Source organism: Pelecanus crispus, chromosome 1 (assembly GCF_030463565.1).
Source record: "Pelecanus crispus isolate bPelCri1 chromosome 1, bPelCri1.pri, whole genome shotgun sequence".
In the NCBI taxonomy this organism is placed as follows: domain Eukaryota; kingdom Metazoa; phylum Chordata; class Aves; order Pelecaniformes; family Pelecanidae; genus Pelecanus; species Pelecanus crispus.
In genome coordinates this window covers 165,872,482-166,416,823 of record NC_134643.1, presented here as the reverse complement: position 1 = coordinate 166,416,823, position 544,342 = coordinate 165,872,482, and the positions used below count along the sequence as shown (strand labels likewise).

At 42.4% G+C, this 544,342-nt stretch overlaps 5 protein-coding genes across 9 annotated transcripts; 2 read left to right on the top strand and 3 right to left on the bottom strand.

Moving 5' to 3' along the window:
* Positions 1–33,785: 33,785 nt before the first annotated feature.
* Positions 33,786–41,293, bottom strand: ZIC5 (Zic family zinc finger 5). Its single transcript, XM_075727329.1, is given in 7 exon segments — positions 33,786–34,161; positions 34,217–34,301; positions 39,958–40,394; positions 40,396–40,429; positions 40,432–40,866; positions 40,869–40,963; positions 40,965–41,293. Coding segments are annotated over 7 exon segments (1,791 nt in total).
* A 9,359-nt stretch (positions 41,294–50,652) lies between these two features.
* ZIC2 (Zic family zinc finger 2) lies at positions 50,653–54,110 on the top strand. Of its 5 annotated transcripts, none has more exons than XM_075720094.1 (4): positions 50,653–51,658; positions 53,452–53,615; positions 53,826–53,971; positions 54,062–54,110. In XM_075720094.1, the coding sequence occupies exons 1-4, from the start codon at positions 50,653–50,655 to the stop codon at positions 54,108–54,110; spliced, it is 1,365 nt and encodes a 454-aa protein (XP_075576209.1). The 5 variants fall into 5 exon arrangements, with proteins under 5 accessions (XP_075576209.1, XP_075576201.1, XP_075576193.1 ...); XM_075720086.1 differs by having other exon boundaries at positions 53,826–53,977; positions 54,065–54,110; XM_075720078.1 differs by having other exon boundaries at positions 53,826–53,980; positions 54,068–54,110.
* A 39,053-nt stretch (positions 54,111–93,163) lies between these two features.
* Positions 93,164–415,410, top strand: PCCA (propionyl-CoA carboxylase subunit alpha). Its single transcript, XM_075711566.1, has 24 exons — positions 93,164–93,226; positions 100,759–100,836; positions 104,402–104,449; positions 104,545–104,613; positions 148,508–148,621; positions 150,144–150,197; positions 187,701–187,832; positions 194,601–194,637; positions 200,613–200,691; positions 214,788–214,890; positions 219,279–219,373; positions 227,695–227,845; positions 238,194–238,337; positions 239,871–239,945; positions 245,172–245,240; positions 246,074–246,149; positions 257,735–257,845; positions 267,092–267,194; positions 290,238–290,340; positions 331,691–331,789; positions 352,972–353,025; positions 399,155–399,295; positions 411,821–411,898; positions 415,342–415,410. Exons 1-24 carry the CDS (start codon positions 93,164–93,166, stop codon positions 415,408–415,410), a joined length of 2,145 nt encoding a protein of 714 aa, XP_075567681.1.
* A 3,326-nt stretch (positions 415,411–418,736) lies between these two features.
* Positions 418,737–419,219, bottom strand: GGACT (gamma-glutamylamine cyclotransferase). Its single transcript, XM_009480789.2, has one exon. It carries the CDS (start codon positions 419,208–419,210, stop codon positions 418,737–418,739), a length of 474 nt encoding a protein of 157 aa, XP_009479064.1. The 5' UTR covers positions 419,211–419,219.
* Positions 419,220–456,065: 36,846 nt separating this feature from the next.
* Positions 456,066–510,161, bottom strand: TMTC4 (transmembrane O-mannosyltransferase targeting cadherins 4). Its single transcript, XM_075717431.1, has 18 exons — positions 509,985–510,161; positions 504,849–504,964; positions 502,042–502,258; positions 498,101–498,188; positions 483,532–483,629; positions 481,361–481,453; positions 477,968–478,030; positions 476,492–476,653; positions 475,485–475,687; positions 473,630–473,801; positions 473,414–473,545; positions 465,340–465,419; positions 465,062–465,169; positions 464,798–464,939; positions 464,008–464,122; positions 463,420–463,532; positions 456,735–456,804; positions 456,066–456,217 (listed from the first exon to the last, which is right to left on the bottom strand). The coding sequence occupies exons 1-18, from the start codon at positions 510,144–510,146 to the stop codon at positions 456,066–456,068; spliced, it is 2,286 nt and encodes a 761-aa protein (XP_075573546.1). The 5' UTR covers positions 510,147–510,161.
* Positions 510,162–544,342: the final 34,181 nt, after the last annotated feature.

Here is a 544,342-nt window from a genome sequence, read left to right as displayed (position 1 = left end):
ATTAATGATAGGGAAGGGCACCGAATGGGTTTGTAATTGCAGATCTTGCGCTTGGGATTGGGAACTGTAGCCCTGCTACAGCAAAGACCCCCCTGTGAGGTTTTCACATTGGAACTTAGGGGAAAAGTGAAAAAGTAATTACCAGAGCACAACATTGAAATGTTAAAGCACTTATTCTTTCTTTCAGCGTTCTGTTTTAAAGGGGGGAAACGGGCAAAATGGAAAATAAATTACTTTCAAATAAGTAGGTTAGCACCTGAATGCTGGTGCGCATTTTCCCTTCTTTTTTTTTTTTTCCCCTCTCTTTTTTTTTTTTGTTTTTTTTTTTTTTTTCAAATTCTAGCAATTATTTAGCAGGGCATTTGCTTCTGAACCTACCATCCAGGCAGCAGAAACGGGGGAAGGGAGGGCAGGGAGACCTCGGGAACACAGGGGCACTGCGCCTGTGAGCTTTGAAGCAAATACCGCCGGGAAAGCTGTTCAAAGCTGCAGTTTGAAATTTAGAGGGGTTTTTGGTTTGGGTTAAATTTTTTTTGTTTGTTTGCTTCTTTTCTTTTGGTTTTGTTTTGAAATCTGGGCTTAAAAGGCAAAGATTGTTTTGGTTTCCTCTTTGACACAAGCATCAAACGGTATTTTAGCAAGGGATGCGTTTCACAACCACAAATCCCTTCCAGGACCGGCATGTTCCCTGAAATATCGAGAAGTAACCTGACACTGAATTTTAACTCTTATGAAGGGTCCCTCCTTGTTTCTTGGGCTGCTTCAGTCCTCCTCTGAGCTCACTCCTCCTAAAAGCTGGATTTTTTGCCTTTAAAACACAGGGCTCCTTTACTGACTTTGGTAATCATTCTCTCCCATGATTAACAGCAAAAGACGGCTTAGGTTTAATGGCACCTACTCGCGCGTATTGTTTTAATTCTGCTTTCAACGGAAAATAAATGTATCTGGTGGAAATTAGGCTTTGAAAACTTTTTTTTTATGAGCCAATAAAATGGAGTATCTGCTCCTCAGGCAATAATTTCTGATTTTGAATTGGGGGGTGGGGGCAAAAAAAAACCCCAGCAAACCCAACTTTGCATTTCACCCATCCGATCGCTCCAGCCCTCTTCTCCCACCTTCACCTCTCTCAGGTTCAGAGCATGGCAAAGCTCCATGGCAGGGCTATTTTTTAACTACTATTTTAAAAATTAAAAAAAAAAAAAAAGGGGCAGGGGGGAGAAGGGAATAAAAGCCCGTGAGGGCAGCATATTATTTTCTATTTTTCCCGGTGCCCCAGGGCTTGGGAGCCAAAGCAGAGGGGAGCCCCGGGGCGCGGTGCCCCAGCGGGGTGGGCAGGGCTGCGGGTCATTTTGGGGTGCTGGTATTTGCACCACCCGCCACGCTGACAGAAACGGGGAGGTCCCCCCAACCCAGGGTCGAGAAGCTGCCAGGGGCAGTGGGAGGGGACCCCCGCAGCACCCCACACTGCCAGGGGGCTGCCAGGCTGCAGCCGCGGGTGGGTGGGTGGGTGGATGGATGGATGGATGGATGGATGGATGGATGGATGGATGCAGGGCAGCCCCTGGCCCTGCGGGGACCGGGACAGCCCCATGCCTACGTGGGCTGCTGCCAGGAGCCCTGGACACCACAGAGAAGGGGAAGGAGGGAAGGGGAAGGGAGAAGGAGGAAGGAGGAAGGGGTGCCTTCATCACAGCCCTTACACCACCACCAGAACGGTCTCCTCCAGCCACCCTCATGCCCACAGCACCCCTTCAGCTGGGACCAGGGTGGCTGTGGAAAGGCCACCTGCAGAGAGGTACGCACACACCAGCCCGGCACCAGCGGTGCCTGCAAGGGCCAGCGAAGAAATGAGTGCCCTCTGTTTCCATCACACCTTCCTTCCCCCTCACAGTCCCCGCTGGGTCTCCTTGTGCTCCTCGGTGCACCCCAGGCCTCCCTCCACCCCCCCAGGCAGTGGGTGTCCCTCACTGGGAACAGGAGGGGGGCTTTCCTCCCCATGTCCGGGGGTGCAGGGAATGGGATGCAGAGCAGAAAAGTCCTGCATGTGCCCATGCAGCAAGCGGGGGAGAGATCAGATATCCTCACTATATTTGGGGTTACTGCTTCCCAAATTAAGTCAGAAGCTCCCAAATCTGTGATAGCAAAGCCAATACTGTAAGGTGCTGGTCAGAATGATGTCCTTAGAAACACAAGCAGCCCGATTCCTAAAGGTGTTGTAGGTGCCCGCTGCCTGCTGGCATCATTTGAAGCTGATCATCCTGGTGAGAACGGGGAGTGCCAAATGCCTATGCTACCTTCTTGGACCTCTGTAATTTAAACTGTGGCTCCACTAGTTTTGGGTCTTATGCTTGTAATTGTATTCCTATTTCTGCTAGCGCTGCTAATGTTATTAAAGTTGTGACATCAAGGACATGCATCAGTTAGGGATTCTCCAAAATGAAGCCTGCAGAAGGTAAAAACCTTGTCCCTGTGTGAGACATGCCTGCGATAGCTTAGAATTTATGGGAGACAAGTTCATGCTGCTGGGAAGACCCGGTCTAGCCTTCCTGATTCCTGACCATTCCTGGCTTGCTTTTGCGGTGGTCCCTAATATATAGCAGGGTTTGTGCAGATCTGGTACACTATGGGATGCCACTGGAAAAGCTTCACGTTAACTCTGCCTGTCCTGTCCTACGTAAAATTGCAGGTCAGGTGCAGTCGGTAGTGCATGTATCACTGCAAACCTGACCATCACTAAAAGCCCTGCCTCCTGTTTTGTCACCAAGATGCTCATGGTTGGATAATATGGAATTAAATACTTGCAATTGAGGGCAAAACCGGTGGCAGAGAATGTGCAAGGGCTGTCCGGTTATATCGCTGGCATTGCTGGGTGAGAGCACAGGTGGGAGAACAAAAATCACTTCCACCCTCTTCAGTCATCAGCACTTGGGCTGTCACTGAAGGGCTTATCTTTTACTTTACAGTTTAAGAAGGTCCCACAGGTTGGTAGTGCTTGGTCAGAGTGCAGGGAAGAGCCGTGATCTCTGTTCTCTGCCCACCAGATGCCTCAGAAGGAGCTCACCCTGCAGAGACTGCCCATCCCTGCCTGCCCCACGGCAGTGCCATGCTAAAATATATAGTAGGTAGAGACATCTATTGCTTTCTTTACAATCAACTTGGAAAAAAACCCAGTTCCTCCTGAAAGAAAAAGCCAGTCCTGTACTAACAGCAAAATCTCTATTGGTGCAGTTCTAAGATTTTTGCAAGGAGTTACAAAATCCAGAGGTGAACTGGACTGACTTCACCATACAGATTAATCGGTGTCTACTGTTTTGTTGAATATTAAAGATATGCCAAATTTACAGAAAACGGCACACAGTAAGTTCAGTAATAAATGTAAATATGTCTCTACATTGTAGCTATATTAGGCAATTCTTTCTTTAATGTTTCGCATTTGTTAAAGTGGGTGCATGAGGGCGATGTGTACAGTGCACGTTTGCTGTCAAAGCGTAGGGAAATAAGTGTGTCTTTGTGCCTAGGTTTTCCTGAAGCACTCAAGTTCCCAAGTATAGGCAGACGGAGAAAACTGGAAGGCTGTCCCATTCCATGTGGAGGGGAGATGTAAAGATCTGTGCTCGGTTCCTGGCCTTGCTCCCCCCTTACTGACATCAGTTTGTGTCAAGTTTACCGAAAAACCCTGCTGCTGTAACACTCCATTTGAGAGGCGAGGGGGAAAGGATAATAAACTTTTTTTTAATTGCTTCCCTGGCTATAAATTAGCATGCATTGGGCTAAATTTTTTTTCGTGAACAAAAGCACAATTGACGGCGAGGCTTAGGGAAAGTAGGGAGGGAGCTCTGAGCCCCAAGGCTCCCCTGCGTATTGAACCTGAGCAGGGGGAGGCCTTGTCTGTGCCCAGCAGTTGAAGGGCACTGAGAACTACAACAAAACAATAGGGATTTTTATGTTTCACTGACTGTTTTTGCAGCTGCATCTTCCCCCCTTCCTCCTCTCCCCCCCCCCCCCCCACCATTATTTCATGTGAGAACCAAGTATGAAAATAGAAGCCAGGGCTTTCCCTCCTGCCACAGCCAATGCGCATAAAACCAGGCCAATCACCAGAGATCTGAGGTTAGTTATAAGTCAGTGTTACAGGCAAAAGCAGAAATTGTTTTGTGCTTCTCCGCCGTATTTAGTTTCTGTTATCACGGATGTAAAGACAAGGCTGAAGCCCACCGACTGCATTTCGGGTTCAATGTGATCATCTTTGCATCCCCCAGGCTCCCAATGGCATTTGAGGAGGAGCTGGCAGAACCCACTGAGTTCTGCCTTTGCCGTTCCCCCTCCACGCACACTTCCCATTCAGCCCCGGAGTATCTGAGAAACCATCTCTTCCCGTGGTAAAAGCTCATAATAAGGTGATTTCTCTCCAGAGCTGTCTGTGGAAGCCCTTACGCTACTTCTCCTCCAGTGCATCCAGTTACCGACCTGAACAAAGAGATGGCTACAAGTAAGAGTAGGTGGACATGGACCACAAGTTGGAGAGCAAATGTTAACAGAGAGGTGGCCTAAGGGGTGGGGAAATACTGGTGGAGAGTGGCTGAGAAATGGCTGAGTCATGGGGATGGAGAGGACAGATGCATGCCTGTCCTCTCATACTCTGCAGTGGAGTCATTCCTTGTTCTCCACCTCCGTAGGCAGAAGGATAGGCAGAAATCAGCTTAATTTGCAGGAAAGGAAAGTGTGAACACCTTCACTATTTGTAAAACAAAAAGGGTATCTAATTGAAGACTGGTTGCACAATGAGGTAAGTCACTAAAGGGAAGTTTCCTTAGAGCAGGCTAGGTAAGCATCTGCTGCAGGGCCTTCATGAGGGGGGTGGACTAGGTGAACCCTGATCTTTTCTAGTCATTTTTTGGATGCTATAAAATGTACAGAGATGCAACAAAAAAGGTGTGTGGGGGGAAGAGGAACCTTAGGAAATGAACAAGGGAAGAATAGGAAACTCACTTTCCTCCCTCTACATTTTGTCAAGCTGTCCTTGCCTTCTGCCTCAACATCTACACCAAGGGACCATTTCCCCCCTTGAAAAATACCTTTTTCTTTCTTTCCTTTGGTGAGGAAGGCCTACAACACTGCTATTTAGAGAGACGAAGAAGTCTCTGTATTTTCACATGGAACCTTCCTGACTTCAACATTCTTCTTATTTTGGTGCCCCTTTGCCTCAGGGAGCAGACTGTGGTGGACTGGAAAGCCCAAGGTACGGTCTTCTGAAGAGGCAGGTACACTGCCTCATCCACCACGCGTTCACTTGCGGAGGTGGTCTGTCTCCTGAAATGCTTTCCCTTACCATTTATAAGGAGCCATGTGTGAAGGAGCCCTCCCATGCGTGTGTCAAACCTCCTTCCCGCCAAATCCCAGTAGATGCTGAAGCTGCCACCGGGCAGTCGTGACACCCAAGGTGTGTTTCCTAACAGGTACCGATTTCATTTTGTCTCTCGGCGACGCAGCAATGAATCCAGAGCGCCAACTCTTTCATGTTAAGGCACACTCCTCCTACTGCTGTTCAGGTTCTGACAATGTTTATATCCTTTAAAACTTTTTTTTTTTTTTAGTTTGTATCTTATTTTAAAATAAATTTACCCCAGATGCACTATAATTTCCAGGAGGCAAATCATTCTTTTCTCATTGTATTATAGAACGGAGCATTTGCAAAAATCATTAAAACTCTTGCATTTAAATCAATTTCAGGCTAGTGTCCTGTTATCCAAGTCTGTCAGTTATTTTTTCGGTATTATTTTGGATGATTTTTAAATTGGTGTGTTCTCTGCTGTTACTATTAGAATTGTATAAAACACCTTGTTTGCAGAGCTGTGAAATGCTTTAAAGGCATCAATTCAAATGACAAGGCATTGTCCAAATTGAAATTTATTTCCTCCAAAACAGCGTCCTGAACATCCAGGTGGTAATAAACATTTTTCAACCACGTACAAACTGTGAATTGTATTTGAAATTAAATCTCCGCATTAAAATCTGCATTGCTGAACCTCCCGCTGGCAGCCACCGTTCTCCAGAAGTGACATCTTCCCTGGCACCGATAGGGCGGGAGTTCTCACGCAGATATTACCAAACAATTTCCTATCGCTCTTTGGATATTGGGACTTTATAGCAACATATACCTAAGAAGTACAAAGGGTGCAAGGGGCATGAGGAATACAGGAGGGGGCTGCCTCGGCTTTAGTGGGGATAGGTGGTTTTGTCCTGACACATGAGGGTGGAAACTGTTTTACAAACCTCTATTAAAGCAGCATATTGCTGATGTCACAAATTATGTCATTTTTCAGCAAGCTGTTAGGTAGCAGCAGGATACTTAGAGGTCCCAATCTGAGTTCACAGCTTGAGGCCTCATCATCCATTGAAGTCAAGGAAATACTCCAGTCCCCTGGCCCTCTGTTTACAAATAATATATCAAGAATCAGGATGCCCACAAAGGAACTTTCAGGCACTGAGCTAAAGGAAAAGGGTTTGTGTATGTATATTTTTATATATATACATACATACTATATACACGTGCATGCATGCATTTGTGCATAGTACAACTGAAGTCTGCAGTTTGCCATCAGATTTTCTTTAAAGAAGCAATTTTCATTCTTCCTTGATACATAGAATGGATCCTTCATAACCAATTCTGCGTCCATTTTGCACACAGAACCCCCACCAAAGTTAGAGATATCCACATAGAAAAGGGGTACAAAGTACTACTATTCATTTCTCCTTTTTAAAGTAGTGGGGGTTTTTTAATATCTAGTGCTTATATAATATAAAAGAGCTCTGATTTAAAAAGATATACATAAGAAGAGATGTATCTATAATGGAGATCAGTGGATTGTAAGAAATAAAATAACAGCAATGTCTGAACACGTACTAATTAGTACAACAGAACAGCTTGTTGGAGGCTCTCCTCATCTCCTGGATGAACCATGTTTACACGTATATGTGTATTGTCCCCCACTAGAGTGGAATATGCCATCGTGTTCCTCTGACAGTGCACGTGTACCTGGGAGACAACAGCCTACATTAGAAGACGTAAAATATGTAGTATCTGGCCTAAGGTTGTGAAACAATCCAAGAGAAGGAATTAAATTCAAAGCTAAGGGTGCCGAACTCATGAGCGGGTGCTTTTACCCCGCCTTGTATTAGTGGGAGCCAAAGATGAAGTATCAAGGCACGGCTTTGAATTTCCTGACTTTTGCCGGCGCGTTAACATCACTCTCCTAACAGAATGAGGGTACTGGCAGGGAGATGGATTAGATGGCCAAACAAGGCATTTTTTTTATCCCTGCACTCTGTCCCTAAACTGATTCTGGTATTTTGCTCCTTATTTACTGACGTAGTTGGCTGTAACTTCCTCTACTAGAAATGATATTACAGGGTTGGATTAGCTTCTCCTCTATAGCGTATCCCTGATTTAATTACCACTGCAGCTCTCCCCCACTATCTGCACAATAAATGCTGTTGCTTACAGAAACATGATTACAGGATTAGAGTTATTGGGCCCTCGACCAGACGAATGCGGTGACATAGCATAGCACTGGCACCTCTGAAAGCTACACTGACCTCAGGCATCTCTACATCAAAGGCCATGGCCACAATCTGAGCTTCATTAGCTTTCAAGGCTGAAGTTACAGCAGCACTACTTCCTCAGCCACTAATGGGAAACACTCTCCTCCATTTGCTGTTGAGGTGTTAAAAGTTCCTCTTAACATCAGTTACTGAGCTACAGCTTCACTGGTACCCCAGTAAAATAAAAATGACTTGTGGAGTGGGAGCTGAGTTCAAACTGAAAGGCTGTGTTGGACATCCCTTACTCAAGCAAAGGGCAGTCACCGGCGCAGGGATGCTTTGGGAGTGTGGACTACGGGGGGAGGCGCACCCCAAATCCCAGACTGGGAGCTATAGGGAAATTCCCGCGGCTCCTGAAGGGTTTCATATGGTTCTAACAACTGTTTAATGACTGAGGTATCTGAAGGACGCGCTGGTTTTCATTTGTAGGATGAGATGCAGATGATTATGCAAAGAGAGAGAGTTTGGCAGCTAGCTGCAACTCAGAGCCCGTGCGTCATCGGGTCTGCACTCACGGTGAGAAAGTTGTGAATTGTGGTGATAACTTCTCTAGTCCCCCTGGTTGATCTGCACCTATAAGGAGGAGACTTGGGAGGTCACATTTAATCCCACAGAGAGAAAAGCTAGTCAGAGAGAGAACCACAAGGTGGCAAAGCACGAGGTAGGATCAAACTGAATTTTTGGATCTAGCACACACTTCCTATGTGGAAATCTCTCGTAAACTCGGGGTACCTCAATTCCTCTTTATGCAGCTGGAATATTAGTATTTCCTCTGTCTTGTCTATTTAGATGATGCATTCTGGTACACAGGTCACCTCCTACCATGTTTGCACAGTCCTAGCATAGTCATTTGGGGCTTGCAGTCATTACCCTAATTGAATAGTAGCACACAAAGGATGAGGCTATATTATCGACGTGCACAAAGAAACCAGCAAAGTGGCCAGGCGGCGTGGAAGAAGCCCCAAAGTTTCATGACTCTCTATCCAGAAAGGGGGGAAGAAATACTTGTTCCATGAAAATACTTGAGAATGGTAGGACATAGTCCACCACGGTGAGCACAGAGAACCAGGAACTGGCTTTATATGAGAATGAAATGGCTGAAATACATTGTTTGTATTAAAAGACCTCAATAAGATGAAAAAAAAAAGAGAGAAAAGTAGAAGAGAGCTACAGGGTTTACACTGGAGGGCTTGCTTTTCTTTCTCAGTCCAGCTAGCCTGCTCTGGTGCCTTGCCTCTGGGATTGTCATTTCTATTTTTTAAGCTGGTGCTGAATAAAGTGGCTTGCCCGCAAGCCTCCAGGCTGGGTCAGCTGGATAAGGTGGGTTGGTCAGGTGCTGCCAGGGATAAGGCTAAGGAATTACAAGGCTGGCCTCCAGAGCTAAGCTGCTCCTTCTCTTCAGGAGGTAGGAGACTTCCCCAGGTCTGAGGAGCTCCTTGCAGCTAGAAGATTTAGTGGGCTCAGATATTAGCAGGATCACATGTCGGCTCCGGAGTTTTCTCCAGCTTGCATGTTTGATAAAGCTCAAAAGCTTGCTTCAGCTGGCAAGTTTAACTTAATCTCTTGGGTTTGTTCTGCCCTAAGCAGCCTGTTCATGTTGTCAGAGCTGATTTCAGTTTCCCAAGCTTTAGGCTGGGTTAGGAACTAAGGCAAGATTAAAAATCAGGGTAAGAAGAATTCAGCTGATTTTCAGCTAAGCACCTTTGCACCACAGAGATTTACAAAAAGGCATTTATTTCCTAGGAAGTTGTCAATGGATTTCCTTTTAAATTAAATTACCGTCATTCAAAGAAATAGGAAATTCCTCCTTATGTGTACATTTCTCATGAATTACTGATTCTTTCCAGGCTTTCCCTCTGCCACATGCCCAGGGCAGTGACCCCCGGCTCAGGCACCACAACAGCTCTCTGACCAGCGATGGTTTGAGTATTGCAGCAGCCACTGCTGCTGCAGCAGAAATCCAAGCCCTTCGCTTTGCAAACTCGGGAAGTATGTGATGTTTATGAGAAGCGCTCGCTCCCCTTACTGAGTAAAATCAGGGGTGGTGTGTAGGCATAGATTGACCCAGGGAGAGTAAAGAGGACTCTTCACCCTGTCAGCACCAGCAGCTGCAGCCCTTACTATCATTTCACATGACACAGCTGCAGCTCTACAGTCATTTTGATTTTCATTATTTTCATTTTCATTGTCATTATTTTCTCATCTGCCTTTCACTTTGGGCCAGGGCAGCGTGCAAAGCACAGTGAGGCAAGTGGACACAAGAAGGGATGATGGGAGTATTGTGGTCCATGAGAGCGCTGCTTTTTAGAGCTGGCATGTTCTTTAGAGGTGATGTACACCAGCCTTTGGTGTGACTCCCTTATTGTCTCTAATTATTATTGCTGTACCAATTTCAAGGTCCTCAGGGCTCTGTGGGAGCGTCTAATCCAAAGCCCAGAAAGGCTGACAGGAATTTCAGATTGAGGGGAGCCCAGAAAATACAAAGTTTAAAAGATCCAGAAATGCAAATGTCTAAGATTGTCTTTAAATAAAAAAAAATAAAATGGGAAAAAAACCCAGCTTCTCTCTTCCTCTGGCTTGCCAGCATACTTTGACGGAAAACAGGGAGGTGATCTCGGGAACACTCGCTCCAGCCTCCTGTTCTTAAGTAGCAGGAAGGCCTGTCAAACCTGTCAAACTCCTTGAGCTCCTGGGGTTTACAGACTTCTCTCAGCTACCCCAAGCAAAACCACAATCCCATAAAGAAGCCTTTTCAGTAAAACCTTCTGCCATTTGCCTGAAGCCAACAAATCACTCATTTAAAAAAAAAAAAAAAATCTATTTCTCATTTGGAAACGTCCCTTCCCCCCCATACTCACTCTCTCCTGGTGAAGCCCCAAGCGATGGCCTCACAGCAGCAGCTTTCTGCAGGAATCCGCCACCACAGGGTATGTCAGAGCCCCAGATCTGCAGCCCGCACAGAGGCCAAAGTCTCGCTGGTCCAAGGAGGGTCTGGCTTGGGTAAGGACTGCAAAAATGACCACCTGGCTTCAGTCAGAGCTCAAGGTCAGCGTAGGATGGCTTGCATTCATTCCTGTCCCTTGCCTCTTGGTGGACTTTTCTGAGCTACTCGGCTCCGGCTAGCAGCCAAGGCGCGCATCCCACACTACTTGCTGAAAGGTTTAGAAAAGACACCCAGGCTGTCTAGTTTTGACCCGTCCTTTCATTCCCTTCATTGCCTCATCCTTTCCCTGCAACCTGCTGTAAAAACAAAATCTCCTGGGTCCTCACCACCCGTCCCAGCCTTTGCCCTTGTGCTGCACCCACTGGCTGCCGGTTTCTGGACTCACCTCCATCCCCGCCCCGCCAGCATACGGCTGATGGAAAGCTGCAGTGCAGCTGATCCAAGACCCCAGCTGGCCACAGCACAAACCTCTGTGGTTCTGGGGACCAGTGCTAGGTTATGGTGTCTAATACAGCGACAGAAAGAAACATAGCCCCAAAAGAAGAGGGCAGATATGAAGCAGCAGCCACTTTTGGAGGCATTGGTGGATTTATTTGAATAGAGTTGCAGGGGCGCATTCTGCCCTGAGTGATATGTCTGACCATGGGTTTGTCTGCTATTTTTCAACATCATTTTGGGCTTGTCCCAACTGGCATATGTCTTTGGCAGTTATCTGACTAACTATATATCAAATCATATTGTTTGATTTATAGGTAGCAGATCAGAGGACAAGGCACCATCATTTTTCTGTGTAACTGCTGAGAGTAACAGAATCATACTCAAAGTCCATCATGGTAGAACCATAGCAACACCATAATAAATACAACAGTGATTCCTCAATGAGAGAAAAAAGTGGCAACTTCAAGCTGCAATTTATTCACAATATGGCAGACACGCTCTGGCAAGAGTTAAGCAGTCATCAATACATGTATCGTAAGGGCAGAAGTATAGCAGAAGCAAAAGTCTGTTGACAACACAGTAAACAACGGCATCATGAAGACTGAAGCGAAACTTAAAACATACCCTGAAACACAGGTTTTGGAAGCTGGCACTTAGCCTGTGCTATGAGCTGAATTTCTGTTTCATTTTACATCTATTTTAACTTCGCATGCAAAAATCCACCCATGACCACCTGATTCAATGCTTGCAAAACCCAAACCATATTTAAGGTCTAGTTTTCCAAGACGTATTCATGTGAGGCAAAGAGGGGGTTTTTTCTGCATCCTTAGAAATAGCTAAAGACTATTCAGCAGAGGCCACAATGCTCATACTATGTGAAAAAGGAAGAGTACATGGACAATATTAGACTTGTTCTTCTCCGGAGGACACAATATGAAAACAAAGCAAAAGGGAGAGAAAAACAACCTGAGACACTCCCTTAGGATCTAGAGCTACTGACTCCATAAGAAACCCCCTTAATAGATGCAAGCAGAAATATGACAGAAAACATGAATTAATCACCAGTTCATTACTCAAGTTCCCATGGATTGGGACTTCTCTGTGGCAAAGAGACAGAATACATATGTTTCAAGACAAGTTTCATCCACAACCATGGATTTTATCCAGAAGTGGTGCATAGCCCTACACATTAAAAAGCAGATACAACTACTATACTTGTTGATTTTATACATGTACATATATGAAAGAATGTAAATATAGCAAGAACAACTAACAGGAATATTTAAGATGCACTGACAAAATACTGTTGCCTGTCTTGAATCTCTTTTCCCTTATGTTTCATGCTTTTCTTATCTAAAACCAACCATTGTAGTTCAGGATGGGTAGTGGCCATCAAGCCAGGAATCCTATCTAATGCCTAATGAAAAGGAGAAGAGCAAGCCAGGCATGCACTGACACCTCTAATGTACTTCTACAGCCCACTCACCTCCTCCATCTGTGAAGGACAACGAGATACTCCAGCCGGTTGCACTGTCTCAGACCCTGCACAGTCATCTGTATTTTGTAAGGACGAGGTTCCTTAGAAAAATTGTGCAAAACTAACAATTAGGACAAACTATCCATTTATCTGTGACCTGAGCAAATAAGATGAGCAGTCACCAGGACACGATCCTGTGGAAGTCCGTGCTTTGGATGTTAAGTCACATTTTTTAGTATATTCTGGCTTGAAAAGGTACAAGGAAAGGTTGGAAAAGATTTCATAGTTCAAACAAAATCAGCAATGTCCTCAAAATTGTATTTATGAGAAAAAAAAAATAGCCAGTACTTTGCCTCTGGTTCACGGATGATGAAACTGAGGCAAAAAACCTGAGGGGTGACACACAAGTGGATTGGGGGCGGCAGAACAGATCTCAGGACTGTTCACTTTGTCTCGGATAAAGAGTTGACAGGATACACAAAACCGATGCACGCTTGAGGCAGCCATGTTGGCTCCTGCTCCACTGGAAAGAGAAATGTTTGCCACATGGAAGCAGAAAACATTGGCAGGAAAATAACTTTAATTTCCAAACTTGAAAAGGAGTATTGCGAGCAGGAAAAAACAAAAGGGGAGGAGAGGAATAACATTCACCTGGACTCCCTGATTTCACCTGCAGGCTCTGACCCTATGATGGATATGTTTGAAAGTAATTAATTTGTGAAAGAGAGCTTAAAGGTAACTTCTGAACACAAGATAGGGCAAAAGCGTGTGCGCCCATCACCTGTGGGTTGGGACGAGGATGAGCGAGAGCTCCTTCTAGGAAGGCAGCGCAGCTCTCCCATACCAGTTACTGGCACAGAGACCTGGCTGATGTTATATCTGCATACAGCATGCATGTGTTGCTATATACATACATACTGGGAAAAGACAGTGAAAGAAGCCCCAGCTGTAACATGCGTTCTACGAATGCTCATCGTTCTACCTTTCTCCTGGTTTGAGCTTTGTGTCAGTTTAGGACCTGGGAGAAAGAAAAAAAGGCGTACTTATATCCAGCCAATGCCATGCGAGAGTGACAAAACCTTATGAGACATTTTGTCTCATCTACAGCCTTCCACGCCTGTTGCCATTTGCCTCCTGAGCCTAATGGAAACCTGCCCTGGATGGTATGTTCGCTGTTATTGTTTCAATTTCCTTGTCTTTTATTTATTTCCCTTGCCTCTCGAGAGCCATTCGGAGGTCCCATTACTTCCTGCTGACCAAGGAAGGCTATGGGAACAAATAGTTATAGTGGATTAAAATACACACACTATCAGAAGAAAAAGAAAAAAAGGAAGGGGGCAGGGGATTTGCTTAGCAAAGGGTGGTGGAAGTCGTGGGACAGAGAGCTGCCAGAAATATTGAAGTGGGGTTTTATGTCCAGACTTGTTTTAGGCTTGATCCCTGCAAGGAACAGAGCTTCTGAATTCTTCCCGTGGCTCTAGTGCAACGTGATCCTGCATATATTGAATCAGTTCAATGTTTCCTTTGGATTTTAAATAAAAGTTTGTTTGAAAAAATGCAAATAATCGTTCTTGGGAGTGTGGATTCCTCCTACCCCTACTGATGGAGGAGCCAGTCGGTGTCAGAGCGGAAAGAGGACAGCTTGCACACAGCATCCTTCCTCTCTGCAGCAAAGGCGCTACGTTGACCATCGTCTTCAAGGAAGACAACATTTTTGCTGAAACGATGGACATCATTAGCTCCCCATCTCTAGGGCAAATGACCTCTCTGGTCCATGCTTGACCCAGGCTACAGCAGATTGTATCTCCTGTAGTTGGAAATTTTCCTTTCTAGCATCTGTTAAAAAATTACTAGCAGGTGCTGAAAACTGCGGCCTCCAACCCAGAAACCTAGAGCCAAAATACCAGAGGGGAAAAAGTCAGTTCTTGACAACCGCCTGACTCCAGGGTTGGACGAGCCAGAGAGACAATCTGCTGCTACGGGAGATGCCAGATCAGAGGAGGGAAGTGGTAGCACCTCATGCAATTAGTCTAATTCTTTTTTTTTTTTCTTTTTTGAAGCTACAAGTGGCAAGGGCCAATTCCTTGCCTCTGTGAAGTTATAAGCCTGGTGATCCCCTCTTCTGCCATAAAAGAGTTAGACCAGCTTGCAGGTAATCAAAAAAGGTTAGGCTACCTGCACACCACCTAGAATAACAAGCTGAAGTCATTTAACGTTCATTTAATGTTTACTGTGTAAATGGCACAGTGCTATGTATGTATATCCCAGCGAACATAGGAGAATAAATTCTTACGTGCTATGTAATTATACACACAGTCATGTAAAAATGAGCTGATATAAAATAAATATGCATATAGCTATGCCTATGCCTATTCCAGCCTCCACTACAGGGTTATTGCATTGCCAATGTGTTGACATAAAAATGCAGTTTTATAGATTACATCTAAATAGAAATGTGTGAAAAGGGATTTTGTTTTGGCTACAGCCCAGTCTCTTAATATAATTATAATTACTATTTTTACTACTACTGCTACTACTACTACCACAGTAAATTGGGAGCCCCCTTGGTTCTACCTATGGCACAAATAGCAAGAACAAGCCTGACCTAAAAAACAGGAGATGAAAGAGGGAGAGAGGCAGTGTAATTTCTCCAAGCTGGAGTAACTGGGCAGGAGGTGGATGTAGGATTTACATCTCTTAAATTCTAATCCTCGGTGTGGCCTGGGTCCTCTCTGCCACGATTTCATACATGGCTTTCTTGGGGAAGATGAGAAAAAAAAGAAGTACTTTATTGATGCAATGGGGAGAGCAGCTTTTGTTATTATTATGGTGGCTCTGCTCGGTGCTTTGCAGCAGAGATGGTGGTAACCAGAGGCGCAGGTTGTCCTGGGTGGCCGGGGCCGGTATCCGTGGCTGCGGGGACAGTTTCCCCACGACACTGCGGGCCAGGCAGCCGCGCGGCAGAGGTAGCAGCTTGCTTGGATCACAGCTGCGATGCCAAATGCGTGGAAGAGGGAGCCAAGCAAGCACCTCTTTTCCCCTCTCTTTTCCCTTTCTTTTTTCACCTGCCTGCCTTTATTACGGCCGCAGTGCAAGTCGTTGTGCTGTGTTTCAGCCTGAAAATCAGAAATACGACTCTCCCGTTCGCTCCTTGACTGTTGGTCAGTATAGAAAAGTTTTTAAAAAATCTCTCCCAGGACAAAAAAACACGCTTTTGAGTGCCGTTTAGGTGTTTCCCAGATGTCTTGTCATTTCATGCCGGGTCTGCTGTGTGCTTTATGAAAAAGCCTCTAAAAATGCTGCTTTCTTTCCAACACGGGTCTTAAGTGAGACAGGTGCACAGCCCATGCAGCCGGGAAGCATCCCCACCACGGCCATTGCTCTGTACCAGCCGTGCTTGTTCAGGGATAGCTATTTTCTGCTATTTTTTTATGAAATAAAATAAAATAAGAGCATCCCCCCTCCTTCAGAGAGAAACATTTTGAGAGGAAGGGGCAGAAAATGCAACGTGAGCCCACCCGGCAAACAGCAGCGGGCTCAGGAGGACTAGGAAAGCTGTTTGCCAGGAGGCCAAATGGTTTGCCTGCAGCTCCGGGAAAAGAGATGTTATTTGGTGCTTGAAATCGTTTAAAGAAAACAAAGGATGACTGCTACATGCCTGCCCATGATAGTCTGGAGCACTGCGCTGTTGTGGGATATTTATGCCAACCAAATGGCAGCAAAATACCAGCGCAGAGATCGGGGCGAGCTGGTTGTACACAGGCGTGCCTGCGGGACCAGCCTCCGACAGCTCAGCATGCACCAGCTAACGTATGGAACCCCGAGGAAGGGAGGACGTCGTTCTCATTATCTCCATTTTACAGGTGTTGAAAGGGAGGTTGGGGAGATTTGCCCCCAGGGGGGTCTGTCAGAGCCAGGATGAGTGGTTATGGGTCCCAGCTCTCAGCCCCATGCATAGACTGTGCCTCTTGGAACAGATTTGGGGGAAGATTTTTATTTCTCTGACACAGGAGAGAAAAAACACCTTCCAGCTTCCACTAAGGGAATTATTTCTTCCTACCAACGTCGTGTTGATTTGTCTTAAGGGCACTGTTAGGATTAGCCAAGTTAGAAATCCATATTGTCAATTAAAATTAAATATTGTCCCAAAGAGACACTGTCCTGGTTTCGGCTGGGATAGAGTTAATTTTCTTCCTAGTAGCAGGCACAGTGCTGTGTTTTGGATTTAATAGGAGAAGAATGTTGATAACACACTGATGTTTTAGTTGTTGCTGAGTACTGCTTATGCTAGTCAAGGACTTTTCAGCTTCCCATGCTCTGCCAGGTACACAAGAAACTGGGAGGGGGCACAGCCAGAATAGTTGATCCAAACTGACCAAAGGGCTATTCCATACCATATGACGTCACGCTCAGTATAGAAACTGGGGGGAGTTGGCCGGGGAGCAGCGATCGCTGCTCGGGGACTGTCTGGGTATTGGTTGGCGGGTGGTGAGTAATTGCATTGTGCATCACTTGCTTTGTATATTATTATTACTATTATTATTATATTGTTATTATTATTATTTTACTTTATTTTATTTCAATTATTAAACTGTTCTTATCTCAACCCAGGAGTGTTTCTCACTCTTACTCCTCCAATTCTCTCCCCCATCCCATCAGGGTAGGGGGGGTGAGCGAGCGGCTGCGTGGTGCTTAGTTGCTGGCTGGGGCTAAACCACGACAGACACAAAAGAAGATAGGCTTTCACAACGAAGAATAACAAAGTTTGCACAACAGTAATCAGCCACAAGAAGCATCATTTAGGAAGAAGTTCTTTAAATGATCCTGTTGTGCTTTCGGTCCGTGTCCATGTAGGCACCTGTATCAAGTGATTTGCACGCATACAACCAAAAAAAAACCACTTTGGTCTACACTACCCCCAAGTACTGCTCTCCTTTCGGACTTTCTCTTTCCAGCTGTCCAGCATCAATCCTGCTCTGAATCTTTTTGACATCAGGAGGAGCGTGAACATTTCCTACCTCATTACTGCCTTTCAAAGGCAGCCACAACCACAAAAACTAGACCTGGGGTTGGGAGGGGAGAAAATCTCTGCATGCACAAGCAGAGCCGCTCCTGCCAGTTATCCTCTCTCCTTTGTGCTTTGAAGAGGCATCTCACCTATTACAAGGGAAACAAGTTTGTCGTGGAGGGAGATGTGGTTAGTAATTCTGTCTGTGCTTCCTTCGCCTCCTCTGAGCTGACGATGCCATGGGCCCGGTGCTCCCTCCCATGCTACAAAGAGAGAGAGACGGTCCTGAACCAGACGACGCCCTGGCATCCCTTGTTCCTCCCAAGGAATCCTCCCAGGCATTTCCCAAACCATCCTTTAAAAAGGTAGTACTGGTGGCTGAAGAGATGGTTAGCCAGCAGCGACTGGACCGTGACAGAAATGCGAGTTTATAACCTGGCAACACAGATTTGGCTCTGAAATGTAATAGATCCCATTGTAATCCCTACCCTCAAAGGCAGACTTGAGGTTTAAATAATCTTTGATTGCAAGATAACGTCCTGAGTGTATTTCAGCTTTATTGAAGTTTAGTATATGATCCTTCTCAGCTACGGGACATATTCACTGTTCGCCCCACTTGCTGCTTTAACGCCGCCTCAGTTAATAACACCTGCTGCAGAGACAGCACCATCTCTTGACAAACTAAACCTGCACAGTCACAGGAGTCAAAGTATGAATATGTATAGAACATGTAAGTAATCATTAATGCATATCACGTCCCCTCTAGTCATTTAAATAAATTGTTGACACCAGCATCGCCAAGAAATGAACCAGGTGCCTCCTCAACGGTTGAGACCCCATAGGTGAGTGTACATTATCAGAGTGCTTCAAAATTTCAAAAGCTTCCGAAAACAAAAGAATAATCACGCAGCATCGGTTGTAAAGACGTATGCGTGCACATACGTGTCTGCGTGTGTGAGTGCGCATGTATGCACGCTTTCATGTTTGTATACCGTAATGCTGTGACCTTAATCATTTGTTTTAAATGGCGGGTGATGGATCCCTATAGCATCCATATATGTATATCCAAGTTTCGCGCTTGCCGTGCCAATTCTTACTGCCCTGTAGTCTACAAATTGCTTCTGGAAAAGTGTAATCCTGGTTTTACCTCTGTATTTTAAAAATCATTTCCCCGTGTATTATCTCTTCACAGCTTTATACATTTACGCTTTTACTCTCCAAATGCCTTGACTAGAATGCTATATCCCTGAACAGAAATATATTCCCCCCTGCTATTTTTCTGCAGGAGCCTGGTTCATTCAGAAACAAGGAAGAAAATACGAATGATTGTTTTTAAATTCCCCGACGTGCAGAGCTCAGACAAGCCACAGATGCAAATGTGGAAGCAAATCTAGAGCTGGCATTAGGAAATGGCTGGGTTCATTGCACTTGTAAGCAAGCACCTTTATTTAGGCATGGTTGTAAGCTGCCATTTTGAGATAATCCCGGGGTTTCTGGACCGGGTACGCTGAAGCTGGCACCACACATCTACCGTAGCCCCCCGTAATACCCAGCCATCAATCAAGCACCCTCTGCCAGCACTGATCTATGCTCGCTCCCAGAGCTGGCAGCCACGGACAAGCCTGCACGTCCATGTCACCGGCAGCCCACATATCCACCCCTTTTGTCATTGGGGAGCACCAGGGCCCCATGCCAGCCCACCAAACGATACCGCTGCCCTCCGCAAGTTGGGAGCTCGGTGTCAGCATGGGGGATCCCGAGCTGGAAGGCGTCGTGCCGTGTCAGATCACTGCCCCAGCAGTGCAAGGGTAGAGGTGGGGTCTATTTCTCAGGAGGTGCAGGTGGCCCTCCTCAAAGGAGCAGACAGAAGGTGGTATATGAAGGGTGCATATCCCTGTCCCCTGGGGAGGTCATGGGGGCTGCCTGGGAACCAGCACGGGCTCTCTGCACATTTGTGGCCTTTTGGCATCACCCCTTCCAGCCCCACATCTGGGCTGGCTCTGTCCCTGCCCAGCCAGAGGATGGGACACATGTTCCTCTGCACCCCTGTCCCTGCCGGCCTGTCAGATCCATGGGTCCTTTGGGGCGAGGAGAATCATAGAATCATAGAATGCGTTGGGTTGGAAGGGACCTTTAGAGGTCACCTAGCCCAGCCCCCCTGCAGTGAGCAGGGACAGCTTTAACCAGATCAGGTTGCTCAGAGCCCCGTCCAACCTGGCCTTGAATGTTGCCAGGGATGGGGCCTCCACTAACTCTCTGGGCAACCCATTCCAGTGCTTGACCACCCTCATTGTAAAAAATTTCTTCCTTATATCCAGTCTTAATCTATTCCTCTTTAGTTTAAATCCATTACTCCTTGTCCTGTCACAAGAGGCCTTGTTAAAAAGATTGTCCCCATCTTTCCTGTAGGCCCCCTTTAAGTATTGGAAGGCCGCAATAAGGTCTCCTCGCAGCCTTCTCTTCTCCAGGCTGAACAACCCCAACTCTCTCAGCCTGGCCTCGAGAAGCTGCAAGTGATGCTTCTGGCAGGGCAGCTGGTAAGATAGGCTTGACCTCGGCAGGAAAGCATGATTTGGCCCCATCTTTTCTGAAGCTCAGAGCATTTTTTTTTAAGTAAAATCCTCCGCTGCACCACTTTTCATTTGATCTATATCCAATAAATGGGCACTGTAAAATTCTTAGTTCCTCAACAGATGGGCAGCTGAGAAGGGGAGGGAGCAACGCCTTGACTCCTAGGAAACTTGGGACTCTGCTTCTTAAGTGGTAAAGTAATAAAAAGAAAGCAAACACTACAAAACAGGCCATTCATATAAAGCTGCATCCACCATTAAAGGGGACTTTGCTGTCACCCTGCACCCTGGGCTCTGCACCCTAACAAGGGTTGGTTGTGTCTTTGGAGAGCTCAAGGGAGAAGGCGGCTGAATGCCAGCAGCATCACCAACATCACCAACAAAAAACAACCAACGTTGTTTTTTTCTTTCCCCTATATCCTGGAAAAATCCCTGTGGATTTTACTCTCCTTATAAGCGTGATCTGAGGGTATTTGGATGAGATCGGTGTCCATGTGGAGGGAAGGGTTGGGAGCCAGATGTGTGTATGTGCATGTGTGTACATGTGTGTACAGATGTGTGTGGCGGGTTTTTAGTTGCAATTGCAGAAATGGTCTTTCCTTGGGGAGGACGCAAAGCAGAACTGGAGCAGCCAAGAGGTGGATAAACCCGTGCTTTATGGTGGCTTACAAAACAATGAACAAAACAACTCCATTTAAATGACTACAAAATGCTGCTAAATCCTTAGCTTGCCAGCTCACGAACGTCTTGGAGAACTGGGGCTATTCATCTCCCTGCTTCACCACCCCACTGGAAGAGCTCTGTGCCCGTAGTGTGTTTGTATTTGGGCTTAAGATCTTCCCATTCCCCCTGCTTTCTGCTTAAGAGCAGCCTGGTGCGGGATTGCACGCACCCAGCCCAAAGCTTCACCTCCGAGCACTGCCTGGCAGGCTCATACTCCTGGGAAGGTCGTGGGTGCCACCTGCAAGCCATCAAACCCCACAGGTACACTGCCAGCGATCGGGGCGGGTTAAGCAGGCTGCTGGATTATATTTCTCTGACCTCTGCAGCATGCACCACATGGCAAATGCATCTGGCATATGAACATTGCCAACTGGAGAATAGAAATGTAAGTCCTGATGAAGTAAAAGGGGACAGGGAGGAAGATCGTGGTAAAATCCTAGGTAAAATCCAGTTGCTCTGAGCTCTCAGTCAGGTGACGGCACAGCATAAAGTAATCCAAGGTTCCCAGGGACTGCATGACAAACGGTTTCAAGGCAGACTTTTTTTCTGTGCTAGGGGAGAGGGGGGAAAAAAGATGCAAGGGCTGCTCCCCAGCAGTTAGGCACCCTTGGGCATGGCTGTTGAAGCCAGCGGCTGGTGCTGCCCTGGCTCTCCACCACCAAACTTGGAATCTGCCCAGCTGCTCTGGGCCGAGCCTGCCTCTCTGCCCTGCAAGAAATGAGAATATAAAAGCCTAAAGGAAGCCACCTGCGAGAGGATCTGGGCTGGGGTAAAGTCAAGGCAGCGAGCCCTTACTCCTGGCCTGCCCTAGCCCTCGGCGAGCCGGGGCTAGGACCGCAGCTGCGCCTCAGCCTGGGCTGGATTGGGTTGATTTGTGTTTGGTTATGGTTTTAAAAGAGAAGTTTTATGTCACTGCGGAGAGTCTGCATTTTTGTGGGATTCAAATATGCCTTAATTAGGTGTTGTCTCTTAGCGGAATGAAAAGAGGGCTTTTATTTCATTTTACTTTGCCATTTTCATTTGCTCCCGTTCGTGTTTAATAACCGGGTAGGGGAATGTTAAACAGCAGCTGTAAAATATTTTGTAGCAGAGCTCCAACTTTCAAACACTTATCTGCCATCCAGGTTGGTGATGGTGGGTGTCCAGGGAGCCCCTTCCAGATTTAGGAGAGGGGAGAGCTGACCGGGTTTGTCCTGTTGAATCTCCTTTCCTCACCCACTTCCCACGGGAGGCAGCTTTCCTCCTCCTTATTAAAGATGAAAGGGTCGGCTGCGTGAGGCTGCAGCCTCCAATAAATGTATATTAATTCCCTGCCAGCGATTAACAGCGCCAGCTCCAGAGGGTGATGGTCGCTAGTCCGAGAGGGCACAGTGGGGAGGTGCCGGCAGGGCAAGCAGGGACAGGCAGGAGAAGCAGGACGGGCAGGATGGATAAGTACGGGCAGGCACAGGCAGGGACGGGCAGGAACAGTCGTGGACGGGCAGCGTGGGCCAGAGCCGGGGGCCGTGGGGTCTGAGCCGCCCCCCATGGGCACGGCCCACGGCGCCCCGGGGCTCCCCCCGTGACACGCACCCCCACGGGGCCTCGGAAGGGCGGCAGCGCCCCACACCCATGCAAATGGGTCATGGGCTGTAAAACACGTCCGGGACGGGCACCCAGCCCCAGTTCCGTAAAACCCCACGGCCACGGGCAGGAGCGGGACACGCTGCTGGCCACGGGCAGGTGCCGCTGCCCACCTCCGCTCCTCGGGGCCGCGCAGCAGGGCGGCTGTCCAGCAATTTTGGGCTCTGGGCTGGAGGGCTGGGGTGTGTGCCGTGGGGTCCTCCTTTCTTTCTCCCGCCACCCACGAGCAACTCGTGTCACCCACGCGATCCGACACGCTGGCTCCCCCGGCTTGCACCCAGCCCTGCCTTCTCCCCCACACCCCCCGCCTGTGCAAAGCCCAGGGCTGCCCCACCACTTCCATTCCCACACCCTAAAAATTACGCCTAAAAAATAAAACCAGTCCCAGTTCTGTGGCCCTGCGTGGTCACTGCCCGTGGACGAAGCTGTCCCAGGGCGGGGACGGGATGGGACAGGAGCATCCCGGACTTGGCCCCGTGTCCCGGGGCGGAGCCGGGCACCGCTCCCCCAGCTCCTAAGCGAGGCAGGGGGTAACAGAGCCCCCCCATAAAAAAAAAAAAAAACCCACAAAACAAAAAAAAAACCCAAACCACACCTTTTTCTTTTTCAACGCTTGGGGCTTGGGCTCTGCTCACCCTCTCCGGCCCGGCAAGCAGAGGGCTGCTGAGCTGGAAGCGCTCCCCGCCGCCGCGCAACCTCCGCGGCCGCACAGCCTCGCTTCCCGGTGCTGCCGCGGGAAAACTCCCATTTATCGCAACTTCGGGGCCCAAACCGGCCCTGCTCGGCTTTTCGGGAGGCTGGTTTCAACCAGGAGAGATTGGGTATGTTTGACGTACTCGCTTAAGAGCTTTCATATGAAAAAACACGTAGCAATTAAAAACACGCTGTGTCCCGGCTGCTCCGCGCAAGTAAAGCACCTCTCCCCTCTCCGAGCCCCCGCTAATTTACTTTTTTCCGCTATTTGTGTGAATTTGGGAGCCTACCGAAACCCCGGCACTCACGCGCGTTTTCCGTGTGTGTGTGTGTGTGTGTCCCCCGCGTGTTTTATCACCCATGTCCGAACGGCCTCGCAGCCGCCCCAGCGGCTCTGCCGTGCCCCGGCTCTGGGGTGGCCGTGGATGCACAGCGGCCCCAGCCCTGCCAAAATCATCGCCCCCCACCCTGCTTCGGCCCTTCCAGCTTGGGGGGGGTGTCCGTGCCCCGCTCTCCCACGGCCCGGGGCCGACGGAGACCCGCCACCCCCCACAAGGTGCCCGACGGCGCGGTGAGGGGCGGCTCCGCCACGGGTGACATCTGCACCCTCCCCCGCACCTGCCTTGCCCCGGCCCGGGCTCTCACCGCGACGGGGATGGAAATTAAGGATCCCCCCCCCACCCCACCCCCGCCGGCCCGGAGGAGTCGGCCGGGTCAAGCAGCGGCGGGGCTGTTCGTCCGGTTCACGTCGGTGGGTTTCCGTGGGGAAGGGCCGGGCCGGCCGTGGGGCGGAGGGAGGGGGCAGCCCCTCTGCAGGTGGGCAGCGCCTGAGGACCAGGAGTGGGGTGTCGCCAGGGCCGAGACACGGTACTCCTCCCCCCCCCCCCCCCAAAATAGGGTTATATATAGCGCTACTCGTCCCCTCAGCCTTGGGCTTTTCCCGTGGGTCCTTCCCGCGGCGCCCACCCGCGACCGGCCGCGCGTGGGGCGGGTGAGCCCGCGGGCTTGCAGGTGTGCTGTCGCCTCTAAAAGGACTTCACACCCCCCCCCTCGCCCTAGCCCTGGGAGGGAGGGGAGCGGGCGGCCGACAGACCCCCCCAAAACCCGCCCCCGCTCCCCAAACCCCAGCCAGGCAGCCAGCCCAGCCCGGGGGGGCTGCAAAGGCCCTCTCCCCCCGGGCTCCCGGGGGTCCCTGCCCCTCACGGCGCCGGCGGGGACGGCAAAGGGCCCCGGCCTGGCTGCCCAGCGACGCGGCCGCGGCCGCACTCGGCGGTGGCAGGACGCGGCTGGGGCTGTCGCCTGGGGGCAGCCGTGGGGCGCCCCACGCGTGGAGCCGCCGCCCCGTGGAGGGCCGCGATGGCAAGGCGCTGGCTGCGGGGAGAAGCGAGGAGGCCTGGCTGTTTGGGATGGGGGTCAGTCCGCTTCCACCCCCGCCGGCGGTCGCGCTCTCCCCCCATCTGAGGCGGGTCTTCCCTGCCCACTGCTTTCCTGCCCCGAAACCCCGAAACGAAAGCCTGCTTGCTGCCCCCCCCCCCACCTCCTGCAGCGCCAAGCCCCCCCCCCAACACACCCACGCACACGCACCCCCACGGCCTGCCGGGCTCCGGGCAGCCCATTCGCGGCTGCAGCGCTTATTTCACGCCCTCGGAGCCCCCGAGCCGCTCCCTTTTTGTCCTGGCTGCGGACAGATGACCCATTTCCTCCCTTGTGTCCCCCCCCCAACCTCGGCCCGGGCCTCCGTCCCACCCTCCCGCCCCGCCGCACGCCCCGGGAGCCGCCGCGGGGGCGACCCGGGACGGGACGGGACGGGACGGGGCGAACGGGGACCCGGCGCCTCGTCCTCGCCGTGTTTGTTTTCCTCCCCCCCCGCCCCCGAATGCTAGATTAAGACGTGAAGATTACACTTTTATTGTGGCGGCCGAATAATACCACGAGTCAACACACACAGCAAACAAAAGTGCTTGTAGTACATGGCCAACCCCGCTGGGAACCGGGCTGCGGGCTGCTGCAAAAATCAAGCTCTTCAGTGCTAATTACAAATAAATGATGATGTGCTCACTAAGTAATTGATTTAATGAAGTTCCTATGAAACTATTAAAACCGGGTAGAGGTCAGCCTGGAGACGCCCCAGAGCGCCCATTGTGGGATGTTTAACTCCGCCGATCTCCTCGGAAAGACATCGGGGCTAATAGGTGAAGTCACAGCTGGTTCGGGCTGACTTTTGCAGCACCGCCACTGCCCTCCCCAAACTCGCCCAGCGGCCCGCACCGCAAGTTTGGGGAGGCCAGTCCCCCCGCTACACCCCCGGCCCGCTGCTCCCACCACCCCACCCGCATCCCCTCCTCGCCGGGGGGCCACTGCTCGACCCCTCCCTCCCCCCCCCCCCCCCGCCCAAGCCCGGAGCCCCCCGGCGCGGCGCCGTTTCCCCCCCCACCCCCACCCCCGCCGCCCCTTCCCCGGGCGCCCATCCCCGTCCCGTCGGGGCTGCGCTGGGTACTCACTCGCTCGGGCCCGGCCGCTTCGCCCTGCACCTCAACCAGGCGCCTCCGCGGCTCTCCCCAGCCTAATTAAAGAGGGGGGAAGTGGAGCTCTGAACTTGTGTCTACCACTACAGGGCGGCTGTAATTCCATCCCCCCCCCCTCCTCCCTTCTCCCCGGTCCCGACCCCCCCCCCCCCCCCCCCGCACGCTCACACACACACACGCACACACACACACACTTCTTGAAGAAACTTAAGCTCGGATGCCAGGTAGGGTGCTTGGGAGAGTTTGGCAAGGTGCCTGGAAGGGGATGCGTGCCCATTTTTCCTTGAAGGGTTTTCTTGTTTGAAAGGCCATTCGGAGCGCTTTAGACGGGCTCGCCGTGTGAAAGGAGGAGGAGGAGGAGGAGGAGGAGGAGGAGAGGGGGAACACAGACATTAAAAAAAAAAAAAAAAAAGGATGAAGAAGAAGAAAATCCGGCTATTGGATTTCCCAGCCCCACTCTCTGCTCCCCACCCCTTCCCCCCGCCCCTCGGGCAGGGCAGAGCGGAAGTAGCCCCTCGCCCCCCCCCCTCCATTTAGGGGAGCCCCTAACCTGACCCCAGAGCGCTGTGGGGGCGGTGGGTCCCCGCTGTCCCCCGGGGAGAACGGGGGCATCCCAGCCCCCTCCACCTGCCAGAGGACCCCTCTGCGCCCCCTCGCTTGTCACGCCCGCTGCCTTTGGCGGGTTGCAAAGGAGTCGGGGAGAAAAGCGGAGCCGCCCCCCAATTTGCGCCCCCGCTGTTGGCATTTGCCGAGCGCAGAGGCGATGCCCCCCACGGGCAAAGCCCCTCTCGGCCTCCAGCGCTTTTGGGGAGGGGGCCGAGCCGCCCCACCGGGGCTCGGGCAGCGCCCCCGACGGCCGGGGCAGCCGGGGCAGGGGCGTGGGGACGGGGACCGGGAACGGCTTCTCCCCGAAATGCGGGGTGCCTCCGTCCTCCCCGCGGAGGGGGCAGCAGCGAGACCCCAAATTCGGGAAGATAAATGCGGGGTGAGGTGGCCGCCCGGCTGTCCCCAAGCCTGTGTGTGTGCGTCCCCCGCGGTGGCTGCCGGGGGGCTCTGCACACCCACAGTCGGGGGTGTCCCACACGGGACCGGGCACATTTTGGGGGACCGCAAGCGCCAGCAGCTGCCTGCGTGCGGCCGGGGCACAGCCGGGAAGGTGCGCAGGCACACGCCACGGCTCCCCACGCAGGCACGCGTGGGCTCGCAGCACACGGGGCGGCGGCGGGACCTGAGGCGGCTCCTGTTCGCTTGCAGGATTTTGGGGAGGGCTGCGTTGGTTTGTTTTTTGGGTTTGGGTTGGTTTTTTTTTTTTTTTCCCCCTCCTTTTTCCCTTTTTTTTTTTTTTTTTTCGTGGAAAACGGTTAATTTGAAACAAATGAAGCTCGCCCGCCTCTTGTTTGCCAAACAGGCTGTTGGCAATGTGCAAACAGGCTTTCACCCCGGCGCGGTGCCCCCGCTCCGCTCCCTGCCGCCCGGCTCCAGCCCCGGCCGCCGCACCCTCCTCCTCCTCCTCCTCCTCCTGCCCCTGCCCCTGCCCCTGCCCCTCCCGGCCGTGCAGTACCGCCTGATGACTATCTCCCCGATGCCCTTAACGCACGATCCGGGTTTCTCTTCAGCCTCGAAATAAGAAGTGACACATGCACCGCTAAACCAACGTGGGGGGAAAGCTCGCGGTTGAGAGGGGCTATTGACGGGAGCGCTGCAGAGAGACAAAGCTGGGGGCTAGTGGAATCGGATGCAGCCCTTAATTAACACCATCTTAAATAGTCCAACAGGCACCGAAGACAAAGTTGAAGAAAGACTTTAAGGCTGAGTGCCCCTCGACAAGCTCTTTTTTTTTTTTTTTTTTTTTCCTCGTGTCATTCAATATTTAATGCACTGTGCTTGTAATGCTACTACTGGTGCTCCTTTCTCAGCAAGTACATTATTTTTTCACGGTGCCCATGGCCAGGGAAAACCCTTTAGGCAAAGAAAATCAAAATGTTTGTTGTTTTGGATGACTTATAACTCTTGTTTAACACAAGCACTTTCAAGAAAGTATAACAGGCGCAGCCTCTAAAGCAAACAACGAAATCCTTGTGACAGAGTCGGACACAAAAAGCACATTGTGTTATGGACTATCCCTTTTCTCTCCTGCTAGATGGGTGCCTGTCTGAGGCTGAACACCACGATGCCATTTTACTTTTGAACTATTGTTTTTGAGTTATGCCATGTGGTCAAAAGGAGAAGAAGGGAGGTTGTTTCCAAGCTCATAAGACAAACGAGTTGCCTTTCATTGAACTACCCCAGAGCTCCTTTAAAACGAGGTTTAAATGTCACCTCCATGTTTTTAATGGACACAGGGCTTCAGGGGCGACCCTTCAAAGCGCCTTCGTAATAAACGACCCTTATTAAATATGTCTCTGCCTGGGAAAATCACTTGGCAGAGGAGAAAAAAGGGGGGTGGGGGAGCGGGGGTGGGGGAAGGAGAGGCACGGCGCTGCCGGAGGAGCCCCGCCGCCCCCCCCCGTGTCCCCCCCCGTCCCCGGGGCCGGGACGGAGCAGAGGAGCGGTCCCGCTCCGAGTGCCTGCCGCCGGGCGGGGCGGGGGGGGGGGGGGGCCGGGGGGTACACCCCCCTTCCCCCCTCGCCCCAAACCCCCTTTTCTCCCTCCGCCCACCCCCCAAAATACGAGGCTGAGTGAAAGGTTGGGGTGTTTTCCTCCTGACTTCTTTTTGTCCTTAGGAGAGCGGCGTCTGCGAGTCTGAGCTGGGAAGTTACTGATTTGCAGGCTGCATGTTAAGGCAGCCCATGTAAGTAATTTCTGCGGGCATCCCGGCAAAGGAGAACAAATCGTTGACAAAGGCGAGCCCTTTCAATTCAGCAGCGTCGTTAGGGAAACCAAAAAGTATTCTTCCTATAATAAGTTCCACTTCAAAGGATTTCTCATTCAACGGTGACTGCTTCTCACTTTTATTAAGTCCGGGCTTTTTCACTTGGCGGAATCATCTGTTTGGTTATTTTTCATCGTGTTTATTTTTCGCCATTCACACAGTACTTGTATTAAATAAACAAAGAACAATCGCTCTGCAAATAAAAGTGCTTTAGGTGGGGGGAAAAAAAAAAAAGAGGTGGGCAGAGGAGGAGAAGAAGAGCTGGAGCTGGAGCTTCTTCCCCGCTTATTTGTTTGTTTATCTGCTGAAGCTGGGGAGGGGGGGGGTGTCCTAAAAAAGGAAGGGGGGGTGGGAGAGAGGCCAAAAAAATATGAGACGTTCTGATGAAGTGAAAATTGACTGCGCTAACACGGCATGAAACTAAAGGTCAATGCAACTGTATCTTAATAGAGTGTCTCGAATCGAGGTGGACTATTTTAAATGCAGCTTGCTTTTGCTGCGCTCATTGCCATAGCAATCCTAACGCTCCATGTTGATGTACCATAAAAGCAGTAGTTTGAATTTCAAAGAACCTGCCTTTGAACTTCTCCCTGCCTGATTAGGCACTTGCGTGGTGTGTGTGTGAATGCGGGAGCGTGGTTGTGTGTGCCGGCGGTACGCGGGATGCGGGGGGGGGGGGGGCCGCCGGGTTTTGGGTGTCCGAGCCAGGGGGGAGCGTGTGTGTCCGTGGGGGAGCGTGTGAGTGTAAGCGTGTGAGCGTGTGTGCCAGCACACTCTCTGCCCCCTCCTGGTCTGCTCTACCTGGAAATATTTTTCCCGGGGGGGGAGTGGGGGGTGCGGGGTGGTGGTGACAGTCCATCCTTCCCAGCGCTTTCCACCTCCCTGGCGACACCTCTAGCAGCACGAAACACGCGGAGAAAAACCCCGAAAATCCTTGGTTCTCCCCCACCACCCTCCGAAAAGCAAAGCAGCAGCCTGTCGCGGGTGGGGGGGCCCCCCCTGCTCCCCGCACCCCCCCACACACCCCCTCCCCGGTGGGTGCGTTGGGGGGCGCAGCCCCGCGGCTCTCTCCGCCGGGAGCTCCCCCGCTTATCCCCCTCCCCTGCAATGCCATTTCCCACACTCCCGAAATTTCTTAGCCCCTTCAAACTTCGCTAGCGCCGCTCCAGCCTTTAAAGGGCCGAGGGCCAGCACCAGTGTGTGGCGAGATGTCTCCCAGCCCCGACTACAAAGGTGGATGATTTAAACAGTGTTTGCTAGGACCACGTTTCGCCTAGGAAAAGATGAAGTCTTTGATGATGGCCAACTCGGTGTCAATAAGTGCCTTTCTTTGAGCCATATTCAGATGGGAACGTCTTGCTTGCCAATTGCCATAGAAATCTTAACACACCATGAAGATTGTCCAAGCGCCAAGCCTTCCGTTCTGGGCTAAATTACTTTGAAGTGGGGCAGGACGTGCACTGGTCAATGTTAACTCTATAGGGCGGGCAGGGAACACTGGGGGGGGGGGGGGGGGGGGGGGGAAGCCGAAAATAAGAAGGGGAAACTTGTTTTAGACACTCTATACAAGGTTCTGCTCATTGTCAGATATCTTTTATCTTTTATATTTCCCATGAATGATTCATGTCTCGGTGGCTTTGTGTCGCCCTCCTTTTCACAAGAAACTTCATTAGGGAGCTATAAGTTTTCCCATTGATTGGAGCCCTCATTTATGAGTGTTTTTCTGCTTCGTATGTTGGTTATTGTCATTCTGCTTGAAACAACTCTTTGCAACCTGTTTCACCTTTACCACATTTAACAAAACTGACTTAAAAAACACTCTAACCTTTTGGTGAAACTGTTCTTGACATTTTGACAGTCATTTTCGAGCACTGGTAAATTACGGGGAGGGGTGTGGGGGGGTGTGGATATCATCCTGGGCTAGTTTTAGTTATTTTATTTTATTTAAAAAAAAAAAAAGAAAGGAAATAATCCCAGAGGATGCTGACACACGACTGTGGCCGGAATCTTTCCAACAGCGGGCTTCACTCAGTTTTCCTCCCTCGAAAAGAGAAACGTGTGCCCTTACTCAGCTCCTGAAAACGTCTGTTGTTTTTTTTTTTTTCCCCTCGTTCCAGTGATCTCCTGGCGTTATTTCTCGCCTGACCTGCCTCTGTATTTCAGAGTAATCTTCTGGCCTACAGTTTTGCCACTATGTCTTCTACTAAAGTCTGTTGCTATTTAACTCACCAGTGTCTGTGAGAGGAGACTGCCAGGAAGATCTCCCCCCCCACCCCCAACCGAAATATTAACATTTTAGTTGATTGGTTTTGATACTTTGATTAGCAGTCCTTGAGAGAGACGAAGAATATCGCGCGTGTAAGCGCCTGACTTTTGCCTCTGTCCTATCTATCTGTCTGTCTGTCCCTCTGTTTCCCCTGTGCGTGGAAAGCCAGCAGCGGAGCACCCAATTGCTATGGTGAGGGGGCAACCCCCCAATCCTGCGCCCCCCCCACCTTATCCCGGCTGACTTCCAGGGGCAAACACCCATGGGAGCAAAGCCTGCAGCCGCGGGGGGGAGGCAGGGGTGGCCGGGCCCACAGCATCCTCCCTCTGCGTGGCTGCAAACCGAAACGTGAAGCCGAAGGAGAACGGGGTTTTACTCACGGGTTTCGCTGGGAAAAGCCGGGGGGAACTCAGCCGCCCCCAAATCTCCCGGTGCTGCTCCTGCCGCGCTGTGACGCTGGGACTTTATCTGCCTCTACCTACTGACCCTCGGGGGGGTGGGGGGGGTGTTTTGGTCTGTCTCTGCCCCTCGTCTGTCAGTAAGGCACATTGCAATACATAGAAATAATATTTTTATTCATTTGCATGATAATATTTTTTTTTTTTTGCTTTTTATGGGGTTTACAGAGTTGAAAAAAATTTAAATTCGTATTATTTTATTTAGGAGGTATCATGTGTCATAAAATTGATGGGCAAGTGTGTGACCCTACGTGTAGCAAGTACATAAAAATAGTGATATATCCCCCCGAGCCATAGTTTATAAACCCTGCCATGTAGTAATGTATAGTGCAATCTGTTGTTGAAAAAAATGCATAAATTAAAAAGTTCGTTTATAAATCAGCACCAAAATATCTCTAATAAGATTACATTACATAAATTATTCTTTAAAAAGTCCGTACCTTACTTTATTATTTTCTACTTATTCAAATGGGCTTTGAAAAACGAATAAAAAGGAAATCGAACGAACTTTAAAAAAATTATTTTCTATTCAAGTTTTCTGTTCGTTTTTAAAGTAACGCCTGCTTCTTTAGATCCAACACAATACGAAGACAACGTTTAAAGGCTTCCAGAGTGACAGCACCATGCACTGTACTAATAATATAATATCTCTATGAACTATAGATATATATATATCAGCACCAACACACCGCACGGAGGACATGCAGGAAGAGTCTGTTTCACATTACATCGTTCATTCAAGTAAGCTGAAAAATATAATGATTTTTTTTTTGTACAAACCACAGTATCATAAACAACAATCTATCACCAAAATTAATAAGAGAATTCTTTGGTGTGCTCTGTACTCTTCCAGGGAGGAAAACACACAAAAAAAAAAAAAAAAAAAAAAAAAAGGAAAAAGAAAAAAAAAAGATGATGTCAGAAAATAAATTAATTCGACTGTACAAAATAATCGCGTTCACATACACGTTATTAACAATGACAAGACGACATCCACCATTCACGGCACACAAAACACATTTCCACAAGCCCTGGGGGAGGGGAGGGAGGCTGCCGCTTCTCCTCTCGGGGTCTCTGAGGAGGAATTAGTGCTCTTTAGTTTATTTGCGCCCCGCTCCTGATGGACGGGCTGGGCTGGGCTGGGCCGCTGGGGGTGGGGGGGTGGGCACCCCGACCCCAGCCCGCTCGCCCACCCCCCGTTTCTTTCCCAGCAGCTCTGGTGTGTGTGTCCCCCCCAGGTGACTCTGCCCGGCCACCGCGGGGGGACGGTGAAAAGCAAGAGTGCGCACAGGCACCGGCTCGGCTGGAGAGAGGAAATAAACCTAATTATATATATATATATATATATTTAAAAATAACAATAATAAAAAATAATCCCCCCCATCCCTGCGGCCCCCTCCCCTCCGGCGCTCGCTGGGACAGGGGAGCTGCTCCCCCCCCAGCCACAAACTGGCTGCACACGGGGCAGGAGGGAGCTAGAAGGAAAGTCTTCCTCTGCGAGACAAACTTTTAAAAAAAAAAAAAAAAAAAAGAAAAGAAAAAGAGAGTAATACCGGCCCCGAGAAAAGGGAAAATCGCGGTCAGTTTTCGTGTGGGTTTGTTGGGTTGTTTTGTTTTTGTTTTTGTTTTTGTTTTTGTTTTTGTTTTTTTAAAAACCAAAATGTATCACAGTATCGCAGTTGTCAAATAGCAGCGGGTTTCTTTTATTCTCCGGCTACGTTTTAGGATCCGTACACGTACAAACCGTGGAGGAGCGGTGAGGGAGTGCTGCATCTTTTGTCTTTCCTTCCCTAAATCGTTTTCACATGGATATGGCTAAGGGAGAAAGAAAGAGGGCCGGAGAGAAAATGCCGGGTGCGGGTGGGACCCCACGACTCGGGAGAGAAACCAACAATTACAAAGGAGCTGAACTGCAAGAGGGGAGGGGGGAAAAATGCATTTATTTCATTTTATTTTAAAGGATGCGTCACCTTGTCCTCGACCGGCTGGAGCTTCAGCAGGTGCTGCGTTACAGTCAGGAGGCCGCCGCAAACCTGGGGCTCTACCCAGGCTGAAGAGGAGGTGTTGGGGTGGCAGCTAGAGTATTTGACGAGCCGCCCCAGGGAACGGCGGGGCCCTGCCAGCCCGCAGCCCTCCCCCGGCTCTCCCTCTGCCCGGCACGGCCAGGGTGGGAGCCGGGCATCTCCCCTGGCACCGTCCCCCCGCGCAGGCGTGCGGCTTGGGTGGCTGAGATGGCCCAGCGTGGCGTTATTAATGCTTTTTCTTACCAAAAGAAAAAAAGAAGGGGAGGGGAAAGGGGGGGAGGGAAAAAAAAAAAAAAGAAAAGAAAAAAAGAAAAAAAAGGTCCGAGTCTCTTTAATTAAATTAGTTACCGTACAAACACCATAGGGTTTCGTACACGGAATAAATAGCGTGAGTCAAACCTGATGGCACTTCCACGCCAGCCCCCCGTGCCAGGCGGCTGCCGCTGCAGCCGGGACCAGCGCGGCGGGGCCGGGACCGCCGGCGGCACGGCTGGGCTCGCCTGGGCACGGCTGGGCTCGCCTGGGCACGGCTCGGCTCGGCTGGGCACGGCCCGGCCCGGCCCTAGGGCGCCGTTCTGCCCCCCGAGGTCCTGTGGGGCTCGTCCCCCTCGGAGGCCGGGGAGGCGTCGCGGCTGGAGGCGGGGGTGCGGGGCCGGCGGGCAGCCCCCCCGGCCTGGCAGACGTACCACTCGCTGAGGTTGGTGACCGGCGGGGAGAGGGCGGCGGCGGCGCGGCCGCGGGGCGGCTCGGCGGCCGGGTCGGCCTCGGGGGGCAGCGGGCCGTCGGGGGGCCCCGCCGCCGCGTAGCCCTGGCAGCCGGGCGGCGGGGAGGGCGGCGGCGACTTGCAGTGGATCTTCATGTGCTTCCGCAGGGAGCTGGGGTGGGTGTAGGACTTGTCGCAGCCGCGGATCTTGCAGTAGTAGGGCTTGTCGGAGGTGGGTGTAGGACTTGTCGCAGCCGCGGATCTTGCAGTAGTAGGGCTTGTCGGAGGTGTGGACGTGGGAGTGCTTCTTGCGGTCGCTGCTGTTGGCGAACTTCCTCTCGCAGCCGTCGAACTCGCACTTGAAGGGCTTCTCCCCTGCCGGGACACAGCAACGGCAGCGTTACCGGCGGGCGGGGGCACGGCGCTGCCCGCACCCTGCTGCCCGCACGCTGCCCGCACCCTGCCCGCACCCTGCCCGCACCCTGCCCGCACCCTGCCTGCACCCTGCCCGCACCCTGCCTGCACCCTGCCTGCACCCTGCCCGCACCCTGCCCGCACGCTGCCTGCACCCTGCCCGCACCCTGCCCGCACCCTGCCCGCACCCTGCCTGCACCCTGCCCGCACCCTGCCCGCACCCTGCCCGCACGCTGCCCGCACCCTGCCCGCACCCTGCCTGCACCCTGCCCGCACCCTGCCCGCACGCTGCCTGCACCCTGCCCGCACCCTGCCCGCACCCTGCCCGCACGCTGCCTGCACCCTGCCCGCACCCTGCCCGCACCCTGCCTGCACCCTGCCCGCACCCTGCCCGCACCCTGCCCGCACCCTGCCCGCACCCTGCCCGCACCCTGCCTGCACCCTGCCTGCACCCTGCCCGCACCCTGCCCGCACGCTGCCTGCACCCTGCCCGCACCCTGCCCGCACCCTGCCCGCACGCTGCCTGCACCCTGCCCGCACCCTGCCCGCACGCTGCCCGCACCCTGCCCGCACCCTGCCCGCACCCTGCCCGCACCCTGCCCGCACGCTGCCCGCACGCTGCCCGCGGCGCCCGGCGCAGCCCCTCCGCAGCGCGGCCCCCGGGGGCGAGCAGCAGGGCAAAACCTCCCCGTCCCTCTTTTCTCCTTCCCTCTCCCCGCTCCCCGCCACGGCCGAGGCTTCCGATTCCACACACACACACCCCCACCCCCACCCCCGCCCTCCACCCCACCCTCCCCGCTCCGTATTTTGCAAACCGTGCCGGCGGCCCCCACACCCGGAGCCCCAGGCTGGCGGCGGCCGGGCCCTGCCTTGTTTGCCCCCCGCGCCGCTCCCCTCGCACACGAGGAGCCTTCATTACCGCCCTAATGACCGAGCCCAAACAAAACCTCTCAATGCCTTCGCCTGCGAGGGCTGCCGGTCGCCGGCAGCCTGGCTCGCCTGGCACATCTCCTGCCTAATCCGTTCCCAATGGGGCACTACGCTGGGGGAATAATTAGGCTGGGGGAAATAAATGTAACACCTGTTTAAGCATCCCCATGGAAAGAGGGAGCACCCAGCAGCCCTCACCGGGAAGCTGCAGGCTGGGGACAGCCGCCGGGCGCTGGTGGTGACAGCAGCGGGCTGCTGTTGCCGCAGCTGGTTACCTCAGGCTAATTTGGGGCTAAAAATCACCGGCCCATCTATTTTAAGAGCTTTACGCGTTGTTTAACAGTTAAAGGGGTTGTGAAAATCAGCCCGGGGCGGGTTTGCCTGGCGTACCTTTCACCTCAGCCCCCCCCCCCCAACCCCCGCCCCGCTCCTGACATGCCATACCCTGGGACATATATGTTCTGGTACATATAGCCCTGCCCCGGACCGACCCTTCCCCATAGTTCCCGAATAGGGTTGAGTAAATGCCTATTGCTGAGAGACCAGGGGAAAAAATGTGCCGGATCCCTGTACTCCGCACGGACTGGAGTTTCTTACAGCAACTTTTTCTTTCCTTGCCGCGCTACACGTGAGCCCGGCGCAGACAGACCTCCACTGATAATCCTTGTCGCGACTATTGCGACTCTGGAGTTAAAAACCCTGTCGGTTCAGGCATGGCTGATGCGTATTTTCAGATCCGTTTTGCTCTGAGCGCTCAAACATAACAACCCAGCAGCTCTCTCGGTGGACGTTTTCTAATTTTCACCCGGCGATTTTTACTGCTCCTTCCGTTTGCAAAACCGTATCAGATTTAGCAGAATAATAATGGAAAAAAGAAAACGATTTTTTATTTTTTAAAAAACAGCTATTTCTCGGCTGTTACTATAGAAACATGTACCTCCGCAGCCTATTTACGCGTCAACTTTTTCAATTAAAATCTCCTCACCTACCAGCGAAGTGGTAGCACTAGAAAGAGCAAGCTTATCCTTAAAAAAAAAAAAAAAAGGATGGTAAGAAAATGTATCTTGTGGGTTTTAAGCGGAGTTTTCACGTGCACGGAAGCCCCTGCACGCTCCCACTCCCACCGAGACAAATCTCGAGTCACCTCGGTTTTTGGTGGGGTTTTTTGAGTTTGTGGTTTGTTTGGTTTGGGGTTTTTTTGTTGGGTTGTTTTGGTTTTGGGTTGTTTTGGGTTTTTTTTCCTGGAGAAATAAAGCCAATTATTAAAGATTTGGCCGGTTTATATCTGTATTACCCCAAGGATGAAGGCTCACATGACCCGCTGCTGGCGGTGGCCCGCAGAGCCCCAAGGGCAGCCCCCCCCCCCCCCGAGAGATGCTCGGAGCCCCCCCGGGCTGCAGCGGGCACCGAGCTGCTGCCCAAACCGCGTCTCCCCATGGCGAAGTGCTTTTCCCCGTGGGCTCACGCGTGGGCACTCTCCCGGGGGGCTGTGCACCCCTGGAGGGGCCGGGGGAGAGGGGTCCCCCTCTCCCCCGGCCCCTCCAGGGGTGCACAGCCCCCCGATATCTCCTCCTCGCCAGCCTCCGGATCGCGACGGTCCAATTCCACACAAATCCAGGAGCAGGGAAGGTCCCAGAGCGTCCCTGGCACGCTGACGAGGGCATCACGTCAGAGTTTAACCATTTGTAGGTGGTTTCAACCCAAGGAAGGGGGCGAGATGCCGGGTGCCGTCCCCTGACTCCTCCCGGCGGCAGCGGGGGGGCACGGAGGGGGCTTTGGTGTCACCCTCCCCCCCCTTTTTTTTTTTTTGTGAGGGGTGGTAGGAATCGTTGAGGGAAAGCCTGGCGACCCTGAGCACGGTCCTCGGCGAGGGGGCAGCGATTTTGCGGGACGAGGGGTCCCCGTTAGGATGCAGCCCCCGCCAGGGGTGGGGACAGCGATTTGTCCCCAAAATAAGGTGAGGCGCAGGGCGCGGCGTGCAGCTCCTAGGGTGATGCTTTCGAGGAAAAGGGGGAAAAAACCCAAGCAAGCAAACGCCTCCTGAATTACCGACATACTCTTCTTCCTGCAGGATTATCAGAAACGCGCAAAATCCCCTAATGATACAATTACCGTGTTGTTATTCCCTCCCTCCCCCCCAAAATACCCATAATAAACGAAGAGTTTGTAAATCTCACCTGCTCCCAGGCTGCACATGACTAAATTAAAGCTGAGGCGGCAAAATTACAGTAATTAATCTGATGGGGACGGGCAGAAGGTTTGGGATCCCTCGTCCACCCGAGGGCTGTGTGTGGGGAAAGAGTCACGTCCCCTTCACCCTCCCGTGGACCGAGCTGTCATTCGAGGGGGTTGTTGCCCCCCACCCCGAGCCCCGAGGGCTGGTTTGTTGCAATGGCCCCTTCTGCGTGGAGACAGGCTTTCCCCGTGGGCTCACGCGTGCGGGACCCTCTTGGTCCCCCTCTCCCCCGGCCCCTCTCGGGGTGCACAGCCCCCGGGGAGCAGCGGGTAGCCCCCGGCTGCAAACTTCTCCAAATTTCCTTTGCAAGGGGCCATGTCCCACGCAGGGCCTCGGGGCAGCGCTCGACCACAGCTCAGAGCTGCAAACTGTGCCCGATACATATTTAGGTTATTTTGGGGGGGGGTCCTTGTCCCGCTGAATCCCTCTGCTCCCCCGCCCCAAGCCTCCCCCGGACTCGTTCCTTTCCCCTCCTTGGAGCTGGGATGGGGAGGGAGTTGAAGAGCCCGGGAAGGAGTTGAGGAGCCCAGAAAGGTCCGCGGTGAAGTTTTGTTTTCCAAATCAAGACAGATGGGGACAGCTAGATAACAAAAACACGGGCCTCCAGCATTTAACCCATTCCGCGGTGCCATTAACACACCACACCACCCCCCCAAAAAAAGTGTCAGCCCCCCCCCGGCAGGAGACATCTCCCCCCGCCCGGCTCTGGGCGCAGAGAGCTGGGCATCCTCAGGTCTCCGCAGCTCCATACGGGCTCATGCCTGACATAGTCTGGAGATAAAAATCTATAATCCTTTCTGCCATGGGCCATTTGGTTTTACATCGGAACAACACGTTGCACGGCCGCCGCTTTTCTCTTCCCGAGCAGCCCACAATAAATCAAGAAAGCAATTACGGCAACTCCACTTCCTTAAGTGTCCTCCGAGGAATAATATTTGTCTACCACTATAAATCCCGGCTTCGTTCGTTTTCGGCGGAGTTTTTACACCCTGAGCGAAATGCGTATTTCGGGGGTGGCGAGAAAGGAAGGAGAAAGGGGAGGAAAAAAAAAAAAAAGAAAAGAAAAGAAAAGAAGGAAAAAAAGACTGAAAGGCTCAAACACACCCCGTAACCCCGAGCCCCTCCGGGAGCCCCGCAGCGGGCCCAGCCTGCCCCCCGGGCACCCCCCGGGGGTGCTGCTCCCTCCTCCCGCAGCTCCCGCTCCGCCAAGCCCCGCCGGGCAGCCCGGGCTGCTTGGAAGTTTCCTCCTCAGATCCACAAAGAGAGGGGAGCGTCCCCCGGCCAGCGCCTTCCCCCTCCCTGCGCCCTCCTCCCCGGCTCCGCGGGCACCGCCGGAGGCGGGAGCAAACGCGGGCAGCACCGGTAGCCCCGGCGGCGGGGGCAGCCCCGCCAGCACCGGCTGTCCCGGTAGCAGCGGCGGCGCCGGTAATCCCGGTAGTATCGCTAGCCCGGGCAGGGGGGCACAAGCGGCTGCGGGGGTAGCCCCGGCAGCGCTGGTCGCAGGGGCAGCTCCGGTGGCGGGGGCAGCGCGGTTGCCCCGGTAGCCCCGGCAGCCACGGTAGCCCCGGCAGTCCCGGCAGCCCCGGCAGTCCCGGTAGCCCCGGCAGTATCGGTAGCCCAGATAGCTCCGGCAGCCCTGGTAGCCCCGGTAGCCCCAGTAGCCTCGGCAGCCCTGGTAGCCCCGGCAGCCCCGAGCGCAGGCAGTATCCGTAGCCCCGGCAGCCCCGGCAGCCCCGGCAGCCCCGGTAGCCCCGGCAGCCCCGGCAGCCCCGGTAGCCCCGGCAGCCCCGAGCGCCGGCGCCGCCCGCAGCGCAGCGCAGGGGAACTGCGCCCCCAAGAGCCCCCGCAGCCCCATCTCCGCCGGGCCAAGCGCCCCTCGCCCGGCTGCGTCCCCACCGGCAGAGCCGGCAGGAAAAGCAGAACCGCCGTCCTTCTTTCGGGGGGGTGGGGGGCGGCGAGCAGCTCCCCCCAGCCGTGGGGTGAGCCCCCCCCGGGCTGCCCCGGGCTGGGGCGGCGGAGGCCGGGCCGGGCGGGCGCTCATCCTCTCCTCGCTCTTCCGCAGGGGCTGCTGTTCATCTGCCCCCGGGCTCGGCGTTATTTATTAATCGGTGTATTTATCCGCTGGTGCCGGGGTGTGGGGAGGTGGGTGGCGGGAGGGGGTGGGGAGGGAGCTGCCCAAAGGTGCGTGGGGGTGGGGTGGGGGGGCCGGACACAGACGTGTGTGCAGGGCAGAAGGGGCCGGGTGCGTGGCTGTGTGTGCGTGGCCCGTGTGCTGCCGAATTACTTATTCATGAAAAAGTCACATGTCCGGCGGTGCGTAGGAGAGGAGGAAAAGAGGGGGAAGGGGGGGAAGGAAAAAAAAAAAAAAAAGAAAGGAAGGAAAAGGAAGAAAACCCTTAGAGAGGCGGGGGGGGGGGGGGGGGGGGTTGGAGACGGTGGGGGGGCACCTACCTGTATGAGTCCGCTTGTGGATCTTGAGGTTTTCGGAGCGGGCGAAGACCTTCCCGCAGCCGGGGAAGGGGCAGGGGAAGGGCTTCTCTCCCGTGTGCACTCGGATGTGGTTGATGAGTTTGTATTTCGCTTTGAAGGGCTTGCCTTCGCGGGGACACTCCTCCCAGTAGCACACGTGGCTGCTCTGCTCGGGCCCGCCGACGTGCTCCACGGTGACATGGCTCACCAGCTCCTGCATCGTGCTGAAAGTTTTGGAGCAAGGCTTCCTACCGCCCGGCGGCGGCGGCGGCGGCGGAGGAGGAGGAGGAGGCGGCGGCTCCCGGTCGATCCACTTGCAGATCAGCTCTTGCTTGATGGGCTGCCGCATGTACCGCAGGAAGGCCCCGGCCGCCGCCGCCGCCGCCGCCCCGACGTGGGCATGGTGGTGGTGGTGGTGGTGGTGGTGGTGGTGGGGATGGGGGTGGTGCGGGTGCCCGTGGCCGGCCGCCGCCGCCGCCGCCGCCGCCGCCAGGTTGAGGCTGACGGAGCCGTAGCCTTGCAGCGCCGAGGAGGAGGAGGAGGCGGCGGCGGCGGCCCCGTAGTGAGCCTCGGCGCGCCCGTAGAGCTCGCCGGCGGCGGCCGCCAGCCCCAGGCGCATCTGCCCGTTGAGCGGCGGCTGGCGAGCGGCGGGCGCGCCCTGCTCGCCGGCCGGCGGCGGCGGGAAGGCGGCGTGCGCCCCGTCGGCCGCGCCGTAGGTGCCGGCGGCCGAGATGAAGACGCCGTGGGGCGGCGGGTGCGGGAGGTGGGGGGAGCCGGCGGGCGGCTGCTGCTCGCCCAGCGCCCCGTGCGAGGCGGCGGCGGCGGCGGCGGTGGGCAGCTCCCGCCGCAGCGGGAAGTCCCGGCCCGCCGCCCCCCCCGAGGGGTTGCCCGGGAGGGCGGCGGCGGGCGGCGCGTAGGCGGCGGCGGTGGTGGCGGCGGCGGCGGCGGCGGCGGCGGCGGCGGCGGCGGTGGCGGCGGGCGCGGCGAAGGCGGCGGCGGCGGCGGTGAGCGCCTCGGGCGTGAGCTTGAGGGCGGCGGGCTGCGCCATGTGCTCGGGTCCCAGCGGCGTGAGGGCACCGCCGGGGTCGCCGCCCGCGTCCCCCGGGTGGAGGTGGGCGGCGTGGTGGGGGTGGACGTGGTGGTTCCCCAGCCCCGGGAAGCCTGTCATGTTCTGGTGAGGATGGGGCTGAGCCGCTGCCAAATCCGCTAATCTCAGTGTCGGGTTCCTCTTGCTCAAAGGGGGCTCCATAACGACACAGCCAAGCCCATCTACGCTCGCTGTTGTTATTTTTTTCCCTCTACCCGCCTTCAAAAACATGTATATATTAAGCGGCTCTTTAACTTCTTTTGTCTGCGCTCCTAACTCCGCGCATCCCCGGCCCCGCTCTGGCCGCCCGCGATTGGCAGAGCCCTCACCACACTTCGGCGGCGCGGTGGGAAATACGGCTCGGACAGGGCGCCGGAGGGATTGGACGGATCCCGATGATTGGCAGCGGCTGGGGCCGCGCGATTGGCTCCCTTTCAGGCCGCCGGCGCAGCGGGGATCCGCCCCCGCCGCCCCGCCACCCCCCCCCACCCCCCCCCGCGCCGCCCCCCGAAGTTGCACTTGCAAAACTTCGCGCGGGGCCCGACGGGGCGCACACCCGCCCACCCCCCCCCCCCCCAACGCAAACCCCCCGCAAACCCCCCGCACCCCGCCGGCAGCGGGCAGCAGCGGGCGGCAGCGGCCGCTCCCCCGGCGCTGGACGGGGCGCGCTGCTCGGAGGCGCTGCGCCGCCGTGTTCACGTTCGCGGGGCCGCGGGGATTTCTCTTCCTCCCCCCGGAGCAGCCCACGCGCGGGGCTGCCGCCGGGCTCTGCGCTCGGTTCCCTTCTCTTTTCACTTATTTTCTCTTTTTTTTTTTTTTTTTTTTTGGAAGTCCGCCATTCATTCATCGATAAGGCGGGAAAGCACGCCCTGGTGCAACACCCCCACACACACACACACACACCCCCACACCCCCACGCGAGGCGAGGCTGTGTGTACTCATGCCCAGGGCGGGCGATCGAAGGCAGCACTAGGGGAAGGCAGCCAACGTTTTCCTAAAAAGAAGGCGGCGGGGGACGGGAGGCGGGGGGATTCCATTCCTTTAGAAAGTGAATGAGCGAGCAGCCGGCCGGGGGGGGGGGGGGGGCGGGGGAGCAGCCCGTGTCAGGGAGAAGTTTTGGGGGCCTGCGCTTGCCGCCTCCTTGGCGGCTTCCTCCTCCCGAGGTGCCCCGCAGCCCCTTCCCGGGGCGCCCCGTCGGGAGAGCCGCCCCCCGCTCCTCGAAGCTTTGGGAAGCCGGGGAGGGAGGGGGGCGGTGGGCTGGGAAATTGGGGAGTCTCCGGCTGGGGGGTGTCTGCCAGGAGCTGCTGCCCTCGACGGGAAAGGGAGGGAGAAGTTGGTGGTCCCCTGGGGTGGGGGCGCAGAGGTGGGGGGCGGGCGGGGGGAGCGATGGGACCATCCCTGGGGTGCGGGGTGTGTTGGTCCTCCAAAGTGAAGCCCTTTGTGGAGCGCCGAGACTGCCCCTTCCGCACGAAGGAGGATGCTGCCGTTTGGGGGTGCCGAAAAGGCAGGCTCAGGGATTTCCCTGCCAAGCAAAAAGGGGGAACAGAGCATTGCCGTGACTTTCCTCTGGGGCTGCGGGAGGAGGGGTGGCCTGTATTGATATGTCATCCGCTTTCCTTCGGCTGCTGGTCCCCCTGGGAATGCCTGGCGCTCCCGCGCTCCTTAGAAAGTGCAGGCAGGCTGCCTGTCCTTCCCTGCCTGCGGGGCAGCGAGGGACGCTCCTCCGCCACGCCGGGAGAGGAAACGGGGCGGGGGACGCCAGCGGACACCCCCCCCCCCGCACCCCTCCCGGCCCTCCCCGGCCGCCTCATCCCCCCTTGACCAAAGCACCTCTGCGTGTCCCCGCCGCTGCCCTTTGCAGAGCCACCCCCCGAGCAAGCCCCGCTCCCGCCCGGCATTTCCCGGGCCAGGCTCCAGCCCCCCCCCCCCCCTCCCCCCCGCTACTCACGTGGGGAAAACTCGCAGGATTTGGCCCAAAGTGGGGGAAGGGGCTGTAGGGCGGGAGCCGCCCCCGCTGGGACCCCCGGCTTCCTGCCCCGCCAAGGGGGAGCGAGACCGGACGGTGTTCCCCTGTCCCCCTCCCCACGCCCCCCCGGAGCTGAACCGGTGCTCCCGGCTCTCCCGGCGTGGCGGGGGTCTCAGTGATGCTGCAAGGCAAGGAACGAGAATAAATAAATCCCCGGGTTTTAAAAGGGGCTGCTCGTTGGTTTTATTGCACAGTAAAAAACAACTCCTCGCAACCCAGCCGTACGCCTGCACACGTATTTCTGTACGTCTGTTTCCTATACGTGCATCCAAAAAGTGCCCTCCTCCCTCCCCAAATCCTGAGGTCCCGCGGTGTGACGGTCTGACGGGGGATGCCGTGGGGTTCAAGAAGAGTGCCGCGGCCACCTTGCGCACGCCTCCCCGTCCCGCTCGCGTTAAACGCAGCGTGATCTGTATCTGTCATCGATTTAATATGTCTTAATTCAAATATATCCCCCCGATCAATTTCTTTTTATGAGGGGCTATAAAACAAAGAAAATATTTTATAGCTGGGTAATAGGCGGCTGACCCGCGACTGTGGGGAGGGAGGGGTTGGCCGCGACTCACGTGGAAATTCGCCCATTTTTAGGACGCCGGGAAGCGAAGGTGGCTGCCCGGGCCGGGACAATTTTGGACGGTGCCAGCTCCAAAAAGGGCCGTGAAGAATTTTAAAGCCCATTAACTCACCGACCCCAGCTCAGGCCCAGGCTGCCGCAGCGCTGGGGGGCTGCGGTGGGGGGAAGGCGGGCGGTGCCTCCCTCCCCCCTCCAAAAAACCCCCGCCAGCGCCCGTCGGGGGTCGGCCAGAGCCCTCCCGCCGTGCCCCGCTCGCCGGCAAAGCCGCCAAGGGACCCCGGGGGAGGCTGCAGAGGCGGGGTGAAAGCCTTGGAAGTCCTCAAATCTATTTGGTAAAGGTGCCTCTAGAAACCGCGCTCGGGCTATCGGGCTTTAGGAGGTGTTTAGCTGGAAAATGTTGTGCTGTAGGCTGCATTATGTAAATGTATGCTAATGATCATGAACACCATTTACAAACAATCGGCTTTAATGCACGTCTTATTGATAGTTAGGGAGCGGGGAGCAATGTTTTATAACGTGTAAAACATTCTTCTGGGGAACCATTAGAAAGTGAGCGCGGTTGCCGCTTTCCTCGGCAAGACCTCCAAATCTCCCCAAACCTGCTGAAATAGCTTACCCCGCGCCCGAGCCGTCGCGGGTGGCTCTCTTCGCTGGTGGGGCTGCCTTGCGGCGTGGGGGAGCCTGTGGCGCGGTTCCCCCCGCGAACACTCGTGACCGGCGCTGCCTTCGCCCAGCAGCAGGCGGGAGCGCCCCGAGTCACAGCCCCGCGGCGACCGAAACGGCGGGGGGGGGGGGTAACCCCGGCACCCCCCCTCACCGTCCCGTCGCGGGGATAGCACGGAGGCGCCGGGACCCCGGGAGGGAGCGGGGGTGGGGGGTGGGAGGGGTCGTGGCTGCCCACGGGCTCGAAAGGGGGGAGAGAGATGGGCGATTTGGCGGCGAGGCTCCCTGCCCCTCCTTTCCGGAGGGGATCAGGGGATGGATATTTTATACCCTTAAAAATAAACTTCTCCTGCACCCACGAAACGCCCGGTTCTCGTCGCCTCATGCACCCAAGTGGGAGCCCGAGGGCTGGGGCACGGCCCCGAGAGGGTGCCGGCAGCGTGCCCGCCGTCGGGGCTGCCGGGGCCGGGACCCGCCGCGCGTTTGGGACGGGGACTCGCGGGCGCCTGCTGAAGTTTCGGAGCTGCCATTTGCAGTGCGCGCCTCGCCAGGGAAAGCGGGCTCCATCCCCGCACGTCCCCTTCGGGGATTTGCTCAAACAGGGACAAAAGAGGGACAAAAAAATTCCATCCTTCAGTCCCTGTGTGTATATATATACGTGTGTGTATATATATCTATCTATATTTATGCATACAGAGAGAGGAAGAGATAAAGGGAGAGGCGGCCTCAGGAAACCCAGGCCAAATTTTGCTCCGCGCTCTCTCCCCCCTTCCCCTCTCTCTGCAGCTGAACGTCACCGTTGGAGGAAGCTGTTGAGATAAATCAAATAGTGACACTTTGACGGCTTTACTTGTATAAGCAATATGGTTACCATATGGCATTGTTATTTATGAATGACAGCATAAATTGTATTACAAAGTCCATCGCGCTTTATTGGGAAGCTTCTCCCCTGCCTCTAACGCGTACGCGGGCATCTCCAGGAGGAAAAAGGTGAACCTCACCCAACGCGGCGGGTGCTGGGGCAGACCCCATTTTGGGGGCGCCGCGCCGGCCGCGGGATGAGGGGCGCAGCGGGGCCGAGCGCGGGGCGCGCAAAGTACGCGGCGTTGCGCGTCCCTCGGCGGCAGCTGGGCAGGGCGGCGGCACCGGCTGCCCCTCGGCCGGGGGTCCCGTCCTGGCGACCACCGGCACCCTGCTCCTCGCCCCCGCCGCCTCGCCGCATCGCCGCCCAGCGCGGGGTTTTACGCGGCAACTTCTCGTTTTATGTATGTAAGCGCAACCGAGAGAACAATAAATATTAATGGCACGAAAGCGCGGTGCTCCTTCCTGCTGCCCCCGCCCTGCCTAGCGGTTTCTTTTTTTTTTTAAAAAAAAAAAAAAAAAAAAAGCATTTAAAAGTTACAGCTTTGGCTGAGATTTTCATTATTTCCCCTTTTTTCTTTTACATTACGCTGCCGGTAGAGCCTGACAAAGAACTTTTGTCCCGAAGTGTGTTTTACAGAGGGAGGCTACAGCACAACACATGTGGTCTTCACGGGTCATAGGTCGAACGGCCTAGAAGTGCCTCGGATCGGCACCATCAAAGGTAACCTGCAACTTAATATCCTGTTGATGAGCTTGTTGAATTTATGAGTGTCTGTGATACAGACAACGGTGCAAGTGATTCCGCTCAATTGGCCTCTTCTTCCCAGGCTACGGCCCGGCCGCACGCCCCCTCCCCGCCCCGCACCTCGGCCCGTTACTCCGGGGAGAAGCGAAGGCTGAATTTGGGGGGGAAAGACCCCTCTCTTGCCCCTCGGTCGGCCCTTCCGCCTCTCCTTCCCCGGCGAGGCTGCCGCCGGCCGCATCCTCCGGCGGGCAGAGCCCCCCTCGGCTGCCCGGGGACGCGGGGCGGGGGGTGGGGGGGCGGAGGAGCCTCCCCAACACCCCCGGCCCGGGGGGGTGACACCTCCCGGGGAAAGGGGCTAGAGGGCCAGGGCGGTATATGCAGTCCAGGGGAAGCGAGAAATTGCTCTCGCTCGTCCCTCCCCCCCCCCCCCCCCCACCCCAAGCTCCCTCCGCATCAGCAGCCGGCAAGAATAAGAGCAGAGCAGGAAAATTCGGAAAACTTACGAAGGGGGGAACGCTTTCCCGGGAAGGCTGGCGTTCGCTCTGCAGGTCTGGCACCTCCAGAAACCTGTTGAAAAACTTCTTTCAATAAAGCAGTTTAGCACCGACTTTGGGTGAGCGCTTTTGCTTTCCTCCCCCGAAAGCTGCCCGTGAGCCGGAGGCTGCGTTCCTGGCGGTGGCCCGGCGGGCGAGTGCGGGGCCGGCTGCCGGTGCCTCTGCCCCCCCTCGCCCCCCGCTCCCTGCCCTTGTTACCCCGTCACATGGGGGAAAGGGGTTTTGCGGTTCGGAGGGAAATAAAGCACTTCTTAGGAGGGACGGCGACGTGACTTTGAACTTGGATCAGCTCCTCTGTTTCCTGCGGAGAGAGCAGGGCTGGAGCCCTGAAAGAATAGCAGAGCGCGGCCAGCCCGCGGGGGCTCCGGCTGGAATTCACCGCGTCCCCCCCTCCCCAAAAGCGGGCCGGGGCCGGGGCCGCTGAGCCGGCAGAGTGTGGGGCAAGGGCAGGGAAGACAGGGGAGGCAGGGGAGGCAGGGGAGGCAGGGGAGGCGGGGGAGGAAGGAAAAGAAGGAAAGGAAAAAGAATAAAAAAGAGAAAGGAATAAAGAAAGAGAAGAAAGTAATAAGAGAGAAAGGAAAATAAAGGGAAGGAGGAAAGGAGGGGAGGAGAGAAAGAAGAGAAAGGAGGAAGGGAGGAAACCAAGAAGGAAGGAAGGAAAGGAGGAAGGAAGGAAGGAAGGAAGGAAGGAAGGAAGGAAGGAAGGAAGGAAGGAAGGAAGGAAGGAAGGAAGGAAGGAAGGAAAGGAGGAAGGAAGGAAGGAAGGAAGGAAGGAAGGAAGGAAGGAAGGAAGGAAGGAAGGAAGGAAAGGGATTAAAAGGGAAGAAAGAGGAAGAGAGAAAGAGAGAGAAAGAGAGAAAGAGAGAAAGAGAGAAAGAGAGAAAGAGAGAAAGAAAGAAAGAAAGAAAGAAAGAAAGAAAGAAAGAAAGAAAGAAAAAAGAAAGAAAAAAGAAAGAAAGAAAGAAAGAGAAAGGAGAGAGAGAAGAAAGAAAGAAAAAGAAAGGAGAGAGACAAGGAAGAAAGAAGAACGAGGTGAAAAAACAGAAGGTAGGTATTTGTATGAATATTTAGCCTTTTTTTTTTCCTCAAAAAACCCCACCAGTATTATTAACTGGGCGTTTTTCTGGACATTTTGGTTCCCTTTCTTATCTCAGATGTAGTAATTTCTCTTAAATTCGGGGGAAAAAAAAAAAAAAAAGTGTATTCAAGGGTCTAGTTGTCCGCATGATTTTTTCACTAATCTGGAGGCAGACGATGCAGGAGACCAAGCTTTCCTCTCCCAACTTGGGCTCTCGAAATCCCCAGCAGCGGTGGAGGACACTTCTCAGACCTCCGCTTCGGAAACCTTTCAGGGAAGGAAAATAGAATTTGTTCGCGGTCTGTCCCTGGGAGCCTGGGGGGGGTCAGGACAAGGACAGCATATGCTCCCAAGCTGCAGCCTGGGAAGGCAATATCTGGGGAGCAGACACTCCTGCCTGCAAAGACAGGACCGAGTGACGGCGTGGTGAGGAGCAGAGGGCTGTTGGCATCAGAGGTGTAGCTCGGCATTAATATTCAGTTTATCTTCTAATGCCCATTTCGGATTAGAAGGAATCCCGCTTCTTCCCAAATTAAATCCTCGCCTTGTTCAAAGAGTTAATGTCCGGTACTGGCACATTTCAGCCACTTTCGGACAGGCTTGGGAATATTTTAACTATTTAGTGACAGTGCTGGGGAAAACCTTGTTTAAACAACTCTAGCTGGTGGGCAGTGGTACCTTTTCCTTCTTCCTTCTTCCCTTCTTCCCTTCTTTCCTTCTTCCCTTCCTCCTTCCCTCCCTCCCTCCCTCCCTTCCTTCCTTCCTTCCTTCCGTCCGTCCGTCTGTCGCTGCAAAAACCCTGCTCGGAGGCTGGGTCCAGGTTTGAAGCGTGCCTGTGCCTGATGCGGGATTTAATGCCGTGAGGAGTCACAGGAGGAATGTCGCAGGGACAATTTCAGAAAGCCCCACCAAACCACCCAACCCCCTATATTTTGGGTTGCTTCTCCGCCAAGCCCAGAGCCGGCGGGGGTCGAGGCGCAAGGTTAAGCGCAGGACGGCGAAGACGACAAATGTGGCGGGTTTTAATTTTTTCCAAAGCCTTATTTATCGGTGAGCTGCTGGCCCCGAGATGATTATTTTTCAGCCACTACAAAACAAACCGAAGCAGGGGCCAGACATGTATTTACTGGAGGGGGAGGGGAAGGGGACTTGTTTGCTCTGTGTGTGTGCGCGGGTGTGTGTCTGTGTGCTCGGCCGTATGCTTTTTTTATTCTTGCCATGTAAGAATCCGGTTTCCAAATAACAATGGCAGGGTGGGTTTTGGGGTTGGTTTTTTTCCTTGTCGGTTTTGGTTTTGTTTCGTTTTCGAGAAGGGGAAGAGACAAGGAAAACTCCTGAAGCATCTGCTCTCGGGTGCCCATTCACAACACATGCAGATCCACTCCTCTGCTCCCGCACAAGTGGTTTGGAAGCCCAAACAACCAGGGCGACCGTTCCCTCTTCTGTTTTCTTTTTTCTTTTTTTTTTTTTTCTCCCCCCCCCCAGCCGCCGTCGCCCCGCCAGCGTGACTTTTATCGGATTCCCCCCTCGCTCCCTTTATCGGTTTAATTTGCTTTAGCCGAAAAAAGGGGGAAGGGGCTGCAAGGATGGGCGAGATCCTCCCTCCCTCCGCCGCCACCTAAAAAAAAAAAAAAAAAAAAAAAGAAGAAGAAGAAGGCGGCAGCCCCCCCACCCCCCTGTTTATGTTTTAAGCCCCTCGCTTTGTTTGTTTGCCTCCCGAGGCAGGATCGCATGGCCAAGCGCACATCGATATTTTCCGTGCGTGTGGCTCGCCGCGCCTCTCCCCCCGCCACGCCACCCCTTCCCCTCGCCGCGGGGGACGCGGGGGGGGACACACGACACCCCCCCCTCCCCCCCAAAAAAAAAAAAAAAAAAAAAATCCGCCGGCGGCGCCGGGCTGAAGGCGGCCACCGTGGGTCCGCGGCGGGCGGGGGCGGCGGGGCGGGCAGGGCGCGGGGCGGCGGCGCCGCCATTAGCCGGTGTGCGGGGCCGCCGGGATGGCCGGGGCGGCCGGGCCCAGTGAGCGGGCGGCGGGGGAGCGGGGGCGGCGCCGGGAGAGGAGCCGGCAGTGCGGGCGGGGAGAGGGAGAGGGGCCGGGGGAGGGAGGGGGGGAGGGAGGGAGAAGGGGGGGGAGCGAGGGGAGGGGGAGAAAAATAAAAAGCCGCCGCCTCAGCAGCGCCCACCGAAATAAACAGCGGAGCCAGAGGGAGCGAGGGCGCGGGCGGAGCGGGGCTGCAACTCCGCCGCCCCGGCCGCGCCGCTCCGGCCCCGGCGCTCCGCGGCCCCTTCCCGCCCCCCGCCTCCCCTCCCCACCCCCACTGCCGCCCTTATTGTTTTTAATCCGCCTCCGGCACCCCCCCCCTCCCCTCCCCACGCCCCTCCGCGGCGGCGGGCGGGGGCGGCGCGGCGCGGGGCACCCCCCCTCCCCGGGGTCCCTTCGCTCCGTGGGAACCCGCGGCTGCAAGTTTTTCTCCGTGAGAGAGACACGGCTAATGCCCGGCGGAGGATAAAACGCGAGAAGGGGCCCGGGGGGCGGCGGGGGGCCCGGGGCGGCGGGGAGGGCCGCGGCCCACGCGGGGAGCGGCGGCGGCGGGGCCGGGCGGGGGTCGGCGGCGCTGACATCCCGGCGGCGGCGGGGGGGGGGGGGGGGGCGTGTGTGAGTGCGTGTGTGCGTGTGTGTGTGTGCGTGTGCGTGCGTGTGTGCCGCAGGGAACGGCGAGGCGAGCCTTGCCCCCCCCCCCGTCCCCGTCCCCAGCCCCGTCCCTCCCCTGCTCCCCCTCCCCTCCCCTGCCCGCCCCCGCCTCAGCTCCTTTAATACACTTTGGTTCTCCGCTCGCCTTTGGACTCTGCTCTGCCTGGCTCCGGATACGGCTCCGGCGGCGGCGGCGGCGGCAGCGGGCCGGTGCGGGCGGCGGCGGAGGCGGGGGGACGCGGCGGCTGCCGGGGGGAAGCGGCGCGGAGCAGCGGCGGCGGCGGCGGCGGCGGCTCCGCGCCGGGCCGGGCCGGGCCGGGCCGGGCCGGGCGGGCGGGCGGCGGCAGCCCGGCGGCGGTAGCGGGGCGGCGGCGTTGCCGGAGCGGCGCGGACCATGCTGCTGGACGCCGGCCCGCAGTTCCCGGCCCTCGGCGTGGGCACCTTCGCCCGGCACCACCACTCGGCCGCGGCGGAGATGCAGGACCGGGAGCTGAGCCTGGCGGCGCAGAACAGCTTCGTGGACTCGGCGGCGGCGCACATGGGCGCCTTCAAGCTCAACGCCGGGGCCCACGACCTCTCCCCCGGGCAGAGCTCGGCGTTCACCTCGCAGGCGCCCGGCTACCCCGCCGCCGCCCTGGGGCCCCACGCCGCCCACGTCGGCTCCTACTCCGGGGCGCCCTTCAACTCCACCCGGGACTTCTTGTTTCGCAGCCGCGGCTTCGGGGACTCGTCGCCGGCCGGCGGGCAGCACGGCATCTTCGGCCCTGCGGCCGGCAGCCTGCACCACCCGCACACGGACGCTCAGAGCCACCTCCTCTTCCCGGGCATCCACGACCAGCACGGCCCCCACGCCTCCCAAAACGTCCTCAACGGGCAGATGCGCCTGGGCTTGCCGGGGGAGGTGTTCGCCCGGTCGGATCAGTACCGCCAGGTCTCCAGCCCCAGGACTGACCCTTACTCGGCGGCTCAGCTGCACAACCAGTACGGCCCCATGAATATGAATATGGGCATGAACATGGCAGCCCACCACCACCACCACCACCCAGGTGCCTTTTTCCGCTACATGCGGCAGCAGTGCATCAAGCAAGAGCTCATCTGCAAGTGGATCGACCCCGAGCAGCTGAACAACCCCAAAAAAAGTTGCAATAAAACTTTCAGCACCATGCACGAGTTGGTCACCCACGTCTCGGTGGAGCACGTTGGGGGACCCGAGCAGAGCAACCATGTCTGCTACTGGGAGGAGTGTCCCCGGGAAGGCAAGCCCTTCAAAGCGAAATACAAACTGGTCAATCATATCCGAGTGCACACGGGAGAGAAACCCTTCCCCTGCCCCTTCCCCGGCTGCGGAAAAGTTTTCGCCAGATCAGAAAACCTCAAAATTCACAAAAGGACGCACACAGGTAATTCGGGTTTCTTTCGGCAGATTCTCCCCCTCTGCCCGTGCCTGTAGATAAAAGTAGGAACAGATAGAGACTCGGACAGGGAGAGAGAAAACGATGGGAGTGATAAAATAAGGATCCCGCTTAGTATTTTTTTCCCGCTCCATCACACGGCTGCGTTTGTTTTGGTTTCTTCCCCACCAGCATTCCTCTCCTCCCCCTCCCCCCCCCCCAAGATTTCGAACTGATTTTACTGATTTCTTTTAATTTGCGGGGTGAGCGATGTAGATTCGTGCCGAGGCTCGGCGGGGTCTTTCCGCAGAAACGCAAAATACAGCGCGAACTAAATTCTGCCGTCCTGCTGAAAGACGGGAAGACGCTTACATCCATCCATCCATCTATCTATCTACATACATACAGACATAAAACGCCTTATACATTTGCGATGCGCGACGTATTGGCATATAACTTCAGCGCTTGTGAGTGTGGCTTTCATGTATGGATACCGAGAAACTATATAAATACGTGCAAAATCCGTCATTAGTCCAAAATCCAGTAGGAAGAGGCAAAACGTCCCTTTCTGGGAATGCTTTCCATTAAATTTAAGTGGTGTGAGCAAGGCAATAAAATTTTCTCATTTCAAAAAAAAAAAAAAAAAGTGTTTTTAAAGTCTCACTCGAGGTGATTTAAGGTGCTTTTGCAACAGTTTATTAAATTATGTAATAGGGAACAGAGGATTTGAAGGTCGGAAACTTCCACCCAAATCAGGTGGAAGAGGGGTGAAGGAGCCCGGGCTTATCCCGATGGAAAATCGCCTGAGCCGAAGGGTAACAAAAATAAACGCATCCTCCCGCCTCATCTATTATTCATTTACTACTCCTGCCGGCTCGAGCCGTGCCAGACTATTTCATAAAAGACGGCCAAATATTTTAGCGACTTCCACTCTAAATATTTACCCGGAGAAAGGCTAAAAATCCCGAGGCCTATTGTTTTCTCAAGTGCTAAGCCCGATGCGAGGTGCGAGACGAGCTTTAACAAGGTTTAAAATTTGAGAAATGTGTTTGCATGGGATGCCCGCACTGAAGTCATTGTGTCTGAGCGGATGTCTTTAAGAAACAATTTAGGTGCTAATGGAATTTAATGTTAAATGCTTCCCCCTTCAAAGGCGGGGGGGATGTGGAGTTCTCACCTCCAAATTACTCCCCGGCATTGGGGAGTCCTGGCAGCCGGGCGAGAGGAATCCCTATGAAAATTAAATGGAGTATTTTACAGACGTTTAGTTTTCCCAGCGGATGTGCGTTTATCTCGAATATCCATACACGAAACAATCTGCCCGGCCTTAAATCTGTCGGTAATGGTTTCCAGTTTAACAGGATAGCGGATTTGGTACCGAGGCGAAACGGCTCGATGCCTTTTTTTTTTTTTTTCTCCCCCTCTCTCTTTCCCTAATTTATCATTTTTTTTTTTAATCGCCTTTCTTCTTCAATCTCTTTCGGAGCCGGCACCGGTCGAAATAAAACCGAGCGCCCCAGAGGGGCCGCAGGCAGGATGGCGGGCCGGGGTGCCCCCGGGGAGGGGGGGTCCTTTTGGGAGGAGAAGCAGGCGGGGGCCGGGCAGTGCTTCGCTGCGGGGCGAAGCGGCAGCGGCGCGGCCCTGCGGGGCCCGGGGGCGAAGCCGGCCCCTGGCTTTGGGAAGCGGCTGGGCGAGGCGGCCGGGAGCGGGGGGCCGAGAGAGGAGCCGGGAAAGGCGGGGGAAGGCCGGGGGCGCGGGGCTGAGCGGGGGCGGCCGCGCTGACCCCCGCCGCTCTCTTGCAGGGGAGAAGCCCTTCCAGTGCGAGTTCGAAGGCTGCGACCGGCGCTTCGCCAACAGCAGCGACCGCAAGAAGCACATGCACGTCCACACCTCGGACAAGCCCTACCTGTGCAAGATGTGCGACAAGTCCTACACCCACCCCAGCTCCCTGCGGAAGCACATGAAGGTACCCGGCCCCGCAGCCGGCGGCGGGAGGCGGGAGGGCGGCCGCCCCGCACCGGGCGCCCCGTCGGGGCGGCGGGCGGCGGGCGCGGGGCCCGGGGGCGGCGGCGGCGGCGGCGGCGGGCCGGGCCGGCGGCGGGGGGCGCGCCCGGGGGGCGGCGGCGGCGGCCTCCCCGTCCCCCCTCCACCCGGCCGTGTTGCCTTTGCCCCCCAGGTGCACGAGTCGTCCCCGCAAGGCTCCGAGTCCTCCCCGGCCGCCAGCTCCGGCTACGAGTCCTCCACCCCCCCGGGGCTGGTGTCCCCCAGCGCCGAGTCGCAGAGCACCAGCAACCTCTCCCCGGCGGCGGCGGCGGCGGCGGCGGCGGCGGCGGCGGCGGCGGCGGCCGTGTCCGCCGTGCACCGGGGCGGCGGCGGCGGCGGCGGCGGCGGCGGCGGCGGCAGCGGCGGCGGCGGCGGCCACAGCGGCCTCTCCTCCAACTTCAACGAGTGGTACGTGTAGGGCCCCGCCGGACTGCTCTGCACGGCCCCGCCGCGCCCTCCCCTCCCCGCCCCGGCGGCGGCGGCGGCGGCGGCAAGGAGGGAGCGAGCCCGCCGGAGATGCGCCGGGAGACGCCGCCGCACCCGCTGGCAGCGAAGTGACGGCCGAGCAGGATGGGGACGGGGGGACCTTTATGTCCCCACACCCCTCCCGCCTTCGGGTCTTTTTTTTTTTTTTTCATTTTTGGTCGTTGGATTTTTCCCTTTTTTTTGTCTTTTTGAGAACATTTTGAACCTAAAAAAAAAAAAAAAATCTATGAAAGTACGTGCTGAAAAACGTAAGACAGCGAGTAAATAAATAGAGGAACGGAAAGGGGAGAGAGAGGGGGGGAAAAAACCGACCCCAAACGCCACCAGCGCACCACCCAGCAAAATGCTTCCCAAGCCGGCGGAAAGAAACTCTCCCTCCGGAGCCTGCAGACAAAAGATCAGAGACTCAAACTCCCCCGGCCCCCGCGCCTCCCCGCCCGGAGCAGCCAGCGCCCTCCCGCCCCACGAACTGTGTACATAGCGGCCCTCTCCTTCCTCCGGCGAGGCGGGGAACCAAGTTTTCCTGGATTCTTGGTGTATAGGAGTTCGTCCCGTTTGTAAACCGCGGATTGGTCCCCTTCTTCTTCGTGTTTTGGTTTTTTTTTTTTCCGTCTTTCGTTTTTTCCCCCCTCTTCCTCCCTCCCCGAGAAAGTGATGGACTTGTTTTCTTTCCTCCCGCTCCCCCTCCCCGCCTCCCCGCTCTCCTCCTTTTTTTAGTTCACCCCTTTAAAAAAAAAAAAAAAGTAACGTGGAAGAAAAAAAAATGGTTTCTTTTGTAATTGTGATATCTTGAATATTGTGTTCCTTTTTAAGAGGCAACTTGATTGTAAACTGCATTTCAACTATAGACTGGGGAAGAAATACCGTGCCAAAGTCTCCATTCTGTTACTCACAGACACACACACGAACAACAACGCTTGTGAATGTATTTTTTCTGTTAGCTGGGTTTACATGTGATGTTTTAGTGCTTTTGCAAGTTCAATTTGTTAGTTCCTGTTCGGAAGATTGTGAGAAAAAATAAACGTCGTGCCGTTAGCTTTTCCGTAATAACACCCTTCCTCCTGTAAATACCTGTTACCATATTTATCCATTTGTAATTAAATTATGGTATTAACTTGCTACAGAGGAAACAGTATTTATAAAGAATGTTTCTTAACTATAAATATGTACAATTGTGAGCATAAACTGTTTCAGATTTTTTATTTGAAGGTTTAAGTGGTTTCATCATTTCTTGTGATATGTTTTGAGAGTAATGCATACAGAAATATAATAAAACGTGTTGAAACTGCACGAGCTGTTTCCTTTTTATGCCAAGGGCTCTCTGAAACCTGCTGTAAGGCGTGTGAGGGGGGGCTGAGCGGCGGCTGCAAAACAAATGCTTTTAAAAAATCCGCCGGTTTCTGGAACATGAGGATTTCTTCCAGCTGGGCTGCCCCTCCAGAGAAAAAAAAAAAAAAAAAAAAAAAAGAAAGGAAAAAAACCCCAAACATTTTGGGAAGCCTCTGGGCTGAAAGACAAGGGTGAGCGTTTGCATCTTTCCCAAGTGACTCGCAAGGCAGGATCTCCTTTAGGAAGAGCTTTACACGGCGGAGAGCGCAGCTCCCCTCGCCTTCTGCCCTGCTCGGGCTTGCGCTGCTTCTCCCGGTGCGTGTGTGGCTGGGGAGCTCACTGCCCGCGGCGTGACAGCGCGGGGCCCTGCGGGACGAAGGTGGAGGGGCAATGGCCAGGCGCTGAGCGCCGCTTTGAGCCCCAAATCGCGCCCTTCCGCGCCTCCCCCTATTTTCGGCAGCCTCCATCCAGCGCTGGAGAGGAGAAGGTGGCGATGCCCGAGAGCTCACGTTTCCCTTCGAGCTTTTTTCCCCCCTTCTCTCTCTCTTTCTCTCTCTTTTTTTTTTTAGCCCTGGGAGCTGTTTGGGTTGTCAGACGTGCGCAGCGAGGGACGGACAGCCGCCGGAAAAGCGGTGCCTTTCCCGGGGTGCTGGCCCGGCGCTGCGCTCCCCGGGCGCCGTCGGGGCCCGGCCGGCAGCGGCTGCCCGGGCACCCCCCGCCGCACCGGGACACCTAAGGCGAGTGTGAGAGCAGCCGAGGAAATCGTGGAAAACCCCCTCGGCCTTGCCAAGCCACCGAAATACGCCCGGCGCTGTCAGCCGGGCTCCGAGCGCCCTGCGGTGGCTGCGCTGCCTTCAGCCGCAGCTTGGGCAGGCGGGGAGAGCCCTTCGCACCTCACGCCCGGCCGGCCCCACCGCCACCCCCCCTCCGGGCCAGTCGTCGGGGTTGGGGTTTTTTCGGGCTTTATCCCCCGTGTTCAAATGGCAATAGGGGTGTCCCGCGCCGGTGTGGGGGAGATGAGGGTACGCGGGGCCCTGATCGCTTCTGGGGTGAGGTGGGGGTTCCCTGCACCCAGGGGGAGGGGAGGAAGGAGGGAAAGCCACCCCACCCCCCCGCCCCGTCCCGCCGCTGCCAGCGAAGTTTGGATGCGGAGCGGAGACGGAGCTTGCTCTGCGGCCGCGCCCCTCCCAGCGCCGCCGTCCCCGCGCACACGGCAGGCTCCCCGGGTAATCAAACGGCTATTAAAACCTAATTTATGTTCGGTAATAATATGACGCCGAAAAAAATATTTATTAAAATCATTGGCATATGCCGCCTGCCCCTTGGAGAGATCCGTGGGAAATGCAAGCTGCGAGGATCCCTCTTTGTCCTGCCGGCCTCCCCGCAGACGAAAAACCGAACGGGGGGCCCCGCTTGCAGAGCCCGGCGCGTGCTGCCGACCCCTGCCAGCCACCGGATCTCCCGGGGCTGGGGGGTCAGGGGCAGCCCTGCCCCGGGGCAGCCACCCCCGCTCCCTGGTCCCCCCTGCCCCGGCCGGCGAGAAGCGCCGCGGAGCTGGGCTCCCCCTCATCCCCCCCCCCCCCCCCCCCCCGCCCCCCGGAGCCGCTCTGGCTTCGGGGGAGCCCCAGGGGTGATCTCCCCCTCCACCCCCGATAGCGGGGATGCACAGGGCAGGTGCCCCCCGCCCCCCCCCCAGCCCAAAGCGCAGGTCGTGTGGCAGCAGGGGCAGCCCCGCTCCCCCCGGGCAGGGATGCCTCTCCTCCGGCAGGCCCGGGGAAGGGGCTGCGGTGGCCGTGGCCGTGAGCGAGCCCCCCCCCCCTTCCCTGTCGTCCCCGGGCTGGCCCTGAACTTGACCCTGGCCTTGGCGCATCCAGCCCGCAGCCCCTCTCCGCCCGCCTCCCCCGGGCCCTGACCCCGGCCCGGCCCTGCCACGCTTAAGGCAGAGCGGTAATTCACCGGGTTCAGGGGTTGGGGGGTTTTTTAGGGGGAGGGCAGCCAAGACCCGCCTGGCAGCCTTGTGCGCGGGTGGCCCGGGCTTAGAGAACCCTGGCCCCGGAGTCCTCGTCTGCGCCCCTCCTGCCCTCTCTCCTTCCTCCACCTCGCCCCCCTCACCCCAATTCCCCCCCCCCCCCCCCGCCCATCTCTCTCCCTTTGTCTCCCACACCGAGCCTCAGCTTCCCAAACCTCCCCGCCCCGGCCCTGACGGCAACCTGGGGACCAACCTGGAGGGAGGCCGGGGGCTCCCTCGGTAGCCCCGGTCCTCCCCCGAGCCCCCCCCGCCCCGTGCCCAGCACCGGCGTGCCCCGGCCGGCGGCCCGCACCCCCGACGGCGCTGCCCCGACGGCTCCCGGGGAGCCCCGGCCCCGCGGCCGGTGGGCAGGGGGGGCACAGCGCTGCACCCCCGCCGGCGCCCCGCGCCCGGGAGAGCGGTGCCCGGCTGCGGCAGCCCCACCGGGCCGCTTCTCCTCCGGCGGCGTGACTCTGCATTTACCGTGAAAAGCAGCGTGGAGTTGTGGTTTTAATTCTCATTTTTGTCATCATCATTATTATTATCAATCGTAAAATTCGCTCCTAACTCTGCCTGGAGACCCCCTGAAAAGACGGAGCGATTTCCCTGCGAATTGCTCTCTCCTCACGCCCTCCTCCCAAGCCAAAAAAAAAAGAAAAAAAAATTGAGGCTTCGTCCATAAACCAAGTTGTGCTCTGCCCCGGGCACCCGCACAGGGAGGGCAGCTCGCCGCTCAGGGCTGTGTCTTGCCTTTACCTGCCCCCGCTGCCCGCACCGAACGGACCCCTCCGCTTCACCTGGTTCGGCTGCTTTAGCGGCTTTGTGTTCGAGCCGGTGGCGACAGTAAAAAAAAAAAAAAAAAATAAAGCAAACCCCGAAGGCAAACCAATCTCCCACCAAACAAACAGAGATGACAGCAGCCCAAACCGAAATAAAATAAAATAAAATAAAATAATAAAATAAAATAAAATAGGGCAGCTCTCTCCCGAACCCGAGCGCGGAGCGGCTGCCGAGCCCGGAGGTGCCGCTGCCGGTGCCGGTACCGGCGGGGCTCCGCAGCGGGCCGGGGGCTGCCCCTGCCCGGCCAAGCCCCCGCCGCGGGCAGCCGGGGGGCAGCAGCCCGGGCTGCAGCCGCTCCGTTTGGCTCTGGCCAGACCTCCCCAAACCCCTAACAGCCTTTTAAGTTTCCCCTTTGTTTTCAGAAACTCGTACACGTTTCCTGCCCGCTATGAAGACATAACAGGCTCCCCCAAACCTCTCCCCAGCCACACGTGCACGCTAGACGTGCTCCCGGGCACAGCGAGGTACGTAGATATTTTTCATCTCCATGCATGGTTGGGGTTTTTGTTGGTGTTTTTTTCATCTCGTGGGTCGCTTTTTTCCTCCCTCCTTTTTTCTTTCTTTTTTTTTTTTTAAATTTTCTTTTTTCTTCTTCTTTTTTTTTTTTTTTTTTTTCCTTTTCTTTTCCCCCGAGCCAGCCGGCTGGGGAAGAAGCCGCATTTTACCAGCAGAGCAAGCAAAAACTATTGTCCCACCCTGCAGGGCACGGTGCCCCCCTTCCTCCCGAAATGCAATTCCTCTCCAGTGCTTTGGGGTTTCTCCCCCCTACCTCTTCTTCTTTTTTTTTTTTTTTTTTTTTTTTGTCCCGATCAGGCTGGAGGATTTCTCTGCCTTTCATACTTGGGGGGGAAAAAGAAAAGAAGAAAAGAGAAGAAGAAGGAGAAGACGACCGGGGGAGGGAGGACCTTCGCCAGAGGTTTCATGTCTTTATTTAATAATACTTCAAAGTGGCTGCCCTACTGTTGTCCCGAGGAGAGGAAGCGCGGCACCAAACGGACCGCCGATCCCACTTCCTCGCAGGGCAGGAAACACGAGCAGGTTCCCCCGCGCCCCTCGCCCGTGGCCCCAAATGCTTTTCAGTGACACCCGCGGGGGGAACTGGGGCCGCGCTCCCGAGCGGCGGGACCCGGCGCGGAGCGAGGGCTTCTCCGGCGGCCCCCACGCCGCGCCGCCGCCCCACGCGTGGGAGCCAGACCTTGCGTCCCAGAGGGGGAAGGACGCTCTTTTGGTGTTAAAAAAAAAAAAAAAAAAGGGCAACAGAAGCGGGGGAGGGGGGTGGGAAGTCACTGGAGCGCCAGTAAGCGATTGAGCGGGTGTTTTACACGCGCGGCGCCGCTGCTGGCAGCGGGCGGGGGGCGGCCGTGGGGTCGGCGGGGGCAGCCGCGGTGCCCAGGCGGGGCGGGCGGGGGTGGCCGCCGCGGGACGTGGGGACCACCCCAACCCACCCCGCCCCGCCCCGCGGGGCTCCGCCGGCCGCGGGTGCCGTGGGGGAGCCGCGCCGCGCCCCGGCCCGCCGCAGGTCCGTGGGTGGCCGCGGCCGGGGCGTCCCGCGGGCCCGGGGGGCAGCGGCCCGGCCCGGAGGGGCGGCGGAGCTCGGCCCGACCCCCTGCTCGACGGCGGCTTTTGGCCGCCGAGCCCCCGCAGGAGACGGGGTCCGTGCGTGTGTGTGCGCTCCCGTGTGCGTGGGTTTGCCCTGGATCTCGATATATCAAGCAGTTGTTTGCGGGGGGAGGGAAGCAATTTTCCTTCCAACTTTTTTTTTTTTTTTTTTTTTTTCCCCCCCCTTCTTCCTAGAGCACTAATTCCTCTGTGTGGGCAAACAGCCCTTCTCCTTTGATTCTTAGTCACAGCCCCTAGATTAAATCCCGGTTTTAATGAGAGCCGTGGCTGTGGCCGCATTAGGTGATGATAGTTATGACGACGATCTGACCTGTTTTGATGAAGACGATCTGACCTGTAGGGAGAGAGGGAAAGGTCAGCCACATGCAGTGGCCAGATTTCTGCTCGTTCCCGGCACATGCTGCTACAATATTGATCCGCGGAGAAAGATAAACATAAAAGCTAGCTCCTATGTCCTGAATACTAATGAACGTGGCTTCCAGATTTTAATTGTTGTTGACTTCTTATTTCCACCGTTAACATTTGCTGACCTCTGTGGGGCAATTTTCCCCAGTTTTATTTTAATTTCTTTTCTTTTGTTCGATTTTATTTCGTCTCGTTTTAGCCTATTTTATTTATTTCCCCCCCCCCCAATCACTGAATCTCTCTCCCGATGGAAATCTTTCCAGCAAGTTACTTTCCCCAGCAGCCGAGGCGCAGCCCCCCGAAAGCCACCGCCCGCATCTCGTTTCCATGAGACGGCGCAGCGAAGGCGACCGCTGCTGAAAACGGGGGAAGCTCTTCTGGAAGGCGATATCTCGACCTGGGATCCACCTTTCGGCTTTCTGCTTCATTTCTCGCTTCATTCCTTCGCAGCTTAACGCTGCGGATGGCATCGGAGTTGGGTATTTTTTTTTTTTTTTCCTCCCCCTCCTCCTCCTCTCCCGGACCTATGCGGTAAAACCAGCAGCTAAGCTGGAAGGGAGCTCTCTCTTCAAAGCCTTCCCAGTTTCCCAGCTGTTCCCAGGCTAGATACACCTACGGTAGGCGAGGAGAGATGGAAAAATGCCGTGGTCTGGGGGAGAGGGGCATTGCAGAGCCGCTTCCCCCTCGCCTGTGCAGAGCAGGCGGAGGCGGCTCTTTTCGGAGGGTTTTTCGCCGCGATGGTGAATGGTTAAGGATCATTCCCTGCTCCGGCTGCCTCTTGGAAATTTTGGTTTGCCCTTCGAGATGGTCCAAATTAGCCGTAAATCGGGGAAAGCGGTCAATGAAATCGCTCTCCCCAAGCAGGCGGTTCAAGTTTCTTGTTGCTTCGCGGACGACCTGAAGTAAGCACCAGCGACCGTACAGGGGCAATTAACTGTATCAGGCTGACATTTAAGAAAATGGGGGAGATATTAAACTCCTAATTCCCGTCATTACAAATAATTTTCATGAAGGGAACTTCTAAAAGATGGGGTTTTTTTCTCCCTTGCACTTCCCAGTCTATTTTTTAACCCCTGAGTGATTTACTACGTAAGTAATTTTAGAGGATACAGTTTACAGCTTGAGTTATTAGACTGAACACCTCTGGCTGACACCACAACACCTTTTTTTTCTGCCTGCAGCTGTGAGTCACAACCCCATTTTCATACCAAACTGCTGCACATTCCTTTACAATATAGACTTCCTTCTTGCAAAGATCAAACGTGCTCCAGCCAACGTGTTTATTTTAAAATACAGGAAAATTAAAACTAAACATGGACTTAAAAGAAAAAACAAATGCATAGTTTCTTTCCCTGCTGTCCCTCCTACTAAAATAAAATAAAATAATATAAAATTAGGACGGAACACCGTAGACCGCTCCAATAAAATAATACAGTGACAGAGCCAAAACAGTTGATTTCGGCTGGAACAGGAACGGATCCTTCTGTTCGCTGTTATTTATTTATGTATTGTTGTGGCTATGGTTTTAATTATATGTGGGAATGTCAGGCCAAGATGCTGTAACCGTAGCCTCCCTTTAGCACACTTTTCCTATTTGTTTAATGCCAGCGCTACAAGGCTAGAACAGGCACCGTAAGGAAAATGGTTTCAATATTCTGTTTAAGAGCTTACAACAGGGAATCCCGGAATTACAGGAAAACCTGCAGGCCTGCTCCATGGAGGTGCCCGGCAGGACCAGGCAGATTCCGTGCTCCTCTGCAGGTTTCGGGGTGCAGGGAGGGAGCGGAGGAATTGCGGGAGGGAGAGGTGCCCGGAGTCATTTCTACCCAGCAAAGCGGGGTTTTAAAAGGTTTTAAAAGCCTCCTTGCTGCCCAGCGGCACAGGCGCTGGGACGCTTTTTATTTTGAGTGGGGTGAAGGCAGATTTAATCTCTGCTCCTCCCAGTAACCTACTGCTTACTCCTCCAGTGGCTCTACTTGGGTTTGAGAGGGGGGCTTCGCTGCAAGCCCTTCTTCTTCCATCCCCGGGTGGTTTTTTTGTCCCGGAGGAGGGTACCCGGTCAGGCACGCGTTGCCCATCACCTCCCCCCGCTCCTTCGCCAGTCTTTCCTCACCTCATGGGAGCGGTGCGTGAGGCAGGGGGAGCGGGGCGTTCCTGCCCGCGTTTGTTGAGTTTTGCTACGCACACAGACGAAAAAAAGGTTATTTTAAAGACGAAAAAAATAAAGAAAGGAGAGGGGGGAAAAAAAAAAAAAAGCAAAGCGAAGGATCATTCGCTTTAAGAAACAGAACAGACAACTCCCCCTCTCGCCCCTCCAAATCAATCCCCGACCCAAGCGGCTCTGAAGCGAAGCAGGCGGCGAGCCCGCACCGCGCCCCGGGGGGGGGGAGCAGGACCAGCGCCTGCCAAACGGGGTCACTGCATGTCCCCCGGGGCCCCTGGGCTCGCCCCCCCCGGTCCCCTGGGCTCGCCCCGCCGGGTCCCCTGGGCTCACCCCGCCGGGTCCCCTGGGCTCGCCCCGCCGGGTCCCCTGGGCTCACCCCCCCGGGTCCCCTGGGCTCACCCCCCCGGGGCCCCTGGGCTCACCCCCCCGGGGCCAAGGGCTCTCTGACCGCCTGCCGCCGGGGCCCGACGTGCGCCCAAAAGTTAAGGCGAGAGCGGGGGCTTTCCCCGCTGGAGAGCTCTCCCGCGCCGTCGGGTCTCGCCGCTGCCCGACGCCGGTGCGGGGCCGCTCGGGGCCTGCCCGCGCCTGCCCGAGCGCTGCCCGACGTGCGCACCCGCTGTCCCTTGACTTGGCAAAGACAGGGAAGAAATCCGCGGAGGGCCCGTGCCACGCGTGGAGGCTGCCGGAGCCGCCCGGACGGGCTTTGCCGGCGCGGTGCCCCCGGTTCCGCCCGGTTCCCCCGGCGGGGTGTCCCGGGAGCCCCGCGGGTGGCTGCGGAGCTCCCCGCCCCCGAGCCCCCGAGCCCAGCGGGCAACGCCGCTGCAAGCCCCGACGGGAGGTGGGCCGTGGGTGCTGGGGGCCCGCTCGGCCCCCTGAGCACAGCGGCCCGCCTGGCCCCAAAATCCCCGCCGCGCCCCCCGCCCCCCCCCCCCCCCCCCCCCCCCAGTGAGCCTCTGCCCTGCGCTCCCCTCGGGGCTCGGACCCTGCATCCCCCTCCGCGCTTTCTGCACCGCAGCGGCGCGGGTGCCCCGAGGAATTTTGTGTGTCTGCAGCAGATGGGCTGTCAGTTCTGGGCAAGGGGTCGGATCCTGCGCCCCCCCTCCGTTTCACCCGGCCACTGCCTTTCCTTTAATGGGTTTTTAACCCCCACGTCTCTCCTTGTCAAGGCGCTTCGTGCGTGCAGGTCTGGCGGGGATGCGCTGAGCCCCTGCCCGCTCCGGTCGGGGAGTCGGATGCTCAGCGGCCAACACACGCCGGCTGCCCCCCGAGAAGTAGGAACCGAACCCTTCTAGGCGAGGTTTTACCAAAAAGGGGTGGCCGCGTTTAATTAAAAGCACCGAAGATTCACTGAGGCAAGGGGAACCCGGGTTCAAGCGGTGCTCTCGCCACTGAAGGGGATTTGACTGGGCAAGTCCCTGGGGCTGCTCCCGCTCGCCCTGAGGGGTCCCGGCCTCTGCGGTATTGGGGTGAATGAATGGGAAAAGCCAGAGATGGCTCTTGCCCCGAAACCCGATGAACGCAATTTTGCAACGCGACGAGGAACTTAATTTCTTTTAATTTTTAGCCGGTTATTGTGTGTACCCCCCCCGGCGGAGCACCGGGAGCTCCCCTCGGCAGGTTACGAAGGGGATGTGCGGCTTGGCACTTCCAGGTTTTGGTTACCGAGCCCGGCCACACGCAGCCCCGCAGGCACGGGAACAGCCCTCGCAGAGCGCCCAGACTCCGCGGCGAGGGGCGCGGAGCCTCCCGCGGCGTCGCCGCCCGTCCCATCCCCTGCTTCTCCCGCGGCGGGGACAGCGGGGTCCCCCCCGTCCCCAATTCGGCCGCGCAGCCTGCCGCCCTGAATTTCGCTGCCGGGCGGGGCGCGGGACTCCCACCCGCGGTGCCACCCGGGTGCCTGAGCCCGCTCCCGCTCCCGGCACCGGGGCGTTTCGGGTCGCGTTTCCCCGTGCCCGGCATCCCGGCATTTCGGCAAACACCCACCCGTGGCGGCCTTTAAGGGTCCGCCGCGCTGGGGACGCGCGGTGCTCTCGGGCTTTGGGGGAGGCTGTCCGGCGCGACTCCGGCAACGAGGGGCGAAATCCCCGGGGGCTGCCCCAGCGCCAGCTCCCGGGAGGGACAGGCGGGGCACACGCACACGCACCCACGCACGCCGTGCCATCACTTTGTGCGATGTGCCAGCCGGGCTGCGGAGCCTCCCGGTAACCTCTCCCGGTTAATCCCGGCCGCTCGCCCTCTCCCTCCAGCTCTTGCAGCCGGAGGGACATGAGCAAGCAGGGCTGCTGCTCCCCCCCTCGTCCTTGGCATCCCCCAGGCCCCCCTCCGCAGTGCCCCCGGTGCTGGGTGCTCCTCGGGGCGCCTGGGTCCCGCCGCGCCCCGCCCCCCCCTCCCCGCCCCGGGCAGGCTCCCGTACGCGCCGTCGGAAGAAGCAGCAGGCAAGAAACCTCAGGGAGGTCCCGGCGGGGCTCTGCGGTGCCCCCCGCCTCAGACAGGGGGGTGGGAGGTTCGATGGGGGGCCGGCGTTTGCAAACACGGCGCCCAGAAGCAGCGCGGATCGGGCAGCGGCGGGGGGTGCCGGGCTGGGGGTGCCGGGGGCTCAGCCCCGCTCCCCAGGCACCGTCAGGCTGAGGGGCCGGCCCGGCGGCTGGAGCCCGGGACCACGGAAACCAAAACTTTTACAGCATATCTGCGAAGCAGCCAGACAAGGGAAGAAGCTGTCTTTGTTCCACTATTTCTTTTTTTTTTTTTGGGTGGGGGGAGAGATAGATGATAACGTTCACGACCCCTTCCCCATTCATGCCCTTTAATTTTGGTTTCCACGGCTTTCCACAGCATGGGAGCTCCTCCGCTGCCCGCTCAGCAGGGGCTCTGGGCAGCCCAGCCCACCGCTCCGGCTGGCCCTACCTGCCCCACCCGCACTAAAACACCCACGGGCACCCACACCTGCCAAAGACACAAGTAAGTCTAAAAAAACCATGCTCCGCTGCACAAAAGGTACTGTAAAATATAATGGTAACCTGGTGTTGGAACAGTTACACGGAAAAACCCGTTGTCTTTTATACAGTGGCAGCATTTTCTTTCCAGTGAAGGGAGTAACGAGCAGAAGTTGAGGTGGAGGTGCAAAGAAAGAGCTTCAGGGTCAGGTTCTTGCTTCCCAAGCAAAATCAGCCAACCACCACCACCAGCCAAAAGAAATCTCATATATTTTATTTGCCTTCCACGGACTTGTATATTTAGCACATCTTTTATTGTCCCACCGCGCTTCCAGAAAGTTGCTGTACCTTAGCCTGAAATCACAGGCTGCAGTGTGAGATTTTGGCAACCTCCCTTCTGCTACAGCTGTTAAAAGAGATTTAGCCTCCAGCAGATTCATTCATCCTACCACTTACACCAGATATTAAGTGATGAAATCAGCTGTTAGGGTGGTTCCTTGTGCAGCCAAAATGATCAACTCCCATGTGCAGTCCACTACAGATATTGCCACCTAAGCCAGAATGACACCGACGTACCAAAAAACCAGCCAATTATGTTAAGCAATGATTACATCATATACAGCTCATATCAGTTTTTGCTATTACCAAGGAACAGCGGAAGCTATGTGTGAGAATGAAACAGCAAAAATTCTGGGTTTAGCCCAAGTTACGGGCTTGAGCATTGAAACTAATGGGTATCTTAGTCTTTCATCCTAATTTCTGCAGGAGATGAAGCAATGGAAATCATGTAGGGATTTTTGTCTTTAAAATATGTTCCTTTAATACCCTCAAATGGTAATCCTTAAATGCATTACTTCTTGCCTTCACAGGGTTTAAGTGGATTTTAAATAATTCCTAGACCTTGCACAACCCTTTACGGATAACTGCCTTTTATCCTCTGTACCTGCATGTATTTTGCTAAACGAGTCTCGTGGTGGGGTACATTAGAAATATCCAGATGGGCAACGCCAACGTCTGTGGCACTATCAGGAGTTGCCGAAGAGATAATCGAGGTGTCAAGAGGCTGCGGTGGGGAACGAGTAGCAAGAAGGGATGAACTTTAAGAGCAAACAGACCGTTTTAATTCAATATTCCAGAATGGGAAAGACAAATAGAGGCACCCCAGCAGAACTGTTTTCAAAGACTGGTTTCTATGAAATCTCAATAGTGTTATGGGCATATCCCATTTGCTTGAGAATATTTACTTTTCTGTTGGTTATTTGAGAGTCTTTGATGTTTGCTCAGCTGACCCATCCTGATTTCTTGCCCTTTGCTGCCCGTAGGCACTTTTTGTCACTGCATGCCTACATGCTTTATATCCAGCCTCTATATGGATTAGAGTTGTCTCTTGGGCAAGCTGGACAAAATGAAACCTCCAGGTTTATTTCAGCTGATTTGAACTGCTTCCAAGGCAAGGGCCACACTCTGTATCTCAGGGACTGAGTTTTAAAAATCTCATGGGCATAGATCTAGTAAAGAACAGAACACTCAATTGCCATTTATTTTCAGAAGGTATTTCTGCATCTTCTTAAGGTTGAATTTTATGAAGACTCACCCCATCAAATTCTAGCCTCAAGCTGTGGTTTGGTTTTACACATGTCTGTGAGGCAGGTTTCCTTCCACAGAAAAAACCCCAATGGTTTTAAATCTAGTATGATTGAATGCTTGATTGTGATTTTTGTGAAAGGGACCTGGAGTTTAGCAGAGAAGCAGACAATCAAACTTTTTTTTTTTCTTTTCAGGATATTTCTTAGTAAAATGAAAATATTTCTATAAAACAAGGACATTTGAACTTTTTTAGAAATCTATATAAAATACTGAATTTTGTAAGACTAGCTCAGCTCTGTGCAAGATTGTCCTTTGAGACATATCCTCATTCCTACTCTGCAAAAGAAAACCAGAATTTGGGCTTCTGTATATATAGAATTAACAGAGTAGTAAACAAATATAAATCTTCAACCAGTTCCTCCAAGCAGATGCCCATACCATACCACGTACCATGAGAAGTGGTCCTGCTTGCAAGGTTTGTGGGCAGCCTGCAGTGAAGAAGCCAGGGATGAAGAGTGACTGGCTTTCTCTCCCCAGGAGGTGGTTTCATCAGGTCAAGGTTAAGAAAAGTAGCTGGGCAGGTTGGAGTATCTTGCAGGACTGTCAATCTAACATCTTCCAAGAACAGTAGATTCACACCTACAAAACTATAAATAAGGAAAAATGTGTGCTAACTGCAGCATATGAGCAGAAAACCTACTATGTGCCTCTAGAAAAAAAAAATCTATTTGGGAAAAATAAAAAGCATATGCTTGAAGCTGTTATCGTATAAACACATGCCTAGAACATGAACTTTTCCAGCATGCAAATAAATTGACTTGTCACTCAACATAGTTTCTATATACTGAAATTTAAAGTAATTAGAGGACAGCTGCTGGGCTCCATTCAGAAATATTTGTTTTATTTTTATAACACTCAGGATATTTTCTGTAATTTCAGAGGCATTAGATTTCTGTTTGCTACAGTTAAGTAATAGAAAATTCTGTAGTCATTATTGACTGTAACTGCCAACATACAATTTGAGAATTAAAGTCCAATGTGGAACACTGGCGATGGATATTGAAAACAGTTTGTGCTCATACTTCACCTTACAAATGAAGGTTAGAACTGAGCTGGTTTTCGAGAAGATACAAGGGGACGCGCAAGCCGGTTTCAGTGAAAAGCAAATGTCCACAGACATAGCACTGCAATCAGTGGCACAAGGAGACTGGGTTGGTCTGTGAGCTTAGGCTGGTTTGGTCTGACAGGAACAGAGAATTGGAATTTAAAGTTTATGGCAACAGATTTGGTAATACGTGATGACATTCAATATATCCTCCTGCATTAGCGTGACCACTCATTTCTCATTAGGGACAGAATTTTCACATTATTAAATTGGCCTGCACGATCCAAAAGTGCTCTTGCTTTCCCCGCGGGCTGAAACGAAGTGCTGCCCTGGGGAGGAGGAGCACAGGGGTAACTAACTCCCAGCCCTCTTTGCCTGGGGTCCTTCAGTGCTGTGCCAAGCACAGGCTGGCACGATCTGAAGCACAGTCCTGTCCCAGTGCCGGCCCTTCCACGCAAAATGGCTTGATGCTCTCTTCGCAGCTCTGCATCCATATGATCTGTTTCTCTTTTCTTCTCTGTAGAGATAGGGAGGCTCAGGCCAACAACTGAAATTGTAGGGACTCTAAAGTAATCTTGGCGCAAGAAGAACCTGCTTGTTTCCATCAGGGATGGCATCACCTGGTCATGGGCGTTAAAAAGGAGACGAGCGTCTGTGTTTCCACTCACATTGGGACTCATGGTATTTTCTACACCACCGAGGATACCAACCACATTCCACCTGGATGCTTTTGTCCCCACCTAAATTCTACCCAAAACTGTAATTGGAGAAACGTTTAAATTTTTCTTGCCAAGGAGGTGGGGGCAGTGTGTGGCTGTTGTCCCCATTGATAGCCAGAGCTCGGTACCTTCCCTGTCTGCTCCCCAGGGACCTCTTGGGCGCCCTAGTCCGAGTGTCCCCTAACTAGCAGGATATAATGATCAGTACTCGTCTGGCAGCATCTCACTGCACTGATCCTACAGAAATCGCTGCGCTGTGACTGCTGATGGAAAAACCGTGAGGCTTTGGAGGCAGTGTCAGGGTCCCCAAGCATGCTGTGCCATGAGCCTCTTTTGCTGCGTGGGGTTTCCCCCTGGAAATCCAAAACCGCTTACACTGGAGAGATGCTTAGTCATCTCTCAGGAACATGGGTGATCAGTCACTTAAAAGCTGAAGACGTCCTGTAGTGAAATAATACAGCCCTTCTCCTCTGATGGCAGCAGATAATCCCTATGGACCCATGGAGTTGGGTTAAGTCTCCCCCTCTCAAAGCTACAGTTAACCTCAAAGGTATCAGTTCTTTGGAAATGTATTAGAGCATTTTTGTCTTCCAACATTTACAAGGATTTCCAGTACTTCCTTTCTGGTATCTTAAATTTTACTATCTATAAGATAAACAAAATCCATTTTAATTTATAGAAATTTATTTTAAAAGCTATGAAATGCTACCATGCTGCAGAACCAGCTGTAGTTGCACTCAGGGATATGAGCAGAGAGCAGAAGCAGCAGTCAGGCACACAGATTGCCTTTCTTTCTGCACTCTAAGGGGTAAGCACTACCGATAATCCAGATGCCCAGTTCACGCAGAACAACATGAAATTATCAACCTTTGATAGAACTGACAAATAGAATCATCCTCCGGATTTATGGCAGTGAGGTCTTCTCACTCTATTGCTCTGAGGTTGAACAAGACACCCCGATACGAAGCCCAGGGCCTCATGGCTGTACGACACTTCCCATAGGAGATGGGGTGCATGAACGGTCGAGCAGCTTACCCTGCTTTATTGATGCAATATTTCAGTTTTAAGGTCTGTAGTCTCAATCCCGTAGTCTCCTTATTTCATAGGCTTTTGGGAACATCGATGAGAAAACACACATTGCTGTGAATTATAAAGCGATGCACACATAACCTGGCTCATGCCTGAAATCTGACGTGTATTGTGTATACTTAGCTTGTTCATACGCAGTTTATACAGTAAACACAGCAGCAAATGATTACTGGTGTCTATTACACTTAAGGTTGCCAAATATTTTCAATTTAATAATCTTCTTTCCTGTTTTCATGTGATCAATTTTCTTAAAAAAATATTCTGTGGCTTCAAATTTCCTCTCTGTGGTTTTTGCTCCTAAATGATTTTCCTAAGTCTTTTTTTACAATGTTCTTTCATCCACTTTTGAAGTGGTGATGGTTGAAAAAAAAAGAAAAAAAATGTTTTCCACATAGACTAAACCTCCCAAACCATGAGAGTCACAGCAAAGTTAACATGGACATAACCTGCATTGAAGGCCAGTATCCTCCAGTCAGATTTTGATTAATTTTTCACTGATTTTTACTGTTTTGTAGTAGAAGCCTTTTATTTTGGGAAAGAAATTTAAGAGATTTGACGGGAAAGGCAGATACTTAGCATAGGTTGTCCTCAGTCCGAAGCCTCCAGATATATTATGCTCATTAAGTGTCCCATTCCTCTGTCTGCATTTTTGTTTCTAACAGGCAGAGCTCATACCCTCTTTAGGATGAATAACTTGGAAAGAAGGAATTTACAAGCTCCACAAGTTTATTGGTTCCAGATTTCTTTCCTTTCTTTTTTTTTTTTTCCCTCCACACATAATTTGAGATGCCTTTTCCTTAAAAGTTTAGATAAATATGTTGAAAACATTAATGCATCATAAAGGTCAAAAGATTAAGCATTCAAAAGTCAGCCAACTTCAAGAATTGTTACAGCAAGATTTGCATGATCTATATCCATCTCAAAAGACAGCATCAAGGACAGCTACAAACTTGCTCCAGCATTTCAGTCTGGTTTCTGAGCTGCCTAAAGAGTTTGTATCATGTTTAATTCTTTGCTCAGATGCAAACTGGAGAGAAAAGATTTTACTGTGTTATCAAAAATTAACATGAAACTGCCCTGAACTTGGTGAAAAAAGCATGCATAAAATTAAATTAAAGAACTCTGTTACTGTAAATCTGGTATTTTCAGGTATGTTCTCAGCCATCTAGAACCTGGGCTTAGACAAAGAAATCTATTACTTGTCACAGTGGCATAAACAATTTCAGGAAAATAAGTAGACTGCTCCGTATGTAGCAAACTAGCTTCAGGGAAAACCAGCCAGTGATATTACCTTGTAACAACAGCTACTAGGTATATATTTCCAGTTAAGTTTGTCTCTATAGATCAGTTCTGTTAAGCTGAAACTACACACCAGTTCTGCAGACCGGGACAGACTGGGAAGGACTTCACCATCTCTTTTGAATTAGAGGGATAGCTACTCTACCTTCTTCTCAGTTTATGGACTTCCAGAGCCGCAAAGCTGGGCCAACTGTGAGGAATTAATTAATTGGAATTGATCAATTCTCCCTATTGCACTGCAGCTGAGGAGTTGGGTTGCAATATAGTTGTTTTAAAAGGTGATTAAGCTCAGTTTTCTTTCTAACCCTTATTTTCTAAGAAAGTGAAGGTCAGGACAGCTAAATGCTCAATATGGTTGTAGTTAAAAGCAAAACTTGTGGGTAAAAGCAAAACTAAACTTTGTTTTTGGGGTGAATCGGAATTAAAATTTCTCCATGTTTTCTCACCCTTAAACCAGGACTAAATCCCAACTCCCGATGTGCAGAGCAGCAACAGCAGCAGGAGAGAGAAGCAGACCGGCCGCTAAAATCGGGAAGGGTGACAAGTATTTCCTTCCATGGCAGACATCACCTGGCAGTTATCACGAGTAGCAACATGAGACGTAGATACTGGGATGTGGTGGTAGAAATCCTCCTCTCTCTGACGAAATAGCCTGAACCACTAATTTACAACTAAGGAAAAAGCTATGGTTAGGACTATTTTTTTCAAACACACCACAAAAGTTGATATTACTTGGACAAACTTGTCTCAGATCATCTGTAGCCACATCTGCCTAGGAAGCTGGTTGCTTTAACCAGCTCTTAGACTAAACATTATTTTCTGTCTTCTGTAGTGCCTTTTGCTAAGACTCACTATCTTGAACAAAAAGAAGCCAGTACAGCTTTTCAGTATGGATTTTTATATTTGCCCACCCCACGACTGCAGTACTAGAATATTCTTGAACTGCAGTTTTTCACTGTTTCTAGTATCATCATTCAAATCTTTCAAGAACCATTTAATGCCTTTTCCATATCTATTAGAAAAGCAACTGCAGGCTGGGGAACATCGCAGCATTCAGATGTATTTTCCCAGATATCATTTGCATTACCTGTGAGTAAGGACCAAGAAAGAGGCATTTGTGTCTTCCTCAGCTCTGTTTATACCTGAATGAAATTACATTTTCTATTTGACTGCATATTTTATTTTTTAATTGCTTTTTCCCCTTCTCAACAATTAGAAAAGGATAAAGGAAAAGGAAAAATTACTTATGTGAAGCAAAAGCAGTGTAGCCTATGAAGGAAGAAGACACATCTCTATACATAGCAGGTTTTAAAGAAAAGTTAAATTAATCAAATAATTTACAAAATAATAAATGAAACGCAATGCGGCTTGGAATAGGTTACTGATAGAGAGATCAATTCCCTCACAAATTTTATCAACATCTTCATGGTATCTTAAAAATGACAAAACCCTTAGATTGCATCTACAAAGTCTGCTGCAAGGTGTAGTGAGGAAAAAAAAAAAAGGAGGCTATTAAAGAAAATCGACCCCTTGGGGAATCTTCTAAGGAGGCAGGACATCCTCTCCTTCCAAGAACCACTGTCCTTGGGGATCATGTAGCACTCAGTGCCGAATGTTTTACGGTCACCACACCCCACCTGGCAAGGGGTTTTGGACTGCAGTGTTGGCAGCAGGAGCAGGGTGAGCTGGCTGCTCTGTTTCTGAATGCAGCATGGTTCTGACAACCCTGGTGTGATCCAGAAAGGCACCTTATTGCTTCCTGAGTGGGTTTCACAGGCAGATTAGGTGCCTGGTCACACAGGGGTGTTCCAAAAAAACGGAGCTTAAAATTAAAAGCTTAAATTCAAAAGACAACCTAGCAGACCACCAATATTGGTCAGCACAGCTGGGTCAGAAATGCTGTGCTTTAGCCCTCACCGTTCATTAGGGCTTCATCAGCCTGATTCGTTCCGAATTGAGAGTTTGAATTTGTTTTCAGAGAAGGTCTGAGTGATAAGGTAGAAATTTTAAGTGAGGTGGGCTAAGAGGTGCTGTAGGGTCGAGGGGTACAGCACAACTGTCCTGGGGAGCCATATAAGTGGAAAGTGGGGGCCACATCCTCTACCCCTGGGTTGTGGCAGAAGCAGGAATGCAAGAGTTATGAGGCCAGAAGGAAGGCAGGCAAGAAGAAACATCAAATAAAAGCCTAGGGGGTAGGGCAGTCAGCCAGAAGAGGGAAGACACCTAGCCAAATACATAAATAATCCTAGGAAGCCAGAGCAGAACTCAGTAACTCCTCAGTGCCTGCAAGCCTGTGGTTAAGGAGCCGAGACTGGATTTTTTTGAGGCAAAGGACAGTCTATAGCCTGGTGTTTCATCGCTTTGACTATGTTTTTGTGCAGAACTACATGCTCTTGTGTGCAATAAGCATGTTCAAGGGTCATCTAGCACACTGGTGACATCAGGAGAAGCACACAATATGTTTTGCAGTTAGGGCTTTTTTACATGACTTTTTAGATTAAGGCACATTAATCACATCCAAATCCTATGCTGAAGTGCTTTTCTGAACCTCACCTGTGTACATGTATAGTTGTAGTGTACACATGTATATTTGGAGTACATGTTTGGAGACATAATAGATCAGGGGCCTGCCTTGGGCAAGAGGCTGCAAGCCCTTGTGTGGCATCTATGTCCCCTTCTCACCCATTAAAGATGATGTTGCAGTTTGGGTGCTAATCCAGGCCATGGTTCCCCCTGCAGGGAAACAGGAATCAGCTTATGGTAGCTTCTCCAACTGGGTAGGGACTGTAACCAAGCTGTAGGCTGAAATCATCACCCCAGATCAGTGAGGTGCTCTGCCTATCCCCTGCAGAAGACAGCCTCCAGCCATCCTGACCGCCTTGCATAGGGATCCAGATGAAGAGCATTTCTTTACTGAAGTCACATACTTGTGCTATTTTTACCCCCAGTGCAATGGTGCAGTAAATAATTCCAGTTTTGCCTTATTATATAGCATATCTGACAAGCAGAAGCCAAATAGACTTTAGGAAGCGGAGCCAAGAGAGAGTATTTAGCCTCCATACTGAGAATTTCCCAGGTTCAGCAAACTTACCTTCTTTAATTTAACATGGTGTTAAATACAGAACCTACTCAGCTCAGAACCTGGTGCATAAACACCCAAGTAGGGATGAGCAGTAGATCGTAGCTACTCAAAAAAGCCTTGTTATAGACATACTGTCATTTATGATAGGGGAAAATACAACCATAACACATTAAAATAAAATATTCATTCTGGATTTGAGGGGGTGGTGGTGGTGTATTCTTTCTTTTTTTTTTTAAGCAATATGGATAAATGCCAATATTCCATATCTGCCTCTTTATATATGGATGGACCTAAACAAAAATATTTTCCAGAAAGGTAGAAAACCCTGCAACTTTTAACTCCAAAGAGTCAGTAGCTGTGGTCTTCAGACCTCGGCCAGGTGTGTACTGAGAGGCAACCAAATGTTTACATTTAAGACATATTTCCAAATATGCCAAGTTTAGTATCTCTTCCTGTAATGACATTGTGTCACAAAATCCAAAGAATATTCACCTGAGGAAAAAAGAAAAATGACTGAAATTGCAATAAACAAGTTTATCTGCTGCAAGAGGATGAAATATCCCTGAATATCTGTCCCAGAAAAGAGGTGGAGGCAAAACCATAAAAACAGCAATACAATACCCTGTCATCAACAGGAAACTACTTTCTCGCTAACTGTGAGAAAGTTTGAAAAGCTGTTAAGAGATCAAATGTGGAAAGTACTAAGAAAAACACAGTGTAAGCGTATTTTATGGAACAAAGACACTATTGCTATAATGTCCTTAAAAATTGTAATGCTCTGAAAACAAGAAATGTTTTAGATACATTAACTTAGACCTTCAACAACTTTTAAAATAAATTCAGAGGCTTATGCAGGCTACAAAAAGTTTGTAAACCAATAGTAGTAAGTGTATTGGAAAAAAAAAAGCACCGTAATTTTCTGCAATCATATGATATTGGCCTGTGCCACGTCCTCACGCTGTTTCACATGTGGCACTCTCACTGAAGTTAGTTGCAATTATGGTGGATTGATGGAAAGATGGGGCCCAAATTAGATCTATAGGGAGACTTAAAGAAGAAAAGGCCATTTGCAAAGGAATCAGAGTTGAGACGTGTTTAATTCTCCATGTAAGCCACATGAAGTTGGCTTGTGTAACACCATTCAAGTCCAGAGGGAGCGGAAATAGTGGGCAAGTTTGCTGACAAGAGTAAGATCTCAGCAGAGACTGACACAGACAAGCGTGGAAAACGCTGCATAGTAGGTTTTTAAATTGATGTCTACCGAACAGTAACATGCTCGAGCATAAAAGCCATGATCTAGTCCTGTAAGGTGTTACAAATAGATGTGATCCGTCACTCGTTTTCCACGTGAGTTGGTGGTCAGAGTGCTCAGTGTTTTGGAGAAGCACTCGGCACCCCGCACGGCTGCACCCCGAGCACACGCTCTGCTGCAGGGCAGGTAACACAGCACTGCCCCACAGCCCTCAACCCCTCAACATGGTCCTCAGGAGACATGGCCGTGCCCCACACAGGTGAGATCCGTGGCAGCCTGCTCTTTCTCAACACAGATGAAGAACAACAACTCACTCTTCTGCACAAGCTACAATTTTCAGGGCTTGGCAGGTCAGCCAAATCTCAACTGACCTCCCCTGGATCACTCACAGATACTTTTCAATAAAGAACTGTTCTGTCAGATGTCATCCTCTTAACTCCCAGCCCTTTTGTCCATAGGATAGCAGAAAAATAGCTTGCAATTTTTTTAAGGAAAAAAAAAGGTATTTTTCACTGTCTTGAGCCTCAAAGATTGCTGCATGTCTTGATTAAAAATCCAATAAAAATTGCCTTTGAACAGACTGCAAGAAAGCAGATTTTTGAGCAGCATAGACCAGGAAGTTGTATGGACTAAACGATGGTGATAACATGAGCTATAGCTCTGCTACATCAGCTGTAAAAACTCATTATTGACATTTGGTCTTTGAAAATGTATTTTCTTGTCCACTGTAGGCTAGAAGTGTGGACTACAAACAATGTTTAATGAAGACTGGAGACACAATGCTATTCCTTAAGTAATACAAATAAGAACAGCTGAGGAAATAAAACATCCAGGTTTAGAGAACAGTACAGAGAACTTAATATTCTTTAAAAAAAATCAAATTGATCTCAGTCAGTATCTCAGATAGAAGCCCTCAAGCCATCAGAATCCATGCAAAATGTAGGATTCGTGAGCAGAAGCTGCGAGGGATGCGATCTTCAGCCCTTTGTGAGGGTTTGGTTCCTACGTTATGAGCACCATGATTTCAGAGATAATGAAACACGTATATCACACCAGTAAATGAAGTTTGAAGAACAGGGGGAAATAAAGTGGAAAAGAAAACAGACATCAAAAGAATCTGAAGTTCCATATGGTAGAAAATTACTTGGACACACAGGAACCATCTGTATAGTCACGTCTGTGAACCTAATCACAACGGTGAAAAGGACAAATTTGACTTTTTTTTCCCAAACTCCCAATCAGAAGGTACAGTTCCCAGTCTGTGCAGGAAACTGCAGTTGTTTTGGCTTGGTTATGTTCGGGTGAGACTGATGGTTGCTATCCCTGCTCCTCATTTAGGGTTGTTGTGAAAAACAGGTGTTTTGTGGGGTGCAGCAGGAGCGGGGCTGCCCCACGAAGGGGACGGGGAGTGGGGTGTTGCAGGGACCCCAGGGCTGGCCATGACCCCTGATGGGTGCCGTCTCACGGGCAGAGCTGGACTGGTAACAAGGCCACTGAAAGCTCCTGACGCTTTCGGGAAGCAGTGAGCCCAGGAGACAAGCTGGAGACAGTACAGAGATGGGGCCGGGATGGGGCACAGCTGAGCCAAAAGAGGGTCCAGCACCCTGGGTGGGGGTGGTGTGCATGGAGGTCCCTGGGAAGCCCACTGGGGACAGTGGGGCTTGAAGGTGCCCTCAGGGACCTGACAGAGAAGTCACAAGTCAAACCATCAGCATTATTCTGCTCAGGAATTTGAAGCATTTAGGGTAAAGGCACTTTTTGGGGCAGTTAATTGAGCAGAAATGTGTTTGTGCTGTTGTATTCTCCACTCAAGCACTTGCTAGCACAGCCCAGAAGAGGTGCAGAAAGGGCAGTTGTAGGTGGCTGAGAGCAAGGAAACTGCCTGTAGTCCTTTGATTTGCCCTGTGATTAGGAAAGCAGGATCTGTTACATCATCTCTAAATAATGAATACACCATGGCGTTGCTGAAATAATGGAGGCCGATATTCCTCACCAGCACAGCAATGCAGGCAAGCTCCAGTTTTTGGCTGGTTGCTCCAGTTCCCAGGCAGGGGACAGTCCACCGCAGCTGTGCAACCCAACACCAAATTCTGTGTGTGGATCTCCACTTTCCACTTTTGAAAACTCAGTCCAGATTTCCTTTCGCTCTGGGGCCATGTTTTCAAATACCAAACACACTGACTGCATTTTGGAAAGGTCTCACTGTAAACACTCAATGAGTTTTTCTTGCAAACTTCATTGTTGCAAAATTACAAATGACAGGGAAACAAAACCAGGTCAAAACCAATTACAAACATGCAATTTCTGTTAAGAATCCATTTCACATTGTATGAACTCATTTTTTGGGAAGGATGCCAAAGTATTGTTTCGAATTTATGTCCATCTCTACCAACGTGGGATTACAAACATGAAAAAAAGACGCCAGAGCTTATTGAAGGCAAAAGAATGCAGAAATAAGGATAAACTTTTGCTTAAAGCTCCTATACTGTATTTGGTATCTGTGTCTGTTAGTGGTTGTATGGGATATTCTGGTCATTTTTAATTCAAATCCCTATAGAGGTGTGATAAAATGGCTGGTATTAAAAAATGCCAACAATCCAAGTAATGCATGTTTGACAGGTAACAAAGATACCATTTAGTGGCACAGCCATTAGCAAGAGCCCTCATTAGAGGCTGGTACTGCCTTGTTCCTTGCAGGTGCAAATTCATCATCCGATCTGGCATTGCACCATATGAATGTAGAGACCATGGTCTGACCACTTCACTTTCCTTCCTAGATTAAAAGTTACCACTGTTAAATGTTCCAAAATGGACACTTAGTATTTCTCAATGGAGCAGAAGTCCTTCAGTGGCTCTGGACTATTTGTGAGTTCTCCTACCCCCTTGTTATCTATATACATTCATTTATTCCGAAGTGTCCCTAACGCCTAAAAAGTATTTTATCTAAATATTATATGTTGCCAGTAAAAAGACTAATATACTAAAATATCTCAGTTTTCAGAAGCCAAAAACTACAAAAATACCTGCTGACACATCTTTCCTTTGTGGGTGCTTTAGGCAACTCAAGACCAAATTTAATTAGGGTGTTGTAAATTGGAATAACTCTGTTGGTAACAGTTGAGTTCTTGTATCAGTGTAATTGGTATACAGACTTTTTGCTCCCTTCCGAACAATTTTTTTGGAAGAGAAACTACCATTACTACAACAACTGATAGTAGAAGTAGAGGAGGAAGTGGAGTAATCAGACAGTTTAGACTATGCATTATAAGCTCTAGCAGAAGAAAAGGTGAGACTACAAGAGACTACCTGTGTGATAGCATTATTTGCAGAAGGTTGCTGTCAACAGCATAACGTCAAGCATGGCTGTAGTCATCTTCAAGGTCTAATGTAAAAAGTTTCATTGTCCTTGAGAACTGCTTCTATAAGGGTGCTACTACAGAATGCCTTGGGCACAATATTACGGTCTTACTAGCACCCTTCTCAGATAAAAAATGCCTGTCCCTATTGTTCAGGAAACTATTACACTTCTGCCAACAGCAAATGTATTTAAGCAAAGTGATTGGTGCTGTGGTTTGAGATGTAAAAGAGTTGCAAAACACGCATCTGCCTCTTCCCACAATTACAAAAGGGCTCCATCCCAAGCAGGAATCTCTCAGAGGGCAGTGGACAGAAGGATTTGACCCAGAGTCTCTTGCTGCGGCATGAAGGGATGGAGTGGTAGAGGCTGTCGTGGCTGGGCCATGATGACGCGGAGCTGCGTCCGCTTCCAGATGCACCCCAAGGAGCTGTGCTGTCACCTGCCTCTCAGCTATTCCTGCAGCTTCCCTGCCGCTCAGGTCTCCAAGGTGTGTGGGATCCACCCTGTGGCCCTCAGCCCCATGCAAGCCTGGGTGTGGGGCTTGTAGGATCACAGCAGTTGGTCCTCTGAGAGGGGACATTTTAAGGAGTAAGGTGTTCTCTCGTGTTTATCAATGTATTAGTCTGCAGCACTTATTCCACAGCTGCATACACTGTATCAAGCAAAATAAAATAGAAAAAAAAAAAACCCAACCATTTTATGTATTACATCTTAAGTAGCAAATTGGTATTTTCTACAGGCTTTCCTGTCAAAACCTTTAACCGATTTCTACTTCATTCTCTCCGTCCACAAAATAAAGCTATGGCATTGACCCGAGTTGTTTCTTGTGAGGATTAAACAGCTAGCATTTCTATAATATTTTAAAATGTTACATGCTGTTTTGGTTAATAAGTCATGATCTATATTAGGGAGGGCATGGTGAAAACCAGCCAAGCCTCTACCATACAAGAGTGCTGTAATGTACACCTGAGCAGCAAGCATTGAACACGTTTTATGCACCTCACAAATGGTAATATTTTGCTTTTAGAAGCTGCACTTGCTTCAGCCACAGTGAGTTTTGTTTTATTATCCTTCTGGTATTTTGAAATTCATAAACAAGTCTCGAAACAGGTTTAAAACCTGCTTTAAAGGAGTAGTTCAGCAGTAGAAAACAACAGAGCCTCTGTCTCCATCTATCTTCCGCAGCATTCAGCCTCTTCCCTGAGGTGTTGGACTTCAGACACGTTTTATTAACATTCTGGAGTTGTACCCTCCTGACTAACCAGCCATTAGCTGGCTCACTGATCCTTAACTGCAGATCACTCTCCCTCTTATATAGGCTGCATTTCCCTTAGGTTCCAAAATAATTAGTCTCCCGGCTATGGATGTGATTTCCGTTTAAAGGAATGCAGAAGAAGCACCTCAGCCACTGCTGGCGAGCATCCTTATTCACGCTACGCTCCTTCTCTGGTTGATATTCATAGGGCACCAGATTCTAATTCTACTCAATAATTAGGCTAATACCAGACATACTTACATTTGCCTTCCAGCACAATTTTCGGCACAGTAAGCAGGGAGTTGCACACACAGAGCTCCCATAGCAACATGTTATTGTTAACCAAAGTTGTGTGCACAGCTCCATGTGCTAAAAATTCACCAAGGACCAATTCAGCTGTCAGATACACAGGGGCAACTCCCACGGGATGTCAGTGGAAGGTTAAGAGGGCAGACAAATCTTATAAAAATATAACATTGTGTCATGGTAATAGTGACCCAGAGCTCTGCTAGGTCAGTACTGCGAGCTGGCCTGATTTGGACCACAGAGATAAAACCCTGAGCTCTGTCTTTTGTCAGAGCTGAACCCAAGAGCATCACCGTTACAAAATATTTGAATATTATTCCTCAAAACATGCTCTACTGTGAGGTGTGATACCTCTACACTAAGGAAGTGACAGTGCTTTCTGATGAACTGTGTGATTGCAAACATCACTTTGGAGAAGGGAAACGGAGAAAAACTGCTCTTTATTTCAGAACAGAGAAAAAATACTGCAAATGAATATCACAGGGTCACATTCCAGGCTTTAGCTCTTTTCGTATCCTAATGTCAGAAAGAGACAAGATGAGCTCAGTGCAAATACTCACCAAATAATATAACCAAAATATTTCATTCCATAGCATATTCTGCCAAACTCTTCATTTAGGAAGGAAAAAAAAAGGCAATAAAAATGTGGTGCCTGAAAACTTACATATTGCCTAGAATCCCAAAGAGCCGGAGGACTTTCCCTGACCATTTAAGAGTCTAAAACTTCACTAATTGTTTTGGTTGCTTTTTAATCATACTATGCCTTTTGTTTAGTGGCCTTCAATTTATTGGCAGTATCAAAAGCAATCACAGTAGTAATAGACTAAAGAATATTTCTTACAAAAATTGAAAGATACCTACTAAGTGACTTTTGCTTCTCATACTTACTGCACTCTCTAATTTTAGAGACTCTAGGAATATGTTCTGACTCAGGTTACTAGACATCATGAACAAATGAGAACGAAACACGAATAAGCAAAGAGTGGCAGGTCCCCACAGAAAGTACTGAGCGATTTCAGTTCCCTCTGCACTCATACGCAGAGGTGTGAGGACTGCTCCCCTCCTCGTGCCTCTGTTGGCACGTTCGTACCTTACTAAGGGTAGGCAGGACTAGGCACAACCTGTCCCCTGCCCAGATTCTTGTGAGTCAGTGTGGCTCTGTGCTGTTGCACGTCCAATTACATCTGCCATTTTTGTATCCCAGTCAATCACAGATGTAAATGTTATAATTCAGACACCTTACCTTACTTGCAAATACAGCAATGTAACGTAAATGTCTAAATACCAGCCTTACTTTTGCAAAAGTAAGCTAGAAAATAGCATTCTCTTTTGGAGACAGAAGCAATTCTCTGTCTTTCTCTGTACATGCACATATACCAGGTCTGACATAGCTATTTCTTACAAGTATGACTGGTTTTCCACTCAAGCATGTGAAGCCAGGGAGGGAGCCTTCTTAGCTCCCTGGGAGGAGAGTACTTGGGCAATCTGCATATTTACTTTCTTTCCCCCTTTATTTTATTAAATTCTGTCTTCCTTGATAAGTCATTTTAAAATGTCCATTTCAAGCATTTGCTTTGATCTGTCTTCCTGGTAATTAAATTGCCTGCCTTTAAATTGCCATCATTTAAAATAATCCTAATTAAGACAATTTTCCCAAACTTCAAATACTGGTTTTGAATTGTAGTGTGAAGAGAATGAATAATGATTCTCCGTGTATTCACTTTAACACTGTCTACTTTTCCTGTACAAGGAAATCGATTTTCTCACCTGTCATGTTAACTAAAGGCACAATCCAGCAAATTCTTACTTCTGCAAGTAGGTCTTAGTCACAGAGCAATTCACTGGAACTAATTACAGGAAGATTTGCTTATGTGAATAAGGATGTCCAGGATAAGATCATTTGGATAAGAGTGCAAGTATGTATGTGCACTGAGTGAGCGTAAGCCTGTGCGATAAGCATTTCACACTGATCCTTTAGAAGATGTCCTGTGTGAAACAGTAACTGCAGTTCACATAGGAAGCAGAAATGAAGATGTTTTATAGGTTGAAATAAAAATAATTATCATGGATATGCATACATCTGCAATTAATTGCTTTTGATCTGTATCTGAGTAATTTATGATTGGATGATCTGCTGTACCTATTTCAACTCTTGAGAGAACCCAGTACTGTTAGTAAATAAAAAGGGACTAGACAATGCTTGTATCTCATAAAACATGTCTAAAAAAATCAGTACTTTATTTTAACCTACTACAAACATCACTGTATGTTGTGTTTTTATGACATATATAGAGTACTAAGACAGAAGAAAGCTTATGAACAACTGTGACAGTCAGGAGAATGCGAAAAATACATAACCTGACTATCCAGCTAGTAATAGCCTACGGAGGCTGTGAAACAATTACACATTACTATGTTTACCTCAGCTTTTTATATTTATGTATAGGAATGTATGTTGGAGAGTTTAACTGTGAGGTTGTCAAAAGTAGAAGTACTTGTAGAAAACCAAGCCATGCAATATTACAGGGGGAAAAAAAGATTAAAAAGTCTTTTGCTCAAATGGAAATACAGAAAACAACATGTTGTTTAAGCAGGATTTTTTTTTTCTTCTACTCAAGTGATGAAGAGGCTTTTGTAAAGAAAGGCTTTCATCTTATACATGCAGTACTCCATCACAACATAATTACCCTAATTTGTATTCCACTGTAGAAATAGGCTTTTTCAGCTTAAACAAATTAAGCAACAATCACTAAGCGTACATGACCAGCTTGCTTTCAAGTAACCTGTTATCAGCTCTGGCTACAGCTTTATCTTGATAAAATGGAAATCCTGTTTTATTTTCCTACTTTTCCCCCCGGGATTATGCCAGTCAGATTGCCTAGAGGGGCACCGTGATTCACTGGCTGGAGCGAGGGACAGAATATCCAGAGATTATTTCCCACAGCCTCACTAAATCGTTATGTGATCTGGGTCAAATCCTGACTGCCTTTGAGCCTCTATTTAGGAGAGCGCCTAAGTACACACTTAACTCTGAACATGTGAATAACTCGGCCACACTCAGCAAGTCTTTTAAACAGCTGCATGTGCTCCTTGCTGAATAGAGGCTCTTCTGCTGCTCTTTTCCTCTGGCTTTGGTTGATATTATGTGTCCTCAAGGATGACAGGACAAGCTCTACCCCCATCTGTATTTACGTTATTTGTCCTTTAGCTGTGTAACTATGGATATCGCTGCTCTTTGTACACATTCTTCTAATTATTAATCAAACTCGCAACCCAGGTAAGGCAGTCCCACAGCAGCCGAGAGGGGTGGTGACAGCAACAGGTCCCGTTGACAGTCTGGCCATCATCAGGCAGAGACAAGGTTGTGAGCTGGGTCTGAGGTCAATGCAGAAAATCTGAACAATAATTCAGGAACAGGCACCTCAGATCAGGCCTGATGACCCAGACCTGAGCTGAAATGCAGTCCGTGGGCTTGATGGTATGGGTGTGGTGAGGCTCACCAGGACAATTAGGGCCTCAGAGCCCAGCACAGCCTTCTTCAGTCACTTCTCTGGGTCATGGATTGAATGGGTAATAACTCTCTGTTTCCCCCAGAGACAGCAGAGAAAGAGCAAGCAGTGGTGGTGGTGCTCTTCCCTCGGTGTTTAACATCTTATTTGTGCTCAGGGGCTCCTGAAGTCAACGCCTCAAAAGCTGCTCTTTGTTAACTCCACCACCCTTTGAACTACCAAAATCCAGTGCTTTCTAGCACCATGTGGTGAATGCATTGTCCTCCCTTGTCATCACTGGATCCAAGGAGGAATATGAAACCATGGGCATCGAGAAACTCATGCCAGAGCAAAGCTGTAAAGACTTAGGGGGCTTAAATAGCCTTCACAGGCAAGCGAGGACCAGCCAGGAGTATCCTCATGGTTGATAGGAGGATTATCACCCGTGTGTCATATGTCATGCCACATACAGAAGATACCGATCATTCTGAGGAAAATGGGATGGAATTAATCCACACAGCTGTGTCACAGAGAGCTGTGACTAAATGAACATGCTGCTCGACCTTGAGATTCAGCCTTCTTGAACTCCTTTTCACAAATGCGAGATTCCCAGTGTTTCCAGCAGAAGCCAGAAGGAGATGGGTAAGAACATACGTCTTTGCTGTTACAGCAGGACAAGATGTGACCTACCGAAGATTGCTTCTATTGCCAGTTCTGGAACCATCACCATCAGGAACAGATCTGAGCAAATACTTTCTCTCAGGCCTGTTCCATTTTCCTCCCTTGGTGTTTCATTTCCGTCTCTATACTCAGGGGGATGGTTGCTCTATGTACCCAAGAAGAAAGCTTCTTTTACTCCCGATCAAACCAACTTGCCTCTCTGTCTCAAGCTTTCATGCCATGGCTGGAATCCAAACAAATGATTTAGCCCTTCTGAACTTATCGCCTCTTTCAAGGAACTCCATCGTCTCCTTTAGCTTGACCATGCCCAGGAGTGGCAAATTCTAAAAGCAATCTTAAATTTAAATGTACCATTCTGTTTACTGAGCAGTGAACCTTTAGGCAATAAATACTACAGCAGGAATTCATGAAGACTCTGTTAAGGCTTGACAGCCCAGACAGCCATTGCGCAAATCTTTGTTAGTCCTGACAACATGGGTTTTTTTTTAATCAAAGGAATTACAATTTTGTTTTTAATCTTTGGGGTTACTCTTAATGCCTTAGAAAGGATCCAAAGCTGTTTAAAACTGTATTCACATTACAAGCAGGCAGTAAATGTCAAACTACTAGTCAAGCTCATTGTCACTGCATGTGAACAATGCCACAGAGAAGAGGCTCAGCAAAATTTTTGTCCATGTACTGGAGTTCTTTAATGCATTTCAGACACAGCAAGTGCTCCAGACCTCCCTGATTTTAGAATTCATTTTCCCGGTTCCTGGATGGATGACCCTCCAGTCATGCAGAACTTCTGGAGGCATCATACAGGTGCTGAGCAGCAATCCTAGCAATCATGTGTTTGTGCTAACTCCTCCTTGGCCCTACAAGTGTGACAACTCCAGGAGTTCATCTGCAAGGCTCCAAGCCAAACATAATTTCTGTGCAATGGGGTGAACAACAGTGTGAATTTATATTTGCTCAGACATGTGGAGCCATCGTGCTTACGTGGTTCTGTAACATCCTTGTCCCCAAGGCTCTTGGGGAGGAAGTAAGACCTCTACTCTACATCAGCACAGTCTGAGTCCTCCCCAGCACATGAGTCTCTTTCAGTATTTCTTTAGGGTTGTATATACCTCCAGACTACACTGGAATACATTTTGTTCTTTTTGCACTCTCTCTGTGAATTTCACATTCTCGTCCTTTTCCTCCTTGAAGAACTCTCTCCAGTTGCCTGGATCTCTGCCACTTTGATGCAGTCCTGCAGAACCCTTCAGTCCATAAAATCACAGGAAAAACACAATTCCCGCAGAGATATCACTCTGCGGTGTCAAAGTAGTTGTGATTCCTGTGCTAATCTCATAAGAAATTTCATTAAGCGGTATCACTTCATCACATCCAAGTGTGATGCCTTCCTGAAATGTGCACGTGCCCTCCTTGATAACTACTGCCATTTAGGGCTGCATCTCACGAGCTGCTTGAAATGCTCTGCAAGTTGGTCTGCTTCCCAGCCTTTGCCTGCCCTCCCTGCTGCAGACTCTGTGCAGATTCCAGCTAGCTCTGAGGCAGGCGGTGCTTAACTCCTAGTTTTTACACCATGTTTCTGTCAACAGGTTTTTAACATCCTGAGGATGTGAAAAAGTTAAAAGTTGTGTCTGATCCAAATCATCAGACTAGAAGAAGCCAGACATGGTCCCCAAGACAAAGGGACTCTCACTCTGCTAATGTGGGAGCTGCTGCATGTTTCCCCAATCAGACCTGCACTGCAGTGAGCAACTTTGCCAGGGTATTGGGGCACTGAGTGCATCGGCTTTGCTTTAAGCTATATTGTTGGAGGTGTACTTGTCTCCAGTTCTATCTGTGTTCCTGTCTCCTGGCTGGACCTTGGTCTACTGTCACAGCTTTGTCTCCAGCCCTGTCTCTTGCTGCTCTCCCCGACAGGAGTCCCAGGATAGACCTGCACCTGAATCATCACCTTGCCTTCAACAGTCTGGGACTGTTGATGGACCTCAATACCAGCACCCAGGTCTGCCCATCTTTTTCAGATCCTGCAGGATGGTGCCCTGGTGGTAGGGGCTCCCTGAGTCACCCCTGCTTGGGATCTGAGGCTCCTCTGGGGTGGCTGGGGGCAGTTCAGGCTGCCCCCAAAGACCTCTAGGGACCGGATGGCTGGTGAAAGGGGGGTGGGGTGGGGTGACCAACAGCAGGAAGCTGGGATGAGATTGAAGCTGTCAGTGAGGCTGGGCAAGGGTGGGACAATCAAGCCAACCCTGAATAGTCCCTTGGCTGGGAGCAGGGCTTGAGTGATGAAAACAGGGATTCCTAGAGCAGCCTTTGAGGGTGGGAAAGGGATCAAATCACTCCTGAGGCCATACTGTGGTGGGTGAAGGCTCAGACCTTCCCTGAGGAGACGCCAAAGTCTGGAGGGGTGTCAAGTCACCCTGGAGGTCAGTTGGGGAAGGGAACCCAGCCTCCCTGGTGGAGCCTGCGTGGCTGGGCAGGGCTGAAATCAAGGTATCTCAGAGCAGGCATCTCCAGGATGGGGATCAAGGCACCCATGAGGCCAGGGGTTCAGGATGTCCCTGAGCAGCCTAGGAAGCTGGGGAGAGGAATTGCTCCAGGCTGGGGAGCACTGGAGGCTGATGGTGGTCAGAGGGGTTGAGGTGGCACCTATGAGAAACCACAGGGGCCTGGGGATTTCAAGCCCTCCCTGAGCAGCCTCCACAGCTGGAGTGATCCAGGCTGTCCCAAAGCAGCCTCAAAGGCTGTGTGGTTGCAGAGGGTCAGGTTGTTCCTGGGGGCCGCGGGGATCATGATGTCCCAGAGCAAGTCAACCTGGCTTGGGGGTTAAGCTGCCCCTGAAGCCATGTAGAGGATGAGGTCAAGCCCCCCTAAGAACAGGCCAGGATGCTTGGGTTGCCCCTGCGGTGCCCCTGAGCCTCCTGAGGGAGGTTCAGGACTTTTCCTGAGGAGACCTGATGGCTGGGGAAAGGTGAATGGTGCTGACTGGGAGGTTCATGCTCCTGGAGAAACAGGCTGCGTGGCATGCATGGGCTTCAAACCACCCCTGAGGCCAGGAGGCCAAGATAAGGATCAAGCCATCCCTGAAGCATGTGTATGTGTGTGGTACGGTCACCCCTGAGGAGCCTTAGAAGGGGAAGGGTGTTCCTGCCACCCCCAAGGAGCTCCAGCAAGCCCCAAAGCCTGGGCAACTGGGCATGGGGTTGAAATCAAGGTGCCCCAGAGGAGTAGAGCACTGGTAGCTTGGACCCCATTCTGGCTTTCCAATGTCTATGGCTGGGCTTTGGGGCTTCTCTGGGGTGCCTGACAGTCCCCTGGCCTCCAACCCTTGACAATCTCAGGAGAATCTGGCACGAAGGATCTTTTCTCACAGTCAAGATTTTTCTGTAGGTACTCAGAGAGATGTGTGGAGATATTGACTTGGCTGACTCTAAGGCTGAATTTTTGTATCTCACAGTGTGTTGAGCAGAATGCTGATAGAAGCAAAGGCTGTTTACAGAATATATAACAGATACTTGATAGAGGTTTCCTAGCTTTGAGTTCTTCAGTCACAGGCTTTAGTGCATAATGCATTTCATGTTCTATAAACCCAGTACAATATATTCCTTATTAGATAAAGGCAGAAGGATTACAATTACTCCGTTTTCTCCCTGGGTTACAGCTTAAAAGTTAGGTGATGATACAACAACTTATGATTCCTGTCTAAATTTGGAGTTATGTTAGAAGATGAAAGTAACTTTCTGCTGTAAAGAAAGGATCGAGGAAATTCTCAGCACTGAAAGCTACAGTTCCCCAGGATCCCTTCAAAATAATGAGAGAATAAGTTGCCCAGTATTCCAGTCTCTCATAAACCTGCTTAACTTTGTGCATGTTAATAGCTTTAGTAACTGAGACAGGAGCATATATTGAAAGTTATGGCATTACAAATGTGCTTACAGACATGCAGAACTAGGGTCTTTGTTTTTATCCAAACTCATATAACCTTTAATTAGTCTAGATATTTTACTTTTGGAATTTCACTTTTGTATATCCACAATTTCTTTAGCAACAGTGATGTATGTTAACCTCTCTTTGTTTTTTGAAATGTTCAATAGTAATTGTGTATAATCTTGATCCACTAGTCCAGTATCCACTTCAATATAGAACAGGCAAAAAGACCATTAGTAAAATCTGTCAGTCAAAATCAAATCATAGTAAAAGCAGAAGACTTCATTTGCAAACAGAAAAAGATTAGCATTCTTGAGGTTTTTTCCCAGTCCCTTCCATATGCGAAGAGCCTTAGCTTCACTTGGAAATGGGCTTGCATTAGGCCATTTCTCACTGTATCAAGCTCTTTATGCACCCAGCTGGCTGCGAAGTTTCTCTTTGCTGCGGTGTCTCTGTGTAATCCCAGGCAGTTTCCCTTTGCAGCTGTGGGGGGCCTCCTTTGATGTGCCTCTGTAGGTGGCCACCAATCCCGCAACCGGGGCCTGCAAACAGAATCTCTTCTGTAGAGGAAAAGAAAACACCCCGGTGATGCCATGTGACTGTTTGCTTTATGCATGCAGGAGGAACTGACGTCAAGCGCCTCAGGATATTGTTCTAATACAATAACGTGATGTTGTGGTGTGTATCTCTGTGCATCTAATATATCTAACGCAGAGCCTGCGGTGAAGGACAGTGCAGTCTGTACTTCCCTTCTGCTCTTGGTCTCTTTTACTTTCAAGACTCTCCGTGTGTACTGAAAAAATCTGCGGTGTCTGCTTGTGTCTCAATTGCAAATACGGTGACCTCTTTTAGACAGATTAAGAACAGTTTTCTTGCATTGTTCCCACCTGCGCAGTTGTAGGCACTGTTAATACAGCAGCACAAATGCATAAACATGCAACAGAGGCAACCCAATGCTAATTTTACTTTTGCTTCTCACTTGGGAGGAAAGGAAGAAGTCATTTCACCTACCTTCAGCATGCAGCAGAGATGAGCCTAGCGTTCTCCTTTGTGTTGTCACAGCTTTCACCTCTTTTCACTTTGAACTAAGTACTGATACAAGAAGTTAAAAAAGTGATGTCAAAAATAGTAAAACTAGGCCAAAATTTTCAATATTATGTGTAAATGCAAGTGGGAACCTGTGTTCCACTGGGAGGACCATGCACCAAGAGTCCTATGAAAATACCTCAAGCTCACGTTTGGATGAAGCCAGTTGCCTAGCAGTTTTTCTTCCCCCTGTGCCTCCCTGTGGCATGGGAATATGCCAGTTGTTCTGGGACATCCTGGCTCTCACTGCAGGATGTGAATGAGCCCAAAAGAATGTAGAATCATGGAATGGTTTCGGTTGGAAGGGACCTTTAAAGATCTAGTTCAACCACCCTGCAATGAGCAGGGACATCTTCAACTAGATCAAGTTGCTCAGAGCCCCGTTCAACCTGACCTTGAATGTTTCTAGGGATGGGGCATCTGCTACCACCTCTCTGGGCATCCTGTTCCTGTCTTTCACTACTCTCATTGTAAAAAATTTCTTCCTTATATCTAGGCTAAATCTATTCCTGTTTTAGTTGAAAACCATTACCCATTGTCCTGTTGCTACAGGCCCTATGTCTGTCCCCATCTGTCTTAGAAGACCTCAAGAAGGTCTCCCCGCAGCCTTCTCTTCTCCAGGCTGAGCAACGCCAACTCTCTCAGCCTGTCCTTGTAGGAGAGGTGTTCCAGCCCTCTGACCATTTTTGTGGCCCTCCTCTGGACCTGCTCCAACAGGTCCATGTCCTTCTTGTGCTGATGGCTCCAGAGCTGGGTGCACCACTCCAGGTGGGTTCTCACCAGAGCAGAGTAGAGGGGCAGAATCACCTCCTTTGACCTGCTGGCCATACTTCTTCTGTAGCCCTGGACACGGTTGGCTTTCTGGGCTGTGAGCCCACATTGCCAGCTCATGTCCAGCTTTTCATCCACCAGTACCCCCAAGCACTTCTCCGCAGGGCTGCTCTCAATCCCTTCATCCCCTTGCACTTAGCCATGTTGAACCTAATGTTCACCCAGGCCCACTTCTCAAGCTTGTCCTGGTCCCTGTGGACAGCATCCCATCCCTCAGGTGTGTCAAGCACACCACTCAGTTTGGTGTTGTCTGCAAACTTGCTGAGGGCACACTTGATCCCACTATGTCGTCAATGAAGATATTAAACAGTACTGGTCCCAATACGGGACCAGTACCATTTACTGAGGACTATAAAGGTATGGGATAAAAATGTAAGGGTTGATGTAATGCACAAGTTGAGGGAGTGATGTACTCTGGTAAAACCTCTCTAACAACGGTTAATGCAGTTACACAATCATCTGACTGTGTATGAAATGTCCTCTTACCCTGCTCAAGGACCTAGCTTGTGTCTAGAGTCTGAGGGATTTATTCCTAATATAACTATGTATATTGCCCATATACATTTTCCCTATGGATGTAATTTTTCTCCTGTCTTCTAGCCGTGTTGGGATCTTGTGGCAAAGCATGTGTTGGGTGTCTTGCAAACTGCCTATGACATAATCCTTTTCCTTAGCTAAGAATAATTGTCTTTCAGCTTCAGAAACAGTAGCCTCCCTCTGCTACTGTAGCAAGGATAACGAGGAGCCTCAGGTTTACCCTCCTTTCCCATGTCACCATTGTTTTAATAACGCTATTTAAAGAAAAAACTGTTGTTCCTTTGCCTTGTGAACGCTGATTTGAACATCTTGGATCACATCTTTTCTACACTTCAGTGTTGTAGGCAGCTTTATGCCTCTGTTGTATTTCAACAAAAGTCCGAGACGCACTTTCCTCATGGGAAAACTCTCATAGCGTTTCCAGGGATGACAATTTACTTTGGCATTGGCACCATGCTGTCACCTCCATCAGGTGAGATGGTGGATACCTGTAGCAGGGAGCCTGAGCCCAGCTGCACAGGGCATTTCGGAAGAGGCTGACTCAGAGTATTGTGTGTCGGGGAGCCGAGCAGTAAGGAGTTCCTGCAGATGATCAGAAATAAGAGGATTAGCGGCACCCCTGTCCTGCCAGTCCTCATGCCAACCTCGCTTACATGTTGTAGTGCAGGAGCCTGGACCGGGCTCTGCTGGGACGGTTACGCTTTTCACCTTCACCACCAGGTAACCCAGAGGCTGGATGAATCTTCTCTTTGCACCGATGCGCCCGCGCTGCTGAAACTCTTAGCAGCTGCCCAGGTGCAGATAGCCCTGTACACGCCTGAGCACAGGGGAAAGCCCTCATCCCGTCACCCACAGACAGACCCAAGCTCCACACGCCAGCCTGCGCTTGCAAAACCAGCTGTAGGCTACCTGCACGCCAACGCGGCTCGACACACAGAGGAGGTGCGTGCACCCCTGACGGCGGGAGACCTGCACAAGCACGCCAAGCCCCGAGGCACACGCCCCGCCGCAGCACAAACGCAACCCCAAAGCCGTGCATCCGGAGACACGCAGAACCGCGGCTGTACGGGCACACCCCCGGCGGCAGCCACATCCGCAAAGGCTGTTGCGTGCAGCCCGGGGCAGGCACAAGGGCAAACCCCGCTGAAGGCGTCCAGGGGCAGGCAGGGCGGCGAGCCTGCACACCCACAGCCGGAGGGACGCAGCGGCGCAGAGCTCGCTGCATAACGGCGGGAGGCCAGGGAGGGAGGCAGGCAGGCAGGGAGGGGGGGAGGGAAGGAAGGAGGCAGGGGAGGAAGGAGGCAGGGGAGGAAGGAGGCAGGCAGGGAAGGAAGGAGGCAGGCAGGCAGGCAGGGAAGGAGGCAGGCAGGGAAGGAAGGAAGGAGGCAGGGAAGGAAGGAAGGAGGCAGGCAGGCAGGGAAGGAAGGAGGCAGGCAGGGAGGCAGGCAGGCAGGCAGAGCCGGAGGGAGGGAAAGCCGCAGGCAGGCAGAGCCGGAGGCAGAGCCGCAGGCAGGCAGGCAGGGAGGGAGGGAGGGAGGGAGGCAGAGCCGGAGGCAGGGAGGGAGGCAGGCAGGCAGAGCCGGAGGGAGGGAGAGAGAGAGGGAAAGCCGCAGGCAGGCAGGCAGGCAGAGCCGGAGGGAGGGAGAGCGGGAAAGCCGCAGGCAGGCAGGCAGGCAGGCAGGCAGAGCCGGAGGGAGGGAGAGAGGGAAAGCCGCAGGCAGGCAGGCAGGCAGGCAGAGCCGGAGGGAGGGAGAGAGGGAAAGCCGCAGGCAGGCAGGCAGGCAGAGCCGGAGGGAGGGAGAGAGGGAAAGCCGCAGGCAGGCAGGCAGGCAGAGCCGGAGGGAGGGAGAGAGGGAAAGCCGCAGGCAGGCAGGCAGGCAGAGCCGGAGGGAGGGAGAGAGGGAAAGCCGCAGGCAGGCAGGCAGGCAGAGCCGGAGGGAGGGAGAGCGGGAAAGCCGCAGGCAGGCAGGCAGGCAGGGAGCTGCTGGGACCCTCTCGCCCCGCCTCGCCCCCGGTGGCTGCTGGGATTGGCTGCGGGCGGCCCGCTCCGCCGCCGCCGCGGGTGAAAGGGCGACCGGGCAGCGGCAGACATGGCGGCGGCGCTGCGCTGGGGGGCTGCGGGCGGCCGCCGGGGGCTGCAGGCGCTGCTGAGGGTGAGCGGCGCGCCGGGGGCTGGGCGGGCCGGGAGCGGGCTTCCATCCCTCCCTCCTCCCCGTCCCTGCTCGGCGCCGAGCCGCGGGGCCGCTCTGCGGGGTGGCCGGGGGTGCCCCTGTGCGAAGGGCCGGGGCGGGTCCCCCTGCTCCTGTGAGGGGCTGCGGATGGGGCCGCCGGGCGGGTGCTGCCCCCCGTGTGTGGGGCCGGGGTCGTCCCCCTGAGGGGGGCTGCGGAGGGGGGGCGTCCCCGTTTGAACGGCTGGGGTTGTCGGGGGGTGCCCCCCCCCCCCCTTTCCCGGGTGGGTTTGGGGCCGTGGGGGGGGCCTGTGGGCGGTCGTGCTGGGGCGGTGGCGGGGCCGGGTGGAAGGGGAGGGGGTGCTGCCCCTCCGGCTCCCGCGGGGCCGGGGCCGGGGTGGGGAGCACGGTGCGGGGGCTGCCTGGAAAAGCTGGGTCCTTGGTCCGGTTGCTGAGGGCTGGCAGCATCCCAGAGCTATTTCTCGGTGTCTCCCATCCCTGTGTTGCCAGGAGTGGGTTTTTTTTTTTTTCCCTCCAACTTAATTTTCTGCTGCTGGAGAGTGTTACGTGCTATTCCCTGTTTACTTCTGTCCTCTCCCGCTGTTAAACAGCAGCTTATCAAAACTCAGGGGTAGAGTGTAGTTTTGGTTTTTTTTTTTTTTTTTGCAGTAAAATTTTACCTCACAGAAAAAGGCTACTGCTTTGTGACACTGTTGTCTCTTCCCCCCTGCCCCCTTACCCCAGATACTTACGGATCTTTAAGCTGTCACTTAAGGCTTCACTGTGGTTTTTTTTACTCTTCTTACTTTTCATGAAAATGCAATTAACTCATTGCAGAACTATACTAATGTTTTAGGTGAAGACTTTAAACTTCTAGAAAGCCTTATTCCTTAGAAAATTCCATACTCCTTATGGACTAACTTCACTGAGGCAGTTGCGATGTTATCTTCTCTATTACTTCTACAGACTGTGTTAAAAGAAAGAGGACATTATTTGGGATAAGAGCAAACAGTGTTGTGTAACAGTTGAATGACTACAGCTGATTTGTATATGGGAAAAGTGGTGCAATAAACATCTAATTGCTTACAATAGGAAGAATTTATATATATATTTTTTTTTCCCCCAAAAAGGAAAATATATGTAGAGGTCTGCAAGTTCCAGTAGAGAAGAGAGGATCGACTTAAGGAAAATTTTTGCTCTGTGTACCCCTGAGGGTTTCTAGAAATGTAACCCCATAATGATACTGTAAAGAACTCCTCACATGTCTTTAGGGATCATGTAAAAGAGGTGGTTTATGTGGCTAGGGCATTCTAAGAAGGGGTTAAAGAGGAAAAAAGGGTGTGCTTTACCTGAGTATTTTTCCTTAGGAAATATGCATAGCAGACCAGTTTTGCTGTGAAGGTGTAAGGCTGGAGAAGCTTCTTGAAAAGTGAAGGGAAGAGAAGTTTGAGAATGATTGGAGACAGTGATTTGGAATTAGTAGAGGGCTTGTGCTGTTTGAAGACTTCATTTTTGGTAGCTGTATACACATACATGCGTATACACATACATGCGTATACACATACATGCGTATACACATACATGCGTATACACATACATGCGTATACACATACATGCGTATACACATACATGCGTATACACATACATGCGTATACACATACATGCGTATACACATACATGCGTATACACATACATGCGTATACACATACATGCGTATACACATACATGCGTATACACATGTGGAGGACTTCTGCTCTTCCCACTAAGTAGTCCAAAGACTTTGTAGGTCCTTTGGAGCTCCCCTGTGAAAGGCCTACTTTGTCTCCTTCCTTCTAACATCTCAAGGGTAAGGTCTCACTGTGCCAGTGTAAACATTACGGAAATGGTACATTGGTGACACTTTTGTAAAACAAAATATTTTTATAGCTGCCTAATAGCACTTGTGATTTAGGTAACTGAAGTGATTTTTAGTCCTTAATACCTGTGTATGAAGGTCACCTTCGGGGCATCAGTACATTGGAAAAGATTGACTCAAATTTGCATGGGAATTACTTTCATAGATTCTTTTATATTTTGCTAACATAGGCAAAGAATATAACTGATGTCTTCAAACTTTGATGTGCTCTGAGCTTTTATATTTTTTGCAAGGACTAGTAGCTAGTGAGTTGTCCCTAACTTCTTTTGCCCCTCTCACATGGGAATCAATAAAGGCCCTGATAAAGGACAGAGCAAAAACACTCAGCTGGGGATTCAGCTGGTTGCTGTGTTTCTCATCTCATGCTTAGCACTTCTGTTTAGCTTTTATGCAGAACTGGTTCTGTTTAGAATATAACCAAAATTTCTTTTTGAGTGCTTTGCACTTCTGGAGCTGGGAGAAAGTCTGATGCTGAAAGGCGGCTGTAGTTACAGAATGAGGATGAGAGATGGCTTTTGATATTTCAGTCTTGAAACTCTTCTGAGAAAGCTGTCAGACTTTAAAGTAGTGTAGAAGAAAGCAATAAATACTATAAATCATGAAATCAAAGTGAACTACTGACATGGATTTTTAGCAGTGTAGATTAGTTTTCTAACCATTGAAGTAAATGTATGGAAAGTTTCTCTACCATCTGTGCCCTCATAAGTTGTTATCTACACGCTCACCATTTTTAAGTCACGGATGTTTATCTGTACAGTGGGAGCTCCTTGCTCTCTTTCGTGACATTCTTTTTAGCATGCTGTTATTCCAGGGAAGTGTCTTTTCCCCTTGTTTGAGCACACAAGTGTTAGGCTGATGATGTAGCAAGATTGGTATCATCTGCCATTAAGGAAGGGAGTTAAAATGGTCACCAATCTGGGGAGATGAATGTAGACCTAGACTTTTGGACTGCAGTGATTGTTTCTAGTATGTAAACTATGGATTTTAGTACTGACAAGCACTCTTAAAGCATGCCACAGGTAGAAACTTCTGGTTTTCTCCTTGCTCCCAGGAGCAGCTGTTTGGATTCTGTAGGCAAAGCATGCTGTGCTGTCTGCTGTGGGCAAATCTTAGTTCTGGAAGAAAAAGTCAAGAGTTCATTGAAGTTTACATTGAGTAAAAAACGTCAGTCTTGTTCTGAAACACTACTTGTGTGTTTAATTTGCTTGTTATTTTGCCTGTCCCAAACTTGCATTGGTAGTTCACAGTACTGTAACAATCGTGCAAGAACTATTTCACAGGCGCTGGCCTTACTGGAGCTGTTTATGCTGTGGGAAGCTGTTCCAGCTTGGTGCAGCTGCTAGATCTTGATCACGGGCAATTCATTTTGGGCTTCTGTCTCCCTCCAACTTGTGCCAGCTCTGCTGCTTGAATATCTAAGTGGATAAGCTGGACTAAAATCTGGCTGAGAACCTGTTTTTTCCCACTCCTTGTGAGTATCTTCTCAGCTGGATGTATTCCCTGGTCTGGCTCACCATGTGACTATACAAACTTTTGGGACTGGCACAAGGGAGAAGGTACCTGGGTGTAGAAATTATTTAGTTTTGGAAAAAATAGCCTTAGGTGGATGGGTGTTTCCTTGCTTGTAGTTTGTATGCTGTGTTGGCAAATATGAAAACCAGATTTTCTCTTCTCCCTCTTAGAATTACCAGTGGTTCTCAAACCTGGTAAGGGTGAAAGAATTATTATGTATGGTGCAGTGTACCTTACAGAACCTTGTACTGCATCTTTTGTAGTTGGCTTCAGGAGGATCTGCTTACAGTACAAGTACTTAGCTATTCAGCACACTCTGTGCTTCATTAGAGGGGAAAAAAAACCCCAAAACCAGAAACATTATGTGTGCTTTTCTCTTTACAAGACTTGTACAATCTTGCATTAATAAGCTACACTTCCAGCCTTACAGTTCAAAATTCTTGCAGATACCTGAAGGTCCTGCGTAATAAAAATACGGAAAAAAATTAAATTTTCTTCGTGTTTATAGTTACTCAGCAATGCTTAGAGCTAATGGGAAATACACTGCAAATATAAAGAGGTTAGTCTCATGGTGTCTTAAGCTTGAATCTTTGAAAGCGTAGGGGCAAAATCCTTCGTAAGATTGCTAGCAGAAGACAGAAGCAAGAGGTAGAGTTTATGGCTAGTGAAAATAAGTATGTTACCCTAGCTGTTACTATCGGGCATTGCTTACAGTATTTGCTAGTAATGTGAAAATATACATTCTTCCCCATATTAGACTTCTGAAAGCAAATGTTGGTATATGATGCTTTTTCTGCCTGAAATCTGGAACTCTGCATCTCCATTTCAAGACCTGAGGCCTCTTTGTACCTGGAAAGCTCAGTATCAATGAGTTATTTACAGGATGACCAGTATGGCAGGGAAATGTCTTTCCTTGATGAGGGACATATAAACCTTTAAAAACACACATGTAAGCCATCTCCAAATAACAAGTTAATTTTCTGTTTGGTTGTTGTGTGTTGTGTCCTTACACCACCTGAAGAGATTTCCTAGGGCTGCACTGGGTCCCTGGGTGGCAGGTTCTCTGCTAGGCCTCAAAGTGGCAGCGTGTGATGAGCATGCTGTTCTACAACTTACTGTCTAGTTTGATTTATATAAAGTTATTTTATAACTGTTACAGCTATTCAGGTTTGAGCTCAGTTTGGCTATTGTGCAATTAATAGATAAAGCAGGATGCTTTTCCAAAATACAGTACTAACACTATCTGTTTTTTGAGGATTCGGTAGAGGTGGGAAACTCTAAGCCAAACTCAGAAGTTCGGAGTTGAGCTCTCATAAATGAATAGCCTGTGTTCTTGGGCTTTCAAGAGTCAAAAGCTTTATGAAATTGAAGTAACAAGTCATTACAAAAATAGGTTGGGATTTCACATCCAACTTGAGCAATGTGGTTGACTTGTTTTAGGAAATTACTCCACATGTATTCAATTCAGGGCTGAACCTGGTTCTCTGAGGGATTCTAGTGTGTGTTTGAGAAGGTAGTTAAGTTTTTAAACATGGTTGCATAATTAGGTTAGGCTATTGCAAGATTTTTGTGTGAAACCTGCCCAATTTTGTAGTGTAAAACCAGAGCTGAGTGTGGTTTAATGCTTTTCCAGTTTTTAATTGCTTGGTAACTGTACTATTTCTATATAAAAACTTTGAACAGGCCTTCCCCCCCCGCCCCCAAGATGGCACATGGCTAAGATTCTGAAACTTAATGTTAACTAATTTTCCCATCATAGCCTTTCCTTCCAGTTTCCATCTGTGGCATAACTTTTCTGGCTTCTCATACGCATTCAAAACTAGCTTTGTATAAAAGGTGTTTACAAGAAAGCTCAGAAGCTTTTCTTCCCTTGCCCCCTCCCTCTCAGCAAACTGGAAGTATTTAGATTAGCCCCACTGACCCTTAACAAGCACTTTCTCCAATGAATAATATTAACTCTGGAGATTTTGTCCTGTATGACCTTCTTCAGGCTATTTGTGGTCCCTCAAGCACTTCTGTCAATAGTGTTTGAGAGGGGAGGGACTCAATCTGCTTAACTGCATGTACTCCGGAGCAGGAGAGTATATTCTGCTTCTGCTGTAGGTATCCTTGTTCCTCCCTTTGATGGAATCTAGATTGTGATGCAGTCACTGAAGGTGTAACAGTCCTGCTGTAGACTTGGGATAATGACCAGCTGGTACGTGTGGTTGCAGCCGGCAGAATTTGGTCCTTAACTGTATCTTCCCACTTTAATGCCTGAAACAGCTTGTACTGTCACATTCTTGGATGAAGAATGATATACCTCTGCAAAAAAAAAAAAAAACCAAACCCAACCCCAAACCTCTGGTGGTTTTGATTCTAGCACATCAAATGATTTGCAGTTCAGGTTGTTATTCTGGATTTTATTTTTGGAGAGTGAAGTGAAAAAATGAAAGAAGCTAAAAAAAACTGGCCAAGAAAAAAGAGTGGGAGAGAACACAGCATGTGAAACAGGGTGGAACAGTTGCTTTCCACTGACTTTTTAGTTCCAGAATAACTAAGAATATCTGAATTGTTCTAATTAAGTTTCTCTGGATTACCTGGGACAGTGTGTGCTGTGTCTGCCACTAGTGATTGGCATTTAAATGGTTTGTGAAGCTGTAGCAGCTTTCTACTCATGAAGCTCAGTCTGAGCTGGCATGAGGTAGTGTGCTCTAAGGCTTCCTTTAGTTCTGTATCACAGGACTTGTATGAAATATATTGTTTTTTCTTTATAATATTATGATATCAGCTCTGTTACAAATGTGGTGCCCTTCTTAATCCTGGGCTGGTTTCTGCTTTCTGTGATGCAACATGAAAAGTATCTTCAAACTAGATCCGACTGGAGGGCTGCATAGGGAGTGTTCTCATTCCAGTTACTGCTAGCCACTAGTACTTCAGAGCCAGTATGAGCTTACAGTAGACTTAAGGTAACTGAAAAATTGATAAAATTCTCTGTCTACTACTGTTGTGGAAAGAGCAGCTGAATTACCTAATTAACCTCTTTATATGAACATGTACTTACTTCCTTATTTTTTGGTCTCCTTTCTAGTGTAGTCTGTCTTTATCACTTTTAGTCTATTCTCACAGGACAGCCTTTACTTTCTACTAAACTTCTAAGTCAGATTTCTGCAACTTCTGAAAAAAATTTTCAGACAGAATTGACAGGTTCTGAGTTCTAGCAGTTGTCAGTCATTGCAGTTTTGTGCTTCCTATTAGATGGTATTTGAGATTAAGGCTTTTACAGTCCTTTTGACTCTAATTGGGTGAGCAAGTGTAGTTTTCCCCAAGCTGTCTGTATCTGTATTGATGCAACTTTGGTGTGGGATCATTTATCTGTCTGATTATTTTGTTTATTGTTAAGTATAGCTACCATTATGTTGTGAAATGACTTGCTTGAGAAGTACCTGTCTGAATGTCCTTGGTACGCTTGCAAACTTGCTGTATCATCTGTTGTGTTCTCTTTGTAATAGCATATGTATGCTTCCTTTCCTGACATATCATGCAAAATAGTTAAACTATAGGAGCTAAGTCTTTTGTAGAAGTTGGTTCAGAGCAGAAGCCTTTGAGATAAGGAGAAAAAGGCCTCTCCCTTGGACCACTGTCAGGGGTTGTGGTGGGGAAGACTGGGAGCCGAACTAGCATCCAAAGTCTGTTCTACTTTTGTTCTCCATACTGGCCCAGTCCATTACCTGCTTTATTCCCAACAGCTCCCTGGCAGTGAAGGCCTCTCCCCATCCCCAGATTGTGCAGACTCATGCATGCTCTTCTGAGAACTTCCATATAGGTATTTCTTGGAGTAAGAAGGAAAGAAGATGTTATAATGGAGAGTTTATTAAAAATCATTTATACCTAAGCTTATGACTTCATATCTGGAGCTTCTGAATTGTTTTTGGTTACTGTTTGTTGGGTGTGTGCTTGGGGGAGGGTAGATCTTTAAGCTGTCATCTGCTTGGTGGGGGAATGGAAGCATATGGAAGAGTTTCTTCAAGGTGTCACTGTATGAACTGTTCTTATGTTACTGGAATACTGTAGCAGGAGGAAAACGTTTAATTCCCTCTTTCTTCTGTAGTGTGAAACGCTGTGTTCAAGATGGTGCCTTATAACTTCACATAAACTGTATTCATCTGTGTATGATCCAAATGAAAAGGTAAGTAGTATGGTGCATGTTTTCTCTTTAGCATTTTACTGTACCACTGACATGGCTTTTAAAGCTATCCTCTCCCCTTTGCTGATACTAACAATGGTAGTTCTCCTAGTATGACCCCTGTGCAGTCAGTGGTTTAATAGCATGTTTTTTCCTTTTTTTTTAAATCAAAAAGGAAGTTGCTTTTGCAGTGTATTTGTCAAGATTGGATGCTACTTCAGGTGCATACCTTGAAAGGCTGGATCAGTGATTGTGAGCTTGGGAAAGTTACATACTGGCCTGAAGATATTATAATTGTGAAACAATTATTAGTATTTTGCATGATGTGGGAGGTATAAGCCTGTTAAAACTTCTGGGAGCTAGACTATCCAAAAACTTTTTGTAGAAACACAAGTGTACAATAGTGGCAACAGTTAGATGATCTGATGTGGGGTGAGAACTTGAGAGCTTGGGTAGAGATGGGCCCTTGAGGCCTGCAGGGAATAATAAATCCTCATCTTGGGACTTGTGCAGTAGCAATCTCAATTTACAGTTACTAGCCAAGAAAAACTTTTCTTGTGGGATTGTCTTGGCATGGCCTCTAAAGTAACACACTTGGAAAAATAACGTGGCTGAAGGTATGCTAGTATTGAAGGGCAAGAATGCTTGACAATTCAGGACTGATAGGCTTGGCCTTGTATACCAGTGTAGAAGCGATTAACCATTAGTGAAATAGGATTTGAGAACAGGGAAAAACAGTATGTATCTAGAACTGTGGCTTAAAAAGAAGTCTTCTGAAGAAATCTGTATTCTTAAGGTCCTTGCTTAATCAAGGTCCTCTTGCTTTTCTGAAGGCATGGTTATGTTTAGATGATGTCATTGGGTATTTGGTTTTTCTTAACTAGGAGCTATGTCATTCCAACCAGTGGCTACTACAGATAGTTTAAGCTGTTTTCTGCTTTTTCCCTTCACTGCCCCTTCCACTGTCTTTGTAATGACAAGACTTTCATATCAGACCTTTTTAAGCTAATTAGTGGAAATGACATAAACAAGAAATGCTGCATGTTACTTCAAAGCAGCGTGTGGGTTTTTTTATGTGCTGGACTTGAGGCTTGTCTTTAAAGGCAGGAGCAAGAGCCCAGTCTCTTCCTGTTAGTGTCGTTATTGCAAAATTAGAAATTAAAATGAATGTCAAATATTCTTAACACTTTGATACTGAGAGTCTTGTCTTGTACTGTGGCCATACTTCATTAATAAAACAACTCTTATACCAAGAGCTAAGTTGATGAAGTATTTGAGTTGTTAAACTTTCCAATGCCAAGTATTTGGGAGCTTTTTTTATTCCTTCTCAAGTCTATATGCCTAAAAACCTTCAGGTACCTAGAATCTTGAAATTTAGATTCAGGAACAATTTGTGTGAGCATGTTGGAAACATTTCAGTTTTTTTCACTGGGTTTTAGACCAGGCCCTCAGCTAAAAAAGCTTGTCAAACAAATTGCTAGCTCCTGTGGTGTTCTTACAGTACTTGTACCTCTGATAATTGAGCTTGCTTAAGGATGTTTGAGATCCATCTTTTGACTAGGGTGTGCCTGTGCCTGAGTACAAGGTGGTGGTATGCATTCCTCAGCAGGTCTGGCTGAATTTACCATATAAGCTTGCTGCAGCTCTTACCTGGAGGGTTTTATCACTTACTTTGTGAGTTGTTAGCACATGGTAGTATTTTTAAACTGGTCATGTGATGCCAGCTCAGCCATGGCTTTAAAGAAGTAAATTTGGTCAAGGGCACCTTGAGTATGTCTGTCTGTTTGGAGTAGGGGAGCAAACATTATATACCCTAGTCTGTCAATAGCAATTCCTGTTGGGGTTTTGCAGTGCTCCTTCCTCTCCTCTTACACCTTTCTTCCCCTCCCCAAATTAACTAATGACTGTGGGGGTAATAAACAGTTTCACTGTTGCAGTGGCAATACTTCCTCTCCCCCTGGTCCATATGAAAAACAGCTGTTTGGTGTAGGGAAGGGAGAATAGCTATTGAATGTCTTAGGGTATAGTTTGATAAACCTAATCTGGTGTAACTGCAGGCTGCCCCTGAAGGGGAGAGTCCTGCCAGTTCCCTATCCTGTGTTTTGATTTGGAGTGAGGGAGTCAGAGTAGGAATGTTTGATTAGTGTGTTGAACTGACATGTCCTGAAGCTGCATCCCTGCTAGGTCTGATGCATGGAAAGCTGTGGGGGTAAGTGTGTAAAGCAGGATTGTCCCTTTCAGTGGCAGCCTGTGTTTGCAACCAAGCAGGTGCGGTATCAAAGTGCACCTGTATATTTAGAAGCAAGGCCAGTGATGGCAATAACCCTTACTGCCAGCAGTGAGATTCTTATGCTGAGCAACTCTGTTCCTTCACCACTCTTTCTTAATGGGAAGTTTTTGTCTATGGTGTAAGGCTTATTGACTTCTGACAGCTTGTTATCTCCTTCTTACAAGCATGGTAGGAGCATTGAAGGTATATTTACAACAAGCATTAAGTGCACTCCAGTGTGAAAGGTGTATTTCAGTGGTGTACTGAATTTGACTTGCTGTTCTGTTGCACTTTGGTTGCTACTTAGTACTGAGTGTGTAACAGTGTCATGATGGCAATGCAGGCTTTTGCCAGGTTCCTCACAGGAGGCTCAGCTACAAGGAGGGGCCAGGCTGGTACAACTCAGCAAGCATGCCTGTACAGAGCAGCAGTGTTGGTCTTTTACCCTTCATGCCCTAAGCAGAGGGGAACCTCTCCTTATGATCGAAATGCCTTTTAAAGATCTCCTGTGACAGATGAGTATTGTACTCCAGGTCATCTGTGCTGGTTAGAGGCACTAACCATGGGTAACTCCTAGCATGCTCCAAGTAGAGGTAAAATCAGATAGGTTTAGGTTTTTATACAGGCACTTTCCCAAAGCAGGTTTGGGAGCTTTCACAGGGGTTGTGCAGTGGGAGAAGAACAGTGATGGTAACTTCCAACAGAAGGATGGTAACATCGGCATGGGTGTTTGCTCTGTGTCTAGCAGAATGTAGGTGTAAGCTTTTAAAACATGATCTTTAGAGTGCTGCCATAATGTGAGGTCCTTCCCTTTGTGTAGTTTTAAAAACAGCAAAGACCTGGGAAGTACAGTAAGCATGCCTCCTTTGAATATCTTCTGTGCATTAAGAAACATGCAACTTTGGCCCTTCTAGGGTAGAGGTTGTTGGTGTGTATTTGGCAGTGCTTATGAATGTCTCTTCCATGGATATGACTATCTCCTAGAGCCTCTGTAGAGTTCTAGTTTCTGCACAGTGCGTGATGAGGAGATTTGGGGAATGCTGGTGTGAATAGTCAACATGTTTTTCTTTTGAAACTATGTACGTGCTAGGTAGATCTAGTATAGCATACCTTTTCTGCTATATCATCATTATTAAATCAGCAGAACCTTTTTAAAAGTAGGTGGTCTCAGAGTTACAAGCTCATGGATAAACCAGGGGTTTAGTGGAAGTGGAGGAGAAAAGAATGCATGTTTCTGGAGGGAGAAAAACCTTGTGGTTTGTTAGTCTCTCAAGATCCTTATTGTTCTTTTCCCTTCAGACTTTTGAAAAACTCCTTATTGCCAACAGAGGAGAGATTGCATGCCGAGTAAGTATGTAATCTTTTAAACTTTTTCTTTTTGTAGTTAATTCTTAAACTATTGGTATTTTAAGTACTGATAATTGTCACTTCTTATATGGTAGGTCATCAAAACATGTAAGAAGATGGGGATTAAAACAGTTGCCATACACAGTGATGTCGATGCCAATGCTGTAAGTACTACTTGAATTCAAATGGTAGGTGGGAGTCTTACTAATTCAAAAAGACTTGCAACTGTTATGCAGGCTCGTTGGTTACCATGGTGGGCATGCTGGCAATTCTGAAGTATCCTTGTATATGTCCTTTTCCTCCATGAGACTGAAAGGAGGGGAGGTACCAAGGTGGGGGGGAGGATTAAACAAGTATTTAGCATGTTTTTTGAGTGAACTTTTCTGTGTGTTGCTTGTGTAACTGTTACCTTGCCTTTTCCCTGGATTAAGCTAGACACTAACACCTGGTAGACACATGCAGCAAGTGTAATAGTGGCAGTGAAACCTAAACTTCATTTTGTTAATGTACACAAAAAAGGCAATGAAAAGTGGATCTTAGGAGATGGTATAGAACTTGGTATAAATTGTTTCTGTGCCTGGTAAATCCAACTCATTGCTTCCCACTTCCCAGAGGAATGCCCTCTCCTGCCAGGTGTGTTGAACAGACCTTACTGGAGCTGTTCCATTTGAGGATATTGAGGTGTCCTGGATATTCAGCAGCATGGCAGGAAGGTGGTAAAATGGCTATATAGATGAGTAGGGTACTTTTCTAGCTATCCGCCCATTTTCAGGTCTTGTAGTCTCTGAGAAGTATTTCAAGTCACTCATAGCAAGAATAGGAAGATAATTTCCTTTGATATAACAGCAAGTGCAGTCATACTTGCATGTCCTTGTTGACTAGAGAGAACATCATATTATTCCTTGCCTGCAAAAACTGCTACGGGAGAAAGGTCTGGGGGTGCCCCCATGTCCCAGGAGAGTTTGTTGAAATCTGGAAGGGAGTTAAAACTCTGTGTTATGATTTAATAGAATAGGTCCCTCAGACAAGCTATCAGGAAAAAAAAATGTAGGTTTTATGCAGGACAAGACTTGTGAATGTAGGTGGTGTGTGGCTCAACATTGAAAAACTAAACCATGGTTGGTGGAATCTGGGAAAGCAGTTAGCACTTAGGTGTTTTTGGAGTTAAGTGAAAGGTGAGAGCTGTTGGGAGTTTTGGACAGCTCTTTTTGTCAGAGTCCTTTTGTGGTTCTGTTCCTGTGTGGCTAACTCAGTTCATATAAGTAGGCTCTAGGTAGAGCAAGGGACTGAAACTTTATTTTCCGAGACAGGACAAATGCCCTACTGCTGGATTTCTATGCCAAGTAATTCTTTCTTTCTGAGGTGAGTGAAGAGTATACTTGGTCTGGATTTTAACTGGTAGCTGTAACTGGGAGAGTATAGTTGCTTGTGGATGCTCAGTGGACTGTGAAATGAATTCTTAATTGGATGGGTGTCAGACATCGTGATAAATTCTCTAATTCTTTTGGAAGCCAAGGATTAAGTGGATATGCATACAAACTACTCTGTATGATCTATGAACCCTCTGGTAAAACTGAAGCATGCTGATGGGTACTTGTATTCCATCTTATGTATATGGTATCTGCTGTTAGGATAAATGGATTTGCTGTTCAGCAGCACTGCACAGCCTTGTTTGCTGGCATGAATTCATTCTGAAAATAGACTGAAAAAGCTGTCTAAAAAGAGAAAACATGTTCTTTTGCCAGTCTGTAGTGGACTTGAAAAAATGAACTGGTCTTCTCCAGTGTGTCTGGATGGCTTTGTTTATTGTATGGACCCTGCTATCAGCTGGAGAGTATGAAAAGAGCCGAAAGCAGTAGGTAAAAAACAAGATTGAAGAACATAATGAGGGAATAAGAACGACAGGAAAAAGTACAACTCATGACCCTAGGGAAGGGAGTACAAATAGTGCATTAAAAAGAAGAAACTGAAGCAGAGTAGCTATCATATTTTCAATCTACAGTGCTGTCTTAGCTTTAAAATATGAATAGGGTCTTTAATCTGTAATAGTTCATAAGAGAAAGGCAATCTAAGCTAGTATGTCAGAAATGGATTAATATACTCCTAACAGTTCACAAAGATAACATTGTGTTAAATGAGACACTGACATCTTGAGTTCGTGGACTAGAGATGAGGCTTTAACAAATGCTGTAAGGGTGAAATGGTGTCTGCTTCGCTCTTTGTATCCTTGCTTAAAGACCGATCAAACCTATCTGTACAAGGTTAAACATTAGCTGTGTGCATTGAAGAAGGTTCAAGTATTTAAAGGAAAATGAGAGAAAGGCTACTTGAAACACTTGTCTGTGCTTAAAATAGGGTAGTGGTATTAAGTCTAAGCAACATATGTATAATTAGACCAAAAAAGTAGCGTATGTCTACCATAAATCCTTGGGTGCTTGCACTGGGAAATAGTTTAACTAATGTCATCTGTCTTAATGACTTGGATACCTCTGGTTGTTCATTGTGGAAATGACCTGGCTGTATGTGTGTGACTGCCAGTTTGGATAACCTCAGTAGATGAGTCCAGAGGCCAAATTCTTTTACTGTGTTGCTTACTGTAAAGTAACAAACCGTGTTTGCCCCATGTTGTTCATTTATGTTCAGGTTCCATTAACAGCTATCTTATTGGTTATACCAAATATGGTATATTTTTGGTAGCAATGGTAGCAAAATCTCAAATGCTCTGAAATCAAATGTGGGAGCTGGTGTAACCTGCCAAACGAACCTCTGTGCTCATGTAGCTAGGAGAAACCTGTTTGCTTGGTGGTGGGATGCTATAAAAGTTGTGAATAGCCTTTTGATTTTGTGCTTGACAGAATTAAGCAAGACATCCCTCACTCCTTCAAGACTTGTATTGGAAAGGCAATGAATATCATGGGCAGCTACCGTGATGATGATAGTCATTGAACCAAAGGCAGAAATAAATGTAAAGGTATGCGGTTGAACTAGTTGCCAATCCCGAACCTGTTTGTCTTTACTAAAAATAGTGGGACCTGGTTTTAAGTGACTAGAGTAGGCAGGGATGCTTTACAAAAGTATTTTTAATTAAAATGTTTAGAAATAGCATTAATTGGTGTATGTAAATTTTCTGTTTAGAACTTAGAGTAACCTTTGAGATGTAGTAATAGCCCCTTATGTTACTTGTCATCTGTGTAGCTACTTGCTGAAATAAGGGTAGTCTGATACTCTTAATAGTAACTTATTTTTGCAAATAACTGTAAAAGAAGGGCAAACAAGACAGTCTGTTATGTCTCTCTGGCTTTCCTTTCTGTCATAGTGGTTGAAGACAGAACTGAAATTAAAGTGAAGCAGGGTTCCTTGAGTGTGCTCACTAAATATTTAAAGAGGAAAAAAACAATCACAAGGTATTGAGCAATTCAGGCTCCTAAGTGATAGCTTCTAGTTTATTCCCTATCCAGTATCATATGTATAAATGACCCAAGCAGGCATTTTCACTGGTGCTTGGACAGGAATGGTATACATAGTCTTAAAATCACTGGTCTTTGACTAAAGATACTGTAGACTCACTAGTGAATAATCTTATCCTGTAACTTTATTTTGGAAAAAACTTTTTTTGTTGACTATTCAACTTTTCTTTCATTTTTTAATGTTAAAATTCTCTGAAGTCCTTGTGGAGTTTGCAGTGCTGAATGAAGGTGGCTGGAATAACTGAAATGCATATAGACTTTCAATGAAACTACTTTTTCTTGTTCTTCAGACTTGGTTTCTGTGGAACACCATGGCAAATGTCTTGAGTATGCTGTTAGAGCAATAGTCATTTTGGCATACCTCTCATTAATATATAAAATGAGTAACTAGGCTATAACAGTACAAAGAAATTCTCATTTCAAGAAATTAAAACTTTGCTGTTATGAGCAGGAAGCAGCAGAAAGGACTGTTAAAATTGGGAATGTGGCAAAAATTGAACAACCTGCTGAGAGCCAAATAAAGCTTACCGAAAGAAGGAAAATACAAAGAACAAAATACTGTTTTGTGATCTTAATTTAAAAAATGGCCAAAGATCTGAAGGATTTCTATAGGTTAAAACTGCTAAGGTGATAGGGAGGGACCATTAACAAAGCTTAAAAGGAAGCGAGTGACTTCAGAGTGCTTGGGTATTAATGTAAAGTTACAGGTAGCTGGAAATATTATGAAATGGTGTTGGATTACCTTTACCTTTGTGGAGGTGGGAGGGAGGGTGAATTGTGAAAAAGGATTATGTCCGAAGTTATTTATGCTGTGGAAGTTAAGTTGCTGCTTTAACAATTGTCCTGAAATAAAATCATTGTGGTGGTAGGGGAAGACAGCCTGACAGAATGGCTACTGAGACCCCCCTAGAGCATACAGTTGCTTATGTGGTACTGAGTATGTTGAGAAAAGTAGGTCATAATGAATGCTTTTTAGGGTCTTGAAAGTCCTGGCTAATCCTTCTTATTACATCTGTTATTTTTGGGAAAGTGAAGGAAATAAATTGTATACTGTTCAAAATGCTGTTTTTTTTTTTTTTTAACTTAAGAGTTCGGCTTGCAAAGCACTAATTCTTTACACTTGGATAGGTAAAGTCGGGGAGGACCAGTAGAATTTGGAAATTTTTTTAATTAAAACATCTGGCAGAGTTATTTTTGGGATGAGAAAACAAGCAAAGAAGCTTTGGCAGAACAAGAGTAATTGTATGTACTTTTTCCCCCTGAACTGATTGGAATAGAAGGTTAAGATGAAAGAGCCTCCTCAACCATAAATGTAACACTGATGGTGCAAACATAGTCAAAGAAAGCTAGAGAACTATTGTAATGCCTAATGTAATCAGCTAAAAGTATGATAAATGAAGAACAAGCTTTCACTAATTGGATCTGAACAAAAGAAGGTATAGCATAAAGCAGTGAATGAGATATAATTTTATTTGGCATTTTTTAACACAGCAGGGAATCTATAGCCATACGAAGCAATGAACTATAAATGACTGAAAAAAATCCCATGGGAAAGTAATGTAAACTACTAAAACTTTACAGAGCAGTGGACAGTTATACTACTTTAGGGTTTTTTCTATCAATCACTTAAGACTTCAGGTGTTATTGTATTAAATTGCCTTAAGCATAGACATCTCCAAATGTTCTTAACTTTTGCAGATCATCATCTTATTCTGCTGGATAATATAAAACCAAAAATGATACAAATGCTTTTATTGATGAAAAAGTAGTTGCACAGAATTCAGCTGTTCTCTAGAAACTGCAGCCTTCTGGGTGATGGAAAAAAATCAAATAACTTAGAAATGGAAGAACTATATTCCTTTCCTAACTTTTTTTTAACCTTGGAGTCTGAGGCAGTATTTGAGAAAGAGGTTGTGGGAAAACGTGGTTTAGGAAAACTGCAAAGCTGCTTAAGCTTGTAAGCTTCTATATCAAGTCAGTATTGAGCTGAATGAATTTGAGTGAAGAAGTTGAGCTTTTGACTGAAATGATGAAAACTTTGAATTTTGCTGAAGACTTCCCTGTAGCTTAATGGGATGCTGTCAGGTTCTTTTTTTCTTAAGAAATCTAGTTGTCAAAAATAAATATTGTGGGGGAATTTGGCATTTATGTTTTAATCTAAAAAAAACTTAATTATATTGAAAAATGGAAGTTTATAAAAAACTGAGTTTTCTTTACTTGTAACTACCTTACAAATACAGAGGTCTTATAATTTGTTCAAACTCTCATTCACTTTTTTTTTTGTGGTTTACTTTAGATATGCAAAGCTTTCTTCCATAATCTGCTACAAAACTAGAAATTCAGTCATTTTGACAGCTCATTACCTCCCAATGGCACTTCAGGAGGAAGTTCAGCACTTCAGCACAGTTTATGCTCAGATAACCTGAGGAGAGATCTAGTTCAAGTACCAATATGAAAAAGAAACTCTAATATTTTAATGCCTTGTTTAAATAAACAATTCCCAGACTGTTGTCTAGAGTGTATGGAATGGACTCTCTGCCTCCATGTACTGTCTAGAGAAATTCACTCTTCATGAATGGTGTTGTTTCCAAGGGGTACAGAATAGGAATGTGCCAGATCACGTCAAGGAAACATTAGGGTCAGGTTTGTGGTTGGTGTTCTGCTCTTCCTTCAACGCATTTACCTTTTGTTTCCAAACCAAGGCAGCATGTTACTTTTTTCTTCACAAGAGACGGCGGAGGTGATGTTACAGTCCTGTCCCCTTGCCCTATCAAGTGAGCTACTGAACAGTTACATAAAGTGCAAGAGATATAAGTGGTGGTCATCCTGTGAAGACTCAAATGCCTCTGTGGAAGGAGTGTGCTTTTGTTCGAAATTGTATCTTGCTTGCCAGGTGTAGTCTTTTTCTTTTTAAAACCATGTCATTGCTTCTAAGAGTGGATTGGTGGAGGATACTACTGATGAGGAAATAACCAAATTTTCATTGGCTGTGAGGAGCAATGCAAGCTTGATCTGCAACTTTGAAAGTTGGGGAGCTCATCAGAGCTCTTAGAGTCCTAAAGTTTCAGCTTGTTCTCCAAAGACTGGTTATGGATTTTATTCAGTGATAGGATGATGTCAAATGCATATATGACCTTTGGAACAGGGACAAACACTCAGATTCCTTTTGTGTAGTTTGGCTAAGCTGAAATGTTGCTTGTGTTGGAATCTGGTTGAAGCTGTAAGATTGAGTAGGAGAGGAAGGGTGCAGAGTAGAATCCTTTAAGCATCATGCTGCAAGACCTTTTGGGGACACTTCCTGGAGGTGGGAAGTATGTGTTGGAAAGAGGGAGTTGAACCCAGATCTTTTGGCCTTTGTGGGAAGGGTTGTTTAATTACCAAGCTGATTTATTTGAAGGATCAATGCATGGATTAAAATTCATTTATTGGTATAAAGCTCATTTTGGGGGTGGTGGTTGTTGTCAGAAGGTGTACTGAATTGTCCTTGGGGCACGAAAATGTGGAAGCCCAGTCAGAGAAGTTAGTTATGACTTAAGTGTGCAGGCACTCAGCGCTGTGGGGAGTGAAGCAGTGATTCTGTGGGTGCTGATGACTGTCTACATCAGTAGGTAGTGTGGAGTAACAGGAGTGGATCTGTAGAGTGAAATGGTTCATGTTGAAGACATGGTGTCCTTGCTGCCTGCCTCTTAGCATCTCTGGTTCTAGTCTGGTGCTGTGGACTCTGTGCCTGCTAGTGGTGGTTTGATGTGCTTGCTGGACTGCATCATTTGGTTGAGTTTTGCCTGGAAGATACCCAGTTCATGTGCTTTGAGATACCTGTGTGTTGGAGGCAAATGTGTTGTAAGTGGGGATGACTGAGATTAACTTAAAATGCACTCCTGATTTGAACTTAAATGCTAATGTACACTCGCCTAAAGCAGCTCTAATTGCTTGCATGGTACTGCCCTTCTAGGCCCTTTCTTGCTCTAGCACTTTTCTGACCTTGTCCCTGATGACTGGAGGCTTGCCAATGTGACGCCCATCTACAAGAAGGGCCGGAAGGAGGACCCGGGGAACTACAGGCCTGTCAGCCTGACCTCGGTGCCGGGGAAGATTATGGAGAGGTTCATCTTGAGCGAACTCCACAGGCAAGTACAGGTCAACCAGGGGATCAGGCCCAGCCAGCATGGGTTCACAAAAGGCAGGTCCTGCTTGACCAACCTGATCTCCTTCTATGACCTGGTGACCCGCCTGGTAGATGATGGAAAGGCTGTGGATGTCATCTACCTCGACTTTAGCAAAGCTTTTGACACCGTCTCGCATAATATCCTCCTCGGGAAGCTGGCAGCTCATGGCTTAGACAGGCATACTCTTCGCTGGGTAAAGAACTGGTTGGGTGGCCGAGCCCAGAGAGTAGTGATAAATGGTGTTAAGTCCAGTTGGCGGCCGGTCACGAGCGGTGTTCCCCAGGGCTCTGTTTTAGGGCCAGTCTTGTTCAATATCTTTATCAATGATCTGGATGAGGGGATCTAGTGCACCCTCAGTAAGTTTGCAGATGACACCAAATTGGGTGGGAGTGTCGATCTGCTCGAGGGTAGGATGGCCCTGCAGAGGGACCTGGACAGGCTGGATCGATGGGCCGTGGCCAACTGGATGAGGTTCAACAAGGCCAAGTGCCGGGTCCTGCACTTCGGTCACAACAACCCCATGCAACGCTACAGGCTTGGGGAGGAGTGGCTGGAAAGCTGCCTGGCCGAAAAGGACCTGGGGGTGTTAGTAGATAGCCGGCTGAACATGAGGCAGCAGTGTGCCCAGGTGGCCAAGAAGGCCAACAGCATCCTGGCCTGTATCAGGAATGGTGTGGCCAGCAGGAGCAGGGAGGTGATTGTCCCCCTGTACTCGGCGCTGGTGAGGCCGCACCTGGAATACTGTGTCCAGTTTTGGGCCCCTCAATACAAGAAAGACATTGAGGTGCTGGAGCGTGTTCAGAGGCAGGCAACGAAGCTGGTGAAGGGTCTGGAGAACAAGTCTTATGAGGAGCGGCTGAGGGAACTGGGGTTGTTTAGCCTGGAAAAGAGGAGGCTGAGGGGAGACCTTATCGCTCTCTACAACTACCTGAAAGGAGGTTGTAGTGAGGTGGGTGTTGGTCTCTTCTCACAAGTAGCTAGCGATAGGACAAGAGGAAATGGGCTTAAGCTGTGCCAGGGGAGGTTTAGACTGGAAATTAGGAAAAATTTCTTTACGGAAAGGGTGGTCAGGCATTGGAACAGGCTGCCCAGAGAGGTGGTGGAGTCCCCATCCCTGGAGGCGTTTAAAAAACGGGTAGATGTGGCACTTCGGGATATGGTTTAGTCTGGTCTACCCTTGATTAGTCTAGAGTGGGCTTGGTAGTGTAGGTTAATGGTTGGACTGGATGATCTTAAAGGTCTTTTCCAACCTAGATGATTCTATGATTCTATGATTCTATGAACTGTTTCAGTGCTCTGAACACACCAGGCACCTTATTTGTCAAGTTAGTTAACATTTTTTTTTCTACTGATTTAGTATGCTAAAATATTTCAGTGGAATGTCTGACAGATGCTGGAGCCACGTATGGAAGCAAGATGAGTTTGGGAGTGGGTCAGCCATCAGTTAAACTGACTTCTGTTGCCTTGCTGGCTGCAGGGCTCTGACGCTGTACCCAGAGGTCTGGGGTTTGGGGAGATGTACAGGCACTTCAGTGATTAACCTTAAAGTCTAGGCAACAGGCTGAGCAGGGCTGAAGTCACTAGGCTTCACGTGTTCTGAAGACTTGCCTCTCTTGAGTGGCAGGGGAAGAGCCAGCAGCTCCTTCCTTTGAAGCCATGAGTGTTTGCTGACACCGCTTGAAATAGTCATTGGTGCTCTGGATCAATGGCTCCTGCCACCATAATGCTGGCTCAAACTTATTGTGTTTATTACAGTGAATTGCCCCAAGAAGCCAAGTGGGTGTATACCTGTTGTAGCCCATTTTTGCTTCTGTTAATCTCTAGACCTTTCCAGAGGTGGTGGTGGAAAAGTGCTGCATGTAATAATTCTTATGCCATTAAACATTGTCAGTGTGACCAAGAGAGATGGTTAGACCCTCTTCCTCTGTAAAAGAGGTGCTGCAGCAGCATGGTTTCCTGCTGCTTCACCCCCTTGGAGGCAAGAACAGAAGGTCATTGGACCCCTTCTCCTTTGAGGTTTTCTGAGTGTCCTCTCTTTTTCCTGACTTCGTCTTTCACCCTGGTCCTCAGCAGCAAGTTTCATTGTGCAGATTCACATCTGTTTCTCCTGCGGTTTATATTCTCTCAGCTGTGCTATTTATCAGCTGTGGTTGTGGACATTCAAGGATGATCTGTTTTCAGGCAGTATTCATGAGCGATGCTATTTGGTAATACTATCTTATTTCTTGTCTGTGTGGGTGTAAACACTGGTCAGCAGGTCCTGGGTTGAATTTCCCTTAACTATTAGGATGACTTCTATACAGAGATGGACCTGAGGCAGATTCTTTTTTTTTTTTTTTTTTGTGATTAATGTTCACAAGTGCTTGGGAAATGGCTTTTACAACGGATCTAAGACTGCTGCCTACCAAGAGTAGTTCTCTCCCCTTCTTACCTTCCTATCTTTTGCGTACCTGACACTCTTGTTGGCACTACTACATGTGCAGGCTTTCGTTAAATGGATCCAGGCTGCTTCTCAGAGAACAGTGGCAAAAAATGAATGAAATGTGGATCGGTAAGCTTATGTGACTCCCTGCATACGTTAATGGATGCCAGAGCTAGTGCCATCAGGATGCATGGTTGCAGACCAGGAGAAAGGAGAGTACCGGATTAACCTTTTGAGAGGCAGTGTAGATTTAATATCTTAAGTTAGTGTGAGCCTGTATCCCTGATACCAGTTTCCTTCCCTGGTCCCTTTTCCCCCCATCCCCCAGTTGTGGGGTATGTGATGGGACTATGTGAAGAGCTGGATTGGGAAGCGGAGCCCTCTTAAAAATCTTAAAAGATGCTTGTAAGGAGGGTTGTATTTAAAACCAGATACTTCCCTTGATTGTTAGCTCTGTAGCTTGACAAAGAGCTACAGGGTGTTGTGGGGTCTGTGGCTGACAGGCTGTGGTTCCATGGATGGGATCCTGGTGCTCTTTTTCTAGGGAGAGGTGTTAAACAAGGAACTGAATTACATATGAAGTGTCTGAAAGATGGAAAAACTCAAGATTGAAGACGTGAAACAAAGTGAAGGTGTAGTAGGGAGAAGGAAAGAAATGCAGTGTTTGGGGTGTAAGTTATAGGTATATGTCACTTTTATGGGTGTTGTGGCGTTACATTATACTCTTTTTCTTGTTCTTAAAAAGCATCTGTCTTGTTTACTTTCAACAAGGTAGCAATATTCTAAAAAGGATTAGTTTGAGAGACCCTTTTACTTATTACCACTGAATTGTCTGTAGGTAGCAACTAACATCCTTTGATAGTTGTTTCAAACACATGGTGATGGTTGTTTAATTATAAAAAAGAAAAAACCCAAAACCTTAGCTCTGTCCTCCAAATTTGTCTAGTTTGGGGATGAGGGGGGAATCACGAGTAGAATAAAGGTCACCTCTGGATAACAAGTTCTTACTGTGAAGTTAGTGTGACAAAATTTGTCACATTCAATTTCTTATAATCAATGGACTTGTCAAAGTTGAATTTGGAGATTATAGGCCTGCGTTAAACTATTAAGCAGAGGCAAATATGTTTAGATTTAAATTTTATGAAAAAATTCCTCTTAAGAATTAAGAGATTGCTTCATACAAAAATTATTTTTCACTTTCACTTCTTCTTGGAGACAAGATACTCTAGTTATCTAGACAGTAACTGCCATTTTTCCCGGCAGGAAACTTCCATATTGCTTTTGTTGAATTGGCATGCCTGCATACATATAGATGTTGTCCTACTAGCCAGGCTGATCATGTCTCACAATTAAAATTTTTCCCTAATGTCGTGGTTTAGTCCCAGCCAGCAACTCAGTACCACGCAGCCGCTCGCTCACTCCCCCTACCCTGATGGGATGGGGGAGAGAATCGGAGGAGTAAGAGTGAGAAACACTCCTGGGTTGAGATAAGAACAGTTTAATAATTGAAATAAAATAAAGTAAAATAATAATAATAACAATATAATAATAATATGCAAAGCAAGTGATGCACAATGCAATTGCTCACCACCCGATGACCGATACCCAGACAGTTCCCGAGCAGCGGTCGCTGCTCCCCGGCCAACCCCCCCCAGTTTATATACTGAGCATGACGTCATATGGTATGGAATAGCCCTTTGGTCAGTTTGGATCAACTATTCTGGCTGTGCCCCCTCCCAGTTTCTTGTGCGCCTGGCAGAGCATGGGAAGCTGAAAAAGTCCTTGACTAGCATAAGCAGTACTCAGCAACAACTAAAAAAACATCAGCATGTTATCAACATCCTTCTCCTACTAAATCCAAAACACAGCACTATGCCTGCTGCTAGGAAGAAAATTAACTCTATCCCAGCCGAAACCAGGACAGTATCCACCCCTTATTCTATACCATCTACGTCATGCACAGGCCCTCCCCTTTCCAATGTGTTCCAATTAATCACCACCGCTTTCCCTATCTTGATATACACACAGATATCATTCCCTTCGTCTATGGCCCATCCCTCTAAAATGTCCATTGAGTTCATTTAGCCCATGACTTTGGGTTCTATCTGTCATCACAGTCTTTCAGAGCAGGAGAGGTGGTGTGCAGTGTTGGACTGTTGCATGCTGAAGTCAGTTCTCATTCCAACATGGTTTCATCAAAGTTCATTTTCATTAAGCTGGGCAATTCTTACTGCAATACCATTGATGTGGCATATAGCAATCATAATATACAGTATTATATACTTAATATTAACCTACTATATTATTATATTAACATGCAGTTAAGAGATAACATTAGTTAAGAGATAACATACAGTATTATAAAGCAATTAATATCATACAATTCAGTTCATTAGCTATTTTCACCCAAAATCAAATTCCCTTGAGGTACACATTGGGCTTCCCCATCCTTTCGCATCACCCACCAAGTGCACCCAGGTCCTTGAGCAAAAGCAATCCCACGAATGGGTTTGCCTTTGCCAGAGGGGGAAGTAACCCAGACTGTCTTCCCCAGCATATTTTTCATGTGCACTACAGGAACTTTATCTCCTTCTACAGTACGTAGAAGTTTTGATTGGGCAGGGCCAGCTCGATTGGCAGATCCCCTGGTGTTGACTAACCAGGTGGCTTTTGCTAAATGCGTATCCCAATGTTTAAATGTCCCACCACCCATTGCTCTCAGGGTAGTCTTTAACAATCCATTGTATCGCTCAATTTTCCCGGAGGCTGGTGCATGGTAGGGGATGTGATACACCCACTCAATGCCGTGCTCTTTGGCCCAGGTGTCTATGAGGTTGTTTCGGAAATGAGTCCCGTTGTCTGACTCAGTTCTTTCTGGGGTGCCATGTCGCCACAGGACTTGCTTTTCAAGGCCCAGGATGGTGTTCCGGGCAGTGGCATGGGGCACGGGATATGTTTCCAGCCATCCAGTGGTTGCTTCCACCATGGTGAGCAAATAGCGCTTGCCTTGGCGGGTCTGTGGGAGCGTGAGGTAATCAATCTGCCAGGCCTCCCCATATTTATATTTCAGCCATCGTTCACTATACCCAAGGGGCTTGAACTGCTTGGCTTGCTTGATTGCAGCGCATGTTTCACACTCGTGAATAACCTGTGCAATACTGTCCATAGTTAAGTCCACCCCTCGATCACGAGCCCATTTATACATTGCATCCCTTCCTTGATGGCCTGAGGCGTCATGGGCCCACCGAGCTATAAATAATTCACCCTTATGTTGCCAGTCCAAATCCACCTGAGCCACTTCAATCTTAGCAGCCTGATCTACTTGCTGGTTGTTTTGATGTTCTTCAGTGGCCCGACTCTTGGGTACATGAGCATCTACATGACGAACTTTTACAACCAGGTTCTCTACCCGGGCAGCAATATCTTGCCACAATGCGGCAGCCCAGATTGGTTTGCCTCTGCGCTGCCAGTTGCTCTGCTTCCATTGCTGCAGCCACCCCCACAGGGCATTTGCCACCATCCATGAGTCAGTATAGAGATAAAGTACTGGCCACTTTTCTCATTCAGCAATATCTAAAGCCAGCTGGATGGCTTTCACCTCTGCAAACTGACTCGACTCCCCTTCTCCTTCAGCAGTTTCTGCGACTTGTCGTATAGGACTCCATACAGCAGCTTTCCACCTCCAATGCTTTCCCACAAGACGACAGGACCCATCAGTGAACAGGGCATATTGCTTTTCATTTTCTGGCAATTTATTATACAGTGGGGCCTCTTCAGCACGTGTCACCTCCTCCTCTGGTGATATTCTAAGGTTTTTTCCTTCTGGCCAGTCCATGATCACTTCCAAGATTCCTGGGCGACTGGGGTTTCCTATTCGAGCCCGTTGTGTGATCAATGCAACCCACTTACTCCATGTAGCATCAGTTGCATGATGTGTAGAGGGGACCCTCCCTTTGAACATCCAGCCCAACACCGGCAGTCGGGGTGCCAGCAGGAGCTGTGCTTCAGTACCAACCACTTCCGAAGCAGCTCGAACCCCTTCATATGCTGCCAGTATCTCTTTCTCAGTTGGAGTATAGCGGGCTTCGGATCCTCTGTATCCCCGACTCCAAAACCCTAGGGGTTGACCTCGAGTCTCCCCTGGTGCTTTCTGCCAGAGGCTCCAGGTAGGGCCATTCTCCCCGGCTGCAGTGTAGAGCACATTTTTAATATCCTGCCCTGCCCGGACTGGCCCAAGGGCTACTGCATGAACTATCTCACGTTTAATTTGTTCAAAGGCTTGTTGTTGCTCAGGGCCCCATTTGAATTCGTTCTTCTTCCGGGTCACTTGATAGAGAGGGCTTACGATCTGGCTGTAATTTGGAATATGCATTCTCCAAAAACCCACAACGCCCAAGAAAGCTTGTGTTTCCTTTTTGCTAGTTGGTGGGGACATAGCTGTTATTTTGTTGATCACATCCATTGGGATCTGACGACGTCCATCTTGCCATTTTATTCCTAAAAACTGGATCTCCTGTGCAGGCCCCTTGACCTTACTCTGTTTTATGGCAAAACCAGCCTTCAGAAGGATTTGGACTATTTTCTTTCCCTTCTCAAAAACGTCTTCTGCTGTGTTGCCCCACACAATGGTGTCATCAATGTACTGCAGATGTTCTGGAGCTTCACCCTGTTCCAGTGCTGTCTGGATCAGTCCATGGCAAATGGTGGGGCTGTGCTTCCACCCCTGGGGCAGTCGGTTCCAGGTGTACTGAACACCCCTCCAGGTAAAAGCAAACTGGGGTCTGCACTCTGCTGCCAAAGGGATGGAGAAAAATGCATTAGCAATATCGATTGTGGCATACCACTTAGCTGCCTTTGACTCCAGTTCATATTGAAGTTCTAGCATGTCTGGCACGGCAGCACTCAGCGGCGGTGTAACTTCGTTCAGGCCACGATAGTCCACTGTTAGTCTCCACTCCCCATTAGACTTTCGCACTGGCCATATGGGACTGTTAAAGGGTGAGCGAGTCTTGCTGATCACTCCCTGGCTCTCCAGTCGACGAATCAGGTTATGGATGGGAATCAGGGAGTCTTGGTTGGTGCGATATTGCCGCCTGTGCACCGTTGTGGTAGCAATCGGCACCTGTTGTTCCTCGACCTTCAGCAACCCTACAATCGAAGGGTCCTCTGAGAGACCGGGCAAGGTGGACAACTGTTTAATTTCCTCTGTCTCCAAAGCAGCTATACCAAAAGCCCACTTATACCCTTTTGGGTCCTTGAAATACCCTCTCCTGAGGTAGTCTATGCCAAGGATGCACGGAGCGTCTGGGCCAGTCACAATGGGGTGCTTCTGCCACTCATTCCCAGTTAGGCTCACTTCAGCTTCCAGTACAGTTAGCTGTGGGGATCCCCTTGCCACTCCAGAAATACAAATGGGTTCTGCCCCTCTATAGTTTGATGGCATTAGCGTGCACTGTGCACCAGTGTCCACTAGAGCCTTATACTCCTGTGGGTCTGACGTTCCAGGCCATCGAATCCACACAGTCCAGTAAACCTGGTTGTCCCTTTCCTCCACCTGGCTGGAGGCAGGGCCCCTCTAACACTGGTCACAGTATTCGCTGTTCACTTCCTGTAAATGTGAATCAAAAGTCCCCTGATCAAGGTCGGAAGTAAAATTAGCCCTCTTACTCTGTCTGGGGAACTGCTCACTGGAAACTGGAGCTGCAATTTTCCTGGGAGAACCGCCTTTTCTAATAGTTTTTCCTTGCAATTCACGCACCCGTGCCTCTAAGGTTGAGGTGGGTTTTCCATCCCACTTTCTCATGTCCTCTCCATAATCACGCAGGTAAAACCACAGGGTGCCCCGTGGTGTGCATCCTCTATATCCTCTCTCTTGAGCATAGGGACGTTGACTCCTAATGGCTGAGACACTGGTCCGTGCAGGTGGGGAGTAGGACAGATCCTCTCTGAGTTGTTGGAACTCTTGGCACATTTTTTCAGACAGTTTTTCCACAGCCGAGACACAGGCCCGTAGGGAGGAAGAGAGCTTTTCTTCGTAGTCCCGGAGTTGTCTAGCCACTTCATCCACTGTTGGTGCCTCGTCGTCTTTCCAGGCTAGTATTGCCAACGAGTTGGAATACGATGCTGGTGCGCTCCGTACCACCTTCCGCCACATGGATTGTGTGCACCTGACTTCATCTGGGTCTTTGGTTAACTGCTCATCATTCAGGTCACTGTAAATCACCTCCAGCACGCCTAATTCCCTCAGGTACTGGATACCTTTCTTTACGGTGGTCCATTTGCTTGGGCGGTATAAAACATCCTCCTTGAAGGGATACCTTTCCTTCACGCTTGACAGAAGTCGCCTCCAGAGGCTGAGCGGTTTTGCCCCTTTTCCAATTGCTTTGTCAATGCCCCCTTCCCTGGAAAGGGATCCCAGCTGCTTGGCTTCCCTACCCTCTAAATCCAGGCTACTGGCCCCGTTATCCCAGCATCGGAGCAGCCAGGTGATGATGTGCTCGCCTGGATGACGACCGAAATCTTTTCACATATCTCGCAGCTCACTCAGGGATAGGGATCGGGTGGTCACCATCTCATTTATGGGTTCTTCCTCCTCTGGTTCTCGTGATGGCCCTGGTTCATCTTCATCCCTTACTAAACGAACTGATTTCCTTGTGTATTTCTTCTTCTGTATAGGGGCAACTGATACCGGCGCAGGTTGGTTCTCTGGTTTAGCCGCAGTGCCTGTCACTGGGGTTGGAGTGGCTGCAGTGCTTGTGGCTGTGGTTGGAGTAGCCACAGTGCTCATGGCTGTGGTTGGAGTAGCCACAGTGCCTGTTGTTTTGTCATCAGATCCAGAGACCCCCTCTTTCCCTCGAGGGTACTGAATAGTGTTGAACAGGGCTCTATAAGCATGGGCCAGTCCCCAGCATGTTGCAATGAGTTGTGTCTCTTTGGAGTTGCCAGGGTGAGAACATACTTCTTCCAAATACTTTACTAGTTCTTCAGGATTCTGCACTTGTTCAGGGGTGAAGTTCCAAAACACTGGAGGTCCCCGCTGCCCTAGGTACTTGCGCATACGATCCCACACACCCTGCCACTCATAACTCTCCAGCCTTGGGGCAGATCTCTGGATGATATTCTTAAATTGCTTACTAACCTTTGTCAAAACCAAAACAATATTCCCAAGAAGTATCAATAGAAGTATCTTAACTGCCCAGGGATGTTCAAAATACTGAAAACTTTCTGTAATGAGGGAGGAAGCATTATAGAATAAGGTAATGAAGGTGCCATTCTGTAGTTCCTCCACAACAAACGTCTCCGAGGGAAAGGTATAATTGCTAACTCTCTCCATGAGGTGGTACCCGAAGTACAGTAATGACTTGTGTATAAAACCCAGATACAAAACCATGCTCAAGGTCAGGATTTTGATAAGGAACCTCCCAATCAAAACATCCTTAATCACTACAGAGCATAGCGCAATGCACAGACCAACACCAAGCTTTAACATGCACAGCCAAGAAAAGAACATGGTACGGATCAGATGAACTAATATCATGACCGGCAACTGTTAACGGATTCCTTAATACACTCTAGTTAATCTGTTCTTATCTCAAACCCTTCGTGCCCCACGTTGGGCGCCAAAAAAAGGACTGTCGTGGTTTAGTCCCAGCCAGCAACTCAGTACCACGCAGCCGCTCGCTCACTCCCCCTACCCTGATGGGATGGGGGAGAGAATCGGAGGAGTAAGAGTGAGAAACACTCCTGGGTTGAGATAAGAACAGTTTAATAATTGAAATAAAATAAAGTAAAATAATAATAATAACAATATAATAATAATAGTAATAATAATATACAAAGCAAGTGATGCACAATGCAATTGCTCACCACCCGACGACCGATACCCAGACAGTTCCTGAGCAGCGGTCGCTGCTCCCCGGCCAACCCCCCCCCAGTTTATATACTGAGCATGACGTCATATGGTATGGAATAGCCCTTTGGTCAGTTTGGATCAACTATTCTGGCTGTGCCCCCTCCCAGTTTCTTGTGCGCCTGGCAGAGCATGGGAAGCTGAAAAGTCCTTGACTAGCATAAGCAGTACTCAGCAACAACTAAAAACATCAGCATGTTATCAACATTCTTCTCCTACTAAATCCAAAACACAGCACTATGCCTGCTGCTAGGAAGAAAATTAACTCTATCCCAGCCGAAACCAGGATACCTAAAATGGAGTTTATTACTATAAAGGCCTTGATTGAAACTTGAGTTTTTGTTGTGGGTTGACAGGAAACACTTATGAGTATGCATGAATGAGCAAGGACTGTGGAAAAATCAGGTTATGTAGGAGGTGATCTGAAGTTATATTTCTTGTTGGTAATAGGCCTTAAAATATGAAATGATATGATTAAACTCTTATTCTACTCTGAAACTGTTTTCATGTCTTGGCCAATGTGAGTGATAAATACCATGACATACCTGATTTATAGTTTAGTACTTGTCTCTTAGCGTCTGGCTAAAGCTTAATCTTTTAGGTCAGTATAGTCAGCCTTGAAGCATGATTTCAGGTCTTCATTGGAAATACAATTCTTCTAAATGATAGTGTCAATTATAAATACTTGAAATCGCTTCCAAAAAGTAGTTTTCTGAAACGGCTTACAGCCTTGGCACTTTCTTGATTATTTTCCAGGATGGATTTACCTCCTGAAATATTTAAACAAAAAGTAGCACTGGGTGGTTTGACTGTTTTGTTTGTTAAAAATCATAACAAACAAAAACCCAAACCAAAACAAAACCACCAAAAGTCTGTGAAAAAATGCCCCTTGCCTCTGTGAATCACACTTAAGAATTATCATTAAAATACGCATTCATCACATTGAACACACGATCTTCACAAACTTCACTTACATCAACAAAAAGAATTCCCCACACCAAAATCAAAATATCTTCATCACAACGCCAAGGAAAGTGGACAATTTACACATAATCCACCCCTTGTCCATTCACTACAATTACAACAACAGAAATTCCCTGCAATCATTCTGCTCTTTGCTCTCTAGCTGTGTTCAGTCCATGTGTTGCCTGTTACCTCTCCCAATTATTATCCTTATCTTGAATTCCTCATGCCCCATGTTGGGCACCAAAAAGGACTGTGGTGGGTTGACCTGGCTGGATGTCAGGTGCTCACCAAGCTGCTCTATCACTCCTTTCCTCATCTGGACAGGGGGGAGAAAAATACCACAAAAGGCTCATGGGTTGAGAGAAGGATGGGGTGAGATCATTCACCAATTACTGTCACAGGCAAAACTGACTTGACTTGGGGAAATGTAATTTGTTACAGATCAAATCAGAGTAGGTCAATGAGAAATAAAACCAAATCTTAAAAACACCTTCCCCCTACCCCTCCCTTCTTCCTGGGCTCAACTTCAATCCCAAATTCTCTACCTCCTCCTCCCCCCTCCAATGGTACAGGGGGATGGGGAAAGGGGGTTGTGGTCAGTTCATCGCATGTTGTCCCTGCCACTCCATCACACTCTTCCCCTGCTCCAGCGTGGGGTCCCTCCCACGGGAGACAGTCCTCCATGAGCTTCTCCAACATGGGTCCTTCCCACAGGCTGCAGTTCTTCATGAACTGCTCCAGCGTGGGTCCCTTCCACGGGGTGCAGCCCTTCAGGAGCAGACTGCTCCAGCGTGGGTCCCCCACGGGGTCACAAGCCCTGCCAGCAAACCTGCTCCAGCGTGGGCTCCTCTCTCTCCACGGGGCCACAGGTCCTGCCAGGAGCCTGCTCCAGCATGGGCTTCCCACAGGGTCACAGCCTCCTTTGGGCACATCCCCCTGCTCCGGTGTGGGGTCCTCCCTGGGCTGCAGGTGGGTATCTGCTCCACCGTGGACCTCCATGGGCTGCAGGGCACAGCTGCCTCACCACGGGCTGCAGGGGAATCTCTGCTGTGGTGCCTGGAGCACCTCCTCCCCTCCTTTTTCACTGACCTTGGTGTCTGCAGAGTTGTTCCTCTCACATATTCTCACTCCTCTTTTCTGGCTGCTGTTGCACAGCAGTTTTTTCCCCTTAAATATGTTATCACAGAGGCGCTTCCACTGTCATGGTTGGGCTTGGCCTTGGCCAGTGGTGAGTCTGTCTTGGGGGAAGCTTCTAGTAGGTTCTCACAGAAGCCACCCTTGTAGCCGCCCTGCTACCAAAACCTTGCTATGCAAACCCAATCCAACCCCCTCAAAAAACCAAAATCCGGGCCCCCCGCCCCGTGTCTTGTTTAATATAGGGGAATAATGTTAGTCTGGATTTGAATAGCTGGTGCAAGGTAATAGCTATACTTAGTGGTGACTTGGATTGATAGAGACGCATGTAGTCTGTTTAGAAACAGTACCTTTTTTTGCTTTCTGTCGGGCTGTGCTAATCGGGCAATGCTCTGAATTTCACTCCTGAATGTTAACTTGATGTATAGCATTGCACAGATTCTTGCAGTCCCTTTGTAGCTAGTGTTTACTATCTGCTCACCTGTTGATCTGTAATGTACAGACCTTCTAGGGTAGGGTGCTGGTGGTTCTTAAAGCGAAGCCATTTTTAATGTGGGCTTAGCTGTTGACAAACTTGTAACACACTGATTGCTTGTGAAAGCATGTCATCTTCCTTGTCTGCTTTCTGTACTTTCCTTCCTGTCCAGGAAGCGTGTCTCCAAGACTGACCTTTTATAATTTTGTTCTCATCCTTTCTACTCCATATGTAGTTTCCTGAAGCATTATGAATGAATCTGAGAAGCAACCATAGATTCAGTGTGGCACTAATGGTGGCTGTTGGGGGCAGTGAACGATGGCACTTTGGAAGGGGGAAGCGGGGAAAAGGAAAAGGGGGCACAGTTCTTCATATCCTTTCTTCCACGTGAGCAGTCTGAGCTGCCTGACTCAAGCATGTACTCTTCCTTCTTCATCTTCAAAGACCATTTTTTGCAATAATACAAAAATCTTAGTCTACACTAATGCCTGTCCTAGAAAGCCCATTAAGAAATCATAAATTTGTTTTGTATCCCTTTGCCTTTGTGTTTTCTTTGTAATCTTAGATTATAATTGGGTACCATAGCTCTCTTTAAGTGTGTGCAGCTGTCAGTGCAATGAACACACATCGAGCTTGGGTCTCACACTAACACAACTGTTGGAGAACCCTGTGGGAGAGAATCATAGAATCATTTAGGTTGGGAAAGAACTTTAAGGTCAAGTCTAGCCGTAAAGGGATGAAGAATGCAAATGGAAGCTGAGGCAACTGTGTTGAATTGCATAGAGGTAAGATCCCAGTTAGCAATGTGGGATGCTGGTGCACGGCCAGTGGGTGCGGTTGGTTTGTGGTGTTGCATAAAAACAGGTGTGACCAGGTGATCTTCTAGCTCTTGGTGGTTGGCACTTTTTGGCAGATTGTCATCTAAGTATGTTACAGACACTTTCTCAAGGATCAGATGACCTGCCTTAGTATGGATATTATGGTGATATTTCTTTACTTACCTTGGCAGTGGTTGTCTCCCGAGAACAACAACAAAAACCCAGCAGTTTTAAGTTTCTCCTGTTGAGTGGTTTTGTCATGTGGTCCCACACAGTGTATTACTTTTCCAGATGTGTGAAACTGAGTGCTTGGTATTTGGACTACCCCTTTCTAATGGTCTGTCATGATGCTGAATAGTGGAGATCCTGAAGGATCTTGTTAAAAGGCTTGTATTAAGTTCTGTTCACATGAATGTCTAATGGCTAGTTAATGAAAATCTGTATGTCTGGGTATTGACTTAAAATGTTCAAATTGTTCTGAACAGTGCAGGTGCATCTGACTGTCACATTTCTACTAGGAATTAATTTCCTCCACTGATTTAAGACAGTAGTGGAGTATCAAAGGTAACTTGAATGAAGCTTTTCTTTCTAGTCTTCTAAGAGAATACAGCATCTATTCCCTAGGGAATGCTTTTGGTTTTGTCTTGTTTTTCACTAATATGGATATATAAACATCTGTGGGTAACTCTAATCCTGTTTCTCAGCATGCATGCTTATACAGGGGTGGGCACATGTGCATGGTGAAGATGCCAGTTTGGTGAATACAAGAGAGCTCTTCTGCGTTGTAACCAGACCTTGGGTGGGGGCCCTACATGAAGCTGGGATTCTATGCATTTAGCAAGAAGTTAGAGGAGCTTAAAACTTTAGTGCAATTTCTTTCTTTGAATGAAACTTTTAATAGATATTTTTCTGTTCTTAGATGGTATCAACACTACGTTCCCAACGGATGCTTTGGAAGTAATATTGGTTAAATAGTGGGGACTGGCTTCTTATGATACTCCCTGCAAAAGTTGTCCTATGGCCTCATTGTTTCCTTATTATGCCATATTGTAAGTGTGAAAGGAAAGTGGCTTTGAGTAAATGAATGTGTGTTAATCATAAATCTTGCCAGCAGTCATGACTTAAAGTACATGGGAGGAGTGAGGCTGCAGTCTTCCATGTTTTGGGCTGTAGCAAATGTTTGCTGCTTCTTCCTGAGGCTGGGACTAGGGGCCAGGGGCCCTCACAACTGCGAGGTGTGCTCTGGTCCAGGTGCCGAGTTACAGGTGAAGGAGCTGCAGGGAGGAGATGAGCAGACTGCAGGATCAGGAAGGACAGACTGACAGATTCTTTGCAGAGAACCTGCAGAGCCAAGAGATTTGCAAGAGGCTGTGCTTGAGTAAGTGGAGGATAGAGACCCACAGTGTAGGAAAGGCTGTGACTTCTGCCACTAGGCTATGCTATAGTGGATGTCTGCCACAGACCTGATCAAGAATAAGAAGCAGATGAAACCAGTTCTAGAAAACTGGAGGAAGCCTCATGATTCTGGACCCTAGTACTTGCATGGGGTTTTAACCATCCTGATATTTGCTGGAAAGACAGAGTGAAAACAATTGAGGAGTCTTCTGGAATGTGGAGGATAATCTCTTTACACAAATGATTGAGTTAACTAGAGGAGATGCTGTGCTGGACCTCTTACAAAGAGAGAAGAGGTGATTGGGGACATGAAGCCTATGACCATTCTGAAGTGGTGAGGTTTAGGTTCCCAAGAGGAGCGAATAGGACAAATAGCAGAATTACAACTCTGGACTTCAGGAGAGCAGGGTTTTTAGCCTGAACAAGGGTTTGGTTGCCAGCATCCCATGGGAGACTGTTTTGGAAGTTGAAGTGGCCCAGGAGAGCTGGCTGGTACTCAAAGATATTCTTTTCGAAGTACAGGAGCTGTCTGTTCCGATGTGGAGAAGGCTGAGAAAGTGTGGCAGAAGCCTGCCTGGGCTGTATGGGGAACTTGGGCAGAGTTCAAATGCAGAAAGCGAGTATACAGCAGGTGAAGGCAGGGGTGGGTTACCCAGGAGAATGCCTTGTCAGAGTGTGCAGGGGCATAATTAAGGAAGCCAAAACTCTGCTGGTGTTGACTGTATACTGAAGGATGTGAAGGGGCAACAGGAAGTTTCTGTGTATCAGCAACAAAAGAAGGGAAAAGGAAGACATGGGCTCATTGTGCAAGGGATCTGATAATGGCAGAGAGCATGGAAAAGTCTGAGATACTCGGTGCCTAATTTGCTTTGGTCTTTACTGGGAAAGTCCACTCCTAGGTCCCTGAGCCTAATTGCAGTGTCAGATGAAGTGTAGTCCTATTCACAGTAAGGAATGATCAAGTGGGTATTATGTAAGTGAATTGGACATAGAAAAGTCCGTGGGATGGATGGGATGCATCCGAGTTGAGGGAATGAGCCGATTTCCTTGAGACTGCGCTCTAACATTTGAAATGGTGGTGTTGTAGGAGTTTCCTGATGACTGGAAGGAGGTAACTGTTTCTTTGATCTAGAGAACTATAGGGAAGTAATTGGAAAAAAATATGGTGTGAGTATTTTTGGAAGCCATATCTTGTTACATGAAGTATGAGAATATGACTGAGAGCAGTCAATGTGAGTTTATTGTGGCAAATCATGTCTGGCTGATCTGGTAGCCATCTTTGGTATGGCCAGCTCCAAAGATGAAAAAGAGCAGTGGGTATCCCTTACTTTGGATTTACCAGGGCTCTCACTGCTGCCCTGTAGTATCTTAGCAGCTGAATTTGTGAGGTAGTCAACCTAGCTAAACTACAAAGTGAGTGAAAAATTGGATCAGCTCTTTAGAGGTCCTGTCCAACTTCAATTATTGTTCACTTTTGTTTATTGCTTTTTTTTTTAAAACCCACAGGGTGGGGGGAAAACTCATTTTATGCAAGTAAAAGCAAAACACAGACTCTTAAGTTAATTTGTATTACGTTGTCAAATGGGCAAATATGGAAGCTTCGGCAAAGACATTTGGATGCTTGACAGGACCTTCTTGTAAACGATGTGTCCTTGGCCAGTTCAAGAATACCTCCCATGTGAATATATCACAGAAAATCAAATACATGAGTAGTCCATAGTCTTTGGCTATGCAATGTGAAAGAAAAGTTATCTCTTTCACCGTTTATGGCATCGTATTTGATGAGAAAAGGAATGTCTCTTCACAGATAACTTGAATGTGTATTATGGAAGTATGACCTGTTTCTTTACTTGTGGGATTTTTTTTTTTAAATTGCTTGTCACTGATAGCTGAACTATCAGGTTCAGATTTGGGGAAGCTTTTTTTCAGTGAGGGTTTTCCTTGGCATATACAATTATCAAAATACTGATGTGATTCTGAGAAGGTAATAAAAAGTAATAACGAGAGTACATACAAGTCTCCAGCTGTCTCTCAATTTTAATAAAAGTTGAGTGTAAAATTTGAAAAATAATGGCCAGAAAGTTAAATAATAGCTCTGGTTTGTGACAAACTTTCCTACATAATTTTGCTGATCTTGTGCTTAACATTTTTCAATTTTGCATATGGTGCTTTAGCTGTTTGAAAGCTCTTCAGTTCAACTTTTGAATGATGGGTTTGTTCCAACATGCACAGCTGTTGCTCTTAACTAGCTCTTCTGGATGTTACTACTGGTTCAGTATTAGAACTGTCAGTTTCCCAGAAATGCTCCTGAACCCAGGAAAAAGTTAACTTGCTGAGCCTGATTTGTTTGGCTTGTTTTTGCTTAATAAGTGAAGCAGTTTATCTTGGAGAAGATACAGGAAACGGAGCAAATGTAGTGTGTGGGGTAGCTGCTGGGGACTGCATCTCCCTGCTGTTTCAGATTTCTCTTTTTTTTTTTTTTTTTTCCCTCCTTAAAGGCTTTTTTCTGAACATAACAAAGATGGTTGTCTTGCCTGGCTAATGTTTGTGCTCTGTGGAGGTGAGAAGCTGGTGCTTTGAATGTGTTGAAGACTGGATTCCTGTTAGTCTCCAGCTTAAAAAAAAAAGGGGGGTGGGGGGCGGGAGGGGAGGCTGTGCTAACAAGTTTTAAGTACTGTCACATTCCTCTAGCATTAGGGCTCTGGCAGGTCTGCTGCCTGGTGCAATGAAGGCTTGGTGCTGGAAGCATGCCCAGCTTGGCCAGCCTGTTGGCGTCTTCCTAGGCCACTCGCTCATGCTGTGAGAAAGGGTCCCAAACGCCTCTGAAGGTGGATGACTTAGCGCTGCTTGCTTGTATGTTTTTAGTGCCCAAAAGCCTTGTGTGTGTATGTGGGAGGGAAGGGACAGCGGTTGAAGAGCTGCCTTTGAGCGCTGTTGCCTGATAGGGCCAGCCCCCAGTGCCCTGAACCTTCCTTTTCATAAAGGAGAATGAAATACAAGAATGGTTGGGCTTGGGCAGCCCCACTGTCTTGTCACAGCGACCTGTTGCTGGGACTTGAGAAACCATAGCTGTTCCTTTGTTTCTTCTCTTACGCTTTCAGCAAGCTACTGCTTTTATTGCTCCTAACTTTAAGATTGATTGAAACTTTGAACTATTTATGTATTTGCTTGTGTTTTTTACCTTGTTAAGAATAGCAAAATTTTCAAGAACTGTGGAAACCACTGTAACATCTCTTGTACTTTTGGTCTGAGAAGGCATTTTTTATGCTGTATGTAATACTCGATAAATGCCGCAGTTGAACATTCTTTATTCAGTAATTAAATGATGAATTCAAAGCTTTTAATTTTACAAGACCATAGTACTAATATGGCTTTTGCTATTGTATTTTGTAATCTTAATTATAATGTTCTTTCATATCTTTTAGATCAATGTTAGCTTTTATTTGATAAAATGAGTATGTACAGGGTCTGTAGCTACCTTTAAATATGTCACTTCTCTGTAAATATAAAGTTGTGAATATAATGTGGGGGAGATTTTAGCTGTATGAATGATTTATTTTTTTGGTAATAACCTGAATTTTAATGGTAAAGCTGATTTTATTTTTCTTGTCATAGTTACAGTTGAAGTGTAGCTTGTATTTAATTTCTACTTGCTGAATGTTTTGAAGAGGTTTTTAGGATCAGCCTTGAATATGGGTTAAATTGAGCCTGAAGTTTTGTCATGTGCTTCTTGTTCATTACCTGTAGAGCTCAAGATTGGCAGAAACTTGCAGACTGTGAGCTCTGCGGTAGTGACACTCGATGACAGCAGTTTCCCATTTACTTTTTTCTTTTTTTCCTTTAGAGGAAATATTGTAATTCTACTGCAAGTTAACTTCAGTAACTTAAAAGAAGGATGTAGTTTTTATATATCTTAATGTGTCCAACTCAGTATTTGCCCAATAGTAAAGTTTGTTTCTGTGCCAGTGTTTCACTCTTTCTGCAGAGAATTTTCTTTTACAACTTAGCTAACAAAAATAAACGTGTAGTTTTTTCCCTGTGTGAATTAGTTCTGAAAGCTAATATTTTTGTAAATTAGGCTAATGAGATTCAAGAAGTGACACTATTGTGTTAAAAGACTTTTTTTGTAAAGCAATTGTCATAGCCCTACCATAAAGAAATTTAAACAAAGTTTTTGATTTGAAGATACGCCTTTTTAAGAAAGTCTTCAACTGCTAGAATGTCATATACTTCCATCAGCTGAACTAAAGCATACAATCACTATTACAATTTTCTGCCCTCAGATTTCTGGGAGTAAAGCTAACACATTAACTGTTGTTCTAAATTAATTTTGCAGGCATGGCATGCCTATGTATTCTCTGCACCAATATTCTTTCTGCAGAAGAAATTTGAATTGTATGACTTCAAGCAGTTAAGCCAACAGTGGCCTTCCCAAGGCGCAAATAGTCAGATCATAAGCTCTTTAAGAAATTTGAGGTGTGGTAAGTCTGGGATGAAGGTGACTGTTTGTTTTTAAGTTAAAATGAAAACTTAACACACTTCTATATGAAGTTCATGATTGAATGACATTTCTAAAATTTCGTGACTTTGAAGCTTGTTTGGAGTGGTATTTTCTGGTCTGAGTCTCTTGTTTCCTTTCTGTCTTACATGCTCCACTTCTGTAAACTAAAACAGCAATTTTAGTTATTTGTTTCCTCCTAGCAGCCCTTCTCTAAATCTAAGAAGGAAGCCCTGAGATTGCATTCAGCGGGAAAAAACCTTTCTCTTTTTGCTCATAATTTTGCCCTACTTGATGTGCTAGAGCTAATAGGTTATGTTTTATTTGCAGACTTCTTGGTTCTTGAGGGGAAACATGCTTTGAATTCTGTTGTCCAAGCATGTGGTGTTTAACCTTTCTGGGCCAAATTGTTGTAGAATCACTTATCTATGATACTTAGCATGATAGGTAAGGTTGATAAGCCAACCTTAATGTAAATTGTGCCGAAGGGGTGAGGGGTGTTGGTCACAGAGTTGGGAGTGAGAAATCTGTGTAGACTAGAAGATGGCTTTTGTTAGGGTGGGTGTTTTGACAGGATGCTTGTGAAGAGCTGTTGGCTTTTGAACTTCGTTAGTGATCTGCAGCTGCTCCGAAAGGTAGACTTCGAACAGCGTATACTTCGGGTATGTAGTGCAGCCACACCTAAATGACTTCATTCAGGGTTTTTATGGAGCTTTGCATTTCTGGTGTATTTGCATTTACATATATTTTAGAACATGTCCTCTGATTTTCTCCTTGAAAAATGTTTTGCTAACATTATCTGAACAGGAACCTGTCAGTTGCTGCCTGTCCTGTGTAGCCCCATGGGAGAGTACTTTGAAATGGGGCAAGCATTTCATTGTGACCCTGTGATCAAATTTCAAACTGTCTGGGGCAGCGGAGGTGCAAGAAAGTGTATGTGGGGGTCCCTGCCATGTTCAGGCTCAGTCATGTGGGCAGGCGGCTGCTGGATGTTGCAGCAGTGTGCGGGCAGCAGCATCAGCCACGCTTGCAAGAGAGCGCTCTGCTGCTCTGACTTGTGTTGAGTGTTTAAAGCGTCTTCAGCCAGAAGAATACAGTGGAATGGTAGAATGTGCATCTTCATACTTCCTTTATTCTTTTGCTGTCTGCTTTTTTGTTTGTTTCTGTAGTGCTCTCTACTCAATTTTTGGTCCTTACTTTTGACTGTTTTTCTTCTCCCAGGCAGTAGCTAGCAGAACCACATGTGGTTGTGGAATTCCTTCACAGTTTCCCCCCATATTCTTTCAGTCTTGTTTTCCTCTTTTCTACCTCATCTGTTCCATCAGTGATTGATTATATTGTTCAATGTATAGTGCATCATTGTGCAAGGTTACTGATGGTGAATGATCTACCTCGGGCAAGAAAACCAGCTGTTACAAACCTAGGAGATGGTGGTGTGTGGTGTTCCCTCCCTGTTCCTTAGCATAAAGAACAACTCCTAGGTTCTGCACTAAGTAGCAAGTCCTGGGCATTTATGTATTGGAGGTTGCTTTATGTGTCTAACTGGACTGAGAGAGCTGAAAGGATGGATGCTAATATGGAAGTAGGGAAAGAGGTGATCTTTTCTGAGAAAGCAGCCCTTACTAAGTTTTTATTTTGCTTCTTGACTGATTGTCGTGTCCGTCCCCCCCTGCCCAGCCTTGGCTATTTGTGGACAGAAGAACATTGCTTTTATGAATATCTGCTTTCTGTGATGGAAAAGCAAACTTTGCCTATGTCGATGAGTTTCAAAGCTAGCATCACTACTTTCAGAGCTCTTCATGCATTCATATTGTTTCAGCAGCAACGATGCTTAAATCATGCAACTTAACTTCAAAACTTTAGATGGGTTTATTAATTTTCTTCTTTATTTAATGAAACTTACCTGTCCTTCTCCTCCCCTCCAAAGAACCTAGATTTTTTTTTAACTCGCTTGAACCCTCAAGATGAATTGCCTTGCTTTCAGCATGTCCTTTTCTGCCAGCCTATGTACACATGGTAAAATATATGAATATTTGACATTTACTGCGTTAAAACAAAAAGCCAACAAAATTCATGAAAATCTCCGAGAGCTGCATCTTACCGAGGTGGCCTGCTGTTTGAAATATGACTCCTGGTGTGTATTGTACTCTTAGCCCTAGGATTCAGTAATGAGATTGAGTGGTATCTTGCGTGAGCACTTCTGGATGATTGACAGTGAGGTGATGTGAATCATCATTTATCAGGATATTATCATGCCTACCCTTGATAATTTCTCCCTGCTGTCTGGGGAGGTGGTGAAGACAGATAGGACTTTGTGATGTCAAAGTAATTAGTGTGTGTTGGTTTCCAGCTGAACAAACTGGAAACTAATGATCAGGTAAATGAAGATGAAGTGCATTAGTGTAAGGATGAAGGTGCAAGGACCTTGGGGAAGAGCTTATCAAAATTTCATGGGGGTTATTTGAATATCTTACAATTTGTGCAGTTGCAAGCAATATTTAAAACTACTAAAGGATACTTCTGCAACAGTCTATTTACATGTCCTTTGTTGATATCTCTTCTAGTGAGAGGGTCAGCACTAGGGTTAAGGACATCAGACTCTCTGCTCTAAGGACTAGGAGCTCCTTACGATTTTCATAAAATCTGAGTAGTGAATTTCCAGCTAATGGCAGCAATTTTGAGTTAAATGATGTTAAGGAATCCCAGTGTACACTGAAACGGTTGGGTTTTTCCAGTGACTCTTCCAATTTTAAAGGGGGAGAATTACCATAATTTGGCCTCTATATATTTGGCCCATGACTGGCTCCTTTATATTCTTAAAATATATTAATGTTGCTTGGTACATATGTAAATATCCTAAAATATGTGGACTTTGCAATATAATCTGTGATGCTGCAGTAGGCTTTTAACAAGCATGGTAATTTCTTGGTGCAAGTTTTGAAAATTTTATGCATAGGTCATTACTGAAATATTTTTATAACCTGAAAAAACCTTTTGTGTAGGTGTGTAAGCTATGCCAGTATTTCAAGTGATGCTTAATGTGCAAGACCAGCTGAGTATAATTGCCATACCAACAGTAAGTGATCTGAGGGTTTCTGTAGTTAATTTTATCATATGTGATTAGATATTGCTAATTGTAATTAACTGATTGAAAAGCTATCTGTTTTACATGCTTGCTTTTCAATTATTAAAATGGTAATTTACTCATTGTCATTTATCAGTAAACTTGTATTTATATGCCAGTCTCCCGAATACCTCCAAGAATAACATACCTGTGACAGCAGAGTTTTATAACTAAAGCCTCATAGCAAAACTGTTCTTTTGGCTAATTTCTATGTATACAGCTTTCCTATCTTTATTTCTGTTGCTACTTTGGTGAAAGTGAGTGGGCTAGAATCCCTGGCAGGAATTTGTTTGTATTAATATGGCTCATCAGAGACATTATATTTAATTGGAGAGCCTGCGGTATAGTCGCAGGAGGCTGAAGGGAATTATTTAGCATTAGCAATGGCTCGTCTGGGAGTTGTGCACTAATCAAGGAGCTTGTGTGTTAACTGTGGGGATGATGGGAGTTATGACGATTATGACATGTGAGCACATGTCTGTATGATAACTGGACAGGCAATGAGTTAATCAAGAAATACATTAAATGGCTCCCATGCTGCTTCATTATTACTCTGTAGAGTGGCTGTCAGATTGTGTACTTTAACAAAAAATAAAACGAAATCCAACAAACAGATGTTTCTTGCAGGTAAAGTTAATACCAGGTTTTTAAACAAAGAACCTCTTTTCCCCTCTATTTTTGAAGTGAATATGTGCTCTTAGGTGCTGTGTTGAAAAATAAGTGACTACTTAGTCTGAAAAATACATTTAAACATGTGCATCTCCAATCTGCATTTCTTGTTTTTATTAAATGTTTGCTTTCAGTAAATATGAATTATTTCCTACTTTCAACTAGATGTTTTTAACATCTTTAAACTTTTACATAAACAATAGCTTGCCAAAATACAAAAGTTATTTTTAATGTTAGCAACTTAGCTTCAAGGAAATAAAAATGTTAATCTTTTCCATCTTCAGGATGCTCCAAACCTGGCAAAGAAAAAAAAAAAACCCTCAAAACCCCAAACCAGTACCCTCTAACTGTAGTGCATGGACTACTTATGTGCCAGGTAGACATATTCTGTGCCCAGCATGGTTAGAGGCATCCATTTCATATCCATCATGAAATTATCAGTTATGCTGGCAAAAATCCATGTTTCGAGGAAATGAAACTAATAAACTGAGCTCAAAAGTTGTAAAGCCATAAACCAACTGAATTATATCTGTAGACAAACTTATCCCAGAGCTACTGGACAGGTGAGCGTGTGCACTTTTCTTGCTATTGTAAGCACTGCCAAATTTAATAAAACTTTCTACCAAACTGTGACCTTCATGTACTAACTTAATTAAAGCAGTATCGTGGCTGGTGCCCAAACTGTTAACCTGTAGGAGGTTGTTATTGAAATCTATTATCTGTGGAGTCAGTATTAGTGGTCAGCAGCAGCAGAGGTAAAACTGCAAGTAAGACCCTCCCTTGGGTGCTGTGAGCTCAGCAGGTTAAACCGTCAAAGCTTCTTAAAGGACGGATAGTTAAACCTCCTGGAGTTATAGGTAAACCAATCATTTGCTGTCAGCAGGAAATATGACTTTATTTAGCAGGTTGGAGGGGGGAAAAGCCCAAATCTAAATGCTAACAGGAAAGAGGATTTAGAAGGAACTGTTGTATGAGCGTGTATGTTGCTGTGCTATGTAGACTCCATGCAACTTGGAAAGATTTTTTTTTTAATGCCAGGCTTTTTTAAAACAGGAATTTATTTATATAAGACATTGGAATAAACTTCTATAAAGCTATGCATAAGGTTGAGCTAATTTATTAAACTTGTGAATATAATCTATATTCTGTGAGCAATACAAAAGTTTATACTTTTCTTAAAAATGGAAACAGTTGTCACCTTACAGAACTAGGTTGTTTCTTCCCTTCAGTGTTGTGCAGGTGTTGCCTGTATAGAATGTAACTATCTTTTTACCACACTAAATATATTTAACATTAACCAAGTGCACTATATTTAAGATCTAACTATATATTTGTTAGGATTTGTAGGCCATAATTATTTATGATGCTGTCATTGAGCAAGTCTGATAGTAGTACTTGCGTATTTTCTAGCTTTTGTTTAGTCTTCAGAAGTGAAGATCAGGAGTGTTTGAGGCAAGAATTTAAGAAGTACAAAAAAGAGAATCCCAGAAGTGATAGCTTGTTATAGAAGGGTGTGAAGTAGGTGTGGGAGAAAACCTGACACTTTACTATAGTTTTGTTTATTGAAACAAGAACTGTGCTGAAACTCTTGGTGGGGGGAACTTTGTAGTAGCTTGTGAAGGGTGATCTTTTATATATCAAGATCTGTTTCCTCAATATGTGCACTGTTTCTAGCCTAAGTCTGCTTGATGTGCTGAAATAATATTGTCATAAGATTAATGGGTTACAGTAGAGACTAAGATTGTGCTTGCTATCCTTGACTTACACACCTTTCCATCTGAAGGTATCATAGGAAATCAGCTAGGAGGTGGAAATGTTGTCAGGGAAAATACTCATAACCTAAAAAACAAATTAAGGATTTTCCTAGGGTCATGCTAAAATAAAATCTTTACAATTTGAGATGTAGCTATGGCAGAACTCTCAGGGCTATAAGAAAAAAAAAAACGTGTTGAAAATATTTTTGTCAGATGATCTGGAAAAGGATGGGACCAGACCACATGAAGTCTGGCGTCAGCATCTGTGGTTGGATTGTTCAGTGCTGGTATTAACTGTGTGAAGATCATATTTAGGCAGTGCAGGTTTACTTGCCCATTCCTGCCCATTTGTTAGACCGTGCACAGTCCTTACAGATTTGGTGAGCCAGCTGCTTGTCTATACAACAATTTTCAAGTGTATGGATGTACCATGTAACACCAGATAGGCACTTCTTCAAACACGTTACCCATACATTAAACGGCATTGTAGAATATAAACATATAAATTCTCTTTAAGGATGGAATGCAGGTTAGTACAGTGGCCTAATGAACAGTAAATACCTTTTAAAAAGCATTACACTATAAGATGAAACTGAGAAGTAAATACTTTTTGTGCCTTCTTTCTTTGCCATTTAAGATTTTCTGTGCAGCAAAAATAGTCTTGCGCCGTGTCTAGCAGTTAACTCTGGAACTGTTCATCCTGTAACTCAGTTCTGCTGATCGCTTTTCATTTTTTCTTTGGAGGTCCTTGGCCCTGGCTGTTACCTAGTTTGATCCTCCTTTATGGAATACATTCCACCCCCTCCCCCCCATGTAATTCTTTATGTTCTTGACTTTGGGGTCTTCTGTGATTACTTTTATCTAGTACTATGCAAAATCTGCTTAAACTTGCTATGAATACAGGACTGCAAATACTGACAGGCTGTGCAATAGACCCTTTTTTAAAATGTAAGTTAGAGCTAAGACTTTGTGGTGGGTTGACTGTTTTATAACAAATGCTGCTCTGTATTTTCTTACTATGTTTGTTGTAACAGGACCAAGTGGCTGTCAAACAGATTGCATGGAAAGTGATTATCCTTCTAGCATGGGCAGGGAAGATTTCTTGCTAAAAATTGCAAAAATTGCTAAAAAAATATTTTTTTTTTCTTTTTTGAAAAGGCAAGTCTATTCTGAAAAGTTAATTAACAAGTAGGTTTCATGGGATTTCTGGCTTAATGCATTCTGTGAGTTCCCACAGCAAGCATGCTTGGTGTGTTTTCTCTGTTACACAGTTTTTATAGTCTTCATCTTGACATGTGCCTCTTGGAATCTCAAAGCTGACTTGTCTTTTAAAATAAGACTCTTTGAGGATAGAAAACTTAGGATGGGTTTTATATAGAGGACTATCTTCAAAGTTGTCCTGTAAGGTAATGAATAATTTTAATACACTGTCAGAAAAGTAATTTTCTTGTAGAAATAACAATTTTATTGAAGAACTAACAGAGCATAATTTTCAAGAAATCTGAATATTCACATTAGTGGAATTCTGAAGGAAAAAAGCTCTACTTTTGTGAATGTTATGTAATAACATGTATATTTAATAAGGCATTTGTAAGCATTAAAGATTCCATTCCTCTTAAAACATAGTCTTATACTAGGCATGATGATAATTTTGAGGTTTAATGACTGAATTTTTGTGGTTTATTTTACTGCTTTAGTACTTAACCTTAGTGGAAAAACCCCACTCAGTGGGTTCCCAAAAGTGGTTAAGGGGTGTGTGTATGTACATATATATTTTCTATGATACATATATATTGCACAGACATAAGGAAAACTTTCTGTGTTCTAGAAAACCTGCACTGAAAGTTTCTCATGTTTAAGGTATTCTGCATTCACCCACAACCTGTTATTTTGGGAATTTTCTTTTATGAATTATTTGACACTTTAGATCTGGTTTCATATTATGTCTAGATTTCTCTAAGTCTAAAATACTTCTGAAAAGACTGTTTGTGCTCTCCTGTCCCCCCTCCTTTATTTGCTGTATTGGATCCAATGATCATGTGACTGGGAGATGGTTTAACTTGCTGATCTGTCAGAAGATTAATTTCCTCTCCCCTTAGATTACTTTTCCACGGGGTCTGTTCACTTCATTGATCTGTCTCTACAGTGTTGTAATTGCTAGAGCTGAATGTGGAGGAGACTTAGGGGTGGGATCATCCTTCGAGTGGCAATTTGTCTTTGCATAAAGTGAGGCTTATTGTGAAACTTCATTCATATCTCAATATATGGTTCATTTTGGGTGAGAAGTTAGTCCACATCGGGAAGAACTTGATTTACTGTAGGGTCTGTATCTTGCATTTCTGATTTTTTTTTTTTATGTTAGTCCTCCAGCTACTGCTCCAGAATATGTTGCCTTGAGCCGATGTCCAGACCTCCCCTCTCACCTTTCTTTTAAATACTGTTGCATAGTTGAAATGCCAGGTAGCCATGAACTCACCTTGCTGTTGCTGTGGACTGTTCTCTCAACCCTGGAACTGGTTTCAGGGATCCCTGACTTTCTGCATCCAGAGATGGTAATAAAGGAATTTCTGCAGTCCATCCATCTGTATGCAGGCAGATTTGGAGACTAAATGGGAACCTCATCTGAATGGTTGTGTACTGTGTTCATCCATCTGAAAAAGGAACTCCATCTGAATTAAGCTGAAAATGCTAGGTAGGAGCATGCTACCAATCCATGCTATGTGTTGCTTCGTAATGTGGCTGAGTTTAAGCTACTTTTTCTGAATCCCGTATGTCCTCTGGGATAAATAGCTCAATTAAGAGCTAAACCTCTACTCCATGAAGTTCTGTAGTTGTAGGCTATCCTTGCTACCACCTGATGCTATTTTCTAGACCTGCCTAACTACTAGTTTTCCCATCTCCCACGTCTTACCCATTTAAAAACAAAACAAAGAAACTGTGCATCAAATGCATTCCATGGTGAGCTTGTTTTTGGGAGAGGCAGGAAAAAGAAACAGCATGAGAAAGATCTGTCCTATTGCTTTGCTAATGTGCTTAGAAAGCTGAGATTCCATTAGGGAAAGGCTGACATGTGGGTGCAGATGTGTTTGAAATGCAGAGAGGCTACTAAAAACACTGTAGGGTGCTACAATTTTGTTAACATCACAAAAAACTTAATTCTTTTCCTAAAACACTTAAAGCTCAGAATCATATACACTGCAAAGATGAAACTCTAGCATCCACACAAACCATAGTGGACTGCTCTAAATATGATGAATTGCTCAACTCTTGTGACAGATGGAGACTCTTGCTTTGGTAAACAGATTTATTAAGTATCTTCCCAAGTTGTTAGTGTATGTAAAATTCTCCTCTTTCTCCTGGAGACTTGCTCTAGATAATGTACTAAAAGTAAAAATAGCCTGCAGAGTTATGAGCGCAATTGCTAGCTTGCAGACTGTTTCTTTGCATCACCCCCTAAATCAGCAAACATTGTTTTGAGTGGATGTGCTGCCTCTAATCTTTACTTGGGTGAAGAAACTGGGTAGCTGCTGCACCCTATCAAAGGGAGCCATGAGTGGAAGGAGACAAAGGGAATGTTTTTCCCTCAAGAATGTGAGCAGTGTTTTGCTATTGATGCAGTGAGTTGGAGTTGAAGAATGGGATGTTGTGGTTTTCCCCTCCTGATGCCTCTATCTCTGTTAATCCTGCAGTTCATCCAAAGGTAGATTAGTAAACAAGATGACTATTGATCTACCTTTTTCCACTTCTACTTTTTCAGTTATTCTACCAAAAAGATTGATTGTTCCTGGTTGGTGTTGACTAAAACATGTGGAAGGTTGTCATACATGTATAATTCTGCTAAATTTTCAATAGCAAACACATCAGTTGTATTGGCTATTAACTGTGACAGACTAGCTTTTTTTTGTCTGCTAGAGCTTTAAGCAGATTTTCTTTTCAAGTTCAAGGAGATTTTTTTTTTTTGAGAGGAAGTTAAGCAACCTTTTATTTGTACTTGTTGGTTATCTGCAGATAGACTTGATAGGCTAAAGAAGTCTTAAGAACAATTGAATTGTTCTGAATAGGAGCCTGTAGAGACAAGCGTTCCTAGAAAAGGTCCAGAACATACTGTAGAGACAAACACTATACTTCCAATTTTCAATGTCTGGCCAAAAAACCCACCACCCTGTTTTAGTCAGCCTTTTTATATGGTCTTCCCAACATTTAGCTACTCAGATCTGGCTAAACTTCAGTTCTGTGGTCTTAAGTTTGTATGAGGCAGTAAGTTACTAGTTCCTGGTGTTTACTATTTTGGAGGGTAAAAAACACAGTAAGCACTTGCAATATGATTCTGATGGAGAAGCCTCCTTTCCCATCACTATTCTAGAAGGTGCTTCACTGGGAAGTTATCTGCCAAAGAATAAGCATATAGGAAAAGACTTTAGGAGCCAAAGCTGTTCTGGGAGACTGTCATGTGAATTCTTACCTGTAATGTCTTTAGGATTCTGGAGGCATTTCCTTGCTTATCCCAGCAAACAGACTTTGGTTTCTGGGTATCACTGCATGACAGCTTTGGCATGGTCTGTCTTTCACAGTACTAGCGATCAGGCCTCTAGATACAATGGGGAGTCCTTTCCTGCTGCCGAGGTCTTTGTCAAGTAAAGCTGTGTCTTTTTAGCAGCCAACAAAGTTCCAGAGCTTTGTTCATGGGAGAGAGAATTTTGAGATTACTTTTTTTTTAAGGTTACAAAAATAAATTAATGTTTATAAGTGAGAATGTGAACAGATGAAAATCTTTATATGTGTTGAAAAGTGCATTCTCTTAGCCTTGGTTTGAAATGCAGTCTTCCTTGCCTGGTTGGTGTTTCTCTTCTTTTAAAGACTGTTCAGTTCAATATAAATCCTTCCATTTTAATTTAGGTGAAATCTGTGGATTTTTGAGGCCACTAGTTAGTGAGGCTGTTGCTCTCTTCAAGTTTTGACCAGTTGGCAAACTGAAGGGCAGGAGTGGGGGGAGTAGAGGAAAGGGTGCTAATCTTTTTTTTTTTTTTTTTTTTCTCTTCCCTTGGCTGGTGTCTCTGACCCAGGATCTAATCCTGTGGATGCTAATGGATGGCCTGTTTTGAGAGTCATTGTAGACTTGGAGGGTACTGGAAGTAAATACCCGTCACCAAACCAAATGTCTGAATGCCACTGGAGAGTTGTTTTACCTTAGTCTTCACGTAACTACTTGCGGGCCATCAAATTAAAAAAACTGTAACTTTTAAAATGGGCTTGTAGAGAAATCTGTTTATGCTGACTCTGTAGGTTGACTTGTTTATTTGCATAAATTTTTATTTAGGTTTTTGAAATGCTGAATAAAAATAAATGTGGAAAATACAGGATAGTTATGCTATTTCTGGCTTTCACAGTTCTGCTTTTCACATGGTTTAGAAATGTTTCCATTATTTCATTTTAGGGTTAAATGCTGTAATTGTGTGGAAGTATTTCTTTGCAGATAGCACTTTAAAGGCTGTATAAATACTGCATGCTTACTGTGTGCACAGATTTATTGTTGGTGTGTGTATTTTAGCGTGAAGCTGCTAAAGACGCTCAGGTCAGATGAAAGTTGTGTTTTTGGCAAAGCAGTAAATTTGAACCTTTTTTGCATCCATTTGATTTTTTTTTTTTAATTCAAGACTGTTCAATGCCACAAGCTTTTTGTTCTGTTTTGTCTGTGTCTCTTGGCAGTGGTGCTGGCAAGATTTGGGGTGGTTGGTTTTTTTTTTAGCTACCTTACAAAGGATTTGCTCATTAGCCCTATTTTATGGGTTGAGCTAATTGTGATTTGTCTTGCTGAGTGGTATTATGCAGTTTGGGTCAATTAAGTGAATCCACTTACACCAACGGATGTTGTTCCAATGTGTAATATTGATTTGAGCTATAAAAGGAGAATGACTTGTTTGATTCGATTTCTTTGTCTAAACAATGCTCGATCTTATCTAGTGTACCAAACAGAAGTGTTCTCCTCTGAGTTTCTTTTTAATTGATTCTTTGGTTTGCTTAACACTGTATATGCAGATATAATAGTTTCCCTATATATAAATTCTGAAACAGTACAGAAGAATTGGGGGAAAATGCATCTTGCAACTCAGTATAACTGCCTCTGCTGCATGAATATCAACTTGTGTTGAGAGCTGGGGATGTGTAGGGTGACCTACTCTGAAAAACTGGGACACTGGGGAATCCCAGACATTTATCTCCTCGGAGATGGAGGAGTTGGGAGAGTGAGTGCATGTGTGTTTGTGTATGTGTTAATTAGACATTTTCACTGAAGTAAATGGCATCTGTCACATGGTAAACATCAGAAACTGCTGAAGTATATAAAATAATCTGTGAAAACTATGCAGGTGATACTAAGCACTCTGTTAGGAAACACATGTCGACGTATTTTTTTTGTTCCTCTGTTGGCTCTCATGAAAAAGTCAGCCTTTACTTTTTGGAATTGGTAGATGAGAATCACTATGAAACAAACTGGGGAGAAAAGCACTTCTGTTATGAATCAGATCTGTAAGAAGGTAATAAACTCTGGAGTTGCTGAATAATTATAATGCTGGGGATCTGTAAATTATCCTAGTGTCTTTGTGTTATAGATTGCATATGCACTGAAACTAAGTGTTTTAGTTCTTTGCCTTAAAATAATTTTTCATACCTTCTGTATCCATACCAGGAAAACTTTTCTGTGTTGAAGTGTTGAGGGGCATGCATATGTAAATGTGACTTGTTTACAATATAGATTTCAATTAGTAATCTGCAGTAGCTGAATGACTCCTGGAGAAGGTTACCTTGATTCTGCTGTGTTAACCAGAACATCTCTAGGAGTGCTATGTATATTTTAGGTAGTAAGCTATTCATTTTGATCTCTCAAAATGGTTGTTGTTTGAGATACAGGTTTGATTAAGGGGATAATTCGGTAAATTCAGAGTACGGCTGGGCAAGAGAGCATGCTGCTGTCAAATGAGTCCATGTGCCACCCTCCAGGATAGAGGAGAGCTAACATAATCTAGGTAATTTGGGTACTTACTAGCTCTGATTCAGTGTAGCCCTTCTAAATCAGGTTACCTCTCGCAAAGTGGATATTGAGTATTTTTGTGAGGTTTATATCCGCGGTTTTGGGTTATGGGGGTATTTCTCTTCTGGGATATGATGCCAAGTCTTGGCACCAAACCAATTGCTGCTACTGTTATTACCCCTTATCTTACTCTCCACTCTGAGAGCTGCTGCAGCCTGCAGTGGCACTTGGAACCAGCCCAGGTTGAAAATGGCTGGCTAATCAGCCCTGATGGACTCCTTGCTTTACGTGCCTGTTTGCTGGAAACGTGGTGAAGAAACACAAAGCTGTTCCTGTGTAAAGTTCTGGCAGGATTTACTGGTTTAGGTGCCTTGCCATGAAAGTGGCTCCTGGACCTAAACTAGTTTTGGAAACAGGTGGCCATTTTTGCTTCTGAATTAATAGGCTTGTTGGACTTGAGCTAGTTCTTGTATCCATATGTGGTCATGAAGAATTGTGCAATAAAATCATTGTTGTACTTCAAATTGTGTCCAGTTGTCTTTGTACCTTAATCCAAAAGTACTTACACTATTTAAGAGTATTCATTCTAATGTTCTTCTGCTAGGAGTCGTTGTTAAATCCAGAGTATTATTAGTAGTTTATTTGTCGTAGGTGCCGAGCTGAGGAGGCTGTGATAGGCTGGTTGGGTGTTTGTTACCAATTTGGGTTTGGATTTCCAAAGGTGTAACAAACCTATGCAGGGATTTGGATGACTAAATTTAGTCTGTAGTTTTTGAATTAAGTGGAGGTTCTGTGAAATGATGATTCAGTAGGTTTTGGTGAATCTCTTGTCTTATTTCTGTTGTTGCTGCTGTTGCTGCAATATAATTAGCCCTTATGAAATATACTACTTCAAATATACAACTTTTACAGAAATTAAACTCCTTTTACAGAAATAAGATGTGTCTTTTCATGATTTCTAGTTGTTGTATTCTCTAACATAACAGGTCCTTGTAGCTGCTTGAAATGTATCTTTTGAGGCACAGGTAGCCCAATATGATTAAAACTTGCAGTATTACACCATTTAGCACTTTAAGGTTTGTCTGCTTTTCCAGTCTTTGTTGCTATCCATTCATGCTTGAGATTGCAGGGTCAATTCTAATATTTATGAAGGAATTGCATTTCTTAAGAACCTCATGGGACTTGCTGCTTTGTTTTGTTGGCAATGTTTTTGTAAGCTAAAACAGAAAAGGCAGAAATTACACTTCTGAAGTTTTAGCTGTAGTGAGTTAGGGACAAGTTTTGAATACCTAGGATTGTGTGATTTAAGACAAGCACTTAAGCAACCCTTGAATTTGAAAATAGATATATTCAAAACTTGTCGTGCTTGAGGAAAGGGAGTTGCTTGATTCCTTGGACTGTCTAGAAGTATTGCATTATAAGTCAGCTTCTGCAGAGGAAAAGATTTACTGAATTGTGGTGCAAATTATGTGCCACTTAGTAGTGTAGATTCAAATTACAGCTTTTGTTGCAATGTTTGCTAGTAATTGTGGTTAGTGTTATTATGTTTCTATATACTGTAAATTCTGTAGTGTATTTGTGTTATGGTATTTGGAGTAGTCTTCATGAACTACAGCGCATTGTGAAAGAAATTAAATTTTTAGGGAGGGGAATTATCACTGTGAATTACTAAGAAACAGATCTCTATTTCCAGATTATATGTGGGCTGGTTCAATCATTTATAAAAAAGGTAGATATGAGAAAGATCCATAGATTGAAGAGCTGTCACTGGAACCTGAAAATCTGGAGGTTTTGAATTAGTGGGGAGGAATAGAGACTTCTTTCTTGTCCTTGAGAGATTTGCTTGGTGCTCTGTAGCAGCATATCAGGTAATGTGAATGTGATATTTTAGAGTGTATGCAAGGCTGAACTGGCACTGAACTAGAGGAGGCACTAACAACTTGCGATAAGGTAAATAATTGCAGTAAGGTAAATAAGGAGAAACAGATTTGCCAGATTACAGGGGAATGCGAGAAAGGAAGAGTCAAAACTCCAAAGAGTCGAAATAACAATTAAACTTTTCAGAAAGGGGGGAGAAGATGGTGGGGGGAAAAGTGCACAAGAATATAAAAAATCAGTGGTTTTGCAGCATCTTCTATGGCTGCTTTTGGTACTAGTAGGACTTTTGGTGTCTGTGTGAGAAGTGTGGGTGTGGGGTTTTTCTCTTGATACCTAAAAATAGCTAACTAAAGTTTGTCCTTTTTCTACAAGGAGGCTTTTGGTTTTGTAAAACATACATGCTTAACTATGCTTAAGCTTGAATAGCTTTATTTAAACATGTAAACCATGTTGGAATTCAAAACAACAACTTTAAGCATATAAATCAATCATGCAAATAAGGGTATCCAAGGGCCGTGCTGTTTCTTATACTTAGTGCTCCAGGAAGGATGACAGACAGGCTAATCTTGATAGCATTTGATCAAAATAGATTACTGACTTAAGTTGCTGAGGTGTACTTACTAAAAAGCATTTAAATCCTGCTGCATGATCATCTGTGCTAGTGCTTAGGGTTTTTTGGGTTTGCTTTGTTTTTAATGTGAGGCAAATGCTGTAGTGGTAAAATAAAACCATTGTGACTTTACAGAAGCAATAATTCAGATGTGAAATGCGTGGTGATTCCAGGAGGTTATGTGAACTCTCAGGTACTCAAGTATACAGCAAATTCGGAAGCTATTTAAGAGATGGCCCCAGAAAGGAACTTGGAACTAAGTGGCAAGTTAATTTGCCTTCCTGGTGGTAGGATTAACTTTTGCAAAGTTCAGAAAAATGCCAATAAAAACTAAGAAAAAAGTAAAATGCTTAATAAGTGACTCCTGTGCTTGTTATAAATGTTTGTTATACTTACCTGAATATTTATTTCTAATTGTATTATTCAAAATATTGTTTGACTACTGCTTGTCACTGTTTCTAGATCACTTTTTTCTGGTCTTGTTTCTTCTGAATGAGCCAATAGTATATGTGGGCTACAGTACTTCTAACCTTAATTTGCCATACTTGGCAACCTTCATGCTACTTGCAAAGAAAATTCCTTTTCACAAAGAACAAACTTCCTTGTTCATAAACTAAAACTACTTTAAATTTCACATATGTGAATACTCATATCCTAAAAGAACACCCTTTTTAAACAATGTATTCTCAGTTTTGAATGCTGAAGATAATATCAAATATTTCCTAAAAATAACTTTTAAAACTGGTAAGCATTGGAAATGTCAAACTGTCAGTATAAACAAGTCTTATTGACACATAACTAATAACTTTACACAGTTTAAGCAATGGCATGCTTTCTTAAATATATACTGAAAGGGAGCTTACAAAAGGAGAGCAGAATAGTGGAAAAACGATTGTTTTGTTTCTCGGGTCTATGTGTATCTTTAAAGGAAAAGTATTCTGAACTCTGAAAACGTGTTGAAGACCAATCTAATTAAACTTTTTGTAACTTTTTCTTCAAGGTAAGCATGCATATGAGTTGTAAGTAGACTTCTAACTTCAAATCTAACTTCAAAGCTAGCTGTTTTATTATTCCTGGTAAAATGTTGGAAATGTTTGTCCCTTTTGCGTAGTTCAAATTTGACTAAAAAATGTTTGGCAAATACATATAAATGAGGATACAATGGATTAGGAATCAAACATGAGCCTGCTTAAATAATTCTCAAGATTTTCTGGTTCACGTGTAGTGATATTGAACTCTTCAGTCATAGGCTTTAATTTGTGCATGGTGCTGACCTGATGCTGTGCAGGGACACTCACTGCATCCCTTCATTCAATTCACTCTAATTATCCCCAACTTCCTGGGGAGCCTGCTTAGAACTGGTCATGAATGTTTGTTATTAAGTATTAAGATATTAGACTACCCTGGTTACATGTAACAAAGTAGTTTTTAGTCTGAATTTACATATAGATGATCAGTATAGGAAGCTGAAATGATATTTGTCATGATTTTATTTAATCAAATTCAAACAATATATTGGAATAATAAAACGTTTTGACAGGGACTTAAGCTCAGAGTTAAATGAAATGAGATTTAATGTTATTGTATGAGTTCTTGTATGTCAATGTTGGTAATTTCAGTGTGTATTTTAGAGTGGTTATGGTATGTAAATTATCTTTGAAACAATCAGATTTGTGTGCATATTTCAGGATGATGGTAATTATTTTTGCTGGGAGCATCTGTTAATGCAGAATATTGCCTCTTCAGGTTCATGTGAAAATGGCGGACGAAGCTGTCTGTGTTGGCCCAGCTCCCACCAGCAAAAGCTACCTCAACATGGATGCCATCATGGAAGTCATTAAGAAAACCAGGGCCCAAGCTGTGAGTCTGAATGAGTCTATCTGCTGCAGCTGTTTCATATATAGAAAGCAGAAAAGCCAGAGTTTGTATTTTTTTTTTTTAAAGGTGTGGGGGGGAAGTGATTGAATATGCTATTCCAGTTAGTTCATGTCACATGAGTTAAATGTGTCCGAAATCGCTACTGGAAATCAAAGGCTTTGTAGCATCTGGCAGCACTGGTCGCTGATCCTGCAGGTGGCTGCTGGATTCAGCTTTCACACCAGGGAGCAGCTTCAGTTCATTTCCAAATTTGCTGGGGGAAAAAAAAAATCCCAATTAGTTTTGAGCACTAACCCTTTATATGCCATAATGGCTTTTTTGAATGTTTTACAAAGTGTGTCTAAAAAGGCTTTTGCTTAAACTTAGTTAGAATTAGTTTCCAAATTATATAAATGTTATTTGCAGGAAGGTAAGGTAAATGGTGCATCCCATAATTATTTTTGTTTCAGAATGTTTACAAAATGCACGTTAGCTTATATGTGTAAATATGGGCTGTTCTACTTTTTCTCCCATCAAATTGGCCAGAGATTCGAAGCTTAATGGGAATCGGTTGGAAAAGCTAATGCGTAGGCATGTTCACATGACTAATGTTCTTTGTTCTGTCAGTGAAATAAATGTATTATTCAGAGCTACTGTACACAGAGCATTTATTAAAATAAAATTTGATGTGTGTTTGAGTAACACTAGTCTCGAACAGTTTGGATCGGCATTGTAATTTCTTTCAAAGAAAACATGTTTTGGTATAATGCTTTCAGGGGCCAAAAGCTTTCCTAGAAAGAAAAAACTATTTCCTTCCCTCTGAGTTTCTGAGTATGGAACCCAGTTGTTTAAGCTCTTTAAAAGAGGAGAATAAAGTGGCTTATACTTTGTCTATCAGAGTATATTGGATGAAGAATCTTTTGTTAATTGAAAAAAGTAAAAGGAAAACTTTGCCACCCTTCTCTCAAGTAGTTACACTGAAGGTATATTGGGGTGTGAATAGCAAACCAGGCACATGAGAATGCACGACTTAGGCTAATGAGCCAGTATACTGTGTTCTCCAGCAAGGGTCGCTGGAGGTAGGAGGCTTATGACTGTGGACCTTAAGACTACTGCTGTGATCAGTGCTAGAAATATTTTGGGGCGAGGAGCACTTTCTAGTGGTTACTGAGAAGAGCGTGGATGAGCATGTATGTGGAGGTCTGCAATGAGATAAATGTGGCAAAATGGAGTTAAAAAGAGCAGAAGGCAAAATGCCAAAGGGAGTGCGTCCATTGCTCTGCAAACAGCACCTTCTCCCTAGTCAAATATGGAATATTTATTTCAGAAATGGCAGTTCAACCAGGAAGTCTTTACAGCTTGGCTTAGGACAGATAAATCAGTGTGTTAAGACAGTTTCTTAAGGTATTAAACTACTTTAAATGCTTAGTGGTCTACTTCACCTTCCCCAGTGTCTGAAAAGGTGCTAGCAAACTTGGTGCCTGGCTTCAGAACTCAGTCAGCTTGTTTTTTTTTTTTTTTTAAGGTACACCCAGGATATGGATTTCTTTCGGAAAATAAAGAATTTGCTAGACGTTTGGTAAGTTATTTTTATTTGCTTGGCTGTGAATGGTGTACTAAGTGGCATATATTCATTCCCAGGTATCTGAGGAATCAAGATACCAATTCAAGGCAGGTCTAAAAGATACCTTAAGATAGGAGACTTCAGTATGCTTTCTGTGCATGTGGATTTCTTGCATTTTGAGGGTGTCATTGCAGCCTGTGTTTTGGGAAAAGGGGAGGTGCCTGTTTGCAAGAACTTTGCCAAGGATGTAAGAACCTTTTGGCATTTTCACTTGTGCCTGTACTGTTTATGAGGCTGCTCTGTAAAACTGGGTCGCTGAAATGATCTAGGTTAAACGTATCTGTTTTTAAGTGATCATTTTGGTGATTCATAGCACAGCTGGTGAACAGCTGTATCAGCAGCCCTGAGAAGGTGCTGAACTGCACTTTCAGGATGGGAATAGAAAGCTCTTTAAAAACTGGATTCTCAGCTGGAGGTCGTGTATCATGGAGCTGCATTCTCTGAAAGGACCAAAGAGAGAGTCAAGAGGGTGCTGTTTTCACTTCATGTCTGAATTTATAAAAATTATAATTCACAACCTCTTTACTTCAGTGGGGTTTTTGTATATCACAGGAACTGATATATAGCCTTTTTACTGATTTTATTATTTTCCAAAAGCTTTCATGCAGCTGGTTATAAATTTGAGCAGCGCTAGGAGAAAGTTACATACACAATGTTTGAACAAAGTCCTGAGTGGGTGCTGTATGTGTCGTCACTGCAGATCATGTGTTATTTTCTGTTGGTGTCACTGAGAATAAGGACAAGCACATACTACATTGAATTTTCCAGTAAAAACCTGTTGCAGCTGCCAACTTTGTTACGGAGTAAATGAACCATACAGCTAAAAACTATCTTGTTCTACAGGCAGTAACAAATTTGTTGCTGGTTTTGAGAGTAATTTGCACCTTTTTGATTCAGAGTAAAACCACAGATCAGGAATGAGATTCTGTAAAATGATAGCTCTTTTGTTCTTAGCATTTGTGGAATAGCTCTTGTTTCCACATCTTTCTCTTGACTATGTCCCTTTTGGCTTGAGTTCTAGTTGTAGTATAGAGCTTTACTATTTAGTTGGTTGTGTGGTGTTAGAGAATACCACTTGCTCATTGAGGAGATTATTTGCGAATGAAGTCTCAAATTTTTATATTTCTTAGTTGCTGTGTGTTTTTAAAAGCCCCCAGATAAAAACAAGTACAGGTTCTGTGTGATGCTGAATGCATCCTGCTGGTTTGCTGAGTGGTGGTGATGTTAAAGTTGAAAGGAATTCTAAACATTTGCTGTTTGAAAGATTTACCAAATCTGGGGTAATCTCTTACATGTTATTTTCATGCAGTTCAGCAACTTTCTATCACTGTTCTGCTTCATCTACCAGAACCTCTTTTTAGAGGGAAGATTCCTGGGTTAATTTATAACAAACTGTGTTCCCACTGGGTTGGACTAGCAGGATAACTGGCTTTAGTTGGCAGTTCCTGGTTTTTTTTAACAATAAAAAATTAATGGAACAGAAGTGCTTGCCCATGCTATTTTGCTGTATATTTTGCTGTCAAAGTTTGGAATTTGATAGTTATTACTCTAAACTGGGCCCATTTCCTAGTAATCTGGTTATTATTTGGTGATGTAAATTGCAATATTGGTGACATGACAAGCTGGAACACTTTTTTTGGCAGGATTAAGCAGAAATGGAGGAAGTACAAACATTCCTGTAGATCCCCTTTCCCTTCCTATTTCTCATCTTTTCACTCAAATCCTTGGAACGGTGAATTCCTGAAATAATGTGGTGACTAGAAACATGTTCAAGTTTGGGTTGGTGCTACAGTCTCAAAATAGCTTTTAATTATGTTTCAGAAATGTGTTTCAGGTGTGTCCTGTACTCCAAAAATATAATAAAACAAGGTAGTTCTGGTTTGCTTTCTGAAATGCGCTATTTAAAGTCTCAATTAAGACATAATCATGCTTCCCTTCACGTCAGTGGCTCTAGAATATCAAACCCCTGGTGAGAATTGGTGAAATGATCTGTCTTTTTATCACGGAGGGCTGCTTATATTTTTTTTTTCAAGACACCCCAAGTAATAGATTTAGGAGGAAAACTTGCCTGCTGTTTCTTTTCTTTATTAAAGCCTGTAACAAATGTTACAAAACTGTTGTGAAGTTGCCAAAGATGGGTTCTTGTTCTGTTTTCTTTTTCCCTATCCCTTTCTTTGCACATAGAATGTTGTGTTCTTTTGTGCTAAAAGTAGTGATGAAACTTGTGAAACCTGGGCTTATTTCCTGGTGTGCATCTGTACTTCTAAAACAAACTAGCTAGATTCGGAGAATGAGAAATACACTAAACTTTCTAAACTTGCCAGTCTGTCTGTAAGAGCAGTAATGAGCTCAAAGCAAAGCTTTGTCTTCAGTTAACACATGGAGGGTCAGTTCACATGTAATCCCACTGTGCGTGATTTGAACAAAAGCATGTCTTTTTGTTCATTATTGCCTAAATGATTCATGGAATAGCACACAGCTATAGACAGTCCTTGTGAAGAATTCGATGGATACATTTAGAGTACTGAAAGTTACTAGTCTTTATTTTTTTTTTCTTCAGAAACGTAATTTTATTCTCTTTTAGAATGAGGGAGAGCACAAGTAAATGATCCGTTGTTTCCAAAACAAAATTTCCAAAAAGCAGTCAGTAGGTGAATATCTGGCATGTTTTTCATTGTGATCCAATGAAAAAGTTGGTGCATTCAGTCCCCTCTTCATGTGCATCTATTCTGGCTGCTGTTGATGGCTGACAGAAAAGGGATCCATGGCACTTATATCAAGTCAGTCTGTCAAAGATTTCTTAAATGCTAACATCAATTTCTTAAAGATTGATATTTTAATATGAAATATTTTGAAAAACTTTTAAGATACTGCTGATAACATTAGTTATTACGTAGCTAAAACCCACAAATGTGGGTTTGTGCAAGTGAGTGTAGTTCTGTAGAATCTTATTTTGCATTCTAATTTTAATTCAGAAATTTGGGCTGTCCAACTTAGAACTCTTGCGGTGCTTTAAAAATGATCTGTACATTGAAGTTTTAAAATTCAGTGCATAACTTGTTACTTGTAGTTTATGCAAATATATTTGCATGTAAGCAGTCTGCTTCCTTCAAGGAATAATTGCATGATGTTCAGTATTGACATAAATCCAAAGGTGCAGTTGAAATCTATTGTCACATTTGGAAAAAAAAAAAATTGCTAGTATCTTTTGCCAGCTGCTATGCAGATCTGCAAGAACAATTTGTTCCTTCATGTTTGAGAAGAACTCGCTAGTGACCTCTGTATTTAGGTTAGCTTCCTTAATGTTTCCCATTATATAAAATTAATGCAGACCCTTTCTGAGAAGCTCTATCACCTCTATTGTCTGCAGCAGGCCTTTGAAATTTGGCAAGGAGAAAGCCCTGAGACTAAGATGAGCCTTTTGGTTGGCCTGTCATTGAAAGATATACTTTTCTGAAATTGCCTTTCTCCTTTCCTTGCTTGCAAACCTCCAGGGCAGCTGTTGTGGTGGGGGGTCTCTTCGCATGTTGAATACTTTGGGATTGGCCCATGGTCCCAGTGACTCTTTATTTCCTTCCTTCTTCACCTGGGTGAAGAAGGGAATGGGGGAGAAAAGTGAGAGAAAGCAAGCATGCAACTGGGTTGTGCAGTCATTATTCTAGAGTCAGTGCCTCTTCCTGTGGTTTAGCTGATGTTAGCAGCAAGCAGGAGTCTTGCTCCTGTAGCTGGTGTTATGTTCTTTCTTCCTGATAATGGTTAGAAGCTTAAACCTTGATGCGTGGTGACTTGGTGTTGCAGTTGCTCATAATGGGATCAGTTTTCCTCTTTTGAATTAAAAGAAACACAAATGAACTTCCCCTTCCTCCTCTGCTACGAAAGTCCCTTGGGAAGATACTGTTAAAAAAAATCAGCTAAATTAACACTATTCCTTTGCAAGGTCTAGTGTGAAAAATACCAGTTTGCAGGATTGATATCTTCAGTGTATTTTCGTCTCATATACGTACGTACAAGATAGAGTTCCTGCTTTCATAGGTGGTGTATTTTCCCCAAGAAACCTACGGAATTTGTGCATAAAAAGCTTGAAATGGTAGGAATTAAGGTTACAAATGCAACCTTTATCTGGAATAGTCTTCTTTTGAATGCAGCCTTGACAATACTATCCTTATGCTCTGTTGATGCAAAAAAAGCCAGCCACTACCTGCTGCCAAAACCCCCTTTTTCCAATAGGTAGCCATAAACATGGTGGGACAAAAGGATTCAATTTTGGAATAAGATACAGACCTGTTTGGAGTTCCTAGTGGAACCTGTTTTTATACATCTTTTGTGCCCTTTTAGCAACAACTGGTTTGGCATGACTAAAGGGAGAACAAAGCAGCCAGCACTACTTCTCTTTACCTTTGAAACTAGATTAACATTCTTGGTGGAATTAAAAAAAAAAACCCAACAAAGTATTGTCTGAAATAAATGGGCAAACAATGTATATGGAAATGGTTGATCACATGTTTGTAAATGCCTGTTAAATTTGGGATGGAAAAGGTAAAACAAAGAACAAATGTCATCTTCTGTAAGGGGACACGTCTGACCTGTGAAGAACTGTGCAGGTGGATCCATAGCCCCTATGTACAGCTAATTATGGGATTGTTCCCTTTTAAAATGTAAACTCTTAATGGCAGCAGTGTTTCCTTACAATTGTTGTGCACAGCTTTGTTATCTGTAAGCAAATTGTGAAGTTCCTTTATCATGATTCAATGGATGTTACATTTATGAGAAGCATTTGGTATGACTGTCATGCTGTTCCCACATGCATTGGCTTCCTACCTGGCAATTCACATGACTAGTCAGCATTTGTGCTTTCCAGATTGCAAAGTGGTGGATGAAAAAAGGCAGCTTTGGAAGCTTGGTGTCAAGAAGCTGCTTACGGCAGAGACTGTATTCTTCAAGGAGTGGGGCAGACAGAGCTGTTAATGTGGGTTTCTTGGTCTGTCCTGCATTGCATAGTACGTCATTGCCTACCAAAGCAGCCTGTGGTAGCTTAAGGTGCTTTGTCCGATGGAGACTGCAGCCTGTGCCCCCACTGGGGGATAAAGGTTAGGCAATATACTTGTCTAGGTGAACAGGTCACCAGTTTGCCCCCGAGAAAAGCTCTGCCTTGTGAGCCTGTGACGTTGATGGGTGACAATTTACTGTTCTGAGGCAAAAGACTTCTGAATGTTACTTGTATTCTTCTATTTAATCCCAAGTAAACTTCTTTCATAGAAAAAAAAAAAATCTAAATCATCTGCAGTATCAGCTTGTGTGAAATCCATGGGAGGGACAAATAGTGCACGTATTAAATCGCAGGCAGTGTTTGTCAGACATTACTAGTCCTCTGCTAGTGCATGTGAGCTAGAAAAACGAAATTGAGTCATCTGACCTATCTGCTTAGGCACTTCCTAGTGTGAAAGTAGGAAGGCTGTATTAGTTCTTCACTGTAGGAAACTTCATAGACATTTGCTAAAAGCATATGATGGCTTACGTTGTGTCATCAGTGTCCTGTTTAAGATTGCCTATGCTACAGAACAAGTTGATGCCAGTTCTACTGTATTGCAACTTCCAGATCTTTATCTTTAGCAACTGCTGTATATAGCTAGAATACTTTTTGCAGGTGCAGGCTTATATCTAAACTTAAAAAAAAACCAAGCCAAAAAATGGCCCCCAAGTCTCAGGTTGCATATCCACAAGACCTGCGGATATCCACATGTATAACCTATATGCGAGTTTTTAAAGATGCAGGGTGGTATTTTTGCCAAAGATTTGTGTGATTTGACAGAAATGCTTTCCTTCCTTTTGAGCCTTTTGCCTAAACACCATAATCTTAGTGTGGTGTTTTTTCTTGATCTCCTGATTAGGCAACTTCCTCTGACATGGCAGTCTTGACCTGTTTGTATTTGTTTTTCACTTAGACTAAGCCTTTATTTTTAACTTGTGTTTTTTAAAGGTACATATTTTCTTAAAGTGGCTTAGGTTGAAAGCTTTAACATGTGCAGCTGTTGTAAGAAAGAACACAAACATAAAACCTCTTGATTTAAATAGTAATGTCTGGCAACTTGAGACTCTCAGTGGATGAACTGTGGGCTTACATGACTTCTGGAATGATTTAATGCTGTGCATATATTAGTGCAGATAGGCAAAAATCACTCCATCATAAGTGATTTAATATTTCCCTCATATGAGATACCTTTCAACAGCAGAACTTTGGCATGCTTATTAGGGTCTGTGGTTCTGCAGATGAATGGATTTGTGGCATCCTGATTTGTAAAAAGGCATTATTTCTTGACATGCGGTGTCACTGCAATAGCACTTATTTCCAGGCTTACAGGAATCCTTCATGTTGCTTCTGAAATGCTTTGTTCTGTCCTTTATTCCACTGTTGCTGTGTCTGATTGTGAGAATAAAAACTTCTTGCTCTGTTTCCACAATTGCAATTATATTAACAACTGTATACACCTGTGTTTTTCCTCATTGCAGTAACAGAAGGCTTGCAAGTGTAATGCTATGTAATTCTCTTTTTATGTAGATAATATTGTTTGCTTTCACTTTCTGCCTTTTTATTCTACTATTGATTTGCAATGATGCAGGCAAGCTGGTCTGGTTATGGTGAATTCTGTCCATTCTGAGCTAAGGTGATTTGTTAATTTGTCCTGGTCTAGTGTAATTGATGTAAGCTAGTGTGGTAGCCTTGCAAATGTGATGTTCTTCTCTGTTTCCAAATCAATTTTAAATGTCCCAGTGATACCAATGGAGTTGGATTAGATCTGAACAGTTAAGAGATGGTATGTCTTTGAAGTAAGAACTCCTGTTGCCCTGTGGATTTTAATTTACTTTTGTGGCAAGGCAGATGAAGCTTCAGCTTAGAGTTCAACAAAAATGATGCTTCCTTAATAATAATTTCTGTTTTCTGCCTGCATTTTAAGAAATAATACATTTTATACTGATGGATGATTTGTGTTCAGTAGTTTTACATTGCAGATAGAATACTTAAGGGTTTTTATATATTCTTCCTAAAATGTGCATATCAAGAAAATTATCTCTGACATTAAAGATGAATGCAACTTAGTGGTGGGATGGATTTTTTTTTATTACTATGGAGTTGAAATATATTGAAACAATGATGTGTGTGATTAGAACCATTTTCCTGCTCCCAGTTCTGGCTATTTTATCCTCTGTTCTCTTCTGTAGTTGAAATCTAATTTCAGCAAGTTATGAACCAAAATCTGTCTACTGAAGTTACTCTTCACTAGCCAAGAAAGGTGTCATCTCACAGCATACTGTATTTTCATACACAGGGGCTTTTGTTATTGATGGTGATGTGTTATGTGAGGAGGGATATACACATACTAAATGTCTTTCATCCTAAGGCTAGGAGGTAATCACTTTAGAGGGAAGGGGAAAAGTTTCTCTGTTTACTTGTAGAAGTGTGTTTAGCTTGAAGACACTTATACAAAGTATCACTTATTGCAGCATATTTGTGCCTTCCTCTATTTTAGTGACTCTCTGAGAATGAAGGTGCTCTACTGAGTTTTCATTCCTAATTCACATGCTGCTTTAGTTGGCTTTTGTGGTTTGAGTTTTAGAGGAGTAATGTCTCCTACTTTCTGATGCTTGGATCAGATATGATACTTGACCCCAAATGGATCTACTGAGACCAGGAATGAGCTTTGTGAAGGACAATCATGACTGGCAACTTTTAAAGGCATTTGAGTGATTTTTACATTAGCTGCGGAACAAGATGTTAGCCGAAATGCTTTCGACTAACATAAGATGAACTATTATCCTGGTTTGGGCAGAATTTTTTTTTTTGGGTGGGGGGCTTTGTTTTTCACAGTGTGTATTTTGACTGTAATCTTACTTCAGGAAGTATTTTCTTGAAGTTAGTACTTAAGATAATGTTGAATTATTAAACTTGATCTTAAAGTTTTATAAACTTAGGGTTTATTTTAGGCTGCTGTTTGGTTCCTTTTATTGTTGTATTTGTATTGTGTTTGTATTGTTGTATCTGTCTTGATTGAAACTTTTCTATAGGCATTTAATACCTACCTGTGCAGTATGTTATGTTGCTGCTGTAATGTGAAGTGCTCAAATATTCTGAATGGTTTCTACAGCAACAAGACTTAACCTACTTGTTTGTTCAGTATACCACAGGATTCACTTGTTTCAAAATTGCTTCATGGGCAGGTGGTTGTCTAGTCTCTCTGGGTTCATTGTTTTCTGGGGTCTATGAGAACTGTTCTGGTTATCTCTGCATGTTGAGAGGATGACTGTTAATATGCCAGGTATGGTTGGTTACTGAAAGTGCATTGAAATGTGGGAAAAGTTCAATTTTATTTTTTACTGTTGCATAGATCCACCAGTTATAGCAACAGTGGAAGCTGTAAAGGATAATGGGCAAGCTATATTCAGGCATGTCAGAATTAAACAAGGTTTTGCAGTATTTAAACTGTTTAATGTCACTTGATAGCTACTTAGCTGTTTGGTTAATATCTTCTACTTTGTTACAATATCTTAAGGCTGGTTGTGTATTTTTACTGTATGGTTGTAGAATGCATAGTGCAGTTGGACCTGGTTTCTGCTTTAGATACCAAATACAGTCTTTATTTCACAGAATGGTTGAGGCTGGAAGGGACCTCTGGAGGTCATCTGGTCCAGTCCCTCTCAAGGGGTGGCTCAAGCAGGGCCACCAAGAGCTGCTTGCCAGGACAGTGTCCAGACAGCTTTTGAGTATCTCCAAGGATGGGGACTCCACAACCTCCCTTGCCAGCCTGTGCCAGTGCTTGGTCACCCTCACAGTGACAGTGTTTCCTGATGTTCAGAGGGAACCTCCTGTGTTGCAGGTTGTGCCCACTGCCTCTGCTCCTGTCACTGGGCATTACTGAGAAGAACCTGGCTCTGTCCTCTTTGCACCCTCCCTTCAGGTATTTATCTACATTGACGAGATCCTCCTGAGCCTCGTCTTCTCCAGCCTGAAGACTTCCAGCTCTCTCAGCCTCTCCTCATAGGACAGATGCTCAAACAAACAAAAATCATAGAATCATAGAATTGTTTAGGTTGGAAAAGACCTTTAAGATTATCCAGTCCAACCATTAACCTAACATTACCAAGTCCACCACTAAACCAATTAAGGTCATAGTAGCAATTTCATGTTCCACCTGGCTTGGTGGCTGGATTATTTATAATGAAAGTAAAAACTAGGAATCATTAAGATTGGAAAGGACCTCTAAGATTGTCAGTCCAACCATCAACCCAACACCACCATGCCCACTAAACCATGTTCCCAGGTGCCATATCTACCCGTTTTTTGAACACTTCCAGGGATGGTGGCTCCACCACCTCTCTGGGCAGCCTCTTCCAATGCTTGACTACCCTTTCTGTGAAGAAATTTTTCCTAATATCCAATCTAAACCTCCCCTGTGGGTTTTTTTTTTGTTTAGATGTTTCATTCACACACAACCTTGAAATCCTGAAGGATCAGGTTACTTTATGCTGAACTTGAATTTAACCTTGAGGCTAGCCCTACTTTCAGTGAGGGGCTGGACCAGATGATTTCCAGAGGTTCTTTCCAGTCTGAATTATTCTATCTGACAATATGATCAGAGACTGGTTAATCAGTTTCTGTTGCCCGATTCTACAGGCAACATAATTATCAAGGTCCAATGTCCCACTGAAGAGCTCAGTACATAATGAAAAACTAATGATTAATTCACGAATTCTGTCTGAAATACAAATTGCAAAATATTGCTGTGTGGATGTTAATGTACGGATGTTCCTGAACGCTTTTCATGTTTGATTAAAAAAGTCTCCTGATCCTAAAAGCACCCTGAATTTTAGCATAGTTAGTAAACTGAAAGTGTACAGCAGCCTTGACCTTAGATTATTTATTATTTGACCACATGGTTAAAAAAAAAACCATGATGTAGTGGAAGTGACTGGCTGTTGAAACAGCAAGCATCTTATAGTTTGGGAAATCATAAGCAGTTTATGAGAGAGTGACAGAACAGGGATAGATACATTTGTAATTAATGCTGTTCACCACAAAGTGCTGTGAATAAAATATGTGAACACATCCCAGCATAAGCATTATTTGATAGTAACTTACCTGGTTTGTCATTTTTGTCAATGAAAGCCTTTAGCCAGTACAACAGGAATGATGACCCCCAGGTAAGAGTGAGAATTTAATAGATTACTTGTGGCTGCCTAATTGTGTTTAGCGGTTTATTTTGCAAATCTCTCAAATAATTTCCTGGAACTTTAAAAGACTTCCTACTCATTATTACGAATGCATTTGTCTTTTCATTTTATCTTTAATTCTATTTGAAGCTTGTCTTAGAAATAAGGAAACAAGCTTTGTCTATTTGCACAGCATGTTTCATTCATTTCTATTTCAGACTGATAGTGATCAACAACACTGATAACTTAGAGTACTGGGTTGACTGAACAATTCCTGCTGGAGTTGTTATGCATGTGTTTTTGGGGAAAATAGTTAAAATACTTGGCAGTTGGATTGTCTTCAGCAATGAAGTTTTGAATTAACACAAATGTTAAAATTGATTTCCTAAGGTTAGGTGATGTGTTTTGTGTAGAACCTAGCATCTGCTTCTCACTTGCTCCCTGAATTGCCAACCCGTGTGTTCAGCTCCTGAAGATCAGATTACTGGCCTATGGTCAGACTGCGGTTCTGACTGTGAGCAAGCTGGGTGAAGAGATTACTGCTCCCAGTAGCTTGTTGCCGTTTCCATAAGGGGTTATTGCCCTCCTTGGATGTGCTGGAATGACTGTATGTGTGGTCACTGTGCAGCCATGTTCTGTTGCAATTATCTTTGTTTAAACACATCCCTCCCCCTTGTTCCCAACTCCCCTATTAAAGTCTTTAAGCTAATACAGATGATTCTGGCAGAATCAAGTTAAGGAGTTTTTGCCTGACTCGAAATGGAAGCAAACTCAAAGGGATGGTAGCTTGGGAGTTGCGGTATAGGGAGTAAGAGGAAAAAATAAGCAAATGAAGTTGATAACCTTTTAACCTGTTTATAGCTGAATTAGTATTTTGACAGAAACCTTACTGAGAGGGATTTAGGTACCTAATTTAGATCTTGAAATTCAGTTGTGTGCTGTCTGTTCATATGCTTATCAAAAATGTTACGTAATAGACGCATTTCAAGAACTAAATTAACCAAATAATCATCTTTAAATAATTTCCTTCATGCCCCAAAATACAAAGAGGGTGGGAGGAATGGCTTTCACCAAACACTGTCTCTTCCCCTTCTCCAGCATATACATTTACAGTTGTTTCTTGCAGCATTGCTAGTCTGAACTTATTAAAAGCTTTGAAACTGTATATTTGGTGGGGCTTTTATTGAACAGATGCTATTGAGGCAAAGGTGCTGTTTTCCCTGACTGTGTGCAGGCCAGCCGCTACTGTTTGGAGAAGATTTTTCTCAGGGTCTGTACCCCCCTGTGAGCATAATAGGAAGGGAGAAGTTGCTACAAGTTGACTTCTAACCTTGGGGCTTGATGATAGCAAATCATGTTTTATTTGATCACATAAGATTTTACACTATTAATTTTGTAACTTAGCTATTTATGTATGTCAAGATGTGTGTATGATTTTTCTTCTTGCTGACTTCTTGGACAGTTTCATGAAACTTAGATTAAAAATAAGGCTGCTATCCATGTGCACGCATTCCTGATTGGGCATTTCACACATTTGTCCATTGTCATAATTTTTACATCAGGGTGGTGTAGGAAGCATGCACCTGCAGAATACTGTCTCATTGTTTAGACATGGGTTCTTTAATTGATACTAAATTATGGCTTTCAGTACACACAGGGTTAAGTGAAAAGGTTGCAGTAATATCTAGTGAGCTTTTTTCCTTTAATGTGCTCATTAGCAGTGGCAAGTCCAGGTTTTAGCACATGTCAGTAATTTACATTTCATTGCTGAGTGGCTGCCCTTGTTCAAGAGTTGTTTCTAAGCCTGATGAATATACTTGTGTTGGGAATAAACTGAGTAGAAGAATTGAAAGCCAAATACCCTGCCAGGCTTTTCAATGGGTGCTGAAGTTGCCAGTGGGTCACTGATTAGCAATGCATGGAGCAGCAGGAAAATGCAAAGATGATGCCTAGCAAGGTTACTTCAGGTAGGTTTTATAATAAAACCCTTCTTTTGTTATAACTACCTTCCAGTCATTCTCCTCCAAATTCTGTTCTTGGCAGGCCTTCGCTTAATATGAGAATGTGGTATATTAGATAGACATCCCAACCAGGTTACTTATTCATTCAGAGGTGGCACAGGAAAGTAGTACTTGTGCAATGAGTCCTACAAACAAATGATCTTATGGGCTGTACAGTTTCTTGCTATGAGATTATGATGATAGGGATCTCTGAATATTTGTTCCTGCCCTTTCTTCTTTCCTCTGCCTCATCTGATACTGACCTATCTTGGCTTGAAGATGTGTGTGGCTTGCTGCTGTAATGGCAAATATATGTGTGTTGAGATGCAGTAGCATTGTGGTTGGCGATTGACATGCAAGACAAAGGTTGCTAGCTTTTGGGGGAAAATTGATGCTTTCATGTGGCAACAGCTTGGTTTGGTAATAAAACCATATGATTAACTAAATGTATTCTTGATGGAGTGATATTCTTGCTATTTTTTTCAAGCTGCTCTGACTATTTACAGAATACTATGTGGAAACTTACACTGTGAAATTATACTTTCCTTTGTAGAGAGTCCTGCATATATTTTCTGTCCGAAAGGATAGGTATTGCTAAATTTACATATGTACGCGGACAACTAAGCATTTTTATTCCAGATGCCCGTTAGAATCATACTGACATGTTCTTCAGAACTCTAGCAAAAGAGTGCTGGTGCTTACTCTTTCCCACTCTCTCTCTCTAAGGTATTGTGAACACTGTTTATATTCAAGCTACTTATTATACAGTTTGGGGATGGGGAATGCATTAAACATTTAGAATAGGGGAAAAACAGCAAAAGATATTCCAGAACATTCTTGTGAATAAAACCTGCCAGTTCATTGTGTAAGAACTTGTGAACCCTTTTATTAGCCTATCTGAACATTAGGTGCATATATTTAAATGAGAATGTTTGCAGAAAGTAGAGTAATTTGAATATTTTTCACACGGTAGAAATATTTTCATAGATGCCTTGGTCAAATTTGGAATTCCTATTGTTAATTTGCAAAAGAGCTGCTACTTGGGTGTCTGGGAAGGGCGATGACTTTAGCACTGTGCTAACACGTAGAAGGAATCTGAAGTGGTAATTTGGAACCTCAGTTGATCAAGACTGTGACTAAACACCAACTAATAGTTTAGGAGGTAACAGGTGGCGGCATATCTATAGACGTTCCTGGAAAGACACTTCTTGATTTTGAGCCCAGACATCTTTCTTGTCTCATAATAAACTGGGGAAACTTACTGTTTTTTTTCCCTGGATAAACTTGTGTCAGATACTTGGCCTTGTACTTAGGACACTTGCATATTCTTTACTCTCTCAAAAAGCTGGAGATACTCACAGCTAGGCATTGGAAAGAGACCAGCAGAAAAACAATCAAGAGAATGCCTGAGTGGAGCTTGCTCAAGAGTGGGGAGAACATTGTACACTTTAAACTTAGAATGTTTTTGGTGGTGTTTTTTTTCCCCCAGTGGCAACTGTCATAAAATATTTGCAGCCTGATGTCTTAGTGTTAGAGTCTGGTTCTGAATGGCTCAAATAGGGAAGGAGTGAAGAGCGTTTTCAGTCAAAACGCCATGCTGGTTAAGGTTTCCCTCTTGCAGATTTACGGAGGGGCAGGCTTCTGGGATGAGGGCTTAGTCCCTACTGAATAGGTCCTCTAGCTCTGACCTCCTGCTGCCTGGCTGAATGTGCTTCCTGATGGCTGACTGAACAAATGGTGGCTACTGTGTGTGCCGCTGCCCTTGTCATCTAGGTAAGATTAAGTTGTACTCTAAGAGATTGTCTTACTCTATGTAGTTGTGTGGTTCTTAAAGGCAGGTGAACTGTGTGCTTTCTAGATCTTGTGGCTTTTCGGTGCTTTGATCCTTTTCTTGATTGAGCAAGAATTGTGGTTTGTAGCTACCTGTGTGTGGTGTGGTAGGAATGGCTTATAACTGTGAATGCTGGGGCAAAGCTGTTACTGCACCAAAGGTAGCTCTGAGTAGATTAAGGATTCTTTGACCTTTGGAACAGGATCTGACCTCAAAATGTAAAAGATGTTCCTACAGGTTGGTTGGTTTGCTTTTTTTTTCGGGGGGACAGGGGAGGGAGTTGTTTGTTCTCTTAGACTAAATTTTGAATTGGAGTGAGAGGTAGACTCTTGTCAGCCAAATTGGTGTAGTCCATAACAATATCTGTCTTCAAGGAGATTTTTGCTAGCCAGCATTTAGTGAATTCAACACCCGTGCAGCCCATATTGCAGCGTTCAAAGGATACTTCTAAAGTTGCTCAATTTAAGTAATGGGTATCGTGACATGTGGCACATTAATTTTTGTGTCCCAAAGCTTGATTAAAAAATTTTTAGTCTTAGGGAGGACGTAAGTATACATGAGTTTCTGCATCTTTTAGGAAGCCAGAGAATAAAATCTGTAAGGGATACTGCACTCTCTTATTTTATTCTGGTGCATATTTGTATTCCTGTCACAGAAAGAACATGTTATTTTAAGGTGGTACCCAACTGAAACACTTGAATTTTGTAAGACTGTTGCTTTTATTCATGGATTCTGTTTTAATAACCTAGATAAATAATTCCCATAGCAGCCATATTGCACAACTGTGACCTCTTTTGGCAAATGGCTGTCTTTCTTTGTAGAGGGCTACCCAAATACTGTGTGGGATTTTGCATGTACAAAAGCTGAAAGTATATGTATGTCTGTATATGTAGAACATGCTTCTTAGCACAAAAAGGCTGCTCAGGAATCCAGCGTGTAAATTTGCTTTTCAAAGGCAGGCAGCAGGTGTGCTGCAGAGTGGTGCTTCCACCTATCCCACCCAGAGAAGTTCAGCTTAATTTGCTCTGGTTGGAATTTAGAAATTGTTAAGTTCCCTGCCCAGATTTTTGGGCAAGGCATCTTGCTGGTGAGCTGTGCTTAATCTTATGGTATTAAATTCAAAGCCACTGTGCTAAAATAACATCAGGCTCTTTGAAAGCAGGTTACTCAAAAGATAGAAATGCCCAAATAAAGATTGCTTTCATTTGGGTTTCGTGTGTGTATAGGCAGTGACACAGTTTTACATTACACAGTTGCTTGGTTGTTTCCATGGGACTCTTGCCTTACTCAGAGGCTCAGTATTTCTTTGTGTTCACTCTTCAGTGTTTGGCTTCAGACAATATTTAAGCCTTGCATTGGGCACATGTAGACTTAATTTAGCTGGAAAACTTCGTTCAGTTCTAGCATATTTGTAAATTTTATACATGTTAACACATTTTTTTCTCAAAACATCTTGCTGATCTTTATCTCCTTCTGCTCAGCTTGTGTCCTGATACTTCCTTGCATGTTCTCCTTTCTTGTCTTTCTATGTTCAAGAATGTCTTGGCTTTTTCATCTAGAAGGCACAGGAAGCTCAGGAGATGTGTGGCCTTATTTTTTTGTTGTTTCCAACTGCAAGGAGCAATTTCAGATAGTCCTGTTTGGATCCTGTGTCAAGTGGGTGCAATGTGCTCTGAGTGTAATGAGTCTTCATAGTACCTGACAGCTAGACTCTCCAAAATTCCCTAGAAGGTTGTGCAAATTGAGGTTTTAAGTGGCTTATGAACTGAAGTATGGGTAATTTTTTCATGATAATGGTAAAGACATTATTTATGATATATCATGCTTACTGTGATACAGCATGGCTTCTGTTCTGATTTCACAGTTGTTGATTAGAGTCCTCCAGGTTCTGTATGAAACTCCTTTTCACCTCATCTTAAATAAAAACTTAAACAGTATTATAGCTGTTTTTTCTCTTAATTTTGTTCACTGAAAGTTCTAGCCTTTTACAGATGCTTAGAGAAATTCTTGTGCAAGAAATGCTTAGAGTGGAAGACTTGAGTCCAGTGAGGCTCAGAATTTGACAAAAGTATATTCAAGTAACAGTGTTTATAAAGAGTACATAAAGGGTACTCTGAGTTCTGCTATCATACAGGCTAGCTCTGCCTCTCCACTGTACCTATACCAAAAAAATTCCTATACCAAAAAGTATGTACAATAACAAATTAATGTTTTATGTACAAGATTTTGTTATACTTCAGATGTTAATAATTATGTTCAGTTTTATAGTATGTTATAGTTGTACATTTTTTTTACAACAGCTCTTTTATATTTAGTTACTTCCAACTGTACAAAACACTTTTCTAGTCATTTCAGTGCTTGATAACTTCAGGGTTCACTGCCCCTGTACATTTTTCAAATTATTAGCTTCCTAATGCATACAGCTTTAATTTACCCCCTACTGATACCCTTAAATGGGTTTTCAAGAATTTTGAAAGTGGACTACTATAGTTGTATGTCAGTGTTGGTCCTGACTGACATAGAATTTCTTAAGTAGCTTCCACAATTAAAAGAATGGGAGGTTCAAACAGCTCCTATGGCAAGAAGCTAAAGATTCTCTTCAAAATTTGTATGTGGTTTCCTAGACTGTTTTTGCTCTGCTTATTTCTGGTGATTTACCTGTTGCTTTTGTGAGTGCTTTTCCTATCAAATGTAACTTAAATGTGTTAAGTGCAGTATCTGTTCTTCTAATGTCAAATACTTAATGCTAAAACACTTGCTTTTGTTTAAAAAAGGTAAAAATCTGACACACTGCATACCTCACAGCACAAAAAAAATCCATAAGGGACAGCTTAAAGAATTGAGTACAGATATTGTATCCATGAAAGTGGTGTTACTACATATTTGCATATTATGTTTTGAATATAATTCAGGCTATTGTTTTAGTTCCACGTGCCAGAAAACTACAGAACTATTTTTCTTTGAATTTACAATTTGAATTTTCCATTACAGCCTAAAATTGAAGTAGTAAGGATAAAGTATCTGCAGTATGTTCATGCATGAAATGAAGTCTATGCCACTTAGATTTGTTTAGCAATCTGCCACATTTCTGTGGAAAAAGTGTTATTCATAAGGACTTCAACACCAGGCATTCTTCTTGCAGTTAAACCCAAATGTTATCTTTCCTTCTTTCTCTTGAGTCTGTTTCCTGTCTTGTTTTTTTTTTCTTCCTTTTTTCTGCAGTTTCTGACTACTGTATGATTTAGGAGAAACACACATATCTGTTTTCATAGTTGATGTTCCACTGCACTGGAGACTAGGAAATTTGTGGCCAAAACTTAAAACCAGGTAAAGAGCAGCAGAGATGAAGAAAGAAGAATGGGGGACACCCGCCCCCCACCCTGCAAAAAAAAAAAAAAAAAAAAAAATTCTTGCCTGTGTATTAAGATTCCAGTCCAGCTAACTTCTGTAAAGTCTGCATTATCATTCAGTGCAGGAATGGTTTCCTACTGAATGTGTGACTCCATGAACGAAATATTTGTAGTGCCAGGTATTCTCAATGTCATGTAATGGCACATCAGTCTTGATACACAATGCTATGAAAATGTAGTCATCACAACTGCATCTGAAAAGTAGTGAAAGAAAACAGAGCCTTTTTGAATGATAAAATATTATTCCCTTTTAAGGAGTTGGTAGTGTAATGTGTTTGTATCTTGCTCTGTTAGAGTGCAATAAAATCTGATGATTGGATTCCATTCTAGGAATGAGAAACCTTCCTAAAATATTTGGATAGAAAAGCTGCTACAGGGATAAGTTAGAGGAATTGAAGTGGAGATGGAACTTGCCAATAGAAAAAGCTAGATAATGATTAGATTTCAGCATGGATAAATAAAACATAGTAGCCTGTGTTGCTGTGGTAGTTGAATGTCACTGTTAAAATGAGTGAGGTAAAATAACTAATGTTACTATTAAGAGTTTGAATTTAACTTTTGGTTCCTTACTCTCCTATTTGATTATAAGATATGTGTTTCGATCTTGTATTTCCATAAATGAGGAGATAGCTGGAGTTTGGCCTTTGTTACTGTCTTGTAGCCTGAAGTTTCATATGCACATTGGACCCTATTCTGAAGATTACAGTCAAAACTACAGGTATCATTTTAATGGAGTAACTTTACATTAATTATGGCAAAACTGAGATTGATCAGGTATGCTGTACAACTGCAAACTATGGAAACCTGAACCTTGGTCTTAAAATTGTTGCAAAGCTCTGGGATGATGACTGAGGTGGACTGTGGGGCAGTTATTTTTTTAAAGAATGGAAAATAACTGAGATTGTCTTCGGTAGGCAGGAAAGGAACTGCTGTTAGGCATCAAGCAGTTGGTATGTCTTACTGCTTTTTTGAATTGCGTACTTTAAAGGAATTTGGCAGTTCTGCATAGTAATAGCCAACAATGGAGACACTTTCTTAAAACAAGGATTCAGTGTGATCTTTGGGGAGTTTTGAAACTCTGCTCAAATGTGTCATGGTGATTTAAAAAAAAAGAAAAAACCACGAACAAAAAAACCCCAAAACAACCAAAAAGCTCTGAGCTGTTTATATACTGTAACTTTCCATTACTAAGGCAGCTGGCATTTGCTGGATAGTAGTGTTGTTTCTGTAAAATAGGCAAGAGTATTAATTCTCCATTTAATCTTTAAAACTTAAACTGGCTATTAGAAAGTATGTGTGGAGATCCATATACTCTGCTGTGGATTACAAAGGCATATCATAACATGTACAAATGGTATATGTATTCAGACCAAGAGAAAAATGTTTAATATATTAAGCATTGTCAAATTAGCTTTTCTTCAGAGATTAAAATCACGGATTCCAGATTTATTGTGGAATTGGAGCTCCATATGAGTAAACGAGCTGTCCTTTCACCAGTGCATTCAGTTTGTTCATGAAGAGGTGTGATAAGCAGACCAATAAGAGAATCATCATAAGATGGCAAAAGTGTAAAATACCTATAAAAATATGTATGCTTACACAAACTGGTTGAAATATAATACACTGGAGGAAGAACTTGAGATATCTAGAGTGAATGTAACTCTAATTTTGTAAACAGCAAGAACTCTTATATTAACCGTTCATACACCTGCAGTGACGAGACTTGCTCTTTGCACAAAGATTGCTATATGTGTTTTCTGATGTAATGCTGAAGAATAAATAGCAGTGAAAACAGTCCTGGAGCTGAACAAAAATTTGCTTGAAAGAGCAAAGATAGAAACAACTAGATTGTAACATCAATCACATTTTTGACTGTTCAACACTTAAATGACACTTTTTTTTAAATTTTAAGTGTTAATGGTGGATGTTGTAGAGTACAGTAAATGTAATTACATTACAGTATCACTAATGTCTGACTTTGAATTCTGCTCTAATACAGATAAAGAACCTGATTGCTCACTAAATCCCCATTGTGCTAGATGTCATATGCACATGTGTAATGAAAAGCTGGTTTATGCCTTTTTCCCTTCCTTCCAATTCTGTTAGCGTCTGAAGAAAAATAAAAAGGACTAAGCTAAAAATGGGAAGAAAAGCCTGGGGCTCTACATGGGGAAACCTTAATCCCTGCACCCATAAAAAAAATCTCAACCCCCACCATTCTTTTGAAAGTGGAGAAACGCAATCAGTCCTTGTAGCCAGGCAAAGCAGTATTCAAAGATATGGGTGTGTGTCTCCTCTTTTTCTAAGTTACCTGTCAAGCTTTTCCAATGGGAAGAGTCTTGTGCACTTCATTTATAGTAATTTTTCAGCAGAAACCTTGTTAAAATGTGAGCAACAAAGGGTAAGAACTTTCTAACTTTAAATAGTTAAATATTTATGATGCAATATAAGCTTAAGAGACTACTTAATGTAGCTTTTCTTTTGTTTTCTTAAAGGATAAGCTCTTGATATTAATTCATAAAAACCTACAGGATTAGAGACCTGGTATCTGGACTGTAGTCCTTAAAATTAGAGGGCGTAGTTGTCTGGGAAAGAGTGACAATATTGGTGCTGGTTTCTGTATTTTTGGAACTTCCCCTTCCTATATGTAATATTTTTTAATTCTTTTGAAATATATTTATATTCAGAATGAAAAAGATTATTTATTCCAGACATGAGTTAATGAGTTCCTTATTTTTACATGTCTTTCCTATATTCAAAATCTTGGGAACCAGTATCTTTGTTCATTCTTCCAAAAAAATGTCCATCTTAGCACCAGCTCTAATTCATAAGCATTTTTCTGTATTATAGTATCTTCTGTTAGATTAGCTCATTTTTTGCATAGCTGGTATCTCTAGCTCTCTTGTCAGTACTCATTTAGTTTTTGATTTTTGTTTTTGAATTTCTAATTTGTTGGAGAGATGATGAGTGTCAATTTTACACAGAGGCTAATAAATACACTCTTCAGATTGTGTTTTTGTTCAAAAATATACACAGACTGAAATTTTGAGATGGGGAAGGAATAAATTTAACTTGCCTCTGAGCAGTTAATGAAATCCTGTATTAGGATAATACAGAAAGATCATCATGGCACCATATTTAAAATAACCAAGCATTTCCCACTAGAAGTGGTGATTCTTACCTATTTAAAAAATTTGCCAAGCTAATCCTTACATTTAGAATACCATGCTTACTTTGCATCCATTCAAAACATTTTGTATGTCAAGTATCGGTGAAGATTCGGGTAGTGCCTTAAGGATGAGGCCTGGGGAAGGAGTTCTGCTGATGTGGAAATGTTTTTCAGCAGTAGCTCTGAAGCTTGTCAGAATCTCTAATTTGGAGCAGGTCCCTCTCACCTGATGAAAGGCATCCTTGTTTGGGAACTGGGAAAAGATCTTTCTTCTAACAAGTTCTGACAAGCAGTGTTAATCATTCTAGATGTTTCAATGATGGGACCAGTTACTTTTTAGGAGGATGATATAGAGCTTGCATGGCAAATTCCTTTCTGTTCTAGCCTTTCCTCCTCCTGGGACTCCAGAGTGAATGTTTCAAGTCCTGCTGTAGCTCATGCTGCCAGTGGTACCTGGGTTGTTCCTGCAAAGCCAGGAATGGGAGCAATAATACCCTTTTCTGTCTTGTGGATATTTGTGCAAAGGTGCAGTTTCACAATCTCCATGAGCTAAAGTTTTTGTGCTGTTGCAAGAAGATGTTGGCACTGGTCACGTGTTCCTGCCATCTCTTGTGTGCTGGGACTACTATTTATGTAGTCACCTAGAGAGCAAGCTTAAAAGTAATCTAGAGAAAGAAGTTAGTGCTAGCACCAGCAAAATGCAACGGACTAGGTGTGAAAAATGAAAAGCCTAGAGGCCAGGACCCTACTCTTTTGTGGCAGAATATGCACTAGATCAACTTAGTTATCATGGTATGGCACTTCTTGCTGTTGGCAATTACATTTCCTATTCATTCCCTCTTTGGCTGAGTCCATTAGATCAAGCCTCTTGCTGCTACCTGTTACATTGTTAGCAGGTGACCACAAGGGTGTTGAAGGGACTTTGAGACTGTAGAATTGGGGTTAGAGTTGCTCTGGCATCCTGCTTTTGTTCCCTGTGTGCATTTGTGCTGTGATGCAGTTCTCAGTTACTAATGTCGTGGCCTCTCCTTGTCTCGTTGCCTCTCTTCTTGGGTGCAGGAGGTAGGTGGTGAGTGAGGTGGCAGATTCTGAAAAGGTGTGTGGCAATTTGTCTCAGTCCAGGATGTGTCTGTTACAGATGTCCCATACAATGTTGATGGGTATAAAAAAGCAGGATAAGAAACTCTTTTGGTGTATTTGATGCTCCAGATAAAGTTACGAAGTCTCTTTTTAAATTGTAGCCTCTTGTATATACCCATTGTTGCTTTTTTCATTGCTAATCTCGGAGTGTATTCTGCCTTTAAGGATTTTTTTTTCCTGTAGCTTTGAGGAACACCATCTAGTTGCACGTACTTTTCAACATCCAATTCATGAGTGAAAACCCAGTTTGCTAAGAATTTCCAAGTAATTCTAGCCCAGCGGATAAATTAGAGGTTGGGCTTCTGGAATTTGTTGTGTTTCACCATTTTCATGTAGCTTCACTGAAATATTAAACTAGAAAAAGTTTTCCAGGGTGCTGCGGTCTTATTTACCATCTTAAGCACTCCCGAGACATCTGTTTGCATTAAAAAAAAAAAGTTGACTAGTCTCTGCTTACCCAAGTTTCTCTTTCCCCTTGCCATTTCTGTGGGGACCTTTGAAAAGAAAGAAGTGTCAACTTTTCAGAAAGACTGCCATCATTTAATAGGCTGATTTCCTTTGCAGACTAAAATTTTGAAATTTAGGCCCTCATCCTGCAACTGTTTAAGCATGCTTAATTTCAAGCATGTGCTTATTTACAGAATCCAGATTTGTTTGTTCAATTACTTTATAGCACAAATGAAGCCAGACTGTCCAACTCTCAGACCCATCTGTTGGGAGGGGGAGGAAGGAATTTGGTTGTGTATGTTCCAAAAAGCTGTTCCACCTTTAGCCAGCAGACAAAATTTATCTTTCAGACCCAGAGGTGGTGGTATTCAGGAATACATGGTAGATATTTTTGTCATAGTACATTATCCTGAGCTCAGAACGGTTGTGGTTCATGGGGAGCAGGGCCACAAGGGGATCTCATGGAGTGCTTCATTACAAGTGGCTATAAATTCTCTAGTACTACATATCAATACATATTATTGACTTGTTTTTTTTTATGACACTGAGATAGTGAGAGGTTGTTATCCCAAAGCTGTAGCATTATGAGTGTTATAATACCACTATTCTATCACATTTTGTTCAATAGATTTAAATATGCCCAATTCCACTGTTATTTCCTCATGCTAGCCAAGAAGTATACATACTTGTAAAGTCGTTTGAAACTTCTATAATATTTAGTGGTGTTTATGGTCACATGTAGTTCTCTGGTTTTATTTTTAAACTGAAGGCAGAGGGCCAAATCTGCTTGTTTGATTCGTGCAAGAATACGTGAGAGTAAGAACAGGGCTTGGTGGAAAACCTGAATTTGTGTATACAAGTCTCATTACTTAAAGGTAATAAAATTAGGAGTAATATTTTTCTGTTAAGTTTGGCTACAAAAGCACCTGAGCCTTTTTTCTTAATTTTATTTGAACATCCATGTTTAAGAGGACAACACAATCACACACATCTCTGTCCATAATATCTAATGTAAACTTCATGTAAGTTGAGCATAAATAGAAATTGGAGGGAGAGCTAGTACTGAAGACTGACTGTTAGAACATACAGAAGAAACTCAGAATTTTCTTACAACACTTTCCAAAGGAAAAAAAATCAATGAATTTTTCATTTGCTTAAATGCAGTGTATTGGACTTCTCTCAGTGGGCAGCTGTAAGAACTAGTTATCTTTCATTACAGAGTGATTAGTCCACAGTTTTTCTCCAAGGAACTGTGTGTAAGATTTAAATAAGAACATTTTCTATTAGTGATAGAACTACATGCATCCTTTTACAAATAAATACTGAAGGAGATAAGACAGTAGTGCTTAACAGAATTCTGTGAAGTAGTATCTTTTTATTATGGCTGTGTTGTCTGACATTATCCCATATGTACACTAGTGCTTGCTCAACTGATGAGAGGGCATCACAGAAATACTACTTTACCATCCTCCCTCCCTCTGACTGTAGCTGCTTCTCCCAAGTGCTTCCCTACCAGTGCTGGTGTAGGGAGTTCCCTCTTGTCTCTGCTTGCCCCCAGCTGTGTCTTCCCAGCCCTGTGCTGCATCCTGTGATGGCCTCCTAATATAATTGGATGAGCTTGTCTTTCAGAGATGGGAACCTTTGGATGGGATTTTTTTTGTTTTAAAACAATTTCATTGATCTAATGGGTATTGCTTTTGTCTGCAATACTAAAGGAACAGCATACTTTGGTACAGAGGTAGAAATAAATAGCTAGACAGCAGCACCACTAGTTATTGGAGAAGAAAGGTCAGTATGACCAGGCTCTACTGTCTCTTGAAGAAATGGATGCTGTGAGATTCAGTAGGAAGATCCACATCCCTTTATCTCAGACAAGTCTAAGGTGGTCTTGTTTTGTTTTTTAACAGCAAGGTCCTGCACCTGGGACAGGGCAACCCCTGGTATCAGTACAGGTTGGGGGATGAAGAGATTGAGAGCAGCCCTGCAGAGAAGGACTTGGGGTACTGGTGGATGAAAAGCTGGACATGAGTTGGCAATGTGCACTCACAGCCCAGAAAGCCAACCGTATCCTGGGCTGCATCAAAAGCAGCGTGGCCAGCAGGTCGAGGGAGGGGATTCTGCCCCTCTGCTCTGCTCTGGTAAGACCTCACCTGGAGTGCTGCGTCCAGCTCTGGGGCCCTCAGCACAAGAAGGACATGGACCTGCTGGAGCGGGTCCAGAAGAGGGCCACCAAAATGATCCGAGGGCAGGAGCACCTCTCCTATGAGGGCAGGCTGAGAGAGTTGGGGTTGTTCAGCCTGGAGAAGAGAAGGCTGCGAGGAGACCTTATTGCGGCCTTCCAGTACTTAAAGGGGGCCTACAGGAAAGATGGGGAGAATCTTTGTAGCAAGGCCTGTTGTGACAGGACAAGGAATGATGGATTTAAACTAAAGAAGAATAGATTTAGACTAGACATTAGAAAGAAGTTTTTTACAATGAGGGTGGTGAAGCACTGGAACAGGTTGCCCAGAGAGGTGGTGGAGGCCCCATCCCTGACAACATTCAAGGTGAGGTTGGACGGGGCTCTGAGCAACCTGATCTGGTTAAAGCTGTCCCTGCTCACTGCAGGGGGGCTGGGCTAGATGACCTCTAAAGGTCCCTTCCAACCCAAAGCATTCTATGATTCTAAGGGTCGTGCCAAATTCTCTGTACTGTTGGTTGCTGTAACCCTCCTCACCTGGCCAGAGATAATAATCTTCCTGATTATTCTTCACTTAAGGCTATAGAATAGATGAGTTTGGAAGGGATCTCTGGAGGCGTAGACCCTCTCTCAAAGCAGGATCAACTTCATCAGGTTGCTTAAGCCATGTCCAGTTGGGGTTGGAATATCTTCAAGGATGGAGACTCCACAGCCTCTCTGGACTACCTGTTCCTGTGTTTGACTACCTTCTTCCAGTATCCCTTGCCATTATAGATTGCAGCCACCTCCTGTGTCAGTCATCACCATTGCCATGGCAGTACCTCTGTAACCCCCAGTTCTTGCCTGTTAGTGACTCCCTGCTGCAGGTACCTCTGGCCACAAATGTAATATTCGGTCATCCTGCCTTGTTCGGTCCTGCCTATACCTTTTCTACACGCTTTCCGCTATGTATCCCATTATATGTCTGATGACAGTGTATTTGTTGACAGTTGTCACTACTGATGTTGACCCTTCTAGGGACTGTCCCTCAAAATCCTCTAAGCACCCCTTGCCTCTTTAGCTTTTTTTAGCTGATATGGTTCCCAGACTGATGGCTGCACAGCTGCATGGCTGCTGCTGGCAGTGCAAGAGGCAGGAGGAATTAAGACCTGGGGTGGGCATACTGTCTTTTTGGGTCACTACTCTGTGACAGTTTACTATGACCTATGGGACAGCATCCTGTCCTTGGGGTTTTATAATTGCTTTAATCTTGAGCAACTGTTGTCCCAGTCCTGTTTGTCCTTCACTTGTGTGGGGTTTTGGTATTTTTTTTTCCCCTCAGTAACTACAGGGTCAGTACATGCTGGCTTTGGTAAAAGGTGGTGTGTTGGTTCAGTGAATTAAACCTGGTTTTGGGGGAAAAACAAACTAAAGCACAACCCAATCCAAACAAATGTGTGCACATGCACTTTTTTGTTGCTAATATGATTGATTTACTGCTTGTTTAGCTCTTAACTAATGTTTATTAATGTGATTGACAGATTGATATTTATTTTTGAATAAATATGCCTATTTACCATATGATGTTGTTTTTTGAATGTCAGAAATTAAATCTAGTGGTGTTTAATGACTCTCTTCTTGTCGGAAAATAACTCCAGTTTACTAACAAGATGCAGATGCTTCCAGTTTTCTGGTGTGAACTCACTGGTCTGCCCTGTTTCTTGTAGTGTAGTTTATGGCATCTTTATAAACTCTCTCTGAAGGTCTTCAAACCAGTCTTTATCAAACGTTTGAGGATGGCTACATCTACTGAAGAAATACCACCTTGTCTTGATAGACCAGTGATGGCAGCTATTTGGCAGGAAGTAAATTAGTAGCCTTCATGTGAGGACAGGGAGAATCCTAAACTACACCAACTGGCTGAGGAAGGGAGCTGTAGGAAGGTAGAATGGAGTTATCCATGTTAGAATTTGGTCAGGACAGTGGGCTTAACAGCCTTGTTTTTATGAAGTGTTGCTTATTCAGTGTCTGTCTTTTTTACAGCGTTTGAGAAATGACACTTTTCAAAGTAGTTGTGTGCTTTGCTCAACTCTGTTTCTCAATATGCAGAGTGATTATTAGGAAGATGATTCTTGGGTCACTTACCTTCCTGGCTATCAATATCAGGGTTCCTGATGCTTAACTCATCAGTAAGTTGGGGGTGGTGTGAGCTTGGACAGTCATCGTAAATTTTAATTTGATTTCTGAATATGCAGTGTAAATATAATGATGGTCACCTAACTTGAAAGCATTGTAGAATGTCTGGAAAAATACCAGACAGGCTTTTTTCAACATTAATTTTTTTTCTCCAGGTTCTGATTTATTGTTAAGGTTTTTTCAGGTGTACGGTTTATACCCTTTGACTGCAAACTCAATGTAACATCTCAATAACCCACTGCTAATTTTTCATTACTTGTTGACTTCTAAATGTATTCTCATGTCTCTTCCCCCCCCCCCTTGAAAAACATAAGCTAAGGCATTGTGAAGTGCACTTACTAATCAGGGTATATGCTTGTGTTCCATATTAATTTGCAAAGTTTCACATGCATCTGTAGGACAGGAGAAATAGTATGGCTGTATAAAGAGTGTCCTGTGCCTATGCATTTTCTTCATCTGCTCTAACACTCAGGTTTTTGAACTGTTTGTGTTATCCCATTTGTCTTCCCTACTGAACTTTCAGTTTGATATAGAAAACTTTGTATATGTAATAAACTTGGGTCCTTGGTAATGTGAGGTATTGGTTTGGCTAGAAGGATGCTCTGCTGTTTTTCCGTCTCATCATTCTATCTTGCTTTTTCTCCATGAGTGCCTGGTTTTCATTTGGAGTAATATATATTTTGTGCTAAAAATCTCATTGAGCGTTTTCTGCCAAACTGAAGACTTTTATTCCAGACTGAAAGCCAAATGGACTAGAAAATAAAGTGCTGCTAACTTTCTCTACTGAATTCAGTACAGTAGTTCCACGTGCTTTTTTCCCCACTCCAAACAAATTAAAAATACTGTGTAGATTGAATCCTAATTTTAAAAAATGGTGTCAGTTAGGAGATCTAGTACTCTTGAAGAATAAATTGTACTTAATTGTATTCTGAAATAAAGCAGCTTAATAATGTTTGGCTATTTGACCATGGCTCAAATTTATTCTTTAATTGGTAAGATGAAGTACTACATAGCACATCAAGCAAGGAATCTTTCTTACCTTACTAACGTGTTCATGATAGCTTTCTGCAACACTGGCACATTATATTTTAAACGAAGTGTTTGTATTAATGATTAAACAAATGCTGCTTTTGCATCGGGTGAAATCTTGTGTGGTCATGCAACTGATAGAACTTTTTTGTATTGCATGAAAAATGAAATGGTCTTCATGAGGCTAGATGATTGGGAAGACTAAGATTACACTTGTTAGTGTTTGCCATTTCCTTTGTGCATACCTGATTTCTTTTCTTTATCTTCATGTAATCAGCAGCTATATCCATTTCCAGGATCTAATGGAACGTAATGAAGAAAGAGGTTGGGCTGTTAAGCTTCCACATTCTCTGCTCTTTGTGCTGCTCATGGTGCTAAAAAGAGATGAGTTAACATAAACCTGAGTAGGCTGTTTAACCTTCTTTCTCTTCTGGAAATGTAGATGCAATAACATTTGCAGCTGAAAAGGCTCATTCGCAGTTTCTAATGTTTAAGGATGCAAATGAAGCATTTTGTCTTTTCTGTCGCCTGGAGGTGTTAAGCAAGGAAACAGAAAGAGGTTTCTAGGATTAGTTCCACAGATTTCTTTTATCATGTAAAAATCAAGGGTGATTTCAATGCCATGAAGCGAAGAAAAGCAATATGGAAACCATCCAGGGAAAATTCTTAAGTTTCATTTGTTTCTCCCTAAATTTTCTGGGTATTCATTACTACTGATATAGTCAAATACTCAAACTTTTTGCAACACAGCAAGGCTAAGTTCCTGTGCATTGGGTGATGTGTGTAGGGAGTGTTTTATAGGTGATGAAGCAATTGATCGTTGACAGTGGCATGTCATACAAACTACTATATGGTCAAGTTTTGTAGTTTGTATTTGAGAAATGCTTCTGAAAACTTGAATAACTTAATATTGCATTTGGGTTCTGGACAAAGTCATAATATGTAGACCATCTACAGCTTTAAACTGTTTTAAAGTGAAATTGCCAAGTAAAACTCCAGTTTGATGATCAGATCCAAAGTGAAAACTTAAAGTATAGAGTCCCAGAGGTACTTTTTGTTCTTTTCAGTGTCTTGTAGCTTTGAGTCCTTGGAAAAAGCTTCTACTGTTTTTCTTTTCACTTGCTAAGATATGACGTGGAAGCGGAATATGATTTTTTTTCACTTAGAAGTATAATATACACTATGAAATATTTGGTTAATTAATTTTTTTAAATTTTAAAATGCAGAATTAAATCAGTGCAAGCACATTTACCCTTTGTACATATACTTTAAGATAATGCGAGTTCACAACTTGTATCTTGTTAAGGAAGATGTCTACAGATTAGTTTGATTCTTACAGTTTTAACTTTGTAAACTTACCACTTTTGTGGAATTAAAGAGGGGATGGCTTTAAAGTTTATTTAAAAGTTATTTTCTGTGCAGCATTTATGCTTACGGTGATGCTGACTACCTAGATTTATTCTGGCTGCTCCCTGGTGTCCCTGGTCTCTTTTCTGAGAGGTGCACGCTTTTTTGGGACAGTGGATTTAAGTAGCCTTAGATTGTGTTTATACTGGTTCAGCAGCTGTGCCTTTTGTTTAAGCTGAGCTGTAGAATAGTCTAACAGATTGATTTCTCTCTTCCCACCCCCAAGTATTTGGATATACATATACTACATTTTGAAAAACGCAAATATGCCTATGTCTATATGTATGATATATAGATATATGCTGTTCCTGTATTATATTCCTAGCCTGCTTTAGAGAAGGCATATTTGGGGCTTGGATAAGGCCTGTTTTCATTTGCTCTTTCAGAAGTTTGTCTGGTCATACTGGTGGAACTTAAATATAGTGCAAGATTTTTCTGGTAACCGATTAATGTATTTTCATAGCTCTGCATGGTTTAAACTATACTTTGGAGACCAGTGTGAACAGATTCACACCAGGATGAAATAAATCAGATATATTTCTTAGAATAATGGCTTAAAGGGAACTTGTTAACACATCTCCCCTTCCCGTCATGCCAGAGGTTAAACATGGAAACTGGCATGTGTGTTGGTTTATTTCCAAGTAAATTAGTGTATTCTGGTTTCAGGTTTTTAGTATTGCTGCCCAGCAATCATCTTTCTTCTTACTTAAGGTAGTGGTTGTGAAAATGCTTCAGTGTTCTATAACTTCAGTTTTAAGTGAGACAAACTTCTTGCAGCTGTGGTCAGTTTCAGGTGAAGCTTTTTCATTCTGCTAACTTTTCCCTTTCTAAAGAAACACTTCCAATGTATCACTTTCTCTTCCAGTATGTGCTCCTATTTGAGACAGTGAGTACAGATATTTAAAATGGCACAGTATAGTGTCACAGGTGATGAAGTAGCTTGTGTGGTGGGTCTGGCTTCTAAAATGCAGTGTTCTGGAGCCGAGTAACAGTAAGCTTTTTATTTCAAAGTAGAACTTGGAACAAGCAATGAGGTCTGGCAGGCTGGGCAGCACAATTCTTCACCACCACCGTCTTCCTTTAGCAAGTTGCATCGTGTGCTGTCACTTTCCCAATCACCGACTAACCTTTTACTTCCCAGGCTAGTTGCTATCACTGTCTACCTGCCTGCTGCTTATGCAACTCAAGGTGATTGTAATACTCTTACCTCCTTCCCAAACCCTCAAACAAAACAGAAGGCAGACCTCCAGAAAGAACTACAGTAGCCAAAGGCAGGTATAGTCAGAGAAAAGTAGGATGCTACAGCCCTTCCCCCTCTAGCATGTTTATCCATCTGCTTATATCACATACTGTATTCATGTAAGAGGTGCTATGTTGTTCTGTCGTAAGCCTGTACAAAGGCTGTAGTTTACTTTTCTTCAGCATGGCTCTTTTAAAAAAAAAAACAAAACAAAAACTTGTTCTAATGAAGGATGCTACTGTGCCTGTAAGCGTTGTCTTTTCTCTCTTGTATGTGTATATAAATGCATGTGTATTCTGAAGATCTTTTGGCTTCAAAAGTTCTGCTTATTTCATTCTAAACAAGATTGGAGAAACTCTTGTTCGCTGAACTGCTGGAGAGAGAGTTACTACTTCTAGTGATCCATGACAGTACCTAGGCATGTTGCTGTTTGAAGCCTTTTCCAGCTTAAAATAAATTTGCATAGAATTAAATTCTCTATTTGTTAATACTAAATTTACAGGTTGGTGCCTGGGCAGATCATTGGCAACTCCTGTATATGTTCTTTAGTCTGAGCCTTCAGGATAGTAGCAACAGGGTCCACTTGTTTGAGCTGATAGGTTGTTTCTGTGCATCTTAGCAGAAAGCTTTGGGGCATTCTTTGACCTCCACTGTGTTCTGTTGTAGAGCATTTAACCAGTGCAGTATATCCTAGGTTATTGAGTGGATGCTTCTTATATATTCTGATAGTATATTTCTTAGGGGGATTCTTTCCCAGTGTTGAATGGACAGTTCCTTTATTGCAAGGTGATCTGTTATGTCCCCACCTCTTTCAACTGATGTCAGTGTGCCTGTTTGTGTTTTGGTGGTTTTTTTTTTTTTCCCCGCTCTCCTGGTAGGACTCCTGAATCTTGTCTGTCTGGTAGGACTCCTGAATCTTGTCTGTCTTTGGATGTTTCATCTGGCCACTTCAGTTGGATTTTTCTGTTCCGTTTGGTTATTTTCTGGGTTGTTTAAGCCTCTCTTGGACCTTCCTTTTGCGCTGCCAGCTCTACTTCTCAGCCCTGCATTTAGCCTGTGTAACTTAGAGGCTTTTCAGCCCAGCCAGCTATTACAGTCATCCTTGAGCTGTGCTGCTTATCTGCTCTTTGTATGCGGCTGCAAGCAGCTGCATGTACAGGTCTGTTTCCTTCTGGTGAGCTATAAGTCCCTGCTGTAGATGGGAGACTGTATTTGTAGAAGATTCCAATTTTTCTGGAATTGTGATGCTGTTTGTGATTACCAGACTACTTCTGTCCCTTCCCTTCCCTGTTGGATCTGCCTCCTTGACTGGCTGTGTGTCAAGAGGGCAGAAAAATTCAGGTGGTTGTTCCCCAGTACAACAGTGAAAGCATTCATCAGCTGCATGCAAGTATTTAATGGAAACCTTTTCCAGATTTTCCTGTAAAGAAAACTTGAGGGTTGGGACAAAAACCCCTTTGAAAATCAAACCTGATAACAGTTTATACTGGAGTTGTTATCTGTGGACCTTCCTTCATAATCTCATTCACCAGTAAGTTCTTGAGTAGTAAGTGTGGTAAGTTGTTACCACGGTTGCTGATCTTGCTGTTATTGCACTGCAACAGAACCTTGCTGCTGCTTCTCTTCAGCCCCCAAGTTGTTCGACAACTTGACAGCACATGTGAAAGAGCTGGTTCAAGCAGTGGCTTTGATGCTTCAAACTTCAGCCATTCTGTGATTAAAACAGTGCTCCTTAGAGAAACAACAACATGCTTTATTTTAAAACAAACCTTAAAACAGAAGTGCAGACTTGAACACAAAACCAGGCTGATCTGGCAGCATCTGGCAGTCTCCACTGCACACCTGAGAGCTGAGGATGTGCCTTCCCCCAAAAGAAGGTTCTTGTTCCCAGTTGCATGTTCCAGCAGCTTATGTGGTCTTTCCTCCAATGCCCATTGAGCTTCTCTGTTTAGCTAATATTAACTCACAAAAGCAATGGAAAACACTTCTCACAAAAAACCCTAGGCCATTGTCTGCCATGTTGATCAGCTAGGTCAACTGAGGAGTGCTAGAGTCTGCCCTAGAGAAGAGGGATAGACAGGACTGTGGGAAGGGATGTGCAGGAGAGGAAGGAGGGAGAATGGGGGGAAACCTAAACGATTCTATGAAAGCAACTAGGTTGGCTCAGTTGCTTCTCTGGTCGCTCCTGACACTGCAGGCTCTGAGCCTACCCAGCCAGTGGTACTGGGGTTAAGCCCTTTTCTCCTAAGTGAATTACTGTTACTGTCTTCCAGTGAGTAGCACCTTGAGTTTGGGTAATCTTGAAAACATCATGTATAAGTCTGAGAACATATGATCTGATGGCTGTATGCAACAGATCATTTGGCTTTTCCTGTAAATTTCATGACCTTATTTAAAACTAGCTCTGTGTTTAGATAGGAAAGTTTATTTTCAGTAAGGTAGAGCAGCTACAGTTGCTTCTGAGATCTCCATCCTCTCAGCCATTTCTTCCTCAGAGATGGGAAACATTTTCCTACAACAATTTCAGGTACCAGGGAATGAACAAGCACAAATCCTGCATTATTGCAGTGCTTCTGCGTGGTGAGATAACTATAGGGGCTTTTGCACCTGAAAGCAGCTGGGCACTTGGAGTGTGTTTTGCCACATCAGCGTGGTGTGAGTGGAAGAATCCCCTTGCCAAAGGATCCTGAAAGAGAAACCACAAGATTTTTGATAGCTGCATTTTTGTACATGGCATACTTTCTTGTTGGTTGGAGCTGCACATGTTAAGCTGGTGTTATGTGCAGATTCAGATATCTTGGCTTGAATGAGGACACCAAAAAGTGTGTTTAATTGTCCATAACTAACGTGGTAAAAGACAGAGGAAAAGTTTTAATATCACTTGTTTTGTCTAAAGCTGGGTTGGAACTGTTCAGTCATTTCCTGCAGTGCTGAGAGGCCTGGCAGTGAGTTGGCTGCTTTGCTGCATATTCATAAGCCCACAGAAGAGTATATGTTGCCAAGGGAGCTAGTGTGTATGAAAGTTTATTATGTGGTTTTCCCTCCTTCATGCTTTCTGTCCTTAGTTCTGCTTATGCTGTCACTGAGGCTGAATCCACTACTGACTGCATAATACAGTAATTGTGAATATCTGCATTCATAATTTCCAAGAGGTGATGCAAAGGAATCTCCTCTTCTAGGATCAGTCTCTTCAGTTACTTCAGGACCACAAGAGTTTGTCAGATGGACAGGTCCTTTCCAAACATCGGGAGGATGGCGATTTATACTAGCATTGGTCAGTTTGGCCCACTCTGTACCCAGAGCAGTCAGACATGGATGACAGACTGTGAAGGTCACATACAACTCAACCACGGACTTCCCAAATGGATTTTTCCAAATTTGCCTTTGCTTGTCCTACTTTGACATTGTTTAATTTTTGCTGTATTTGGGGTCTCGCATTCCCTGAGGGCAGAATAAGGCTTTTGTCTGGCTTAAGGGGGGGGTGGGGGGGGTAGGAAGAGGGAATTAACTGCTTGTGATTCTTAAGGAACTACAATTAAACCAACTGTCGCTGCTCTCAAAAATAGGGGAGTGTTGGGGGAAATTTCAATATCTACTTCTTAGTCAAAGAAGGAACTAACTTTCTTAGCATAGAATGTATTCTGAAATTGTTCTTTTATAAAATATTCCTTACTGCTTGTCTGTACCTCTGAGTATGCAAAGTAGAGCAGTGATACACAGGTATCACAGGTATGTTTCTAAAGAAAATGCTGGTGCATGTTTATGGTGAAACTTGGTATGTTCCCTGCAGCCAGATAATTAAGTCTTCAAGGCTGTAGTACGCTGCTGAAGGTGTGAAGGAGTAGCAGAACTTTTGGAAGAACTTGTTTGATATGCAGTGTGTAAGCTTGTGTATGTACAGAAGAGGTTCTAGTTCTTGCTGCTACACTGGCAGCACCACTGTGTGGACAGACTGTCATCAGGCACTGGAAGTTTTTCTTGCACAGTTTCACCACTCCTGTGTGTTCCATAAACTAAGGATGCTAATGGATGAGTGCTGGTAAATCTTTGTGGGAGCTGAAGATGCTACTGCCGCATTCTTTCTTGTGGTCTATTTTTGGTATTTTCAGTATTGGGCATTAGAATTTTGAACATGTCACTTAATACATTATGTGTGAGTATTGGCAATGAAGAAGCTGGGGCACTTTCCTGGTGATAAGCTGACAAGCTTTGACAGAGGGCTTGAGCAGGCATCTTCGAGTGATGGGGTCTTAAATTATTATAGCAAGACTTGCAAGAGTTTGTCCAGTAGTACCTTAAGCTGACAAAGTCTTTGTCTGGTGCACTTAGCTAAATTTAGTTGCAGTCATGTCAGAGAATGCACACCTTTTCTATTAAGAGATGGTTTGACGTATTGGCTGGAAAACAGTGGATCTCCCTTGGTTTGTTAACTTATTTTTGATTTAAGGATGTTGCAGCATGCAAAGTTATGTCATTTCAGGTATCTTGTGATATCACATTGAGTTAAACTATTTTCTTTCAGATTTCATTGCTGGGAAATAACTGGCTAGGATGACTACCCCAATTGACTAACCATATAGGGGACTAGCTGGTGGTACTAAGCTGCTGCTTGTTCAGAATTAAAGAGCAGTTCTGTGTAAGGTACAAAGGTTCAAAGCAGTTAAAGCCAAGAGGTGCATGTGTAGGCAAGTGCAGCTTGTAAATTCTGTATGTTAGAAGTATACATTTAAAAAAAAAAAACAACCAGACAGACAAAGATATAGGTTGTACCTGGTGATATTTGCATTAGAGTAATGTGCAGCTGCTGCACATAGTCTAGTACTTAATTTTTAATAAGTATTGGTTGTATCCATGTGGAATACTACAGCTCCTGCAAGATTCATGTAACAAATATACTGGATGCAGCAGATCCATTTCTTGAAATGGTCTGGAGTGTTACTTCTCAGGTGGTTCATGAATCTCTCCTGAATGGTGCTGTCCTCTTCTTATCTAAGTACCTGCTTGGACAGGAGCAGGTAACCAACTGGGCACTTCAAAAGTCCGTGCCACAAGGCAGTGAGAAGAGACAGTAAGTGAAGCAAGATGTCCCCTATGTGCCTTTCACTGGAAAGCGAAAGTTATGACCCCACTGTCTTGATGACTTCTGGAGATCCCATGCTTTTGATGGTAGACTCTGAGAAGAGAGTGGGGAGAGGAAGCAATATATGGTGAAGTTGGAAGTGGCATTGACTAGGATGCAAATGCCAATGTTATGGCAGAGACTGAAGAAACAAAGTATTTCTAGGTTAGGAGTGATACACGAGGGACATCATAATCTCCAGTTGCCATGTAAGTGAATCTTTTCCACAAAGCTTTTTGAGATTGGAATACAGTCTGATGACAGAAGGGAACTCTACCGTACCTTCAGGTGTATGCAAGCACCTATTTAAAACTCTCTTGTTAAGAGGGAGTGAAGTGTCAGTTTTCAGGTTGTAATCTGCTGTTGTTTCTGAAATGGTCAGCTCCAAACTTCATGACACTATGATTTCAAACATCAACTCCTTGCTTCTTGTTTCCCTTCTCCTTCAAAAAGTTCCTTTAGTGTTCAGATCCTTTGGCACTATAATACTAATAGATCTGCATACTTGTGTTGGTCTTCCTATCCCTTCCTCCCTCCCTCCTATTGCAGTCTTCCCAACTTTGTAAGACAGCTATTCATCAAATCAGTATTACCGGGTTGCTGAGCTAATAAGCCTACTGTAGTAGAGAAGAGGTGGGCTGAGATAAAAACCCAGATGGTTTGTTGTGAGTTGAAGCTTAACAAGCCTTTGATGTAGCTAAACTGATGCTCTGCATTTGGTTCGTGTGTCTTTGCACTGAGCTTCTTGGAGTATCTGTAATACTTATCTGGTCTTTCCTCTGTTATCTGTAGCACCCTGTTAGCTAGGATGATAGGAAGTTGTCTAGGCAGAGCTTCTGCTATTACACTCTTCCTGCTAGGAAGCTGCTGACAGTGAAAACAGTGACTCCCAGGCATGTTGGGAGCTCTCAGCTCTTACAAGATTGTGAATAGGAGGACATTGTTCCCCAACTTAAACGTATTTTTCCGATGTCTGTTCTGTGGTCCTGTACTACCATCATGTAAACACACAAAGCTTCAGCAAGTTACTTTTTATTGTTAGTGACTATAACTACCTGGCAACCCTAGCATATGCAGCACAAGTGTATGTCATAAAGACAAAGTATTAAGACACAATTTCTGGCATAAGATATTGAACATTTCCCATTGTGTTAGTGTTGGTATCAAGTAAACTGCCCATTGGCTGGAAGCAAGTTGTTTTTAAGCATTTTGTAGATGTCTTAGAATTGGGAAAAAAAAAATCAATGAAAAAGTTGGAAAAAATTGTGCAAGGCTAGTATGCTTACTCTTTTGATTTTTTTTTCCTATGGTAGAAAAGACATCAAGCTGCCTGAAACATGCATGTACTCGCTGATGCATCGGTAACTTTCAGTGAAACAGTTCTGATAGAATTGCCTTTAGCTCTGTATAGTACTGACCCTGCAGAGGTTCGAAAAAATGTCTGTGTACTTGATCACTGAAGTCTGTTGCTGGCACAGAGAAACAGGAGGGGGGAAAAATGCAGTTCAGTGTTCTACCTACATATTAAAGTATTTTATATTAATCTATTTCCACATTAGTACTGGAAAAGAGAGTTGCCTGAAAGAACTGGGGAAGTATTTCTATTATTACCTTATTTTCAAGATCTTTAAATATGTTGAGTAAGAGACTGCACTTTCATTTTGATGTTTCATCAAGGTTTGGTTTTAGGAATGCATAATGGAATTTTCAACTGCATTACAGTTTAGCAAGCATATCTTTGTAAATCACTTGCGGCTATTTCAATGGTGAGTTAACTAGCCTCTGTTTTCTCAAGGGATATTTCTAACTTTCAAGCTGGAGTACTTCCACTTTCAGCTATTTTTCTTTGGCCTGTCTTTAATTTATACAAATGCTAATTATAGGGGCTTTGAATCTGTGTGTATACATAGTTTCACAAGGTCATACACATTTTTAATGAACGGGTTGAAATGCTGCTTATATATTGCTAGGTTGTTACATAAACAGATCACTGTCTTCTAAATGTTTCATTAATCAATTCAAAAAGAGAAAAAAAAATTAATAGCAATACCAGTGTAAAGCTGATTTTTAGTTTCATCTCCTAAAGTTATATCTTCATTGTCTTTGCAGGCATCAGAAGGTGTCACCTTCATTGGACCTGACACACATGCTATTCAAGCTATGGGAGACAAGATTGAAAGCAAATTGTTAGCCAAGAATGCAAAGGTCAACACGATCCCTGGCTTTGATGGAGTAGTCAAGGTGAGAAATCATTTAATTACTGTCTGCCCACTATAGGAACAGTGTCTAAATTGAAGTATACCTATTGAAGGTCTGATGCAGAATGTAATTATAATTTCAACTTCTCTTTCAATAAGAATAATTAAAAATGGGGAACAGATTTTTTTTTTTTACTGGCAAGACAGCTTTGAAGAAGAAGAGAAAGTCCTTCATAATAAATGATGTATTAAGGACTGCTTCTGTGGAGTCTCTAAACATGTTTTGCTTTAAATTCAACATGAAGGCAGGTAAATGTGTTAAATATCAGGTGTGGATTTGACTGTCTGCACATCTATCTACATTTCTCAGGTCTTTACTTCTTGTTGGCCAGATCTTGACAGCACTAAGTTAAGTGATGTTTGTTATGAAGTTTCCATTTTATGGTCTGTGCTGATGGCGTACACTTCTGTGTGTTGCAAAACTCGGGGTGAGGGTGGAGGAAGCTGGTGGCTCTTTGTCCAAATCTACAGCTAGTGTTCTTCCTGGGGTTTTAGAAGGAATGATTTCCAACAGTTTTCTAAAAATATTTTGGTGGTTTCTTTGTATTTTTTAAGGTGAAATAAAGTATGCCTTGGTTTATTTTCTGCTATAGTGATTAAGTATTGGGCTCTTATAAGCTTTTCTGTGTGTCTTTATATATTGTCTGTGTTAATGTAGGTAAATAAGCTTTTTTCCTTTAAAACCTTCATTGTATATGCTTAAAACTTTTGTGTATTATAAAATGTTGACCTTCTGGTTGAAATTTTTTATGCTTGACATGTCAAGTTAGATCCCCCCCCCCCCCCCCCCAAATGTGAGTAAAACTGAGTTGCAGGAAGAAGTGAAAAGTTTGTTTCAATGACACTTTAATGTAGTTGAAGTTAAAGCTTTTCAACTTTTATTTATGACAATTGATATTGACCTCTGATCATAAATCTTATTTACATGATGAAATAGGAAATATCAAGATAATTGGGAACAACTGAATATGTTGATGGAATGCAGACTGTATTTTAAGGAGCAACATATACCAGGGCAATGGAGTTCAGCACTGTGTCAGCTAAGTTGGATTTTAAACTCTGTTAGGAGGAAGAAAACCCAAACCCAACTAAATGAGAAGGGTGAATAGAGTGCAAAGGGGCTAATGCTCCACAAACTTATCTGTTCTGATGAGGATGCCTGGAGAACTCGACTAGTGAGAGAGAACAGTAAAATCATGAAATACCTGAGGTCAAAATGCACAAGAGAATTCTTCACACACCAGGCATTTCCATGATGAGTACTGTAATGCCTGGCAGTGGGATATGCTGCAACAGGTAAAAGTGCAAGGAATTGTTTCGCTTCTGGAGGACTCCATATGAGCATTAGGCTGGCATGTGTGGCAGTGCTGAAGTCTGGCAGTGATAAGTTGAACGCAGCATTCCTTCAGGTTTTTGTTGCATGTTTTAGCAGACCTTGTGTAAGTGGTCCTTTAGCACTTGTTAGATGTAAAAGCCAAGCTGTTGTGCATAAGATCCTCTGTTCTGTCTGATATCCTGTATATTCTTTTAGAAATCCTGAAAATAACTTCTAGGAAAATATCTAATTAGGAGGTAACTTTGAATTAATCATTTAAACCCCACAAAACTTATTCTAATGCAGAGTCAAATACTCAAAATGCTGTTTTTAGTGCTGTCTCAAGTTAAAACTTGGGTAAGAGTCTGTTATTCTGCTAATACAAAGAAACAAACCTGGCAAAGTAGGATAGCGGTTAATGAACAGGTAGCCATATAACCAGTGAAACAGAGCTACTTACCTGTATGCACTTGTTTCTGAGACCTTTAATTGCACTGGTTTTTGACAATTATCTGAAGTTCCTGACACAAAATGAAAGAATATAAGTGATCTGGTTGGCACTTGGCTGTGCAATGATAGTCTTGACACCAGATGAACTGGAATGTAGGATTGAATTGACAGCTCCAATCCTCAGCTATTGTAAGGAAATGTGGTAGTTGCTTAATCTTGAAGTGTCCGTATCATATCAACTTCACATACCTCAGCCTTGCACTAGTTCTGATTATCTGAAAAGTGTTGATGAAAAAGAACATGAGATTAAAAGAAACCCTGCAGTGTATCCACCAAATAAGAAAAAAGGAGAGTCCACAGACATTGCCAGTGTTGGAGTTTCCATCAGAAAGGGGAGATGAAAATTTTAGGTTAACCAGTACTTTGGTTACCAGCTCTAGGAAATAAAACTTCTGATAATTGATATTCTCATCCTTGCTATGGATCTAAATATGTGCCTGTGTTTGTCCTCTGATCTCCTTCCTGTGAATAATGTGTCTTTTGCTCGGATGAATGCCAGCGTAATTAGGTCATACAGGATGCCTGATCTTTGGTTAGAGCTTGATGTACTGTTTTGCCAATTCAGACTAAGACAGGAAGGACAAAGCTGTGTGATACCAGGTACAATCAGAAGAGCAACACACAAGGAATTGGTGACTGTATAGGATTTCTGCCATTCTGTAGGAGACCTGTTTTGGTTACAGATTTATGAAGCTTGAAAAAATCTTTGAGGGCTCTTTTTCTTGAGAAATAAAATTTTTAAAGGTCCTAGGAAGGAGTTAAGTGTCTGCTTGATACTTGAGTTGATTAGAGGTGGCTTCATTTTTATAGTAGAATCTAGTAAAGCTGGAATAAAACTGCATTCTGAACTTCTGGCATTGTGAGAGGCATGAAAGATCAGTTGCACGTATTCTTTGTGCATGAATAGTTAAAGCGAACATAGAGTAACAACTTCTAGTGCTTCGTTATTCAACTCAGGATTGCACTGAAAATCTTTGTTACTTGAAGAGTTGTCTTTATCCAGCACTTGTTAAATAGTGCTGCGGATACACAAGTCCTTCATGAATAAAGGAGTGTTTTCCCCCTCTAATTTATGTTGCTTAGCACTTACACATAGCAGACACTGGAGTTGCTAAGCTTTTGTAGTAATATCTTGGAGAAGTTGTATGCAGAAAAATTCCCAGTGACTAGAAATTAAATTAGAAATTCAAGAGAAGGAAGCCCTTCTTAAGGACCTGGAAGGATTGAAGAGGAGGATGCTTGGCATAAGACACAACTAACCGTTCTCATAGGCAAACGCTGTAGCAACTATGAAACTGAATGGAAAGATGTAGAGCAAGAGTGGAGAGGGTAGTTTGACAAAGTAATTTCCTTCTCACCCCTGGTTCAGTTTCTCAGTTGGTTGGGGCAAGGGTTATCCAGCCTACACATGTAAGGAACCTGAGTCTGGTGCTGTCAACTACAGAGCCAACAAAAGCATTCAAATGTAATTAACTTAAAAATCTGTAACTACAACTAGTTTCCTAAAACCTGGTTGGGAGAGGTAGTGATAAACAGTCTTAAAAGAATTAGTGTTAATCCATGTGAGCAATGGCTATACTAAAGTTAGAGCTGAGAAGATGTGTTGTCTGTAAACAAGTAGAGGAATAAGTGACAAGAAGAAAGCGGAGGCTGAGTAAATGGGTATAAGGAGATGCTGTGGTGAAAAACTGGCAAAGGAATAGCAAGGGAAGAAAGATTTTTATATTGTTTCACCACATATAGCCAGTTTGTTTTTATGGCTGGTAGAACACAGCTGGATGTAGACTGAGAAGATTGGTACCTCTGGGTGTCTACTTAGTTTCGCTGATGTCAGTAGGCACATTGAAGGTTTTCAGCAAGGCTATGAATTTACTGTATTTAAGTTTCAGGTATCTGTTTTGGCTGTATTCTTGGATTGGGGTATTGACATTGGTATTAAATGATCACTATATTGCTGGAGAGGTTGTTGGAGATTAGACATGAACTGGAGGTTTTCAGAGTCTGACACCTTCAGCCATGAAAAATGTTATGTAGTTCTTCATAACTGATACAATGTTTTACAGCTCTAGGAGTCTCTTAAACAGCTTTATCCTGGCATTCCTCTACATCAGAATACTTTTGCTTTTTTGTCTCCACCTGCTGGTACCTGGTAGAGAGGCATGTACATGAAGTGAGGTTAGAAATTCTTATGTTAAATGAGTGCTTTGTGTCTTTTTAACTTAATGAAATCAGTCATTTGTAAAAACACTATGACATCATTTTATAACTCTTACAATTTTTATAAACTTGTACCATTGCTTGAACACTTTTATTTGCACAATAAAAGATGGTGCTAAAATTATATATTTCTTTACAATCTGCAGTTTATTTTGGGAAAACGGTAATGTAGCTAATGTGTTTTTTTTGGAGGAAATGGCAGTAAATCGTTGAAGACTTTTGCTTTTAAAAAAATAGTTCAAAATGCTTTTAAGTACCAGTGTGGTTTTGTGTGTTTTGCACATATGGACTTGTGTGTTATGCAGTGTCATAGCATTCAGTTTTTGCCCCCCTATGGCAAATGTTGTATATCTGTCATAAGTTCTTTGCACCAAAAATCTAAAATAACTGTCCTAATTTATTATGACTACTCAAGCTGCTGCTGTATTTATGTAATCTGCAAGTGAAATGCATGATACTAAAACATACTTTCTCAGGGAAAAAGATCAAAAGACTTACCAGTGATTTCAATGTCAGTTGTTTACTAATTTTTTGTTTATTAGTTTTTCTCTTTAAAGCATAGCATATTTTTGTTTTCTATTTCAGAAACACTCTTTGAAGGCTACAGAATTTGAATATGCATTGATTATTTTTTTTTAATCTTAGAGTTTGGGTTCTGATGTATTAGAACTGTAAAAGAAACAGATGTTGAAATCGTGTAAATTAATAACTGTGCTGGACAGATGACTTTGGTTTGTTCAAGCCAGAACTGAGACAATTAGTGCTGCTGATAGGATGCCGCTTATTACTTAAAGTTGTTGTATGCATGCATAAAAATACAGTGGCAGTGAAAAGTTCCCCTGTAATGATTTGCAGCTTGTCTTCCTGTGGACTGCAGTGTGTCAGTTAGCCACTTGTTTGCAGGTAACTAAGTGAAAAAAAATCACCCTGTTTGCTTCCCCCCTCTTAATTCTATTTTGCAAATATATGAGTGAATTTGCAAGAGAAAAGAAATGTAAAAGTTTCCTTCTCGACTATAATCGTGGTTCTTCATCAGTCATCACTCTTCCTGCATTTTGTTCAAGAGGCTCTAATTGTCTGCATTTGGCAGGTTTAACACTTCCTGACAGAGAGGCTATTAAGGGGAAGTATTCTCGCATAACTGTCACAGGCAGGAACAAAGAACCTTCAAACTCAATGTGTGGAAACCACTAACATTCTTAAATGACCCTTTTCATGCATTTTATCCCTTTAAGCTAAAATTTGGAGGGTGCAGGGTCATGGAAAGCAGCAAGGTGTAATAAAACAGTAAACCCTGATTTTTTTTTTTTGGGGGGGGGGTTGCTAGATTTATCTCTTGACTTAAAAACAATTGTTATTTGGAAAAATCTCATTAACAGATGTGACTGGAGTAAAAAGACTTAAAACTGATGTTGCTTTCAGGACTGCTTTGAACTTAACAAGCACCGATTTGTGGAGCAGACTAGCTAATGAAAGGAAATTAAATTTTCTGACAACTTCCCCTGCCAGCCCCCTTATTCTTCATGGGGCTGTTACTAGGTACTGAAGACTTTTAAAGAGGATTTTGTTTTATTATCGGACATAAATGAACCAGGTATGAACATTTCTCTGTATTTTTTTTAAAGTTCTGACCTGGGTGCTTTTAAAACGGATTGCCTTGAAAGCTTTAAAAATATCAGGTTTCATTTTAATGTTCATAAGTCAGCCCCCATAGTTTCAGACACACTTAGCAGCTGGTGGTTTCCAGACATTACTGCTTTCCATACAAATTTTTTAATGCATGTCATGGAATAGTATAAATATTAGCAAATTTGGATGGAATTTTCAAAGTTAACCTGTGCCACTGTAATTTAACCCTTTTCTTTCTAGTATTGTATAATGGAAATATGGTTATCAGTAGAAGAAATCAGAATTAACTACTTCAAGAGAAGAGATTCGGTTATTAAGAAGTTCAAGTATTTTGTTTTTATTCTCTGGGTTTCCTAGTACTTTTTTCTGTACCAGACTGTAGTGGTATGAGTCAGCGGAAGCGATAGGTGACATGAACAAAAAGTTTTTTCTAATTGTTGTACACTAGTAATGTGTAGACTCTTTAATGGAAACAGTTATGTGAATCTTCTCATTTCACATACAGTTTAAAATGATGCATTTAAGGTTTGTTCTGTCTTTAGAATGAAAAACTTGCAAAACTGAAATGCTTGTGTGTTCTTCAGTAGATGAAAAAAAATTTGCCTTTAAAGAAGTTCTGCAAGATTTTTTTCTGAATGTGAATCACTCCCAAACAATAGAGAATCAACTCCCCCTACTGACAACAACCAGGAAAACACAAGAAATACCTGTGAGGACAGAAAAAACCTGGTAGTGGACAAACTTTAACGATCTGATTTATGGTCCATTATTGATTGTAAACTTCTAAATTCTAGCATTAAATTCCTACAACTGCAGAAAATCATTTTTGTGATCCTGGTTGTGTTTCCTGTCAGCTGATTCCTCGTTGCTTTGAGTTTCTTGGTATACTAATGATGAGGTAGAATTTACATTCCACTTATGGTATTAATTTTACATTCCTCTGGCTGAAAAGGGTCAGAAGGTTGTAAAATCAAACATTAAATGAATCAGAGGAGACAGTAGTGCAATATATGACTGCCCTCAGGACATAGTGCAATGGCTGATGGGATTAACGTTGGGTCTCATTTCCTGCTTTTACAGGATGCAGATGAAGCTGTCAGAATTGCAAGGGAAATTGGTAAGTTCTTAAATTAGCTATGGTGGGATTTGTGTGCCTCTCAGCAGACATGGTTGACTAAATTGAATGTGTAATAAGTAATCCCTATAGAACAAATAATGTTTTAATAGTTTTTAAGTTCCCTGTTGCCTATGGGGCTGGAAGAATCTAGGCATTAACGCCCTGTCTCTTAAATCATCACATTTTAGCTTTACAAACTGGACTTTACAGAACAAGTGCAGCCATGATTTGTGGAATGCATGTAATACGTGGTAATGAGTAGCTCGCTAAAGGAGTCCTTTCAAAGTATGTCTGCTATTGGACATGATAGTCAGAAGTTAGGCATGGTATGTTTCTCTTTATATGGAGGCTGACACCAGTGGTGTTATGATCTTCATTCTTCATCGCTGTGTGGACTGCAATTAGCTTGAATATTATCCAGACCACCAGCCTTTCTTGTGTGCTTTCTGGAATAAAGTCACTATTCAGTTTCTGAATATCTTACAGAATGGTGAAAAGAGCAACCAGCAAACTGTCTAGGACTCATTTTGATGAAGGTTAAGTGTAATATGTGCTTAATGAGTTTTGGCTTTTATTTACTAAAGCTTAATATTAGGGAAAATATTTAACCATATGCTTGAAATTACACATGTTCTTAAATGCTTTCTAGAGGAAGAGTCTAATGCAAGAAAAGATTTTTTTTTTTTTCCCCCCCTTGGGTTGTTTTTTTTGCATTTTCATTTTAAGAGACAGTAGCCATGAGAAGCTATTTACGTTCATCACAGGTACATAATTCAAAGCATGCATCTACATTTGAAGCTTCTCTTACTGATCTAGCTACAAATACTTCTCACTTGTGTCAAAAGCTATAGCTGTACCTTATGTGCCAAATAGAAATTGGGACTTGCAGTGCTGCAGATGACTTTTTATCAGTGTAACAACTTTCCACTTTTAAGCTGGGGTTCTTGCCCTGCACTGGTTAACTGCCCTGAAACCCCTCAGTGTAGGCTTGGCTGGCTTTTAGGCTGACCCACTTGAAGTCAGTGTTTTCGGTGGGTCAGCCTTTATATCTCTCTTGGGAAATCAAGTGATTACTGATCACTGTCATGGGAGCAGAAACAAAAGGAAACCAAACTGGAATATTTGGAGGAGAACTGTAAATAAAATTCGTTTTAATCCTTAAAAAAGGCATACATAGTATTATGACTTCAGTTTCACTTCAGTAGTCTGTCTTGCTCTTGTTTTTTAAAGGTTTCCTGCAAGTAGTTTTAAAGCAGTTTTGATTAACGTAAGTCAGAAGGCATTCAGTGGCTTCCTAGATACCCTTTAAAATGTATTCTTGCTTAATTTTCTTCTCAGTTCTCCTAGTGTTCTGCTGACTGGTTCCCGTCTTTGATATTGGTAGCACTTTGGAGGTCATTATATCAAGGCAGTCTTAAATCTGTAGATATTAAAGTCAATTACTGACAGCTGGGTGGTACTTTATCTAGATGGCAAATTCTTAAACCATTTTGATACAAAAAAGGTTTGTACTATGATACCACTTAGTGAAAGAAAAATGTCCTTTCCAGCTTTTTCCCCACCCATGTTTTGACCAGTTGATCAGTTTGGCTAAGCTTCTGTCTAAACATGACCACTGATCAGAATAAAACGCAATGATTTGTAATTTCAAAGGATCTAAAATAGGATGAAATTGAAGTCTCTTATGTATATAATGCATTTGTCCTCATATATAAAGCACTTGATACTCAATTGAATACTTTCAGATTATTTTTAATTTCAGTTATCCAGAGCCTCAGTCTTCCAAGAATGCCTACATAATTATTTAAAAAAAAAAATTCATTGTGGGCCAGCACTTAAAACTATAAAACATTGTGTAATATTCTCTTGCTGCCTGCCTCTTTTCTTGCTTCTCCCTGCTATATTCTGGCCAAAGATCCAGTAGCAGTGGAGCCTGGCACTTCAGGGTTGAGACACTGCCTTTACCTGCTTCAGTGACTATTATTTATGGATGCAAATTTTGTAAGTATGAGAGTAAAACCTACCTTTTGCCCTCATTTGAGAAGTGCTCTCCCAAGTTGTCAAAAGAGAATGTGACAGATATTAGGCTAAATCAAGAATTGGAAGAAGTTCAGGCACAAATTGCTATATAGGCTCCTTTCTATAGTCTCTGTTCTCTATTTGTCTGTGTGGGCTGTTTTTCTCTTGTGATCCTTTCTGTAGTGCTTAATCACATTGGCTCTTTTCCCATGCTACTTTTAAATCTGTCTGTAAGTCATACATTAAGAACTGCTGGCCTTTTGATTTCTGAAGCATCGATGAAACTCCAGAAAGTTTTACTCTTCAGTATGTATGAAATAATTGAACAACTATGAAGTGAAGGCAGTTAAACTAAATGAAAGTCCATACCAAACTGAAGAGGTGAAAAACGTGTTTGTGTCAGGTTTCATTTGACTTGTGCTTAGTTAGTAGCAACTTTTCAATAATGCATATTGAAAACAATCTGGTATTGCCACATGCAGTATTGCTCAAAGTGATATTGCACAATGCATTCTGTGGTCTACTACTACCTGCAACTTTATAAAAATGGATAAATAACATCTAAAACCATGGTGGCAGAGGGTGGCAACTAACAGCTGTGGGACACCAGATGTTTGTTTACTCCTTTCACCATTCAGATTCTTAGAATAGTAACCACCCTGGAAACAAAGCAGCTGTAACTTAATAGTACCTATTTAACAGCAGAAGTTTGCCTGATGACCTTCAAATTTGACAGTTTTTTACCTCCCTGCCTTCTAAGATCTTTTTAGATTCATCCTTCAGATGCATCATGAGAATGTAGAACTATAGAACAAGAGTAGTTTTTGTTCTTACATGCAATTTTGATTTCATGTAAATTGGCATCTGATTTGAGGGAAAGGTTGAAAACCTAACACCTACTCAAAAATGTGCCTGCTTTGTCAAGACTCTTCATTGCTGTTGTTGTGGGTCCTTATAAATGCTATTACAAATTGTTTGCCTGCCTCTCTCTTCCCACAACTAATCCAGCCAATCCATGTGAGCATACTTCAGCAATTTTGATTGCTGCTGAATAGTGCAAAAATGGTTAGGAGAATGATGATTAACGCATCCTGATCCCAGCATCCTGTATCCAATATGTATGCAAAGCTTAAGTTCTACAAAGCCTTCCTTGTCTTAGCACACATCAGTCTTTGGTATTGGCCGAAGAACTGCTGTTCAGCTTAGTTCAGTGCCCCAGAGACCAAGTAGTGTGTAAAGGCATATTTGAGCAAAAGTTCAAGTCCCCTTATTTTCAGGGGTCTGGCTAATCGTCATCCTAACTTGTAGAGGTCCATTACAAAGAATGTTTCCTTCTCAACCTGAAAAACTGTATGTATGTTCAAAACAGGCCATACTTTGGGGTTGGATTTTTTTTTTTAACTATATTGTGGCTTTCTGGAATCTTTAACCTGCCTTGCATACAAGTGTGGTTGATATGTAATCGGTATACATAAAAGGCGGGGAGTGGGGGGGGATCCGAAGTGTTCCTGCACTTGGTGAGTGACACCAGTAACCCATGTATCCTGTCCGATAATTCAACCATGTGAGTTGTGATATATGAACTTCCATATTCTGTAGCATGTAAAGACTCACCAAGGCTCACTGCCAGCATACCTATTTTCCTGTTGAAATGAAAGAGTGGTAAATTAGGATTAGACTCTGTTTACAGAACTAAAATCAGCAAGCCATTCAAGAGACTGATACTGTTAGACTGAAATTGTTAGAATAATTGATGATGATTTTTTCAAGTACATGTAACACTGAATAAGATAGATTAGGTGATGGAAATTGCTATAGTGAGTTTGCCATAATAAGGCTTAAAACAATGCTTATTTCAGGATTTCAGACTTGCAGCCTTTTGAGTTGGAGAGAGTCTCCAGCTGGTGATAGTGTTGCCACAGGTGTAAGTTCGCTAGTGTTAGCTGGTGCAATCTCATTTCTTGCATGAAAATCATACAAGATGTTCTTTCTGCTTTATTTCAAGATAGCCAGTGACTCGTCTAGGAGCCTGGCAGTTGCCAGGGATCTGGAAAAGCAGCTATGGCATAGATAAACTGTCCTTATGTCCTTACTGCATATACTGCATTTCATGAAAATGTGTTGAACTTCACTGTTCACTACATGCAATCTAGAGTTAACTTTGTGCATGCCCTTTTATCTCTGGGATTGTAGAAGCCTTGAAAATACTTAGTATAGTTCTGGATCGAATCCATTGTTACTCTGTGACTTATCCCAAACCACTCTATGGGCAGCATCAGATATTTCATGGGAAAACATAACAGGCACTGTAGCAAGCTTATTTGCATGGCTTGGTCTTACCCTTATACCTAGTAACTAGAGATTACTTGAGACTCTAAAGCATGAAGATTTGTAGCCTTTTGGTCATCCCTGCCTATAGGAACTTGATTTGTGCTCTACATATGCTTATTTATTACCTTTCTGCAGCTTTCAGCTGCATGAATGCTCTGTAGCGTGGGGTTCCACAGTATAATAACATGTTATGTTGGAAACTATTTTATTGATTTTTGCCGTTTCTTTGTTAATTTAATGTTCTCTTGTACTGTTGCTGTTTTCCTGCCTTCCAATCAATGCTACTCTGCTTCTTGTGCTTGTATCGTGTCCCTTTTTTTATGTGTCCACTTCAATCTTTTTAAGCAAAAGGTTTTCCAGATCTTGCTGTTTTTAATTATCTTCTCCTGAACCTCCTTTCAGTCAAATACTTTGGGGAGGAGGTAGGTGTACTATATCACTGTCACTTGACAGAGCAAGAGTAGATCTACATTCCAGAAAGAAACTGTAAATGTTAGTTACACATAAGATAGTAGAATTGACCATTTCTGTTGGGAACTACATTCAGATGTCCCTTTCTGTCGTGTGATCAAGCCTTTTATAGAACGTATCTTCAATTTCCAAGGACTGGTGGACTCTTCTTGCCACACAATATCAGCTGGTCTGATATTTGGCTTAATGTTATGATTTTCATTAAACACACTGGAGCCCAAAGGCTTGAAGAATTTGCTGATATCCTAGAAACATCAAAAACTTTCTAATCAGATCCTTAGTTTTCAAATTTCTGTACATTCATGTGGGAGAAAGGTGAAGTCCACTGATATGAATAAGAAATTGTTTTAGGAAGTTGCCTTGAATTAAAATATTGTACTACAAGATAAACAATCATTACTAAATCTGCTTTTAAACTGTATACTTTGTTACTGTACTTTTCTAGTTTTCAGAAAACTAAGGTCCTGACTCATACCCATATTAAGGTATCTTGTTCTGAGAGTAAAATATTACCAGTTATGCACAATGCTGTCAGATTTATGCTGCTCATTTTTTCCTACTACTTGTCAGTTTGGGGAAAATCCTCTTTTATTGTTAAAAAAAAAAGCAATAATCTGTTTTCTGTGATACTTACTACATAATATCTGAGCAGCACAGCTCTTTTGAGGTCCTCTGTTATTTAAAATATACTGCACCAGAAGTGTTAAGATACAGGTTTGCTTACTGAATTTCTTGACTAACAGTTTATGAAGATCTCCTGCTTATTTTTGCTAGTAACTTTTAAAAAAAAATTATCACAGCTATAGCTTATTTCAGCGGTAACAAAGGAACAAGATTTTGTTCCTAAAGAAATGTTTGCTTAAAAAGGTCAAATGCCTTTATGAATAAACCACTTTGTTACTTGGGAATAATTCATTCAGTGCTCTTTTTTTTTGGTATAAATGAAATGGAGAAGACAACCTTTCTTGGCTTCAGAAATCACTGCACTGACAGCTAAGTCTTGAAAAGAAAAATCTCTCTTCTCCCTCCGAACTAAGTGTTTTAATAAACGAAGTTATTGTCTACTGGTATTATTGGACATGTGGTCAGTTGTCATGTTCCTCTGACCAACTGAACAAAGTTTGAACTTCTGTCTAATTGTTCCCCGCTGTTAGGCTACCCTGTCATGATCAAGGCCTCAGCAGGTGGTGGTGGGAAAGGCATGAGAATCGCTTGGGATGATGAAGAGACCAGGTGAGATGCTGTCCAAAAGCTTGCCTTGATGAATGCTGCAGTTACCAAAGTCCCATTAAGCCACTGTGAGCTGACAGTTGAGCAGATATGAAATGTTAAACAGAGAAATTGGATATTATTTGGTTTTCTCCCTTTTGTATAGTGAGCGGTGTACTTTGGGAGTTTGCATGTGTCTGTTTAATTTTTTTTTTTATAAACCTTACAAAATGTGGTCCATTAATTTGAGTAAAAAACCCAACACTTAGAACTGCTTTTAGTCCAGTGACTGTAAATGTAGATTGTAAATAATGTTTTGCTGTATGCCTTTCAGAATGCTGATGTATTAATTGTCTGTGTGTTAGGTAGAATACTTATTGGCCCTGATTCTCAAACATTAATGCATGCCATTAGTTCTGTTAAAGTTGATGAGACTAATTATTTGTTTGTGGAAACACATACAGTGTTTCCAGAATGTGCTCTGATAAATTGCTTGCTTCTGTGTTTAAAATATTTGTCTCAGCAAACTATTGTGCTTTTGCCTGTTTGAAACAATGTTTGTTTAAACACACAGGCATTTTCATGTCTCTTAATGGTTGTCTGAATCCTGAATGCTTCAAGATGCTTTGTTATTGACTGGAGAAGTTTTACAATCCATTCTGTGCTGACATTCTGTGCTGATATTCTGGCAGTGAGGAGCCTGGTTTCAACCCCATGTGCCACTGATGTTACAGAAAAATCCATTTTGGAATTTTTCAAAGACTTGTAACAAAGTCTATTTGATCCAAAATTAGATAACCTTCTAAATGTTTTCCTTTCCACATGGAGAGAGCAGCACATATGTTGGAATCAACTCAAAGTGCAATTCAAATTTTCATTAGTTTAATTTAGTCACCTGCAAGATTTCCCTGTCATATTTTTGTGTTCCCTATTAAATTTTTGTTTGTCAAAACCTAAAAACTGGAAAGAACAACAGTGAATGGCTAGCAGTTCAATTTTAGATTTAAAGAAAACATGGGGCTTTTTTTTTTTTTTTGGTACCTTGCTACCTCCATCCCATTTTCCTATTTAGGTTTGAATATAAATAAGGTTTTGCACATTAGAATGAAGATCTAGAATAACCTGCTTTCTTACAAGGATGCTTTGTTCCCACTGCTTTAGAATCCAAAATTACTGCCTTGATCTTTTTCAGGCAGCAATTGCATCTGTTGGACTTGAAAGGAAGGCATTAATTTCTTGTTTTGCTCAGAAATGAGCAAAGGAGCTTGATTACAGTAACTGTTTAAAAATTGAAAACTGGATCTAAAATCATGATTCCTAATTTCTTTTGGAGAAAAGTTGTGGTTATTGTTTAGAAAGTCACCCGATACAGCTGATTGGTATCAACAGAAGCTACTTAGGGATATTCTTTTTTGTACATTTGCATACAAAATTAATTTAGTGATACTACTTTGACCCAGTGATATTTAGTGATGTTAGTTTGAGATGCTTGCCTGGTTTGTGGAAAGCCTTTGAAATACCATTCAGCTTATTATTATTTGCCAGTGGTGCTCTTACAATAATCCTTTTGGTTAGTTCTGCTAAGCCTTGTCTTTGCAGTGTAATTTTATAGAATATCTGAAAAGTGCTAAGAGAAAGAACACCTAGACTGAGTAACAGATCTACACTGGTTACTGATCCTATATCAAGGAGAAATGCTTATTTTAACATTTATCAGGTAGGCAGCAATGAATGCAAAATTAAATTGGCAAAATAATTGTTGCAGGAAGATGTGAGATTAAGAGAACTGAAGATAGAAGGAGATTTACTTTGCGTTTACATATGAAATAGAGCATTTGGGTTTCTGTTATAGTCTTTTGAAGAAATATCTATAAGATCGTAAGATTTGTACATGTCCATTAACTGTGTTGTGGAATTAAAATTGTTCCTTTTTATATGTCTGAGAAGAGTGTTTTGAAGATGACTCAACTTGTTATTGACAAAACAATGTATCTGGTAGTTTTAATATCGCATGAAGAGTTGACCTCATGTATTGTCTCGCTGCATCCAAATCCATGTAATATAAATAAACTAACTGTCAGCTATTGGTAGACTTTGAGAATCCAGTATCTGAATCGCCTTTTGTATTTCAGGGTTCACAGATACAACACAAGTGTGAAGAATTGTTGATAATATTTTGATTTGTAAACTTACTTTGATTTTGTCAAGTGGGATTAAGTCTGAATGCTACTTGGAAAAAAAAGTGTAATATGAACTAATTTTGTTTGAAATATACTTTTGGATTTTCAGGATACCTGAAAACTTTTCTTGTCTCCACTGGCTATGCATAATACTAAAAGAAGGCTTAAAGTATTGTGTGATGTGACTTGAAAATAGCCACTGGAAATGGAAAATACCTACCTGAAGGACTTAATTGCTGCTGTTACAGAACTATTCACTATGGTAACTTACTGGTGCTTCATCCTCCACATCTGTTAAATATGCCAAATTATGAAAATTTTGTTAGATTGCCTAAATATTGTGAAGCCCTCAGTCTCTGGAGACGACTCCTGTCAGGCGTGAAGGAAAGGTGTCCCTTCAAGGAAGATGTTACATGTCACGCAGGCAAGTGCACCACCATGGAGAGAGGTGTCCAGTACCTGAGAGAATTATCCATGCTGGGGGTGATTTATGATGACGTGAACAGCAAGTTATTGAAAGATCCAGATGAAGTCAGGTGCACACTGCCCACGTGGCGGAAGTTTGTACAGAGCGCACCATTGTCACATGCAAACTCATTGGCAGTAATGACGTGGAAAGATGGAGAGGAACCAACAGTGGACGAATTGGCCAGCCAACTCTGGCAATATGAAGAAAGTTTCTCTTCCTCCCTATGGGCCTGTGTCTTGGCTGTGGAAAAACTGCTTATAAAACTGTCCCGAGAGTTCCAGCAAGTCAAGGAGCATATGTCCTACTCCCTACCTGTATGGACTGGTATCTCAGCTATTAGGAGTAAGCATCCCTCAAGAGAGGATATAGTGGATGGACACCATGGGCCACCCTGTGGTTTTACCTGTGTGCCCACAGAGAGGACATGAGGAAGTGGGATGGAAAAATCTACCTTGACCCTAGAGGCATGGGTACATGAGCTGCAAGGAAGAACAATCACAAAAGGGGGTTCTTCCAGGAAAATTGCTGCTCAAGTTTCCAGTGAGCAGTTCCACAGGCAGAGTAGAAGAGTTGATCCTACTTCTGATCTTAATAAAGGGACTTTTGATTCACATTTACAAGAAGTGAGTAATGAATACTATGATCAGGACTAGAGGGGCCCTGCCTCCAGCCAGGTGGAGGAAAGGGACAACCGGGTTTACTGGACTGTGTGGATTCAATGGCCTGGCACATCAGACCCACAGGAGTGTAAGGCTCTAGTGCACACCAGTGCACAGTGTACCCTAATGCCATCAAGCTACACAGGGGCAGAACCCATCTGTATTTCTGGAGTGGCAAGGGGATCCCCACAGCTAACTGTACTGGAGGCCGAAGTGAGCCTAACTGGGAATGAGTGGCAGAAGCACCCCATTGTGACTGGCCCAGAGGCTCCATGCATCCTTGGCATAGACTACCTAAGAAGAAGGTATTTCAAGGACCCAAAAGGGTATAAGTGGGCTTTTGGTATAGCTGCCTCGGAGATGGAGGAAATTAAATAGTTGTCCACCCTGCCTGGCCTCGCAGAGGACCCTTCTGTTGTGGGGTTGTTGAGGGTTGGCTGGCTACCACAACAGTGCACCGGTGGCAATATCGCACCAACCGAGACTCCCTGATTCCCATCCATAACCTGACTCATCGACTGGAGAACCAAGGAGTGATCAGCAAGGCTCGCTCACCCTTTAACAGTCCCATATGGCCAGTGCGAAAGTCGAACGGAGCATGGAGACTAACAGTGGACTATCGTGGCCTGAACGAAGTCACACTGCTGCTAAGTGCTGCTGTGCCAGACATGCTAGAACTGCAATACAAACTGGAGTCAAAGGCAGCCAAGTGCTATGCCACAACTGATCCTGCTAATGCATTTTTCTCAGTCCCTTTGGCAGCAGAGTGCAGGCCCCAGTTTGCTTTCACTTGGAGGGGTGTCCAGTACACCTGGAATCGACTGCCCCAGGGGTGGAAATGCAGCCCTACCATTTGCCATGGACTGATCCAGATGGCACTGGAACACCTGCAATATATTGATGATGTCATTGTGTGGGGCAACACAGCAGAAGTTCTTGAGAAAGGGAAGAAAATAGTCCAGATGTTTCTAAAAGCTGGTTTTGCCATCAAACAAAGTAAGGTCAAGGGACCTGCACAGGAGATCCAGTTTTTAGGAATAAAATGGCAGGATGTATGTTGTGAGAATATCTGTGTGTATATATCAAAATACAGGAAAGGTGGTGGTGATTAATTGGAATGTATTGGAAAGTGTGGGACCTGGGCATGATGTGGATGGTATAGAATAAGGGGTGGATACTGTCCTGGTTTTGGCTGGGATAAAGTTGATTTTCTCCCCAGTAGCTGCTGTAGTGCGTGTTTTGGATTTAGTGTGAGAATAATGTTGATAACACACTGATGTTTTAGTTGTTGCTAAGTAGTGCTTACACTAGTCAAGGACTTTTTCTCATGCCCTGCCAGCAAGAAGCTGGGAGGGGGCACAGCCAGGACAGCTGACCAAAACTGGCCAAAGGCATATTCCATACCGTATGATGTCATGCTTAGTATATAAGCTGGGGGGTGGCGACCACTGCTTGGGAACTGGCTGGACACCTGTTGGCAGGTGGTGAGCAATTGCATTGTGCATCACTTCTTTTGTATATTCTTTCATCATTATCATTAGTTTCCCTTCCTTTTTTGGCCTATTAAACTGTCTTTATCTCAACCCATGAATTTTACTTCCCCCCGCCCTTCTCTGCCCCCATCCCACTGGCTGTGTGGTGTTTAGCTGCCTGCCAGGCAACAAGGCAGCTTCCGGCAACAGATATTTAGAGAGATGAAAGATTTTGCTTTTTAACTTATAATAACAATAGGAAAATACAAATTGTCCTGTTATTTAAATTCTTTCTTGGTGCTTATGCCAATTTTATAAACAAACATCTGCTCTCAAATTCCAACAACCCCTTATAATTTCTCTTCTGTGGTCCTATGGTACCATGCTGTGTGTACTTCCACTGTTCCACAATTGTTGTTCTTCACTGGGACGGTACAACAGGGTATGTGGGAGAACTACTAACCAATGTGGGGTTTTTTTTGTCTGCAATAATTTTTTGCAGTTTCCCACCTTCAGAAACATCTGCTGAATTTTTTTTCCTGATGTTGTAATCTTCCAATGGCTCTGGAGAAATGAGCAGTGGAACTGGAAGAAGTTAAAGTGGAATAATATGTAACAAATTGTTCTGAATCCCCCACCTCCCAAGGCAAAGGAAAGTTGAAGTGTGCCGTATGAGAGGACAATGCTTTAAAAAACTGAACAGTATTCCCTATTACAAGCCTGTACAGTGAGTTTTATTACCTTCCCAAAGCAGTGCCTTTGGCCTGTCAGACTGCTCTGCAAAAATGGGAGTGTATGGGTTTGGCATCATTGGTCTGTCCTCCACAGGTATGTGCTGTAGAAGTATTCAGGTAAGGGGAAGGAGTCAAATGGATGAGCGAAGAACAGTGTTTCCTAAAAACTGTGGGTTTTTTAACACGGATTTCAGTGCCAGCTACATGTGTAAAGATATGTAAAACACTGACTAGATCATTTTAGGTTTTTAAAATTTGGAGTAAAGCTGAAGCAATGGAGTTTGGTTTCGTGTGTAAAATCAAATTGAGTATTTATTGGTTACTTAACTTACCAGTCATGGTTTTAGAGGGATTCTACTGTACTAATGGTTATCAAACATCTGTTTTTAACTAAGTGGCCTTTCTAATTCTGGCCTTGACAAGAAAAGACTTTTCTTTTACTATTTCCTGATATTGGAAACTGCAATATTACATAATGACTGCAGTCTTTTATTAGTGCGTGTCTGCCTCCAAAGAAAGTGGTTGTTTTAATTAAAGCAGCAATGCTGATCTCTGAGCTGGAGGCAGAAAGTTGGCACGGGCTATCTCACTTCAGACAACCATAAGAAAGCTTGTGGCAAGGTCAATAAATGCTTTTGTACAACTTATACTTAAGTGTGGATAAATTTACTGTAGGCAGAGAGGGGAATCTTTAAAGACATCCTGTTCTTTCCCTTATAGAATCATCCATGTTTGAAGGGACCTAGGGATATCATGTCATCCACCTTCATGCTCAGAATAGGATCAGCACTGAATTTGAAGCTGGTTTCTTAGAGCTTTGCCCAGTTGGGTCTTGCAAACCTCCAAGGATCGAGATTTCACAGCCTCTCTAAACAGCCTGCCCACTTCTTTCCAGTATTTTTTTTTCTTTACATCTGGCTGGAAATTCCCCACTTCAGTTTGACCACTGTCCTGTTTTTCTGCTGTGCACTGCAATGAAGAGCTTGCCTCCATTGTTGAGAGGTTGGGGTTGTTTAGTCTGGAGAAGAGGAGGCTGAGGGGAGACCTTATCGCTCTCTACAACTACCTGAAAGGAGGTGGGTGTTGGTCTCTTCTCCCCAGTAGTTAGTGATAGGATGAGAGGAAATGGCCTCAAGCTGTGTCAGGGGAGGTTTAGATTGGGTATTAGGAAAAATTTCTTTACGGAAAGGGTGGTCAAGAATTGGAAGAGGCTGCCCAGAGAGGTGGTGGTCACCATCCCTGGAGGTGTTCAAAAAACGGGTAGATGTGGCACTTTGGGACATGGTTTAGTGGGCATGGTGGTTTTGGGTTGGTGATTGGACTGATGATCTTAGCGATCCTTTCCAACTGTAATGATTCCTAGTTTTTACTTTAATGAAAAAATAATCCAGCCACCAAGCCAGGTGGAACATGAAATTGCTACTATGACCTTAATTGGTTTAGTGGTGGACTTGGTAATGTTAGGTTAATGGTTGGACTGGATGAGCTTAAAGGTCTTTTCCAACCTAAACGATTCTATGATTCTATGATTCCATTGTTGTAGTAAACTCCTCTTTAAGTACTGGATGGCTGCTCTTAGATGTGTACTAAAGCCTTGTTGTCTTTCAGGTTCAACAAGCCTGGTTGACTGTGGTCCTGGTGTACTCTGAGCATCTTACTTGAGCTTATCAACATCCTTGAGTACTAGGAGTGTCCAAAACTGGATGCAGTATTTCAAATATGGTCTAACAGGTGCTGAGTAAAGGAGAATAATTGCTGCGGTTGGGTCTACTGGCTATGCTGCAGTTAATACAGCCCACTATTCAATTAGCCTTCATTACTGTTGGGGTGCACTGCTCACTTGCATCACAGCCTGTTACCTACCAGGACCTCCAAGTCATCTTAAGCAGCCAGTCAGTTCCACAGCCTGTACTGATGCAGGGGCAGTTTAGTCTGTGCTAGGTACGGGACTCTGTTCTTGTGGAAACTCATAAGATGCTTGTGAGCCCATTCCTTCAGACTGTCTAGGTATCTCTGAAATGCAACCTTGCCCTTGAGTATATTGATGACCCTGTTTTAGCGTGGTCCACAGACTGGTGGTGGTGCATTCCAGGTCAATGATAAAGAGGTTAAACAGGTTCCAGAATAATAGACTACTGGGGAAATTCCCTTATATTGGATTTCAGGTGGAGGATGAGCTGCTAACTTTGAACCCAATAATCTAGCTATTTTTTCACCTATCCAGTTGTGCACGTTATGTAGACTGTAACAGTATACCTTGGAAACAGTGATGCTGTGGGAGACCATTAAGGTCTTGCTAAAGTTGAGGGAGATGATATCTACCCTTGTCTTCTAATTCATAGGTATAATAATAAAAGACAAGCAGATTAGTCAAGTGTGATACTATTGGTAAATTCAGTCTGTTCTCGGTCACTTTCTCATGGGTCTAGAAATAGCTTTCAAGAGATCTTGCTCCATGACTCTTCCCCAGAATTAAAGTGACGCTGACTAGCTTGTAGTTCTGATTCTTTCATGCTCTTCTCAAAGATGGGTGCAATGTTTGTCTTTCTCTAGTCATCAGGAATCTCTCCTGACCTCCAGAGCCTTTCAAAGATGACAGAGTAGTCTCACAATGACATAAGCTACCTCTATTAGCATCCCGTCTGGTCTTACTGAGTTGTATGTGTTGATTTCTCAAGAGATCCTTGATTCCATCCTCTTCTGCTACTGGTAATTCTTCAGCCCATCTAGTGTCTGTGTTAAGAAGCCCCCAACATCCATCAGAAACTTGTGGTCTTCCGTGTAGCTTTTCCAACAGCTATCAGGGATGTTAGTTTCCTGGTTAACCCCCCCCCCCCCCCCAATCAACTCCCCCTTCCCCCAAACCACTAACAAACCAAAAAAAACCACCCCTCCCCCTCCCAAACAACCCACAGCCCAAAAAACCCAAACCAAAACTACACAAACACTCAAGGTCTTGGAAACTTTGAGTTGCTTAAAGAAGAATTTGTCTGCTTTGTCAGCTTGAGTCAGGTAAACTGTTAACAAACTTACACTGCAGTTATTACCCTTATTGGCCTCTTCCTTGAGCCAGACCTTCCAGCTTATCCCTCTTGCCTTTTCCCAAGAGGACCTCCATATATTTGACCTGCCCTTTCATAAAAGGGGCAAGCCTATCCTACTGCCCACCTTAAAGATTGAATAGCCATTCATTGCAGCACTGCAGTTGCATGACCTGTCCTACCATGTCAGCTGTTCTAAGGATGTTGCAGTTTTCTCTGTCTGCATGCGGACTCCACCTCCGGTTTGTTTCCTTGGCCACATGCCTTTATGTACAGCTGCTTGAGGTGGACCTTTTGATTTTTTCTTTTTTTTTTTTTTTTTTTTCCTCCCCCCCCCTTGATGCCTCCAGGCTTTGACTAGTGTGCAGCTCCCACCACTGTGACCCACACTGCCCCTGAGGAGAGGTAGTGGTGTTCCCTGCCTGCCTTAGGCCTGGGCTGTGGTGGCCTTTTAGCCCCCCTGCTCCAAGCCCAACTTGGGTGAAGGCATCTGATGTGTGATGGGTACTCCTGCAGCTTGGACTGCAGAGTCACCATTTGTACTGCATGGGGCCATAGTGTTAGCAGTGCTCCAGCTTACCTGCTCTGTGGCAGTGTGTGTCTCCAGTTGGCTGACCTGGGGTGTCAGTCATCTTTGCAGCAGGCAGCTATGGGCCTCTTTTCATCATGAACCAGTCTGTCAATCTGTGAGTTGGGAAATGGCTAGTAGAAGCTAAATGGAAAAAAAAAAACAAGGAAAACTGCCACTAGAAGTTAATGATAACCTAAGAAAAACCTTAACTCAACAGCAAATCTTTCCTGAATAAATAAATAATGTCTTGGGTTTGTGTGGCAAGGTTTTGGTAGGGGGGGTGCTACAGGGGTGGCTTCTGTGAGAAGCTGCTAGAAGCTCACCTGTGTCCAATAGAGCCAATGCCAGCTGGCTCTAAGATGGACAAGGCCAAGCCAATCAGTGACAGTGGTAGTACCTCTGGGATAACATAGTTAAGAAGGGGTAAAAAAACCCACAAACTGCTGCTGGAGTGAGAACATGTGAGAGGAATGACTGTGCAGACACCAAGGTCAGTGCAGAAGGAGGGGGAGGAGGTGCTCCAGGCACCGGAGCAGAGATTCCCCCGCAGCCCATGGTGAAGCCCATGGTGAAGCCCATGGTGAGGCAGCTGTGCCCCTGCAGCCCATGGAGGTCCACGGTGGAGCAGATATCCATCTGCAGCCTGGGGGGGATCCCACACTGGAGCAGGGGGATGTGCCCAAAGGAGGCTGTGACCCTGTGGGAAGCCCACGCTGGAGCAGGCTCCTGGCAGGACCTGTGGCCCCGTGGAGAGAGAGGAGCCCATGCTGGAGCAGGTTTTCTGGCAGGACTTGGGACCCCGTGAGGGACCCACGCTGGAGCAGTCTGCTCCTGAAGGGCTGCACCCCGTGGAAGGGACCCACGCTGGAGCAGTTTGTGAAGAACTGTAGCTTGTGGGAAGGACCCATGTTGGAGAAGCTCATGAAGGACTGTCTCCCGTGGGAGGGACCCCACGCTGGAGCAGGGGAAGAGTGTGAGGAGTCCTCCCCTGAGGAGGAAGAAGCAGCAGAGATGAGGAGTGATGAACTGACCACAACCCCCATTCCCCATCCCCCTGAGCTGCTCGGGGCGGGGGAGGAGGTAGAGAAAATCGGGATTGAAGTTGAGCCCGGGAAGAAGGGAGGGGAGGGGTGGGGAGAAGGTGTTTTAAGATTTAGGTTTTATTTCTCATTACCCTACACATGTTCTCACTCCTCTCTCCTACTCTGATTTTGACTGGTAATAAATTAAACTGATTTTCTCCAAGTTGAGTCTGTTTTGCCTGTGACGGTAATTGCCAAGTGATCTCCCTGTCCTTATCTCAACCCACAAGCTTTTTTTTTATATTTTCTCTCCCCTATCCAGTTGAGAAGGGGAGTGATAGAGTGGCTTTGGTGGGCACCTGGCATCCAGCCAGGGTCAAACCACCACAAATAACTTGCAACCAAAATGCCCCCTGCCCGCCCCCACCCCCCCCCCCCCCCACCCCCTGCTGTCAAAACTACCTCTACCACCAACTCCTCCTTGTGAGAAACTACCAAAAATATCTCCTGCCAGAGCCTCTCTTAGCTGCTGCTGTTTGCTGTCCTCCTTGCATACTGGCTCAGCTGGTGTCCCTGTAGTGTGGGGTGCCCAGTATTGTCTAATGGGCAGTCTGTCCTTCCCCCTCCCTGCCCCTTGGTCTGGTGCAGGTGGCTGGCAATGGAAGACTGTGAAGGTGGCCGTGTTAGCAGGTGGTTAGTGATTGGAGTGTGGGTCAGCGCAGAGCCCCTGCTCAGGAATCCTCTGACCGGGGTGCCTCTTTACTTTGGGTCATAGTGCAGAGGTACCAATGATGGTCTTCGTATAGGTGAGCCACATCAGCCTGAATGGTTGTATCTTGTCAAACATCAGGGTTGATGTCATTTACCTGGACTTTAGCAAAGCTTTTGACACAGTCTCCCACAATATTCTCCTTGGAAAGCTGGCAGCTCATGGCTTAGACGGGCGTAGTCTTCACTGGGTAAAAAACTGGTTGGGTGGCCGAGCCCAGAGAGTAGTGGTAAATGGAGTTAAGTCCAGTTGGCAGCCGGTCACGAGCGGTGTTCCCCAGGGCTCAGTTTTGGGGCCAGCCTTATTTAACATCTTTATCGATGATCTGGGTGAGGGGATTGAGTGCACCCTCAGTAAGTTTGCAGATGACACCAAACTGGGTGGGAGTGTCGATCTGCTGGAGGGTAGGATGGCCCTGCAGAGGGACCTGGACAGGCTGGACCGATGGGCTGAGGCCAACTGGATGAGGTTTAACAAGGCCAAGTGCTGGGTTCTGCACTTGGGTCACAACAACCCCATGCAACGCTACAGGCTTGGGGAAGAGTGGCTGGAAAGCTGCCTGGCGGAAAAGGACCTGGGGGTGTTGGTAGACAGCCGGCTGAACATGAGCCAGCAGTGTGCCCAGGTGGCCAAGAAGGCCAACAGCATCCTGGCCTGTATCAGGAATAGTGTGGCCAGCAGGAGCAGGGAGGTGATTGTGCCCCTGTACTCGGCGCTGGTGAGGCTGCACCTGGAATACTGTGTCCAGTTTTGGGCCCCTCAATACAAGAAAGACATTGAGGTGCTGGAGCGTGTGCAGAGAAGGGCAACGAAGCTGGTGAAGGGTCTGGAGCACAGGCCTTGTGAGGAGCAGCTGAGGAAACTGGGGTTGTTTAGCCTGGAGAAGAGGAGGCTGAGGGGAGACCTTATTGCTCTCTACAACTACCTGAAAGGAGGTTGTAGTGAGGTGGGTGTTGGTCTCTTCTCCCATGTAGTTAGCGATAGGACAAGAGGAAATGGGCTCAAGCTGCGCCAGGGGAGGTTTAGGTTGGAAATTAGGAAAAATTTCTTCACGGAAAGGGTGGTCAAGAATTGGAAGAGGCTGCCCAGAGAGGTGGTGGAGTCCCCATCCCTAGAAGTGTTCAAAAAACGGGTAGATGTGGCACTTTGGGACATGGTTTAGCCTAGTCTACCCTTGATTGGTTTAGAGTGGACTTGGTAGTGTAGGTTAATGGTTGGACTGGATGATCTTAAAGGCCTTTTCCAACCTAAACGATTCTATGATTCTATTCTATGACTAGGCTGCCGACAGCACATTGCTTGTATGGTAAACTGTACGCTGGCTGAGACAGGGACCATCAGCTCAGGTTTCCCTGTCCCATGTTCCCCTGTGCTTCCCTTGTGGGGTTAGCGTGGGCAGGAGTTTTGGACTTGGCTGCACATACCAGTACAGTTGTGCTGTGTGGGTAGCATCTTCCTTGCAGTGAGGCTCTGTAGGGATGTTGCTTGGTAAAAGGATAATGCTTCACGTACAAATTCTCTTCTAGGCTAAACAGCCTCTGTTTTTTTTTTTTTTAAAAAAAAACATGTTCATAAAGAGACTCAGACCCATCTCCATTTAGTTAGTATGATCTCCTTAAGGAAGATGAAGTGTGTTTATGGTAATTTTTATCACCGAACAAATGCAACTGCACAGATTTGTAAGATACAAACAAGGTCAGAATACCTGACTGAGATAGTCATTCCTGTTACACATAATTTAAAAAGATTTACAGATGTATGGATTAGATAATTAGGCACCTGACTTTTTTTTTTGACAAGTATTGCAGTTTAGATTTCTAATTAGCACATACTTCAATGAAGGAAAAATAGTCAATTGTGCATAAAACTGTCTGATAGAATGTTTACAAAAGGAAACAAAGCCTTTGATATGGGAGTTAAAATAGATCTAAATCTGTTTCAGTGAGCTCAAATACTGTGTATGGTAGTTTGTTACCTCACTTTTAGTTTTTTGGACAGATCAGGTAGTGTACAGAATCACAAATTTTGATGTCCCTTTTTATTGAGTAATACAATATATTGAAGTTAAATATGAATTTAGGAAAGGTTGTACATTGAATATAATCTCTCAAAATTATAGCATATATTATTCCACAATTTTAAAAGAAGGTGAAGAAATACCTTTAAACATATGCATCCTTATACTGTGGATTTACTTATTTCATGGTTCTATTGTCCAGGTTTTGTTTGTGGAATTGAACTAGATTCAAGAGAAGGAGAGCGTGGAAACTTCAACCCAGTTGTGCTGTAGTTCTTATTTGGGGCACAAATATCAGGGCTGCTGCATTTCACTAGTCAATCTCAGAGAAATTTACCCCCAACTTTCCATATGTATCAGCATAAATGGGACTACTAAGCCTGTAGAAAACTTGTGTAGAGCCTTTGGGTCCCTGGATTATGGTACATTTCACCCTGAGAAAGCTGTACATGAAGTTGTTTGTCGGCAGTTATGCCCCATAGGAGTAATCTTCCTGCCATGAAAAATAAAGTCAATAAATATAGTATCTTACAATCTTTATTTGTTTGAGTTATTGTATATCTAAAAGAGAAAACAGAGGGAAGCATACAGAATGCACAGTATAACACTCAATTATACTTTAATGCAGGGAAAAACTAGTAGTACAGCTGGTATGCTCTATGAAGTGAAGTATTGCATCTTCAGGTTATGTGTTCAGTGATATGACTTTACAAGGTCTGCAATATTATATCTGCAGTTCTTTCATCTAATTAATGTGCAACTAACCTCTGTTTGAGTAGAGGGCTGTGTATGTTAAATAATGGTGAGCTTCACCTTTACTTCTGTATAACAAGTACTTTGTAATTAATGGTTTTTAAAATTTGATTACTCTATTACTTTTGCAGAAGAAAACACCTACAAAGAAAATTCATACAAATAATTGTTGGAAATGCCCAGACTTTTTAAACACTGATGTTCTCTGTTCTTTGAGAATGTAATTTTTTTGTCTTTGTAATAAAAGAAAGAAAAAAGGGATGCTCCTTAAAGGATCAAATGCGAATGGTAAAACTTGGTTTTTGGATGTGTGTGTTGATTGATGAAAACTGCCAGATGACTGGAATGAATAAGTGTTCCTTCTCCTTGTATAATTCAGAACTTAACTTAGCTTTTTAAATACAGTTTATTCTTTTTGTTTTCATTATTTAAGGGAAGGTTTTAGATTTTCATCTCAAGAAGCTGCTTCAAGTTTTGGCGATGATCGCTTACTCATAGAAAAGTTTATTGATAACCCTCGTCACATTGAAATCCAGGTTTGTACAATTATTATTATTTATTATTTAGTTAATAAGATTTGAACTCCTAAACTAATCAAAGTTCAGAAACATTTCAAACACTCCACTAAAAAAGACTTAGAGCCTTGTGTTTTCCTGTGTCTTGGGCTATTGCTCAAACTACATGGCTATCATGTACAATGCAGCCTTCCTGTTTTTATTCTCTAGCCTTTCTTTAGCAGGAAGACAATGAACCACACTCGATTCGTTGGGGGGGAAAAAAAAAAAAGTTGTAGGCATCTGTCCTGAGGGCTGGAGCTTCAACTCTGGATCCTGACTGCAGTTCTTGAGCACAGCAGAGGATATAGGAGTTCAAGCACTGCTGTGCTTAACATTTTTCTTGCTAGCTCTAGGTGGTTTTGTCAGTATTTTCGATTCTGTTCTGAAGTATCTAATGCTCCCTGGGAACTCAGGAGGATGTGTGTCCCATTTTGGGCATTTTGTGGTTCAAAATCAGGTGTATTCTCCTCAGCTTCTGGATTGTGACCATTTATATTGTTTATTGGACCTAGCATTAAGCCAGATGTGCTGATGCAAAACAAGACTTGTTTGTTTCGGACAGACTGTTTAACAAAATTATGATTTTAAAATTTGTGGTGTATTTGATCAATGTAGGCAACTAGATTGTGTTAGTCAATAGCCTTGAAATAATCTTTCCTGACAAGAAATCCATATGGAGTATGTCAGTTTCCTCAACAGAAATTTAATTTATTTTTGTCCAAAATATAAACTCTTTCTAAGTTGTGGCATGTTTTCTTTTACAGTGAGAGCCTGAAGTATTTTGACAGTAGCTCAATAACTGAATGAACCAACAACAATAAATTTGATAGTGTGGAATGATTTGTAAGAGAGAAATATTTAACATTTTTTACTCTGCCAGATATGTGCCTATTCAAACCTGATACTTCCTATGTTTTTATTTATTTTAAATTTCCATATAAAACTTGTCTGTACACAGGCTAACTTATCGCATATGTGAAATGAAGAAACAGTCTGTAAAAATGAAATTTAAAACCCAACCTGTTCTCTTCTGAAGGATCATGGGAAGGTCTGTAGTGAACGCTTAGTTTTAGTATTAATCTTAGGTTACAAAAGAGGTCAGATTGCTAGCGCTTCTTCCTATATTCTCTTGCTATGGCTAATAATTTTTGGCTACCTATGTTTTCGTTTCTTTTTTTTGTATGCAGATGAGTACACCTTAAAGATCCATTCCTTTCAGTGCTTGCAGATTTGGGAGCTTCAGCAGCTTCCTACTGACTCTTTGGTGACTAAAGTTAGATGAGAATGATTCCTCCATGCTTTCATGAATTAGGGGCACATTTTACATTTTCTTGATTCCTTTAGGTTTAAAAAAGGTTGCCTCAAAAAAATGCAGCAGTTTGGTATTTAAGAACAGTCGAATAATTTCACCTAGATTAAACAAAATAGTTTTGCCATTAATAATTTATAGTTTTATTTATTATAAATGTACAATGAATGTTGTTTTCCTTACACAAACACTTTGATGGTACCTTTTAACAATATCATAATGTATCATTTTAACTTCATGTTCTAATCAGCTTTAGGACGTTGACCTTGGTTCATTTTCAAACTGCTAAATATACAAACAATTTGAGACCAGATGCCAAATATTTATTAATTTAGCAGTAACTTTTAAATAGAACTTTTTTTTAACATTCTCATATAGCTCCAAAGCATTGGTACTTAAAATTGTTAAATAAGGCGTTTCCTGTGTCTAGCTATAAAACAATCACTTCGTAAAACATGAGAAAAGACTAAAACAATTAACAGGAAAATAGACTCCAAATAGACTTTATGCTTGAACTGATTTGAAGTCTTGTTCTCCTGAAATATCTGATATAAAGGACCTGAGTTTAAAGTAAGAGTGCATGGGATGTCTAACTGTTACTTGGCTAAATAGCAATTCTACAGCTGGAAATACAATTTAGCCGACTCAAAAAGGAGAGGTTGCAATGTGTTATATTTGATTATTTTGGCATGTAGATGTACATAGTATATACTAACGTCGTAATCATCTAATCCCACAAACCAGGACATTTTCTTTTAGGAATATTTAGGTATTTAGGAAAAAAGCTGTAGCTGTGACATGCATTTTTAGTGAGATGTGTACTGGAATCTTACGTCATCTCGGAGATGATGATTTCAATGTTCTGTAAATGTCTTCTGAAATATAATTGCTTTATGAAGTAAGGATCTTCTTTAGTTTCTGATAATAAAAACAGTGGACCCAAAACAAAAATAGAAGCTTAACACTAGAAGTTGTTTGCCTTATTCTATTTATAATTACATTTTCATAGTAAATGCTCATTCATGTCTTTTTTTTTTTGAGCCATGTTAACTGATAATGGAAAAACAATTATTTTAAGATCCAGGTTGCAGAAATTAAATAGGATATAAGAGATGTCCTGAAGCGAAAGAAAATATTTACTAGTTGGCCTGAAAAATATTTTACTATCCCCTTCAGGAAAATACAGAGAGAGAGAAGCGAAGCACAGGAACTCATTTTTATTGAAATATTCCAGGACTTTTTGGTTTGTTTGTTTTGGTGAGGCTGAATTCCGTGGAAGGTTGTAGGCTTTCTGACAGTGAAACAGGAGTGCTCACAAGGAATCATTCTACTTACAGGACAGAGATTTTTTTTATCACCTGAGTACCATGCTATGCCCTAGAGGTACTGTTTTAATATTAAAAAAACAATTAAAAAAAACCCCAACAAACCTTTTGTCCTCCTGGATGAGCTTCTGTAGAGCTCTGTGATGTTTAGCTCTGGATTGGAAGAGTTAGGACTTGGGTCGGAAGTTGCTTTAGACGCTGCTGGGTTGGGTTTTTTTTGGCTTTGTACTGAGTCGCCTGTTAACAGAATCTAGCAGTTGGCTGGGGTACACTTGTGCTACTGCTGCTAAACTTCCCCTTGGGCAGGGAAGAGGATTCTGGGACAAGCCGTAGTTTAGGAACTCCCAAAGTCATCGATCTTGTAGAACTCTGATCCTACAGAGCGTGGAGCACTCTGGGTCTGATGCTGCATGCGAGTTGTCTTCATGAGATCAGTGCCTCGTTTTCAGTCACATCTACCCAGATTATTCACGGATCAGCAGACATTGGTGTCATAGATGCAGGGATTCATCTTGCTTAGTGCCATACTCGCTCTGTGGTGCTAAAAGGAATAATAAATAATACAGATTTGTTGTCACAAATGTGAGTAGATATGGTTGAATTCACGCAGTTTGAGGAATATTGTCTCCTTTTTTATCTTGTCTGTTTTCAGCGTAGAACCGCACTATTAAAGAATGAAGCATGAATATTGGCACAGGTTCCCGCAGATCAGAGCAGGAAGATGGGGGAAAAAAAATGGATTAGAGAGAAAATTTTATAAGAAAGAAGGGGAGCAGGTGTGGTCTGCAATGAAAGAAATTGTTCCAAGAATAAGTGTAGAGTATAACATAAGATTGGAAGAAGTCTACTTGAATCCTCAAATCCAGTATCCCACTATTGGAAATGGCTGCACTGTACAGTTGATTTTATAAAGGGATGGAGTTCCTTTTCTTACTTTTCTGTCCAGTTTGAAGTTGCAGAATCAATTGAAAGTTCTGTTATGCCAAACTTGTATTTTTCTAACATGTAATTTGGGTAGTTGGATCTAGATGCTTGACTGTATGTTTAACTCTTCCATGAACTGAAGGTCCAGCCAAGAACTGTAGTTGACACCTGATTTTTGAGAAATTCCTTGAAACTACATCTTTAATGTCCATTGAAAGTGTTGAGGAAGTGGCAAATTTTATTCTTCTTAATAGAAGATTGCAAAGTTTCTGAAGACTTTTTCTTCTTTGTTAAAGACAACGTGCTGTGGTTTGCCTACTAAGAAGGCTCTGTTAGCCATCGTTTCTGAAAACTTTTGCGTGTTATTAAGGTGCAAAATTTGGCATCCTTTGAGATTTTTCCTTTGTTGACACAAGATTGCTTAACATTATGGTTCTGAGTAATTTCAGTATGCAAAACAATTTTAAATGCATGAAAATGTAGTTTTAATCTTATTTCAGTCTTTTTATTTCTGATTTCTAAACTTTTGGGAGCTTCTCACAAATTTTGGAGTAAGTGGGTTTTTTTGCCATATATAAACTCCTATATAGAGGATTTAAAATAATCCTGTTCAGAATTTGAAGGGGCATTCAATTAGTATTTCATATACAATTAATTTTCTACACTAGCGTTTTTTCCCAACCTTTACTTCTAGATTGGAAAAAAATTAATTTTAAATTAAACTAACTGAATGCTACATAATAGTATAATGTCAAAAGCCCATATGCATACATCTGTTTGTTGTTAATAGTAGTGTGTTACTGTTTCAGGTTTTGGCAGATAAACATGGTAATGCCTTGTGGTTGAATGAAAGAGAGTGCTCAATTCAAAGGAGAAACCAAAAAGTTGTGGAGGAAGCACCGAGGTATGTATACTAGACTCTTGATGCAGCTTCATAGTTACTGAAAGCACTTCTGGAAAGCTGCTGATTTTATTTATTGTACAAATGCAAGCAAATTTTATTCTGTTAAAAACCACAGAGAAGATAAATAAATGTTTAAGTTGCAGTCATTTGACTGTAATGCAATTTTGATATCCTTGAGGGCGTTTTGATCTTGCTTCATGATGTCTTTCTGTAAGAAGAAAACAGGTGTTGTGGTGTTAATTTTTTTCATGATCTTGTATAAAATGGATATGGATGTTACCCATCAAATATATGTGGTATATGAGATGGCTTTCTTAATATATCTGAGATATTTTTCCTTTTCTTTGCCATTCAACTTTTGGATTTAAGAGTAAAATAAAATATGGAATATGTATTAATTTTACCACAGAGAGAATCATTGAATCATAGAATGCTTTGGGTTGGAAGGGACCTTTAGAGTCTAGCCCAACCCCCCTGCAGTGAGCAGGGACAGGTGTTTGACTATGACAGATATTTGACTATGTTATAGTAATTGTGAGAGGGCCAGATAATACTGTTTATTTCTATTTGAAATGGAACACAAAGTACTAAATACTCTGTGCCACTTTTAGTACCGTTCATGGTAGTGAACTACAGATGTAGGTGTCCAGTAACTCAAAAGTACTAAATGATCTTAATCCCACTGATTTCAAATGGAGCTGAAATACATTGCTGCTGTGCAAGGTATGGTCTTGCTGTGTTTTCTGTTGCATGGCATTCATCAGAGAGTATGTGCTGAAAAAAGGGCAGAAGGAAGTTCTGATTTCAGAAAACCAGACATAGGTATATCACTACCCATGGGGATTCCCAGTGTAATGTTTTCACCAGCTGGCATGGGTTTGCCATTATTTTATAGCACAGAACTACATGATGCAACAACTTAGGGTGTGAGGAAAAGCACGTCATTCAAAGGATGTTTATTTAGAGGCAGCATATAAGTTAATGTTGGATCATAATTGTGTGACTGGCACTGTTTATGACCTAGGTTTTAAATTAAAAAAACAAGTTTAAATCTAAGGGTACAAACCCACTAACAAATGCTTGAATAGCTGTTGTTGCTTCCTGGTAGTGCTTGTGGATTTATTGGAAACCTTGTGCCTAAAGATCTCACTGTGTTTTTGTTTGTGAAGTGTGAAGGCTTCAGGTCCCCATGTAACGTGTGTGTGCATATATGTATACCTCAGCACGTAGGAGACGTGACTCTTTAGCCTCAGGAGTACCTGTAAGGGCTGCCTGCCACCACTGCCTGCTCACTCTCCATGCCTGTGGTCAATTAAAGGCAGTGATATCTCTTTCTCTCACCAGCCAGCTGTGATCAGAGTGTTTTCTTTCATCAGAAATACCAGCCTTTTAACTTTCTTGGGCTTCTCTGTTGGAGTTGCCAGTAAGTTGTCTCATCCCTTCCTATAACTCTACAAAAGAGCGTGGGCAAGTCAGTAGCTTCCAAAATTTGGCGTGAAAACTCCTTCCTTCTTGTTGTTGAATGTTTTAGACTCTGCCAGACTTTTACTGACAGGTTTGGAAGCCTTACCTGCCTGACAGCCACTTGCAGTTCCCTGCAGAATCCATTTATTTGCAAAGGGTTACAAGACTGTTGCAGATAAGCAGGCCACTAACTTCTGTGAGACACCGTAGAGACCCTGAAGCCTGAAGTTAGCCCTTCCTGTGAATACTGTTCCAGTTAGTCTCATTGATTAATAAGTCCTGGAAACACCTTTTCTTTTATGGCTGGGTGGAAGAAATACGAAGTCCTCGGCAGTCCTTTTTTTCTCCTGTTTTAAATGGTAGCTGCCATTAAGAGCTCTGAGTTAGGCTGAAGCTTTTTCTTTTTGCTTTCATGAAACCCAGGAGATAGGGATGTTTATAGGCTAAAATGTTTGTCTTTTGTACAATGTAGGGCTTTTGACTCTGTCCTCTTCTCAATCCGGTTTTGACTTACTTTTTTCCTGTGATGTTTTCCTAAGTATCTGGTTTAAGAGACTGATTGTTGAGGGCCTTTTGGCTTTGAGAATAATCTCTGTGATTTTTTTTCGGCTAAGTCTGCAGCTGTTGAACTTATCCTTATGGGAACATTTTGTGTTTGAATGTCCAGTTTTCCTAGGGAAGTTCAGTCTCTTGTAAAAAAAAAAAAAAAAAAACAACTCTCTTTTTAGGAGAGAAAGCGCTTTAGTTCATGCCCTGATGAGGTTACAGTATTCAAGGGAGCCCTGGTGTTCACGGTGGTCAATCCCCCAGTTTCAAATAGGAGACCAACAAACTTTGCTTATACCCTTTTAACATAGTCAGTTGTCCTAATCGCTCTGTTCTGGGAAGCACAGACAATAAGACATATCTGATCATTGCCAGTTTTTAGTTAGTGTTGGGCAAAGTTAGTGCTACACAAAACTTCCAGTGATTTACAGTAATTTTCTTTGCTTCTAGCTTCACACCTTTTTGGAAGATGCTGTTGTCTTCTCATGTCACCACAGAGGCTGAAATTTAAGCAGATAACATTTAATAGTCTGTTGTTGTTCCTTAGTTCAGTTTTTCATAGAATCATAGAATCATAGAATGGTTTGGGTTGGAAGGGACCTTTAGAGGTCATCCAGCCCAGCCCCCCTGCAGTGAGCAGGGACAGCTTTAACCAGATCAGGTTGCTCAGAGCCCCGTCCAACCTGGCCTTGAATGTTTCCAGGGATGGGGCCTCCACCACCTCTCTGGGCAACCTGTTCCAGTGCTTCACCACCTTCATTGTAAACAATTTCTTCCTTATATCCAGTCTTAATCTATTCTTCTTTAGTTTAAATCCATCATTCCTTGTCCTGTCACAACAGGCCTTGCTACAAAGATTCTCCCCATCTTTCCTGTAGGCCCCCTTTAAGTATTGGAAGGCCGCAATAAGGTCTCCTCGCAGCCTTCTCTTCTCCAGGCTGAACAACCCCAACTCTTTCAGCCTGGCCTCGTAGGAGAGGTGCTCCAGCCCTCGGATCATTTTGGTGGCCCTCTTCTGGACCCGCTCCAGCAGGTCCATGTCCTTGTGCTGAGGGCCCCAGAGCTGGACGCAGCACTCCAGGTGGGGTCTCACCAGAGCAGAGCAGAGGGGCAGAATCCCCTCCCTTGACCTGCTGGCCACGCTGCTTTTGATGCAGCCCAGGATACGGTTGGCTTTCTGGGCTGCAAGCGCACATTGCCAGCTCATGTCCAGCTTTTCATCCACCAGTACCCCCAAGTCCTTCTCTGCAGGGCTGCTCTCAATCTCTTCATCCTCCAGCCTGTACTGATACCAGGGGTTGCCCCGTCCCAGGTGCAGGACCTTTTGTTCCTCCTCTGCCCAAACTCTTCTGTATTCATTTTCAGAGACAGTTGCTACGAGGTAGTGTACTTTGGCAAGAAAAAATGCGAGGGTGTGGTTGTATTTTCCTGTCTGCTAGGGTGATTAATAAGGGATTCTTCCCCATGTGGAGAAACAAGGCCCATAAGCTTATCAGAAAATCCATTCATCCTTTAGGATCGAGCTAAAGTAAATGGATCAATGGAAAGTAAATATACAAGAGTCTTAGCTGAGTTCCTATTCAATAACTGGAGCTCAAAGGAGTGCTCTTAAACTTCACTTCGGTGAGAGTAGGTGTCCTATCTAACCGTTTCAGAACCTGTTAGAAGCTTTTCAAAGCACTTTAACTTTTGTCTCACCATTTGGGTGAAGGAATGTCCTGCTGCTCAGAGGCATTTTGCTATCTGTGCTATTTTATGCCCAAAGTTAAGATTTTGGAATGTTGTTATGGAGAAGTGCCACGCAAAGGCCCTTCTGCTCACTGTGATCATCCAGCACTATTCCTTTGCGGTGGCAGTCAAAGAGATTAAACATTTGATTCTCCATGGAATACCATTTAGAATCATAGAATCATTTAGGTTGGAAAAAACCTTTAAGATTGAGTCCATCCATTAACCTAACACTGCCAAGTCCACCACTAAGCCATGTCCCCAAGTGCTACATCTACATGTCTTCTCCAGGGATGGTGACTCAACCACTTCCCTGGACAGCCTGTTGCAGTGCTTGACAGCCCTTTCAATGAAGAAATTTTTCCTGATTTCCCATCTAAACCGCCCCTGGTGCAACTTGAGACTGTTTCCTCTCGTCCTATCACTTGCTTCTTAGGAAAAGAGACTGACGGCCAACTCTCTACAAGCTCCTCTCAGGTAGTTGTAGAGTGATAAGGTCTTCCCTGAGCCTCCTTTTCTCCAGACTAAACAACCCCAGTTCCCTCAGCCGCTCCTCATAAGACTTGCGCTCCAGACCCTTCACCAGCTTTGTTGCCCTCCTTTGGACACGCTCCAGCAACTCAATGTCTTTCTTGTAGTGAGGGGCCCAAATCTGAACAGAGTATTTGAGGTGCAGTCTCTAACTATCATATCTCAAAATGCTGAGCTTCAGGACACTGGGTATTAAACCTTGTATCTGCATTTCAAGCCTTTCCTGGACAAGTAATGATAGAACAGCGCTGTGCCATTGTGTTCTGTGCTGGCACGCAAGATCTGTAGTAGCATCCACAATGAGCAAGTCCTTAGAACTTGCTACCTGCCTGCTTACTCTCCCTTGTTGTCTCTACTTTTCTTCAGTGATTCCATGTCCTTTGGGTTAAACCTTAGCATCCAAGACTTTCAGAATAAGGTGATTCTTAGGGCAGTCTCTCAACAGTTTCCCAAAATTTCCCTGAGTTTCATCTCAGGCAGGAAATAATTTGTTTGCTATGTTTTTTTTTTTCTTCCTAGCTGCATACATTCGGAGTTGAGATTGCCTTATCTATCCTAGATGTTAGTTTTGCAGTGTCTTTTTAAATTGAAAGATGTTCTTTCAGTTTCAGTTCAAAGGACAAAAATGTTTCTTTCTGTTTCTGCCTGTGACAGAAAGATCTAAGAGGCAGGAGATTTAAAAGGGAGGCTGGTTTACCAGTGAGTGACTGCATTAGAATGCAAGTGAAACAGTTAAACTATTTTTGTGACTTTTTTTTGCATGCTCCATTGTTAACTTCTCTCAGGAACGTTTCTGTCCTTGGAAGGTGCACAGACAGCAACTTCTTTCACTTTCTCCAAGCACTAAGCTCTCTCTGAAAGATCTCAGTATGATGCCAAGTACTTCAGGATCATACTCCAGATTCACTGCCAAGGTGCTACTTGAAGCCACTGACAATTTGAATGAACGTGTATAGGCAAGAACTTACCAGGAAGGTATGTTATTGAACTAGGCTCTGTGTACGAGCTCTCCTTAGACTTGTGCTGCATGTATGTATATCAGACTCCACATTTCCTATCACTCTGTCTAGAAATCCTTGAAGGATTTGGGGTTAAGAGAAACAGCGAGCCTGTTCTGTTTGTGACTGTGTACATGATTCATAGCTGGACACAGTTTAGATGTGGCGACAAAACTGTTCTCAAATACTCTAGCATATTTATGCCCGTGGTGTGGTAGTACATAATAAGTATTTCAAAGGAGAATTGTTTTTGTAGGTAAGTAATTTTTTTTAAACAAACAGTTTGCCTAAGTATTTCCTAAGAGCAGGTAAGCAGACCTTGACATTTAGAAAATGAAGGTACTGTTCTCTCCCAGTGTAGTGGTATGTTCAGAGGAAGGGTAAATATTATTGATTTTTTTTTTTTTTGGGTCTAAGCTGAGCAGTAAATTTCCACTGGTGGTGTAATGATCTGTACTTTTCAAAATCTCACCGTTATCTGTGAGTGAAGATGATAGAGATATTTTGAGAAACATCATCTGATGAACCAGAAGTGGAGAGGTGTAACATCTTGCCGATGTGGTCATCTCTCTAGATGTAGAAACAATGGAACAGAACAGTTGTATTGTCTTTTGATCAACTTTACAATAGCTTGAAGATGGTCTTATGAGTGAAATGTCAGGTCTGATCTTATTTTTTCTTTTTGGTGCTTTTATCTTGTGAATCCTTTTTATTTTGCAGCCTTCATGCTGCCATAGGAGCTATTTGGTCAAAAGAATAACAGGTGTATGTGTAAGAAAAAGATCTGAAGTCAGGTTTAAAATGCTGTGTTTTCAAGTGATGCCTGATTAGATTGGAGAAGAGTTATTTCCGTTGCAAGAAGTGCATTGTTAAGGAAGAAACAATGTATACGAACGGTAAAGCAGCAGAGGAGAATAGGAAAACTTTGGTTAATTAACCTAGCTGATTGCAGGGATGATCCAGTCATCTTAGAGCATAAAGCTTAACCATGTGGCAGAGATCAAGTTTAGCAGTATGACACCTCTGTTCCATTCTTTGGCTACAGCAGGAGGCGAACAGAGAGATCTCAGACCTACATTTAACAAACATAGAGAAGACACCACTGTAACAAGGGGGAGTAACTGTCTTTCCTCCATATGAGAAGTAATAACGGTTATTCTAGAAATAGAGTATGAAGCCGATATTGAAAAGATTCTGTTCTTCATAAGCCACTAATTGACCTTTCATGATCAAAGCCCTGCAGAAACTCCAAATTGAATTATAGATTGTTGATTTTGTGTAATGTATTATCCACTTACTGAATCAAAATAAGAAATATTATGAACTTCTTTTACATTATTAGTGGCTATTTTTGATAGGTACGACACAGTTTTGCACATCTTCTGTTTTTTCCTTTGGTCTGGTGTAGGATCTGATAGCTTTCTTGGGATCAGACTTGACTTCCTTTTCCTGTTGATCCCATTGTTTGCCAAGAAATAAATTTTTTCCTGAATTCTGAAAATGCCTGCCCTACTGTCCATCATAATCTGCCCATGTGGGCACTGGAAGGATGGAGGAGCTAAGTAGCACTTTTTCCTTAAAGAAAAGGATTCTGTTGTCTCCCTGTTTGCCTAGATACTTCCTCACTTTCTGTGTCATGTCAAATATGGTTTGTTGTGGCAAAAGTCTCTAGCTGTTCTGTGAGTTCAGGTCTTGGTGAAAAACCACATAGTAAGTACTGAAAGGTAAATCCTGACCCAGCACTGGCTTCTGTCTGAGTGCAGTCCTGGGCCCCAGATGGAGCTTCGCTGACTTTGATGGGGCCACTTCAGATACATGGAGGCTCCTGATTGCTCTTTCACAGCATTAGGACTCACTGTTGAGGATACCTCAAGAAATACGTAACACTTGGTATTTTTGTTTTAAACAGTAACTTGGAGGTAAGGTAGAAATGACTTCCTGTTCCCTTAAAAAAGTACTTTTAAAACGATAGCTGAGTTATGTGCCTAATGTGAGTCACTGCAGAAATATAATAAGCATATTTATAAGGTCAAATGAGATGAACAGCTATATGTTGTCTTTCATTGAAGGTCAGTGTATCAGGGTGAGGGGCAACTAGTTTCACAGCTTTGGTGGAAAACCACAGAAATTTATCTATCTCTAAATGAACAATCTGCATAGGTTAATCTAAATCTGAATTTGCAGTACAGAGGAGAGTAACAAGCAGAATGTATACCTTCCTGAGTTTTTCAAGTCACTGGACCAGTGGAAGTGGCAAGTTGCTCTTCTAGAATGAGAAGGCTTGCCATTTGGGCATTGTTCACAGTGGCTCCCAAGGTGGTAGCTGAGCTGTTCTTTGGGTGCTCTTGAGTGTGTCCAGGATTTGTGGGAAGGAATGAATTGCAATTAACAAACACAGGTAACTAGTCTTCAGCTTATAAGTAACGCTGAGAGAGGAAATACAGGATATGAAGGTTTAAGTCATGATGTTGTTGCTGGTATTTTTGTTAAATACTGTGAATGCCCAAATTTTCTTCATTGCAATCTTACTCACATAAGAAGCCCAAATAAATACTTCATTAATTTCCAGAACTTCTTTACTGCATAGAATATCAATGAAATGGCCACGCTGTTTTAATTCAGAGTCAGAAAACAAATTCCCCTTAGACCTTCTGTCTTGTATTTCGGCATTCATATTTCCATTGGATGGATTTTTTTAGTTATAGTTTTTTGCAAATACATATGCCTTCTAAAATATCATGGATTTGTATGTGTTTATTTTCATTCAACTTATGTTACTATAGATCTCAGTGTTCTAAAAAAGTTGTGTTCTGTTATTTTATATTTTAGAAAATACTGTTATTTATCCTGAATTTTCTGTACATGAGCAGTAATTGCAAAGCATGCAGTAATATCTATTTAGGAACATTATAAATGTAAAGGCATACATTTGACAGCCTTGACATGTTTTCATAACTTAATGCTGTCCTCTTTTGGTAGTTTAAGTAGAAGATGGAATTATTTATTTGTTTTTTTTTTAAAAAACTAAAGAAAAGCATTGTTTCTGTATTGTAGCACTTTTCTAGACCCTGAAACTCGAAGAGCAATGGGAGAACAAGCAGTAGCTCTTGCCAAAGCAGTAAAATATTCCTCTGCTGGAACAGTAGAATTCCTTGTGGACTCCAGTAAGAATTTCTACTTCTTGGAAATGAATACTAGACTCCAGGTAAGAAAAACAGCTCTTCAGATTCAGAAAAGTGTTATTTAAAAAAACAGAACATAACCTCCTTCCATACTTAGGGGTCTGCTCCTGCAAAGACTTACACATAACTAACTTGATGCATGTGAGCACTTCCCACTGAACTTAAAAGATCTACTCACTTAAATAAGCCTGCGTATACAAGACTTTGGAGCAGTGAGCCCTTGCACAGCACTCAAGTAAGCATTCAGAGCTTTTGCTCTTTGTTACACTTGACCTAAAGACCTTGCAAGAGGTCACTGTTAAGTGCCACTGTGAGTTCACAGTAAGTGGCTAGCCACTGTGCTCTGGTGCTTTTCTCCACTGGTCCCTGAAGTTTCTTTTTTACTTTTTATACTTTGATTGCTTGCTGAGTTTCTCTGGGAGGGTGATTAAAACTGTATGTGTGTATCAGCAATAAAAAACACTAGCAATCTGCATATGATTGAAACTGTGACTGGAATGCAACTGTGTAAAAAACCATGCTGACATGGTGTAGGATTTTTGTAACAACATGTGTAGTCAGTAGTAGGTGTTATAATGTACACTGCAAATGAATGGACAAGCAGTGTTTTATGGAAAACGTCCTCTACCTCTTATTTGACTGTTACAATGTATTTCTGGTCATAATCTAAGAAAACAGGCACATAACTTAAAGTCTGGATGTCATTCTCAAAGACGGGAAGAAAGTTCAACTTGTAAGCAATTCAATCATCTTTATCCTCCTTTTCTCACTTTGTTAAATAATGCCAGAACGACTGAAATGTGGATCAAGCAATAGAGTGATTAGCTTCTTATTCTGTTTTAGATACATTTTGTTAGGGCTGTGTCCTGCCTGCCACTTGTACATGTGGGTAGTGATAGAGCACGAAGAGATCCTTGTAATTCTGACGTCTTTGCATGACTTTGTATAATGGCTGCGTAAATTTATGCTTTGGATAAAGAAGTGAGAGAGGATTTGGGGTACAAAGGAGGAATGGGGGTGTTTCAGTCTTCCCCTGTTTTTGGAATTAGTCAGGACAGTTATACTTCACATGCTTTTGCTAGGAGTTTGCTAAGCATAATCTGGTCTACCTTAGATTCAGTTAGGGAATGGTGATTAATGGCAATGTATAGTTCATTAAATATTATGAAGGATTTCTGTCTCTTTGGTCATAGTCTTTATTCCCAATCTTGCAGTTTTTGAGAGAACGCTTTTTAGTGACTCTCCATGTTCTTGTTCACATAGAAGAAAATTAATTTAGGGTTTTCTGCATAACCCACCAGAAGTTCAAAACCATTTCCTTGCTGTAGTGTATTATTGTGCATCAGTTCCTAAATGGAATTAGTGATGGAGTATCCTTGGGGTTGATTCTTTTTGCGGTTCATTTTTAAGATGTTCCCTTTACTGTGTTGTGGTGTCTTCCCCCTGCAATGCATAGTGGTAAGTGTTTGATGTCCCAAAGCTCAAACTTGCTTTATTGTAGAGGTCTCCACGTACACGGTAAGAAAGCTTTCACGATTCCATCTTTAAGGACTTTAAAGACTTCCTTTTGAAATATAGCCTAAGCAGTTTGACAATCCCCTATAATAGATTCATTCGTTCCAACTCCTAAAGAAATTTACTAATCTTAAATTACAGTACTTGTGTAGATATTCTCTAATTCCTCTATCCTGACTGTGCATTGTCTCTAATTAGTGTTTCAGCTTGAGGCTGGAGAGTAGTAATTTTCTCTGGTTCTTCCCCAGGCTTACCCGTTTGATCTGTCACTTCTCCCAGGTCTTAAGCTTTACTTTCTGTTCAGCTAACAGTTATGCAACTAACATCTCATTCTTGCTCCCTTTGGCTCTATTAAGAGCCAAACATAGAAACTCTAATGAAGCTTGTCCAGATTTAACTTCAGAACCAGGAGAGTCTCTAGATGTCTCTGTATTGCTTCAGCCTTTTCCTTTTGCATCTCCTAACTGTGAACAGTGGCTAACAGGCTCACTTGCCCTGTTTCTGCTGAACGCTCCACAGCTGGAAGAACTTTCCTAAATGATGGACATCTGAACCATAAATGATGCTCCTAATGTTGGTCTTAGTGTGCATTACAGACGCAGCTACCTGTCAGCATCATCAGAACGTGTCTACTAAATGATACGATTTCCTGTGTCTGTTCTGACGTTTCAGCAATCTCTAGTCAGATCACTGTAGCCTTTTTAGTTTAGATACAGACTTCAGAATATACTTGCATAAAGCTAACCAAACCGTGTCCAATACTTTGCGCTGCCTGCTGATTTCTCCCCTGCCTCCCTTTGGTGTATCTGTCAGCTATCTTCCAGTGTTTTTTGTATTTTGCAGTAATTGAGAATTGTATTATTATTTGGCTGTCTTTTTGGGGAACTCTTTGGGAATATACCTTTTCTGCTATATAGTTCTGCAAAAAACTGTAAGTAGCACCTTACAGGAAGTTTATATTTTATTTAATTTTTGTTTTAAGTGTTGCTGCAATACAATATGAGGTTGGAAAGTGAAAAAAGTTGGTGAATCAGCTCCATTGTGTCTCTTGTATGCTACACAAATCTGTTACAGATGTTTCACTCCCTCCAAGTGATTCAGCTAGAATGATTTATTCTTTACTGTTGGCAGTGTACTTTTTATTTTATCTGCTGCTTTGCCATCTTTCAGAGGCTAGCCTATAAGTATGAGACACCAGATTGGATAATTGCATAGCAAAACTAGTTATTCTTGTTTTTTAGAAGAAAATATAGAAATGGCTGCCCTAACAACTACAAGAGAACTGCTCGATGTTGTCATTTAGGGCACTTTTGGAGTGGTTTTCAGGCAGCTTACCACTGTTAGGATTGTTGAGGTAGACCAGGTGTTGAATATCTGATTCTTTATAGCTGCTCACACTGTGGGTGTGCTTTGTGTTACCTAGTTGTCATCAGCCTAATCAAAGGCAATCATAGTCCAAAATAGCCAAACAGGAGCTTTGAAATAAATAAAAAGTTTCTGACCCCTTACACTGGCAGCCTTTCTAACTTCCAGATTGTGTCAAAATCTCCTTATCATGCTACCATCGGAAATGCTGGCTTTCACTAGAAAAGTCTCTTCTGCTTTTCACTGGAAGATTAGAAATGTTCCTCTTTGACTTTATTGGAAGAATGTCTACAGTCTGTAAATAAAGAATATCTGTTAACATATGGGTGTGCGGCGTGGCTAAGCTTCTTACATGTGAATCAATAGGTGACAGCAAAGGGAAAACATCACATATTCTAGAAGTTTGTAGCACCTTGAAACGAGAAGCATCTCTCATTGGCTTGAGGGGAACTGAGAAAAGTGTGACGAGCAGTGTGAAGAGAGCACTTATCCTGAATACAGTTTGTACCTCTGTGTCTCGGGTCTGCTGCCAACCTTCTGCCTCCCCCATGTGTTGTGCGATTTAAATAAGAGTGAGCACTCCCTTCCTTCTCGAGACATGACCAAATTTGCTTAGAGTAATCTGATTGAAAAGACTGCTTGTATAGACTGTATTCAGCACAGTGGAGTTGTGAAATATGGTAATTTGAGTAGCAGTGTGTTTTCTCCTCGTGTGGCAGTTTGAATATTTTTGTTGTAACTTTTTAGGGATTAAAAGTTAATTTTGATGTGTTTGTAAGGGATTTATTGAAAGCAAATGGCATATCTGTATTTTTTTATTTTACAGTTACTTGTAGGGAGAGTAATGTAAATAAACTTCCGTACACCTATAAAACCTTACGCAGTATTAGGGTTTTTGGTCATCACTTTCAGTGTTTTCATCAGATTTTACTGACCTCTGGAAAATGTTATATTCCAGAGCTTTGTCTTTGTACAAAACTGGCCGTGCCAGGTGTAAAAGACAGAGGAAGCATTTTGTGTGCAACACATCTCTTTCTACCTCCCTTTTCATCTGTTTGTCCACTCTTGAAAGTATAAAAAGGATGACTGGGAAATGTCTAGAAGTATGTAGAAATCCTGTTGGTGATTGTCTGGAGCTCCACTGCTTATAAACTGCTGGTTCTAATAGTCTCTTAATGGTATCTGTATTCTGTTGCACATCATTAGGCAGCACCTGCTACACGTTTGCTCAGTGAAGGAGAGAAGTGCTGGAAAATATTGCAGCTGCACTATATAAACAATAGCAGCAAAATATAAATAGCAAAGTGATGAGCTGAGTCTGGATTGCCAGCTAAAACCACAGAGAGGTGGTGACTTTGGTATCCGTAAGGGACCCATGGGACAGCAAGAGGTGATTTTGTTGCCTTGGTGTGCGTAAAGGCCCGGCGGATGAATTGCGGTAGGTGGGCAGGGGTACGGGAGCAGTGAAAGGGGCTGTCAGGAGTTAAGAGGAGCAGATTTCTACAAAGTCTGAATGGTGGGGTTTCAAAGTAAAGTCTCAAGCGACTGTTTCTGCTGTTTGCTGAGACTCTTCATATTTCTTAATACTGGAATCTTGTTTTACTGTGACACTTTGCTTCAGTCATTTTAAATAGGCTAACGAACAGTGTCAGATGGTAAAGACTTTCAATTGCTGCTAACCTGGGCTGAATTTGAACTGCTGACCTAAAGGTGAAAGGTCTCTTATCCCATTACCAATCCCCTAAGCCCACCAGAATCCATTCTGCACACAGTTTATACCAGCTGTTCACGGCCATTTTTAGAAGCGAAAGAAAAGGTGATTTTGCTGCCAGACAACACTTCTTCACACAAGAGGGTCAGCCGACAACAGTTAACCAGATTTTTGCCACATTCTTGCCTCCTAATGCAACTTCCATTATGTAGCTACTGGTTGTCTGCTTTTCAGGCTTCCCAAAAGAACTACAGAAAAGCATTGCTAATTGTTGTTGACAGAAGAGAACGACATTGTTTGTGTAAGTCATTGAATCTGAAAGATGCCATTAACAGTGTGCCGGGCCATGGAGTGATATCTTAGAGACAACATTACCACGTAACTATCACAGAATACTATTAAAAAAGTAGAGGAAAAGGAGGCTTCCCTCCGTTTTTAGTAAGTAGAGAAACAAAAAATCATTCTTCAAAGGGTACATTAGTTTCTTTCCTTTGGTGAATTTGATGTAAGGAAAACCTAAGAATGGCTGCAGTGTGACCAGAGCCACCTTGAACGAAGTACTCTGAGAGGGCTTTAGTAGTACAGCGAAATATAGTGAAAGAAGGAATTGTATCTTCAGGGAAGAAAATGTAGGGTTTGTGGGTGCAAGTTTCTTTATTTTCTTACGTGGAGTATGTAGAGGAAAGGAAATTGTGTCGAATTAATGAATTGCAAGATTTTTTTAAAGTGCAGGCTGTTAATTGAGAAAGTTATGTCGAAACTGTGAGCTAAATAACATGTTGATATAACGTGTGTGCTGTTTGTTTAAAATACAGAAAAGACAGATTCAGTATTCATAAGCTATGTAAGTGGTTTCTTACCCACGTCTGTCCAGTACAATAAAGAAAGAGATCCTTGAAAAGAAAAATTGACAGAACTGAATCAGTGATTATTGGAAGATAACTTCCTACGAGGAAGTAGATTAAATATTTTCCAAAGTTATTATATGCTGTTACTAAAAAAATTAGTTGGTACCAATTGTCTGTGCATTATTTTTTTATTTTTGCAACATCTTAGGAAACAATGAAAAGAGGTCTACCTGAGCATCTTAGTTTATGGGAATTTTTGTAGTTCTGGTTGCACGCAGTTCCTCAATCACATACTAATAAATCAGAAAGTAAGCAGCAACTCATATTATGTACTATGTCTGTAGAAAAGGACAATATAGGAGATTGCCTGTTACGTATTCCCATGTGCTTTCCATTCATTCTGTACTTTAACCCAAACATTGTCCGCTCTCCAGCAGCCTTTCTGAAAAGCTGTTTTTTTGCTGTGTGTCCCCAAACTCCATATACATGGCTGTTGTGAACTCTTTTGTGGAAAGAAGATGTGACCCCGGAGTGCTCCTGCTCATAGTAGTCAGGAAGCTGGTATGCCTGAAGAGCAGAACATGTGTGCACCTCTGTTGCTGTTCAGTTCTCTGAAATAGAAACCAGGCTTACTGAAATAAAGGGGGATGAGGAGCATCTGTATGTTGGTGGGTTTGGGTCAGTTGATACTGGATTTGGCTGCCACAGAAAAGCCCATGGGATTCCAGGTGAATCATGTTTCCTGGAAACTGAGGTGTATGTTGAAAGTTAGTTTTGAGATTATTTATCTGAATGTAGAGGAGTATATGACACCAACTAGGGACTTACAGTAGTAGGGGTGACATAGGCTGTAGTATTAAGGCTACTGAAATTTAGATTTTCTTGGCTGCTGTGGTCTGCTTGAATGCTCCAGCTGGTGCGCAAGTAACTCGATGCCTTATGCACACAGGGGCAAGAGAGCAATCCTTGAGAGCATCCAGAAGTGTTTGCTATTAGATCTGAGTACCTTGATGGTCTTGAGAAAAATGTGTCCTCAAATTATTCCCCTGAATGTAAGGGGAGCAGTCATCGCTAATTTGACTCTTAGCTCCAACTGTTCATAAAAATTGCAGGACTGTTTTTGTAGCTGTGGATGACCCCCAGTATGGTAAAGCTTTAAGACTGTTGGCAGTCACAGAACAGGACAAGAAGTAGCAGCCTCTCCGTACTGTTCTGGGGACGGATGCTAACTGGACTGCAATGTTGGTAGGTTCCCCTAGCTCTTTTGTACCTGCTTCACCATCTATATACTGGCTCTTAGTTGTTATTTTCTTACAGGCTTTGCCACCGGTGTTGCTTGCTGTATAAACTGAAAGAGGGTAGGGAAGCAAAACCACTTGTAATGCTGACAGGGAAGCTGATTGCTGTGAGGTGTCTGAAGAAGAGCCGATCCAGTATGAAGGGGAAGCACTTTCCCTTTACCCTGTATGAATGTTGCTGGCCATAAGAGCTATGGCTTTGTGGACTTGAAAGCAGGAACGTAAGTGGCATTTTTCAGAGAAAGAGGTGTGTGTGGATCACAAAGCGGGGAGTAATACTTTTTAAATGAGGTACATGCTGTACTTAAGTGCATTGAAACGATGATTTGCTACAAATTGTTTATGACCGGACTTGGTATAAGTAAAGGAACTGGTAGTAAAGGTGATACTTTTGGCAGCTAACTAATTGAGAGTTACCGCTGATCAATTTTTCTGCTTGTCCTGTTGAGAATAAAGTACAGCTGCCTTGATATAGCTGTGATCTGTAGATTGCTTGCTGCAGACATGTCTGGTTTTGCCCTTTGTGTTAAGGACAGGGATAATGTGCGAATTTACCCACTATCATATAACCATACCACCATTGGCTCTTACCTTATTGACTGGGGCTTCACTGGCAAGATCTTGGGTCAGCTGACTACAAAATCTGAGTATGGCCCAAAGCTAGAAGAGTTGATCAATTGAGTGTGATTCAGCTCCATTTGTGAGCATACTTGCATTCATTTCTTTAAAAATTTAGTCCTTGACTTTACTTGTCATTTTATGGATGCTAAGGCTGTTGATTGAGAAGAGGTATAGCATAAAATTAATAAAAGAAAATACAACAGGCAGGCAAAACAAGAGTGACACCTGAAGTAGAAGGCTGAAAAGTAAAAGAGGAAAAGGTTTAAAGCCTAGCTTTTAATAGTGATTTAAAAATAGATACAACAGTTACCTTAGTCAGATAGCTGTGACAGTTATTCTAGAGCTTTCAGAAGTAGGGAATGATGATGCCTGTGTTTTCTTTTTTGGGGAGGGAGAAAAGGGGTCTAATTTCTTCACTTCTACCCCGTCCTTTCTTGCTTTGTGAAAGATTAGAGCTTTAATTTCAGATCCTGCATGTATCTCTCTGTGGGTGGATTCTTGCAGCTCCAGAACCTCATTGTAGGGTGCTTGTTGAACCAGGATATGGCATTACTGCTTTGTTAATGTCCTTTTGTACTGTATGCTGAAGCATGTTCTGTATAATGCTAAAAATACTGACCCCCTCCTGCAGCTCCCCTTGCCGAAAGAAAACTGCAAATGCTCAAAGAAGTGCAGTTTGAGCTGCACACCTCACTGAAAGGTTAAAGTTACAACTAAGTCAACTAGGATTTCAAAGTTAAAATTCTTTTCTACCTGATTTTGGTGATCTGATGGTCTTAATGTATACTAAAATGCATTTTAAACATATTTGGTACCCCAAAGTTAGTGCTGATTGGTACTGTCTACATTATGCCTAAACAGCACTAGTTGAAGCACAGTCCTAAAAGAAAGCAGAACTTCTCCCCACCCCAAAAAACTCCTCAAAAATTTTTCCTTGTCATATTTTCTGAATGCTGTTTTGTGTGCAGACACAAAGGGAGTATTTTGAAGAAACAGAAGAAAATATTGACCAAGTCAAAGATCTGTACTGAAGAATGGATTAAATAAATGTTTGTGAGTTGTAAGAACCAAACAACAAAAATACTTTTCTTTCCAGAAACATTCCATCCTATTTTGATCATCAACAATAAAGTGGAAAACAACAATGAAGCTATTGAATGTGGAATGCCAATTGCAATCCAAGAAAAATGACAGTATAACTAAATAATGCAAATTTCTTTGAAAAAAAAAAAGAAAATACAGTATTTCTTTATCTGGAACGTTAGAATTCCAAATGTGTTCTAAATGCGAAGGTAATTTTTTAAACTTAAATTGCAAAATAAGAGAATAAGTTCTGTTGTCCAAATATGAATGTGTGATAAGTAACTTTTTATTAAAACTTAGGGAGTTTTAATAGAAACTTCAAGTCTTAATAGAAACTGAATTGCTTCAATTTAGCACTGCAGGGCAGACACTGAGATGTTTCATAGATTCTCCAAATACTGTTATTAAGCTTGACATGCTGGAGAGTATCATGTGTTAGGTAGAATCAAGATTGAATCCCAAAGGTACATCCTTAAACTGTATAATCAGATTCCCATTTCAATGTCACTTTCATCCTTCAAAGAATAGGTGCTTGTTTCGGTGATGATTTGTCATTAAAATTATGTCAAAACGTCTTAAAATGTTGTTGAAACTCTAAACAAACTCAGAGCACACACAGGGCTAATTATGGATGCCATCTGTTTATTTTTACAAAGCCTTTTTCCTAAAGACCAAAGCATCTTCTTGTTCTGATAAGCCACAAGATTATTGTAATGGCTAAATGTTTTCCTTAGTACTAGTGCAGTTGAAGGAAGAAGGACAAGCAGTTTGGTCGCTGACCTTTTCCTGTGTGACAAAATGTACATAGTACGACATCTCATGATAGAGAAACCGTTATGAAATGCATTTTCTTAAGGTATTTTGGCCCTCGGAACACAAACATCGTATAATAAAAATGGCAGTTCTGTCATAATTTCTGTATGGAAGGTCTTACAGCTGTCTCTGTGTGAAGAACATGCTTTTAGCATGCCTATCTTCTTACTTCATCTATATGGCGCGCCCTCCTGTCTTTGGGTGCTTTTTTTTTATTGCTCTCCGTCTAGTTATAAAGTTAATAAATGTGTCCATTTCTGTGCCCATTTGAAGGAAAAAAGCGTGTTTGTGCATATGCGCGCGCACGTGTGCATGCTTGTACGCACATGCCGGGGTTAGTGTGAACGACGGGTATTCCCATGGCAGCATCATCCAAAGCCGTTAGCAGCAATTTGCTGAGAGCGCAGAGTGACTCTGCTGGTCCAGCCCAGCTATTGTGCATGCTAAGCACTAAACAGATAAGTCTGGAGGGGGGAAAAAAAATTGAAGGATCCATCTGCTCATTTCTGCTACACTGCGCTGATGCAAGATTACGCTAATCTGGTTGCTTGTCAGGACGGGTTAGTGAAAGCAGGCGAATGGGTGAGATTTAGGGTAGGCTAGTTCTGTGGAAAATTGTAAGCAGCTCCTGCATGTGCCATGTTAAGTGTAGCAGAATGGGTTGATTATCAGCTACTTTGAGATTTTCAGTGAAAATATATTTATGGTTACAGTGTCAGTCTTTTCAAAACAAAATCGAGTGGGAAAAGCTTCTGAACAAAGAAAAATGAACTCATCGTTGAATTTGTAAAATAAATGGGAAAAAAAAAAAGAACCCCAACCCACTGCAAAAGCCCAAACCCTCTTAGGTGTTCTCTGTAGTTTTCCTTTTGTATGCTGCTCCTAGTTATCGTAATCTGTTAGTTATTTCATTTTTTGGGGTTTCCCTGCGAAGAAGGTGGTTGCTGGAGTTTGTCAAGTAGAAATTTTTTTGGGAAAAAGACCAAGATGGGAACATATTCTTTGTCTGGTCTCATTTCTTGTTTATATGTGTGTGTTCACGGAGCGTGTTTTTTGGTGGGGGTTTTTTTTTTGGTTGTTTTTGTTACCTACTGACTGACAGTTCTTGACCTTGCAGGTTGAACATCCCGTCACAGAATGCATTACCGGCCTGGACTTAGTCCAAGAAATGATCCGTGTTGCTAAGGGTTACCCTCTCAGGCACAAACAGGCTGATATTCCCATCAACGGCTGGGCGGTTGAATGTCGAGTTTATGCTGAGGTAAATGAGTGGTAATGGGGAGGAGGATAGGTGGTTGAATTGTGGAGTAATAATACCCAGGTGTGGATAAATGCCAAGGTGAAGTCAAGGAATATCCTATGAAAGTCACGATTTAGAGTATGTAACACAAATGGTTAATGAGCTTTTGTAGAATTGTAGAATTTTTATTTTTTAATTCAAAATACAGTATGTATTGCAACATACCTTTTTTCTGAAAATCAAAATTAAAAGTGGTAAAAGATGTAACTAAGGCTTATTTCTAAGAACATTTGCTGTACGTTCTGTTCATGTTTAATGATGCAGTGCTGGAGTTACTTGCTAGTTAACTAGTGTTTCCAGGTTTCTTAACTTGTGTACTTGAAACACATTGTCTTAAAAATACAGTTGAAAGTCAATGGCTTACAGAATTTTTGTTGTACTAAAACATTTTAATAGGTTGCTGAAAAAGCAAGTTATCTATCTTCTGAAACTACAGTTTATAGGACAAACTTTCAAAGTGCACTCCAAGACAATAACTTTATCATTATGGTATGACTCTCTGTCTCACCTTAAAAAAGCTTACTAAAATATAAAACCCATTTTCACGCATGTTTAAGACATTTCAAGGTAACGTCTTTTTGCTGTCATTTTTGATACATGAAAATCAAGATTTGTTAATTAAAAAATTGATGCTTAACTTCCTTCACTTTGTTTGAGGAATGGTTTAGGTAACTGTGCTTTTAAAAAATAATTCAGCACCTTGAGATGTTTTTTCCCTCACTTAACTATTGTGGCTTTTGTGGCCCAGGGCATCTTACTTTATGTTGTCTTTTTCTTTCTCTTCATGACATGCACATAATCTTCAACGTGCTCTAGTGATTACAAGTTATATGAACTATTTTGATAAAGAATAAGTATTTGCCCTGTGATTGGCATGGAAGCTGTTCTGAGTATGAGTAGGCTTTACCCTGGAGTAACTGATGCTCGGGCTTTTTTTTTGTTTAACTTAAGATTCCTTCACATTTACAAGTAATGGATCCAACTACTTTGCCATGAGTTTGGTTATTCTGTAGGCCATGTATTTATTTGCTGTCCTATTAAGTTTATATTGGTATTGCATTATGTAGATTTCCAAAGGCGTAAAAGTCAGTTTGATTTCATAAGATAATTGAATTTCTAACTGCCCTTTTTATCTCTGAAATTTTTTTTTCCTTATACTCTCTTCTCAACTCCACCTTTCTGAATACCTTCTTCCAAGGCACAATGTAGCAAATGAAAATGTCGTCTTTGTATATTTTGGTGGTGTACTGTAGCTATGTGTAGGGCACTTCTTCCCTGCTTTTTCACTGCAATGCAAGAGAATTTGTATGCTTCCAGTTCTTTATTTGGAGGTGCAGGGGTAGGTGGATGGAGAAAATGTACTTCAACACAAGAAATTCTGGGGAAGAAAACAGTTATTCCAGCAGTGGTTTCTGTTAGACTTCAAGCTTTTTAATGTCACCTTCTCCGCATCTGTAAAAGCTTAATGCTTTCTCATGTTGAATTTTATTTCAGGACCCCTACAAATCTTTTGGCCTGCCATCCATTGGTAAACTGTCTCAGTATCAGGAACCGTTGCATGTGCCTAATGTAAGTACTTGGTTCTGGTTTTCATAGGTGCTGAGTGTTTCTTTTATAGGCAGAGACTATAAGTGCTCGGCAGATTTGTAAATCAGGCCCTTTTTTCCAGCTTTTTGCAAGGGGGGGACAGGACATGGCAATACTTATTTGTGCAGTCTGAAAAACTGCTTAAAAGCATACAGTTCCAAACTGGGTTTAAAATGTTCAAATGGGGTATAACAAGAAACCATTATATGTTGAAATACTTTGTTACGCTCTGTAACGTTCAGCTTAAGTTTTTCAAACACAGCTTTAGTAAAAATACCATGGTGATTAGAAAGGACAGTGAAATGTTGAGTCAGCTCTTTAAGCACAGAGAACTGGGGACACCAGTGAGAAACTGCCAGTGCTTTCTGTTTAGCTTTGTAGACTTTACAGAGGAAATTGGTTACAGCGATTATTACACGTTTTAGGATACAGTCTAACTATATGGAACAGCTGTTTAACAAACAGTGTTTTCTGCTACGTGTAAAGAACAAAGGCAGCACCTTTCTGTAAAATCGAGGTAGTCGAAGTCATAAGTGCCCATATACGTGACGCGATGTCAGTTAGTGGAATGACAAGGCTGAACCATCTGTGAATACGATTATTTAGTCTGATTGCTTGCACGGAAAATAGTGAAAGATTACAGGAGGAATCTTAAATGTGGAGATGTTATTGGATATATGATTTATTTCGCTTCTTAAATTGTTTTTGCCCGTGTACTTTCCGAAGGGACCTGACCCTTTCTGGTCTTTAAGGCTTCATGCTGTGTTCAAAGCCTGAAAGCAGAAAAAAATTGTGAAGATCTAAAAGGCATTATGTGATCTTAAAGAGGAGATGAGGGGAAAAGGTATCATTGGATGTATCTAAACTTTTTTTTTAATGAAACAAAGAGTGTATTTAATAAGAATTTATAATGAATACTCCAGTGGCTGTTAGAAGTTTTCACCATGTTGTAATAGCTAACAGGATGTCAAACATTTTGCCCTTGCAAGTTTTTGCAATTTGCAATTTTCCAAACGTGAGACCTGTTGAAAGTACAAGTGATAATGGACAAACTATACCCCCTACAGTCTTTGTCCCACCAAATCTTTCTTCAATTAATGCTGCAGCAGGAGTTTTATGTAATAACATTTGCGCTTGTGAGCCATCCATACAAAGAAAAAACAATTAAAATGCCTTAAATGTTCTGCTTACTGCTGTTATTTGCTTGTGTGAATGTTGCATGTCAGCTAAATGGACCACGGAATAGATAAAGCGATTGGGTGCAGGAGAGTGCACACTAAGCTTTGTCTATCATTATTGCTGGGAGCAATCAAATTGATGCCAGCAGGACAGTAGACGCGTTGACAGCTGTAATTATGTATCTCCATGGTGATCACTTTTGGCCTGTCATGGAGGCCCATGAGTCCCCTCCCTTGCAAGCATTTAATCAGATTGGGCTGTCACTTGTCAGGTAGACGGGGTGGGCTGGGAGTTGTGCTTAGGCGGAGAGGTGAATTGAAAATGAAGGGTGGGAGATGCCTGATCGCTTCACGTGGTCCATCGTGGTACTGAAAAAAGAAATTTTAATTACGCTGGAGGCTTCAGAGCAATGGTTTGAGGGCTCACATGGAGTGTCTAGGCTGTTCTCTTTCTGTTTACTTCTATTGTTGTATTAAAAATAGAACAGCTATTTTTATGTAGACACTCATGGTTTGGTGTCTTAATACATATTTTTCTGCCACTGTGAAACTAATTTCTCTCCTGAGAATGTCATGCCGCTAAGAACAAAATTAATATGACTAAAAAAAGTTCAGCGTTACAGGCCCGTTGTGCCACAGTGTTTGTTTTCTGCATTTTAGATTTTAGAATTGTCAACAAGTTGACTTAAAAAAAATTAGCAGAGACTTGTAGTGTGTCACAGCGTGTTTGGCTTATGAACAGTGTATTGCCAAATGCATTTTCAATTCACTTCTTCTGTGTTTCAAGTTAGCTCTGATTGTCTACCTGTGCCCATGCGTCAGCTGCTCAAGCTGGTGGAACTGGTGTGCGTGGCTGTGTGAAGGTTTTTTCTTTTTAGATGGGAATATACTGGCTATTTTTGTGGTATGTAGTCTGTAATTTTCTTAGAACATGGTACTTGTAAATATCAATTTTTTTTCATCTTTGATAATGAAGCTTAAGATAACCACAAAACCCCATATTATGATAGCAAGCATTCATGTTCGGTGCTCTTACACAACATAGCAAATATGCTGCCATATCTGAAGAGCTCCAGCGTTGCTCTTTGCCAGTATGATGGGCAGTCTGGTCTTTTAATGACTCTCACCAGAAAGAAAAAAACTCTCAGACTCTGATATGGTAAAGAATTGAGACGTACTAGAACATGTATGTGTTGGTAAGTGGCATTTGATGCGCTAACGGTTCATTGCAGGATGAGAACATACATTGTGCTTTTTTTTTTTCCCCTCTTAAGCTTTTTTTATCTTTCAGTTTACTGTTGTCCTAGTGTAATAACACGTAATGGTAGTACAACAGCAATAAAGGTGTTGGGGGCTGTAATACCAATGAGCTGTAGGGTACAGTAGGATCTTGAACCATAGCCTTCCTTTGGTATTTTAAATACTGAGTAAAAGAAAGGAAATATGTTAAGCAGAAGTAAATGCTGGAGGTCTAATAAGTATTTCTATAATTTATCAAGTTAAGCACATTATAGGGAGTATCTGTTGAATTAGGGTTTCTTTTTCATCCAATATTCATTAAGTTCTGTCACACCATATAGTTTATAAAATCACCTACTGTTACCAGGCTCTGAAAATGTAAGCACCACATAGAGAATTGAAGATGGTAAATGTATTTCTTTTCTGCTGTCTTTGTTTTAGTCATCTTTACTTTATTTTATGAAAATAAACCTTCTACTGAAGACTCCAGATTTTTTTTTTAAAAGGAAATTATGCTGTAGTTTTTAAAGAATTTTCAGTTCTCACTGTAATTTTTCATTTTTCAGGATATTGTACTTAGGAAAAAGTGTAAATTGTATAGTGGTATGCATGTATGTTGTGTACCAACAGAAACACAGAGCAGGCGGAGCATGTAGTCAGTAGCTTCAGAAGCCTTACATTAACTTCAAGGTCTGACTGACCTGCTTACTCTGGGTCTGAATTATGAACCTTTCATATGTGTTTTCCTTTGTCAAAATATGATATACATGTGTAAGTACTTACATGCACATGCATGCATATGTAAAGCACCCCTGAACACTTGTAGGTAATCACTTTACAGGTGCTACTTCGGAGACAAAAGTCACAGTATAATTAAAGTATGTGTGGAGTATATATGTCGTACCTTCATGTCTTATATGTATTTATTGTATACTACAAAAAGTATTATGGGCAAGGGATTTATCTTGGACTGAGTAGGTAAATTAATTTTTTTCTGATTTGAATGTGAGAATGTATGCATTGACTTTATATAGAGGCAGACATCCTGGGAGGAAGGATGGTTTAGCAGTTACAAGAAGGGGAGCTGGGAAATACGCTGCATGTTTCTTCTGTAATCATTTGATGTCTGAATTACCTTCTCATCAGTAGCTAATGTTAAACGTACCTGATATGGGTAGTGGGGGGCCTAGTTAAGCACAGATAAAGCACATTCAGATAAGATGTGATAAAAATCCTACAGAAGTGCTACTACCTTTAGATATGAATAAATATGCTACACAAATGAACATAAATATATAAGAAATGATATATAAATATGTAAGTATAAATATATAAATGCAACTATATGAATAAGTATATGCTTTTTGAAAATAAACAGAACATAATGTCATAAAACCTGGTCAGACAGTGGTTTTTACTGAAGAAAGTGAGTACACCTGCTAGGGTATCTTTTCATGTCATTTGGATAATAAAGTCATCATCATGCCCTCATGTGGATTCTGTAGACAAGAGGTTCTACATGTGGTCCCTTGATAATTGCCTAAATTAAAATATTAAAGGCCTAACAGCCGTTGTGTTGACCTTTTTCTGCCTTGCTGCAGACAGATGAGCTGCTGTTTATTACAAAGGTTCCTTCCCACAGGTGAAGATTTAAGTGAGATTCCAGGACCCTCTTTCCTACCCCCTTTATAATGCAGTATATCAGAGCCCTGCTGCTTCAACAGCTTAGATTAGAGCCCTCCATCCTTATGATCCCCAGAATGCGTTTATCACTCTCAAGTTATTTTGATTAGTTTTTAAAAAATATTTCAGATTCCAGCACTCAAAAGCAGCAATTTAATAAATATTTATTCCCCAGAAATTGCTCATTTGAAAAGTTTTATATGGCTAACCTCATTGCTACAGTGATGAAATCAAACTGAGAGATGAAAACAAGAATCAGCAATATACTAACTAACTTGTTGGCTGGTTAACAGCAATCAGCCTCTTCAAAAGAAATTTTTGAACTTGTGTTATTTTTTTCCATGACTATTGCAGAATCAGAGCTTTAATTGGGGCTGTGTCCTTACAAAGCAAAGCCATGGAAAAAGCTGTGTAAACATTAAAGCCTCAGGGGAACAGCAGCAACAGAAAAAAAATGTTTTACAGTTGAGAGGGTGAGGCAAAGAAGGAAAGTGTTACAGGCATGAAAACTACAGGATCAAGTATTCCTATGGAGCTGATAAGCAGAGCTCCAAAGTTCCTGCTGAATGCTCCGTACTTGTATTCCTACTGGAGCCCTTGGAAGGGCTGTAGCGGAACATGGGGGACGTGATTACATATAGATGCAGAAAGGATGTGATTATAAGGGGCATCCTTCATGCCAGGTGTCAATCAGAAGAATAATTACAACTGTATTTTGTTACAGGGATTAAATCAGAATTCGATATGTTCAGAGTTGAAGTTTAGAGTGTGTAACACAACCTGAAGTGTTATATCAAATTTAATGTGTTTACTATGCATTCTAGGAGAACAAAAGAGAATTTTGACTATCAACTGAAGATTGCAGTCGTGTTTTCTTTTAAAGGAGAGAATAACTTGCCAGTATTTTTCCTGGTAGGAGGAAAATGCTCCCCTTCCCCCTCTCCCAGCTTCTCTGAAAACAAATAGTTATTCTAGTTCTTCAAGGGGAAAAAATGTACATGATAAGCTTCATGGGTGTTATGTTTTAAGCCTGCCGGGTAGATTTGATCTCATGTTGAAATATTTTTTTTTCCAATATATAATTATTTTTGCTTCTTATTTTTTGAAGGTACGTGTTGACAGTGGCATACAACAAGGAAGTGATATTAGCATTTATTATGATCCTATGATCTCAAAAGTGAGTTGATGATTATTTTTCAATATTCTAAAGGTGTGAAACACCAGTTTTATACACAGATCTTTTAGAAGAGAGAGAGTATATTCAAGGATGGGTAAATAAGTATTTTAAAGGTGCTAGGCATAACATGCCTCAAGGGAATATGAAAGAAGGGAAGGAAGATGTGGAGTAGAGGAAATTTAGTGTCACTTCTAAACAAAAATTTTTTTCATCTTTTGACACCGTAATTATTTGTTTTGTGGTTTCTGACTATTAAAAGGGTTCTGATTTAAACAGAAGCCATTACTTTCAGACTTAGATGCTGCCAATCTATCTTTTTTTAATGTAACCTAGCCAGAACTAAAATTTCAATAATTCTGGCTTCCAAAAAGAAGCAGTGAAAGAAATGGTTGATAGTATCTCTTAGTATTAGTTCTTATTTATCAGTAACATATTGGTAAAATGAAAATACGACATTATAGTCAGAGTTCAGTTGTCAAAAAAATTCACACTTAAATCTTAGAAGTTGGTTGGGCATTAGAATTCAGGAGAGTCAACTAGATATTGAACCTCTGCTCTAATTTTCTGTGTGCCTAAAGAAGAGAGAGCTTGTTTAGATGCTTTAAGTTTTATGAAGCAAAAGTGATTGGCCTTCTTTCATTGAATGGGTTAAGAGATCTTAGTTTTCTCTTGATGTTTGAGAGAGCCTCTGAAGCGCAGATAGAGCAATGTGCGAGAAATGTTTTTGTGACTGCAGAAGTTCTACAAACCGTTTTCATTTTAAATGCTATTCACAATCTAGACACAAACATTATCTCATTTCTAGGTAACTTAAATACCTTTTTTTTTTTTAGCTGATTACCTATGGCTCTAATAGAGCTGAAGCACTGAAAAGAATGGAAGAGGCTTTGGACAATTACGTAATTCGAGGTAACTACAGAAATTTGGGTTCCTAGTGTGATAGGCTGCCATCTATTTCAAGAAAACAGCTTGAAAATGTAGTAATTAGCAAATTAGCTTCTTAAGTGCAAATTAAAACAGGAAAAGCTTGTGTTAATTAAGCTGAGAAGATACATCAAATCTAAAGAGACTTCATATTTTTTCTCCATTGTTTTTCCTTGAAAATTATGAGATAAATATTTAAATAATTTCCTTAAACTCGTAAGAGTTTAAGAGTTTTCACAAAATGGTAGCACATAATTAATTTATTATATTGTGGAGGAAAAAAAGGCCACTACACTGTAAGAAATTTAAAGTAGTCTCTATTTTAGAGCAGTTTAATACATCGATTATGGTCAAATAATATCACAGTGCAGTATTTGATTGCGTGTGTGTGTATATATATTTTTTTCTTATTTTCAGGGTAATTGTTTAAGTTTGAGCAAATACAATTGTAGGCTGGTGATCAGAATGCATTTCAGCTCTTGCTGACTGACTGCCTAGGAGAAGTAGCTGTTGTTCTAGCCTTTCCAAGCAGCAGGGGTGAATCAACCATGACCACTTCAACTCCTTTTAAGTTTTAGAGAGGGAAGTCATGGTTTGTGTAGGAGAAATCTTTAGATCTTCCTTTATGTCTTATGGAAAATAGGAAGGAAAACTCATAGGAGAGGGAAAAAATTTGATTTTTTTTATCCTTTCTTTTCCTGGGGATGATTAGAGAAGGGAACTGTAATGTGGCAAAAATCTTCAGTTTACCCCTTATTTGTGTGTGTGTTTGGGGGAGTTATTTTCTTCATTACTAGTCAGTATACTTGAAGAACCAGGATAGGCGGGAAGGAGACTGTTGGAGGATTTGCTGCCTTTGTTCCCTGTTTTGGTTGCTGGACAGGTTGTTCCATGGTTTGAGATGGGAGAAAGACTTGGAATACTTAATTCCTCCTCTGAATGGAGCAGGGGGGACCTCGTACAGCAGGCAATCATATGAGTGTTTCTGTAAAACTTGGCTGGGCTTTAATGCTGTCTGCTGAATACTACAGATGCCATGTCAGACTAGAAAAATGTATCCATCTAGGGGAAAATGAGCATCCCTCTACCGCAGTGGACCTAGATAGGTGGTAGGATTAGGCATTGTAAATGAACTGCGTAACTCTAAAGTGGATTTATACTGGTGCAACTTGAGCCATTAGACTATTGCAGTACAATGTGCTGATGTAAACCCCTGCTGTATATCAGCTGAGTAAATTTATATGAGGGAGAAATTTTATCACTACAGCTAGACTTATGTGAGGTGTGCTTTGTTTTTTGGTTTTTTTTTTTTTTGAATGGAGAAGGATTATAGTTAATGAGAATACTGGAATTGTGTGTGGAGCATGTTTTTTATTGTGTGCTATAATATGGGATGGAACCTAATTGTTTGTTCTTAGGTGTTTTACACAGATGTGTATGTACCTAATAACAGTTCCACAGATATATAAATACCTACAAAGGATATATCTTACATATGAAAATTACTAATTTGCATTCTTGATTTTTTTTTTTTTACACGGTCTTTATTAGTATGCATGTATGCATTTAAGTGTTCATACCTGACATCTCTGTAGTACTTCTACCTGTGAAAAAGCTCTTCATCTATTAAAAACATTGAAAGAGGTAATAAATGAACTATGGGGGAGAATGCATTTTTTAAAGTATTACAAAGGACAAATTTTAATTTACCACAGGTTTCAAAAGTAGATGAATTTCCCGAATGCTTTTTTAGTTGTGGTGAGCAGTGGTTTCCATTTGAAAACCAACAGGATTTTTGTGTAGTTTTACACAGTTGGTAGTTTCTTCTCAGGGTTTATTTAAAATGTAACATTCATGGATATTAAAGTATTTCTTCTCTTGCCTAGTGTGAATGATGCTTGATAGGGCAGCTTGTAGAAACTGTCCTATCTGTAATGTTCTGAACTGCATTGACATGTGCAGAACTCCTCCTTGTTCAGAGGAGTTGTCTCTAAGTTTAAGTAAGCCTAACAGGTGATGCAGAAGTAGTAATATATTGGTATATAAATGGACAAAATAATTAAATATCAGTAAAGTAAAAGCAATTGAATACATTTTTTTTCTGATATGATTGTGTATATTTTTGCTTTAAAATGTTGGTGCTATGTAAAATGATATTAAACCACCTTGATCTTATGTGAAAGTGCCTCACATGAAGTCTTGTCCGTAATTGAGTCATTACTAGTAGTAAAAGGTACAGAATAGTTTTTTACCTAACTTGAAGTTACTTGGGTTTATATTTGAATAGCGAACCTATACATAACTAGAGATCACCACAGTCTTCCTGAATAGTGTGCTCCATATTCCTATTTCTGAACCACCACCACCCCTCCCCCCCGCCCCAATTTCCTTGGAAGCAGCTTTTATGTTTGCTTTGTGTTTTAGAGACAGCGTATTTTTCCCTGTAGCAAGTCTCTTCTGAGTTACAAAGCATTTTAGCTAAGCTTTACCAGCTGAAGTCGGTGTGACTTGTACAGATAATATACACTGTGAGAATTTAGATTTAAATGCCCAAGAATCGCAACATTTCTGTAAGCAAAAATGCTCATTCACTCACATTGGGTGGGAATGGGATGGGGTGACTGGGTAACAGGTCAAGGACAATCTAATGGGTAGCTTAGGGACTGCTAATGGAAGATGGAGTCTTTCCTATCACTTCTGTGTCACCAGTTCAAAGCAGGCAAAAGTTGGTAAGGACTTTTAGTCACTAGTATTTTGATGGTTGCTTGCTGACCTGCGTGAAATCGGTGGTCTTTATCCAGTTCCTAGAAGACAAATGTCCTCTTGGAACAAATGCCACCATATAATGTCATTCATGGCAGTCCCAGCAGAGAATCCAGAGACTGACGCGGCACAGAGACCCTCCAGGAGGTGACTCGCCCAGGCTGGGTTGAGGCATGCTGACAGTGGGAAGTGCAAGGACTTACTCTGCTGTTCCTTGTCTACTGGCTGTATGAGCAGACACTCACTTTCTACTGCTGTGGCTTTAGGGTATCCAAGAGTTACCCATTCCCTTTTAGCTCCATTCCACTGACAGGGAACAAGTCCTCAGACTACAATCTTTATTGACTCGTTTTCTAGGAACAGATAGCACCTGACGTTGAATCCGTGGTTCAGCTGTCCCTCCCAGTTAAATCTGCCTGACAACATCGCAAAGGAAATTAAATTAATTAAATGTTCGAAAAATGTAAAGTTGCAAAGAAAGCGGACTTACGCAAAATTTGAGTAAATAATATTTTAAGCAACCAAGACTGCATCATATAGTGCCTGTCATAGCAGTATCTTGCTTATAAATGCTGAATAAATAAAATTGTGGTATTTGCAACAATGCTATGCTCTGAAAATGCCTGTTGCCTTAGCATTTTATTACAGTTGGGGATGGTAACAACTTGCACACACTGAAATAAGAAATTCTACAGTCTGTTTGTTGGTAGATGCTAACAATGTGACTAACTCAAGATACATTCAGTGTGGTCATGGGAATGTAATCTGCATCTTATTTCCTGTGTAATATGTACAGTGTTATTAATGGGAGCAGGTGAAAGTCTAGGATAGCACTTCTTTGAGTGGTGGATTAGATTAAATGATCTCCTAAGGTCCTTTGCAGTCTAAATTATCCTGATACGAACTGATCCTCCATGGAGAACTGATCTGAATTCAAAATCTCAGTTGAGACTTCTGAATGAGGAAGGGTCTAATTAGGTAACATTTTTATCCATGGGTCTTCCAGTATAGTTCAGGGATGATTAATGTTCAAGGTCTAACCCAGATTTGTCTCAAGCAGATACACTTTTTGTTTTATCCAGCGGTTACTGGAGAATTTGTGAATACTGAAAAGTTAAGATGTCGGTCAAGCATAGATGCACTGGTTGCTCATCGGGATGAGACATGAGTTGTTTCCTGTGAGCTTGCACTGTTGTCAGTAGTTCATCTTTCTCTTGTTTTATGCCACTTTTCTTTAGAAACTTAAGGTCTTGTTTCTTCTTTTTAATTTGATCAAGAGAAATAAGGTATTGGACAAATGCCTTTCAGTGTGTCTACTGTATGTGTAAACATGATATGTGATTTCCCTCTTCTCAGTTTCTCTTAAGATTTTAGCATGTGTTTGTCATGTAATTTATGATGCTGAATAATCTGTTCATTTACAGGTGTATGCAAAACCCAGTATGAAGTTCTGGAAAGTTTATGTATGAAAATTGTTGTATCTATTTAAATAAAAGAAATGGACATATTTATGCAGCAAGTAGAACTGATGATCAATTCACCAGAGGTCTGATTGGGCAGATACGTGATATCCCTGAGTGCAGAGATTCCTGTAATCTTTTCTTTGACCTGTCTTTGCTTTGTATCTTCCCTGCTGATTCAAATAAAAAGCAGTAACATGAAATTAACAGTCTTTGTGTAAAATCAGCCGTTATCTGTTGAGATCCTGCTTGCTGTGGGGAAGGAGGAATGTAGTAGAACGTTTGGGAGAAAGAAGAGTGGAAGAAGGAGTGTCTGAGGAAAGACTAAGCAGCAGATAGAGCAAGGAGTAGAAGAAATGAGGGGGAAATAAGGGAGCCACTAACCAGGGGGGGATCTTCCAGCATGGGATAAAAGAGCAGTTGTAGAAAAGAAAATGGAAAAGTGGTAAATAGTTGTGCTGAATGTTTGAGGGGAAGGGGAATATAGAAATTAACTCTCTAATATGAATGGAGACCTGCCAGAACAGTGGCAGCAGAAACTGTTGTCTTGAGTTTTTGCTGTAAACACAGTAATTGGGAGGAAAGAGAGTACTGTGCTTAGTATTGTGGAGAAGGCCTTGGCTCTCCAAGAAAAAGCACCCAACAAATAAAAAACGCACTTTAATTTTAGTATTTTATCATATATTTAAAAGAAATTTATTTTCAGGTACAAAGGTTTTCACAATAATCTGTAATTAAATCCAAACATCATCAATTACTGAATGATTTTGTCTTAATATATACTAACTTAAAAGATACTTCTCAATGGCAGTGATACTTTTAAGTTTTGTACTCTCCTGTATTCTGATCCCATGCAGGTATGCAAGTGTGCTCATTGGTATTGCAAGCAAAACAATCTTTGTGCGTAAGCCGGTTTTCCTGCAAAAGGCATATAGTGTCTGCTTTCGAAAAAGAATGAAACAGGCCTCACTTTCTTGGTTGTGCTTTGAAAAAGTGCTGCAACAGGTTGTACAACCGAGCTGTGGATTCTCCCCTGTGCGTAGCAGAGGAAACGGGCTGGGAGTTCTGCACGAGCCTCTGTGTTCTCTGACCCTTTGCAATAGGGACCAGCGGGTTCCCAAGTGTGTCAGTGTGGAAATCAAAATTGGAGAAGGGAAAGCAAAGAACTTTGTTCAAAACCACTAGAAGAGACCATTGCAGCATGCTTGGTAACATCAGCTTGGATTTTCCTCCTGTTTCTCCTCTCCTTTTTTTTTTTTTTTTTTTTTAAGGCAGTTGCAGGGGAGGGAGTGGGAACGGCCGCTCGTCAGTGGAACGTTATGGCGTGTAGTTGAGGAAGAGTTATGGACTACTGCACTATGGAGGAGGAAGAGGGAAGAGCAATTGAAGTACAGGCTGATCAGGCAATGTTATTGGTGCAGGAGAAGGGAAATGAAATAAGGTACTTCTTGTCAGAGGAGTTTTGGGTTTTTTATTTAAGGAAAGAAAGAGTTGTGGCAGTGAAAAACTACAAGAAATGCCTTGCGCCAGGTTGAGGAGGCATGGAAAGACAAGTGCTGTTACTTCTAGTTATCCCCCTTAGGTACAATGTTGTCCCGGTGTTCTCCTCCCCTTTGTTAGAGTAAAGGGGTGGCTGAGGAGGGGGTGATGGCAGGACGACCATCCATTTGCTTTCACTTGTTCCTGATGAAGCCTGCTTAACTTCTGCTTCCACTTATTCTAGTGATGCAAACATTCATATGTGTTTGCTAACACCATAAATGATGGGCTACTTAATTTTACGAAGAGGTTCAGGAGTGCCTGCAGTACAAAATTTAGTTTCAGTTTGAACTAACGATTTTTACACTAGGATATTACCATATATTATCTGCTCCCCACTCCCCGCCCTTCTTTTCCCCCTTTATTCTGGTCTATGATTTCTGTGAGCTCCAGACTTTAATATCTAAAAGAATAAATGCTTTAATTGAAATACATGTTCAGCTCTGAGGGTCAGTGGTGTACTGATCCTATGTGAGAACTTTATGTGAGTGTGTGTGTATTAAAATCACAAAGCTAAAAAAAGCCTTTCTTCTTGCTTTTGGGATGGGACTTTGTATGCAGATAGCCTGCTCTGAAGTGATTTGAAGCAAAACACAAGCTTTGAAAGACAATTAAACAGTTGAATGTTGAGGGGTTTAGGGAATGACAACTTTTGGAATTGGAAACACGGAGGCTAGCTGAGTAGTAATCATGGACTTTGAAAAGTTCATGTGGTGTTTCCATAGTCTGTGCAAATCTATGATAATGTTCTGTTTCATAATGCTCAGCACAGAGCCTGGTTAATTTTATTTATTTTTTAGTTAGAGAGATCAACTGGGATGCCTCCTAAACTTCATAGCTTTTATTCTTATTCAGCATTTAAATTGATTGGTGATAATTTAGCTTCGCTATTTTTTAAAAAAGAGAAACCTCTATTACTGTACTCTACATGTTTTTGCAATCAGTAAGTATGCAGATAGAGTTCTTTCTATTTCACTTAGCACAATTTGAAATTATCAGCAAGTTAAGTATATTCAACTGCTTATCTACAGAGAGACATGTAGGACTCCAATTAAGTTTACATGGATAAATGCAGATTTGTGTTTGCAGACGTCAAGATGACAGAAGCTTAATACTGTAAAAAGGCTAATCAACACTGAATATGTTTAGTGTCAGTAAATATTTATAGTGAAAACATTGCCTATGGTTTTGTGCCTTGGCATTCCAAGTTCTGATTTTTAGTGAGTAAAAATGTGGTGTGATATCCTGTTCATAAACCTGCTATAAAATTTTTGTTTTCTATAAAATTAATTTTATTGTCTTTTTCTTCTTTGTGTTTTCTTGGGAAGACAGGTTAGGAGTTAGGCTACAGTTTGTAAGTTAATGAAAAATCTGGTATGTTTAGCAAAGTTTTAAGGCGGATGTAATCCAGAGAATGAGGAAGGGAAGGAGGCAAGACATCAGTATGGGGAGTAATTTCTTCCAATTATAACTTTATTTTATTTTTTTTTTAATGAGGACTTCTTCAAATAGTAGTTACTAATCAGCTCTGGTGAACAATGTGATTATTTACTGTGCTCATGTATTTATGAGGCAATAACTACAATTTAACTGGGAAATTAATTGAACCTCAGGAATATGTGTTTGTTATATATAAAACATACAAATACATAATTTTTAATTTCATTAGATCTCCAGAAGTTAAATGCTAGTCTGCTCTCTTTTACAAAGGTATTCTGGAAAATAGTGTGTCAAAATTGAAACCCAAGAAGTACATCTTAAATTGAGCTTCTACTGATGTAATATTGTGTGAAGAATACAGCTGAGTGAAATAAAAAAAATAGAGGTACAACAAACTTTGATTATTATTTTTTATTATATTTTGACTTAGAAAAAAGAAAAATATAACTGTAACTGCAGTTCTGCATCAGTCTTAACAGTGTAAAAAAAAATGATGCTGAAGTGCAATTTTGTTTTCTGGAGGGGAAATAAATTGATACAGTTTAGGATTTTGTTTGTTTGTTGGAAATGTCATGGCTTGTCAGGTTAACAAATATGATTTTGTTCCTGGCAGCCTGCAGACCTGGTCAAGAAAAAGAAAAATTCCCTGAAAACCACTGCAACATGAATACAATATACTTCAGTTTAGTGTCTAACTTTGCATGAAATAAGCACTGCCTGTTAGCCTCTGTTTGATCCTTTGCAAGTGTGGGGCTAATGTCTGGCCAGTGTTTTGGAAGCAGCAGGTAGTCAGGAGCAAGCTGCTCTAGGGGTCCATATTTCTGTAGCCTAGCAGTTACTCACACGCAGATGGAGACCTTATGAACTTTGACAGAGGTCACGCTAAATTGCAAATCTAAAACTTCTAGACTTCTGAAAGATTACACTGGTACTTTTTTTTTTTTTTTTAAAGCCATATGATTGGGAACATCACTAAAGGTATCGACTCAGTTTTGAGAAGTAGATCAGCCACACAGTCATTGCTCACATAATGATCATGGGGACTGATAAAGATAGCCTTTCATGGTACTTTAAAGGAAACTGTTGCATATTAAATTGTAATTTGCATATGTAAAATACATATGGTATATTGCTTTCCGAACATCTAGGCTTGTCTGCTCTATTGAACTTGTTAAACGAATTTTGGAGCTTAAAACATTACAGAAGCCTCTGATTTTCCTGATGCACATGAGTTGGAAATAATTAAGATACTCATAGTATTTTTTTGATTTCAGGTCTTTTGGGGCAGTCAGTTGAGACACCAAGCTCTGTCATCTGTCATCAGCCATCATCTCACCAGGGATCTTATAGCAGTTTAGGAAAGAAAAACATGAGATGATCTGGTTACACATTGTAGCGTGTTTAAATCCTGGATTCAAAGTCAGGGAGCATTGAAGAGCCTCTCTTTGTCTTCTAATTACAGTCCTGAAGCTGTACTTAACAGATGAAAATCTCTGTCTGTGATACTTCAACTTACTATTCAAATAGGAAATTTGGGGGCGATTTTGTAGCAGCCAAAGAAAGACTTTATTTGTTTGCAAGTTATAGTCATTTAGCATAAGATTTTAAAATGTTTTTTTGTTTAGGGGAGATGCAATATGAGTTTCATTCAGTGTTTATGAAATCAGGGTCCATGAGTGACTATCTCGGTCACAGGCAGCAAGGAGACTGATCCTCTTTTAATCAAATGGTCAAATTTGTATCTTGTCATCATTGAACGGGTTGTGTAATGTGCTACTTAATGGTTCGTGAACTGATCTTTAAAGCTATGACTTCATGATTCAATGAGGCTGAGCCTGACTCTGTGTGTTGAAAGTGGTTTCAGTGGCGGCCACACAGACAGCTTGAAAATTCACACCAGCAGCAGACTGTAGGCGAAAAAAATCTCTGAAACTGTTTGAACTGGTCTGCATATAAAATAACAAGAATGTTATTCATGCTTCTAAACTGAAAAAACACAAAGGGAAAAGAAGTAGGAATGCAAAAGAATCTCCTTCTGTAGCTACAGCAGTTCGCAGTTGCTGTACTGCTAGTGTTTTTGCATTGGTGAGCTCTCGATAGGGGAAGAAATGCAAATAGCTTAATTTACAGTTGAGAGACCTGAGTTTACAATGAATTCTTATTCATGTTGTTTTAAACTGGAGCTATTCGAAAAATGTGCAAATAACTTTTAGAGTCATGTCATCACTGTATTAATCATAATAACTTGTAAATAAACATCTCTAAAGCTGAAGTTCAGACTCTTGTGCTTTACAAAAGATACGGGTGCACAGACAAATTTTTACAAGATAAACTAGTTTGTGATGTGCTCTGCATTTTTTACTTCATGGTGTGCACGTAACACCAAAGTTCATGTGACCTGGAAAATGCAATGTGATTTGGAGTTGCCTGTCCCTCTGACACTCAAAGGAAAGAATTTGAATTACTTTGTGTTTCCTGAAGGGTGAGAATGTGCACACCGCACAGCTGAGGTTGGATAACCTCTTTCCTATAGCAGCTTCCTCATTTATCCATACCTGGAATGGATGGAACAGCTGCAGTTTCAGTTTATGCTCCCGAATTGCATGCCTATTTCAGCTTCTCTTAAAAAATATTAATGCTTATGAGGCACTGTTATTCCATGTAGTCACATTGGGATTGAACTGTGGTGGCTCTTCAAATTTTCTGTTAAAATCTCTTTCCAAAACTGAGAAGACAGTTGAGATAGAGATGGTGTTTTCCTCTTACCTGCATAATCTTAAACTTTCCAGGGAGACAACCTGTGTGCTACTTTCAAAAGAGAAAGCATCTTCTCTTTGAAAATTGTTTGGAGTGCAGTATGCAGAAGATAAATTATCTGCGGATTTTTTTTCTCAGGGAATTTTTTGTACCTCCTTTCCTCTCTCACCTCTTAGAAAGATTTCTTTGTATTTAATATTTCAGTGAAATGAATTTTAATGACCATCAAGTTTCATGCTAAACTGCAAGTACTTCTGGCAAAGTGCAGTTTAGCATTAAGTTACTAACTTAGTTACACAATCATGTTAAATTCAAAGAAAAATAAAGCTTGAAGGATTTCAGAAAGTCATCTGGTCTCACTGCCCGAACTAAGGTATGCCAACTACATCTGCATCCCGACAGGTGTTTCTGTAACCTGTTTTGAAACATTTTCACTGAGTCTAGAATCTTTCCCTAGGCAATCTTTTTCCAGTGTGAACTATCCTGAGTACATATCTTGTGCTGACATCTACTCCTGATTATGTTTTTTCCAGCCTACGCTGGAAATGTGATATGGCTTATTCCTTTCCTCTCTGAGAAAACAAGTTAACCTTTTACTCATCTGTGAGCAAGGGGCAGAGAGGACTTAGCTTTGTGTGCAAGTACTGCACTGACACTGGCAGCATCCTTTGACGTGCGTAGCTTTAGACTGTGTTAGAAGTTGTCTTTGTTAGCACAAAAAGCAGGGGAGAAGAAGGGAAACTAAAATACGAAAAAAAGAAAGAGGAGACAGGCTGAGATGTGGAATGAAAGGAGATGAAGAAATTCAGAAAAAAAGGAACAAAAAAGTATAATATTCAAAGAAATTAGAGGACAAAGGTCCCTATAAGGGCTCTATGATAAGCAAGCTTTTAATTAAAGAATTTTGGGGTTTTTTTTGGGGGGGTGGGGAGGCTATATGCCTAGCAGGGCCATGGAATGGTGCTAAAGGGGGAACAGGGCATTCAATAAAAGAATTGGGCCAGGCAAGGCTGGATGAAGGTGTATACGGAGCAAGCAATAAATGTCTTTGTTTTGTAAGTTCCACAGGAGTCTTTTATGACTTACAAATGACAAAAATGTTATAAAATTATATGTAAGTGATAAAACGTTTTACTGTCTGTCATTACTGTGATTGGAGTGTAACATGACACATATCTTCCACAGGAACGTGTGTATATAAGGTGGCAGGATGACAAGGTGGACCAGGGTTCACTGGAATTGGGCTGATACTTATGGTCATGACTAATCTGTCATTTCAAGGAGATGACTCTGGTCTTGCCTACATCTGCTAGGACTGAACCAAAAGTCTCTTGGTTGTGCGTGCTGTCATTGACTTAAATAGGTGTTTGAATTAGGCTTGGTGAGGTGAAAGTTTGGAAGGTTTACTTCTTAATTAAACTAAGTGTTTAAGGAGGGTATCTTGAGGCAGGAGTGGAACAAAACTGCATTGATTACATCAGTTCGATGGTCTCTAAGTTGTGAACAAGTATTTATACTACAAAGATAAAAGCTCGTATTTTTACAAGTTGTTTCCTACTGTAATCTGTGATTTATATGTTTACCTGATTTTGTATTATTTGTTGTTTTCAGGTGTGGCTCATAATATTTCTTTACTACGAGAAGTGATCGTCCATCCACGCTTCGTTCAAGGAGACATCAGCACTAAATTCCTTCCCGAAGTCTATCCTGATGGTTTTAAAGGTTTGTTCCATTTGAGAATATTTCTTTTTTTTCTTGAGAGGTGTTATTTCTGATTATTATTCTTTTATATTTATAGACTGACACATTCCCCAATCAGTCTTTACTTTTTTCTTTCTCAAACATATCTGTGCATACGCACAATTAGTTTTTAAATAATGCATAATGTAATTGAAACAGTTACTTTCTTTGCTTTCAAGAAGGCAAAATACATGCTTGTAGTGACAAAATAGTAAATGAAGTACATCCAAAGTCAAGAAAAACAATGTGTAGGTGATATGAAATATGTAAAATAAACATCAATTCAACTCTACCATGCTATTATGCTTCATTACAGACAGTGTTCCTACTGTTAATGGAAGATAAGATTTCTCTTTACTCAACACTATTGCTTCTCCAGTGACTGTGCAGCATCTTTAGAATCGCCCTTTGGCACCCTTTGTATTCACTGTAGCAATGTCTGGAGGATCTGGCATTTTATCAGAGTATTTCAGTAACGTGGCTTTAATACACACAGTAATGGGCATCACCTTGAAATTGTTAACTCATACGCTAGGTTAACATAAACACAAATGCAAATGTTTATTTGCAACATCCCAAACAACTCAGTTGCAAAAATGTGTAACAACAGTTGATAGAGAAATGTAAGTAAACAAATAGATAGGTTTTCTTTCGCAAGGATCAAATTTTAAAAGGTTGTCTTCTCTCAGCCAATCTGCTGTAGATGCTTTCTTGACCTGTGTGGTCAGAGACTCAGTCCTGTACAGGCCTCACACCTCAGCTGGCATTCCTCAGGCAGAATCTCTTCCTTATTTAAAAAAAGAAAAAAAAAAAAAAAAAAAAAAGGACAACGTTTATAGCTCATCATTCCTGGGTCCTTTATGAATCCCATGGAGATTCCTTTCTCCCCCATTCATCATTAATCCAATGTGGCAGAATCCTCATCCCACTTTGGAGACGACACTGCCAGATTGGCAGTCACTGGACATGGCTGGCACCTTGCCAAATTCTAGTCTCATTAAGGAGCAGAACAGATTTCTCTTACCTCAGGACTCAGTGTGTGAGTTTGGTGCAAAGAATATTCCCCAGAACGCATTTGTATTGTGATGTAATTCGCAACTCCGTGATACAGTCCTACACGTGGGAGTAATGCATCCAGCTTGCTGTTGGCTCCTGACTGCGACCAAAGCAATCGGAGTTAGTCACCTTGGGTGGCAGTAAGTTTGTGATGGCTGAAGCTCAAATGTTCCTTTGTCATCTTTGCTAAGATGTGCTTAACTAATCTTCAGGTAACTCAGCTGGCTTTCAGCCAGCGTAGACTTGAGGGTACTCTGATCTGCTCTGAAGGTGCAGTGCTGCTGATTAGCTGGTCTGTCTCCCTTCCCTGACACTTTAATACAGAATCCCACGTCCTGTCTCTTTGATGGTTCTGGGACTTTTCTCAGTCCTTTTCCTCAGTGGATTCAGTTCCCTTAACCGCCATAAACCTGCGTTTTTTGTTGTTGCTGCTTTTGTTGGGGTAGCTTTTTGAGAGTTCTTGGGTTGACTTGGCTCATGAAGGAATCTGGTGAACCTGGACCAGATGTGCAAAGTGAGTGGCAGGCTAAGAATGGGGAGAAGGGAATGGAGGAGAAAGGTGAGGATGCAAGACGTTAGATTTTTTATACCATGTTGTGAAAAGGCAGCCTCACCTCACACACAACTGGGAACAATAAAAACATAAACCATTCTACACTTATTTGTGATAATGTTTCTGTTGGGGCCCTTGGTCACTTGTAAGAAGCTGGAACAGGTTTTGCTGACCCAGGAGGAGACCCCTGGCTCTGTATTTTTGACTATGGAAAGGCACTCTTCTCTTTTGTTCTTCTGTTCTTTTATTCTTGTTTTAATATTTTATATTGCAATGTTAACCTGTATATAATGAGTTAATTACTTGTTGGTCCACAAATTGCAGGATGACAAGAAATTTATTTTTTGGTGTGATCTGACTTGAACTGTATATGCACGTAGTATTTTTGTGCGCATACACACTGATGCAAATGGCTGATTAGTGTCACAGTCTGAGGTAAACAGTAATTATTATTAACAGAGTATTATTAACAGAGTCTTAAAGATAAGCTTTTGCTCTAGACACCAGAAGACACGAGATATAGTGACAGTTCATAATAGAAACTAATGAATGGCACATGAGAAATGACTGGACTTTGTTCCTGCTGTATGAAAAGTCTCGCTCTTCTCCTTCCATGTATCAAATACAAGCATGCATTAGACTTCTTAATGATAAAAAAAAAATGCAGGCATCATTGTTACAAAGCATTTGTATTTCAAGTCAAGAGTACTGATTCAAAGCTCACTGAAGTAATTGAGAGCCCTTTTAATGATGTAGTTGGCTCTGGATCAGACCCTTCTGCCTTAAAAAAAAGAAAAATCAGTGAGTTGAATTAGAGGATAGTTTTTTAAGTACCTATTGAAAAATATTTCTGCAAATGCAAAGACTCTAATGGGAACTCTTGAAGGCAAGCAAGGGTGGTGGGCAGATGGTGGGTAGAAGCTCAGCAAGAGAAACAAAGGTGAATTAACTTATGCAATGTAAGTCCTCTACTCATTTCAACTAACTTTTTTACATAAATACCAAGGGTAAACTTTGCTAGGAGGATTTGAAAATTAAATAGCATCATATATCTTAATATTGTTTATAAAAGACGTGTAGCTGTAAAAAAAGATCTAGGATAATCTGAAAAATTAAAGCAATATGTAGCCAAAGTGGATTTGGAAATACATAGAAATATGTGCTGTTGTTAACAGTAGGAATCCATACCAGAAGTGTTTTAAATCTGGAAAACTTAAGAAATAAAAAAATTTCAATGAAGATGCGTGCTGTATTAATGCTCGAGCACAATCCAGTGTGTTTCTTTTGTAAACTACACAATTGCCACAGTTGGTCTACAGTGATGGTTAAGTCATGAATGTCAGCAGTGTTCTTTCTGGTGACTGCATGAAGTACTGGCCCATTTCTTATGTGCATTTTTATTCAAATATAAATATTTACTCTTAAGTAAGACTAAAGTTAAATAAGAGATGCTTTGTTTTCCAGTCTCATTTTCAGGCGTTTCATTATAAGTCCTTTATTAGAGGCTTTTACTGTAAGTTAAGAAAAAATTAATTATTAGAAATATCTTGGCAGCTTTTCCATTAACCTGTGATGCCCACTTCAAATTACATCTAGGACAGCAATGTGTAGTAATTTTCATGATTAGGGTTTAACTCTTTTTCTTCCCTTCTTTAAATAAGCATTCATTAACACAAGCAGTTTGTTTATTGCAAGTTGTTTTAAAATATTGCTGTGCTGAAACCAACCTTGCTCAGGGTATGATTAGTGTGGGGAAACAGCTGCTGTCATACCCTTTTGTTGTCTGTACAAGGGATGGACGGCTACAGTGCCGGCTGGCAGTGGGTCGGCTGGAGTGGGTTATTGCTCTGAGCACACATGCGTGTTTTGGGAGGAGCGCGGATCTGAGGGTGGGTGCAGCAACACTGATTAGGTCAGATGATGCAAATACATCTGTCTTAGAGTGGCCTCCAAGCACATTGCTCACAGAATAAAAATGTTTACCAAGCATGCAGGAGTAGTCCATACTATTAGGTATCGTCAGATGAGCTGTCCTTTTACAGCTTCCAAGCAGCCTGGGATGCCTCTGTACTTCCTAACCTGGCTGGTGAGAAAGGAATATACTATCGATTATCCCTATTTTATAGGCACAGAAAGTATCTCTATTTTCACAAAGGCCTAAGAGGAGTCGTTGGCAAAAAACAAATTAAATTCAAGGATCCTTAGGTTAGTACCCTACCCATTGGATCATTCTTTGTGGTTCAGTCTGTTTCACAGTTAATCCATCTTTTCCTGGATATCTGTTTGAATGCTGAGGTTTTGTTTTGGGTTTTTTTTTTTTTTTTTTAATGGTCTACTCTTCCTGGTTAGTAAATGACATCTGAAATGCTTGATCAGTCTCTTTGGGAGAGACATCCTGTGCAAATGAGAAATGAGGCATTTTCCAAGAGATTATCACAAAAGCCATACCAAAACACAGGGGAAAAGGAAAAAGAATCCTTTACTTGCCCCTCTTCTAGCACGTTTACCTCATTTGGGTGGAGAGGAAGAGCAGAAGTTCTGATGGACAGTCCTTTGTGTTAACTGATTTCTGATACAGAAGGGAAGAAAGAGGAAACACCTCTCTCTCCTGCAATTGTGTATTGGCTCCAGAGAGTGTGTATGAGGGGAAGGCTTTTAGATACATTGTGTTTGTTAAAATTGTGTGGGCTGAAGGGATTGATTAGTCCTCTTTACTCAACACTTAATTAAACCACCCCTGGAATACTGTGTCCAGTTCGAACACCCTCACACGTGTAAGAAAGATGTCAATACACTTCACAAAGTCTAACGAAGAGCCACCAGGGTTGTGTTGGGGTTGGAGCAGAGGACCTATGAGGAGAGGCCGGGAAAATCAGGCTTGTTTCGCCTGGAAACAAGAAAGCGTAGGGTGGACATACTGGCAGCCTTCTCATACCTCTGAGGGGGTTCCCAAGAAGACAGAACCAGGCTCTTCAGTGAGGTACATGTAAATTGGAGGTTTTCAAGACCTGACTGCACAAACTGGTCTGAATTTGATGTTGAGATTGCTCAGTGGGGAGGGGGGGCACACTGAATAAACTAAAGACCTCCCAAGGTCCCTTCAACCTCAGTCACTCCATGATTCTGTTACGAATGAAAGTGCTTTTTAGGTGAATTGGGACTGTAGATATGACTTTCAAATTTAGTTGGAGAGGGGAATGCAGCTTCCCTTGCCTGTGTTACTATTAGAAGGGAGAGGATGGTTGCTGTTAATTCTGTTCATCTTCTCGACACTGGAATCTAATCTTTGTCTTCATTTTATGAAGCTACTGGATTATAAAAATTGACTTAATAGATAGCTTGCTTGACTTTCTTCTTTCTGACAGGTGACACCAAGAAGTGTTTCTTGGTCTGTCACTAATCCCTTTATAACTCAAAATAGTAGAGGTTTCCTTTCTTTATGCTATAGCATCCATCTTATAAGTGATCACAAGCTCTCTGAGAGACATCTTCACTGTTCTGAATGGTTTGAGACATACGCAGACAATATTGTCTGGTTTTTACCATGACCATCTGGGTGGAGCAAAGGTCTGCTGGACTTTTAAAACCCCTAATAACATGCAACTTTTTCTGCCTCAGCCTGCTTGGTGTACATACCATCTGTAATGGTCAACTTCAAAATCCATTGGGTGAAAACTCGAGCCAAAACAGAACCTAGGAATGATATAAACATTGCCTGCATTGCTATGGATCTGAATTATGCATTGTACTTTCTATCTCACACATTTTGCTTTTAATTTTTATTCTTCCCAATCAGAAAACAGTCACTTTTCAAGTATTAAGTAACTGACCCAGGCACATAACCAGGGCTTGTTTATTTATTTATTGCCCCCTTCCCTCCCCCCCCATCATTGATAGTAGGAAACACATTTCTAGGACAAAATGCAAATGAGAATGTTATGGGAAAAATTACCTTTTATGTAATTTAATTTGAAGTTGGTTATGTAAAGTAATTGCATGAACCTTTTTGACTCAGCTTGGGGGAAACTGGGATAATATTGATTTAAGCAATCATAACATCAGGGAAATGAGAGAAACGGTTTTTCCTTGTCTTCCTTCCGACCAGGGTTCTGTGATTTAGTAGTAATAGATGCATGCGGTCTAGTTTTAAATAATACGAACAACAGTGCTTCCACTCCTTCAGTTGTGACTTAATTTTATAGCCATTAATCCTGTTTTACGTTCACCCTGTATAATTCAGTTCAGCGATGATAGTGAGAATGCAGAAGATTTGGGAGCTGATTTACATTTTATGGTGGAGATGAAATCTCCGTGTAGCCCAGGGGTCTGCAGTGATGAGAGTAGGAAAGAGCAATGACAGAACTTCCCGTGTTGGAAGCTGGGCAACCTTTGGTACTTACTCGTTTCACTCCCTATCAAGGCAGCACTTGGACAAATGCCCCAGAGGTAGCTTTGTTACTTTTCTCATCGATCTTCTGCATGGTGAACATGAAAGACTGTGTTGTTACATCTTTATTGATGGTGAATATTAACTTATACAAGACATCCAACTGAAATCCTGAGGGGTAGCTTGTAAGGTGAAATAAGACTTGAAGGGAAACAAAGGTATAGCTATCTGGTGCATTTGTGTATTTCCAAATATAGTAATGTAATTGAAAGTTTAACTTTAAAACTGCTTAAAATTCTGCTGAGCAGAGCAGCAGAGCAAGAGCAGAAGGCAAGGGAGATGGGGCTGGAGTTCAGAGAACTGAGGCAGTCTGTCTTGTATAATAAAGGTAAATTGCCATCCTTAGGAAGCAGCCTTTAATCAAGCTTCTGAGGTCTGCCTCCAAAGTTATGCTAAGGACATTCTGTGGTAGGATTGTATCTTTATTGCCAGAGACCAAACCCTAATTTTGGTATGTTCTTACTAACAGTTTATATTACCTCTGAGACTTAGGAAAATAAATGCAAATTGCCCACATTGAATACGGCAGTCATGACTGTTTTTCTGTCTGTGCCACAACTAATGCAGATAGTGACAAATAGAGAAAGTGGATAAACGTCTTTTTCATGTTTGTGATAATGAAGAAGTGACTGTAACTCTTGATCGGTTGTTAACCTGTTTCAAATTATTGACCTTTGTTCACTGTTTGGCGTTTGATTTTTATTGAAGATACAGGGAGAAAATAGTTTTTGCAGCACACCAAGTGCAAAAGCAGTTATTGATTTAATCCAAGATGAAGGTCATGCAATAAAACCTTCAAATTAGGATCCTTCTAGTTTTACCTTGCTCCTTTTTATGAGTTGATAGTACCAGTGTGTGTTGGAGCAGGTGGGAACATGCAGTTTTGGTCACATGGACATGTCATGGGTGTTAGGCAGGGTGGCTGAAAAGTGAAGGTTTTAGAATGGATTTCCTGATGTATCTTTAGCAGAGACATGTAAACAAATCACCAATTTTAGATACAGCATTTTAGAAAAAGGATCTCAGAGCTTCTTCACTGTGTGTAACAAAAAAAGAAAAAAAAAAGAAAAAAAAAAGAAAAAAAAGAGGCAAAACCCCCCCAAAACTGGAAAATTGGCACGTTTCAGAGCCAGATAGTTGATGTTACTGCATTGTATAATTATATAAGGGCTTATATATACACGTATATGTGTATGTATATATACACAAATAGTACAAAAGTTCAGTGTTTTTTGACTTTTGCTTTGCAATCAGTTTTTCTAGTAACTGGCAAAGGAAAGATCAAGTTTGTTTCTCAAGCCAGTTCCTCAACCTTTCCAAATTTGTGTTTCTGCACACGTTTGTTAAAGTAAAGATAGTTTCCATTTCAAGGCAGATAAAAAATAAACACTGAATGAAGGAGGTTGCAGTAATCTTTAGCCAGAATATGTTAATATGGACTAAATTAAAAATAAATTGATGCAGATTTGCTGGCTTTTGTTATTTTAAAATTTACATTTTTTTTGCCTGTGACAGCGCCTTTGTACTGTTTGCTGGGACTGCAATGAGTGTGTTTCCATCACTGTGGCATGATGGCATTGCTGAGGTGGACTCTAAGCAGCCTTTTTATCCAGTGGAAGGACGGCTCCTGTGCAGAAGACGTCCTGTTTTGAAATTGTGCACTTGTTACTGTAAAGTCTGCTCCAGTCCTTTTCAGAGGTCTGCATTCTGGGTTTTCCTGAGGATCGCGTTAGTCTTATTTTATGCTAGTGATAGAAATTGTCACTCGCTAGCGACCAGTGCCAGGGAATGTGAGTTACCATTACATGCAGTAGCGCTGAGGTGATGGGAAAACCGAGGTGTAGAAGGGAACTGTAGAAGGTGTAGCTGTTTCTCTGCTGCGGGACTGGAAGCAAACGTGCCCCACTGGGCAGAGTTGCTCAGGGGGATAAAGCCCTCTGAACCCCTTCCCCATATTTTCCCCCATCCCTTCACGTGAATTTGTCCTTGCCATGGATGATGGCATTTGCTGTGATACGTGCACATGAAGGTCTGCTGAGGCAGACAGCAGCTGCATAAAGCACTTTTTGAGAGCTGTGTTGTAACTGCATTCAGCTAAATCTTTCAGTCTTACCTTTATCTTTTTTTTAACTTTATTTATTGCCTTTTCCTCTCCTCCGGCTTTTGAAATACCCTTGCTTTCATCTGTGCGAAATCTCTCTCCTGAGGATAAAGTTTGCCTCTTTTTCTCCATGACAATTCATCTTTGCACTTCTTGTCCTCTTCTACGTCAACTTTAACTTCCTGCCACTGTCTTATGGACTGACTACTTGTCTTTTTGCTCCCTCTCATGTCAGTTTTGACTCTTCTACTTCTCTGCTGACACCAGTCTTGGCTGCCTGTTTGCCAGCTTCTTGTACCAAATGTGTGTTGTGCGGGTTCTGACAGGCGAAGTTCTGTCACCTCTGTCTTTTAGCCTGCTGAATGGACAATTGGATTTCTAATTAACTTCACTTTCTGGAACAAGGCCAGCTTGGGAGAAAACCTGCTTCCAATCGCCCTGCTTTCCACCTTTTTCTCCAAACCTTTATTAGCTTGCCTGCCTTCAGATTGTAGGCTACTTTGAGCCATTTTCTGCTTAAAAAGTGCCAAACATGACTTTGACTCCACTATCACAAAGTAATGATTACACAAATGGCACTAAATGACCCAGGTCTGACAAGTAGTGTTATGCACATTTATTTCTGGGGTTTATGTTGTTGTGTTATCCCTTTTGCCTGGAAGTTCTGTAGCCTTTGCAAGGTAAAGTACTGAGAAAGAATGCTGTATATCTTGAGTAAGTTCTAATGTACAGATGGATTCCTTACCAGCATGAGGCACAATATGTCAAGCAGTGACACTTCAGTAACGAAAACAAGATGCTGCAGCATCATTCAGTTCTTTTTCTTTCAGTTGTCAAATTGTTTTTAACAGATATACCAGTGTTAGCAGTAGGGCTGATCTGTATGAAAACATGCAATTTAAACTCTGAAACTCAGAGCGTCTGCTATGCTGAGCCTCATCTTAATTTAGGGGAAAAAATGTAGGTTTCATGTGTAAGGACTGAGCAGTGTCTTCACTGGCAGTTGTTACTTTTTGTGTCTGTGTTGGTCTCTGGTATCTAATTTTCTTTTAACTGCTTTTTGAAAACTAGGACACAAGTTGACAGATCTTGAAAGAAGAGAACTACTGGCAACAGCAGCGTCTTTGTACGTGGCTGAACAACTGAGATCACAGCGATTTCTAGGGACTCCAAGGTAAGTTCTTTTCTAGGAACTCAGATGTGCTGATGCATTTCTTCTCATCTTCTCATCTTCTCATGCACGAGAGACACTGGTGAGAAACTGCATGGTTTCTTAATGTAGTCTGTTTTTTCTAAATTCAAATGAGCTGTGGCTTACACTTCCCTACTCACACAAGTCATACATGATTATTTTTATTCTACGTATTAGCAAACTAATAGGCACAAAAATGTGTTACAAGCCAGTACAGTAATTAATGCACATCAGGAGTTTCATTAATGCAAAATGTTGCTGCATTAGTAACTAACCACAAATTGAGCATCACAAATTTCCCATGTGCCCATTTGAAGTGATCTAAGCACTTTGGGATAATATGAATATTCAGCTACAGAGCTTTTAAAATATTGTGGATTCATGAGCAATTCGCTACCTTGATGAAGAACCTTAATAGTTTAGGGTCTAATTCTGAAGATACTTTCTGACTGGTAAATGCTGGAAGAGTCAGCACCTTGCTTTAAGTATGTTTTCTTGGTGCTTTTGTTCCCCGACTCCCTCATTAGTAGCTGCTAGTAACCTCGGTAGTACTATTAATTGGCCAGCCATTGCAGTACCTTGTGTCAAAATACTAATTCACTTTGGCTTTTTGGAACAGTACGCTTTTTTCCTCTAGGATGTTTCCAGCTTTCGTTGCCCTCTGGCCCATCATTGTCAATGCCTTGAGACCTTCTATTCGAACAATTGAATTTGTGAACCTTGCTTGGGTAGTTGGCGTTTGCAACGGCTGCATACAGTGAATCCCAACTTCAGCATGACTCTTCTTGCCTCACATTCTTTAATGTAGTTGCATGTGTGTGTGTTTGTGTGAGAGAGGGGGAAGTCAGAATGCAGGATAGACATTATTCACATTCCATGCCAGTGGTTTGACAGTGTATTCTATTACTGATTTTACAGTGGTCAGGAATAAATCAAATGTGGTTTCAAGAAGTCTTTATTTTTATTTGTACCCACAAAGATAAATAATACCATATGTGTTAAAAAAAAAAAAGAAAAAAAAAGAGACACTTAAAGCAGGCATAACGGCTTTGTAATATATAGCACATGTAGGGCTAGGTCATTGCTTGCCTTATGCACCTATAGGGGAAAGTAAAGCACCTTTTTATTTCCTTCCACAAGTTATATCCTCCATAGCAAATAGCATAAGGAGAACAACAGACACTCTCAGGCCACTGTTCCCTAAATAAAAGATGAATGAGGGAAAATGAGGAGGAGCCTTGATTGTAGTTTTTATTGGCCAACGTAGGAAGTTTAGTCTGGTACTGCTATAGAGAAGTAATGGATTACTTTGTACATAGATTAAGGATAGGAATTGTTGATTTAAGTAGTGATCCTCAAACTGGTGTTGCATTCACTGCACTGATTTGGGATTTTTTTTTTCCCCTGGCCTGTAAAATGTTCCTACTTGCTAATAGGAAAAGGAGTCCTATTGTTGAAGAATCTTTTAATGCTTTTTTTCTGTTGCAAGTATTTTCTTTCAGTACTAGGTATCTGTGTATCTTAATAAAAAAAAGACATACAACTATTTTAACAGAGATGTCAAATATGTAAACAAAGCATTGCATTGAGCAGTCAGGCATGGTCATTCATGTCTTTGTGCTGCATCAGGGAAACAAATACATTCCTGCTTTGAAAAAAAAATAGCTTATTTTTTTGAGTCTTTCTAACCTAACTCCCTTCATTCCAGCATGAGCAGAGAAGGCAGCAGAGCCTGACCACATGAAGTTTGTGCTTGGTAAGACTAGACTAAGGTCTGATTTTCCAGGTTTTAAATGGTGGAGCTAACAAATCTTTTCAGTACAGGGAAGATCACTTTCTCTTGCCATGAGGGGGTGTACTTATGTTCAGCTCAGCTTTCAAAGGATGATCTTTTCTGTCTGTTGTGACATACGCAGCTCTCAAATAAATCCTTCAGCAGTTGAGCCTTGAAATTTTCTCAGAATGATGCCTGAATGTGGTTCTTGGTGAATAGGTCATTGTTTCAATCCACATACATTGTTAGAACTACTTGTCTTAGTGATAGTAGAGCTGCCAGTTTGAGGCCAAATAAGGATGAGGTTCATGCAAAAGGCTTACTGGTATGTAACTTCTGAAGAAATCCAAACCTGATAATGATACCCCTTCCCCAAAATCATGCAGCTCCTTCAGAGGAAAAGTCAAAGAAACAAAAGCAGAATGAGGTCAAAGGATTGTGTAGAGTCCTGGACGGTGTTCTCCACTCCTTAGAGCAGCTGGGGGACTCCCTCTAGAGGGGACTGAGGACTGTGGAGCATACAAGTTACTGCAGTCCCATCAAGGATCCCTCACAGCATCTCCTTAACTTACCCAAACTGCATCTGACTTGTTTTTGAAGGTGTTCCATGTCATGGGTACTTCTTAGGCAGCAGGATTGTGGCCATAGAAAGCACGTCTTTATTGGTATGACTGCAATCTGTTTGAAAAATATTAGTAAATAAAAAGTGCAGAGTAGGAACCTGTGCTTCTGGCAGAAAATCAAAAAGGCCAGTTGTAATCTTGGATGTGGTTCACTGTGGCAGAATTGGGTGTTTGGAGTCTGTGTGGATTTTAAATCCGTGTTGGAGGATGTAAGTGGGTTAAACAGAGTGCACGTTCCAGAGTTGATCCATAACGTTCTCCTGATTGTTTGGAAAACTACATCTCCATGTTGAGGATCATCTTCAAAATTTCAGGGCTCTGGCACTATTTACATTAACAGCATTTTTTCTTTTGCATGCACTGAAAGCAATTAGGGAATTTTTGTGTGAGGAATTGCACTGAAAAGTAGTATTTTGAAATCATGCATTATTTCTTCTAAACTTGTCACAGCTGCCAAATAGACCTTTTTTTTGCTGAACTTGAGTTATATGCTTATCTTTGGTTTTGGTTTGTTTTCTTTTCCCTTTTGGGAGCCATGTGTATAATATGCATTCTTTTCACAACTGCAGGGGTATTTAGAGTTCCCTTTTTTCCCCCCATGATTTATTCAACCCAAGCTGGGGATTGTTATTCTAGCCGGATAGATAGATAGATAGAAAGAACCATGCTTGGAAGTCTTCACAGAAGCTCCACCTTTCACTAGTGGTGCTACTGAGACTGTGATCAGATGAAATGGAGCCGAGCCAGATTAAGGAATTGTTGTCCCAGCCTGCTCCTCCCTTGGTCTCTGCCTTTTCCCTCCTCCTCCTCCACATATGCAGGTGTGATTTTTGCGTGTAGTTGCTTTCTACTCTGGTTCTGCTAAAAGGACCCATATTGGCCTAGAAACAGTTAGTAATGCTTTACTTCAGATCATCCTGACAGAACCAGGTTAAGTACTTATGATGTGAAATTATTCTGCAAGAGCTAGAAGGGTGGTAATGTGTAGCAAGGAGGAGGAGATGAGCAGAGGATGGCTCGTAACAGGGATGCAGAGGTGGGCCTTAGCTCTGTGCCACAGATCAGACTAGTAGCAGCCTCATGAGGGGGGTTCTCCTCTACCGTTGATGACATTTGCAGGGATGTGACTGGAAAATACGCATTTTGCAATCCCCTGGGTGAATGAATCATCAACTGTAAGGTTCTTGCTGGAACGCACTCTGATGATCAGCGAGCTATTGCCTCATTAGGATCAAACACTCAACTTTCTTCAGCTAGTTTCAATTAGATGTGACCCCCGTAGTGGGATTCTTTGTTGCAGTGGTTTGTGTGGTGTTGAGGTTAATACGGGCCACAAGCTGAAGGCTGGTTTGGCTTTCCTGTGTTAGAATAAATTGTATTATGATTTGGGTGGAGCATCCACAGGTGAGTTTCCACAATTTGCATTGCTATGTGCCCCTGGCTTCACCAACAGTCTCCTAGGATTAATTTGCCAACCTTTAGCGAGAACAGCTGCTGGAGACCTGTGCATGCTCAGAGGTACAGGAATAACAGGAATATAGACATTTACTTTTGCTATGCAATCTAATATTTAGAGCATTTTCTGGTTTTTTTAATTTAACTGGTGGTTATTTAACCAGTTTTCTTGGGGGAAAAGGTTGTTGTGGGGTGTGGTGTTTTTTTTTTTTAAAAAAAAAAAGAAAATGCTTGGTATTTTGCGAGCCAGATACTAATGTGAATATTTTACTGTGATATCCAGATAATAGGGGCACATGTTTCCTACAGGAAAGAGCCATGAATGATTGATGATTGTTTTATTGTTCAGCTTTCAGTTATTTTACCTAGGACTTTTCCTACTTACTCCATAGTCCAGTTTATTGTGAAACTGGTGCCACCCACAGCTGCTGAACAGATTTACAGCATCTAGTAAAATCCGAAGGTCTTCTAGACAGACCTCGATCTTGTTTCTAGTGGAAACATATTTTGGCTGAAGTGAATCCAGCTTATTTTATGTCTGTTTGATGTAGTTAGCCTTTGAGACCAGAAATGATGTTGTACAGTTGAATCTTCGCATTTTGGCTTCAGACTTGTTTTCATTAGTGGGTTGGGAGGGGAATAGGAGAGTGACTCTCCAGGTGTGGCTACATCATGCTTTCTCATGGGTCTACTAATGTGATGTTTATACTTCTAAACCCAATTGCCTACAGCACTTCCTATGGGTTGCTTGTGTTGGCTGCTAAGTGTATTTTCCTAATTTTTCTATGGGTTTTACCCTTTCATCATTTATGACTTGGAAAAAAACAGTGAGGCTGCATGCCCATATTACCTGATATTACATGCAAAAAGATGGTAACACACTGGAAAATGTTTTATACTGCTAGCAAAAAATCTAAAGGTTTTTCTTGCTCGTGTGTTTTTAATACAGAAGGCTGGGATTAGGGAGTCTTGAGTTAAACTCCTAACTGTTCTTGTGGGACCTTACAGAAGTCAGTTGGATTGGGCCTCAGTTTACAAAAAGAAAAAACGGCCTTAATACTTTACTGTATTATTGAGGTTTTATAAGTACTTATTTATCAACAAGTATAAAGTATTTTGAGACCTAAAACGGATGATGCTTTCTAAGCATAAAAATAATACTTTCACAGGAAGGGTGAGTGTATAGTGAGAAATTACAGATAAAATACAAGCAAGTTTTTGTCAAGTTCTGAAATAGCTGGGCTGAATTTTTATATGTTTTAAAATTCTGAAAATCCAAGGGTCTGGTGCAGTGGGCATAACACAGCTGGTGAACCGCAAGAACAGAAATGGATATATTTAGCTTTTTATTTAATGAGTCATTGTAGGCTTGTGTCTACGTTGATTTGGTACAGATGCACTGACGTAAATCCTCAGGTGCACTTAGCAATGGTGGTTCGGATGCCTGCTTTGCCTTGCCATTGCGTGATGAGGACAGCGAGGGAAGTGCTCAGAGAGCAGCGGAGCCCCGCGCCTCTCAGGCATGCCTGCTTTCACACAGACTACACCTATTACCCTGCTGGAGTCTGGGAGGGAGCCAGCTCTTTGCCAGCCTAGGGCTTCCCCATATGGAAGGGTGGTCAGCTGCCCAATAGGAGAGCTCTCTGGCGCTCCTGCACTGCTGGAGCAGCACAAAATAAGGTTATGTTACATTAATTTTAAGAAGAAGGAAGATGATGTCAGGAAAATTCACTGGAGTCATCCGAACTGGCCGCTTGGAAAGAGGGAGAGTTCTTTCTTGCAGCACAGTCACAGGCACCGCTGAATTGTATCAATTGCATTACGTAATTTTTATTTCCCCCCCTCCTAGAACCGCAATAACAACATGAACAGTTATTGCAAGTGCAGCTAAATATTTATACTTTGCATTACCCTACAAATACCCTCTAGTGTGATATAAAGATAAACCGCTTTGTTTTCGTTTGGGAAGGATGACTAAGTCCAGCCCACTTGTGGCTTTCTTCACTCCCTCGCTTTGGAGTTATGCAGTCATCCTTAGCTCATGAAAATAGCACTGTCTTATCCTGACTGTTCTGGTCCCCTGGTCAACAAGTCGAGCATTCTTTTCATGATTTACTGTCATGCCTTTGAAAGTCCTCCATATGTTTATGTAACTACTGCAGCTTCAGACCGTTATTCCACTGTGTGGGTTTTTTCTTTCCCCATAGACTAGCAAGGTACTAAGACTCTGTTGTCCCTTTTTTCGTTTGATATCCTTGTTTATAATGAGCTCTTCTGATTGTGGCAATCCTCTCTGGTCTCTTTAGGTGTTACTTAATGTTGTTCTTTTGACCTCTCATAAATAATTACTTCTTTTTTTTTTTTTTTTTTTAATCTTGCTTAATTACTGCTAAACCAGCTGCCCTATATGATATTCTAGCTATCTTTAAAATCTGGTATTATTTACCCTTCTACATTGTTCCGTTGCTTATTACGCAAAGAGGATTATGTGTGCTATAGACAAACAAGTAGATGCAAATATATGAAACAGGTATTTTTGGCCAGTGAAAATGAACTTTTATGTAAAATATAAATGTTGAAATGGGACATTTCAAGGTAGCATTTATGACTATTTCTACAGAATGTATGTATCATATTTCTTTCTTTGATTGGATTAAATTAATGGAATCAGAACTGATAACATGAATAATATAAGGTATTTGTATAGTCATTTGAAAACAGAGCCATCATTTCATATGATTCATGAACATATATTCCAGAAACAGAATGGTTGGTTACAGGAAATTTTCATAGCCTGTCATCTCTTCATTTGTAGGGAAAAAGGTGTCCTGGGCACTCAGGAATCCATGCTTGCTCAATCTTTAGAGTTGATAACCATTATGAGATCATTATGAAAAGTTTGAACCTTGCTGAGTATCTCTTGGGAAGATCCCCAGAGCAATGGCATGCATCTTGCTGAGGTGATTGCTGGTGGGAAAGCCGTCCACTAAAGTAAATGGACCTGGCTAAGTCCCTATGTTTATTTTTTATTTTTCAACATGTCTGTTGGGAAAACAGCAGCTGCTGTAGGAGCTTTATAGCTTCAGTGGCTACTGTTCACTTAATGTTGAAACTTGAATTTACATAGTATACACACGTGAACATTTTGTGTTGTGCTGCCATATTCCTGGCCCTTTTTAGTTGTGAATCTGGCCCTTTTCTCAGCCGTGCTTTGCTTATGACCTCTTCTTCTGCAAGATCCTCTCGTTACTGCAAGACCTCTCTCTCTTTCCTTTACCTTGATCCCTTTTATAAGCCCCACAATTCTTTCCTCTCATGCAGGTTTACACCTCCTAAACCTGTTCTTTAATATTTGTCTGTGTGTAAAAAGCGTATGCATGAAACCGTAGAGCTAACAAGGTGCGTGCTAATCTCCACGTGCTCCCTGGTCGTTTTACAGCTATTTTTAGTATAGTTTTTCCTCTACATCTGTATATTTAATTTGGAGTATCGAAGAGCAGAAATGAAGTTGTGTTGGAGGTTTTTATGGAAGGGCGAAGTTTTTCTTGACTTAGGGGGACTCTAAGCTCAGTAAATGCATGTGTAACTGTATTCATGTGAGAAGTTTTACTGATGTTTCTTTCCTAGGATTATTAACATAAAAAAGATAAGCATGAACATCAGGACCTTACCTTGTAAAGTTCCTTGAGGCACCGGTTGTGTCCTGCTGTTTGTTTGTGTAGTGTATAGCTTATTCTGGATGCTGTTGCTGTAGAAGCGTTGTCAACAAAATATATGGGAAGAAAAAGTCTCTCATTCAATATTGTCTGCATACTTTTACATGTATGTGTCTTGATTTATCCATTCTTTAGCACGCTTGCTTCATTCATGGTTCACAAAGGCTGTAGTTAAATATAAGATACTGATTGAAGGGATAGATAATTCATTTATACCTTTGTTATTGAGTATTACAATTTTCAACCGTTTCTTTTTCCTTTGATTCAACTGCGAAAGTGGGATGGGACACAGAATGGCCTCATTATTGTAGGAGTATTTCTCTGTTCCCTGCAATGATTCCAAAAGCTCTTGCACACTTCATCAGTATTATTGTAATTCTTTGGCTGCAGGATATTTGGCAGCTGTTGCACCCCACTGGCAAATCCTATTCAGACTTCACTTCCATTCACCATTGCCATTGGAGAATTGATTTCTCTCTCCTCTGCTCTAACCTTTCCCAATTCATTTTGGATTGTTCAATGTGAAACATTTTAATTTCATATCATACAGCCATTCGGCTCACAATCCTTTTTTTAACCTGTCACCAGGGTAACAGCATAGCATGCTTTCTTTAGGCAATCAAGTTTTTATTTCACATGCTTAATGTTGCATTAAATGTTTGCATTTTGTTTAACCCTCTTAAATACTTTGAACTGGGGATGTGTTTTGCAGGGTAATGAAGTCTCTGATTTCAGTGTCAAGTCTTCACAGAAATTGCCTTACTTAAAATAAAAAATTAGGAATCAGAAGATGAATACAGTGATGAGAAGATTATTAATAAAATCCCAAATGGCTGCATGAGGCAAGCATCCGTAGAGTAGCAAAAATATTTTTCTTCTGGAAAAACCTTCCAGAAGCTTAAATTATAATCTTTAGACCTACACTTTAGGATTACTTTTACCTGTAAGTGCTTGTAATCAAACTAATGCAAATATAGGATTAACCATGCAATAACATGACTTTAAGAAGTGAAATGTCTGGCCTATACCTGTCAACCTGCTTCAAACTGCTTGCCAGATGTGTGTGTGGAACTCTAAGCTGAATAGCAAGTGATTTATGTACATAAAAATTAGGATTTAATGGGATGATGCAATTGATTAAAGAAATATGGAATTTTTAAGTGTCTGTTTTTCCTGTATGTGCAAACCGTCATGGCATGAACAACAGGCTATATTAATTATATTGGAAATGAGAATAATAATTAATTTACAGTATGCTATCATAGATGATTACAAAAATAAAATTAAATGGACATTTTCATATCTGAAAAAGCATTGATTTCATATAACTGTGACCTTACAGCGCAAGTCCTGCTTGTCTTGGTGAAGGAATGGGACCAGCTAGGTTTGCCTCCACCTGTTTAACTGGAATTATAAAAAAGTCTGTAATAGATGTCCTTAAAATACCCAGAATTTCATATCCTATGTCTATAATTAGAAGTGTAGTGTTAAAGGGTTTTTATCTGTCACGTTCTATTCTCAATTATGTAGGTATAAAAGATGACGGGGGGGAAATATTTAATTTTAACATAAGTGAAACTTAAGAACACGGCATTGCAAATAAGCCTAGACTTTGCTCATTTATAATGAAATAAACCCACTGTAATGAAAGCACTGATAATACGCATTTTAACACTTTGGAACACTAATTTTACAAAACTTCTCATTTGCAAAATAGATCGTACATATCTAGCATTGTTTAAGAAAAACATGCAGAATATTTGCATTACTGCACTAGCTGGAGTGTTTGGGTTTGCATTTGATAGAGCTCTTTTTGAGGAGGCAGCTGCTTATTATAGATCAGACCCATAGAGTTGACTTCCTTAGAATTTTTCCTTCAACGGCATATAGCTAACTATACAAGGATAGAAATGCAGTTTCTTCTGCTAAATTTCCAAGCTTTCTGTCCAGTTTCCTTTTTTCCCAAGTTGTACTATAAGCTACCAAATATTATTACCTGCCAAAAGAGGTTTGGCAGTGTTTTGTTACTGAATTTTGCCAAAAGGAGCCAAACATATGGTAACAGTTAATTTATTGGTTCTTCTAACCTCAAGGGAACTCTTACAGAGAGCATATTACCTTTTTATCTAACATATTTTAAATAAAAGAGCTGTTGGCTTGAAATTTGATATGTCAGTATAGAAGCTGACCTTCAGTGCGGTTATGCTCAATTCAGTCTTGTTTAAGGGTAAGATTAAAAGTGTAAAAATATACAATTGCGCTAAGGCTTCTTTCTTTTCAAGTTTTAGAGAGGCAGGTCACTTCTGCATCATTTTGGTGTGTGCAAGTGGAAAATATTGAAGAAACATTTTCATGAGAAAAAATGAGTCCTGCCTTTCTCTCATTTCTTGGAGAGCTCTTTCTTCACTTTCTTGATAAGATGCCTGGTATATGCATTACTATGTGAGAATTAAAAAAAAAAAAAAAACAAAAAAAAATTTTTCATTTCTTTATAAGTAAGACTAGAGGCCCGTTTGTTGCTCTGTGACAATGTAGATTTGTCTAATTCTAATGGGAGAAGTATTTGAGAGGTAACATTGCTAATTGTGCTGCTATTCACTATCCTGGAGTTGAATCTCATGCCTGAGACTTGCACAACTCAAAATCAGTGATCTGCTACCTGCATCTGAGGTAGTCTTCTCTGTTCTGGCTTAGATTCTGTATATTTTTGTCTTCATAGCTGGTGGTGTTGTGAATCTTAAAAGAAAAACTACATGGATATGTCATCATATTTCAGATGGGATACGATAGATGGTGCCTTAAATAAAAAATAGCCTGGTTTTTGTTGGCTCATATTAAGTATTCAAAGGCCTGGATATTTTTCCCTGGATCTGTGTTGAGACTGCTCAGATGACTTTTCCTTTTGTGATTATAGATGATTTTTTAATATCTTTCACAGATCATTCTTTAGTGGCTTACTTCTCCGTGTAATTAGATGTGGTGCTTGGAGTTTGTTTTGGCTGTGGCTTCCCTTTAACATGCATCTTCAAAGCCCGTAGTGTGAGAAAGACTGGGCAGGAAAGAATGGCACAGGACCTGGTTCTTTTGAAACCAGGGATGTTTACCCATTGACTTAGAAAGGAGATGATGACAGGTCTTTATCCTGTCTCTCTCTGGTGCTTAGTAAAATTAGTCTTGCTGCAGTTAGTAGTGCGATGATGCAAATAATTTATTTGCCTATTGAATTCCAGATTTAAAAAACACCTCAAAAAATCTGGGGTATTTGTTAAATTTTATCCTTCCTAGGCTTTAAGCTTCTGTCTTTACCCCAGTGTTGTGGTATGTGTTTCTGAGGCTCCTCTCTGCCATGGGTGGTGATCTGATACACCTTGGTCACACAGTAATGATTTTCTCCAGGCCCTGCTGCCCATTTTTCTACCAGACACTGAATTTTAAAGCAGGTCCTCATTTGGCTGCACCCGGCCCTTAATGTCCTTAGACAAAGGAGACACCATAAACCAACAGCTTTTCTCTGTTAATTTCCTTGAACTAGTGTGAGCACTTGTCTTCTAAATCCTACATTTTCCCCACACCCCCGTGCAGCAAATCCTTTTTTCTTGTCGCTCATATCCTCAGGAAAATCACAATAATTTTAAAATGTTTACTAACATTAAGTCCACCTTACTCCTCTATTAGCTGTGATTTTTCCGCTCTCTGATCTTGGACATTGCATGTCTGCCTCTACTACAGGCTTCCTTTTCCCTAGTCTTAACACCTATTTTAAGTGAACCCTTCTGAGTGAACAGAGTGAATTTCTGTTCCAGTGCTTTCCAAAATCCTGGTAGTCTTACAGCCATTTAAGTTTCAGTCTCCTTACATCGGGCATTGCAGCATGATTCCACAACCCTCTTCAACTTCCTCAGCTTTCGGTCATTCCTATGTGTCTTCCCAGAAGCGAGGGTTGGTGAGAGCTGATAGCATTTTGCTGTTTCACTGTTCAAAAAAGTTGGATTGCTCTGAGAAATCATTGCATTCACAGCCCTTGAAGGGTGGAACACAAGTCTTCAGAGATGGCGCCAGCTCGTCTCACACAGGAAGGAAGGCCCAGAAGGGGCTGCAGTCATTTGCATTTTAGAGAAATTATGTTGGGTATGGGTGAGGAGACTTTGGGCTTAGAGGGAACATGGCTGTTGCCGTGTACGGATTCCCTCAGCAGGAGCAGGAGAACGCAAAGGAAGGGTTGGGGTTGTGACGGCAGAGTTGTGAGAACCGTTTCTGAATGTCTTCCTAAGGTATCCTCTCTCAGCTGCCGTACGCTACTTCTGAAGGTGTATTTTGAAAATACTTTGTCTTTTCCCTTGCTATTTGTTTGTTTCTTTACTGATTATTGGTAGTTTTCCATCTAAACTTTCAGGAGATACCAGTTGGCATAGTTGCAGACACTGGATCAAAACCAGTTAGGTAACGTATGCCATGTCACGTTTGTGCAACAGTTTTACTTTAAATTTTCTGTTCAAAATGTGTCTGTTTTTTCTGTGAGAAAAAATAGTCTTGATGTTCTTTTTGAACATCCTCTTGACCACAGGCAAGTTGTTTGCTCATGGTTTTTTATAGACTAGGAACATTCACAGAAAAAATATAGTTTTACGTATTAGCTTACTAAGAAAGAGGAACAGTACCATCTTTTTAAACAATGTTTAGTCATATTCATTAAACAATAATTGGATGTGTAAGAAATCATGTTTAAAGAAAAATGTGTTTTCTATAGCATATAAAAATGTACCTATATGGCACATGTTATACATGGGTGATGTTATTTGTATATATTGTGTGTGTGTTTGAAAAAATGTTTTCTATTTAGGAAATATATTTCTTTGCTTTGTGAATTACTGAACTACTTTGATCAGTGCTAACTGTCTTGGCAAAAGGCAAGGAGAAGGAACTTCTAGTTAAGTGCCTTGTAGAAGTGTGACTACATTCTTGTACTTATACCTTATTTATCTACTGTTGATCATTGAATATTGGACTAGATGGATATTTGGGCCACCCAGTATGGCCGTTTTTATGTTCCCATGCTATATTGATCATGATTCTCCCAAAATAAGGAGAAGGAAATTGAAGAAGACGACCCACTTTGTTTTAAACTTTATGTGCAGTTGTGTTACTGCCACTGCTTGGGTCCATCCCACCTACACAGCCTGGCTTTTCTACTTCGATTTTAGTCAGCAGAAAGCTTAGTGGGCAAAATTTTATTAATACTGAGCATGAGGCACTAGCTGTTACAAATTTTTTGTTCTTCACAATCAACCCTTGTTTAACTAATAATGTCTTCTGAAATTCTTTCATTCACATCTGATGTGTATAACTTTAAGTGGGAAACCTACACATAATTGTTTTTCTTATTGGCTTTCTTGTCTTTGGTTTTGAGACCATAATATGAACAATGGCAGGTTACCTAGTAAAAGTATGAAAAATATGTGGAAAGCAATAGAGACTTATCTTCTTTTGAATACATATGACTTTGTTAAATAACAATTTGAGCCTGGATTTGTGTGGCCCAGACTCATAGTGCCTAAGTAATGTAATAAGTAGAGGTAAACGTTACCTAAAGGTAGTTCAGTCTATCTAAGGTCTAAGTCATTGTGGAGAGGTACGTTTCTCTTTCTGTTAGTTATAAAGGGAAAAGATGGTTAATATCAGGTGGTGAAAGCTCAGTGGTGTGAACTCCGGATGTAAGCTGAAAGTGCAGTAGAAGATATATTGAAGGTAATGTGAGTCACTGGAGCTCTGCTATGTGCTGTAATTGTCTAGACATGAAGAATTAGTACTTATTGAAGATATGCATGTTTTATGTTATCTAATATAATTTTTAATGAACTCTTGGGGTTTTTTCTCATCCGCTATTGTTTTTTTCTCTTTAACTTAACAGAATTAGTGGCATTAATTTGTTCCACAGGAACCTAGTGCAGTAGAAATAGAGAACAAAGCTTTAGAATCTGTGAAACATGCCAAATTTTTTACATGTTAGGGAGAGGAAGTAGCTGTCACATTGCCTGTTGGAAACTCGCTTGAGTACCTCTAGCCAAACACTCTAATCGCATTTGTCTGTGGTTTGGTAGATACATCATTGATATGTGTGCTGTCACCCAGCACTAGATCCTGTATATGCAGTAAAGAAGCATCTTTTTGAAAAGCTAGCCACTGTCTAGAAAAATGCATTGTTGCAAATTAATCGCTGTTCTCGGCCAGCTTCTGTTTCTTACACTATGGCATATAGGATTGCTAGTAAGGGAAAATCTGACCATTCTTTTCTGGGACTGTGCCATTCTGAATGTGCGTTCTATGTAATTCCTGAATTAAGTCTCATATAGAGGCAAAATCACAACAGAACAAATATGATCAGAGCAACTGTATTACAAAACTGATCTCATTGGCATGAGGTGGTTAAGCTCTTGGATGTACTCTTGTGGTTCTGCTGCAACCAAGTTTGAAGGAGGTGGTGAGCTCTGTGTGATGGGTGAGCTCTTACAATACTCTGGAACCCTGCTGAAGTCGGGTGCAAGCATTGTGTTTTCCAAGATGCACAAAAAAATGAGTAGAATTCTGTTTTAAATAATGACCTTCGGCCTATTGCATATGTGACAGGCTTCAGAGAGACCAAGTGAAATCGTTGGTACTACAAAGCATGGGAGAAAGAAAATTGTTCCATACTTCTACCAGTATAACCTGGTCAGTTCTGAGGAGACTGACACATCAAAAGAGGACTGTACTAAGTCTTAGGTGACAGACCTAAATGAAACTATTAAACACAGGAAAGGTAGCATTCAATACATAGTTCTTAATAATAACCTCAAAAAGATATTTGGAGGTGATATTCTATAAGAAGGCGTTTTCGGTTTGGCTCTAAGACAGTTTGTTTGGGTTTTTTTGTTAGCTTAATGTAATTTATAATTCTTCATTAATTTGCACAGTGTGTTCCCTGTGGGCCTTGAGGAAGGCTGCTGTCCTCACTTCCAGTGCTGTTGCCAAATTTCCTCAGAGGTGGCCTTATTCTGATGTCTCTTCTTTTCCCTTGACTGTAGTAGTTGTCTCTCACTCCTGGTCTGGTTCTTGATTTAGTAAGTTGAGGAGGTGCTGACAGGTTTCACTGTATTGAGTCTTATAAACTTTATCCTTTAAAGAAATGCTGCATTTCAGTTTTATGTTACTGCCTTTAATGGTGGACATGACAGTCTATGGGTGCAGATGTATACCTCTGAATACGAAGAGATGGATTAATGTGTTTTTTGGGGATTAACCTTGTAAATTACTGATAGTTGGAGAAACAGTGATGTGTTCAAAAAAAAATTATTACATAACAGAATAGACAGCACTAGAATGTCAGGCCAAGATCTCTTCAAAATGAAAGATTTGAATTTGAGTCTAACATATGTGTTTTGTCCTCCAAATTGGCAAAATGATTTTTCAAATGTGCTGCACTGTGCAGTATTCTCATTGCTTTCAACTGAGAGGAGCTGGCAGATGCTAAGCGCTTCTTAACATAACTCTTCTTTACTGGGGCAACTAAATAAGGGGGTTTGAGCCTGAATTTAAGTATCAGGTTTTTGTTGACCTTTTAAACTATGGCCCAATAGCTAAACTAAATACTGAGCTTATGGTTTTGTGGGACTGCAATTGCAAAAATTGTCATTAAGATCAATATCTCTTTATGTGAATAAAAGATTCTTCAATATTTAATCCAGCTGTTGTTAGAGCGTGTACCAGTACTAGTGGGTTTCTAGTTTGTGGTGAGGAGCTGATACTCTCATTGTACATATTTGACTTTTGATTAGTTCTAGTCCAGTCCTGTGCACTGAATGCCCATGCAGGCTGGAGTACGCTGGGTGCAGTCCTGGAGCCTGGCTTCTGTCTTACTTGCATCAGACAGGAGCCTGGTTCCCTTGTCCTCAGACTGTTCTGCAATGTGATCCAAAGCAGGGTAAGTGCAGATGATTGGGATAATTTGCTTTTTGAGAACTAGTACAAATCTGAACTAAACCACTGATGTTCTCACACCCACTGCACGTTGCCTTGATTACTTCTGAGTTATCGTACTCTCCAGAACTTCTACTGAAAATGTAGGTGAATAACTGAAATTCTAAATTCTGACAAAAGGGATGATGGATTAAAGCAGCAAAGGTGTTTTGAATTCAGGTTTACAGCAGTTAGTGGCAATGTAGTTCGAGATTAGTGGGCTACAAGTCAGGCATATTTCACTACTGGGATGAGTAGAGCAAGCCTAACATGGAGGTTGCCTGGATGTTTCAAAAAATAATTGAGTATGGAAAGTCATCTTATGTATAGATGTAAAACTAAATTACTGTTGCCTTATCAAACTTATCAGTAGGTAATCTTTCAATCATTTCACCTCCATTTTCATATTTGTAGTTTAGAGGTTGCTTACTGCCTATTTTTAACATGCACAGGAGACCTGTAATATTCTAAGTTAATACAAAGTGAAAAATAGCACATTATTACTAGGCATAGCCATTGTTTGAATGGAGGTGCAGGAAGCAGGTTGCCCAAGAAACAGCTGCATCCCAATACCACCATGTAATATGGAAGGATATAACTGCTACTGGATGATGCTAACAGAAGCGCTGTAGTCCTCCCTACTGCATCACAGTGATGTGTTCTGAAGCTCTTTGAGCATTAAAAGAAGGTGAGATAATTATTGTAAGACTAGTCCTAAATATCTGCACAATAAGAGAATTAATAAGTTTCCTTGTTTAAGGAAATACAGATGAATTTGTACAGGAAAAGGAGGTTGTAATTTTCCTTTTGTGGAGTGTATTATTACTATTATCATGTTTTTCCAACTGTCCAAAGTAAACTCTTATTAAAAATAAAGGGTGTTAGAGAGAAACACAGTTGTGAAATTAAATACTTTAATGGAGGAGAAATACAGCCCCAATTTTTTTTTGATGGTGAACAGGTTTTCAGATTTTTCTCTCTATAACAATTGTCAGCACGCACAAGTCAAGATTGTTGACTGATCTGATTAAAAACACCTGCTTGCAAGTAGTTCAGTCTTTGGTAAATAGTTCTGCTGATTTAGGAAAGATGGTTTGAAAGAACAGATCAGAAGCACAGACTTGCGAATTATATGGAAAATAAATGTCTTTTCTCTGTAGTTGCGAACACATGATTTGAAGCTTCCTTGCTTCTCATCTCACAAATGCTTGCAATGAGATAAGGAGCAACATCTCTTATCCAGCATTAATGCTTGTGATGTTTCCTTTTTCCAAGAGAAACCAAATGCTAAAGTAGGCCCTGACATGCCATAGGAGAGGAAATGAGTTTCAGATATCATGTTTTACATTTATTTATTTGTCATTTTCAAGGTATGCTGGCATCTGCTGAAGGACTGGGCAGTCTGACCCTTCCCTGAAATTGAGAGGTCTTGGGCTGTACTTGCAGCTCCCAGGACTGATTTATGTTTCATCCAGTTTGGCACTGGAGGTTTTCAGTGGGCGCTGGATTGCAGGCCCTTATGTCAATGTAAATCCCCCAAAAGGCTTCTGTAAAGGAAAAGGAAGCATCCAGATGTACCCTGTTTTGAATCAAAGCACAGTGCACTCCATAGCATCTAGCATCCTTTTAAAGCAGTGCTTTTTATTTTATAGTTTACCTTCCGTGTAATTTAATTTTTTCCTGTGGTCAGTATTCAGATAGAGTACATGGCTATAAATATGCATATTTGTTATTGATCTAAACGTAATGTGTAAGAAAATGTAATTTTGACGTAGCCATTGAGTAATTCTTTCAGCCTTTGTCTGATCAGCTGGCACACAGGCTAGTAGAGGTTGTTATTTTGTACGACATATGCAGAACTATAATTTACTCTAATGATGGTATATTTTCATACTGTTGGTGAAAGGGTTATGTGTATACGTATGCACACATAAAGCAGAAAAAAGGAAATGCCATTTTTATGTAAAAGTGCACATGATACGTATAGATGGATCAATCTGAATATATGTAGAAAATATGTGTGAATAGATGTAGAAAATACTTCAAATTGCTGAATAAAATATTCCCAGATTCTTAAGTTCTCTTCACATAATTTTTAGTTCTTAAAATAATCCTGTGAAAGTGCTGCTTTTATCTTTTCTGTGCAATGATGAACTTTTATGTTGGAAAGTGTTGAAAGTACTCAGATAGTAAAGCTTAGATTTTTGTTTTGTTTGGCAGTACACTTCTGTTTAGAATTCTTTTAATCTATCCATTCCCTGCTTTTATATTCATCTGATAGTTGAAGGTTCTGTGAAGGGTATTTCTTTGTATATGAACTTATTAAACCAATAATGCTCAAAAGTGTGAGATTTACTTCCCTTTTTCCTTTTTTTACATCGTAAGATAGGCTCTTGTTTGAGTTGTTGAATTTCTATTTGCCTTTCTTGAGTTTTTTTGGGGGGAGGGCAGGGAAAATAAGAAACAATTTATATGGTAGATCTAAAGTTTCATTAAAATTGCTTATGCCCTGTCCCAGGCATTTTAAGTGGGCCATCTGTCTAAACATCTCTCCATTTTTTTTCTGATCATTTCCTCGACTTATTCATGAGCCATGGGAGGGCTCCTTTGTAGTCTCCATGTAGCTGGTTCAGTCTACCCCCACTGAATACATCTATGTGCTTGCATAACATATCTTTTCACAGTGCTGGAAATTCTCTGAACTTGGTTCAGATGAATGGCCCACTTTCTGAAGGTCTTTTTTTCTCCCCCTGCAAAGATTTGTATGCAGAAACTGACCTTGGTGGCTACAGAATCCAGCACATTATTCTTGATCATTTTACAGGCCACCTGCTGTGAAAGTTATGATGAAGGATTTCTTAATGATTCTTTGACCATTAACATTGTTTTAAGTCAATATTTCACTTTTATTTAACTGCTGAATAGGTAATTGCACAATTGAAAAACAGCTTTACGGAGTGTCATATAATGTGGTTTTCAAATGCGTATAATCTTTCATAACGGGAGAATTTGTTATGATAGTTTGGGATTTCTCTGTGTTTACGTAAAGTATTATGCAGCAAAAAATATCAGAAGTAAAGAGAATTTGTACGTTTTTTCCCCCCAGCGTTAGAACTCACATTTTGAATTGGAAGTAAAAAAAAATCTATACTCCATTTCCTGACCCTTTAGGAGCTGGTGACATTTATCATAGCTCATTACATCATCAACAGTAATCAGGAGAGGGGAGTTTATTTGCCACAAACTGCAGAAAATTGTTGTTTTATTGAGCTCCTGCTATCTGATTGGTTGATGACAATCAGAATGGACGGGCCGGGGCAGAGTGATTACTTGACTTGCTTTTGTGAATGTCTGTTTTCTTTCGTTACTTGTTTTTGACTAGAATAGATAATGGTTTAACTAGTGTCAGTTTTCCATGAGCACAGTAAGTGTGTGTCGATCTAAAATTTTTAGCAGTTGTCTGCTTTGCTCACTGAAAACTTGCAAAGAAAGCAGGAGCTATAATTGCTGTATTGTTATAAAGTCTCTCTCTCTCTCTCATGGCAGCTGCGGGCAAAAGGGATATAATACGCTGTGCAATGTATGAAATAAATTTAGGGACCATGACATCATCTGTAGTCGAACAAACAGCAACAGACGTTGAAAATAAATAAATAACGAAGCAGGCAAACACTGCTGTTTTCCTTCTCGCACCTTTTACATGTTTTTATAACTTTAGAACTTTTTATAACATTTTTATTGCTTTAGAGCAATGCTTTTATGACGTAGAGCCAGGCCATCACCATACTCTTCGTCTGTGCCCCTGTTGCTCGCGATACTTCCCTTTAGAAGGCAATATCATAGAATCATAGAATGCTTTGGGTTGGAAGGGACCTTGAGAGATCATCGAGCCCAACCCCCCTGCAGTAAGCAGGGATTGAACCTGTGAACTTGGCGTTATTAGCACCGTGCTCTAACCAACTGAGCTAACCCGGCTGGTCAATATGGAGTAGAGAGGTTCAGAGCTGCCCATTTCTGTACGGAGGGAGTTCATGACACCCTTCTGCACCGGCCTCCCATCGTTGCGGCCGCAGTGCTGCCTTTGCTCTCTCCTTCTCTTTGTGTGTAATGCTCCTGGCAAGGGACAGCAGTGCACAGCTCCCTGTGGCCCTGCTTCCCCTTCACCTGGCACCCATCTTGCTGCCAAACTTATTGTTTCTTCCTGCAGCCGGTGATCTTTATATGTAAAGAAAGTAATTTTTTTGATGATACGTCATTTACCAAAACTGGGAGAAGAAAGGGAAGGCCTGTTGAACCCTATGAAAGACATATCATGTGGACTCTGAATCTAGGGTTGGAGGGAAAGCACCTTAAGTTTTTTTTGTCTTTTATGATGGTAAAAATGATATTATTTTTTCTTCCAGTATTTTTTCTGTAAATAGAATATGTCAGTTTTCAGCCCAGTATGTAGAATTCTAGAAGTTATCCATTTTTGAAATTAGCCTGAAGTTTGCGGAGTTTTCCATGAACTAGTGAAAAATACATTCAGAAGTCCAGATGTTTTCTCTTTGGAGAACTTAAGAGTTCTCAACTAAGGAAGCAACCTTGCCCAAGAACAAAAAGCTTATTTCCCGTTCACTGGGACTTCTCAGACATTTGGAAAAAAAAAAAAAACAACCCAACCCACAAAACAAAACAACAAAAAAACCCCACCAAAAAGCCCCTTTCTTAGCCGGATAGAAACTTCTGCATTTCTGAAGTAGTTCACAGACTTGAGCAACTTCCTTTCTATATCCAAGAAACTTGGACTTTGATCCTTACTTTTGGACTTTGTGATCCTTGCTAATGTTAAAAAAAACCCAAAACAAAACAAAACAAACCAACCCCTGTGAATCCATCAAAATGGAGTCTAGTACTACAAGGTAATTTGTTTGAAAGGAATTTTATTTAATGAAGAAATAGTAGGATTCTCATGAGCTAATGTAAGTATCTGTCTTGGCCAGCGTAACTGTAGGTTACAGTTACAAAGCCACGGGTGTTTGATTAGCAAAGCTGAAAAATGTCCCTGTGCAAATGGATCTAGCAATTCCAGGAGGGAAGTGCAACTTGCCGCGTACTTGGTATTAGATGCAGCTCTGGACCTTGCCCTCCTGACCACCGGTGTTGCAGGGAGTGGAATTATATGCCTGTGAGGCTGTTTGAAACCCAGGCAAAGCAGTGATCATAGTCATGCCTTTCAAGAGGCATGCATCCTGTTTGGAGATACACTTGACAAAGCTCAGCAAGACAGGACCGAACAAAAATAATCCCTGCTGGAGAACAAGACTGTCTTTCCTTTGATGGCCAGCAGCCAGATTCATGAGGTCACTTCCAGTCAAATGCAACATGAAGCAGGGCTGTGCTAGGAAGGTTATAAGGAATCTCATGCCACCAGTGAAGCGGATCTACTAGGCTGTGTTTGAGATGAGGTCTTACCTCTTACGCAAGAAATATGAAGTTGCTATAAACCAGTAAATCCTGTTGGTTATTGCAGTGGAGTACCATGGAGAATTTAGCCAGGCTCTGCCAAAGCCCTGCTACATTCCTCCTTACTGGTGCTGTGATACCAGGAAGTGCAATGAAAACATCTCTCAGCTTGCTGCCTGCTACCTGTGCAGGAAATTCCTGTTCCTCTTCTTCAGGAACTCCCGTGTCTGTCACGTTTCCTATCAGCCAGTCTAAATGTTTTGGTGACATACAGGAATTTCAAGACGAGGTGCTAAGAAATGTCATTGTACCCAATAAGCCACAGATATATCCCCAGACTTGTTGTTTTGACAATTGTCGCTGTGTATTAAATGCGAAAGGTAACACTTGGCATCATTAGTATGGGAACAGGTTATTTTCAATATCTGTTTTCATGAACTTTGTGGGCAGTGATAGTTAGAGGTGAGCTAAGATGTTTGGTGAAATCTGGTGTAGGCCTTCCCTGGCTTGGATCCAGAAGTAACTAATGATAAGTATGCATCTATTTGTCTAACTAATATATTTAATGTTTCCATTTCCCCTTTTGAGGCACGTTGCGAGGCACAATTTTTGGAAACTCCTTGCCTAATTAGGTACCTGAACTTGTACTTGCTTAGATTTCAGGTGTCTAAAAACCCAATCTTCTTAAAATAATTGTCAAAATCCTTAGCAAGTCAGTGTGTTATCCTTGGCTTAGGCACATAATTTCTCCTCCTGTGGCCTCTGGAGGCCTCATGGGTGCTTCCAGCGTTGATTCCACAGGGAACCTGAGCACTCCCTTTGGGGAGATGTGGTTCACTGGGCACCTGAATCCTCAAGAGGATGCATGTGGCATAACACGGAAAGACGTGTTTCCAAGTTTTAAGACTCCGAAGGCTGCAGTAAAATGGTGTAGTAAGGTCTATAGTGTACAATAGATGAACATTATAGCAGAAATTATCCTTAAGAAGAGACCTAAAGGTGATGAACTTATTATCCCTACAGATCTCTTACAGAGAATCTAAACGAGTGTAAGAGTCAGTACGGAAGGAAAGCTATACCAAAGTAATGTGTCTGTTTTAATGGAGTTTAAACTCCACCTTCGTACCTTCTCTTTAGGCTACATGGTGCTTGCTGATGCTAATATATGGCAACCACTCATCAGAAAAGTTGTAGCGAACCTTTGGACACCAGTTGTTACAACAAAGTGGAAGAGACTTGAGAAGTTAGGATGAGGAAACTGAAGTCAAATATACATTTAAATAAAATAGCTGAAAATTGCTTGTTTCACTCTGAACTTCCAAGAATGGAGACTCAGATCTCATTCCTTTGCTGTCAGGTGTGCTTCTTTAAGCTAAACTTGAAAAGGTTCAGGTTTCGTGTATTACCTGATAACTGGTGCAGCCATAGGATGCTGCAGGAATAAGTATAATCCTGCATGTGGGCTGTGATGATATATCATTATTTTTTCAGTTTGCTTGAAGGGCTCTGTGGATGAGATACTCTGAAATGTATAGTAATTATAACATTACTTGTATTACTTGTTTGGCTGAATCTTTTGTCTGTAATTGGCCTTCAATTAAGGTTTACTGAGAATGAGATGAAAGAAATGGTGATTGTATTTTGCCCTTAAAAAGAACGCTCCAGCTATCACTGTTGCTATTCTCCTGCCAACCCACTTTCTCATCTGCTTTTCATCCTGTTTGAGCTAATTCTGCAGCAAGAGCTGGCTGTATTCAAGAGCCTCCTCTAACTTTATCAGTGTACCCAGCGTGTCAAGGCAAATCTAGAAATAAAGTAGATTGTATTTTCTCCTTATATGCTGTTTGACAAAAAAATGTATTTAGTATTTTTTTTTTCAAGTATGCTCTCCAACTGTGTCTATAAATTAATGATATTTTATATCCTCCATGACCATCCTATGAGGCAAGCGCTTCTGGTTAAAGTGGGAGAAGCATGAAATCTCTGTTAAAAATTCTTCTTCTGTCTGTTTCTTTTTCAGAATTCCTATTGCTAAATCAAAGAGAAGGAGCTGGGAGCTCTCTGTGCGTCTAGGAGATGGAATTTACCCAGTTGCAGTTTCAAAGGATGGCTCATCATTTTCTGTAAGTTCTGCTCATTTTCTAAGAAATTCAATGTACTGAGTCAATGTATATTATCCTTGACACCTACTAAAATTCTTTATGTGTTCAGTGACCAAACATAGATGTTTGTTTTGTCTTTAGTAGGCATTGCAGTGAATTACAAAACAATACTCTCAATGTTAATTAAATAGTGCTAGATTTTTCTCTGCTCATTCCTGTGGAACATTTTTATATCTACTTGTTTATTTAATCAGTTTTCTGATTAACAGCCCTGTTTAGTGTCTTGTTTAGAATTAAGGTCTTATGCTCCATTGTAGATATATGAGAGCAAGAAAATAAGTACAATGTCAACAAAATTTACATTAGCTTAAGTTGGTGATTAAAAACACAAATCAAAGAACCAAGCAAGCTGAATGTGTGATCATACTGGAATGGAATTATTCAGCACCTCAGTGGTAAAACTGTATGTGGTCATAGTCAAATGCCAATGTTTCAAGGTGTGCCTAGGTCACTTCAGATGAATGTGTATAAACTATCATTTTTACAAATATTCTAAGATAATGACTTAAGCACTTAATGTTGTCAGCATGAAAGGCAGAAAGACCATGACAGCAGAACGGTAATGCTGTGTTCAGTAAGCAAGTTGATTGAATTGGAGTGTTGAGAAGGTAGATTTATAGAGAGAACTATTTTTTCAGTCTGTTAATGGTAATTCCACAACCAAACTGAGATTTTTTTTTTTTTTTAAATAGACAGTTGACTTGTTGACTCTTAGGCAAAAGTTTTCAAAAGGGTCTAAAGTAGTCAGTTTTTCTTAGAATCATTGAAAAGCAGGACTATGAGGAATCCAGAAGTCCTCTAGTTTACCTCTGACAGCAGTTTACTCTTCTTGTGTGTCTTCATTGAAGGGACTTCTGCAACATCTGCTCCATGACATTTTTTATAGTCATGATGTTCACACCTATGTTGCATTTAGAATCATGAGATTTCTTTGAAAAAGGACATTTAAATTAATATTTCAAATAATGAAGACAGTATTGTCTCAGTGATTCACTTTTGCTTTGCTCTACTGAAATTTCAGTGTAAAAGGCATGATTTTCAGTTGAAACTGGTCTCCTTTTTAGGTGGTTATTTTCACTTATGTGAAATGAGGCAATGAAAACCTAGCTTTTTTTTTAATCTTTTTGTTGGACTAACTGGGGCAAGAAGATGCGTAACCAATATCCTTTTTAATACTGTCTTTACCTCCGTCACACTGTATTTTACATTTACTTATGATGAATGTGAGAGTATGACTAGAGAGCAGGGATACTTTCTGTTCTGTGTGGATCATAGATGCACCATAAAAAGGATATGGAGAAGATCAGTTGTGGTCAGCGCCTTTAAAAATTTTCTCTTGCAAGTGTACTACTTTAAGCATGAAAGAAGGTGGTCATTTTAGTGGCAGTGTTTCTTTTAGAAAGAATTCCAGGAGGTCTTGAACAACTGTTTACTCAGTACCTAATACGTAGTGTTGCTCCATGGCAGTGATGCTCGCCCTGCTTGTGGAATGGTGCTTCAGGAGTGAACACCATGTCTGCATACAAGCTTTTTACCAAATTAAATTTATATAATGGCCCTAACAGCCATCTTGTGAACTTGGATACAACCCATTGCTCAAACAACAAAACATGCTTAAGCTGCGCCAGGGGAGGGTTAGGTTGGAAATTAGGAAAAATTTCTTTACGGAAAGGGTGGTCAAGATTTGGAAGAAGCTGCCCAGAGAGGTGGTGGAGTCACCATCCCTGGAAGCGTTCAAAAAACGGGTAGATGTGGCACTTTGGGACATGGTTTAGTCTAGTCTATCCTTGATTGGTTTAGAGTAGACTTGGTAGTGTAGGTTAATGGTTGGACTGGATGATCTTAAAGGTCTTTTCCAACCTAAATGATTCTATGATTCTATGTCTGCTGGATTTCAGCCCAGTTCAGAGTTGGACTGGCACTGGTTTCTGTGACAGAGATGGCCCTTCCCAGGAGCAGTCATTGCTCCCAGTCTTTCTACCTTTTTGTTGCAACGTTGCTATCTAACAGCGGTCAGCCTGGAGCTGCTGCTGCTGTGAGGAAGGCACGGTGGCTGCTGGTTGCTGTGGGTGTTGCATAGGCCCTTTCTGCTGGGAGCTCAGAAATCTAATTCCCATAGCTGGACCTCCCCAAACTAGAAGTCTTGTTTAGCACAACTAATTACACAGGCGTGCATCTGTGTACATGTGTGCACATGTATTTTTTGAGAGATTTGCTTCAGTTTCATTTAGTTACCAAGGCTCTCGCTTATACATGCTTACATAATTCAATAAAGATACATCTTTAAAACAGACTGAGGAAAGTTTACAGACAGAGGAGGCCTAAGCATCCTTTTATGCTTTTGTGTCTGTCGATGGTGAAGGTAGCTGAACATACAAGCTCGTGTATGAGCCAGTCCTAGATTCCACTTGCAGCTGAGCAGCCGAGTTGTAAACTGCGCCGTGTTTCTCCAGGAGGTACGAACTCTGAGAAAGGACGCTGAACGTGTAATGCTATTGCTGCTGGTTTATCATTTTAACATACAGAAAATCATTCCAACCTATACCACAATCCAAACCTGTGTCTCAGTTTAAATGGGACTGCTAAACAGTTCTGATGTCTTGCAGCACTATGAGCATTACAGCTAGTGTAAGCCCAGCTTAACAAGGCATAGGTGGAGTCTGATTTCTAGTCCTTTGGTTTGTTATTCAACCAAAAATAACAAATGCTGAACTTCCTGCTCGTGTCCTTGCGTCCCTGCGGTATATGCTACTGCTCTTCCCTTCCACTGCTAGGTAAGGAGGCAGGAGCTCCCCTGGGGAGCTGAGCACCCCCCAGTGTCACGGGTGAAGGGATGCATAAGTGATGGGGAGGAAGTAGGGGTGCCAGGTAGGACAGGCTGCGTGCCCTAAAGGTTGGGCCAGAGAGGGACTGATGACAGAAACTTTTGCATTCTGATTGTACCCTAACCAAGCCTGTATACTTGGGGAGAGATAGTTCCTTATTTATTTGTATCTGGAAAATTCCGTAGCTGGTGAAATAAATCACAGTAGGTGTATTTCACTGTGACCAGAGCTCTACCTCCCTTAAACCTTAAGGTACAGTGTATTAAAATTAACTCCTGAGCTGCAGTTTGTAAAAAAGCAGGTAGCTGTTTTTGAATACCAGGTTGTTATACATATATACATATATATATATCTTTATATAAAAATAAGGTACACTTATTTTTCAGTGTTGCTGGATAAATAGCAGAGAACATGTTATTCTTTATTAATAATTTTCTTTTTGCTGGGATTCTCCCGTGATTGTGCTGCAGACAAGAGAATATAGTAAATGTAGCACAGTCAAAAATCTTATGAATTATTATTCAAAACTTCAGAATGGAAAAACAATTGCCTTAAAACTTCAAAGAAGAAAAGTCAAAGACTAGGGATGAGAAATCTTGTTTCTGATCAGGAGGTATAACATACCATCATAAAAAAAAAAAGGGGGGGGGGGGGGAATTCAAAGTTTGCTTTATTAAATTTGCTGTCAGAAACATAAGCCTCACTTTTTGAACTTCTGCATTTACTTTTTTGCTATTAAATTGGTGTGACACGGGCTCCTGACTTTGTGGGTTGTGTCCCCTTGGGCTTGTGACAAAGGTAGCTGAATGTGCGGTGCAGTTAGATAGCCCGGTGGGGGGGCCACCTTCACATTCCCCTCCAGAAGTTTGCTCCTGCTGCAAACTGTGCATTGCAGCAGCAGTGTTCGCATCCTGATTTACTTTGTTTACCACTGGGACTCTTCCAACAGTGACTCCTTTCTTTTTTCCTTAACTCTTCTACTCTCACCAGCCGGCACCTCAGCACCTCGCAGTGTGCAGTGCTTTGCTCTCTGTGCAGGGAGTGCGAGCAGCAGGCTCCTCCGTGCTTCCCGCTGTTTGCCAGCAGATCATTCGTCAGCGTCTCGGGCTGTGGGTCATCTGTGGTTTTCTTCCTTTATCATGAGAATCTTAATGAATTGTGCAGTGTTAACTGCTCTGTGCTGCTCTTTATTTTTCAGGATTTTGAGTTTTGTAGCCATCTGTTTTTAACCACTTTATTTGTAACAGAGGTCCTTGATGGGAGCTGGCTTTAGGCCACTGTAGAGGCCTTGCTTCCCCAAACTGAAGGACTTAAAAGATAAGTGGTCGAGTGTGAGCAATACTGTTTGCCTGAAGCGGTGCAAACAAAAATACTAGTTTTCTTGTTTCCAATTGAGGTTAAAAACTTTTGTCAATCCTAATTTGATATTTTTTTCTTTTAAAATAGAAGTAGCTCTGTTGTTATTCTGAAGCCAGCAACATATACACTAATACTTAAGATTGTATAAAATCAGTGTACTAGAATTTTCAGTAACAGACAGTGGTTTCTGGTGATACCCTATCAACGTAACAAATGCTTTTGCAATTAAAAGATTCTAATGATCTGACTTGAGAATTAAAATTTAGCAAGTCTGCTGAGATCTGCTTGCCTGCGTACCAAGAACTCGACAACTGAATTCATGTAGATGTCACTTATTCTTTGTTCTTTGTGCTAGATATTAATTGCTAGAAGCTAACTGCTTGTCATATATATCAGTTTAGTTCTTTGGAGGACAGATGGTCAGATTCTGGGCTTTGATTAGTATTCTTCTTATGCTTAAAATTTTTCGTCTCATCAATGGAGTCAGCGGTCTTACAACCGAGATTACTGCTAAAATAGAATTTGAAGGAAGAATACCCTCCTCTAAATGAGACTCATGTAAAACAGCAACAAACAGCCCAGATGCATCCTGCCACCAAACTCTGGAATCTTTCATTTAGTTCAATTTCAGACAGCGATCTTTTTCACCTTGCTATTTTTGGTTGCCAGTCTGGCTATGAAATGTGTTTATTTTATGATTTCATTGATATGAAGACTTGATCCAGTCTTGCTGATGAAGGTTGGAGTCTGTTCTTTCTTTACAAAACTTGAGTGTTCTGCAGAGTACCCAAGGGTGGGAGACGTAAAAGCAAATGGGAACCTACATATATTGAGCAAACCTGGTAGCTGTGTGGTTTCCCTGCACCGGAATAAACTGACCCTTCAAAGCCAGATGAGAGCTGCCAAGGATGCTCTGGATCCATGTGATGGTGGCTTTGTTGCCTGTTTGCAGATTTCTGTGCCTGGCTGCTCACAGCCAGTGTGGAGTGCCTTTGCTAATGCTACGCCGGGTGGGAGCTGCCCTCCCCAGCTGCATTGTCAGCAGCCCCTTGGCCACCGGTGTGCGTAGGACTTTGGTGTCATGGACAGCTGTGAACCGACCTTCTCCAGTGTAGATGGATTTCATGTAGGTAACACACTTCAAAGTATAATAAAAACAATAGCAAAAAATGTAAGTGGCCTAAGCGAGGGAAAACATAAATACATTGGATCAGGTATCCAATAATAAAGTTCAGTTTATTGGATCCGCCACTGTATAATTTTCATTCAGCAAAAGAATGAAAGATAAGTAATTACGTGACTGTAGTGCCATCTTTTCACTGCTATAACCCACCTTCCTTACTTCCTTCAATATTCTTCAGTTTTTATTTTTCTGTTATGAATATCACTTGAATTAGACAACTAAAGAATGGTTTGTATTCATGTCTTTGTGGTGGAGGAGGTGGTAGAAAAGGGATGGGTCATCTTGATTTTTGTCTACACCTCTGCTTTCACAAAAGCAATGGATGAATCCAAAGGCTCAAATGATGAATACCAGCAGTAAGTAATTACACTTTAAGAGATACAGTCATGTTTCTCTTTGTTTGAAGTTAGTTGCTCTATGCATAGATTGAGGACCTAATTTTAGTTCAGCACGGAATTTGTAGCTGTATTTTATGCCATAAACTGTGTTCTTGAAAACCTTTTTTGGCATAATCCATTTTCTGATTCTTTGCTATAGTATAGAAATCCTCTGTTTTGAGAATTCTTTATTGCTGATTTGTGTGATTTCTCTGCAAGTAGTTGTTGTTGTTCTCCTCTTTCATGTTTGAAAACAGCCCTTTCTGTTAGGGTTCTTCATCTCTGTAGTAGATGCATACCTTCCCAGACCACTTAGCCTCATCTTCTCATCTGTTCAGTTGACAAAGAATTTCCAGATGTTTTCAGTTATAAAGTGGCTTCTTATCATTGAAGTTGTGGTGAATGAAAGTTGTTTATTTTTTAAAAAAAAGTGTAAGGTGAAATAGTTCAGAAGTTACTTTGAGCAAATGGAAATTTGATATATTTCCAGAGGGACCTGTATAGGTCAAATGCTGAATAAAAGGAGTAGAAAAAGCTTAATTACTTTTTTTCAGATTGCTACTAGAATGGGCTACCATTTTCACAAAATACTGGATCACATCCTAAATTCAAATTTAAGAACAGTTAAATATAGTACAGACATGAAATCTCTAGGAAAAATTTGTGAAGCTTGTTCAGCCCAATGAGAAATTGATTAACGAACGTTTTTCATAATTTTTAGGAAAAAGCAATGTTTTTTTCCTATCTTTTTCATGAGAAGTAAAGAATTTATTAGATATCTGTGCAGGTGGAAAATTGGCCTGTGTACCTCTTAACATTTGCAAGACAAAACCTATTGCATAGTACATAAATGAGAGCATAAAAATACAAATCTGAGGCATTACTGTCATTGTTATTTGAATGCATCCTGTATCATCCGCATAGAGTAGATAAGTAGCTATCTGTATGCTTTAATTTAGTTAGTGAATTCATGTATATCTAGTTATGATTAAGCTTTGACTTCAAATTAAAATGTAATAAACATTTAATTAGGAGAACTCTGCTGTATTCATTTGCTGTAAATTTTATGACTGAGGGGTAAGTTGATTTCAAAATTACTTCAGGAAATATTTTCTTTGTTTTCCTCCCCCTGAAGAGAACCTACAAAAAATGCTTAAGAAGAAATATCACCCAAAAATCAAACTGGATGCAGCTGAAGTATGCAAAGCATCAAGTGTAAAAAGGAATAATATAATGTAAAATCTGAGCAAAAATACAGAAAGTTGCTGTAAGCAAACTTAGTCCACATTTAATTCCTTAAACACAAATGTGAATGGAGCAGGATCATAATTCAGTGCATATTAAGTTCTGTCTTTCCAGTGGTCCATGTAGAGGAATAACATTGCCCAGCCCTATCAGTATAAAATTACTAATCCTGTTAAGAGAATCAATAAAATACCCGAATTATTATTACTAGTATTTTACATTTCTGGTATGCTTCAGGCACAGAATAATGTCCTAATTGGTCATATAAAAGAAATATGAGGGCTGTATTAATAGGGATGAAATGCAATTACCTGTAGGAATTAAAACAATAAGAGGGGTAGCCAGTAGAGATACAAATTAACATATATCCCCAGGAGCAGTAAATTAAGATTTTCTGGTTAGTCTAGTTCTAAATATACATTCTCTTCTATCAGAATGTTATATATGTTACATTGTTATATGTATGGAATAAAATACATTGTTATTCCAGTGTCCTGTATTAGTTTGAATGAAGGGAAAGTGCACATGTAAAGGCACAAGTTGATGGGGCAGATCAGTTAGATAATCCTTACAGCTGTAAGCAGAAAACTTTTCCAAGTGGTTTATATTTTATTTGTAAAGTCACACATGAATTCTCCCTTGCAGTACACGTGCAGTTGTGCAAACAAAATTCTTGATTACCAAGTTCTATAGGCTGTATACCTATAAAATCTATTGTTCTAGAGGTTGTGTACCTACTTTTACTCTTTTAATTCAGGTTCAAATCCAGAGCATTTTCTGTTTGTAAGACTTACGTGTTTTTATAATGTCATTTTAATGTGGTATGCATAAGCTAGCCCTGTGGTGAGAGCAGAACCCATGATTTCCACCCTTGCAAAGCAATACCATTATCACTGGGCTATAGTAGTGCTCCTACTTATTGACTGACTCTGTGGCTTTATGGATCCTGCATTCCTTTCTGTACAGTGACAGATTTACTGGAAGGGCAGAGGCTGCCCCATCCTATCCTGATGGTGTGGGGACAGTTTCTCCTGGGAGGCAAGCACTGTGCACTTGAATCCTTCAATCTGAGGAGAGTGTTGATCCTCGTGTTCTGACTCCATGGGCAAGTGCTTTAATTGCTACGTTTCTGTGGCTGCTGACATTGTGTTTTTTAAATGAAAGTGGCCTTGGCATCAGTATCTTGTCATGAACTCAGTGTTTCTGCTATGCATTTCCACTCTGCATTGAGTCTCTCAGAGAATTTAGAAGCTGGGACACATTAGATGAGATAGAGGTAAAAATGCTTAGGTAAATATTAAGTATACTCATATAATATTTGTATGTACTTGTATTAGGTGTGCTTGTGTATTAATCAAAAAGAGAAGCAGAGTGTGTCTGGATTGCATGTTTTTTTAAATACCACTCCAGTTTGGCAGTAAGTATGTGTAAGGGACCGGTACAATAGGTGCATGTTTGCTTTGTAAAGAGAGATTGTTGGTGTGAATTTCTGTGTCTTGGATTAGTTTATTCACACTGTACTCCATAAGCACGTAGAGAAAATAACTACAAGGTTGAGAACTAAAAATGACCTGAAAAGTAATGAATTAATTGTGTAGTTTTAAATATGTTCTCCCCTCTATGTCAGGGCAGTGTAATAGCTTGGTTACAGTAGTTTTTGGAGATTGTAGTTCTGCTACAAAACTCACAGTAACATATGGTCTGGCACTGGTATGTAGCCTACAAGAAATATTTAAAAAGAAAATGCAATGAAAGGTCTGAAATGCTAAAATGTAAAATATTTTAAAAGCAAGCATGGTCAGTTTGGATATTTATTTTCCTTGTCTTAGAATCAGACTTCTCTTGATCGTTTTAAAGCATAGTTCTTAGAAGGAAGAGAAGGAGCTAGGTTTTTACAATAATTAATTCTAAATTATCTAATGAAGACTTTTACCCACACAGGTGGCCTTCATAGGATGAATTCCTGTGGTATGAAAACGGACACTATGTTCTGCCATGGGTCATGATCCAATGATTCCAGGAATTCCAGTGAACAATAAACTGAAATATAAATTAAATATCTGTAATGGTATAGATAACATACCACTTTCTTTTATCAGAAAGTCTTGTTTCTGCCATAACAGTATTTAATGTGTCCTGCCACCCTTCCAGTCCTTCTGTGGTCTTTTGGTGTAAGACTGAAGACTCCTTGGGGCATGGGTGTTGTCTTCAATTCATGTGTGTGCCATGCACACTTCAGATCCTGCACCACAATATTCATATTATTATTTTCTAGTTTTTAAAAGCAGTGCTTACACGAATGTCACTTGGATGCTTTTCTTTACCATTGATTTTGCATTCAACAAAACTGGAAAGAAAAAAGCCCAACCAACTCCTCCATGCCCTCAAAACCCCCTCCAACTTCTCAACCCCCCTCCCCAAATTTTGTAGAATGAATAGATTAAAAAATGTTGTGAGCTCCTCCTGCTGGTTCAGCAGGAGCAATAGTTACATTTAAAAGCGTGCTAATGTAGTGTTAAGAGCCTGGCTTATTACCACAAAAGCCATAGTTAACTCTGCAGTTCCTGAATGGCGTTTCATCTTTAATTCTGTTCTGTGAGCAAATCTCAGCACATTTAATATTCAGTATGACACTCTACTTTGGGATCTCTTGATGCTTTGGCATAGTGGGGGGACTATAAGGTCGTTGCTGCTTTGAGTTGCTTTCTTAGCTCTAAATTTCTTTGCTGCTTTTTCCCCCCTTTAATTTAATTTTTAAGTAAACCAGACTATTAACATTACTTTAATGTAGCTTTTATGGCTTATGAAAAATAATGCTGCTGTAGTGGATAGATGTGCGTCAGCTGTGACTAAATGTTTTGATGTAGTCTTCTCAAAAGATAGACTAGAAGAGCTTTCCTTTGAAATATGTGAAGCAGTTTTAGACACAGCTTCTCAGATGGATCTAATTAGTCTTTCATATGGACTGGATGTCCGTTTGTTGCAGCTGAATTCTCATTTCATTCACCCATAACTAGAAACACCTCGCTTCAAACGTGTTTCTTCAAAGAAAGAAGGGTTTAGGGTTCCATGTTTTACTGCTTTTTGATGTTGGTTTCCCTTTAACTGAGAAGACCTTATGTTTATACAACTGTTATTAAGAAAACATAGCTTTGTTCATGAGAGTTCATTCGGTATCAATGTTGGCTATTGGTAGAAGTCGGAGATCTGTGGAATAGATCTTGCCGTACGAGACTAGTGGGACAGCTGTATGTCTGGCTATTAAGCTCGTTGTAAGGAAGATTTGAATGCATGCAGGATGTTCTAATAAAACCGGGGAACCTGGACTGTAGGAGGATGAAAATGAAGATTAGAGATACAAATGATCAGGCTCATCAATTGATAGCATTCCTATTTATTATTTATATACGGTAGTCACCAAAGAGGCATTGTATTCTGTTCACCATTTAGGATGCGTTTCCATGGCACAGTTTAGTACAGTACAAAGGAACTTATGCTGGCTAACCTCGTTTGGGCAGTGCTGCATTTATGCAGCTGTACCTCTCCTTGTGGAACTAACTTGTTTAGAGCTGGCATGCACATCTCCACGTGACACTGCATTGTGCCATCTTGTGACACCTCTACAACAAAGAATATCGCGAAAGCTGTAGTGATAGGTGTTTGATTGATCAGTGTAAAATATTCAGTGAACGATACTCAATACTGCTCTGGTTGATGCTTAAGGAGAATGAGTGGAAGGAAGGCAAGGTGACAGATGCTCTGCCTGTGTCTATTCCCCACTGGCTGCTTTGCAGTCATGATGTTCTTTAGACTAAGGGGAATCAGTTTGCAGAAACGGGCTGATCGTGCAGGCTGTACTTCTCTGCTTCCCAGCAATGTAGCTGAGCCAGTTTTGCCTCTGGCAATTGCCATTCACCTCTTTTCTTCCTACTCAAAGAAAGGGCAGTCCTGCCCAGCTGCCTCCGATAGTGGCACCTAGGACACAGTTGACAGGAGAGGAGAGTGTCTCTTAGATGCTTGAAGAATCCCAAGATCCCTGCAGCACTGGATGCTCAGGTAGCTGCATAATGTCTTGGGTGGCGTGGTGGGCTGTGAGCAGTCTGGATTAGTGGACCTGGCTGGTCTGCAGGGTTGTCTCTTGGGTCCCCATTCCCCATTACTCGTCCACATCAGTAACTACAGCAAAGTTGTGCGTCTGCTAGGAAACTCTCACTGCAATGCTTCTTCCTGCCCCTAACTTCACCCAGTTGTTTCCTCCATTTGCCTCTCACCGTGTAACCCTCCTTTCTTAAATCCTCTGCTGGGTCACAGGTGGCTTCATGTTCCCTATTTGTCCTGCCAGAAAGCGGGTCTGGGTCTGCTGTGCAGTCACTCACACACAGGTTGGCCAGCCCAGCTGCTGGGCGACAGCCAAATTGCTCTTGTCTGTCCAAGAGCTGAATGGGGGCACTCTTCTCTGTGCAGCTTCTCATTTTCTTAAAACTGAAAGGGATTTTAATATGTTTGGTTAATGCTGACCAGTCGATGGGTTCAGAAGTTGAGTGTGTGGTGGGGATTTGGAGGAGGGACTCACAAATAAACAGTGCATTTTGTTAACCACTTTTTTTCCTTCCAAGATCAGGCTAAAGGTACTGTTATCGAAAAGGTTAAGAAAGAACAAGGTTGTTCAGAATGCAGGAGGAGGGAAATGATTTTAAATTATTAAAAATGAATTGCATCACTGTCTGTGGCTCACATAGAGAATAAAAAAAGGAACCTGATCTAAGTAGTCATAACCTACTGCCAATGTTTTATTTCACTTTACAGAGAAAATCTACAGATCTCAAGGACATAGAATAAATTGAAATCAACTGGAAACCAAAATAGACCTATAGCTCCATAATGCTAGAATTATTTCAGGTAATATTGTATGCACCAGTCTTTATTTCAAAGGTTGTTGTTGCAGTTCCAAAATCACTCAGATTTAAGGAATGCCAGATGTCAGGTGTGCATTTTCCAATAGCGTTAACTATGTGACTAAATGCAGAATCCCTTCGCTGTTCAGCACACTATATAGGCCAGCTCTGGGCGTTTCCCATAGTTTGTATAGTGATGGGGACCGTTGTCTATAGACCATTGTTTCATTTGTTGTGGAAATGTAAAGAGAGGCAATGTACACAGGGAGGGTAAGGAAGAGAAGGTTGGTCAGGTTAATGGGGCTGTGTGCTGACTTCTATCTCTGCCTCTGCCAAAGGCTTTCAGAGGTGCTAGCCAAATCTTTGAAACCATACTTTCTATAAATGCAGTCAGTTTTGTATGCTCTTCATTCTCTGGGCCTCAGGCTTCGCGCTAGAATCAGCCATGGAAACGCTGAATACTTACAGCTGCTGGGAAAATCAGTGCTATCAGAACATTTAAAGTTACACGGGAAAGTACTCTGCAGCATAGGTTTCATATGCATCATGTGTTTAGTAGGATCTTTTTAAACTGTAATCTGTTGATGTCTTACCTCTGCTAGATGATGTGAGATGATAGGAATGTGGTGAAAATAAACTGATGTTTCTCTAACGTGAAGGAGTGAAATGCTATGCGCTAAGGGAGACATGAAAAGTACGATGAAGAAAACAATACTTCTATCTGTGGACTAAGACTTGAGTAGCATGCAGTAAGCCTACCTGAACAATTTGGAGGCTGGTTTCATTAATGACTATCATTCAGTAATGTGTCCACAGCATTTGAATCTGTTTAAAATATGTATGCAAAGGAGATGAAGCCAGGTAGTGCTTCATATCTCAAATTTTATCAGTTTGTGATATTCACATTCACATAAAGTTGTGTCTGAATTTAGCAACTCTGTGTGTGTGAGAGCAAGAACACCCTATGTTCTTATGTAATAGTTCTTTCTCCCCTGCCTCCCCCCAAATTTGCTTTGTAATGTAATGCTGGTACTCCAAGGATTTGTTAGCTGGGTTGGATCCATTAAGGTCATTGCACGGACCTCTGCAGTGAGCTGAGAGGCTAAAGACTGCCATTTTCTGCGCAGCACAGTAATAGAAATGAACAGTAAAGGTCAGGAATTTATTCCAGACTCCATTTCTAAAGGGTGGTCAAGCTTTCAAAGGTTGTGCCTTCTGCGTGTTTGCTTCTTTTTGCTCACTGCTACTCATGTGTCATTTTTCAAGTCCTGCCTTTTCCCAGGTTGTCTCTTTGTTCTGGTTTCATTCTTCTGGCTAGTCCTAGTTTCCACCCCTCAGTCTGCTTGCCTGGTCCACGTTCATTGTCTGGCCAGTCTGAGTCTCCCCTTTGGACTTCCACATCACTCAGCAATCAGTCTTGGTTCTCTTCTACAGGACCTTCTCCCACGTAGCTGAGCCCCCCTCCACAGGCCTCCAGGCTTCCGTCCATGCATTGGTCTACATTTCCATTTTCCTTTCCCAGGGCTTCAGCATTGGTTTTGCTTGTCCCATTTCTTCTACCTTACTATTAGTCTGCCTAGTCCTTTTTCTAAGAGAACTCTCTCACTCCTTAGATAGTTCTCTTTTCCTTTATCATGTGCTTTTAGCCCCTTCTTCCTTGCACAATCAGTGCATGCTTCCATCCCTTCCATTCTCTGAATTAGGTTTCACATGTTTCTGTTACCACTTCCACTTCCTTTCTCTATTTTTAGTCTTCTTGCTCAGTGAGTCCCCCACACCTTACTACTTGCTCCAGATTTTCCTCTCCATCTTTTCTGCACCTCCTTCACCGATACTTCCAATCTTTGTTCCAGTCACGGGGCCCTCAGTGTCCAGTTTTGCTGCTTGTGGGTTGTTTATACTGCTGCTTCTTCCTTTGGTGCTTGGCCCTAGCAGGAGCAAGCATTGAAACCACAGAGATGCCAGTTTTATTAGGTTTATACTTGACCTGGTGTTCTGCAATCCAAAAACGCAATTTCAGGGGAAGCAGTGTTCAGCCCTGGGCTGGTACGCATTAAATACAAGGCAGTGTCTTTTAGAAATGTAGCTGTCAAGTGTGGTGATATACAGATAGGATTTGTTTTTTGAAATGCATAGAACTTGTCTGAAGTTATGCAGTTTGCAGGAGGATGGTAGAGGTGCATTCCAACAGTTTTACTTCTCAGGCAGATTTTCAAGCCTCTGTTCCAAATCGTAAAGGAGATGTTGCAGCCTTTCATAGAAAAGTCAATAGAATTTAGCAATCTGGCCAAAAATGTATGCTTGTTCTGTGTCAGAAATGGCTGCATATTTCTCTCTGAAATTTCCCCTCTCTGAAATCACTTCTAAATGACTGTTCAGCCTAAGTAGAGTTCATCTGAGTTGTAAGAAACTGAAAATACAGTGTGATAATGGGAGGAGTTGGACAACTTTGGCACTAAGGCTCTTCCCTTCCCCCTCATGCTGTAGCTCTGTGTCCCAGACCCATGCCTTTTGGCAGGCTCTTCCTCTGCTCCTCCTGTGCTCCTTCTGTCTTCATTCCAACCTTGTCTTTCTGTTGTGGCTGCCCTCTTGTTTCCACCATCTAACCTCTATCAGCTGTTTCTTTTATTGCCGTAATCACTGTGTATTTTCACACAGTGACCTGTTTGTCACTGTTGGAGCAGCCCAGCTGTTTGATGCTAACAGACTAGTTTGCATGCACAGTTTATCCCATTTCAGTTTAATATTTTCTCCTAGCTGACAGGAGAGGAGGGAAATAGTTTAATGAAAAGAGTGTATGGTTAAACTGGCGTCTTTATTTTGATGATGGTGAGCTTTGCATATTGTTAATTTATAATGAATGTACTTTTGAGTAGCTTAGGATCTTTTAGATTAGTTGTATCATCTGAACTCTCAAAGGAAAGCTACATTGATGGCCAATCAGCATAATAGAATCACAGAATGGTTTGGGTTGGAATGGACCCTTAAAGATCATCTAGTCCAACCCTCCTGCTGTGGGCAGGGACATCTTTCACTAGCTCAGGTTGCTCAAAGCCCCATCCACCCTGACCTTGAACACTTAATAGGCAATAAGCAAGAATGAAGACCAATTTTGTTGTGTGAAGCTAACAGCAGTAAATGAAGAGAAGGATAGAGATAGATAGTATATCCAAATCTCAGGAAACTGAGAGCCTGGGCCTCCTTTGTTTAACAGTTAAACAGACCAAGAACAAAACCAGCCAGAATAGAATCATAGAATTGTTTAGGTTGGAAAAGACCTTTAAGATCATCCAGTCCAACCATTAACCTAACACTACCAAATCCACACTAAACCAGTCAAGGGTAGACTAGGCTAAACTATGTCCCCAAGTGCCACATCTACCCGTTTTTTGAACACCTCCAGGGATGGGGACTCCACCACCTCTCTGGGCAGCCTCTTCCAATTCTTGACCACCCTTTCCCTCAAGAAAGTTTTCCTAATATCCAGCCTAAACCTCCCCTGGCACAGCTTGAGCCCATTTCCTCTCGTCCTATCACTAATTACTTGGGAAAAGAGACCAACACCCACCTCACTACAACCTCCTTTCAGGTAGTTGTAGAGAGCGATAAGCACGATAAGCTCAGCCTCCTCTTCTCCAGGGTAAACAACCCCAGTTCCCTCAGCCACTCCTCATAAGGCCTGTGCTCCAGACCCTTCTCCAGCCTTGTTGCCCTTCTCTGGACACGCTCCAGCACCTCAATGTCTTTCTTGTATTGAGGGGCCCAAAACTGGACACAGTATTCCAGGTGCGGCCTCACCAGCGCCGAGTACAGGGGCACAATCACCTCCCTGCTCCTGCTGGCCACACACTGGATGCCCTTGAACAAGACAGCAGCAACTCTTAAGATAAAACAGAGAGAAATAGACCCTCTCCCCTACACAGCTAATGGATTTTTCCTGGCCTTGGCAAAGGAAAGCTTTCTCAAATAGGGGAGTTAATAGGAAAGGAGGGGAAAGGGCCAAGGAATGGTCATTGTCAGTCACAATCAATCTGTCAGTCTACGCAGCCAAAGTCCGTGGTGAGCTCAGATCATGTTGGCCCATTATGTTGGATATATCTGCAATCCAAACTGAAACAAAAGTGATTTAAAGTTGCTCAGGCTGACCCTGTGGAATACGACTACTCATTACTTGTTTTTTTGTAATTTATGTCATAAATCCCAATTCACAGTACGTGGTTTTGCTTTGTAAAAATGTGCTTGAAACAACTGAAGTGCTAGATGGCCTCACAAATAAATGCTTTTAGGAGCGTTACTGAGTGGGATCTTTTGAATCTGTTGAACAATTCACATTCCCAACAGAAGTTGTTTCAATAGCTAAGGGTGTGCCCCAGAAAGTTCAACATTAGTAATGCTTTCCAGAATAGGTGGGAAATTATTTTGAAAATGGCAGTAGGAAGCATGTTTGATTTTTATACACAACTCTGGCATTTTTCAGTCATTTGGAACTATTAATCTGCTTTACTAGATCTGCCTAGCTCTTTCTGTGGATATGTGCTGGGTTTTTTTGTTCTTCAGCTGGAATTTTTTAATGGTCTCCATTAGTTTATCGTTTTAGCAAGTTGATTTCTAGTACAGTTAGCTGGAGTGATTAACAGATGAAATTACTTCAGAGTATAAATTCTCATTTGTTCTTCTAGGTTCTATTTCATCTCTGTTGCATGCTTTCCTAATTACCAGCATATATCAGTACTTAAAATTAGAATTGTAAAGCATGTATTATGCATATTCTCTAGATCAGAATTAAAAACAACATGGGCTGACATGTTATATTATTTCTTCAAAATCTGATAATGTATTTTCTCTCTCACTTAGACCTAATTATCTCTTTAAAATATTAAATCAAGAATTGTTTTAATCCACATGACATCGTTTGGTGGATTTTTCAATTAAACTATTGGTGGTGGGGTTTTTTTTTGTGTGTGTGTGTGTTAAAACAGCACTAGCGTGCATTGCGTTGGAACTGGAACATAACACTCCAGCTCTGAACCCGTATCAGTGGTGCCTGTCATTGGCGCCAGTACTGAAGAAAGCTCAAAGCAAATTTTGCAATTTGGTCTTATCCCTAAGAAATGTCTGAAGAGTAAATAAAAAGCACCAGTGACGTTGGGAACAATAAGATTTAGATACAGCTTCATGACTAGGAATAGCCTCTGAGTATATCTTACTATGTTAAATCTTTTTCTTGTTAAGTAATGACATTAAAAACCAATCTGTGCAAAGCACATAGAAGATTAATTAACATTGGGAAGAAAAGAGATGGCTGAGGCTTTCACCTGTAAGGTACCCTTTATCTCCAGCTGAGTTTCCCAGCATTTATTGCTATTTGTCATCTTCCCCAACAGGTATCTTGATTCCTGCCCCTGCCCCCATGCTGCCCTTTATACTTTGAATGGCTCCCATAATGCCAATACCATGTATTAGTCTGTTACCCTCTCCCGCTGAAGGCTTTAAGTATTTGTTTGGCTTAAGCAAAAAAATACAGACAGACACATTCATTTAACCAGTGTATACTTCCTTTTTAGAAACAATTAATTTAAGGGAGAATTAATGAAGATGAAATGTCTATTCCTAAGTTTAAGGACATTGTAAATACAGAGTTAAGGACGGTCTATTATGATGCTTTTCATATAACTGTTATTTATGAAGAGGGTATTTGTGATTTTCTGCTAAAGCAAATACACACAAGGAGAGTTCTACGTATAGCTTCGATATGGTTTTATGGTGCATATCTGTGGGTGGTCTTTACTTATGCAAGTGGCCATCTTGGCTTGCACCTTTTGATTTGAAGGAATGAAATGGGTTATGTAGACAAGGACTCTTTTAATGAATAGTTCCCTTATGTGGTGATCGTGAGGGTGATGGAACTGTCTGGTTTCTTTTAAATGTTAAGTCATTTAATTTTTTGCTGATGATAAAGATATTATGTGATTTGCAAGAAAGGAATGGCAGGGATCATCCTGTTGGTGCTAATATTGTACATTGATGCTTCTTGTATGATTTTTACATGGATATTCACCCTTGTATTTTTATCTTTAAATTTTTGGTATGTGTGTTTAAGTGCACACTTCTATAAATGTATGCATCCTATTTAATCATATTTTAGCACATGATTAAAAAAGCGTATCATTATTACTGTTTCATAGTATCTTAAATCTCTCAGTCAGGGAGAACTGTGATTTTTTGTATTCTTTTCTTTCTTCTTTCCCTGGTTGCACCTTTTGGCCTTTCTAAGGAAAAATGTTTTGCGTAAACAGTCTCCTGGGTTTAGATAACCTTGAGCTTCAGTGCTCTAGGAATTCTGCCCTGAGTTGCATGCTGTCCTTTAACTTATATGGAAACTTTAGCATTAGCGCAGTCTGCAGTGGAAGACTAGGATGTTTTTTCTCCTTGTTCCAGTGTAAGGCATCCGTATTTAAAATAGTAGGGATAATCTCAATGTTGATTGCATGCATCCAGTGCATACTAAGAAATATTTGTTGGACTAATAGTGGTGGTTGAAGTACGTCTTACTTTCAAAGAAGTGATTTTTGCAATGCTAGGGATAAGACGTAATTTTTTTTTATTTTTCTGGGCTTGAGGTTCTTGTTTTGTTTCTGTAAATTTAAGGATAATAATATGGTTTTGTGAACTCGTTCTGCATTTTGTTGCATGACAGAGGAAATGGAGATTTTACAGATGTGGGCTACTGACAGTTCAGATATCAGATCTAACGCAATGAAATGGCTTATTAGGATCACGGAAAGCTCTAAAGTTCTTGCACTGTTACTGAAACTTCACGGTACATGCAGCTTTATAATTTTGTTACCCATTTTACTGGAAATAGGTGATAAATGGTTTTAATTGCATGAGAAAGTATTTAAATGTTCTTTTAATTGGTCATTGGTTGATGATTGGTAAAAGGATTCTGGCGGTACCAAAGTCTGTCTCTTCTCACTGAGGAACTGCTGATTGTCTGGCACTTGTTACTTCATGGATCAGAAGTGAGCTTGTCTTGTAGGAAAAGCCTGCCCAAGATTTCTCTCCACAGAAACAAACTATTTTTTTCCCAAAGTGCTTCCACATGCAAGGTCTTGTAGGAACAGTACAATTCCATATCGAAAAGTATATACAATGCCTACCTTAGTTACAGCATGCCTGAGTTACGTTCTTTTTTCAGTTCTCTCCACATTCCTGAGTGACAATGAAAAGAAAGTCCGTTATAATATTTCAAAATGCTTGTAGGTTGTGTACTTGGATGTCCCCATGCCAAAGATGAGATCCATCCTCATCGCTGAAAGAGCTCTTCTGGTGCCCGGTGTCTGTCTGCCTAATGTCAGCAAGCGTACATCACCCTGCATGTATAAAAGCAAAGACCCCGTTGAGTGTGAAGAGCACATTGCATTCAAAACCCCCTGCTCTGGTCTGGCTTGAGTCCGGGGAACGGGAAGAAATTTTGTCAGAGTAGGTATAAGCTGAAAACCCCTCCTTTTCCTCTTCCAGCTTTCTTGGTAGTGAGTTTACTGGAGATTCTTTTTGTCGTCTAGGGCTGAAACCATAGTGAATGTGTACAACAGCTGCCAGCTTTTTATGTTAGGGAGCCTGCCAGCAGGCAGCCCAATGCAGAGAGCATGGTTCATGCCAGATCAGGAAGGGAGCTTTACCTGATTTGGGTTGAAGGATACCACACTGTCATTATCAAGTCTCAGAAATTTTTCTGAGGAGAAGTATGCTCTTAACATGATTGACAACACACCAGCAGCATCTATGTAAATGGCACAGTCATGTCATTTCAGAAAAGGACAAATGGTACCTTCTTGTGGAGTGAAATCTTTGTCTATGAACTATTCACACCGGAAGCAGGCAGATCTCCCAGGCAAATGGACTCTGCACTGAGAAGCTGGATTAAGGGGACTGGAACCGTGTTGTGGCCGCATTGAGGAAAATCTAAGCCTTTGGAAGCTTGACAAGAGAGTGAGTGCTTTGTTTCCAGGGGCGCAGGGTCTGGCAGACTCCTTCGCCGCAAGTGGTATTGTAACTGTGAAAGTTACTGTTAAAGCAAAGCATTGGCTGTCAAAATAAAAGAAATCTATTTTATTTCTAATAGGAGATCTGGGAAATGGAGTAAAAAAATTTACTCTTTGACAGTAGGGGCACTGTCTTTTGCTATCTCTGTAATTGCCGTAGTTCTGGCAACAACTCGTAAGACCCACAAATATTTTCTCCTAAAACTGCTACTATAGTTTTGTGACTGCCTAAACTTAAGGTGGAACTAACTTACTAGAGCTTATGTCCCAGCAGACACCTGTTGGTGCAAGTCTTAGTTCAACCGTGTTTTGGCTGCGTAGGTCCTACAATAAGCAAACTGAATAAAACATAGATTTCATTTTTAGGGCTATAATAAAGCAGGATGCATCTCAAGAAAAAAACCAGCAATAAGTAGGTGTGTGGTTTGATGTACAGAGTTTGGAATTGTAATCCGTAAAAGGATTGATTAATTCAAAATAGTCCCCATTTCCTTACATGTCAAAGTCACAGCAACAGATAAAGTAAAAGCAGTTAAACCAAGGTTCCTACTGGTATGGCTCCATCTTGACATTCTCCTAATTCACAACTACGTTAACTAGGTAAGTAAAGTACTTCAAACCTCTATTTTCTGTCTAGTTGAGCTGCTTTATTCAGTATTTCTCTCCTTCTGAAGACATAAGGTTCCTTTCTACATAACATAAATAATGAGGATTTTGCAAGTTTGAGCTTTATTAACTGAACTAATGCCTTCAGCAAGGGTACAGATACAGAATATGTGTCTGTACAGAAAGTACATTCAGTTTTTATCACTTATAAGACTGTTCTGCTGTCTTTTGTCTGAAAACAAAATGTGTGAAGAGGAAAAAAATGGCACATATTTGATCTGAAATGTCATACTAATGTATTTATATTGTGATTTCTTTTTTTTTTTTTCTACGTAGCAAGTAGTGTAATGGCTTGATACCTTGAAAGAATTGGAAAATTTGAAGAGAGAGATCCCTCTTTGTTTTACGTTATCTGGCTGCACAGAGGAAAAATGTATGAAAAGTTTCCATTGTGAGGTGGCTGAAATTTTTTGTATCAGAAAATATCAATGCCCAGGGCCTTGCTCTTTATGGCATCAAAGCTAATTCAACCCAAACAATCCCCACTTCATGGGCAGACAGGTATTAGGTTCCTATAAAGAGATGTGCAAAGCTACAAAATTATTAAATGTTGCAATTATTAACAAACAGAAGACCTGTAAACTTAATGCAATAACTGGCAGTTTCTTGGATAGAAAGTTTGTCAAGCTCCAGGGATTTTAAGAGTTTCTTTTCATTAATCATATAATTCTGAATATTTATTTTTCCCGGTCCTACTTGCCTTTACTACCATTAGACCCCACCTTTGTTGTGGTTATAACAAGGAAACTCCCCACAGTGAAGATCAATGCACAGCCAGGTAGTTACATTTTATATGTATGTTAACAAGCTTTGATTATTTTTGTAGTCAATAGGTGTTGTAATGCAAAATAGAGGGCTTCCTTAATTTAAAAAAAAAAATCTAGGATTTTAAACTATCTTTGTGGAAAAAGTGGAGATCATTCACTGTGGAGAACAGGAGTTAACAGTAAATCTGAATGATGGGTGCTCTAGCTCATGGGGTCTGTTGTTGCAGAATGAGCCTGTCTGAATTCAGTTTTCATAGAATTATGATTCAGGAACATGCCAACAGTTTTTCAAGACTGGTGAGAAAATCGATACATAAAATATATCTGTTTTACTTCATTGTGCCATCATTTTGTAATTATAAAAATTCAGTGTTAGAATTTTAGCATTTCATTATGCATTCAGGGGTTTGACAGCTGGTCTTGTTGACTGTTCTAGGTATTTTGACGTTTCCTAGATACTTCAGCTGTGAACTGTCAAAGGTGTTTATGTGTGTCAGTCTTCATAGCTAGCAGTAACGAGTATGATTGTTTTGAAAAATGGTATAGACAGGTAGACAAAAAAGTTTTGTTTCCTGGGTTTTCTTAAGAGCAGAAAAAAAATGGGCTTTTTTTTTGTCAGCTTCAGTTGTCCATGCTGAAGGATTTTTACTGTTAGTTATTGTTTCTTAATATAAATTAATAGGCTCAGGGGTACTTAAGTTTTCCATTCTACCATCTATTGACTGGAAAGACAGCAGACGTCGTTTCAATTTACCCATTACAAAGTTACCCTCTTCTGCTTCTCCAGTCCTTCCCCAAAGTTTTTCTGTTAGGATGCCTGCAAAACACTGAGCCAGAGGTTAGGCGACAACTGTGCTGTGGCCAGTGTTCATCACACCAAATGGTACCCTTGCAAAGTCATTGTCTTGTACAGGCAGGCACGAAGTGTTCGTCTTTGTCCTGGTTTAGCCCCAGCCAGCAACTCAGCACCACGCAGCCGCTCACTCACTCCCCCTGCCCCGATGGGATGGGGGAGAGAATCGGAGGAGTAAGAGTGAGAAACACTCCTGGGTTGAGATAAGAACAGTTTAATAATTGAAATAAAGTCAAATAGTAGTAGTAATAGTAATAATAACAATATAATAGTAAAAATATGCAAAGCAAGTGATGCACAATGCAATTGCTCACCACCCGCTGACCGATACCCAGACAGTTCCCGAGCAGCGATCGCTGCTCCCCGGCCAACCCCCCCCAGTTTATATACTGAGCATGACGTCATATGGTATGGAATAGCCCTTTGGTCAGTTTGGATCAACTATTCTGGCTGTGCCCCCTCCCAGTTTCTTGTGCGCCTGGCAGAGCATGGGAAGCTGAAAAGTCCTTGACTAGCATAAGCAGCACTTAGCAACAACTAAACCATCAGTGTGTTATCAACATTCTTCTCCTATTAAATCCAAAACACAGCACTGTGCCTGCTACTAGGAAGAAAATTAACTCTATCCCAGCCGAAACCAGGACAATGTTCATGTTATGGGGAGAGCCTAATTTGTGGATTAGGAGAGTTGATGGGTATGGCCAAATGTAAAGGCCCTGTTTTCATGAAAATAACCCTAGCAGGTAAAAGAAAAAGTGAGGAGACCTAAAACCTGTATTTTGGATCTTTTTCCTTTACTGAAGTATTTCTCAGTTTCCCTTAAAGAAAGAGCGTTTGACTGTCCCCAGCCAGTAGTTGGGGCAGAGGGAGGATGGTTGAGCTTCTCTAAACTTGTCCAGTATTGCCATAATCTAAGGTGACTGCGTGATGGCAAACATGACAAATGATTGACTGTGCGTACCGAAGAACCAGCCTAGGTCTGTAAAAGAACTCAGTGTTGTATGCAGATGGTATGTTGATCTTTAATTCTTGGGGTGCCTTCATCAAAATCCAGGATTAGCCTTTAATGTATCTGAAAGACTTCAGCTGCTTAATTTTTTTTTTTTTTTGCCAGTAAAACTGCGTAGAGGGTTGGTACTTGCACGTGCCTGGAGTTTCCAGTATCTTGCCTGGCCAGAAGCGTTGGCATCCCTTTCTTACCTACTGCTGCTGTGCACGATGGATTTGGTGTTTCTGCACGTGCCTCCTTTGAAGGTGGCACTGCCACCTGTGGACTAACAAACACTACTAGCGTTGAGTTCAGTAGGAGAGCCAGCAGCCACTCTCCCTTCTGCCGGTCTCGGGGAGCGATTAAAGCCCTTCTTTTATTGAAGCTCTACTGGTGCAGTGAGGAATACAAGATTCATGAGGCCAGAGACCAAATGCCCAAAGAGGAACATAGTTGCAGGTGTGCTGTGGGGCGGCGAGGCTGGAAGAAAGGGAGCCTTGGCCCTGGCTTCTACTTCTGGGACTGCTCAGAGATTTTATCCAGTGACTGGTTTTGACACATCTGAGTAAACACAAAATTTGGCTTAGCTTATATGATCTTACAGTAAGTACAGTACAGTATGGTAAGTAAAATATTTTTGAGAGGTTTAGTTGGGTATTGCTGTTAATTTATTAACATAAAACTCGCACTTGTTCAGCATTAAGTTTTAAGTATTGTCTGAACTAAATACCATTTTTTTTCTTAAAAATTAAATGTAGCATCTATTTAAAATGTAACGTATGGTTTATATCAGCTAAAATCAGCTGCTCCACTTCTTGCAGTCTTTCCAGTTCTAAAAGGAACATCCTTTCTGCAGAGGGATGAATAATGTAGGTTAGCTTGTTTCTGTGGGCATTTATTACAGCCACACAGAACAGTTCCTGGAGAGGTTTTTTATTTCTTATTTAGCAGCAGTGAAAATCGCAATTATTCTATTTACTTGGCTTGCCACTATGGCAAAGAGTAATTCTTTGGACCGAGGAGGAAATGTTTGTTTTCTCTGGCTGCTCCTTGCATATGCTGCTCCAATTATAATTAAATATGAATATTTACCAATAAAATGGAGCATTTTTCAAGTTCAGTTAAATTGATTTTTAAGATCCAAGATATAGGCATAGGCAACCCATCTTGTGTTTTGTATAATGCTATTCATTATACAAAACTAATAGACAGAGTAGCGAATCAATAAAATATCACCATGCACGTCAGATGAACATTATGGCTGCAAATGCTTCATCAGGAAGAATCTGTAGGATAGAAAAGGAAACAAAAAGCTAGATCAAAAGCAATGTGGGGAATTAATGTGGAGAAGATGAAAGGGAAGGAAACGAACAATAGGGTTGATGTAAGTGGAGGATTAAGTAAAGCAGAAGCAATCATTTTTTTTTATGGGACAGATGAAAAGAAATTGAGAATAATTGTTACGGGAGGTGCAAGTAGTGGCAAGTTGAAAATGACGTGTATTTAATGGCCATATGAAAAGTAGGGCTTGTCCGTGATTTGTGCTATCATTCATTTCCAAGAAGTAGCTTCGTAATAGCTCTTGTAGTATCATGTGCCATTCTATCAGTGGCATTCACAAAAGCCTGTTGGATTCTTTCGGAAGTTAAAATACCATGTTAGCATCATTCAACGTTGTTTAGATCTGGATAATAATTTTATTTTAAATATTTGAAGCCAGCCAAATCTTCCATTCATGTCTGCTGACCCTTTGTGCATGCAACACTAAGTTAACTAGCTTGCTTGAAGAAGTGTTTACAGACACAGCTCATTGCTTGGTCCAGCTGATAACGTGCAATGGGAAGTTCTGCAACTTACTCTGAAAGTTCCTAAAATACAGAATAAACTGAAATTATTGTTAGGGCAAAATTATATCTGTTTTAAAGCGCATTAAATGCTGTTAATAAGGTTTTAGGGTTAAGGAAAGCCTATCTTCCCAAAACGTGTGAAGCTGACGCACAGCTCTGTGATGAGGAGCCCTTCGGGAAGAATCGGGACTGGGGTGTTACTGTGTTTCCCAGCTGCCCTTTGCTGCATTCCACCTGGCGCAGAGGGTGAAGGAGCCCAAACCCTGGCTCTCAGATCTTAGGGTCATCCCAGTGCCTCACAGACGGTAGTAGTAGTAGTTTTGTAGTAGTTTTGCCAGTAGTGCGGCAAAACATCTGTATCCCTGTGGATGCAGTAGAGGAAAATCTGAAGGGACAGTGCTGCCTTCTTTCTTGGGTCTTTATCCCGCAGCTAGCAGGGGAAGCCCTGAGCAGTGAAGCGGGGGCGGCATTTGCTCCCAAGGGAAGTTCCATGTTCATTGGCTTAAAAGATTCTTCCTGAATCATCACAGTTTTTCTCCTTAATTCTATCCTGTCACTCACACCAGTCAAGAGCTATGATGGTTACATCTGTAGGAGATTCTCAAATCGTCACTGTTATTCCTGCCTGTCCTCTGTTTGCCAAAGTCTTATCTGTAAGTCAAAGTATTGCACATGGAGGTGTCTAGAGGGAAGCAAGCGTGGTGCTGTGGTATTATGTAGGTCTGTTGCTAATAATTTGAACGCTGACCCTTTCAATTTTTTTCTGTTTTTCAAAACAGTATAATCAAGCCCACCTTCAGTGCTTGTTCTTTCTGTGCTGTCCTCTATTTGCCACCACCTTTTGAATACTAAGGCCTTGAATTATGGATGCATGATTGTACCAGGCTCTTTATAGTCCTCTCCCTACCACTTACGATAAGTTTGATTTTTAATGTGTGACATTAGCTTTGTTAACACAGCTTTCTAGGTAGGGCCGCTATATAGACAGGGACTATGATTTCCCTGCTCTGAGATCATGTTCCTTGCCTTTTTGACCTGGGGTTGCACTAGCTATTTTGGCTTTTTATTGAATCTCAAATTAATTTTTTCATTTGCTGGTGTTTTCTTTTAACTTTACTGGGGTTTTCCCTCAATGTTTCTAACTTGCTTTTGGAATTTTTTTGAAAATGCTGTTCAGCTTTTAAACACTTTCTGTCCATTTCTTCATTTTCCATTTTACCTACTTTTGCACTAGTACTCTATTACACTTCTTGATGATATACTGGCATAGGACCTCTCTTAAGCTCTTTAAAAGTATTAGGAAAGTCTTAACATTTTTGTTTTGGCTTTGCTTTGTTTCATTGACCATCTTCTAAATTTCCCACGTGAGCTGCATTGATTCTTTGTATTTTAGTTGCAGCCTGCTGAAAGCCCGGGTTCTCCAAAGAATGCCTTGTGCATTTATATTTTCTCTTATTTTCTGAATTAAAGCTTGTACAGAGCAAAATCTTTAATGTGATCATTTGTCTTGTACCTCCAGGTCTCTGTGATGCTTCCAACTACTTCTTGCTGTTATAATGTCAAAGTTAAACCTTGCTTCTTAGTGAGAGAGAATGAATTTCACGCTTCTTAAAAGAAATTAAGATCATCAGCTGATTGCTCCCCCATATCACATCACTGGAGGTAAACTCCAATTGTTCCTACACCGTATGCATATACTGCCTTTGTAGTACCTGGTCAAATGATTTGGGCAACAAAGCAATTTGGCTTATTGCTTTAAGAGCTGGGATGCCCCTGGCAGAGAGTTTACTGTGAAAAGGGGAGCAGAATTAGTTCAGGAGCATTGCATTCCTTGCGTTGGCCTCTTCCGTCTCTAAAGAGAAGAAGGAACTTCTCTTATAGAGATTTTTCTGTTCTTTGATCGATGGCTGGAGCATCTCTGCACTCTGGTGTGGGGACCATTTAAAATGACTGAGATAGTGGAATCTCTATACAATGAGCATATGAAGGTTCCCGTCTGCTATGTAGGATGTTTTCTTCTATGCGTGTCAGACAGAGCCCAGCCGGGTTTACTGGGCTCAGGAGTTGGACCCTTGTTTAGTGTTAGAGAAAAGCAGGTAAATGTTAGTAGGTAGGGCTTTGCATATGGAAGCGTTATGATCCACAGGTAAACTTCCTGCATTTCCTATCTTTGTAATTTCACTGATGTTTTGTGGCTACATTGGAGAATATGAAATGATGGCTGAAAGATTCTGTCTTCTAAGTTTTTAGAAAAAGATGATAGAAACATTAGGTTAATAATTACTCGCATACAAGAAATGTTAATGGAGTTTCTGAAAGATCCCAGAATGTGTTTAGAGAGAGCTCCACAGTACAATTCTGTGAAAGATAAGCCTTTTGTGACAAAACCTTCAAAAAAGAAGTCTATACATTTCCTGTGGTGTTTAAACCGGCAAAGGCAATAGAGACTGTGGTGTCAGGATGCCCCATTCGTTGCTACCTGAGAAGCAGATCTCATGATAGTTTTGTATTCTCTGTATGTTTTCTTCTGATCTAGTATCTAATCGATATCTAATTCATATCTCCAGAATTTCAGTGTCGTAGTAAATATGCAGCTTAATGTGTGGCAATTGCATGTTTTATTTAGGACAGTATAAAACTTACTCAGTTCTTGTTGACAACCGTTATAAAGATGTATATTTTCGATTTGCCCAAAGTCTGAATATTTATAGGTGATTAAAATAAAGAGGTTGTTTAGCAGGTGCTGACTGCAATTTTGTAGTTCCAGTATTGTAATCACTTCATGAGGTTTCTCTGTTGAGGAAATTATCTTTGTTTAATGCTAAAGGATGTGGGTAATCTGTCTCTAATGCCAAATTATTTCAGGGTGTGCACTTCACTTTTTCCCCTACATTTACGTAGATCGGAAAACTGAATGTTCCAAACAACTTGTGGAACAGTTTCCATATCAACTTTTATGTACTAAAAATGTAATTAAGATTGTTCAACCCAAAACATGAAAAAGAACTCGAATTTAATTTATATGGCGTTTTTGAAGGAAATATTGTTTCTTATTTAACTAGTTCTATTAGCACGGTGAATTTGAGTTTACCCTGGTAAAAGTCAGTAGCAAGCTGCTATCACCTATTTAAATGTAAGTAGCTGGATTCATGAGGAAATACCAAATTTGAAGAGGTGTCTATTCACACACAGCACTTTTATGCCTTTTGAGTGACTTCATGGTAATCAGTTTGTTAACATAAACAATGCAATCCCATTAACTGTTAAGGTAAATAGCATTAGATGTAAACATCTTTTTTACACTGCTACATGACTTGATGTGTTCTGCTTATGGAAATGCTTCAAAACTTTTTAGCATTTCCAATTTCATGTAAGTGGCTTATGACTCTGCTGATATCTCGTCTTCTCCCTGCTGCGTCAGCTTTGCACTGGCCTGTGTTCTTTCCTTTTCTATTTATTACTGAAATGTCTGGAGTGGTGACATTCTTAGTCCCTTTTCTGGGCTTATTTTAAAAGCTAGAGGAGGGGTTTCTAAAGAGGGAATATGCCTACTATTACTCCTGATAATTCCTTACAGTTCTTTTTTTTTTTTTTTTCCCCTGCAAGATGGCTGTTTTGTTTTGACAAAAATTAGTATTGTTGTCTTGGTGCTGCTCAAACATGCCCAAGAGAGATGATTCAAGTGTGTAGTTGTGGAGCATGGAATGGTGGAAGAGATTTGGTAAGCATCTGACGATGCTATTACTTCTGACCAGCTTCCTGAAAGTCATCAGTTAAAACACTTGCTTTGATTTTAAAGCTATTAAACTTAGAAACAAACCAAACAATGGGAATAGGTTTACAGGTATTTTTTTATTGCATCTCATCTCCTGTTCCCCCCAGTGCTTATTTTTATGTAAAAAAATGAAAGTAGTTTTTTTAATCTTCTTGCTGTAAAAAAGGTCTCCTACAACCACTATTTTTCTTATCCTTGGGAAACCATATAACTAGTCTAGCTGTTACACACACCTCCCCAATCCAGTGGATTGATGCAACATACAGAAGTGTTCCCTTCAGCTACTTGATTGAAGGGCATACATTGGATTGCGGATTATATCAAAATAGATCTGGCTTTAAAAAGAATCAGGTTTGATTCCATGACACACTTATTGTCCTAAAGCATCTGGGGCAGTTTGGGGAAGATATGCAACGGCAGATATTTTGCATATAAAGCTTTTAGTTTAAGTGGTGAGTAACCTTGAGCAGGGGATATTCGAAGGACTACTGGTGACCTATATCCTGTTGTGACAGCTGAGAGCAGCAGGTTGGAACTGCTGGATGAAATCCATACCCAGTTGCCCACTGTACTTTCTTCTTGTCACTACAGAATGTCAAATCAAAGACACTTTTTGCCTTTTTTTTGTTTACTAATTTGAAGAGAAGATAGCCTTGCTGCCATGGTAGTACAATGGGAAAAGTAATTGAAATCAGTGGCAGACTCTGTCCGGTGTGGGCATCCACCCTACATAACTAGACTGAGGTCGAGTGCAACTTCCAAAGATAATAAAGTGATGCTTTTCTTTCTCATTAGCCATTTTGGAGCCTGCTGATTTTGTTGGATCTCTGTATCAAGTTGTAAATGGTGTGTGAAATAAAACACTTCTTCTCAGTTGATGGATATGGTCCTCATGATTTCAAATGGTCTTCAAATTGCTGTGGTATGCTTTGTTTAGACCAGACGTGGAACTCTACAGAAAGGAGACCAGTAGGACCTAATTTTTTTTTTTTTTTAATGTTCGCAATGTGTGTGCATATGTTGGTCTGCCTGTCTTATTTTAAAAAAAAAAAAAGTTTTCTTTTAAAAATAATCTTCTTGATTTATATTCTCCAGTGATATTTTTCCAAATAGATATCTGGGTAGTGGTACTGGGAGTTCCTTGATAGCTGGTATTTATTTCCACCCCTCTCTCCCAATAAAGAAAACAAAAATTAGAGACTTGAGAGTTATGTATGACTTGTCAGCAGCACATTGGCAGTCAAGGCAGGAATTCATTAATTCTTGACTCTAAGCTTGAGATTCAGCTTCTGGTGATATGGTCTCTCTATTTAAAAAACAAAACAAAACAAAACAAAATCTGTTCTTAGCTTCTGTATCCTTATTGCATAACTTTCACTAAATGATTATATGTATTAGATGAATGCCTAAAAGAAAAAAAACCCAAACTATTCCAAAATGTGTTCTTTGTATAAAATGGTAGTATGAGTTTTAGTCTGTCATGTTTCCTCGTGGCGCTTTGGTATGATAATGTCATTCTACATTTTGAGAATTTATACTGTCAGGTGGGATAGGGCTTGGGATCTTGGTGTGCCTCTGAAGTGAAAGAATGGAAACTCTGCAGCTGAAAGTAATTTAGGAATCAGGCTTGTATAGTGATTTCAGTACATAGGCATGAGTCATGACTCAAAAGCTACTAAAACAGCAGTGTCTACCTTATCACTATTTATTTTACCAATGTATTTTTAACTCCCAGCATAATGCTCTTAATGACTCAGATTCTGTCATCGGTCTCTATGCTAGACCCCTTTTCAAGACAGAAAATGAAAATATCCCCAACACATTATCCTATTGGCCAAGGAAAGTTGGAGTGCCAGTGCAGTTTTGAAAGTGCTCTGTATGCCCATGATAGTAGCAATACTGTTTGAAGCACCTGCACTGTTTTCCAGCCATCTAGGAGCAATACCTGTAGCCAGGCTGGAGCATATTTAGCTAGGCAGAGCCAGGGAGTTTGTCTTGGTAGAACAACTGGAAAAGGAAAGCAAGGCATGTTCTTTCTTCTCTTCTGCATTGGTCCTATAACAATAGACACCCATGTTCCCCAAACCAGCTGTGCTTTTTGTGTCTGGAGCTGTTGCCAGCAAATGTCAGTGGTTTTTAACAGCTGATTTATTTTCTTTCTGTATTTTTAACTGCTTTTTTCTTTCATTTTTTTAACTTTAGTGGGCTCAGGCAGCTTACAAATACGAGATGTCATCTTAGTAATGACTCCACAAAGAAAACTGTAGTAGTAAACCAAACCATTTGCCACAGTGGAGCGTTTTTGCTGCGTACAGCCTCTCTACTAGGTTTTACAGAGAGGATCACTTCTCTGGTGAATGCTCAAAGAAAGCCCTTGCTGATTAGAGGTGATGAAGGCCATCGTTTCTCTTGTTTTGTTTTGATTCTGTTGCCATTAAGCTGAGGAGCTGATGCCTGTTGTGTGCTCCTCTGCTTGGTCTGTAGACTGGCATGATCCCATTTCTAAAGTGAGATATACCAAAGCAGCTAATGGTAATTTGCATCTATATGTGTTGCTTTAAAGAAAAGAGTGATAACTTGAAGGTGCGCACATGTGTTTGCTTTATTCTAGTGGTTATGGGCTATTTGCTCTTCTTGTGATTAAGGACTGTACTCGGTGCTGGTGAGGCTGCACCTGGAATACTGTGTCCAGTTTTGGGCCCCTCAATACAAGAAAGACATTGAGGTGCTGGAGTGTGTCCAGAGAAGGGCAACAAGGCTGGAGAAGGGTCTGGAGCACAGGCCTTATGAGGAGCGGCTGAGGGAACTGGGATTGTTTACCCTGGAGAAGAGGAGGCTGAGGGGAGACCTTATCGCTCTCTACAGCTACCTGAGAGGAGGTTGTAGTGAGGTGGGTGTTGGTCTCTTCTCGCAAGTAGTTAGCGATGGGATGAAAGGAAATGGGCTCAAGCTGCGCCAGGGGAGGTTTAGGCTGGAAATTAGGAGAAATTTCTTTACGGAAAGGGTAGTCAAGCATTGGAAGAGGCTGCCCAGAGAGGTGGTGGAGTCACCATCCCTGGAGGTGTTCAGAAAACGGGTAGATGTGGCACTTTGGGACATGGTTTAGTCTAGTCTACCCTTGATTGGTTTAGTGTGGATTTGGTAGTGTAGGTTAATGGTTGGACTGGATGATCTTAAAGGTCTTTTCCAACCTAAACGATTCTGTGATTCTATGATTCTATGACTGTCCATTCTATGAATGTACTTAATACTTGGAAAACTTGAAAGAAATGATGGCACCCCACACGATGTCAAAATGTACATTTGTAGTAAAAGCCCAGCAATTCAGGTCTTCTGGTCTTGTTCATAGCAGGGAAAAGGCTGCCTTGATGACACTTAGAGCAAATGAATTTCTCTCCTGCAGTCATGTACTGAATAAATTGCTTGATCTAGTTTGGTACAAAAGGACATGATCTATAAATAGTTAACAGAGCTTTCTCCAGGACAAGTGATCTATAGACTGGAACTCTCTCTTGGGGTCTTTTAAAAAAGTAAGTGCTGATATGAACAAAAGAAAAGTTTGTTTTAAAAAAGAGGCCTTTTTAATTAGATTGAAACTCACATACTTTAACCTCCTTTTGAAAGCATCTGGCCAACCACTTCAAAAGTCCAAAAAGCTGACCTTATAGTCACTTGAAGAAAAGAAGAAAAAAGGTCAGTCCGTTAATCTGATGTGAATATATTGTCAATAACTACAAGCTGAAAATGCAAGCTAAAACAAGTGGTTAATTTGAATCAAAGAAATTGCTGTCACATAAGCATCAGTGAATTCAGTTTTTATTTGAAAGCCACCATTTCAGGCTTAAAGGAACGTCTCTTTATGACATCTTTATAAGTTTGTCGATGTACTGCACTGTTGGCCACAGGGTCTCTCTGTCCTATTTGCTCTTTCATGCACTTTTTTGGCAGCTAATCTTGCAGGGTTTTAGGCCATTGCTAATTGTGATAAGCAAAACTTTTAAGACATTTTAGTGTGCTAAAGGAAGCATCCATCTACCGAGTTTCTTCATGTGGCATTGTCAGAAGAAAGCACAAAAATAGTTATCTATGGAAACAAAAGGAAGAAGCATCCCTTTTTATAGCATTTTCAGCTTTGATTCTTTTTTCATTGAGATGAGACCAGTAATTTTGAAAGTAGTGTCAATGTAGATTTCCCTGAAAAAGCCTGTATAACCTGTGCTTGTAAAATGGGGGTTTCAGCGGCAGTCTCGTGTGCAGGCCAGGGTGGTGATGGCGGCACAGGGACTGGCACATGTTGCTGGTGTGGATGTTAATCCCGTCAGTGTCTTCAGGTACGTGTTAGTGTGTGTATGCACCACAGCTAACACAAGGACCAGCACCAGCAAGTGTGTTGTTTGCAGATATGACTGGATAGAGCTTAAAAAGCAAATATGACTGTGAGTGTTTGGCAGCCAGAAGGATCCTTCACCAGAGTGAGGAGAAGACCATCTATGTTTATAAATTTGCCATGGGTTTTGGGAGAGCAAATCATTCTGTGCCTACAGAGGAGCTGGAAGCCGAGTATCCAGACTATTAAATCACTTGGGCAGGTGCAGGCTACTGACTTGATCAATTAAAAAAATTTAAAATAGCATGGTGGGAGTATGTTATGGACCACGTGATCTAGGTGACGAAGTAGCCTCACCTACTACTACAGAAGGAAGCCTAGCTGAAAAGGACCTGGGGGTATTGGTTGACAGCCGCCTGAACGTGAGCCAGCAGTGTGCCCAGGTGGCCAAGAAGGCCAACAGCATCCTGGCCTGTATCAGGAATGGTGTGGCCAGCAGGAGCAGGGAGGTGATTGTCCCCCTGTACTCAGCCCTGGTGAGGCCGCACCTGGAATATTGTGTCCAGTTTTGGGCCCCTCAATACAAGAAAGACATTGAGGTGCTGGAGCGTGTTCAGAGAAGGGCAACAAGGCTGGTGAAGGGTCTGGAGCACAGGCCTTATGAGGAGCGGCTGAGGGAACTGGGGTTGTTTAGCCTGGAGAAGAGGAGGCTGAGGGGAGACCTTATCGCTCTCTACAGCTACCTGAGAGGAGGTTGTAGTGAGGTGGGTGTTGGTCTCTTCTCGCAAGTAGTTAGCGATGGGACGAAAGGAAATGGGCTCAAGCTGCGCCAGGGGAGGTTTAGGCTGGAAATTAGGAGAAATTTCTTTACGGAAAGGGTAGTCAAGCATTGGAAGAGGCTGCCCAGAGAGGTGGTGGAGTCCCCATCCCTGGAAGTGTTCAAAAAACGGGTAGATGTGGCACTCTGGGACATGGTTTAGTCTAGTCTACCCTTGATTGGTTTAGTGTGGATTTGGTAGTGTAGGTTAATGGTTGGACTGGATGATCTTAAAGGTCTTTTCCAACCTAAACGATTCTATGATTCTTAGACTTAAGACTTGTTTAAACAACTGGAGGAAATCTCTGTGTCACAGAACGTAGTCCTCATAGGGGACCCTGACATATTCTGGAAGGTCAACATGGTGGGATGCAAGGAGGAAGGTTTCTGAAGGGTGTTTGGGATAACTGGTTGGTGGTACTGGATGGGTGAACTGGTGTTGACACAGCCGGATCTGCTCTTCACTGTCAAGGAAAACAGGTTTGTTAAGAACAGGTATAATGGCAGAGCTCCAATGCTAAAAGGCAGCATTTGAGAGGTGGAAGCGGAGACAGGATACAAAGGAGGAGGTCAGAAAAATTGTCCGGACATGGAGGGGACGGTGTTAGGAAAGCCAAAGCTCACGTTGACAGTTGCAAGGAATGTTAGGAGCAACAAGAAGAGCTTCTAAGATCTTTTCCAACCTAAACAATTCTGTGATTCTATGATTAGTAATAAAAAGCTGAAAAGAGGAAATGCCGCACGAACAAAGGGATCTCAAGTGATTTGGTAACAGCAGACACAGATAAGCCCAAGACACCTAATGACTCCTTTGCTTCAGTCTTCACCAGCAAGGTCTCCCAGGCCTCTGTTATTAGTGAAAGAGTTCAGGGAGGAGGCAGGTGTAGATCAAGTCAGTGACTGGGAGAGTTCAACGCATGGAAGTCGATGGGACTAGACAGACTGCATCCAAGAGTGCTGAGAGAGCTGACCGATGTGGTAGCAAGACTGCATTCTGTAACTTTGAAAGGTCGTGAAGGTTGAGGGAGGTCCCTCATTACTGGAGAAAAGCAAATGTTGCACCAGTCTTTAGAAAAAGCCAGAAACAAACCCTATGGAACTACAGCCTGGGCAGCCTCACTCCACTCCCGGGGAAGTTCATGAAATGAGTCCTCTTGGAGCACATTTCTGGGCACGTAAAGGAGGTGGTAGGGAACAGTCAGCATGAATTTACTGAGGGCTGATCAGCCTGACAGCCTTCTATGATAAACTGACAGGATCTGTGGACTAGGGGAGAGCAGTGAATGTCATTTACCTTGATTTTAGCAAGTCTTTTGACACCATCTTGCCACAAACGGATAAAAAGCCAGTTGAGTGGTCAGGCTCAGTGGGTCATGGTTAGGGGTTGTACTCTACTCAGAGGACATCAAGGGTCTGCAGGGGTCTGTATTGTGACCAGTCCTGTTCAACAACCTTATCAATGACCTGGAGGAGGCAGTGGGGGAGTGCACAGTCATAAAATTTACAGAAGACATAGAACTGGGGAAACTGCTCAATACAGTCAAGGGCAATGCTGCCACCCAGTGGGACCTAGACAGGCAAGAGGAATGGGCTAATGGGAACTTTGTATAACTAAACAAAGTGAATGTCTTTGTTGTGGACACAGTATCTAGGCATGGTCTGAGTTTTGAGTAGAGGGGGCTAATCGCTTCGCTCTATCAGCAGACTATACTTTTGTTAACAGAGCATAAGACACTGTTCGCCACCTTTGCTGACAGGGCATGCTGCTGACTCATTGATATCCAGCTGACATGTCTGCCCACATCTCCAAGACCTCCTCCACAGGGCTGCTCCCCAGCCAATCAGGTCCCAGCCTGTGTCATTGCAATGGGCTCTTCCTTCCCACATGCTGGACTTTTGTCTTGAACTTCACAAAGTTTCCATTAGCCCCTTCCTCTCGCTTGTCTAGGCCCCCCTGGATGGCAGCCCTGCCCTAGAGTGTGTTAACTGTTTGGCCCGGTTTTGTGCCATCTGCAAGCTTGACAAGAGTATGCTCTGTCACCTCTTCCAGAACATGACCCTGAAAAATGTCAAACGCTTGATGGGTAATCAGACCCTAGGTCACTGGCAAATACAGTCCAAAGAACAGGAGAGAAAGCATATATGAGAAGAAGGAGTTTAACTAATAAGAACTGCCCACATGGGAAATCTTTATGGGTTTCTTTGCATTTGTGAATGGCAACATGTGGAGTACTATTCGGTTGATACTATTTCCTAATGTGGCAGATATGACTCCCTTTTTGTTCAAGGTACTTAAATACAATGTGGGGGAGTTGGAGAAAATTGTATAGGAAGACCCTAGAATTGCCAAGACAACTCTGCAAATGACCACAAGTCCTTACAGCCTCCAAGTGGCTGGTAATTTTCATGATAAGGAAGTGTGTTGTGGTTATTAGCTTTGGGAACATACAGAGAGATGCAAGATAGTGTTTGAGCTCTCCTGCTGACTGGGAAAGAGTTTTTTACAGTGAGGACTAGCAAAATATTTTACAAAATGCCTGGGTTTCATGCATCATGCTTTTAAAGGAAGCCTTAGACTCATCAGCCGCATAAAGACTGCTCTCATTCCTAAGGATACATGGTACTGCAAAAGGTAAGGGATGATAGCTTTGGCACAGGACAGTTTTCACTTGCCTTTTCTGTTCCATGTGCTTCTCCATTAGCTGGACAGTAGATTAGATGAGAATTTCAGGAATTTTGTGAAAACTGTTTGGGAACCAAAAGCTGCTTTGTCCAACTCAATTTGGCTTAGTCTGAAATCACTGCAGAGTAACTGTTACTGAATACTGCTGGACCTTCTATTGCCGCACTGTGCTATGAGCCCGCCCCCTCTTCTGCACAAGAAGCGATACTTATCCTTTACCTGACTCATAAAAATGAAAAGAATCTCCTTGCTATTTTGGCATGGGTGGTGGTGTTTAGCAGTAATGGAGGTGAAGAGGCTTCTGCCTGAGACAGTTGCTTTTCCCAGAGAAGAGGATTTCTTTACTTTGTGTAGGCTTGAGGGAAGTCCTCAAACATGTATGCTACCTCATGTTTACAAGAGTGATGCTTGCTACCATTGTTCCTTCCTTGCAGGATGCTTTTAAGGTTTCGGTTTGTAGAGTCCTTGCTGCCCACTGGGTGTGCCTTAGATTTACAGCTAAATTAATGCCAGTTGAAGGGATTGGAGGCTATGACACTGAATATTCACAAATCTCCTGTGAATAGTAATGTCTGCTTTCCTGAAAGGTAACTTCTTCATGGGCAGCTGTCTTGATCAGAGAAAGATTTCAGCAAGGCAGGTCTGCAGAGGATGACTTTTCATTTGGGTGATCGGATGGACTAGCAAAAGCCATCACTTCTGCTATAGCAAGAGATAGAATTAAGGGGTGTAAGGAATCAGGGTAGGGGTGGCATAACCCAGTAGTTAGGGCCAGGACTCTCTAGGCCAGGAGTTAAACCAAAAGTATCAAGTCAAAGTCGAGTTAAACACTGTGTTGGGAGGCAAAACTGGAACCATGGGATTAAGTCAGCAGACTTAAATTAGTCAGACCCAAGGCTGGCCTGAGGAGCTTCAGGCATAATGTTTTGAAGCATCAGGCAGGTAACAACTGCTCGAGCTGCCCTCCAGTCTACTGGAAAACCACCTTCATTTCCAGGAGAAAAGAAGTGACATGTGCCAGATGTATGCGAGACTCTGCATTAGTAAATTAACAGGGCTGTAACACTCCGGCTTGTGCTGCCTCCTTTAATTGCCTGACATGCATATAGAATGCCAAATGATGTTCTCTAAAGGAAACTGAATGCAGATTATGCTTTGCAGCTCTTTGCACTATTGGTTAGCTGGTACCTATCATGCTGAACATCAGGAACTCAGTCCACAAGAGGTGAAGGGGCTGCTACTTGTGTAGTTAAGGTGCATGCCAGCGAAAGTCTGCAAAGTTGTGACAGTAGAGTAAGCTGTTGACCTTTTTCTAGCATTGTGTCTTGGACTTGTCATTCTTCTTTCTGAGACCTCATTTACAATAGCTTTTGAATTGGAAATAACTGTAAAGGTGGACCATGTCTGCTTTTATCTTTTATGCCCTTACACAGGGACAAACAATCCTATTTAAAAAAAGAAAAGTCCACCACCACTGTGCCACACTGATGTAATGCAGGAATGGTTCAAACAACCATAGTTACTATTGAGTAATTCCCCCACGCAACACAACACGATGCACGTATGCACACATACACGCATGTGCGTACACTTGGAACTGAGCAGTTGAGGATAAAGCTAGACTTACGTAGCTGTGCTGTAAAGCACAATGCAGCCCACTGCATGAGAGATTTGACTGGGATCTCTTCCCTACAGTTCAAGTGTTAGTATCCATTGAGTGATGATTTGTTCCTGGCTGTCTTAGGAGCACAGAAACAAAATAAACCAGGAAATAGTCAATGTAACTGTTCATTAGTTATCCCCATGTGCCCCTTTACCCCACCAAGACTAAGGCAAAAAGGCCCTGGTTTTATTGCAATATTTGTTAGGTTCTGTTATCATATCCATTGCTAGAGGAGGAATGAAGGCAAATGCAAACTTCTGACAAGTTCTTTGAATATCTTATCTATTCCTGTACCTCCACCAACTAATCAGCTGTTGGCTGCCAAGCTACAGAAGAAAGATTTGCTCTATTAGGTAAAGCATTGGTTTGTTTTCAACCCCCATCTCAGTTCCACCCCCTCCGCCCGGCCCTGCTTTCCCCTTGTTTGTAATGAAAGTAACATGCTCACTGTGTGGTAAATCTCCTACCCTCAGTCCTTGTTCATTTTCTCTGATGGCTTGACCTCCTGGCTTTGTCATCCTACCCACTGGAGCAGAGATAGCCAACTTTCTTGTGATCCTCTTGGCTTCACATCATCTTCCCCAGTTGCACATACCATGGTGAGCCCCAGGTGAGAGCCCAGCTAAGAGCCTGTAGCTGAGAAGGCTGCTGCAGTTTACTGGGGTATGCATTAGTTCACACACTCCCACCCCCTGCCAGCCCTTTATTCTTTCTTGAACGGGGAAAATATAATAGAGGCAATATATTGTCCGCTGTTTTTTCTATTGCACATAAGCAGCCATAGTGTTCCTAGAGTGCCACGGTTTGTTTAGGCCTACCATCTGACTGCCTATGTCTCTTCTTTAAGGGTGGTTTTCACCAGGAGTTTTTTGAGACTAACATAATCTGGAATCAGTGATGGCTGGACGTGTATAGACCCTTGTGAGGGATTTTAAACAGGTCATTTACCGCTGTGACACACTTGGTTTACTTTTCTTTTGTTCATCTGTACAGTGACAAAAGAGCTAATGATTAAACTGAGTTTGTTGTGGAGGTATCGACTTGCACCTTGCCACTGGAACACCCTTCACTAGGACTGTTGATATCGGCCATAGATTATCTGCGAGGCTGTGGGTAAATCCAGCAGTGCAACAAGCACGGTGCACAGCCGAAGTTTTTTGGTGGCCAATAGCCTGCTATGCTTTCATACCATCTCCCCTCCTTCCCTGGAGAAACATGGTAAATTATGTTTTCAGGCCCAGGTTCCAGTGCAGATGGACTTTCTTTGGTTATAGCGATAGCGACAGCCAGCTTTCTAAATAATTGCCTTATCAAAGTTCAGTCACTAATGGAAGAAGGTTGGACAGAGCACTGGATTTGCTTTTCTCCATTTGCAAGGTCTTTATGGAGAAGAGCAGAAACATCCGGAAGAGACAGTATTTGCTGATTCAGGTTTGCTGAGAGCGGACTGGGTTCACCGGCACGTTCCAGCTGCTTTGCAGTGCTCTGCCAATGCAAACCAGCTGCAGGTCTGGCTTAACTGAAGCCAGGTTTGTGGCTGCTTTGCATCACTGGAGCCATGTAAAGTACCTGAAGCATGCCAGCTAATCTGGCCTATTGGTGAACCATTGTAAAGGACTTGTTTTTCTTCATGTTCTTTACATGTAACTTTATAGTAAAAGCCTGTAGAAATTGAGTAGATTGTATCACTAAAAGACAGATTTTGTGTTCTAAACTAAAGTCTATAAAATTAGAGGTTTTATAAGCTAGAGTTTTCCTTCTTAACTGAAATAAAATTATCAAATTACACATTGCTCCTCTGCACTTGTCTGTTATGGATTTCTTTTAAGTTGCACTAAGATTACAGTTGCCTGTTCTTGTTATAAGATGAAATAATGATTAGACTGAGATCTAAAAGAGCAGGCTTTCTAAGTTTTATTTTGCAAAAATGTGGGCTCAGCTTTTATTCTAAATGCAGTAATTTTCTTCTAGTTTACTGAAAGTGTATGTAATATTTGTGTCATTATCAATATTGTCTGCAATTTACTGATTGAAAATATTTTGGAGATTTTGAGAGAGGAAGGAAATCAGCCAACCATGATTTTTCTTCTGTTTATAGAAAAATATATAATTGAAATCATATACCTACCTTAATTAGCATGATGAGTGTTCGAAACATGCCACAAATGTTAATTGGTAATTACATTACTCCTTGTATAGTAATAATTTTTTTTTTTCATAATCCAGCTCTTCTTCTGAGGCTCTAACAGTGTTGAATATGTGATACATGTGTTTAAACAGACAGTATTATACAATGGAAGAATAACAGAAGTGTCATTACAGCTACCATGTATCTACATTTTTTTTCAGAACACAGGATTTTTGTTCTTCATGTAGAAATATTCTTGTATAAAAATCATGGTTTTTTTTAAATTTCTTTCTGGATAACCATATTGGCATTCAAGTCAGAAATTGTATTCCTCTGATCAGCTGTATATTGGAAGAAAACATGACAGAATTTGCAAAGTTTTCCTGGACTTTGAGGCAAAGCAATGAAGAATTAATTACTGCCTCATATTAATTAAGATAACAATGCAAAACCCTTCATTAGAAGCATAGGAAAAGTTCTTCCTTGGTCCTTGGAGAGAATATTATATGCAAGCCCTGTTGTGTGGGTTGCAAAGTGTCACTGGAATTTATATGCATTACTTGTCTAATTGCAGTAAATGTAGCATGTCCAGATAGGTTTAAAAGTTGGATGGCTGTTTGTTACTTGCTGGAAATCACTTGAAACCTTGCTACTCAGAGGCAGCTGTTCACAGGTCCTTCACCTCTCCCCAGAGATAGCTGGAAGACTCTGTTGTTGGACCCTGTCTTTTATGGCAGAAGCAGTAAACATGACAGGTTGTTTGGGAGCCATCTGTTTTAAAATGGTTGCTGCTTTGTATGCAGTAATGAACTTGAGATCAGTTTTCTGTCTGTCTTCATAGTAACAGCCTTGTTTGGTGTCACAACAGGTGGAAGTTGATGGGATGAAACTAAACGTGACCAGCGAGTGGAACCTGGCTTCACCCTTATTGTCTGTCACCATTGATGGCACTCAGAGGACTATACAGGTAAACTCACCCATGCTTTGTTTGTAGAGCTGAGATAACCAGAAGCCTTTGGGTATACAAATAATACTGATACGTGGGGTCTAAACTTGCTGCATTGTAAAAATTACGTTACGTTGTGCAAATAGCATAATCTTTCTATTTTGTGGTACATCCAGAGCTTCAGTGGAGTCAACTTGTCTCAGACTTACTCATCTAGAGTTTTGAACATCATTCATTTAAAGAGAAGTTGTTGCTTATTTTAGCCAGAAATTTACCCCAGTTTCTAGGATCTCTTTCCTTGATGTCTGTGAGGACAGAGATGCAGTTTCTTAATCCCTTACGAAATCGCTTAAGAACAGATTACTATTTATAAAAAGGTGGGGGTCCTGCAGTAAAATTGTTGTCTTCCTCACACTTGGATTGTGTGGGTTTTCCACTTTTGCGCCTTTGCAGACTGAAAGTCGCAGAACAGTGCATCTCCCATTTGACACGTTTTTATATATGCTTTTATGAAATATGGTAAGTTCCATGACTTGAAAAGAAAAATGGAGAAAACATCCCAAACCTATGTGTTTCTAAGAAAAGAGGTCTAAAAAGATTAATGCACATTGTTCCTTGTGACCAATAATGTGTTTGAAAACAACTCCAAACAAAAAGGTGTGCTTTTAACTGCCAGGCAAATTTTCTGAAGGCAATGCCAGCGAGGATTTATATATTTGTTGAAAAATCATTCCTTTATAAATATCTATTGATCCTGGAAATAGTGAAAGGAAACAAAAAATTAAATACTTTTTGAGTTTTTAAAAGTATTTTTGTTCATACATTATCTGTTTATTTTGCATACATTTGTCAGTGGTACAGTGGTCGGATTTCTGATAATTTACAGTGAAACATGTGAATTTATTTTTTCATTTTCACCCCGGTAAATTACCCAAATGGAGATGTTACTTTTGCTGTGATTGAATTTAAAAGACTGCAACTTGAAGATAAAAAATATTACATCTTTCAAGGATAGTATTGACTGAGAGTGAAATTTTCATAACGTGCCCAAGTAAATTATGGACTTAAGTTTTGTAGATTTATTGGAAGGCTAATGCCAGCTTCAGGGCTTGTGTATATCTAAAATAGTTTTGTATTCTAAAGAGTATTTTTATATTTTAATACTGGTCCATTCCGCTGCTATTTTATAAAGGAAGTTCCTAATTTTGAGTAGGAAACAATACCGATGTAGGAACATATAAAATCTGTCCAGGAGAAAAGCATTATATTTAGAACAGATAACCATATTCAGAAGGCCTCATTGCAAAATGTATAATAACTACATGGCTGGATACAGGTCTCCATATACTAATACTAATAGTAGTAAGACCAGTTAACTAAAAGTCTAATATTTGAACTGGCAGATATAATTAGTTTCAAAATTAATGATCGTGAGATCTGAACATGCTTTCTTCTAGGAGCTGAGCCAGCAATAGTGTTACTTGCACTCCCCAAGTATGACCAAATTGTATGAAATACTGCAGGGCTAGCCACAGCAACAAGCAATGAGCTGGCTGCGTGGTATCTATTCAACAGAATGTGGAATAAGCACATATGTTGTTTCTTTCTCAGATGTTATCTATAAGTCTTTGCTTTTAGCAAAGAAACCCAGTAGCTTGAAAAGTTATTAATCTTTTAGTGTATGTATGTAAATTTATGGGAACCTTAAACTTGACCTCTGATATCCCCTCACTGGAATCTAAATTGGTTTTTTGGTTATATATTTCTCTAGACTTGCCCCGCTGCAAGAACCAAATTAGACAAGTGTATTCCTGTAGGTCAATTTGTCTCCAAAAGCAATTGACCCCTGAGTCTTGAAGTATCTTCTTTCAGCAAGACTTAGCCCTAGAGCCATTTAAGCAACAAATATGGATGAATCGAATAATTCCAGCTGTGCTTTATTAATTTTCAGCCAATCTAATTTCTCTTCATAGTTGGTTTCATTCTCCTAAATTTGCTCAACCAAATACAGTCTTTGTGAACGTTGTATTTCTTTGAAGGTTTGATTTATGCACCTTCGGCTCGATCCTGCAGTCTGGCCCCAATCCAGCAAAGCACTTAAGCGTAGAAGCAGGAAATAAATAATTTTAAAATGTTTTGGTTTAAAATGTATTTATGTAAATTATAGTCTAGACATTCAAATTGTTGCATATCTGTTGCACATTTAAAAATAAGTAATTAAGCATGCTCCTGTGTTTCCACTCCTCTGCTAAAGGCTCAGTGTGTATTAGAGCAAAGCAGAGCACCAACTCTGCCACAGAGTTAAGACGACCTACGAGTTTAAAAACCAGGTTTTCTAAGACTATTTCTAGAGTACGGGACCTGGGAACACATCTGAGCGTGCCTGAGAAGAGGTATATGCCCTGGTCAGTCTGTCTAGGGCATATCAGGGCACAACTAGGATGTGTGGCAGCCCGCTCCCTCCCGCTTTTGTTTCCTTTGCGAGGAAGCCCATCTGTGTGCAGCAGATGGGCGCTGCGGAGCGCCTGGCCAGGTCCCCAGATGATAGAGGGACCAAAACCCCAGGGTATGCTGCAGGTCCGTTTGGCTGCAGCGTACGAGCTCTGAAATCTTTGTGCTGCTTTGGAGTACTGTGAAATCCCTAGGATGTTATAGAAGGTGATGAGCTGGTGGAAACTTGGGATCGTTTAAGCAGGAGATTTCTATGACACAGTCTCCGGGGATGAGGGTGTGGGCAGACCCCGTGGCATTTCTTGAAGTATGCCGATTCTGTCACGTTGTTGTTATCATCACAGAATCATAGAATCGTTTAGTTTGGAAAAGACTTTTAAGATCATCCAGTCCAACCATTATTGCTTTCAGTAGTCCCTCAGCTAATTCTGGTTTCTCAACATTTTCTCCTCTTACTCTACCTCCCAGTTGGAGAGGCTGAATTTAACACATTGTGAAGTGTGATTTTTGTTTACGAAGCAAATGAAATTTTTGTGTGCAGAAATATTCTGCCGAAATGGTTTCCCCTACCTGTTTCCAAAGATAGTAGTGGCTCAGAATCTGATTTACACCTACCTATTGTGTTTTTTGGAATCTGCCTTTGCTGAAAATCAGAGAAGTAACTATAGGCATGTGGTTACAATATGTCTTCCTGAGGATTCAGATTTTAAGGGATTGGCTGTTATTTACTTGAAAATACATATTTAAAATACATTTATATAAAAAACATAATTTGAATATAGTATAGCCTTTCAGGCAATATTTAGAGTAAAAATAAACAAATAATGATCCCTGTGAAGAGCAAGTGGAAAAGAGGAGGTTGTCTGGGTTGTGGAAAAGAATTGTAAGAATGCCAGTGGAAACTGGAAGGGAGAATGGTGGTTCAGAGTGGTATCCTGGAAAGTAATGACAGTTGGAAGAAAGGCGGCAGGCATATTTTGGGACAATGAGGACATTTTTATCCCTCTACTTCTGCTCCCATGTATAAGTAAACTGGATTTCAGTGAGCCCTTTGCCTGCAGAAGTTGTCACCCATGATATCTTCTCTCTCCCCGTGTGTATGAACTGGGGAGGGGGTGGAAGGAGAGAAGGGAATAAGCTGCCTTTTCCACACAGCTGAACATCTCCTTTTATTCCCTCATGTGAACCAGATTCTAAGGGGACCTTAAGATAAATCAATGAATCCATGAAGTCCAGCAGATGGACTTGAACCTAACTGCAAGTCTGTCCTTACTACAGTCAGGTTGCCAAGTAGGTGCCTTCTACTGGGACACGGTGCAGGAAGATGAGGTATCTGCAGAGAGGGCAGGTTGCCCAAGAAAAAAAATGCACGTAGGAGATCCTCAAACCCTCTTTGCTTTGGCACTGCTTGTGTTTGGCAAGTTCTCAAAAACCACACCACCGACCATTCAAATTCTGAGGCTGCTCTATGGCAACACCACATGGACAAATTTTACAACTCCTTAGTGCTGTTAAATGCTCTGCTTTCATTGATGCCATCATCAAACACTCAACCCATTCTTATATACCATTTACTTTCAGACAGTTCCCTATAGCAGGAGGATTCTGAGCCAGAATAAATTGTCACCGTCTTTTGCCAACACTTGTACCTCTTTGTCATACCGTATGCACGCAGCCTTTCCACTGGCATATTGTCGGCCCACACTGGTTTCACAGCTCTGCTAGCTTGCTGTAATGAAACCTTCCACCCTCTAAAGGTAGTGCAGGCATTCTGCCTGGAGCCTGGAAAACTCTTGGTGGCTTTTGGCAGCCTTAGCAAAGTGATTTTACAGTGGCACTAGTGATGCCTCCTCTTTATATTTCCTGGCTTTCAGAGGACTGGTCTCTGCTGAACTGAAGCTTTGTAGGATGTAGACAGAACTCAGTTGGGCAAGGTCCTGAGTAGCACAATGTTACTTTGACATTAGCCTCGCTTTGAACAAGGGAATACGACTACCTGATTTCCAGAGGTCCCTTCCAGCCTAACTGTTCTGTGACTCTGTTGGACATCCCAAACTCTACACTAAAAAGGTCTTTATCAGTCACAGCAAGGTGTAATTAAGAGAGGAATGGAGTTATTAAACAAGAACATGGTCCTGTAAAGCTGAAGTCATCAGTCTCCAGCTTCAATTGTTTTTGTGAATGAAATAGATGAAGATTTGTCAGTGGAATTTTCTCTACTTAGTGTTATGGGGAATTCAGTGATGGCATCACTTATTGTCGTGGTTTAGCCCCAGCCAGCAACTAAGCACCACGCAGCCGCTCGCTCACTCCCCCTACCCCGATGGGATAGGGGAGAGAATTGGAGGAGTAAGAGTGAGAAACACTCCTGGGCTGAGATAAGAACAGTTTAATAATTGAAATAAAGTAAAATAGTAATGCTAATAGTAACAGTATAATAATGATAATAATAATAATGATACACGAAGCAAGTGATGCACAATGCAATTGCTCACCACCCGCCGACCGATACCCAGACAGTTCCCGAGCAGCGATCGCTGCTCCCCGGCCAACCCCCCCCAGTTTATATACTGAGCATGACGTCATATGGTATGGAATAGCCCTTTGGTCAGTTTGGATCAACTATTCTGGCTGTGCCCCCTCCCAGTTTCTTGTGCGCCTGGCAGAGCATGGGAAGCTGAAAAAGTCCTTGACTAGCATAAGCAGTACTCAGCAACAACTAAAAACATCAGCATGTTATCAACATTCTTCTCCTACTAAATCCAAAACACAGCACTATGCCTGCTGTTAGGAAGAAAATTAACTCTATCCCAGCCGAAACCAGGACAGTATCCACCCCTTATTCTATACCATCTACGTCATGCACAGGCCCTCCCCTTTCCAATGTGTTCCAATTAATCACCACCCCTTTCCCTATCTTGATATACACACAGATATCATTCCCTTCGTCTATGGCCCATCCCTCTAAAATGTCCATTGAGTTCATTTAGCCCATGACTTTGGGTTCCATCTGTCATCACAGTCTTTCAGAGCAGGACAGGTGGTGTGCAGTGTTGGACTGTTGCATGCTGAAGTCAGTTCTCATTCCAACATGGTTTCATCAAAGTTCATTTTCCTTAGGCTGGGCAATTCTTACTGCAATACCATTGATGCGGCATATAGCAATCATAATATATAGTATTATATACTTAATATTAACCTACTATATTATTATATTAACATGCAGTTAAGAGATAACATATAGTTAAGAGATAACATACAGTATTATAAAGCAATTAATATTATACAATTCAGTTCATTGGCTATTTTCACCCAAAATCAAATTCCCTTGAGGTACACATTGGGCTTCCCCATCCTTTCGCATCACCCACCAAGTGCACCCAGGTCCTTGAGCAAAAGCAATCCCACGAATGGGTTTGCCTTTGCCAGAGGGGGAAGTAACCCAGACTGTCTTCCCCAGCATATTTTTCATGTGCGCTACAGGAACTTTATCTCCTTCTACAGTACGTAAAAGTTTTGATTGGGCAGGGCCAGCTCGATTGGCAGATCCCCTGGTGTTGACTAACCAGGTGGCTTTTGCTAAATGCGTATCCCAATGTTTAAACGTCCCACCACCCATTGCTCTCAGGGTAGTCTTTAACAATCCATTGTATCGCTCAATTTTCCCGGAGGCTGGTGCATGGTAAGGGATGTGATACACCCACTCAATGCCATGCTCTTTGGCCCAGGTGTCTATGAGGTTGTTTCGGAAATGAGTCCCGTTGTCTGACTCAATTCTTTCTGGGGTGCCATGTCGCCACAGGACTTGCTTTTCAAGGCCCAGGATGGTGTTCCGGGCGGTGGCATGGGGCACGGGATATGTTTCCAGCCACCCAGTGGTTGCTTCCACCATGGTGAGCACATAGCGCTTGCCCTGGCGGGTCTGTGGGAGCGTGATGTAATCAACCTGCCAGGCCTCCCCATATTTATATTTCAGCCATCGTTCACTATACCCAAGGGGCTTGAACTGCTTGGCTTGCTTGATTGCAGCGCATGTTTCACACTCATGAATAACCTGTGCAATACTGTCCATAGTTAAGTCCACCCCTCGATCACGAGCCCATTTATACGTTGCATCCCTTCCTTGATGGCCTGAGGCGTCATGGGCCCACCGAGCTATAAATAATTCACCCTTATGTTGCCAGTCCAAATCCACCTGAGCCACTTCAATCTTAGCAGCCTGATCTACTTGCTGGTTGTTTTGATGTTCTTCAGTGGCCCGACTCTTAGGTACATGAGCATCTACATGACGAACTTTTACAACCAGGTTCTCTACCCGGGCAGCAATATCTTGCCACAATGCGGCAGCCCAGATTGGTTTGCCTCTGCGCTGCCAGTTGCTCTGCTTCCATTGCTGCAGCCACCCCCACAGGGCATTTGCCACCATCCATGAGTCAGTATAGAGATAAAGGACTGGCCACTTTTCTCTTTCAGCAATATCTAAAGCCAGCTGGATGGCTTTCACCTCTGCAAACTGACTCGACTCCCCTTCTCCTTCAGCAGTTTCTGCGACTTGTCGTATAGGACTCCATACAGCAGCTTTCCACCTCCGATGCTTTCCCACGAGACGACAGGACCCATCAGTGAACAGGGCATATTGCTTTTCATTTTCTGGCAATTTATTATACAGTGGGGCCTCTTCAGCACGTGTCACCTCCTCCTCTGGTGATATTCTAATGTTTTTTCCTTCTGGCCAGTCCATGATCACTTCCAAGATTCCTGGGCGACTGGGGTTTCCTATTCGAGCCCGTTGTGTGATCAATGCAACCCACTTACTCCATGTAGCATCAGTTGCATGATGTGTAGAGGGGACCCTCCCTTTGAACATCCAGCCCAACACCGGCAGTCGGGGTGCCAGCAGGAGCTGTGCTTCAGTACCAACCACTTCTGAAGCAGCTCGAACCCCTTCATATGCTGCCAGTATCTCTTTCTCAGTTGGAGTGTAGCGGGCTTCGGATCCTCTGTATCCCCGACTCCAAAACCCTAGGGGTCGACCTCGAGTCTCCCCTGGTGCTTTCTGCCAGAGGCTCCAGGTAGGGCCATTCTCCCCGGCTGCGGTGTAGAGCACATTTTTAATATCCTGCCCTGCGCGGACTGGCCCAAGGGCTACTGCATGAACTATCTCACGTTTAATTTGTTCAAAGGCTTGTTGTTGCTCAGGGCCCCATTTGAATTCGTTCTTCTTCCGGGTCACTTGATAGAGAGGGCTTACGATCTGGCTGTAATTTGGAATATGCATTCTCCAAAACCCCACAACGCCCAAGAAAGCTTGTGTTTCCTTTTTGCTAGTTGGTGGGGACATAGCTGTTATTTTGTTGATCACATCCATTGGGATCTGACGACGTCCATCTTGCCATTTTATTCCTAAAAACTGGATCTCCTGTGCAGGCCCCTTGACCTTACTCTGTTTTATGGCAAAACCAGCCTTCAGAAGGATTTGGACTATTTTCTTTCCCTTCTCAAAAACTTCTTCTGCTGTGTTGCCCCACACAATGATGTCATCAATGTACTGCAGATGTTCTGGAGCTTCACCCTGTTCCAGTGCTGTCTGGATCAGTCCATGGCAAATGGTGGGGCTGTGCTTCCACCCCTGGGGCAGTCGGTTCCAGGTGTACTGAACACCCCTCCAGGTAAAAGCAAACTGGGGTCTGCACTCTGCTGCCAAAGGGATGGAGAAAAATGCATTAGCAATATCAATTGTGGCATACCACTTAGCTGCCTTTGACTCCAGTTCATATTGAAGTTCTAGCATGTCTGGCACGGCAGCACTCAGCGGCGGTGTAACTTCGTTCAGGCCACGATAGTCCACTGTTAGTCTCCACTCCCCATTAGACTTTCGCACTGGCCATATGGGACTGTTAAAGGGTGAGCGAGTCTTGCTGATCACTCCCTGGCTCTCCAGTCGACGAATCAGGTTATGGATGGGAATCAGGGAGTCTCGGTTGGTGCGATATTGCCGCCTGTGCACAGTTGTGGTAGCAATCGGCACGTGTTGTTCCTCAACCTTCAGCAACCCTACAATCGAAGGGTCCTCTGAGAGACCGGGCAAGGTGGACAACTGTTTAATTTCCTCTGTCTCCAAAGCAGCTATACCAAAAGCCCACCGGTACCCTTTTGGGTCCTTGAAATACCCTCTCCTGAGGTAGTCTATGCCAAGGATGCACGGAGCATCTGGGCCAGTCACAATGGGGTGCTTTTGCCACTCATTCCCAGTTAGGCTCACTTCAGCTTCCAGTACAGTGAGCTGTTGGGATCCCCCTGTCACTCCAGAAATACAAATGGGTTCTGCCCCTCTATAGTTTGATGGCATTAGCGTGCACTGTGCACCAGTGTCCACTAGAGCCTTATACTCCTGTGGGTCTGACGTTCCAGGCCATCGAATCCACACAGTCCAGTAAACCCGGTTGTCCCTTTCCTCCACCTGGCTGGAGGCAGGGCCCCTCTAACACTGGTCACAGTATTCGTTGTTCACTTCCTGTAAATGTGAATCAAAAGTCCCCTGATCAAGGTCGGAAGTAAAATTAGCCCTCTTACTCTGTCTCGGGAACTGCTCACTGGAAACTGGAGCTGCAATTTTCCTGGGAGCACCGCCTTTTCTAATAGTTTTTCCTTGCAACTCACGCACCCGTGCCTCTAAGGTTGAGGTGGGTTTTCCATCCCACTTTCTCATGTCCTCTCCATAATCACGCAGGTAAAACCACAGGGTGCCCCGTGGTGTGTATCCTCTATATCCTCTCTCTTGAGCATAGGGACGTTGACTCCTAATGGCTGAGACACTGGTCCGTGCAGGTGGGGAGTAGGACAGATCCTCTCTGAGTTGTTGGAACTCTTGGCATATTTTTTCAGACAGTTTTTCCACAGCCGAGACACAGGCCCGTAGGGAGGAAGAGAGCTTTTCTTCGTAGTCCCGGAGTTGTCTAGCCACTTCATCCACCGTTGGTGCCTCGTCGTCTTTCCAGGCTAGTATTGCCAACGAGTTGGAATACGATGCTGGTGCGCTCCGTACCACCTTCCGCCACATGGATTGTGTGCACCTGACTTCATCTGGGTCTTTGGTTAACCGCTCATCATTCAGGTCACTGTAAATCACCTCCAGCACGCCTAATTCCCTCAGGTACTGGATACCTTTCTCTACAGTGGTCCATTTGCTTGGGCGGTATAAAACATCCTCCTTGAAGGGATACCTTTCCTTCACGCTTGACAGAAGTCGCCTCCAGAGGCTGAGCGGTTTTGCCCCTTTTCCAATTGCTTTGTCAATGCCCCCTTCCCTGGAAAGGGATCCCAGCTGCTTGGCTTCCCTACCCTCTAAATCCAGGCTACTGGCCCCGTTATCCCAGCATCGGAGCAGCCAGGTGATGATGTGCTCGCCTGGATGACGACCGAAATCTTTTCGCATATCTCGCAGCTCACTCAGGGATAGGGATCGGGTGGTCACCATCTCATTTATGGGTTCTTCCTCCTCTGGTTCTCGTGATGGCCCTGGTTCATCTTCATCCCTTACTAAACGAACTGATTTCCTCGTGTATTTCTTCTTCTGTATAGGGGCAACTGATACCGGTGCAGGTTGGTTCTCTGGTTTAGCCGCAGTGCCTGCCACTGGGGTTGGAGTGGCTGCAGTACCTGTGGTGGGTGTTGGAGTAGCCACAGTGCCTGTGGTGGGTGTTGGAGTAGCTGCAGTGCTTGTGGCTGTGGTTGGAGTAGCCACAGTGCCTGTTGTTTTGTCATCAGATCCAGAGACCTTCTCTTTCCCTTGAGGGTACTGAATAGTGTTAAACAGGGCTCTATAAGCATGGGCCAGTCCCCAGCATGTTGCAATGAGTTGTGTCTCTTTGGAGTTGCCAGGGTGAGAACATACTTCTTCCAAATACTTTACTAGTTCTTCAGGATTCTGCACTTGTTCAGGGGTAAAGTTCCAAAACACTGGAGGTCCCCACTGCCCTAGGTACTTGCGCATACAATCCCACACACCCTGCCACTCATAACTATCCAGCCTTGGGGTAGATCTCTGGATGGTATTTTTAAACTGCTTACTGACCTTTATCAAAATGGAAACAACATTCCCAAGAATTATCAATAGAAGTATCTTAACAGCCCAGGGGTGTTCAAGATACAGGAAAGTTGTTGTAATGAAGGAGGAAACATCATAGAAGAAAGCAGCAAAGGTGCCATTCTGTATTTCCTCCACAACAAGCCTCTCAGAGTAAGAAGTATAATTGCTAACTCTCTCTATGAGGTAGTACCCGAAGTACAGTAGTGACTTCTGTATGAAACCCAAATACCAAAGAATGCTCAAGGTCAGGGCTTTGATAAGGAACCTCCCAAGCAAAAGATCATGAATCACTGCAGAGCATAGCACACTACACAAACTGACAGCAAGCTTTAACGCGTGCTGCAAAAAAAAGAACATGGTGCAGATCAGAAGAACTAATATCGTGACCGGCAACTGTTAACAGACTCCTTAATACACTCTGATTAATCTGTTGTTATCTCAAGCCCCACGTTGGGCGCCAAAAAGGACTGTCGTGGTTTAGCCCCAGCCAGCAACTAAGCACCACGCAGCCGCTCGCTCACTCCCCCTACCCCGATGGGATAGGGGAGAGAATTGGAGGAGTAAGAGTGAGAAACACTCCTGGGCTGAGATAAGAACAGTTTAATAATTGAAATAAAGTAAAATAGTAATGCTAATAGTAACAGTATAATAATGATAATAATAATAATGATACACGAAGCAAGTGATGCACAATGCAATTGCTCACCACCCGCCGACCGATACCCAGACAGTTCCCGAGCAGCGATCGCTGCTCCCCGGCCAACCCCCCCCAGTTTATATACTGAGCATGACGTCATATGGTATGGAATAGCCCTTTGGTCAGTTTGGATCAACTATTCTGGCTGTGCCCCCTCCCAGTTTCTTGTGCGCCTGGCAGAGCATGGGAAGCTGAAAAAGTCCTTGACTAGCATAAGCAGTACTCAGCAACAACTAAAAACATCAGCATGTTATCAACATTCTTCTCCTACTAAATCCAAAACACAGCACTATGCCTGCTGTTAGGAAGAAAATTAACTCTATCCCAGCCGAAACCAGGACACTTATTATTTTTTCATTTAATTTATTTATTGCATCAACAATTGCAGCAGGAGGAGTATATTCAACATCCTGGGATATGACAAATTTAAGTGCTTCTCTGATACAATGTTTCTTTTGATTATTATTTTGGTTTATAAGAACAAAAAAAATGAAAATGCTGTAGGTTATGAAGCCTTTGTTCCTGGGAAATGTCTAACATTCTGGGAAATGTCTGACAGGAGAACAAAGCCTATGCCCAAGTATTCATTTCCTTCAACCCCGTGGAGACTTTTTTCAAACATGTGTAATTTTTTTTAGAAAAATTACCTATATATATATTTTTTTTTCTACTGTTTTGAGATCTCAGATGTAATCTGTGATAATGATATATTATATAGGTTTCAGGTCTAAAGTACCATTACTTTCAGCACATTCATTCTCTTAAACCCTAAAAATGATTTTGGGAAGCTTTAATGAGCAGTGTACATGAAGACTGCTTGACAGTCCGTTCTTTAGTGCTGTGCAGTTACTGCATAGACTCTGCTGTTGTCATTTACCCATGATTTCAGAATTATTTTTGCTAGGTTGTCTCTGGAAGAGGGACAGAGAATGATTTGCAAACAGGGGCAGACATAGATATACTATATCCAAATAGCTATACTGTTGGGTAAAGAAAAGCCAGAGTATAAGCCCTAGCACTGGATTACTGATGGCCTGTATTGATTAATTGGTAGCTCACTCGTCGGCTTTGTTTCAGCCTGTTGCAATTATGGCTGACCTAAACAAATCTGGTATGGATTTATACGATGCTGTATAGACCCAAGCAGTGGGACTGAGATAGTCATTGCCATTTGGCTTTAGGACCAGGCATCAGTCCATGGTCCTCCTTCATTTAGCGGTATAGAAACACAAGCTGCCCGTGTTTTCCTGTTTGCTCATCCAGGCACGGTCATCTGAGAAAACAGAGCTCAGCCTTGAAACTCCGAAAATGATCAGTGGATATGATACAGAGAAACTGATTTTTATCACCTCAATTGATGCTCTCTTGGCATTTGAGACAAGTACAAACAAGGACTCAAATATCCCAAGTAGAAGACAAATACAAAAGCCTACTGCGTACAGTGTAGTATGCCTTGCTGTATTTCAGGCTTCTAAATTTTTTTTGGAAGTATTAATATCTCTTGGTCAGGGCACTGTTATTGTTGTTACTTCTTTCCCTGTGGTTGCACAAAGAGAACCACAGATCTTGGCAAGTTGCTTAGTGTAGCCTTATCATTGACTAATAATTGCTGTGACAGTATCCTTTAGCTTCATTTGAATTTCTCCTAGTTCTTGTATTGGAAGAGACCATGAGCAGTTGGTCCTTACCCACTGTGTCCATGCTGCTTGTATCCTCACTCAGTTGCCTCTTTTCAGTGTTGCAGAGTTGTTCCTTGCAGCGAAGCCTGTCTTTATGTCGCTCTCTTGAACATCTTCCATTTGTGTTATCTTGTTTCTGAGCTGGGGGGATCAGAACTGTGCTTAGTGTTAAAAGCATTGGCAAAACTTAGACTTCTACCATAACCTAATGGTGTTCACTGATTTGTTCTCTCTTCTCATTAATAATGTCAAATGTTTCCTTTGGCTTTTTTGACCAAAACCAAGCATGGAGCTGATGTTCCTGTTGAATTATCACTTCTGGTTGGTAATGGCTGGGAAGGGGAGGGAAACCATGTGGGCAAAGAAGAAAAAGATAAACTCTTGGCAAGGAGGCTTTACCAGGAAACTTTGAAGCTGTGCCACATTCTAGAGCACAGATATTGAGGTCCTGGTGTCGCCCTTGGCAAACAACATAGCTGTTCTTGTGGGTGGAGGTGGATCCTTCCCAAAGGACCAGACACAGAAGCAGAGAAAAGTCATAGTTAGAAGGAATTCTGCCACTTCATCAGCATACATGATTTAATGCATATGTCCTAGGTGTACTTGGAAAAAACTGAGTGGTCTGCTTTAGATAATTATTAGATAATTCAACTGAAAGATTCTGTACAAGAAAATTAGTAATTGTACCACTTAGGTTTCATTGTTTGGTCATGGGTGACCTAAGGAAGGACTGAGACTTCTTTTATTTCCAAGGGTTGTAGGGAAAAGGAGGGTGTACAAAAGCTGGCCTTTCTGCTGCTTTTTGCTGTAATTGCCAATAATGCGTATTAGAACAAATATTGCATTTATGGCTTCATTGACATGGGTATTTGTCAACATTTTAAAAATTGTTAATTTTTAAAATAAGCCTTGAATACGTGTATGCCTATACAACAGCAGTATGCCCAGCTCCTGAATCATGAAGCCTTTAAAAATATCGGATATCCTTTACTGTCATATCAGAGTATTTGTATTAATGTCTACTTTAAATAGCAATTACCTGAATCTCATGAGCGGTCTGCAATTTGTGTGAAATCAGTTTAACTCAAGGCTGACTCCACACTTTTGCCCATGGTTTGCATGGAGAATATGTGAAGGGAAGGGGGAAATTCAAAGAAATAAAAGATCATGAAATTACAGATTATTGTTGCCTTTTTTTTTTTTTTTTTTAATTGAACAGCACAAGCAAAAAGCACGTACTGCCACCCTTACTGATTCTTTCATGAAAATGAATTTTTTTTTTTTTTTTCAGCCAGGAAGGAAATGAGTGATCAACTCCTATGCCCAATCAATCCCTCTGGAATTTATTGTCCATTTTTCAGAGAGAGGTCTCCCACAATAAAGCCCTATCTACAAACAACATACTTCTCCCTTTCTTTAACCTAATGGGATTAGTAATATCCTGGTGCTACTCAAGGGGTTAATCAAATAATGTTAGTTGTCACAGTATCTTATGCCATATTTTTTTTCCAAAGGAGCTATAAATTTTAATGACAGACAATATTCAGGATGAATGACTGTAAGGATTCTGTGTGTGTCCAAAGACCAAAGCATTGTACTCAGTTGTTGACAGACATTGTAATTTTATGATATCTAAACCTTGAAAGACAAGGAATGGTTCTCTTGAATATGATAACATAACGCATTCAGAGAGCAAAGGGGAAGGAAAAGGAGGGACATCAGAGAGCAAGAAGGGACTATGGATCCTGCAAAGAGTCTGTCTCAGGGCAGTCATAAACATTATCAGATCTAGAATCACATGGCAGTGTACTGCCTGCATGGTGTCCCCCTATAAGACCAAAACAGATTACAGCATGTCAAAACAAGGGTAAAGTTTCTAAAAGTCTTAGCCGTTTTGTGATTTAACGTAATAACAGTGAAAATTTAGATGTTCACAGGGAGGACTAAACTCTTCATTGTTGTAAATAATTGTAAATAGCTGGAAATGTTGGGCTGGAGTAAATGTATTTTAGAGTCATTCTTTACCAACACCAAATAAACAGTCTTTCCTGTGGGTTTTTTTTTGGTTGGTTTGTTTCATTGTAAAGCCTCGCATCCACTGCTTTATAACGTCTGCCTACCTCAGAAGGTTAGAGGAGCACGTGGGCATCCTTTGAAGGTGCTCTATGTGTATATATAAATAGCAATACTGCAGTGGTATTATTACTAAACATTTGCATCTCTAAAAGTTGGCAAAAAGAAGTAACAAGTGACATTAACATTGGATATCACCTAAAGAAATATTGGGAAGGATCTGTGTTTCCGTTTTCTGTTTATGGGAGGACAGAAATTCCTAAGTCACCTACTGTAATTAAATTCCAGGCATTAAGAGAGCGTTGGTTCTTTTAAAAGTCTTAAGTCTAAGAATCATAGAATCGTTTAGGTTGGAAAAGACCTTTAAGATCATCCAGTCCAACCATTAACCTAACATTACCAAGTCCACCACTAAACCAATCAAGGGTAGAGTAGCAATTTCATGTTTCCTGGCTTGGTGGCTGGATTATTTATAATGAAAGTAAAAACTAGGAATCATTAAGATTGGAAAGGACCTCTAAGACAATGAGTCCAACTATCAACCCAACACTACCATGCCCACTAAACCATGTCCCAAAGTGCCACGTCTACCCATTTTTTGAACGCTTCCAGGGATGGTGACTCCACCACCTCTCTGGGCAGCCTCTTCCAATGCTTGACTACCCTTTCCGTGAAGAAATTTTTCCTAATATCCAATCTAAATATAATAAACCATACAATAATATGGTGCCTCAGCCTCTTATAAAGCTGCAGTTTCTTTATGTGGATTGATGCCCAGTAAGCCATTCGTGCTGTGTTTAATATCTGTGTTTGTACTGCTTGGAAACAGATTCTGTTTAGTCGCTGGGAAAGGACTGAGGTAGCTTGCGACAGGTGCCGGGGAGGCCAGTATCTCAGCATCCTGGCAGAATCCCTTTTAAAAGGAAAGACTACTTCAGCCTAGTACCGCTTAAGCCAGTCTTAGAAATCTTTCCCATGTCGAAATGCTTCATACACAGCGGGACTTGATCATCTCGTTCCCCACTGGGTGACTGCTGCTTTTGTAAGAAGCTGGAGAATGTGGACGTGCCCTGAGGAAGAACAGCTAACTGAGGCTTCATTTACTGTGAAGTGCAACGTAAAACTGATAATAGCTAGGGGTAGAGCAGCACTCAAAATCGAGCTAAGTTTCCATCTGTAGTTTAATACACTAAGGGGAGAAAATGATGGCACTACCAGTGGAGAACACTAAATTGTGACAAAAGTAGCGATCCCCTAAGTGGAAAGTCTTGCGAGGCTGTACAAGTCTGAACGTATAGCGCAGTGCGGGCAGTCTCCAAAGTACAAGACGTCTTGGTCACATTGCTGGTCGGGGATCACGACTCTGGACTGGGATTTTGCACAGTGGAAGGGGAGTGCTGAAATGAAGTTCTGCTTTCTGCAGAGGTTTTAGGAGGAGAGGGAAAAGGAGACTGATAAAACCAAACCAGTCCTCACATTTTGACTGGAAGATGACTTCATGGTTTCACAGCTGCTTCTGCAGCTTTCTCCTCTTCTCTGACCCAACCTTGGGACTCCAAAGATCATAGAATCATAGAATCGTTTAGGTTGGAAAAGACCTTTAAGATCATCCAGTCCAACCATTAAGATGGGAGTGACATGGGTGGATGATGGAGCTTTCCAGATTTCCAAGCGCCCTCATGTACACAAAACCTCATAGATGAGGTACTAGCAGATGAATCTGCTATAACTTTACAAGGTAAAATACTGTATTTTTTCCCCTGACTTCCTAGTGTGGGAATAACTTGGTTTTTAAATGAACCTGTCTGGGGATGATTCTGGCCTGTGTTTTGCTAGGTTGAATTTTTAAGAATTTGTAAATATTAGTAAAAAAGTGGATAGCATTCTCCATTTGAAATTCATGGCATGAGCTGTTCAGAATTTCTGGTAGTGAGCAGTTGAGATGAAGCAATAGGGGCTGCAAGAACTGCATTCTGAAAACCAGCACCATGCTGGGAAACCACACAGTGTTTCACTCAAAATTTTATCAATAGTCTTCTGTAATGATTTTAGATACTTATCAGTGGGTTTTCTGGGATTTTTTTTTTGTTTGTTTCTTGTGGGGTTTTTTGTTGTTGTTGTTCTGTATAGTCTGATACATGTTGTCCAGCTGTTAATGTAGTCATGCCCTGGCTTGCAAAAGTTGCAAAAAACGTTGGCCAAGTGACAATCTGTACATTTTCTGTAACAAATGGTCTCCAGCTTTACTTCAAACAAACAAAGGTGGTGTATAGTAGTTCAAGATAAATGTGTTTGGGAAACTTTAATACATGATTTCCTTTGCCAGTTCATACTCATTTTCACTCGACACATTACTTTTTCATTTGTAAGCAAAGCAAAAAAATTGCTTTTGGTCTGTTGGAGTTTCTTTGTTTTGGTATCGTTCCTTCCCTGCAGCTGCTCCCCTCCAGTAGCTTGGAGAGCCCAAGATACCAGAAGATTTGTGGAAAATACACTGAGATCTTGTTGTTGTCTAATAATGTCTATGTTGGTTTAGAATCTCTTTCAATAATATATATTTTATGTTTGGCTGAGCTTCTTTATCCTTCTTCATGTAAAGGTTGTTATCATTTTTTTCTGCAAGTGCTCATCCACTGCAGGCTTAATGCAAAGCTGATTGTAACCCTACTGCATCTTACAATGAATAGATCATTGATACCCAACTAAGTGGAAATAATTTTCTATGGCAAAGCAGAAGATTTTAAAGTCGTATCACACTAACCTCTGGTAATTTACTGAGATTTACAGATTAAAACGATTATTTGTGAAATGACTGTGGTATAACATACACTTAAGATAGAGGAGGAAAATCAAATGCACTTTGTATGATTGTATACACTTGTCTATTTTTACATGTGTACATAAGCATTTTGTTTGTATATACATAGCATATGCAGTATAGCATACTGTAACCTGTGTGTGTAAAAATACATATAATATTTATGTAACACTCACACCCATTTGACAGCTTTGAGACTGCAGATGGATTTTTTGAAGTTGTAATTTTTTTTTTTTTCAGATTTGATTTAGCTTGTTACTTTTTCATAAGGAAAAAAAATTATACTTTTAACTCATACTATGCTAATTAAGTTAGTCTGAAGCTCTATCCCTTGAATCAACCTGAAGAGCATTGGTTATGTCTAAGATCATGTAATTGATGCCAACAATGTAATTTTACTGTATTGGCAGGTAAACATACAGTGTTGTTTTGTCTTTGTTCAAATGGAAGACTTCCCTTGCTTTTTGGTGTAAACCTCCTAGTAAATAATTTGCAATTTATTAGGAAAACAATGACAATGCATATAATTAGCTACTCTCTTTTGCTACCTCTATTTGATTACTTTCCTGCTATCACATGCAATATGAAACCATCTATTATGAGGTATAGAATATGTAAATATCTAACTTTACAAGAGAAACTGGAGACTGGTCCTTTTTCTAAAGAGGTGGAAAATAAAAGAATAATTGTTAACCATGTCCTTTCATTTTCTTGAAAACATCAATTACATTTACAAATCCCAGAAACACAAGCCCACCAGTGGAACAGAAATAACTCCTTTCAATATGCTTCAAAAAATCTAATCACATCTAACAGCTGAAATTTATTTACAACTGTAATTTGAAACATTAATTATGATAATGTGCTGACTTCTTTTGTAACATGGTTCTCAAAAGCCTGGCAGTTCTCTTTTTGGTCTTGATGTAACATATGTTTTGTGACTTGGAGTATTTCTCTACCTTTCTTTCTTGTTTTTGTTTTTTGAAATATACCCAGAAAGGAAATTTCTTTTTCTCTCTGTTTGTTAACTGTTTTCCTCACCTTCCCCATTATTCCCCCCAACCCGGCTGTTAATTCAAGAAATGGATTTTAGTGCTGATGCTGACTCTTGATGCTGTCGACAACTGAATGTAATGCTTTGTATTTTGGACACAGCAAACAGTAGCAGTGAGGATTTACTATACTGTGACACCAGTGCACTTCAACAGCGTCAGGGCAGGAAAAAAGCTGCTTATATCTTTGTCTTGTCTTGAGACTATGGCTTTAGAATGTGCCTTCTTGATATAAATATACATTTGGCTTTATTAAATTATTTTGAAAGGGCTTGGTTATTGCCATTATAGCTTATTTAATTATGAATAAAGGGAATCTGTGTGAGGAAATACTTTAATGATTTAGTTTTCAGTTGTGCAAAATAAGTCAAGTTGTCAAGATACCTGGCTTTACTTTAAAAGCCTTTAAAGAAAATGACAAAAGGGCTCTATTTTTCTTTTTGTTTTGTTTTTTAAGTTGTGTTTTTCTGTGTGATGGGGAGATTAGCCAAAAAAAAAAAAAGGAATTTTTATTAGGACATGAAAAGGTCTCTAATGACCCTTGAAAGTGGACAAAAGGGTAGCACAATAAGTGACAGAACTCTAACAAGGGTGGAGGGCATTCCAGGAAAAAAAGAAATTAAATCCTTTAATTTTTTTCGGCTTGCCATTTTCTGACAGCTTATCAAGTGGTTGGGACTTGTTTGTTTTGGCATGCAGCTCATTCATTGTAGGCAGCCGGTACTTTGTTCTTCTTTGTGGTTTCCAAAACCTGATTGTGTTTATCCTAGACTGTGGGAAAAGTGTATATTCCTGTTTCCTTTATAAAAGTAAACGCCAGGTTTTGTATGAAATTTTATTTCCCATATTTTCCATTCCATTAATCATTATTGTTGAAATATGTCAGGCTTTGGCACATCATCCTTTGTTTTCATATGATTGTACAGATTGCAGTGTCAGTGTGTGACCTGTTAAGTCAAAAAATAAGCATGTTTGGGCTGTAGTAATTATTACTTCATAAAGTGTAGCTGAGGAATATGCACCATTATTGAAAAGGGACCAGGATTTAATTTATTGCTATTAAAATTGTTTCGGGGGATATCTAGCTATTGTTGTATAGCACTTTCTCACTTAGTCTAGAGAAGGCAAGGCTAAAGGGAGCTGTGATAATGGCTCTTCACAACATACTTGTAGGTAGCTGTAAAAAGAAAGGCAATAATCTGTGTTTCCCGTCTGTGATGAAGGAGAATTAATGTGCTGCCGTTGCAGTAAGGGTTATTTTAGTCAGATAACTATGACAAAACTTCATAATGATAAGGATGCTGAACGCTGGGATAAATTGCCGAGGGAGACTGTGAAATCTCTGCAAGCGAAAGATTTTAAGAATAGGTTAGACACACATCGTTTGGGAGTGACACAGGTGTGTTTTGATTCTGCCGGGGGTACTAGACTAGAATAATCTCTCAAGATGATTTGCAGTCCTGTTCCTACGTTTCGTTGTCCTTAAAATGCTGAAGATCTCTGTGCAGCTCTTTGTTTGCAATTTGTACTCACCTTCTCAAATCTGTGCTTCTGTACTCGTATGTACGCATGGCATTGTGTAAGTATTAGGGCTGCGGTCTGTGACTAGGGCCCTGATTTTGGGTCTATACGTGCTGTAATTTAACAGCAGGAAGAAAAAGGGAGAAGAAACTTTTAACATTGAAGGAGGAGACGATTCACAAGAAGAAAGAATTCTTTGTGTGTTTTGCATATTCAGATTATCGATAATACTGTGTTAAAGCAATAACATTTTCTTTTGCATTGTCTTGTGGCTTACTGACAATGTAATATTTGAAGACTGTTTAATAACTTCAATCAACTCCTGAGCCGCAGTAGGTGACCAGACATTTCATAAGGTCATTTTTTACCCCTTTTTTCAAAGTAGCATCATTGGAGGTTTGCATTTTAAAAAGAGATTAAAATGTCTCTCATTAGGAGAGAATGAAGGTAATACTAAATGTGAGTAACAGGAATACAGAATCACAAATGTTTAGAGATGGCGAAAGCCTCATTATTCATGACATTAATCTTTCTGCAAGCCCAAGGTTGTTCTGTCTTATATTTGGCCGTATTTGTTTTCATTTTTCTTCAGAAATAAATTCTATTGAGTTGACTGAAACAAAACCAAAATCCGAGCTGAAGTATGAGTTAGACTTCTAGTACTGAAATTCTTGAAGGAAATTATTATATTTTATCTGTTTTATGTATAGTTTTGTGTACTCAGTTTGTTTTGATTACTTTACAGTGATGTGACAGAAAGAAAATGGAATGGTTTCAAATTCCGGAGAAGGTTCTAATCAGTTTTTACATCTGTTTTTTTCAGCGGCTTTCTCGGAATGCCTCTGGAGATACAAGCATTCAGTTTCTAGGCACAGTGGTAAGTATGTATAACTATCGTCAAGAGTTATGTTTGTAGAAGAACATAATCTAAACAGAAAAAAGGTAAATTATACTGGCAGCACATTTATGCTTGTCTTTCTGAAGGTTAGTATTATGTGTAAATATTCTGAGCTTAACAGCTGAATTTAGTCAAATTTCTGAAGCTTCCAAGGCATGGTGCACAGTATCTGCATTCCACTCTTCAATTGATTCAAGTCTGCCTCTGTTTCATTTATAAGGGATTTAAGGGTAACTGGTTGTAGACTTGTAAGTTTATTGCAACATACTCAGGTTTGATCCACATCAGGATCAAAGCCACTCTTCCCCACCACCTCAACTTTCTGATCTCTGTTGCTTCACCGTACTGCATACCCTCATATCCCAGAGGCGGGTCAGTAACTGTCTTATAAAAAGACTGTATAGTGATGCAAAGTGTTCTGTGCTTCTCCCAGATTCTGTTTGTTGGAGGGAAGTACGTTTAAAATCCTAATCAAATTTTACACAACTGGACAGAATTTACTCAATAAAATGGATTTTTCTTGTGCTATTATCTTGAGCAGTCACGTATACTATAGAAACTAAAGTTTTATGTTAGGTGCTGGATGTTTATAAACATACATGTGATTGAAGCAGCATCAAATTCCATGATTTGCGTGATTAAAATGCAGTCATTGAATTTTTCCAAGTTCCTTACGCACATAAAAATAGTTCTGAAAATGAAATAAAATTGAAATATGCTCTAAAGTAAGTTGTCCTGATTGCTGCCAACAGGTTTCTCTGTAGTGACATTACCAGTCAAAAGCCTGGGAATGAAACGTTCCCGTTAGAATTTAGTCCTGAAGTCTCTGTGCACTATATGTTTTGGACAAAAGTAGATTGAGTGCATATGATAATGCTGTCATTCCACTTACTTGTGATTAGTTCTCCAAGTCCTGTGAAGCCATTTTTTGGGAGGTATAACACGGTAAGAGTAAACTTAACAAGAATACCTGTAGACTTGCCTGATGTTTTTTAAAGATGAAAAGTGCCCCTAATATTTTTTGCTTCTGTAAATATATCTCTACATATGCATATACATTTATTTGTCTTATTCAATATCAAGCAGAGCGGCGGTTACAAATAAGACATAAAATAAAAGTTTTGTTCTGCGCTGTTGTACTTGTAAGGATGCTTTGGCTCTGGAGTGGCATCCTGCATATGCGAGATTGCTGCTAGCTGACTGATCTGATAGTCTTTGTGTGAGAAGAAAAGAATTACTCCAAGTAGATAAGATGTAAACACAAATGCGACTCGATAAGATAATAATGGAAAGATTTTAATCACTTCCCTGTAAGTAGGTGCTGTAGCAGAGAAAATTCTGATTAAGTGTGTATTTAGTGACACTAAAAATTAAATTTCTTGTTAAGTTAGATATGAAAACATTTTGTATTCATATGTTAGAAGTGCCCCGGAGTCTCACTTACAGACTTGAACTCTTGTACTGGGCCTTGTGCAACAGCAAAAGAAGACAAAAGAGAGTGCAGTATTGATGTGCTTTTAGCTTTAGAAAAATGATGATGAAACAGCTAATGGATTGTAATATATATCAGATCTTACTGACTAGATCATGTGCGTTTATTGGATCCTAGTTATTTTGGGAAATCAAGTATGTGATTACAACTAAAATTCTCAAGAGGACTAAACAGAAAAGCCTGTAGTACTCTAGCCACAATTTTTTATTTAATATAAATTATGCACGTCTAGCTGATCAAACCCAGAGAGAGAACTTCAGCGAGCAGGGTAGAGAAGCAGTAATGAAGTCTGCTTCCCAGGGTTTCCTCCGATACCAGTTTTCCCACGAAATCCAAGCCAGAGTCTGCACCTGTGTTCCTATCAGTTCCTCTAGCTTACTGTCCTTCTCCTTTCCCCTAAGTCCCTTTATTTAATTTGTCCTTTGCTCCTTTACCATCCTTGTACTCTTCTGATTTCAACTTAATACGCTCAGCATAGGTAATGGGGGGGGAAGGATGGGTTTTGCTTACAATAACATCCCCTACAAATTGCCTACACATATAGATACACAGCCTATATGCGTGTACCTGCTTGTGTATGTGTGCATATACACAAATGTAAATGTTCAAACAAAGAAAAGAATATCATCTTAATGAAGGTCCTAGAAATACATTTTGGGCTCACCATTACATTTATCTTACTAAACTTTTGCTAACATAGAAGTGCAGTCAAGATAGTAAGTGTTTCAAAGGAAGATTTAGCAGCAAGAAACTCCTGATTGCTCATTTCTATTGTAATGTATTGTTATCAACATAATAAACAGCTTGTGAAGTTATTGCTGTGCTCTTTTTTTGGTAGTAGAAAACGTTAGGGATAGCTTTGAGCATTCTGTATTACTTTTGACGGGGGCAAATGTTGATGGCACCTCAGTGGTGGCAGGCAGCGTGGTGCTACTGAGCGTACACACCGCTCACCTGTCCAGCGGAACGTGTTTTTAGAACCAGCTGATCAGGAGCACAGCTCCCTGGCTTGTCAGGAGGGCATCAGCTTCGATAAATGGCTTCACTTGATTTTTTTGACATTGGATGGTAGAAACAATTCTGCTACTGGGTTTTGATAAAACACAAGCCCCTGCTTCAGGAAGCCAGCTAACACTCTGAGGAGAAGTGAAAGGTATGCTCCTCTACTAGAAGCATCCTTGCTGTCCCAGTTAGCGAGGTGAAGGACAGAGAAAACTACTTTGCAGCAGAAAGGCAGCAGTTTAGTAGGAATTCTGCTGCATAACATACGGTAAACATGTGGACAGTAGGACAAGGGTTTTTGTTAGTGTGCCAGCATATTTCTGTTGTTTTAGAGGAGAACAATAAAAATCATGTTGCTTCCCCCACTGAAGTCATAGCTTTGAGTGCACACTGTTAGCATCATTTGGGGGTCTGCGTGGATTTGTAATAATATTTTTGTTTGTTGCTGACCATGAGTAGAAATTCTTTGCTACTTGAGCATTTCTCTTCAAATTGTAGTGGCACTAGATAGCTTATTTTCTCAGAATTGTTTTTTGGTAGAGGGCTATGAGTGTCAGATCTGATAGAGGACTCGTGCTGTTGGAGGCTATACAAGGATGTTTCTGCACAAGGAGCAAGCAACTTTTATATACTTTTAGCTGTAAGAAATGGTTGGTGAATGGAAAACTACACTGTTTTGGTTTAATTTTCTCGGGATGATAATATTTTGAGTCCTAATTAAATTATTTCAGAACAGACCATGGGTTATTGCTGTAATTGAGACTTTATATGAGTTTTTGCTCGTTGTTCCTCTCTGATGGATGCGACTAGATACTATGTGCTGATGCAGTCCTACTATTCTGCCACTTTAAGCTAGAATTATTCAGACAGTGTATTTATTAATACCATTGCCATAACACCAGAGAATCTTACTGTGCTGTATATTGTACAAAGAAAAAGGAAACAAGATAATCCATGCTTCAGATTAATGCCCAAAACTGTGCCCAAAAGCAAGAGTACCAGGAAAAAAGGAGGCAGTCCTTTATGGGTTGTCTCCGGTGTGTAGGCAGCTCACAGAAATAGGTTTGTAACAAACATAAAGCTGTATAGAAAAATGCTAAGATCTGTACACAGAGCTTCTGCTTCAGCTGCTGCAGTTCAAAAGCCTGTATGTTTGAGTAGTATTTTCAGAGGACCAAAGTCCACCCTTCATTCCTCTCTTTCTAGTCAGCCTGCAGTTTGTCGTGTCTCTTGTCTCTTCATTCCACCTCCTGTTCTCTTACGTGAGAGGAATGTTTTTTGCTGGTCCACTGATGGCCCCAGTTGTTGGTTGGTTATTCACACCTCTGTCGGCTGGACTTCAGCAATGAAATACATCTGGGCAGGCAGCCTTTTTAACACTGAGAAAGCTGCAAGTATATAGAGAACTACAGATCATTATGGAAGCATTAAACTTACTCTAGACTCTGTGTAATGGCCTCTGTGTAGAATTCTGAATAAAGAAGTACTGTCTGTATGCTCAGGCAGCGAGTGGCCTGGCTCCATCGCATCCGTGACGTCATTGTCAGCTTTGGGCTGCAGGCCATGCTTGACAGTGATGCTCTGCTGTGGAACACTTTCTTCAAAAGAGACAGTCCCAGAGAGTGAGAAGTCCCCAGCCACAGTGGAAAATTTCACTATCCTCTGCTCATCTTCTGTGCCATTTCTTTGATGTTCTGTTCTCTAACATCAGAGCAGCGATACAGAGAAAAACAGTTACTTCTTCCCTCTGGGGAAGGATGAAAGAACATATATGTGACAGATCTTAGTCATGTTGCTCAGTATATTACTTGACAATGTTCCTTCAGTGGTGAACACAATATAGGAACCCACATGGAACAGAGCGGAATTGCTCTGGCCTAAGGATCAAGCCGTCTCTAGGTGCTTCTGAGTCTCCTAGCACCATTTTCTTCGTTCAGCCTTCTCACTGGAGGTTTTTCCATTGCTTCAGTCTCATCCCTGATGGAGTGCTTTTTGCCACCTTTGATTTACAAAACATTTGAAGTTTTGCTGTGGAGGTTTATGCTCTCTTATGATTACTGATAGCCTGTTAATGCTATGCTTTCTGTTCTTCAGCCTTTTTGCAGGCCCATTTCAAATAGTCCAGAGACCCGCCGCCACAACCAGATCCGCAAACTCCAGGTTGAGAACACTGGATTTAGGAAAACTAGTCTCTGCCAAGCCCTGGCCATGCTTTTTAGTGTAGTTGGCATATGTTCTAGTACAGTAGTGATCACTCAATATTAATGACTTTCTGATTGTCCTTTAGCTACTTCCAGATAGATTGGCAAAAGGATGTTTCATACACAATCAGGGCCATTAGTTATGTATGTTGTTTATGAAGTTGGTCAGAAATGGAGAGCTTTACGTAGAGGCACTCCTCAAAATCTTTGCCTCTGCTTCCTGGCTTATTGCGTATCCATCATTTACATATCTAAGGTAATCCTAGGAGCTACCGGTCAGTATACTAACTTTACTTCTCACTGCCAGTACCCCTTCCCGCTCCCTCCTGCCATGACTTGTCTGCTTTTGCTTCAACAGCAATCTTCCAACTTTCTGCTCCATTACTGAGGCTTACAAGCTGTCCTGGAACTTTCCAGCCCGTATATAATCTCATCAGCTTCCAGACAGCTTCCTCCTTTTTTCTTTCTCCCTGCATTCTTACAAAGACCAATTAAATAGCAATAAAGATGGAAACTTTGACTGTATGAGTCTGATTTAGCTCACAGTGACAAATGTTTAACAACCTGCTGCTTTCACCCTTACAAATCATTGCGGTTCTTAACAGGTTTTCTTTCTTTCTGCTTTTCTTTCTATATGTGACATTTCTGAAACTAGATATTGAAGATTTATGCAGACTTTCAAACATGGGTTGAAAACCTGCAGAGGTTACAAAGGTTGTATTTATTGGGATATGTAGAGTATTAACCACAAGAAAATAAATGTAGTCCAGTAGGTGTTTATTTTGCAAGCTAATGTCTTTTTTTTAAAAATGGGTTTTTTTACTCTTCCTTTTCACAAGCCTTAGGGCTTGTGAAGGATTAGGGTCCCTGCTGATCTAAAGGGAATTCTACTGTTGTATGGATTTTTTCTTTCCACCCTGCTTCGGAGGCATTGTGAACCACAGTGCTTCTAGTAGTAGAGCTATCGTCAGCGGCATTTCAGTAGTGCAGGAGGTGTCACTAGGAAAAATGCGCAGTTGCTTCTGGAAGCATTAACTTCTGCAAGTCCCTTTTGAACATGGGCGGTGAGAATCCTGAGACTGGCTACAAGCTGCTGCAGTACTCTGCAGAAAGTGGGTAATTCATGCAACAAGGATTTCATTTGTGAAAGTAGTGATACTTTGGCCCATCATTGGGACTGGTCAGTGAGAATTGTTCCAGCTCACCTGATGTGGATGATCAGGTGCAACCACACAGCTGCATATGTCATTCTCATTTCAAGTCTCATTTGTATGTTTTAAAGCAGAAGGTATAGTGAATATATTAAAGCTGTCCATTGGGGGCAAACTCAAAAGCGCCTGAGAGATTTAGAAATACCAGTGTTACCAAAAGCCATGTCCTAAAATCACTTAGATTATTTTGGGAATCTTGCTCAGGATTGCTTTGGAAAGAGAAATAAGAAAGCACTTGGAGTTCTTTCTGAATTTTGCTTCTGTGACTTAAAAGAAACCAGAAATGCCACAAGTTCCCACAGAATAACTTCTTGTAGTCTTTGCCTGAGACCTCCCTGAGTGAGAGGTGGTGCTGTCAAGGCGAAGCTGAAGCTGCATATGTGCTTCTTGGATGGCCAACTGGCTGCTGCCAAATTTCCCTCGGCTGGAGTATGGATTTAGGTCTCTGTAAACTGGCTGTTTCCTTAACACAGCCAGTGCTCTTCAGAAGATTTGTGGAAACATAATTATGGTTCCTACAGTACTTATAGGTAGTTGGGCTTAGCTACGTTTTCTTCAAATTTGGTTGAAATTGATCAGCAGGTTAAACTAGTGTATGTGGGTGCAAATGGGTTAATTAGATGGAATGAGTTGGGAACGGGGATTGAGATGCAGAAACCTGGATTGCAAGCCTTGCTTTCTTATGAAACCAGGCTGGAAATGGGCTATTACATTTAGATTTTAATGTTTTGCTTTTTATTTGTTCATTTTTAATCTTGGCCTTTTCTTCTGTTATCAATTAAAGTTTTAATTTGCGGAGAAAAAGGTGTGTGATAACATCATAAGTAGGTCAGAATTCCCATGAATGTCCTTAATGTTGGTGGATTCTGTAGTGCATGTGCTATCTGTAGTGTAGTAGTCTTTGCTTATGATGTTATGCCCCTTATCTCTCAGAAATAAACAAATGGAAAAATAAGGATTTCTGATTTTCCATACTTCATTTAACAAGTTTCTTTCCTGTTGAGCTCGGTAGTGCTTTAAGGACAAAGACTGAACTTGGTTGGTTAGCCTGTTACTTCTTGGAACACAAGTGGACAGGTTACCCAAAGGTAACTCAAGTGATTTCCTTCAGTAGACTAAGACTTACCAATGTAGAAATAATTATTAGTTTATTTGTTTGGCCAAAGAAGTATTGTTGGGTTTTTTTTTTTTAACTGTATCAAGACTGTTACCTCATAGTGAAGATCTAGTGTTTGCTTCTGAAGATGATGTCTACTGCCAAGTAATAAACATATGTGTAGCCCACGTTTTTAAACAGTTTTCTGATGGCTGCAACTTTGGCATATACCCAAGAACTGTTTAGGAGGTATTAATTTATATGGCTTTGAAGCTTAACCAGGAATCTTAATGAAACAAAGGCATGATGGAGTTAGTAAAGCTAATCTAAATCTCTGAATGTAAATTTTAAATGAAGTTTTTATTGATAATAAATATACTTTGTTTTTCATTAGTCTTCTAGGCTTCAGTGGTAATATCAGTAAAATAAACATGTTTTACAAAGATTTAACATTAAAAATGCTATTAATATGACCCTTGGTACACCAGCACAATTAGATTTCAAAGTGAGCATTTAGGATGTAACAGCGATTAATGACAACCATCGAAAACAATTTTGAACTCCATCAGTTTAACTCAGGAGGGTAAACTTAATATGATAATTTATCTAGTTGAATTGTATCAGCTTAGCAGGAAAGTATGCAAATACGTGACCCTTACCTAGAATCTAAATGGATGCTGTGCTGATAGATTTATCAGTTCCATTAAAGAACTTTAGGGAACTTTGGAATTTCAGCAATTGTTCCCTTGGAGGCTGAAAACCAAACCTGATCTCATACTGGGACCATTCTGGTCTGCATATTTCCATAATTTGCCTTTGCTACTAATATGACAGCAAGACGCAAAAAACTGTTTCTAATAATATCAAATGGAGTTGTGGAGGACAGCATTTTAATGTAGTAAAAGACCTCCCCGTGGGGTTGTTATTGCCACTATAGAACAGCAGTTACACAGTTGCAACAATAGTCTCTTAATTGATTCGTTTAATTAGCAAGAGATGAAGCTTGTGCTGCATCTTGTCATCTGTTATCATGGGGGCGGCTACAGAGAGAATCTTTGCATTTGTCGCTCTTTACAGTCGGGTTTAAGTAGAGTAAAAGGAAACTTCCAAACGCGTTGCAGCTATAGAGGTGAGCATTGGTAAGAATGTTTTATGAGCATGCTTCCACGCAGGTTTTCAGTGTGTGGACACATCTGGTTTAAGAATCGGCATGGTCTCTGGAGTAAAATTTGTGACAAAGCATTGTTTTAGTGAGGGAAAATCTTAATCCATCGATGCCAGGCATTTCTAACCTAAATATGCAAATCTAAGTATTATAGGAATGGTGGATTATTTGGGGCGTCACTACTGTAGACTAGATTTACTTGGAAGAAATAGGGTCAGATTAGTGAAACCAGCCATCTGCCTTGTGATTGCTTTTTCGTGGCATTTTTGTTTCCAGAGTAGGTAAACAATGAGTTACATGAGCACATCGTCCGTGGTAGGAAGCATGTGTAAAAGAGGGACCTTCTTTGTGGTTGGTTTTCCCCTGAGTAGTTATGAATACAGATACAGTGCTGTGCTTGCTTCTGGGAGATTAAGTCATTTTTTACTCAGATCTATTTTATTTACATTTTAAGGGTATGTAAATAAATATATTTTAAAGGCATGTAAATATATCGGGAGCTTCGGTTTCATTTTTCTCCTCTCCTTGGCTTAGTTTTGTCTTCTGTTCAAGGTTATTCTTCCTTATGGAAGGAAATATTTCTAGAGGAGGACAAACTTCTTGTTAAATGCTAATTAAGAAAATCAAGGTTATGTTGGCATACTTCCATTGTCATAGCACTGACCTAAAATAAGGGATCTCTTACTAATCTGTAATAAATTAGACAGCAAGTAATTCTGTGCATGTGAAACACTTGAGATGTCTACTCCTGGTCTATTTTTTTAAATGCCTATGCTTTGGGGGTTTTTTTTGTTTGTTTGTTTTTGTTTTTCCACTTGAGTGCTGTAGCGTTGGACATGCCATCTAATTTTGGAGTACGATGGTGCTGTCAATCCGTGTAGCAAAGGGACAATGTGCTATTAGAGAAAGCATCGTTTTTAGGACAATTTAAACGAAGATTTAGCCCACTTATCATTAAAGATCCCATGGTAATTTCCACAAGGTTCTGAGACCGCTTCATATTCTGAGAGTCTTGGCCAAAGTCCACTTTGTGTAATTACCTTCTGTCTGCACAAATCCCTAATGCAATTTTAGATGTGTTTGGTATTTTTCACTTCCTGTCCTAAATAGTGAAAATATCGCCACACAGTGCTCATGATTACTGTGGGTTTTATCCTAAGTTCAAATAAAGAGATTCCTGTAAATTACCTTAGTGAATTTTGTTTTCCCATTGTTAAAGCACCAGAATATGTGACAAAATATGAGTAAACAGTAGGATACATAATTAAGTTTGCAAACTGATGAAATAACTCTAATTTTTTTACTTTTCTGTTTCATTGCATTTTGGCTGTCTATGAGCTAAAATATCTGTACTGCTAGGACCATCACTGAGGGAAAGGCCAACTCCCAGACCATGTCAGAGGTCAAACTTAACACACTGTACGGTGCTTTGAAGCAGGTAGGAAGCCAGTGTGGAGCTCTAAGTGCTGTCATCATGCGCTCAGTTGGCTTCTACTTGTGTTCAATACTTTTTTGTTCCCACAACCGAAACCCTTGCCTGTGCATTTGTCTCTTAACTAAAATGGGTTTCAGTTCCTCTTTCCGGATGCCTTTCATGGACTCCAGAATATGTATTCAACTATGCTGTCTTTAAAATGGTGTGCTTCTGTGTTGTCTCTTTTGATAGGATTTATTGCTTTATACATGAAGTTCAGTCCGCCTGTCTTCATCACCAAAGTCTTCTATTACTTTGTCATATACCATGTCAAATCTTCTTTTTCTTCATGTTTCATTTGTTCTTTCTAGTCATCCTTTCTTTGATTTTTCTGCCGTGTTTATCTTCTCCATCTTTTCTCAGATTGCTTCTCTTGTGCATTTCCTGCATTTTAGGCATACTTGGGTTTTTTTGCTAGAGAGATACATGGGTTGAGAAGAGAGGTGTTACTATTAATCCAACATTAACTCTGACGTTGTTCTGGAAGTAGCGTTTAGGAGAAGTATGAGGACAAGAATAGACTATAGAAAAATTGCTATGTCTCAGCAAGTCATACAGCTACTAGAATTAACACAAAAGTACTACCGACAGGGAACACCAGGGACTCTTGTAAGACAAAAGTCTTTCCTTTGTCCCTATTGTATCTAACAGTATCTAGGTCCAGATTATTACTTGTATGTAAAATCTAATATTAGCCTTCAATCAATATTTTGAAGCTCCGGAAATTTTCCCAGTGTTCATTTAAGACTTTATGCAAATAACAGGGGAACTGAATTTACCAGGCAGGAACAGACGGTTTATTTCACTTTTTGTGAAACTAAAGTTTCACATAAATTCTATTCTGTGTGAAGTACATTGAAAATTACGTTAACGATGTTTTAACAAAGAACTTGTGCATCCCTGGTTATCTGAAGGACAGCAATCCACAGTGCTGCAAACACTCGTAACTGGTACAGGCAGTGTCCATCTTCGTTTCATTCATGCCATTTGATATTTATAGCCCTTGCCCATAGTAAGGCGAAGGCAGGTGAAGGGCAGAGCAGTTGTAGTAGGAAGTATCATGCTTGTGTGACCATCTCCCAAACACCAGTCTTATGTCTTGGAGAGATGCCATGTTGGCAGGGTGCACAGGAAGTATTCGCATAGCAAATTGTGTTATGAGCAGCCGAACCACAACAAGGTTCTTCCTGCATCTGATGATAATTGTTTGATTGGGGGGAGGGAGGGAGAAAAGGGAGGTCAGGGCAATGCAGATGAAAAGGAAAGGCCCGCAGTATTGAAAGGAGAGTGAAAACAAACTGCCCCCGTGCCAAAGAGCTTCAGCGTATGTGACACAGCGGTGCCGCACAGGATGTGGGAATATTCCATCGAGGCCGAAAAGCCCTGTGGGTAGGAAAGCTGTGGCGATGTCCTCTGTTTCCACTGCTACCTCCTTCTCCTCCCTACTTCAGAGCAACTTCTCCTCACATGCCCTCAGAACCAACTCTCACTTACTGCTTTCTTTGATGTCAGTCTTCATATGAATAAAAACAAAGATGTTTGAATTTTAAAATACTTACATTAGTATTCTGTTACAAGTCTTTGGGCGTTCCTTGTTTTTTTGTGAGGGTTTTGTGTTATTTTGTTTTTTTTCTCCCCAGGTTTATCTTTTAGTTATAAAAGAGCCGCAGGGAAGCCCTCCCTTAGCCTTGTAAGTTCCAAGCCCACTGTTAACATTTAACAAATACTCAGCAAGCAGAACAACCCAATGTGGTCGCTGTACCAAAGCCAGATCTGGACACTGCATCAAGAAGATCACAGCTACATCCTGAAAGGCATCTGTCCCACAGCCTGTTTTTGCCACACTGACTTAGAAAAGGAGTATGTGATGATGGAAATATCTTGGTTTATGGCATCAAGTGGTGGCTTTTACGAGGCACAAACTGTACTAATGTTTCCTGTAAAGCGGAAGATACCTTCAGGAAGTTGGGAAGCACCTCAAGATGCAAGAGAGGCAGTGAGTTTCTCCACCCTTAAAACATTTCTCACCGTGCTGCAGGCAAGATGAAAATCTTTCCTAGTTTATCTTAAATAGCCAAACAGAAATGCAATGTTACATGTGAAGTAACTGTACAAACACACTCGCACTCTCGGAGAGGCCAGAGAAGGCTCTTATAGACAATTTGAGGTTGGAAAGGACCACACACCCCCAGCCTGTTCAAGGCAGGGTCGACTAGAGCAGGCTGATCAGGGCTGTGTCCAGCTGGCTTTTGAATATCTCTAAGGACTCCACAACTCCACAGTTTGACAATGTATTCAGTGATTGTGCACATTCTTGGGTGTCTCTGAAGGCTTTACAGGGCAGTGACACAGAAGCAATATAGATGGAGAAAATCAGGACAAGCAATTCCAGGTCTGTGGTAATGCTGAGCGTAAAAGGGAATAATCATTCTTTACAAGAGCTTGTATGACTGCACTGAGAAGTATCCGGTTGAGGAGCTCCATTTCTAATCTGAAATAGGATGGACGCTTGTGGTGGAAACATAGGCATGGAGCAGAATGCACTGGTAGTGTTGTAGAGGTTTAAAGATCAAGAGAGCTCTGGCAGGTTGATGCCCCTTAGCCTGTCAAAATCCTGATGGAAGGCGATGATGGAAGCTGTAGAGAAGGTTAAGAAGAGATTATCACCAGAGATGAATTGAACTCTCAGTCTACCATTAGTGCCCTGAAGGAATAAAGATTTTAAATAGAAATATCTGTAGGGTACACAGGAAACAGAATATCAGAGGCAAAGTATCAAGCAAAGGGTTTTTTTTTGTATACAACACAGAGGGCTTCTCCACGCCCCCACCCTCCTGCCCCGCCCAGTAAACACTTTATAACCATGTCACGGTTAAATGCTAAAAAGTAAATGCATGGTTTTTGTAGATGTGTGTAAGCTCACCACTTTTCTTTTGGATGGTAGGTAAATTATTAGAGGAAAAGTGCATGACTAAGAATCTTAGATGCATGCCTCAATAACATGAGGGTTCACTGAGAAGGTAAGAATTAGAAAAATAGTATCAATGCTGTCTGATTAATTTCCCTCCATGATCTGAAGGGTCAGGGGTTTGTTCTTTGCTCTTTTAGTTATGGAGTTTTCCTTTATTGTTAGGATTATGATTGCTGGCTCATTTCCACACAGGTTTCCCTACATTGTTATTTGCTGCACTCCAGAAGAAGCTCTACTTGTGGCAAACAGCGCCTTCTACCCTTCTCCCTTTTAACTCTAATTGTAGAGAACTTGTTGAGAGGCATAAGGAACCAAAGGCCAATTAGTTCCCTGGACTTCAGGCAGGAGTTTTCACAAGCACATCACTGAATGATCCACCGTCAGTGGTTCATCTGCTGAGACCATGCATTAGCAGTGGTGAATTTTGGGCCAGGGACCGATTCAGTTGTATTCTTTTCAGGTGGGGAAGCTCCTCCAACTTTGTGTCAGCTCTGGAAGCATTTTTCAAACCCATGTGGTGTTTCAGTTTGGGTCATGTTGCAGGTGGCACAAATCTGTTCCAAAACAACTTTCAGCATTGTGAGACTGCTGGGAGGCCTCTCCAGCTGTAGATAAAACAAACTGCTATTCCACTTCTGATTTCCTTCTTCCTGGCTTGGTTTGTGGTTCATGAAGTCCACTCCTGCTCTGCTAGAACTGTTTGAACCATCATCAGTAACACGAGAGATATAACAACTTCCCTGCAACATTTCATCTGAAAAAGCATTATTCTCACTGACAGATGAGCTTGCGTCGTTGTGAGGCTGTGCTGCGTGCATGAGCTGAATTGAGTAGTTAGCCTCAAATTACTGACAGCTCTGTTGAAACCGGGCACTGGCTGCCAAAGAATTTGGATGTGCTGGGGTTGGAGAATAGGCGCCCCAATAGCTAGTTGTGTTGAATGGAAATAGGGGATTCTCAGCCAAGGTCTCTGCCTTGGGCTTGAAGGAAGCAAGGTGGACTCCTGTTACCATCGATGCCCTGCAGGGTTGTTCTGGGTAGTGAAGGAGGAAGGGACTGCGAGAAGGCATGGTGAGGCAACTACTTGAGGTTCTGGTGGAGATATGAGGTTGTTGGAACTCCTTTCCCTTACATAAATTTTGATGAGCAGAGTGAAAAATGTCTCAGATGGAAATCAGGTTGGAGGCTGTGATTTCCACCTACTTCCATGTACGGCAGCGTGAGACGTCTAGCGCGAGCAAGTCAGATGCTTGGTTTCATGCACAGACTGCAAACTGAATGGCGTATATTAGTTTTTGGCTTCACTACAGACTGTCGTACTCTCTAGGCCATCGTGGCCTCTCAGCAGCAGGAGATGAACAGCGGAGAAGTTCCCCTGCAGAAAAGCTTTGTACGAACGCAGCTGCTTCCTAGGAAACTCACTGCCGCAGGCACGCTCGGTGTAAGGATGGGGCTGAAAGGCCTAGCAGCTATTGGAGTATACCTCGCTCCCTTGTGTCTAAACTAGAGCGGCTTCTCAGTACCTAAAGGATTTGTCTGTGCCTGATAGCTCAGAACTAGACCTCCAGGGCAGAATAACCCAGCTCTGCGTAGCCCTCCTGAGCTCAGCCTGAAACTGCTCTGTTTTGGTTTCGATCCATTTTTCATTTAGTGTCAGGATTTCCTTATGTAATATAGAGCTAAAAGTGATTTTAAAGTACTTCGGCTTAATCGTGTTTTTGTTCCCCACCCCCACGCTTTTATGTTTGAAGGCTCCATTAGTGTCCATAACAAAGAGAGAGTAACACAGATGGTAAACATTTTTACCACAGAACACCAGCAGCGAACACCATATCACTGATTTAGGAGTCTCTGTACTGTGCTTGCTCAGCTGTATATAATCACTCTCATTTCCTTCCCTTGGGTTTCTGGCCGGCTTAGGGAGGCTTTACTGGCATGTTCAGTGAAGTCTCCCTGGCATCGCGGAGCTGTTGCTCCGTTCTCCTATATGCCACTTTGTGGAGCTCCACATGCTGGAGCCGGCGTGAGCTTTTGCCTGGCGCGTTCTCTGATTTTCAGAAATGTATTTTCACCAAATGTACGAGGCTAAAATTAAAACTCTTCTGGGTGAGGACAATATCTGCCTTAGCTGCCAGGCAGCCATAGTGCTTTTGAATGTCTCCCTGATACAAAAGATAATAAACCTAGGGAACTGTGATTAGCCTTGCCTGAGTTTTGTGGGATAGTTGCCATGGTGGAAGTTAGTGTGCGTTTGGTACAAAGCAATGATATTTTTAAAGTTTCAGTTTTCATTCTGGGAATGCTGATAGAAAGATGAATGCTATGAATAAGGGTTGTTGGCTCTCTGTAGTAGTTCAAACAAAACTGTGAAAAAGTAATTCAGTTTGGTGCAGCATTTTACCAAGCCGACTAGCTGTGAGGTTCTTGTTTTATCTTCCTTTTTACTTTTCTTTGTACAAACAAAATAGCAAACTTAAGCTCTGTCTATCAAAAATGCATGTAGCTTTTCTTTTGTACTTAGATGAGAGAGATAATCTCTACCTAAAATTTCACATTAGCATTCTGCTTGTAAAATAAAAGTGTCCTTTGGGCCAGAGAAGTTTTTTTTTTTTTAAAAACAAGCATGCACTGCAGTCTGGGTAGTAGTGGCCTATTCTGGTGACTTGTTTACTGGTGTGTCTTTCATATCCAAATTCTTGGCTACAGACAAAGCATTCAAATACTTTTCTCTTTGTTGAAAAAAGATGAAAATTGTCTGAAATTGGAGCCAAGTTCACATTCTCTGGAGTACCGTTTCAGCCTTTGGGAGGACCGTCTAGTGCAGAGTAACTGAAAACTCGAGCTAGGTTTGTTTGAACAATCTAAGCTTAAAGAAGAGACAGCAAAACAAATACTTTTTAATTCTTGTGCTTTTTATATTTACACTGGCGGTGGTGTCTTCCTCAGATAAAACGTTTTGATATTAAGCAGTTCCTCTAATTTTACTGGGCTCTGTTTCTTTTTATGGTAACACACACTGTGCAGGAAGGTCATTATATGGGAGAAAAAAAGCTGTCAGCATAAAAGAGAAAGTTAACATTGCACATGTTGTCTTTGTTTATGGGGTTCCTGGAATGTGTTGCGAATTGAGCCAACTGATGGCTTAAACTGTTCTTTTTAATATGCTGGACAGCCTCTCCATACGTTCTGCCAGTAACAGGTACTTCACCTTGCAAGTACACGTTGTAAAATTATCTGTGAAAGCATCTTGAGTGTTTCCTTTGTACTTTGCTAGTATTTGCTTTAAAGACCATTTATATTTTTGGTACAGATTGGGGGGAATGTGACCATTGTTACGTCTAATTAACCCAAGTGTGTGTGATAAGAACATTGAAACTAATAATGAAACGTGTATTGGTTGCGTCTGCAAAGCCAGCTTAGGTTAGCGCTGGTCTCAGTGTTGCCTGATGACTGTACATCACAGGGAGCCTTGCAAACTGCATTGGTGATTTTTGTCTCATTTAGTATCGCATTAACATCTGTGTTACAAATGGCCATTCATCAGCTGGTAGTTTTGTTTCAGTTCCAGAAGAAAGACGAAAGAAAATGCAGCTACTTCATATTTTTTGAGTTTCATCCCCCAACAGGTTTCATGTCTAAGGTTAAACCAGGGCAAAGGAGTAAAAACCCTGAACGACTGTTAGGTTACATAAGCAGCTGTAAATTCTTTAATTTCGTACCGTATTAAAAGAAGAGTAACACCTTGTCTCCTCTAAGCTAAAACTGCTGCCGTCGGTTTCTACTTGAAATGAGGTTTCCTCATAAACTGACATGGGGCTGACCAGGTGTTAACCATCTTGGGGATTCCTGCTGAACCAGTCCTGCTCAGGAGTGGGGAGGGAGCCCTGACGACTTGCGACATGAGGGATCAAATCAACAATTAAAGGATAATAGTGAGTTGGGAAGGAAAGGGAAGATGACTAGCCAGGAAGGATTAGCCTGAGTCAGGAACAAATTTCCTGAAATTACTCAAACAGGTGCTTAAAGGGAGGTGGGTTATTCTCTTAAGGAGTGATTTTCAGAAGTGTGTGAGCCAGCTACAAGGAGGTCTGAGAGGCCAGTGAGAAAGAAACTCCATTGGGGAAGAGAAGGATACTGCTTCGTAGGGTCAGAGAGAAAGTAGTACAGTCTTGGAAGACAACAAGATTTCTGCTCTTCCCTGTGAGAGGCAATGTGCGTTGTACCATGAAGGAGGTTAACACACTAGCCCACAGACCTTTTTCCATTGGGGAAAAAGAAATGTTTAAAGAGCTAATATATGTATTTTCACTGTGTTTTCTTTGTACAATATTCACTAGATATTAAAAGCAAGACTTGCTGAAAGGAAAACAACTGACTGGTATAAACTAGAGAGGCAAGTTCCACAAGGAAAACCAGCATCTTTTATTAGACCAACTGATGATGTTGTGGGGGAAGAAGGCAGCACCTAAGTTCTTCGCCTGTTCCCTGCTGCAGCTTCAGTGGGGAAGGGGGATGAAGTTTCGTTTGAGACCTTCTTACAAGCTCCATTCCTGTGCTTTGCCGTTGGGGAGCTGGAACCAGTGCGAGGGACAAACTGGACGCGGGCACTGGTGATGAGAGGGCTTGCAGTTCCTGCTCTGAAGAGTTTGCCTAGCATGATCTGTTGGGGCAGTGCGAGCATCATCTCATGAAGTGGCCTGGCATTAACAGATATTGCAGCTACCTGTGTTTAGAACCTGCATTTAGATATTACAGCTACCTGCGTTTATTTTTATTAAAATATTCTGAGATCGATTTTGTTAGCTCAAGTGTGTGCACATCTGCCTTGTGAATCAAAATGAGGATTTGGTTTTCTCATTTTCAATGTGTTTCATTACACTGGATTCCTTTACAAGCCAAGCTGGTATTTGTTTGGCTGAGTTCATTTTGGAGTTGTATGGGAATGGACACCTCAAATGCTAATTTCTGATTTTTATATGCACTATAGCACCTACATTATTTCTTTTGGGATTAGCATTCTTTAGGCAATGGTTTTGTTCAGGAGCAATTACATTAACATTCAGTAAAGCTGAAATTGTATATTACTCCTTAAAGTATTTGTCAACGCATTGATATCCATTAAACACTTTTCCCACCTAATGGAAGAAAGCAGAGTTTATTTGGATGTCAGCGGTTTCAACATACTGCTAGCTTCTGGCCTCAGTCTAAATAAAAAGGAATGAGACTTGCAAATACCAAGTATATAAAATTCCAGTGTATTTTATTGGACAAGGAAACCTCATGTTAAAAAAGCACTGTACTTTGAATGATTTCCAAAATATATTGTTGGATTCAAAGTTGTGAAATGTAATTGCTTCTACATCCTGACAGAGCCACAGGATCTGGAGTGGCTTAAACAAAGTGAAGACTGAAGGCCAGATTTTCAGAGGCAACTTAGTCCCACTAAAATTAATGCAAGTTAGGCACCTAAATGCCTTTGAAATCTGGCTCCGAGCCTGTAGTTTTTGTTGCTGTTAATACTTTGGACATTTTCTTTATGCCAGCCCTTCAGTTCAACTCAAGGAACAGGAGAGGGATTTCCTGTGTCGGTCAGCAACGTGCTGTTTAGCACTGGAGCTAACCCCAAGCGCAGGGCTGGGCAGTGCTGCTCTGGGACTCGCTCTACATTAATATTGCTCTAGTAGAAGTCAAAGTTTAATTGCCGATACGACATTTGACTCCATTCTGAACTACAAATAAGTTCTGAAGTAAGGAAGATGTCAAAGAACAATTTCCCCTTCCCTCCCCCCACTTTTTTTTTTTTTCCCTCCTGGGTTTTGGTGTTCCTCCCAAGACTTGTTTTGAGAAAAGAATATATATCCCAGCAACATGGACATCATTGAACTGAGCTTGTTGTGTAGTCATAGTTTTATGGGTAATAATGCTATGCCTTTTTTAAAGGGAGGAGCAGCCTTAGAAATTCAGGCTGGAAAATAGCTTAAAAGTATAATTTTTTTCCATCAAATTATAAAACTGTACTGTGCTAGCTGAAAGCACATAATGAGTAGGAAGTGAGCACTAATCTGTTTGGCTCTGTCTGAACCTTCATATTTCTATTTATCTCAGTGGGAGATTTTAATATTCTACTGATGTTATTTTATATTTTGCTGACTTTCAGGTTGAGATATTGGCACTTAAAATCATGTTGACTGCCTGAATGCAAAATCAGGCTTTATGAGAATTAATAAAATTGTGCTATTATGAATCTTGGAGATGGCACTAGCTGATATAAATGGTGTCTGAAAATGATGTAATGAGCTGGTTTTGCCTTTATTTCAAAGCTCTTTTTCATACACTTGAAAGGATTTTGCAAAGGTGTATGCATATTAAGGCCCAGATTCTGCTTACATTACTAGGAGAGTATCTCTAATTGATCTAACCAATGAAGCTGAAAGTATGAATGAAACTTCTTTCCAGTAGCTACTTTATTAATTGCAAATTACTTTTGCCCGGTCCCCAGTTTGCCCTCTGATTTTTCCCTGAATGCGTGCCCCACTGCAGTTCCAGACCATGGTTATTGAACATGCAATGGCTTTGCAGCTGTGAGTCAGTGAGCGTTGTAAAGGAGTTGGAAAGATGAGAAAAACTTTATATCAAGTTTTGACACATGAGGACACATACCACTATTTGTGGTGTTGAAGAAGTGCAGAATGTGCAGTGGTGAGGAAGGAATACAAAATATGAGCTAAGTAAACTGCAGCTCTTGTCGGCAGCTCAATGCATGGCTGGAAAAGTGTTTTTTAAAGGAATAGCCAAAACCCTTTTATTTACTCTATAACAAAGACGGAAACACAAAAAAAGCTGTAAAAATTAACTCAGCATTGTAAATGAAAAATATATTGAAATCCGCTATGTAAATACAACATTTAGTTAATTTGTTTTGAAACTTAATTGAGCAATCTTGGAGAAATCATCGAAATCTTTTATTGATTTCTTCATTTTACCCTGCAAGTTCCTTATTCACTTTGTGCCTGTGTTGCCAGAGGGTGAGTTGGTTCTGACAGTCAGGCCCAGATTTAAACAGTTGGAACAAATGGGGCATGTTATGGGGGAACTCATGAATGAGATCCAATTCTGCTTGGAGGTGTGAAGGCAAACTGCTGAAAAATCTTCAGATAGGAAGAGTCCTGGGGAAGCAAGACCCTACAAATACCTCCTTCTCCCTTTGACTCAGTCTTACCGAATTTTGAAGCAAAGCAATTTGACAGAGGAACTGAAGAGTTTTAATCTTATGGCTGTTCCTGAGATCACTCAAATTGGCAATTTCTCCAGTTAACTTACTCGGCTTTTTAAAAGATTTGGGAATGGAACCACTGAAGCTGCCCATTCAGAAGAGTGACTCCAGACTGTCAACTACACCTTAGAGCTGGTAGAACTAGAGGCTGCTGACACATTTAAGGCCCTTAGGAAAGTGCTAAAGTGTATGATTCAGCATTTCCTTATAATTGAAAGCACTTAAAATAGGACTTAAAGAGCATTTAAAATACTGACATGCTTTTATGAGCTGAAATCTGTATAGACGTTTTTATCTTGATCCATCATTTAGCTGTGTTCATTATAGTTTTTGTTTCCTACTCAAAACCTATTTGAGTGAGCTCAACTAGTCAGAGGAAAAGAGGGGACACCCTCCAGTTTATGTACTGCTTTTCCCAGTAATTTGCATGTGAATAAGGATTCATAAGTACCAGAATTATGAATGCCCAAGGAATCTTTCTTTATTTATAACAGTTTATTTTCAGAGCTGTCTCTGCACTTCAGTTCCATAGAAAGCCTGTAAAATCTCCAGCAAATTAGGAGCTTACACTCTGTGTTTCTTCACCAGAGAGAATCCTTCTCCAAGTTCTCCAGAACTTCAGTGATTGCCACTGGTACAAATTTTACAAGTGTGTGTCAATTATCCACCTTCTTGACACTATGGCTTTATGGTAGAGGCAATATCATGGCTACAGGCATGTGACATCCTCCAATAGCAAGAAAAATTGTTAAAGGATGGATTCTTTGTTCTTCAAAAGTCAATACTGTGGAACTGAATAAGTCTACCGAATTTCAGCTTAGCCTGGTGGGAATATAAAATGAGTCATTTGCTCACTAGTATAAATCTATTAGGTTTATACGTAGCACAGATAAATTAAGGCTATTGACAGACTTCAAGTAGGAGGCATCTAGAATACTTCCATACCCAAGAAAGCATTGTATTGGAGGCTAGCTCTACTTTTTTGTGCAAGGAGAGCTTTGCTTTGATTAAAAAAAATGTCACCAAAGCTCATCATTCATGTTTTCAAAATTGCTCATAGGTGTTTGTGGAAGGTGAAATGCAAAACTATGGTACGTAATGGAAACGTATTGCCAGATGGACAAATGTTTCAGAGATGGGGAAGAAAAGAATTCAAAATTCTTAGTGCTTGATCATCACTTCTTTGTGTGCCAGGTTGCACCTGAAAGCAGAAGGCAGAACAAATGGAGAAAATGTGCCTACTTGGTGAACAGTGCTTTATTTTGCCTGAATAAAGGCAGGGTCTGCTCCTTAGTTAAGAAAATACTGAGGAACTGTGAGTCATATTTTTGTGATTAGGTTTTCAGAGGTGATAGATCACTATTACTTCCATGCAAATCAGTGGAAGCTGCAAATTTTTCCATCTTTCAGAAAACAGGATATTGATAGTTTAGGTTTCTCCACTGTCTCTCACTTGGAGTAAGTTATTTCTCTCAATGGAGGATTATTAAGACCTTTTTTAATGTGAATTTGTCTGTAGCTTGCCAGTGACATCTTTAGGCAGGCATGCATGGTGGCCCAGTAGGAGTTTCAGTTCACTTGTGATTATTTCCCAGGCTTTGGCCAGAGAATTTCTTAGGCTCAGATGGTTCGGAGCAATTGTTTCAGAGCAATCTCCTTCTTCACTGCACATCAGTGCCAGATTTTCAAAGATGCAAATGCAGTATAATGTATGACAGTTCAGTCTCTGCAGCTCAAATACGTGTATTTGAAAAGGCAGTTCTCTAGGTCTGGTTTTGAAACTCCCGATGATCTTGGTGATACTATAGAGAAAAATGAGTTCTTTCAACAACAGAGAGGGAGAGAGACAAATGTTTTAATCAGAAGAACAAAGAAAACCCATGTGTACTCATCAGTAACAGGGTTAGTGGGGAGAATTTACTTTTTTTTAATTAAAAAAGTGAAAAATTAAGTCTCGCTGTTAGACCGCTTGTTTCTGTTTCAAATGATCTGGCTGCATCATTACTTATTAATCGATACTATTTTTCTGTGCAGAAGGAACTTATTTATTGTATTTATATAACACTGCCTGATGAACAGGGTGGCTGCTTACAGTGCGGTGATATTGAAGTAGTTTGAGTTATAAATATTTTTAATGATCCCTTTGTTGATGGATGGATTATTCCTCTCGGCAAAGGCAAGGGCTCTCCCAAGTAGCTTAAGAGAACAATTTGAGTGTCAGTTTCACAAGTGAAAAAAATCCAAAAAGGAAAAGGAAGCAATTCATTCACAACGGGACATGGTGCAGAGGAGGATAACCTGCCTTCAAAGATTTTTGTTTCGAGTATTATAATGTTTAATAAATAGTTTACTTCAAAGGCCTTTGCTGGAGAAAAAAAAAAATAAAATAAGCAGCTTTCCTGCTATTCTTGTTCACTGGTCCAGTGTTGCTATAAGTAGCTCATATCCTGTCCTCTGTGGTCTCAGGTGGTTAGCTTTTGTTTGGGAAACTGAAGCTTCAACCGAAAAAGCTGTGCCACCAGTTAAATTATTAGGTAGTTGACAATATGTCTCGAAAAATCAATGGAACTCATTGTGGAACCTGGGGGGGTGACTTTGGCAGGGGAGGTGGGGTGTCGGTATTATTTTGGGTGATGAGCAAAGGCGACAGATCAGATCATTTAAAAATAGAAGTTGCTAAGAAGGGCGTCTAAAGTAAATTCTTCACTTCCATCTTCCCCCACCATGTGCTTTTTTTCAAGCATTGTTAAAGTTTCATAGAGTACAAGATATATTGGGAGGTCATTTGATCTGTCCTCAGTGTCATGATTAGCTATAACAAAACCCATTCCCGTTTGAAGTTCTTCTGACCTGTTCTGTATCCATTTCGGTATTTCTGTATTGTTTCGTTTCTGCTAAATGTTGTGCTTTGTATTTCTGTTCTGTCGAGTAAAGAAATGACTCAAGGCTTAAAGGAAAACGCTTGGATGTTTCTGAAATAGTTATGTCTTAGGTTTTCTAGTTCTGGGCATATGAACTAAGCTACTGTTTTGTTTTCTTCCATTGTTTTTAGTTCGGGGTAATTTCAAATCATTTGAGGGAGTAGTGTTATGTTGCTGCCATCCTTCTAAGCCTTGTTTTTGTCCTTCACTGTGTGTTCCCATCTTTGGGGGCACAGTCTGGATCTGAAAACAAAACCATTCAATCTCTAGGGTAAGGATCATGAAACAGAATTGCAAAGCTCCAGTCTTCAATTTGTAGCCCATTGTAGCCAAAACTGCAAGTGACAGGGCTTTGAAGAGAGCTGAGCAGTAAAAGCAAGGAAATTCTGCTGGAGCTACCTTCGCTTCACCCATGCTCTTAGATGATGAACATGGACAGTTTTTAACAGGGTATAACTCGCTCCTCCCTGATAATATATTTTCCTGAGATCACATCTGGTATTTAAGATCTGGAACATAACCACTAAAGCAGCTTGCTCTGGTTGGAGATTCATTGGGATGAGTCCAGGGCTGCACACCCTATTCACTTGGCCACATCAAAGTCAGAAATTTCTTGAGTTTCAACAAGTGGATAAAAGAATATCCCATGGATAGCAAATTACTGCTCAGTGGAAAAAGGAATCAATATCCTGTCTCTAGGGGCATATCTCTTCTTGTATCCTGCACTTGCTTTCCAGTTAAATGCTGGGTAGTAAGAATGATGGGGCTTGATCAATGCTTCCTCAACATGAGATCCAAAATGCAGCCCCCAACAAAACGGCAAGAGAAAATGAAACATGTAAATGGGCCAAGGGGGATGAGGAAGATGCCTGGAGATGTTGTGGAGACACATCCTCTGGCCCTGATTTCAATGTCTTCCCTATGAAATATCCTGTATTTTCAGCCACAACAACTCGAAGCCAACGAAACAAGAAGTATTCTCCTCACATGTGATTTTGTCTGTGAGGAAGATTTTTTTTGTCACTGAGGATCAATGGGATAAGGAGGAGAAGGCTGAGTGTAAGGACAAACAACAGTTCTCCAGAAACAAGATACTGTGATCACCTGGGGGGGGGGGGGGCTCAGATAGGCAAAATACATCTTTCTCCAAGACAAAGTATGTAAGACATAATACTGAGCTGCCTCAAAGTCTGTTCATATTGAGTGCGCTCAACAGGCATGTGCAGGTCAAAACAGGGGATCAGGCCCAGCCAGCATGGGTTCATGAAAGGCAGGTCCTGCTTGACCAACCTGATCTCCTTCTATGACCTGGTGACCCGCCTGGTGGATGAAGGAAAGGCCGTGGACGTTATCTACCTGGATTTCAGCAAAGCTTTTGACACCATCTCCCACAATATTCTCCTTGGGAAGCTGGCAGCTCATGGCTTGGACGGGCGTAGTCTTCACTGGGTAAAAAACTGGTTGGGTGGCCGAGCCCAGAGAGTAGTGGTAAATGGAGTTAAGTCCAGTTGGCAGCCGGTCACGAGTGGTGTTCCCCAGGGCTCTTTTTTTGGGGCCAGCCTTGTTTAATATCTTTATCGATGATCTGGATGAGGGGATTGAGTGCGCCCTCAGTAAGTTTGCAGACGACACCAAACTGGGTGGGAGTGTCGATCTGCTTGAGCGTAGGAAGGCCCTGCAGAGGGACCTGGACAGGCTGGACTGATGGGCCAAGGCCAACTGTATGATGTTTAACAAGGGCAACAAAGCTGGTGAAGGGTCTGGAGCACAGGCCTTCTGAGGAGCGGCTGAGGGAACTGGGGTTGTTTACCCTGGAGAAGAGGAGGCTGAGGGGAGACCTTATCGCTCTCTACAACTCCCTGAGAGGAGGTTGTAGTGAGGTAGGTGTTGGTCTCTTCTCCCAAGTAGCTAGTGATAGGACAAGAGGAAATGGGCTCAAGCTGTGCCAGGGGAGGTTTAGATTGGATATTAGGAAAACTTTCTTGACGGAAAGGGTAGTCAAGCATTGGAAGAGGCTGCCCAGAGAGATGGTGGAGTCACCATCCCTGGAAGCGTTCAAAAAACGGGTAGATGTGGCACTTAGGGACATGGTTTAGTGGGCATGGTGGTGTTGGGTTGATGATTGGACTGATGATCTTAGAGGTCCTTTCCAATCTTAATGATTCCTAGTTTTTACTTTCATTATAAATAATCCAGCCACCAAGCCAGGAAACATGAAATTGCTACTATGACCTTAATTGGTTTAGTGGTGGACTTGGTAATGTTGGATTAATGGTTGGACTGGATGATCTTAAAGGTCTTTTCCAACCTAAACGATTCTATGATTCTGTTTTTCTGTTCCATAATGTATGATCTATAATAACAGCCCTGGTTACTCTGGCTGGAGGAATGCTGGTGTTACCAAATAATCCACACGCAGAAAAGTATAGGTGATTCTGAGAATGTTTTAGAGCTTCACCACTTATTCTTTGAGTCTTTATCTATTGAGCATACTTTTCGTCAGAGTCATTATCTGATGACTATGAAATACTTAGTCCCCAGAATGTGTCAAGGAAGCAATTACCTCAAATCAGCTCTTGTTCAACTTACAGCTAATGAATAACTATTACAAACTAATCAGTGCTGTAATGGTAATTAGTAAAGTGGGCAAAATAACTGGAAATTAAAATGATTAAACTCCCCTGTTTGGAATTCCACATTGAGCAGTGAGTAAATGTTGTATTGCTCGAATCAGAAATAATATATGGTCATTTGTGTATTTATGCTACCATGCCACTCAGACAAATCCTCTGCACTTTAAGAAGTTGTTTGAAGGGAGAGGACATATGCTGTGGTGATGACCAGGACTGCCAAGAAGCTCGAGGAAAATTATGCCTTGTTATCACCATATGCCCTTTCAGCCCTGTTCTCTTTCACTATGTCTGAACATGCTCACATTCTACTGAGCTCCTGCCCCGCTTCTACACTTACTCAAAGGCTATGCAAAAGTCTCTGGTGTATACCTTGTGGATGAGTCCTTATCTGCCAGCTCTGCAGTCTGGGGTCCTTTCCACATCTCCAGGTCTAGTAATGTCTTCCTTTAGATAAACTGCCTGTAGAAGATTCAGAAGCTATTTGTAGTTTGTCTTATGAAAACTCAACTGCCATGGAGGAAAGCCATGAAACTCCCTCCCAACCATCCACCAGCAAGTTTATGAAACAGTGACTTGCCTCATTTTTGTTTTTTCACAGAAGGGCCTTTTGTGAAGAGGTTGTTCCCGTTATCCCACTGTGATAAAACTACATAGCTGCGCTTCCTTTTAAAGGAGAGCATAGTTGTGTTTTTCTGTCCCGTGTCTCTTTTACTAATGTCTCCTGAATCATGGACAGCATTTTCCAGAATTGAAAAGAACAGCAGTCTAACTTTCGGAAGCCCTGATGGAAGCGGCCAAAAGTTAGACATCGCAATCTGAGATTACTCGGTCAGTAGAGAGAATCAGGTACTTCTGGGGGCGATTCTCTTCCATGTGCTTGTCTGCTTGGTCTGTAAAGGGGACTGTAAAGGGGTCGAAATGCCCGTGTTCAAACTTTCATGCGTGTAATGTACCCAAGACATCTATAGCGAGCTGACAGCTATAACGCAGGACGATACGGGTGCCCTGTAATTTTCCAGAACAGCATACAGAAGCTAGATGGGACACCTTGAAGCATCCAAAATGGCAGTGGTACCTGAACCTCACTCCTAAAGCTGGGTAAGAAGTTACAGGAAGTTCCTCTTAGAGCCTAGAATTTACTGGGAGCATTACCAGCGGAGTTTCTCTTTAATGTGTGACATACTAATACCGTAACCAAAGAACGAAACCTCCTTTAGGATGCCTTTCAAAATGTATGAGAACAAGAGCAAGCATTGTTTTGTTCCATGTTGCTGATCACAATAAACCCCCCCTCCATTTAACCCTCTTAAATACATTCTTGCATGGGAAAGAACTCTTACAGCTGTACGAGAAAAGTTTTTATAAACCTCGAAACAGAACTAAATTCTTACATGTATATCTACTTATGTAAGTATGTATATGCACACATGTAAATATGTATATATAATTTGTACATACACAGTGTAGATATATGCTTATATAAATCATAGAATCGTTTAGGTTGGAAAAGACCTTTAAGATCATCCAGTCCAACCATTAACCTACACTACCAAGTCCACTCTAAACCAATCAAGGGTAGACTAGACTAAACCATGTCCCAGAGTGCCACATCTACCCGTTTTTTGAACACTTCCAGGGATGGTGACTCCACCACCTCTCTGGGCAGCCTCTTCCAATTCTTGACCACCCTTTCCGTGAAGAAATTTCTCCTAATTTCCAAGCTAAACCTCCCCTGGCGCAGCTTGAGCCCATTTCCTCTCGTCCTATCACTAACTACTTGGGAGAAGAGACCAACAGCCACCTCACTACAACCTCCTCTCAGGTAGTTGTAGAGAGCGATAAGGTCTCCCCTCAGCCTCCTCTTCTCCAGGCTAAACAACCCCAGTTCCCTCAGCCGCGCCTCATAAGGCCTGTGCTCCAGACCCTTCACCAGCTTCGTTGCCCTTCTCTGAACACGCTCCAGCACCTCAATGTCTTTCTTGTATTGAGGGGCCCAAAACTGGACACAGTATTCCAGGTGCGGCCTCACCAGCGCCGAGTACAGGGGGACAATCACCTCCCTGCTCCTGCTGGCCACACCATTCTTGATACAGGCCAGGATGCTGTTGGCCTTCTTGGCCACCTGGGCACACTGCTGGCTCATGTTCAGCCGGCTGTCAACCAACACCCCCAGGTCCTTTTCAGCCAGGCAGCTTTCCAGCCACTCTTCCCCAAGCCTGTAGCGCTGCATGGGGTTGTTGTGCCCAAAGTGCAGGACCCGGCACTTGGCCTTGTTGAACCTCATACAGTTGGCCTCGGCCCATCGGTCCAGCCTGTCCAGGTCCCTCTGCAGGGCCATCCTACCCTCGAGCAGATCAGCACTCCCACCCAGTTTGGTGTCATCTGCAAACTTACTGAGGGTGCACTCAATCCCCTCACCCAGATCGCTGATAAAGATATTAAACAAGGCTGGCCCCAAAACTGAGCCCTGGGGAACACCACTCGTGACCGGCTGCCAACTGGACTTAACTCCATTTACCACTACTCTCTGGCTCGGCCACCCAACCAGTTTTTCACCCAGCTAAGACTACGCCCATCTAAGCCATGAGCTGCCAGCTTCCCAAGGAGAATATTGTGGGAGATGGTGTCAAAAGCTTTGCTAAAGTCCAGGTAAATGACATCCACAGCCTTTCCTTCATCTACCAGGCGGGTCACCAGGTCACAGAAGGAGATCAGGTTGGTCAAGCAGGAAAAAAATTGTGTATAAAATTAAACTTAGGTGATAAAAAGGAAACAGTTTAATGTAAATATAAATTAATCAGATGATGATTGCACTTTGTGTGTTTGGGTAGTAAGGTTCTGCGTGTGATAGGGAAGCTTAATTTGTTTTTTTTTCCCTGTATGTAACTTTGTTGATGTTAATGTTAAATGAATTAGTGGAATTATAAAGCCAGTTAATCACTGATATTTCATATGAAATAGTCAAATGTTGGGAAAATAAGGGTGGGAGGAATAGAAACAAAAAGAAAAAAAAGCAGAGAAAAGAAAAACTATTCCTTGGTGGTTGTTGTAGACTGCTACCTGTTAAATTGCCTCACTGCCCCACTGGCAAACCTTCAGTTTTGTGGACTCCAGCAGTTACAGTAGCTCTTCTGCATTGAACATATGCTGTATTGATTACTGTTTGTACTTATGGGCACTTGAAATGTAAATTACGGGAAGCTTCTCTTCTGCTTGTGGTTTAATATTTTAGGGGAAATAATTTTAAGCATAGCTTGTTAACTGCAATTCAGTTTTATGTTAATTCTGTGAAGCTAGGTATAGTGTTTATGCTATTTTTGGGAGAATTGTGGTAGATTATGGTTGACATAAGGACATTTTTATGAAACATGAGTAAAGGGGAGGAAAGATGGATGACGCATGCTGGCTTGCCATATTTTTTGCAAGCAGACATCAAAACAATGATAGATGTTATATATGATCAGAATTTTTTTTTAAGGAAAGGAGCTACTTTTGGTTTTCATGAATTCACAGTTTTTTTCCAAGAAAGCCAACTTCAGTCTTAAAAGCATATATAAAAAAAGCTGTGAAGTTGTAGTTGATTTCTGGGAGATATGAACTGTAAAGACTGTTTTAAATCGCTATTCGCCTTTCTCTCAGTAAATATATAAAAATGTGCCAATGTTATTCTAAAGCATTCTGCTTTTGTTTTCTTGGTTCTCACACAAATAATGTCTGAATACTAAATCAGTAGTAAAATGTGAGATCAGGTGCGCTATGGAAGTGCTTTTCTTCAGTGTACTTCCTAGAATTTTCTGTAAAGTAAAAGTGGGATTGCTCAGTACCTGTAAAGGTTGAGGAACTTGCTAGAAAGAAGGAGCAGTACCTTGGTAGCTGGGAAAATGACTGGTGCAGCATGACTTCAGAAATAGTGCAAGCTAGGTGAAGTTAGTCAAGGGAACCTGAGGACTGCCTTAAAAAGATTAAAATGCTGAAGGATTGTGGGAATTCAAGGACACTTTTTATAATGGAGAAAGAGCAACCAGAAGACGAGCTCCTGCTGAAAGGGACTGGTCACGGACACCCATATCTTTAAGGTCGTCTAAAATCTCCTTTTTACACATTTTACTTTAAAATTGCCGCAAATGAAATTACTTTGCCAAAGTCCCTATTTTTAGTTCATTTTGAAGTTAACAGAGAAGTTGTGTCAATCTCATTGACATTAGTTTTGGTTTTGATGTATGTAATATAACTTAAAATGATTCTTAGCTTATATTAACTGACATTACATTCATACATTTTTTTCTAAATGAAAAATGATGTCTTGGGATAACCTTCCAAGAACTATAGCTTTTCTTTCTTACTCTGTTTTGAACAGAACAAATTGAAATTCGTGCAATGTGCCCTTCACAATACAGAGTTGTCTTTCACATGAAACTCATATGATGCTTAAGAGTTCACACAATCATGTATTTCAAGAAATGCTAAAAAACTCTGATATTTCTTTCTTGAGTTTTCCTTTTTTCTGTCTGCTATCTCGTGTGGCATAACCTTGTCAGAGGATAATGATGTTCAGTGTGCAGTGGTGCTGCCTGGTAATTTTTCAGATGGTTACTGTATGGTGCTGCCTATGAAATTCAGATTCTCCTTATATGAAACCTAAAAGAAGAAGTAAAAAGACCCGGACAAAACTCAGCCTTCACTTCAGTTACAATTCAGTCATACGCCAGAAAACTCACATTTCTGAGTATTGATTGTGTTCATTTACTACAGCAAAGTGCATTCATTGATAACTACCTGCTGGTATCAAATCAATCTTATGTGAAGCACAGGGCATTATTGTCAGGTAGGGTAAATAATATTGATTCTATTTTAAAATGAATACGGCATCAGAGAAATTAATTTGATTCTATGAAGTCATTTAATTATGTTCTATTGACTGTATGAACAGTGAAGGTCATGTAATAATATGATATCATGAAGCAAGTTACAGCTGCAAGCTTTAGCAAGGTTACCCTCCATAATGGCAGTAAACACATTTTGTTTTTGTTTTGTATTAAAGGAGGAAGAGAAATCCAATGCCTGTAATTGATCTTAAAGTAGGATCCCAATTGGTACCAAATCCTCTGACACTCTGTAAGTGGAACTATAGTCTTCACTGACTGCAGCAAACCAGGTCCTTGGTTATGTTGTAGGTCAGCAGATTTTGAAGCTTCAGATATTATTCTGATTAATGTACTCTGCTGTCAAAACTCCTTATCTTCCAAAATAAGCAAATAATCAGGAATGGGAGAAGGGAGTTTTGTTGATTATACCTTTTTGCTTGATCATCTTTCAAGCTATTGGCTCTATGAAAGAGTAGCAAGGAAGAACAAGTGCAATAAGCACAACTACCACAAATGTGAATAAGCCACGGAGATAGCTCGCAATTGCTCTTGCATGTATTCCCCTATAATGATAATGAAGTGTATTACAGTAAAGTTGTTAAACAGCAGCAGCTAAAGTAATGAAGCTGAAACACAGAACCCTTTTTGGATTGCAGGCAACTATGCAACCGAGATTTAGTCATTGGTCATATATCCCAAACGTTGTCTTCATAGGCTGTACAATTAATCTTGAAGTCTTAGTATATGAGAAAATAAGCTATCTGTTGTCATATACCATATGAAGAGAGCAGGAGACACTGAGAATTCTGCCAGTGCCCTGTGACCTTTGTCTCATTTTAAATATTCAAGATCTAATAACTTGCAACCAAGTTATATCCAGTTGAACAGCTATCTAGAATTCAACGCTTTTGGAAACAGTAGCGAGGTCAAAAGAGCTGGAGGAATAAAAACAGTTTTCTGTATTTGAAAAGGAGGCAGAGGATGTGAGCCATGGGACTGTAACTGGTGGATACAATTTTATCTTGAGTGAAATTTGTCTGTAGAAAGTAATCCATAGAGTAATGAAGGTAGATGAATAATTATCACTAATCAATGTTACAGAAACTGACATAAACATCTGATGATTATATATACTTTTTTTTGACAACAACAGTTGTCAAACTTCAGTATCATATATTCACATGTCTTTAGGCATCGGGCTTAAAGGTCCAGAGGGGCTCAAGTGTCTATTTTGGCACCTACAGCAAGATTCAAGTGCAATTTAGGTGTCTGAGTCAAAGAAAGTGATCCAGGAAGCTGAAGATCCAGTAACCTTCTAAGTGTCCTCAGGACACCTAAACTAGGTTTCACAGCTGTCTAACTAAAGGTACCTGCATTTTCTCAGCAACCCTGCTCTGGGGAACTAGATATCAAACGTTCACGTATCCTCACTGTGCTGCTGAAACAAAATACTTAAACTCATCTCAAGTCTCCTGAGAAAACAGTCTTCAGAAAACATTGAGCATGGGTAGACAGTGTTGAGTTCAACCCAAAGCCTAGCAGCTGTGGCCACGTTGATCAAAATTCATAGCGGTAGAAGGTAGAGATGCTCACTTGTCGCAGCTCCTCTTGCTGCGGAGAGTGCTTGCCTAGAAGGCTGGAGAGAGGGTTCTGTGCCGACTTCCACATGACAGAATTAAAATCTGTTCTGTCCCTGCAGTATATTGTAATTGTCAAGTCTCAGGGTGGTAGAGGAAGAAACCTAGTGCTCGAGCCATTCTGCTGAGAGCAGATGCTGGTCCCCATTTTCAGAACCATTTCCTTGTGTTAGACTAGGCAGCCAGGTAACTCTGGGAGCAGAGACCAGGAGGCAGTTTTCTCTTCTCCCCAGCTGAGTTCCTTATCCTTTAAACTGCAGAACCAGTTTGTTCCTTCCTTGTCCTCTTTCTCCACTTGTGACTACATAATGGGCTGCCTTACACAGCAGGAGCAGTCTTCTTTGAGCACCCTCTAGTCAAATTTGTAAATATGTAAATCACTGAGTCAGTTTTGAAGTATGGACTGCTGAGCTGCATCTTGATTGTCCTTTCCATATATCTGCCCTGCTTGGTCATGTGTGTTGCAATTGTTGTCATCTACTGATGAAAGTCCTCCTTTAGCACCCAGAGCAGGATTGCCTTGTCAGCCAAATTCCAGCCATGTTGGGTACATTTAAGTTCTACAAAAAGAGAAAAGAAAAGAAAAAAGTTTGCGTTTTTTTTTTCCCCAATGTGTCTCACTTTAAAATTTTATTTGTAAATAATACTATAAAACTGATCTGTTCAACTTTGATCTTATCCCACTGTGAAGTGTTCTCGGTTCTATTTCTTTGCAAATTTGGCACACAGACTGGGAAGCTTTAAAGCATCAGGATAACCTGCATATTTCTTCCTAACATTATACTGAGTAGTGAGAGTATTGTGATGGATAAAATCAGTACTAGTTATTTCCAGTCTTAAAACCCTTTCCTTCTCTTCGTCCTCATTTTACTCTACACAGCAATGCGCAGGAATTTTTATTTCTCAGCAGCATTCTTTGTTGTTCCTAGTTTCTTTTCCTGTTCCCACACCAGGTTTACATAATTATTGATACACAGACTCACTCAGTTTGCTATTTATGCCAAGTGTGATTAACTGGTGTGTTGAAAATAGATATGTAACTATGGGTGTGTTACCCTACCATGTTATCGCTGCTAAAATTCTTTCCAGTTGATTGGTTTTCACTTCGTGGCCGGTGGATCACTCCTAGTCTTCTCCTGGGGTAGAGAAATTCACTGTATGATTAACAACAGACTTGAAAACGAGTTCAGGTTTCTTGTGACTAGTGGTTTTGGTTTTCTGAAGCAAGGAACCACAGTTAAAGAAACACGACCAAGTTCTTTAGTGATCAAAATAAGTGCACTACAAGTTGCATTTTGCCTTTTAAACCAGCAGAGAAATTAGCCTGGTGACCCTGGAAAATAGCTCTGGGGCCTAAACCAGTAGTAGCTGCAAGTGTAATAATCTAGATCTATTGTAGGTTGTCTGAGCAATCGTTCTGTTGGATTACACTCAGAAAAATGCTGGTGTGAGAAATAAACATAGTTTACATACATAAGAAGATAGAACAGATGTATAAAATGCAGCTCTAAAGAAATCCTATAAAAGCAATTGCAAATACATTTCCTATGGCGTAAAAAAAAATGATTGTTCAGTGAAGTGAAGAGTAAGACTAATAAAATATTTATTCGAAGTCCATTATCTTTGAGTTTCATTTGCATTTAAAGAAATATTCCTAGGTTTTTCTCCGCTCTTTTCAGTAGGATTGTCTGAGACAGTTTCACGTGATCCTTTAATTGTTATGTCAAAAACTGAGTCAGGAGCAGAGATGAAAATACGGAAATCAATATACTCTGTGCTCTGAATGCTTCACAAAAACTTAGTCTAATTAAAAAAATAAATACTAGATCACTTGAACCAACAACTTCAAAATATTGCGCTGAGGACAGAGGTTAAATCAATTACGAAGTAGCAGCCAAAGCTCACACACTAATAACTTCGGGGGGGATGGTTACGAGTTGTTAACTGAGGTGTTCTAGTCCGATCTTCATTTGGGTGATTGCATTCTACTGCCCTATGAGGCGTAATTGCATACAGTAATGTTCATCACTTCATCTCCAGTCCCAAATCCACTGAATAATGTTGCTGTTCGCTGGTAAAGGACTCCCAGGACTCACTTCTTACCTGAGTCTCTTAGGTGAGTGTTATGGCTTTGGGCTAAGAGAGCTCGGTCATAAATTGTCTGATGTGTATTTGGCAATTACTGACTTTGTATCGGTGTGACTGAAATATTTATAAATATAAGCCTGTTTTTTAAATAGCTGCTCCAATTCATCAGCACACATAAGAGATATGTTTGACTACATGAGTGCTTAAAGCTGAAAATAAGAGGCTGGTCTTGGAGAGTTTTCTTTTTTTCAATTTTTACTATCCATTTGTTCTCAAATTTTCTATTTTTTTTCTGTCTGCTCTGCAATATTTTATGTATGATATGCAATGTCAGTCGAAAGAAAAATGTAGAAATGGTCCCTGGAGCAGAACTGGACGCTGCTTTCCTGACTTCTGGGTCACGTCTGGGCTTGAAGAAGGAAGTAGCTGTATTACTTGGTTCTGAGGAGGTGCAGCAGCAGAACTCTAAACGTGTATTCTGAACCATGTAGGAGGATAGAATATAGGTACCTTCAGTGTTAAGTGACAGATGATCAGGGGTTTGTGTTGCCATTTTGGATTTAGGTGCTTCAATTCTGCCTAAGTGTCCTGCTTTGGGTATGTAAGTCTTTTATTGGATCTAGCCCTTGGGTATTAGCAAAGATTGTCATGTAAGGTTTGAATTATAAAAGCACTAGTCTGTAACGTAAAAGAACATTTTAAGTCCTGCATGAATAGTGCTGCTAGTAATCATAGATGCAACAGCACGTATTTCTGAATTACAAAGATTAGAGAATGTGCATCTATTGCTAATGTGATATCCATCCTAATACCATGAAATGATCCCTGGAAACTTAATGGTAGGGAACAGGTGTAATACTGGTGCTGTAGCTGCAATATTTCTGAGACTTTCATGATGATTTAGTATCCAGAATAATTAGGAAACATAATTAAAAACTGGTTTATTACATATCGTAAAGTTTATAGAGTTTTTATGAATTTTCATAATCTTACAGTCTGTTTTGTTAGTTTTATTGCATCTGAAATAAAAACTAAGTTTCCTTAAACTGAGGAATGAAAAAGTAGAGCACAACTTTCCCTGTATTATTTAGTTTTTCACCAGCCCCACCCTGAAGACAGTAAAGATGAGGGATTCATTTTTCAAACAAACAGGTTTTTTTGAGGCAGATATGTCCATATTAATGTCCAGTGTAGCAACTCACTTGGTTCTTATTGAATTGAAAGTTCTCACTGAAGTATCTTGGGTGAGACCATGAACTTACTGAAATCAGTGGGACTACTGACAGAAACAAGTCCAGGACAAAATATCTCTAACCTGAACAGTAGTACTACTAAAACCCCTACATTAGTTGCCGGACTGTGTAATTGCTGCGGTGTGAGAGCGCTGTCCGGCAGGAAGACGTACAGAAGAGATTATCATACAGTTTATGTAAAGCTGCACCACCTTTGATAGCTTGAGTTCTCATACGTGTAGTCACTTCTTTCTCACAGCTTCCTCTCATGACCAGCTAGACTCCTGCTTTGAATTTTGAGTTTGCAACAGCCTTACAAATGCATCTGGACTTGCCCAAGTTCAAGGGCCTTCATGTTAACTTCCCTAATTCCATATTTCAATCCAGAGAACTTTGTAAACTGAGTCAAATCTCTGTACAAAGGCCTTGGCTTCCTACGCACATTTTTCTCCAGTTGTAGATGTCATTGTACTAGCTGCTTTACAAAACAAAACAGAAAGATGCTGTGGCTTACCAAGTAGTATTTGGAAGCACTCCAAGGCATATTAACAGACCAAGCTCTAACCAGTGCTTGCCCAACCATTAGAAAACTTTGTAAGCTGTGAAAGAATGCAGTTTGCTCTGCAATTTTCTCCCTGTGAAACGTACAGACTAAAACCATTTTTGCAGTCAGTGGAAAATAAGATCTATCTAAATGTTCTGTATGGTTGTAGGTAGCCTTACAGTGAATGAAAGGCCTCTGTGCTCTGCTTTTTCTTCCATTTAAGCGAGTGCCAAAAGTAGTGCTGGGCTTGAAGGGAAGAGGAGTCAAACATTTATTATTTCCTGGCCACCCAGAGGGGAAATACTATTGGTGTCTAGAAATTAAGCAGCATTTGCTTGACATTTCTGTAAATCAATTCTACTCAAGAGTTTGGGTTTTTGGTTTTTTTTTTCTAGAGGGGGATGTGTCATGCCCCAAATCAGATAGTAATTTTCAAATAGTACTTCCTTACTAAACTTACCGAGTAACTTACAAATTTGTAGTTAACCAAAACGAACCAGGCCGACAAATAGTAAGTATCCTACAGGCATTGGGTTGCTATATAATTGGCGCTATAGTTTTACACATCTTTGTTGGCTTTTCCCTTTTTATAAGTTGTTACCTTATATACATCACCTGGGTCTCTATTCAAACCAAACGCTACAGGTTGCTTTTGTGAGCCTTGCGCAGTTCATTATCAATGGACTTGCTTTTTATGGTTGTGAGAATCCATTACTCTACCTTAGCAAGACATACGGACAACTTGGTAGTCACCTGTGGCCAGTGCAGTTCATTGCAACCTTTATTAGTTGGATGTCTCTGTAACTCTTCTCCTCAGGTGATGAACTCCAGGACAGTTGAACCAAACTTCTCTCTGAAAGATGTCCAAGAAACATGAAATTAATTATTACTCTACCCTTTATTGGTTTAGTTGTGGACTTCATAGTGTTAGGTTAATGGTTGGACTTGATGATCTTACAGGTCTTTTTCCAACCTAAACGATTCTATGATTCTACGTTTAAAGACTTGGTCGTAGTGATATCATTACCACTGCCTACAGCTACTTTCCAGTTATAAAAACAGGAGGAGGGCAAGCATGTACTTATGAGGCAGCACATTTTTATTGTTATATAATAAACAGGTCAAATGTTCTTGTCCATTTAAAATACTTGTAGAAATAAAATGGGTTTTTTTTTATTAATACATGTTAAAAACCACTGTATTGTATAATGGGGTTGGTCATGTTTAACCACACTGTGTGTACATAGCTGATAAGATATTTTTTCCTACTCCAGATCATATTCCATATTTAGGGGGTATGATTTTGTAAACACTTAGGCATGCGATTTGCCTTATGCTAACAAGAAGTCCTGATGGCTACAGTTTGGCCTGGTTACATGTGAAAAGCTAGGCAAAAGCCTGCAGGATTGGGACAGATTTCAGAAAGCAAGTAGTTGCTTTTTCTTGTGCAGATTTTTTCACTCTTTTTCAACAGATTTTTATCAGAGAAATACATATTATTCCAGTAAGAGCTTCTGGTGTTTTAAGACAAAAAGCAAGTTGCTAATGACATAACTAAACCATTTTCACAAAGTTGCAAGCGTTGTGGCAGGAACATGTTCCTAACGAACCCGCAGATGAGTTTAGGCAGCGGTGTGTATTGTACCTATGTTCCACACGTGGTACTCAAGGCAGTTCTCCTTGGGTTTTTCATTAAAAAGCAGATATAAAGTAAATGTTTGAAGTATAAGTTGACCGTATTTGAAGCATAAGAGTGATGAAAGTGATGCATTATGTCACTGTAACATATTGACATTATCAATTATGTGTTATTAAACAGCTTAGCTAACTGAATGATTTACCTCGTGTTTAACTGCCTTTTTCAATTAAAGGTAGCAAATGCTGTAGAACCGGGGCGCAGTCATAGAAACCATATATTTTCTCCTGTTAACACCAGCACTGCTGACATGCAAGTGATGGGAGTGTTGGCATTTTGCTGCAGGCTCTAATGGGCTAGTTTAAATGGTCTAAAAAAAGCGATTAATGATTAGGAACAGGACTGTTACACAGCTTCACAGCTCTTTTCCTCAATGCGTTTCTATTTATGTCAACTAGCTGCACGCTTGGGAGGTGTTATTTCAAAGTAGTCAACACAGGGGTTTTTTTCTACTGCCATTTGTTTCTGTTTCACCGGTCCTTTTGGTTGGCCATAGCTGGCATTTCCTTAAAGTTGTAAGCTGCAGTGATAAAGGAGGATAATCCACAGGCTTTGTATGTCTGGTGACCAAAATCTAAACTGTTGAACTCTACCATCATTTCAGGACAGTGACTCTTTAACATCACTCTACTTACTCCTGTTTGGTGTATTGTGTTGGAAATAATTTAAAGGTTCCTCTCAAAGTAATTGAAGCACTTCGTCAACCAATACGTGATACTCTTCTGCTATTCACTTGATTTTGCAGCAAGCAGTAATTTGTGCATTAGTATTGCTTGTTTGTAACGGGTAACTGTCCACCCCCAAGCCCTCCCTTATTATACATGGATACCCATATACATATATATTTGTTATGTGTATTTCTTTGGGAGCTGAGGTCAATAAACACTACTGCAATACTTGACACCCGCCCCCCCCAAGTAACAATTAGGTGCCATATGTAGGAAAAACAAGTCGTTCCAAAAGAAAATTAAAAACAAGGTTGGAAAATGCCGTATCTCGCTTTTTTTAATGAACCTTAGGACAGTGAGATATCTAGTAAATATAATGCATTCTCTTTGCTCTTTTAAGCTAAGGCAATATCAAACGCTGAAGAATAGTGGGGATTGAACACTCAAGGGGAAGATACCTTGTATTTTTTGGAAGTTTATTTCACTGTGCTAAGATCTTAGAGCTTGTGGCTGAAAGTCCGCATTTGCTCTTCAGTATCATGTTGTGAGTGAGGGGAATATATTTTCTTAGAATAAGACATTGAGTAGTATTTCAGTTGCTAGCATTTTTGTCTTGGCATTTTGTTAGTATGAAGCTAAGTCTTAGTTGTGTGCAAGTTCAACCAAGTTTTCTGAACAAGAAGCTTAAGAAACAAGTTTATAAAATAATTTGGGGGCAGAGGGGAGATGAGTTAGAGTGCAGTGGTGTTGGCTCCAGCATGTGTACTAGAGCCACTCTTCTGCAGAATAGTTGTGCCAAACAGATTTGCAGTGTCTGTAGGGGAAGAAGCATGGCTCGAAGGTGAGTGTGTCACCCAGTTGGCTTGTCCTTGAACATGGTGCTCAAGATGGCGTTGTAGCTCATCTGCCTTTCATAATGCTATTTTTAGCCACCTTTGCCAAGAAACCAAGGCTCAGGCAAACATGCTGGGTGTCTGTCGTGGGCTTGTCTGCTGGCTTCCCAGTAACTTTGACTTAGTTAATCGACTTCAGGCAAATGTAACAGAGGGCAAAGGGTCCTGGAAGCATTATGGTCCAACGTATTTAGTGAATAAGAGGTGTCCAGCTAGAGGAGAAGGCTACAGCTCTGTGTGGTAGAGAGTGTGGGCAGCGGGCTTGGTCAAACTCACCATCTGAGGTGAGGGAATCTACACTGGGGAGTGCAGTTACGAATGCCCCGGAGGCTGCAACGCTGTTTTAGAGATGACAAACAACTACAAAACCTGTCCGTGAGAAAGCAGCCTTCCTTAGTCCTGGTGCTGGCACAGCTACTTGTTACTTCTGAGAGATTCTCCTCTCCCGCTTCCACAGTATGTGAAGAGGGATATTCAGGGATTTCCTTGTCTCTGTATGTGCACGGGCTAGCATATGTGTAGTTGTTACTATAGGTGTGTGAAGCTTCTTCCCTTCTTATTAAGACATTTAACTTATCAGCCACTTGAATGTCTTGAGTTTTTGTTTGGTGTTGTTGGTTTGTTTTTTGTTTTTGTTTTTTTTTTTTTAACACAGACACAGTTTCTGTTTACAGAATCTGCATTTCTACTCCACAGATGGGTCAGGGGAACATCTGCTCTGGAACAGTTTTCAAGTGTTACTTATTAACTCAGGCCCCCAAAATCCAGGCAGTGTGGTGATGATTCCCAAGGCGTGCCTACCCTGCTACTTGTCTTTTGGAAGCGTGTGTTGAGGTTCATTACACACATTTATTCTTCAGTTTTCTGCTTGGCTCGGCCGTGCTACTAAGAGTCTGTTCTGAAACGATGGTGTAAAATATATATATATATATATATACACTTTTTCTTACCGAGCAGTGCAGCACTTTTGCCCCGTAGTTCCTGGTAGCGCTGCTTGTGGGCAGGTTTCAAAGGAACCTCATCTCCATATGGTTTTACTCGATAATCCTTTATCCACCATCTTCAGCTCTCATTCCGTTGCTTTCTTGCCTGTGGCTACGTTTCTATCTCTGCATCAATTAGCACAGTGATTTATACAACAAGCAAGCAGTTTAGAGGTAATGGTACACAATTAACATCTCATTCCACCATAAAGGGTATGCTAAATACCCCAGTCACTGCTTTCTCTGCCTGGAATTGAAATAAGTGTTTGTCCTAATTCATACGCTATCTGATGTGAAGTGGGCCTGCTTTGTACGGCACTACACCATTAATCTAATTATAGATAGCTGCAAATGAAGTGCCGTCTGAGCACAGAGACTGAAGAAAATAGCGCTTTTGTCATTTAGCATGACTCTGTGAAGCCAGATCGCACTTTACGTGGCAGCACGACAAAATGGAAATCCGAATAACATCGCTGCCTGTTGCATCTTTTCTAATTACAACGGCGCGGTAAACACAACTGGGCGCTGATATAAATAGAGCTGTAGATACGCTGTCATGTGGCTTGCCGGAGAAAATCCTTAGTGTGCTGTTGTATTAAATGATGCGTCCTGATTGACAGCTACCTTGAGACTGCGCTGATGGAGTTGTCAAAGCATTGTGCCACTAACAGGCTGCTCCGGCGAGCGCAGCTGGGGCCGGCTCCTCCGCTCGCCCCGCTCGCCCCGCTGGTCCCCGCTCCGTTCACCTTGCCCGCCTGCGCCCTGGCTCCAGGAGAAGGACATCTCCCAGCTTCTCAGCCGGCCCGCTTTTCAGCCCGCCTGCTCAGCCTGAGCCCGAAGTGGAGGGAGTGTGTTTGTGCGTGGCTTTAACCCGTGGTAGGTTTCTCCAGAGTGCTAATTGCGTGCCACGCGAGGAACGGGAAGTGGGAAACGCGGCTGAATTACAAGTCTAATTAAGTCTCTGCTGCTGGAGTGTGTACTACACGGCGGTGAGGTGTCTCTCCTTTTTCTTTCCCTTTACCGGCTGCTGAAGAAGGCTCAGGATTTTTTTTTTTTTTTTTTTTTTTTTGCGGCCGTTTTGGGTTTTGGTTTCGTGTTTTTTAAGTGTCTCCGTAGCGTGTTGAGTTTTTGCTCGCCATGAGACTAAAAGTGCCGGTATTTTGTGCAGGTGTTAATGCCAGTCCTCGCCACCACCCTGCGGAAGTCAATTAGCTCTAGAACTCGGAGCTGGGAAAAAAAGCCGCTGTGATTTGCAAAATGTCATTTATCTCCTCGTTGAGCAAGGAATCCTTGGCTCTGAAAGAAGGAGGTGCCCGCCACCTTCAATTAATACGGAACAAACACATCATTTTCCCATTTCGATACCGTGGTGGAAATCTAAGCAAGGGTATGGTCACGATGTTAAAATGTATAATGGTTAATAAAAACAGGCAGCGTGCTCGTTGTGTTCAGCACTGGAACGTTGCTTAGTATTGCTTCGAATGAACACTGAATAACATGCTCCTTGTGAATCCATGATGGTCAAACTGCAGGTGACAGCAATTAAGTGACTCGAGGCAGGATGCGGATTGGGAATGTCAAAGGGAAATTACGTGACCACAGTTAATAAATTTCACTGATTCCAAAAATGAGACTGTAAGGTTAGTGAAAATAACGAAGACGCACAGCAGACAGTTTCTCTGCTGAAATCTGAGCTACGTAAGATTTCCACCCTTCTGACCGCAAGAATGACAGACGTTTGAAAAACACGGTTGAACATTTAGGTGAAGCATACTGAAAATCCACATCTGGTCAGCAGTCCAAACGCTGCCGTAAGTAACATATGGGTAGTGATACATTAGATTGCTCTATAAAATCTCCGATGGAGTTTGAACATTTACAGCTTCTGGGGACATGAGTTTCAGGTGTACAGGGAAGATCATATTTAATAAACTAATGTGAGATGTAACAGAGTGCAGTTTTGAGCATTTTACTGAAGGTTTACAATATTCGTTGTACACAGCAAGGGAACTGTATCTGTGCAAACTACAGAACTTGGTTTTAAGCAAAGATGGGGTCAGATGTACCCTGGCCCCCTTTTTTGTAGCAGCCGGTCTACTTCTTGTCTACTGACTTAGGGGATCAGTATGGTATATATCTACAGAAAAGCAACACAAAACCCAAGGTATAATTTTCACTGCATTTGCTTTGTTTCCACCCTGCCCTTACTCCTTTGCACTGCTATTATTACACCTTTTTGTCATCTTCTTTTTTGTCACGGAGATCTGGTTGTAAGAGGTAGTTTTGCATTACATAAACGTCCAATTCATTTAGTGGGCGAGGTAGGACAGGATACTGTTACCCTTAGAAAACTATTAAGTAACATCACTTTTCTCTACTATAATTTTTGCCAACTGATTGTGGACTCCAGCAGTCTTGTGGAAGAGAAACACCTGTTTTCTGTGCCATCAAAAGCTGTACGGCTCCTTTCGGGTACCTCTTTATTAACTTTGCTTTGGCTGGCAGAATTAGGCTCTGAAACCCTGCGGAGTGGAGCAGTGGTTGGTGACAACTACTCATCAGCGGAGATCTGATGGCTAGCAGATTTCCTTGCTCTGAGAGTCCACCCGCCATCTATTTATGACTCCGACAGATGTTTCTTTTGGTTTAAGCCAGTGGAAACCTTCTGGTCTCTTATTTGTAACCCAAAGTTTACAGCCTTGCCCAATTTACGCCCCTTCTTTCTCCCGTCTCCTCCTCCTCGTGAGGATAAAAGGAAAAAACCCGAACCTTGTCTGCACTCCGTTAGTCGCACACCGAAACTTCTGCCTCATACGTTCAGCGTTGTCCTCGCTAAATCAAAGGCATGGCAGCAGCGTTAATAAAAAAAAATGCGGCATCTTCTTAACTGTCTTTGTTTTAGCCGCCCTGGCAGGCCAGTTTGTTTGACTTGGTCTCCCAGAGAGACCTCTGCACCTCGCTTAGGTGAACAGCCCCCCTGCACCCCCTCTGCACAACTCGTCCCCGAGAGATAAGGAACAGCCTTGCAAAGGGACACAGGCGGGTGTTTAGTGGGGTCCAGCCAGCAGCAGAAATACATCAAAGGTAATCTTAAAGAAGGAACCTCTCTTTGCAGCTTTGTCTTTTTATATTCTGAAAGGTCGCTTGTGAACCAACTGTGCCAAAAAAGGCCTTTCCCCAGAAGTTTACTGTTGTTATTTTTTACTTCTTGATTACAGTAACTTGCTTATCCCCCAAACAGACTAAAGAACAATAAACAAATACAAAAGGAAAAGGAACAGCTCATCAATAACAAAGACCTGCGTTTTAAAGCTTTGAGTGTACTGACTCTTACATCTCACTCCAAGCAAAGCAGGAGTCCTGCAGAGAAAGGAATCTAAAAGATATGAATATTATAAAGATAGTAAAAACAATGTTTGCTAAGGATATTTTAACTTGGTGTGGAGAACCGAGCTTTAAAGTGCAGCATACCGAGCAACATGGTTTTTCCCCCACTGCTGTACCTTGTGGAGTGCATAGGGAATTCTGTACTTCAGTGCCTGTGAAATACTGTAACCTAGATGAAGGCAGAAGGTCTGGCTTTCACTTCAAGTTTAAATTTTGAAATTGGGCAGCTCGGAAGTGTTGTATGTGGCTTAAAACCCGGCATGTAAACCTAATCCTTTGAATCGTACCAAAATAGCCTCTTGCAAGAGGCAACAATACAGGCCACAAATCGAACTTATTTCTGTGTTCTGCCTTTTTTTTTTTCTTCCTTTTTTTTTATTTTCAAACTCTGAGTACAAAGACGACACTAACCATGGATACCGAAACTGTGCAATTTGGTGTAATTATATTCCCCCCCATAGATTTAATGAAGGACTTTTAAGTACAATTTATCTTTGATAAATAGTCCCTCTGCACAGAATGTTTATTAGATTGACAGCAGAATACACTCTGCAAGCTTTTTTTCCTTGCCACTTATGACTCAGATGAATTTTAATAGGAGTAAAAAGCTTTTATTTGCACAGTAATTTCACTTAAGGATCATATCCTTCAGAAACTGGCAGACACTTGTATGTCTTGATTGCAAAACAGACACTCAAGAGTAAAGAAACACGCGTAAGATGTTATTATTTGACTTGTCACACTGCTGCAATTCTATTTGCAACTTATGTCATCAAATCTCCTATAGGCATCACCTCCCCTCTCCCCAGAGCATACGTGCAAGCGTGCATACGTGCACGCATATGAAGACACGTGCGCTTTACTTTTAGAAAAAGAAACTGCGAGGAGCGCACCGCATGGGATGGAGTTGCTTGCGCGGGGAGAGCGCTGGCTGTATTTTGGGTTGGAAAATGTGAGCGCCGCAATCTTAATTGTCATGATGATGCCTGCGGGAGGCTTGGAGTTAAAGCAGCTTTTTGCATACAAAATGGTGCTGGTTTCCCTGTGCCATATCAATTGTAAGCAAGGTACATGTTTGGGAAAGGGTTCTCAAATCTTTGGGTGCCACTTACAGCTTCTGGAATATTGCTGTGGCATTTTATTACATTTACCGGGGTGGTGGATCAGTTCATTTAACCATTTGCTTGTATTTCTGATAAGAAAAGTATTTCTAACTGAGCGGCTGCACCGTTCTTTGCACATCATCTCGTGTGTCCAAACACCATTTATGGAGGATGGTAATCCTCTGTTACGTTGTTTTAATTCAGCTTTGAAAGCTGCTTTTTAAAGGTGTCATTGCAGAGTTAATCACCTTTTGCATGTATTTCTAAATACCTTGTTCTACTCGCTACGGAAGCAGAAGGTAGAGTCCCCCTTTACCTTCACCATAAGGATATCGGATTTTTTCTGTCTCTGTGAAAATGAAAAGTAAAGACATTTTATTGCTAGTAAAACAATAGCTAATTGTTTTGGAGGAAAACATACTGTTCAAAGCAAGGTGTTGAACTTTACATCAGCAAAATGCACATTTGAATTGTAAATGCAGTTCATCCAATGCTTATTATTAAAACCTTTGTTTAAATTATTGATGAAGTGTGGTGCCGGTCTTCGCTCGGTTGGCCCTTGGCGAGGCCAGAGTTTCATGCAGAGACCTGCTGCCATCTACTGGCTTTCTGCATTCCTTTTCAAGTGCACTGGGACAAATGTGAAGGCCATCTGTCTGAAAAGCAATGAATTCTCTTTCAAAGTGATGACAAGTTTTTAAAAACTAAAAGCCTGGAGCTGAAATTAGTGTACGCACATGTTTTCAGAAAGGTTGTGTTTAAAGGGATGCTCTCGGAGGCTTGAGGTTTGTCATATTGTTTCCCATTTCTAATTGCTATAAGATATACTAGAGAAAACATTCTTTTTTTTTTCCTCAAGGTAGATAGCAGCTGCTGAATAGTTTTGATTGCAGATAAAATAGATTCAGGTTATATATTTCCAAAACGTTCCATCATTCTGCCTGTGCGTGAAAAAATGGAAGTGAAATTGTTTAATACGTTCTAATCGCAAAATCTAAACAAGTTATTAACTTCAAACATTAAATACATGATAAAAATGAATGTTTAAAAAGTAAAAGTAATGTTTAAAATGAATCATGTTGTTGAAAGTCTGGCAGGCTTTCCCAAAAGGTCAATTTCTAATTCAGTACAGCACTGGAAACGAATCCCTCAATATTCCTTACCCACTAAAGATAATGTTCAGTAAGCATAAGGATATTACATGTTTTTCTTTTTTCTTTTTTCTTTTTTCTTTTTTTCTTTTTTCTTTTTTCTTTTTTCTTTTTTCTTTTTTCTTTTAAAATCTGTATCTCCTCTCTCTACCCCCAATTTTTAAATGAACCTGACATTTCTTTACTGTACTTGATTCTTTCCTTTTACATGCTCATTGCTGCAGTTTGGGATTGCATATTTTTCTTTCTACATGGTGAAAATGAAACTCTGAATAAAGATCTCAAAGAGCGGTTTTTAGACACTCCTGTTAAGAATAGATAACAGATGTATTGTAGAAAAACATGCCATAAAATAGTGGAGATTATTGACTGGAATTCGCCAAGGTGCAGTTTTCTAAAACATGCCTCTTCCTATTCTTTAGTACAAATTACAAATACTGACGAAGGTTGCTGCGGAGCTGAGTAAGTACATGCCAGAGAAAGCAGCAGAGGACACCTCCAGCATTTTGAGATCTCCCATGCCTGGGGCAGTGGTGGCAGTTTCTGTCAAGCCTGGGGACACGGTAAGAAATGTGATCTATATATCTGCATTTTCATTATATATTCCACACAAATTTCTCCTTGGTGCAACTGAAACTACAGGTCACGGGTTTCTTTTTTTTTTTTTTTTTTTTATGTTGCCTGTAGAATAAAGTGTGCTGAAGGATGCGTGCTGCTTTTCGTTTGAATTATAAAAACAAATAAGGAAGCACAGTTCAAATTAAACTGGCTTTAAAAAGATTTTCAGCTGGGTACAAGTCCACAGCTGAAACTCAACAAATGGCTTATTTTTGTATCACAAATGCCTTGGCGGGGGTGTGTGTGTCTGTGTGTAATTGTGTGCGTGTATATGTGCATGTAAATATACGTACGTATATATATGCTGTTAGTGCTAGCAGGAGGGGATTGTTGACTTTCTGCCCTGAAGCAATGAAAATATCACTAAGCACAAGGGACACAGGATAGATATTTAACTTTCTTCCCCACCCCACCCCCCTTTTTTGTTTTTAAGAATCCCCGTGTTAGCATTTTGCAAGGTGCATGAATTTCCTGAATTGGGAATTCCATGCTGGGAATTCCCAGTGTCTTACGGGAATCCTGTTGTCCTGCAGAAGGAATAAACCTGACATACAGAATGGCAACGGAACATGCTGTTGCTGTCCTGGGGATTTCCAGTGCTGCTTACTTCACATTGAGCTGGAAACAAATATAAATACAGTGTTTTGGAGTTAGGTATAAACATCTACTTGAACTCAGCTTTATATGAAATTCTACCACATTGTATCACACGTTATTTCTAAAGTCAGAGCCCTTATCTCTCATAACCATTGAAAGCAATTGAGTGATGCAGACACAGGAATATTTGAATCAGATTGTGCAGATTAATTTTAAAGTACTGTTGTCAGTTAAATGATGCCATAAACACGTATGTGGCACTTAGATACAAACAGAAAGCTTTAGCTGCAGAGTTCATAATTTATGGCAATGAAACCTAGATTTTCTTGAGAGATGATGTAGAAATGGGATCAGGATCTCACCTCCAAAATTAGCACTGCACTTACTATGTGATTGTCCTCAGTCGTGCTCGTAAAGTGATCTGTTTGCTTACATTTTCCTGTGATGCCACTTTTGTTTTTAGAATATATGGCTATTTCTGTCTATTTACAGAGAGAAGGGAGTCATGTTAATATTGAAGATCTGTAGGTGTAAATGTTCATATTAATGAAATAAAGGGATTTCTGAGAAAACAGAACTAAGTACAGCTGAGTAAAAATTACCAAGAGAGAAATTCTTTTAGCTTCTACAATTAGCTTTCTGGTTTTGTGATCTATACATGCACACACTGTTTATACCTTTAAAAACAGCAATATTAAAATTAACCACTGTGTCATCGCGTGGACAGAGAAATCGGAGATTGTGTCTAGGCAGCAAGAGTGGCTGAGTGAGGGAGATCTTAAGCAAATACATTTTTTTGTGAAGAATGAAGGGAAACATTTTTAAGGCAAGGATTTTGAGCCTTTTTTAATTTGTTTAAGACTTTTTTGAGAAATTAATTCTGCTAAATGTTACCAGCCTTCTTGCTCTGAAGAATAGTTCTTGTTGTCTTGAAGGAATAGAACCAGTGGAGGAGGCCAGAGCCAAAGGGATTTTAAGTAAATAAATAAATGAATCTCCCTCCACAAATCCACAAGTGGTGCGGTGCATCGGAGCACAAGTTGTTAAATAATGTGTGGAGATTTTTTTTCTCCTCTCCTCTCCTCTCCTCTCCTCTCCTCTCCTCTCCTCTCCTCTCCTCTCCTCTCCTCTCCTCTCCTCTCCTCTCCTCTCCTCTCCTCTCCTCTCCTGCAGCTTTTTAGTGGAGGCACCGAGTGGCAGAGCATTTGAACAGCACAATCTATGTTCTGCTGACCTGAGCTTGTCAATGCTAATTGTGTGGCTTTAATTGCAAAAACACATTTGCGTTATTGAAAAAGGTTTAACTTAAATCCTTCCTTTTCAGGACCAGTGTCAAAACGTTAAAAAAAAAAAAGCGAGCCAGCGAGCGAGATGAGGGTAGCATCAGCTATCGGCACTGAATAAGCAGTGGGGTGGTGTGATTCAGATTACACGTCTTGGCTGTCTGTCAGAAACCAGCTCGCTCAACTACAGCTGTTCAAGGCATGATGGGCAGGGAACTGTAGCTCCCTGATAAATACAGCTCTTTTTGTTGCACTGCTTGGGAAGAGTCTGATCTCTTTAGTCTGCTGGAGAAATGGGAATTTACGTGGCTCCTATTCCGTGTTTGCAGCTAGGTTTGGCCGCTCAATTTTGCGCGGCGTGTGAAAACAGCACAGCTGAAAAATGGGAGAGCGTGAGGTAGTTGTCCATCCTTCCGTTCAGGTGTTGCTGCTGCTCGCAGTAAAGCTGCCTGCTTATGAGCTGCTCTGAGATGGTTTGCTCCTAACCTGTGGTCTAAATATAGCGTCAGTGCAGCACAGCCCCTGCAAACGGTGCTGCGCTCGCAGAGAGCCGCTCTCGGAGCGGTCAGTAGCACGGGGAGCTGGGCTGCCGCACCCCTCCTTCAGGTTTAACTTTACAAATGGTGAAGAAACTCCTAGAGAGGGACCCCTCGTCTTTGTCCGAAATGGCCGCGCTTGCAAACTCGCGTTTATTGCCTGCGGTTCAGCTGTAGGGCATCACGCCCGGTCAGGTAAAGCATATGGTGTTTGTTAGTCCCTCTCTGTGTGTCCGCAGCCAAATGAGAAGGCGACACTGATCTCTGCGTTGGTTTTTCTCGCTCAATGTATCATTGTTTTTCCTTGAAGCGTTAGCGTTCTCATTTGGCTGCTTTGCTGAAAAATACTTTGGTCTGAGGAAGCCCGATAGAAGATTGGGTGAGCATCCTCTATCCAGCTGGCCTGATAAGCAGTTTTCAATTCATTTTTGCCAAAAGATATTGCATATGCAAGGAATTTACTTTCTTTTGTCTTTAAGAGGATCTATAGATTTTAGTAGCACAGTGGGGAAGTGCTGTTTGTCATTTAGGGAGAAGAAGAACTTGTGATGCTGCCAATTTTTTTAGCTTTTTAGTTACTTTCTACTTTCTTTATTTTCCTTCATGTGATCAGAAGACTGTAATTAGTTGTCACTCCATTATTCTTGGAAACACAATGAAGGCACTCAGAAGCAGAAAGCAACATAAACAACAAAACGATTTGAAATCTGGCTGAATGGAAAGAAGGTTAATATTATTTAGGGAAAGAAGGTTTAAATTTAGCTTACAGTCCTCATGAGAACACAGTCACGTTATGTAGGAAATAGCCATTTGGAGGGGGAGGGTGTTTGCATGTTTATTTTGTATGTAGATCGTGAATGACAAGTGTGCATTAGGATGAAATTTGGTTTTGGGAGAGTTACTTTTTGGTTCCCCATGGTGCCAAGGGCAAGAGAAAGCACTGGGCTTCAAGAGTCCAGGCAAGGGACTTGCTCCGTTTCTGCGGACACCGACGGCAGCACAAGGCAGCCCTGCTAGCACACAACAGTGTTTTCGTGCCAGAGTGTGGAGATGGCACTGCACGTGGTTTTAATGTCGCAACAAATACAGCATCATAAAAACTACTAAAGCTGCACAAATTTGCTTAGAGGGTAGGAGGTAGGCAGGCACTTGAAGGCATTTCTTCTTCTGCTTGAGTTGTTTGGCTTGATTTGTTTGCATGTAGGATTCTGTGCAGTGAAACTGCAGGAGCAGGGAAAGCCCAAGATCCTAATGGTTGAACAGGTAAAGCAATGTTGTCGCACCCCACTTAAAGCAAGCCACCCAAAGTGCTCCCACAACTGATTCCAACTTGGGTAGTCTGAACTGAGCACAGCAAGGAAAAAGGTCTTAACTGTCCTGATTGCCTTGTAGCCTGTGCTATATTTCACCTATGAATATAGTTTTTGCTTTTTCAGTTTTCTGTCAGAAATGCAAAGGTGCTTTTCATTTAGCTGTATGTTTCTGTTGGTTGTTTTTCTTTTTTAATTTAATTAAGTGGAACAGGTGGCATTACTAAGCCAAGCATTGGACAATAAGCTAACACCAGTGCGGGTAGCCTAAATCACTTTAATGATTCCCCCCATCCATAAGTATGTAAAAGCAAAGCACCTCTGGGTAAACAGCCCAGCGTTACTGAATCTTTGTAGCACTACGGCCAAAAGAAGAGGGCAGTTAATTATTCTGACCCAAGTTTCCAAATTTCCTCTCTTCTTCCCAGTAATTCAAGATTAGCCCAGGTTTTGGAAGTTATCACCATTCAAACCACTCTTTAAATGGACTTTTCTCATACAAAAATTTCTTATGATTTCAAATTGGTGCTAGTGTAACTATGGGTATTGATACTGTGTGGGATGATTTTTTTCCTACTAAGATGTCAGCTATTAAATGTATATGCTAATTATTGCAATAATTTCAAAACTGGGTATCTTGAAGGCTGCTTTTTTAGTTGTATAACTTACAAAACACATTCCTGTCAGTGATTCCACATTTTAAAAACAACGGAAGAAGATGTTTCAAGCTGCATTCCAGTTCTAAACTGCATTCCTCTTCCGGTTTGGTTACATGCATGCTGTTACAATTTCTCTTGTTATTCTTTAGAAAAATAGTTTAAAAAAAATCTTTCTCCACAATTTTCCATTTCACAAGCCTAGGAAAGTTCTTACTATGGGAAAAATATATGTTTTGCTTGACCTCTACTGCTAAAATGCTCACTACTAAAAAAAGCAAAACCCAGCTTCCTAAAATCCGTTTCTCACTACATCGTTCATTCTTGTGAAAGAAAAGGTGGAGTTATAAAGTTGCCTGTTGCCATCAGCCAGTTCGTGTTGTTTTAAATCATACTTGCCCTTCAGACCTCAAAATCTTTAAAAAAAAAAAAAAAAAAAAAGTCCTCTTTCTTATCTTATACCCATAATTATACTGGTTGGAATTTATAACAGAGAAATAACAACCAGGAAAACCAGTAAAAACTTATTTGCTTAAGTAACAGTTTTACATGTTATATAGATAAATATGGTATCAATTAATAATTTAGTAAGATATTCTTAAATTCAAATAAGATTTTTCTCTTGTGCGTGAACATTTTTTCTTTTGTTGTTCTGTTTTTCCTTTTTCTTCCCCTTTGCCTCCTTTCCTCCTTCCTGTTCTTCAGCAATCCCAGAGCAAGTATTAACTGCATTTTTCTGTTAAAAGGAGTTTGTACACTTCACCAAAAGTGTTCACGAATTTCATGTAGTTTTATGATTCTGTGTATTAAATAATTTTTTGGGGGTGTGTTTTTGTGGGGAAGAAAACCCTATTGGTAAACAGGAAGTGAAACCATTTTCACAGTTGTAAAATTTCAAGAGTAAAAGTATTCGAATATTTCACCATTCTTACAGCGCAAGGCTTCAAGTAAGCTTTTTTTAATTGTGGTTGCATTAAAAAAAACTTAAGCATAGTAATTGCTCATAACATATTTATGTAAATTTTATATTTGAAGACTTGAATAGACTTTTCTCCTATATCTTTATGCAATTGCACAGTCTTAGATTTGTGTTCAAGTGTGCTGTAACTAAGAATGAAATCCTATTCCGATAATGAAATACAAATATTCAATATTATTAGAGTTTCCTCCAAGGGGAAAAATGCTACCATCCTTTGTAAAGAAATCATAGATTTTTTTTTTTTTTAATTGGTGCGCTTTGCCTTTTCGAATCATAAGCAACTTTTTAGCTGTTATTGAAAAAGTGGACTGATAAAGATTGCTGTGATGGAAACTAAGCTTTGCCTTGGGCTGTACTCAGCCCAAGAATCGCCCCCAGAAGTGCTCTGCCTGCGTATTGTTTCCCCAACATGCTGGGATCTCAGAAGCAGTTGGGGAAGTATGTTTTGGATAAGTGGGAGTGCAATGACCAGTGCTTATTGCTGTCAGGGGGACATCACTGACCTTTGGTTAATCAGAGGTCACAAAATTTGGGATGTGCTATCCTTGTTAAAGAAGTGTGGCAAAAAAAGTTTAATAATGATTTGTCAAGTACTGTTAATTGCCGCTAATTATATTTTCAGCTCTGTAGCTCCGGTTTCAAAGTTAATTTGGAAAGAAGGGAAAACCTGCACTAATTATTTTACATGGTAATGGACAATGTCAAGGAATTTCACTTGCTGCTCATCCAGTTCCTCTTGATTTGTTTTCTTGTTGGATGCTTGCTGCCAGATTGCCAACAAGTCAGAGAGAAAAAAATCCGGGAAGGGAATGATACCAGAACGGACTAAGTTTAAGCAACAAATAAACAAACAAAAATCCCAGTATGTTCGTAAGGGTTTTAGGTAGTGAATGCATGCTTAATTCACTGTTCAGTGGTTTTGCACAAGCATAAACAAGATGAATGTTTGTAATTATTTTGCAGAAATCACAAGAGAGGGTAACTGGATTTCACGTGGCACCGTCTTGCATTGCCCCTTCTTACTTACCAGGCTCACTGGGGACACAAGTCTCAGCACAGTGGAAATTGCAGGGGATATTTACTGGTGTCTCCCCAAAGCTCAGAAAGGAGATAGCAATAAAATCCAATTCTCACTTCACTTTTAACCAAATCTAAGATCCTTTTTGCTTAGGGCTGTCATTGTTTTTTTCCCTTCAGCTCCAAGAGCCTTAAAAATGTTACGCATTGGAGCACCTGTGTTCTAAATATAATGGTCTTAAAAATGTAATTGAGGGATTTTCACTTTTGTAGGCAAATCAGCAGGGTTGATATTGATCCATCTTTTTAGGGAGCCACAGTGCACCAGAAGGTGATACTGTAGAGGGCCCCGTAAACCCTCGGAGCCTTCTGTCTAATTTGGCAGAAAAACACACAATGTCGGACAACAAAAGAACGATCCGATTCCGAAGAAATCTTCATCCCTCCCACCCCCTTTTCACAAGATTAAAAAAAAAAAAAAGACTTAATTTTTTCAGCTGCACACAATGATTTGGTGCTCACTCTTGCATTGAAACAGTTGCTGTCAGAACAGGCAGGAAACAGTTTTCTTTTAATTGCTGAAATCATTCGGAAGTGCTTCATGCACGGCTTCTATACGGCAGATGCTGTGCATTAATTGGCCTGTGTAGGGCTGACCCAGGGTTCCTTGCAGCGGGCCCAATTTTAGGCAGAGGGTTTAAATAGCTTATTTCTTATTTTGTATAACCTGGAGTACATTACGAGCGCGCTTGCACGTGGGGTATTTCATGGTCTGCAGTTTCTAATGTCATGTGGGTTTCAAAACCTGTGTTTCTCTGGTAATGTACTAGCAGCAGGTAAGCTCTAAATACCATCCATCAGGAGCTAATTTTTTATCCAGATACTCCAATGACTGATGAACCTGTCTTTTGTATGAATGTTCAGCACAGGAGAAAGCCATATGCCCCTGGCACTGGTTCCTATGCATTCTTTACAGTTTGTAGCGAGGAGATTAAGAAAAAACCAAACCCTTACATTTACATGTCTTTCATTTATTTAGCAGTTAGCACTTTCTAAAATAGCTCTTTTTTCTTTTCTTTTTTTTTTTTTAAAAAAAAAACAGTGAAAGGAGATTTAGTTCTCTTAAAGCAATCTGACTACCACTACTCATTTTCTTTATCAGGAATATTACTGCACACCCTTAATAGGGAACCTTGTTTTGCTACTCCCCGTCTGTTCAAAACAGACCTTAGCCTATTAGAAGGTCCTCCCTTGTGTGGGAAGACCACAGCTGTTACTGTAAATCTCATCCAGTAACTGTATCACCCCCATTTTGTGGCTCTGAAGGATGAAATTGAGAAATGGAATACTGTGCAGTCATCCTTTACGTCTCCAATTTTAGGCCTTTGCACATCATTTTCATGCTTTTATTCCAAATCAAACAACATTAGTGAGCAACACCACCCTGTGCTAAATGCCTAGCGTCTAAGGCAGCACCTACGATCATTGTTTTTGGAGGATTTAGGATTTGGAGGGAAGTCAGGGTTTTGTTGTTGATGGTGGATTTTTAAAATTTTGTTTTATTTATTCCTTCTTTTCCCTCCCTCCCCCCCACCGGATCTTTCCCAATCCCCAGAATTTGTCGGAAGCAGAAATCCAGACAGTAGCGAGGTGCCTAAGATGGAGGATGCTCTGTTATGCCTCCACAGACGAAGCAAGAGCTCAGCACGGTTAACAAACACAACTTTAAAAAGGTTTCTGTTTCTTTAAATCCATCTGAATAAAGTGGATCTAACTTCTTATGAAGGATATTGGGGGCTTTAATCAGAAATAAGAAGTGGTTTAAATCATTAGCACAACAAAGCAAACTATAAGCTTGAAGATAAAAGTCTCAGGGGAAAGAGTCCTCTGAAAATAAATGGGACTTGATAGATTTCCATATCATTTATAACTTCCCTTAATTACACTTGGAAGACTTGCCAGTAAAACTGGAAAATTGGCAGCCTATATCCATTATAGTAATTTTGCCGACCATGGCAAGCAGCTGGCTTTACTGGATTTTATTTCCCATCACTCACAATTAATCATCAGCTGGAGATGTCTGAAACTCCTCAAAACGTAGCAATACTGTGTGACATTCAGGCCTCCTTAAAATGCTAAAATCTGCTGAGTAAATGGGCCGAGTTCCCCTTCCAGCGAACTCATTTTGGAGCGAGGCGGGCTGCCGGTTAATGAGTGCCACTTCGATAATCGGATGCGAATGTGAACCCTGACCTCATGTCAAAGGAGAGGACGCAGCAAGCTGGATAAAAGATAGGGGATTCAGATCTGCAAACTTTACACCAATTAGACAGGGAGCGGCAAGATACATCAGTGCCCATTGGGTTTATCAGAAAGACTTGTGGGGCTTGTGACCATTTTGGAAGCCTAACGTTGAAGACGTCCTGTCACAATCATTAAGTCTTCATCAGATGACGCACAAAAGTCTGAGGAAAGCGTACCATATTCACAAAGATCCCGCGGCAGCAGTGCCCTTGGATCCGTGCTGTCGTTTGGTGTCTCTGAGTTTTAGAGAGAGCTATCTGTAAGTGCAGTTAGTCTTTATGGTCCTCCTGTAGGTGAAACGAAAGTGGCTCGGGGTTGCTGCTTCTCAGATTCTGCTTCCACCCCATGTCGTGAGTGGCTTGGCCGGGAAATGACTGGAGACGGTTCCCTGTCCCGTGTGTAGCCTCTTGGCCGGAGGAGATAACAACCACCATGCAGTCCCTGAGTTATTCAGACAGTGCTATTGACTGTTCCCAAATTCACGTCAGAATTGTTAGCAATGTCGAGATGTTAAGTACGCCCTCTTCGGTGATTTTTTTTTTTCCTCCTCCCCCCTCCCCACTCTGTGGAGAACAAAACTGAACAGCTACTTTGACCTGCGCCATGCAGAAATAAACTACTAAAATACAGACTGCAGGCCTAACGGTTAATCACTCATTTATTTTGATATTCCAAGCGATGTGAAGGTAGCTTTGTCTGTAGCGTAACTCTGTGAGAAAGATACCTGAGTTTGATTTCTTTTAAGAAAAGGAGCCCTTTTATTTTACTTGGTTCCAATCAATCAGATTTTTTGTTTGATCTTATTTGCCTGTTTTGACAGATTTGGGTCATCACTGAGACCTCTCTAAATTGAAATGTAAAGATGGTGGTTTACATTGGTTAACCATCCACTGAAAGGAATAAATTAGACGATGAAAATGCAACATTAAAAATGGTCCAGATAAATCCTTAAATAAGTTAGAAAGCAAGAACTTCTGCACATCGCTGCGGTTTTCATTTGCAGGCTAAATAACAGGCAAAAGGATATGTGCAATTATGGAATGAAAGAAATTGGACAGTGCCCAAAAGACTGGAAAAGAGAAGAGAGAGGTACAAGTGCCTAATTTTAGGATTTGTCGCTTTGCAACACAATGAGTGGAGCTGTAAAGGTTTAACATAAGAACAGTAATTAAACTTCCATGCTTAAGTGACACTTTCACCAAGGTAATTTTCGACAAATTGCACATCATCAGAAGTACTGACACAGCATTTTCACACGTGGTACCTGCTGAAAGTGCCTCCTTCCTTCCAAATTACTGAGACTAGATGTTAACTGGATACTTTGTTTATTTTGTGGGTTGGGGGGTTATTTCCTTCCCAGACACCCCTTCCTTTGTCATCAACCCAGCAGGTATTATATCAAACGCAAAAACTTTATTTTTGAGAAAGGGGGGAAACTGAGGAGAAATTCAGATTCATGGATTCCGTCCCACAACCACTAATACTTCCTGGCATTTTAGTGCTGTACTTAAGATCTACAGAGACAATTCTGTACTTTTCCAGTAGATGTATTTCCAGAACTCTGTTTAGATAATTGCTAACTGGTTCATTTGCATGCCATCCACCTGAGGAAGCCATGTTACAGCTGAATCGCACTGGGGCTCAAGGGAAGAGTTTCTTGTACCCTTGAAATTAGGCCACTCAATTCATATCTGCACTCCTTAGCATCTCAGTCTTCAGCAACCTTTCAAGGCCCCTGTTCTTGGTGCTCTGATAGCTGAGTTTAACCAGAGGGTGGCAAACTTGTTTCTGAAATATGCTATTAAAAAAATACCTCCAACAACCATTCCCGCTTTTTTTTTTAAAAAAAAAAAAAAAACAATCAAGTAGATATTCATAGCTTCCTCTTAACCTCAGAAATGTCTGGAAAGTTCAGAGCAGATGGAAGAAAAGCTGAGCAGTGAGATAGGGAAAAGAAGAGGAAAAGAAGCCAGAAAAGAAAGAAAGAGCTGCTGGGACGAGGCTACAGGCAGAGCAGCAGGTGTGGAAGGAAGGAGACAAAAGACAGGGAAAGGGAATAGAGGGGAAATAACTGGGGACAAAGAACAAGTCTTTGATACTATTCACCAAATTTGACACTGCTAATGACTTAAATGCTTGCCTGAAGCTCAGGATGGAATTTCTGCAGGTGAAGTGTTAGGTGTTGGTTATTCTCTGTATCCGGTTAGTAAACCATGTTCCCATAGCAAATGCTTTCCTTATTTACCCCTCAAATCCCGTCATATTGCTGTTGGCAGTCTGTTGGAGAAAGGGTGTGTAAGCACCTTTTAACGTAACTTCTTTGTTTCTGTCTTGCTCAGAATCCATAGGCAGACATCAGTGCTTTTCAGTCATTGCTAGTACACGCTTTAGAAAAAAAGCTTTATTTACATTTTCAGAATGTACGTCGTGCAATGTGCATTTGATCTCTGACTTCACAACTGCCTGTTAGACAATATATTCCTCCAAAGTGTTACACTCTTGTCCTTAAATATGTATTATTCATTTTACATGTATTTAGAGAAATACATCCATGTGTATATATGCATGTATGTATATAAACAAACACATTTGGAGGGCATTGCCACATATAACAACTCATAAACCAGATCTCTGCAGGTCTCACGTTACTCTCTTTAAGGAAACTTTGACATCGGAGTGAAAGCATCCCAAATTTTCTGGGATAATGAGTGAATGGCAGACTACATCTGCAAAAGAGCCCAATGAAAAGACTTGCAGTGAGCGCTCGGATCCAGGTGTCCCAGAGGGGTGTACCTGCACAATTCCTAAATACTGGCAGGTAGTGCCCTTCCCTCTCCGGCATACATCGTCTTCCTGGGATGACCGGCTGATCGCTGGCTTACACAAGGGATAAATTCTGAATCCTGTGTTTTTCCCCTCACGTATAGGCAGCCGCCTCTCCTTGTAAAGCCTCGAGCCGCTGTTTCCTCTGCGCAGTGTGGCCCAAGGTGTTGGAGGGAGGACCTGACTGGGAGGCGCAGGGAGCCCAGCAGAGCAGCCCAGTGGGTTACTGGTGACCTTGAGCTTGCTCGTGCCTGTTAGCAGAGTGCGAACAAGCCGAAAAAGGAGACTTGCATGTTTCCCTTTAAGAGCTATCAGCTGCAGCAGAAATGTCGTTTTTGCCTCCGTGATGCTTCCCTTGCGGATGAGAGGTGGTGGTTCCTTGCAGGCGTGCTCCCTTCCGTCAGTCCGAAGTCGTCAGCCGCCATCCGGATACTGCCACCTGCAGAGGTGTGACTTTCTGCTCCGCATTAGCCCGTCGGGGGTTGCCGGAACTTCTAGCCCATGCTTCCCCGGACACGTGCCAAGAAACTTTCGGCTTTTGAATTGAGTCAGGATTAGTATCTGCAGGATCTGCGCCAGGGAAGCAAAGCAAAGGCTCAATGGCCAAAACTGCACAGATTGAATTTTGCTCTGGGTTTAATGTCAAACTGTGACGGATGTGAAATGCGAGCTGTAGAAGTTGGGGCTGAATGGGTGGGATGGGAGAGGAGCCTTTCAGGTTTGTCTGGGGTGATAGTTTTAAGTAGGTGACTCCTTTTTCCCTATGTTGCTGCTAGCTTGTCAAAGGCAACTGCGATTTGTGATTGTGGTTTGTGTCGTGACTGTATAGCTGGCTGACTTGACATGTGCTGTCAAAGTCTTTTTGGCATTTAATGAAATAATCCCTTTATTTTCCAGAAGAATCATACACACTTAGAGCATTTCAAATCCTCTATCCTCATTTTGTACTGCTTTAATTTTACCAGGTTTCAGAAGGTCAAGAGATTTGTGTAATTGAAGCAATGAAAATGCAGAACAGTATGATTGCTGCTAAAACAGGCAAGGTAAGCTACCTTGGGTCACTTAAAACCATATGCAACTTGTCAAATAGGATAGAATTTCAAAAGGAAAAAAGGAGGATTCTGGTTGTTAAGGAATTAAGCCTGATTGTTGTAAGTCTTTCGAAGTAAGGTGTCTTTAATTTTTAACATTTGCATCTGCTGTGAATGCTGTTAAGTAGTTCCGAGCCTTAGATAGCACAGCAGGAAAGAGTTTTACTGGCTTCAGAAATTCATATAACTCTTTTTCTCCTAAATGATTTGTTTCCTATGATGTTACAATGCCAAGCTGAATTGAAAGGTGTTGCAGACCGTTTCTCCAAATTCCACCTTTCCAGCGAGCAACTGAAGAGATCTCTTTGCCAGTTAATTCATTAATGGCAAACAATTTGATATTAAAAACCCACTCAGAGCAAGGCATAGAAAGTGCTTTTGCAGGAAGATGAGAAAAGCAATTTTTTTTTATTATTGTGACTGTAAATATGAAGCCTAGATCTGCAAGTGCATTAAGCTTTGCAAGGCTGTGCCTGGCTTCTAGGGGGATCAGCGTTGCAGTCCCTGAGCTGGGACGACGACTCCTGCAGTACAGGACGCACCAAAACCAGCGCTCTGGGCAGGGAACTGTTAAACTGGTATGACAAGGGCGTGCCTTAAACCCCATCGAGTCTGGGGACTGTCAGCTGCTAAATCAGGGCCTTGGAGCATCCCTGTGGCAGATTATAATTCCCAGCCTGAAACGATCACCTAGACACGGGCCCCCGATCCATCCTTTTCAAAGGGAGAGCAGAGTCACTTTTGAGGAGTCACTGGTCCAGAGTCCTTGCCAAAGACCTGGATTATACATTCTCCTCTATCTCGTATTTCCCAGCACGTCCTAGCCCTTTTCTGCCTGGGGACAAGCCCCTCTGTGCTCCCTGAAGCACTGCCATTTTGTTATTAAAACCAGCAAAACCAAACCCAAGGCGAGATCCCTTAGCCCCGAGGGAGGCAGCAAGCAGCCTGACTCTCCAGGGCAGGGACGAGGTTAGTCACTGGCAAGATTCGCTGGGATCTCAAGATGGGTCTCTGTGCCAAGGACTGTTTGTGTGTTTACAAGAAAGGCTTGTTTGGCACAGCACTAAGATCGTCGCTGAGGCTGGGACCCAGGGCTTGCCTCTTCCAGTGCCTCAAGTGCAAAACTGGGTCTTGAGGAAAAAAAATTGCAGAGAGAGGGAGAACGTACCTTCTCCTGTTGCTCTAGCATTGCCACTTTATTATTTTATTTCATGCGTTAATTCCTATGTAATTTATTTTCTCACTTGACTAGTATTTCCCAGCATTTAGCTTTTCATCTTTGTTTCTTTTGTTTACCCCCTTATTGCTGTTCTTTGCATCCACTGTTTGTAACTAGTGAGTATTTGTAATTAAAATGCCATTCCCTCTCCCACCCTTTTATTTTTTACTTAAACCTTCCCTTTCCCACGGAGGTGTGCTGCAAACCATGGGCCCGTTCCTTAAAATCCTGCTTGTACTTCTCCTGATAATAAATATCTCCCACTCACTCTATACAGACGCCACGTAAAACCCCCATTTGGCTTGTTAATCTTTCAAAGTGGGATTTGAATGGTGCACAGGCCATTCAGTGGGCCCGAGGTGCACCTTGAAATGTCCCCTGGGCGTCTCCGTTTTAATCATAAGCAAATGATTTGATTCTTTAGAATTTTAAGAATTTGAAAAAGCAAAAAAAAAATGTTTTGGGCTGTGTAGAAATGAAGCTGCTAAACAGAATGCGTCCTGTTCTGCGGTGCAAAGTCATGGCTCTGAGTGCTAAAATAACTTGGCCCCTCCGCAGCACTGGGATGTGTGGCACTGGCTGTTAGTCCACGTTTTGATGCTTTGAAACTGTGTTTTGAAACTCAGTTTGATTGTCTTCAGCTGGAAGACGTTCCCATTTTCATTCCCGGCTGAATTCCTTTTCGGCATCAAACCCCATCTTCCTGTTTGTAATTGTGAGAAAAGTGGCTTGTTTTTATCTACTCCAGCTGCAGGTGGTTTAAAAATGAGGGAAAGATGGAGAGGAACTGGCGTGCCTCCTGTGTCCTACGGGACAGCTGCGCGTGGGTCAGAACGAGGAGCTGGCCCCGCTGCATGTCAAAAATCACTGGGGAGTTTGAAACACTGGCCAGCTACAATGTTTGCTGAACCTTGGCTTTGTAGAAAAAGAAGGAAGTAGAATATTTTTCACACTGCTTCCATCTCTTAAAAGCTCGAGACTGGGGAATCGGGTAGGCTGCCTAGCTATTGATTTAGGAATAAGGATCTTTTTTGTACATCTCATGGTGTCTTTGCCTATGTACAGTGTTCAGCTTCATTTCGGGGCAACACGGTGAATACACCTGTGCTGCAGAGCCAGAGATATGCTTACAGCTCACGTGGCTTTAGACTATCAAACTCGGACGTGGGCAATAGTGTAGCCATAGCAGCCTGATATTTCGGCTATGCTGCAGGTTTCCTTCAGGAGCCCAAGGTAACGTTTGGATGACCGAACTGAGCTAACTGCTGAACAAGGTTTTGACCAAGGATTTGGCATGTGTGAGCTCTGAGTTAATACTTGCAAGCGACCTCTAATATACAGCTTCAAGTATTTTCTGGAGCGCCGTGTGCTGAAAAGGGATTCAAACACACTACAGCCTTTTATAAAGGAAATGAGGGACTCGTATAAGATGTGTTTTAAAATTCAGGAATCGGCACGGGAGTATATAATTTATCTACAGATGTAGTTGCATTTATTTGACAGTGGTAGCCCTTTGCCCAGTTCAGTTATGTTAAAGGATCCAAATTCAGACTTGAATCAATCTATCATCTCAGCTGTCTGGGGATTGAGGGAAACGCTGTTCATGGCTGCAGTTCCAAAATCAAGTTATACTTAAAATCTGTAATGCAAGAGATACTGGAATATGTCATTGAAACGGCCAAGCGTAAGTGTTGAAGAGTCAGCCTGTCATCTAAAAGATTTACAAATTTAGTAGTAAATGAACAGCAGTGAAAATAGGTGGAAGAAAGGTCCTTTTGAATTTTCAAAGTGCCATCTCAAATCTGATGTTCAGATCATCAAGCACGTAAGTAATAAGAAAACCAGCAAGTGGTAGGTGCCTAAATACCTTCATGGAGTTGGACACGATTTGGTCAAGCACTGGAGCAGGCTGCCCACAGGTTGTGAAGTCTTCCACCCTCAGAGATACTCAAAACTCAGCTGGACTCTGAGCATTGGAGGTTGAGCTGGCAACCTCTCGAGGCCCTTCCAACATATGTACGCCTGTGATCCCCGTGGTGGTCATAATGTTGTATAGTGGCCACTTACCCTGTGCATGCAGATGTGATAGTCTATATATAAAGCAATGTCAACCAAGCCATTTATTTAACTGTGCTATTGAGGAAGATTTGAAATTGTTTCTGTTTCGTTACTGTAGGTGAAAGCTGTGCACTGCAAAGCTGGTGATACCGTTGGAGAAGGAGATCTGCTGGTGGAACTGGAATGAAAGGTTGCCTCCACACTGTTGAATTAGCTAAGCCTTTATTAGTTCCACCCATAAAGTAAAATTAAGGCAATTCAACACACAAGATGGACAGTCCTATGTGCAAGATTTTATACAGTCATATTTATTGTATCAGTGGTTAAGACAGCAAACACAGATGTTAAACCTTGGCAACAGATCCCAGATTTTTACTTCCAGAAATACTTGTACATAACCTTTGTAATTCTTTGATTTTTCGGGATCAAATAAAATCAATAAAATACCCTTTCTGCTTTAAAACAGGAAAAGCCTCTTTTTTAAAAAAAGCAAACAAAAGCCCAAATCCAAGTCATCTTCTCCATAGGAATATCACTGGATTGAGGCCCCAGCCAAATTGACCAGAATGGTTGGTAAGTGAAAAATTAACCACTGAGTGGTTAACAGAGCAGTTTTCCTATGCTCTGTGTAAACGCTGAACAAGCACTGCCAATGGCTTAAGTTCTGATTGGATTTAGTGTAATATTTTGAAGCCTTTGTATAGACTAGATTTAAATTACAGGTTAGATGTTTTATTTTGCTAGTGCAGACTTTCCCCGTGAATTGTCATTTACAGTTGTAAGGGAATTTTCTTCTTTTATTCAGACTCCACACTCCAGACTCCCCCCACTTCATCTTCTTCCAACTGATTACTGGATGCAAGTCCTTATAGAAGGAGCTGGCACTGTCCTTGAAGCCCCTTAGATACCCCAAAGTATTGCTGGAGGCACTTGCTGTCCCTCCGGCCAAGCCTCCTCCTGAACTTACAGGAAAGGAAGACCCAAGCATCTGATCTTTCGTTGTGCAGAGGCTCTTACTAAAGACACTGTGAAGAACTAGGACTGTTCATAATACGTAACTATATCCTGCTGGAAGAGCTGCATATCCAGTGTGGGAAACCAGAGAGGGCCTGGAGAGGAGGAAGATTTAAGAGACTAGAACAGAAGTGAGAGGGCTGGTGACTTGGTTGGAATGGGTATGAGGATGTATTTTTTTTCTCCTCCTCACTCAGGAACTCCACGCCACAGGATGGTAAAGATACGAGAAGTTTACTGGGTTCAAAATGTTAGTGTGTGGTTAATGGAGGCTCTTTCTTCCATTAATTGATCTAGCTCAGTAAGTCTGCAGCTCACTGGATACAGTCATACTTCCGTGGTCCCTGCACGCTGTAAGCATCATCTCTGTCCCTTGGCTCTTCCCTAGGCCTCCGCTGCTGCCCATTGCTGGGCCAGGATACTGAGCTACTCCTGCCTTTGGCCTCACCTCCTACAGCTTTTTTTTTTTTTATACGTACGTCTAAGTTCACTGTTCCTGCTGTGCCTTGACCCCTGTGCCAGAGAAGAGGGGGCCTGCTCTCATTTTCTTGCCTAGGATGTGCAGAGTCATGCTACTTCCCAGAAAAACCCCTCTGGCCAGAGGTGCCTGGGCCCTTTACCGGAAGGTGGAGGATGAAAACAGTCTGCGACAGGGCTGGTGACTCATGTTCAACCAGAAAGGTTTGTGATTCTGCTTGAAACTTCTGACTGAAGAGGCATTTTTCATGTTACTGAGATGCTGCCAGCTACAACGCACGGCCAAGGGGGAATAATGTAGCGCAGGGATCTGCTTTGTTAGTTTACAAAACCTATCGAGATGAGTAAGGAGAGTGTTTGGGAAGTACCTGCCCTCCAGGAAAATCAATGCTTTTGCAGTTGGAGAAACTGAGGCAGACACCCTGCAGATCTTCCTACAAACTTCCTTAATGCCATCTTGCCCCTTCCAAAAGGAGCACAGTTCAGCTTCTGCAGGTTGGGCTAAACAAAAACCAAGTATTGTAAAGAGACAGAAGTATTCTACTTTAAAATTACTTAATTTGCTTCCTGTAGCAACACAAGCTTTCTGTCTGTTTTTCTAAATGAGATGCAGCAGTGCCTACTACTGATCAAGTTTAGGCTGATTCCTTACCCTGGATCCCTGGGCTGATTCCCTACCCTGGATCTCGTTCGGCCATCACAGGGCTACTGGCAGTGAAGCAAAAGTACAATATTGTTCTTAATGGTATCCTTAGTACATTTAATTGTACTCTGGCTCACTGCATGGCGTATGGTCCCTGCTCACATCCCTTTAGCAGCTTTGTATACTGTACAATCTATACGTACCAAACACTGCAGCTGAAGGAAAATATAAGGCACAGGAGCGTAACAACAGAAAGCCACGATTTTCCCAGACGGTACAGAAACCAGCACAGTTGGCTGGGTCAGGGGGACAATACTCTTCCTTCCATCTTCCCGCCCCCCCCGTTTAAATGTTTCAACAATACAGGTCCTTTGGATATTTTTTTATAATGTCTAGAAAATCTTTTCCCTGATAGGAAATACAGTTTGCATATGGTTGCAAGTTCTGCATTAAAGTGCTTGGCAAATAGTCACCTTGGTAGTAAGTGCTCAGAACAGCTGCATCCGCTGTAGCGTGGTGGGCAGCTGAAAGCAGGTTTGCTTTTCCTGGTCCCCAACACCCCCCACACCCCCCCCAAATCCTACAGTCACTCAGTGAACTTTAGTGGTACCTAAAGTGCTTAGAATGCTATATTAAAAATAACGATTTTAAATGTAATTCTCTTATACTCTTTTAATATTTCTTCACAGTACCTTATAAAACTAAACATGTTCTAAAAATACTCCTTTCCAGTTCAGAAAAACATTGCAATACAGAGTAAGAATAGTCTTTAAATTTTCTCTATTTCACCAGCAATTTTGTATTTGTCTTGAAGCGCACAGTATCTATATGGTCATCTCTCCCTGTTTACCTTCAGTAACCTACTAAACACCATTACAAGTCAATATTAAACGCGAGTTGCGCTTTGTTTGCAGACCATGATTTTTTAAAATCAGTTTCAGCTATTAGTGCAATAGTATCAGCGTTATTCCACCCACCTTGGAGAACTACACAAGAAAATGTGTCAGTTCAGGTAAAAAAGAAAATTAGTCTGTTCCTCTGCCTTTCACTGACCTGAGTCATGCACTGAGGCAAAGAGGGGAATGGAGAAAATAACTAGACCCCAAAACCGATGTGCCCAGATATGGTTATTTTACACCTCGTGCAAACCCAGTTACTCTTAGCAGGTTAGCAGTGGCGAGGAGGATGCTGACTAGCCGGGGAGGAGCCCCCATCTCAGGGCCTACAAGACTTCAACGCTAGCGCCAAGGCTCCCGGGTTGGGAAGGTTACAAGAGATCCTGTGTTTTAATAGAAAGGTATTACAGCTTTCCTGGAAAGGTTACCGATCGACACGTGCTTAGTACTACGTCTTCGGCCGGGCTGCGTTATCTCCCGTTTCTAATCCCGGCTTTCACGTAGAACGTAGGAGAGGCCGTGTTTCCCCGAGGAGTCGTAACTGTCATGGTAGGGGAGGCTGACCCACTCGGGCGGGTACGTCATCGTGCTGTACACGAAGCACTCCACGACGCCCTCGGCAGCTGCCCGCGCCTCGCCCGCACCGCCCTTCCCTTCCCACTCCACCACCTCGATTCTCATCAGGGTACGCTGGTACATGTCTGGGCAGCCTTCAAACTCATCCAAGAACTGCAGCATCTGGTCGTCAACCGAGTAGATCTCCCCAGCGACGTGGTGTCCTGTTCCCGGGATGTTCAGCATGTAAGGAATGTTGTATTTTCCTGCAATCACCAGCGGGTACTTCTCCACCGTGCGGCCCCTTCCTTGGAATTTCGCTAGCCCCTTGGCCGTGTTGATCATGTACTTGTAGTTGGGCTGGCCCTTCTTAAGCGTGCCGTAGACGAAGACACGGGCCATCGTACCTGCAAAAGCAGCTGAAAGACAAAGGTGTACGTTACTCACGTGCCTGCTTTGCCCAACACTCTGGAGAACCGCACCCATGCCAAGATGCACCGTACATGCAAGACTCTTCAGGTGCATGCAAAGTGCTCGCATAGTCCTACACCTTGTTTAAATATCATACTAAATTCAAATATCTCTTTTAAACCTCTCGGTCAAAAACTAACAGTGAAAAACAGACACCAGGAGAAAGGCACCCTTGCAGTTCTTTGCCATAATCAAATTACATTCCATCGTTTCTCAAAGGAATTGAATCCACATCAGCCAATGCATCCTTAAGCTTCAGGAAAAGCACTGAGCCTTTCTTAATCTTTTTTTTTTCCCCCTCTCTCACCATTATGGGATCCATCCCAGTGATGGAAACAAGCTCCACTTAGCACATCCTTTATGGAACAACAAACCCAAAACACATCAAGTTTCAGTTCAGCTAAGCAGACATCTTCCTACACTGTGCCACTGCATTTATGGTTTAATTATCCCTGGTCAAACCGGGTTATTAAAACATGCAGGCATGAAGCCACAGTTTGTTTTCGCTTGTTGGGGTGTGGTGGTGCTTTTTAAAGCCTGAACTGATGGACTTAGTCACACACTACCTGCAAAACCCAGTGTTGCTGACTCCGGGTGCAGTCCAACACACCCTGGGGAAGCGCCTGCTTCCCTCCCTCATCTGCTCAGCTTCCCCTTTCACCATGGCAGCACTCAGGATTTGAGAAACAACATTTTATTCAGTGACAGAAGAGCCTGGTTGCAGTTTGGAAGTTCATGTGTCTTCTTGTTTTGTGGTAAAATAAAGCACAGTGGCATTGATTATCTGAAAGCAAATTAACAGAGTCAAACGCACATATTCGATGGCATTTTTTTTTTTTTCAGATAGTAACACCAGCTTGGTCACAGTCTTAATGAAAAAAAAAGAGGAAAAGAAAAGCAAGCAGCACGATGCTCATAGCCGCAGCAAGCTAACTACGTACAAACTGGGACATCACCGAGCCGAACAGAGGACCTGTCTGTCACGAAGAGGGATGAAAAGGCTTTGACGCCAGACCTTACAAGCAAAATGAGGCATGCTGGCGTGGCAGCAGGGCAAGTTTAACCTGGCGTTGAGTCATTTCACGGACACACTGAAGGATTTTCAGTAACCCCAGCGCCGAGGTCCCGCTTGTTGACTGAGTGACAAGCACTGAAGAGCAAGCTGCGGCTCCGGGGAGCCACAACCACATCCCAAGCAAGTGGGTGCCGTCTGAAAGGACACGTCTGTCCTGCTCCTTCAGGGGCAGGGAACGACAGCAGCTCTCCTCGGCGCTGCTGATAAAGCTTAGGTGACAAACCTGATTTGCAGAGCTGGTAAGGCCAGACACTGTGGTCTTTGCAAGCACCTTCAACCTTCCTGTCCAAGGGAGCTGTACAAATGTTATTTCCATTTATTTGGATGTGATATTGGGGGAGTGGGGTGTGTGTAAATGCAGTATTTCATCACTAATGAACTGGAAGCTAGGGCTGCTGGCAGAAAGGCCAGGTAACGCCGTGCTCCTGCCTGCCCTAGAAACACAAAAGTGCTAAGCCACCTCTGCCTGACGTAGCCGAGTTGCAGACGTGCTGGCCATCTCTTGAAAACAGACCCTGAATGATGCTGTTCAACATTTATCTGTGAGTATAAAACACTCAGAACTGGTATAAATGGGACAAAAGGCTGGCTTTACTGGAAGGTTGGGATGGGGGAAGGTACCTTCATAATTCCTGGGTTATTTTTTCACGCTGTGCCCTGTTCATCCCCCATCATTTCTGTCGGGCAGAAGCAGTTCTGCACTGTTTGATGTTTCCCACGTTTTGCCCTCGGTCGCTGCCTGGGCGGAGCCTGCCCCTCCGTCACCCAACGTGGCCATCTGGCACTGCCAGAGGAGCACGTGCAGCTCCTTGTGGAAGGAGGGTCATTAAACAATGTATTTCAACTCTGAAAAATCTTTAAAACCAGACAGGAAGTAGAAACTTCAATGCATTTTCTGCTATTTGCTCTTATTTTAGTAGACTGTTAGATCAGGGTATGTTGCTGGCCAAGAGGAGTGTCATTTAAGATAATCAGTAGCAAAGCACTTGGTTCACCCCTTGGTGAACTAAACAGTTTTCTTCTTTAATGACATAATACAGTTTTCCAACCAAAACCGGTGTGTGCCTTTATTTACTGGCAAACAGCTTTCACTTAAGGAGAAAAAGACCACGTGGATTTTTCCCCCCCCCTGTATTTTATCAGATATACTTCAGCATAATTTATCTTTCATGACATAAACGATTTTTTTTTGGATGCAGCTCACTCCCTCACAATAAAAAGAGCATTAATATTCAGTCAGTCTGACTCCCTTTTATAACAAAAATCATTACCTTTCAGATTGTGTTTTGAATAAAAAACCACAGATCCTTCAGGAAGAAACTTGTCCCAGTGGGGATTGAGAAAGGATCAGAGTTAAGCACTGAAACATGCAATTAATTCCCATTAGGGGATTAGGGCACTCGTGTTCACTTTGAATCAGAAAAATGAATTACGAATTAAATTGTTCACAACCAAGAGGTTACTTGTCAGAGTTAATAAGTTAAAAAATAAAAAGGGAAACCTAAAACGCACATAAAAAGCTCAATAGCGAGTGGTGCATCTGTACGAAAAAGATACGCTTCATTTTCATGAAACAAAAGCTCTATTCCTACTGTACAGCTGGAGATAAGCTTCCAAAAAGTTTGCAGGGAAGAACGTTACCCCTCCTGAAATTGCTGAAAACAAAGTAAGCATTTCTGATAGCGCAGCAGCTGGCTATTTGGAAACGTCACTGATTTAAAGCAACACATCCGTCATTGTGTGGCAGGGCCCACAAAATTCAACAACAACAACAAACCACCTTGCTAACCCAGGTTTGGATAAGTGTTTCCGATTTAGCATTTGAGTAGATGGATTCAGCAGGCAGTACGAAGGGAGATGGAGTGGGAATCTGAAGTTTCAGCCGCAGTGCTCCCCATCACATCGCTGCGGTCCACAGTGGCCCTGTTGTTCACATGGGGTGGGATGGGATGGGCACTATGGCTAATGGGATGGGCATTAACCCCCCCCCCCTCCCCCCCAAAAAAAACCCAAAACCAGAAACCAAACCCAAAACAAAGCCAAGCCCAGACAACCCCAGCTGAGGAGTGATTGAAATAAACCTGGTACAAAACATTTTCTGAATGCCGCTCCATATAGACATATACAATTTTCTGTGCAATAAATCTGGTCTCCTGTGTGCTGTGCGTCGCGTTGCAGAAAGGCTGTTAGATGTATTACCATCATTTCTAGCACTCGCATATCATGGGCTTTCAAAACATTTTTAGCCACCTTGTGGCAGGAGAGTAAAGAGCAGAATTTTATTTGAGGGTCATTTCACAGACTTCCACTAAGCAGCTGAAAAGAGTTATAGACAGCATCCCTTCACTGAATTGCCAACAAGAAGTTGCCTTTTCTCACTTAATCCACTTTGACACTTCTTACCTACACTAAACCACCTAAGAGGAAAAGAAAACCCATGAAAAACCAAACACCCCCCCCCCCCCCCCCAACTCTATACTGAGTATTAACTGTCAGGATAAAACAAACCCATTCAGAAGGTACTTTCATGAAATATTCATGCCGGAATCATTAAAATTTAATGGCCTGGAGAAACACAAGTGAAATCTGTATGTCATCTCTTCAAACTATCACTTTTAGCTATGGAAGATGACCTGCCAAACCGCTCGCGGGATCAATTACTAGTTGCTTCGTTACGTGAGCTGCAGAGATCAGAAAATAAAGTAACTACTGCAGGATCACGCAGGCAGAAGATGCTGTTGGGTGAAAATAAAAGCGGCTCGTAACCGGCACCAGCCAGCAGCCCGGGTTGCCGCTCGGCGTTAGCGGTGGTAGGGCTGCAATCACCGTATCCACGTCCGCCCTCGCCTACCCACGGAGTTTTGGGTCAGGGCTTTAGTTTTCCCTCTCGGGGCCCAACAGCTCCAGCGCGGTGAGAGAGGGATGGGCGGCCACGGGGCCAGTCGCTGGCTCAGTCAACACGCGCGCGCGGATGACGCTGAATTGCCGTAACCAGGCTCTTTGCTCCCAGGTTGTGCCCCAAACAAGACCTCGTTTCCCAAGCGGCAGCAGCAGCTTCAACAATAAACATCCTTTTACCACAATTCAGACAATTATTGGATCCTACCAGCTTCTTTTGAAAATAAAATAAGAAAGAACGTGTGCACTATGCTGGCTCCAGGGCTGTTTACAATTGCAGTAGCAGGGGTTTTGGTTTTATTTTGTTGAAACTTTTTCTCCAAACTAAGAAAGTATCCATTTCTCTGCCTCCACACAGTAACATTATTTTCCCTTGAGAAAAATTCTCCACATTGGCTCGGTGACCAGATATAGTTACACACTAATTCTTCAGAAGTTTCTTAAAACTGTAGGAAACAGGTGAAAAAACAAAATGCCTTGAACTTTAAACTTGAGCCCAGTCTGTTTGAATGAAGCGAGTTTTAAGGTCACTCTTTACTCAATGCTAACTTTCAAGAAGGACTAACATGCCAGAGAGGACTCCTGGGACCGCATCCTGTTGGTCCTTTGATGCTTTCATTTTGTTGCTTGCTATTTTCTTTATAGCACAGACAAGGGCTTCCTGCCTGGTCCGACCCCTTTCCAACCTTGCTGAATACCTCGGAAAAAGTTTATGGCAAGACACCTTTCTTACATTAACCACAGAGGCACCAGCGAAACGATGGCTCCTTTGAAATCAAGAGGTTACGGTCTCCTCACAGCAGTCGTCCGCTCAGAAACTGTGAGCTGCTCGTTTGTGAAAACAAACAAGAGTATTAGAGTAACCAGTGCCACGCTGGACGCTACCGAGCACTACCTGAAATGCCACCTAACCTACTTTGCAAGATACTTTTCATTTCATTTTTGGATAGTTTGCATCCCCAAACCAACAAATACGCCTGCGCTTAAGCTGGAGTATCTTGGAGGTGTTTATCAGCAGGAGGCAGAGCGAGGAGGCCTTCCCTTTGGTCAAGCATCAATCACAGCGCTGCTCACGTGCCTCCCAGCCATTCGGCACCACAGCAAACATTTGCCTTTTATCTGTTTGAAATGGTTTCAAATCACTTTCAACTCTACTGCCGAGAGAAATGTCATTAGATTAATTTTTACTACTACCAGAAAGAGTTTCATTCCCAAAGTGACTGTTAGGAGCAGCTACAGAGGCCTCCCAAATGACAATCAGATATAAAACCACTACATGCAAAAAAGATGCTGGGGATGCGATGCAGAACCATGCTGGACACACTGTTAGACTGATTAACAGACTAAATTTCTAGACAGTGCAGAGACAGGAGGGGATTGCAGCACATTAGGAGGACAAGAAAAGGAGGATGAAGAAAATGGAAAGTCAATGGATGTGGACAAATTGAGTCGGGGGGGGGGGGGAAGTTGTCCACCCAAGAGAATATTATATCAGTATTATTCACTGGTTCGTCCTAATATTAAGTAATAATAGCAAGTATTATTGTATGAGCCTTAGAGAGAATATTGTATCCAGTTCCTGCCACCACAATTCAGAAACTCGTGGACTACAAAAGCAGTTAGAAAGAGCTCAGGGCAGAGCACTGAGTCCAGGACTGCTTTTTTGGGGCACAAACTGCACAAGCAGGAGCTGACGAGATTGGGGCATAACCACCTACAAATATGGGTAAAAGTTTTATAGAAGAGACAATTGGTTCTCCGCATACATGAACACACAGCCAGCCAAAATTTCTGCACGGAATAATTAACATGGATAGGAACAGCTTTCTAATCAAAATATCAGACAGAGCATATGAACAACCATAATCATAGAATCATAGAATCGTTTAGGTTGGAAAAGACCTTTAAGATCATCCAGTCCAACCATTAACCTACACTACCAAATCCACACTAAACCAATCAAGGGTAGACTAGGCTAAACCATGTCCCCAAGTGCCACATCTACACGTTTTTTGAACACTTCCAGGGATGGTGATTCCACCACCTCTCTGGGCAGCCTCTTCCAATTCTTGACCACCCTTTCCGTAAAAAAATTTCTCCTAATTTCCAGCCTAAACCTCCCCTGGCGCAGCTTGAGCCCATTTCCTCTCGTCCTATCGCTAACTACATGGGAGAAGAGACCAACACCCACCTCACTACAACCTCCTTTCAGGTAGCTGTAGAGAGCGATAAGGTCTCCCCTCAGCCTCCTCTTCTCCAGGCTAAACAACCCCAGTTCCCTCAGCCGCTCCTCATAAGGCCTGTGCTCCAGACCCTTCACCAGCTTTGTTGCCCTTCTCTGAACACGCTCCAGCACCTCAATGTCTTTCTTGCATTGAGGGGCCCAAAACTGGACACAGTATTCCAGGTGCAGCCTCACCAGCGCCGAGTACAGGGGCACAATCACCTCCCTGCTCCTGCTGGCCACACCATTCCTGATCCAGGCCAGGATGCTCTTGGCCTTCTTGGCCACCTGGGCACACTGCTGGCTCATGTTCAGCCGGCTGTCTACCAACACCCCCAGGTCCTTTTCGGCCAGGCAGCTTTCCAGCCACTCTTCCCCAAGCCTGTAGCGTTGCATGGGGTTGTTGTGACCCAAGTGCAGGACCCGGCACTTGGCCTTGTTAAACCTCATCCAGTTGGCCTCGGCCCATCGGTCCAGCCTGTCCAGGTCCCTCTGCAGGGCCATCCTACCCTCCAGCAGATCGACACTCCCACCCAGTTTGGTGTCATCTGCAAACTTACTGAGGGTGCACTCAATCCCCTCATCCAGACCATTGATAAAGATATTAAACAAGGCTGGCCCCAAAACAGAGCCCTGGGGAACACCGCTCGTGACCGGCTGCCAACTGGACTTAACTCCATTTACAACTACTCTCTGGGCTTGGCCACCCAACCAGTTTTTTACCCAGCGAAGACTACGCCCGTCCAAGCCATGAGCTGCCAGCTTCCCAAGGAGAATATTGTGGGAGACGGTGTCAAAAGCTTTGCTAAAGTCCAGGTAAATGACATCCACAGCCTTTCCATCATCTACCAGGCGGGTCACCAGGTCATAGAAGGAGATCAGGTTGGTCAAGCAGGACCTGCCTTTCATAAACCCATGCTGACTGGGCCTGATCCCCTGGTCGACCTGCACTTGCCTGTTGAGTTCACTCAGTATGAACCTCTCCATAATCTTTCCCGGCACCGAGGTCAGGCTGACAGGCCTGTAGTTTCCCGGGAACCTCAGAAAGGCTTGAGAGCCCGGTATTACCTATATGAGGGTGGTCAGCAGCAGATACCTCAGCAAAAGTGCAAGAACAGGGCAACGTGACAACAATGCCTGTCCATACTTGGGTCCAGACCCTTCCTAAGCCAAGGTAATGAGCATCATGGTGCATAAAGGCCTTTTCCTCCCGTGAGCTCGCACGACCGCTTTTGGGAACAGTCAGCAACAGCAGCAGCCTGCGGCAGGCAGTCCCACACCTTGACTCTGGGTGCATGAGATGCAACTTGCTTTGGGTTTCTTTTTCCCCTGCCACCTGCTTGCTTCATCTGACGGCTCTTCCTCCGAGTCAGGGGTCTCTGTGCACCTCCTCCATGCCACCAGATACTTTTTCAGCTCTTGCTCTCTTCTAGGCTGACGAGTCGATGGAAAACACTCCTTACCTGCAATCATCTTTGCCACCTCTTCCTCTAACTTTTCTGGTTCTCCTATAGTTTTTTTTTTTAAGATAGGAAAACCAGAACTGAAATATTTGAGAATGGATAAACCATGGATTTATACAGAGATATAACTCACGTCTCCTGTTTTGCTCACACTCCTTTCCCTCCAAATCCTTTTTGACTGCTAATGAGCAACAGACTGATGTTTTGGAAGAACAAAATGATACCTCAGACATCTTATTCTCCAGTGGCAACTGGGGTGTGGAGCTTTTACTGAAAATCTCAAAAGCATTGAAGCCTTGAAACTGGAACTCTTGAGAAACAGATATTTGTCCAAACTATCCTGTATGCTATAGTTAATCTTGCTTTAGGGAAAGGTAGCAGACTAGATGGCTTCTCAAAATCCCACTCAGCACAGTGGGTCCTTACGATGCTGTTTCAAGTACATGACAATTAATTTAAATGATATACATAGGAATGTCTCATCTTTGCACCTTTAGTACAGATGCTTAAACATTTATATCTACACAAAAGGAAAGAAGAAGGAAAAAAAAAAAAAGGAAAATGGAGCATTAACTTTAAATGCCAGATTGCCATTACAGGAAAAAAGTAGAAAACAACTTTTGATAGGACAGTCCTGCTATGCCAGCCCTGCTGCCGGTACCATTTTGGACGCTACGGTGAATTTGAAGTGGTTTCCATCATTGACATGCAGAGCATAGCCCAGGGTTTCAAACCGCCGACATCCTGAAACTCAGGACACAGCCTGCAGCTTGGAAGGGTTCCCCGCGAGGTCAGCACACTGATTTACATGCCAATACCCGGAGCGGTCAGTTCGCTGTTTTGGACCGAGAAGAGCATCCCAGCCTGTGAAACATGGCAAACACTTTGAGTACCTAGGCATGGGAACGTATTTTTCTAAACTGAAAAGATGGTGAGAGAGAGAAGAGGAAGAGAGAAAAGATGAGGTCTGTGTGAGATCGTGAGGTGCCTTTCCACAAGGGAAATGGGTGAACGGCTGCACAGCGATGCTCTGTAAGGAGGGGAGAGGTGCCCAGGTCATGGCACAGCGCTGGCCCCTCATCCCTCGGGAGCACGTCTCAGCCTGGAAAGGAGATCTTAAATAAAACTCCATCATTCAGCAACAGGAGCCTGTGGCTCTGGAGGCCATGATTATGCCTTTGCTCTGGCCGGCATGGAGATGCCACAGTGCAGGGCTGCTGGCGAGACACGCTCTGGCCAGGTGAGACCTGGCAGCCCCGCGAACGCCTGGCGGCACCTCTCTGGCCTCGCCATGCGGCCAGCCGGGCTATTCGGACGTCCCAATCTAATAGCAGGAGGCTGCTCCAGACAGCGGCTCCGCAGGCGGTGGCGGGATGGTTCACCAGGGTGAGCTGAAGTGCCAGAGCCTTGCAGCACCATGCAGAGGGGTCGCTGCAACATGATGCTCCTCAAACCTCGCTAAAAACCAAACAAACGGGCAGACGTTCAGGGAACAAAAATCTGCTCCGCTAAATGAGCCCAACAGAAAATCTGCGTGTAAATCTGGGAACAGTGTCACTGCACTATTTTTCCTCCAGAAACCACCTCCCTACTCCAGCGTGTACCAGCTACTGAAACACAAACCTTTGACCAATGTGGCAGAAATGAAGCATCGGCAAACCCCAGACTGTTTTTGTCAGCCTGAGATTCCTTGGGGAACTACAGGCTGCTTTTAAGGGCCAAAGAAAGGTAATTTATACGCATTTACAGCATCCACATATACACACAAGGATTTTCTACACAGAGCCATGCTTTGCTTGTAAAGTGTTAGTGGCCCATGCAAAAGGAGAGAGGAAGATTAAAACCAGCTGTACTGGAAGAACCACCAGATTTAAACACAAACAATATTTTAAATATTCAACCAGGAACAGTACAGGCGGCGTGGGGTAACGGCCAACATGTTTGCTCGGAAGCAGGGTCATACAAATTTTGTGAGGCTCGAAAGGAGTAGTGGATAATAAGGTATATCTATACCCATAGAAGATATACTAATATGAATGCTTTTTTATTTGTATGTATGCCACTAGGCAGCAGTGGAAGAAGAAGAGGCCCTTCTTGACATTTGGAGGACCGCAGCTGAGGTTACTAAGGGTGCACAAAAGGAAAAGTGCAGTATTCATATAATAATAACGGAGAATAGTAGAATCACTGGTTTGCAGCTACAGCTCTGAAGCAAGTCAAACCGCTGGTCTGGAGACAGCCATTGGACAAACAGTGGAAAATGTGAAAAGATGAAAAAATTTCAACAGATCGTCCTTCTGTGATACACAGAAATATTTTCCCTCCACTTTAATTTATTCAGGTCAATTTTTTTAAAGCTAAGAAACTGATTATGTTGTTTGTTTGTTTGTTTTGGGTTTTTTTTTTTTAAGAAGGGGGGCTTGTAGCATCCTTTCAGTCTATGAATCAAATTTGTGGAAAAGCATGATATTTAACATGTGACATACTGGTAACAAAACAAATCAGCTCAACAGGCTGCCCAGAGAAGTGGCTGAGGCACTTTCCCTGGAGGTATTTAAAAGATGGGCAGACATAGTGCTGAGGAACATGGTTTAGTGGTGGACTTGGTAGTGTTAGGTTAATGGTCGGACTCTATGATCTTAAAGGTCTTTTTCAGCCTAAATGACTCTATGATTCTATTCTATTCTAATTCACTAACTGCAGTTATTTCATTTACCTAATTAATTAAATGTGTATGCAAGTCTTACTTTCATAAGCTGTGCAGGTAGCTTTATTTAATAAAAAGACCTTTTTTTAAGTGAATTTCAGCTTGCAGCTCAATGCAGGTAAAAAATAAAAACCCAATCCATATCTCAGCAACAAATCTCTTCAACCATTTTCTAATATAATAAGAAAGGTAAGAAAATAGGAACCAAACCAGAACACCAAATCAAAACTACAAAGAACCATGAACAGATGTATATAATTATTTCAGTCCCACTGAGGCATCTCACTTCTGTTTAGAAATTAGTGCTAAGTTTACTATAGAAAAGATAAAAAGTCACAGATCAGCATAAAAAGAAAACTAATGAGTTATTTCAATTATCCTGGTCTTGATTTTTGTTCTCCAAGAAACACTTGCGAAGTCCTGCAATGAAATCTGAAACATACCTCATCTCCTTCATCAACTGGGAAAGCATCCTTATCTGAAAGTAAATACATTTACTGGCTTGCTATCTTCTACACAGAAGAAACAAATACATATTCTGGGGGCATCAAAAAAAGCCTGAAATGGCACTCAGCAAGGTGCTGGAGTAATTGCTTTCAGATCCAGAAGACATACTGACCAGAATCTCAAATACCCTCCTGCCTGGTAGAGTCAAAGACAAGCAAGAAGACAAGAAATTCCCAGTTTGTTTGTTTGTTTGTGTCCTGTAAGGATGTGTTGAATGAAATGTTTACTTCCAGGTAAGGAGCAGTGTGGTCTCTGATGCAGAAACAGGTTCTGTAGTCTGACGCAAAATTTAACACCAGTCTGTATTTACAGAAGAACAAGGAAAACCAGCTACACAAGCCCTTAAATCTCCTGGAGCCACAAGATGCTCACAAGAAATACTGATGGAAATAATTCCACATCTCTACTTAGATACACATTAGCAACTGCAAAAAAAAAAAAAAAAAAAGCCATTTTACTTTTATGATGGCATGTAGAATTTACTCTAATTGAAGGTCTCCTTGGCAGTGCCCAGGATCCCTGGCAGGAAGCCTTAATGAAAGGCATCTTAAACCAGAGGTCAGGCTGTAATAGGAAAACAATATATAATATTCATCTGAATTATACAGACATTTATATGAGACAATTATTTACAAATAAAATATTTATATAAATGAAAATAGCCTTATACATGCTGTGCAGCCTCTTTTCAGTGACCTTTGAGAAGGAATTTCTGTTACTAACTTGATAAAGGGAAGAAGAACAGAATCAAGTACTGGAAGTAAATGAGAAGGGGAATAATATGCAATGTGATTCTGAATGCAAAAAAGCCAGACCAATGTCATTAAAACAACCTCCTTTGACAAGGATAACGTAATAGGTTTGGAGTCAAGTAAAATACTTTATTTAATATGCAGTGAAAATATCTCCAGACCAAGTCATAGGGAAGATCTGTATATGAATAAGGAGTTAGTTAAGGGAAGATTATAATGGACTATATTAAAATAAGGACTAGTAAGCACAGACAGAAGTTACTGGTCATATTCCTCAGGAATCAATTTTATTTTATTTATTAGCAGTCTTGCTACAGCAAGTAGTTCTGTGCCTACCACATCCGTGCGTGATGCATCCTGAGGACTGGTTCATGCTACAGATATATTAGATGGCCTATGAAGTGTGTAATTGCATTAAGATGGCTTTTAATGATACAAGGTGCAGAAACATATGCTCAGGGACCACCGACAAGAACTTCTGGGGACTCATCACTTGAAGGCAATGAAGGAATCATAGAATATCTCCAGTTGGAAGGGACCCATAAGGATCATCAAGCCCAACTCCTTGCTCCTTGCAGGACGCCCTAAAACTAAACCATGTGACTAACAGCATCATCCAGACACTCCTTGAACTCTGACAGGCTTGGTGCCATGACCACCTCCCTGGGGAGCCTGTTCCAGTGACCAACCACCCTCTCAGTGAACAACCTTTTCCTAATGTCCAATCTGAACTTCCCCTGATGCAGATTCATTCCATTTCCTCATGTCCTATCACTGGTCACCAGAGAGAGAAGATCATAGAATCATTTAGGTTGGAAAAGACCTTTAATATCAAGTTCAACCATAAACCTAATGCTACCAAGTCCACCACTAAACCATGTCCTTAAGTGCCACATCTACACATCTTTTAAATACCTCCAGGGATGGTGCCTCAACCACTTCCCTGGGCAGCCTGTTCCAGTGCTCGACAACCCTTTTGGTGAAGAAATTTTTCCTAATATCCAACCTAAACCTCCCCTGGTGCAACTTGAGACTGCTTCCTCTCGTCTTATCGCTTGTTACTCGGGAAAAAGAGACAGACACCCACCTCGCTACAAGCTCGTTTCAGGTAGTTGTAGAGAGCAATAAGGTCTTCTCTGAGCTTCCTTTTCTCCCAATTAAACAACCCCAGTTTCCTCAGCCACTCCTCATAGGACTTGTTCTCTAGACCCTTCACCAGCTTTGTTGCCCTTCTTTGGACATGCAATATCAGCACCTCCCCCTCCACTGCCCGCCTTCAGGAAGTTGCAGCCTGTAATGAGGTCACCCCTCAGCCTTCTTTTCTCCAAGCTGAACAAACCAAGTGACCTCAGCCACTCCTCATAAGTCTTGCCCTTGAGGCCTTTCACCATCTTGGTTGCCCCCCTCTGGACACACTCTAATAGCTTGATGTCCTTCTTATACTGAAGCGCCTAAAACTGCACAGTGCTTGAGGTGGGGACACACCAGTGTGGCGTAGAGTGGGACAATCATCTCCCTCAACCGGCTAGCTATGCTGTGCTTGACGCACCCCAGGACAGGGTTGGCCCTTCTAGCTGTCAGGGCACACTGTTGACTCGTACTCAACTTGCCATCAACCCAAACCCCCAGATCTCTTTCTACAGGACTGCTCTCCAGCCTCCCATCCCCCAATTCATATGTATAACCAGGATTACCCCATCCTAGGTGGAGAATCTGGCACTTGCTGTTGTTAAATTTCATACGGTTGGTGATTGCCCGGCTCTCTAGTCTATCCAGGTCTCTCTGTAAGGCCTCTCTACCCTCACAGGAGTCCACAGCTTCTCCTAGTTCAGCATCAGCAGCAAACTTACTTAATGTACATTCGATTCCTGCATCCAGACAATTTATAAAAACATTAAAGAGCACTGGCCCTAAAATTGAGCCCTGGGGAACCCCACTAGTGACTGGCCAGCCAGCCCATTTACTGTAACTCTTTGAGCCCAACCCATCAGCCAATTGCTCACCTGATGTATTATGGACTTGTCTAGCTGTGTGCTGGATATTTTGTCCGGAAGGTTACTGTGAGAGACAGTATCAAAAGCTTTGCTAAAATCCAAACCCACCACATCTACTAGCTTCCCTTGGTCAACTAGATGAGTGGCCTTGTCATAAAAGGAAACACTTGCATATTTTGGTTGCTCGCAGAATGATAAGTGAATGAAGCCAAGCTGTATGCCAAGAGAAAATAATACTCAAGAAGAATCATGTATGTTTTGCAGTCCTCAGAAATTCACATGCTCATTTTCCAACAATTCCCATTCAGAGACTTCCCTCTTCTCACATGAGTGAGCACATGGATGTTGGAAGTAAATACCAGCACAGGACATCACCCTCATCAGCTACAAGAGACACCTACGCCAGCCACCAAGAAGACATGGTTGCACAGCTGGAACAAGTATTTCAAGGAAACACTGGAGACATCACAAAAGGTACCAGTAAAATCTCATTTAGAAAAAAATTGCAAAAAAGTGATCTCACCTGTACTCAGAAACATCAATGTTCAACAAGTGCACAGATGGGAAAGTTGTTCGTTTCCTTGATCACTATTTTATAGGGTTAAAAATAAAGAGATGGAATGGCTTAGACTTGCAAATACAGACTGTTACTCCTTTTACAGTTGTGTAAGTTGCATTATCTTAGGGCAAGCATCTATTACTTCTTTTCCTGCAGTTATGGCTATCTGTATTTAATGATTTGAAGGCAGTCCTATGCACCTAAAAGTTTCACACTTTCCAGCACCAGGTAATTTTGTGAAGGATTTTACTTCTACAAACCAGGTGGTTTCCATCTGCAATACGTTCCTGCATCATGGCAGCATATAGAGTAGCTGAAAAAGCATTTCTCTTTTTTGATAAAACCAGCATCCTAGGGACATAAGTCTTCAAAGATACTTTGGGTGCATATCAGAGCAAACTCACGTACCTTAAGGCATTCAAATATCTAGGAGAGTGTCCAACTACACCTATCCATCAATCTAGACTTTGTGTTGGGAAAAGAGGCACAGAGGGCAGGCAAGGCAATATTACAATACAAAATGTTCTGAATGCCTCAGGCTAGGTCTTAAGATGTAGCCAATTTAGAACTGGAGCAGATCCCAAGCAAAGGTGATTAAGCCTCCAGTATAAATTAGCATATCCTCTGACTAGCTTTAATATCTCCCCACAACAGCCTCCTCACACACCCCAAACATTGGACAAAACTCTGAGAAAAGAGCGTGGCTAAACTGGCTACATTAGTAGTCAACAGAGCAGACCAAAGGGGATGCACAGATTTCAGCATGAAAAGGGTAACTGCCAAACTAGTATCCACTGCCTATACCATGGGATAGTGAGGCAGAAGTGACAATGGAAACACTATATTCATCCTTTTCCAGTGTTTCCTCTGGAAATGAGAAAACAATTCACACTTGCTGCAATGGGTTTTATTTTATTTCTCTGCTTTATTGGGATCCCACCTTTCCAAATAGGTCCCCAATACCCAGTAGTACGTAGAGTATCCTCCGCTGGAGGAGTCAGCACCATGCTTTTAAAAACAGACTGCTTCCACTGAAAGGTCTTGGCTCATAGCAACTATGGCCTGGGAGTTTCAAGAGGTAGTTCTGGGTGAATACTTGTACACCCTCACATCAAGTACATTTCACAATGGAAAGCTGAAATAAGAAGGAATGATTTTACAGATTAACCAAATATCCTATTTTTGGACTTAAGATTATGTTAACTGAATATTTTAAAGATAAACCTTATCCATGCAATGTTGAAAATGCAGTAAACATCATTAAATAACTGCTTAGTCCAACCTGGCAGTAGAAAGTTACATTTCAGCTCTTGAACAAATCGATCACTGCCCTCCAAATGTCACTCCCCCTGCCCAAATACCGTGTAGTACAGCGGTCTCTGGTAACTCCAAATCCCCAAATACAGGAATATGTTATTATTCTGAACACCATTTGTCCCACATTTGACAGACAGTATCTAGGGACATTTGGAAATCTCAATTAATTTTACTTCCACATTCTTTAAGCAAATAATCACTTACTGATGCTAATTAACTAAAGAAAAATTAAATAATATAATTAATTAGTTATACTAGATGTAAATCAAGAAACAGCATATTACCTAAGACACAGGAAGAAGAGAAACGACACAAGAATTTAATTTTGTCTTTTTGATATGGCTTGAAAAGACAGGTGATGAACAAATCACTTCTGATTTTCAACATACCAACATTTCTTTTAAAATAGGTAACTCAAATTGTTGTCAATGACAAACGGTCACCAGTTCACTGTTTACTCCACAATAACTATCAATTAATAAAGGCATGCTTCTGAATACATAATACATTACATTTTTTACTTTCAACACCTGGTGTCACCAGAATAACGCCGTATATTTCTAAAATGCTCTGCAGTTGTGTCTGTGTGCTTTGATTTTAGGGCAGTAATACTTCAAAAGAAGTAGAACCATAGAAAATTATGGGAAGTGATACACATAGACAATTGTTGTGATTAAATAATACATTATCAGCTAACTGACCATGACAGGTCATTTTAAAAATGGAACTCAAGGTGTCTAAAAGCCTTCATCCCTTAGTCAAGGTCAGAAAAGGCCTGAAGCAAAGTGAAAATTCTCCTGTATCCCCATATTTTGTGCAAGCTAAATCTTACACCTGTTTTGCAAAAAGGCTTTAACTGGTGACTTCTGCTACACCAGAATTTAGCTAATTGGAATCCATTTTTGTACTGGCTAATCACTACTCTTCTGTCTAGTCTAGGGCTGTATTAAGTGGTTATTATGACGTTTCCACTGAGAGTAGACAGAGGGGAATGATTTTAATTGATTATTGTTTGCAGCTCCTTGTATCTCCTTTGATATTTAATTTTTTATTTAGTATCTTGAAGATTTAATTAAATCTCAGTCTCTCCTTCCTTCAACTCTATCAGCAAGACAGAGACGATAAAGAATTGACAAATTCATGGAAAATGCAAACAGTCAGAATTGGTGACCCTGTATTTCATTAAAATAATGAGAAAGCACATGTATTTTTTTTGCTTTAAACTTTAGATAATGGGCATAAGAGAATGAAAGCTTTCTCAGTTTTTGATGCTTATTTCAAAACCCAAACGGAATTATGGCAGGTAGTTAGATCAACTGGTGTAAGATTTAAGTTGTGCTATGGTTTTTTTTAAATATAGCTTTTCAAATAAATTAGTGAAAGAATCCTGAACTTTTGAAAGAAGAGTCATAAGCTTGTTATACAAGGAAGATTGAAAATACTGTATTATAACAAATGAATGCAATACTTCAGAACCTTTTGATTCTGTTTTGGAAGAAAACTCTGTATTGGAAAACAGAGGAAGATGTGGTCAAGATATTTGTAATTCATTTCGTAAAAACATATTCAGACTGACACTTCCCTTCCACTAATTAGACATGAGTTTTCTACAGCAGACTTTCCAAAAGTCATATTGTCTTTCAGTATTTTTTCAGCAAGGTATACAGACTTCTATAGGTATGGAGTTTTCAGGTTTTAGTCCAACCATTGTGGATTTTAAAGCTAGAACAAAAAGGCTAACACTGATACAGGAATTATTTTCAGGTGAACACATATCTAGAATCCGTAGACGGTGTTTGGAGGAGATCCCCATGCTCCAGCAAGGCACTTGCTAGCTCTCAACAGATTTGTGGGGCCAGCTTTTTGATGATAGAAGATCAAATCGCATAAAAGGAAGACAGGCAAGCAATGCAACCTTGAATACTGCTATCAAGTAGCATAACCCCATATACACCCCATATAAAGAAAAAAAAGTTGTGGAAAGCAGAAAAAAAGCTGAAGCCTGAGAAGAGGGGTGCCGAGTCATTAATAAAAAGGAGCTTTTCTCCCAATTGCTTGATTTAAACAAATGTTAACATAAACAAATAATTTTAAAAAGAGACTACCTAAGTCCAGTAGGCTAATGGAGTTAGATTTTACATGCATGCGTTTTACATGATTTTACATTTACATGCATTTTACATCATACAAGCAGCACCACTTGCTCTCTCCAGCTTCTTCAGCATTTCAGAACAAAAAAAAACCAACCCAACAACAAAAAAATAAAACAAACAAGCACCAGAAGTTTTCTGTAAAACAAAGTGTCTATTATTTTAGGACTCCTTAGCCCCTCATCCCTTTTAAAGAAAAGGGAAAAATACAAAGAAACCCCAGGTCTTAAAGGACCCCTTTCTCCCATTTTCTCCCAAAAGATACAAGCCTTCAGTGGTCACTGAATCAGAATGTGCTTAAACTTGACATGAACAGGAGCAGAAGTACAACTGGTGAAGTAACACACAGGTCAGAAAGGTTTGTCTAGAGCCGCTCAGCAGAGCAGCCTGACATCTCCTGCCTGCCCTGTGCTCAGCGGGAGACGCTGAGCAGCCCAAACTGCCTTGGTGAGGCTGATCAGGAAAAGACTGACGAGACAGACCTAGGAGACACCACTTGGATGGATACCCACTATTTCCAATGTCAGTTCCTATGGAAGAAAGAAGACCTTCTAGTAATAAAAATTAACATTCAGAATACACACAGAGGTAGTTTCCTACTTCTACAGCTGGTAAGACGTGTGGATGCTGAAAAGCAATCATCTGTCTTGATCTATACTAGTTATTTATCTTGACCTTGGTAGAACTTTTGACACTGTTGCTCATGATATTCCCACAAGCGAGCTAGAAAAACATGATTTAACCATAACTGTCAGTACTTAGGTGAAAACCTGTTTAGAAAGACTATTTAATATTTATCAGAGGTTCATCTCAAACTGGACATATGTACAAAATTTGTTATATATACGTGGCACTTTGGGACATGGTTTAGCGGGTATGGTGGTGTTGGGTTGATGGTTGGACTGATGATCTTAGAGGTCCTTTCCAACCTTAATGATTCCTAGTTTTTACTTTCATTATAAATAATCCAGCCACCAAGCCAGGAAACATGAAATTGCTACTCTACCCTTAACTGGTTTAGTGATGGACTTGGTAATGTTAGGTTAATGGTTGGACTGGATGATCTTAAAGGTCTTTTCCAACCTAAACGATTCTATGATTCTATATTCATTCGAGTAGCAGGCATAATGATAATAAAATAATACTGATAATGAAAATACTCAAAGATGTGAAAGATGCAGGTAATGCCACCACACAAAAGGCTGTGCACAAGGCTAATGAGACAGTTGTAAGCCCCTGCACAACTGCTGCTCTGCAGCTGCCATTCAAGCAAGGCCAGCACCAGAGTTCTAAGATTAGCCAGGAATAATCAACTGCATAAACAAAATCTGGGGAAAGATTAGCATAACAGCAGTTCTGTAGAAAGAGATTTGGCAGTTATAATGATCATGAACTCAATATGAGTCAACAATGTGGTACTCTTGGAAAAAAAAATATCCTAATGTTTATGTACAAACAAGTGCATCACTAGTAAGACATGTGAACATAATCTCCTGCTCTAATCTGGTCACAAATTGAATAGTATGTCCAGCTTTGAGCAACTGTACTTCTAGAGAAGTGTGATCAGGTGGACAGAAAGAAGAGAGAGAGCAATCATAGGTCAAGAAACCACAACCTATAGAAGAAAAAAAGGAGACTGTACCATCTCTTATTTCAGAGAAGACACTTATTTTGGAGAAAATAGGGTTGCACCTTTAAGTATATGAAAGCATACTGTAATAGAAAAAGAGAGGCAGTAAGCTTCTTTTCACATCTACTTGGACATAAGACCCAATGAGCTTAAGAAGTTCCAAAGATGGACATTAGGAAAGACTAACCATCTACTGGTAGGCACAGTGCCTAGGAAGAGCCTAGACCATCCAGGAAGGCTGAGAATCCTTCACTACTGACTATCCTCAACAGCAAGTCAGTCAAATCTCTATCAGAAATAAAACTACTACTGCCAAACTTGCCTTTTGCCAAGCAACTGGATAAGACAATCTCTTAGCTCTCCTTTAAAAGGTAAAAATAAAAGGCAGTTTGATTCATATGCTATGCATGGAAAAGTAATGCTAGGCTCATGGAGACTGCAAAGAGATTGATTCCGTGGTCCAGTCATCAGATTCCTGCTACCTCAAGAAGAGATTTCTAGATCCCACTCCCTGCCTGTTTATAGATGGTACATTATGCAATTTTGGAGGTGTCCGTCCGCCCCCCCCCCCCCCCCCCCCCCGCAAATAGCAATAACCTGGAAAAGAGAGAATGAAATGTTGGATTTCCACCCACTCCCGCTCCACATCGCGCCTCCCAAATACACTCAGAGATATAATCCTGAGGTACTACACTGAATGCTCTCTGACCCCATGAATCTTGCATTGCTTTCTGCGCTGTGATTCAGCTTCAAAAGGCCAAGTTGCAGCAAGACCAAATGCTCCCAAGAGACGTGGCTTAGAGCCCTCGGTGCAGAGGGCATGAATCTGATTTTTCTACTTTCTAGGAGACGGCACAGTCAAAGACTGTTGTTAGTCGTGAAGCTGGGTTTGGTTGGATCTGGCACACACGAGGTATGCCAGGCCAGCTGTACACCTTTGGCCAATAAAAAGCACTGAAAGAAGGCAAAGTGCAAGAACGACCCAGGAGCGCACTGCCCAGCCTCAACAACAGCTCCACAGCTCACTGTTAACCATTCCCTCTCTGAAGCTTCTGCTTCTCAGGTAGAAAGCTACACAAGCCTGTGCCCTTCAGGGTTTGCACGACAGCCATCCCATTTTATGTACTGTACATAAAAGCAGCTAGAAATCCAAATCTAAAACACAAGCCTTCTCTCCATTTTATCTACTCTTTTTCTCAAACACTGTTTCCAGATCACAGATACGAGACATTTTAATCGCAAGAAGTTCTGAAATCATTGCTACTTATTAGAGATTTTAAACATGTAATTATATTTTGTTTATAGGCATATGCTTTATTTTATTTGTCCTATTGATAGCAAGCTGGTGAGATAAATCACTTTGATATAGAATAATTGAAAAGCCATACCCTCATGCAGTTTTCCTCCAAGCTATCAATGTGGCAACTGTAGACAAGATATACCACTATTTTTCTAGACACACAGGAAACAATCTTGCACACACATTTGTTCACAGGCTGTTTTCGGCATATCTCCGGAGATTCACAGGTAAATTGTTACACATGCATATGGGTGTAATCCAGAGCAATACCATAGGTTTTATCAAAAAGAACAATGTAAGCTAACACGTTTCTTAGAAAGATGGTTAACTGATTATATTGTGGTAGCTAGACAACGTGCTACAAAAGTTACATCTGCAGCAGCGCTGCCCACAACACAGAAATAATCAAGAGTTGGGATCCAAGAAGAGCTAAGTAAATACTAGATTTGTACATACTGTTTATACTGCAGAGTTTATACAGATCACAAAAGTACAAGATTACTGGGGTGTTTATTCCTGCTAAGAGATAAAATCATTGCTCTTAAGACTGTCTGCTCCACTGTCACTGAAAATATTTCCTACACTTTTCCCTAAACATACTCCCAAAGCATCACTACTACCTAAAGTAAAAATCCAGCTGATAAGGTGGTTGGGCTGATGGGCTTTGTGGGCTAGCATAGAGAACCAGAGAAGGGTGGGGGGGAAATGTCAAAGAAATAATCCATCCCATATATAATCTCAAAAAACAGCTCAATAGATTAATTTTTGACCTGTCTGATGTGAAGCCAAATTACCTGATTTAGTAGGGTCATGAAAGGATAATTATCCTAAAGGCAATATCATCTGTGCCTTCCTTATAGCATCATACCTACCAGGTCAAGTGTCTGCTGCACCACTCTGCAGACCCTGCTTAAAATCAGGTTACATCAACATTGATGGTCAACCACAAAAAACGAAGTAAAAATTGAAATGTGTTTGATGAACCTAGAATTGAAAGGTCCGTTGTGGACTTTGTAATTTTTTAAGTCTCTCAAAAGATTTAGAGCACAAATTTCTTATATCAAAAGAATAACTATAATTAACAAGATTCAAAACTGAAATGGATCACTGTGTCAATGAATAAATATTTCCTGTATTCATAATATTACTGTGCAAATAATATACCTCTGCTAAATGGAGCTGAATTATAGAGCCTAGTTGAGTTTTCACCTCAAACAACAATGAAATGGAAGTTACAGATATGACATATAGACTACAATTTGACAAATTAAAGAGATTAAATCATTGTTTTGATAAATAGAAATTAGAAAAAAACCCTTCTCTGCATTAGTAAGTTCATCATGTACAAAATTAAAGATACTTGATGGCACCCATTAATGTAGTAAACTGTCATTAAGCATCCTTAATTAAAAGACATAAAAACTACTAGCAGTAAAAGAACAGACTAGATGAGCAGATGGATCCAGATATATTTTGACCTAAATTTCTTGATATTTCGACAAGATAAATAAAGGTAAATATAAACAAGAATAGAAGGGAGAGGAAAAAACAGCCAGCCAGTACATCTCATTAAGAAGCACCATTCTAGAAAGATGAAAAACCAACAACCTCTTTTCTCTCTTGACTGCACCTGTTTGTCTTCTCCAAGATGTCTTGTTTCTGTTAAACAGGTTTCCTAAAGCTTCACATAACTACACAAATAATCACATTACTGAGAAATTTATTATGTCTGGAACCATAATCATGAAATAAGGCCCACTGCCTTAGGACAGTTTAATTGAAATAAATCATTAACCTAAAATACAACATAAGTATCTTAAATGTTGATTTTGTTTTATGCTCATTCTCTCTTGAATTTGGCTCCTGCTAGAGATAAGTTAAGAGAACAGGTTTCTATCTACAGAGTCCACAGAAGGCAGAGATTCTTCTTTCCGAGCCCTTCATATCACCTTCCCCAAAGACACACTTCCCAACCAGGCTAAGTTCGTAAGCATATAACTTTGTGTTACTTTTCATGTTTGAAATGAGCTTCAGAAACCTTTAGTAAAATTTGGCCAGTGGCTGGATTCATATTCTGAAAGTTTTCATAGCCAGTATATTTGAACTACATCACAGCAAGCACTGCAGCCTTGGAGCAGGTTAGTGGTTTGATGTATGAAACGTGCATATGTATGATAACTGCCCTGCTGGGATTTATTCCCCACGTAATTTTCAGCTAAGGCAAAATTAAGCCTGGGGCTCCACTCCATAAATTGCATTGAAACATCTCTCATTCGTATAGTTTCTCAGTTATTTATGCATTTCCCTAATATAGTGTAGGCTTAGCTCTGTGCAATCCCATCTAAATCTGACTTAGTTATTCTCCTATACCCACATTCAAACGTAATACTTACCAAACAGTATCTCCACACCTCACAGGCAACACAAGACAAAGCAGTAGTGAGTGCTGTGCAAAGTGATGTAGTTTTAAAACACTGCTTCAAAGTACACATTGCCACACTCCATACATGTGCTATACTCCACCCCCTTTCAATGAAAGTACTATGCACCACTGAGCTCAGATTCTCACTTACTCGTTCTACAGAAAATCTACATTCTGTTGGTTTCACTAAACTATAGCCTCAAAGAAAATCAACAGCAATTGATATACACTCTTGAACGTATTTAAATGCTGACATTGATTCCAAGATTACATTTTCCACCTAGTAATCTCTAGTAATCTTTTCCCCCCACTTTTCTAATCTCTGTAGGGTTGTTACATCCTCTTTAGAGTTCTTCCTTTGCCCAGAATAAGTTTGGGCTTAAGTTGTTCTTCAAACCACAATCTCCCTTGAGCACCTGCACAGACATGCAGTCAGGGGAATAAGGAAACCTACTGCCTATATCCTTCTTCTATCTGTAAATTCAAGACCATCGCATCTCAGCTGACAACCACGACAAGTAATTCTTTTTTTTTTCCCCATTCCTCATCTGATTACCTGTACCCCACTGCTATTGCTTAAAACTCCTTTCTTGGCTTGCCTCCAATTTTTCCACCCACATATTCCAATAACAGTTCATCCCTGAGCAAGTCCTATTGTGAGCATAAATCTGATCTCAACGATAAAAAGTGAATCAAATAGTTTTCTCTTCAATTTGTTACCATGGATGCTTATTTTATTAATCCCTTTCTCCAGCCTCCTTACATTTCTCTTCCTTTTCCATGAGCTTTTCACAAAACTCCTGAAGGATTCCAATTTTTCCCGAGACTGAAACACAAGAACCTGCTGCCTCACTGTAGAACAACATCCTCTCAGTCCAGGTGAGCTGCGTTGGGTGAATCCAGACAAGAGAGCGTATTCTGGCACTCATTCAACATTTCACGAGTGTTACCAGCCCCATAAACCCTTAAGCACAGGAAAATAAATAAAAAAACATAGGCCAGAAGAACATCATCACAAAAGGGAGGCAGCAATTACGCAGAAGGACAAACAAAAGGCTGGTGCCTAGTAGCATGGAGATAAGACTTCACAGGGAAAAGCAATTACACAGTGTCTTACAGGGTAAGATTAAAGAGATGCCAAAGAAGGGGCCAATCTCCCTTCACTAGACACCTGTAAAGATGTTGACAGAACCAGTTACTTTACTGGGCAATCGCACTTCTGGACTTGCAAGCCACTTGAGCCTCCAAATTTGCTTTCTTTCGAAAGAAAATGAAAGACAAGAGGTTTATAACTTCAAGCAGGGCCCTTTATGTTCTTTGGCCTTCCTACCTACCATTTGAAACAACCCATAATTTCTTCTGATGAAGCTGTTAGCCAATGAAATTCTGTCATGGCCTTATTCTCATACCACAACTAGCATGAATCCCTTGTTCACCACTAGGTCTAAATATCATTCAAAACCACCACAGTTACCATTCTTCCAACACAAAACCAAAGCAAGACCCTTATTTCTTGCTCACAACTTACAGTCTCACTTCCAATACAATTTTCCTTAGCAATGTTTTGAAAAAAATTCATTTATTTTACTTCTAGCTTTCAGCTTTTCACTGTGTATGTGGACTGTGCCTCTTCTGATGGGAAATAACCTAACCTGTTACCTTTGATTTCTAGAGAAATCCACACATTCTGAGATCCAAGCAACAACAAAACTGTTATTTTGGGAAGTTACAGTGGATAGAATCCACAGGCATAATTAAAATTACATACTGGTTTTAGTGCTAAATTTCAGTGTCCATACTGTAGCCTGTTTAATATGCAATTAAACAACAAACACTTGGGTTCAGTGTAAAAGAATTCAGAAAGAATGCCATTAACTTATGAACCAGAGGGTAGTATTTACCTCTGTGCTGGTTTTGGCTGGGATAGAGTTAATTTTCTTCATAGTAGCTGGTATGGGGCTGTTTTGGATTTGTGCTGGAAACAGTGTTGATAACACAGGGATGTTTTAGTTACTGCTGAGCAGTGCTTACACAGAGCCAAGGCCTTTTCTGCTTCTCACCCCACCCCACCAGCAAGTGGGCTGGGGGTGCACAAGAAGTTGGGAGGGGACACAGCTGGGACAGCTGACCCCAACTGACTAAAGGGATATCCCATACCATATGATGTCATGCTCAGCATATAAAGCTGGGGGAAAAAAGGGGGACATTTAGAGTGATGGTGTTTGCCTTCCCAAGTCACTGTTACATGTGATGGAGCCCTGCTTTCCTGGAGATGGCTGAACACCTGCCTGCCGATGGGAAGCAGTGAATGAATTCCTTGTTTTGCTTTGCTTGTGTGCACAGGTTCTGCTTTACCTATTAAACTGTCTTTATCTCAACCCACGACTTTTCTCACTTTTATTCTTCCGATTGTCTCCCCCATCCCACTGGGGGGGGGAGGGAGCCAGTGGCTGTGTCATGCTTTGTTGCCAGCTGGGATTAAGCCACGACAACCTCACTTTCACTTAACTTTAATATCCTAAAGTTTGGAATCTAGGCTGGTCATTGAGGCTTCACCAGTTGATGTAAGGAGATGCGAGCTGAATCTCTCGCCACAACTCAACTACAAATCAAACACATTTCAAATGCAAGTCTGTCATCTAAAGAAGTAAATGAAAGAGGGGGGCAGTGGTGAGGTAGAAACCCACAATTCTTACCAGTACTGTGTGTAAGTAGAAACAATAAAACCTTAATTATTTAAAGTCTTATACACAAACTGGACTGCCTACCAGAAGGCAACATGTATCAAATGACATATTTCATTAGATATGTGAACAACTTTTAGTGCCTGTGATGCAGAAGGCAGCAGCAGAGGTACAGGTTGACACCCAGGATATGGACAGACACAAGAAAAAAATTGTAGAAGATTGAGTCCAGATTAGCAGCAAAAAATGTTTTAGAGAAAAGAGAAGTCTTTTATACTACCGTTCCAAAACACTCTTTGAATTGTCCATGATACTGTTTCCAGAAAGTAACATAATGCCAACGGGTATTCCTGAGACTTGTGGAAAATGTAAGTAAACAGTGAGAGTTTTAGACCTGTGATGAGAAATGAACATCTATGTCTCCTTCCTCAATAACAGGAAAACTAAACCCCTGACTGTTGTTGGAGAGCTTAGCCAAAAGTGCAGCACAGCAGTCAAGATGATGCTGGCTGGGATCCATGTTTCCTCTGACATCTCACAGTCAAAACCTTACGACTTATGAATACACCTTGCTGAACAAAGAGCAGCAAAGAAGGCAAGCACCCTGCACTGTATTAATGGGAGCACAACGAGCAGATTGAGGTTTTCAAGACACATCAGATAAAGCCCTGAACAACCTGGTCTGCCCACACAGGTAACCCTGCTTTGAGTAAGGAGACTCCCAAGGTCCCTTCCAACCTGAATTATGCTATGATAAAAGTTGTGGGACTGTATCAGGCTAGACAAAAATGAGTGGAGGGAAAGAAGAGAAACAGACTTGTAATTACTCTGGTATTACTTGACAGCACATACATTTAAAATTGCAGTATTGCCCTAAGACAGATACTCTCGCACAGCTGAAGCCTGGCGCAGGTGGGGTTATCTCCCTCACAGTTACAGTGGCAAGGCACAGCACTGGAAAAAGGCAATGCTTCAGGGAAGGGATGAGAAAAAGCAATTCTACGTGGCCAAGAGCTTCTGTCAGAACATCAGCCATACAATGGCAACTCTAACTGTTAGAGTTAGACAACTAGTTGTTAGACAACTCTAACTGTTAGAGTTAGACAACTAGTTGTTAGACAACTCTAACTGTTAGACATGAGCAATTACCATCAAAACACTGCAGAGAGGGATGGTTATATGGGTAATTCCAAAGGAAAAAAGTGTCTTGTAAGACAGAGAAGTCAGGGGTGACAGTGATATTCAATATGTTTCCTCAAGATGTTAAGAGCAAATAGCTGACACACTTAAAGAAATCACAATGGCCAAAAATCCCAACGTAAGGGGCATTCTTGAAAAACACTGTAATGGTAAATCAATAGAATGTTATGTATCTGTCCTCCTTTAGCATTAATTGGTTTTTGGAAATGAGGAAGAGAGCACTGTATCTAACATGGTCCGTAAAATGCAATTAAACTTTTGGAGTGAAAGAGAGCAGAAAATTCTAAATAGCACAGATTTAAGAACAGTAATTTACTACTGCTTGAATAGTTCTACTTCTGAAGAAAAAAGGTATTAAGTACACTCTTTAGAGAGACAGAATGAGAAAGGTATTATATTTGCAAACTCAATGACATGACTACATCCATACATTTCCCCTATCTCTTATTAAATTATCTATGTAATACTTACCTTCTCTGTCAGAATGCTGCAAAAAAATATTTTGGAAGATGGGACAAAGAAAGGTAGCATTGGTTCATATAGAAAATGCATCCTATCATGGCATGGGTTCTCTGCTTAAGCAGTTCACATCACTTAAAACATGATGCAAGTTTCACATTCAATCCTACTTAAATCAAGAGAGTTATGAAAATTATTTGACCAGGTTCAAGTTCAAAGTGCATATGCTTTTAGAGCATGAGAAACATACAAGAAAACCTGGGGAGGGAGTACATTGCTCCAAAAAAGAGATTACAAGAACTACAGTGAAATGAAGTGCATTTTTTGCTACGAACAGTAACTATTAATGCTATTATGATTACACAGAAAAATAATTTGACTAATCCATCAGAGAGTAAAAGTGTGCCGGAGCTAGCAGAAGGCAAACGCCACAACATAGCCCTGGAATTTATTATTCTTTCATTTCACTTCATGACACCCTCATGACTGCACCTTTGTGCCTGTACCTACACTCACAAATTCAAAACACAGATCAGGCAGTCACATAACCTCACTTCCCAAAAGTTCCCCAAGAAGAACAAACGCAACCATGTGAACAACAGAAGCAGAAGAGGCAAAAAAACTCATCATTCCATCAGCAGTCAGATGAAAGTCATTTTCAAGAAGAAACTTCTTTTGAAATAGGTAGTTGGGTTACTATTGGGAGTCATGAAAACGTACAGAGTCAGAGGAACATTGGTTGGAAGGGACCTTTGAAGGTCACCTATAGCAAAGCCTCCCCCTCAGAGCACAGCTAAAGCCAACACTAGACGACACTTTTTCAAGCGAAGAGGCTGTGCTCAGAGTAACAGTGGTGGGAGAGACAGCAGGACGTCTGGTGCAAAACCAGGCCTGGTTAGTGCTCGGTACTCTCCAGAGGCACCTAGCTTTCCATGTAAAAATCAGCTAAGGCAAGCATGAACTGACAGGATGATCCTTTCTAAAGGACAAAGAGCAGACACTGCACTAAGTAAAGCATTCAGAACAATGTTTCTGCCCTGAACTGATATGAAAAAATGATCAGCAAAAAACTCTGATCACACATATAAAGTCACCAAAAGAAAATTTATAAGGAACAGATGACATGACAGATATTGACAACGTGACCTATTCTCTTCTGTGACCAAGCAAAGCTTTGTTCAGTATTGCCATGGTCTCAAAACAAACTCATGAACAAGCTCAAAGAAACTTGCTTGCAAGGCTGATGCAGGACAGCACAGTAATTTGGAAAGTGAGAAGTGAACAGGCTGCAAGAACCCAAGAAAAATAAAGTACAACACACATACTAAGTAGTTAGTATTTGCCAGCAACAGGGTGCCGATTTTAAAACATTAGCAACGTATGGGAAGTCCATATTTTTTGTTTAATATGTAACACCCTTGACAATTCACGTTTTGAGACAGACAGGAACAGGGACATCTGTTCTGTTTAGCTTTTATTTACTGACAGCAATAGAATGCTGGAATACGCTTAGGCAAAAAGACATGGTAGTTTTCATATGACTTCGACAGCTATGATGGAGCAAGGGCAGGAGAGGAGTGCTAGCTGAGGATACATACACTTTACAGACACAGTCTAGTTTTTTAAGGCTTTTCTCAGGGGGAGGGGAAAAAGAAAGTTGGAAAGATGCCCATTTTTCATTCAGGCATGCGAAATTTAAAGCCTCTCTTAATGGCCTATGTCACACAACGAACAGTTTTAATTGCCAAGAAATTGCTTTCCAGGTTGACTGTCTGCTTAAACCAGTGAGTATATAAACCAAGTCCACTCTTCACAGAGTTCTACATGAAACAACTTGGTCATGGAGATATTTATAGTTGTGCCTCTGTATGTTAAGCTCTATATAAGTTGCTACCTTGATATTTTCAAAGCATGGCAAAAATTATGGAAGTAGCAAATTAAAAAGCCCTGAAGCAAAAAATGAGGAAGTTAATTGTTTGGAGTTAACACCAATACAGCTAAATGAACCTTAACTCAAAAGCAAAAGGTTTACATAACTCTAAAATGGAAAAGGATACAGAAAAAGCAGTAAATGAAAAATCTTAGGAGGACAAAAAAAAAAAAAGATTAAAAAACCCAATCCAGTCCAAGCAATGCAGGCAAAAAGATAAATGCTCTGAAGTGTTATCTTGTAAGGACACAGGTATCAACGGTCACAGCTTCTCTTAATCTGATACCTGAACTATTTTCTTTCTGTTCTCCCTCTAATTTAGGTATTTGTTCTTCAAATCCACTTCACTAATGCTTACAAGGTAAGGGTACGTTACTAAAAAGCGTGTTTGGATCCTAACGAACACTTCTGTCTGGAAGGTGCTCTAAGCACCTGCACCCCAGGAGGGCGGGAGGTGCTCACCACCTTGGCCCATCAGCACCGTTTCAAGTTCAGGGTTACGGACACCCCTCCCAGAAGCAGGCTGCGTTACTGAAGCAAAAGGCCCTCAGCGGTCCACCCGCCCCCAGCACGCCGAGGCGCGCTGCCGTGCCCGGGCAGGCCTGGCGCACCACGGCCACCCGGCTCCCCGCGGGGGGACAGGCAGCGCGGCGGCGGGCGAAGGAGCTCTCAGCCCCGCGGCCTGGGGCCGCTGAGCCGCTGGCACCTCCCGCACGCCACCGCCGACCGGCACGGAGCCGGCGGCTGGGCTGGGCTGGGCTGCGCCGCGCTCCTGCCCCACCGGCCCCGCGGCCCACAAGGCCGCCTCCGCCGCCCTCAGCCCGGCAGGCAGGGGGTGCTAGCCAGCGCTGCGGGGTGCTCTCCGCCGGGGCCGGCGGGCCCCCTCCTCAGGGCGGCCGGAGCTCTTCGCTGCCGCCCCTCCGCGGAGAGGCCCCGGCGCGACCCGCGGGAACGCCTCGGCCCAACGGCTGCCGCCGAGGCCCGCCCCCCGCCGCGAGCGCCGGCCGCTCCGCAGGCGCTCATTGGCCGCTCGGGAGGCTCCGCGGCGGCGTCAGCGGGCGCGGGGGCAGGAGGGCGCGCGGAAGGGCACCGCCGGCCGCTCGAACGGCGCGGGGCCGCCGCGTCACGGGGCGGCGAGGGAGGGTGGCCCCGCCCCGCTCGGCCCCGGCGGCGCGGGTCCTAGCGCCCGCCCGCCCGCCCGCTGCCTCCGGCGGCCGCTCGCAGCACTCACTCGCCAGCGCTGCCGCTGCCTCCGCGCCTCCGCTCCCGCCTGCGGCCACCTCCTTCTGCCCAGCCCGGGGCGCCTCTCGGGGGAGTAGGCGGCGGGGCGGGGCGCGGCTGGCGGCGGGGCGGGCGGGGGCGGGTCCTCCCCGCCCTCCCGCCCGCCCTCTCCCGCGGGCCGGGGCAGGTGGCGGCGTTGCGGGGGCCGGCGGGGCGAGCCGGGGGCGCGGCGAGCTGGGGCCCTTCGCCCCAGCCGCCCCGGCTGGGCTGCGAGGGGGGCGGCAGCCTGCCCTGCGGGGCGGGGGAGGCCCGGGGCGGGAGAGGCGGGCGCCATGGCAGCGGGTGAGGCACCCGCGCTCCCCGCCGGGAGTTGCTCCCCCCAAAAAATAGAGCGACAGCGAAAGAATCCGCGGTAGCAGCCCCCGGGGCCTTCCGAGCTGGAGGCCGTAACAAGCGCGCATCAAGCAAGACCACCTCAGGCAGCAAATCTGACTTTTAGAGAACTTGTAAAAACCCTCGTTATTTTAAACCCGATACTGACTAGGCTACAGAAGGGATTTTGGCTCTAGGCAGAGATCTGATGTTGAGCCTGCTGATGCAAAACTTTTAAAACTCCGAGCGTGCCGAGCAGTCTCCTGGTTACCTCCTTTTTCGGGCAGCGTCCTGATTCCCTGCCCAGGACCCCCTCCAGCTGGCTCTGCAGGGATCAGTCTGCTCTTTAGCAAAGCACGTTAAAACTCCACACAGTGAAATCACTGCAAGAAAATGAATATCCTGGTAGGAGGAGTAAGAGTAAGACACCCTTACGCTCTGTTTGATGCTGAACAATTCAGTACTTGCTTACCCGGAGCATACCAGCACCATTCTGTAGTCACCAAGTTGAACGCTGGGTTGCATCCGTCACAGACCATTCCCTTTCTTACACAATTAGCATTCGGTAATTCCATTCCAGCTCTAAAGCAGGGTACGATTGCTCAGAGTTTGACGTGGTATCTCCTGCTTTTCCTTCTATAGTTTATTGTTTTAGAGGTTGAATTAATGAGTCAAGTATTCCATGACTTTTCTGTGTGGATGTGCTGCTTTTTTTTTTTTTTTGGCATATGCATTCAACATCAACACACTAGTGCAGAATCAAGATTTTGAACTGTTACTCTAAGGGGAAGAATGTCTTCCGGTGTATCACAGTACCAGTCCACCATGCCCATTAGATTTTCTTCATAGCTTATAGCAGAACCCTGATTCAAAAGCTTACTACAAAAATAAACACCATTATCACAATTAGAATCTATGCGAAAAGATAGCAAAATGCAGATTTATTACATGGCTCCGTTACAAATGTATTTACTTCTTGCTCAGCTGAAAATAAATTTGAACGTACCACTGGCAATCTAAATGATTAACACTACATTAAAAAACAGTTTAACTCGGCAATCACAAGCTACAGATTTCAGTATCCGTAGGGATTTTTTTTTTCCTAACAAAAATACTTATTTTAAAAAGACCTGAACCACTTGACATGTATCGTCACTGACACACACTGAACCCCCATGCCACAATACTGCAGCGCAGCTTTCTAATACAAAGCTAACCAGTCCTCCAGTGCTCAACAGCCCATGCAGCTACGCACATCCTCTTCTTCGGAGTGGCTATACCATCCTTCTTCCTTAAAGCATAGGATCCAGGTTGCTGCATTGAGAACACGACACCTACGTACAACCACTTCACATTATGGTGGAGCCCAGCACACAGTCTAAAGTGGCCCTTACTGGTGGTACCTGCTGCTTATGGTGGTACATGATGGAAGTTTGGCTCCCTCGGTGTTTATGTCGCAGAAATTCAAACGTGTGATCTCACTTTTGGTTCTAGCAAGTTTTAGTTTTTTTGAGTTAAAACATGCCCTCATAAACACACATTTGGTAAAGGCGTATCAAGAGCTGTGGAAGGAAGCGCTACTCAGTGAAAGGGCCGAGTCAAGAATCACGTGGGAATCTACATGTAATGGTAGGTATGTGAAGGTACCTATGCTCACATGAAATGGGGAACACAAGCAGGAACAGGCAAATAAATACTAAGATATTTAAACTAAAAAAATCTCACCATATAGGAACGGGCTATGCTATCACATTTAACATTCTAACAGCCACAGCTTGAAATGGCAACTTCAATTTAAGAAAAAAATCTCACCTTTGCAAATTTACAGTTGCTTCAGACTGCTTTTAAAACAAAGTAAAGGACACCAAAAGTCAATTCAATAAGAAGTTGCTATCATTTATTGTGATCATAGACAAGCTAACAATGGATCGAACTGGACCTGAATGTTCGGTTTCTGTAGGCAGAGATTTGACATTCAGATGCTTTATCAGCCATATAACTCTAACTATCTGCAGAAAGCTCTCTTCATTTGTCTCATCCCGTTCCCTCATCCAGCTACTGTAACTCTTTCACTCTCAAGGCACGTACCTGCCAATTTGCTTCAGTGCCAGCCTTTTAATATTCTTGGTGCAGATAATGTACACGAATGCTAGAGGTGTATGGGACCAGATTACTTCAACTGAAAGCAGCAGTGACATTTTCTTCATATATATGAGCCGATCACCTTAGTTGCCCTTCGAAGTTATCAAAGAGGAATACCTGCTTCAAGTACAGGATGCCTCACATCCTAAAGATCCTTTCTTTAGGAGATGAATCATGTTTCAGATTACCTGTTTTTTTCCCCGATGACTATACCGAGAAACTAGGATGAATAGCTCAGATGCAGGTATCTAAAATACGAAGGAAACAAGTTCCCAGTGAATAGGTCCAGTATTTTTAACAAACCATTCAAAAGTATTGAAGATTTTTATTTCTGAGTGCTTATAAACACACACACCACCCACATCTCTAAAGTTTAAATCCTAAGCATGAAATTAAATAACATGAAACTTCATGTACATTGCATTGGTCTAAACATGAGAGAAACATACGACTAGGGAACTCCCTTGGAAGTTTTTGGTGAAAAGACTGTCATCCATAGCAGTCATTGTGAATATTATCCTGACTCCATTCTGTGCACTGAATCATTCTTTATGTCTCTCCTCAGAACTGTATTTGAACAAACAATCTTTGAAAAAAAATGTATCCAGGTTTCTTAATTTCACTACAGAAATCAAGCAGGCCAGCTGATAAGAAGGAAACTTTAATCTTCTGTAATTAGCAATGGTGGAAAGGTAACGTGGGGAAAAAATCCAGCACGCTGGAAAGACAGACAATGTTTGCAACAAGTTATGTACAAAACCAATTTTTCTTCACTCTTCTCTCTTCCAGGTTGGGTGTTCTGCACTATTCCAGGAGTGAGTTATGAGGTATGAAAAAACAAGCAAAAGGTTAACATTATAGCCATTTTAATACAGCTCACTGTATTATTTGCACTCTCAAAATATTTCTGAAAATAAAGTAAAAAAATATTCAGGATTCTTGAAAGTCTTAAGGAATTTTTTATTAAAAAAGCAGTCTTGTTTGTTGCTTCTTTTGAACCCAATTCTGCCTAAACTTTATACTCAGACATAAGCGTATCCTTCTTATTACCACCATACAAGCAATCACATTGAATTTCTATAGCACTGAAAATGATATAAAAAAAAATCAACCCTCACAAAAATATATACAGGTAGCCAGAAAACTAATCAAGAAGAAATCATGTTGTCTGTATTGAAGAGTAAACACCATTTTCAAATACCAACAAAACATCCAATTTGTTGGCATGTCTCTTCCATCTAAGACTCTCGAGTAGAAAGACAAACTGACTTCCACATATGAATTCCTACAACAACTTTGGTTCTTAATGACCTAGAGAGAATTCATACTCCATACATAATATTGATCTAGTGGATTCCTGTAAAGCTAAGATGGCAGGCAACAGGGAAAACGATATATGTGAACTTCATGATGAGAAGAATAATTTAAACTCGGTGTGTCATATTCCAAATATACAGAAAAGACCTGATTATATTAAATATATTTATCTTCTGCTATAAAGTAGCTCATCCAGCCAGATCCCAACTCTTTAATACCTCATGACTGAAGCAGCTAAGTGTTCTCTATATCTGATGAATAACAGGCTACGTATGGGAAGCCTTAAAAGTCTGCTGTTGGTACTGAAGGGTGTACCTGTTTCAGCACGTTTCAGACACAAAAGTTGGTACTGACTAAACTATGCTGGTTATCAGAAGATGACTAGCCATACTGGTGCAGCGTTCTGCTGGATCAGTACAGATAATTACCAAAGAGCATGTTTATATCCTGCAAATATATTCAGAAACTAGTTTCTGAAAATTTTGTCCAGAGACCAGAAGAAATGGAAACAACTGCATCAACTCAGTACCCTATATGAACTGAGCGCTGCTGAGAAACAGGCTGTACTAGCAGGAGAGGAGCATTGCACTAGCACAAATACATGCCTCTGATACCTCAACTAAAATCAGTATGGCAACATACTATGTAATGTAGACATATTAATTCATTCAAAGCCAAATTTTTGGACAGCACCACACTGCCACAGCCTTGCTGGCTAGGTTTATAGCTAGTCTGGCAAGAATATTACATTAAAGTAGCTGCACTACTTGTAGCACCCAAACTAGCTTTGTCAAGAGGATGCTTTGGTAGCTCTGCAGTATTGCAATGTGTTCTGTAGACACACTTGGTTCTTGAAACAACTTTCAAGAGCAACTGTCATTTCCAAGCAAATTTATAATGTAGCCTAGGCTCAAAACATAGTATAGCTGTAGAATGGTTACATGATGGTCAGATGGCAAGGTCACATGACATCCTGTCCTACAGCAGGCATTCCCTCTATACTTTAAATGGTTCCACACATAGGTGAGCTGTGTATGGAGAACATTCCACAGTCTCTATACGATAATCATTGGACAAATTAGGAAAGCTGCAAATACCACATTGATATTTTTTTTTTCCTACGAGGAAGACAGAGGGAAAGGATAAAGGAATATGAAAAGAGAGGTAAAGTTCCTCAGTTCTCACATCCAATAGCAATCTTCCAATCTTAAAAAAAAAAACCAAACCCAACCACCAAATAAAGACACGTGACTTCTTCCTGAAGCAGGAAGAAGTAAATATTAGCACAAGACAAACACCTCTGGACAGCCAGAGTTTAGACTAAAGCATGGCACATTTTGAAAAGTGACATTGTATCAATGTGTACCCTCTCTGAATCATCCCACATCAATGTGATCAGGTTATGCATTAACAGCTATGCTTATCTAACTGCCACTTCAGCAAATGCATGAGCCACAGGAGACAAAGGTGAATCTGAGCTCCTTCCAGTTAATACATCAACAGCCAAGGTCAAGTGCTCTGCCCAGTTACTTTTTTTTTTTTTACAGAAATTCTCTCCTTATTCACCAACACTATAGGAGCTGAAAGGTGTAATGTCCTTAACCGGAAAGGACTGAAATACCTGAGAACACAGAAGAACTCCTGTAGATGCTAGATGGTATTTAGACCACTGACCTGCAGTAGGAGCTAAAGCAATTCTGACCTGTTGCCCAAGTTGTCTATCCTAGACGAGGCTGCCTGCAAGAGCAGAAAATCTGACTCCTCTGTCACCTCATGCTTCTTTTCCCTTTGCTGCTTGCTAAAATCTGTCTTAATCTAAGAGTATTTTCTCCACTCAAGCATACCTCAGCAGTGCACTGGCTGACAAACATTTACGGTCAAATCTTTTTCCTCATTTACTCCTGTATAAATCTCACACTTTGAAGGGTGGAGCCAGAAACAAGAACAAGGGCATAACCCAAGTTACAAGGGTAGGCTGATGTGCTGGAGAGAATCCATTCTTCCACTGGCTCTGCAGGACTGCCAGCAGAAGGCAGTAATAAAACTGAAGTGGACAGATATTCTTCGTACTTGAAAAGATCAGGATTTAAACAGGAAATGGCACTTTTTTGAGAATCACTTTCAGAAATAAAACTGCCTTCTGGTATTCACCCTGCTACTAAAAAGTCAGATGAAGATATCAAATTACAAGTGAAAGCTGTGAAATTCCATCTGCATTGCTTTCATATACCTATAAAAATGTTCTAAGGGACTTTAAAAGCAGTTCAAGAGTAAAAACAAAATGATTCCCCAAAGTGCAGCTGAAATGTTAGGATCTGTAGGAGGGCATAATTGGACGTTCAAGTGTGCCGTGCTGGTGGTGTTACTATTTTGGAGAAATAATGACTGAATCCTTTACATGGTCAAAAGTACCCATGTAACATTAATTGTAAACAGCATGCACGGACAACCTGCAAAGAAACATCAGACACCGCCTTTCTTTTGCAATTGCTCCAGTTTTCTTCTTAAGAGGTTGTAGTTTTCCCTGGTCCCGGGTGCCATAGGATCAAGCTTCAGAGAGACTTCATAGTGCTTCTTTGCTAAGTCAAGATTTCCCCAGCGATGATAAAGCACAGCTGGAACATCAATGAGGAATTTCATTAGCAATATTGTTGAATAACGTGCAATCTTGCCAATCACTTGGAAAACAACATTAAAGCATTTGTTTCCAGTGAGGGTATCTCACTGGCTGGTGGCACAGTAGCTGCTTGTTCTGTTGCCAAATGCAGGAGCAAAGCCTGGGAGCAGAACTGGCATGGGAATGATGAAGGAATGAATTACATTGCAGCCATAAATGGCAGCTCTTATCTGGTGAGCTCATTGCAGGTTACAAGCATAGCATAAATGAACCAATTTGCAGACACTGAAGTGCAGCTACCTCTGGGCTGGATTGTGCAGCCCTCTTGATCTGTCATATCATGTGACAGCTTTTCTGGTTTAGTGCCCTGTTCTTCTGGCTGGCAGTTTTTCTAGGAAGTAAAATAGAGATCTGCCCAGCAGGAAGAAGGCTCAGAAGATTGCGTTTTCTTTTTAAACACAATGAATATGAAGCAAACAAACAATTCAGCTGATAAGAGTTAGAAAGGCGCTTACCCAAATTACCATGATAACTGGCAGCATTTGGATTGGCTTTAATTGCCTTGAGGAACAAAGCTTCAGATTCCTGAATAATTTAGAACAACAAGTCAACAGGGCAGTCTACTCCTGTAGTATATAAAATAATGCAAAATTTACCCACGATTGTAATTAAAACCCCTCCCAAACTATGCCATATCTATATGATACCACTGTATATATATTCTAAGCCTGCATGATCCTATAGCTCAGGTGGCTACAGCCTCCAGAAAACAGTAATGCTACAAGTAAGTGCCATGCTTTCACAGGCTGCTGTTATTTTAGCAGAGAGCTATTAAGCACTAGTGAAGTTTGCAAAGCAGTTTACTTAATTGTTTTTTTTGCATGGTTAACGATATTTTCAAACATTACCTACTGAAGATTTCCCTACTTATTCAATCAAGTTAAGGATAATATAATTCATTATCTGAGCAAACTGCTTTTAGACACATTTCCCTTTAAAATAGTTTTTAGCATTTAAAATGGGAGCATTCCAGAAAACCCCTTTCAAACAGATGTTTCAACATGGTTGTCAATGAAGAGTAGCTGAGTGCCTGCTACTTAAAAAATCAAGCCAACTGAAATATTCCTGACATTTCCTCACAAGTTATCTTTTCCATATTCCCACTTGTGGTGTGTACTCTTAGGACTGTTGATATCTGAGTACTTAGAAAAGCTGAGCTCCCTCACCAAATATTCAGAGAACAATTTACCACTAAATTTATTCTCTAATTCAAACATTTTTATTTTCCCAAACTAGCTGCTAATATAGATACCTTTGTTCCAGAGCATATTTCCCGCAGAAGTTTAAAAAGATACACTCCCCCCAATCCAAATGGAGCGTATTTACTCACTTGCATGCAAGTTTAGATATTTTAGAGTGCAAATGTTACATAGGTTTCTATGCTGTGCTGTGTTTTAGGGAAAGTTGCCCATTCAGTTTCAATGCAAATGACCTGAAGATAAAATTACCTCAGTGTGGTAGGCTTCCACCTGAATGCACGTACTTGCTGGCTGAGGTATGCGAGAATGATAACCTGGGGAAAAGGCCTTTCCTTTGTGCTAAGCTTTTATTACTTATGTCCACAAAACACAACACAGGCTCTACTGAAAAAGAAAACCTATCAGGCAGATTTTTGGTTCCACCATCTTCTCATATGAAGCATGAAATAAGTCTTTGTAAGGGTCCCTCAGGGGACAAGAAATTTCTGATGTCAAGATTGAGTCACTCAACTTTGAGTGACTTAAGAACTTCCCAGTATGTCCAAATTCAAACCCAAACTACATGCCCCTTTCAAAGCATTCCTTAGCACAGCTGCGGCTGCCACTCTGAAGCCAAGAGCAACTGATGCAGGAAGTGTCTTCACCTTCTCAGGTCAAGGAAATTACAAACCCTAGCATTCTTGACAAATCCTTTTGCAGGACATCCTGTTTCAGGAGAAGGAATACTTGGATAGGAGTGAACAAGGGAACGAGATGTCTGGAAATTTAGGGACAATGTGACTCCATAGTGCAAGTTTTAGCATTGCTTTTCCCTGGTATAAGCAGCAACTCCAGCATTCTCATACCCAGACTATTAATGTTCCTGGATGCATTGGTCTCTTTGAAACCCATACTATCTAGTGTCTTCATTAATGTTTTAGATGATGGGACTGAATGAGCTTTCAAAAAACTTTACAGATAGCGCCTAAGAGGAGGGAGTGGTCAATACACTGGAGGGGAGAGCTGCTATTGAGAGGGACCTGGACAGGACAGAGAAATGGACTAGCAAAAAATCACAGAATGGTTGAGGTTGGAATGGACCTCTGGAGGTCATCTGGTCCAACCTCCCTGCTCAAGCAGGACCAGATGCCCAGGACCATGTCCAGGCAGCATCTCCAAGGATGGAGGCTTCACAACCTCTCTGGGCAACCTGTGCCAGTGGTCACAGTCACAGTAAAAAAGCATTTCCTGATGTTCAGAGGGAACATCCCAGGTTTTTGTTTGGGCCCATTGCTTCCTGTCCTGTCACTCAGCACCACTGAAAAGAGCCTGGCTCCATCCTCTTTGCACCTTCAGGTATTTATATACATTGAGATCCTCCCCCTGAGACTTCTCTTCTCCGCGCTAAACAGTCCCAGCTCTCTCAACCTTTCCCCATGGGAAAGATGCTCCAGTCCCTCCGTCATCTCCATGGCCCTTTGCTGGACTCTCTCCAGTATGTCCATGGCTCTCTAGGAACTGGACATAGGACTCCAGGTGTGGCCTCACCAGTAGAGAGGAAGGATCACCTCCTTCAACCTGCTGGCAACACTCTTAACACAACCCAGGATATCATTAACCTTCTTTGCCACAAGGGCATGTTGCTGGCTCGTGTTCAATCAGTCTGGTGTCCACCATGACCCTCAGGTGCTTTTCTGCCAAGTTGCTTTCCAGCTGACTGGTCCCCAGCATGTACTGTGCCTGGGGTTGTTCCTCTCCAGGTGCAAGGCTTTGCACTTCCCTTTGTTGAACTGCATGAGTTTCCTACCAGCCCATTTCTCTAGCCTGTTTAGGTCCCTCTGGATGGCAGCATGACCCTCTGGTATATCAGCCACTCCTCCCAGTTTTGTGTCATTCACAAACTTGCTGAGGGTGCACTCTGCCCTATCATGCAAATCAATAATGAAGATGTTGAACAGGATTGGACTGCTGGAATCTCATGAAGTTCAACACCAGTAAATGCAAAGTCCTGTATCCAGGATGGGATAACCCCATTCAAAAGTACAGGGGGCAACTGTCTAGGAAACAGCTCTACAGAATGCACCTGGTGGGCCTGGCAGACAGCAAATTGAATAAAAGCCATCAATGTACCCTCACAGTAAAGATGACCAACCATATCCTGGGCTGTATTAAGTAGAAGTACACCCAGCAGGTCCAGTGAAGTAACCCTTCTCCTCTATTTAGCACTTGTGAGACCACATCTGGAGTATGTGTTTGGGTTGGGGCTCTCCATTACAAGAAAGACACGGACATACTTTAGCAAGTCCACCAGAGAGCCACCAAGATGGTCGGGGGCTGTAGCATAAGACATAAAAGGAGCAGCTGAAAGAACTGGATCTCTTCAGCCTTCAGAAGAGAAGATGAAGGGGAGACCTTATTGCTATCTAGAAGTGCCTGATCAGATGATACAGAGAAGATGGGGACAGACTCTTCTCACAAGTCTGTGAGACAGGATGAGACAAAATGGATGCAAGCTGGCATATGGGAAATTCCAATTAGATAAAAGGAAGATGCTCTCCAGAGAGGTTTTAGAATCTCCATCCACAGAGGTGTTCAAGATGCAACTGGAGATGGCCCTGGTTTGGGTCAGGGGTTGGACTAGATGACCTCTGGACATCCCTTCAGTCAAAATTATTCTATGATTCTAACTCAGTCACCTGAAAAACATACTGAGACTCAAACATTTGGCAAGTCTAGTGGTGTTGCAAGATAACCTCCTCTTTTTGTACAACCATCCAAACCTTAAAATCAACAGTAGATTGGCACTTGAAAGCATGTAGCAGTCAGAAGTACCACAAAGTTGTATTGTTTTCCACTGCAAATTTTAGTATTTTGGTCTAAGAAGTAAATCCATGTTTTTTTCACTGGGCAGGTTAACAGCAATCGAAGTGAAAGATGTGCTGTCCAATTAATTCAGGTTTATGCCTGAAAGTTGCCACCTACACAAAGGCAAAGCACCTAATGTATGGACTCATCTTTTCATTGCTGAAGCCTGATGGGACAACATGTGCAATGTGTTCCCAGAAAATTTAATGAAACATTCTCAGAGCTTGCTGCCATTACCATACATCTTCAACTACATGCTGAAAACATTTTTATCATCACTGCTTTGCTCAGCAGCTAGCAGAAGCACACTGGCTGATTAAAGGCTATTTAAGGTGCATCATATTCATATTACTGTAGATATATGGAGTAAATATACATTCCAGTACATCCGGTCATATTTCAAATTGCTCTATCTTGCCAAATCTTTAAGTGTTGCCAAGAAGCTTGCACACTGCATATAGCAAAGCCTTTGGGTAAGCACACTGCATTCCATCTGCTGCCAAGGCCACAGCACAAAATAGTAGTCTGGCTTTATTTCAAATACAAAAAATGCTGAATGGTTTCAATTTATTGTACTTTTTACAGAAAAAGCATAGATGTATACGTAACAAAAATACAGCATACTATTTTCAAAAAAATAAAGATAGCTTGGTTCTTCATCCATTGTGACAAGAACAAGCATTTAAAGGAGAATGCTAACTTGGTATAACAGATGTTAATTGAAAAACAAAACAAAACCACCAAACCAGCTCATCTTTGATGTGCTTTTGTTTCTGGAACAATAAATCATTCATGAGTAGATACAAACAGAAATCATAAAGGGTTGGGTTTTTTTGGTCACTTAGGAAAACCATCTTCTGCTGAAAATCAAAGTGCATTTGAAACTGAAGGAGAAGATTGTGTGCTTATTGGAAGGAAATCTCTCGTAACAGCGTAAAACCTTTTCGACTCAATGTCTTTTAAAATAAGAGATAACAAAAAAACCTCAGAACAAGCCTTACTTTACGGCAACAGAGCCAATACAGTAACAACTTTTATACAGACACATAAGAAGTAACCTAATAAATGAAATGCCTGAGGTAATACAGCACATCAGATATAACTAGGCAGCCCTCTGAAAACTACCTCCATCACCTGGACAGTCTCCATCCCTTGCTCCTCCCTTCCCATCCCAAACACTCAATAAAAATCCTTAAAGAGCCATCCACTTCTCTCTGTTTTTACATGGTGAGTGGGTAGACAAGAAATCTGAATTTTCCATGCTTTTTATTGTCATTCAGCATTCTCCCACTTAAAACCCTTGTATCTCCTTTTTCCAGGCGATGCAAACTAGAGCTGCTGAGATCATAACCTTTTCTAAGTGAGTCCACTTTCCAGTTCTCTCAGTTTGCTCTCCCTGTTATAACCCATCAACTTCAAGTTATTAGTTAGGTTTTTTTCTCTACACAAACCTACTACTCTGTATTGAACTATTAAAACACTCACTGGCTCCCTGTTTTCTTCCCTGTGCTCCACTGCTCCTTTTGCTTTATTCAGGATGCTGACTTGAAAGCTTCATTTTCCCCTACTATCATTTCTACTTTGTCTCCAACACATTCCCCTGCAGCATAATGACCTTTCAGATCTAGCAATCAAAATCACTACCTCCTTTTTTATTTTTTAAATCCACTAAGACAGACTTGTTTCTCCTACACCTGGAAAAGTTTTCTAGCTTGTCTTCAACTTTTTTTTTTTTTACTTATTTCATTATAAATGCTCTTTATTCTGTCATGCTGCATACTCTTCTTGATGAATAACCATACAATCCTCTATTCTTTCACAGTTATGACTCACCAAAATAATCCTAGCAATTACCTCCGCCATAATCTCATCCCTTATATGTTCTGGATGTTAATTTGTATCTTTCTGGAACTTTGTTAAAGTAGCCTAATATATATATATATTATAACAGTCTCAGGTGGAGAGAGAAAAGAAAGTGTACAGAAAAAAAAACCCCAGCCAGTCTGGAGAAACAGTAATAGGGAGGGCATCTAACAGCATCACTAACCCAAACAAAAGCAAGTGCTGGGTTGTCACAGGCCCTGGCTTCACAGGTCATGACTCTACAGCTGAACAGGACTGTAGAAATTTAGAGTGGACACAGTAACTCGTGGAAAAATGTATCTATTCTGAGAAGCTTCACATCATAAAATCTTCTTACTTTGCATATACTGAAGATGTTCCTTCAGGGCTGCTAAAATTATCACTACCAAAAAGCCATCAAAACCCCCAAAAGCCATAGTTCAGTAAATTATGTTTTTCTGAGGAATACCACAAACTTCCTTGACTATTAATTTGTCCCTATCACATACATAAATCAGTGACTATGTAGTCAATTAAAACAACTAAATATATTAACAGTGTATGATTTATTCTCTGTCAGCTCATATAATTCCTTTTGGAAAATAAATCATTCTCATCAGTTCCATTACATTTACTACTTGTAAACACAAGCAGCTAATGCTGAGGTACCACTCGCAAGCTGGTCCACTGCATCCAAGAAAAAGTTCAATGCATTGCACAAAGTCTTTTCCTCATAATATTCTGGGACTACCCAGGTATCCCATCCTCATTCTGGGATTAGCAAATCTGTAGTATCTCTATTTTAGATAGTGCCTGAGGCAAAGAGGCTAGAATTCATATTGGGTAATGGTAAACTTTTACATAGAAAAAGCAGAAGGACTAGCATGTCACATCTAATTTTAGTTCCTGAACCAAGGCCTCTAAATCAGAGCAGGCTCGCTCTATTGGCAGTGAAGCAATACAGGACCCTAACTGCCCTCTAGTGTGCTTGAGAGCCTATTTCTCTCCAGTGACCACTGACATAGTTGAGGGCAGCAATATTCCTAACACAGGCATCTAAAATAAGATGGGATGAACTTAGGCCAGAATCACACAGCAATACTGTGACAGAAATGGGCATTGAAACCTGATTATCTAAGTCATAGTCCACAATGACCTCCTCAAACACTTTCTACAGGAACTTACACAGAGTTTAAACAGGAAAAAAAACCCAAACCAAAACACAACCAACACTCAGAAAGCTCTAGTTACCTACCTTATATTTTTGCGATTTCCCCAGTACATTTGCCAATGAAAACATAAGGGAATGATCATTAGGTATCAATTCCAGGGCCTCTCTTCCAACTGCTTCTGCTTGAGCTAGATTGCCTGGGAGCCCATGAGTGGAAAAAGAGAGGGCATCTTTTAACACAGCCTTATTAGTTGCTTTTCATGCTGTGAGCCCGCATATTGTATGACTAGCATTTTTAAAGAAAATCAGGTATCACACACACACAAATGTAAAGCTCTGGAGAATAAGACAACAGAAAACCTCCATTTTGTTTTCAACAGGTGGCACTTTCAGAAGAACAACAAATCACAGATTCAAAAGTTCTGAAGTTTGGTCTATAATACAAACATGCTTGCCCAATGATGGCATTTCAAATAAGAATTGGAAATTCAATTTATGGGCTGGATTTCAAGTGATGCTTTAAAACCATTCAGTCAGAAGGTATTCTTGTATTTATAGACAGTATCTAGGTAGCCAAAGACAAGGCAGAACTCCTTTCAGATGAATACAGACAAAGCTTTAAGTTTTGCAAGACACTGAATTATTCATTAAAACATTCAAATGGGCTTATACCTGTGTTATCAAGCAATATAATCATATTATTCCAAGCCAAACTATGCTCTGGCTTCAGAACTGTAGCATTCCTCCATGCATTCAATGCATCTATATGGCGATTCAAATCTGCATACTAAAAAGAAAGAAAAACTCAGTAATTTCAACCTGATTTGCTTTACTTTCCTATCATGGACTAAAGACACTAAAGAGTTGTTAATGTTTCATTCCATTCTAGTAGAACTTTTTTTTTATAGACAAAAATAAGAAATGTAAGAAGAATACTAGGGTAGTATGGAAGATAGTGTGCTATATATTAATTTTACCCTGGTTTTTTCTGGGATGCAGGCTTGTTTTCAAATATGCATGTACCAGTAGGATAGGGAGGAAAACCAGCACATGATTTAGAAATCTACACAACAGAATAAGTAAATATTTAATATAAATATTTCCAAGAATCTAAATGGAATTTTTTGGCATAGTTCGATTACCTAACAATATACTAATGACTGTGAAACAGTCTAATATTGAGAAATGATTAATAATATCTTTTGAACAAAACCCCAGAACCTATATTTTTCTTTGTACCTCTTTATATGAAAAAGTAGGACTACCAAAGGTTGTAAGGAAGGACTTATACTGGGAAAGCAATAGGAAAAGCTACTGCAAATAAGAAATCACCCCAAACTACAAGCAAACTGGAATAACTATCAGCATTTAACAGTACAGTGGAATTATACATGCATATATATACACACACACCCCCCACAGAGGTTACTGTCATAGCTATCATTTATTCAAAAGCACTTACCAACCGCCCTAAATTGTAATAACAGTCTGGATATTTTTTCCTGTGTTTAATTGCTGTCCAGTAGCTTTGCTCTGCCTCTTCAAACCTTCTTAAACTATTCTGTACTATTCCTAGATTCATCCATGCAGCAGCAAAATCGGGTCTGGGCAAATTGGGGAAAAAAAAATGAGAGAGAGGACAATTGAGCATTTGGAACATAAGATCCTATTGTGTCATTTCTGCTCAGTTGGTGCAAAACACTGCTTAGTACTGGTCTAAACATACTGTATTTGTACAGCTAAGGACAGCAACTCCTCTGCTTCTTGGAGCTCATTTCTTTCTTTCAGAATATTTCCAAGGTTGTTCATGGCATGTACATATTTAGGATTCAACCTAAAATTTAAAATTTAAGAGATGATTATTATGTATGGGACATGTATTACTATATGCAAATTGCTAGCTCTGCAATGCTGCAGACCATGAAAATGAATCCCTAAGAATTTTCACGTTAAACATGAAAGCAATTTTAGGATAGTTCATTAAAGCAGTAAAATTCCTAATACCTTACAGCTTCTCTGTAGTATTTGATTGCAGCACTTTGATTTCCTTTGTCAGCCAGGTTTTTGCCAACATTGTAGTGCACCTGAAAACACAGATGAACATTCTACCAGATGCTATACAGTCAGATATTTTGTAGATCCAAGGTGCTAAAAATTCTTACTCCAAATAGATACACTCAGCGCTTGCGTCATTCACTACTGGCTTTTGTTGTAGGTGGATACTTAAGATTGGACAATACATACAATGAAAACAGCAAGACAAAATCTGAGGAATAAATTAATTAATCAGCTTACCTGTTCCAGCTATTTAAGAAAGATTATTCACTTCCTGATTTTATAAATGAGGTCACCACACTTTCCAGAAGACTGTCTATACTGAGACCTCTTGCTCTTCATGTCATTTATTTGTCAGATAAGTAAGAGAAAGTCTGACTCAATCAAGTCCACCATAGCAGAAGAAAAACTACAGCAATGTAAGTGTTGATTAAACTTTGCTTTCGCTATAGCATAAACTAGAGGAAACTCAACATTAACAGAAAAACTAAGCTCCATATTGCAAACACAAACAAAAAAATAACAAACACACACACTATTATTGTCTTGGGATAAAAATGCATCAAACAGCATATCTGAAATAAAAATAATGTGTATGGCAACATGTTGGAGACCTTGCCTGTTAAAAAGTGGAGAATGAAGGAAGGATCTAGAGATTTGAGATATAGCTACAGGGAAGAAGATGCATCATCTGAACTTATGACAAGGACTAGATAGGAATAAATATATTTCAGGAGAAATCTGAGTTGGAAAACATCTCAAATCCTACTTTAAGACAAATCGCAGAAGACTACGTTACCTGGTCAAAGGGAAGACTCAAATAACAGAAAAGTACTGAGTACTGACTCCTGCAAATAGACTTCTCAGCAACTAGATCAGAACTCATTATTTAAATTACCTTACTATTTGAAATCAAATTGTCTATACTTCATCTAAAACAAACACACACTGTCATTTCTTCCATACTTTGAAAATCTAATTTAAATCTTTTCAAAAACACTATGCAGGAATTACTTCAGATTGAAGTACAAAAAGATAGGTTTGTAATGCATTTAGATAACTCTAGTTCACCTTCTACATTCAGAAAAGGATTTTATCTCATGTATCCATCAAAGGAAAAATCCTAATTGTATTTGGCACAATAGCTGGGACCTATTGATCCAGCACAAACAATTATGCTTGAACCTAATTGTTACGGTATTTAATTGTTCAACTCCATCTCTATATGACTGTGACTATGCAGTAACATACCATCAACAAATAAAGTTAAGAATATTTTCCATGCTTTCTAGAATGAGTGATAAAGTAGTTTCACTGGTTTTACAGACAGCAAAGATGCTATAAAGCTTACTAAGCATACACAGAAGCAGATCCTCAGGCTGTAAGATATAAAATAGCACACAAATTCAGCACCCCATAAAAGCAGTTCTAGCACAGCTTCCAAGAAAAAAAAAAGATCCAGGTACTTCTTTTGTATATTCATAAAAATATGACAAGGTCCATGCCAAAGAATCAATGGAATGGTACATTTATATCAAGACATAGCCATTCATAAAGATCAGTTGATGGTATCAAAAAAACCCCCGAAACGCAGAATAGCATTGTTTTCCCAGGAGTCATTAAAGTAAAATGATATGCCCTGAAAGAAGTTTCTTAGGACTGAATACTATTTGTATATCTCTTCCAGAAATTTCTTCTGCACACTATGATAACATTCTTACCAAACTGGATTGCTCTGATTACATATGCTGAAGTTTACAGACTCAAAATTTATTCAGAGCAAATTAGGTTATTAAACTTTGCTGTGTTTCCAGATAAAAGATAAATTGTGGCAAAACAGAAAAAAATGAGGAAAGATTTCACTCAATAATGTATATTACCCCTTAAAATACCTGGCTTCACATTTCAATATCAGCAAACAAGATTACATTAACCTGATTCAATTTCTTTCTTGAAGAAGTTTTACAGAAGTCATAAGCGTTACTGAAAGAAGAAATTTGATTAAAGACTGGCAACAGAGCATATGAGAAAAAACTGTATACACCAACCACTCAGTCTTTCACGTCAGCTCTCTTATGTGAGGAAACAGTCAGCATTTCACTGTCTGATTCAATTTTTCTCAGTTTTTACAAACATGTAGCATCTTAATATCCATTTCTATCTCAAAAGCAGAAGCAGAAAAAAATCTTTTTCTCATGTAAACAGAATTGTGCAGACTGCAGAAACCTGAAGTATCTCAATTCTCTCAAGTCAAAACATCAAATGAAATATTAAGTGTACACGTACATTTTGTCAACTGAACTAAAAATATGTACTATAGTCTATTAAAACTGATAGCAAAACGATTTAAATAAACTATTAGCATTTTTGATGGTGTATTTCTCTGTCCTCAGAAACAGCTTCTGTGTGAAAGGAAACGGTATTTCTACACAGTACTCCTGAAAATGAAGAGTTCCTTGTTGTATGCTGGTTTCCTAATTTCTCTTCAAGTGAAATTGTAGCCTTAGTTCCTTTTAATATGGTGGTGACAGAGAAGAAAGGAAGGGAAGAAAAACTAAAACAAACATACCAAAAGAACCCCTCAGCCTACCACAAATACTCAATGACAAAACCAGCTTTACAATGGATTATAATAGTCAGTACCATCCTGCTCTTATGAACAGTGTCAGCAAAGGGTTTCCAGGCACACACAGCCATTTGAGGGGTGCAGGTGACTTCTGCCATGCAGCCATGTCTCTCACTTCACTGGCCATGAGAGAGAGATGCCAAGATCAGCCTTTAGCTCTATTCCCCGAAACCAGGCCTACAATAACTATCTGCCCCCTGCTAAGCACACGGCTGTAACTATCTTTAACTTCTCCTATGACCCCTATCTGCACAACATGGGGACACAAGTACTTTCTATACACCAATGGGTGGGAAGAATCTGGCCTTTAAAAATGAGGGGCCAGTGTGATGTTTTAAATTTCATCTCTAGTGATGTGGTGGTTCTGCCTTCGACAGATATTGTGCATGCTGACCTGGGAGAGAGGATTTTCTTTTCCTGATTAAAGAGCAGACATAGCATTTCGTTATTAAACGATTAAAGACAGACATTAACTGGAAATGATGTATTACATTATGCCCACATGCTCCTTTACCAGTCTTAAACAGGTAATTACTTTACAGTAATAGCTCTAAAAGGATCATTTCTCAGGGATGCATAACAACACAGTGTCCTCCGAAATCAGGGCAATTAGGTAAAAATACCCTAGGATAGAACCTAGTTGATCTCAACAGGCATGCGTTGTTTAAAGTGAACATAACCATGGCACCATAGCCTAGCCAAAGAATTGGCTCTATGTGTTTGTCTGTTCGCAATACCTTGATCAGCCTAAGAAGCCAGTATAAAACAGCAAAAGCACTATTCTATTATTCTATGTTAGACACACACAGTGCTTGAACTCTTATTTAAGTGTTTAAATGAGCACACATATTTAAATGAGGAAGAGAGAAAAAAATTGTATTTCCCTGTACAAAACCAAAATTACTGTCAAACCAATGTTTTGGGTTTTATTCCTCAAAGCAGTTTAGAAAGAAATTGAAATGCAGTATCATCTTCCAGGAGGTACACCCCCTCAATTGGAGCACTACTATTATCAACTATTTTATTCTCTCTTCCTAGCTGCTTATAATCACCTTTTCAGCAAATATGAACATTTGCTGAGAAGGATGGAAGCAAAGCACAGATGTCAAAATTTCTACAGAAACATGCAGATGCTTCTGTTCAATGTCAGCTTCTTTCATCAAACACTCTTCTCTTTCCTCTACTTCTGAAATTCTAATAATAAAACAAAGCCTTTTTGATCTTCACATTTGGTTCATGCAGCAAATGTTGTCTAAAGGTTCTTCTGCATGACTGTGCTTGTACAGAAAAAAACTGACATCTAAAGTGGTATCTGTGTGGCAAAGCACTGCAGATAGGCCCTATAAACATAGCCCACAGCACCTAAGGTAAATTCTGCAGAAGATAATCCCCTATTAATACATAGCATAGAAAATAATTCTCAATATGTAAAAGAAATGCTCTCTAGATCAGCTTCATAAATCCTTCAACAGCAGTAAATCTTGTTCTGTCATAGAGGTTTTACAAGACCTTTTAAGAAAGTATAGAAAGTAATTGCACAAACTTTGTTGTACATTTTCAGTCTTAGCATAGCTTGTCTTTGACAAACTTGTATCTATAAAAATTACAGTGTGCATAAAGCATCAACTACAAAGTTACTACCCTTCATATGTCAAGGCAGACTGCGTTAGTAACACATTCTGTTGGGAGTATCATAACTTCGTTGCTTATTATTGCAGAAAAGTTGCTACTGAAGTGGCTTTTTAAAATTATGTTTATTAATTTCTCTCCTGTAAGAAAAGCCAGTAGCAAGGAGAATGTACAGATTACGTACAGAATATCAGCAATTTACAATCATTTAAATTCAGTTATTTCAAATCTAGGAAAAGAAAAATGGTGGCTATTTCCCATGTATTTAAGAATGCAACTGCAAATTTTATTTAGATAATCAATTAGAGGAAGTCATCCAGAAATAAAAAACATCTCTGGATTCCTAAAAACTGCCATGGCTTTGCTAAAAGCCAAGAAGTAACTTGGCACTTCCAACTTACCATGTGGTAAAAAAGGCAGTAAGATGAGCATTTTGGGGAATAATCTTTAAAATTAAAAGAAACAATGTGTAATGACCTCAGAAGGTGAGGAGCCATACAGCAATATCTAGAAATAGTAAGCACCAGTAGGGCAAAGGCAAAATCTCATATAACCTTATGTTTCCACATCTGCTCTAGTTGTCAGGACTTCTTTTATCATCAGTGGAGAGAAACACACAGATGTAGGGTGCAGTCCTTCTGGCCTGTATCAGTCATTTACTCCAAGGTGATGATGAACCAAGTGCTAAAAGGGACAGCTTCTCCTCCCCAGTTACAAAGGGAGCCTGGCTGACTCACTGAGATGTGGATGTCTAAAGCCGAGGACATAAATCCAAGCCAGTAGTCTGCTATGGTGAAACAGTAGTTATGCTTTTATCATAGCCTGTAATTAGATATTCCAGTACTTCAACAAAGCACTCCAGGATTAACTTGCAACATAATGACATCAAATGAAAAGATGCCAAATTGGATCCAGTGAGCCTTTTAAGCCAGTAGCACTGAAATATTCCAAATTTATAAACTATCTGTAACATACAATCAACATATCACAAGAAAACAGAATCCATAACTATTCACAAAATTTGCTTTAGTAGAAACAACATAGGCCTGGTTCTAACTCACACTAGTGTACATTGCCACTGAGCTCTAGGAATTAAGTCAATCTGTACGGTATGAAAAAAGGTGGTAAGAGCAAATAGAATCAATATACAGGCACCTTCTGTTCAGCTAAGAAAAATACTGCCAAATGTATTCAAAATGTGCACTGTTTCAGTCTAACAACCTTTAAAACCAACTTAAGTGCAGGACCACACAAGTTCAAATGTATGACATACTCCTGGACATGTTTAATCAAGATCCGTAACATGCTTCTTTCTTGCTCTTTAAAAAAAAAAAATCTAATATACATAACATATATTTAAAATATTTGAAATATTTTAAATAAGTAACTTTTAAAATAAAATTTAAAATATATAAAACATTTTAAAATCTGTGTTGTGAACTTTAAAAAAAGGTCAAAATCTTTGTAACTTCATTATGGCCCCTGATTACTTCCAATAAATTTTAAAATCACCGGGCCACATTTATCTAAGTTGATCCTAAATTTCATTCTCTTGAGCCAGATGCATCCATCACTCAAGGGCGTAGATTCTCTATTATGCCAGACAATCTGATTTAATGCAATTTCCACACCTTTATCTAAAGAGATGTTTAAAGAAGATGAGTCTTGAAATTAGAGAAGGCACTACTGTAACTACTTGCTACTTAAGGTAAGTTTACTCTACACTGGTCACATACAGACAATTTGGAATTGAAAAGAACTGTACCACCCAAACATGAACTAGGAGCTGCAGCTTTTATTGCTGGTTGGGAGACACCTGGACATTCTGGGACCATGCTACATAAGGGAAGTAAAGGATGACCACGTTACACATATTAAAGATATTCCAAGAACAAGAAGAAAAAGCTATTATCTGTGTTCCACCTTTTGGTCTGCATCAGCCTCCCACTGAAATATACGGGCCACTGCAAGTCCTGTGGAGTCATTTTTAAAGAAAGTCTGCAATTTCAAGACAACAACAGATCGGAACAGAACCTAGTTCCAATTACCTTTGTCAAAATTGAATAAATATAGCTGAGTCCATAAAGAAAAAAAGAAATTGGCTCTCACACATGGACTGTCTAATGCTGTTGTCTAGAAAAGTTCCCTACTACTGTGATTTCAAACTTACTCCTTCAGCAAAATTGGAATGTGAGCCTCCAAAACCCTGCCTGTTCACATCCCCACGTTTTCCATTTGCGCAAGCTGTCACTAGCAGCAATACAGCTCAGGCATGTCTACATGGCCCGATGTTGACAAACACAAGCTCATTTTCCTTGTACACTCATTGGCTTTGAACCAGCTGCATTAGTTCAGTAGCTTGCACGCAGCTTATCGGCTCAAGCACAGCACTGTGCGAACACAGCTACACAGCTTCCCAGCCAGACGTGGCTTGTGTCCAAGGAGCTTGGAGCACAGGCAAAGAGAGTGTGGATCCGTCTAAAGCACTCTTACCATGGCAGATGGATGGAGTTACACACAAAGAAACAGATTGCATTTGCTCCATTTATAGTATGTGCTTGTCATCCAGAAGACAAGATATACTGAGGTCATCATTAAAAAGAAGATGGCTGCCTACCACTGCCACACAATAAAATACAACAGCTCTTTGTATGTATTGAAATCTGAGATTACTGAAAGACACCACCATGTTGTAAATATTGGCCATAAATGCTTTCTACAGCTCACTGCTGCGTATTCGTATTCCAGTAGATTCTAACTTTATCATTCTCTTTGCAAAGTTGAACATTCACAGGTTTCTTTTTAAACTCTGTCTTGATCTGTATTGTCTAGATGCCACTCTGGATTACAGAAATCTAAGCTTTTAAAACATCAATGTATTTTTATTGACAAGCTGCACATTCCTATTCCTCGACTCTTCAAAGAGAGCCTCTGCTAAAATTCAGACAACATCAGGGCTCTGTGGTATGCTCCAACAGATCACACTCTCAGCTATCAAAGGACTGCTGTGGAGGTCACCTCTATCGGCAGGCTAGATTCAGTCCACTATGCCAAACACTGGTGTTCAGCTCAGTGAAACATCCAGTCCCACCCTCTTACTTGTTCCCTCACTAAGCCTTGCAGGGGATATTGCAGTTTTCCTCAGCGCCCATGCTGAAGACTCTAGTCCATTCAGCCACTGTAAAAGAGCAGAAGTGGGGGCAAAGATTTTACCCCCACATCCTGCAATTACACTGGTGATATGCTGCTTTGTCCCTTAGCTGTGGTGGCTATATATACCACCGGAAGGTGCACAAAAAGGATTCTAAAAGCATAGCATAGGCATTATTCAGGTGAATACGTTGCTACGACTTAGTTACTTTCTTTTCGCTATTTTATTGTAATAGCTTGCAATTATACGCACAATTGTTTTAGAGGATTTTATTAGCAGTACATCCAATTTGACTGCATGCCTTTCCTGAAGTGTATTCCCCCTTCTCTCTCCCCTCCCCTCCCCTCCCCTCCCCTCCCCTCCCCTCCCCTCCCCCTCCCCTCCCCTCCCCACTCCCACCCCCAAGTTCTGAATTACAATATTGTAATTTGCACTGTCTGGTATTTTGACTATGCTACCACTGTAATTTAGGTGTCTGACATGTCAATGTCATATTCTTGCACCAACCAAGACTATGAATAACACTGTGCCACAATATAACTATGCATAACACCTCCTCTATCCCAAATTTCAAAACACTTAAAAAAAAAGATTAAAAGTTCACATGAATTACTTACTTTTGCATTCAGCGGGCATACAGACAGTGCACTCCTAAAAAGCTGTTCTTCTGACCTCCACTGACTGCTGCGGAGTGCACACCGCATAACATTTATCAACAAGATTCCAAGTACTGCCACAGCAAGAATTTTCTTAAGGAAAGAGAGACAAGTTAAGAAACAAACCATTCAATTGAAGCACTTCATCATCAACTTTACTGACTGTTTTGATAGTACCTTTTTCTTGGCTTGCTTACTCAAGAGACTAAATCCATATGTAAACAGAATACAATATCCAATACTGGGGAGGTAGATGACTCTCTCTGCAATAACAAATCCTACTCGGAAGAACAGGTTACTTGCAGGAAGAAAAGGGATAATAAGAAATCCGAGTCCCAGTGTAAGAATTCTGCAAAGAAGAAACAGATTCTCAAATTAACCACAAATCTTAACAAAAGTACCTTTTCCACTTACAAACTTACAAAATGATGTGCATATGGAACTGGGCATTCAAAAGCAGCCTTTGGGAGCTATGTAACAAAATCAAATTGAGTTTCAGTGAGGTTTTGACACTTCACTCCATCAGACACTTTTAAAATCCTAGCTATAATTCCCAGAAAAGCAATGTTCATGCTTCCAAGCCAGAAAATAGTCCCACTACACGTTAATGACATAATTCCTATCTAAAATGCACAGGCAGGAAAAGTAATGGTAAAAGCTACCTGTCTATTTTTGGAACTAATAAGTCAGTAACAGGGGAAAAATATAGGTCACCGTTGAAGAAGAAACTTAGGTACACATCTCACTGAGAGAGCATTTTCTTTCCTAACAAATACATCAATAGTAGAATCCATTGTGCTTAACCACCTGAAAGTTAGTCATCTACACTTTTTCTACAGTCAGCAAAGAGAGGCATTTCTTGAGGGCAGTTTGTCTTCCTTGTTTTAGGTATCTAGGTTAGGATGAGTAATCCTCGGCAGGTACCTATGGACTATACAGAGCTTAGAAAACTGAGACTAGGTACCTTACTTTTACAGAGCTGACATAAGGGAGTATCAGTCCCAGGTCTGTGTCAGGTGGTTGTTATAAAGGCCACAGGCATGGTAGTTTTCTACCCTAATTTACCACAAATAAATCTCTATACTGTAATGTAGATGTGTCCTCTTACTCTCTTCTCCTCCCCAAGAGTCCTAGGCCTTTAGTATACTTTTTGCCTTTACGTTTTACTAAAAAACTGTTCAGCAATACAGGCTTAGTGTGTGTGTTTTTACTAGAAAGTATGACATCACTTGTAGCAAGAATTCTACCCCTCTCCAAAATGATTTTATCTGTGCAAATGAGTATGGGAACAGAGGAAAGGAATGCAGGTGGGATGTTAACATTTGAGGGGATGAGGGGGAAGACATGAAATCACAGAATACCACAGAAAAGAAAATATTCAGCACTCTGAACAACAGAATGACCTCATTGTGATTGAGCTGTTGAAAAATTTTAAAGAACTGAGAAATTAATTATACATAAAATCCATGGGAACAGACCCTGAAAACTTAAACAGAAGCCTTAGTGAGACAGAATAGTTAATAATAATTTTTTTTTAGTTCCTTTGGGTAAAGTACAAGTTGTTTCCTCAGTAGATACTATGGGACAGCATTTTATTTTTTAATTGTATGACCATGGCCAGCATTTCTACCTCCTGTCAAGGTACCTCTCCTCTCTCTTTCATGTTTAGGAGAAGATCAAAGGAGATGATGACTTGTAATAAGTAGGGGCAACAACATACATCAATTCCTACTCTGTTCTGAGCACAGATTATTTTTGACCACCTACAGTGTTAAGGATCTCAAAATGCCATTTCAGGAGAAAAATAAAGCAGCCATCCATGCCTCCTCCTCCAACTCTGTTTCCCACTAGTCAGTGTACAGTAATGGGCCCAAATTGGGATAAAACTGTAATGACAGCTATAAATATTTATTTGAACTGCATTTGCTAGACACTGGTTCCACTGAATTGTTAAAAGTATCAGTAGTGGATTTAACAAAATAATACTGTACTCAAGTTGGCCGGGCATTTAAAATTCATCACTGTCTCTTACCTTCTCTTATGGCTGTCTTCTGAGCACAGAGCTTGGCATATCAGACCAATTAGGCAGAACCAAAGTGCTGCTAGTGCAATTATCCTCCAGTCACTGACGGATTTAATGAGGGGTATGCAGCCCATTGACCAATCAAAACACAGCCACCAGGGACACAACAGCAACCATGCATTCAAGGAATAGTAGTAATTATAGTTTATAGCCTGTCAGTCAAAAAGAAAACAAACATTTATTTGATACTAAACTTAAGGGGGGGGGGGCAACTTGAGTTCTTCTCTCTGCTATCATTTCCCTTATCACAAAATATATCTTATACAATAAAGAGGCCTTAAATACTGTTAGACTACAACTAGTTACATAGCCATTTATTTTACAACTGTGAAATTTTTTTTTTCCTAAACATAGCTAGGTGGCTCTCCTCTTCAGAGCAGGGAAATGAAATTCTGTGCTGTCCAACCAATAACCACATGTAAAAAAAATTATCTCCTACAATAGGAGAAAATGTCAAAAGACAGCACCCACTGTCTTCATCCTTCATTCTCCATCTCCAGAAAGAGCCTTAATGCAGCCAGAGGTATAAAGCCAAGACATACTCCAAATGCACCAGACCAGAACTTTATGCTATTTTCTTCAATTGTGAAAGAACAGATGAAGAGTCAAACACAGTATGTGGAAAAGGGATGAAACCCAGCAAAAGCTAAATCCTTGCATGCATGGGAAAAGTAGTGAGTAAATGGAAATGTACTTCCTTGTGTGCAGTGCAATGAATATACACAGTTGAATGCAAAGAATATACAAAATTGAATGCAAAGAATATCCAAAGTATACTATTTTAAAAAATGGCAGAAAATCATCAGAGCAGCACAGGGGAAGGTGACTCATCACACATCCTGAAATGTAAAAACTACCCACTTTATTGTTTCTTTGAAGCCCAGAAAAGAAAATTCAATCTGATGACAAAGACAAATGTTCTGAGCTAGCCAGAAAAAGCCAACTTCATAACTTACCCTCACAAACAGACTGTCTGCAAATGAAGCCGGGTTGTCTACTTCAGTGAAAGCCGGTGGCCCTGTGCCCATAATCCTCCAGCGTATATAAAGTATACTGGCCCCTCCAGACATCAGAAGAGTTATCCTGAAAAGCAGCCCCTTTCTTAACAGCCCAGCATTCTACAGGAAAGAAAGAATAAAAAACCCTCATATGAAAACATTATTTTGTTCTCTTCCCCACTACATTTACATCATTTTCGCCACCATCTCAGAAAGAAGAGGCTATTCCTGTGCATTTTTGCTATCAGAGTTGACATTTTTCCTATTTTTGCAGTTACTAGAAAGCTCTCAAACTTTACTATGCTTTCACTGACTAATTGCAAAATATTTTTTGCAAACATTTTCATTTCCTTCTCAATCTGAAAACTTTTTTATTCAGGAAGTCTCTCTTGTACAAATCCTCAGTAACTCAATAGTTGATGTAATTTTACACAGCAATTTCTGGTAGGGAATTTGAGCGGAATACAGCCGTTAGTATACGGCATATTAAATTGGTCTATCTTTTCTTTTTAAAATGGAGGACAGTTACCTTGTGAACTTTCTTTTAAGTAGCTATATCCAGTTGACAGCTTATCACTGAAAGTCTTTGTCCACTTAAGTCTCTTTAGAGGTAAAATTACATGACTGCATACAACAAGAAAACTGCATAGTTAGAAACTGGGTGGAATGAGAAACTAAATTAAAATTTTCACATTCACTAGCATGATTAAAAAGCTAATGACAGACAGGTACCCAAATCAGTTTGGTCAGACTAAAATTACCCAAGATCTACAAAAAATAGTGTTTTATCTACATTAACTCAGTTGATTTACATCACATGTTTTATAATACACACTTTAGGGTCTAAAGAAGTCAATTCACATAAAACATAGAGAAGTGATGTCATAGAAGCTAAATTTGACACACTTTCCCATTTTTCCCCCTGTGAAGTATAACACATTTTCTCTAAGCACACATCAGTTTCATAAATGAAAAGAAAAGCACTGTATACTGTAGAGGTTCTTCAAGCTTCACCAGTAGAGACTAGAAACAGAATCATTGGTAACTATAACGATATCCCTGTCACAGCTTCAAGATGCAAATCCAAGCTTCCAACACCCTACCCAGCTAGCAAACGGTAACGCAGATAGGAAATGAAGGGCTGCCTTAGAGCTTCTGAAACCTGATGGCTGAAATCATTCTACACAGTGTCAACAAGTCATTAGAGAAGCAGAAGATAGAAAACTGGTTTCTCTGAAATTAGAGATCATTTGGGCCACTTCCCCTTCCATTCTAGACATCTGAAGAGGAAAGTGTTGGTAAACTACGGATTTTTGCACAGAAGAGTTGACTGGATCCTAAAAAATATGGTCATGTGATCTCCTGTATTAGTTTTGCTTTATTCCTGCCTTCCTCCCTTAGTCTGATATGCTTCTATTACCTTTAAAAACCTACCTGATAGTTATACATGATCAGTTCTATGTCCTCCACCAGAGCTGGTGCACTGATTATTATTACCTATTATTGCAATATGTTGATTAGCAACCACCACCATAATTGTTTAGATCAATATTAGTTATTTCTGAAGATGTAAAAAAAAAAAAAAAAGAGGCTTACTGCACAAAGACATCACACAGTGCCCTGAAGATACTTATTCTCTAAAATGATAGAAAAGTTAAGTTTAAAAGCAATATTCAGATGGGTTTTTACTAGTTGTAGTTGACAATGGAGTCATTATACAGTATTTAGCTGAATGCCTAAGGATAAAGAAATTTGTAAAGTTGATTTTACATTTACACAGCTCAGTAACCAAAGTCACTACAATGAGGATTACAGGAAAACCATTCCTAAAAACTGGTTTCGGAAGAGAATTGTGCTATGAAGGAAAACCATATAGTGACAATTTATAACTGCTTTCTGACAGAGTAACTACACAAAACCTCTCATCCCAGGCTTCATTTTGTTTAACAGTACATGCAGCTTCTTAAAGGCCAGATGTCACAAATCACCACAAAATCTCTTAGTAGGCAGGATTTAGAAAGTGGAAGAAGTATTACCGTATTGTCTTTGATTTAGAGTTAGATGAAATCTGGCATGAAACTGAAACCTGTCTGCATCAAGAAGAAAAAAAATCTGCAAGTAAGAGAACTTAAGATCTGCCTTTCAACAAAGCAAAACAAAAAAATCTTAGATACACTTCCACGAAAAGGGCAGAACAGATTTTTACAGGTTGCAGGAGCTAAAATGAATTACTTTTATTAAAAGAAGAAAGAAAAGGCACATTTGATGTTTTCTTCACCCAGACAGAACTGTTTAAAAGTCACAAAATGGAAGCATAACGCTTTGAGCTCTTCATGCTTAAAAAATAATCCTCCAAAAAAGTTTGACTCTGACACATTTCACAGAATCATAGAACGGTTTGGGTTGGAAGGGACCTTCAGAGATCATCTAGTCCAACCCCCCCAGCCATGGGCAGGGCCATCTTTCACTAGATCATGTTACTCAAAGCCCCATCCAACCTGACCTTGAACACTTCCAGGGATGGAGGCATCCACAACTTCTCTGGGCAACCTGTTCCAGTGTCTCACCACCCTCACGGTAAAGAATTTCTTCCTAATGTCTAACTTAAGTCTACTCTCTTCCAGTTTAAAACCATTGCCCCTTGTCCTGTCACTACAGGGTCTGGTAAAAAGCCTCTCTCCATCTTTCTTATAAGACCCTTTTACACATTGGAAGGCCACAATAAGGTCTCACCAGAGCCTTCTCTTCCCCAGGCTAAACAACCCCAACTCCTTCAGCTTTTCTTCACAGGAGAGGTGTTCCAGCCCTCAGACCATTTCTGTGGCCCTCCTCGGGACCTGCTCTTTCATCCACCCCATAGCTGGATGCAGTACTCCAGGTGGGGTCTCACCAGAGTGGAGTAGAGGGTGAGAATCACCTCCCTCAACCTGCTGGCCACACTTCTTTTGATGCAGTCCAGGACACAATTCACAGGCACATTCACATACACATTGCAGGTTCATATCTAATTTTTTATCCACAAGTATCCCCAAGTCCTTCTCTGCAGGGCTGCTCTCAATCCATTCATCCCCCAGTCTATATTGATATTGGGGATTGCCCCGACCCAGGTGCAGGACCTTGCACTTGGCCTTGTTGAACTTCATGAGGTTCCCAAGGGCCCACTTCTCAAGCTTGCCAAGGTCCCTCTGGATGGCATCCCTTGCCCCAAGAGTATCACTCTCAGCTTAGTGCCATCTGCAAACTTGCTGATGGTGCACTCAATTCCACTATGTCATTGATGAAGATATTAAATAGTATTGGTCCAAGTATGGATCCTTGAAGGACACCACTCATATGGTTACCACTTGGACATTGAGCTTTTGGCTGTAATTCTTTGGATGCAGCCATCCAGCCAATTCCTCATCCATCCAACAGTCCATCAGTCAAACCCATCTTTCTCCATTTTAGCAACAAGAATGTTGTGGAGGACCATATCAAAGGCCTTGCAGAAATCCAGGTAGATGACATCAGTAGCTCCTCTCTTGTACACTGATTTTGTCACTCCATTGTAGAAGGACACTAGATTAGTCAGGCACGATCTTCTTTTGGTGAAGCCATGTTGGCTGTCTCTAATCACCTCCCTGTCTTTTATATGTTTTGTCATAACTTCCAGGAGGATATTTTCCACAGTCTTCAAAGGCACTGATGTGAGGCTGACTGGTCAGTAGTTCCCAGGGTCCTCCTTATTACCTTTTATTTCCATCACTGTAATTCTGAACTGGCTCTGCTTTAGTCCCCTACAGCTCTAGACTCTTTTCTTGTCATATGCTAGTTGACATTACTCTCATTATACAACAAAATTCCCCAGCATTCCTATTTGCTGCCTGAAATACTCTTGCATACCTCACTTAGCCATTCTTTGTCAAATCTACTGTTTCAGTTCTAGAGATTCCCCTTTTACTGAGCTCCCCCTGAAGCTCCTCACTTCACTCTTTGCAAAGCAATTTAAAAGCCCCATAGGACTTGCACTACTCAGAAACATGAGCAAGACTTCTCTGCAGTGACACCACTGGTCAATGCAAAGTACAATGAATATTCCTTTGCCTTGCTCAACCTTGGATGGGAGAGGCAAATAATTTAGCTGTTGAATAACAGTGATGTTCTAGGCAGGCTGTTGGTCTATTTGGCTGCTATCAATCATTCACCTGAGGCTGATTGTTTCTGTGATTTGCTTGCCAGTGCAAATACTAGGTGCTGGATTCCACTTGAGCCTATACTGGATAAAGTGATACCAACAAAAGTCAGAAATTTGATCCTTAGCGACTATCAGTGATTATGTATTTTTTCTTTTAAAATCCCAAGCTACTAGGAACTGTCTCCTGTTTGGTAATTTGTATTCTGAAAAAAATAGTGTAGTGGGATTGGCAAAGTAGACATAATATTTTTTATAATGTACTTTTTCAAAGGTCTATCTGTCTTATTTGAGAATCTGAATAAATCTGTCTCTCTTTACTCTGACCAATCTACGTTAAACAACCGTTTCAGGTATATAGCTACTGACCCTGGAGAACTTGTTGCATCAAGCAGTCAGCTCTTCCACACCATATTTTTAACACACTGTTGAGAGAAGTGTGGAATGGATTTCACTATCTAATACAATTCTAATGCTATCCCATTACTACTCATGTTGCTGCAAAGATGTCACAGCACATTGCCTTACTAGGCTGACTGAACATACCTCTATTTTTTTTGTAATTCTCAACAACAGAACTGTCAGAAGTTGTATCTTTGTCTTTTAGTACAGGACTGTCTGAATGGCCAGAATGAACAAAACCTCTGCAGACTCACCTCCAATGACTTGTCCTTATGTAGTAACTTTTGAATAAGCTCCAAAACATTTAGCTTGTTAATCACCAGTGCATCAAACACTGCATTCAAACCCTAAGCAACCAAGAGAAAAATAAAGAGCATAAGATGGAGCAGCTGACCACTATTTTTTAAAATACATCTTAAATTCCACTTCTACCATGAGTTATTGTACATCTTAATACTGATTCCAAACAAGTAGAGAGACACGTTGGTAGTAATGAAGGCAGAATGGTAAATTGAGAACCTGAGCTCAGATGAGTAGAATATCATGTTCCTGTAATGGGGATTCTCCTGGTACATGGAGTAACCCTTCGGGGAATGCCATGTACCAGCAAGCTAGACCTCATATGCATGGTCACAACAGTATTCTGCTCTCCTCTTCTTTCCCAAATGTTCCACAGTGTAAATGCTGCAGTCAAAAGGTAAGGCCTCTGTCAGTAAGGTGGAGTTTCTTTAAGCCTTCTACTTATTTTTTGCTGTGCAGCATGGTATCTTTTGACTGTCAGGTTTCAGGAATACTATTTTTAAAGGGTACATAAATTGTCGCAACAAACAAAAGATTTAACAGAGATATCAGGCTTGCTTTTCTTGCAATTACACCAATATACACAGTGGAAGTTGCTGAAAAAAACAATCAACCTTCTGCGTGACATCAGTCACTACACATAAAACCAGAGCATATTCAGTGCTTTGCAGGACTACACTTGCACATACTACCCCCAAGCAGCTAAAATATATCCAGGGGTAATTCTGTTGAGGTGACCAGCAAAATCCAACTTTAACATATTCCCTTCAATGTTTCAGCAATCGCCAACCATTACAATCCTTGAATATTTAGCCTAATTCCTAGTAACTTTGGAAATTACCTCAATGTTCTAAAGACTAAATGGAAAGAAGACAGTAAAAATAGTTCCAGGTGAGGCAAAGAGTTAGGACATTGGGAGGCCGCAAGTCTCTTTCTAACAGTCAAAGGGAGAAGACAGAAGATAGGTTAGAGAGGCGTAGTTCCGTGTAGAAAGGCCACCTGACAGTTAAAAGGCTTTTGGCTCACTTGTATGGAGATAGGAAGGCAAGAATCCTGCTGAAAAATACATTTAGCCTACAAGCAATCTTTTTAATGTGTGATTTATCCCTTCATCCCTCGGACCCATGCCCCTCAGCACAATAAATATAATCGCCCTAGCAACGGAACAGCAAACAAATAAAAAACCCAGATCCAATAACAATTCTGTGTCTGCTGGCTCAAATAATTACTTCATGCCACTAAAGGAAATAATCACACCAAGTTTTAAGAGAATTCCTTATGTTTTCCTTACAGACACCTTTAAAAAATACATCACTCTACAAACATCTATCCAAAAATAATGTCCTAAAGCAAGAAGTTTTCTGTAATTTCTTCTCCCTTTTTTTTCTATCAAGGACAAGAGGGTCCTTGCTGCAAAGAATTCTTCTGATTCTGTTGTTGCTTTATCTATGTCAGTTAAAGCTACAAATTGGATTTATTTATAAAGATACATGGCTATATAAAAGGTAAAAATCACAGATGTAGCATTTCAGGTGGCTGATTTGGTCACCCAAAACAGAATGTCTTCACTGAAGTAATAAAAGCAAAAGCACAATGAACATGAACAGTAACTATACCTGTTTGCATAGACAGATCCTTAAATAAGGGACAGAAGGAAGAGATTTGGTATTAGAAATGCATAAACAATGGCCCTACTTTTAATTACACTGTTCACAAAAACAAGAGGGTGGAGCTTTTAAAAATGCTCTCCTCCAGTTATGTCTTTGTTCATAAGCCTTCAACATGAGGTTTGTAGGCCTGCTATCTCAACAATTACATTCAAAGCCAAGGCCAATGAACATGATACACATTGAAACTAACACTGTAAAACTTTTAAATTTTGCAAGAAATTAACAGATACATGCAACCTGTTTGCAAAAGATAAAATGAAGAATTCCAAAGGATTGGCAGGGATACAATCAAGACAGATCTACGAGAATACTGCTTTTTGTCAACATTAACGGGTTTTCTTAAAAGAACAAACAGGTGTGCATGTGATTAGCTGTGGAGAAGATTCATCTTTGTAGGCTTTACAACTGCATCTGACATGCTGAGGTCAAAATTCAGTCAATAAGAGGATTCTTACCAGTATTGTAATTCCTTGTTCTTTGCACAGCATGGCTATTGCACCTAGGATAACACTCACCAGCACCCAGAATATAGAAAAATTATGTCCTTCCTTATCTGTCAAAATAAAGCATGCCAAAACATTAGGTTTATACATTTAAAGGTAAAGTTAGAAATCTAAATTAAAATTAGAATTTTAAAAACATACAGCATTTAATCTCACAATCTTTTCTATCAGTCAAGATCTGGATATACAGACTAAAAAAGCATAGGGCACCTCCTGCAATATGCTGGCATTTGTCCCTTTATTGCAGTCATTTTCTATTCTCAGAGACTTTAGAAATCTCCCTGTTTGCTAGACGTTTTAGCCAGACTAATTAGAACGGCAGAAGCTTCACATAGTTTCCACAATTCATCATCTGCAAAGGTTAATTCCCAATATTGAGACACATTTATCATCCTTAGCTAGAGCTCTATCATTACTGGCCACTGTCTTCCAAGCTATCACAAGAACAAGAAATTCTTTCTAATGGTTACACATGAAGTGTCACACACGCAAACTGTTTTAACTGTAGTCTAATCTACAAAGGCACAATGAGCTGCTTCTCCAGGGCTGCTGCATTTAGCAAGTACCTCATGTCCTTTCATTAGCACTGCAATGGAATGCCATGGAGCTCAAAAATTTCAGCATCTGAGCAGAGAAGCAGTTAGTTCTTGCACTCAGGAAGCAGTTTTACAGCAGGGTGAGGAACTCTGGGGTTAAGAGATCAAGAGTAACTACAGCTTCTACTCAAAGAAAGAGTCTTTAAAGACTGCACCATGTAGCTGATTTTGGGTACTACGAGCAGGCATTTCTGAGATTAATATAACAATAAGCCCTACTTCAGCCAAGGTACTGTCACACACACAGCACATGGGTACTTCACATAAAAACATATCTGTCACAACCTCAACTCCACAGGTGCAAGCAACAGAGGGAAGCTCTCAGCTCATTCAGAGGCAGTTTCTTGATTCAAGCAACATGGGCTCTACAGGCATCACAAGACTCAATCTTTGACTTGGCACGTGAAAAAACAAAGTTGAACTCTACATTCATTGACTGAATCCCTTTCTTACTTTCGTTGATCTCTAGAGCAATTCTTCCCCACTGTTAATGCAGGTTTGACCCTCAGTACTTAAACAGAACTGCAGTATGTCTATGGAAAGGGTAAATGGCAGAATTAAGATTAATTTCACCAGAAGTAGGCACCTACACCTAAGCTAGTTTTACTAGGCTTCCTGTTGAACTGGCTGAGAGAAGGGGACACCTTCAGGGATTAAGTTACCTAATTAAATGCAGTTGTCCACCTTTTGGAGAAGAAGCTCTCTCTCTTCACTGATTATAAAGGGAAACTAGTATACTAGCTCAGATGTTGTTTGTTCAGATACAAACCATAACAAGTGTGAAAAGGATCTGCTGACATTGGCCTCCTCTCTCATTTTGAAGCAGAGTACTTCTTTTGTGGCAGAGAGCAGTAGTTTTCATAAAAATATGTGGAAAAACAGGTTTTGAAGTTGCTTCTAGCACTCCTTTCTTACCTACGACTTAAAGCTTCAACAGAGTGAATATTAAGATGTTTGAGATTCATCACTGCAATACCTAGTAGGCATTTGTTCCTTCTCCTTCCACTCCAAATTATGTCCTCACAGGTGAGGTAACACTTAACATCAGAGGTGCAAATGTTATAAAGTTAAAAGAAAGCCTTCTGAAGGAAAGGAGTCATACACATCGCAACAATACCAAAACAAAACATGGAAATACAAAATACATACTGAATAAACTGAAGAAACATTGTGACTGAAAAAAAATGGAATGAGGAAGCTCCAACTCACATCAATTATACAGAAGAACAACTGAGGGTTGCAATTCATGGAGGAAGGGGCTTCAAAATTCATTCTAAGAGTATTGCTAAGAATAAAAGGAATCTATCCTAAATGCATCCCTTGAGGAACTCTTCAACTCTTCAGACTCTACAGTACAACAGACTGTTCAGCCAGTTCTTGAAATTCACTTTTGGTTTGGGTATTTTGTGTTTTTTTTAAATGTAGAAATAAACTAGCTGAGAGAATGCGAAGACGGAAGGCAAAGTAATTGACTGTTCACAAAATGACAATCAGTCATTCTTAGTAAGTGTAAATGGGAGAACAGTGAACAAAGCCAATGGACTTCACTCAGTTTACTGAAGTATACTTTCTTTGACTGAGAGATTTCTTCTTCCCGAATCAAATTCTGATGGATAGAAGTCAGGACAACTAAGCACTTCTCAGAGAAGCAGTATTCGGTACACAAATACAAACTATCTCAACATGGAAGATAGTGGGAAGTATATATAGTAAGAGATCAGCTGGTGATTCACAAATGCTATGATGATTCAAAACGTAAGAAGTAATAGAAAAAAAGGAACTAGGTCAAATTATCAAGGACAAGTACAACAGCAGCACACTCAAACAGAAACAAACTCAGAAAGGTCACATCACAAAATGAGGAAAGGTATGTATGTAAAGAACAAAACCCACAATTCCATAGACATATTTAGTAAGAAGAGCAGCAAGAAAGGAGTTATTCCAATACTCAGTGGGAAAGAAAATGGACAACACCAAGAAGTGTTCTCTGACTTTTTGCTTCATTTTTTTCACAAAGAGGTCAGCTGCAATCAGATGGCAAGAACAACCCCAGCAGAAAGGGAGCAAGAACAAAAGCAAAAATAGTGAACTACAAGACACAGAATTTATAGAAGTTAATCTGTTTTAAATTACAATTGATTAAATTTACTCCAGCAGATCCCATACAACCCAGAGTAATCTACTGTTACCTCTGAGAAATCATGAAAATCACATGAGAATCCAGAAGCTTGAAATAAAACAACACAACACATACATGCCTACTTTTAAAGAGGAAAAGAGATACGAAAGGATAAGCCAAAGAAATAAAGCTAAGCTGGCTGGTCAAAATTGCCCAGAAAAAAAACCACTTTACAGAAAAAACATTTTTTAGGTGACCCTCTAAAACATGAAAGGCTATGATTAATTGTTTGCCAAAGACATATTTTAGCCATTTATATCAAACTAAGTATAATTTCTGATTTGGACAGGGAAAAAAAAAAGGGGGGGGGGGCTTCCTGATGAAAGTAAACCTGTAAACATCCTATACCTTGACTTCATGAAGGCGTGAGAATACCACTGAAGACAGTGTGAAATACACCAGAAAAAACATGGGCTGCATGTAATTATTATAGAATGGGTACAAGTAACAGCTGGAAAACTACACTAAGAGTCTAGTTCATTGTGAAAAATGTTAAGATACATTCTGGATTGGGTCTTTCCTTTGTCTGGCTCTAATAGGTAATTTTAAAAATTTGGATGATAGAATAAGGAATATGCTGGTTAAGTCCAGAGGTGCTGCCAGGCTGCAATGGCCAGGAAGCATATTAAGAAGTCAGAATTCCACTGACAAACTGGAGAAATGGTCTAGCAGAAAAAAATGATAATTTAATGCCATTCAGTAGGCACATATTCAAAGTTGTGCAGAAACAGACTTGTCTTCTTGTGAAAATCCAAGTCTCAGATGCCAGGAATGTCTCAGCATGTCAAGTGTAGCTAAGCTTAAGTATGGACTCTCAAAAATGGATGAGCACCCAGCAAAAGAGAAATCATGAGGGACCCATAATGAGGATCTTACGGGAGACAGTGTCAAAGGCCTGGACTTTAGTAAGGCCTTTGACACAGTCTCACATAAGATCCTCATAGAGAAGCTGCTGATGTACAGGCTGGATGCGCAGGCAGTGAGGTGGGTTGAAAACTGGCTGAATGGTCAGGCCCAGAGGGTGGTGATCAGCAGCATTAAGCCTAGCTGGAGACCAGTAACTAGCAGTGTACCCCAGGGGTCAATACTGGGTCCAGTCCTGTTCAACATCTTCATTAATGACCTGGATGATGAGGCAGAGTGTACCCTCAGCAAGTCTGCGGATGACACAAAACTGGGAGGAGAGGCTTATATGCCAGAGGGTCACGATGCCATCCAGAGGGGCCTCGACAGGCTGGAGAAATGGCATGACAGGAACCTCAAGTTCAACCTGCACCTGGAGAGGAACAAGCCCAGGCACAGCACATGCTGGGCACCACCCAGCTGGAAAGCAGCTTGGCAGAAAAGCACCTGAGGATCTTGGTGGACAACAAGTTGAACCTGAGCCGGCAATGTGCCCTTGCAGGAAAGAGAGCTAATGGTACCCCGGGCTGCATTAGGCAAAGTATTGCCAGCCAGCCAAGGGAGAGGATCCTTCCCCTCTACTCAGCACTGATGAGGCCACACCTGGAGTCCTGTGTCCATTTCTGGGCTACCCAGAACATGAGAGCCATGGACATACTGGAGTGAGTCCAGCGAAGGGCCAGTAAGATGATGAAGGGACTGGAGCATGTCTCCTGTGAGGAAAGGCTGAGAGGGCTGGGACTGTTCAGCCTGGAGAAGAGAAGGATCAAGGGGATCTCATCAATGCACATAAATACCTGAAGGGAGGGTGCAAAGACGACAGAGCCAGGCTCTTTTCAGTGGTGCCCAGTGACAGGACCAGAGAAAATGGGCACAAACTGAAACACAGGAGGTGCTGTCTGAACATCCGGAAACATTTTTTTACTGAGAGGGTAACTGAGCACTGGCACAGGCTGCCCGGAGAGGTTGTGAAGCCTCCCTCCTTGGAGATACTTAAACATTGTCTGAACAGTCCTGGACAACTGGCTCTAGGTGACCCTGCTTGAGCAGGTCAGCTCAGGTGACCTCCAGAGGTCCCTTCTAACCTCAACCATTCTGTGATTCTGTGATCAAGATCTCCTCCCAAAAACCATAATCTCTATTCCTTTGCTTCCTTTTTCAGCCTCAAAATGTCAATACAGTCATATATAGAATTGTAATATTATGAAAATTCATCAGTGATTAAACTTCAAAGAGAAAGAATTTCAATTAAGAAACATTTTATCTTGTGCTTGTTCCTGGGTCAATACACACGACACACACACACATGCTCCCCCCTCCCTCCCCGCCCCCAACTGCAGAAATCTCAGTAAACTAGGCTGGAAAAATAGATACAAAAGACCACCATTCAGCAATGCCTTCAATCTTTTTTTTTTTTAAACAGTGACTTGAAAATGTAAAGCACTGCATAAGTGCTAATTATTATTGTGAGATACACACATGCCAACAGAAGTAATCAGTCTAACAAAGCACATTCCCCTAATACGGTGCTTCCCAACAGAAAAATCTCATGTCAGAAAACGAAACCAATCTTTCGTTGGCACCTGTGCCTGGTTGAAACTGGTACACCATATTGTGAGTGGGCATTGTGCCACTCTAACAGATGGACAAAATTGTAAGCATGCCAAAGAAACAGAGTACTTGCTTCTTTTTTTTTAAGCCAGAAAAATAAGTTTTTCTATACAAAACCAGAAAGGGTTGCTGAGATGGTCCCTCTTTAGGAGTACGTTAAGTCTGAAAGTTGAGGGGATTCAACGAAATACTTATATAAACCATAAACAAGGCATGAGGGCTCCTCCACTTAGACTGCTAGACTTAAATATAAGCATTCCTAGAGCAAGGATGCATACTCAAAGTGTTTTACAGTATGGAATTGACTGATCCTAAACTTATGAGCAGCACATTTATGATACACCTTAACTCTGTCTTCCTAAACGCTAATGCTATTTTGAGAGACCTTATTTTGCAGTGTCCTGAATCCACAAGTCAACGAAGACAAATTCCTTAGATGTTAAGGATATGAAGAAAATACTACATTTAGAGTACCAAGCTTAGTCTTACTTTAAAGTCAAACTAACAATATCCCAAACAATTATTACCAATTCAGACATTTAGGCATTAGGTGTCTCCTTCAAAGCTAATTGAGCAACTTAGGGCTCAGCCAGGTGACAGCTTGGAGCATCTTAAGAAGTCACCATATTCAGGTGAAACCCAGTAATTGATTTTGTGAAAGCACCTACTCCTTTGAAAGTTGAAGCAAAGTTAGTTATGTTGAACTCCTGCAGGAAGTTGTAATTTTTAACTGAAATAGATCAGAAACCCTCATTTATTCCACTGATGTGCCTTGCCTGTGGGGATGGGATCTTCCAGCCAGACTGCTACAAATAATCATCTAACCAAGGTCTGAGATTTCCCTGCTTGTGAACTGCTAAGCAAAGGGGGAAGAATTATGTAGTCTTAAAAGATCATATAAGAATCCACTGTTAGAATTAACTCAAGCCTGAGATCTCCTTGTGTGTCTCCAAATGTACACACTACTGCAGCTCAGTGTTTCACTTAATAATGAAATTACACTAGCAAATGCCATTCCTAAACATATCCAAGCATCTCAAACTCATTACATACATGCTACACTAAAGGGATCATCTATCCCTGAATCACACCGTCTTGGACAAGCATAATTTAGCACTAAATCTACAAAAAACAGTTATTGTTTCTCCTCTGTCTAATATAATATAAAAAATTCTTAGTTTTTTGACATACAACTATTCCCTCCCAATACGTTCAAATATGAACAGTATGGCACACAGTTGAAAAATCAGGGTCCACATGTTTAATAATAGTAAATACCTCTTGACCAACAGCAAAATACCTACAAATTCCCCATATCTTAACAATGATCTCTTTCACACAGGAGACTTAAACATTTCCAATCTATAGGAAAACCTCCATAATACAAACCTCCAATATTCACAAAACTCATCACTACAGTCTACTTCGCAGGTTTTATTAAATTAACACTGAACTAGTAGATGATTAACGGGCAACTACATAGAACATAACACAACAGAAACACGCAACCAGAACAAAGTCGTTTTTAGAAGTCATAGCATATGAGCAAACAGTTGATCCCCTATTTAATATCCAGGACAATATTATTCACATGAAGGAAGTATCATGAACTCGTACTTTTACATCACTCAGAGATCACCAATGCAGATGGCGGATACATGCAACTGGATCACTGTCAAGGTTGAAGATAAAGGAAGGCAAAATGAATACTACAGCAGTTTTGAAATGCCCTATGAATTCCCAGAGAAGCTGCATTACAATTCAACAAAGTTAATAACCCACAATTCCCTTCAGAACATACCTAAACAGTTGTCAGCTCTTGCTGTCTCCAAAGCCTATGCAGTGGATTTGTCCCCACAGTTGTGTTTTAAAACAGCAGGACAGAATGAGAACAACAGATTAGTTCCTTGCAAATATAAATGTTATCCTATCAAAGATGGTAACATGAAAAACTGTATAGTGGGAAAAAGTAACAGAATTTTAGAACTTCAGTAAGATATAATTATAGCCCACATAGTGTGTTAAATGCTGATACTTTAAAAAAAAAAAATCAATGCTACAGATTCTGGCTAAAAGAAACTGTCTACCCCAAAATCCACCAAAACCACAAATAAACCACATTAGGCAAACAAGCTGCAGTATATCTTGAGCTTTACAAAACCCATTATTTTCCTTTGGAAATTTCCCAGTCTGACACTGATATTTTTCTGATCTCCTGATTATTTTCAGTATTATATATACTCCTTACTCCCAAGCTAAAAAAAATTCTTACATTCATTCACTTAGACATCAGGTGAAAACAACTATTAACCAGTCTCTTCTATGACTTTTGTTTCTGTTAGAGAAGACTTCAAGAACGACAGTTCAACAATTACATCTACGCTAGTGAAAACCAAACAGATTTCTGGAACTCAGCTGTGCACAAATCTCACATTGCCTTGCTGCAGGAATAGTCAGGTTCTTTATGAAAGACTTAGATAACCTATCTGTCTGATAGTAGCATTGGGATGCTGCTGACGAAACAGTATATGTTACTGAGGGCACAACCATATCAGTAGCATGACCTCAGGCTTTTCAGTACTTGTTTTACTCTGATGCTCACTCAAAGTTCATCATTAAAAGCCAACTAGCATCAAACACATTTTGGTAACTCTATTCAAAAGACAATACAAATACAGTCCACAAATCCTGAAGGACTTGAAGTTGTACCCTCTTTTAAGTACTCCAAAAGAGTCACGCTACTGTGCATCTATTAATAACAATTTAAAAAATCCACCTTTGATAGTTCTTCTACTGCTTGTAAAAAGCTGGTGACCTAAGTGCTATATACATGTGACAGTCAAATCCAGAAACATGGACATAGGCAGTTGACCTAGGGTTTAGGGTCACGCTTGCCTTCAGTATATACAAATCTAGCAGGACAAAAGGAAATAGGACGTTAGAACAAACTGGTAGATCCCAGTTTTCTGCAGGATCATCATAAAGCAGCTATATTTGATGAGAAACATAAGCCTGATGCAATAGAATGAATGCACAGAGGGTTTTTTAGTTGTTTTCTCTCTCCCTTTCTTACTAACAAAGACTATTCCACAAAGATAAATTACCATCTTGGTCTGACCTAGAAAGTGATGCAATACCAACTCTTAACTTGAACTATCAATGTGCACTGGCGGTATGGCAGATTTTCTGGATCTTGGGGATTTGCCAGCAGAAGGAAAACATTCTGAGAGAAGAAAGGGTATTTTTGCTGCTTAGGAGACATTGTTTAAGTCCGTTCTTTAAACTATATGTGCATCTTTTTAAAATGCTTGTTCTTTACCTATGTTCAGAGTGAGGTCGGCTTACATTTGAGACTATGACAGTTTTTGCTGTCTTTGACTCCCTCAATCTACACAGAATCAAACTCAGCTAAACTCAGATAAAAAGGTCTTTACTCCTTATTTATCCTATTATTTGTGAATTGCTAGAAGAACTGTTCACAAAAGAAGGAAACTCATACCACCAAAATGGAGGCATCCAAGGGTAAAACTTCATATTTACTTTAATACAATAAAACCACTGAAAACTCATACTCTGCTACAGTCACTTCCCCATATTTGGTTCCCTTTTTCCTAAAGCCTTTCATACAAACACAGAATCACAGAACAGCCCAGGTTGGAAGGGGCCTCCAAAGATCATCTGGTCCAACCTTTTGTGGGAAAGGGAGCCCAGATGATATTACCTCATACCCTTTCCAATCGTGTCTTGAAAACCTCCAGTGATGGGGACTCTGCCACATCTCTGGAGAGGTTGTTCCAGCGATTGATTGTTCTCACCATAAGAAATGTCTTTCTTACATCAAGGTGAAACCTCTCCCAGTGCAACTTGTACCCATTACCCCTTGTCTTATCCGTGTGGCTCCTTGTAAAGAGAAAGCCTCCATTCTCTTTGTAGCTGCCTTTTCCCATACAGACACTAGCCTTTCCTATACAGACACTAATGTTCAAACAGCTGCCTGATGGGCTGGACCAACCTCACCTCCCAAAGGAAAAAAAGGTGTAGGAAGGGCAGAAAGTAAAACTCGTTATGGTGGTTACTGGGGTTCAGCAAGAAAATACATGGGTACAGTGGAGAACAGGAATGTTGTTTGGAGGGACCATGACAAGCTGGAGGAATGGGCTGACAGAAGCCTCATGAAAATGAAAGACAGCACCATGTAACAGTCTAGGCTGGGGACTGCCTAGGCAGCAGCTCTGCAGAAAAGCATCTGGAGCTCCTGGTTGACAAGCTGAAGATGAGTCAGTAGCGTGCCTCTGCAGCAATGAAGAAGGTTAAATGCATGCTGGGCTGTACTAGCTACAGCATACCCAGCAGGTCAAGGAAAGTTGTTGTTCCTCTCTACTCAGCTCTTATGAGGCCACATCAGGAGTACTGTGTTCAGTGTGGTGTCCAACACAAGAAACACATCAGCAACCTGAAAATCCAGTAAAGAACCACTAAGATGGTTAGGAGGCTGAAGAATATAACATAGGAAAAGAGGCTGAGGTGAATTGGTCATGTGTCGCCTCCCCTCCCACTTCCCCAGCATCCTTGAAGATTTTTGCAACTCACCAGGCTGAGGCCCTGAGCAATCTGATCTATGAAGTTAACTCTGCTTTAAGCTGTTGGACTAGAGATGACCTCCAGAGTTTCCTTCTGACCTAATTTGCTCTATAATTTATGATAAAAGGAAGCTAGATTGCTCCATTTTAGCAGTCACCTGCACTTCTGCCCAACTGAAGTGACAATGGAAATGCACCCTAAGTTATAAGCCTACTCTTCCTAAGCTTCTACACAATTGAGAGATACTGGTACCTCTAGAAGATGACTACAAGTGCCTAAGATAATCTATTCCCCTGACTGGCCATCAAAAGAAGTATCTTTCCAGTGACTACGAAGAAGGAGCAGGGAGAAAAGGCTTTTAAGTTGCATGCCCAAGTTAGATGCTTAAGGTGACAAAGTAGGGAAACGTCCTGAAGGTTCAACCAGTAAAGCCTGAGAATACCACATATATAATGGACACAAGGTGAAATGCAGCTGGCTTATGAGGCTGGCAGTCAAGTTTGTAGGGATACCGGTGGTGCAGACAATCTGGGATTCATCCCAGAGTACTGAAGAAGCTAGCAGATGTTATGGTAGGAACCTTCTCGATCATCTACCAAAGGTCTTGGGAGTCTGGGGAGGTTGCCACTGACTGGAAGCTAGCCAGTGTTACTCCAATCTACAAAAAGGGTGTGAGGGAACACCCAAGGAACTACAGATCTGTTAGTCTACCCTCAGTTCCTGGAAAAATTGTGGAGATGATTATACTAAGTACCATTGAAAGGCATTTAAAGAATAATGCAATCATCAGGCACAGTCAGCTTGGGTTCACAAAGGGCAAGTCCTGTTTATCTAATCTGATATCCTTCTATGATAAGGTTGCCCACCTAGTGGATGAAGGGAAGGTGGTGGGTGTAGTTTTTCTGGATTTTAGTAAGGCTTTTGATACTGTCCCTCACAGCATCCTTCTGGACAAGTTGCCCAACTGTGGGATGAGCAGGTTCACAATGCGCTGGGTGAAGAACTGGCTGAAGGGCAGAGCTCAAAGGGTCGCAGTGAATGGGGCTCCATCTGGCTGGAGACCAGTCACCAGTGGTGTTCCTCAGGGTTCAGTTCAGGGGCCAGTTCTGTTCAATACATTAATCAACAATCTGGATGCAGGAGTTGAATGCACTGTTAGCAAGTTTGCTGATGATACCAAACTGGGAGGTGCTGTTGACTCTTTTGAGGGACCAGAGCCCTTGCAGAGGGATCTACATAGATTGGAGCACTGGGCTGTGATGAATGGGATGAAATTTAACAAGTCAAAATTCTGGATTCTGCACCTGGGACAGCGGAACGCCGGACACAAGTATAAATTGGGAGAGGAGTGGCTGGAGAACAGCCCCGCAGAAAGGGATCTGCGGGTGCTCGTCAACAGCAGGCTCAATATGAGTCAGCAGTGGCCCTGGCAGCCAAGAGGGCAAACTGCATCCCGGGGTGCATCAAACACAGCCAGTCAAAAGAGGTGATCATCCTGCTGTATTCAGTGCTGGTGTGGCCTCACCTGGAGTACTGTGCACAGTTTTGGGCCCCACAATTTAAGAAAGATGTGAAGGTCCTTGAATGTGTCCAGAGGAGACCAACACAGCTGGTGAAAGGGCTGGAAGGAATGTCCTGTGAGGAGTGGCTGAGGACCTCACAGGCTTGTCTAGTTTGGAGAAAAGGAGGCTGAGGGGCGACGTCATTGCTCTCTACAGCTTCCTGAGGAGGCGAAGTGGAGAGGGAGGTGCTGATATCTTCTCCCTGGTATCCAGTGATAGGATGTGTGGGAATGGTTCAAAGCCACAGCAGGGGAGGTTTAGACTGGACATTAGGAAGCATTTCTTTACCGAGGGTAGCCAAACACTGCAGCAGGTTTCCTAGAGAGGTGGTTGATGCCCTGAACCTATCACTTGGACCCTTAATAACATGCTTTAACTTTTGGTCAGCCCTGAATTGGTCAGGCAGTTGGACCAGATGATCACTGTAGGTGCCTTCCAACTGAAATAGTCCATTCTATTCTATCTCACCCACCCTTCTATTTACAAATGAATGACTTTCACAGCAAGGCACATCCAGGATGAACAATGAATCTCACCCAGGCATTTCAAAGTCAGTTTTCAGACCAAAACCATTCTGACCTGAAACCTTGACTCTCAAGTGTCTGGTTTTTGGCACACTGCTCATCAACCTGCAGCAAATCATGTGAGGTTCAGAGGAAAGAAATACTCTGAAGCTTGGCCTCCTCCCTTCAGGCTCCATGCAAGATCTGCTAAAGAACTTATTATTGCTCTTCACAGTGCTGGAAATAACTTTTCATTCTTTCATTTAGGACATGCCAGATAGGATCTGCAAGAGCCTGAAACTGTCACCAAGCTACCCAAAATGAGGAAACTGTTGGGAGAGACTCAAGTATGTAACTTGGATACAAATTCTTGAATACAAAGAAAGTCTAAATTTCTTTAAGAAGTTGCTGAGGGAAAAGCAGGCAGTGAAGGTGCAAGCAAACATTGAAAACTGACCTGAAAGACAAAAGGCACAACTATGCTGGCAGACTGTAGTTTTCCTTGGCAAATCTGCTTAAGAGACTCAGCTATGACACTCCCATGATGTAATGTCCAATAAAACATACTAAGTGCTGCTTAGTATCTTGTCTTCACAACATTTCCTTCTTTTGTATCAATGACAAGAATTTTGGTACAAGTATACTATTAAAATGACACTGACTTCTAAAAACTATCAAACTGGCCTTCACAAGTTGTACAAGCACTCAGAACATCCCTAACCAGAGTACACATCACATTCTTAATCATTCCTGATATGTCCTCCATAAGAAAATAATTACAGAGTCTTATATAAAAGTCTCCAATGGTCATCCTAAGAATTTGTCTCTTGAGTTCTTCAAGCGAAGATTATTACCCCTGCCATATAGGCCTACCTGTACCAACAAACTGGAAAGCAAACAGCCAATATTTTGATTAGTTTAATTTACTCTGACTCTAACAGAAAAATCATTAAAGCACAATCATACCCAGTAAAATAGGTGAGAAACGAATAAATGAGTGAGCAAGATCCCAAGGCCAATTTTCATCAAGAAATTATTAGTTCAGTTGAAAGAAATGAAACCTACTCAAAGGGGAGGAAAAAATATCAGAAGTGAACAATAATCACCATAAATATCATTTGAAGTGGCTGTGCTGGTTTTGGCTGGGATAGAGTTAATTTTCTTCATAGTAGCTATATGGGGCTATGTTTTGGATTTGTGCTGAAAACAGCGTTGATCACACAGGGATGTTTTTGTTACTGCTGCGCAGTGATTACACAGATTCAAGGCTTTTTCTGCTTCTCACACCACCCCACCAGTGAGTAGGCTGGGGGTGCAAAAGTAGTTGGGACGGGACACAGCTGGGACAGCTGACCCCAACTGACCAAAGGGATATCCCAGACCATATAACATCATGCTCAGCATATAAAGTTGTGGGAAAAAGAAGGAAGGGGGGACATTCGGAGTTGTGGCGTTTGTCTTCCCAAGTCACCGTGATGCGTGATGGAGCCCTGCTTTCCTGGAGATGGCTGAACACTTGCCTGCCGACGGGAAGCAGGGAATGAACTCCTCATATTTTGTTTTGTGTGCATGTGCAGCTTTTGCTTTACCTATTAAACTGTTTTTACCTCAACCCACGAGTTGAGATAAAACCCCTCTCAGCCTACACTAAGCTCTGTGATGGCACCCAATGACTATGTTGTTAAGCTAGATCATTCAAAGCCAGCTCAGGTAGCTCTGTAATACACTGTCAACTCTGGTTAAACATTACAGGCCATGCCCACTGAACTGCTATCATACAAGCTCTTCACAACACAGCTGTTCATGGGTTCACCAAATGATTCCCATATTTCCTGTGGTGGGACACATTCAGATACCAGATTACATGTCCTCTATAGTTTTTCATAATTGTGAATTGATGTATTCTTGTGTGTTTATTTAACAGAGCCCCAAGATAATTTCTCCACAACCGTATTTGAACTGCCAACTTGCATTCAGATCAAATAATACAACAGATCTAAAGGCTCACTTGAAAAAACGTCTGTGAAGGAATTGCTCATGTTAAAATACAGCTGTCTTACAAACACTCTATGAGTAACACTACATTCATCATGTATATGCCAGCACTTGCATATTGCAGGAATTTAGAGGGCTTACTCATATGAATAATTCTTTACAATTCATTAAAGATACAAGTAAGGTTCCTAAATTTTGTTCCCACTTAAGCCATCCCAACATAATGGCATGAAGTGTATTAAAATATTTATGAATATACATTTACAGGTTTGATTTCTTTCTAAAATAATTACTGAAATATTTCTTTATGCTTATAAACAATAAAACATTTAAAAAATAAGCCTATTACAAAATAGACTTTTCTTAAAATAAATTCCTAGTGTTTAATGGAGATTAGGGACAGCAACCCTTCCAGCTCTTCTAACAATACCTGCTAAAGCAGATTTTTACAAAATATTTTATGAGGGTATAAATATTAATAAATTCCAACCACATCAAGCTGACATTTTTAGTTTTGCTATACTTCACTGAAATGTATGAATGCAGAGAATATACACAATATAAAACTAAAGGGGCAAACAGAATGCTTACTTTCTCTAAATGCTTTACAGTAGCCAAGGAATGACAACAAAAAGAACAGGGCACACAGTAGGTCTGCTCTGCCAACAATCCCAGCAACCTTAAAAAAGAAAAGAAAAAAAAAGTTTCAGATTACCAGATTTTATTCTTAAAAAAACTGAGATGAAGGTACACACATATATACAAAGTGAAATGTATAAAAGAATATCACTGTATCACTTTTGTTTTTTTCTTTTAACCTGGTTTACTGGATTAGTGATACCCAGTTTTCTAAGCCACAGCCTACTTTTGATTGGGTTCTGCTTAGTAACAACTAGGTAAATGATATGGCTTTAATTAATGAAAAACTGCTGTTTTAAGAAACAAAGAAGGACCTTGCTGAAGAAAATGTTGGCTCTGCCCCATTCCATCTGTTTTTTGGATCAGGTTGCCTTTCAGTAGAACTCTCAGCAAACATCCTGAACCCCAGCGAAATTGGCAGCTCTGCTGAAATACAAATCAGGACTGTCTACTTTCAGAAGACAAGCCAGCCTTCAAATTGCAGTCTGAACATTCAGAATGGACAAATAGCTTCCAGCCTGCAGAATCGGAAAATAAATCCCCCCTATGGCAGTTCTTTGTGTTATATTAATTGATTGCATTAGAGCTACCTCCAACTGTATCTTGTAACAGAAGCTGTTCTAACGCAAAAGAAAATGAGACTCGCATTCTGGGACCTCTGTACTCTGGATCTGTGCCAACCTATTTAAATCAAGAGCATTCTCAGGGCCATCAACAAGCCCTTAAACTGTATTTACAATAACTTGCTGAGACATGGTATGACATATTCTTGGATCTTCATTCCTCAATTACACAAGTGTCAGGATACACCATGAATTTTTTGTGGAAATCATGACACAGGGGAGTGGCAGGGGACTGTATAGGCCCTGATGCTGGGACCTCGCTAGAACATATACCCAGAGCAACGGTCATGGAAACACCCCTTTGCTTTCAGTCTAGCTCTGCTTCCTGGAGTGCTGGGTTCCATGTTTCCAGGAGAAGATGTACATAGAGGCCTTTCTGAAGCAGGGCAGAACAGCTACAGTTTTATTTTTAATCCACTTTTTGAGGTGATGGTTCGGGGACTAAAGCAGAAATTTTGGTTCTTGTGTAGTACACTACTTGTAAAACGATGAATTGTATCTTCATTCTGTTTAAAGACACCTGCTAACCCTCTCTTAGGAAAAGGGCATTTTTTTTTGTGTCAGTCTGACATGATGGAACAACTATTTCTAAATAACATCAGAGAGAGAAAGACAAGTGTAGAGGCATGAGAGTAGGACTGAATCCACTGAAGAGACTCTTTCCAACTTTACTCTCAGCTTCACTTGAGCACCACAAAAGGAGAAACTGCTGGACTTCTAAATTCAGTTCAGAAAAACTTCTTGATTTATCCAAAGCCATGCACCTAACTTCCCTGCTTCTTTTTCTATCTTATAGAGGAATTACAAGAATTAACTCAATAGCTGTGGAGTGCTTTGAAAGGTGAAAATAATGAAGTGTCATTCTGTTTCAGGAGCTGCTGTCAGCTAATGAGATAAAAGTAAAGGTGAACTGAGACAATTTTGAAAATAAATGCCAACTTGTTAGAAAGAGATTAAGGGGTTAGTAACACATATATGGCCTCAGATGACTCCAACAGTACAATGTCATCTCAAATGCAGGATCAGGCCCATAGTCTCTGGTAACAAGGTAAACAAAAAACCACAGCTTTAAATTAGTATTAGTTATATTCTTATGTCAGGGTTTCATGTAGTATTTCATATCACTCAAGTGTTACAAAGAATACGCATTTTTTTAGAAGACAGAACTACACCACAAGAGTGTTTACTTGTAGGTAGAAAAATGATAATGACAGATGTTTTTCTTACATAGGTACTGAAAGCATTAAACTTTTCAAGATCTGTTTTACATGACAGTTTGTTTTGTGCTGTATATACCAAAATCCAAAGCAGCAAACAGACAGATTCTTCACAATTTTATGTCAAAATATGTCATCTCATTTCAAAACCAGGATGTCATGATGCTTAAAACTCACAGCTTTAAAATCATGAGGAATGCTTTTTGAGGAGATGTTGCCTGACACACACTCACGCTAGAACCATAGCAGTATCACGACTGCTTCTGTGTAGCAAGATTTATTATTCAGTGTGTAAATGATTAGAGGACTTTTTTCACTCCTGGATCTTAGAAGAGACACGGTATGTAGCATGTTACTTTTTTGCTCTTCCTCCAGTGTTTGCCCAAAGCATACGCAAGTCTTTAAACCTTGAGTATGCAAGCAGACCGCATCATTTGTAATTTAATCGACATGACCAAGGTCTTATTAACATTTGCCTGCTGATTTAAATATATTTTTAGAGTGAAATAGAATGAAGAATAAAATTACAGATATTGATAAAGGAGTCAACAGTAAGCCTACTACAAAGTTAAGACTCAAGTGAGATTTCTCTTTACATGTCAGAACATCAAAAGCACTGAAGACTTGTTTTACTTCACTTTGACATCTAGAACTGAGTTTGGAGAACAAATACTAGGGGCCCTTCTGACACTAGCATAATGTGCTGTCACTAAGAAGCTATTCTGCAGGCAAGCAAACACCAGAGAATGATTGGCAGGATGTTTTAGCCACACTGCCAAATAAGGTGCCAAATTGCTAATACAGAACTTTGCACCATCTCTAGGTTTCCAATACATGCAGGGTCTCCAGTCAGCTGAGAGGCACAGCTTTCGGTAACATCTTCCCCATCAATCATGTGCAAAGCAAATGAAAAAAAGCCAAACCAATGGCATATTGTGAATAAATGAAAAATCAGTGCCACATATATAGATTAAGGTGGACTAAGGATTCAGCGTTCATTACTAGCACAAAGATCAAAGTTAAAGTTAGTACTTTTTCAGTAGCTCAGTCCTTCCAAGCTCTAAAAAAAATGATTCCTGCATTGTGATTATTTTATATTTCATTTATTCATTATTATAAGATCAAGCAATCAGGGACCGCATCCAGCAAGCCCACTGGCATAAGGCCATAAGATTTTCTTAGCTAGGAGTGCAAAAGAGCTTTTTAAGAAGGAAAACCATCTCATCTTCACTAGAATTTCCACACAAGGACCTTGATCTTTGGTCAGGTATTTTAACTGGTTGCTACACATGTGCCATGTTTCTATCCTGAAACTTTACAGCTTCAACTTCCAGCCACTGTTAAGCTTTTGTCTGCACTATTAAAGGGCCCACTACTATAAAATTTGTGTTCCTCATGTACATAATTACAGACTGTGATTAAAAAAAAAATCCTTTAATCTTCTCCTTCATATTAAAAACATAAACCCATGGAGTTCGATCTGTCATGACATGGGATGATTTTCAGTCCTTTAATCATTTTCATGGCTATTCTGAGCCTTCTCCATTTTTCCCAGTGTCCTCCTTGCAGCATGGATTCAAAACCAGAATGCAGTGTTCTAATACAGTCACATATACAGTTCATATAATGCCCCCACTCCAATTTTCTGTCTCCTTGTTTTTTTTAATCAAAGCAAATGGAAATGAAAAGTGGTTATGCGTTTGCATTCATTTTATCTTCCATTCTCCTTGGTTGCTCATGAGCTAATATTTCTAGTAATGAATTCTTAATCCAGTAATTAGGGAAACTCTGTAGTTTAGGGCTATCCTTCTTTAGTTATTGTACTTAAGTTATTTAATTTATCTTCCTTAATAAGGTCCAGCCCTGTGGAATTACAAGCTTTTGGACATACTAACTGTAATATTTGATTGTCCTCATAAGACATGTGCCAAGAGAAGCGTTAAGAATATATAAAAGCAATGTGTAGACTATAAGGCTATGTCAGAACTAATTAGTCAAGATGGTCAAGAACTTCTAAGATATAAATTGTTGGAGTTAATTATACAGTACTTACACATTCGGTATGCACTGGATGTACGGCAAACAGCAAAGCAGCTAGAAGAGATGTCTTTGGAGCCAGGTTTAGTCTTCTTCCTTTATTACTGAATTGCAGTCCACCCAATAAAATCGAGAACACATCAACCATCAACACTGAGATAGTACAATGCAGTATTATATTGATGACATGGAAACCAACTGGGTAGAAGCCTCCAGCAAAAAGGTAATTAATTCTATATGGAAACAAAAACATTAAGGCTAGGAATTACATCAATAGTTTGAGATGTGCAAACAGAAAACCTAAACAACCCCATAGCAAGATCATATTAGACACACACTCACACACACAAAAAAAAAAAAGGCTGAAATACACCAGCAAACCCCAGTATGTGTGGTATTACCACTTAGCCACCACAGTAGGTTAGAAACAACATCCTGCTCTTCAGTCAAAGGTATTCATCTGGGATACCATATTCAGCATATCTACCCTCTCCAAAGACATATGTTCATGCTATTATGTTGATCATACCTATCACTACTTAGAACTGGCTTTTGGTCAGCAATGTAACTTCAGTGTTGCAATGCAGGAGTGTCCTACAGATCCAGCCTACTGGGGGGATACCCTTGGGCTTAAGGAAACTATGTCCCAAAACAACCTGATGAAATAATTTTAATTAAATCCACACAGTGAGGAAACTAATATGTACCGAGACTATGATTCCCACTGACATTCTAGCTGAAAAACATCCTTGCATTTGGACTGATGATGTGGAAACCATCTGGGTACAATCCAGTATCAATCCAGAAAGCAGTCAGTCAGCACATCGTAGTAACTAATTTGTGAGACTGGTCAGAGAGAGGTTTCATGCAAGCATTAGAACAAGAAGGAAGCGTAAGTGAAAATTCAATCTAAAGCCCTATTCAGGATAGGAACTCTGTGGTAAAGACAGGGAGAAACATCTTGCTATTATCTGTATACTTTTATCAGTAGGTGAGATATACAGAAACTTAGTTTGAATAAGGGATTTTGTATAGTTCATTTGGCATATGCATCTGGCATAAGTGAAATCTATTAAAAAAGCCTAACCTATTATAAATGTGATACACGTAAAAGTTGGAGCTTAGGGAAATTAAGAAAACCAATTTCTTACTCATGAAAATAGCATTTTATGGACCATCTCCACATGCTCATCTACATATTCAGATACAGCAATGACTGTATCCCAGTTTGCTCTTTAAACTAACCAGGATGTTACTAGAGATGGAATATACCACAGAGACCTTGAAAAGAAAGGAAAGCATGTGCTGTGTAATGCACTGAAAGCTTTAATAAGTTTAAGACTCTGACACATTCTATTCAGTTGCGTATTTTCCTTGACGAAAACGTGAAGAAACCCCAACAGTGAAACCCACAGCTCTAAGTACTTAAAACACTGACACTGCACTCAAGAATCAAAGTTTTTGCTTGAATATGAGGACTAAGAGTGGGAGTACTTCTTCTGCAATCACTTAGTCCCTGGCTTTGACTGGACACAACTGCACAACCGGTGCCAGGTCCCCATCCATAACACTTAGTTGCATACAACTATCTGAAAGGACGTTGTAGGGGGTTGGCATTGGTCTCTTCTCCCAAGTAGTTAGCGACAGGATGAGAGGAAATGGCCTCAAGTTGCATCAGGGGAGGTTTAGATTGGATATTAGGAAAAACTTCTTCACAGAAAGGGTGGTCAAGCATTGCAACAGGCTGCCCAAAGATGTGGTGGAGTCACCATCCCTGGAGGAGTTCAAAAAACAGGCAGACATGGCACTTTGGGACATGGTTTAGTAGGCACGGTGGTGTTGGGCTGATAGTTGGACTCATGGTCTTAGAGGTCCTTTCCAACCTTAATGATTCCTAGATTTTACTTTCATTAAAAAATAATCCAGCCACCAAGCCAGGAAACATGAAATTAATTATTACTCTCCCCTTAATTGGTTTAGTGGTGGACTTGGTAGTGTTAGGTTAATGGTTGGACTGGATGATCTTAAAGGTCTTTTCCAACCTAAACGATTCTATGGGGAAAATAAACAAGCTTAAGACCGAGTCCTCAAAGATTCTCTGCATTACGGTACCCTATTTCTACATGGTCAACTGCTTGCTCAAATCTTTGTGCAAAAAACATGAGCTAAGCATTTACAGAAGTAATCCTCATAAACCTTTAGTTATTTGAGAAAACCAGCGAGTTATATATCAGGCAGACATCTCTCACTAGGATTCTCACACACACACACGCACTTAAAGTTAGAATATCAGGGGGGAAGAGGTGGGAAGACTATTCAGTGACCCAGTGGCAAAAGGCCACAGTAGATTGGTGCTATCTATTAAAAAACAAAACAAAACAAAACAAAGAAAGTCATTTGACAGGCCACCAGGAAAGCAGAGAACTGAAACTACAATAGCAGTATAAGCAGCAGCATGGCTAAGTGAAGGGAACATACAACCTCCTAGTTCTTTGATGATGTGACCTGTATACTGAACCATACTGCCCCCAGTACCAAGGTATATAAGAGCATAAGATACAATCTCTGAAAGGTACACTGAAATACAGAATGTCAAAATAATGTATACTGTGGGAAAGAAACAATTTGAAAATTAGAACTCAGTTTGAGGTTAGGGTAGTGAACAGGAAAATCATATTCAGGGAAGGTACCCAACTACCCTCCAGATACTTTGTCTGTCTCCTTTTCTGTTGCCTTCTCCCTATAATCAATTGAGCCAATATAAGTTAAAACCAACCAAACAAACAAAAAAAATCAGACCTCGAGCAAAAAGACAAGTCTCACCTGAAAGTTAGGACAGTTAGTGGTCGATATGACTTATGACTGGTATTGCTGCTGAGTTTGCTACCCCAAAAGTCATGATGCCACAGGTCACCAAGTGGGGTTTCTGCCCTGAGGTCCTGAAAGTAAACATCATAAATTACCAGATTCTTAACATCCTGTTTTGTTCAAAGCAGCTAAAACACAAACAAGTTCTAACTAATATGAGCTCATGCTAACACGGACATAGCAGGCGCTTTGTTGGCTCACTACTGACATTTGACAAGGTACCCAAGTTTGCAATGAAGATCGCATCTTGGATGCCTGTCATCATAAAGACCAAGATGCTTGGATTTTGTAAGTAGGCATAACCACATGAAATTTAGTAGAGCTATGAGTATTCATATCAGTTGATAATCTGGTCAATAGGCTGAGATATCAAACATAAAAAACCCCTTTACCTTACAGTTTTGTAAAAAGCCTTTGATTTTAGGTCTAGGTTATCTTGTGAAGGAGGCCAACTACAAACTGCTGCACACAGTTATTTTTCTACCAGTGTCAGTAGCCCACCTACTAATGAAAGCATGAAAGCAAGAACACTAAAAATAAAAAACAACAACTAGCTCTTTTTGAAGCCTTACTTTGCACAGGACACTATTCAAATAGCCTTTTTTTTGTTTGTTTTTAATTCCTAATACATGAAACCAAGAATCAAAATCTCTGTATACTGCTCTAAAAGATTAATAGTGGAAAACAGAAAAGTAATTAATTATTTTAATTTGGGGTGGGGTAGGGGGCTATTAAAAAAAAAACCACTGCAAAGGAAAATTCTACTCTTTTGTTTTATCTTAAAAACACGCTGCTAATGAAAAAATCCAAATAACCTAGACTACTGAATGGAAAACATACACTTTAGAGAGTTAAAAATAAGGACCCTGGTAGCATCCACCAGAGTTTTCTGTGAGGACAAGCTGGGAAGCTGAAACTAACATGTTCATCTTATACTTGCCCCTCTTCTCCTACTTCCCTGAGGCAGTTAAATACTAATTTATGCTATAACAAATATGCAGGTTAAATACACTTAAGACAGAACCTAAGAACAAAATTATACTAGCAAATTAATAGCGTCTGTGCGAGTGCTGGCATTACACCTGCAATCCACCACAAGTTACTCTACCTTCTCCCCTGAAATTGTTCAAGAGACCAACAAACCAAAGCAGATTAACAAGCCAATACAAACACAGTAAGCAGACCATGGGTTGCTAAACCCATGAAAGGCCTTACAAAGCCTGGTATCCTATGTCTTATTCCTCCTACATCTACATACAAGATTCCCACATTACAATACCTTTGGTTCACTAACTCCAGTTCCTCTCGAATGCTGCTACCATCTCACTGACTTCTGCAGTATCTTGAGCACCTCCTGTGGTCTCCAGTACCTCCTATCTCATCCTTAGCTAGCATTTGTGGCCTGCCAGCAAGGCAAGAGAGAACACATACCACTGCTAGTCCCAAGGTACAGCCAAACGTCTGGGCCATGCTGACCGGCTGCTGCTAAACTGAACTTAAAATACCTCAAATTTTCTTGCTCCTCTCTTAACATGTTCTGACTTTCATCCATCCAAAAATCCAGGAAGAGATTTATTTCTATCACTTGATCAAGTTTGGCCAGTATTAGACAACCAGTTCAAAAAAAAAAAAAAAAAAACAAACCAAACAAAACATTAGGAAGGGGAAGTAGGCTAAAAATCCTAGCACACTGTCAAATGATGTGAAGCATTCTCTGATAGGTTACTAACCAATATGCAGAAAAGAAAGCAGGGCTAACACTATAGTTTTTGAAAATTCCTATATTGCAGCTGTGAATTAAGGCATTCTCAGGGAAAATCTTAAGAAATCAAGACTCATGGGGGATCCTATTGGGCCTAAGAATTATCAAGGTGCAAAGTTTCTTCACTCTTTCACAGATGTTTCTACTGCCAAACAATAGCTACAAATTTCTTTCTTCTCCCAGGACTACAATTTTGGCCTTCAGCACCTAAATTCCCATTCCATTTCTCACTGGTACGCACAAACCCCAAAGGTCATAATTTGACTCTCAGAGCAGGAGTGCACTCAACCAGCAGCCCACTATATCAATCAATATGGCCTGCTTTTCCAGGGGCAAGCTGGGACTGGGCTGTACACCAACATCTATCGAAGTCTCCGTACTCTGCAGTGGACAGCTGTTAGTGGGCATTGCGGCCCTCAGACAGTTCTTCCAACCAACAGCGCTGCTCCTCATATACATTTGCCAAAGAAAGGGACTAATAAAGAGAGACTTTTTTTTTAGCATTAAAATTTTAAAAGTATGTTTTCTGTGTCACAGATGGTCTTCAATAGCTTGAGATGGGAAATATATTTGAGATGTGCAAGGCTAGATTTCCCTTTCCGCTAGAATCAGTCTTCTTTTGTCTTCCATAGAAAGAATGCAGGAAAAGCTGAATACATGGAATTACTTAGTGATTAGATTACACTTCCGTATGACCTAAAAATCTTTAGTTGTGTATCTTGCTCTTGTATGAGAAAAAGTTTCTTACATTAATTTTCCCACTCGGTGGACTTACCCTAAAATAGGAATGGTTTGCTCTAAGAGACACAGCTGTTTAAGAGTTCCATATGATTTTCTCTAAGAACTGAAAGCAGGTATCAAAGAATCTCTAAATATTTGATTAGCAGCAGCTTACAGACAGCAGAGTTCAATACTTGAAGAAAGGTCAGTTTTTCTATATAAAGACTTATGGAAATGACACATTGTGTCTGAAGCTCCTCTTAATCCAACTGTTTGTCTTGCCAAGCTAGTAAATAAATAAAGACAAAAGTCACTGTTGTGTACCAGTTAAAATGCTGCTTAAAATGGACAAGAAAGCATGTGGAAAACAGCCTTGAACCCCAGTAAAATCCGTTAACAGACTGTTCCATGATAGGGTAGGCATGGGTCAAATAACAGTATACCTTTGGCTAAAAAAAAAAAAAATTGAAAGATTGGGGTGGTGGTGGTAGCTAGTAAATTAACAAAAACGTCACTGTGGGGTACCCAAGAAAATACTGGTATAGTTAATGCTCAGTAAATCTACAAAATTACTTCACCTGCTGTCTCTCCTACTGAATAGGAATAAAATATGCTATACTTTGTTAAATAAACTGTGCCTTTGCTAGATGCTCTCCCTCCCCGTTAAACTGGTAAACTCATTGTCTCTGCATTTTTCTTGTGGATTTTGTATTTCCATATATTCATTCCCCATATTCATTCATGACCCCTGTGTTAAAATGATAGTCACAAAAATCTCATTTAACTTCTAGGGAATAATAGAGGATTTTGATGTGAAAAATAGAATAAGCCTCACAGTTTTTCAAACATACAGACTGGGTATGAATTAATCTATTTAAGCAGTTGGTTGAATTTCTCAGCATTGCCAACAGCTATAATCCTGGTGCAGGTTGTTGTGTTGCATAGATAAATTGAAACATTTTGAAAGTAAAGACTGAAAGAAATGGAGAAAGATTACAAGTGTGGAAATTGCACATGAACAAAACAACCTGCCTTGTTTCAACATCAGTCTTTTGTTCATTCTTTCAGGAAATTAAAATAGTATTATTGTGCCCCAAATAAAACTTTGCAGAATGAAACATTGCCAGGAGCTGTGTAATTTAAAATATAATGTTTATTTAAAAAAAAAAATTAAAAAAAAATCACTGTAGGTTCTTAATTTGTCTATAATATTCTCTTAGAAGCTTTGAGATTTATTTCCAATTTGGCAGATGTATCTTTTCCCCCATACATTTATAACTCAAGGTATGATGACTTACACAAGCATAATATAAATTTGTCTAAGGAAACAGTAATTCTGTGGGATTCTAAAAGGCACGTTGTGATAAGTCGCCTCTAAATCTTGTGCAAGGCAAAAAAAAATGTGAATTGTGTTCTTCTAGCAGTGTAAGACTCCAGATTACCTCCCTGTAACCCCATGGCTTCAGGAAAACAGAACCAACAGATGAGGGCGATACTTTTTACCCTGTGCTTCTCTTTCCAAACATTTAACAAGTACCTTCCAGAATAGCACAACAGCTGTAACACCAAGACGCACCCATAAGCACAGGCTCACTAACTGCTATATGGGATTCTATGAAGTGTCTCAGCAATTGAAGACATTCAACTCCTCAAAGTCAAAAGAATCCCAGCTAGATGTTTGTTCGAGTCACGTGTTAATTTCTAAGGATTTCAAGGATTGTTCATTGCAAGTATAATCAGTTTTAAAATAGAGCACAAGAATATTCTGCCTCTATTGCAAAAAAAATACAGTTATCACAGAAACTTTAAGTAGGGAAGGAGCATAAGAAAAGGAAGCTTTCCTTGCTCCTGTAACATTTTTATGGTGTAAACCACAGCTGGAGAACCCCTGCACCCTACAATTGCTTAGTGATGCGTCTTACAAACAGAGTTAAGTTTATTCATTGGGCTTATTCATCTGTCACCCTGAGAAGATAATGAAAAAGTCTCCTATTAACATCAACGGGTATTAGAAACGTCTACAGCATACTCTCACTGCCTTAGAAATGAGCATAAAATTAGATCTATAGGCAGCCTTGATGTGAATAAGTGTTACTAAACATCACATCCAAGTTTGCTGCAACCCTAGATAATGCCTTCTTAGATGACAAGCAGAAAAAGTCCATTTGGTATGGCAAAAAGATCCCTTCTTCTTGACTAGATATCAACACTTGTTAAGCAGAGCATCTCACTTGCAAAAGAATGAAAGGGGACACATTCTGAGGGGGAAAAAAAAAGCGCCGTTTAATTTGTTCACTCTTTTGTTTATGCATTAGAACCCAAGTCATATTATTCAAACAGGTTTAGGAGTAAGATTTTGATAAGCATACTTATGCTTCTTTTTGGAAGAGCACTGCTCCACAGCTTGTTTGTCAACCTTAAATAAGGCTTACTTTAAAAAAAAACAATAAAACAAAACAGAAAAATGAAGTTCATAAAAAGGAATATCACAAGGAAGCTCTTTACTAGGATGAATATTTTGGGCCTACTTAGATCAACTCTTGTCATTATTTCTTTTCCTATGACCATTCATGTCAAATGGGGCGGGGAGGGGAAGAAGAGAGACAAACCTTATTATTGATGATAGCTTCAGAATCATCAAAGACAAAATCTCCATCATAGCTGTTAGCAAAACAGAGGAAGGAAATTAATGCCACAACCATTTTAGCCCAGTATGACGGAAGGAGGAACCATGATACGTCATGGTCCAGATTAGGTTCTGTTTGTGCCATTCTGTGAAATGCTTGTTCCAAGTTGGGAGCTTCAGCATTATGTTGGTTGCAAATCTGAAACACATACAAATGCACAGTTATAGTTGCATTTCACTAAAAAATACTTTAAAAATGGAGAGTTGGGTTGGGAGAGGAGAATGAAGTTTCATACAATCTAACATTTTTTTCTCTTGGTGCATTTCATAATTACTGGAACATATCTAAACGTAATTTTGTACTTCAAATGTGGAAGAAAGGCACAGTTTCTCACAGTCGGAGCACAGAGATAAAGCCAAGAAATTCTTCAATTCTAAGTTAAAGCTTTGGCACAGGTAAATTCTAAAACCTTGAGCAAATGACTGTTTTTCTGTTTCTTACTATTCTTTTCAGTATAACAAACAGGGGCATCAGGGGAACTGTGGAGCATTTATAAAGTTCTTAAGAGAATGATAAGCACTATAATTTCCTTCTGAGTGTGAAAAACAAACATCATCAATTGCAAAAAGAGCTCAACTCTCTTCTGTTAATCGAACTCAAGGACCTAGTCTTACACATAGCCCATCCACAGAATTCATACAAACATCACAGGCAGACATATACAGACAGCAGTTAATGGACTAGGCCCTAAATCTCAACAATTCAAACAATGAGACAAGAAGATGCATACAATTAAGACCAAAGTAGTGTTCACTAGATCACTCTGCACATCACAAGTACAGTGTAGGCTAAATTCCACTGCTGTATTCATGGGCTTATGAGGTTGTTGAGGTAGATGAAAAAGACCATGCAACCCAACAGCACCGAGTGATACATCGGTGCAGAGGTACTGAGGCTGGAGGTTTACCCATGAGCCACCTTTACTTGGAAGGGTCCCTTCTGACACTCCAAAGCCAGCCCTCCGCCTGGACAGCTATTTCTGCCTCTGCTTCTCCGGTGCTCTGACAGTATTGTGAGTGGTCTTATTATCAAGTGCTGCTAGAAATGGCAGGGGGAGGAGGTTACAAATGGAAAACTACAGTAAAAGCAGGGCAGAATACAAAGTTTTTATTTGTAAGCCCCAAGAATGATAGGCACATACAGTAGCCCAGCTTCACACTTTCTTCTTATTTATTAGCTTGTTAAATTAACTGTTACACCCCTGAAAACGTTGCATTTAATGTCTTCATACAGTCTAGGAAAAAGCTTCAGTCATTTGGCTTCTTGAACAGACTTGACCATTAGAGCTGCTAAGGCAATTGCTTTGTAGCTTTCTGTCGGCAACGCTATATTCCAGTCTCCATATATTCCCAATCTCTGTACACACACATGCACAGGGACAGGTGGTAGTCCCTGTCACACCAGTGCCCCTTCTCCCTTTGGGGACTACACAGCAGTGCTCCCAAATTCAGATAACGTCAGTAACATGGAGCTGTGCAACCTGAGAGAGAACGGAGCTCCTTAGCAGAGCAAAGCACAGAAGCCGCTTTAAGAGGTAAACCTTTTCTCAGAGTAATTCACCCTTGTGCTCCTAGTGTGACGAAAACAAAGACTTAAAAGCAAGGCTGTTCATCAGAGAGAAGTGTATTGCATTGCTCGGAACAGCACAGGTAGAGCATCAGTGCCCAGTACCGAATTAAAATAGGTAATCCACTCAAAATTCGTTTTGCCCTGAAAGTTTCTCCCATTACGGCTGTTCTATTGATCTGACGCACGCCTGCTGCCAGTCCTCTCCCCGCGGTCGGCAAGGGGAGGCCACTCCGCGGGGGCTCCCTTCCCAGGCCAGCGCCTTACCCGCCCCGCCGCTCTGCGCACCCACGGCTGACCGCGACCTCCCGCCGCCGCGCACGCCCCTCCGACCGGCGGCCCCAAGCGCTCGCCCGCTGCCCACCGCCTCACCCGCCGCTGCCCGGGCACCTCCCCGCCGCGACCGCCAGCCCCGCCGCGCCCCCACGGAAAGGCGAGCCCCAGCCGGCCCCGGCCCGGCGGAGAGCAGCCGCCCACCGCCCGGCACCGACCCACGGCGGAGACCCCCGCGGCGGGGAGGGGGGGGGGCGGGTCCGGCGCCGTGTGTCCCGCCGGAGAGCGCCGGCGCGGCGGGGACGCTCGCACCAACGGCCACAACGGCCACAACGGCCGTGCGCGGGGACCCGCAAACTTGCGGGCGTCCCGAGCAGCCGGCCCCGCGGAAAGAGCCCGCCCGGGAAGGCGGCGGCGGGCAAGGGCGAGGCTGCGGGGCGGCCGAGCCCCGCCGGGAGTTTGGCGGCGGCCCTGCCCCGCTCGCCGCTCCCCTTTTGTCCTGGCGGCGGCGGCGGCCTCGCCGAGGGGGCTGTCCCGCCCCGGCCCTCAGCCCCACCGCCGCCCCCGCCGGGCCAGTTCCGCCAGCGCTCCTGCCAGCGAGCGGGGCGAGGGCAAGCAGCCCGGCGCCGGGGGGCCCCGCACGGCGTTACCTGCGAGGAGAAGGCGCCCGCCCGGCATCTCCCACCCGGCTGCGAAACTCTCCCGCCCGGCGAGCCCCCCGCCGGAGCGGCCGGCTGGGGAGGGGCGGCGGCGGCTTCGCCCCCGGGAAACATCCTCGCAGCCCATTGGCTGCCTCGCCGCCCCACCCCTCCTTCTCCCCGCCCCGCCGGGGCAGCTCCGCCCGCCCATTGGCGGCGGCGGCGGCGGTGACGCGCGGCAGGCCGGGCCCAGGAAGCGGAGCGAGGTGATCACTTGCGGTGGGGAGCCGGGCCGGTGCGAGTCGTCCCCCTCCGCCCCAAACTCCGCACCCCGCCGCCTCGCACAAAGGCGGGAGCTGGGCGGCCTGCCCCGGGGGGGAACTGTGGCAAAGCCAGCGGGGGGGTGGGGGTCTCGCCGCCTTGGGCGGGAGCCGCGGGTGCGGCGGGCTGCCTTCCCCGGTGAGCTTGGCTCTGCAGCTCCCGGGCACCTGAGCAGAACGCCTTGCCGATACCGGCTCTGCCTTTCCCGCTGAGGCCCTGGTCCTGCCGGGCTCGTCGGGGGCTGCTCCCCGCAGGAGAGGTGCCGTAAGGAAGCAAGAAAAAGGCTTTATCAGGTGTACGTTATCGGTGCCTTTCATCATTGCGATTTTCTTGTAAGAAAGCGTGATTAAATCCTGAACTGTACCGCCAAACGTTCGGCGGAAGCTTCCCTAAAAACAATAATATCTTAATATACTGGAACTGGATGAGGAATCTTGGCTGTGAGCCAGGCAGGGACACGTCAGAATTTGGAGTGGGATTTTTGAGACGTTTGCGTTATCGAGTGTCAGATCAACAAGGTTATTTCATAGCTCCTTTGAGGCTTTAACTCTCAAGTGGAAATGCTACTTTGGGAGAGCTTCAGTGCTTGCCACCCATAACTGTCCGCTTGACGCCCGCTTTGAAACATCTGCTGCTACGACACCGACAGCTCAGCTGCCTGTGAGGCACCAGCTGAACCAGCACAATTTCCAGACTAGTACATACGAAGCTCCTGCTTTTAAGAGGGTAGTTTTTTAACTTATGCTTGTTCAACAGCTACCACGATGCCTCTGAGGTGTTTCTGGATTGGAAAGCGGTAGAAAGCCGGCGAGCAGCTGTCACCAAGCACGCAAAGCTCTGTTCGCCAGCCAGAAACTTCTGGTCCCTTTGTTACAAGAGCTAAAATAAATACACAAAGGCCATGACCTGCAAACCAGTAAATTGTGCCTTGTACTTTAAAATGATCTTGTCCGTTCTGCCCTTGCCCCTGATTTACTGATATAGGTGCGCATAATCAGTAAGGTTTGTATCTTATAATTCAGAATCATAAAATGGTAGAGGTGAAAGATGTCTTAATGACTTTTTGGTCAGACTGCCTTATAAATGCAAGATAGAATGTGAGGTAATCTGTAACAGCATGCTTTCTAGGTTTTCTACTCCTAAAATCCAAAGCATTGAGATTTATATCACTTCCTAAAAATGGCTGGTTTGCTACGTTAGTTCATGATGAGAAAGGACTACTGGTTGATGACTGTCACATTTCCTTACTGTTTCAACTTACACCCCCCAAACTACCCCAAATAAGTATTATCAAGTCAAATTCTTGTCAACTATCTTTCCAGTCTTTCCAAATCCAGCAATCTTCCTGAGATCACAATATTTTTAGACATTTTAAATAATTTGCGTCTCCTAATGGAAGGGCCCCAACTCAGAAGAGAGGGGCCAAATTTAGAAAAAAAAAAATCCTTAGTTAGGAAAGACAGTCTATCATGTTATCTTCTGTAAATTCCAACGAAGTAAATGAAATTTCACTTCATGCTTAAATTTGTGCACATGTAAGAATTTATTTTAATTTAAGCATATGTAAATATATGTAAGGTTCTGTGAATCAAGGTTGAGATGTGCCTCACCGGACCAACTGTGTCAACTTCCAGACTTACGCTAGTTGAGTCACTTTCACATTTCTATGTTACATTTTGTTCTGTAGAGGGTTTGACTTTATCACATTTGCTGATGTATTTATTTCTACTAATGACCCATTCACATCAGATACTCATCTTAGTAGCTCCTTTGCTCACATTTCTTCTACATCTGCACATCCTTGATCTATGTTTTATAACTGGAATTTCATTTGTTCAGTGTAAGTCTGCTGATGTCATCAGTTCTGGTCAAATTTATATATATCTGCACAGCCAGATGCACAGATGGTATAAATCACCTCATCACCACTTATGCCAATACAACAATACTGATTAACATGTCCTTATGAACCAGACAACATATACAGAAGTCCCTCCTCCCCATTATTTTCCATTTTGAAACAAGCCTATTTCTAAGGTATTTATTATTTTGCTTTCTATAATATAGGAGCTTTTACAATGACCTTCTGTTCTGTTTTAGTTAATCTGAAGAACTGCAGAGCAAATACCTGTTCTGGAGAGTTCCCTAGTTCCCTCAAAATCTGATTCAAATCAGCTGCAGTTGCATAATTTATCTCCAGTCTGCTTCGTCGGCGGGTTATTATAGCGCTTCAATTTAAAACAGTTCCTAAATACAACACTTTTTTTTTTTTTTTTTTATCTGCAATTTCTGGGAGGGTATATGTATGAAGTAAGTATCTCGTTGCTCTGTAGTTTTCTCAGCACACTAAATTGATCTACCTAAGTGGCTATTGCATCCTTATTTTTAGCAGCCGGCCATTGCAGACCTGCACAAAGCCCAATCTTTCTTTTGTTAGAAAGGAGTGTGCAAAAGACATCGTATTTCAAGGGATCAGCATCTGTGAGTATTGCAGCGACTTTGCAGACAAGAGAATAAAATGTCAGAGACTATGGTAATGAGGGATTCAACCAAAATGTTTCAGAAGCCTAAAAAGACTGTCAGTCTTTACCATAGCTGGTTTTGAAACAGCTGCATTTTCTCCATGGCCTGGATTTTGCCATCATAAATGTGGGTGTGGCCATGGAGCACAAGTGCTCATAACTGTAGGTAATCAGCTGGTCACTACCTGTTGCATGGTTGGGGCATGCACAATCATTATATATGCAAATATTTGCATATAAAATATGCATATGTATTGGGCAAAGTTTTGGTAGCGGGGGGGCTACAGGGGTGGCTTCTGTGAGAAGCTGCTAGAAGCTTCCCCTGTGTCCGACAGAGCCAATGTCAGCCGGCTCCAAGATTGACCCGCCACTGGCCAAGGCCGAGCCCATCAGCGACGGTGGCAGCGCCTCTGGGATAACAGAGTTAAGAAGGGGGAGCAGGAAAAAACACCACCAGGACACAAACTGCAGCTGGAGTGAGGAGTGAGAATATGTGAGAGGAACAACTCTGCAGACACCAAGGTCAGTGAAGAAGGAGGGGCAGGAGGTGCTCCAGGCACCACAGCAGAGATTCCCCTGCAGCCCATGGTGCAGCCCATGGTGAGGCAGCTGTGCCCCTGCAGCCCATGGAGGCCCACGGTGGAGCAGATATCCACCTGCAGCCCGGGGAGGACCCCACACTGGAGCAGGGGGATGTGCCCGAAGGAGGCTGTGACCCCATGGGAAGCCCACGCTGGAGCAGGCTCCTGGCAGGACCTGTGGCCCCGTGGAGAGAGAGGAGCCCACGCTGGAGCAGGTTTGCTGGCAGGACTTGTGACCCCGTGGGGGACCCACGCTGGAGCAGTCTGCTCCTGAAGGGCTGCACCCCGTGGAAGGGACCCACGCTGGAGCAGTTTGTGAAGAACTGCAGCCTGTGGGAAGGACCCACACTGGAGAAGTTCATGGAGGACTGTCTCCCGTGGGAGGGACCCCACGCTGGAGCAGGGGAAGAGTGTGAGGAGTCCTCCCCTGAGGAGGAAGGAGCGGCAGAGATGATGTGTGATGAACTGACCACAGCCCCCATTCCCTGTCCCCCTGCGCTGCTCTGGGGGAGGAGGTAGAGAAAATTGGGAGTGAAGTTGAGCCTGGGAAGAAGGGAGGGGTGGGGAGAAGGTGTTTTAAGATTTAGGTTTTATTTCTCATTATCCTACTCTGATTTGACTGGTAATAAATTAAACTGATTTTCCACAAGTCAAATCTGTTTTGCCCATGATGGTAATTGCTGAGTGATCTCCCTGTCCTTATCTTGACCCACGAGCTTTTCATTATATTTTCTCTCCCCTATCCAGTTGAGAAGGGGAGCGATAGAGCAGCTTTGGTGGGCACCTGGCATCCAGCCAGGGTCAAACCACCACAGCATATTTGTGCTACTATTGTTAATAGTACTTCGATGGTTGCTTTCTCCAGGCAACTTGTATCCAAAGTATTTGTTCTGCTACAAGGCATTTTAAGTAACAGAAGGCCTTAGGTAGCTTGTTTTGTATGCCGTGTTTTGTACACATGTGTGTGTGTGTGTATGTACACATATATATATGTAGATACAGGCAAGCTCATTTGCCTGTTGCAGCCTTGATCAACCATAAATCATAAAAACAAAATACAATTGAAACAGAAACTATACAAGATTGTTGCAAGAGGAGTGGAATGAATGGAGCCTTGTTATCTGTTTTTTTCTGTGTCTCGTATTCCTATACCTCCTTGCTTCAGTAACTGCAGTTCCCCTCATGACCCATATAAGTCTTCTTCATTAAGATCTCTCTGTATTCCTCACTTTGCTTTTTGGCTTGCCACCTGTTCCAGATTCACTTTATTCTATGACTGACCAGAGCTATGAGTGTGTTCCCTGGTGAATGGCCTGCCCAGACTTCTCGCTAGCCAGCCACCACATAAAATTAGCAATAGCTTGATCTCCCTGTGAAAGTGTCTGTAGGGTTGCTGTGATTTACACGGCCATTATGATTTTTATGAAACATGTAGGAACTGAACATGCCTGAGGCCCCTGTACTTTGATAACTCTGGATTAAGTGGGACAGAAGTTATTAGAAGAGGATTGACAGGCAGACCCCACAAGTTTAATTTTCTTTAGAATCTAGGCTTCCAGTCAAGTATTGGATCCTTCAGCGCTGCTGCTGTAGATATATCCTTGCTCGCTGGTTGAGAATGAGCAGATCCATTGAAGACTTGTTGCATAATGTTTAGGGTAGATTTGAAGGATTATGGCTCACAGTCTTAATTTATGTGAAAGCATATATTTAATCACACACTCTCCTTCCCCCAAATAGATAGTTAGCAAATATCCTTTAAAAATAGCTGTTAATTCTGAAAGTGAGAATTATGCTCTGCTATTCAGGCAGTTGTGAAATGTGTTCTTGTCAATATAAAACGAAGATGTTGTAGTAGGTCAAACACTTGTGAATAACAAAGATTCTGCTATTCCGTTGTTCTCTGAACCGTAAGAATCCTCATCACTACTCTTCACTACAGTTCTTTAGACATAGTACAAGACGTACTTTAGCTTTTATAGGAGAAATAAAGAACCGCCTATCAATAATCAACCTAAGCCTTTCAGGGAAAGTACCAATGTAGTTATGCCAACTCATTAAAAGTTCAGCATTAAGACTGAACTGCTTCACTCTGTGCATCTGCCTAGCTTTTGTTATATTAGAGAGAATACAAAGTCTTCACTTAACTGTGATAAGTTTTTCCCTCCACTTTCTCTTTCCCAGACATGGAAATGAAAATAACTATCTGTGCTTGACACAAAGAAGCCAAAGATAAAAAAGAAGATTTAAATGGAAAGTGGAACTCTTAAATCATTTTCAAAGGTACTCAAATTTCCTTCTAAAATTATTTCAAGCTGTATGAGGGAAAGATTGGAGATGTAGTCAGAATGATTGCATGTGCTAACATTATATGATTGAAGAACATTTCCAAGTTTTATGTTTAAAAATTGTATTGTCCTAATCAAAAGGCTGTACAAGCATCTCTGCTGCCAGAATCAATTTGTAATTCATTACTTTTGTCCTCCAGTTTAATACTCTTTTATCTACACACACACACACACACACACAAATATAAATAGGCACTTTTAAAGACTGCTGTATCTGTCTTAGGATTAAATTGATTGGAACTTTATTGCACACTATGTAAAATTGTATTGGGCAATACATTAGAAGATTCGGGAAATTATAATCTACTGGAAAACCTAACAGCATTTAAAATAGCTTCTCTTGAAAAGCACTTGCAACCGTGGTCAGAGAACCAGAAAAATTATTTGCCTTTCCTTGTATCACATAATGTTAGCAAATTGGACCTTCATTTTGCACTCACGTAGTCATTCGCCTAAGTGAAATATAAGTGCTGAATATGGTAAGTCAGTACAAAATGACATCATCTGACTGAGTAATATAAAATGATAATGTGAGGTACAGGAAACAATGAATTTGGGCCTGTACCTTTTTCTGTATAAAGGTTCCCTTTCCAGCTATTTTTAGCTTTTCAGCTATGTGTCTAACCTTGTCTTTTATTCCATTTTCACAGACCTACTTACCTAACAATGGGTTCCATGAAATCCTGAAAGTTCATCCACATGTAAAGAACTCCATGACCAAGAGGTCCAATATAGGTATATTTAAAAAGTAGGAGGAAAAAGAGGATCTTTGAAGCTAACCCTAAAAGCGGTAAGAGAACTCTGGGAAAATACATACAATGAAACACTCTGTAACAGAATGAAAAAAAGAGAGCAGCTAACAGTGCATGATTCATATGAACCCAGTTTATAACTCATAAATCAAAATCTGAATTGAAAGATCTTCAAACTGCATCAGTGTTTGAGGCAAAGCTGGTGAGCAGCATGATCCAACGGGCAGCCCTAAGACAACATCAGACTGCAGACCAGGACATCAGACAGTAACACTGACATAAAATGCAGAAATTATTTTAAACTTCTCTTGTTACTGGTATTTGTGAAATTAAATTGTTACTCCTACTAAAACCATTTTGTTTCATAGACATGTGTGGCTGTAAGCATGAGTTCATACAGTGATGCTTAAATTTTAGTGTCTACCCAAGAAAGCACTGAGGGATTTAAGACATATGAGTTACTGTGAATTGTAGTTAGAGTGACTGCTTTTAGATAATTTCCAGCTGTGATATGTAAATAACATTTTTCTTTCCCTTCTTGCTCAGGGGTAATACGGGTGCACAAGAAATTTAAGAAGGAATAATTTATCTTTTCTTCATCTAGTGCTTGGCAAAGGAAATCTTGCTTTAGAGGTGGAAAACCTGAGGAATAATGAGATAAAGTTGCTTATCCATGATTGCACATCAATTCAGTGGCAAGAACAAGAAACAGAACCCAACAGAGCTAGTTATAACATGGTGTTTTCCTTGCTATGAGGAATTCTGAGGTTTTGGAAAAACTTTTGCTGAGCTAACAGAAGAAAGGTAAAACTCCAGCATTTTCATAGGACACAGACTGCCCTCTCCTTCTGCCCATCCAAGAGAGTTCCATCTCAGGAGAAACAGGACCAAGTTTTTGAGCTAACCGTTTATCTTCTGGAAGGCTTTTTGTCCCCTGGAAAGTAGAGTTGATCCCCCTGGGCAGGCTGCCAAAGACTGAATGCTGTGGCTTTCTCTGACTCTCTAACTAGGGAGAAAAAAGATGGTTCTCTTCTCTCTCCCCACCCTGACTTCTGTTCTGTGGTTCCAGGCCTTGAAGATATTTGTCCATTATTTTGACTGTTTCCTGTGAGGAAATTATTCAGAAAGATTTCACAACCAGCTTTAGAACCCAGTTCCTGTGGCTCCTAAAACAGCCCCTTGTTTGTAAGTCAGTCTGAATAATATTTCATCTGTTGAGCACCTGGCTTTGTACAGAGCCTGTCACATTTTTTGTATTCTCCTGTTGTCTACTAGGCCCTAATTCTTTTTTTTTTCTGGTAAGCTAGGACCTATGGGTCAGGATCCCATTGTGATGGATACTGTACAAAAACATAGGAAAGACAGAATTCCTGCCCCAAAGAGATCATCTGTGCCACACAATTTTGCAACATTTAAATGGGTAGAGTGGCATTTTTTTAATAACATTTAGTAGATCCTGTAAGTAGTAAGGCAGGGCCTTGCTTCCATTGGTGGTGTTCTTTTGCATGGACACAGACAAACTATTTATGTGCTCTTCTGTTCTGATACTGCTACAGAGCTCATTAAATCTCCTTTTTGCCAGCAAGGCCTGAGGGCTATTAATTACTCAGTTTTTCCATGTATAAAATGGGCAGAATGCTACTAATCTGTTGACAAGTCTGCAGGAAGCTCTCCAACTGTGAAATGATACTGAAAATTTCATTTTCTCAGAGATATTGTCATCTCCTCACTTCCTCCCCCCCAGATAAGTTAGGAAAGCACTTCTCATTACCATGGAGACTAATATTTTATTGCAAAGATTGTAATTGCAAGCAAGTTTCAAGGTTGCAAGCAGATTTTCCAGAAATCAGGTCAATTGATGAAGTACCTGCACTCAGTGTCGGCTGCTGCTATGCACATCACTTTCATTCTGAGTCTTATTTACATTCCAAGCCCCAGGGCTCAGCTGCCAGCAAATCAATTGTGGAATTGTTGGGCTGTGATAGATTCTGCACCAGGATAATAAAGGAAAAATAACTTCACTGAAGGGTGAACTTGCTCGCATCTACCCCAGGGTACATTAGAGTGGCAACGTGTGTGCAGGCAGTGACTGCAAAAGAGTTGATGCCCCACAGGATCATGTGTTGGCTTACCCGTAGCAGGTTGTTCTTGTAACCACAGCAAAAGATAGATGGCTCAGTGCATCACAGATCAAGGCCTGCCTAATAATAAGCATCTCTTGCAATTATTCAGTTTGATTTACTGACAAAGAAAAAGAAAGAAAAATCTTACTGCCTTTTTTCCTCACGTATTTTTTTAACACATTAAAAAAAAAAGGTTAATTAATGTCAAAAAAAAAAAAAAAGACAAAAAGAAGAAGAAATAGCTCCAGTCTGCAAGCTGGAAGTAAAAATATTAACAATGCACTCCAGTCCCACTCCCTGAGGCAAATATATGGAGAGCTTTCAGCAAGTTTGTCTCTTTGAACTTTCTGTCAAAACCTTCAGGCAGAATCCAAAGACATAAGAGATTTCTTGACTACATCTTGGTGGAAGGACATTTCCACTTTTGTTTCTTACTTTTGTATTTATTTCCTTCTAAGCGAGTCAGAAACTTCAAGAAATTCTTCCACAGATGCAGTGGCCTGCATGCTAGGACATGATCTAACATAGTCCAGGCATTGGCTATTTTTAATGAAGATATCCGTGGCTTTAAAGAACCCTTGACAACCCACGTGCGTTTTGAGCATTTATATATTTTTTCAGCATCCACTTGAGGCCCCAGTTCTCAAAAGTGCCAAGTGCTCTTGTGTGTGTTGACTTCAGTGGCAGTAGTTGTGTAAAAGCAGATCAACACTTCAGTGAGGAAGATAGGAACCAGGCAGAACTGTAGCCCTAGCTAGTGTCTGCAGACATTCACATTATCTACTAAAGCTTCCATTTCCAAACATGTTTAGTTTGGAAACCGTTTTGCAAGATATCAGCTGCCTCTGAGTAAGTTTGCTGTGTTTCACAGAATCAAGCCTTGGTAATGCCATGTCCCTGAAGTCGAATGCCAACAGTCTGGTGTGTCACAAGGATGCAGTCCTATACTCACTTGGCTAAATTATCTCTTAATACTACACTGTAGAGAGGTGTCAGAAAATATGCTTGTGTAGCTTTAATGAATAAACATTTCCGAAGGAGCAAATTAATGCAAAAGGAGAAGTTTTCTGTTCCTATAAGACTATCATGGTGCTCACTAACAGCAGAAATAAATGCAGACAAAGAACTATAAGACCGCTAAACCTGTTCGATGCAAAATGATAACACAGGGGTTTAGCTGTTCTTAATCCTCTTAAATTCTCTTAAATTCTGGATTTCATGAGAACAGGTACTGGAACTCAACATTCTGAAAATGTATTTTAAAATATATTATTTTCTTAGTGTGTTTCATTAGCATATCACAGCTGAAATACTGGGCAGTATTCAACAAATGGTACACTGAAACATGACTATGAGTTATATCTCCTCTATTTAGCAGAATGAGAGAGAAGGGAAAAAGTAGAGATGAGAAAAAAATTAAGACCCAAGGCAATAATTATAATGAGCAATAATTCCAATTATATTGTCCCAGAAATTTCTGTAACATGAATTTTTAAACATTTGCTTTCATGCAGTTGTGGTCCTCTAAATATGTGGCAAAAGATTAATAGCTGTTGACTGCAATAATAACAAAAATTTTTTGTGCAACTCACTTGTGCTCATGCCATTGATTTTATAATTCCTTCAGGAACCATTATTTTATGTTTAGGTTCACCGAGTCTCATTCTGGAATGGTACATCATAATTGGTATCAAATTCTTTAAGTAGTAAAGTAAAGCTGGTTCAAACACGATAAGGTTTGTTTTAAGTATTTATTCATCTTGGAAATTAAAAATTAAATAACTTAGAGAAAGAATTTCTAAAATAATTTCTGAAAGGCTGCAGGCTTCTTCTGCACGACAGATAGAAAAGGATGTTAAAATTGTATAGGGTCAAAACATATTGCTATAGTTATACTAGTAGCTTCCCATGCTGTTGTACACTCGATAGTTTTGGAAAAGGGATTTCAGCTTCTTGAGCAGTGAATCTGGCACCATTCATATGCACTACCTTCACACAACATTGCATCCATCTTAAAGCCAAGAGATCAGCGATAAACTCCCTAGTTTCAGCTTGATTTTTATCAGTGCAGCATTACCCCTTCCTGCTTATGGTTTGATTGTCTAATGAGGAAAGAAAAAGGAACATGTGGGGAAGGGAGGAGGTTTTCTCAATTGCTAACTTTCCTCTTGCTCTAAATTCCCCTGTGTGGCTCCACTGGCTACAGGTAGAGACTAATGGGATTAACCTTATTAGGTTACCATGAATTCCCACTACAAAATCAAAACTCATTCTCTGAATCCCATGCAAATAACACACCTCTAGGCCATCCACTTTTATTATCACCTTTGTTTTGGTTTGTTTTGCTCTTGAAGGTATGTTGAGATCTCACATTAAGCCATCTGTCTTATTCAAAAGGTATGTTTCTTACAGGAAGGATCTTTTCTGCATGTTGTCACATCTATGGCATTACATCACTGGTGGTAATAACATCACTCCTTGTTTTTCTTGTTTCCTTACTATATTGAAATTGTGGGATGCCTTATTTTGGAACCAGGTTAACAGTCCTCAGCCAAAATATGCTGATGCTGGGTAATTTTCCCTCTGTGCACCCATTTCTTGAAAGAGCCAGCTCTCACCTTCCACCTGTTAGAAAACTAGGACTAAGAGCTTGGATGGACATATTTCATTTGGTGAAGTTTAACATTTCCACCAGCTCATCTCTAATTTGCATGCTAAAAATTTCAGTGAAGACAGGCCAATCTGGAGTAAGTTCAGTGTGCAAACCATTTAGTTGTTGTTCTACTTATGCAAAAATACTTACATTTTACAGAATTAGTGGAATTATCAAGACACGATTGTTGTCTTCTTCCCTGAAACATGAATTTTTTAACCTTTGGCTTAGATAATTTAACTACATAAACAAACTACCATATAAAGTGTACTTGAATAGTTCTTATACCTATTTCTCTTACAAGCAGCAAAGAAAACAATTAGACACATATGAATGTAATTGTTACCAGTTATTTTCTAAATCTTTAAACCCAGAATAAGCAGTAACAGTTTGCTACAAAAACAGCTAGTTGAGGAGCTACCACCTGCAGGTAGTAGCTCTAGATCTTGTAGGCAGATGTATGCACCATTTAGGCATCTAGGCTCTTCCCAAGGGTGTGTTGCTGTCACTTCACACAAGTTTCGATTCAAGGGATATCTAGAGCGTCAAAATTGCCTGCTTTAGATGGGTACACTAGCTTCATCTTCCTTGTTGATGATTCTCAGGTTTTGGAAGTCAGAGACCTTGTTTTGCCTGCTAAAAACTGTGGTGAATTTTATATTATTGTTTTTTAAACATGCCGAAGCCTAATCACTGTGAATTAATTCAGTAGTATTTGACAGTGTGTGTTACTAGTAATAATTAACTCATATCTTAGCAAGAAAAGGGTTCTCATAGGAGGTCTCCAAGGGCCACTTAAGCTGGTGATGGTGTGTACTCACTGGAGAAAGACCAGCAAGGTCAATTGGAATACTTGAGGAAATCCTTATCACTACGAATAAGGATGGATAAGAAATCCATGCTCAAATTTGGGAGATTTAAGTAGTGTTTAAAAATACCATTTAAATGCAGATTTACCATCATTCCTGTATCCTCTAAAGTTAATTACCTCTCTGATTTGAGTGTGCCATACAGTAAGGGTGACTTTTTTTTCCCATAAGCTCACTGCTGGAAGGGTTGTTTGAAAGCACCTCTTGGATTTTATTTTTGAGGACAACAGGGAAGAAAGAGCAACTGATCATGAGAACAATGTTCCTGTTTCTGAATTCAGCTTGCTACTTTCTGCATTGGATTTATTGTTCCGAGTTCAGCCCCGTGTTAGTCAAGCAAAATCCTAAATCAGCAAAGATTATATACATAAAAATAAGGCTGAAAAAAAAAAAAATCAGTTATTTTATTGGTATCGAGCTATATTAATGTATGACATGAACAGAGTAATCCCTACCTGTACTGCTTTCACAAAGCTGAGAAGAAGGAGAGAAGGCATAGCTTATCGGAGGGGGACAGTACTTCAGGCGTGTAATTTACAGCAGAATAAGGTACCAAACAGGTAAAGTAGGTGATAGCAGATGAAGTGTATGTAAATGTATGCATGTGTGTAGACCTATTTATACACAGACATGCACACACATACATACATTTTTACAGATATATATATATGAGTAAGTGACTGTAATGACTACTCAAAACATCTTCTCTGGAAACCTGCTTGGAGGGGAATAAGAGCAGCTTTTTAATCAATTGTCTGATAACTTCATTGTTATTTTTGAGCATTGGCCTGCTATTCTTTTCTGTTGTATGCATACAGTACACTGCAGTTTTTGTGACTTTGGCATTTTTACATTAGAGATTTTAAGCTTCTTCATTGCAAGAGAGTGGGTTTTGTGTCTCTCCGTACTCAATGTCTGTTACACAACTGACTGATTTTGGAGGATTGGATTTTTATTGCTAGACCCAGCTGAAGATCTTCTGCCGTAGGGATAGTGCTTGTTGGTGTAACAGGAGAACAGGCTTGTGGCTGGACTGCAGAGCAAAACAGTTACTTGCACAGTAAGTATATTCTTAAGACTGCATCCAGGTTTTTTTCTGTCTTGTTAAGCTTTCGGTTTTGTAGAAGTCCAGAAGGGCTGTAGGGGAACTTAGGCACAAATGTATGAAAAGCCAGAGAATAGTTTGAGGTCAGAAGTAGATTTGAGTAAGGCATCATGATTTGGTTTCTCTTTGTATATACATTTACATATGTTTGGTCCATATGCAATACGTTTTGTTATAAAAGGTACATTTGAGGCAAGTCCAGCTCCATCTAAAAACAGTGCATACATTCCTATGCCCACTGAGGTTTTCAGAGACAGCTTTGATAAACTAAATACAGACAAAGAATTGTCATATTTGACTTTTAGCAGTATACCTATGATGAAAACATGTAGCAGATCTATACATTATTGAACCAGCTAGCAGTGAAGCTATTTTTGACTAGTACATTTAGGTATGGCACATATGCAAAGTATTCCTGCGGCTTGTCCCAAGATATAACCCAGTAATTTATAGGGATAAACAAAATGTCCAGCCACCCACTAGATGGTGGCAAGGAGCATAGTTAGGTAAAATTGTATTTACAGCAGTGTATATATTATCTTCTTAGCAGCAGAATCAGATTAATCTGCCACCAGATTCTTCCTCATAGGTAGACATTGGAGCTAATCCAGCTGAATAGTAGGAAAGTCTTTGTAGTGGTCGTCTAGGACAACAGACTTGCCCAGTTAGCCATGCTGCAGAGAAGCAAGAAAGGGAATAGTTGGGGGGTGTGTGGGGGTGCTCAACAGTACAAACAGTGCTACAGTTGAGATACCCTAGCAACAAAATTATTTTCCAGTGGTAGCTGTGTTATAGAGCTGCAAAAGTGCACTGATACCTTCAGAAAAACAGAACACCCATGGCAGCAAATGTTTCTTGTTCCTAAGACAGAAGAGTGATCCTGGTGTGTTAGAATACCAAAACAAAAGCTTTGCGATGGCTGAAGTGCCTGCCTGTGTCTTCCCTCTCACTGACCTGTGCTGCATTTTGTTAATTCCCTTCAGTAGTGGCAGGTGAAGGCCCTCACAGATACACAGTCAAAACTGTCAGCAGTGAATCCAAACTAACTCTTTGCTAGAAGGCATTATGCATAGCATATCTAGAACAGCAGGTTCCTCATTTATTGCCATAGGGGTGGTGATATTAAGGGAAGCAGTAAGCAGGAAACAATCTGTAGGTGACTTCTGAAAAGGTAATGCTGAACACAGAAGGCACCTTTACCATCTGCATAAAACCAAGATGGTTACCACAAAAGGATTCTGGTGTTTCATATATTTTATACATATATTTGCTGCAAAGGGCTAGTTTGTATACATTGCTGACGGATTTGATTGCCTGTTTGTGAACACAACTACAGAAGTGCTGAGGGATCAGCAGAATTTAACAGCAGAATTTTGCTTGCACTTATAAATAGAACAGGGGTCCTCCCCCAGCATGGTATGTGGATCATAAATAACAAAACAGCATACAAAAGCTGCCCAAGAGGCAGAATATCTGCTATTGCATTTGGTGAGGATTGGCTGCTGCAACCACCGATAGAAGCTGAATATAAGCAAAGTCATCCTCACATTGTTTAAGGGAAAGGATGTGCATTGGTGGACAATTTTGTTGCTATAGTCTACAGGAAGAATAAAATACATAGTAAATGAGTACAAGGAAATATATTATACATGAAAGTATTTTGACTTATCCCTAAACAAAACGTTTGCCAAGGGTTCCCAGATTTTGATTCAATAGAAATGACCACAGTAAACTTTCATGTGTCTTTATAGACATGTAAAATTTCTTCATCGCTCCAAGAAATGTGGAAAAGCAAGCTGTCCGAGGAGTGTGGTACTTTCGCACTATCAGATAACTAATCAGAAAAGTGAGTTTAATTGTGAAAGAAGGGGGAGCACCTTGGAGAGAGAAGGAGCAATGGGAGACCATGTAACAAGGATGGGAGGATTCTTCTGACTCCACTTTAGATATCTACAATGCAGTCTGAGTCCTCATCTCTCCAGTGAGTGAGTAACAGAAAAGCTGGATACTACCCTCCTACCATCCATGCAACATATTTTGGCACAAGTGGAGCTGAGTGTGATTTTACCATTTATCCCATTATAGGATGCTGGGTAGAGCACTGTCGTGTCTTCTTCAGTCCCATATTGCAGGCTGCATCTTTAATTTGGATGATAGCTCATTACCCGTATCATTGTACATCCTGACCTTCTCCTGCTTTACAGTATGGCTCTTTTTACTAGAAAACATTTCGAACATTATACAAAAGCTGCCAAGCTGCTATGGTCTGTCTGCTTAATGATTTCTTCGATTTAACTACCTTGCTACACAACAGATGCTGACAGAGTGCCCCTATCTTCTGTTTTAGACCTTACAGCACTAAGCTTATCCAGAAATAACCAAGTTTGATTTTTTAAAAAAATTGTATTGTTCTTTGTATAGTTTTTAAACCACCAGTGATACACAGAGCAAGCAAATAAAAGGCTCTATAGATTGCCTGTCTGGAACACCTTATGTTCAAAGCTCGTGTAATGTTTTTCCTAGCACACAATTCAAGTACATTAAGAAAGACTGACTCCTGCAGTCACACATAATTAGGTCAAACAAAAACATCTATAGGATGATGAAGAATGAATTAGGAAGGTCTCTGCTTCAATCACAACAGCTGGTTAAAGTCACAAGGGCTATAACTAGCTCTCAGTTCCACTCTGAATTAACAGCAATCCAGAAAATGTTGTCCAGGCCCTTTATCGTACTCTAAATTAAAGACTAAGCACCACCCTCCCCCCAAAAAACAAAGGAAAGAAAAAAGAAACAGAAAAGAACAAGTGCTTGTTTGTTCGTACCAGCAACAGAAAAGCTATTTTGACAGTGCTGCTGAATGAGCCTTCAAATACATTTATGTTGCTGACTCTCAACTATATAGCACGGTGCTAAGCAAGTCACACTGCTAAATATTCTTAAAGTTACAGAAGAGACTAAGCTGTAAATTTGCTATTGCCCTCCTTTAAGTTTAGGTCTGATTTAGATCTAAAGCTCTGGGTCACAATCATTTATTCCTACACAGCTCCTAAAAAGGCTAGGGATTTTCTCTCTGCAGTGGGAACACTGCCAAGGTGTAGCATTTCCAACAGCCATTCATTTCCAGACCATGACCAAGTACGTCTACATGATGTGTTGGGGCGAATGAGCGGCTTGAGGGCAAACTGTCAAGACTAAATTTGTGAGTCATGCAGACCAGTCTGTCAGTGTGAATGCAGCTTGATCAGCATACCTGGGGACACACGGGCAAGAGCACCGGGAAGCTGTTGCGTGTAGAGTAAATGAATGGGAGGCAAAACATACCGTGCTCACAAGTGTTGTTCTTACACAGCGTTATGGACAAAACTGTTGTCTTGCTTAACCACCACACAAACTCTTTGTTTGACAGTTATCTGCCTGATACTCCTTTCATACCTTTTCTCAAGCTCCAGGCAGTTTTCTTGTTATTGACAGACTATGTAGAGTGAGTGCCTCTTTTAATATGCCTTACCTTTGGCAAAGATTGCACCCCTTTAGGAAGTTCCTGCTTATCCTGGTTGTCTCAGAATTTACAATTTCTCAAGGCAAGCGATGTCACTCTGGAAATGATGGTACCTTTTCAGATAGGTAGAATTGCAAAATATTGCAGTGCACAAAGTGTCCTGGTTATTCCTTTTCCCCTCTGCTGGAACTGCTCCTGAAGCTGTGGAGTAGAGTTTTGTATGGGATTTATATCACCCCTTCTGAGAAGACCATCAGACAACAGACAGTGGTAAATTTACATCACTGGAAGTGGGGTTCATGTAACTGAGCACACATAGCTCGTTATCTACATCTGAGCTACTTGTTCTGGGCTTCTTTATAGTCAACAGGAAGAAAAATAGACATCCCTAGATCCCCAGACTTATTTTAGAGATTTGCAGTAACAGAAGCTGAATCCTAATTTAACAAAGCCTGTCTCCTTTGACACCAGAAACTACATGTCAGTTCTCAGGCATGAGATCCTCCCAAAGAGAGTTCCAGGAGCCAGCCCCTGACAAAAGCCTCTCACTGTAACGGATTTTTAATTTTTTACTTAAAATCTTAAATATATGATACAATAAGCATATAAAGAATAATGCAATGCAGATAGTACATTAAGAATTCATATCTTCAATAATATGAAATGTATTAGCAATAATTATGACAATAATAACTGAGGGAGAAAAACAAATGAAAATGAGGGAGTAAAAGTTTGAATTCAAAATGTACATTTTACCCAAAATATCATTATTAGGTAGTTAACCTATTGTGGGCAAATCTTAACTAATTTGCCTAAGTTTAAACCCCAGCATGAGCACTGGTTCCGTAGTGAACTACTGCTGCGAAGCATAATTCTTCTTTTATTATTTGAAGTCTGATATAAAATCAACTTAATATATATTATAAGATATTATCAATACTGAATTATATTAGTCTGTATAAGGTAGATGAGTGAATCTACTGATAATACAAAACTGTCTCACTCTTACATGGCTTCTCTGATTTTGCTCATAGGAAGCTCTGACACAATTCTTGAGTGTGAATGTTCTCACTACCAATGTTTTCTGGTCATCTGATTTCCTGTATAAATTTTTTATCCCTGTATTGTTAAAGAGTTATTTATAGTATTAACCCATAGTATTTAATAATGGGGTCTGATATCTGAATTAAGATTTATTGGTGGGTCTATAGAAGCCTCCAGATGCTGCACTGCATACCTACCATCTATTTCTGTAATGCTTCTGAATCAAACTACAGATCCAAAGCCTTGAGGGCCATTGGGTGTGGTTGAATGGGAAAGAAATCCAAAAGAACTCCCCATCGTATCAAAATTTGCAGTTCAGTCTCATCTCTCATTTTAACATATACAGGATCTCGAACATCATTTACTTTTCATCTCGAGTCCAAACCTCTGTGGATAATTTCAACTACCTTATTCTTGCACTCCAGCCCTGGTCTGAAATCCATTGGCTTCAGCAGGAGCTTTTCAGCTGACTTTCAAATGAGCTTTGGATCAGGTCCTCAGTAAATATGGATCAAATACTGGGGAAAACAGTTTCCTAGGACATTCTCTGCCAGGATTCTCCATTTACCATTACATTTTATAATGATAGCCTCTTCAGCTTTTCTCTCAGAAATTGCTTCAGATCAGTTGAAAGGCCTTTTTCTCTTGTTAATAAAAACACATTTAAAATATCTCTTGCAATCTGGCCTGCTGTTACCAGCTGCAAAATATGCTGTTACATTATGCATGATTCTTGACTGTTCAGAGTATAAAAAAACCCACCCTGCTATAGTCTATTAATGATCTTAATGTTATGCTAAATGTTTGCAGTTTATTATTTCTGATAAATATGGCAATCTAGTGATATTTACACATTGATAATATGTGTTGTTAATAAGGATACCTATTTGGTATTAATAAAGTCAATTTGAAATTAATTGACTAAGCATGAGAGAGATCATTTTCTCGTGCATCTGTTTGCAAAGAGGCTTCACATTAAAGAGGAGTGGGGTAGTGGAGATTGCTTACTCCTCTGGGGTCATGTGTTACTGAGTAATTTCACATTCTCCCTTTTTCATGTTTACAGATTTTTATAACTGTTGTGATTCACTGAACGTAAAATGAATGCTTAACTGCATTTATTACCCTTACTAGTTATTTGAATTTTGATTCTAAAGACACACAACTGAGGAATTATATATGAACAGTGTATCCTTTCAAAACATATTTAGTAATGACTCTCTTGTGTTCCAAACTTCTGGCATTGGTTGGGCTTAGCTTTTAGAATATCCAGCACTTTACTAGAAAATGTAAAACACAAGTCCTGGTTTTGGCTGGGATAGAGTTAATTTTCTTCCTAGTAGCTGGCATAGTGCTGTGTTTTGGATTTAGAATGAGAAGAATGTTGATAACACACTGATGGTTTAGCTGTTGCTAAGTACTGCTTATGCTAGTCAAGGACTTTTCAGCTTCCCATGCTCTGCCAGGGGCACAAGAACCTGGGAGGGGGCACAGCCAGGACAGCTGATCCAAACTGACCAAAGGGCTATTCCATACCATATGACGTCATGCTCAGTATATAAACTCTGTCTGGGTATCGGTTGGCAGGTGGTGAGCAATTGCATTGTGCATCACTTGCTTTGTATATTATTATTACTATTATTATTATATTGTTATTATTACTACTACTATTTTACTTTATTTTATTTCAATTATTAATCTGTTCTTACCACAACCCAGCAGTTTTTCTCACTCTTACCCTTCCGATTCTCTCCCCCATCCCACCGCGGCAGGGAGAGTGAGCAAGCGGCTGCGTGGTGCTTAGTTGCTGGCTGGGGTTAAACCATGACACAAGTATAAAGACAAGAAGATAAGTATTATATATTATATAATTATGTATAAATAAACATAGAATAATAAATAAGGATTAATGAAGTAAAGATCAGAAAGAGTGCACAGAAAATGGAAGATAGAAGCAAAACATATGAGGTTAATTTACTCAGGGTGAAAGTATTAAGCAACAACAGACCTACTAGTGTAACATCAACAGTATGCAAGATAAAACTATGATGGAAAGAATAATTTATGTCATAATGGTAAATGAAAATGGTGTAAAATACAATAAGTTTTGCCAAATGAAGTTTATATTGGAATAACTGAATTAAATTATTGGATACTAGATTTTATAAAGCAGAGATATATGAAATCTAATTTGTTTGGTAACGAATTATGGGATTCATCTGACTAAATGCACGTGTCTGCTCTGGAGACATCTATTTCTAAACTAGTCACCCCATGCTCCTTTTTTAGCAATGCCAAAAAATATTTCCTTTTAGGGTATGATTCATCCCATCCTAAAGCAAATGTCTAAAACAAGTCAGATGAATCACACCTACAAGAGCTTATTTCTCTCCATTGACTGTAAAGTTAGCCAGGGGTGACTAGCTCAGCTGTAGATGACCACCCTAAAAACATCTGAAGTTAAATGGGAGTAATCCAACTGAGACAGACTAATTTAAGAGTAAAGCATCTGAAAAGATGCCCGTAGGAAAGTGCTCATTAATAAGACAGAGGTACGAACTTGAAGATAGTTAGGGAGGTGTTTAAAGTGAAGATGAAAATAGGCAATGTTGCAAAAAAGATGTAATGGTTGAAGGGAACTACTAGAAGCATTTTTAATGAATCAGCCTTGGAGTGGATCTTAGTATTTTCTTTAATGATTTTGGCATGAGAAGTAGGATTGAGCTAATGATATCTGATATGGAACTGGGTCGCACTGTTGATACAAAGAGAACTAGGATGTCATACAGCAAAAATTAGATAACCTTGAGAATAGAACAGGGGGAATGAGATGAAATTTAATACAACAAAGTACAAATATTGCAGTAAGGGAAAAACCTGAAAATATTGCCTAGGTGGCTAAAAAACTATTTTGAAAGAACATAGGTGTCTAATTTTAATAGAAAAATTACAAAAAACACCCAAACCCCCAAAACTGTTCAATCATCTCTGTGCCTAAAAAGCAACAGATCCTCCAGTTTTCTACTGAAAAAGAATTATGTGCCTAAAGTTTATCTATTCTGCACGGTTAAGAGTACTGCTACTGTGGTTGAACTGAACATTTGGGAACTTATTCCCTGCCTGGGCTTCTTTGGGAGTTACAGTCTAAGGTCCCTGAAGACTGCAGTCTTTCTAAGCATTTTCTAGTTATACCTAACAAATTAACAGTCAGTATTGCCATATTTCAAAATCATCAGACAGAAGCAGAATAGGCAAGCCTATTTTCTGGTCAATGACATAGTTGCTTGCGTGCCTGAGAGGTATGCAGCCCAGCCAATGCAGAACTTAACCCTCTGGTTGTGAAAAAGGCACTCTTCATTCTTCAGGGGAAGCAAAGAATTCAGAAGTCAGTGAGGCCAAAAGGGTGTGCTAGGAGTCTTGCTGGCAAGCACTGTTTTTTGCCAAGGAAACAGAGGACCTAGATCTGGCTTTAAGTTTTGTTGCTCTTTTTTAATCATGACTGCTTCACTCAGGGAAGTGCTGACAGGAACCCAGCTGCCTGTGATTGCAGTTCAGTGGTATTGCCACTTGGTTACTCCCTGTTACTTGCTTGAACAGTGGCCCACCTGTACTAAGAGGTGAGGGGTTAAAGTTCGCTTTTGCCCATAGGCAGTTACAAACCTGAACCCTGGTTGCTGTGGGAAAAATGAAACTCAAGTGTCCTATTGATCTGGTAAATGTTCTTATAATTAATCTGTTCCTGAAGTCAGGCAAATTGTTTCATGGCCATCTTTTCAACCTGACAAGCCAATGGCAATGAGAGTCATCTGTTGAAATGTTGCCCAGAGAGGCTGTAGATACCCCATCCTTGGAAACATTCAAGGTCAGGTTGGATGGGGCTCTGAGCAACCTGATCTGGTTGAAGATGTCTCTGCTCATTGCAGGGGGGTTGGGCTAGGTGACCTCTAAAGGTCCCTTCCAACCCGAATCATTCTATGATTCTATGAATACAGAAGTCTATATCTGAATAGTTGTCTAGAAACTACCTGTAGGAATGCCTAGAATTGTGACTTGTTTCATCTCAAGATAGATACCTAAAAGTAGACAAATTAATCTTTCTGGGATTGCTTACCTCTCTCCTTTGAGTATAAGTGGAGACTAGCTATCTCATCGAGATGTAGAATTTATAGGTAAGACATTGCAGGCCTGCATGTGCATAATTTAGGTACTTCAGTGCAAAAGATGGTTTTCATCTCTGAATCTGTTTCACATCTGATCATATGCCTGCATTCAAAACCTAAGTTCTGCAAAATTCTGCATTCCTCTCACTTGGCATTGCTCATGGTACAGTTTAAATATTGCTCCACTCAGTGGATTGGCTGTTGCAAAGCTTGTATAACCCAGGCAGGCACCTGACTCAGCATTTTGGAGCTCACTTAAATTCTGTGGATAATTTCTAGGTGATGGAGTATTGAATATCACATTGCTTAAGACAAATGAGCTACCAAGATGTCGCAGCACTCTTGAGATGCAGGGATCTAGTAGCTAGAAACTCAGTCCTGGTGAGAGTTCAGCCAACAGCAGATGGTGAATACTCTGTACTACTACGACACGCCATCCTACTCTGTAGATGGCATAGATGAAAAAATGCAGAGATCTGAAGCTCAGCTCCTGTATAACTCTCGTTCCTGCTTCTCAGAAGAGATGAATCCTACTTTAATTTATAAATTGTTGACATGAAGCGTCAGCTTCAAATTGATGAGCTAGAGTTCTGTGCCCCAAAAGTTAATTGGGAGGAAGCTAACCTTTTCTTTTTCCACATCAGGCTCTGTTTTCTTAAGCAGAACATTTTAGTGCCCTATTCTTTGTCATAATCTTTTCAGTGTCAGAACTCATTTTTTCAGTCAGTCACCTGCAGGCAGTAGGGGCAATGATTTTGTTGTATGATGATTTATGAGGGTGAACAAAGAATGACTTGTTTCATATAGCTTGTATTTCAGAAAATTCTGAAGGCTGAATGCAACCCAAGAAGTGAGCATACTGAAAATAATGGCTCTGGTGCTTAAAACAAAACAAAACAAAACAATCCTTCAACAAATTTAAAAGCAAGTGAAACAAAACCAGCACAGGGAGGATGATCATTTATGTGCCTTTCTGACTGATGATTCATATTCATCCCTGCTGGGTATATATTTTGGAGAAGAATTTAGAATACCTCAAGCTATTTTCCTGCTTTTGCTCACTTCTCATCTGTATCACCAAACATCCCTACTGTGTGTTTTGGTTCTGAGGAGGAGGGGATTCTGTAGCTCTGTGTGAATGCCTTGGATGGGGGCCAGCTATCTATCACTGTAAGAATGGGACTAGGCTATAGTTAATGCCATTTTCTTGTTCTTTTTAACTCTGCATCACTCCTGACATTGTTAAACCAGAGTTCAGAGAAGCTAGCTGCCTTTTGTGTTGTTACAATAGAAGTCCAGTTAAATTTATTTTTTTCTCCACTGTCATTTGCCATTTTCTTTCCTTTTCACAACTCATCATTTTTTCGGCAAGGCTTAGGTAAAAATTTTAACATACTTTGTTACTCCTATCAGGCCTTTTGCAATGCCAGCTATTCCCATGAATTCTGAAAACTTGGACTCTCTCCAGGAGAATGGACTGAAGCATTGGAGGAGGTCAGCGAAACATCATTTTTCATTTTACACTGCTACACTGCCCACAACTGCTCTGCTCTCACCTTTTCTGTGGTAGTTGCTCTTCACTGCCCTAAGCTGTAGACCTCAAGCTGATAGAGGGAGCTGAACTTTCAGAAGAAGGTGAAGACACAAACTGCCTGCTGCTACCATCAGTTGCAGGGGAAGCTAGGCTGTTCCTGGCTGTGGGCAGCAGATGTTCATGAAGTAACTGCCAAAACAGTGTTTGGGGAAACAATACATGTGTTACTTGGCACCAGAGTGTTAAGGAAGCCAATAGGTTGCCCACTTCTTCGCTCAACACAGTGACATACAATGAAGTGGAAGATGAGACTGTGCAGTCCCAAAGTCCAGCAGAGAATAAAGACCTAGGAATGATTTCCCAGACCTGTCAATTGTGCATCCTGTGCAAAAGCTGAATGGAAATTATTCCAAGCTAGTGTGGCACATGTATAATGCATGGAAAAAAACCTTAAAGTGTTAGTGCATATACAAGAATTAGCAGCTGTCCTCTGGTACAGAAAAGTGCCCTTTTTCCCCTTCCCTAGGCTAACTATATAACTTCTTACTCTTAAGAACACTTGACAATCACAACTGAGTTTTATCCAGGTAGCTAGGAAATCACTCTGGCTCTGTTCTTTTATTCACGTGTGGCATGTCAACAGAAAGTTGTAACTTGTTTAAGGTCGTCTTCTATCAAAATGCTTTTAAAGTGTACTTGGAAGTAAAAGGTTCCATTTGGCTTCACTTTTTTAACACCACTATTAAACCTAAAACTGGAATAAAAACAAATCGGTTGGGCTGCAATATTTAAAGCGCTAATAAAAGCTGGAAAATTCAGAACTAGGATTTAAGGTCCAGGGTGAGTACTGCAGAAGTTTCCAAGCAGCAGCTAACCTTATGTAACTGTTCTGGGGATTTACCTTGTCTCCTAAAGGAAAAAAACCTTTTTCAATAGAAGTTGAATAAATAAAATTAAATAAAATTTGAGATCTCCAGCATATGTTGTTAACACCAAAGAAGGTCTTCTAGCTTTAGAGTGACACTAAAGGAAATTCACCATCCATGTTCTTTCTTCTGTCTCAGTACCTTAAATAACTTTATATCCCTCCTTAATACAGCCTTGTGAGGGCATTGGACAGACTTTTTTTACTCAGCAGTCAGTCTGGACTTCAGTCAAAGGATTTTTCCTTGATTTTTGTAGCCTTGTCTTTGTAGCATTTGGCCAGTGGTAGTCATTATCAGGACAATGGCATCAAAATAACTGGCATCCTAGGGAAGCCCATGTGCCTACCTGACAAACCACAGCCTTTCTGAAGCTGCCATAGGAGGTTTCTTCTAAAACACACATCACGTTTCTTTCAGCTGTGATCACTTCAAACTGTATCAGTGCCCCAGCAATCTCTCAGCAGTGTAAAAATATCTGAATGCTCCTTTAGTAAATATTTCGTGTTTCATGCATGGTGAAATAAGAAAAATATGTTAAAACCAAAGAAACGTGCTTTGTTCTTATTTTGAGATGTTGCGTCTAAGCAGGGAAGGAGGGGGTGCCTGTGGTAATTCAGAAGAAAGGTGTAATTGAATTTATTTTACCCAGTGTAAGCTGTATAAAAATCAGTGCTTCAGTCTGTCAGGGCCAGTGGCTGCATGGGGACTGAGGACCTAGAATCGGGGGGGGGGGGGGGGAGGGGCTCCCCATGGGGCTGGCGGGTCAGGGTTTCCCCAGCTAGGGCCTGTCCCACCGCCCCAGGCAGGGAGCAGGGTAGTCTGGGGGGGCTGCCAGGATGAGGCAGGGGCAGGGTCAAGCTGGGAAGTCAGTCCACAGGCCAGGGTCCAGGTCTGGACTGGTGGGGCCTGGGGCCAGGCAGGGGCATGTTTGTGATGCAGCGGGGGTGATAGCTCAGGCAGGGCCCAGCCTCAGCTTAAAAGTAGCTGCCAGGGGGAGGGGGCCAGCCCTGGCTGAGACCTCCCTGCAGAGATGTCTGACCACCTCTCCCCAGCATCATCAGGGGGAAGGGGACAACCTTTCACATTTTTCCTGGAGATACCAGCACAACCAGGTGCCTGTACGCTAAATGCAAATGGCATGGAGAACAAACAGGAGGAATTAGACGTTTGGGTGCAGCTGTAGGGCTACAACTTCATTGGGATCATGAAAGAGTGGTGGGATAGCTCACACAACTGGATGCAGTGGATGCAATGGATGGGTGGAGGCTCTTTGGAAAGGAAAGGCCAGGATGGCAAGGAGGTGGAGTTGCCCTGTATGAGAGAGAGCAGCTGGAGTGCATGGAGCTCTGCCTTGGAATGGATGGTGAGCCAGATGGGAGGTTATGTGTCAGGACTGGTAGGCAGACCAACATGGGTGACATTATGGTGGGTGTCTGTTATAGATCAAGAAGAAGTAGTAGATGAGTCTTTCTTCAGAGACCTGGAATAAAGCTTTTGTTCATAAGCCCAAATTCTCATTGTGGACTTTAAACACCCTGATATCTTCTGGGAGGACAACACAGCATGGCATAAAGAATTGAGGTGGTTTCTGGAGTGCCTTTATGACAACTTCCTAACACAGGTGATCACAGAGCTGATGAGAGGAGATGCTCTGCTGGATCTGATATTCACAAACAAGAAATAATTTCTTGGGGATGTGAAGATTAGGGGTTGCCTTAGCTGCAGCGCTCATGAGATGGTGGAGTGCCCGAGGTTCCTTCTCCAGGTTTCCTACAGGTTCCTGGAGACTGAAAGAAAGCAGATGTCACTTGTGTCTTCAAGAAGGGCAAGAAAGAGAATCCAGGGAACTCAGGCTGGATGGCCTTACCTCAATCCTGCAAAATGGCCTCACCTTAATCCTGGAAAACATTTCCTAACATATTAAGGACAAGAAGGTGATTTGGAGTAGTCAGCATGGACCTATGAAGTAGAAATCATACGTCATGAGCCTGATAGCCTTCTATGATGAGTTGACTGGCTTGGTGGACAAGGAGAGAGTGGTAGTTGTTGTTTATCTTGACTTTAACAAGGCTTTAAAGATCTGTTTTCTGTAACACCCTTGTAGATGAGATGATGAAGTACAGACTAGATAAATGAACAATAAGGTGGCCTGAAACCTGGCTTAAATGCCAGTCTCCAAGGGTTGTGATCAGTAGTACAATGTCTGCCTGAAGACTGGTAGTGTACCACCAGCGATAGTAGGGCTAATACTGTGCAACATCTTCATTAATAGCCTGGATGGTGGGACAGAATGCAGCTTCAGCAGATTTGCAGATGATAAAAAACCTGGAGGATTGGTTATTAGACATGATGGTTGTGCTGCCATTCAAGAGGGACCTCAACAGACTGGAGAAATGGGAAAACAGGATCTCGTGATGTTCAACAAAGGCAAACGCAGAGTCCTACACCTGGAAAGAAATTATCCCATGCACCAATATAGACTGCAGGCTAAGTGTCTGGAAGCAGCTTTGCAGAGAAGAACCTGGAGGTCCTGGTAGACAATATGCTCTTGCAACAAAGAAAGCTGAAAGCCCCCTGGGCTACATTAAGAAAAGCATTGCCAGCATATCAAAGGGGATCCTTCCCCTCCAGTCAGCATCTAGAGTGCTGGGTCCAGTTCCAGGCTCTTCAGAACAAGAGACACATGGATATACTGGAGTTAGTCCAGCAAAAGGCCTCAAAGATGATTATGGGGTTGGAGCATCTGACATGTGAGAAGAAGCTAGGAGAACTGGGACTGCAGCCGGGAGAACAGAAGGCTTAGGGGGGATCTCATCAATGTGTATAAATTTTGTTAAATGTCCATGCAGCCACTGGCCCACACAGTGTCCTGACAGACTGAAGCACTGATTTTTATACAGCTTACATTGGGTAAAATAAATTACACCTTTCTTCTGAATTACCACAGGCACCCCCTCCTTCCCTGCTTAGACACAATGTGTGGGAGTGTCGGTCTGCTCGAGGGTAGGATGGCCCTGCGGAGGGACCTGGACAGGCTGGACCGATGGGCCGAGGCCAGTTGTGTGAGGTTCAACAGGGCCAAGTGCTGGGTCCTGCACTTCTGTTACAACAACCCCATGCAACGCTACAGGCTTGGGGAAGAGTGGCTGGGAAGCTGCCCGGCAGAAAAGGACCTGGGGGTGTTGGTTGACAGCCGGCTGAACATGAGCCAGCAATGTGCCCAGGTGGTCAGGAAGGCCAACAGCATCCTGGCTTGGATCAGGAATAGTGTGGCCAGCAGGAGCAGGGAGGTGATTGTCCCCCCTGCACTCGGCGCTGGTGAGGCCATACCTGGAATACTGTGTCCAGTTTTGGACCCCTCAATACAAGAAAGACATTGAGGTGCTGGAGCGTGTGCAGAGAAGGGCAACGAAGCTGGTGAAGGGTCTGGAGCACAGGCCTTATGAGGAATGGCTGAGGGAACTGGGGTTGTTTAGCCTGGAGGAGGCTGAGGGGAGACCTTATCGCTCTCTACAACTACCTGAAAGGAGGTTGTAGTGAGGTGGGTGGGTGTTGGTCTCTTCTCCCAAGTAGTTAGCGACAAGAGGAAATGGGCTCAAGCTGTGTCAGGGGAGATTTAGATTGGATATTAGGAAAAATTTCTTCACAGAAAGGGTAGTCAAGCATTGGAAGACGCTGCCCAGAGAGGTGGTGGAGTCACCATCCCTGGAAGTGTTAAAAAAACGGGTAGACGTGGCACTTTGGGACATGGTTTATTGGCCATGGTGGTGTTGGGTTGATGGTTGGACTGATGATCTTAGAGGTCCTTTCCAACCTAAATGATTCCTAGTTTTACTTTCATTAAAAAATAATCCAGTCACCAAGCCAAGAAACATGAAATTTAATTACTGTACCCTTAATTGGTTTAGTGGTGCACTTGGTAGTGTTAGGTTGATGTTTGGACTTGATGATCTTAAAGGCCTTTTCCAACCTAAACAATTCTGACTCTATGATTCTATGATTCTATAAATACTTGAAGGGAGGATGCAAAGAAGAAGGAGCTAGGCTTTTTTCAGTGGTGTCCAGTGACAAGACAAGAGACAATGGACACAAATTGAAATAGGGGAAATTCGTAAGAAAACACTAGTTTCCTGTAAGGCTGACTGAACACAGGGACAGGTTGCCCAGGTAGGCTGTGGGGTCTCCATCCTTGCAGACATTCAAACCCTGATTAGACATGGTGCTGAGCAACCTGTTCTAACTGACCCTGTTCTGGGGACCATTAGACTAGATAATCCAGAGGTCCCTTCTGACCTCAGCCATTCTGTGATTCTGTGAACTGGGAGGTAGTTCCAACTGTAATCACTCTGAGTGAAGAGTAAAAATTGTCACATGCTTACTGTTCCTTTAGGCCCTCTGCAAAAGAAAGGCCAGAGAACAGTAACATTGAGCAATGGTGTCTCCCTACTGAAAGATGGTGGAAATGCTGGCGGCTGTAGAGCTTCTACAAGTTGCCATGTATCATAACTTCTTATTCCACCAGTGCCATCTACTGTATATGAACTAGAAACAAACACCTCAGGAAAAATGATAATTTGCAGAAGTACGGCTTTTTGCGTATTTACTAAATCATCGCATTTTGACTGGAGGAATTGAGAAGAACAGATGCTAACTGATACAGCAGCTCACACCCTACTGAGAGAATAATGCAGCAGTCCTTGCTCTATTTGCTAAAATATATTTAAATTTAAAATGGCCTTACATGGTTTCATTTCTCCGTGTTATAATGAACATTCATTTCACTGAATGATCCAATAGAAAAATTGGCTTTAGTTTTTACCCAAATTTCCTGAGGGCTTCAGAACAATAAACACTTTGGCTACACCTATTGGCGTTTACTGCACAACAGGGATATGTTCCTCCCATTCTGCTACATTGAGGAGGAAGAATATTATCACCTACATATCTCATTGTTACTTCCATTACAATTGCTCTCTTGTGATGCAATTCAGAAATGAGGCATTTTTCATTAATGTAGTTTACCATGGAAACTCATGCAAGATAATCTACTTCTGCTGCGTCTATTGGTAGTAGAGAGGACTTTATTCTCAGATATCACTATGTTTCCTGGCACTATATTCTTCTGTCATGCTCTTCACTGCAAATAAGGCTAGAGCAATAACAATCATATAAGTGCAAGTACGTGTGTGTGTGTATATATGATACATGTGTGGGGGTGTTTGTGCAAGCATGCACATGCTTGTACACACAAACATGCATGTGTATGTAGAAGTATGTGGTCTGGGGCAGGTTATGCTAGCTTGATCCTCCAGCACAAGCCTGGTCTCTAGAGCTAATCACTTCACTGCCTGTTCTTCATGGTGGGAGGAGCTCATGGGGACCTTGATGTTACCTGTACCCCGTGGAAGGGCTCCCTCTCTCCAGCCTGGCCTAAGAGTGCTGAAAAGTGCAGGTATTAGGCAAACAGTACTTTTGCAGGAAAACTGCAGTTTTGGTTTGATTGAAAGTGTTTGTGAAATGGAGATTCTTTCTGAAAAATGAAAATGCTTTGTTCTGGTGTTTTCAAAGTGCTGTTTTAATTATATATTCCAAAACCATGTTTCATTACTGCATTTAACAAAATTTATTTTGACTAATAGTAGTAATAACCTTACAAATATGCTAAAGAATAAAGGAAGAGAAAATGCCTTGTTTGGGTTTGATGAAAATTTTCTTGTTACCTTAGGTGCTTTTTTCACTTGTGACTCCAGTGAGGGAAATTAAAAAAATAATGCTTGGAATTGACTCAAAATTCTTTTCTTTTCTTTTTCAAAACACACACAGATTTGCTGAGCATTGTTCTTGGGCTTTTAAAGTATGTGCCTAAGGCTTAATTTTGAGTGAGTTTGACCTGGATCAGGCTTGGCCAATATGGGCCAAACCTAATGTAACATCAACCTTAACCATGCTGTGGTTTGCACATAGGGTAAGTTAGATGATTTAAACCTATTGGATCTCATCAATTATATTTCATTTTAGGCAAGATCTTATGCTAACATGTTTTTCTCCATCTACACCAGGGCAAAAGTGAAATTTGATCTGATTCTTAAGTAGTGAAGCTTGGGCTACCTGCTCACAGGATACAGAAAATCAGTGGTGCAGCTGGGAACTTAAACATGGAGTTAGTGTAGTGCTTTAATGACAAATCCATCTTTCCTATGTAACAATTAATATCAGAAGGTAACACACTTTAAAGTAAAATAGATATAAGAGAGCACCAATGTTCTCTTTCACCAGCTAGTGGATAGCAGAGAACGTCTGAGCGAACTTCTGAATCTGGCTCTGCTGGTTACAGATAAAGTTGTCCAATGAATAGTTGGACAACTGAAAAATGAAGTCTTTCATACAGTTTTGCACTCTTCTTCCCTTCCACAGGAAGCATACCCATCTCTGCAATCCCTGTGCCTACCCCTGTAGGGTCTCCCCCATCTCCTTTCGGTTCCCGCATTGACAGTACCATAACTTTCCTCAGCATCTCCTTTAATGCTCCCTACAGTACTTTACTATCACTAATAAAAGAAGTATTTATGAGAATTATGACAAAATGACAATTTATGATGATAAAGAAGGTCTTAAAAATATAAGCCATCTGTAATCTGATGCAGGAAAGGGTTTGAAATGGTAGCTCAGAAAGGTGAATGCTGCTTGTATCTCAGCGGCTGGCTGACACTGAAACCTGAAAGCGACAACTTCAAATGTAAAGCTACTGAAATATATAATTACTGACTTTTTACATTATATTAATCAGGAAACATGCTGCTTCTATAACTCCTAAAAGAAAGAGCTTAGGGACAATTGAATATAACATTATTTATTTTGATGTTTTATTAAATTGCAATTTCCAGGACTTGGAACATTCTTTCTCTCCACTTTCCACACAGAAATCATGATCCTTGCTATGGATCAGAGGTTCAGGCTTCCTCACGATACAGACCCCTTGCCAATACGAGCTTGCCCAACTGGTTTGAAATATATTTGTTTACTTGTCTCTCCACTTCTTGATTTTGAAGAAGGGGGGTTGTATTTAGTTTTAGTTGGTGGAATGGTCTCACAAAAAAAGACAGAGTGTTTTTTCTTATTCCTTGGATTCTTCTTTCATTAAGGAACCTGTAACTTGCTATGCTTTAATTTTGGCCTATTTTAGGTTTCCTGTGCCCTCACAATGGCCCCTGTGGTGCTTATTCACAAATCTTCTGGGTGAGAATCCTTACTGTATAACCTAGAATACAGGAGTATTTTTCTGCCCTCTCCCTTTCATTCCGGTAAGACTCAGCCACCCAGCAGTGGCTGAAGCCTATTCACAGTACATGTACGGTAAGGTATT

Bases quoted from the DNA above. Each gene is read 5' to 3' on its own strand.
- PCCA (XM_075711566.1), top strand. From the start codon at position 93,164: ATGGCGGCGGCGCTGCGCTGGGGGGCTGCGGGCGGCCGCCGGGGGCTG. The intron at 104,450-104,544 runs GTAAGTATGTAA...CTTATATGGTAG, and splicing joins GAGGAGAGATTGCATGCCGA to GTCATCAAAACATGTAAGAA. The intron at 399,296-411,820 runs GTAAGAAATGTG...TAATTTTACCAG, and splicing joins CTGTCAAGCCTGGGGACACG to GTTTCAGAAGGTCAAGAGAT.
- TMTC4 (XM_075717431.1), bottom strand. From the start codon at position 510,146: ATGGCACAAACAGAACCTAATCTGGACCATGACGTATCATGGTTCCTC. The intron at 464,940-465,061 runs GTATGTTTAGAC...CAATTTGCCCAG, and splicing joins TCCTTAGCTGTACAAATACA to ACCCGATTTTGCTGCTGCAT. The intron at 456,805-463,419 runs GTAGGTAACTAG...TAAATTATTCAG, and splicing joins GGAAATCGCAAAAATATAAG to GAATCTGAAGCTTTGTTCCT.
- ZIC2 (XM_075720067.1), top strand. From the start codon at position 50,653: ATGCTGCTGGACGCCGGCCCGCAGTTCCCGGCCCTCGGCGTGGGCACC. The intron at 51,659-53,451 runs GTAATTCGGGTT...GCTCTCTTGCAG, and splicing joins TCACAAAAGGACGCACACAG to GGGAGAAGCCCTTCCAGTGC. The intron at 53,616-53,825 runs GTACCCGGCCCC...TTTGCCCCCCAG, and splicing joins CCCTGCGGAAGCACATGAAG to GTGCACGAGTCGTCCCCGCA.
- GGACT (XM_009480789.2), bottom strand. From the start codon at position 419,210: ATGGCCCGTGTCTTCGTCTACGGCACGCTTAAGAAGGGCCAGCCCAAC.